The 576716-nt window shown below is 41.9% G+C and overlaps 1 protein-coding gene across 2 annotated transcripts; it reads left to right on the top strand.

Annotated features, from left to right (window-relative positions):
- The first annotated feature begins 24811 nt into the window (after window positions 1–24811).
- PTPRT (protein tyrosine phosphatase receptor type T) lies at window positions 24812–478229 on the top strand. Of its 2 annotated transcripts, XM_055722799.1 has the most exons (33): window positions 24812–25107; window positions 152143–152268; window positions 203132–203403; window positions 209366–209447; window positions 212637–212752; window positions 214318–214492; window positions 254313–254606; window positions 324137–324433; window positions 325765–325874; window positions 360620–360821; window positions 364650–364752; window positions 383149–383422; window positions 392145–392181; window positions 406751–406886; window positions 414434–414463; window positions 422120–422167; window positions 424400–424548; window positions 430573–430608; window positions 440511–440698; window positions 446712–446799; window positions 454579–454655; window positions 455542–455578; window positions 456918–457015; window positions 458769–458885; window positions 460220–460374; window positions 462838–462973; window positions 464015–464164; window positions 467155–467328; window positions 470886–471017; window positions 474314–474439; window positions 475928–476091; window positions 476629–476764; window positions 477626–478229. In XM_055722799.1, the coding sequence occupies exons 1-33, from the start codon at window positions 25038–25040 to the stop codon at window positions 477677–477679; spliced, it is 4389 nt and encodes a 1462-aa protein (XP_055578774.1). In that variant the 5' UTR covers window positions 24812–25037; the 3' UTR covers window positions 477680–478229. The 2 variants fall into 2 exon arrangements, with proteins under 2 accessions (XP_055578774.1, XP_055578775.1); XM_055722800.1 differs by lacking the exon at window positions 422120–422167.
- The last annotated feature ends 98487 nt before the right edge of the window (window positions 478230–576716 follow it).

The following is a 576716-nucleotide window of genomic DNA, read 5'->3' on the forward strand; positions in this document are numbered from 1 at the left end:
CGATACCAAGGGTCAAGCTTAAACGTTGCCCTCGCCCAGCCTGATCAGAGAGTTGCCTTTCTGTGTTGTTCCTTATGTCATTACAGCTGAATAGAGTGTCCTTGTTCTTAACTGTTAATTAACAGTCATATAAATATGTTGTATTCGTATCCATAGAGCTGTTGTGCTGCACGTCTGAGCACCTGGTTACTCTGTATGAAGGAGCATCAGTCTGATGCATGGAGGAGCGGGAGGAGACAGTACTGAATACAAAATGTTGTCTCAATCTATTTTTCAGTGAAAATGTACACTTGGCAGCGCTTCAGTGTTTCTTGGATATAGCTGTTGATCGTTTCAGCTGTAGGAGGAATTCTGGACCTTGAAATGGGATGTTTTGTCTTTGGGGATTTTTTTTTTTTTTTTTTACGTTTAAACACTTTTTTGTTGTCTTTCCAAGTCACCTCTTAAACATTGATAAATAAGAAAGAACTGGTATAAATGTGCTGTCATTACCATATTCCCTAAGCTTCATGACGCAAAAATATCCCTTGAACCAAGCAGATCCCTGCCCCCACCCCCGCCCCCCCCGTAACAAAGATTACGTGCTGGCTTATAATCACCGCAGGGAGAAGCAAGACATAGCAGCAGAAGCTTCTTTTATTACAGATGAGCCAGGATGTGCTCGGTAATCTCCCAGCTCAGTATTAAATCTGGGAGACCTCTCTTCAAATGGCAGGCCGATTGGAAGTGCAGCCCAGGAACGGAGTTATCGTCGGTCTGAAGCGTAACTTCAATTACACCAGCCACTGGTGAACCGCTAGTGTTGTCTGCACTCTGAAACACACACCTTCCACACCTTCTGGCCACAGTGGGGGTCTTTATTCTCTTTAGTCTTTGTTAAGAATCAGTGAGATAATCCCTGATCCAAGTCTTGCACTTCTCTGTGACCAGTTATTTCTCAGCTCTATCAGTGCTACTTTCTTTTTCCTCTCTTGCAGCTTTTTTGTTTTGCCTTTGCTCTCAAAATTCGTTCATCAGGTAGTTGTGTCTTGTTGATGGGTATTTTCAGCATACAGTGGGGTGTAAATTGGAGGTGGTATCTGGGTTTAAAAGGCCATGACCCTCGTTTGAGGAATCTTCTAAGTAGCACCAAGGTACTGCTGCATCTCTTGGCACATACTTTTTGTGAGGATAGAATGGAGAGAGACAGAGGAGTTTGTTCCTTGGTGGATGATGCATGGGAAGTTAAGCCATAGGACAGTTGCCAGTGGGGACCAAACAGAAATGGCATAAACCCTAGAAAAGACACTGAGCACTTAACTGGGTTAATGCATCAGGTGATGACAGATGCTGAGCATCTAAAGAGCCTTGCAGTGGGCAGCAATGCTGACTAATCCAGTCCTGGGAAAGCCTCTCGCCTTGTTTAAACCTTGGGACTCAAAGTTGTGCTGCTCTTGAGTTATGTCTAAAGCTGCCTGAAGAGATGTTGGGTAAATGTATTTATCCTGGAACATCCTAGGAGCTTGAATAAATGCTTTTGTTCCTTTTTTTATACCTGTGTTTAGTATTTTGAAGTATATGGTGTGATTGTCAATGGTGCCACATTCATAGCTGCAGACTGAATTTCACATTGAGTCACTGCGGCTGTGTTTAGAGAACTAGAAATGTGGAGTGTGGTGGCCAGGGGCTCGGCAGGCCTGGCTGCTTTGTGCAGAAATGAAGCCCGCAATGGTGTGCAGCTTTGGTTAAGAAAAGATCAGAGCTGTGGTATAATGCAAAAAACTCAACCCTTCCTTTGCCTACAGGTAGCACAGGCCTTCTGAAACGTCTCTCCTTCTGCAAGTATTGGGTAAGCTGATATTCGTAATAATAAAAAACAACCCCCAAACCAAGAAACAAACTACACACAGATACCCCCCCCCAATTTCCTGACATGCAAACACCTGATTGCCTAACTAATTTTATATTCTAATTTAATTTAGTACAATGCTAGTTAACAATAAACTAGACTGTAGAGATGCTATGAAGAGCAAGTATTGTATCTGGTCCTTGAAACACTGGACAAGCTTTAAAAAAAGCTTTACTGACTTTCAATATAGTAATGGTAAAATCAGCCCAAGGATTATATTGCCACTTCTACCTAATGTAGAATTATTAAAGCATATGAGGAGAGGAGTAGGACTGAAGGCCAATACATCATGCAATAGACTTTGTGTCAGGCTGCTGAGGGAATGACCCTCATGGAGGCTAGGGCAAAAGTGTTCCTTCACAAGTGAACAAATTGGACAAAGTGGCAGAAATCTGTGCAAACATGAAAGAGTGGTCGCCCACCAGGGAGGAGGGATGGCACCTCCGAGGAGAAGAGGAAGCTGGCAGCCATAGCGTAGCGTAAGCCGTGCGAAGGAAGGGCTGCACTGATGAGGGAAAACCTCAGTGCTGTGGAGAAATCCGTAAGCATCCCAGAGGGACCCATTAGCCAGTAAACACTACATGTGGTCTTGCACTGGAACGGTTGTGAGAAGCAGAGGATGAATAACGTGTGGGGTATTAAGCTGCTTGACAGTATGCCCTAAAGTGTAATGATTGCTACAGTGCTAAAGCATCCTACATAAATAGGCTCTGATGTACTGTATATATTTTCTCTGTAGCCCTAAAGAGGTGGCATTGTCTGCATGTAACAAGAAAAAGAAAATGTCAAGGAAAATCTGAAGTGCTATTGGTTCCTAGGAAAATCATTAGCTTCGCACTGACTGAAAGGAGAGTTCCTCACCTGCATGTGCATGGATCCTCTTCTTGTTATGCATGCTGTAGTGGCGGCTCCCTGAAGTTATAGTGTAGAAGGGTACAAATTAGTCTGTAACCTGAATCTGAGCTTTTGTACCAGGAGTGGGCCTGACTTCTAATTGTGTAGTGCTGCTATGAATTGGATGGGTTTGAAATACCTGGCATGCACGTGGGTTAACCAAGCCATTAAAAGCGTGGCTTGTTGTTGTGCTACTAGCATCCTATGAAGGACACTTATTCAATTATTTTCTTTTCTTCCACTGTCCCTAGGAGCATAGACAGAAGATAGACTGAAGAGTAAGACAGTAACTTTGTGGCGTTACAAGGACTCTTACTTTGTTTAGCTCTTTCCTTCTCTCCCCTCGATATTTTGTTTCACTTCTACTGGAAATAAGTCAGCGCTGTAGCTCCTTTTCAGAGGATGCCACTGAGATGATGTGAACTGTGTGAGTGAAGTGTAACAATTGGTATGTAGCAAACTGTAAAGGGATGAAAACCTTTGGCTATGGACACTTACAAAATGTCTTTACAAGAATAAAATTACACTAAGATCTCCAGAGCTTGATCAAGTATTGAAGAAATGATTGTTCTTACTCCATGCATCAGGGTGCTGGTAGCACAGACAACAGCACCCTGACAGCCGTAAGGGAGGCTGTGTGTGACCAGTCCAACCCAGTGCTGTAGCCAGGAAACCGTGTGTGTGCGTGCTCATTTGAAGGCCCCAGAGGAACTCATTACAATTTTAGGCTATAAAATGGTACAACATTTTATTATTCTGCCTTAATAGGGAATGGTGCCAAGCAGATCCTGTTGAGATTTGAACTTGTAGCTCCACCAAGGCTGGCTATTTGAAAATTAGACCACTTGACCAAGCAGCTAACACAAGGGCAGCCAATTTGGTGTGTGAGTCACCACCAGTGTGCTAGGAAAGGATGTGCTTTTGTGATGGAAGAGTCTTGCTTGCTTTTGTCAGCCAGCCAGAAATGGATTATTCTGGAGGAACAAGAGACAGACCCTGGGCTTTTGTCAGCCGTGGAGCTGTTTTTCTCTGGTTGGCAGCCAGCAACTTGCTGTGCTACTATCCTGTTCCTCAGCTGGTGTTCCTCAGACAAATAAAACAGCAGTGGTGATGGAGGAAGCAGTGGTGATGGAGGAAGAAGCGGCAGCCACGCTAGGAGATGCCCCTCAGATTCACATTTGCTTAGTGAACCAGAAGATCCTGCAGAGCCTTTGGGGTGGAACTGGCAGTGCTCACCTTTGCTATGACTTGAGAGTTGTTTTTTTTTAATTATTTCCCCTCCTTTTCTTTTATGACTGAAATAGGAACTGGGCTACATTCCAGACCTGTAGCCAGTGGCATTGGGCTGAAGAGATAAGAATTCATAGAACTGTGGAGCACCACACAGTGAACAAGAAAAATTGAAATGAAAAAGTTCTTAAAGTAGAACTTCCATAATTGGAAACATTTCAAACTAACTGTTTCATCCTTTCAGATAAATGCAGTCAGCTTTCATGCTCCTTTCTTATCTTCTTCTGCCGTGTATGCAATTATCAAAAATGTTTGTTTAAAAACTCCCTTGCTTGGGATTTCTGCTCTGTGGAAAATCCTTAGAGCCAAACTGAAAATGTGCATAGGTGCTACTTCCCAGGGGTCTGAGTAGCGTGCCAATGACTTCTGTCTCTCTCAAAAACTGGTTGTATACAGTGGAGCAAGACTTGGGGTTTATGAACACCCACAGGCCAGGTAAGCCATAGTTGTGTATGCACAAAAAATATGCAGTTGTTTGCATGGAAAAACAAGGTCTTGCTTGTTTGCAAATGGCACATGCAGATACTTGTATATATAAATTATTTTGCTGGCACATTTTTCTGCTAAAGAACTGTTTGGGTGCTGAAATACACCTACTACTTCATTGACGTAGTTTTCTGATAAATAAGGATGTTTGCCCAGCTCATCTTCCTCATCATCCTGTTGTGATCCTCCCCCTCCACTCAGTCCCCGAGTGTGTTTTTCATTGAGTTGTTCCAACTTGACAGTGCTTTGGGGAAGGAAGTGGTACGTGGGACAGAGGAGCCCTCAACCCTTCAGATGGGGCCCTAGCCTGAGAGAAGGTGCTGCTTCATTGTGTTACAGGTGTGTGTATGGTACTGTGGTATTCGCAGGCGTTATGAGCCAGAACCTGTAGGCTTTTACATTCCTTTAAACTCATTAGTTGCTTTCCCTTTGCCAATGGGTAGGTTACTTGGCTTCTTGTGCCCTTAAAAATGGTCTGTCTTCATGTAATTTATTGTAGTTCCAATTAGCATGGCTAATCAACAGGTATCTTTTGTAATGAACCTGGCCAAAGATCAGAAGGGAGGAAGAATGAGTAAGGCACGATCTTAGCCCTGTTGGGATCTGTTGTAACACTTGTTCCTTCCTGCCCTTCCTAGAAAGCAAGATTCTTGTCCAAGGCCAGCATTTGGGGATGCCTTGCTGGAACGTGCTCAAATTTCTATTGCATTACTTTTACTGTTGTTTATTACTTTTGCTTTTGATCCTGTGGTGCTGGGTAGGGTTAGAGGAATGGAGAGAGGAGTTCAGGAGTAAGTGTGCCCATTTGTGCATGTGTATGGTCTCCATCCCAAATAATGGTCCTTTGCTAGCAGAAAGAAGAAAAGGGAAGGATAATGTATAAATTTGCTAGATCAGGCTGATCTGATGAATGTCATCAGTCTGACAGAGCTCTTTATGACAATTCAATAGCTGGAATAGATTCAGTAAATTTTCCAAGCCCTGTAGCTCAGAATACATTACACGCTCATCTGCTGCTGGACTCCTGGCATTGTAACTATTGACAGTTGTGTAAAGCAAGAGACCCTGTGCAGTTCTGTAATGTCGTTCCATGGTAGTGTGATTTACATTACCAGGTGTAAGTGGTGCTATCTGTTAGAAATACAATGCAATTTTTTTTGCTTTTATATCATAATAGAATAAATCTAATGCCCATAAAGACTTCTTTATTACACATGCTGTTTTATATAATATGTGCATACATACTAGAGCGCGCTTTTCCATTGCACTGTGGGACTACACAGGGCTGCCTTACTTAAGTCTCCAGCAGTAGAAAAGTCATACAATCAGATTAATAATTAGGCAAGGCTGTGGTTTTTTTTGGTGGGGGAGGGTAAATGGGAGGAGGAGGAACGGGAGAGTGAAATAACATTGACATTTATTAGTGAGTAGATGGTAATAAATGAATGTTGTAACAAGAGACATAGTGATACTTTTCTCCTCTTACTGACATTCAGTGATGCTTTGAAGACAGCAAGAAGCTTTGCTTTGAATCCTTAGCATATCAAAATTAGATAATTTAAATTTTTTTTGCCTCCAAATATACCTTATCCTCAAGCAGTTTTTATTAAGGATGCTAATTGCCCGGACCCTGACTAATGCAGGCTGTACTGTGCTGCTGGATTATTCTTCTTTGCATCTTCTGAAGTCAGGCAAGGCAAAAATTAAAGCAGAAGATGTAAGTATTCCTTTAGTGCTTTAATATCGCAAATGCCATTGCAAGTGTAATTTAGCCTGGAGCCATGGCACTGATGGACAGCTTGCATAGTTCTTGTAGCTGTATTCCCTGTTAGTACATATGAACCAACAGTCTTGTGGACATAATATCTTGCATATCGGAGAACTGGCTACAGATTTCTTTGTTCTGTGTCTTTAATGCATATGCATGCTGAATATATGCCAATATAGCTAAGTTATCTCAATTGGGTCACAGTTTGCGTATCATGTGATGTATCAACTTCATTAGTTACATAGTTAAATTGTATAGTATTAAGTCGAATAGCCATCCTGCAGTTGCTGCCTGTCTATGAGTGTCCTTCAAATGTGTGTGGGATGCCTCCATTCACATTGCACGGCAAAGGGCTGCTTGGCTGTGCTCATGTGTGTGTCTCTGATAAAAGGGACTTGCAAGTCTAAGTGACAGCCTGCTGCATGCTCTTTCTTTGTTGCTTTAAGGCAGCCTTTGGTTTTTCCTTTTAATTTTCTTGCATTTCTAAATCTAATGTCTTAAAATATCAACACTTTCTAATGAGTGGGGGTTTTTTTCCCTCAAATCAAATCCAATTTCCCTATAACCTTTTAAAAATCCTCATGCTAATTTGGTTTATCTGTTTCAAGTAAATTCAGTGTCTCCTTTAAATAATAAATTAACTGACCATTTTCTTCTATGTTACCTTTGTTGGTAAGGAAAGAGACTATAGATGCAGGTGAAAATAGTCTATAGGGCAGTGTTGTTTGTGCTGGAGAAGAGCCTGGAAATTTTAACTGCTTTCTTCACAGACTGTAAGCACAACTAGCTTAATGGCTGTTTATGGATTGTATTGAATTCTAGCTCTTCAGTGGTCTTGATGCTTACTTAGTGGTGTTGTGTGTGTGGGTTTTTTTGGTTTGGTTTTTTTTTTTTCCTAAGGATGCAGGATGGTTCCATAGCATGCACTATATATTTTCATTGTCCTTTATAATTTATATTTCAATCTACTTTTGCTCTTATAAGCTCTACCAGTTTAACTGGTGACTTACCTTGCTGCTTTTTATATGAAGAAACTAATTAAAGATACAGCAGCAAACCAATTCATTGGCTGACTACAGAGCCATTCTGCTGTGCACCCACAGGATCTCATCTGCATTCCACAGGTTTGTCTCCTTGCTCCTTGGATTTGTTCCAGCATTGCCATTTTTCTACTGCACGCTTTCAAGGTGCATGAAAGGCATGTGTCTCTTACTGCTGACTGTTTCTTTATTAGTTTAAGGGTGACCTGGGAGAAGCAAATTCTTGTGTGTAGTGCCCATTACTGGGTTTCCCGAAGGAACTACTTGATCCAAGAATTACTGTCTTGGAAGGTCCTTGTTTGCCCTCATCGGGAGGACTGGGTGAATCCATCACTGCAGAGTGTACCACCTTAGCTTCATCTCCAGTGGAAGTTCAGGAAGTCAGCAAAAGTTAGGGTGCCTGTGGCTTATTGAAGAGGAATTGCCCATCTCATCCTTATCTAATCCAATAGCCTACAAAGCATCTTTCAAGTTTCAGCACAACATAAGATGTTTTAAAGAAGTGCCCCTTTTGTTTACCTCATGTACAGCTGTGGGTACAAGAAGATTTGAAGCTAGTGCTTTCATTCAAAGAGATGCTTTGCTCTGCATGCTGGGAGTAGCAAGCATGTCTGAAATGCAAACTTTCAGAGGAAATGGGATCAGTCATGTACTGAACACGGTGTAGGTTTGCTCCTAGATTCTAAGTCAAGTCTTAATTTGAGTGACTTAAATGGGTAATGGCAAGCAGAACTTCTTGTACCCCTGGTGAGGTGTGGGAGGTAAGATGAGTAGCTATTGAGTATTTATGGGGGACTAAAGAGTTCAGAAATACTTATTTTTAAAAAAGAGTAAAAAATTCTTTCTTCTTTACTACCCACTTAAGTATATTGTGTTCAAGTCTCTAAGTGGCTGAGCTGCCCCAGGGAGAATTCTCATCTATTTGTCACTAATTTGCCATTTATTTTGACTTGTATATTCTGGAAACTCTTGTAGTGGCAGTGCCTGTGATAACAGGCACCTTAAGTTGTGCTTTAGACATGCATTAGAAATACACTTGGGATCTAGAGAGCTCTACAAACCACCAGTTGGAAATCCCTGTACGTGATACCCTATGGATTCTGTTCATCACTGGTGGATTCCAGCTCCAGTGAAAACATGTGTCCCTACAGGTACGGGCTTGGGTGTGTTTACTCTGTGGTTGAAGTGCCTTTAGGAATTAGAAAAGTCTTGCAGGTCAGTACTGCCATGTTATAAACTATTTCTCCAACAATGCAGACTGTAGGATCTTGCCCTGACATTAATGATTTGCTTATGCCTAGAACTCAGCTTGTGCAACATCACAGTTGAAGGCTGAGAGAAAGGAAGGAATGATTGACCAAAAGTTCAGGTAAGAGTACCTTGTAGTCTACTGAAATGTGTTCACAACATTGCAGTAGTCTTCCTCAGTCCTGTTTTGGATAGGGAGTGTGGAGAATGGAGGTATGCGAATGTATGTCTCTGTGCTTCATCACGGCTGGCAGTTTACCTTGACCCTTTCAGATGAAAGATGCTATGAAAGAGTCAAAATACCATGTAAAATAAAAAAGACCTGCTTTGAAGAGACCATGTATATAGACCAGACATAGCTTATTAATGTGCTTAGTTGAAGCCTCTAGGACAGCTCCTCGGCTCACAGAAGGCTGACTTGACTGGGGCTTTGGGGGCGGATGGGCCATGGAAAGCGTAACTCAGCAGGTGCTTTGTGGCGAGCGTAGGTGAACTTTGAAGTTGAGGAGTAAGCTTTTATGTTGTGATTGCTCTTGATTATTTGTCATTTCTATTGAGTCTTCCCACTGGGTTGGTATTAACTGTATAAAATACATCTTCATGAAGGTGTTGAAATGTGTCATAGTCTCCTTTTTGTTTTGCTTCCTAAAAAGCACTGCATGCTGGGCAAAGTAAGACAAAGTAGTGTGTGTTTACAAACTGCAGGCAGAAAATACACTAACAGGATCATTGTGAATTGTTCTGTGTATAATTTTAGCTTCTTAATAGAAAAGCTTGTCCTGAAAACCAGTTTTGTTCATCAAGGAGTTACCATACTGTCACTTTTGTGGCAGTTTCAGTAGACCTAACATTGCTAACTTTAGAGCGATACCCATTTCTGTTTCAATGTGCCGTATGTAAGAGTTAAGCTGTCAGTTTGGTTTCCAAATAAATTCTACATCCCTAATGACCATTTCATACTGCTTCACAAGGTGGGTGTAACTCTTATTAAGGGTGGAAGGGGTTGAAAATAATGTTGCTGGGGTTTTGTGGTTTGTTGTGCTGTGGCTCCCCCCGTGCCTGCCCGCCCCCCCCCCCCCCCCCGGTGGTTGGGCAAGCAAAAAAAAATTGCAGAGATCTTAAACTTGTCTGATTTGGCCTTGCAGACATTGCTTCTTGTTATGTTGTTTTCTTGTTACATTAAGAAGCTCTTTAATAGCTGCTATCTTATCCCCAAGATTACACACCTGTAATCAAGTCCCTTTCAATCTTTTCAATAAAAAACCCCACTGATCTCTCTTTTACTATCCATTGTGAAATGCTTTCTCCTCTGGCCTTAAAAGAAATATTCTGATGTTTTTCATAGCATCTTGATTCCGCACCACCCCCCGCCCCGCATCATCCCTGAATGTGAATATGAGTTTCAGCCATTCCAGAAACAGTCTCTGCTCTGCCATATGCAGTGGTAGGAGTAACTGCTGTTCCTGTGTTTCATACATCCTGGAAAGCCTTACTGCTTGAAAATTGCTTGGGTAATTAGTGCTTTATTACTGGTTTAGTCACTGACCAGTGTGATCTGTTAATCCCTCTTGACTTCTTTCCTAACCCAAATCTCCCATTCCAGAAGTTCTCACCCTTTCTAGAACTGGCACTTAGCATGAAGTTGTACTGACATACTTCTCGTGGGTTTGGATGTGTCTGTTTTGAAGCCCTCCAGACTGCTGGATGTGACTGGCCTTTCTGATCACTTACCAGCAATCAAAACACTTGTAGCCAATGTGTTTGTTTACCCCAGATTATTGATAAACATGATGCTATTTGATGTATTTATTGTCTCTCTCTGGAGAGCTCGGGACAAAACTGTCTGATTACAGCTCCTTGATGACAACCGCTGCTGTGGAGCAATCAACTTCCTACTGTTTACTCTGTTACATTTTCCTTATAGTATCAATTAGAGAATCAATATTAGGGAACGATGTGCATCATTAAATCAAAGACCTTGAAATATCTCACATCTGTCAAGGTCAACTTTACAAATGGGGATCAAGCCAACTGCCTACAAATTCCTGTCCCGTAATTCTTCTCCAGTTGAATAGTTGGGCCCATTTTTCCTTTTTGCCCAAGACTTAGCCCAGGGCTAACCAGTTTTTGTAAAGCTATTTCACTTGCCTTACTTCGATATTGGTATGATGTTATTTGTCTTCAGAGATGTATTAAAATTAGTACCAGCGTGTCAAACATGTCCCAGGGTGTTTTCCGTGAGTTCCTGTTCTTGCCCTTTCTGAGTTGCTCTTGATTGCAGCTGCAGTATGAAGTACTTCATCTTTCTCAAGTGATACAAGCATATCTTCCTGCTTCTTTCAAAATGTAAACCAGAAATATTTACTGAACTTTTGTAGTCATTATTAATAACTTTACCCTTTATATGCAGTAATGGGCCTATGCCAATGATAACAATCTCATTACACTTTAAAACTACTCCTTTTTATCACACTTAGCCCTTCTGCTGTGGATTTTCCCTAGTGTTTTTTGACTTTGCTATCAGTTATTCTACATCTTATAGTCTCTCCATGTGTATTGACTGCCCCCTATTAATGAGAATTTTTTTTTTAATTTTGAAACTGATATCTTCAGTTTTTAGCTGAAGCAGGATGGATTTTTTGTCTTCCAGTTTCCCATTTCTTGCTGGGAGGAATGTTGGCTCCTTGATAACCATATCAGAGGTGATAATGATAACTCAGATCGGAATGAAAGATGACAACTGGCATTGGTGTAACGCTGGGTGCAATTGACCTATTTTATGTGTGTCCTGGCAGCATCATCTGGGATGGAGTTAAACACGATAGACAAGTGTTATTTAGTAATTGAAGACTATCTTAGAGCAAATTAACTTTTAAGAAACTTCTTTTTTAGTGTCACCTAAGGGGAATTTTTTTAACTTTCCTGGGATTCATTGGAAACTTAATGCTACCTTTGAGTCTCTCTAAAGTCCCAGCATAATTTCTTTTTTTTAAATGTCATGGATGTATGCTTAAGTGCTGTTGATTTTTTTTTTAATAATTATTTTATTTTTTATGAGAAACTGACTGGTATCACTTTAAGAATTGTAACAACCTGCTCTTGCAAACTATTGCTTTTTGGTGTTGAACAGCCAGTTGTATATCACTTAACCACACTGAGCACAAAATGTGCAAGATGGAACTGGACCATGCTCTAGGCTTGATGTTATGTGCTTCTTGTTTTCAGGGGTGTATTTATTTAGGGGGAAGAGATATTAGATTTTGCAGAGGACCAAAGCTGTACCGGTTTGTGATCGTTGGGAGTACTTAATCTGATGTTATTACTGAGCGAACTGGATTTTTATAAACTTTGTGTTGTGGTTGTGCCCTCAAGTTCAGATGAAATTGTGTCTGTTTATCTGCAGAGGGAAGTGGAACTGAAGATTTCTGCCTTCCATGAGCTGTTTTGTTGCTGTTATTGTATGACACGGACAGTGAAATTTAATCTTTGGCTTGCCTAGCCTTAAGGCTAAAAATAGTTCACCTGTCATGTAAGGGAAAGTTTGAATACTATTAACTAGTACTTTGGGATAATGTAATGGGGGAGTGTCATGTCAGTGAAAGTGTTGGTCTATATAACCTCTGTTCTATTTTACTTTATTTTTCCTTTTCCCAGTGGCAGGTCTGTTCAGAGACCTAAAAAACAGGAAATCCATCTCTGCTGGCTGAAGCAGCAAGAGCTTGGTGAAATACTTTCTAACTGGAAGCCACTTGTACATGTATTACAACTAGTTAGCAAAATGTTCCCATGTGAGTTTTCTCTGATTATATAGATTTCGGAAGTTGTGCTTTTACAATTTCACTCGTTAAGGCATTGCTTTTACTGCAGACTTAACAGGTTTATTTCTGGCTCCAGCAGAAAGCAATTACTGCAGCTACCAAAATGTTGTGTATTGAACTAGAATATTCAGCTTCATAGTTTCTGAACCACTTTTTTTTTTTCCTCCTGGTAAAGCAGAATTTGGTGGTGTTATACCAAGATTAATTTGATTTGTAGTAGTTTGATTTTTAAAAATCAAACAAAAAAACCCCAAACCCTAACCCTGCAAAAACAAAACCATGGTTTGAGGCTTAATGCATGTCAGGGCGGGTTTTGTTGGCATGGTGTTATGTGGTTGCGTGAATTTTTTTGTTAGTGTTTTTTGGGGGTTCTTTGGTTTATTTAGTATGGGGGTTTTTTTTAAGATATTTATTTTGGTACAGCAGCATGTCATCTTATCTTTTTTTTTTTTTAATGTATGATGGCTAGCTGGAGACTTTGTGGTAGACTAGTTCTTAAAATCAAAGGGGAGATGAAAGCTCAGGTGAGGGTATTGTTCCCTGTTTTGGTGTCTAATTTGAATTCACCAAAATCAATGGCAATGCGCCTGTCAGCTTCCTGGGCACACACTACTCTTAGTGGTTCCAACTGCAGTGTGGCCTACAATTACTCACAGGAATAGAAACAGTGCAACAAATGCTGGATAAATTTGCAAATCTTCCTTCCTAAATGCTTTTGTGAAGAGTTCTTGCCTCTGATCTCACTGTTCCATGGGGGTTTCATGGATTTACTTGTTTTGTGAGATGTTTAAATCGTGTGTGCCTATTTCAGCATATATGCTTTAATGAAATTCCTGCTCAGTGTTAATAGAAACCAAGTTTTGGCACTCCAACCTGTTACACAGCCCAACTCTGCCAACTGCAGGCACCAGGTGGTCTGTGTGGTTTGAAGTCCACCACCAGCAGTAGCAGGAACTCAAAGTACCAAACCCTTGCAACAAGCTGTTTTCAGAAGGTGGTGGGGCTGCTGTATGCATCCATTGCTCTATCAAATGAGTCAATTGTGTGGGAAGTCTATCTGCAGCTGGTTTAAACAAATAATTGAAACATTTTCATCTATTTTTTACTGAAAGCTGGGCTTCTAGGAAGAAGCTCTGATGGTTTGCTATGTTTTCAGTTCTTGGCTTTTTGTTTGACTGCTGTGGGCCATAAGAACACTGATAACACTGTAATAATCACAGGTTTTAATCCTAGTTCTGCTATGTACCTCTTCAGTGTGTTGTGACAAGTTGACCTCCTTGTCTGTTTTCCCTCTCTAAAATGGAGATAACGATGACACTGTTAAGCGGGGTTATTATATGGGTAGGTACTTGAATGCATATAAGGATGCTAGCTGAAAACAAAGCTTAAAAAAAGTTTAGGTATGCCTATGTGTTATGTATATAACCAGAAGAATCTGTGCTCTTGGTTTAAGAGTGGGAGTATGATAGCCACAGTGTCATAGCAGGAGGGCTGAGAATGAGGTTAGATGAGTTTAGAGAGAACTCTGTACAATTCTCTTTTCTATTGGGTGATAAAGCTGATGCTTTTTGGCTACGGAGATCCTTGCCATGTTCCCGGTAGGGGACTGATTTTTCACACATCTCTGAGTGCATAGCCACTTAGTAAATTCCTAGGCTAAAATGTTTTCTTCCATCAAAAGCTTAGAGCTTTTGCGTTGTTAGTTGTTTTTTAGTTGTGTTTTTTTTTTTTTTTATAGACCCTTTGTAATTGAGCTGGAAATATCACCAGTAGCTGTGATTCAAGTGAAATTCCTGCTGCTAATTACACAGGCTTTTTGCTAAAGGTAGTAAATAGAAATCATTCATGGGTCCTTAGAGGCCTGAAAATCATTCAGTATTCATGGTAAATATATCAGGGAGCTTCATAAGAGAATCATTTTAAAACAAAGCCTGGTCAGCTGTTTAATAATTTACTGATGGTGATAGCAAGGAGAATATCTAATAACTAGCAAGACTGGCTTTCAAGTAGAAAATAAATTAGTGTTAGAGGAATGTTTTTTTTCAAAGAATCATAATTACTATTAGGGAAACATTTGGTTATCGTGTCAGTTCTCGATTGCTTTACAAGCACTTACTAAGGCAAAGACACTTTATTTGATGATTTAGGAAGCTGCAAAGCCAGACTTAGTCACATGACACTTATCTGAAATGGGCAGCTCTCAAGAGTTTTATAAAAGTCTAGTCTCAAAATATAAAAAATGTACTATTGGACTGGGTGCATTATCTGACGGCAGTCCATATTCACTGGTCTGCTATGTGAAGGGATGTGCCTTGACTTTGCCTAGCTGTATACAGCTATTTAGCTCTATTTTTAAAAGCTAATTTAGAATAGATATAGGAATTCAGTGGGAACTAGAAACCTTCCCAGGAAGGCAAGTCCTTGCTGTAGGATATCTTGCATCTGCTGGTGGCGCTGACTGTGGGGAAACCCAGATTACAGCCTGCAGAAGAACACTGAGGAGAAAAATAAGTGAGAACAGTCCTTGCCTGCGTCCTTCAAGTCTTGGGTGTCTATTTTCGTCCAAGTGGCCAGAGTTGGCCACCAAGGCAGCAAGGCCACCAGGGTGTTTTAGTAAATGTGGTTGTTATGGAGGGTTTCAGCCCCCTGGATGGGGGAGCCTAAGAACTGTAATGTGGAAAGTGGAGGGAGACGAGTGCTTGCATCCTTGTACTTGTCTTGAGGGTTCATCTGCAATGGTTGGTTGTGTTCATCTAAATAGCTTTAGATGGATTGTGCCAAGGGATGGGATGGCCAAAGGAGGAGGCAGAGTTGAACTAAGTAGTGAAGAAGAGGGTGGGAGGAGGTTTTGAGTTTCCTGCAGGTCTTTTGTCTCTAGCACCGTATTGGCATGTAGAAGAAATTGTTCCTTTGTTTCCCAAGCTAATAAAGCTCTGTTGTGTGATACTGTGTTCCTGCCTCTTCTGCTAATGACTGCTAATGACACAGTGCTGTAGCACTGAGAGAAAAATATAGCCTTAACAAACCCTGATGAATCTGTATGTCTTAGAAAGGGATTAAGTGATACTTTTTGAGGAGGGAAGAGTAAAGACAAAGTAATTCTCTTTGTTTTTTTCTAATGCTGCTCTGTATTTTTCCAAATACTTGGTAAAGTTTGTACTTAAAGGTGGTGCCATAGTAAATTCCTAACAGGAAATATTTTTTTATCATTATGTTGGCTTACAAATTTCTGTAGATTCTATTAGATGAGCTTCATGATCGATCCATTTAAAATCTAGAGTTTTGCTCTAGAATTTGCAAGTTTTCTCTACACTGCTTTCCTGAATGAGTGTGTAATGGATGTGACTAGTCACAATTCATTGGCATGTTGCTGGGGCTGGCATTTAACATGCTGAGCAGGATGAAAAGCTTACAGAACCTGCTTTCTTCATGTGGGCTCAAATCCCTCAGGTGCAACTCATGAGAATAAGTGAATGTTTTATGGTTAACTGTGAGCTAACACACATTGTCATAATTTTCTTATTTTTAAAATTCTACCTTTCACTAATGTTTTAGGCCTCTTTCTCCTCCTAGACAACTCCTTATATTGATCACTTCTGGGGTACATGCACACAGTGACAGATGCTGCTTTTATCTGCAAAATGGGAGTGAAAAACGTGCTGTGGGTTCACATGCATGCAGTGCTGAAAGTTTCTTGCTTTTCTTTTTTGACAAACTCTGCTTTTGTAAACTTGGCAAGTTAGAGCTGTTGAGAGCACTCTTTGCTGAACTCTGTTCTTTGCTGATTAACTTAAATGGCCTTTACTGGTGTGTTTATATATATATATTTAACTTTGCTTTAATCTCAGTTGGGAACTTGCGAAACGTGCTTTGACAAATCTTAACTTTCAAATTAGGATTCTACAATTTCTTGGAGGGAAGACAGAGTGAGGTAGTGAAAGAAGTGGCGGTGGTTTTTCATACAGAGTTTGATGTATTGGGAGGAAAAAAAATGACTTACAGATGTGTTAGCAAGAGTTGAACTTGCCATAGTTGTTCATTCTTCCTTCTACCTCTGAAAATGAAGGGAAGATAAGGAGGAAAAGATACCGTAGAAGCAGAATTTGTATGAAGATATCTGGAAAATATACGTGTACACTGAAGATCAACAATTCCTTCAGTCACAAGTTAAACTGATAGTAAGTTTGGTGTGATGCAGTAAGCCAAGTAGTCTTACGATCATGCTTCATATTTCTGCCTGAGCCTCTCTTGCTTCCAAATAAGCTTTGGCTGCAAAAGTACATAATAATATTCTCACTAATCAATTACTTGGCTTGTAAAGAGGAGCTTTTTGGCATTATTGGTGTGGCAAGGTGTGACGTAGGCCTGCTAAAGTGAATGCCCAGTAAATTCAGGACATAAGAGCCTTATGTTGATTATGCTGCCCTGTCACCTTCTGACAGGCTTTACTGTTTAATTATTCATCACATTTATTATAGTAATTTCTGATGGTCCTGTTGCTCTAGGCATCGTATATGTGGGGTCTCTGTGCCCAAGAGGTTTCAATTTCCAGGGCAGGTACGTGTAACGGGTGTTGTGGTTTGGTTTAACCCAGCCGATCTCCTCATGCCTAACTCAGATGTCATCAGGGGACTGAAACTCCAAGGTTCCATGTGCAGTTGGTAAAGAGAGGGAGAGGCTCTTCCACGGGACAAATCGGTTGGCTCTAAGATCAAAATCATACCCTGTGGGTACTTCTATTTTCACCGTCTCTCCAGTTAGTATGGAGCAACAAGGCTCTTAATTCAGTTGCTTGCACTGGGGTGAGCCCTGGTAAGAGTGAACTGTAAGATAGCAATAAGTAGGTGAGAGTTCCCTTATTTTAAATGAATTGGCTTGAGATAAGGAAAAAAGGAGGGGGGAGAGGAGGTTGGAGAAGGCAGAAGAACATGTATTGAAATGCTGTGGAGGAGTAAAGGAAGAGAAATGAAAGGAACAGAGTTGGGGAAAAGAAATTGGGTTGAAATTCTAGAAAGGGCTCCAAATAATTGAGGCTTTTTGTTTGTTTTCTGAGGTACCTCTGCTGACTTCTCTTCTTTGAATTGGGTATTTGTGGTCTCTAACAGTTAAGTGTGTGAGCATGGCTTATTCTTCCCCTTATTTACAGGCAGAACATACTGGTAGAGGGATGACTTCTTCCCATGTTCAAATGTGAAGCCAAAGCAAAAAGTCTGGGCTGAGTTTCTACTTTCCTCAAAAAGATTCTTGACATGAGGTAAATAATATATGGGGTGGGGAACACTGGATGACATCGATGGAAGGGGAGGAATGACTTTCATCTAGAGGTGCTAGCCCAGTCACCCTTGTTCCATCACTTCCTTCTGTTGCCACAGTAAGTGTGCTCTGTCATTATGACTGGAGGTGGGGGAAAGTACCAAAAGCTGTGAAAGTTGCATTTGGAATTCTTTGTTTTCCTGAGTGTAAGTGACCCTGAAGTCTTGACCACAAATTTTTAGAAATATTCATTAAAGTAGAGCTCTTGCTAATGCCTGCCCCAGAAACTGGGCTTGGAGTGGTCTAAGTGGAATGCAACTGTAACTTGGCCTCCCTTTACAGCTGACAGATTAGATGGCTATTTCTGAATCCCAATAGATTGACATCCACAATGATATAATATCACTTTTAGAAGTGTTTCTGAGGTCTCCTATTGCAATCAGAATATGTGAGTTCCCTGAGGTAGATGGCAACAAATTTACGTCCCCTACCTGGCTGAGCTGTCATTTCTTGTGACTAATGAAAAGGCGTCTGCTTCCCTATTTAATGGCAGCATCCTCCGTGTAGCTGTGCAGAACATGTGTAACCACCTGCTTGATAATACATATGTAATCCACAGCCCCATTTTGTAGTGTTAAATCAAGAAAACTTTATTCTGAGCAAAATTTCACAGAAGCTTTTAATAAGGAAAGCAAGCAGTGTCAAGGACTAGTGCTTGGAGTTTATTATGATACACAAAAGTGATGAAACCCAGGTAAAACATAAGTTTATACCTGTTTGGTGCTTTGGAAACAGCTAAAAATAATAGAATGAGAGGAAAAACATTCCGTGCAGAAGACGCACTCAAGGTACTACTGAGTCAGAAGATGGTAGTAATGACACAAACATTCCTTGCCTTTTGTTTTTTACCTTGAAAAATAAGTTCCAGGTAGCACTGTCAGAATGGGAACTTTCTAAAACAGTTAAAAGGCTAATTTATAAAATAAAAAAATTAAAAGGAAAATACTGAATAAAAACTCAAAAGTTGGCTAAGCAAGTCTTCCCCTGCCCGCTCTCGTTCTAGGGTCAGCCTTGTCATTCAGGCTTGCTTTCATCAAGCAATGCAGTGGCTTCCCGCAAAGGCTGCAGCATCTGTTCTTGGGTGCTTAGGAAAAGCCTCTCTGTTCCCTCCAAGGCCCGGCTGTGTATCTGTTCCTGCTCTGTGCAGTCTCCCTAGCTGTGCTGCTGATCCCTTTTAGCTGGATCTGATTCCCCAGCCCCACCCATCCCACCCGCCCCCATGTCATCTCAACCTGCATATGAGGAGCTTTCTCCCCTGAGCATGTTCAGGTGTTTTCCGAAGGGAATATCCCCTCTCCCAGTGCAGGGTTTCAACCACCTTGAGCCAGCAGCCAGCATGAAGAGCCAGCTGCTGCCTCTTCTGCTGTTCAGCTTTTTGAAAGAAGTACAGTGTACAGTAAGGCACAGACAGGTAAACTTTATGTTGTGTATTACAGCTGTGTCTGCGGTTTCATTAATTTTTATCTATAAATTGAGTTACAACTGTGAGAAATAGTGTTTTATTTTAGGAAGGCATTTATCAGAGTTCTCTGACCCTTATTCTATTATGTAGGAACTCAAAGAGTTTAAGTTCAAAATTCACTGCTAATAGAGAAGAATTGTTGGGCTGTTTGACATTTTCGGACTACTTCAATGTTGTCACCTTGCTGTACCTTCCTACTTGCTTGTGTCTGCCCATGGTATTAATATATTGCTTTTTCATGATACAGCGTTGTTGAGATAAGCTGCTAGATCCAGGCCTTTTTGGCGTTTCCTGGGAAGTGTCATTGTGTTCATGTATAAAGGTGAACTTGTATTTCTGAAATAATTGATGGCTGGTAGTTAGTGGTGTTTTTTTTATCTTCAGAATGGAAGAAACTTATTAAGGAGGATGATGCATGAGAGATCAATGCCAATGTGTCTGACATCAATTAATGATTTCATCATGTAACCAGATTAAAAGCAGCAGCTGGTATCTGTATTTGCACACATAGTTATCTGCAAATGTGCTGATAACTTGGTGGGAGTGGAAAAAGAGACAAGTTGGCACTTAAAGGGTACAGGCAACTAGGCAGAGGTCTTCTCCCTGATGTTCACTGAGCTGGCCCGCTATTAACCCCGCAGTATTTAAGGTGATGCCCAGCTGTGGTATTGGTTTCTTTTTTTCCTGTAGGGATGGAGTGTCTGTACATACATGTGTACATATGTAAATACGGGTGAAGCTGTGCCTATATGGAGAACTGAAGCCAATGCTGGAGACATGTTTTTATTTTTTATAATAAAAATTGGAACTGGGAAGACAAATTGGTGGAGTTGCAAGTGATATCAGGAGAACGGCACAATGTGTTAAGTTTCTTTAACCCCCCTCTGCCCACCAGTGACAACTAGAACTTAACAGATCACATTCTAGACCCAAATTCACAGTGCACAATATAAGTAAGTAGACTTAATCCAACCTTTGAACTTTTCCTGAAGCTTTCACTCACAAATCCTGCTGACTAATTTGCAGGAAAGATAATGCATAATAGGTTGTTCTGCAGTGAAAGCTGCATTTGTTTTTTGTGTTTATTTGTAAGCATATACATACTGCTTGCTTTTGGAGAACAAAATAGTTTACCATAATGGATCGGACTGATCTTCATGTGTACTGAACTTGTCAAAGATGAGGTTCTTTTTATGGACCCATTGGGTCCGTGCACATGGAACAAAGTCTCTCCTGTATCTCTAAGAACTTGTCTATGCCCAGATAGCTGAGTGGCAGTCCTGTTTTGGTGACCTCTGTACCACCAAAGCAGTCCATAGAACTGCAAAAAGATGTTTTCTCATCCTTTAAAAAAGTGCACGTGTTGCGGAGTATTCATCTTATTCTTAGGAAGAACTGTGTTGTCTGTAGGGGCAGTAGTAGCCTGGCTACTGCCTGTGAGCTGCGTTCTGCTGGAGGTATGACAGACGTATGCATTTAAAGTGGATTGGATGAGTTCCATGTTTCTATGCTGGCCTGGTAGCAGGCTTGGATATTTACAGACTAACTTGCTTGTTAAGTACTTCAAAACCATACATATTGATTCAAGTCCATGAGTTGACTTTTTTTTAAAAAAAAATTTATATGTAGTCTTTGTTAAATGCATCTATTTGCTTTCAGTTGTTTAGTTCTTTGTTTTCCAGGGGCAAGCCGTATCATTTGTGGGTAAGAATTAAATTTTCTTCCCTCATCTGACACAGTGAAGGAGCAGTTTTATGGAGTCAAGAAGCCTCAAGCAATAGGCTCAAGGAGACTTCAGAACTTGGGTTAATGCTTTTTTTTTTTTAAGCCACTTGAGACCTTGCTTGAGTTATTACTAACAGCAAAACAAGCTATGATTATATACAATAGGATGGGATCAGACTTAGAACTTAGCTTTTGCCATTTTTACAAAATGTTGTACAGGACACACTAGCCCAGAAAAGTATGGATCTAGCAAGACCATTTTGTAGGGGTTTTAGTTCTTTGTGCTAGCTCAAAAGCTGCAGATTATACAAAAGCATGGTCATGTGTGTTATTCCTTGGTTAATGTCAGGATTTTGGAGCATAGCTTCTCCCTGTCTTGCTTGATGGTTTATGACTGGACCAGTATTGTGGCCTTGTTTGAGTTTCGGTGGTTCCCTTGGCTGTTGGCATCCCCGATGGCATCCCTGTTTTGTTTTTAACTTGCACATTCCTGATCTGCAGCATGTTTTCTCATTGCCGCCCTTCAGTGATAAACTTATTTTTAATAGTTGGATTACATCCTACCACTATACACCCAGGCCTCAAAAACAATGTTGCTGTCTGAAAGACTGTTTCGGTCCTTTTATGTTGCAGATATCTATTGACTTTGTCATCAGTATATTCCATTAATAACCACTGGCTGGCTTCTAATGTAAAAATTAAACTTTAACAGGACTTTCCTGCCTGTTAACCTCATGTGCCTGTGATCTCTGCTTGAAGCCCAGTCTTGCTGCCTTTCTCTTTCAAGTCTGTTCCTTGTGGCGTATATTTTCTGTAATACTGTTTATTTTCCTATGTGCTGTTCAACTAGATGTTCTGGTAAAACAGTGATAGACGTGACCTGATCATATTTGTTTCATTTACAAAATTACCTGTGTCATGGGGTTCTGTTTTTATTTTTTTTTAAAGGTTGGATCTGCCTAATTTCCATTTGAATATCCATGTTATATCTTAAACTTATTTTTTTTTGTTTAGCTCTACAACTGTATTCCTTCATAGTTGTTTCTACCAAAGACCTTGTACACTGTGGAAAAATAAGAGGCTCCTGTGTTGATACTGTGCTTGTTGTTCAGCAGTTGGATTATTACCAGCTCAGTGTTGCCATTGTTAGACCTTCACTTCAGGGTTTGGGGTTTTTTTCTGCTATTATTTGCCCAACTTTAGTTTATCCTGTCCTCACTGCAGTCATCCTGCTTCTTCTCTTGTTCTTTGTTTTCCTTAAAGTTTTTAAGTTCAGACAATTCTTTATACAGTTTCAGCTGATTTAGTTCAGCCTAATGTTTCACTTTACACTGTTTGATGCCTAAGACATAGTTGTCTCTTCTGATCAGTCCTTTTTCCAGATTCTTGTAGATAGTTTATTTCTAACCTCTTTTTGCTTTATCGAGTTAGAGGTAAGGATCTTCTCTCTTCTACCCTTCTTCACCTTGCTTATGATGCAGATTTTTTTTTCCTTAGGTTGGCACCTTCACTTGAAGTATTAAACTAGGTGATTTACTGAGGTCCTAGGAGCTTAAGCAGTGGAAAGCAGAAAAGCTTATCAGATCTTTGTCACTCTGAACACAAATGCTAGACTTGCTCATTTCTTCCCTTTAATTTATTTGAAAACAACAGGTGATCATTTGATTTAGGGTTTTTTTATTTTTACAGCTTGTTGTTTGCTACAGTTTTCTTCATTTCTTACCAGCACCATCTCTGTTTCAAGACTCCCTGTTCTTTTTGTCCAAGCAACTTGCATTGATACAAGAATTATTCCAGCAGTTTCTGACTATGCCTACTGTGCTGATTGGATCCTTTCTACTACCCAGCAAACTACTTAGTGATGTTTTCTTTCTCCTTGCTGTTCTGTTCTCTGCTTTCCCTTTTATCTCCAATCGCATACTTGTTTATGATTGTCCTTATACTTGACAAAAGACAGTGGCATGCCATGCTTCTTGAAGTGATGCTGATGACCATACTTCATTGGTTGGGGAAGGCTATTTTTGGAGACTCTGTGTGTGGGGTTTGGTGTTTTTTTCCTTTCATTTATTTTTTTGCAAGTCTCTCAAACTCCGCTCTGGGTAGGGATGCTGAATACTGCTTTGGGAAGAGTATCAGCTGCAAACTGATGTTGTCTCCGTTGGCTAGCAGGGTAGCACTCTCACTTGACCAGACAAGTGTAGCAATGTGAAATTCTTCAACAGTGACTTCAAAATGTCAGGCTTTGGCCTTTCAGTGCTAAAACCACAGGCCTGCCTGACAAACACCACAACTTCTTTGGTGTTTTCTCTTCGTTGAAGATGAGATGGTTGGGGGCAGCGAGGCCTGTGCCCTGTGTTCGCAAGCAAGCAGCCTGCTGCTGCTCCCAGCACCATGGGATGCAGGGCCCACCGCAGGGCCTGCCTCTGCCCCTAGGGCCCATGGCAAGGCCTTGCCTGCCCCCCACATGGCCTGCCCCTGCTCTCAGGGCTCATGGCCCAGCCTCGCCTGCCCACACAGGGCTCTCCACATGGCCTGCCATGGCTCACAGGGCCTGCGGCCCAGCCTCGCCTGCCAACTCTGGGCACGCTGCAGGGCCTGCCATGGCTCACGGGGCCTGTGGCATGGCCTCACCTGCCCACTCGCCACCCAGGAGCCTTTGCAAGGGCCACAGTCTGTCCCAGGCAGGACAGTGTGTCAGGATGGTGCCAGAGGACATCCATGGCCTTAAAGGCAAATCATCTTTGTGGGTGACTTCTGAGTCTCTGGAGCTCTCGAGTATTTCACACGAACTACAAAACAAGTTGTAAACGCAAGCTGGTGTCAATGGTGGTGTTTCTCCGCTAGTTTAGTGCAGGGCCGAGGTAACAGAACGGCAGCACGGGCGAGAGCTCTTGCTGCCGCTAAAGAGCCGGTGCGGGCCCGGGGCCCTGCGAGCGCTTTCGGGCCGTGCCAGGGCCCTCTGCGGGCGCGGGGCAGCGCAGCCGCAGCCGGTGCAATACCGCCCCCTAGGGGCGGAGCCGCCGCTGGCACCGCCGGGCCGGGGCGGGGGGCGCACGGCGGCGGTGGGGGGTCTAGCGGGGGCGCCGGCTGCTCTCGCACAGCGCCGTACTGCCGGCGTGCCCGGCGCCGCCGGGGCGGCTTCGGAAAGTTGGGCGGGTGCCTGGGGTGCCCCCGTCGTGCTGGCCGTTAAGCCGGCGCTTTATGCGGGTGGGCAGCGCTTTGCTTTCCCTGTGCAAATTGCAGCTGGGGTGGCTGGTCGGTGTCCGGATGTCTCCATGTTTCGCGCCTTTTTTTTTTCTTTTTCTTTTTTTTCCTTCCCCCCATTCGCTTGAAAGGCACGCTTTTTCGGTAGAGAGGTTGCCAGTGGAAAGCAATTTTTAGAATTTTGTTCAGGATTGTGTCTCTGCCTGTGTATGCAGCCCGCGAGCGCAGCAGTGCGATTCGGTATTTAGCAGTTAACTCTCTCGAAAATAAAGTGAATAATAGTGGAAAAATACAAATTTTCAGCCGCAAATGCCTGCGCGCTGTGTGTAAGAGCCGCTGTAACAAGGGACCCTGGGCGAGCCGCGGTTCACAGCTCGCCCAGCCCGGAGCTTAGCGCACCGCGCTGCGTGTGCCCGCCGTCCGCTGGAGCCGGGCAGGGGCGGGAGAGGCGGCTCGGCTGCCGCGGTGCTGCGCTCCAGCCGCTACCGGTAGCAGATCGGCGTGTGTGCGCAGCTAGGCTGGAAGAGGGATTACAAATACATAAAAAAATAAAAAATAAAACAACCCCAAACCCCAACGCACAGCCCCCAGCCCAGCCCCCAGCCCGCTGAGGAAGCCGCCCGCTCCGTGGGAGGGGGGACGCGGGGGGCTGCCCCCCGCCGCGGCGGGGCAGCGGGGCCGGCTCTGCGCGGGCGCGGCCGGCGCTGGGCTCGGGGGGAGCCTCCCGCCCGCCCCCCGCCCGCTCCCCGAGCCGCCCGCCGCCACTTCGGCGGCTCCTCCGAGCAGCACCGCGGCTCCGGCTGCCGGGGCCGCCGCCGCGCCGAGCCACCAATGCGGGGGATACCGGCAGGGAGGCAGCGGCACCGCGGCAGCGGGGAGGGCAGGTGAACTCCGGGGAAGGATGCTCGGCGTCGCCGCGATCGTCTTTCTCCTGCAGCTCTTGCCCAAGGCGGAGGGACAGGTCTTCGCAGGTGAGTGCCGCCCGCAGCCCGCCGCTCCCCGCAGCGCGGCTCTCCGCGCCCGCCGCTTCCCTCCCCGGCCCCCCGGGCGTGCCCCTGGCTGCGGGGCGGCGAGCCCCGGGGCAGGCAGACCCCCCCCAACCCCCCTTTTCCAGCCCCTCGGCCTCGCTCCCCGTGCGAAACCCGGGAGCGGGCAGGGATGGAGGCGTCCCCGGGAAGGCGGCTGCTCGGCGGGGGAAGAGCAGTTTTGTTGAAAGTCGTTTTTTTCCGGCGAGGTGGGCGCGGGGCCGAGCCCCGGTGCTGCCGCGGTGCCCGCGCTGGGCTGGGGGAGGCTTTACCGTGGGCCCGCAGCCCCCTGCCCGGGCTGCCTTTCGGACCGGGGAGGCTCGCTCCTCGGAAAGTTGCGTGCGGTAGGAGATGGAAGCATCGCCTTTATTCTTAGATTCACGACATTTGAGCCCTTTCTGTAGTACGAGCCTCCCCGGGCGCAGGGCAGGAGCTGGGCTGGGGAGCCGCCTGTCTCCCCCAGCCGGGCGAGGGGCGCTGGGTTGTGCCCAGGAGCCTGGGGCAGCCCGCTCGCCCCGCTGGTCTCGCAGCTCCGGGAACTTTCGGGGGGGCAGCTACTCGGACTGGCTCCTTCCCAGTTGTCACTCTCTCTGTCGCTCAGATGTTAAGGAATACTTCGCTCCCTGGCATGTGTACAGTAATAGCAGCCAGCTATTCCCCCCCCCCCCCCCCCCCCCCCCCCCCCCCAAGTTCCTTCGGGCATAGTTTGAATTACTTGAAGATGACAGGTGCTTATAGAGCTGGGAGAAAGCTTTCTCCTCTTGCGCTATTTCATAGGTAAACTAAAGGTATGTGTGGTCCTGTTTTTCTCTTGGATCTCATAATACCACACTAATTGTCTCACAGCAGTTTTTCTTTATACTAAAAACCCAAACATTTGTAACTTTCTTCTCGCCTGACTTCATGTAGCTTTCTAAGTCGGTGGATTTGTAAAATAATTTCTTCACCTATCTGTATATTTAAAACAAGTAAAAAACCCCTATGCAGCATTGCTTACTGTAGGGATAAATCCCAGTGCTTGGGACTTGGTTTCGTACCTCCAACACGCCTGAGTTTAGTTCATCTCGAACAGTGGAAGATCCTTCCTAGGTAAGACCTAGAGCCTGAAAGACTTTGTCTCGACCCTTGACAGTGGGCATAGCGCAGGGTGGGGGGATGCGGGGCAGTGTGGGTGCTGACTGGACCTTCAGCTGCCCAGGGCAGGGTGCTTGGCAAGGAGTTTGGGTGCCAAGGGCCAGGCGGGCACAGCAGAGCCTGGTCAGCTCCCTCAAGTAGATGTTGTCATCAGTCCCGCACGGTTTGACACCACCGTGGTATCTTGTTTACATTGCTAGGCAACTGCACACATCTGCAGATTTATTAGAAAGGCTGGGAAATCTAACCTAGTTAAATAGCTTCTTCATTGAGTTAGAAATATGTGGAGTTATTTTTTTGTTTTGTTTTCTTTTTCCTCTCTCTTCCAACAGTGTTTTTGTGCTCTTGACACTTGTCGTATGTATCAGTTGAGATCTCGGCTTTTGATGAATCATTTTAGCCAGATGCTTAGAAAGAAGAGTGTTCTGTGAAAATAGCAAACTTTGAAGGGGGCAGAAAGCACTTGGTATTTGAAGGAAATAACAATGTAACTTGAGCTACATACGTGCAAATTTAGGGATTAACCAGATGTGTGTGTTTTGTGTTTTTTTTTTTTTTTTTTTAATAAAGCCATGAAATGCTTTGTTTTAATCATCAGTTCAGTGGGAATAGTGACCATGACACTTTCTAATAATTAGCGTCACCTTTCACCTCCTGTTATAGTATGCTTCTTCGCATTCAAAGCAAGAGGAGTTGACTTAAACACACAATGTTTTCTGAGCTGCTTCTGTTATGGAAGTTAAAAGAAAAGTTTTCTCCCCTTAGACTGCATGTCTGGCGTGAAGTGTGGTGGGCTGGACTATGTCCATGTAGCTGACATTTTTATGGGAAAAAAGCAAAGTTTTTTTCAGGTGCACTTTGTCTCTAAAAATGTCGGGGGGGTTGGGGAGCCTCCTGTTCACACCATCGGTGCGTTTTCGCATCTTCCATCAGGTGGTGCTGTCTCCATAACTATTAGGATGCAAATACCTTCTGTCTTTTTCCGATTCGATTATTTTTCCAAGCCTAATGCGTTTATTCAGCAGGCTTTTGTTAAACATCCCCAAAAATTACTGTGCAAGAAGTTGGCTGAGTTTTTTTTTAATTTTATTTATTTTTCTTATGTGATAGTTGGGATCAGGAGTAGGAAAGACATGTGTCAAGACAAAATGGTATTCAATTCCCAGCCAACTTGCACAGCTGCTGCTGTTTCTTTGCATAATCCATAACATATAAAATTAAGAATACTACAAAGCAACAGCAGAATGCTGATGGCTTCTTCTTGGAATACGTAGTTTCATATTGGAGGAGCTGGTTAACACTTATTTCTTTATGTAATTTCTGTATTGCTCTACTTATAACTCTTCTCCTTGGCAATTACTTTCAGTTGCCTGCAGTCTCCGTATTTATTTATAATTGGAGATATGCTTTTGGGGTTCTAGACTTTTTTTTTTGTTAGCTTTAGGGTCAGCTAGTAATTTAATTCCTCTACTTTCCCATAGAAGAGATGGAAGTAACACCAGGTAATTCTAGGAATTGCCAGTTCTTTGAGGATTTCAGAAATTAAGGAACTTTGCTTGTGGGGAAGTTTTGTTTCCTTTAAAGCATGTGTTTGACTTTTATCCCACCAAATATGTGGAGTGTTCTTGCAGTTGCTGTGCACTTTGCTATGGTCTTTTTCGTGTGCATTTTTAGCAGAACCGAGTGGAGAATAAAGAGATTAAAGTTACTTGCAGCTGTGAAAAAGTATTTAGGGGGAAAGTAGGACAGTGGGTTTACATTGGGACCGCTCACCTGAACACTAGATTGCCTTGACACTTGTTTTTCTTCTGATGTCAGTGTTTGCTTTATTTTTTTTTCCCTCTAGTGCTCCTTGTTTTGCTATGGCAGAGCTCCCAAATGTTTCTATGTGTAGCTGGCTGCTTTCAAAGACTGCTGCTACATCATAAAAGTTAAGACAACCGATATTTTTTTACTCATGGTTTGTCCAGGGAAGATGAAATGAGGGGAGGGGGCAAGGAAGGAAATGCAAGGAATATTTTTGGGAAGATTGATTAATTTACTAGGAGTTAATTTACTCACAGATTTTGCTGTCAGTAAATTGGCAATGAAAAACGGATCTTTGAGCAAGCTACTCTGTGTGGCAATTGTTAACAATGCAGCCATTTAACTCAATAATCACTTTTCACTCCCTTTGGGGAGCTGTTAGCTCTACAATTCAACTTTATTTTTCATTCCTAGCTGGCTTGTTTTCTAATACATAAACAATTAATATTAAAAAGGTGATGTTGTAAAACTGCCTGTGGTGACAAAAGGTCACTCTGTGTATAAAGGCATTTGTGAATGAGTGATAATCCTTCTCTTTTACAAATGCAGAGCCCTTTTTTACCATCCAGCCTTTTCAAAAGTCCCTCAGCTCTGCTTTTCTTGTTTAATTGTACTGTTTTAGTCTGTTATGCTTTACGTGCAGCCCACGTGCTCTAGTTTTCATTAATATTATGGGAATGATTTGGGACACTTACTGTAGAATATTATATTTTTTTAGAAGGCACTGTCATCTGTTACCATGGAAACCTGAATACTGGTAAAGATGTAGGTCTGAGGTTCTGAGCCTCGAAAGATATGGACAAGGGTTGTTTCTTATAGGAACAATTACTTTTGTATATAAAACCCAGTTAAGTGGAGAGAAGAAAGGGAAATAAATTGATCTGTTCAGCATTGCACTGGCAATCCTTCTTTAGAGTAAGATTCAGCGTAGAAGGATCAGTGTGTTCAATTCTTTCTCTGTATGTGTATAGGGTTTTTAAAGCTTGTTATTTATCACAATAGTTGTTTTATGTTTCTGGTAATTTTCACTGTAATTTTATAAATGAGGTAAACAAATGTGTATTGGCAGGTATTGTTCTTTGCTTGAATGGAAAGTGCTGAATGTAGAATGGAGAGGTGTGCAGTGTTAGCACTGGAGCTTAAATATTTTGGTAATGAGCAAATCTGCGACTAACGTGGCCCTAATAAAAAAAAAGAGGCAATGTCATTGGAAATCCACCTACCAAAATCTGATAGAGGTATGTATGGGTTTGCTCACTAATGTAAGTAATAAGAGCAGTAATGCTTATCTGTTTTGCCATAGAAATACTGAAGCCTAGTTAACATTCATAAAAACTCTTCTGATGTTTGGGTGACGAGCAGCAGGGGTGCGTGTGTGTATTGCTATATAAAGCATATGTCCTTTAGAGAGAGATTTCTTAATTTTTTATGGAAACTGCTTCAGTCTGTTTCCTCGGTGTCTTGTAATGCATAGATAAAATATGCAATGAAGCTTTGAAAATGTGCTTGTAGGTGCATTCATTGATGAGGCTTTCCTTGCAGGTATTTTGAACAGTGGCAGCATATAGAGGTCACCTGTTGTTACAAACTGACCCAAGCTGTAGTCCAGGTTTCCTGCTGTGATGCAAGAAACCTCCTGTGCCTCCCACTGCCTTGGTACCAGAGGGCTCCACTGCCACAAAGAACGGCTTGTGTGTTGACATTTCTTGGCTGTGTGTTCTCATTCTTGAGAAGAATATGGTATACTCAGCCTTTATGGTATTTCTTGAACATCTTATGGAGCAGTATTATTTTACTCATTTAAGCCAACAGTCGCTTTTTCTGGTACCACTTGTGTTTCCTAGTTCTCTAATTTTTTCTCTGATGGCGCTCTCCAAGTTTGTGCTAGCTAGCACTACTTAGTATCATCTAAATGCAATGATATATGCTTTTTTGGGGAAGTCCTTGCCCATCTCATGACCTGTTGCCTTCCTGGCCCTATGTTGCCTCTTTCCAACGCTGCTTGCCTCCTACCGCCCTGCTCTTTCCAGGCAAACCCAGATGAAAAAAGCAATCCTACACACCCCAAAGCAGACACATAATAAAGGTGAATATTGTTGATGGCATCGGTAAGGGCTTCTTACAGCCTGGCCTTGTCTTACTGTACACTTGTAATTAGGTAACAAGCAATTGCTTCTAGCGTTTGTTACTGCAAGCTCCTAAAGATCATATATCTTCATGGTAGAGGTGACAATTACTATATGTCTTAATCAGACTATACATCATGTAATTGGACCCACTTGTTTTTTCTAATATCAGATAAATACATCTCATCTATCATACCACAGTTCAGAGATGTCAGGTGCTTTGCAAGCTGGGTGGCAGGGCATTGCATGTTCCGGAAGAAAATGCTGATAAGTCAGTTAAGGACAAAAAAGGACTTTCTCCAAAGATGACTGACTTGTAAGTGTTGTTTAATGCCACAGTTAAAGGTGATGTGATTCTGGGAAATGGAAGCATATCCACCTGTGAACCAAGACCTGGTAAATGGGACAAGAAACACCAGGAACAGGGAACCTACTTAGTGCTTGATCTCCTCTGGGTTTCTTGTTTTCTTTTAACTACTGCTTGTAAATCAATCCCAGGCCAGCTGCTTGATTTCTTCTTCTTTTCTCCAGCTAAATCTCTGGGACTGCAGGCTTGGGGATTCGAGCTAACCTGATGAGTCTTGCTGTGGTTTGAATTGGTGCAGCTCATGTAGTTCAAGAATGATTGAGGTGCTTATGAATTTTGAAAGGATGGGACCTGGCTTTTATTGCTTGATATTTTTGAGTTCATCTTGCAGAAAGGCTGTGGCGTTTGACAGCTGATGATGTTGTGTGGGCACAGATCAGTGCTGCAGCCTGAGCAACCTGCAGTTATGCAAACCTCTTTACTCAGCTCTGCTGTTTCCTTTGTACTGGAAATGCTCAAAGTATCCCGTATCTCATAGTTTTTTAGCTGAAATGTCTTCTGATCTGACGTAACAGAGGAAATGGCTATTACCACATTATTATTTTTTTTTTCACCTACATCCTTATCAATCTCAGCTTTGTTCCTGGGTAGTGACTATGTTAAATCACTGGGAAGCAGCTCTTGGCTGCTAATTGAGCTGTACGTTGAGCAAAGGGGGACTGTTTCACTACTTGCCCTCTGCAATGTTGTAAAGAACAACAATATCAAGAGTATTACAACTTAATCCAGAGTTGATCCATTTCTGTGTTGGGGATCAATCCTTCTCTCTTTGAATTGAGGGAAATATCATTATCTGCTGGAGCAGGAGTAGGGCTTCGAGCTGTACTGGGGGATGATATTCTTGAGGTGGTGTGCTTTTGACCTCAGCACTACTGAATTTGTTGCTGTTACTGGAACAGCCTTAATCTGCGTGTGCGTCAACCTTCATTCCCTTAGTATCTACTCAAAGGTGTCAGCCCCTCAGTAACAGTGTGTGTGTGTGTGTGGGAAGCCCTCAACAGGCAAATACAATTGCATGCAGTGTGCTTTCAGGTTTTTTTTTTTTTAATGAAAAGGAGCGGGGTTGAGAATGGTATTGGTGCTATGTGGTTTTCTTTATTTAAGACGATAATGAAGATTCGTAGAACTATTGCTTGGCAGAAAGCATGTGTGGTTGTGACCACCTGGTGGGCATGAAGATGAAGCGGCTGAGGAAGAAGGGAATTAAAGCATTTTGACTGCTATATAGATGGGTCGGTCTTCCTGTAGAAATACACTTACTGGAAATTGCAGCAGCATTTGCTGGATAAGCAGAAGAGCACTTCTGTCAGCAAGATGGGAAGCTGCTGCGCTTGATGGTTCATTTCTCCAGAATAGGTATTTTCTGTCAGTGTATACCCATTTATCTGCTGGCAGTCCAAATTTTATTCTCCATTTCTAGGTGTGAATTCAGTGCTTTAATAGAAACGGTTGTTGATGACACTGTAAAGTGTAACGTATTTCCACCACAATCAGTTCTCATGGAAATATTTCATGTTTAGATATTTTGAGGTGTGTGGCTGAAAGAGGTATATAAAACAAACAAAAAAGCCCTGAACAAAACCCCAAACCCACAAAACTAAGCCCAAGAGGCTGTGAATACATAATTCCGTATTTGACTGCATTGGGTTGGCGTCAAGGATTTTTACTACCTTGTTCTCTGTCTTTGTTCCGAAGAACTGAAAGGCCCCAATATAAGGATTCACAAGCTGTATCTAGTGTTTTCTGTGCAAGCCTACACGTTTGCAAGAGGTGTGTATACCTGCGCTTGTGTTCTAGCAGGTGACCTGCTTGCTCTAGGCTTTAGCTTGCGTGTGCTTGTAAGCTGGCTGAGCAGAAGAGCATGTTACCTCCCTTCTTGTTTTGGACTTGATACTGTTACAAACTGACAATTGCCTATTAAGTCCTCTCTCCTAGTGAGCATCTTTAATAGAGTGTCCCTTTTTTCCTCTTTATTTATTAAACCTGATGTGATTGCTTTATTGTATAGTAACTTTGAAACATCTGAAGAGTCAACTGTGTTAAACGCTTCAGAGGCACAAATGACTCATTCTCGTACCCTGAAGAACATTTTCATCTTGCAGTTGTACAAGAGAGAAACAATAGAAGAAACGGGAGCAGCGTCACAGCCAAGCAGCAAGGGTGGCAGCTGACAAGATGCTGGCGTGTTTGGGTGGGGGGGTTAGTTATGGAGAAGGGGATGGGAAGGCAAGTATGATGAGATGATAGGAGTAGGAAGAGGAAAGGAGCAAGTATGAAAAGAAACATGAAAGGTAAGAGGAGCTTGACAAGCTGGAAACAGTGAGGAAGCAGACATAAAATAAAGCTCAGAAACTGGCTGCTGCTCCTGATGCTTGCTTGCAGGCTGGGAGGATGGCTGGCACTGCCAGCATCTCCATCTCCTGTCCTGTGAGTTAACTGTCAGTAAAAGCTATTGCTAGGTAGCTCGTTGCTGGAGATTTTGGTCCTTAGCCGAAAACATGGGCTGCAGCACCTTGTTATTGTCCTCCTTTAATTCTACAGTGACGTTTTCTCAGAGTGGTTGAACATATCTCTTCACAAACCAGATGGGTATGACTATTTCAATTTTGCGAACAGCCCTTTCTAGGTTTGCTTAGAAAAGCATGAGAGACTTCTATGTTAAATTTGCTGGTCACTAATATTTTAAGAGCCTAAAACTTAGTAGAAGCAGTTTTCCCACCTGTTGTTCTAGCTCAACGGGTATTTCAGAGATCTGTTCCCATGTTTGTACTAGAGTTCCACACTGTTTTTTTCAGTAATGAAAAAGAATAAGCATGCAAAAGGAAAAGACTCCGATACGTTTGCCTTCTGAAAGACCCTGCTCTCCATCCCAGAGTGGCTCATCAGGATGGCAGCTATGTCTGGGTCCCTTAGAGCATCGCTGGGGCTGGTTCAGAGCCTGTGTTAGGCAGCCCAGATGTGATGCACAGTTGTGTGCAGTGGCCAAACAGAATTAAAAGTCAAGCAGTCATTATGTCTGTCAGCAAGCTAAAGCAAATTGCTCATCTTTGCTTCTTCAAGAAAAAAATTGACCTTCGATGTCTGTTTGAGGCAGACCTCTTCTTGTTGCACTGTTGGCTCTGGCTCAACATGACTTAACCTGATAAATTTGACTTTCAGATTGTGGCTTCCAGCTCCCTGCTCCTGTGGTCTGGCTGTTCCTTGCCAGCACTGACTCATTGCCTCTAGGGCAAGTGGATCTCTGAGGCACGCTGAAGAGGCTGGGATGGCTGGCTTGCTGGCCACCGATCCAGACAGTTCTTTTATGTCACTCCTGCATGCAAACACGTGCATATAGTTACTGCCAGGGATGCTGCTGCTGACAGTTTGGATGCTGCTGAGTTGAATTGGATCTGTTATTTAATTTCTTGCGGGCGCAGGGGATGAAAAAACCCCCACCCCACCAGCTTTCACTAAGTCTAGGATCTGTTGAAAAGTTTCCACAAATGCGATCTAAAAATTGATTTGTAGGAAAACAGCTGTTCTAAAGCAAGCAGTTCCCCTGCAGTTCTTGAGATTCAAACAATTCCAGCATGAACTGGGGGGGGGGGGGGGGGGGGAAACCCCCATCACTGTATAATCTAGTACAAAATAATAGGTTTCAATAAAGTCTTGTAGCGGAGGCTTAGGTGTACTTTTTAAAGGGATTTCTACTATGAAAATGATGGTCAAAACACTGCTCCAGCTTCCTGAATAAATTATTTTTGTTAGCAATAAGGTCTCCTAGACAAACAGTAAAAATAGATTTTTATGATTAAAAAATGGGAGCCATGGTGTATGTGCTAACAGATATCAGCGCATGGTAGCAATAATCAGAGAAGTGGAAAGCTTGGATATAAACACGCTGTCTCTGTTGGCACAGGGATAACCCTGGAGACTGCCAAGGCCAGAGCCTGCAAAAATAAGAAAGTATAGTTGTCCTTAAATGAACCTACCAAGCAAAAATAACCCTTTTAAAGTAAACTTGCAACTTTGCATCTCTTATTATAAAGCTTTTCCATGTGCCAAAGTTTTTAATGTTCTATAATGTGCTTGTTAACACTTCTGTACGTGTTTAGTGTAAAGAATTAGCATATGGAGTATAGCTGTGTTGGACATCTGTTTTGCTTTTGCACTTTGATGCTTTTCTAGCAATAACACAAAATTATTTCTCAAAATGGCTGAGAAGTAATGTTTTGGAACAAAGTCTTGGTGGTGTTTGAAGGTTACTTGGCAGCTGTCTAAATTAAATCACTCCTGGTTATTTTTTGTGTGGGTTTAGTTGTGTGGTTGTTGTGGTTTTTTGTGTGTTGGTTTGTTTTTTTTTTTTAATGTAAAGGGGCTTTCTTGTCCTAACAGTGGTTCCTATGCCCTTGTTGGTATAAAGAGCTCTCAAGGCAAGAAAGCAGAAGAGTGTTATTTCCTTCCACCTTCCCCAAAAGCTCTCTGCTGATGAGCTTTTATTGCTAACAGAATGTGAAAAAAAATGAGAAAGGTTCATGGAAAGTGGTGCGAAATTTCCTTGGTGTAAATCCCTGCGGTTACTGACTTCAGGGCGACTTGCAGACGTTGGAAACCAGCACATGCAGGAAGCAACAGAAGCATTATCGATACGGGAGATGGGTCTGGGGTGCATTCTGCTCGCCAAGTGTAATTTGTGTCAAAATTTCTAAGGTAGTATAGAATGAGTGCTTGGTTTATATACTGTACATAACAATTTATCCATAACGTGCTTCCTCATAGTATAGGGGGTGGCAGAAAGATGACTCTGCAGGATCTGACTTCAGATACAATTTTCATTGAAGCTTGGGAGAAACTTAGTAGTTGTTCCTTTGTAAGTTTGTCTTGGTGCAGGTGAACTTTAAAGAATTGCAAATTGGAGAGATAATGTCAGAGTTAAGAATCGCAGGCAGAAATTTAGCCCCAGTCTTGGGAAGTATTGCCATATAGTTCCAGAGTAAATGTATACAAAGTTATTTTGAGTGGATGGGAGAAATTGGAGTGATTAATGTTGAGATTTTGAGAGGACTGACAATTGACAGCATATTTGCATGCAGCTAAATATGAAATTGAAAAGAAGCAAGTACAGTGAAGGCAGAATATGCCACCTGCTGTTTATGTAGTTTATAAAAAACTATATGTCTAGGTTGTGTTTTTTTTTTGTCTGGAATATTCCTCTCAGCCCTGAACATCATCTTACTCCTGAGAGTGACAAATTAAAGTATTGAGAATATCTACAGGTGACAGCAGTTTCTTCACTTTTGAACAAAGATTTACAATCTTTAAACACATTTGGCTTCTGCACCTGTAACAGAATGGAGCTGTGAAAGGAGGAGCACCTCAGGAGGAGGGGGGGGGGAAAGAAGGGAGACATACTTAATGTGAGCTAAGGATAGTACAATGAGGTTAAAAAAGAGAATAATTTACTTTGAGCATTAGGAAAATCTTATTGCAGATCCATGAGGTTATAGAGTTGTGTCCCAAAGGGAATGGTGGAAACTCTCTTGATGGAGTCATTTAGATGGGACAAAATAATTGGCTAATCTGTAGAGGGGAAAGTAGTACTGCACTGCAGGAAAAAACAAATGGAATAATCCACTGCCGGCTTTTTTTCTCTAACTTTTTAACTTTCTTATAATGCTGTTGAAGAGGGGAAAAGAGGAGGAGGTAGAGTGAGAAAAACAAGAGGATGCTGGGAAAGCTTAGCTTGGATATTAGGAAAAAATCCTTCACAGCAAGGGTGGCCAAGCACTGGCACAGGCTGCCCAGGGAGGTGGCGGAGTCACCATCCCTGGAGGTGTAGATGTGGCACTTGGGGACATGGGCTTGGCAGTGCTGGGGTAATGGATCTCTGACCTTAGAGTTCTTTTCCAACCTAAACAATTCTGTGATTCAGTATATAACAAGTGTAAGTGATGTTAATAAATACTAATGCTTCTCAGCGGTGTTCTTGATTCATCTAATTACCTGTTAAACAGCAGCAGTGTTATGGTGAGGCCAGGGCTGTGTGATTGCCTTATGTCCCCCTCCAAATCTGTATTCAGACTTGATCTAACTGGGGGCAAGTAGGAAGTGCAGTATTTAAAAAGAAAAAAACCAAAACAAACCTCACTATAAAACCCTGAAACAAAACAAAACAAACAACCAAACACCCAACTGTAAGTGCCACGTTTGATTTGTAGGCACTAAAGCAGCACAGAATATGGGAGAGAGGAGTAATGTTAAACAAGTGATGTCTTATTTCTGCATCAAAGTTCCCAAATGATTCTGGGCGAGTTGTTGAAGCCAAGTTTTGGCAGGTGAGCACTACAGTTACCCTGGGGGGACTGAGCTGAGGCCAAAGGGCTGAAAAGGGCTTTTGGAACTCACATCTGCAGCTTACGTTGGTGCTGCTGTGTTTCAATGTGGGATTGATGCAGATTCCTGAGGACCCTGAAAATCCCTGGGGGCTTCAAATGGGGAACATGGAGTTAACATGGGTGTCTTCCTTTAATCTGCTTTCGAGTCCCTAATACGGGAAGGTTTGAATGCAGTGCTCGGGGTGGTGTGTGCATCTGTGAATGTTTGTGAAGGAACAGAAATTCTACAGCTGTGGAGAAATCTGAGAGGAAATTAATAATTCTCTCTGTGGAGATCAGTTTGCATAGCACGCAGTTAATAATGCATGGGGGCATGGAGCTAACAATAAGAATAAAACAAAATATTGAATAGCTGCTCATTCAGTAAGTACCATCCATCTCTTGCATAGAACAACAAAAGATCCTGTGGCAGAAAAGAGAACGTGATCAGGTAATATTTTTGTAAAGTCAAATCTAGAAGAGGATTGATAGAGGGTTTTGTGGACAACTTTCTGCTAGGGTCATTAATAGCCTTCAGAAAGCTTGACATGTACTGATGCTAACAATACTACTTTTTCTGTAGTCTCCCTTTGTGATAGGGAAGCCCATCACCAGTAAGAGCTGGGCAGTAGTTTGGGGGCTTCTCTTTTTGACTGCCTCAGTGTCCTAGAGGGGGCTTCTGCTGCTTTGCAGTCATGAGCTGGTCTGTGTGTAACTGTGCAATGTGTAATACCCTGCCTTTTCTCTTTTCCTTTTTTTTTTTTTGTTTGTTTTGTTTTGGTACAGTCTCACCCAGAATTGATCAAGTAAGCATACAAGCAAAAGTTTGGATCCTTGGGCAGTGAGCTGCGCAAACAACTCCTCTGTTGGGTGATTGTGGAGGGTTGTGAGGAATTGTGTCGTGGCTTAGGCTTGACCTGCAAGCAGACAGTTGGACTATAATGAATTGGATTTTGAGGTTTTATGATTGTTTATAAATGTTTACTACCTGATGCTTTATGGTGCACTTCTACTTGTTTGAATGAAAATCAGCACCATGCATGCAATTAAGGTCATCCTGTGCTTTGTTTGCTTTAACTGAAGTAGGAGACAGCTGGGTGGGGAAACCAGTACTGTTGCAATTAAATTGAATAATGATTTGAATCCCATTAAAGAAAAAAGGAGGTGAGAAAATAGACTTATTTATCAGTCAACTTGAAGGAATTCATGTCTTCTGAAAACTAACCTCAATTCTATTCTTTTGTTACTGTTTTTGGTATTTACATTATTGTAGTGTTAAAGAGAACAAATAATGAGTTTCTTCCAAACTTTCTCCTCCTCCGTTATACCCTCAGGCTTCCAATTAATTTTCCTTACTCTGTTCTTTCCTTTTACAAGCTGTATATAGTGGCTGTTTGTTCCTCTTCTGGCTAGTGTCTCCTGTACTGCTCACCGGTGGGGTTAGGTGGTGTTCTAGGAATTTATTGTGGTGCAACAGGGTGTGTGCTCACAATGTATGCTTAATAAATATACAGATTGGCTCTTGTTCTGAGGCTTTAAAGGTGAATGGATTTATTTAGGAATCCTCTCCTCTTCACTGCAACAACCCTGCTAAGACGAGTAAAAATAGTAAGAAAAATTAATCGATTAAAAATGTTTTAGCAGAGCTTTTCCCAAGAGAAATTTTCTTACAGTCTTCTGTCTTAAAAGTTAAATGTCACATGTGTTTGATAGAGGGAAGACAGCACTGTGGTGACTTTATGCCATGCTCTCGGTGTGAGGAGGGAAGCCCTAGCAAAGGGCATCTTCTAGTGGTGTTGGGATCTTCTGGTGTCACTGAGCTGCTGTCAGCTCTTGGGTTTTGTTTTCCCAAGGCTGGTTCTTAAGCTCATCCCAATCAGGCATGAGTGCATCACCGGCCTGCCAGCTACTGCTGCATGTTAAAGTATCTTCTGCAGAGAACACACCCCCATTGGTGTATTGGAATATCTAAAAATATCAGAGATAACGTGGCCAGCAGGGCCAGGGCAGTGCCCATCCCCTGTGCTCGGCACTGGTGAGGCTGCACTGTGAACCCTGTGTGCAGGATCGGGCCCCTTAAGAGAGGGCAGACACTGAGGGGCTGGAGCATGTCCAGAGCTGGGCAAAGGGGCTGGGGCACAAGGCTGATGGGGGGTGGCTGGGGGAGCTGGGGGTGGGGTTGGAGAGGAGACTCGGCGGGACCTTATTGCTCCCTGCAACCACCTGAAAGGGGCTGTGGGCAGGGGGTCTGTCTCCAGTCCCAGGTAACGAGTGACAAGATGAGAGGACACGGCCTCAAGTTGCTCCAGAGGAGGCTTAGATAGGGAGAAGTTTCACCAAAAGGGTGGCCAAGCACTGGCACGGGCTGCCCAGGGAGGTGGTGGAGTCCCCACCCCTGGAGGTGTTTAAAGCACGCACCGATGCGGTGCCTGGGGACATGGGTCAGCGGTGGGCTTGGCAGTGCTGGGCTAACGGCTGGACTTGATGATCTCAAGGGTCTTTTCCAACCTGAATGATTCTATGATTCTGTGTTCTGGAATAAGCTTGTAACAGGTCACAAAAACTTGGGAGAAGCATGGTGGGATTAATAATTATTTTTTACTGTCACAGGTTTCAATTCTGCTGGCATCTAATTCACACAGGAGGGAAAGGTGGTAGTTTTTTAGAATCTGTCCATGTCAGAACGGTGACTTAATTGTTCACAAATAGATGGCTCTTAACAGTTTTTCTTTTATGGGAACTCAGGACAAAGTAGAAGCCTGGAAACTGAAACTGCAGGTTTTTGATAGTTGGTGTCCACAGAACACAGTAAGGAATGGCACAAGGTAATGGGAGCACAAATCACATCTTCAAGATGATACTTATGTAGGGCTTGACCTTGACTGTTTCTGCTCCCTTCCTTCCACTTTAATGTTTTTAAAAGAAAGTAAATACAGTTGTGGAATTATTTGTTGTATTGAATACTGTTCCCCCGGATACCTCTTCTCAGATAATTTTGATTCCAAAGATATTAAAGAGGAGGAGAATGTTTATGTTGCCATTTTATAGCAAGACGAATGGAGTACAAGAACATTATCTCTAATATACATATAATTCCCCAAGGAAAAGGATTTAAAGAAAATGTATTCTAAGATGAACACGAATCAAGGTCTTTCCCTCCCCCAGTCCTTTGTGATACCTCACTGTTAATTCTTCTGGAAGTCAGTACGTGGCAGCCCTCTGCACTCTCTGCTACTGGTTTTCCAGGAGAATCGAAAGCTCTGACTCACCATCCTTGTGTTTTGTTATCTCCACAGGTGAAAATGAAACCTTGCCATTTTTAGCTATCTTCAGCTTTCCTTGCTGACAAAGCAGCTTATTGAATATTGTACTGAAATTGTACAAATTGTATTAGAAGCGTGCTCCCTGCATAGCACATCTTACACGTGCAGGAGTTTCTGCATTGTGGGACACTCGGGCAGTGACTGGATGGATATTTTGTAGTGTGCTGCTTGGATCAGGGAGCTGGAGGCTCAATCTTCTGTTCCAAGCTCTGTCTCTGTCTTGTTTTACGACCCTGGGCAAGTTAATTTTTCCATGTCTCTATTAAGTCTACTGTAAATAGCATATGTGTTTCTTTTCTATCTACCAGGAGTCTGGGGAAACTTAATTAACACGTGAGATCTTGAAGTATTTCACCTGATGAAGGGCAGTATGAGTGCAGCGTGTTTTCAGGCCGGCATCCCTTTCACTCCCAGTGTTATCAAACAGTACCTTCTCTGGAAGGTTTGATAAGATCTTGACTGTCATCCACGAACATGCTTTGAATGAAATCACTAGAGCTACTTATTTTTTACCTTCCAAAATTCTTTTATGAACACGGAGTGGTGTGCAGGTAGTCCTTACAGGAAGTGATACCAGTCCTCTACTAACCAGTTGAAATGAGAACTGGTGGTCCCACTGCTGTCTGGAAAGAAAAAACACATTTAAAAACAAAAAATCTGTCAGAACTTGTATACTGGGCCTTATGTCTTCCAGAATTTGTTCTAGAGTGTGGCAGTTCTCTACCTTAAACTCTTTTGCCTTTTGTGCCTGAGGTCAGGGTTAGAAGTGAAGCGGTACTTTCTTTGTAGAGACCTGTGTGGGAGATAGGTCAGATTTTATGGTTTAACTTGGGATTGTTGGGAGAGGATGGTTATCATTATCTGGGGAGCTCTGTTAGGTTGTGCGTGGCCCCTTTAACAAAAGGAATTGAAGAGGTTTACTGGAGGGTATGGATGTCTCGCTCCCCTAGAATGAGTTTTGTGCTTCCTCAGGGAAAAGCCAAGTCCCCTCACCCAAGTGCATGCCCATGTCTATGCTCATGCTGCTTTTCTCCTTCCAGGGAGTCAGACTCGTGTTGTAAATGGCCTTGTATATCAGGGTAGTGCCTGAAATGAATGGTGGAGCACAGTCGTGTTGCTTCAAGGCAGGTGCTTGAGGATGTCTCCATCGTAAGTGGATTCTGGAACCTGGCTTTTCAGAAGGGGCTGTGGCAGCTGACAGATGTGTTGAGGCAGGGCAGACATTGATTTTCACGCAGCTGACAAATATTTTTTTAATCAGTGTTTTTTTAAAAGACTGATAGTAAATACACAAATGCTGGGAAGTGAAAGAGGTTTTGTTTTTCATTTGAGAGGTCGTTAGGAATGGATTTTGAGATGAGACCATCTTTTTTCATTTGTGACTGATTTAAGTCTGTGTTGTAGTAAAGGGAAAGTTTAATACGTTTCTTTTGGACATTGGGGGCACTTGTAATGGACCCAGGTCATTCTTTCAATTTTGTCATGTAGTGACACATTTGTGAGTGGTGAAGCACAAAGGTATTCAGATATGCTGTTGGTTTTTCCTCCTCAGTAAACAAAGCATTTAATCTGACTTCTGGACCTCTCTCTCCACCTCCCTCCCCACCCCCCGACCCCAAATCAGCAATTTGTGGTTCCTCATGCCTTTATCATGTGTGTTTTATGTGAACAGTGCAGATAACCTCCAGTTTAAAATCTTTTAAATTCCACCCTCCTTGATCTGTAGTTGCTCAAGTCTATGTAGAGACCTGTGCAATTTATGTTCAATGGCACTGGTACTGGAACTGCATTGTGAACGGGACGTCTGGAGATGGTCTGGTCTGACCCCCTGCTTGGCACAGGATCACCACCTCCAGCAGGTTGCTCAGAGCCGAGTCCAGATGGGTTTTGACTAAGGCTGTGGGTCTCCATCTTTAGACAGTCTGGGCAACCTGCTCCAGTGCTTGACCACCTTCATGGTGGAACAGCATTTTATTTTCGTATTTAAATGGATTTTCTTGTATTTCAAGTCATTCCCTTTGCCTCCTGTCCTTTCACTGGGTGCCACTGAGAGGAGTCTGGGTCAGTCTTCTTTAGTCCTTCCCATCAGGTATTTATAGACACTGAAAGATCCACAGGAGCCTTCTCAAGGCTGAGCTATCCCAGCTCCTCATGTGTCGGATGCTCCAGTCCCTTAATAATCTTCATGGCCCTTTGCTGGGTACATCTGGTACTTTGCACCAGTACATCTGTGTCTGTCCTGTAACACTTGCATCTGCGTGTGCACACGCACAGGTGCATGTTTTAGCCCTCAGCACAGATCAATGCAACTAATGCAAAACCTGTTTGGATTTACGCCTTTTGTCTGTCTGTGTCTTTTAACGCATATGTTTTAGGATTTCTTTTGGAGATAGCTGGATGCATAGGGCAGGATTTCCCAGGTGGTTTGTGTTTGATCAAATTTCAGTGTGTGCTTCATCAAATACTTGGCTTTGCTGAATAAATTGGTATGTTATGTTAGCTCATCCTGATTTCACTGTCACAGTGCTGTCCACTAGGTACAGAAAGGTAATAATCAGCGTGTCGGTGCCGCTGTATTTTCATTTAAGGGAAAACATACTAATTTTTTTCAGACAAATATACAAGAGGGGAGAGATCTGTTGGCGAAATACTAATTTATCTAGAATGCTTTTGCTAGAAGCTGTGACTTATTAAAAGACTATTTAGTTCTTTTGGAGACCTGGAAAGGCTTCTAGTGCTTGGACCTCCTTAGGGGATGGAGGTATCCCTGCTGTCCAGCTGGCTTGGCTTTGCAGAACTAAACTTAGAGTGTGTTGGAATTCTGTAAATTGAAAAAAAAACCCCAAAGTTAATTTATTCTCTCTTATGGTATGTTGAATGAGTTGGGCTTGTTCCTGGTTTAACTTATTCACTAAACCCTTTTACCGCGAGTGGTGGTACAAAGTGTAGTGTTGCATATTTGATATCTCCAAAATCCTTTTTCTGCCAACACTGTATTTTAAACTTATTTTTGCATTTGTTCACATCTTAAAATAGCATAGCAGTCTTTGTAGGAAAAAGAGGAGGGCTTTTTCATTGATGGATTTAAACTTGACTAAAGAAAACTCTGTGGAAGTAGATTTTTGCTTTGTACTGTGCATATGGGCTACCTGCTCAAGCCCCGTCTCGGTGTAACTCAGCCTGCAGTGGTTCACTCCGGCATGTTTGTGCATGGCTCCAGTGGCACTTGTGGTTCCCGTTACAGGATTGATAGTGCTGCTGCTCTGCCCGATCTCATTAAATTTAATGATTTGCAAAATATGGCTCTGACTACCTGCTTGCAGTAGTCTGTAAACTGCAAGCACTACAAGTAGTCTTGGAAACACATTTAATAGTATTTTAAATGCATGTATTAAGCATGTAATAGAAAGCCCCTCAGGGCAGGGCAAACCTCTGCTCCCAGCTCTCGCTGCTTTAGAGAGGAAAGACACAGGTGTTTATGTAGACTGGTATGTGTAACACAAGATTAATAGTGCGACTTCATTTTTAAAAATTTTTTTCTCTTTTTTTTTTTTTTTTTTTTCCACCCCTGAGTCTGAATGAACTCCTGGTTGAGGGTTATTCTTCTCTGGATCAGCTGATTGCCAAGGTTGTATGGGCTCTCTGGCTGTGGGGAGGCTTTGGTTACTATCTGAGTGCTCACAAGGTCACCACCAGAGCAGAGTCAACTTCAGTGGTGCCTTTGGCAGGTGTGAGTCTTCCTAAGTGATGGATGTTCCCTGGTAATATTGTCCCATTTTTTAATCAAAACTGGAGAACTCCACACCGTCAGTCCCAACCCTGGGGACTTCCTACCACCCTGGCAGAGAAGGGAACAAACCTCCCATGTCAGTGTGATCCTGGCTAGTGTCAGGGTCTGTAAATGTGCCTACACCTTGCTCCTTCCTCGTGGCCCACCACACACCTATCTCGGGAAGCAGGTAGCCCATCCATATAGGACTACTGGCGCAGGCAGCACGCCTCGTGCCTGAAGCCTGGGTGGCTTTTATAGCACCGATCTTTGGCAGGGTGATAGCTGAACATGCTTGTGCTTGACCCTGATGGCATGGTGGAGGGCAGGGTGTTCAGCTGGCCGTCGGCACCAGAGAGCTGGCTGTGTTGCAAAATCCAGAGCTGGGCAGCCTGCTAACATACATGTAGCACTTCAGACATGACTCGTGGATGGAGTGACCCGTCTTTGGTTCGGGCTGTAGGCTGAGTGAGTTTCCTTTTGTGTAAGAAAAACCTGCAAATGTGTCGTAATGTTTTCCTCGCATTAAATTACTGGTGATATTGGCTATTAGTCTTGTTCGAGGAGTGATGAAAGGGAAGGAGAGCAGCAAAGAAGTACACATTGTAAAGTGCGAGGGAACATGAGAAGCTCAGGAGGAGGAAGGAGCGAGCAAAGTGAGTGGCGGGAGAGAAACAGGCTGTGCTGAGCTCGGGCGCTGTGCAAGGGGGTGTAAAAAAGGGGCCACGTGCCTCCTTCAAAGCATCCTCTGCTTCCTTCCTCAAAGACCTTGTTACCAGCTGGAGGAAGGTGAGGATTTCTTAATCCCTAAGAAACCATGGGAGGACCTGGGCTGCCGTTGGTCTGCCTGGTGACTTGCTGTTCCTCAGATGATTTAAGCCTTCTGCCTGCAAAGACTTACACTGCAAGAAGCAATTTTTTCCAGACTTGAAAGAATATTCCTTTCCTCCGTGGCAGCTGGGAGGGGAAGCAAAGGTAGTGCTGAGTAGGTCTCTTTTCTGAATGCGTGTTGGAAGCTGCCCTGGTTCTGTACCTTCCGTTCTGAGCACGGCCCGAGACTGAATTACCTTGTAAAGCCACTTCAGGGAGCCCTTAAATCTGATGGTTGTAAGGGGAAGGAAGCAGAAGGAAAACTTGGGGGGTTGTAAAAATGACAGGAGTGGGATACAAATGAGAGGAAAACAGAGTGTGGGGGATGTTTTGGGCTAGCCAAGAACTCGTAATTTTTATTCCTGCCTCTTCTGTGATTCTGGGTGTTCTGAGTTATTTGAAGTGAGCCCAGTTCCCTTGGCCTCTATTCATGGGGCAAGTGCTCCAGTCCTGACCATCCTGAGGGCCCTCTGCTGGGCTCGTTTCCCCCGGTCCTCTGGTCCATCCCTGTAACCTCCGACCTAGTTAGGATGGGTCCTTGTCAGGATGGTGAATCTGCTGGCTTCTCTTGCCTGCTCTGTCAGATGGATGCAGGCTCTTGCTCATGTTCCTCAGCCCTTGGAGGGTCTTGGGGCATAAGAGCCAAAGCTATGCCTGGGACATCAGCCGTGCAGCTGTGTTATATGCAACCTCAGCCATGCAACTATTTCTGTCCAGTGAGATGATGGAATCTCATTCTGACAGTATTCTTGAAAGCTAGCGCTTAAAAGGAGCTGTAATTACAAAAGGCTGTAATTTGTTTTCTCCTGAGTTGGTGTTTCGGGGTTCTAATTGCAAACCCCCTTAAAATGCTTTTATTTTTTGTCTTTTTAATAAGGAATCTGGAGGTGCATTGCCTTGTTTAATGCCTCTATTGTAATTTCCCACTACTGAATTTTTAACTAAGTATATTTTAAAAATGACTGTTAAATAAGCACATTCTTCTTTTTTTTCTTGTCTGCTTTGAAGAATCTGAACAGCTGACCAGGAGCTCTTGGTCAGAACTGTATTTGCTTAGACACGTGGTTATAGGGTTGATAAAGTTAATAAACTAATAACTTTTTGGAGGGTCTGGGAAGATGGGAAAAACTGATAGTTTTCACTGTGTACTTGGAGCATTGCTTGATTTTCTTGTTGGAAACTTTTTTCATATTATAGGATGTTGAAATTGAAATTGAGTTTGTTTTACTGATGAGAAAAAATCTTGATCAATCCTCAATAAATATTTCTTGAAGAGCTTAGTGGAAACTTTTTGCTTTAATTCAGAACAAAATGTTACTCTGCGCTGAACAATTAAAATCTATTGATTTTTAACTTGGAAGTGTTAAAGTAAGGAAACAGGTGTTAAAGTAAGGAAATTAATGTCGGCTTCTAAATTGCTTTCTCTTAGTGCTGTTTTGCCATACAGATAAAGCCTTGCATATACAGCTAACTACTTTTTTCTTTTTTTTTCTTTTTTTTTTTTTTTTTGTCCCCCAGCACCTTCCTCCTAATCTCAAAATGTCTGTGCTTACAGCACCTTCCTCCTAATCTCAAAATGTCTGTGCTTAGCTGTAGATATGCAGGGACTTCATGTCAGAGTTACTGATGGGTGTCTGTTTGCATATGCAGAAATATTTCTGAATTTTATAGTAAGAGAAGTGCTTTTGTGAAGGTCTGCTGGCTTTGGGAATCTGATAAACTTTGAAAGTCGGTTTTGTCGTGTTTCTCTGCTACATATGCATCCTGTCCCTGCCATGTGTATTTTCTACTGTGGTGAAAAGTACAAAGTTGTAAACTTTTTCCTAAATCAGAGGTTGTGTCAAATGATGCTCTTGGGGTTTCTCTCTGAATTAAAGGATATTAATCTGTACAAAACCTCTCCACACAAGTTAGTGATCCCTGCTGAGCGAACCAAGCTGGGAACAAACCCCTGTTCCCATGCAGCCATGTGGTCTATGCAAATATGTGTTTTTACTATCTGAAAATAAGAAACTATGTGAGCAAGTTTTTGGGTTTGGGGTTGATTTTCATGTTTCCCCCCCTGTTTTTAGGGTTTGAAACTTAAAATAATGTAGCTGTTGGTAGTTCAAACAGTCTGCACTCTTGTATTTTTACTCTTAACACTGCAGGGTTTTCTGTATCTTCATTTCGCAACTGGAAAGGTTCCAAGGTGTGTGTATATACATTTGTACACATAGCCCAATGCAGAAGAGGGGACAGACGCTTCTGGAGAGGTCTTGAAAAGAGTTCTGTTAATTCTAAAGAAGCTGGAAAGTTGATTAGCAATCTCGTAAGTAAATGCTGTGACTTTGTTTTGAATTGCTTTGCTATTAATTATTAAAGGTTAAGTACAGTGCTAAAAAAGAGTCTGTGGAAAGATTGTAGTTTGGATATGTGGGCCAAAGTGTCTTTTCAGGTAATTTCCAGTAAATCATGGTAATTTCCAGTAAAGCAAGAAGGATGCTAAGAAAAGGCTTTGGGGCGGAAGAGTTGGTAAATTAATTTTTAGATACTTTCCCCCCCCCCCCCCAAAATAATCTGTGTTTCTGATCTTTCTTGCTTTCATCGATGCTGCTCACAGATAAAACATAAGCAGCTGAATTTTGGATGACTTCAGCCATATAGAGGAGACATGAAGGCATTCTTTGAATTTATTTAAAGGTTTTCGTATTAACAACTGAGCTGCTGTTCTCAAGGGTCTGCTTCCATGCCCATCAAGATATGTGGGAAAGCTCCTGTTAACTTGTTGGAGCCGACCCACAACCATTCCCTGCTTGCATGAAACAGATGAGTCCCAGCAATTTTAAGGCATTTGCTTGTGAACGTCTCTTGTAAGCATCTCTCTGCTGGAGCACTGCATCCAGCTGTGGGGTCCTCAGTGCAAGACAGACACGGAGCTGTTGGGGCGGATCCAGAGGAGGGCCAAGGAAACTGTCAGAGGGATGGAGCATGTTTCCTATGGAGACAACCTGGGAGGGTTGGGGTTGCTCAGCCTGGAGAAGAGAAGGCTCCAGGGAGACCTTACAGCACCTCCCACTGCCTAATGGGGGTCTTATAAGGACAGCAAGAGACTCTGTACCAAGGCCTGTAGTGGCAGAACAAGGGGAAATGGTTTTAAACTGAAAGACGGCTGGTTTAGATTGGACATCAGGAGGAAATCCTTCACTAAGGGGGTGGTAAGGTGCGGGACCAGTTTGCCCAGAGCAGCTGTGGTTGCCCCATCCCTGGCAGTGCCCAAGGTCAGGCTGGACGGGGCTTGGAGCAGCCTGGTCTGGTAGAAGATGCCTCTGCCCATGACTGGTTGTTGGAACTAGGTGATCTTAGAAGGTCTCTTCCAAACCATTTTGTGACCGTTATTACCAACCGTTCAGCTGTCAGACCAAGCACTTCTGGGAGGTGAAGGTGCTTAGCTCAAGTCCCAGCAGGGACAGAGGCCTTGTGCTGCTTCGATTGCGAATCCTCACACTGTCAATATTTGGTGGTTCTACTTCTCATCTGTTGGAATATTGCCTTTCTGAGAAAAGCAAACATTTGCTCTTCCCTTGTTTCAATATTGGGCTGTGAGAGAAAGGTGGTGATTACTGCTTCATCCCAAGTGCCCAAAATGCATCTAACTGCTGTGTTGTCTTTTTTTTTTTTTTTTTTTTTTTTTTTTTAATGCCAACTTGTTTTTCTGCTTGGATTGCTGAAAACAATGCATATGTGTAACTACTTTGTTACATATGCAGATGGAGGCCCTGACTAACCGTGAGGTTTTGGGAGTAGCTTGGCCCGGTAATAAAAGGATTAATCATATATGTGAAGTTATGCACACAGTTCCACTTTTGCCAAATGTAAAGCTTATCTGGCACCTACAGTATCATATTTGGGCCGATGTCCAAGAACAAAAAATGGTCAATAACGATTGCCAGCTACTCTGGCAAGGAACCAATTATCCCATTCTGTTTCCATCCCTCTGTGCACATGTCAATAAATAATCACTGGGCTGTGATCCTAATCAACTCTCTCTAATAAAACATATGTGTCCTGAAAGCTTCTAAACTGAAAGTGGTAACAAACATCAGAATGATTTTACTCATTTGTATTCTTTTTCGATCTGTTAAAATACTTATTGAGGCCTTAAGTTGTTTGATTAAAGTAGACTGTGGAAAATCGGTTACACATCGTGTGGACCGACCCATATTGATGCAAAAATGCCTATGCACTGTGTGAACCACGTAATAGCGGTGGGAGAGTGCCTCTGTACTGAGTAATGGGATGTTGTGCTGCAAGTAACTCCGTTTCTGGCTGGTTTAAATCTGTTCAACTTTGAAAGTTGTACAAAGTGACTTTGTAGTTGTCCTTGTTTGTGAAAAGATTTATAATAAGCTGTTCTGTGTGCAAATTATGCATCCTCAAGACTTAAAGCTAAGATTAAAAGAATTAGTTTATAAACAGTAGACACATCAGTAGTAGATGCTGATAGACACGAGTGATTTTTTCAAGACTGTGGGGTGATTTTAGTGGTGGTTGTGAAGGCAGCCTGTTCCCGGCATTGACTGTAGATTTACCCAGCCCACAACGACCTTAATTTTGTTATTTCAAATATTTCAAGCTTTGCTTGAAAACAACGATTGCTTCAGCACTTTGGTCCGTATCGGAGCTGCAACAGGCAGCATCAAACTGCTGCTTGGGCTCTGAAAAAGAGAGCAGCTGTGGCTGTGTGACTTTGAAACAAAGGTGGTGTTTGTGTTTCTATGTGTCCGTGCACTGTACTGCAGGAAAAAAGGAGTTGTAGAGAAAACTGTGGTGACAACAGTGAGGGTGTTTTTAGAGTCCCCTTGCACGACTAGTGTGCTCACCACCGCTGTAGATCTTGTGTTATGACAGCAAGCATTGTGTGATGCATCTAATTTTGATGGCACATTTTCCGTTGAGTGTTCAAGAGCAGATGTCCTTTCAGTTTAGGAGTTTAACATGTGGATGTTGGAAGAGCTGCTGGAGTAAGAGGCTGAGGCTTTGTAGGCTGAGTATGAAGTTTGCCAGAAGCACAGATTAATGTTAAATGTAAACGGAGGGCTGCAGATGGCATCCTCAGGTTTTAAGTATGTGAATTCAAGCTGCTGCTGAGATCATTTTGAATTGTCTTCCAATGTGGAAAAGCTGAAGCTGCACGAATTGGACCTTGGGTTTTCCTTTGTGTTGAGGAGAACAGATTGCTCATTTTATAACTGACAGCATTTTACACTGAAAAAAAGCCCCAAGTTCTCAGAAAGTTACAGGTGCAAGGTGCCTATGCTACGACAGATTTCTCCTGTCTTACTGCTTTGTTTACCTGATTCCAGCAATGTTGTATTTCATGCATCAGTAATCATTTAATTTGTAACAATCCTTCACTTCCATGAACCCTCTGTGCCCAATTTTCTACCAAATAAAATTTGTTTCTAAAAACAAGAAAGTGCTGCTTTCTCTTGACTCTCCCAGGGAGGGAGAGCTGAACAGTGTTATTGTACCAATTTGCATTTAGTTCTTTCAGGTGGATCTGTCTGGGTTTTCTTTCAGTCCTTGCTCCAAATTGACGCTGAGCAGTGTTAGCGACTGGCTCACCACTGTCCACCTGCATTTTAGTGCAGTGTAACACCTTCAATTTTATAAACCTCTTCTTGGGGTGAATAAAAAAAATTAAATACAAAAGTTACGGTATCGTAATTTGACAGTGACTTGAATCTAGTAAAATCCTTTTCTGTGCTGCACTACAACCTTAGCTGTCAGTGTTTATTCTGCAGTGTTTCTGTTGCTTATCTAAATCGGGTACATACATGTAAATAAACTATTAGAGATTCTGTAACATAGTAATTACCATGGTTTAAAAATTAAGGGGGGGGGGAGGGGAAGAGGTTTCTATTGCAGACTTTCTAGCCTAACACCCTTGCATCTACATTGTACTGTTATTTCAGAGATCATTTGCTCTGCTGTATAGCTGTGTTTTGATCCTGATCTCAATTTTAAGGTAGTTTAGCTTGTAATAAGATCAGCCTGCTTGACTTCAACAGGAGTGAACTTGAATATATGAATTCTAGGCAAAGAAAGTAGTATTTAGCAAATGGTTCATTCATTCATCTGGAGCTCCTGCCTGTGGAAGAATTTGAGGTTATTTGGGCATAATCTGGCTATTTACAGGTGCTCTGCAGACTGGCCAGATCATTAGCTTTCACTGAGTTGCAAGACGTTTTGATCACACGTATTATACACACAACGAGTGTTACCTAGAGCTTGGTGATGTTAAACGTGAAGCAAAGGTGCTGTTTGAGTCTCGTGCCCGTGCACAGCCCACACAGTATACTTGTGGTGCTTTGGCCGTACTGTTTGTGCATGGCACAGCCTGGGTCAGGGCATATTTGCCCCACTCTTCTGTGAGCTGCATAACACTGGCTTCCAGAAAACCTGCGCTACTGTTGCCAGGAGAGTTTTGCAAGGGGCTGTACTTCCAGCGTCTTTGTGCAGTCAAGGCAGAGCTGAATTCTGTCAAGGAAGAAAGAACGCATTAAAATACACTTTTCTAAGGAATAATGCATTTTTGGTGCCTGAGAACTGGTGTATAAGCTCAACTGCATCACAGTGCACAGTTTCCCCTCTTGTATAAGGGATGTGTAAGGGCACTGATGTTGCATTACAAGTATTCATTCATTAATACATTAAGAACCTATTTAATTACTGCTGTGCACTTCTATAGTAAATAACTTCTATATAATAAAATTTCATAACAATAATTTCTATAATAATTCTTATGTGTAAGTAGTTCTTGTGGAAGAAGCTAGAGGGGGGAGTGGTTTTTATTTATGTCCCTGAAAATAGTTGAGCAGTTTAACAAGAGTTGTTTTCAAATTGAGGTTGTCTTTGGTTAAGCAAGATGTGTACATGGTTCTTAAAGCTGTCTCTGGGCTTTGTAAAAGCGTGAACTGCCCTCGTATTGGTCTTTCAGATCCTGGAATGTGCATGCTAGCTACTCCTTGCTGTGCTTGGGACGGGGCTCACTGGCCACGCTATGAGCTTAGGGAAATCTTGTCAACTGCAGCGGTTTGTCCAGCCCAAATGGGCAGAGGCTGCGCTAAGAGATTCGTGTGTGTGGGAACGTGGGTGTTCCAGAGGTTTGTGCACAGAATATTCAAGAAGTTTGACTTCTATTACTTTGAGGCAAGTTAATAGCAGTTGTACACTGAACATGGAAAACTGCATAATGTGAACATACTCTGTGCTGAAGGAAACTTGATGGTGCTGTAGATGACATGCTCAATAGAAAAAGAAATATGAACAGATCAATAGTTTCAGATGGCTCTTCTGATTCAGAGAGAGGCACAGCATTGATTTGTAAAATAAGAGTATGGATGCAGCAGTTAAAATACGATGCATTAGATAATAAAATAATGTGAAAAGCCCTCAGCCTCAATCAAAGGCAGAGAGTAAATCATTGAACAGTAGCATGTGTCCTGTCTGAAGCAGGAGGCTATGAAGTGTGCAAAGGAGCACTGGAGCTATGCAGAATGATGTGTCTATGAGAGAGAGAAAATAAAATCCAAAGATATGATATTCATCCATTAGGAAGATGCACGGTCCTTACTCCACATTGTACAATTGTCCTGCACGATGCCACGGGAGAATTAAAAGTGCTAAAGGATCATAGCAAAGCAAAAAGCAGCATCTAATTTGGTTTGTGACCGTGGACATCTTAAACTTTAGCAAGCAAATTCAGACAACTGTTTTGGGAACTGTGTCAATATATTAATCGGGAAAACTCAGCTTTCTCTCCTGATGTATCCCGCTTCTTGCCAACATAGATACACAGAGAGAAGAGCTGACTTTAACTGGGACTCATTGACGTACCAGAATTTTGTCTGTTCTGTTCTTAGACTTGATTCTGTTTACAGCTAGGCGGTGCACCCTTTCCTAGCCTCTGCTCCCTAGATGGGTACCAGTTTATGGGGACAGATGTTGCATATGATCCCACTGTTAGCAGCGTATGAAGTGGGGAAATCCAAAAGGACTGCAGGAATAGGTAAGGCATAAATAACATGCCTGTAGTGAACAGCAGCAAACCTCTGTGTCTGGATGAGAACAAGATGTTGGCATTAACTAATGTTAGTCTTAGAAGAACTGTAGTATTAAAAAAATAACCCCCTGCCTGTGTTCTCTGGCACTTCAGTGACCCTTCCTCGCATCCTTGTACCACTGTAACTTCAGCCATTGCTATGTTAGTAGGTAAGCATATCTGTTTTAACATGTCATAGGTTATACTGCTTCAGGTTTGGGTACAGCTCAAGCTAAACTAGACGGGGTTTGTGTGATGTGGGTTAACATGTGCAAAGGTAAGTTATGAACTGCCTTTATAAATTTCCTGCTTTGAACACACAACTGAAATTGGGATATGGCACGCTGCAGGATTGCTCAGAATTTAATATTGATCTGCAGGAGTTCTGGCAGTTTTAATTTCAGGTGGGCAGTGATAACTAACAACTAAGAACCATACATGCAGTTGTGATGTGTAGTCTTTAAGGTTTTTTTTGTCTTTCATTTGTGGTTTTGGAAAATGGGGGTTTCGCATCCTGACTAGTCATCTGGTTTCTGACCAGGGTGTGTTCTTCACTTGCTTTTGGGAAACTTTATAATATTGGTGAGATTTAAAAACTGCAACTTTCTGATTGTCAGATGTCTTTGTGACAGTGGAGAGAATGACTGGCCTTTAAAGGGCAGATATCAGGAGGTTTTTATTTTGTCAGAAAAGGTACAAGGTGAGCTGGGCAACGCCTGCAGGCGTGTACGCCACGCCAGGAGTATGTTCTGGTACATCTGTGTATTAGAGGGAGGCGAAAAAAAACCAACTCCAGACACCACAATCACATGGGGACAATTTTTCTTGTCTGTGTAAGACCAGCCCATATTTAGGTTTGGAAGTGATACAAGGTGTAAGCACGGTCATGGTTATCAGTTAAGTAGATAAGCCCCAGGTTGGGCTGCTTGATGGGCTCCCTGGGCATCGAAGGAGGCTTCCAAACACCTCGGGAAGGTGGTAACAGCCTATTGCTGCAGCCTGGGCACGGCAAACACCTGGGGGAATCCGTCAGACTGACCTGAGGAGAAACTGTTCTTGAGGGTTTGGAACCCTCTATGCCTGTGTTGATACGATTGGGAAAGTTATAAAAATAATCCCTCCAAAACAATTTCCAAGATAAGCAGCTTTAGTAATTCAGCCTTGCTTTTCATCAAGATGTTACGTTGTCAAAGACAATGTTGTAGATAGATGCTGAAGTGTTATAAAAATGTTATTGAATTAAGATGCGAGCAAGATCCAGCCCAAGCCGTTTTATAAATAACTTATTATGAAAGGCTCAGAGATGTTTCTCTTAGCAAATTTAAAATAATCATTAGAATCCTTCAGCAGATTGCTGTTAATTGGATTGAGAATTAAACAGCTTTGTATGAGTGCAAAGTTAATTAATAGCTCATTACTTTTTAATAAGGCAAATACATTTGGAAATAAAAGATGCCATGGAGTTTACCACAGATTTGATATGAGATTGGTAATATTAGTTGTTCTTTTTGTGGGAGAAAAGATTTATAATTAAGCTGCAAAGGTTGGCGGGTGGTGAGGGAAATGGAAAGGAATAAAATTGACTTCCAAGCCCTCGAAAGGCTCGAGCCCCTGAGGTCCCGATGTGTGCGGGGTGCTGCCGTGGGGCAGCCGGTTCTGCCTCCTGACCCCACTCTGCTGCTCCAGGGCTCGGTGCTCTGGAAAGGTGGGACGCTGGGAGCAGCAATGGGAATCTAAGAAGCCCCAAAGTGTCGGATAGTTTAAATTAAATTTGGAAAAGAAGAAAACATCCTTTTCCAAAAGTGTCCTACATATTGAAATGTTTGTGGCTTTTTTCCTTTCCTTGGCAAGTGCTTACCTTTCCCAAGCTCTTTACCAGAACTAGCTCATGTTTCTTCCTCCTTCATCTCCTGCATCCTCTGCCTGCTCCCATCTGCAGCCAGCTCTTGCTTCTATGACTTTCCTAGTCCGTTAAGTTGTCCATAGATCTCCAATGCCTTAAACGTGCTGGTTTAGCTTCGCCAGCAAAGTGGGGCAAAAGGAGCTGCACCTCAGTCTTAGCTGTCTCCAGCTACTTTTATTTACAACTTATTAACTGTACCAAGGAAATGTTTTGTGCCAGTGATCCTGAAGGAGGCCTGGAAAGCATCCAGGCTGGCTCTGGCTCCTAAATTTTAGAGATTAAGAGGGTATCTTCACCACGTAGTAGGTGTGGGGACGGTGCACCACCGGTTCTGGCTTGGTCGGTGTGCGCCGTGTTCTCATGGCAGGCTGCTTACTGGAGCCAGGTGTCAGACCGTGCCAGGTGAAATGCAGTCTGAAGTATCTGTCACCACTTACCCTTACTGGTATTTAGTAAGTTTTTATGGAAGAGATCATGTTAATCTGTCAAGGCCTTGTATTTCAATGAACGTGGGTTTATGGATTAATTTTATTAGTTTTCTTTAGTTCTTTAATTGACCAGCTGATACAGAATTCAATTAATATTTTACCTGGGACTGATGCCAAGCTGACAAGTCTATACTTGTTCAGGTCATTTAATTTGTCCTTTAAAACCATATCAATAAAAAAAACTTTCCACTGCACATCTCCTCTAGGCAAGTCATAGTTTTTGCTTTTTACTCGCTACATAAATCACATCGTTTCTTTTTCTCTCCCCCCAGAAACACACAAGGGGTATTTCCGAACTTCATGTGTTCTAGAGCTAAGCTGCTTCTGTTTCCCCATTTGCAGGGGTGATGGTAAGCAGTAGGTATCCTCCTGTGCAGGGAAAGGATTTTGAATGTGTCACCTTTATGTATGTATAAATCCAGAATCTGTTTCCTTTCACGTTCCTCTTTATTTTCTTCTTTGGCTGCAGTTAGCAAAGTGCTTTCCAGTCATGTTGAAATATGATTAACACTTCGTACCATTTATTAAACCTGCTTGTTCTTAAAAATCACTTTTTTCCCCTCCCAGCTGAAGTCAGAATATGACCACCATCTGCTTTCCTCCCTTCCGCCCCTTCTCTCCTCTATAAAATAAAACTGTTGTAAAACTTGGCCAAGTGAAAAATCTATTATGATGGCTATAAAGAAATCTTTATTGTTTCTTGATACATTTCAGGGGAAGGAAATCCCCTTTGTGTTACCTTGCCATAGCTGGTCCTCCTGAGCAGGATCTGGCCATGCAGCAGGACCAGCCAGTTGGTTAACAAGATGTTTTTACAAGCAATAGCTGGAAATTAATAAAAAGTGCAAGTTTGTTAATTTTATGTTTCTTGAACTCTGACTTTTGGGAAGAGGCAGGTTTGACCTGGATTAAAAAAAACAACCCAAAGATAGTACCAGCTCTGAAAGGGGCTTGAGAGGCTCACCTGATACCTTCAGGAAGTGTTAAAACTCCTGAAAAAAGCTGAGCATTCACAGTAGCTATTTTTAGAGTAAGAACAAGGGAAGTAATTTAAATATTAAGAACAGTTTTGTTCCTGAATCAAATAAAACCTCATTAGAATCCCCCTGTGAATCGGTGTGTCAGTTAAGGCATTCTACGAACGGATAAAATGCCTGACGGAGCGTTTTTGCCTGCCTCTGTCACTTCTGGTCCTCGGGACTCGCTGTGCCGTGGGGATGTACCTTGCAGATGGACCCATCTGTGCACTGACATTGGAGGTCTCCAGTCATCAGTGTTTGTCATCTGAAATCAGTTCTTAAAAAAATTTTCAGAGAGCACTTAAAGACGCTTACCATCCCACCCCTCCTTTTATCTGTTAATAATGTTTTGAGAAGCTTTATCAAAATCACTGGGTTAGAAATGTAGTTAAGAATCTCCAGTATTACCTGGAGAGAGGGGAGGGGGGAAATACCCCAGCCCCCTCGAGGCTCATTTAGAAATAATTAGGTCAGAACAAATGCCTGAACCATGCAGCTGAATTTTTTTTCAGCTGTTTCTAGGTTAACGTGGACTTATTTCCAGGACGGAGCACCCTGTTCCTCGGAGTCCCTGGACTGATTTGCAGCGCGCAGGTAAAGCGACGGTCACTGTGTCAGTGAGCCCAGCCAAAACTGTGTGTTATCAAATGCTTTGGACGGAGCAGTTCTCTAATTGAACCTGCATCATTGTAGGCAGCTTGTCAACCTGACCTGGATGGCAGCAGGACTGGGGGTTTTGCTTTTAATACGGGGATTTCACCAGCCTGTGCTCCATCTTTGTTTACTCACTGGGGTAAATGCTGTTTGCCTTTTTCATTTAGCACTCGGCAGTACTCATCACTGCCCACTTTACAGCCAGAAGAGTTGTGATAAATCCTGAGGCGGTAATCCACAGATCTGTAATTGCCATCCAACACAGTCACTTTTTACCTGTTAACCTATTGTTTTGGTTCAGTGGCAGGGAGCGATGGCAGCTCAAAGATCTGGGATGCACCTTGAGGTATGGCTGTCCAATTAGCGTAGGAAGGAGTTGAGGGGTTGTACCTTGGGATGAAGAAAGCAAATGTGACCCCAATTAGTCCTTCAGGCAGTGGCTGTGCAGGCACAGAGAAGTTTGTTAATGCAGCTGTTATGATGTAAAAATAAAAAGACACTGGCTGGGCATCAGTATCACTTACGTGTTCTCTGAGGCATCAAACCTGGGCTTCCTCTAAGCTTTTTTTTTTGTTTGTTTCAAGATATGTTAAAATAAGCTGAAGATGAACTAATGCTTTTAATTTGGAGACTACATTCCAAACTTCAGTGAAGGAGTGGATTTAAAAGAGCTTGAAATAAGAATGTTTCTATTGTTACATAGCAAACAAAATCACTGGGTCTTTAAGTGTACTGGAACAGTGGCCTGAAAGAGCCAGGAAACTTGCTTGATCTAAGAAAACTATTTATTAAATAAAAATCCAGGAAACTCTTAATTTCTGAAGCCATTTATTATATTTTTTCTTTCTGACTAGTCACAAATAAATCTCTTCTGACCATGAAGCCACTGCAGAGCCTACCTTGTGAATAAAAGGGCTAACAGGGTGGCTATTCTCTGTTCTTCTCTGGGTCATGTATGACTGGCCTTAAATACCATAGGCATTCCCAAATTTTGGCTGATTTTGTGTAGATGCAGTTTAGAGGAGAATTTTATGGCTGTTAGTGTGCTTTGTGCCATTTCAAGCACTTGCTGCATCCTGGCTGCTTTTTGGAGCACCTTCTCCACCAAGCATGCCCTAGGGGAGCGGCGTGAGGGCCGGGGATGCTGCAGACTTCGTCGTCTTGTGGCTGAAATTTTAGGACATTCCTAAACGTCCTAAAAGATCTTATAGACTCACTCTGGGGAAGCGATCTTTAATTGAGAATTGGCAAAATAGTTGTGGATCTCGGCATTTTCTCTATTAACATAGCAGGTTCAAGATGACCATAAACCTGCTCTTTTCTGGGGTCTGCTTGCTCCTCCTTGGGTGCTCTCACTGCTGCTGGGTGGCTGTAGCCAGCAGGTCAAGCTCTCTAAGGGTTTGCAGGGCAGCAGGCATCTAGCTAGGACTGCCAGAAGCATCACCACACCTAACCAACTCGGGTGTAAATGGAACAGTCATAGGGGCCATAGTGAGCCTGCTGGCTCTATTGCCACCTTTTTTTTTTTTTTTGGAGAGAAGGTGGTGATGGTGTGGTCTGGGCTTTGGTTTGTGCTCTATGAGACCTAGAGGGAAAAGCAGCAAAAGCCTGCTTGCTGCCTCTGCTTTAGACAAGACTTAATTTTGTGTGATCAGGAATGGTAAAAAGCAGACATACAGGTGTGCAATAGTCTGCTCCTCTGCGTTGTTTTTGGCAGAACGATCTGTGATTTAAAAAAAAAAAAATCTGGGTTACCATCCAGATTATCTCTCAGTTTTGAGGGTCAACAAGATGCTTTCCTTGGTGATGGGTGTAAAAACCCGAGTGACCAAAATGAGTTGTTTCCTCTCCATACATGTAGAAAATCTAGTATTTGCTGTAGTTTGCTCAAAGATTTTTTTCATTTCTTTTGTGGTTTTGTGATTTGTGATAAATATTAAGGTAATGATAAATTGGGCTCATCTTTGCTTCTCAGTTTCTTCATTGCAGCTCCTACTAATTTTAGGAGGAACTTAATCCATGCAAGCTCTCTGAAGAAACTGAGTTGCAAGTATTGTTGTAAACTAGAATGTTGATCATCCTACAAGCAAATGAATGGAAACTGAAATAGCAGAAGTTTCTGGCAAGGCTATGGAAGCAGATAGTTGAAAGCTGATGATTTGGTTTTTGCCCTTTTTTTTTTTTTAAAAAAAAAAAAGCTCCTGTCATGTTTTACTTTTTACTTTTTAAATACATACACAAGCCACGAGGTGCACGTGTAACATGCATTCTGCATTGGTGTGCAGATAGCAACACTGCTTTTATTTACTTTGGTTTTGGAAAATGAAATACTCTCAATGTTTTTCAAGAGGAATCAGTAACAAATTTGTAATATGTCTCTCTGCCCAAAGCAAGTGTCTTTTAAGGTGATGAATAGCTGGAAAGATGAAATTTGTGCCTTCTGCAGACTGTTTTCCACCACTTACCTCCAGACATGTATAAATCTTCCAATATTTTCCCCTCCAGCATTGCTGTGAGATGTCTCAGTCTTTTATCTGGCACTTCCATTACGTTTCAGGAATGTTCGAGAGCAATTCTATTTTATTTCCGTGAATGTAGCTAGAAGATGGGCTTGGTCACTGGTTTCCTCCGAGGTTAGCCTTGTCTGTCTGTCTTTCTGATCTTTTTTCATAAAATGCCAGCTTTTATTCATTTTAGGGCATTTAAATCTGTATTAAGGAAAACTAGTTTTCATAGATTCACATGTCACAGCCTTATGCTTATATTGTGCTTGGTTGGTCCAAAAGTGGTATACCGGCTGCAACACCCCGTTATCCCTGGGGAGATGAAGGTGACGCTGGGTGTCAGCTTGACATGTCTGTAGTTTTGGTGGGGTTTGTATCATGGTGCCCACGATGCGTTTTGTTTCCTACCCCTTCTTTCTCAGCTTAAGGGAAAGAATAATTAGTGCTAGTAACGATTGAAGTTGGCAGCCAATATGAATTGGAAAATAGGAGTTCAAAGGCATAAATGGCTCTTCTGCACTATAGGAACCTCGCAGGCAAAGGGAAGTCCACTCTGGCCGTAAGCTGTCGTCTTCCCGTTGGAGCTAAGCAAGTGACCGCAGACACCGCGTGGCTGTACCCAGCTGGCAGCGCCTATAAATTCCGTGGTGTTTCCTGGACTGAGCCACAAGGTGATGTGTAGGGCAAGGCTGAGGAACGGCGTAGAGTCAGGAAGTTAAATGAGTACTTCTTCAGATCTGTTCTGGCTTATCAAACCTCCCTTCCAAAATGGGCAAATAAGATGAATGCTGCTTTCAAAGAGAATGATGGTACCGGGGAAGAGACTTTTGCCTCAAGGAAATACATTTGAATAGGTGCTAGCTTAAACTACTGAATAATTTATTTTCAGAATAAGGCATAATTTTGTCTATTACAAATGTATAACTTTAGTCCTTTTCTTATTTACTCAAATAATAATCATAAATCCCTTGGATTTTTTTTAAAGAATTAAAGGAAACGTTAGGGTTTTATCCATGTCAGGTAATGCAGTGCTGGCTCTGCTAAACGGCTTAATTTATTTCTCTTGCATATTTATTAGCCAAGCTTGTTTTCAGACACGGGCATTCAAGGAAGGAAGCATAGCACGGGTACCTACACAGTGTCAGACTTGAGTCCCTGGTGTAACCATTTGGCCCGGCTGATGTGACCTCCCAGGCTGGGGTGGGTGGCTGAGGGCTCTCCAGCCACGCATGCATCCAAAAGTCATCGTGGGCTGTTCTCCCACTGCAGCGGCTCCGGCGGGTGCTTGGCTGCCCTGGGAATCTGCTTTTGGGGGAGACGGGCTCTGTGTGTGGCTGTTAATATTAGTAGCCTTAAGGATAGTGGTGGTGTTTTTTTTCTGGTTTGAGACACTTCTGTGTCAAACACTTGTGTGAAATCTTGGTGTGGTTTTTGTATGTTTTTTTTAAAGATGTGTTTTTAAATACAGTAGTATTTTTCCTGTCATTTTTTGGTGGTGGTGGTGTATTTGGGAGGGGCAGAGTGCAGGTCATCTGAAAGCTGCACCCAAAGCCAGAGCAGCGGAATCCAGGCAGCTAGTCAGATTTAAAATTGCTGTTTCCTGGAATGAATTCTCCTGCGCTCTGGGATTTTTGGGTGGTGCACAGTCAGTGCTTGTGGTTAGCTTTTGTAGGATGGGAGGTGTTTAACTCCCAAACTAAATAGCTTTCTGAACCAATTTTTGTACAGGTAAGTGTCTTTTGTGATCTTTGCAACTGCTGCTTGTGCGTTTGGTCTGCAGCAGGAACAGAGTCAGGTTCTGGGGGAGAATTCTAGGTGGAAATGAACTTTGGTTGCGGAGTTTCCCCTCTGCTGCACGGTGGCCGCTCGGCTGAGCAGGGCTTCTCGTGCTTGGCTCTGGAACGTGAGCTGAGCGGCAGCTGTGAGATGGGGATGCTTCAGATGGAGCAGCTGTCACTTTTTTTTTTTTTTTAAATTATTATTTTGCTGGGCAGGGCAGATCATTGGGTGATTCATGGAATAGAAATGTTGCTTGGAATTCTTAAAGCAGAAATAAGGGGAGTAAAGGGGTTTATTAAATTTAGCACCCTTATTAAGTAGAGATACAAATTTCTTGTAAACTGTAACTAAGCAGTTGCTTTTATAAAATAAGGGTTTGCACTCAAAATGTGCAAGGATGAAACAAGCGATGTTGCCCAGGTTGTGAAGGATCACCAGCCCTTTCCTGTCTGAGATGTCTGGAATGTGTGCTGCCTGAATTTGGCCCCCCTGCCTTTCAGTCTTGGGGTCCTCTGCCTTTGTGACTTTTTTTTTAAGATGCATTTAGGCGTTCAAAGCTGAGAACAAAGCAGATGCTGATTTATCCCATCTGGGAGGGGAGCTGCCTCACTCCTCCTTCTCCCTCATTGAGCTTCCCACAGTGCTGTCTCTGCCTGAATGAACATGTCCATTTATACCTATTTAGCACCACTGACAAGATACTAACCTGCGTTTGATGGATTCTTGGCAATCCCCGCTTCACAGCACCTTATTTCTTCTCTGTTGAAGCCTTCAGTGGTCTAAGGATTTGATCTACCTTTTCTTTCCATGTAGAGCAATTACATCGCAATTCAAAGCAGGCACAGCTGATGCTCTCTGTGGCCTTGCAAATAGGAGTGATGGTGCCAAATGCCTCAACTAAGCCAGCTGATGCAAGGCATGGGTGGCTGTGGTGGGTCATATTTGGTAAGAACATCTTCAGAAACACTACTCTGTAATAGCAGGTTGGATGATCTTGTAGTGTTTAAGCAGACTGTCTTGGGCATGCTGCTGCTAGGAATCCTCTGGTGTGAGCTTTGTAGCTCCCTTGGGGAGGGGAGGAGAATCCCTTGCTGTAACCCTTTGCCAGCCCTGACTTTGGTCTGCACCCCCCACCCCCCGCCCCAAGCCTCGTGCTGTGTGCCAGACATCACCAAGAGGAGTTGCTGGTTCCTCTCCAGTGGGTGAAGTGGAGGAAAGGAGACCTGCAAGCTGAGCAGAACCTTCAGGAGGGAGGCTCTGGTGTGCATGGGTGAGCAGGTTGGGACAGATGGATGGAGTTTCTGGTTTCAGCTGCTCAGGGGCAAAGACTGCTCCCCTTTCTATCCCAGCCTTTAATTATTGTTGGGAGTAGAACAAAAGCTCTGCCAGAGGAAACATCACATCACTATTTGCTATGGATAACTCAGGAGGGATACTCTGCTGAGTGGGCTTGTAATGTTCCTTCCCAAATGCCATTTAGTGGGTTTGCTTGCTCTTGGTAAAAGAACCATGAAAAGATTTTAATGTAGAAAGCTGGATGGTATGTATTGGGGGTGGGGATTAAATTAATGATCCCAAATTTAAGGATGCTACTTATCTTTCTGCTTCTATTGCAGTCTTGAAATAAATGAAATTCATGAGGCTTATTGGCTTGTAGTTATAAAGCATCAATAATGTTCTCCTTGGCAGGCTTTTATATGTGTGTCTGAGTGAGTGTGTGTGTGTGGTGAATAGAGGGAAATGTAATCTCCAAGTTATCAAACTGTTTTACAGTGTTCTTCTGAACTGCAGGAACCCTTGGGAATATTTATGCCTCTCCTGGGTCTTATTACCACAAAAATTATATGTGTATTTTATGGGATAAGAAATATATTGTATTCCTTTCTGATAATAACCAAAACAGAAATATGAGCTCTTCCCCCCACCCCCCCAAAAAAAAAAAAAAAAAAAATTAGTGGATGCTTTTGGGCTTGTTTCAGTTGTTACATTCCTTAATCACATTTTACCCTTGATTCTTGACACTGCCACCCCTGAGACTGTTCTTGGGTTCATTTCTTTCTTCCCGTTTGGTTGCCTTGTGTGAGATGGATGCTCCTGCTCGTCACAGCTCCTCATTTGTCATTAGAGCTGCTCGCAGGCTGTGCAAGGGCAGGCAGCTGCCCAGGACCCTCAAAGGAAACTAATGGGTGAAGGGATAGACAGGGCTGGATGCTGACTTCAGGTTTTTCCCCCGGATAAAATGGTACAGCAGCATGAGAAGAGTCTGCAGATTGCATAGACTTGAAGTGAATAGTTCATTGCATTGCAAGAGCAAGCACTTCTGTCGTGTGTTTTTGCTCTGGGCTCTTCCCTGGGTTGCGTGTATCCTGCCTCTGTGTATGGAGAGGATGTTTAATGATGTGAGGCTGAACTGTGGACCAGGTTCACTTGCCTTTTCTTCACAAGCTTGTTGCCTGATCTTGGATAACAGAAGACTCTTAGAGCTGTCAGAAATGCCTGCAAAGGCTCTCTGTGTTTAGGGACCTGCTTATGTTGACAAATCTGAGCTGTGGTTCCTGTGATTTATTTACAGGTGTACTATTGGAATAAAAGTTCTTTTGTGTCCAAGGATCTAATGTAATTAATAAAAAGACTTGGATGTGTACAGGTGCTGTGGTTGTGGGGGACTACATAATTAATGTAGATGTAACTTGCTGTTGGTAAGTGGCTATACACCAGGTAATACATGTGTTTCCTACCCCAGACAGTATCCAGTCTGAGGCGACTCTGAGGACTGGTGTTTGGAAGTTTCAGTGATGTCAGTATCTTTGAATACCCATGTGAGAGTGTTAAATTGGGTGCAAGGAGTAAGGGTGGTGTGGAATAAACCTGCTCAAGTGATTCCTCTCAATTTGCCTATGGGCCATCTTAAGTGTGTGACCTAAAAACAGTTTGCTCAAATACATGAGCGTGTGAAAGGAGAGTTCAAAACCAGTATTCTCTTTTTTTCATTTTATCTGACAGAAAATCTGCCTTTAATGGAACTTACAGAAATGCTTTCTGTTAACTTAAGATCATAATTATCACTTGCTTTCAAGACTGTTACACTTGCCTGAAGGTTAGGAGGAAGAGGAAACGTCCTCTGCTAGACTACTACTGTCCGCAAGGCAGAGGTGGGGAGGAGTATGAAGTGTTAGCTCTGTACGTGCATGAGTGTGGGCTCTTGTGTTTTGCTTACATATGTAATGCCTGACTTACGAAGAAACTCCAAAAAATCAAAAGTGAGAGTGCACTGTCCTTTAAAAATGTAAAGCTGCTACAGAGCAGACCAGGGAATACAGCATATTTATCTGCCAGGTGTGCTGGTGAGTAAGTCTTACTACTGCACCAAAGGCTATGCTCACTTCTGTTGATGTTTTTTCCAACAGACTCTATCTTTTTAATTTTTTTTTTTTTGGTGTGTGTCGATGCTGAAATCAAAAGGGGGAAAAAAGCCAAGCCAAAGAAAATTCCTTACCAGAACAGCTGAGGGGATGACCTTCTAGTCTGGCCTGTGGCCCTGAGGTCCACTGGTAACACACATGCACCATGTGCTGGCTGTGGTGATGCTTGTGGGGAAGCTGGGATGAGCCCCTGTCAGAGGAGCCAAACTGGCTTTAGAGAAACCATTTAATAAGAAGTTTACTTAGTTTCTGCTATAATCGGAATACATCACAACATTGGAGCTATACTATCATAAGGACTTAAAGGGACTGCTCAGGCAATAGGGGCTGCTCCTTTTTTTTCCCTTAGCACAGTTTCTCTATAAATATTGTTCAAAGTCCTTTCTTTCCAAAAGACCTGGGTTATTTTTAGCAATTGCTCAGTATTTTCTGCACTACCTTTACCGTGGAAGTGCGGCTACCCAGAGAGTGAAATGAGGTTCTTGCTCTGTCGGTACAGAGCTGCTCAGCTTTGGTACTTGTTCCCGCTGGCTTCAGGCTGGTAAGCCAGCAGCTCTGGGTTGTTCCTTCTGATGTTGGAAGGTATTGCGTTAGCAATCCTAATTAGGAGTGCCATGAACCACAGTTAAGAACAGAGCAGCTAACTAGCACAAACAAATGTGCAAGTGACAGTGTAATTGAAACTGCAGGGGAGTGTCGCAGGAATAGTTTGCAAATGTCAATGAGAAACTCCACAAGGGCATTGGGGAAAAGTATTACTCTTAAAAATTGCCGTAGGAGTGTTCTCAATGACCATAGGCAGTCCGGACCTCTGCTGAGTCCTTCATCCATTTTTAATTAGCTGTTCCCTTCTGATTGATGTCTGCCTCTTGTAACGCTCTGTCCATGCTGGCTGCCGCATGTCAGCTGAACAGGGCTCTGGTGTCCCCAGCTGTCCCACGGCTGCTCTCCCACAGGGGCCGTTCCTGCATGGTCTTGCGGTCCGTGTGGCCCATACGTAGTTGTTAGTGTGGGTAAGGTGGATGGAAGTTCTGGAGTTTGGTACTAATTAAGTTCCTGGACACGAACTGCTTCACAAACTCCACTTAGAGGATTTGTCTAATTGACTGAGGAAATAGTTTGAAGTGGAAGAACGTTTCTTTCCATTAATGTTCAAATGAACTGCAAATTACAGAACTTTGAAGCCTCCATATTTCCTTAAGATAAAAGCTTTTTAAAAAATGGAAATAGAAATTTGTTTTAAATCAGAAAGATGCATTTATATGTGGTGGGGGGAGGGGTTTTAAGTAATTTTCTGCATGAATAATTTGAAAGCTGCTGATGACTAGTGAAGGTGGGCTGTTACATTTCTCAGTCTTAGACTGGGGAATATATCTAATATTTTTCTTTTTATAGAATGGGAACTGATGAAAGAAAAGAAATTCCCTAGGCTTAGCAAATGCCTCAGCATCTGGGTTGACTCTAGTGTGGAGTTGTTCCCTTAATGCAATTGCAGATAGGAACTGCGTCCAGGATCTGCCTTGCTATCACAATATAGCAGCAGAATTAAAGTGTGGTTCGTAGAACATGGATGTGAAGAAATATTGGAAGGGCAGGGGTACGTGGAGGGGGAGCTACTAAACTCAAGATGGGAAGGAAGGGGTATGGCTACCAGGGGGCTGCCTGCTTTCGTCACTCTTTGGAGCAGTGTTAACAGATCTCCAAAAGTCATCTACAGTCTGTGCAGTTAATTTGAGGTCTGATACCTGTTCAGTTAGTGTGTGCTGGCTGTGGGGGTTGACTCGTAGCAAATCCAGGATGCTGCGGTATGTCTGTCCCATGGCAGACCCTTAAGCCAGGCTGTATCAACCTGCTTGCCAGGAGTGGAGAGCGTTCACGCGCATCACTACTGTGTGGCAGCCAGGTAAGGCAACAGCCACCCAGAAAGGGGCGTGGGTGATTCTTCCCCTTCACTTCCTGCACATCTTCCCTCTGTTAATGTAGACTAATACAAAGAACAGTAAACTGGCAAGTGTCCTGAATATTAATAATAGCTCTTCTGCTTTTGGGCTATGTTGTGTCCGCTCTGCAGTGACAGCATGGCCATGGGTAAGAGGTAGGTAGTGTTCTAACCTAGTTTGCATATTTTAACCTCCTTTTCTTAGGATTCTGCCATTAAACACAGCTGGCTGTTTGTCTAGAGTGTGTATGTGTTGCAATACGGCTAAACATTGTTAGGCAAGAAAATACTTATTTCACTTAATAGGTTGTCTTGTTAAATTGTGTTGTCTGCATATTCACTAGCAACGGACTTTGTAACAGTGATTCCACTACACGAGCTATAACAAAGAAAAAAGAGCTTTGGATCAAAGGATCTATATAAACATATACATGCCTGCAGTAAAAAAATAAAAAAGTGCAGTCAGTACATTAAGATGGCAATTTTTATAGAAGTACAATTTACACTGACCTTAAGCTGTAGATTAAACTTCTGAAATAGTGTTTTGTTTTGTACATTTTATATTTCACACTGACAGAAATTAGGCGATAGCTTTAATATGTCAGAACCTTCTTCTCTGTGGAGAACTAAGTCTTGCTTGTAGAGGTGGATGGTGGCTGTTTTTTTGGCTCCTGGGGACTAGATTTTTACCAATGTTGATTGCAACAGTTGGGTGGTAGAACCTTGAAACAGAGGACTGAGCAGAAGGCGTATGTTTTTGTGGCAGAGGGGATGTTGGAAATCACCTTGAGGACAAAACAAACATTTCTTTTTAAGAGCATCTGTGATTAACGCATCTGATGATGAAAGAGGTTGAAGGACATGTGGGTATCTCTCCTATGATAAGCTAGGAGCTGAAGAGGTAATAGTGCTTTGGTTTAAGCATTTGGCATGAAAGAACCAAGGCAGGCAGGGGCATCAGTCCGTGGCTGCACTTCTGCAGCAAGAGAGGCTGCCATCAGAACGGGCACATCTCTCCATTCCATGACCCTGTTGTACAGTGATGGAGTAACTCTTGGAAAAAGGCCACAAAAACTACTGGTAGTTTACTGTATTCCCTTTTCCTTTTCATCCACGTTGGATATAGAATGTTTTGAGTGTAAATGCTGCTGCTGTTTTATTGTGAAGGATACTTAAGATCTATTCCATGTCACTTTTAAATTTCTAGAACCTGCAGTATACTTCTACAGCTCACTCCCTACCTTTGTGTAACTATATAAGGAATGGAACTGTTCTATGTAATACGGGTTTGTCCTAAAAATATCCTTCGACTGTTTTTTCCCCATCTGTTCTGCAGCCGTTATGTTTCTGTGCAGAGTCGTATATAAGGAATAGAGTCTTTATCCGCAGCTAATATGGATACTCTCAGGGGATATAAATATCATGACACCTTTTCTGGAAAGGGTAACAGATGGCACCTAGCCACATGCATGCTTTGATTTTCTGTAAGCTGTTTTTGATGCTGTTCTGTGTGGGGGTTTTTTTTGTTGGTGTTGTGGTTTTGGTTTTTTTTTTTTTTTAGGGGGGGGTGGTGGTGGTGGGAAGTTTAGCATGCTGCCCTCAGCAGCCAGAAGCCTTGAGTGAGCTGACCTCTGGTGAGCAACGCCAGAGCGGTGGGCAAAGATGACAGGGAAATCTTTGCACATGCTTTTATTTTATGGAAAGAGGATGCCCTCGGAGTTCTAGTTCTCGGATGTAAAAGGCTGATGGGTTCTCACAACTACATCAGCTCACCCACATCCTTAAAACAAAGATGAAAGTTGTTTCCTAGGGAGAACAATGATGCAGTATTTGCTCAGAGATAGAAAGGCAGATAAAATAAACCACTTTGTTCTTTCCCTACACTCTGTGATGCTGCTTTGTCTTGAAGAATGTTAAAGGAAACTAGCTGTTCAAAACAAAACCTAAACGGGTGAAAGAAAAGATAATAGGGCTTGACTTTCATGAGGCTTATTTAGCTTCATAGCTCTGCTCTTTTTACTATGGAGAAATGATCCCTGGTCTGCACTAAAGTAATGTAGATCTATACTGTGTTAGCTTAATTCTGATCTATAGCATGTGTCTTATTCGTCTTTCAAAGCATTTCAGTTCTCTAACCTTTAGAGACTTAGCTTTGTGATACTAGTTTAGATTTATAAATTGATTTTAACCCTGGGTCTGGATGTGATGATTTGACCTAAGAGCACTGCTGGTGTGAGCTGTCACAGCTCTGCTGGTGCCAGTGGAATTGAATGCCTGTGTACCATCGCTCAGGGAGATTATTGGGTTTACAGGGAAATACAGGCTGTGAGTGTGCATACATAAATTGTGTTGCATGTATTAAAGAAATTCTGCATGCACTAAAGAAATTCAGTCTTTTGGAATATATTTTGAGCATTCTAAGCATCAAGAAGTAATTCCAGGTAACTGCCATTATTAAAGTTAATTCTCTCTTTCTGTTTCAGTACCCTTTTGACCATTTCCTACGGCAGGCTCTGCCTTCATGCTCGAGACAAGCTCCCTTCAGTTATGCAGCAATTACAGTTTTTTTGGAAGCCTTTGCTAGACTCTGTAATTAGAACCTGGGATCTCAGAGCCACAGGAGAAGTCCATCTTCATGACAGCACAGGTTTACTATGGTTAGATATTACGTATATTGTGTTTAGCAGGCATAGTTTTAGAGGCTTTTATCATTTGTCAAGGAAGAGTTAGGGGGCAAAAATGAAAACTAGTGGGTATTTTCCGATATTGTTAGATACTTCTCTGACTCTGTGTTGGTGAAGAGTATACACGCAGTGTTCCTGACAGCATAGGTTAAACACTTTCTGCAACGTTTTTCCAGAATTAAGTGGTGGTCTGAGAGATGTGTGTTATTGGCTGTAGGCTGTAGGGCATGAGCTGTGTGTGAGCATTGCCTGGTCAGACAGAGCTTCTGAACAGATCCTGGATCATACGCTGGGATCTACGGAGGTGATGCTGCCAGCTTCGGGCGCTGGGGCTGTGCTCTAGTAGCACCCTGTGCTCCAGCAGCTGCGTTGTGTGTTTCAAGTCAGTGGTTCCTTAATCCAAACCGGTATCTTAACTTTGCTGAAGGCTTTGAGTTATGATTTTTATCTGTTTGTATTATTGAGGTTTTCTACCAATGCTGCTTTCCTGTCTTTGTAAGAGTGTTACTTGGAGGAGAATGGATTGCCAATTTTTTTGGTGGTATGAGCTGTGAGTGAAACCCCTTTTGTGGCTGGGATTTGCAAAGTTGGTTGCGGTGTTTATCGGAGCGAGGAGGGAAGATGCAGGAGCCAGCAGCAGCAGGCAGCTTCAGCTTGAGCAAGGGATCCTGCCTTTGCACTCTGGGTTGTGGCCAAAGCAGACGTATGGCTGAAACCAGGCGTCAGACCTGGCCCTTGTCAGGGATGGAGAATATCCATCAACAGGGTGAGATGCCACCAGCTCTGGTGTGGAAACTTCTCTTGAAGGCTTTTGGGCAGTTTGTACAGCTCCAGAGATAAGCCATCCAGCTGTAACGTAATCTATAGGTAGCATCCTATAGAAAAAAAGTTCTCTTCTTGTCTAACATCTTCAGTTCATTCATCTGTTGAAAGGAAATTATTATAATAATAGCTCTAAATGCCTTTAAGAGACTCTTCTTAGTTCCTGTGTGGTCACACACATCTCATTTTCTCCTCAAGGCTGCTAAGGAAAAGCCTAAATGATAAATCTGCAGAGACAACTAATGGAAATTACATTGATTGTTCTTTCCAAGTGTTAACTTTCTTATATGAGTGGCCTGTGTGTCAGTTGATCATATTCAGGTTGGGCATTTTTTTTTTTTATTTATTTTTAATTTTTGCACGTGTTCTGTTACGGGGCCCTGAGGATGTTTGCTGTAATGGCAGGTGGTGCAGGGGGTTGGTGGGAGCTTGTTTAAATGTAAGTTCTCTGTTTCTGAGACATAGCAGGTGATGTCCAACTCCTGAGTGTGCCATTTCTACCTGTTAAGCACCCTCGGTGTAAGGGCTTTTTCTAGCCCTAGGAGGACAACTGTTAGCACTCTTTATTTCAGCTTTTTCTGTTGATGGAAGGATTGGTAGTCTTTCAGGTTGGAAAAGACCCTTAAGAGGCAGTTCCCTCTGTGCCCTGGGGTGGATCCCATCTGGCTCCATGGGCTTGTGTGTGTCTAAGTGGTGCAGCAGGTCACCAGCCACTTCCCTTTGGATTATGGGGGCTTCATTCTGCTCCCTGTCCCTGTCTTCCAGCTTCTGTGCCTTTAGATTCCCTTCTTGAAGAATGCCCAGCCTTCCTGGTCCCCTTGGCCCTTTGTGCCTATCCCCAAGGACTTTGTCAGCCAGGCTCATGAACTGGCCAAGGTCAACCCTCTGGAAGTCCAAGGTGGTGGTTCTGCTGACCCCTCTCCTAACTTCTCTGAGAGTCAAAAACTCTATTGACTCGTGGTCGTTGTGCCCAAGATGGCCTCCAGCCGTCACAGCACTCACCAGTCCTTCCCTGCTCCAAACGAGGTCCCATGGGCGCCTTCCCTCGCTGGCTCCCTCCCCAGCTGTGTCAGACGTTCCCTTCCACACACACCAGGGACCTCGCGGACTGGTCCCTCTCTGCCTGTTGTGTTTCCAGTGGACGTCTGCTAAGCTGAAGTCCCCCATGAGAACAAGGGCTAACGAATGTTTTACTGATGAGCACCACATACCTGCGGACGCTCCTGCAGAGACCAAGGCAATCCCTATCTGTACAGTATAACTGTGATATAGATTCTGCTGATAAAGCTGCAGGTTTTTTTCATATCGTTGAGCCCAGTAGGGTGGAGCCAAGTCCTCATGCACAATTTAGCCTTTACCCCTGTGGCACAGTCCTCAGTGTGCACAACTGGTGTCCAGGACAATTGAAAAAGCTGGAAATTAGGCTGTAATGATGGCAAATTTCTGGCTGGCTTATTTGTTTAAGGAATGAAAATATGAGCATATTATGCCTTTAAAAAACACTGGATCTCTCCTTAGTTAGGATTTTCCAGCTCACACAGCCAGCTTACATTGCCACCTCTAGCAACTATGACAAGCAGCGGGGTACATTTCTGATGACAGTAAGCAGCTGAGGTTGACCTCAAGCCTGACTTGTTTGCAGTAGTATCGAGAAGATTGTAGCACCATCGCATTGCCCTTACAGCCTCTCCTGAGTGTCTGTAAACCAGTTGGGTATTGCCCTTTTCTAAATTTGTATTCAGCACCCTTGATCTACTTTGGATGCAACCACAATACCAGTAGCAAATGACCCTCTGCTATCTTTTTGTTGCTGCCAATGTTACCAGAAAATTCCTGCTTTTTCTCAGCCCTTTATCATACAGCTTTCTAAACGGTTCAAGAAAACATTGTGCTATTGCACAATTAGCAAAAATGAATATAGATCTCCTGAATATAAATGCAACGACTTCTTTCGATGGAATAAAAATGATTAAGTTTGTTTGTCATGGGCTGCCCGTAAGAATAAATCTCTTACTGGAATTCCTGAGAAGAGACTGAGTAGCACTTTTTTTGTCTCCTTGAAATGTCATCTTTAAAAAGTACTGTCCCATAACTCTGGATGATGTGCTGCATAGCCACTAACATGGAAAATTCGGTACTTTTTTCAATCTCAGATATTATCTAGAACATATGTTGTGAGACTGGTAGAAAAAGCCATTGCAGAGAAGACCCAGTGGAGGCTGTTCAGGGTGGGCTGAAGATGTCATCTCGGATTCACATTTGAAACTGTCAGTTAGTGTAGAAATAAAAATATTTGGTTATGGGGTTTTGAGGGGTTTCCCCCCTTCAAATCTTTTTCACTGTGTTTTTTTGTGAAATTGTCTACTGATGTTATTACATTTGGCATCCTGAACCCTAAGGTTTCTAAAACAGAATTTTCAAGCGTACAATTGCTTTCTCTTCAGTAAAGCAGGCTCTTTGATGTTGTAAGATCTTTAGGGCAGGTACATCTGTGTTTGCATGCTGCCTAGTACAGGGAGCAAGATACTGCAGCCTTTTCTCAACTACCACAATATAAATATACCACCACCAGATTATTTTGAAGGGGGAAAAATACCCCAACCAAAACTAAAAGAAAATCAGTCCGATCCCCTGGCTTCTGATGCACTTGACCTCTGCAGCAGCAGCTTAATCTCTGAGTTTCAGCTTTTTCTTATACTTTGAGATATGGAGTCTCTGTTTATGCTGCCATATGCAGCAGTCAAGGGGAGGCTCAGGATCTGCATTTGCAGCAGCTCTGGGTGTCTGCGTCCCTGTTCTTGTACTGGAGACATTCCCTGTGTGCTGGAATAGGCCACAGCACTCAGTGTGGGTAGCTGAGCGGGGTGGGGAAATGACCTGTGTGACTGATATCTATAACCTGCACAACTTGTGTGCATGTGTATCTCAGTCTGCTCACTTATAGCAGAAACTCCTATTTTAAGGCATAATAAGTTCCAGGGCAACAAAGCAGTAAATGTTGAATGTTGGTGTTTGGTGGTGTGGTGTTTGTTTTTTTTTTAATATCAAAGAAAGCATAATTGCTGCAAAATCCAATGTCTTGAGCCCAGGCAATTTAAAGAAAAGGTGTCCTCAAAGAACTGCGGCATGCTGATGCTGCAGTGCGTAACTGCGGCCCGGTAACCTTTAGCCTGCAGTTGTCTGGCTTGGAGCTGAGCCTGGATCGGTGCGGGGTGGGATGCAGGGCGGCCTGAGAGCCCCAGTGTTTCCCGGCCGCGCTGCCCGGACAGTCGCACTGTGTTTCCAGCTCCGGGCGGTGAATACTGGGATTGTGTGGCACGGCGCTGGCAGGGGTGGCGTGGTGGTGGGGTGCCACAGGAAACCCTCCGGGGCTGGGAGGAAGCCTGGGGGGCTCCTTCCAGGCTCGTGCACACAGCTGGAGCTCATTCGGTGCTTCAGGGGCTGCCTGCGCAGTTTCCACGTGCTGTTGTAGGTGTATGTACCCATTCTGATCAGATGCAACATGGGTGTTACAAGGTTTAAATTCACCCTGTGTTTGCTTATGGCCATTTGGCAGGGAGTTGTTTCCTTTCCTCTTGCCTTAAAACCTCCCAACCTTGCTTTTTGTGTTAGTAGTATCAAAAAATCCTCTTTCATACAAAATATAAACATAATAAAGCAATTATAATCTTTTTTTTCCCCGATTATAGATTTGTAAATGTTATGGTAATGGTGCAGAATGTACTTTTAATCTCTGGTTTAAAGTTTGAGTTAATCTTTTATTTATATACGTATAGACTCAAACCCCCTAAACTACTTCCAAAACTGTTCTCTATAGCAAGTACTATTTATACTTCTTTTTGCATGTGGGGTGTGTAGCTGCATATCTACGTGCTCATCACCACAAGGCAGCTGAATTACTCAAAGGAGATTTTCTACCTCAGAAACGTGGGTTTACCTTGTGTACTAATAAAGAGAGCTCCTGCCATCCTTTCAATTTTTTATGGTTTCTCTGTATAACTGTGGTCACTGAATGCAAGCTCAGCATTAAACAGCGTTAAACCAATGACAGCATCAAAACTTGTGCTTTAAGTGGTGCCCCTTTGCCTGTGAAGGGCCGGACAGTGTGTGCCATGCCCTTGGGTGAAGGGGCTGCTTCTGCAGTCTGGGCGTTGGGGTGCTGCCCTACCTCCCGCTGCGGGAACACTGTGGTGCTCTTTCAGTTTATTTCTGGGGGCAACTAAAATAAGAAAAGAAAATATATTCAGAATATGCTGAGACAAGGAGGGAAGCTTTGGAAGCCAGGAGAGCTTGCAGGGAGACCAGAAGCCCAAAAGGTTTTCTCTGGGATCTTGGCTGTGAGCAGAAGAGTACACCGTTGTGTGGCTGTACCCTCTGTTTGCTCCTCGGTGGAGCTCCAGAAGAACTGGCAAGTGGGGCAGCTGGGGGTGGTTTCTTTCTAGCTGACTCATGCAGTCCCTGGTTTTACACCTGGGAAATTTGGGAACTGTGAAAGAGCTGTGAAAAAGAGGAATTCATAGCTGAGGCTTGAGCTCGTGAACAGTTAATCTTGTATGCTTTTAAGCTTGAACTTTATTATGGTCTGTTTCCATCTTAATGTTGAGATTGGGCTCTGCTGAGTTTGTAGCCAAAGTAACTTAGTGACGTAGTCCTTTTGTGCTCCCTCACCACTGCCCTCATTCGCAGAACACGACAAGTGCTTGTTTTGATTTTGCTTTCAGAATCAAAGACAACCATATGGGGAGGCAGTATGAAGTCCTCATAATAAACAACCGCTAAAAGATGACATAAAGTCATTTTCTTTAGTAAGAAAAGTCAAGGTCTATAGCAACCTTGTGACAAAAGCAAAGCTAGCATCAGCTATTCAATTTAGCATCAGCCAGCAAACTGGAAATGGGTAATAGAAAAAGGTGACCAGCTCCGCCAAAGGTGCAGGAGCAAAAGGAATAAAGGGGAAGCGTTATGGATCGCTGTATTGACAAGCACGTGGCAACCCCCGTGTCCCCTGGGGGCTGCCTGGGGCAGAGGAGCCTGACTTTGCCCTCAGGTTGCTGTGGAAAGTGATGTTTTCCAAAACTGAGCGTTGGGCCATGGCCAGGATCCGCTTCTGGTGGGTCAGCAAGTTGGAGGAGGAGAAGAAGGGGGTGAGGAAGGCTGCTCCTCAGGGTTACTCAGCAGAGAGCATTCCAGGAACTGGGATTTTCCCAGATACAGCAAGGCATCTCCTGGCTGAGATAGGGGATGGAATGGAAGTAAATACTTCTGAAGGAGAAAATCTGTCTGTTTTAGGGGAATTTTATAAAGAGATTTCTCCGCTGTAATCAGGTTATTAACATTCCACGGATCCTGACACATCAAAGGGACTTGTGTTGTCTGAATGTGTCTTGTTGGGAAGCAAAGCTGTTCTGGGGAGAGCTCGGAAGGGGGAACAAACCCTGGTCACCTCTCACAAGGCGGGTGGGTGAACTACGGTGTTTCCAGTTGAGTCCTGGGCTTGGATTTTAAGAGTTCCATCTCTCCGGTTCAGCTCCCAGCAATGCTGTCACAAGAGGATAAGTCTGTAATACTACTAATTTCTCCTTAAAAAGTAATCAAGTGACTATGGTCTCTCTTTTTTTTTTTTTTTTTTCTTTTTCTCCCCCTTCTCCCTTTTTCTGGCATGATTGTGGTGGTTCTCTTGGGGGTGGCCTGTGTGGGGGGCATGCCAGGAGGTGCCGAGGCAGAGGCTGCCCCTCACAGCTGCTGTGCAAGGACGGAGCCCACTCTGCAAGCTCTTCCACGAGGGATTCTGTAAGTCTCGAGTGGAAGCACTTTATAAAAACGTTCAGTGACACAAGGGTAGGTGGGCAAGTGGTTGCTTTCGTGGAAGTAGCTCCTTGGCCAGCCCCACACTGCTGGGGAAGGCTTTCCCTGGGGAGCCTGGGGAGTTGGGTGCCAGTGTCTTGCAAAAAAAAACCCAAAACCAACAACCCCCCCCCCCAAAAAAAACCCCCCAAAAAACTATGATGACTCTCTGAAGTGGGGAATTGTGGGGAATATCTTGTTTTAAAAATGTTTTTATGGTCTTTAGGATAGAAAAGATAAGGAAGGTTATAGCCCTCGTGTGCTGGGATGGCCGTATGGGTGCGTTTTTGTTGGCTGTTTTTTCTTTTTTTTTTTTTTTTTTTTTTAACAGTTGGCATTTCTAGGAGAGTAGTAAACAGAAGATAACTTGATCTATTTTTTTTTCTTCTGAAGCCAGAATCTCATGCCCCATGCAGAACAAGGAGGATGGAGAGAAAGATATAGAAAATTTTTTGTAATATTAATGTCCAGTACATCTATTTATTATGCTTCTTACCCAATTTTGTCAAATGGCAAACACAGTAAAAATTTTTTATCAAGCATTTACAGCATACCTTTAAGTTCTTTAGATCTTGCGAGTACTGTACAGTACCTATAGCAGACATGCTCTGTAGATCACCATAAAAAGAATATCTAGAGCTGAGATGGATAGTTGTGATCATTTAAGCAGGAAATAATTTTGGTTAGATAAAATGCTAACTTTTTTTTTCTTTTAAAGACCACTCTAGACAATATTCTGTAAAATAACTTCTGTATATATTTGGTGAAAAAGATTATCAGTTAATTTGTCTGTGCTTCATACTCAAGCATGCAAAGCTCCTAAAGACTTTTTGCCTTAAACATCCCTGGGCTTTTTTGTCCTAATTTATTCTGTATTTCCAGTTAAGCTGTATGTTGGGAAACGTGGGGGAAGTTTCATGGTTTTCCTTTTTTTTTTTTCCTTCCTGAAAAATAACTTCCTCTTCTAGTTGAATAAATCCCCAATGGAAGCCTCCTGCAGCCTTTATTGAAGCAAACTTAGAACAGGTTTTCTGTAAGATCAAGTTCTACTCCAAGAGTAAGAAATACAAGATTGCCCTTGCAGAAGCCAGTCACAGATGAAGACAAAGCCCTCATGTGACTATTAGAGCATTTTGGCCTGAAAATTCAAATGGGGAACACTTAAAAAAGGGGATGCAAAAGACAATAGTGTATTTAGGCTTTATTTAACTTTTTGGAGAGAATTTCACCACCGCTAAGCGAGCTGCATCAGTGGATAGTCATTGCAACCGTGTGGTCATGATACAGGTTTTCTTCTTGCTGGAAATCGTGCAGAAGTGATGCTTATGTGTTGTAAGGACAGACTGAAGGGTGGGTTTTAGGGCCAGGGCTTGCCCTTGGGTGTGATGCTACTGTGCGTTATTTCAGAATTTCAGTTCATTTGTTCATTGTGTGTTGTGTGGGGTTTTTTTTTTGGTTTTTTTTTTTTTTTTTTTACCTCAACCTGCCATTTACATTGCAAATGTGGGAGCTGAGAAAATCACTTTTGAAATATTTTTATTGCTGATCTCTATAGCTGAAGTGGGTGACTGTAGGAGTTAGTTACACATCTGTATGATGCAGGAGAACTTTGACCTTTGCATTGTTCAAGGTTAAGGGTTAGCGGAGGGGGGAAGAGTAAGGGATGACACTGGGTCTCCAGCAGAAAGCGTTATGCTTAAACTGAGTAGGTTTGCAATACCAGGTAATGATATATTACCGTTCCCCTCCGGATATAGAGCTGCTTTGACTCCCATCGATGGGTATTTCACATAAACCTGTAGCTTTTGGTCCATATCTAGGAATGGTAAAGCCAAGAAGCTAATATCTTGCAAGGAAGTGGGAAAATGGCTCTTGCTAAGGCAAACCCTGAGCTGGTCCTGGGGTGGGAGGACGCGAGATTGAACCCTGTGCTTCAGGGAGAGCGGCACGGAGCTGTGCCTGGCAGCGGGACTGCTCCCCAGCTTCTGCGTGGCTGCAGCAGAAAGCTGTGGTGGTCTCGGTGGTACCACCTGTGCCAGGGTGCAGTGGGTCTGTGGGGAGCTCAGACACAAGTTTCCCAGGACAACCGGTGCTTACCTGTGCCTGAGTGCGTGGGTGTTGAGAGGTTATTGGGGATAAAGCCACTGGAAACCCAGGGCTGCAGTTTCAAAGCGTTTGTCAGCTCTAGCAGACTTTTTTCCTAAAGCCTGATCCAAAGACATCTAACAAGGACATTGTATTTCTGCGATCATGTGAGTCTTTAATGTTGTTTTAAGATGTGTGACTGAATATCTTCTTATTTTTTAATATAGGTAGTAAATACCTTGTGATTTACATAATACTATCAAACATCTGTACGCAAAGCGAAATTAATTACTGCACACAGCACTTACCAGGCAAAGGCAGGGCACTGTCTTGACAATTACAGTATCACTGCAGAGTAAATATATCTGTCTTCAGTTGACAATATAATTAATAACATCTATTGAGCCATTTGACTGCTGTACTTAGTTACTGTTACAAGAATGATTTTTGCAGTGGTGCTGAGCAGCTGTGGATCTCGGAGCTGTGACTGGAGCTGTTAGCTCAGTGCCCCTGGAAATCACACCAGCAATACTTACAGTTTATGTACTTATCACTCTGATTGATGAGCTATTGAATTCCAAGAGTTGGGATTAAAGTAAACTTATTTTTTTGTAAACCTCCTTGCTCCATCTGAGAGAGAAAGAGGGAGAAATCCAGAAGCAGGAATCTCCTGTGTGAACTCTTGGTGCCAGATTTTTTGACAGTTTAGTCATGGAAGTCATAAATTGGAACACTGGTAAATCCTCTGCTGAGGACACACAATTTTAGCCTTTCTGTTCTGACATGATGTGCTGTGCAGATTAAATTTTAAATGTGTCACTGAAGGAACAAGACTCCCTCTCTCTGTTCTGCTGTCCCACCCTGTGTTTCTGAGGGCAACAGTGGCCAGGTTGGCAGCTCGTGAAGACTTTACACCCCCGTCTCACTAGTGGCCATTGGCCTTTGGCCATCAGTGTGATGTCAAGCGATAACTTGCTTGTTGCTTTTGTGCTTACAGCACAAGAAAGGAGGGAGGCAAAAAAAAAAATCCCAAACAAATGGCACCTTGCTGCTGTCTTTGCAGTGGCTCATGTGTCTTTGTGTTGTTGCCTTCATAGAGAAAATCACGAGAATGGCTCGGACAAACTGCCACGTTTCATAATGATGATGCTTAGGGGGAGTTATTTTGGTTTTCATTTAGCTCTCTGCTTTTATAGAGCTCTACCTTTCTGCTCCTGTTTGTCAGGAGTATTGCTTCAAAACAAAACAAACTCTAAAAAAAAGTCCTAAAACTCACTTTACCTGCTTTGTTGGCTGGATTTGGGAAATTTTAAAGTCATGGTAGTATTAATTAATACCATTAAGATTATATTGCCTCATCATTTTTAATTTTAAGCCTCAGGTAATAGTTAATGGTGCTGCAAAGCATATTAATAAAATTACTTGTAGTAATTAAGGAAGAAATGAGGGGTATGTGAGGAGCTCGGAGTGGTAGGTTGGGAAGAAATGGGACCGCAGCCCAGGGTGCTTCTGGCTGCTTGGCTGCTCCCTCGGCACCGCGTGTGGCTGCTCGTTGGACATCTGCCTTCCGGAGCTGGGCAACAGCATCCTCTGCCCCTTGCTCCTGTGGCCGGCCGGGCTGGCTTCTACAAAAAGGCACCTGAGCGATGGGTTGACCTGTAAGTGGTAAGTAAGAACAGGATAGATTTAATTCTGTCTTCATTTACTCACAAGAATTAGTCGTGGATCATTTGTGGTGTTTTTGCTGCGGTAGAGAAGCAGTGTAAAGACCTGAGGATTGATTCCCACTGCTGCTTTGTGGGAAGCATCTCAAGCAGTTATATTGTCAAAGTATCCTCCAGCTTTGGACAACGGCTGCTGTCAACAACTTCTGGCATATAAAGTAAAACATGTGTGAACTGAGACATAAAAGCAAATGAGATTTTGAGCAGTGCTGACTGCCACTGGTCTATTTTGCTTAAATTCTTCCTTGTCCTGGTAACTGGGTGCATGTTTACAACTCATCTTTTAAACCAAAGGGGTTTTGGTGCCCGCATAAAGATTGCCCACCTTGCCATTTGTTTGCCAGTAGATTGTTGTAGTTGCTTATTGCCAAGCTGATCAGTGTGACTGAAGCATGGGATTTTGCAAAGTGGGGATCAAAAGACGCATCTTCTGTCCCATGTTGCTCCCCCTTAGTAAAGCCCAAAGCATTCATCCCCAGCCCCGTGACCATTTCTGCTTGTTACAAACGTTACTGCGTCTGATCACATCCCCTGCTGTAACAATCGGAGAGAAGAAAAGGTGATCTCTGTGTTTTACTTTTCTTTCCTTGACTTTGAATGTGGTGCTAACCAGCTTCCTTTAGTTAGGTGTTAGGGCACAGGAGCTGCCAGTACTGCCTGCTGGAGCGTGGTGTTCGTCAGTACATCTTCCTTCAAGGGTAATGGATGCTCAGATTAAGAGTGTACTGTTGGGGGTGAAAAGGGACGAAGAAGGTGGTTGCCACAAGAAATAGAAAAATTAAAATATTGCCTTTGGATCTGTTTGAGAGAGAGAAGTGGATGGTAGTTAACGGCTGGAGATGCTAGGCAGCCTTTTCTCAATCCCATGCTGTATGTAGCATTGTGCTAAATACCAAACCTTCAGTGACTGCAAGTGTTTCATGTTCATTCTGGAAGCTTCCTCTCTATATCTAAATGAATTTGAGCTTTTCTCCTGATACAATAGAAAAAGTGAAGAAAAGCAGCTCCCCTAGGTGTTACATGAATATCTAAGCTTGCTGAATTTTCAAACCCTGTTTTCTCTGTTCTGGCATTGTTTGTTGGTGTTTGTAGCTTCCTCCCATGTTGTTGCTGGCTGCTTCAGAACAGATAGAAAAGACAAAAAAGGCAATTGGAAGATTAATGACAATTGGAATTAATTGCAGGGAGTGCTTGTGACCCATTAACCAGTTCCCAGCCCTGAGGGAACACTAAGGGGAAGAGAAGCCGCAATGAACAGTTCAAACATGAGTTAATTTACAGTTTTGCATAAAACCTGTTTGGGAATTATTCATCACAATTGTTTTATGGTAGAAAGTGCAATATCTTAAAAGCCAGTTTCCCTGTCAAAGTCTCAAGCCTGGAGCCTTGAACTGAAGCAAGCAACTCTTTCCCTTTCCCCTTTAAAGAAAAGAAAAACAAGAATACTTTTTTCACAGTCAGTACAAAAATACTGGGACTCGGACCAAAGTGTGTGAACTTTTTTTCCCTTGTTTTCCTTTAGAAGAGGAAGAATTGTCTGTAGCTTTATTTTGCTATGAACTCCTGACTGTCTAGGACTTGCGAAGCTGCCAGGAGCTTGGTGTGCAGATAAAAGGCTTGAGCTTCGTCTCCTGCAAGACTGTTCTGGACTTCTGCAGGATCCCCGGGGTGCTGGCGGAGAGGTGGCTCTGGCAGCCCGTAAGGAGACCTGAGCTCTGTCTTGTAGTAGGAAAGCATCGCTTGGTATTGGGCTGGCTTGCAGCTTTGAGAATGGAAAGCAGTTTCAGAATTACCAAAATATGTCATTGAAGACATAGGGGAATATCAAAACAGAGTTTGGCAAAGTCCTATTTTAGAGGTTAAAAAAAATAAAATCATCTCCTTACTCTGATTTGGGATGCAAAGAAATGTTTTCATGTTTGAATTTTTCCTGAGCCAGAAATTTTGAATTTACTTCAACTGCTATTACAGGCTGGCAAAAGTCTCCTGTATATTTGATCCTTCTGTTCGTTACAGAGAAATGTTGAATTAAAAAGAGAATTTCATTTTGGTTTATCCAAATGAGAAATTCTTCATTTAATGTGGGACTCGGAGCAAACAATCAATGTGAGTGTTTTCCAATATAGATCTATTTCCTCTTTGAAAAAGTAGCAAGACAAAAAAAAAATAATAAAAAAATCCAGATTGCATTATTCTTTCACTGGTAGTAGCCTGAAAGAGTATTGTTGTTTAGCAGGCAGAAAAGCACCAGATGGAGAGGCTGTGGGCTGTGTGTTCAGTTGAGTCCTTGTCTGTCTTATGGCTTTTGGGCAAATCGCTTCTTTCTTCATTTATGAAGTGCGAGCAATAGTACTTGACTCCCAAGAATGCTTAATGCGCTAATCTCTCGGCAGACATTAGCTTCTATCATAGAAATAGAAAAGATAGTAATGCGCAAAGCCAGATTTCATCTTGTTTTCCTTAAGCCTGTCAGTTTAGGGTGGAATTTAAGAAGTACTTGACATGGTCTTAGTTTTTATTCCCCCATGTAAGCCTGTAGCAGTACTCGTGCCAGCCTCATCGCAACTGGAACTGAACTTTGCTTGTTAAAAATCTCCCACTCCAAGTTTCTCTAGTCACGTAAGAAAAAAAATGGTATTTACTGAGTAAAAAATAGAAACTAGTTTTCTTTCAGTGTTTCGAGTAGCATTATGTAGTAGTAGATTAAAAAAAAATATTTCCCCAATATTTTGGGTCTGATTTGGGCAGAAAGTAACCGGGGAATGTCGGTGTAGGTCAGGAGATTGCTGTCTGCGCATTTTAGCACCTGATAGAATATTCATTGAACTGGTAGCAACATTGTACTTCATGCAGTTGATGCAAGGTAGATGAGAAAGCTGGCCCAGACAGTTTTCTCCGAGTCCCTGAGTTAACAGGAATTTGTGAGATTTGTACTTGATGAGATCAGCGGAGAGATGGATAAGATGCTAGAAGTAGCAATGACTGGGATGCTCTCTGCTCTGCCTGCACCTTGTGATGCTGCACCTTGCTGGGTATAATAAAGTTTGGGATAAGGCCTTTATTAGGAAGGTTAGAAAAAACTTGCTAATTAGCCCCGTCTCTTCGAAGTGACTGATATGGATCATAAAGAATGTAAATTAAAAGCATGCTGCTGTGCTCCTGCCTCTGCAGCCGCTTTATGGGCGGCATCGCTCCGGATGGGAAGTACAGGCTTTTGTCTCTTAAATTCAAAGTTGCAGTTTTGATCCCAGGCTGAATTGGTAACCTCTGAAAGTCATGGCCATCTGACAGTTCTCTTGTGGCCCATGTGGAAATGATTTATTGACTGCTCTTCTATGCTGCTTTAAAAATAAATGCACCTGTTTAGTGCAGTGCTATTCTGGTTTGCATTCAGTGCAGAGCTGACCTGTGATTTTACCTCTACATATGGGTTCTCTACTTTTTCAAGTATGTGTTCCACCTTAATTTTCTCTTGTTCCTGTTGCTACAGATGGATGGCTGTTTTCAGTCTCGGGCACGCTACGCTTTTTTTAACCTCTTGGAAGTATGTGCCTTGGGTTGCCTTCTGTGCCTGCTGCACAGCAGGTGAAAGTCTATTAAAGCTCTGTCCGGGGAGTTTCAGATGACTTTTTGTTGTTGCTTTTCCTTCAGGTAAAACAGACGTCAGATCAAGCGGTGAGAAAGGCATTATTTTTTTTTTTTCCTTCTGTATGGAAACCTAACGCAAGCCAGTAGCCGTGCCCTAACAGCTAGCAGAGATCATCAGTCTCAGGAAAGAAGTCGTAGGCTGAACAAACCCCGTAGCCTGAACTCCGCTGTGCACATAGCTCAAGTGGTGTGAAGCTGAAATATGTCTGCAATGCACTGTAGGAAGCTTCTGGTTGCAATTTTCAGTTCGTAACTTTCCTTATGCATTATTTGGAAGAGGACTCGGCCAGTCGCTTCTACGTGCAGCAACTTCTGAGCTCCCAATTCCCTGCAGGAGGAGAAGAGCCCGGTACAACCTTGGGCTTCCTTGAGAGTTTTGTCACATGCCGAACTCCCCACTGCGCTACATCACCAGCATCTTGCCAGCTGCCATTGTGAAAATTCAAGTTTTGGATACAGGGCATGCCTGCTCTGTATTCTACGTGCAGTTCTAAGAACCTCCCTTTGAATGGCCACCATGGGCATTATCAAGTCCATATGCTTATGTAGACTGGCTAGAAGCTTTTAAAGTTGAGGAGACACTAGTGAGCTAAATTTGGAGCCATTAAACCATGGTTTTTCCCCTGAGAGAAATTTTCCTGAAACAAAAATTATGCTTGATAAAGAAGTTCATGTTTGCAATGTGGCTTTCATTCTCTGGAGGGTTATTTCATTAACATGTGACATTCACTGTGGATTTGCAAAGGTGATATTGAAAATGCAGATGATGAAAAAAAATGTAGTTCTGTGGCTATAATGCCCCCATATCTGACAAGAAAGAATTTGGTATCAAAAGGATGGGGTTCTGAGAGATGGAGAGGAGCTTGGGGTTAGAGTGAAAGAGAAGTAGACTTCATATTTGGAGCCTCCTAAGTCTTAAAGGCATCCTGAGTCCATCCTTCTGATTTTGAGAGATTGAGCTGGGGAAAGAGCTGCTTCCTGAGGGGTCTGCGGTCCTCTCCCTTACTTTCCAGGTGGTGTTGAATAACAGAATTGTTGAGGTTAAAAGGTGTTTCTTGAGTTCCTTCAGCCTACCCACCCTCCTCGAAGTAGGGTCGATGAGAGCTGCTTGCTCTGTGCCTTGTCTAGTTTTAAGGATCTCCAAAGATGGAAACTCCATAGCTTTTCTGGGCAACTTGTTTTAGTGTTCAATCAACCTTACGATAAAAAGAAAGTAATTCTTACGTTTAAGTGGAATTCACACTATTTCATCTTGTCCTTCCACTGGACACCAGTGTGCAGGGTCTGCCTCCATCGTCTTTATTGTATCCTATGTGTGGGTCAGCTGGAGCCGTTGTACCTGGTAACAACACATTCCTGAAGCTGCTCCTTGCCACAGTCCCTTTAGCAGAACATCACGGTGTCTTCATCCCTTCTTGCTGTGCTGCCTAACCCTGTGAATGTGACAACAGATAAGTGAAAAAAAAACCAACCCAAACCCGGTTATCAGGCTTTCTCTTGCCACTAGCTGATCTCTGATTTCTTTTACCCTCTTGTTGGCATGGGGCTGAAAAGGGACTCCTGTATCTCCATTGTGTGTGTTTGCTGCTTTCCTTGGCTCTTTGGCTGCCTGAACCCCCTGAGGGCTGCAGGACCCATATCACTTTGCACTGGCACACACAGTCTGTAGGGCTGCTCCGGTAGTTTGTCTGTGGGTCAGTAAAATCGCCTAAAACCCTTCATGCTGTGGTGTTCTTGCAGCTTGGTCCTGGTGGTTATTGCCTCATTCCTTGGCTTAATTTTCTGTCTTGCAGACATGCTGTATAAGCCATGAATTCTGTAAAATTGGTGGTCAAATCTGAAAAGATTTAGGTAAATGTATGGTAATTGGCATGCTGCTACCAAGTTAGAGTAGGTGTCTGAGGATCACTGTCACACCTAGATGAAAACAGTGAACCAATTTATAGTGTGAATCAAAGGCTGTTTAAGCATGGTAACAGTAATCAGAGTGGTTGTGATACTAAAGCTCGTGCTTCAGGGAGATAGGAGAGAGTTCCCACGGAACAATGCCTCTTTATCTTCTCTGCCCTTCCTCAAGATATTTCCTGCGTTTTCTTATTAGTGTTTATATAAAATGATTAAAAATGCATTTTAAATAATCAAAATTTAAATCTTTATCTCCTTTAAAAACACTGTCTAAATAAACCTGAGTATTTTAGAGCTGAGATATTACTTACGAGATTTGGGTGCGTTATCTTGGTAACCTTTGAGCTGTTATCAGCAGAGTGCGCAGATTCCCAGTGATGCAGTTTCAGTTCGTGAGGGGAGAGTTAGGATGAGGATGCAAAATCCAACTAATATAAATAAATTAGAGTCCCAACCCCTTAGTCAAAATATGTGGGCATATTTAAAGAAGGATTAGTAAGTAAAATAGCTGTTTAGGATTAGTAAGGGGAAAAAAGCTCTCCAATACCTATTTTCATTACAAGGTGTAAGACAACTGTTTTCTTGCATTTCACAGCATATCCAAAGCATCTGAGAAAGGAGTATTAACTCTTGCTGTCCCTGGCAAGTCAGAGGGCTAGGATTGTTAATTGCAGCAGGTGAAGTTCAGAACTGCAGAAGGTTCACTGCTCTGACCTGCCAGATTTAACCTGAGAAAATGTCCACAAATGACAGAAGCAACACACGTCTTTGGATCCCTGGCCATGCATTATAATAGCTGCTTCCTGCAAAGTCAGCTTCTGGTCTCCTGTCCTTCACTGGGATAGATAAGTTGGTGGCAGCATCATCTTTATTGACCAGATGTGCCCGAACAGCTGGAGTGCCTTGCTGCAGCGGCTATGTCCATATTTTTCCTACTGCTTTCCCCGCCCCCCCGCCGCCCCCCTTTATTTCCACCGTGGTGTATTTTTAGCTTAATTAGTGATGGCAGTGCTAATCTTCTGCCTGGTTTTTTTTTTTTCCTCTCCTCTCTCCTGGCTTGCCATTTAGAGGCCGTAGTACAGATACGGGAAAAGTAATGGGTCCCTTACTTCAGTACAGTTGGCTGTAGGAGGCGATACCAACCATTTTGATGAAGTCTGGTAAAATGGGAATCTTCAAGAATCTCAGAATAACATGATGGAAGAAAAAAAAAAAATATCCAAAATAAGTTTGAATGTTATATTGAAATCTAAAGTATCAGTAATCCAGGGCATATTTCCACTGCAGAAAAACATTCATATTTTATATGGATACTAAAGAAACATTGAAGCTGTGACTCTGTAAACCATGCCCATTGCCTGTTGTCTTAATATTTTCCAGGCACTATCTCAGCTGTACCTAACCTGTATGCTTCTAGAGTCTAGAACAGCAAAGTCAGCAGAGCCTAGCTTTGGTAAAATAGGTGTAAATCGAAGACAGTGTATTTGCCATAATGGTTTATAGCAGTTATCTGTCATCTTTAGTGTCTTGTTTCCAGCCATGTCCAACACTTGATCCTTAAGAGAAAGGCAGTGCTCCCAACAAACAAGGTAATCGTTTCGGTAAAATAATTCTGTTGTCATCTGCTTCCTCCAAGAGCGAATGTGAGTGTGATTCTGTACTTTCCTGTCTGTATGCTGGGGGGAGGATGATATTTATATCATTCTACTTTGTCATAGCATGAGATGCAACCAATTATTTCAGCTGATGGATCCACTTATCCTCTAGAAGCTATAGTTAGCTCTCTGATGTCTAGTGAAAGTATTTGCCACTTTCAGTCCTTTATATCTTCAGAGTTCTGTATAAACATTTAATTTAATACAAAACCCACTAGTGCTGTTAAATGAATGAAGTGTATATACAAACTTTCACTTACAGCACTAAAAGGCCTTCTCCAGAATTGATGGGAAGTTACGCTTGCTTTGCGCGGCCCGTTATGTCTGCAGGCCTGGCTTGTCCCTTGCAGGTGATATACAGGTACATCTTCCTTGGTCAGATAAGCACCAACTAAAACATCTTCCCCCCTCCTTGGCATTATTTGCATCCATTCCTTTTATCACTGTAAAAGACCAGACTTGTTCCCCTATCCAATAAAGTGGATATTCTAGGAAGGGAGTTTGCTGTCCGTAAACTGTCAACTGAACCAAGTGAAAGCCAGAGCTTCATCTCTAAAAGTGTTACTGCAGATGTGCTACCCTGCTTCAGTGTCCTGACTGCTGTCACCTGTGGTGTGACAGTGTTTCTGGCTCACAATGTGTGTGTTTTGTTACCGTGCTGAAGGGATCTAGTGAAAGGTCTTAGAAAGAGCCTGCGACTTAATTCCAGTGGATTCCTAGCGTAGAACAAATAGTTTTTCAGAGAGAACCTTAGATGTGAGTGCAAGTCCAGGTATCTCTAACAAGTTGCTTCTTTCTATGCTTAATTGCCAACCCTTTGTGTTACGCCAGTGTTGTGAGCCTTTCCTCAGCACCAAGTTAGATCTGCCCACAGAAGTGTCTTGATTTCAGCTGCTGCAATCATAACCGAAGCTTCCCAGCTCAATGACTGTTGTCTGCCTTGTCTGAGCAGACACACTCCTGCGCAGGGCTGCGGTTGGAGCCGGCTTAGGTGTGGGATGCACAGTGCTGCGGGAGTGTGCGGTCAGGCTCACGCAGGCAGCAGGGGCAGCTACGCGTTGGTTACAGTCCTGCTGTGTTAATTGCTGCCGATTGAAATGCTGGGTTCATCTCTGCCACTGCTGCCACCCACTGCTGTGCTGAGTGTTTTGGTGGCAGAGGATCAGTTGCAAAGCCTGGTAAAACGGAGTGTGGTCAGTGAGCTCGGTAAGTGGTAGGAACAACAGCTCATTTCCAGCCAGTCATCTGGAAGTGTTTGACTTACAGAAGTCACACACTGACCAACCGCCAAAGAGTTTCTTTTACCTTAAACCCACCAGAGATGTGGAGAAAGCAGTCTGTCCTCCAAGGCACAGGATGTCTTTCTGCATGGTGCTCAGCTGTGTTTTACAGCTGATAATTTTGAGAGCTATTTTTCTGCTACAGCTTCTGGTAAATAGATACCTACAGAGACAGAGTTAGAGATGAGGCTCTGAAGTGTGGTCAGTGGCTACCAATGCTTTGGCCCCGGTTTTGATGGGGCTGGGCTGCCCGGGAAGGCACCCAGGGTCCTGGGTACTGGAACCTGTCGCAGCGCCGTCTGTGCCTGCGGGCAGCATGGTCTGCCAGCTGCCATGCAAATTCAACTTCCAACAATGCAGATGTACTTTAAATCAATGAAAGGGGGTCAAAGCAGGTGACTTTGAGCATGTGCCAAACAGACATGACGCATGGTATTCCATAACTGTTGCTTTATGACAATTGGTTCTCGGAAGTGTTTCCATTCTCCTGAAAGTGTTAGGTTTGGTGTGGTCTCATAATTAGTGCCTCTGAGTAGCTGTTCCCTTGCACTGTGTTCTGAATTTCTCATGGGTTTGTTAGTGAAAAATCTAACACAAATTACTAATCTATCTTTTGTAAATACCACTGCAAAAGCAGCAATCTTTATACTTATACATCCTTTCATTATTACGGTAATTAATTTCAATTTATAACTAATTAATGCTGTTCTACACCTAACCTGCTCCTTATTAGCAGTAGCAAGAGGGAATCGGCAAGTGTATGAATTGCAGATGCTGGCCTGGGCACTGACAGAGAAGCTACCTGGCAGCAGCCGCTCTGCCAGAGCCAGTCCTGCGACGAGCTGCCGCTTTGAGGCTGTCACACTTCCCTCGCCGAAAACCGTGACGGATATGTTGCGCTTTGCATCCCTGTGATGTGTGAGGAGGAAGGTGAGAAGTGGGAATGTCTCGCAATTAAAAGTAGTAATTTAGCTGACTGAGTGATCAGAAATACAAACCTGTCTTGCGGAGCAAAGAGAGGAGGGGAGGGTATACAATAATGCTGTGCACAGATGCTCTTTGATCTTGGCTGTAATTCAGAGCAGCGCAGTCCTGCTGCAGGTGGCATTTTGTCTGGCACTCTGAAGCAATTAACTTTTGCTTGTTTGTAACATGAACGTGACCAGGTGCTCTTCCCCCTCCCCTTCCCAAAAAAGTGTGTTTGAGACATCCCCATCTCCCAGATGGATTAATTATGGTTTCATCTCCCTCCTGGATCAATTACAGAAGTCTGTGCTGCTGGGTTTGCTAAGGGGGTTTCTTGTTCCCTTTCTCTCTCTTCCCTGTTCACCCTTCCAAAAGGTGCTCTTGAACTGGAATATTTCTTAATAGGTGTAAGGCAGAACATCCAGAAGCTCTGTAACATTAAAGTGAGACCCAGGTAGGTTTAGTTCAAGGGCCAGACAGTTCCTCATTGGCATTTTGAAGGTGGAGGAGGAACGGGGTGAGATGCAGGTGAGGAGAGTACCTTGGGGAAGGAGAGCTGTTCTTGGGGGCAGAGATGCTGCGTATCCTGCTTCAGTGATGTCTGTTATTTTCCAGACTGTCTTTGCTATAGAATACAAATCTGTGTGGCTGTATTTTGGCTTTGTCCTACCTGTGTGCTAGATGACCCTTATGAGAAATAACAATGTGCATTCGGAGCTGCAGCTGGGCCCATACTGCAGCAGCCGGAGTGGAAAGCTGCTCTGGCTTTGTAGGGCAGGAGAGGCAGGTATGATGCTGCTCTGGAAGGTAAACCTGCAGCCCTGTAGACCTAGACCAAAGCCTCACCTTAACCGCCAGCTTCTTGCTTGCCATCTGTAGATGCCTGGCACTGGGGCTCAGCTGAGTGCAGCCTCGGAAGTAGCTGAGAGCAGGAGAGGTATGGTGCTTGGTCAGATCAGCTGTTGGAGGCGAGCTCCTGCTGCAACTCAGCAAATGCACATTTCAAATAAACCTCCTTTCTTGGGTGAAGATTTTCATAGGTAAAGAAATGAGATAACTCATTTTAGTTTCTCACCCAGTTCCTATTTTGTACATTTTTCATCTCAAAGAAGATCCAAGGATCCTGCTGTAGCATTCCCTTAGGAAGCATTGAGATTGCATTTCGAGCCATCACTTACCCAAGTCCTTACCCCCAGCAATTAGTCTAACGAATCAGCTTTCTCAAGATCCTCAGCCATTTGCTGCCTTGCAGCGTAATTGTGCATGACTGTTCCTCATTAGACAGCAATATTTACCTCTAGGGAATAGGGCTTTTAAGCCTAGGATGAATTAAACTTTGGCAAATGTCACTGCTTTTGTCAGGAGTGAAATAAATGAGCTGGCTTTGGGCTCGTGTAACTTTAAGCACTGGATGTCATGTCACTGGATGCCGTACGCTACTGGGGGAGGTAGCGAAGCTTTGACAAAGCTGCTGCTCTTAAATCCTGCTCCTCTCCCACGGAGCAGGAATACACGACTTGAGCAACTTTGGAGTGTGTTTTATTGTGCACGTTTGGGTTGCACTGGAGACCAATTGGCAGGGAAGCCTGATTCGCACCAATGCTGCACAGGCTGCCAAACATGTTAGCAGTTGTGTTTTAGGATACACACATCTGTGGTTCTGACTGGGATCCAAACTATTAGCCTGTTTGTGCATGAATGCAAGAGGTGAATTCTGGCTTTAAGCCTGAAGGTCACAGTTCTTCCCTACGTTCATTTCTGCAGGGGAAGGATGGGAATTCCCCTTTGTTTAGGGTTTTGACGGAAGAGTGTGTATGTGGGGAAGTACTGCTTTGCTCCCTTCATCATGTATGAAAGCAACAAAACAAAATCATAAAATAATACATTTCTGCTCCAGACAGTGGATTCTTATCTCCAGGGTCCAAGCAGAAGAAGCTAATGAACCGTTTGATCTCCCGTAACCACTGATCTCGGTTTGAGCTGAATGACGCAACTGCAGCTGCCCGTGCTCCAGCGATCGGTGCACAAGGGGTAGTGATAGGATGGGGGAAGGGGGGGGGGGGGGGGGGGGGGGAGGAAAAGGAGGAGTAGGCAAGGTCACAGAAGGGAAGTGGCCTGAGATTTTTACAAATTATTATTTATTTTCTTCTACCAGTAGCTCATTCTTTAGGATTGCTGCCTTCCATTGAAGCAGAAAGAAGTAGAACAGGAGGGTGCTGTGTGGGTCCTTTGCCCCTACAAAATGAATTTGTTTCCTTTGGGCTTGGAGTGTATTTATAAACAGATATTAGAATATAGTTGAGGCTGCCTGGTGACTGCTTTTTATGTTTTCCCCCTCGAAACTCTGGCAGTGCCTACATGGATAGGTGAAGGATCTGAGCTCCCCTGCCTCAGCCTGGATGCTCCCTGCCCCTCGGGCACTCCTGGGAATGCCTGGTGTGGTGTCTGGCAAACAGAATCGCCATCTTCTGATGCTGTAACTTTTTTCCACAGATTACTGCAATTGTCATCTGCTTTTCACTCATCAATATTAAACAGTATACAGACTATGCCTTATGGACTGTAGGTTTCCAGGCATGAAATAGAGCAGGCAGATATTTTTGTTAGGGTACTAGGTGGCTTGGGCTCTCCTGCCAGTTCAATGAGAAGCATTGAAACTGGTATGGTTACAAACTAAACTCATGTGGGGTTTAGATACTTTGTTTAAAAAACCAGCCAAAGAGAAAGCACTGAAGCCCACAGGGCGGCCGAGCGAAGTGAGTCTGGTCGTGGGAGAACGCAACTGTTTTAAGGATTGAGCTGGTACTTTTAATGCCTTTGTCAAATTTCAGAGGATGGATGGGGTATGTTTGGCTTCTGAACCATGAGACGTGAAGGGTGAGATTCATCTTGCTTACGTTTAGATGTCTGCAATGTAGACAGCTGCACTGGAGTGAGTCTTCAGCTCCCTCTAAAAGAGGCAGTGGAGAGAATAGGTGGTTCTCAAGGATGATACATCTCACCTAGACACCTACATGAGGATGAGATGACATTCAGCATAAAAGTACCAGTTTCTCTTTGCTAACTGTTAAGAGAGCAGAGATGTTACGGGTGTCTGTTATAAACATCTAAAATTTAGATAAATCCCACCTGATGTACTTTCTGTTCCTCTCTGAAGTTGGTAGGATTTGAAAGCATTCAGTTTGATGCAAGGGATGTTCAACATTTACAAAATCAAGCTTGAACTGCCTGTGTGAGATGTGAAAGCTGTTCCACATTCGTCCTAAACTTCCGTGGGCGGTGAATGCATTGCTTTTTACTCCTAAGGTGGAAAACCATTACTGTTGGGTACTATGACAGCAAGAAAAATATGTATGTATTCTTTTGATCTCTGCAATAACACATAATGTGGAGATTTGGAATGAGCCACTGTCCGGTGATATTTGAGTATAGCTCAGTGTATCAGTTTTAAAGCTGAATATATCCAGATATTGAGTATTTTCAAAGATCTTACTTTCTTATACTCATTTTAATGCTTTTCTGGGGCAACATAGTTCATTCTCTTCCTTGCGTTTCACATGCAAAGCATTCAGTTTAAATACAAATTAGTCTGAAAACAATCCTCTTCTTACTTCAAATTTTTAAAGCTTGGATTTAGGTTTTAGGTTCATTAATATTCACAAACACTGCTTAGTTAAGCTTGCTTTAATTTCTCAGTGTGCTTTGTTAACAGGGATTATAGTGATGTTTGCATTTGCATGTGAGACTTTTACTATTGTGTAAATTTTGGTCATTATTATGGAAGAAAGAAATGAAAAAAATGTTGAAAATCTACCTCTGTCCTCCAGTACTTTCTCTAACTCCTCTTGTGCTTTGTGATAGCTTTGTGAGAATGTTTTTTTCCATATTTATTAGGTGGATTTTTCATCTCTGAAAGATGTGTGAGAGCCTTTGAACCCCAGAGGAGAATGCAGGCTTTTGGTCTCCAGGCATGCAGCATCAACAAGGGAACATACCCCTTCAAATTTGGAAAGCAAAGACAGCCTTGGAAGAGTCCCACAGTTGTACAGTCTTTCACTCAACTGAGGCGTTGTAGGCGCTAGTTACCAGCCTCCATCGCCCCAGCCAAATGAGCTGGAAAGCTCAGCAGCATTTTCCTAATGATGCTGCAGAGCCACGGTCTGCTCACAGCAAAACACCTGTATGTGCAGCGCGGGCTGGCTGGCTGCGCAGCCCACCAAGTGTTTACAGAGGGATAATCCTGAGCTGCTGCTTTTCCATTTAGTTCTAAACGTGTTCAGTGTTCTTGAAAAGGGGCAGGTTAACGACTCTGGAAACTGCAGCCTGCTGTCTGTCCAGAGTGAGTGCCATGGGGCTGTGCCGTGGGGCAGCCCCGTTGGAGGCAGGGGGCTGGTGGAGCCCTTCGGCCCCAGCCCGTGGGGGCAGCAAGTGTCCAGGCACCGGGCGCTGGAGCACTAGAACGGAGGCTGATGCCACAAGCTGATCTTAGACAAGCAACTGTTACTGCTGCTGAGGTGGATGGTTGAGATCGTGTTCGGAGAAGTGAGGCGACTTCACCTAATTTCAGTGTTGTGTGGTTGGTTGGTTGGTTGGTTTGGTGGTTTTTTTTTGTTGTTGTTGGGGTTTTTTTTGGTTGGGTGTCGTGTCGTCCCCCCCCCCCCCCCCCCCCCCCCCCCGAGTCACAGCTTTAATGTAGAAACTTTGGGGTTTTTTTGGGCGGTTAGGTATATCTCAGCATTTCCAAAAGAGTCCTATCTCTGTTTTCATAGTGCTATTTTGACACTTAGGGAACTGAAATGGACTTAAAAATTAAGCCAAGTTCTCCCTTTTACTACGTGCCACTGGCACCTTGGTCCTTTGCGCCTGGTGGGGAGGACATCTCGTAAGCGGCTGTTATTTCCTAGGAACTGGATGACAGATAGATGGATGACATTTGAGGCAGTCTTGAAATCTCTATCTATGGGGTGTGTGTTCCACCTGCCCAGGCTGCCGGGTGTGACAACCCCACTGTCTGGGGAAAGCACTAATTTTCTGTTGGTGTTTGGTCTGAGAGTGTCAATCAGTGAGAGGGAGGATGTGTCATACAGAGGGTGTGCAGTCAGGAATAGATTTGATCTTAAAGGCATAGACTTGCTCTTCTGAATCTTACAAGGTTTTTTGTGTGAATTTTCTTGCATGATAGAGCAGTCCTGTAATTTTCTTCCCCCTGTCTCATCAGCCTGACCTATGGAAGTGCTGTGGCATGGCTTTCGTGGTAACTTCCAACCTGTATCTTGTGAAGAAGCAGGATTTGGTGGCATTGTCCTGTACCTCCTGTGTTAATGACATTGACAATTCCTTCAGTCTTTGGAGGAGCTCAGGTTATACACCAAGGGAAAGCTTGAGCTGAGCACGTATGTCCTGCCTCTCAGCTCGGCGCTTGGGCTTGGTGCACGTAGCTTTTGGCAAGCGCAGAAGGGTTGGGGGAAGGAGGAGAGAATAAATGGCTATGCCATATAGGCAGCTTCCCTTGCAGGTGAAGAGTGGGCAGGATGCAGGTCAACGTGCAATGCCGTGGATGATGAAGGGGAGCAGTTCCTCGGTGTGTGTAACTGAGGAGTACTCGGCAAAGGGGCCTGCTGGAGTGTGCCAGGAGATAAGCTTCAAACGTTACTGGTGCCTGTCTGAACCCCAGAGTCTGTGTGGGAGCTCACAGTGAGTATTCCCTTTTCTCCTCTGCTTCCCTAAAATCTCCCAACTCAAATCAGCAGCTGGAGGGAATTAATTCATCTAGGAAGTTCCCATGCAAAGAGACAAATTCCTTTTCCCTGGTTGTTGTGAACATTTATATATTGTGCCTTCCTTTGGCATCTCTGACAATATGTCCCCTCTAGTCTGTAATTTCATGTATCCCTGTAATTTATCACTCATACAGTTTTGGTTTATATAGTGAGAGATGCAGCAGAATCTATAAATCGGATAAAAAATTGCTGTGCCTGAATAATAAGTAGTACCTATACTTAATTTCATTTTTTTTTTTTTTTTTAAAGGCTTTTGGATGTTTTTTTGATGGGGTGGGGCTGTTGAGGGGGAAAAAACTACAATGGCATTTTATTTTCCATTTGGATTTGACAGGGAATAATTTGCTGAGTACCCCTTCCAGACCAAGGGTCTGCCCAGTCTGCTTGTTTTCTCCTGAGAATATCTGTCATGGGGTGCATCGCAGGAGTCGTCATCATGTAACTCTTAGGGATGCTCTTTTTCCTACTTCAGCTAGAAAGAGGCAGACAGTTAATATGCCTTAGCTAAGATTTGTTTGCTTATTTATTGACGTTCAGTCTGGTGGGATTAGGGCTTTTTCAGTACCCAAGGTTGGTACCTAATCCTCTGATGAATCGGTAGCAGGGTGTTGACTCCAATTTAATAAATCATGAGAAAGGCTGGGGAGGGGAGATAATGGGGAGGGGAGATAATAGTTTCTGTATCTTTTTACATTAGTGTGTTTCATTCAAAGAGTCATTAAGCTAATCTGTCCTGCTCAAAAAGAGGTGAGAACCTGAAGGTGGCTTTAGATTAAAATCTAAGATAAAAAGCAAATAATCCCTTTATTTATTGCATGTATGAATTAAAACTTAGGTGGCATGACAGTTCCATATGTAGTTTTGGGTGCCTTTCTGCATTTGTAAAGATGTGCCTATGTTTTTCTTGCTCATGCCTTTTCGACTGCTTTATAAAGTCAAGTTGTGATTGCTGTTACTGTGGAGTCTTGTAAATTTGTGTAATATCTGTCCACATAAGTGAAGATTGTAGGCTTGGGAAGTGTTGCTTGAAAGCAATATTATCAGTTGTTTTCTGTTAAATTTCTTCACAAAGATTCATTTTCTACTTTTATTCCATAAAATCACTGTCACTTTTTTTTCACTGCTGTTACTGCTGTACCCTGACCCCCAACACGAGTCACAGACGTGTCGCATCAGGTCATGCAGAGCCCTGTTGAATGTTTGTGCCTCGTGGGATGGGTTTGGGTTTGGGATTTGTGTATTTCAGAGAATAAACAGATACAACACCTGGTTCTCTTGTAGTTCAAAATGTCAGAACTTTTGGGGATAATATTGCACTAAAAATCAATGTTGGCTTTGGCATTTGTGGTAGAGGTTTTGGCTTTCTGATACTGATTAAGTTGGGGTTTTTGTTTAGTTTAGTTATTTGAGTAGGCTCTAGCAGAGAGCAGTGTTGTGAGAGGTAAAACCCTTTATCCTGTCAAACACACACAGGCATTGCTTGACTCCTGATTCAGAACAGTGCTTCCAATTACGTAAATGAATATCAGTATAATTTTAAAGATTTGGAATTAAACCACAGATTTTGCCATAGTTCACAGAATTGATCACTCCAAGGTAAAGCAGAGCTGCCAGAAAATGATGAATTTTTGCGACTTAGTTCTAAAGTTTAGGAAAATAATGTTGTTAGAACTGCAAAGTCATACAGCATCACCAGCATGGGAGTAATGGAAGAGGCAGAATCATGAGATCTTCCACAATTTGCTTTGCAGCGAGCACTGCTGTGCTGCATCCCACTGAAATGAAGGCGGTTCAGAGAAGGAGACATTGAGGCTCTAAAGGGACCCTGTTCAGACGTGCTTCCTTCGCTCTCACTGTGCCTCTATCAAAACTGTTGATCTATCTTACCTGAATATAAATTAATCACTAAATAGTTGACAGTAATTCAAACTATCATTTATCTAGGTGCAACTAGCCTTTACTGTGTATAGTTTTTGTTGTGGTATTTTGGGGTGAAAAAAAAATCGTCCTAATATTAAGGGATTAATTACCTGAAACTTTACTGCTACAAATATTTTGTTTTGATTTAAGAGTGTAATTTGTATTAAGGCTTCAAGATTATTATTTGCATCCATAACATCTGAGCATGTGAATGACTTTGAGCCTGAAGCTTAAGGTGTGTTTGTGCTTCTGTGTGAAGCTTCACGTAGCATCAAGTTTTAAGGATTTTTGTGTATGTGACACGTTATTGTGAAAGAACAGAAGGAATATATGAAAAGGGAATTGACTAGAGATCCTGTAAGAGCCGTGAAAACATCCAGTTGCACAGATCCATGAACTGTGAAGCTTAGCACTGGAAAGACAAGGTTTTTTCTGAAAGCATGCTGAAATAATGCATTCTTAGCTTTTGAGACCACAGTAAGTCCCTTCATGCACGTTCCCATTTTAAGAGATGAAGACTGCTAAGCAACAGAGTATTTTAGCTGTGTACTAGGAAGATTTTTCTGATTGCGTAGGAAGGTAATTGCGAAATCACTTTTTTCTTTAAAGAAATAACAGTAAAACATGCTTCTAAACCAAAATCACCATTTTTCTGTACCTAATAATAAAAAAGTTCCAAAGTATTTGTCGAAATAAACCTGAAATAGTTCTCTCTAGCCAAATGTTTTCATTCATGTTTTTTTAATCTCTTCAAATGTATAGTGCCCTGTGCAGGGATCAGTGTTGCCAGGTGTGTTTTTCTGAACTTAGTGCAGCTGTGCCTACAAGCTGGTTTTCTCAAGGAAGCCCGGGCAGGTGGGCTGGGTTAGAAATATCAGCCTGCAAGGCTGGGGGAATTGGAGGTGAGACTCTTGTCCTGGGTGGTGGTGAAGCCAGTGCTCCAAGATGGAAATGGTTCTCTCCCTCATCACCCACCCACACCCTCAGCTTTTGGCTGAGTGAAGTCCTTGCAGCTCAGGATATTTGAACTGCTGTACAGAAGACGGAGCAGATTATCTAGTTTATTGAATCCTTTTTGCTTTCATGCTCAAGCCATAGCAGCTACTTTTGTTTGAAACAAAGGAATAGTTCAAACTCAAGCGATGGCTTATTGTGCTATGATAAGAAAATGCTTGTTAAGAAAGAAATAATTATGTTATCTGAAATAAGACTATTCTAACATCCTGTGGCTCGGTAGGCTTGAAATCTCAAGTTATTGCCTTAAGATTCTCTCTCACAAAATCCATAAGATCACTAAAAATTGGGTCTTGTTTCAGCGCTCTCAAAAGTGGATGCTCTTTTGGTCCGCTGAAGCATGTCACCATCCCAAGGAGACCCTTGTGAAGTACATTACAGATTACGCGACGTCAAACATTTTGGACCTGACATTTCTAGGGGGGTATCCGTCCAGCTGTTACAAATCCATGCTGCCAGATTTGTACTTACTGTTTGTTTTAGTGGGGTGGTGGTGGGATATTTTCAGCTTTGCCACCTGCACGTTTCCCTTCCTCACTTCTCCCTTTTGTCCTGTGTACGTGTATTCTTTGCCCCGATACGAATTCAGCGCTAGAGCTCATGAGTGGATCTACCCTGAAAATACAAAATAACAGTAAATTGGGCATCTCTGATAAGAGTATGAAAGAGTTTCCCCAGCATCACAGGTTTTATGTGGGCGTATCTGAAATTACTATTGTGTTTTTGTTTTGTGTTGTTGATTTTTTAAATTCTCTATTAACTTTTTCAGTCCTGTGGTATGCTTAAAAACTGCATCTAGGTCACAGACCTGGAGAGAATATTATTGTCAACACCTGTTTTTTCCAGCTGACTTTTCTTGGAAACTTTGACCGTACTCCAGGGGTAGAGCATCCTTTTTGTCAGCTCTGGCCATTGTTCCAAGGCTATCTCTTCTTGCTCCTGCGGTTATGTTGCTGTTACTCCAACAGTACAAAGGAAGTAACAGGAGCAGCAATGTGATGGAATCGATAGGGTTTTGGGTAGTTTTCCTCTAGAAAAAACCCCAGCATGCTAGCACATAAATAATATTATATATGTTTTGCCTAGATTACTCCCAACAATGGCTGTATTTATTCTCGGTAGTAAGGTTATGTCTTCAGGAGCGACTTCACTAGAAGATCTTTTTAAGCCTGCTTGTTAAATCTTTGGGATTTCCCTTTTACCTGTTTCTTTAAATCAGAGTTGGGTTTTTTCCCCATTATAGTAATCTGAAGAATTGCTAGTCTGTGTCTTGCTCCTTTCCTTTGCTCTACTGCTTGCTTGTTAATTTTTACTGAGCTTCTGCCTTGAATTTTAAAACCCTTCATGTAACCAATAGACTTCAGTAAGTATCTTCCTGTATGAGTGACTGCCTTGATTTTTATTGAAGGTCTTTCCCAGGCTGTTTGGCTTCTCCATTTTCAGCAAGACAGCAAACTTACTACTTGCTTCCAGTCTGCTATTTTTAACCCAAAGGAGTTTACGTTAGGATTATGAGTAGGATTACCCCAGGACTTCTTGGTCTCAGCAGTTTCTTTTTGTTCTGTTGAGGTATAGAAAGTTCAGATGTTTGCAAAATCATGTGCAAGAACAGTCAGTAAAACTGAGGTTCACAGGAATTAGGCACAGGTGGGACCAGCTATTAGTACCACATCTTCTTTTAGTCAGGCTATTTTCTCTCCCTTGGAGCCAAGGAATGAGCTGTAACTGTTACCAAAGCATACCTTATATTTTGGCTTACGTGTCTTTTGGAAACTTTTAATCTCAAATACCAAGGTGTGGAGGATACAGCCTGTCCCTTTGCAGTTTACAGTAGTGGTTAATCACCCTTACTGTTAAAAATGTGTCCCTTGTTTCTAATTTGAGATTTTCTGAAATTCCATGGAACAGCAGCTGTGAATCTGACAGAGCAGTGTTTCATGATCTTTCCCTGAAGTGATCTAATAGCATTTAACATCTGTGGACTACTCGGGTTGCCAAGATTTTACAAGCCTGCAAGGAGAGAGTTTGTATTATAAAGGACACCCCACTTTTGTACTGGTTTCATATATGCAACTTTGACTTTTTTTAAGAAATGGGCTAAAGTATTGGTATCCAGGTAGGCACGCAGTAGATTTATTGTGCTTTAGGGTATTATTGTAAATGTGCATTTGCTGCGTTCTTCACCTTCCATCCCTGTATCCCCTCTGACCGTGCGTTCTGTGTGCTGTCCTAGAGAGAGAGGGGAAAAAATTCCTTGGACAGAAATAGCAATAAGATTTGGGCAAACGTTGCAAGCATTTGCCGATCCTAGAAAATAAAAGTACTGGCTTGTGCTTCAACTCAAGGGTGCTGTTTTATTTTTTTGTTAGGTTTTTTGTTGTTTGTTTTGTTTGGGTTTTTTAAAAACTATCTTTTGTTACTCTCAAATTTGCTTCAAGTATGTTTGTGCTGCTCTATATTGCTTTTCATAAATAAGAGTTTTGGTGGCACTCAAAGAGCCTGTTATTTGCTGAGACACATGTATTTGGAGGCAGAATAGAGGATTTGTGCCCAAAGGTTACGTGTTGTCTCCACCTGGGTTTGTGAGATGCCCGAAAGCCTCTGGTGCAGCAAAGCCGCTTCTAGAGGAGAGCGGCCGAGTAGCTTTCGGGTGGTTATGAGAGATGTGAACAGTGTCTGAACTTGTCAGGAGGAAAAAAAAAAAGTGAGCCCCAGAGGTCTGTCAGCGGTGTGACTGCTTGGAAAAAAACCAAGGGGGTGAGGGGACATGAGTCCGGAGCTGGTGCAAAGGGCAAGACACAGCTTTTTGTTTGCAGATGTGTTAACCATTGTGGTGCTTAGTTCTACTTTTGCAAAGTGTTAGATACTAAGGGGTTTGTGTTTTGTTGTTGGGTTATTGTGGTTTATTTATTTATTTATTTTTTAATGGGAGCACAGACTGCTTCAGCACAGCCTAAACCCGATGAAAGGACAGTGTCGCTGGCACTGCAGGCTCCTTAGGGCAAGCGCTGTGCTCTCCACTTGCCTGTCAACACCGTGCTGAGGTACTCGAGGTGGTGGTGCAGTCATTTGGCGAAGAGGGTCCCCCGCGGAGAGTCGGCCAAGTCACGACAATCACACCAATACGGCTAAATGCCGTGCTCCCTTTATTAAACAAACAGGTCATACTTATAACTTAAACCGACCGCTCACACGACTTTACACACAGGTGATTGGATAAAGGTTTCTGGTCACGCGGGCGTCTGTGCCGCTGAGTGGTGGGCACGCTGCAGGCGCTGGATCCGAGTGTGCCGATGAGAGTGTGTTGGTTTCGCGGTTCCCAGGACTTGCTCTGCACCTGGCTTCTTGTTTGTGCATAGCCTGTTTTCTTTCTCACCCTGCTTGTTCCAGGGACTATTTAAAGTTGCTCTGCAGCTTCAACTAACAGGCCTGGGTTGTCCAACCCAGACAATGGTAACATATGTCCTCTGTCCTTTAACAACCCTTCTACAATTTGGGTCTGTTCTGATGAGTGTAGAAACACGCTGAGAAACTGAAATATGGTTCTGGTCCCAGAATTGTACTGCTTGAGAAATAGTGCCTTTGCTACTCTTATGTTTTCTACTTCAAATTAATTTCTTCTTAAGCTAACCTCTGCACGCTTCTTCAGAGCTTTTGGTTCAGCGGCACAGAGATGCTGAGTGTTTGTACCAGGACACTAGTGCGTGCTCAGTTGTTGGATCGCTCTTGTCCAGCTGGGTGTTGAAGTTACAATCCAGCGCTCACCACCTTTTGCCTTCTCCGTGCTTTCTGGGAGAAGAACAAAAGACCTGGTGGCAGGTAGATATGGGAGCCTGGATGTTGGGTATCTGGATTCAGTTCTTTGATGTCCTCCAGAGGTTTTGTGCAAACTTTATTGAAATTTCAAAGGCGTTAAGGAAACGGGGGGTATGTAGGATCTTAATGCCGGTTGTAGAAAGGTGTTAAGTTATTAGTTCCCACTGGTTTTCAACAGGAGTTATATGCTTGGCTGTGCTGCTGCTTTGAAACTCGCTAATGACCATCTTATAGCTTTAGGTACATTACTACATCTAAAAGCATGTCCTGTGGTCTTTATATCACAGCTTCTCACTCATAGGGATAATGTTTCTTCGTTTCACAATAACGAAAAGGGTGAGTGTGTGAAGAATTGTTAGGCTCTTGAGTTCTGTGGAATCATGAACTATACACTTAAACTAATCCTCTGAACAGCACTTGATCATAAGCAGTTCAGTGCTCATAACTTTAGGCACTTGGTTTTCTCAGCAACACCAGAAAGATTTTTGTCTTTTATTTGAAAGCTGAGTTTTGTATGAAAAACCAAGGTTTTGTCTTCCTTGCCTCTGGAGCAATGTCCTGTAAGCCTAAAACACTGGGGCAGAGGACGTTCCAGAGAACTACAGTTGACACAGAGGAAATAGAGAGGGGAGGGAATGCTTGAATTAATTTCATTTTCTTACAGGGTACTTAACAGACTGTGTTCTGCATCACTGTAATCTCACTGTGCTTCCCGTAGCTTTGGAAAGGATGGGATTAGAGGAATAGCGATTAAGTTTATCCCTTCTTTTTAATGCTTATGTTATGTCTATATTGGAATAGTCACTGATTATCTGTATATGCTGAGTCTGATTTCGTGTTGTCCTCCTAAGATCATGGAGCAGGTGTGTGGCTTTTATGCAAACACATTGTGAGTGTCAGAGAAACTCAATATTGGTTATGAGCTGAGAGGATCTTTCTTTAGGCATTGGTGTGAGATGCAATCTATTTGCATTTTGCTTTTACATGAAAGATCTACCTCTGGCATTGAAACAAAATATTTTGGTCTTTTCAGATTTGGAAGTGCTGTTTTATTGGATACCAGTCCATAATGCGTTTAACTTCAAATTATGTTATATTAAAGTTCAGTGAAGCTGAATCTCTGTTTTTATTTTTCTGCCAGTCAAATCAATATCCTTCATCTGTTTGCCAATGGGAGGCAGAAAAAAAAGACTGTTTTGTGTAGGTGGCAGTGGCTTGATAGGCAACGTGATAGGAACAACTAAGAGGAGATAAGTTGTTTTTTTTCTTTTAGTGTTTCTTTGTTTTCAGAGTTCCAGGTATTCCAGTAGGGACTTAAGCAGTGCTGAAAATGATGCAATTTCCTCTTCCAAGGAACACATGGCCTGTCAATGTGTAATTTGCTGTCACTACAACAGAAGGCTCTTCTCTAGTGAAATCACTTAGGACAGTTGCTTGTGCAGGTGTCAGTCTTCCTCATAGCATCCCAGCCAGACACAGCTGATTTCCCTGATGACACCTGGATACACACTAAAAAGTTAAACCTGCTTGGAAAGGAAAGCATGAATATGACCAACTACTTAAATGTGTTCCTGCTTATAAGTCATGTAAGAAAGTGTCTTCAATTCTTGAAATGGTAGAGTTGCAGCATTTTATTATTGCTCTTTTTGTGTCAATTAAAGCTGAAATACCACTTTGATAGGTGGTGGAACAGAGGACAGAAACTAGGATAAAACTGTAGCATCCTTGGTGACTGCAGGCAGGCATAGGACTGGGTGGCAATACTAGTGGGGGTTAAGATCTTTAAAATCATGCTCCGCAGTGCCCTGGGTTTACTGCTGTCAGGGTCGGTGGTGAAAGTCTCCCTGGCATCATTTAGAGCGAACGTAAGCTAGCGAAGAATACTCTAGCAACTCCACGCTGCAAGGGTTGGCCGTGGTAAAACTGCAGCAGGGTGCTCTTCAAACCTGTCATGTCTAAAATGCTTGGGCTCAACCAGTGATGGAGTGGCGTGATCTTTACATTTTAATTTAACACTGCGATTTGTAATCGCAATTGTAAACTGGCAAGCAGGATGCTTTGCTTTTTGACCTGGTTATTCTCCCAGGTAAGATTATCAATGGATGGTAAATCCATTTAAAGGTTAATGCGGGATATGTTCTTAGAGCTGAGGTTTTCAGGTTTTCTACTGCAATGTAGATATAAGCACTTATTTAAGCAGGTTTAGAAATTAACATGGTTATGGGTCCTTGGTTTTCTGTGTGGTTCTGTCAGTGGGTGAATTGTGTGTTGTTTTCATTATGTTTGGTTGTTACTTTCGATTTGTCTATGTGTATTTGAATTTAAATTGGCAAAAAAGAATGGTGTTTCAAGACTATTAGATACATAAAATTCTTAAACATACTGTCTGCAGAAGAAGAAAATAAGTTTCTAATAATGATTTACATGATAATTGATTTATTAAAGTAACTATTAATATAAAGTTGAAATAGATGTAATAGGAGCCACGCAGAGACTTCACTTAAATTTGAGTATGACTTACAAGAAATGAGGAGGCTGCTCGCACGGTGGCTTTGACCTGGAAGAGGGGGCAGGAAGGGCAAGGCATGCAGAAATGGGTGAGCAGGGGGCTGAGGATTCCTGTGCTAGTGACAGTCCTGCCCAGATGGGTGCAAATCATTACTCTGAGTTGAGGAATTCTATCATGCTCTAAGATCCAGGGCTATTTGCCTTTCAAATTCGTTGACAAGTTAGTAATCTTTTCCCTAGCAAGCTGTAATACTTTACTAGGCATCTTTAAAACATTCTTTTGGATGAATCCACACTCCAAATTTTTACTTAATTCCCATATTTTTCACTTCTGCTGGCCTCCTGATCGCCACAAATCCTCTTTATCCTAGTGAATTGTGAATACGTAAAACTTCTTTTAAATAATGCTCTCTATGAGCACAAGATAATTATGTTTATCTATATCACGCAAACCCAGCTTTCACACCACATTAAGTCTGAGAAGTCAAGCAGTATTACAGCTGAGCAGCAAATCTATGTGCTGTTTTTATAGCCACTTCAGACAGCTGCTTCTGCCAGCTCCTTACCTTGTTTCTCCCTGTGATTTTGGTCGGCTTATCTCAAAGGGCTGTCCTTGAAGACAGCATTTCTTCTGTTTCCCCACTTGTCCCTTTCCAGTGCCGCAGAGTGTCTTTTGTAGGGCAGAAAGCAGTGACCTCTGTAGCTGGTGCCCACCGAGCAAATGGGAACCGATTGCTGGCAGGAGGAGCTGATCCCGCATCTCGGGGAGCTCATTCCTGCACGCTTGGGATGAAAACTGCTAGCTCTCTGCTAGCAGTAGCAAAGTTGGATTTCTTTTACTTCAATGCTTGGGAAGGTTGAAAAGTGGCTCTTCACATTAGTTGATGGATTTACCTGTTGGGACTTTTTAAAGAGCTGAGGAGTGGGGCTTGTGAGCAGTTTCCAAATACATATTTCTGTCTGACTTACAGTTTTTATTTCTTTCCGGATAAGTGTAGAGCTTCAGCACACTTTCAAATAAAACAAAAGTCATCTATTGGTGAACTCTGCTCCTGGTCAGGAACTAAATTTATGTGCCTTCTTTTTTTATTTTAAATACAAAGACTTAGGATTGCAGATGCTTTCCCATAAATTTTAAGCAAGGCTGCTGAAGTGGAGTATTTTATACTTTGCGAAACTGCACAGAATGCAAGCACTTAATGAGTTTGGAGCCTGTAGAGATATCTGACAGCCGCTTTATAAAGCTGGTGTGCATACACTGAAGGAAAAATAGTATGTGAAGGCCAGCCGTGTTTTTCAGACAGGTACATCGCTATCACTATCAATTCACAGACACGGGTATCTTCATGTTTGTGATGAGCATCTGGCACAGGTGTAGCTGTGCGTGGCAAGGAGCAGAGGAGTTCTGCCCTTTCATTGACAAATAGGTAGTTAATAACTCAGGCTTACTTACAGGTTCCAGAAATCAATCATAAGGCTTCTTTACCCAGCCCTTCGGTAACTTCCTACTGTTTAATGAACAGGACAGCTGTCCTCTAATGCCAGGACCGTACATCTGGATGAGCATCCCTCCGTAACAGTGGTTGGAAAAGTAAATCTTGCTATGCGGAATACAAACATGAAGATGATCTGTGCCCTGCAGTGTTCAGAGCAGAAATGCATAGCCGGAGGGCATGTTGGCTGTAGACGGTGTCATGAACTGGTGCTGCTTTTGTGTTACCTCAGAGGGAGGAGCACAAGGGCAGAGGCACGGGGTTGCCATCAACAGGTGAAGGTTTTCCTGTTGTCAAGCAAATGCTCTTCTGTGTTGATGTGCCCTCATCAAATGATGCTGTGTGTTGGTGTACAAGAATTCTCTGCAAGCTGTAACTTCGCTACGGATGGGGAAAAAATTTCTGCCTTAGAAGTTTTCCCCTGTTTTGTACAAATGTTCTTTTACCTGTTAGTAGTTACTATGCCAGGTTTACTGTCAATTGCAATGAGAACTGCAGGGCTGCTTGTCCCGATTGAATATGTGATTGCTTGCTGCGTAGGATATATTTTCACTTGGAGGAGACCTGTACGGTATCGGACAATTTTACTGCACAGTAAGCTTCAAACCTGTGCTGGCAGAAGGGCAAAACCCCAATTCCAAGGGAGTTCTCATACTTCCCTTAAATGTAGCTGTGCAGTATTTATATTCTCTGCCTTGCTGCTGCTTTGTGACTGAAATGTTAGTGTGCTGGCTGACTTTCTCCGACTTGTTCTGGAAACAGTTATTCTGTTGTCGACTGCATCTACAGTGGTATCAGTCGAAGATGACTCAAATGGTGTGGGCAGAATTGTCTTGTCTATGAGTTCTCTTGCTGCGATCACTCTTTAACCAATTTCTTATGAAGTTTGGCGCATCAAGTGAAATACTATGTTTGCATACTAGAAAGGAATGAGTGAGATGACAGACAGTTATGTTTGGTTTTCTCAGCCTTTTCCTTTTTTGTCCTGATGGTTTTTAGATATCCTGGATATCCTGGTCAACTGAACCATTTGAAAGCGATTTGTAAAATCTGTTGCGGTGGAAGAGTAGAAGCCCTTTTTCTTTTTCTTTTTTTTTTTTTTTTTTTGTCAGCTCAAGTACTGTTGGTCAGTAGCTGGGAGAAGAGAGACTGAAATTTGTGGGTAGCTGCAAGAAAATGTAATGTTGAGCAGTTCTGTACTAGGTGGCTGCTGCCTGGCCACTCCATCTGTGCAGAGCTGCAGGCTAACCCCATATACCCTCTGCTGCAGGGCACAGGGCAGGGATGGGAGTTATTGAGGAGGATGGGGTGGTAAACAGAGCTGGTGAAACCCAGGTTTCGTTACAGCCTCTGCAAGTTGTTTGGTGCTGCCTTTACACACCTTTTTCTCCCAAAGCACTAAAACCTCATGGTTTACAATTCTACCAATAAATAAATAAATAAAGGCAGTGACAAAAGTATTTCAGGAACCAGACAGAACTTCTCTTCATTGAATAACCAGCCACACTTTAAAAGCAGCACTGTGCAAGAGTGGCAGCTGCTGACCTAATCCTGAGAGCAGTAACGCTGCAGAGCTCTGCTGCGTTGAGTTTATCCAGATCGCATCAGCTGAGGCTGTGGCTCTGCCTTCTGCTCTTTGCTCTCTAGCAGGGAGGTGTTCCAGGGAGCTTTAGATTTGTGGCTTTGGGGACTGTAGGCCCTGGGGAGACAGGGGACATCCAGGTGGTGTCTTGTTTTAGCAAGAAAACCCCTTCTGATTATTATGGGCATGGGAGGATCGCTGCCGACAGCATGCATTGGAGCCAAATCTTGTTCTGAAATGCGTTAGTACAGATGTAGAATCACTGCTTAAAAAAATAAATGAAGACATCTGGATCTGTGCTGCTGTAACAAAGCAGAATGGTGTCCTCTGGGGTACAGTTTCTATGCACTGAACAGATAGAGGCTCAAACATTTTAAATATTGAAATGTTACGGTTTTCTTCCAAAGTACTCATTTAGCAAAAACTAACCGGGAAAATACGGAAGGTAGCTGCTGCCTTTTCATGTTCCTCCAAGGAGAGAATCCATCCTCATGCGAGGAGAGCACTTAACAGCTCACCTGGAGACTTAAGAGCAGTCTACTACAGCGTGTCCATGTCCTTTCCCATGGCTGTATCACACAATGCGGGAAAGGAGTTCCTCTGGACCAGTGGCGTTTTTCTAACTCATGCTCTTTGAGCCCCAGGTCTAGGGACTGAGCTGTCGGTGTTTCTGTAACCTGAAGTCTGGCCTCACATTTTGCTTTGATCTGATGCACTTGCTTATCTTCTCCTCACACATATTGCATTATCAACAAGATCGGTAGAGTAGAGTTTGCATAAGTGTTCTTTGTTTGTCTGCTGGTGGCCTTATTGGAATTCATAATCTAAATTGTGTGTTAAAAATAATGGTAAATGTTGACACAGCATCTCCCTTTTTTAATTTCCTGCCTCTTCCCAGCAACCTCAGCATCAAATAGTTGTTTTTTCAGCTACTGCCACATCAGATTTGACCTGAAGACTACTCCAAATGATGTCCTCTCTGTCCTGCCAAGTCAATATTTTGTTTGCTGTTCTGTGCATACCTCACGTTAAGTCCCTTTCCTTTATTATACCGCAGTGTGCCCTATCTCCCAGGACACAGGACAAATATTTGCCCCTCTAGGATTGCAGTGAGACTCAAATACTAAGAGATACCACTTAAATGATTTTCTCCTTGTGCCTAATTAAGGTGGATATTTGCATCTCTTTTTTTTTAAAAAGCCTTATTAGCTGTACCATTCTGTGCTACTTAAGTCATCTTCTGTTTAATTGCATAGCTCGTTCCTTTGCTGGTGTAAAGTGTCCTGTTTGCCAGTGCATTTTTTCATGTCTGTTTGGTGATATGTGCTACTTGGTCATGTCTGAGTATTTCAGAAGTATGCCAGCTCTAGAGGTAGCGCTTTGTCTCTGTTTTTGAGAGCATATATTTTGTGTAGCATTCTTGAGGGCATATTCCTGTCCTAAAGACGCTGTGAGGATCAGCCCATTCCAGGTCTTGTTTTATTTACTGGAAACAGAAGAGAGTAGGAAAACAATGGAGACATGGCTGGATAGTGAACCTGTGATAATGAAATTCATCCTCCCTGAGTCCTTGGTCTGCGGTCTCACCTCTGCTTCCCAACTTAAAGTAATAAGAAGGAAATGAAATACTTGACGTCTTTAAAATTTTAATGCTATTAAAATCGCAGCTCTAGATTTAGAGGAGACTTAAGTGGGTCCTCTCATTCGGAGTGGCTTGCTATCAGGATGCTGAGAAAAAACCTGCATCTTCACTAGACACTGTTAAGAGTGATTGGATCAGGCATATCTTGCATTATGTGACCTACCTCGTTATCTCAAAGATCATACAAAATAAACCATTGCATTTTTTATCTATCTTGGGCATGTGGTGTTGGTTTTTTTTCCCCTGTTACTTTCCAAAATCCAGGTATCCTCCTGGGGATGTGTTGTGTGTTTGCCTTGATAGCAAAGTCTACTTCTCCCATTTTGTCAAGGGAGTCAGAGGTGTAGTCCTTTGCTTTCTCTGCCTTTCTTCCGTTATTTCCAGGATATCTGTATCTAAAGGAATGAAGGGCCAAGATAACATGAAATGATTGATTTGTTATTTGTGTCTTGATTTGTCACCTGCACAAAGGGCCTTTCACACCGGGAAAAGCAGGAGCTCAGTATTTTAAGAGGAACAAACAGCACTGCTGCTTGCAGCTTCCCCGTGATGCTGAGATGTCTGGGGACTTGAAACTGAAGTTTATATATCAGTTAAAAGAAAATCACTGTCCTGATTGGGAAGGACGTGGAAGACTGGTTTATGGATGATGATGATGTCGGTTTAGTTTTCTACAAGTAGTTACTATGTAAACTCAATTTTAGGGTGTGTTTTGTTCCGGTAAATGCAGGAGACTTTTTCTGCCTATTTGAGAATTTGAAACATCAAGTCTGAGTGAAGCACCTTAATGTGATACTGTGTCTAGGAGTACAGTAAACTTTCTTCAGTAGTTGCTGACCTATATTTAGATGAAGATTTAGATGAAGACTTCCTGGCTTCAGCCACTTTATATAGTGGTTCTTTATTTGCCTATTTTCATCCTTTGCCCAGCAAAAATACTAACTGACTTTTTTTCAGTTTATTTTGCTGAAAGCAGATGATATACTAAATGTAGTACTAAAAGCTTGAATAATAATTTAAGTGTTTAAAAGTGCCTTGATTAACCACATCACCCTTCTGCAATTTGGAATGGAATAGAAAAAAATAAATTCTAGGCCTTTTGTAATGGGAATTTTAATTATTCCTGTGTTTTTGGGGTGATACTGAATTGAAGATTTTTTTTTCTGGGTCATATTCGTGGGAGTGGAGGGGTTGTGTTCAGTGAATACTTCCCCCTTCCCTTCACTATTGCTCTATCAAATTCATCTGTTCTTTTAAACTGACTGACCGAGAGCGAAGTATTTGCTCTGTCTGATGACCCTACAGAAGTGATACTTGCACATTAAATTGCAAATAAATCTCTTTGAATGTCGACACTCCAATGACGGAACAAGGGAGGAAGAAGTTAATTTTCAAACTTTTGCACTGTAGTTTGGAACAGGATTCAAAGTTAAAGATGCAGTATTTGGTAATTAGGAATAAATATTGCATAGTACCTTTGTGCAAAAGTTATTTGCTGTGGGGTATGCATGTGCATTGGGCAAGAAGTTGCTTGACTCTGGTTTCAGTGCACAGATGAGGGAATTAAATGTGAAAATGAACTCATGGCTATTCTCTAAAGTGTGCTGTATCTAAAATGTGCTCAAAAGGAATTATTAATGTCTATGTTGAGTGGGAGGACTGTTCTTTTTTTAAAAACACCATTGCTATTATCCCTTTTTGAAAAGTTCAATGTAACTTGAACAGGTCAAGATTAAAATTCCAGCAGCAGAAAGACAAGGTATTTCCTATGCTGCCTGCAGGTGTGGGGGCTCTTCCCTGCTGGCTGCCAAGGCTGGAAAAGCTGCAGTCATTAAGTAAATGTCTTCATTTTATTTGACGTGTAGAGCATGAGCTAAGATGAGAGAAGCTTTTTCATATGAATAAAGTTGTTGTCTTGCATTTCTATATGTAGTTTGTGAAAACTAGAACTTAGACTGTGTTTTTCCTCATATTTCTCAGCCTGTATCAGTATGTCTGTTGGTAAGGTTAGTTTGATTAAGTTTGTTCGCTTTGGTTTGATTTGAAACAATTTGGGTTATAGGCCTGAACGGTGTATATATACACCTTGGTGGTATCCTAAAGCAGAGAGGTTCTGAGAAGATCTAGGTGGTCAGAGCGATGTAGGATTTCCCTCATGTCCATGACGTGGAGCTGGGGTCAGGCAGCTAGCTTGGAAAAGGAACATGATTTTTCACTAAGTATTCAGTTGACTTTTAAAAAGACTGTGGACATTCTAAGATTTCCTGTAGATTTTTATTTCTCATTAAGTGTCAGACAGTGCACCCATGACAATGTAGCAGACATGAGGCGGCTGAGAGGAGGAAAGCAAAGTGTGTTCGTGTCACATTGAATCGGCACAGAGAGAAAAGAACTGCAGGGGAGTTGTGCCATGCCTTTGTGTTATGGGGGACAAGAGGCTGACAAAAGCGAGGTGGATGTGGAGAATTGCTAATGAATGAAATGTCCCCTATGAAAAGTTGTCATCATCCTCTTCCTTCTCTCTGTACCAAAGAACACACGGAAGTGTTGGATGGATAGCAACACTCTCATTAAGTGGAGTAGGGAATATGGAGGGTTTGTCCTGGCCTTTGAGTTATACACAAGACACACAAAAGTTGTATCATTACTGCTAACTAAAGAAAAGCTTGCATTTTTTTGGTGGTGGTTGGTTTTTTCTCCTTGATCTTTTTCCAGGGAGATCGCACAACTCTGCGACTCGCAGGTCGATTCTCTTACCTTTTGCTTTTGACTCGCAATTATCTCTTTCTTGCCTGGGCCTGTTGTTGCCATTCTTTTATTACAAATTCCTTGAATTCGATATTCTGTGAGTTTAAAACGTGGAAGACACTGTATATCTTTGAGATACCCATCCTATTTATAGTTACCATTACTCTCGCTGGTTTTTCCCCTTGCTTGAGTCCTCTGCATTAGCTGCGGGTGTAAATGCAGCAACAGACCAGAGCAGCCTGAGCCAGCGCGGGGTTTGTTTGTGGTCTGCTCCTCGATGCTGAGGTTGAGTTAACTTGAGCAACGGGACTTCTGATCTTTTATTGTAACAGTCTTGCATTAAAATGGGCATCGTTCACCTTCTTTAGCTCTCTTCTATAAAAGCAAAATACTGTCCTGCACGTAATGCAGTCCAAGGAGAAGAAGAAAACCCAAAGCTCAAGGGACAGATGTTCATCACAACGCCCTACTGGAAACTCGGCACTGATGAGGCTGGCGAAGGACCCGCCGCTGCCAGGTCACCTCTGTGCACAGGGGTGAGGATGTGCGCAGGGTGGCTGATGTCAGTGGGGTGGCTCTAGGCTCACACTGATGTTACTGAGCCCCAAACCATGCCCTTAGTCACATTTTAAGTCTTGCAAACTGAAAACATTTCTTCTCACTGATTGCAGTTGCAACATTTAAAGTAAAATCAGAAGCTTTATTACCCCCGCTGCTCTGCCTGCCCCATCCTTTCAGGTTCCCAGGGACCTGAGGGGGCCCCTTTCATCTCCTAATTGAGGTAAAGGGGGATTCTTTTTCTGCTGAATTCTGGTTTTGCTGGCTTAAAAGCAATTCCTCCAGGCAAAGTTCTGTGCACCACTCCTTTAACACCAAGTGACAGGGTTTTTCTCCTCCTTCACTTGGGAGGAATCACAGAAGAAAGGGAATTAGTGACTTCTGTAAAACTCTGGAAGTGGATGATAACTTTTCCATTTTCTTCTAAGCACAGTGTGCGTGTATGAATTTCAGAAAAGTGGATATTTCTTCCCCAAGTTGTGGAGCATGTAACAGGAGAAAATAGAAGAGATTGAGTTAAATCAATCCTTAAAATTTTAGTGGGGTGCACCACTGAGTCAACTTTTAAGCTCCTTTGCAAATCTTCCTCTTAAACCTTTGGGATTTACATACCTCACAAAGAATGCCGGATGCACTTAACAGCTTCTTTGGGGTAAACTGTCTTCCTCTAAAATCTCTGCTGTTCAGCGAAAGGTTGCTGCACTCGTACAGCTAAATTGCGACATGCTTATATCGAATACATTTTGTGTCTGCGTTTATGCAACCAATGGTCATCAGCTGCTGGGGGAGAACTTCTTCTTCCCCGCAGCCCCTCCTGCCCTGTTCAAGCAGACGGATCATCAGGGCTCAGCCCGTGCAGCTGCTCTCGGTCTAGCCAGAGTGAAGGAAAGCAAATTCTGAAGCTCAGGGCTGTCCTTGTGGGGTGGATTGCATTGTCCCTGCGCGTATACATCTGTTTCTCTCCACTGCTGTGTCTCAGGGCATTAGCAGAGAAACTGAGCAATTTTAGCTATTCCCAGGAGATTATCTCCAGTTTTCCTTTCAGCGGACAAAATGCTTCATTTTTCCGAAAACCCTGGAGCATTGCAGACTTTAATTCACAGAAATTAGTTTCTTACGCTAAAATTAGTTTAAATCCATGGATTTTGCAGAACTTGAGGAAGCCATAGTGCATAAATAAAACAGGACAGAGTTGAAAGGGGTTGAATGTGGAGGACCAGCAAACAGGTTTTCTGCAGAATTGTTTGGGGCTCATCTTTTTCAAATGGAATTATTCAGCAAGACATAATGTGTTCATATTCAAAGTGCCTTGCATGTGTTCCAGGTTACTCTCTGCCAAATCCCTTTGTATTGCTTCAGGAAAATATGGAAAAACTCTTCTGATGTTACAGGTGGGGGAACTGGGTTGCAAAGTGACTGGTTTGAAGCTGTAAGGAACATCTCTGCCAGAGGTGGTACTAATATTTGAAAATGTGTTGACCTTCGCTTCGGTTTCCTGAAACCAAGCCCAGTCTGATGGGATGCTGGGCATCCTCTCAAAGTTTGTTGCAAATGTTGTTGTTGATGTCAATGAATTTTGCATCGGGTCCAAATAATTGTGTGAAACAATGCATTGAATTTTCATTGGTTTTGTTTTCTTTTAAACATATATCTGGGGATGCGTAAGTGATTTGCTCCGGTCTACAAAGGAATTTTTATACGTATTATCTTGTTGGAAGTTACCTCTTGTAACATTTGTATTAGGAAACAACTTGGCTTTGCAGTGCTGATTTTGAAAGCTGTCTGTGCATTTTCTAGCAATTTTAAATGCCTTGAAAAACCTATCAGTGCTGTTTATAAAGGAAAGGAAGATAGAAACATTGTGTATGCCAAGTCTGAAGTGGTAATCAAAAAAATGTATGTAGCTATAGCAAGTGTCACTTCCCTGTTTTTGTGGTATAGCATTGGTTTGTAAATGTAAATGAGTGCCCCTTTCGAATTTATAACCTTTTACTCTAATTAAAAGTAAAACCTCTTAATTCTAAGCATGTAATAGGAATGCTCTGTTCTTCGCTGTTGCAGAGGAATAGGCTTTGGTGAGCACCACACTATTCCTTGGCACTCAAAGGGAGTGAACATGCTGCAAATAAAAATGGTGGAGTGCTCTGCAAATACCAGAAATTCTGCCCAGTCCTCTGCAGCTACAGAGGCTGCCCTTCGGCTTTGCAAGAAAAAGCTCTTTCCTGAGGATGTTTCTTGTAATCCATCTCTGAATTCTTCCTGTAAATGAAACAGAAGTTACAGGCATTCCAGTTGTAGTTCTAGGTTTCAGGAATTTCTCCCATTCTTGGTCTCCCACAGCTGAAGATCTGGCCAATTCTTCCCCACTGTGTGCTGTTTCTGGTACAGCTTAACCAAAACTGCCTCCTAATTGTTTGCATTCACTTTGAAGCAGCTTTGTCAAGGAAGTGAACTTAACCATGAAACAAGGGTCTGCTCTATGTGTGTGGGATGTTTTTCCATTTCTCCTAGATGTGTGTAATAGCTGTGCACAAGACAGCAGCGGGAGACTCCTAGCTGTGATGGGCACTGCATGTCATTAAGGTTTTAGTAGCCAGGACTTGCCTCACTGTAACCAGAAAATAGTGAAGCCTACCGAATGTTTATAAATGTAATTGAGAAATGTAGGAGTGGGGCAGGTCACTGACTGAGGCTGGAGCGTAAGTGCAGAAAAGATGAATATATGTGGAGGTACTTGACAGTAATTTGCACGGATCAGGTCTCGGACATTCATTCTAAGTAGATTGTTTGCTATTACCTAAATGTGGGGGGAAAAGCCAAGGTTTTGTGGTTTTTTTCGTGGATGATAGTGTTAGCAAGCTTTTTCAAACTCCTGAACAGTAACAAGATCTTGGCACTCCGATCCCTTCTTATAATACTGTCTTCATAACCAAACTGAAGATTTCCAGTTGCTTCCTGCAAACTGTTATATTTGCATTATTTTATTACCTGTTCTGCTGTTCATTGTCTTTGGGTCCTGTTCCTAGTCGCAGAAAAAGAGCTTTGTCTTGATGTTATTTGATGATTCCAAAGTGTCCTGCCACACTCAGTTCTCTTCAGCATCCCAGTCTTCCTGCACGTTGGTCTCCCAGCCTACCTCCACTTGCTCCTGGTGTTGACCAAACAACCTCCCCATGTCAGTTCCCCTTTCCAAAATGACTTCTGTACTTTTTTTTTTCACCGTGCATTCAATTGATTAACTAATCCAGAATAAAAATACGAATCAGTAATGCTTATTTTTTTGTGCATCTTCCTTATAAAGCACAAAAATCCATCAGAGAGAAAGCAACATCTGTGCAGTTCTCTGTTAGTAGCTATTTGCCACTCTTGTAGTGTTGGGAACAAAGGGACATCCAAGAAATTTGGAAGGTAGCATATCTAAAACCGATAAAAAGGAGCACGCTTTTTACTTGTGCCATTCTGTCTTGAGGCATTTCAGGAAAATAACTTAGCAGGCTTGGCAAAAGATTAGACATTTGCTTGAAAATCCACAGTTAAATTATGTAGGATGAAGTTCTAGGAGAGAGATAAAGCTGCCTGCTTTAGGACATCAGCCAGCCGTTCATTGCCTGGGGTTAGGCACTGCCTTCCTCCCCAGGAGCCTTGTTAGTGCCTAGAATGATCTTTTGCTGGTCGCTTACACCTTCCTCCAAAGCCAGCTCTCATTGGAGGCCCAGCACTGGACAAGCTGCTCCATTGTTTTAATCCAATATGTTAATCTTGGTTTACCTAAGTACACCAATTAACTGGTCATAAAGTTGTTCAGGGTTTTCATTAATAGGGAGTGTGAGTGATTTACAACCCACGGGAATAATATATCAGATGAACGGTGGAGTTTGGACTGGCTTCGTTCGGAAAGACTCTGTACAGTTATGCCACTTGCATAGCGAAGAGCTGCGCTGCGGCCATTGGTATTCAAGGAGTGCTACCCAAAGGGAATTTTTAAAAAATAATTATGGCGTTTTATCTTTCTCTTCCCCTCTTTCCTTAGCACTTTGCCTACGTGATGATTTTGATGGAGACAGACGTGGCACAGGGCTCCCTCCCCCTTCCAGAGGTACTTTGGGCTGCTTGTTGCTGCAGCAAGGGGAGGCTGTCACCGTGAGAAGGAAGAAGGTTACTAGATCGCAGCCCTCATAAATATCAGATGAAACCAGCGGGAAGGAATTTAGGTTGGGAGTAAATGACACAAAGCCCTGTGTTGGTTTTACACGTGTGGGGAGAAACCTAAACAATCAATCTCTCTGTGCTGACAATTGAATATTTCTTCCCTTGGCTTTGCTACGGTATTTCTGTTTCTATGGCAACTAGGGATTTTTGCAGGCTGGCAAACTCTCCCACAGCAAATCCAGGGAAACAGGTGTTGGCCAAGGCATTTAGTTTTGCCGGGGATGCTTCAGCTACGGTCTCCAGAGGAGGATTTGGCCCGAGTCTGTAGGATGCTCCCTGGGAGCGATGTTCTGCCGCTGCTTCCCGTGGGTCCGCGCAGCTGGCGATTAGCCTGTTGTCTGGGAAGGATTTAGGCTGGGAACTGAAATGAAGTTATCAGGACTGCAGTTTCGGAGTATAAGTTAGGCACACGGAAGGGCTCAGAGAGCCACGAGCTTGGCTGTCATGCACACAGCTCTGTTGTGGCGGGGCGTTATAAGAAATCATTCCTCTTTCACGTTAAGTGTGAGTTACTGTGGTTGCAAGCCTGGTCACCTCGTTACCTTATGTCCTCCAGATTGTTCCTAATAAACTGCAGTAATACCCAGTGTGTATTATCTCTTGATGCTAAGAAGCATAAAAGTTAGGCAAAATAATTGAGATCCATAGATTGCCAGTGGAATAAACAGTCTGGGCAAGTAAAGTCAGAACTGTGCTGTTCTGTTTTTATATACGCTCTGTCAAGAAAGAAAAAAACCACAAGCTTTTCTTTATCCTGTCTCTGCAGGCAGCTGGTGAGGTGTCTTGCTGACGGTCGTACCAAGGGGAGAGGGAAAGCTTTCCATGAGCACGACTGTCAGCGCTTGGATGGCTGTAACGGTCCCCGCAGCCCTGGGCTGACGGTGGGGAGATGTGCTGTCAGGCTGGGTTCCCTTTTCCACCCCCCATTCCGTAATGTTTCAGCAGTGTAGCCATGTCCTGATGGTTGCTTTTATTGTGAGACTGGACAAAAAGGAATGTTTTTTTAGACTGTAAAATCAGGCCTGTAGACTTGTGTTGCAGAAAGGACTTTGGGATTTCTTTATCTATGTGTAGAGAAGGGTTTCTACATCACCACAACCTACCAGTCATGTATCGGTAAGGAGCTATACTGTGTTTACGCTATGATTGTAGTATTCTGCTCTCCACATAATTTCCCTGCTACTGGACATATTGCTGAATGAGGGGAACTGGGGGAAAAAGGCTGTCTTGCTAAGTGTGCCTCCCCGACTGGTAGCAATGAATGAAGTCTAAAATAGCCACTAAAGCAAATGCTGGTTTGGTACAAAAGGATATGCTCTGTTTTCTTGCTGAGGAAAGGTAAGATGATAAAACCTAGGGATTAAAAATGGATTTTCCTCCCAGTACAACATCCAGTATTATGAATGTGTGAACTGTGATGTATGAACTGGTGTTTGTGATATTCAGGAAAAGCTGGCTAGGTGACGGCAGCGTGGGCTTGCCTCCTCCCATATGCTATCCAATGCAACGTGGTTTTGTAAGTCATAGGTGAAATTAAGAAATTTCTTAGGTAAGCGCTTAAATTCTTCATGTCCACCCATCTCTTCAGACTTGGTCTGGAAGTGTCAGTGGGTATGATACCACCATACTATGGCAGGGCTGAAAATGCTCTGAAAAACCCTAACTGGTGAATTTGGACATACCCATTTCTGCTTCTAGGTAGATTCTGGAGGCAGAGGCCGATGTTTGGGGCGGGGGGGGATAATATTGGAGCTGTAAGGTGCTTGGTACAAGCTTAGATGTGAGTGTTCTGTGTTCATACCTGCTTGACAGAAGCAGAAAAATCTTGAGAGGTCTCAAAATACCAAAATGTAAATGTACTTTATAAGCAAATGTAACAAGGGTTCTTTATTCAGCCCCTTTTGGAATACTTTTATCACTTGGTACAGTTGCCAGTTTGAATAGTTTTATATGTTCTATGGGTCGGGAAAATATCCATCCACAAACGATTCCTGAAGCAGTTCATCCATCTATTCACCATGGCATCGGAGCAGGATTTATTTCTGCTAGACCTGGAGGGCTCCTCTGGGTGAAGTGGCAGGATAGAAACTACGGTGCTGGGAGCTGAGTTCTGTCGAGCAGAGCTGATGTGATTATGATCCTTCTGGATCTTCTCACTCTGCCCGTGCCATTGAGACGAGGGTGAGAACAGAGGGGCTGGATGTGGTACTCGGTCTGAAACAAGCGTTCAGCTAAGTCAGAGTGCTGGCCGAATGAATCAGTAGGGCTATGATTTCTCCCTGCTGAGTAGAAAAGAGATGGAATCAGGTCCTGTGCCAGCCACTTGCCCTCTTCTTCCAGCCACAGATGTAAATAAATGTTCTTTTGTTCCCGTTACCCTGCAGAAATTAGTCCAAAAATTAACCCAGTCTGAGTGCTCAGAATTGCAGGAGGATTTAGTGTTTGGTTTTGCTGATAAAACCTTGAACTCATCATGTAATTGCTTGTTACCTCATTTAGCCACCTGTACAGGGGGGTACTGGAGCTGTTACTTATTAATTTATAAAAATTTTTTAATTGATCATGAAATTAAAGCTGGAAGTTCAGTACGACATTTTTATCAGTGCCTCTGACAAAAAAATAAATAAATAAACAAACTCCAGTGCTGGAGATCCAGGAGCCTTCCAGCCTTCCCAGAGAAACTGGTGCCATTGCTTGACTCTAAAGTGCTTCCAGAGGCTTCCAAAGCTTGCAGCATCGTGCTTGGCCACACTCTGTACTTTCCATTTCTTGCTGCTATCTGCTCTCTGGGCCATGAAAGGTTTCTTTAAAAAAACACACAAGTTTTCCCAATGATCTGCCAGTCACCAGCACCCACTGAAAACTGCTTTCTCAGAAGCCCTTTCTTTTGGCTGCTTTCCCTTCACGAGCTGCAAACTCCAGCACCAATTCATGGTTGCTGTAATTCAGACTGGATTCTGTTTTCATATTCTCAACCACTTCCACTTCATTTGGTTGAGTTAAAGCTAAAGAGCCTCCTAGTTACCTTTCTCTGTGTGTATTAAAAAAAAAAGTTCCCAATATACTTATTTCCAGTTTGTTTGTTTTTGTTTTTGTTTTAAACAACAAAAACCAACAGTTGGTGATGGCTTATATTACTCTTCCAACAAAGTGGTGGTCCTATCACTGCAGTTATCCAAGCACTGTCTGTGGTTTTCTCATCTGGGTTAAAAATATTTATGGTTGATTTCAGTCCAAAAGAACCTGCATCATCAGGTTCTTTTTTTGCTCAAACCCAAACAGCATAACAGTGTGCTTGTACGAGATACATGGTTAGCAGAGCTGTAACAGGCTGTGTAATCAGGGCTGCCCTCTTTTCCTCGTTTTTCCACAGCTGTTAAAGTTGCCTGGATTAGGGAATAATTTCTGCTAAACTGCAGAGCATCTGGATGAGGGATGGTGTATCATTAAGCAATAAACTTTGGGGAAACTTTCCTCCTGCAGCTGGAGTCCAGCACCCATTTGCCCTTCAAAGAACGAATCCTGAACAGCAGCAGCATATGGAGAACGGGTTTCTGCTTGAGTGGTGCGTCCACCTACGGGGTAAAATTAGAAGGTGGCTCAGTCCTGAGGAGCGGTAAGCGAGGATGGCATGACTGGTGGCCTTTGCCCACTGTCACCCAGAGCTAGATTTCCCAAACGGAAGAGAGGGGTTCAAACAAGTATGAATGAGAGAGAATGTCTTGCAAGTAGCGGGGGGATTGGAAGCATCTCTCCTGCTCCGCTACCAGCACAGGTTTCTTTAATGAACATTTCACTCTGTTTGATCCAATTGCAGTTTAATTTTGTTGGGCTCCTTCCAGAAGGAACTTGTGCCTTCTGTCTCTCTCTACTCATCCTCACGGGAAAGGGAGCACCTAATTAAATGTCATGTTCCAGCTTAGGAACGCCCTCCGGTTTTGGCTGCCACTTCACAAAACCGTAGTGAGAAGGTGAGGGGGAGATGAGAGAAAACAGTGGTTCAGGCAGATGTTACAACTTCACAAAGAAGAGGAAAAAAATGGGAACACGTTATCCTTCTCTAATTATTGCAGCATCTCTTAATAACTCGCTTTCCTGGGGGGCATACAGCAAGCTGTAGAGTGCTCGGAGCTTTGATTTTGGGTTAAAGATGAACATCCTTATTCTCAAGAGTGTAGAGTTCTCCTTCTCGAGGCACAGAAAGGGTAGATGCAGAAAACTGCAAGTTACATGAAGTAGACTTGAGACTGCCTCAGAAGATCACAGTATTCAGCTCTGTTTTCACCTTTTCCATCACGGAACGGTCCCAGCATGCTCTTTCATTTCCCAGCAGCTGGGAAGCGCGCCCGTCGCTGCCTGTTAAGTGATGTGTTAGTGGAATTACAGGAGCTTCGTTTCCATTCTTGGCTGAGAAATAATGAACAGCAAGTTTAGGGAAAACCTGCCTAATAAGAGACCTTAAGCAACGTGGGTTTTTAAAGCTATGTTATGTACCTTTAATCTTTCTGAAGATTATAGGGTTGACAGGATTTTCTAGAAATGGGCAGGATTGTTAAAACACTGTGCGGAGATCAGCTGTGAAATGACTACTTTTATCATAACCTCTCAAAGGGATCTCTCTTTATGCTGTTGGGAGATAAGCGTAGGTTGTACCAAGGGAGTTATAATAAATGCTAATTGTGTTGAAGAATTACTTCTAAAACTGCTGCTTTTTCTATTTCTAGGGAGGAAAGAAGGGGAAGAGGGTAGGATTGTGCCTCCTTTGAATGGTGACTGAGCTAATTGACAAACCATGTTATTAGACTGTGCGTGTAAAAATATTTTTCTGTGCTCTGTAATAGATTCCTCTACTTTACAGAAACACGCTTTGTTTAGGAACAGCTATGGTTGCATGAGAACTTGCTTCACCCACCCACATGGCTGAAGACACAAACACATTAAGAATGAGGAAAACTGCCACCATTCTTCTCCATTTTTAGCTGTTTTCATAATACCTGCTGAGGTACATGTTTCCTTTGCTTGCAGCTGATAGCAAAAAGCAAATGTGTATCCTGCTGTCATCCAATATGTGCAGATTTCCTTGGTTACGTGGCTGGTGGCACTGCTCCGGCAGTGGGTTGGAACATTGGCGGTGCAGGTTTGCAGGTCTTTTGTGGTGGCATCCCATAATTTTCCTGCTTTTTAATCTGGGTCATGGGCAACAAACGTGGCTATTCTGGCTGATCAGTTGAGGTTTGGTGCCTGTGAAGCTTTGTCCTCTCTGTAGGTGTGATGAACGGGTTATGAAGGATATATAGGCAGCCTTTAGAAAAAGGCATCACAAAGAATAAAAGGTTGGGTCACCTCATGGCATTGGAGATTGAGGATTAAGAAAATGTCTTGTTGGCAAATTCTGCCTGTCTAAAAGCTTTATGAGAGTGTAGCCTGGTGGACTGGCCTAACCGAGCTGCTTTGTCTAAGGCTGATGTCTTAGACTGTGCTAAAAAAATCTAGTTCCTTTGCTCTCCAGAGCAATTCTGCTGTTCTTATCTCAGGTTCTTAGCTGCGGTGGGATACGTCCTCCCTTTCCTAGAAGCAGGGTAGTTTTGTCCTTCCCAATAAGTAACTGGGTCCATGGCATTTTTGTGACCCTCTATGTATTTTGGTGGAGATATGATCTTGCTCTCTTCTGCTTCCTGCACCTTGTAATTAATTTTGGTCAGGAGATATTCAGCACCACAACAAAAATGTACGTTAGCATTAAAGCTTTTGGGAAATTGCCCCCCCACCTTTGTGCTTTTCCAGTCTGGATGGCATGATTGCCAGGAACTCTGCAAATTCTTCCCTTTGGATTCCATGGCTGTCCCAGGAGCAGGCTGTGCTCTTGTTTGTGCTCTCCCATCCTGGGCAGAGGGAAGGAAACTGCATACTGAAGCCTACTTCTGATGGAAGGAGCAGCATCTACAATAGCTAAAAATTCCCTATGGACCTTGACAACTGTTGGGGGAAAGAAGTGTGTGTTTTCTTGTGAAAATTCTACTTCAAGCACATGCAAAAGAAAACGGTGCTCTGCCTCCCATCCTTCTCCATTGTCACCATGCCATCTGAGGAGCTTAACGAGGCTCAGGTAAGCAGAAGGCTGCGAGATGTGGCTGTCAGTATCCCCATAGGTGGAGCGAGCTCTTCTGCCGGCGGTGACAGCAGGAGAGGAGTGTGTTGCCTACCTAACTACCTCTTTGATGGTTTATATGCACGTACACTGGTACCAGCAAAGTTTTTTTTTCCTGTAAGTTGGCCATGACACCTTTACTGTAAATGCTGCGAAGCTCCCTGTGGGTCTCGGTGTCTCTCTGGGAGCCAGCATCGCCTGCTAAAGGTTGGAGCTGGTGCCTGCCTTTGACCTACTTCTGAAACTTGTGTTTATAAATCTATCCCATAGTATTCACTCCCCTGGAGCAGACTTCAAGTAGAACGTCACTATGCATAAAACCACTACTAGGGAAAGGGGGGAAATATCAAATAGCTGATGCTAATGCATGATGCAAAGTGCCATGTGCCACAGAAATTTAAGTATTGTCTGTGGGGACTGAGCCTGGCGCTTCCAGGCGTAGCAGCAGCACTCGGGCTGTGGGGGCTACGTCGACTTGTAAGGAATAATACGTTCTAACTTGTAACAGGTAGATGGGAAATTACGAAGGAGAAGCTGATGATGTTGCAGAGGTTACAGACTCCTGCTAGATGGGGAAACTTGAATTACATTTTGCGGGAACAAAGAAGGAATTGCTTAATCCAACAGCTTCATTGAGCAAAACATACGGCAGAGGAAGAGTGAAAGTCCTGGTCACTTGGGGAGGGGTGGAACGTTCATGCTTACAATTGTACCTTCTGGATTCGTGTCAGATAAGAGAAAGAAAGCTGAAATCCTGCACCAACAAGTGTGGCTACTGTTAGTCGGTATACAGGAGTGTAGTTTTAATGAGATCCTCCTTTGGGCAGTTACACCTACTGAATGTCAGCAGTGCCATCAGTTAATTACTGCAGGGGTAGCAAAAGCTTTTACATTTTAAAAGTCATGAAAACCGTAACTATGAAGCAGTATCTGTGGCAACTTACAAGTTCTTTGGTTACAGGGAGATTAACCCTGCATGATCCTTTTGGTTTTTATTTTCTGTACTAAAGTCTCAAAAAAAAAAAAAAAAAAAAAAAAAGAGAGAGAGAGAGGAGACAGTCGCATGGCATGATAAAACAGCTATGCTTAACTGTTTTGCCAAGTGCAAACTGCCAAAAGAAAAAAACCCTGAGATTGTTCACAAGGTGTAACAAACGCTTTCTGTCGATGCACTGGCTTAGAGTTTATTTGAGTTTTTTAACATCATTACGATAGAAATCCCGATCAGCCACGTCTCTATAATAGGAAACTACTCATTACAAGTGGGAAAATACAACTGTAGAAGGTAATTTTTCTCAGGTCTTGAGAGAAAGAGAAGTGGCTTGCAGGGAATCAGGAGAAGAGAGGGCGGGCTGTTTTCCCTGTTTTTCTTTCCTCCCGGTTCACATGAAGAAAATTCTTCAGATGTATTTCTAGGAGGATGAGTATGCTGTGTTACACACAGGACAGTGGCAGCTATGTGACCAGAAGTGTGGTGCTTTTTGAAGCTTATAAACCCTCCAACAGAACTGTTGTCCAGGAGAGAAAATTTGAGACCTGTACGTATTTGTATTTGGGATGCAAGATGTAGCAATAATTTGCAATTTCACACTTCAAAATTCCATTCATTCCAAATCACAAGACCGTGAGACCCATGCCCGTGTTTTGTACTTACAGTAAAGAGAGGAGATGGCATGCCCACCCCAGGAGAGCAGAACAGGCAGGGAGCCATGCGCTCCAGGTAGGTGCCTTTGCAGGTTTTAGAGAACAGACTTTTTTTAGCTGGCCAGATCAGTCATCTTTTGTGACCTACTTCTCATCAAGTAAGAACAGGTCCTCACCTACATGGGTAATATCTATGTTATCAATGTAGCTGCTGATGCTGATGCACGGCTACAATAGTAACATAAAGCATTTTTAGCCTGGGATTCTGAAATGCCACTCCCATGGCAAGTTACCCTTACCAGTGCTGCTATGTTCCTTTTCCCTGACAATTTTTGAGCAAATAACCAACTTCAGCACAATTCCAAATGGGAGTTAGTCTTGAGTAAAATGTTGCGAGGGTGCTGCGAAGGAGACACCAGATGAGCTGGTCCGCAGCCCTGCTGGGTTCTGCTGCAGCGGCTGGGGGCCGTGAGCTGCCGGGGAGATGCTGTGATTAACTTGTGGGGATTTAAGGAGATAAAAGGGACAACACTTCAGAGATCTCATTTCTGATGGATATCACGTTGTTGGGGGTTTTTTTGGTGGTTGGTTATTCCTGTTGTTGGCACGTTTTAATTATGATGTTAATCACCAATATAATTAACTTTGCATCAGACTATTATTTCTAACAGCCCATTCCCCGTGACCCCTTTGGAGGAGCAGCCTCCTTGTTCAGCAGCCATAGGTGTGCCTTTGCGTTTTCCTACCACTGCATGTGTATCAGGCTAAGAAGCGGGAAGGTATTTGCCCTGCTGCTCTCCAAAAGAGTAAGCCTAGCTGCGAGACTGCTTTTACGGTTCCTTTCAATTTAACTCTGCATTTAAATGCTAAGTTGGACCACGCTAAAAATGCAGATATTTGACTTTACCGGTGGAGAGGGTTTGAGCGGAGTGTGCCCATTCTCATGGGGGCTTCTGCATAACTGCTCCAGAAGTTCATTTTGGCAGGCACACTTCAGGCTGAAATTGTGGGTTGCAAGTGTGTGGAACCAGCGATTTATAGCTGGAGGGCTTTTGAAATCACCCCAACAGCGGAGACCTCCAGCCCGCCTCTGGCTGCCTGATGAAGTAACGCTTGCCTTGAGGCAATTCCTTCCTGAAGGTCATCAAAGCTGATGCTGTGGCTGGATCTTTCCTAGCTGCTGGTTCTCTGAAGTCCACTTGGCTTGTCTTAGTGTTTGGCCTCAACCAAACGGAGGAAAAGGCAGGGCAGTCACCGCAGGCTTCTGCTTTGGGTTATGCTGTGCTGTTCCACTCCAGTCTTCAACCTGAAGTCAGGTTGAAGTTGGTATTTTTCCACTGGCTTCAGTGAACTGTTACAAAGGGATTACCACCACCACCCCCACCCCTGCCATGAGCAGAATTGTTTTTACCTGCTCTTGTAATTTTTTCTGGTTTGTATCTCTTTGTTCAAAGGCAGGACTGCTCATGCTGCTTTGTTTCTGAGCTGTGGCTGGACACGTCACCTGTCTGTGCAAGCCTCTAATAACGCTCTGTTTTAAAACCCCCACAACCCAAACCCCCAAGGCTCCTGTCTCACCTCCACAAAACCCAAAGAAAGGATTCCAGGTTGTGTCAAGTGTTGTTTGGGTCGCAGTAGCCTTTTGCCTGTGCATTTTTGGGTGTCTGTGGTTAGGGACATTGAAGGGAGTGGAGAGGGGTTCTGCTTTAACAGCCAGGAGCCTGGGAACAAATCCTGTTGTTACTTTTGCCTTTTGAGCTGGAATTGTCTACAGGCATTGCGGTGCTCGCTGTTTTTGCTTCAGAATCTGTGTATCTCTTTCAAAGCTTGTGCTTATTTGCAATCCTAGATTTGTACACAGTTGATTATTTCCTACCTGAATGAAAATAATCTCAGGCAGTATTATAGATGTAATTTTTATTGCAAGACAGTGTGCGTGTGTAAACACATTTCCAGCAAATATTTGTACACAGCTTAACGTGTTCTTTTTTTGCAAGACGGTGCCAGAAATGACTGCGTTCAAGAAGGGTACACCTGGTATCAGTGCGATTAGAGGCAAGATTGTGTCCCAGTTTTAGAAAGAGTTTTTGCTGTTTGCTAACTCGTTGCCTTGGTGGCACTGGTTTTGTTTCTGTAAATTTAGATTGTGCCGCCTTTGTTGTTAAGGCCCCTATCAGCACAGTATCAGCTGCTTCGAGTACAGATTGCTCGAGTTCTCATGGTTTAGATAGACAAGTCTGAAGATCTTGTGTGTCGAATTGGCAGGTAAATGTTTAAGTGGCTTTACCAGAAAACTGCTTTAGCCATGTCTGCCAGACCCAGGAGTTTTAAGTTATTGGTTCCAGATTGCCTCCTTACATTTTTTTATTCACTTCTGGTTTTTTTCAAACAAGTCAGTGCGCCAACCAAAGGCCCTGTTGTCTCTGAAGAGCAGAGGTCTGGCTGCAGTATGCTTTCTTCTTACTCTGGGCAAGTGGTAGGGATGGAAGAAAGAAGAAAAAGCATTCTCTCCTCTGTCCTCATCGCTTCAGGAGCTGGATAATTTGCCTGAAATGAGGCATGTACTTCATGGAGCTAACTCTCCTGGTTGTAGCTATTACAGAGGAGGTGATGGGGCAACTGAGAAGATCTGGATGAGCTGAACAGTGCGAAATCACAGCAGTGTTGTGTCAACCTGTACGTCTCTGCTTAGCCCGCTGGTAACGTGGTTAGGAAATTGAATTTGTGACATGGATGAGGCATGGAAGAGTTTGGCTTTGCGTAAATGCTCTAAATGAACAGTGCTAATTTCTGCATCGCTTTTGATGTGCAAATGATAGCAGTGCTTTTGCTCCATTCAGTTGTCAGTTAAGCCTGGAATTCAAAGTTACTTGGGTTGTCTGTATTTTCTACAGTGTTGGAAGAAATTTTGTCCTACCTACTGGCTGTGCCTCCGGGTCTGTTCAGGTCTGCAAAGCTTGAAGACCTGGGGTCTGGTTTGCTGCTTGCAAAACAGATCAGGAATATGGCTGATGATACCGATCTGTGGTTGTTGCACTGTTGAATTAGAAAGACTGAGGCTTTTAATGAGACAACCTCTCCTGTGAAGGATGTCTGAACAATACAGTTCACAGGAAAGAGAAATTAATTTTCTTTGCTCAGCTGAGGTTGTTTCTTCTTTTCATGTTTGTCTTCACAAAGAATGCTACGTAGCAGAAAAGGGATCTGAAGTAACAATCTAGGGATTTTTTGAGCTGCTAGATGTATCTGGTGCCTCCAGTAAGAGCACTTTTCTCATATTAAGGCTTGCAGCACCCATCTTATCAGTGGGAAAGGAACACATAGGAGTCCCAAATGTCATAAACACCAGAACACTCTCTTTCCAAGAGTTAATCCTACAAAAACATATAGTTTTTGCCTTGTGATTTAAGACAAACTTCAGATTTCTAATCCATTATATTTTCATTGTCACTTTTATTCAGCACCTGAACCAGCTGATCCTAATTCCCTCACTTTGGTTTCCCAATTACTTGTAGCAGCGGGAGGTCTGAGTGATGATCTTCTGAATATTGACAAATTCTGCAAGTGTTTCAGGGTAGGGAAACAATATATTTTGCGACTCCTGAGTTTAGCAAAGCTTTACTGGCTTAAAGGCTTTGTAAAAATCACTGAGAATTAGGAATTGATCTGCACTTCCGTTTGTAGCATGTGTAGGGTCACAGCTGTGAGTACAAAATTGTCAAAGAAAGTTCAATGTGTAAAAACCTCAGAGCACTCAGCAGCATTATTTACAGTTTGCTGGTTGTTTCTTTCTTGCACTGTCGCTGGTTTGTATAGTAACATGATCTCAAGTTGCACCGGGGGGGTTAGATTGGATATAGGGAAAAAAATTCTTGACGGAAAGGTGTTCAAGCACTGGCACAGGCTGCCCAAGGGGGTGGTGGAGTCACCATCCCTGGAGGTGTTTAAAAGACATGTAGATGTGGCACTGAGGGACATGGTTGGGTGATGGACTTGGCGGTGCTCGGTTAGTGATTGGACTCTATTTTAAAGGCCTTTTCTAACCTAGAAGATTCTATGTGTCTCTAGTGCAGGCAATCTCAGCAGCTGGAGAAAGGGCTGAAGTCACAATGACGCAAGTCGGTGGTGTGTCGGGACAGCGTGTGCTGCTTGGAGATGGCTGACCTTGTGTGGTATAAACCCATCCTCTCCTAAGACAGCCCAGCGCTGGCCCTTCACTGTCTGTTAGGGGTCTGTCCTGCCCCGCAGCTCTTGTGAAGAACTTGCCGTACTAGTACCATGTTTTTTCTTAACCACTGGAAGAGCAAAGAAACGTCTCTGCAGGTGATGTGTTGTGCAGCTTTGCTCCAAGAGACAGTTGAAGTTGCCTTACAGATCTCTGGGACAGGTTAGCTAGCTGTAAAGCAGAATTTACATATCCTATAAGCTTAGATGAATTGACCCAGGCTCTACAAACCAGAAAAAGTAGATTTGCTGGAGATTTTGAGATGGAACACAGCATTGCATTTCAAGATGATGGCGCTTTGATTTGTGGGAAGCATGAGAACGATGGAGACTTATCCATTTTTGCACTACTTGTGGAATTTCTTTCAGCCTGGGAAAATCATGGCTGCAGCAGTTGCTTTCTGTGATGTACAGCAGACACATCTATCTTAACCTCTGGGAGGAACTGATGCTGTTTAATTTGGAAGACAGTTTAAAGTCACTTGTATTCCTGAAGAACAATCAAATAGTCTCTGAGGAGTTCTTGAATTACAAGATGAAGTCATTGCTTGAATGCAGTGAGTTTGAGGATATTCCTTGCAAAGCAAAAGCTGCTTGTATTCCTGCATGGCATGAAGGTAGAAGAAATCCTGGCTCTCCTAATTGCAGCTCAAATAACAGGGGAAGATGATCCATGTTCCTGATGGCCACAGTTCTTCTGTGCATGTAGGGGAAGAGTGTGCCAGGCGGGAATGACTGTGGTTATTTCCCCACAAAGCACTCTTTTCCAGATGACACTCAAAGCTGCAGGTGGTGGTGGTGTGTGATAAGCTCCTCTGGAAACTGCAACAAACCAAATGAATGTTTTGCTGTCATGCTGGGTTTTTTCCTCCCAGTACTCCATGATGGTCTGTCTCCAGAGCGCGGCTTGCTAACCGCAGCTGCTGGCTGAAATTTTTATGAGGCCTTTGTTATTTTAAATTCAAGAATCTTCAGATAGTTAAGATGTGTTTATTAAAAAAAAAAAGAAAAAAAGGGGGGGTACACACACCTCTAGATGCTTAGTGTGGGTGGGGCATGGAGAAAAGAGCATAGGAATTTTAAGCAAATGTATATTTGACAAAGGATGATTCCATCTGAGACAGCAGCATAAGGCATCTTCAAGAAATTCATCTTTATGTTATATTCCCCTGTAGCCCCAAATGTTGCTGTAGTCAGTCCTTAAATGCATAGCAAAAAGATCCTTGTGAAGTTACTCTGTTCCTAGTGGCTGCTTTGTATTTAAGTTACTACTGAGTAGGGTCAATGTAAGCTCTTGTGGGCAGGTGCACAAGCAAAAATTTTCCAAGTCTGTTCAGGTTTTTGCACTAAAAAGAGCTCTGCCATTCTGGTTGTGTTTGTGTGGAAGAGTATTGCCGCTTTACTGCACGCCAGAGTCGGGAAAGGGATAAAAACGCCAGGAGGCTGTATGGATGAAGTAGAGTTTGGCACTTCTGGGTTCTGTTTCATGGAGTTGGCAATTGTCTACTATCTTACTCATAATGCTGGAAAACTCTTTGCACTTAGACTTTTTTTTAAAAGTAATTTACCAAGGGATTAAGTGACACTTTTGCTTGTGAAAGTATGCTAAAGCCAGGGACTTGCAGGAACTCTGGGGCAATGCCATGCCACATTCTAGTCCCAGTATCTTATCTACCTGCTGTAGACAGTAGTGGGAACCAGGGGTTGTTTTCTTACACAGTCATGAAAAAATCACTGTTGTTGGGTTTATTTTGCTTTGGTTGCCCCCCCCCCCCCCCCCCCCCCCCCCCGCTTTGCTCATCAAAGAAGAAATAGAACAGAAGGATCTGCACAAGAAAGAGCAGCAAGTGAGCTTTTGGGTTCGTGCACAAGCCCACATGAACGCTTGAATGGAACAGCAGTGTAGGTGGGAAGGGTGTTAAAGCTGGTAAGAGCCCTGGGATGCTTGATAAGAGTAAAGAGGGAGGGAGGGAAAGGGGAAGCTCACACTGTAGCCTATATTTTGCTTTTTAAATACCAGCTGTCCTTTCCACAGCCCTAGAAGATTTATCAAATTAACCCTCCTCTCTCCCCATGCATAGTTTTAATATGTCCACTTGTGTTGCAGAAAAAATGCAATTAAACACTTGCTTTCACTAAGGCGTCTGTACAGTGAGAACATTTGTTCATTTACAGTGGTGGTAAGGCCACTAGCTGCAAGTTATTTCAATCTAATTTTTTTCCATTCCTGATTCTATAGTTGACTTTTTAACTGAAATTTTCAGCTCCGTAAATTAAATTTAAGCAGTGACCTGATTTTATAGTTTTTTTTCCCCACATGTGATTATCAGTTAGAAGGGGAAGTCGGGGGTGGGGGGAACACAAACATTGCTTCCTGCTACTATTTCTTGATTTGTATTCTGTGTGATAATGTTAGTATTGGGGGAAAAAAACATGGAAGAGTCTGGAAGGTGAAACCTGCAGCTGTCAGTGCTGGTGATGTGTGAAAGGAGGAGAGATATGATATAGGCTGTGGTCAATTTAGTATGACAGAGGGAAAAGAGAGACAATATGGTTGTTCCAGTGGTAGATAATACCTTCAAGCAGTATTAATTCAACTCAGAGTTTTAGGAAGTTGTATTAAAGTCATTCTTCAGAAAATCCACTGTCAGAGGCCAGTTCTGAAGCTAAACCACATTTTCCTAATACACTGAGCAGTTGTCAAGAGAGATCTTCAAACTGTCTTGTCTTTCCACGTGTATGTCCTGCTCTTAATGTCCTTGGTTACTTTTATTCACCTATTTGTCTAGTTAACTCTCTCTAGTATGTAGTGTTAGGGAGGTCTGCAAACAAGCCCAAATTAAAAGTCAGTCAGTGTTTAGGTTTCTCACAGTTCCATAAAAGCACTGCTTTTATTGCAGCATTACCCTTAATGCTGGCTAAATCTGTGAAAAGGTCTAAAAAGTAACAACACATAGAAGACTCTTTCCCATAAGCTGAACTGATGGCAAGTATTGTCCCCCCCAGGTTGCCTTTTCCAGAAACGCTGCTTTTTCCTCTGGAAGAACAATCTGATTGTTGTTTGTTTAGGCTTCTTTTCAAATGTAGAATTTGAAGGGGAAATGACTGGCCTGCTACTGATAGATCTTGGCCATGATTTTCCAATGCTCAACTAAAGGATGCATTTGAACCATCTGTAGACGTGTCTATCCCAGGATTCTACATTATGGAAGTGTTTCCAACATCGTTTGCCTTTCAGGGAAATTTAAACCTAAATTGCAAGTGAAAGCTTTATAGCCACAGGCACCGAGAGTTTGCTCACTTGTGAATGCAAACATGACAGCAGAGCGTGCATGTGAATACAATTTTATATCAGAAAATAAACTGCAACATTCTGCAGTAATACTTGTATATTAGGTGTGAGCAGAGCTGTGTGTTCTTGGGGTTATCGGCGTCTTGCTGCTGTGCTGTAGAGCAAGAGAAGCATCAAACAAGTTTGGTGGGTTAACTGCTAGGGAGCTTTTGAGCTTGCAAAACCCCAGAAATGGACAAGGGAACGTTTGGCAAGCTAGGCTGGCTTTTCTTGTGCAAATGAACCTGTCTGAAGTAAAAGTAAATGAAGGACACAGGAGCATAGCATTTGATTTATTTGAACACAGTGTTCCATACCTCGGAGGGGGGAGGAAACAATAACACTTCTCTCAAAAGAAGTATTTGTCTTGAAAATATCTGTTTGCTGTTGTGTGGTAAACATTTGAGATCTCAGAGGAAGTTAGTGTGATCTGTTACTTCATCGTTTTCCAGGAGTAGCAGCCCAGAAAGTAGAACATCACTCCTACAACCTGTCTCTCCTTACAGCTGGAAGGGTAAAGGTGATGGTATGAACTGGGTCAGTCAAGCTTTTCTTAAGGCTTTTGCATATTTCGGGCAGAGTGAGTGTGTTGTTTGGGTGAGAGCAGTACCATGACTGTTTTGAAGAGTAATTAAAATATTTAACAATCTAAATTAGGCAAAGTCTGTGTAGTTCTATGTGGGGGAAAGACGTACACAAGTCTTAAGATGTGGAATTACTTTTTATTTTTCCTAATTTGGAGTTGTCAGTGTCTACAGTCTGCCTCCCTGTGCTGTGAAATACTCAAGTCAGAAGTAATCAAAGCAAACACCTGGAGCCTGGTATTTAAAAAAAACCCAAATCCCAAACTGTGACACCCTCATGAAAGAGAATGGCTTGCTGGTGGGTGGGTAAATTTAAATTGGGTGGATCGATAGCAATGGCTTTTTTTACTTGTCTAGGCACTAGTAAGGTATAAACTTGGTGGGCCGATATTCTGAAATGGGGAATTAAGGTACCAGCCAGGGGCTTTGTTAAAAGTATAGTATGAATTACTCCTCTGAACGTATTCCACCAACCGAAATATTACACTTTGGGGTTACATATTGGGGTGTAGCTGTAGAGGAGAGATGGTCTATCATTTGTACGTAATGCCTGACTGGTTACCAGAGATCGCTTATCCCCTGGTGCCTGTATCACCAGGACGGGAATGCAATCTGAAAGGGAAATCAGTGGTACATTCAAATGACCTGGCTGTCATTTTTGGCCAGTGCAGCTTCTAAACCATGTTTAAGAAAAGCCATCTATACCAGAAGTAAGGTAGTCTAGAGTTCTTCATGTTTCCCTCCAAAGCATACCCTCCTCGTGAGCGCTGCCTGCACTGCCGTCTGGTCAGACGCAGAAAGCAAAAGGTTTAGCAGGTGAGTTAGTGTTACGGCTGGCAACAGGTCTCAGACTAATGTTTGGACTCCTGGAGTTAATCCTGAACTCCCAGTACATTGCCAGAATCTCCTTCCTCTAGGGAATCCATCCCCGATTCTCACTGTGGGGCTGTACAGTGGAATATAAACTCCAAAGAAATTAAGAGGTTATTAGCACAGTAACACGAATCTGTTCAGATTCTGGCCATTGTTTGGGTCTCTGGGGTGCGATGATAACACAAGGAGATAGAACATGGCATATTCAGCTGGGTATAGTTTTCAACTCTGGCAAAAAGAAAAAGGATTGCATATCCATTCCAGGAGACATTTTTGGAAAAGACCTGTGATTGATCACCTAGCCAGAAAGATGTAAGACTATTGGAAAAGATTTTAAATTTGTCTGGAAATGCTGGTGCTGAAATGCAGGATTTTTAATAATTTAATGATTAAAATAAGAATATAAACATTTATAATCTAATGATGTCTTATTACATGCCTGTGGTGTGGGAGATTTCAAGCAGATCATGCTACTTTAAAAGTCATACAGAAAAAGAAAGTAATTAAAAAACCTTAATAGTAATAAAAAAAGTTAAAGAATGGGTAGTTAGTAAACTGTTCCGTGTATTTCCTGGCAACCTTTTCAACACTTCCTGTGCTAGGCAGTGGTTAGTATGTATAGTAGCTTAAGAGTTTGTGAAGGCCTCAAAGCTCATTAAAAATAGGTGAAGGCTTTTGGGCTGTCGTAGGAAATCACACGTTAACGGATAGAATGATGTGACTTTTGTAGGAGCCTAGAAATACACTAAGCTAACTGAAAAACCATACAATAAACAAACAAACCAAATCCCTGGCAGACACACTTAATGGTCATACATGCAGATCTCTTAAATGATGTGATGGTAATTAAAAAATGATGTGAGGCTGGGTTTGGTGTGGTTTTGGTTTTGTTTTGTGTGGGTTCCCCCCCCTCCCCCAGCCACCTTACAGGAGATTGCTACGTGGAGAGGCAGCTCTACCACTCAAGTATCGATGTGCTGTGGACCAGCAGAGGGAAGCAATTGTGCAGCCCTCGAGCAGGTGGCTCCTTTCTCTAACACAGCTCCCAGTGCTGAGTGTTCTCAGCCTTCTCTCTCAAGAATTTAAGTATAACCTGTTAATTTGGGTGGATCTGTAGTGAAGGGTTGCAGCAGGGGGCGGGAAAAGAAGGTATTATGATAGTGTGGTCCACTGGGATTTAGCAAAATAACCCTAAGAAGGGCTTCAGTTATTCGTCAGCTTTACTGGTTCTGTTACAGCCTATCCCAAAGATCGTATAGTACCACATTATTGTCCTATAAAACAAGGTGTATACCTAATGTTTCCAATGAGTTTGTGGCTTGCTTCCTAAACAAGCCCTCTCGCCTGATGTCCTCAGTAAGTTACCTATTGCCTGCCTGGCATGAAAAACAGAGCAGTGACTGCAATTTGTGTACATGGTTTTTCACACTGCGAAGGAAAAGCGACAGGTACTACCGATCCAGGTGTCGTGTACGTCAATTTCCTGAATTTTACAGTTGACAGAGGAGAGGATGTCTTTTACTAGCTACATGTATGAATATACTTACTTTTAAATATATATATATATAAAAATAAACTTTCAATATCAGGGTAAGAACCAGCACGCTTTCTATGCATAGTGTGCATCAGTGATATCATGAAATTCCGCCAAGATTCAATGAGGAAAAAATCTAAGCTTGGAGTAACTAGTAAAGCTACTTATGAGTTACTAATTCTAGATCATTGATGCTTCATGTCAAAACAGAAACTTCACATTCGAGAAAGTCCAATGGAAGCTTGTTAAATGAAGGGTTTTAGAGTAAGTATACTTGTTCTTATGTTTCTCATCATCGCTTTCCTATCTAAACGCCGTATCAGTTTGACAGTACTGAAAATCAGATTCTATTTAATTGCCAATATAATCAGTACCAGTGTGCTAGTCCACGAATGTTCCCTAATATATTAAATCTCAGAGTCAATACTTTTAATATCATAAAGTATGGAACCGGATGGATGGAGTATTGGGGCAAGTGAGTACAAATTTTTTTATTCACTATCGAATCTTGTAATGCTGATTGCTAAAGCTAAAGAGGTTTAACTTAAAGACTAGGTTTTTGGAAGTGCACTCACATAGATCCTAAAAGATAGGCTTTACAAGGGAGTCAGTACATGGATATACTGTTTGACTGGTTGATACTGAAAAATTATGTGTGGTTTTGTGATGCCATGCTAGGGACGCACCGCTACAGACAAGGTAGTGCAGTCGATCTAACTCGAGTTTTATAACATTACTGTAGAAAAAATATGTTAAATAACTGAGTCTAAGACCAAGCTGGGCATTATCTTTTTTTGTACCTTTCTACTTTATCAGGCTGGAGGCAGGCTAATTAAAATTAAAGGATAATTCTTGAGATCTCTAAGAATTTTTTCCCTGATACTCCCAACACAAACCCAAGGAATGTGCTACTGTAGGCAGTCAATCGCACAGTTAGTTGGAGGAGGATAAAATTATCAGACTGGAGGAATTAGGACTTTGAAATGTGATGAAATAAAAAAACCTGTAGGATGTAATTTAGCATTACAGAGTGCCAGGTCATGCATCTCGAGACTAATGAGTTTTTTGCTTCAAGATTAAAAATCAGTTGGAAATGACAAGAAGCTGTTGGAGCATTAATACCAGGAGCTTGAGATGAGTGTCAGAGATCTGCTCCTGAAAAGAGAATGTTTCTCTAAGGTGAGATGGTGAAATAAGAATGCTATTATAGAGATCAAAAAATTATTTCATCTGGAGCGTTCTGTACAACACAGGTACCCCTTCTTCAGAAGGAAGATTAATTCAGCGCATCACAGATGCAAAGAAGGGCTATAAGGATTATGGGTAAAACTGAGAACTTTTCCTGTGATGAGGCTGCAAGTGTGTCTCGCTTAATCCAGGCAAACAGAGGCGAGGAGGTGCACCTTGTGAAAATAGGTAGATGTAAAGAAAGGAAAGCACAGAATGCTCCAGTCGCTCCGGGTTAGAAAAAGAATGAATTGGCTATCTCTCCACTGACCATGAGGATCCAGAAATATCATCATAGGACTTCAGTGTCAGAAGGACAGGTAGCACAGGGGAGTGCCCCCAGGAACAAGAGGCAGCGGCTTACCCTTCATGGCACGTGGCTGAGGCAGCTCAGCATTTGACTCCGTTGTTGCGTGTGTGTGTGTAAGCTTCCTTCTTGCATCCCCAGCTCTTGTGTTCAGCAGAAAGCAGCCTGTTATGGGCTTGTGAGACCATCTCCACAACTCTGTTTTAAACAAGATTTTTATTCAGTGAGGGAACCTAATTCTAAAACAGCTAAACTTTTGCTGAAGCGAAACTGTCTTGAACAAACCCCTTAGTCAAAGTGTTTTCTTTTCCTAAACAGCAATAAAGTGTTTCACTTTTAAACTGTTCTGCCCTCACCTTCCAGCAATCCCAAGAAAGCTAGCTTTGATAGGATGGTCCCTGCTGACACTGTCCAGAAAATGGCATGTTACCAAGTGATGCCATGTCCTTGGTCAGAGCTCTCTCAAGTATGTCTATTTTCTTCATCATTGAATGTAGGTTAAGAAGAATCAGATAATTTAGCTGACTACTGGTAAATGCTGTAATTTTTACTTTGGGAATACAACTTGTGTTGCCATCTCATGTACAGTGTTCCCAGGGGCCGCTGTCCACGCTAAGTAAAAAGCAGGGCACTTCTTAATAGCTCGCATTTTAATTTTCTTGTTTTCAGAGTTGAGTGTAATCAAATTTGAGGTCTGTGGTAATAGTCCATTAAAGAAGCATTGTGGCAATTAGCTCTACGTACATGAGAAATCTCACCACGGAGGTTACGCTAAGTTTCGGTGGAATGGTGAGGAGTGGGATCACTGAAGTGTAACTTTTAAAAGTTAGTAGTGTAACTGAAAGTCAGGTCAGATGTGTGTTCACACCCGTCGTGCAGCTGCATGCAGGTGACTTATGGTTGTACAGACTCTCTCTGAGGAGAGACTGATGAGGAAAGGGGAAAGATTTTATTACAACAAAATCTCACCTATGCAACTGGTATAATCTTTTACATTTGAATCCAAGTCAATTCACCTTGATTCTTTTTAGTCTTCGTGCTAATAAAACTTTAACTGTTGGTTAAATATTACTTTTTTAAAGTCGATATTAATTGTAGTCTCTGTTCTGGGAAATTCTATTAGTTTTTGCCACAGATGAGTGTTTTCTGGTGTAGTAAAATAACATCTTTATTAGAGCTGGGACCTCATTGTCAGGTTTCTATTCATTATCTGATCTTAAAATAGTCTTAAACTGCTAGAAGTGCTGTAATACAGGCAAGTATCACAATTCCCCACCCCGCCACATATTCTGGGTGAAACAGTGCCTTAGAAGGAGGAAAAAAAACCTCAACCAAACAAAAAAAAATCCTGTTGGTTGATAGCCTAGATAGCCTAGGGTAAAGTCTGTCTTGTCCCAAGACGCAGAATGTGATTTAAAGCAGTTATGCCTCCTGGGTACAGCCTGGAGGCAGTGTCACCTCCACGGGAAGACGTTGTGCTGCAGCCCCTTCCTCCCCACTGCAGTGTCACAGCAGCACGTGGCCATAGTGCCACTGTCCCCTGTTTGTATGGCCTTGTGTACGGGAAAAAATCTCTCTGCCCTCTCCGTTCCTAGCTGTCCCCATGAAGGTGAGAGCCAGAGGCTGTCAGTTTGGCTGAGATGTAGAAGTCGCCACAGGAGTTTATGGAGCCCAGAAGCACGAGCAGATTCTGGAAACGGTTGGGCAGATCCATTGAGAAAGAGCAATCCCTGTTGGTGAGGCTTGCTGGAGGCTGAGAAGGTGTTTCAGGGAAGTTTCAATGGGTCCTCGTCCTGCTCTTGCATCTTTTCTAAGCAATACCAAGCAAACGTCCGACTTGCCTCAGCAAGTCTGTTTCGAAGCTGGCCGTGTGAAGTGCTGTGCTGTCTTTTCCCTTGTCAGTCCCAGGTGCTGGTAATGTGATTGTAAGGGGACCCTGGGGTAAAAAAGATGCTCTGATGCTGTAATTGTTCTACCAGGCTACCAAGTGTGCAGGTAGCATATAGGGATGCCCGATTAGTTTGTTATTATTTTTTACATTCCTTTATGCAATGTGCTAAGACGTGCACCTGAAGGGTTAAAGATTTTAGATTGCCTTAGCTTAATAAAAAGACCGTAGGGCAAACACCAAGAAAACATTGCTCTCAGTCCATCTCTCCCATTTTTGACTGCAGTGCCTAACGTGTAGTTAACTGAAGTATCAATATAACTGCAGTAAGGTTCTAATTGGGTGAGGATATTTAATACCAATTCAGTTGGTCAGAAACGAACTCTAATTTCTGAAATACTTGATATCATAATCTCTTGAAGCATCACATATTTAATGGATCAGATTCTTGCACAGATAACTTAAAATTACAATGACCTATATAAAAATGAACAATGAATTTATTGGAAAATTTATGCTCAGTTGAACTGTATAGCTGAAATTTTTAGAAGGAAACTTTTTAAAAAATCTTTGCCTCTGAGTATCTGCACTTTCACCGGAGGGGTCTGGGAATACATTACATTTCAATGAGTTTTCCTCTGCTGTTAAATACTGTATGCAGCTATACTCACAGACATCTTCCTGTCTACCAAAATCAAGTGGAAAGGTATTTTATAAGGCTTGACGAGGATGGGGATAAAGCAATAGCACGCAGAAGGTATTTCTGTAATTCAGGGAGACAGTGTCATTCTGTTTCTAGTTTAAAGAGAAATCTTTTAAGCAAAGACAATTATCTTTGTAAATTACTAGTAAGACCTTATTTTGTGAAGAAAATGTCCAGTAAATGAGCTTTTCATGGATCTGAATTGCACTTAGGAGCCCAGACTGTTTCAGTGTAGGAACAGCAATGGGAAGTTTGACTACAGTCCTCCCAAAGTGTCTTGTTTTACACTTATGTAGAAGGTGTTAAGGTAATCCTCCTAGTTTAACTGACAGGACACCAATGTTTTGGTTTTTTTTTTTTTTTAGTAAAATGTTTCAAAGCATGTTTCAAATTTAGATGTATAGAATCTGACCTTCCCTGGGCTGTTAGCTGCACATCCATTTGGACTGAGACATGAAGTTCAGGGGAGCTCGGGGATAAAAGGCTCAGAATACCTAGTTCACGTGTCTCAATGAACCGAGGATTAAACGATGACTGAAGCCGTGGTTTATATGACAGAAAAGGGTTTCTTATTAGAACCTGGTCATTCAGTATCATGAAAAGTGATTGCATTTAGATTCCTTCACCCAGTGCCTTTCAAGTCTTAGAAAGAAATGCTTTAAGCATTTAATGCTTCCTGGCAGAGTTTAGGCTTGATGCTATTTTAAAGGAATAAGAACTAGGGAATTCAGAAAATCTTTCTTTAAAAACGTTTTCTGTTGGAATTATGTTATTCTAAGATTCAGCCTCAAACTGGACATGGTCTATCCGAGAGACAGGAAAATGGCCTTGGGTGACAGAATAGGGATGTTCTGTGGTATGTTTGTTACCACATTTTGTATGACAAGGACAGCACAACCTGAAACAGTTTGGAAACCAAGCACGTAGTTGTTGAAATGTTGGAAATGGGTCTGTTTTACAGACTCGTTTACTGGTGGAGGGTCGATTCTTGGGATCACCTGTGACCTGTCCCTGGCTGCAGGTGGCTGAGGATGTGTCACAGTTACACACTGAGGGGTGAGATGTGCTGTGACCGCCTCCTTGTTTACAAAATCTGAGCTGTCTTTAGAGATAACTGCATTTGTATTAATGTTGCCATAAATTTTCCTCTCCTTTCCCCTGCTGTCCCTCTTTAATACAGAGTTTAGAGCACGGCAGCTGCAGCTCTGCCAAATGCACATTCTGGGTCAGATATCATAAGCGGAAGATTCATGGCTGTAATTACAGAAGCGCTTTGACACATGTGCTTACATACCGTAGTAGCATATGTGGTTAAAAGGAAAAGGAGCTCTATAGATTTTTAAGAAAGCACATGTGCTATTAGGCAGACATCAGTTTATTCCTGGTGCTTATTTACTATATGTTTTGCTCTTTGGGCAAAGAAGTTACACAGAGGAGTCTGGAGGCTAAAAGTGAGCAAATCTCCCCGTCGTTCCCATGTTTACAGTGTGCTGCAGAGGACAGCAGGGCTTCCCCTGCTCGGTGTTTGCCCCACTTTGCTGCAATTCTGAAAAGCATCCTCGATATGCACCCAGGAACACCCAGGGGGAAAATGTGCATGAAAAATGCAGAGATCGAATAAACAAAATAATAAAAATAATCAGGTAACAGATTATTGGAATTTGAACCTCCAGCAGATTGTTAGTGTTTCAGCCATCAGCCAGCTGATCAAACTTTGCAAGGTCTCTTGCATAGTCAAGCGTTTGCCCTTGTGCCCCCAGCCTGACTCCGGGGCACCTGAAGCAGAGCAGCTGGCTAATGCTCTCATTGCTGGCGCTGGCTTGCTCCTGACACATGGAATGAAGATCATGGTTTAACTGAAAACAATTTAAAATACCTATCTTCGGATATCCTTGAATGTTGCACTTCATGGTGCAATTTGAATCCGTAATTGTCAGCAACAAGTAAAAGGATATTTTGTAAGTGAAAACCTTGGGCTCAGAAATGTACAGGCTTGTAGCTAGAAGGATTATTAGACCTCGATAAAATTACTTATACAGCCACTCCCCAGGAGCAGCTTCCAATAACCATGTTACAGGAGCAGCTTCCAATAACCACGTTATTAAATTTAACAAGATATACCAATTGCAATGTTCATTGCGAGTTATTACCATTGTATTAGCCAATTAGATTTTATTTGTTGATACTCAGTAACAGACCGTATCTTTTTAGATAAATTCTGATATTTAACCAGTATATAGTTGAGCTAGTATGTTAAGTATGCTGGCTCAAATATCAAGGAGCAGTCTTTTGAGACCTGCACAATGTCAGAGCTTTAATTGCATGTGTTCTTCAGAAGCTATTTAAAATATCAGTGTTGTTCACCAAGAATCCACCCACTGTATTAATCTTCTACAAGAAAACATTTAAATGATTGGTATTTGTTCTTGGAACCACTTAGAATACGGGTGGCAGGGATGTGTATACACACCTACTTTGCTGTCCTTACGCGTGCAGTGGGTAGTTTTATGTGAGCAGTCGCAGGGTGCTGGGCGCTGCTGGGGGGCTGGCTGTGCCACTGCCACAGTGACTTTTGAGAGCACCCAGCTGCAAACAGCATTGCAGACAGAATAGTGGGAACTTCCAGAGGGATCAGGGGGCTTGCTGAAGCTCAATGTTAACTAAATTTGCTCCCTTTGGCTTCCTTTGGGAAGGCTGTTGAGCTAATGGGACGATTATGAAAATGCCAGCCCAATAAACACTTAATTTCTTCTTTAAAAATTATGTAAGTCTGTTCTAGTTCTGTTTGATTGCAACCAGATCGCGTTTATTTTTTATGCTGTGTTCACTAGTGTGGCAATAAACCAGACATCCTACCCTTATTTAAGCTTATCTTTATGTTTTCTGACAATGAGCTTCAAAGAAAACATCTCAGCTATGCGATCTTTCTTCAAAAGAGGAGTCCCAGCAGCACTAAAGGAACAGCAGTACAGGGAAGGGAGAAAGAGTAGAAGGCTTGTCGATGGTGCTGGAATTCCTGAAATTGTATCTTTTGAGACAATATTTTATTCATCACCAAAGATAATATGAGGCAGTCAATGACTGCTTCTTGCTGAAAGTTCAAACACATTAATTTGACATTTGTATAAAAGCTTATTGAGAAAGATGGGCTTACTAATGGAATATAAAATATGAGAAACGGCTATCTCCAGACAGTTTTTTGCTGCCTTGGTGAATGGTAAAATAAGTACATAATTTAGACTGTGCAGCCGGAATAGTTATTCCATGTGGCACTACAAAATGCTGAAATGACGTAAGTCAACAGCGAGTTCTGACTGATCAAGACTCCAGTGCAGCAGCTGATGCAGAAAAGCACCATAAATGCAACGTTAGATAATCCTGTTGATGTGCTGCATAATTAGACCCAAGGGTTTTAAGACGCTGGAAGGAAAGAAAAGCAGTGTGACTTTTTTTTCAGAAACACTGAATACCTGCAAATGGGTTTTACTGACAAATATAGGTAAGCACATCTTCAACAAACATGGCTGGTAACTTAAGTTGGAGTTCTGCAATCCAGAACAGCATTATTATAGGAAAAAATTTGGTCCTGTAGCTTAAACTGAAGCTAAGTATGGCTTATCTTTTATTTAGACCACAATAATAAAAGTGTGTAAGTGCCACAAATTTGCATTTTTAAAACGGAATCTTCATTTCATCATACTATGAATAAAGCAGGAGCCTGCTTCAAGGGTGGAAAACCACTAAACTGATGAATTATTAGCTAGAATTATAAGAAAAGACGATGGGGAATGTCTGTTTAAGAATCTTCTGCAGTTTTGAAAATCAGCATTAATTTTTCAAGTTTCCTTACACTGGGATACATAAGTCTGAAAACCTCTCATGTAAATCTTGGTGTGTTTCAGTGGACTGAAACTAAACTGAACTTGCAAAGTTAGGATTCTTTGGGAAGGTGCGGTGCACTTTGTTCTATAGCTTTAAAAGAAATAATCCAGTGAGATTATAGATGTGTATATACTTATGCTTGAGCAAAGCACTAAAATGTTAATATTGAGCTATTGAAATAGTGATAGCTAAGCTGTCAAAGCAAAAAGATATTCTTGGTATTAAATAAAGGACATATATTCCAGCAAGTGAAGCTAGACGAGTCATCCTAGATTTGGACATACAAATTTAAACAAATGACATTTTAGTGTTAGTTTTACTCCTAGGGTACTTCAAAGCAATTTCACTGATCCTTGGTGGATTAAGAAGTACAGAATTAGCAATGAATGTATGAACTGCTATAGGGCTCAAATGGAGACATGTAGGCAAGCGTTTGCAAAGAGAAACCTGTAATAATGAATTTAAGAATGAAAACTTTGCTTAACCTGACAAGTTCAGGAAATACAGCTTAAATACTTTTCCCACATATATTGAAGGTCCTGCCACAGTGCTTGTTTTGAGCACTGTGTTTCCACGGGATTAGGAGGATAACCAATAAACTTTGTCAGACTGCACAATTGGGACCAATAATTTCTGCGGAGAAATGTTGGGGGGAAACAGTTCTTATTACTGAGAGGGCGCTTTGTCTTTAGGTGTTTCACTAGACAAAGCCAGCCCTATTCGATCTATCCCTTTCATAACAGATGTTATTGCTAATACTCATCATGAAGACCGTATGTGACACCTTATGCAGAGTCAGCACTATTTTGATCATGGCAAGGTTTCTATGCCATGGACACGCAACCACTGGTTATATTCGTGTGTGCGCTGTGTGCGTGTGGAAACAGCGTTCGTGAGCTGCTTCTGCATGTGTGGAAATAGATGTGTAATGATGAACCGGCAAAGGCAGCAATTTGACGTAGAATTTGGAAAGGACTTTCAAAAAACATACACCAGCAGAATGACAGTCTTCCTTAATAGGTTGATAGCACTTGAAATCACTGTGATAGAAAAAATTCCAATCTTGAGCCTACTTTGAGGCCATTACAGTTTGCCGTTGAAATGAAGAGCTTTTCTAAGCTGCATTCAGTTTTTTCAAGGATTAACTTGATTTAGTAAAAAAACCGCAAACCTATACAGAGATATTTTAATCCCAAAGTGATTATCATCACTGCAGTTAGAAACAAACACACACTTTCTGCACACTGTGCCCCTGTTCCCTCTCCCTGCCATCCAAAAGATCTGATTGCCAGCACAGAGAATGTGCAAAAGGAATGAAATTTAGTCAAATGTAACAAAAATTATCTGTACCTAAGCCAGGCAATTGTTACCAATATCTCAGAGGGATTAGCACAATCTAGAGCGTAGGTAAGATCATCTCTGCTTTATGTGTAAATCTAGTAGTACTCTGTTAGGGGTAATATGGAAAGAAAAGAAACGGAGCTGTCCTGTGGCAGGGGAGTCACACCTTGACAATGAGGACTGATACTTGTAGCAGAAACCAAATCGCATACCAGGAATGTGTTTGAGGCACTAGGGGAGTCACTGATGTTTACTTCTAAACCCCAGAACATCTGGATACCTTGAGAGAAGCACTCTTGTGAGCACCCGAAGTAGAGAAGGCTGGTTTTTAGTGGATTTGTGTTCCACTGTTGAGTGACTTATCTGAATTTACGCTAGGTCTAAGCTTAGTTCTTAAACAATTGCCATCAGAAAAAAAGGTGTTATTAATGCTTTACTTCTGGAGTTTATACCTTATTATGCACTGGGGAATGTATTCCTCAGTTTCTCCCAGTGTAGCTCTTCTACTAACTAATGAGGCACAAAAACTGATCAAAGCTTTCCTTGTAGTTTGAGGAGCAATAGCATTTTTCTTTCTCTTGTGGAGTCTGAGTTTAAATACACTGTGAACATGTGGTGCCTTTTCACTCAGTAAAGATAAAGGTTTTTGCAAAGAGAAGGAAGTTTCCTTGAAAATCTGGGAATAAAGACTAAACAGTTGAATAAAATAATAAACTACAGATTGAAGTTGGCCAGTTACAGCATCAGGTTGATAACGTGGTGGCTGAAGGATGATTTTTGGACAAACGAGATGCCCAGATACTCTCAGCCCTTCTGAAGCTTCCCATCGCGTGCTGTGCAGACACCTGAGGCAATGCCCGACGCTAGGCTGTTACAGTTGGAACTAATGGCATCCCAAGTGACACGGGTCCTCCTCCAGTCCCACCATACTTGTCCTTCTCTGTGGCATGCGGCCTGTGCAGAGCTGAGGCTGTTGGGCAGCGCTCCTTAGGCGTAGGTCCGCTCGGCAGGGTTTGGATCTGCTTTCTTGTTCAGCTTAGCATTATGCGTTGTGTGTATGCATGTTTCTGGTGTCTTCTGTCTTAATCTTTCTGGAAGGAGTAGAAAGCACATAAACCACTAGCTACTCACCCCAATAATCCTTGCTTTTTGCAATCTTAAATCAACACAAGCTTTCCGTGCATAGTTTTGTTCTCTCCCTCCTACTTCTATTAGAATGTGTAATAAAATTTCTCAGAGATATACTATGTGAAGTCTGTGGCCTGAAAAAAGTTATAAATGGATTTTTATACAATAAAGTCCATAATAGAAGTTATTCGAATGAGCCAAACAAGTCTCCTACAGCCCTTTTAAACAAGAATGTTTTTGGAAGAGATGAGAGTGAATGGTCAGGAACAGGGTTGTGTTGATTTCTGGAGTTTTATAGTTCACAAGTCCTACCTCATCACAGCAATGTTTGTTTCTTCCTTTACTTGCCTCATGTCTTGTGAGGCTAAGGTCTAAATTGTTGGACAAATCTCAGCTCTCATGAGAGTTTCAAAAGGGATGTTTCAAAAAAAAAAAAACCCAACCATTGCATGCTGTTCTAATTTCTGCCCCTCCGCTTTATTATTATTGTTTTTAAATAAATGAGGGTAAAAGCCAACTACTTATGCCCCAGAAGAAAGGCCTGGCATGGGATGAATGATACAGATGTTCTCGCTGTCTCTATCCCCTCCCCACTTTGGGGAAGCTGTAAATGCACGATCAAATTATGTATGATGCTGTGCTGTTTTCTGTGTGTGTTTAGAAACACAGGATAACTGATGTTTCTCACATCAGGATGTTTCTTTATCCCTTTTTAGAAGTATTGTTTTTTTTTTTTAATCTGGTGAGTCCATGAGAGTTTGACATTGGATGACTTTATAAAGCATTCTACTAATTGGATTTGTTAAAATAAATAAATCAAACGCTAATTGGAATGTGCCCTGCCATTATTTTTGCTTACTGAATTAGATATAATGGCGTGAAGTTTTTTTTATCATATTTGTGCACTTTATTTAAACACCCCCCTGGCACACACTTCTGCAAATTCAATTATGTATTCAAAGGAGGCATTCAATTTATGCAAGGCTGGTTTACATTTAATCCGGGGGCAAGTCTCAGTAACTGATGATAGGTCTGTTCAAGATTAATTAGCATCACTCAGATGAGCAGTGGCATTGTTACAAGCCTGCAGTGTAAAACAAGGGATATTTTATCCTTCATACGTGAGCTGTTATTTGCTTCAATATGACCCTCTTCAGGAAGGGAAAAGCTGCTTTCTTGCTTGGGCTTCATTTTGTGAAAAGGGGTCAACCCCACACACGTTACCTAACAGCATCAAAGTCTATCCCCATTTCTTTTTCTTTTGCCCCACTTAGCAGCTGCAATTGTCACTGTTTCATTTTCAGCCAACGAGGGGAAAGGCTTCAGGATCCCAATTTGCTTCTTAAAAATCCTCGTTCCTGTTGACGCTTTATGAAGACGTAGAACCCCATTTTGGTGAAGGTGTAGATGTTTTCTTTTTTCTCGAACAGCTTTGTGATACTGTGGCTAGAACGATGTAACTTGCAAATTTTTTGAGTTGTATCTTTTTATTCCTGCATAGGTGGTGTGTCTGAGGAAATGCTGAACGTTAAGCTTATGCTGATATCATTGAACATAACACATCTGCTCATTTTAGCCTGTTGGCTCATTTTGGAGTTACTGTCCCCACTTAAGTGGACACTTTAAAAATACATTAGTAGATTTTTAACTGAAATTCATCAGTGAGGACTAACTGAATTTCTGAGGATCTTGTGGCTAGGTACTTGTGTAGTAAAGTGGATCGCTAGATCCGATGAGGTGAGCATGAGGAGCACCTGTGCATGTGCGGTCGGACACGAGATGCACTGTTGCCCTGTGTTTCCTTGCTGGCTTCCTTAGGAGCTTGTTGTCCTGAATGCACACTCGGACATAACAGCGCTTTCATGTCCTGGGCCAGCAACATTCCATGGAAAGGGCACTGTGCCGTGCTTTTTCTCAAACTCTTCTTCCTCATCCCGTTTTATCCTCCTTCCACAGGGACTACAGCCTGTGGGGTGTGCTCTGTTCAGCAGGGTCCACCTGAGGGACCCCTTAGTGTGGGGAGTTCCTGAGGTTCCCCTGATCTCACACTGGCCTCAGGTTGTGCACCCACAAGATGGATGGGGAGCCCACATGGTTTGTCTGGGGTGTGGCAAAGCTGTTGCTGAGGTGGATCCATGTGACAATGGCACTGCGGAGTGTCCCTCAGCCCGTCCGGCTTCTCTTCCAGGGGAGGGTGTGGAGATACCACCTGGCTTGACCCAGGGCTGGGTTTGCCTTTAGAAGGGGATGTTGTTGTTTGCAGGACTGTGTTTGTGCTCCCTGCGCTGGCCGTGGGGCGGGCTGGGGGGTGGCCTTGGCGGCAGCTGAGCCCCATGCTGGCCATGCCTCTGGGAAATGGGTAAGAAAGGGCAAAATGCCAGGAAAGGGGGAGAGGAGCTGCGTCAGAAGCCACCCTACAGACAGCAGCATCGGTGAAGGAGGAAGAGCATGGTGGGTCTTGAATTCCTGAGGTGAGGTTGGGTGGGATTTCTACAGCTGCTCTTCTGAACGTGGCTGCTGGTGACTGAGGCTTTCATGTTGCGTCTGCCATGTTTTGCAAAAAGGGCAGGCCTATGGCCGCCGGTGATGTGCTGCTTTGGCAGGTCAGGGATGCAAGCTGCAGTGACTGTTGGAGTAACCCTAAAAGCCGTGATATTCTGGGCGTTGTGGTTCTTTCCTTCTGCTCTCTGAAGTTTCTTTCCCATTCCGTCATATGACATGCACTGTAACGCGTGAACAGGGGAGCTGCTGGCTTTTCAGCTCACAAGTGAGCATGGCTCTGGGTCCCAGCTGGGTCTTTACTTTGGTCTTCATTCTGCTTTCTTAACACACTACAGCAAGAAACCGATGAAGACTTCCCTCCTCTTGGTACCCAAGGTTCCTGTAGCCAGCCTGCTTGTCTGAGCTCTTAAAATCTGCTGCTTCCCCGCCCCCCCCCCCCCCCCCCTTGTGCTCATTTCCTGCAAATTCACCTCTCTGGATTCCAATTCTGTTGCTTCTAGTAAATTAATCCTTCTGGCTTATTGCCCTGTCACTCTGCATTTGGAGGTTTCTCCACTAACCTTTTCGTTCTTTAAAATGTAGGTGTCTTGCTGATATGTTTAAAACTCTCCGCCATTTATCCTTTCCTTTCTTATCCAATTGTACTACAAGGTTAGCTTTGACTTTCAGACAAGGCACTTTAAAGCTTCCTCAGGTGTTGCCTCTTAACAGTGGAAACTCCCAATTAATTTAGAGAAGTTCTCACTGCATCCCTTTTCAGCTCTTCCTCCAACTTTACCTACCTCAGCGTTTATAAAATCACCTATTGAGCCGATTATCCCAAGACATTGACAATAACATTCCCTGTTAAATGAGGACTGCTACCCTGTATTTTGCTATCGCTTGTTTTGCTTTTGGGACTTTGTAGCAGCACCTGTGCAATTTTCTTTGTGTACGTGGGGCCTCGTACAATTTTCTGGCTTGATCAGAGAATTTGTTTACGATCGCTTCAAAGGAATAGCTCAGAGAACACTGTTCCTGTGCCCTGGAGCATACTGAACAGAGGTGGGGTGGTGATGGTGTCTGTCTGAAGCTGTGCTATTAAAGGGACTCTATCAAAAGTAGAATGCTCCACTTGGAGACTGAGAGCAGAGTATTTGATACCGTCTCTCATACCTGCTCGCTGTGAGAAAGGTGACTTTCAGTTGGATTACTCCCATGCAATCCAGAATACTTTATATTCCCTTACATGTTTTAATGAGCATATTTAATACTTTAAATTTGAACTTTTTCACCTAAATTAAATTTAAAAAATAGCGAAACAGTTGAAATGTAATCTTGTTCGTTTTGACAGCTGGGAAAGCTTCACAAGTACGGTAACTTCAAAGCAAGAATTATTGAAATAGTGTAAAATAATGACACTTCAGAAACGTTTGCAAGGACTCTACTGAAAGAGACAGGCAAGCTTGCAAGGGTCATGGAGTCTGCTATAATCAGGTCTATTTATGATGAAAATATGCAATATACCAAATCAAATTGTTGGGGTTTTTTAGGATAAGTTTGATCTTTAGGATCACTTTTCTTTATGAACAGAGTATTTGGGATGTTAGGTGCTCTACCCAACAAATCCTTCTAGTATATACTTAAATAGAAATAATACATGAAGTTTTGTAGAACAGCTTAGCAAAACAGTTGCAGTTGGAGTGTGCAAAGAATCATTTAGGTTGGGAAAGACCCTTGAGATCATCAAGTCCCACTGTTACCCCAGCACTGCCAAGCCCACCGCTGACCCATGTCCCCAAGCACCGCATCAACATGTGTTTTAAACACGCCCAGGGGTGGGGACTCCACCTCCCTGGGCAGCCTGTGCCAGTGCTTGGCCACCCTTTCAGTGATTTTCCCTAATACCTGATCTAAACCTTCCCTGGCGTAACCTGAGGCCGTGTCCTTTCACCCTGTCTCTTGTTACCTGGGAGCAGAGACCAACAACCCCTTTCAGGTGGTTGTAGGGAGCAATCAGCTCCCCCCCACGAGCCCTCTCCTCTCCAGGCTGAGCCCCCCCAGTTCCCCCAGCCGCCCCCAATCAGCCTTGTGCCACAGCCCCACTGCCCACCCCTGGACACGCTCCAGTCCCTCCATGTCCCTCCTGGAGCAAGGGGCCCGATCCTGCACACAGCTCATGGTGCAGCCACACCAGTGTCCAAGTGGAGCAGTAGGTCACTGACTCTTTCCTCCTGGACTAGGGTGATTCCATTTCATCTGCCTCTTCATCCTGGCTGGGTGGCCTGTACCAGAGTCCTACCAGGATACTCGCCTTGTTGGCCCTTCCCCGTGGACACTCAACCTGGTTGTCACCATTATCCAGCTCCAGGCAGCTGAAGTGCTCCCTGACACACAGAGCTACGCCGCTGTCGCTCCCTCCTTGCTGGTCCCTTCTGAAGAGTTTGCAGCCAGCCACTGCAGCATGCCAGCCACACAAGTGCTCTCCCCACGTTTCTGTGGTGGTGGCCGTGTCGGTTCTCCTGCTGCACGATGGCTTCCAGCTCCTCCTGTTTGTTGCCCATGCTGCTTCAGGTGCTGGCATAGATGGGTTTCAGCTGTGCTATCGATCTCAATCTCACCTCAGACACTGGTGTGCCACCCCCAGGCTCATCTCTGGTGAGCTTGGGTTTATTCCTTTCCCCTTCAAACCTAGTTTAAAGCTGTCTTGATAAGCTCTGCAAACTCCTCAACTCCTCACCTAGAATTTCCCCCCCCTTTGATGCAGGTGAACCCCATCCTTTGCCAGCAAACAGTTCTTTGTTTTATAATATATGTGATACAGTACATATTTTAATATAATATATTATTATAATGTATATGAGTATATATGAATTAGGTTATATTAAAAAATATTACTGACACGGAATATATCTGTGTTTGACATCTATGAAGAGTTCCATGGGAACTGAGACAAGTTTAGGCTTTCTTGGGAACCAGAAAACAGAAAATATAGGTGAAAACTAAAGAAGGCCTCAGCGTCCCTGGTGCTGGATAATCCTTCTTGCAAAGGCGCTGCAGATCGCTCATGTACCAGCTATTTGTTGTCTGCATGTAGGCAATGCAGCCTGTGGGAAGGAGTAAAGAGTCAGGAGCATCTCTGCACATGTAACCCTGATTAGTGTCAAGAGCAATTGGCAGTTTGGCTGGCAGAGCGAGTCAGGGTTGCCTTGAGCACTGTTTGGTCCTTGCAGCTCTGAAGTGTTAGATGTGTCCAGTTGACTTTGGAGGACTAGTATCTGCAGAGAAAAATTATCCTTGCTTCCCTAAGAGAGAGAACCAAAGCACTGCAGAGACACTGTTGGCATTGTCTGATGGATCAGGTACTGAAATATGTTTGGCAGGCTATGTTGGGTGTCGTGAAGAGAAATGTGCTTAAGGGAATGTAAGGGACACCAGTATAGGACTGTCCTACCAGGGAATAAACTAGCTTGGTTTGTCTGTGTGACACAAGCTTTGAAGATCTGCATTGGAATACAAAATTTCATTTTCTTTCATGGGTTTCCCTTAACTCACAAGAATTCGCAAGTGTTCAGGCAGCTGCCAGGTTATTTATGGTAGTTAACTGCTTCCAAGTATTTCAGGAATTGCAGTGGGAAGGATCACTTAGTCAACAGTCTGGAAGGTGTGAACACTAGTTGCCATCCACTTCTTGTTATTCTCTTCTTGTTGAGAAACTAGAGGGCTGCACTCAAAACTATTTACTCAAAAGACCTTGGGGAATGATCATGCCATACAGAGCTTTGTGGTGTTACGCGTAAGAGATGGTCACATTTTCTGTGGGTGTAACCCAGCCTTGTGTAATTCAATGCTTAAAAGTGTAAAGGAGTGAGGATTCACTGTAGGAACAGTGATGCTGTGCTTGTTTACCATTTCCCTTCCTTCTTCCTTTTTTTTAATGTTTGACTTGGAGGTTTATGTGATGAAGTATTGGTTATTGGGACCCAAACACAAATATTCCTGCGTGTGCACATCATGTGTCCCTGAAAATGTAAAGACAATAGGTTGAAATAAAAGGAAATGATCTAAGAAACAGTAGCATGGAGGGAAGAAAAAAAAGGCTTCCAATGGATACAAAGTGTGCAAAGTACAAAAATATTTCCTGGATATCTTCTCTGCTATCTGAAATCTAATGTGCAGAAAATCAGTTTTATTTACTGTAAAGAGACAAAAATAATTAATACAGGAATATATTCTTTTTTTTTTTCCTTGTTTTTAGGTGGCTGTTCCTTTGATGAGCACTACAGTAATTGTGGCTATAGTGTGGCCTTGGGGACCAATGGATTTACCTGGGAGCAGATCAATACCTGGGAGAAGCCAACAATGGATCCTGCTGTCCCAACTGGTAAGTAGGGAGCCTCAGCGGCAGCTGGGAGGTATGGCTCTGAGAGAATGGGCTGTTACCCTCTGTGGGTGTGTACTGGGTTTGGGTACCCACAGCAAGGGGGTGAGGTTTTATTTGGTGATAACAAGATAACTTTTGTGTTCAAAATAATCTGACAACAGAATTTGTAAATGTGAAATGGCTTTTTACAATGTTTGCCATGTGACATGCTTGCTGAATCATTTTACATTCTGTATTTCTATTTTATTCCTGCATTTAACAGAGAAGAAATGTTTCAAATGCAATATTCTGAGGTTTGGCCTCAGCTATTTGTGTGTTTTAGGATCACAGCGCTGTTTTATCTGAGGAGATGTAGGTTTGAGAGGCTAGAAAAAGTACAGCTTTGCAATGTCTGGGAATACTGGAGTTCCCAGTTATCAATTTAGCTCTTAACTGACTGCTTTAAATTCTAATTCTGAGAAAGACAAGAAAATTCCTAAAGAACTAGCCGTAGTAGCTAGTCTTTGGTTAGGCTGGGGTTTCAGGAACTGACATTTTTGTATGCAAGAAAAGCATTTCCAACAGTAAGAGTTACCAGAATATCTAATTTGCTAACATATATTTGGGACATCAAATAATGGCACACTGTTCCGTGTGATACTTGGAACGTTGTCTGAAGAGCTCACAGTAATGGTAATTTCCAAGAGTTTTGTTTTTCATTGGAAGTTATTGTTATGTCATATATGGGAATAAGTTCTCTAGACTTAATAAAAGTGCTGTGGAATGCTTTGTTCACATTGAAAAATAACTTGGTTTTAAGAAAGCACACTAACATTTTGTAAAAATCAGTTTATGTTCCTTGCCACCTAAAATAGCAGTGTAAGCCCGCTTAGCGGACATGATGGCAAACAGACCCACCTGACCAGGCAGTTAAGACTTTGATTTCAGTCCTAAGAAAGAAATATTTGTTCTGGTTAGTGCATTGCACTCTGAGAAGCACGAGCTACGTGGCAGAACCGGAATATAATGTTGTTCAAGAGCTATTCTTATGCCTGTAATTATTGGGGTAAGACACTTATAATTGCTAGCTGCCTAGCACGGTTAAGGACACCGTGCAGAGCTGATACAACAACAGCTCCTGCTGTAGCCGTGAGGGCAGCCCAGCCTCCATCCCTGTGTGCTTGTAGTCAGTAGAAAATAAGTGCATGAGATACCAGCCTAGCTGTGGCTTCTCTGTCACCAAGGGTTGGTTATTTCATTACTGGAAATTGTTCAGAACAGGAGCTTTCCAAGTATGTAACAGCTAGCACAGCTTGATTTGGCTGTGGCATCCCAAAATACATTAATTGTGAAAGGTGCAGGTCTCTGGTCTTTTCTGTAAGAATGTATTTAATCAGTTCTGGATGTTGTTGCTTTTTTAAAGATGACAATTTTATCTCTGTGGTTCCTCAGCTTCTATCCTGTTGCGTCCTATTCCCTGCCTCTGGAAAAGACCTAGCCACAGAGGCATAGATCTTGGAATTAACTGATCTCAGAGCGATCTAGAGGAATGGGGATCGGTCTCTTCTCCTTGGTATCAAGCAATAGGACAAGAGGAAACAGCCTCAAGTTGCACCAGGGAGGTTTAGATTGGATATTAGGAAAAAATTCTTCATGGAAAGGGTGGCCAAGCATTGGCACAGGCTGCTTAGGGAGGTGGTGGAGTCACTCTCCTTGGAAGTGTTCAAAACCCCATGTTGACTGGGTGCTTAAAGGCATGGTTTAGTGATGGGCTTCACAGTCCTGGGGTAATAGTTGGACTTGATGACCTTAAAGATCTTTTCCAACCTACAAAATTCTATGAAGTGAAACGCAGTTTTGGTGTAATTTGGAAAGCAAGAAATAACTAGGAGGGCTTGCAGTGCGTGAGTTCAGTATGTTGCCAACTCTAAATGTTAAGGTAAACCTATCTTCCTGGTCTCCCTATGAAGGTGTATCGCCAGCTGAAGTATGCTGGAACCATGGAGAAATCAATAGACAGCAGTCTGGAATGGCATGGTAAAAAAAGCCCCAAAACGCAATCTAATGAAAACTAAAAAAACCCCAAACCCATACCCCCTTGCTAAAACCAAACAAACCCATAAAGATAACCCCAAAACACTGTGATGTAATTTTTAATTTATAATTTTATATATATAATTAATGTATATAAATATAAATTAATAGAAGGCTTTCAGACTTATTTCTTCTAAAACTAAATAGTTGTGTGTTTTTCTCCTTAGTACATCATTCCATGATATCTAGTAGTACTAATAAGTATATGAATATGTTACAGCACCAGCAAATTTTATGAAGGTTAGACATCAAATAAGAAAGGCAGAAAGCTTTGTTGTAGAAAGAAACAAAGGTAAAGCAGCCATCAACTGGGAATGGGCTGATAAAAAAATATTATCTAAAGGGATTTTAAGGAGTATAAGGGAAATGACTCGGTTCCTCATGTTACTAATTGATGTCTTAGTATTCACACAGAATAAAGGTGGAATCGGTAGGTAGGAAAAGATTGACCAAAAGCAAATGTGTACAGAAGGCTCTAGTAACAAAAGCATGTTTTCGAGAGCTGTCTTAATCATGCTAACCTTGAGGTAAATTATTGTGGTCAATTAGACTCCCCAAAGCTAGCAGAGATGTTCAGAGCTGTTATCGAGGGTCTGTATTGCTGGATAGAATCGTAATGCATGTTGTTTCTATTGGTTACTCATTGAAAATCTGTTTTGTGAGAATAAGGGGTGTTTACTTAAAATTCATTAGTGGCAAAGCCAGGAGAATAAACTGATGAACAGTACGTTCCACTCCTACAAGCAGGGACATCTTTAAAACCAGAGTACTAGAACATTTGGTGATTGACTTTCTATTCCATTTAATTTCTCTACAGCAGCTGAAGGCAGCAGGGTGTAAATCCACTGAGCTGCAGGGTGTAAGAGGTGGTAACAAAGAGGTGTTCATGGAATAAGTATCTTCTGGTGGCCAGCCATAGCCAGGAAAGCTGCTCAGCACAAAAAGCGGCAACAGGACCACCAGAATGCGTAGGGCTCCGAGAACAAAAGCAGTAAAAGGTTTTCTTTATCAGGCTGGTATTTTAGATACTATCTTATTTTAGTAGCTGGAAATAGATTAAAATACTACATTGAGGAAATGGTAAAAATAAAAAGTGCGCGTTAGGTCGGTTCAGTGATACTAAGTCTGCAGTGCAGCCTGCCGGGGGGCGTTGGGGAGAAGCGTGGCTGGCCCCCACCCTGGTCAGCCCCCCTGCATTAGCATTGCTGTCAGAGCTGTGCTCTTCTGTGAAATGTATTGGCTTTCACAAGTACCAGCAGGTCCCTTTGAATTCCAGCAAGCCACAGAATTCAGTCCTCCTGAATACTAATGCTAATATCCAGCACTTTTTACAGTATTTTTCACCGTTAGATCTCGGAGTGCTCTTCAAAGGAGGTCAGTCGCATGAATGAGAGCCTGAGCCTACATTGCTGTGTAATTCTCTGCTGACATGCTGCTGCAAAGGTCTCTGCCCAGGGACAACTTTCTATTCTTTATTTAAAAAAATAAAAAAACAAAAACAAAAACAAAAACAAAAAACAATTAAACTGCTCTATTAGCAATATAGAAGTTTGTAGGCAATTTGTTTTACTCCATTGCTAGCAAATAAACTGTTTTCCATGAATTCTATGATTAATTCCTTAGGGCTGGAAACAGTGTTAATTGCAGGATTAAGAACCAGATGTTTGTTGCTCTCAATAAATGTTTCAAAAAGGCGAATAAATGAATGGTAGGTACCCAATCCTCTGACTTTGGTGGGCCTCTCATTCCACCTCCTTGCATAATAGCAGGAGCGATTATAACAAAATGTTCTTTAACAGATGGGTGTTTACTTAAGCCTGAGTACCCTCGGTGATGAGTATTCTCCAGCCTTTGGGCTGCTTGTTCCACTCTTTGAATTATAAAGGTTCTCAGTCTTCATTTACCTTTTATGGCTTCACCTCGTTATTTTTTTGTTCCATCTTCGACTAGGGAGGATAATCAGTTATTCCTTTCTTTTGTAGAGTTGCGTGCAGTTAAGTCCTTGTTTTGCAGGACTAAACATGACCCAGGCCTTTTAAACTTTCTTAATTCAGCGTCTCGCTTCCTTCCCTCTACCTTATGCCTTTAATCACTGCTTGATTACCTTTTTGGATTATTTACCTGAAGTTGTGTTACCGAGTGAGGATTCAATAGTCTGTGTAACAGTGCTGGCGGGGGACAAGACTAATTCTCTTATAGAAGTTCAAAGCACAGCAAGCAGATTTCTCCTGCTTCTCTCTATTTACATCTTGCAGTTTCATTCCCTTTTTCTGTAAATATTATGTCTTTATGTGCTGCTGTGAGTTGATGCAGGATGGATGTTGGATCACAGAAGTTGTTTCCTGGGTGGCAGAGCAGGGCCTGAGCTGTTCTGTGGTTTTGGGGCAGGTACTTGGTTAGTGCAAAGGGACACGTGTTGTGTTGAAACGAGCCAGGCAAAAGCAGTGGCCTGATTTTTCCCGCTACACCATTGCGGTATTCCAAGGACCCTGGATTGCCTGCTCTTGCAGCAGTGGCAAGAATAATAATGGAAGCATTTAACATTTGCACGTTCCAAGTATTTTACCATCATTTGTTAATTAACTCCAACGGGGACTTAACCAGGGCTGACTAGATGGAAGTAATTACTTTAATTTTATTAAATACGATTCTACTCTGAATACAAAGCCATGGTGCCACGTGCCTTTCTACAGCAGCATTCCTTGGTGTGAGATGTTCTGTTGATCTCAATTTTGCTTTTGTGAGGTTTCCCCGTTCCAAGTTACAGATCAGCAATCAGCACAGGGGCTGAAGGTTGGGCCCCATCTGCCCGACTACTTGCTTCCCTTCATGTATGTAAATTGACTCTTATTGTAAGTGCTGCTTTACTTTGTTTATACGTGTGTATATATACATAGACATGTATTTATATGCATGCTCCATATCACTGCTGTTTCTTGCTGAATTGCTTTCTAAGTAGATATTCTGTTTGTCTAGGAAACAGAGATTTAGATATTATGAATTTAGGGATAAACAAAATGTTTGGAACAAAGTTTAGTGTTCAGAATTACAACACTTGCATGTTACTTAGCAAGTGCAAATTGCCTCGCTTGGCTAACTTATTCCATGGAGAGTCCAAATGTTTTCTGCAGAGAAGCAGGACCTGTTATAGACCAAAAGTATTTCTGTGGTAGGAACTGATGCATTTTTACCTTTCTAAGAGCCAAACTTGGTTGTGACGTCTACCTCATGGGTTGGAAGATGCAACGTAGTTGTGGGACATGCCACTGATACGTAGTTTTATGGATTTTTGTGTGTGTGTGTTTCTGTAAAGATTATCCAGTAGCAGACAGGTAGTGCCGGAGCAGTGGCTCAGAAGTGCACACGTAGTGTCTGTGGGCTCCCTCAGCTCACAGGTGAGCTAAAGGATTCAAGCTGTTGTGGTGCTGCAGAAGGCGGTGGCAGGTGTACTACACCTGTAGGCAACGTAGTACACCGTTAGTGTGCGTGGCACTTGCAGTGCTGGTGGGTCTGGTTCACCCCTCGGAGGCGCAGTCAGCGTTTGCTGCATAATTGCCCCTCATGGACTTGGAGGAGCCGCCTGTGCCGAATCCTGTTGATGATGGTGGCCATTTGGAGCTTGTAGATGGCAAGGTTAAGGCACAAATGGCTTCCGAGTGCTGTCTTACGTGAGCGCATTGCACGGCCCGATGAAGGGAACACAGGTCAGGAGCTGTTCAGTGTGTGCAACTCACCGCTCCCTGGAATGCATTGCTCCGCCTCACCGGGAACTTGCAGCGGAATTTCTTTCTGTTCTCTTGCAATGGAGATAAGGCATGGGGACTCTTCCCACATTGGAGTGGGTGTGTTCTTTTGTTCCAGTAACTGGAGGCCTCTCAGAGCTTCTCGCTGAAAGAACAGAAGGGTTATCATCATTAGTGTTGCTTCGTGAACTACTCATTTAGCAGGCAGACATCATAGAGGTGATGTATATATGAATACCAGATGGCTAAATTCTACTTGGTCTCCACTGAACTGAGTGGAGTTTTATGTTTGCCTAATAGGCCACATGCTTCCCGATGTCACCTTCCTCTTGCTGTTGAGTGGCACCACGGAGCTGCAGCGTGAATGAATAATTATGGAACAGCTTTCCTTGAGGAAGGTGATAACCGTCCTTCTATGCCCATGTTGAAGACAGGCAGGGTCCTTTAATTTCATTCAGAAGATAACTGTGTGTTAACCTCTACAAAGAACAGAGGACCTCTGTGCATAGGTCAATCGTTGGTCTTTTTTTTTTTTTCTTTCTTTTCTTCAGGCTAGAATGAATGCCAACAGGGGTTAGACTCAATGTTTGTGAATTGGAAAGACAACACAGTAACCTTAACGTTTTCCCGTATCTGAGTGTATTAATCCTTGCTTACAAGAAAATACACAAACTTGTTAAAGGAATAAATTAAGATTCAACTGTGTGCATGATGAATCATGATCCAATTTTGAGAGGGAGAAAGAAATTTGGCTCAGCTGTCTGTATATAATTTTTTTCTAAAAAAGAAAAAAAAATTTTTTTGCACGGGAAATTACTAAGAATGAGTCAAATATGTTTTCCTCCACTCTTTCCATACAAGAAAATAGATTAGTCTGGGGATAGGTAGTGAACTCCAAGTCATTTGTCAGCTTTTAAGGTCTAAGCAGAAAAGGATTACTGTGGAAGCTTTCCCCAGTGCGTTTTTATTTTGCTGTTTACTATGCAGCTTCATGTCTGTGTTTTGGGGTTCTTTATAGTTGAAGTAGTAAATAGTTCTTCCCCCTTTCCAGACTTTGATGCCTATTTTAGCTAACCAGAGTTTTGGGGGCTGCTTGTTTGTTGTCTTGGATTTATTTCAGCAGATGTGCATGCGAATGTTTAGACTGTCGGGAAAGGGTGCTGGTTCGGCCTGTTTATGAATATGGCTTTGGGAGGAATGCAGCCTTGCAAGCAACTAGAGGGGATGTTTTTCTGCCCGATGGCCTTCAATTGCTCTCTCTTACTCTATCTAGTAAGGCCCCCAAAGGCCATTACTGTGATGGATTCTGTGATGGCTGTTCAAACCCAGCATCAGGATTTAGCTGTCCCTCCGAGGAATGTACTGTCACCCTTATTTTTTGACACTGACATATCAGGTGTGGGTTGTCAGTAACTAAATTGTACCTGCATTAGGATAGAATTTTGCTTCTTCAGGCAGGGAAAGCCAGCAACGAAGACCATGAACAATCGCTGCTTCTGCACAGAACTGATTGCAGAAAGGGAACAACTAGTCCAAAGAGTGATTCTTACCAAATAATTTGCTTTCTATCTTGTGTTCCTGTGTTCTAACACCAACTAGAACTTCTCTTTTGTGATTAAGCATACTAGTTTTGGATGGGATAGAAACAGAGAGGGACCATTTGACCTAAGTACGTGTGAAACTGCAAACCTGTAAATTAAGACTATCGCACTTAAAAGCTAAGTAGGTAGCTAGCTATTCCATGATGTAAGATGCAAAAGTTGATTTAATTAAGAATTCTTGCTCCTCTAGAGACCTTCTGCTGAAGGGAAATTACACCTTGGATTTTAATACTTGTTCATATTGTAAATGTGAGATAGAATTTCTCCTTATGTGCCATTGAGAGAGGTTACAGAAGAGTACTTCCACGTTGATGCTTTGGTACTGAAATCAAACTTTGCAAGGCTGTATAGCCCTCTCTGAACATCTGCGGTATAAAGGCACATTATCAAAGGAATCTGAAAGAATGATTTCTAGAAAGGCCTTTTAATGACCCTGAAGGGATTGCTGTCCGTGGGGAATACACGTGGTTACTGCACCTTGATGTGTTAAGTGGTACATTTGAACTGTTGTCAGTCTATTTCTGATCCTTCCCTGTGAAAGCTGTCAGGAAGAGAGCTGTTTGTGAATGTCAGGACCTTTCCATTATCACCATTAGTGAGACCGTGACACTCTTAAAGCACTGCTGAAACATCATTCAGCATCACGCTAGGAGGAGGGACAAGAAAGCCATCGTTGTGTGTGGTTTGCCGTGGTTTGCCTCCATGGTTTCAGTACTGAAGCATATTAATTTTTCTCAGCACCTGTTGGCTCTCACAGGAACTGATGCCTTTCAGCATCTTAGCGTGCAGGCTGCGGTTTTCATCATCTATTATTTTGAGTTCTGTTAAGACATGCTGTCCAGATGCCAAGTGTGTTAAAACTGTTTTTTGTTTGAGAGCCAAACTGGGGAATTGTATGGCCATTTTTCTTGTGAAAAACTTCAAAAGCTTCAGGAGTTTGGGGATAGAGGGAAAGGAGGTTTCTTCCAAGAAGATGAAATCTAGTTTAAATTCTCTTGAAATCAATATGGTTTCATTGAAATAAGGCTAGAATGCAAACCAAGCTTTGACTAAGGTACTTTGTTTTAAATACTTATTTATGTGGAAATTCCTTCTATAGCAAGGATCAGATTGATAATTTAATAACCCCTTGTTCATATTAGAAACTTCAGAGCAAAAGGAGAAGGATGCCTAAGGAAGAACAGGAGTAAACAAGGTGTGTGGGTAGAATGAGGGATACGGAAGGTCTTTCTGGCAAAGAAGGGATACTGAAATTGTTAAATGTGAAGCTAGTGGGTATTAAGGAACAGAGGAGAAGCAGGGACTGAAGTAGGAACTAATGTTTCAGAAGGAGTAGGTAGAATCTAGTGGTATTGAAGGAGTCAACAGGATCAGGGATTATTGCAGGTCTAGTGCGAGCAGAGGTGTTTGTCGCAACCTTTCAAGAGTGAATTCTTAAGTATACAGAATTCTGATTTATTTTCTTTCCAAACTGTGAACCTTCTCTGCATTGAGAATTTCTTTATCCTGGAAGGTTGGTTAGCAAGATAGGGATGGAAAAATCTAACAAGAAAGAAGTTCCAAGAGAAGAATGACCTGAGAAGTTTGCATTGGGCAGGTGGCCAAAGCCAAGACAGAGCAGAGCTGAAGAAAGGAAGGAGAAAGGTTATGAATGAACAGACAAACGGTGTCAGATCAGGCTTTACAGAAGGAAAGACTGAGGAAATCATAGGCAAAACCACTCCACAGAATTGATCCAAGAAAGCAATGGAGGCATTAAATAGGCATCCAAAGCAGAGGCTGGGCAGAATACAGAGAGGCAGAAAGAATAGTTCAGGTTGTTGCTCAGTCCCTCGTGCTTTAACAGCAGATCCTTGCTAAGTCTGTCTGTATGAATTTTCAGCTTTTTGTGGTTGCTTAACATAGTCAGTGAAATTCTCCTGACGTCCCTTAAATTGGTGGGAACTGGGTCTAATCTGTGGCAGCGGCTCGATGCTGCTGCAGTGCACTCTCTGGCTAATGCACTACTTTTTTCCCCAGTCAAATCTCATCTTCTCCTGTCTTACTTTTTTTCCTTTTTTTTTTTTTTTTTATTATTTCTATCACAAAACCATCACACCACTTAACAGGGTGTTAACGCAACATCTGTGTACAAACCTATGGTATAGTATCTAGGATTCCAGTGTTACAAGTCACTTAATGCTGTTTCTTTACCATAGTATAGCGTACTGTAAAATCACTGGAAGTCTTTCCACCAGCTTCAAAACAAACAGGATGGAGATTCATAATGAGCAGTGTCCCTGCTCTAGATTTTCAAATATTCCCTGATTGGTTAGAAGGAGGCAGACTGTTTGGATGGAATGGTAATAACAACCTCTGTTCACTGGTTCCACTCAGAACTGTTGCTGTTGACAATTTGGGGGGGAAGAGGTTTTTTTGTGCTTAGGAAATATTAGCATTTGCTGTTCCCGGTATTAGTTATTATTGCATGTAATTTGGCACATGAAAAATACTGGCTTTAAATAAGTCCATTTTGCAAAAGTAATTTATACATGTACAAATGGAAGTTGATAGTAACAATATTAATATATTTGCATAGGGAAAATAACGTATGCATCTCCTGCATAGGCAATCCAGCCTTGTCCATATCATTCACCTCTTTTAGCAGGGAGTGGAAACTGTTGTGATTGTATTCCTTTGAGATGAAAGTTGTAATATTACAAATTATCACTTGTTTTCACTATCGGCTAGAAAAATAAATGCAATTATGCTTATGAATGTTGAAAATTAAGTGAAATAAAGCAATTGTATGTGTTTGAGAATCTTTTCAAATGAAAAGCTGTATGCAATGAATTCTCACTGGCTCTTTTTCTCGCTATCATGTTTCATGACGTGAACTCTCAATTGATGAGCAGCTGCAGTAAAAATGGCACCAGCCAAGTCACAGGGAATTCACAGGAAAACGAGGCATTTCAGGTTGTAAAACAAGCCCTTTGGGGCCCTCATTTACCTTGAGAAATGCTTGGCTTTTCAGCTGTATAATGTCTATAAATACAGAGAGGTGTCAAGCCCTTACTTGCAGTGCTCGCACTTGGTGCTTTGGGGTGAGCCTGGTACAAAAAGAACAAAGACGCTTCGCTGTCGCTGTAGAGAGGGTTTATATTTCTAATTGTATAAACAGGTTTTTTTTCCTCTGGTCATCCACCTCACCTTTACTTACAGTGCAAGCATGAGGGTAACATGTCAGTGTCAATCAGAAGGATATTGTAAGGGAAGCAGAATAGGAAACCTGCTGTACAGCTCGGGTGTGTAAGAGCCTCCTTGGTTCATCTAATTCTTCTAAAACAAGACTATCCTTAACACTAAAGATCTGACAACATCCCTTTGATCTTTGAAAATACCACCTATTGCCTTGTATGGTTGTTGGCTGAGTCAGGCCGTAATCTCAATGGATTTTTTTATTCGATATTCCCACTCTGCGCCGGTGTGCGCGGCAGCATAAGCCATGTGCCAAAGCTGCACACTGCCGAAAGGGCAGGCTTGGAGGCGGCGAGTGGCCTGCCGTGTTCAGAGCCGTGGCATAGCAGGGCTGTTTCTCTGGTTAATTTTAAGATGCTTTAGAACAAACATTTTATGTACTGAAAGTTTATGTAGTGCTTCCATTTATTAAATGTGCTTCTATACCACATATCTTCAATGCCCCAGTTAGTAACCATTTAAGCAGTGTGATAAACGTTTTCACAGGATAGTTGCTCGTGACACCTCCTCACGAGCCAGTCGGCCCCATAAACTCAGGCTTAGCTACTCGCCGTTCAGATGGCATATGAAAATGTAAACCCTTCAAAAGCTCCTTTTTACTCTCCCCCTCTTTGTTTTCCACGTGTAGGAGACTTTTTTTTGTATTGCTTTTTTTCCTGGCGATACCATCTTCATCTTATCGTCTGCTCCAGTTACAGTAGTGAAGATCAAGCTGTGAAGAACCTTGGCAATAAAGCTCAAATCACCTCCAGCCTAACTATGATATATTCAAAATATTTAAGCAGACAAACAAACAAAGCACACAACATAACCCCCCCTCAAAACTCCAAGCTAAATTAACTTCTTGCTAAATTTGGTGCAGTCTAGGGTGACTGAGTGAAGATGTACCATGAATATCGCTGTGCATTCTCATGGCCAGTTTTACTACTCCATCTGTCCACAGCAGACAAATGCCTTTCCTCCTTTAAGTTTTATAGATTTAAGTTGTTTAGTAGCATTGCTATGGGAATATTCAATGGAGGAATCATAACCTGAAAAAAAAAATAATGTTTTACTTTAGTTCTCATTAGCTGTTCATCTAGAACAGATTGCATAGGATGGTCTTCTGGAGTGTGTCTAATTGCTGCAGCATGGTAATTTAATGGGGACACATTTTTATAAGCTTGTTTAAGTGTGTCTGCCAACTGACCTCGCAGCTTGGTGTGCGGTGATTCAGTTCTAGAAACTAGAGTTTAAATATAAGATCTTATTTGGATGGCCCCCTTTGAACTTCATTCACTGTTATGTATTTGCTTGATTTCTATACGGCATCTGTCATCACTGTGATATCTGAACCAAAACTCTCCACCCTCCCTCCCATTCACCATCCATAAATGTTTGTTGTTCTTCAATTCTGAAGTCCAAACAGTCCTGTTCCCTACATATTTGCTTCTGTTTCCTTGTGTTCTGAGCTTTTTGTCTCACGTGACATTCACGTTCCTTATCTTACTTTGTCTAGGAACTAAGTTTTCCCCTGTTACTCAAAAGGGTTTTTACATAGCAGCAAACCAAGAAGCTTTTCCATTTCCATTTCCAGGTGTCTTTTCTCAAGACAGTGTTTGTTTCCTTTTTTCCTTCGTTCTCTTCTTCTTTGGCCTCATCCCTCAGGATTCTCTGTCACTCGCAGCCTCGAGTCCAGTGGGAGGTGGATCTGTAAATCTGTTTCCTTCTGATTGCCAGGGAAACAGGACACGCACGCTCTGTCGCAGCTCGGCTGAGTCCCTACAGAAAGCATTCCTCAGCCTTAGAGCCTTTAAGGGAGAAACAGGATTGCAAAAGCTAATTTGCTTGTTTTCATACCATGATCTTAATTCTACAAGGTAGAGAAGATGATCTAATCTAATTTAATTTTGCTCTTTGAGAAGAAGGGAGATCGCTTGGCCAGCTGCTGCTCTGAGCAAACACAGAGCGTGCAGGCTACAAGATAAGCTTTGAACTTTATCAAGTCTCTCTCGGCAGCATATGCTAATGTGTGCTGTTGGGAGATTTCTGAAACTTTTGCCTCTGGTTGTATTAATTAGCGTGCTGCTCCAAACGAGCTGTAACCCTCTGAAAAATAAGTAGGAACTGTTACACATAGGGCGTTCTCTGTCCCTGATGCTTTAGTGCTTGGGCAGGGTGGACTGTGAGAATGTGTGCTTGGCCTGGTTTGTGAGATAGCAATACTGCTGTCTGATTTGATTTCCTTTTAAAACTTCAAGCATAATCTCTTCTATTCAAGCTGGTTGTTTGCTAGAAGAGGAAAAAGTGTGTGCTCCAATCCTGTCTTTGAAGAGGAAGCCTTTTTCTCTCCAAATATTTGAACTTCTAACGCATAAGGTAAGAAGCATCTCGGAGCTTCAGCAATCATATTGAATTTCCCTCTAGACATGACAAACTCACTCAAAACACACCTCTACCATAATTTAGAGCCTCAGGGCTTTAAAACTAATCTTCCCCTGAGGTGGATCTGTTGTATTCTTAAAACTGCAATTTCCAGGTGGAACAAGTTTGCCAGTATGTTAAGATATGGTCTCACGTCTGTCACTTTTACAGCAGTCTGCCACCGTTCTGCAGGCAATGTCTCTGCCGCCCAAACCTCCCACTAACTGGTTTGCCATCCTGGTCTTGTCCCAGCTCGGCTTCCCGTCAAATCTATAGAAATGTGGTACAAGGTGCGTAGTGTTGGCAGATGTGTTTTACCCATATACAATAATTTGTCATACTTATTTTGGAAAAAAAAATGGAACTTTGTTGTGATTACCATCTTTTATGCTTTTTTTTTTTTTTTTTTTTTTAATACTATCTTTTTACCTTCCATCAAGCTAAGGTAGCATCTGTGGAATAAGCAGGCTGTCCTGTCTCTTTACATGTATTGATTTTCTTCCATGTAGTAGTGGTCCAGGCTGTTTGATTGAGACATGCCAGTCTTCAGAAAAATAAAACTAACCAGCATTCAATTACAGGAATTCAGTGCTATATTCTCAGATGTACTGCAGAAGCCCGTGACCATTCCAAGAAAAGTGTCAGTGTCGTAGTGCTTGAGGGACTTCACTGCTGCCCTGTACAGCAAACTAAATACGACACAGGCTGAGAAGCATCAGGCTGTGAGATAATGTGGAGTGGGGGACACAGCATGCAGGACACGAAACCTGCTTACCCAGGTGGCAGGGTATGAACGTACGAAGTTGGTAACTTCAGTCTGTCTCACTCCCTGCATTCCAGACTGTCTTCAGTGTGCACAGGCGTTTTTGCAAATTTGCAGTCTGTTAGGACAAAAAGCTTAACTTTCTCTTCATTATATCATTTCAAATATACTAAAATTGCTTCGTGCAACTGGTTTAAGTCAAATAACTGATTTTCTCATCACCTGTTGTGAGATCCTGGCAAGTGCAGGTCCAGACTACAGCTTTGCATCTCGTCTGGCCCATTGCTAAAGTTGATACACCACATGCCTGCAGGTTCTAGGTTATATTTAGACTCCTTAGACATCTCTATAAGCAAAGAGATCAAAATATATAGCTAAAATCTTAGTATTGGCTCAAAGATGAGTGTGAACTGCTTACAAACTCTCTTTTGGATCCAGACACTGCTCTGTGAGAGCCTTTCCAATACAGGTAATACCCTGAGAATTATTTTGGCTTTCTTACTCCATTAGCTGTCTCTTTAGATCTCTTTTTCCCTTTGTCTGAGAGAGACTTAAGAAACAGATGAACCACTGACATCCTCCCTCTGAAACAGAGTTGATGCCTTCTGTATTAAAAATAACACATTGCATCAAGTCCTTCGTATGGACTCAACTCAGTCTCCATCTTCTGTGGAAAAAGAGAAGCCGCTGTCATTTTCATCCAAAATTAACTCTTTGCTCAAATTGAAATCGGCCTAATGATTCTTTTCCCCTACTACCTTTTTAATTAAAAGGGATGTGAACAACACTATGCTACAACTCTATACACCTTTGTAAAAATTTTTTTTCATAGCTTTTGAGATAGCAGACTTAATCCTCCCACCTGCTTTTCCTGAATACTTTTTCATTATTCCAGAAGTAAAGGCAATAAGTATTATCTCCCTTAATGATAAATATATTTAAGGCTTTCTTAAATTAAGGTCAGATATGACAACGGTGACGCATGCATCAGGGTGGTGAAGGTACTATAAGGTGCAGTAGCCTATATAGAGCTCAGTGAGCTGCAGCAAGTTTTCTACGAGCACTGCGCTGGGCGGTTTATGCACGTACTCCCGTACAGCTGCTTGAACTGAAAGTGATAAGACCTATCAGCTTAGAGCTTTATTTAATAGGTGGTTTAGGGTAGCGACTTCAGTCTTTTCATTCAGTTTACGTACACTTACTGCTGGAAACTCAGCCCAGCCGAGCCACCTTGGGCATCTGTGGTACAAGTGTAATTCCGCAGGATTATGGCTATAGGGCTGTAGAAGGTGTACCCAATTTGCAATTAGATTTTTTTCTGCCATTACCTCATTCTGCAACCTGAAATCCAAAAAACAGTCTACATTTTTACCCTGCTGTTTACATCGCAGTAAATAATAATGTTTTTAGAAACTGATTATATTTTCAAAACAACGTGCACAATCACTGTTGCCTTTGTTTATTGTTTCTAACTGAAAGTTTGCTACAAAAACTGCTCTCCAGGACAGTATAACAACTTTTGTTGTGTTTGTTACCTTTAGCTTATGTTGTGGAGGCAGTAGGACAGTATTGCTGTGGCTGTACTACATTTGTATTGTATTGCTACCGCTGTTTGAAGTGAGCTCGGGAAATGCCTGGACACAAATAAAAGCTGTGTGATCACTCGTACCAAGAGAGCTGTGGTTGCGCTAGGAGAGGGCAAGTGTTTGGATGTGTAGGTGAAAACTGTAGGTTTGGTAGATGTCTTTAGCAATTAGTTCAGGCATGTGAGAGAATTCAGCTGATTTTTGATTAGCTAAAAGTAAACGGAGAGCTTGGTGCAGAAGTGAAGGAAACAGCTTACTGTGTGTTTACTGAAGCTGGAACCATCTTTTCCATTGTCTTTTCACTGCAGCTTTACTTCAAAATAGTTCAAAGTACTTAGCACTAAAAATCCCATAATGAACATTAAAATATTTTTTTTTCAGAATACTGGTATAACTGCCACAGCAGTCAATCAACGTTACAGTACTGCAATCTTATTGAATTTCTGCCAAGAATGTAAATGAGAACCCATTCTGTTTTAAAAGCTTCAGCTAATATAATTAATTGCATTCATTTTCAAGGTGATGTCTTGCTTGTTTGGGGGAATGAGCAGTACAGAATAAAAAAAATGGAAATTTCATCAGTGATTACAAAAGAGAGAGTGATTTGCTAATTGCCTTTTGCTGTTTCCCGACAGTTTGCATCTCTCACCTGCAAAATGATCTGCCTCAAGTCACTGAAAACATTTTTGTGTTGAGAGATTAGGATAAATATACTACCAACAGTTCTTTAGCAGTAGAATTGTTTTCTTTCATGGGCACTAGATTTGTCTCCTGTAGCCAGTGCAGCCGTTTACCCTGTGACCCTTGTGCTTTAGATGAAAATACGTCCTGAAGACCTTAAGTGAGATTTCAGCAGAGCAGAACGTAGTTGGAAGTGGTACTCTTGGTGGGTGCAGTGGGATGGAGCCTCCTTGGCACCTATGCTCCCATGGCTTCAGCTGCAGGACGTATTAAAAAGGTGATTTACATCAGTTGAACAAAGGGACTGCTGCAGGTTTGGCATGTTGCCCCACATGGGTGCCTTTGCAAAACTCAGGCTCCCACAAACTGAATGAATAGACTCAGACTCTGTAGTCTCATGCAACTAGTAGATACACCTAGTAGGGCAGCACTCAGCTGCTGGGATCACTCCCAGTCCTTTATTTCTTTAGTGTCATGAAATTTCATTGTGCAGTGACCTGTGCTAGAGGCAATATGTGGTCTGTTCACAGGTGTATAGGCTCAGACTGCAAAGAAGCAGGTATTTACCTTGAAATCAAGGATTGTACAGTGATGAGCATTGAAGGGAAACGGTCCTTTTGTATGGATGTAAATGCAGCTTCACCCCCACCCCCCACTTCAAAGCTGGGAACCTGGCTTAAGTTTTACAAGACAAATTTTAAAATGAGAAAGCCTCAGAGTTGGAGAACCCTGAGAGCAGATGTGATAGGACATTCAGGAATCTTTTTAAAGCTATTTTAGCTTTGATGCAAAATACATTTGTACTTCTGACACTTACTACATTCACATTTAAATGTTATGCGTTTCATAGCTCAGGAAACTACCTGTGAGACGGCTCAGTAAGTCCAGCTTACCACCTACACAGAGGAAGAGCACCAAGAGTCTGGTTTTAATCCCAGCACCTATTTGGTAGGATGGTATGAAGGGATACTGTCACACAAAGTTTTTCTCTACATTGTGGCTCAGAGCCTCTGTATTTCCCAGTTCTACACACCAAGATGAGAGTGGGCACTCCCACCAATTTCTTTATTTCTGGGGGAAGGAAGCCAGACCAAAAGGAAGCTGTGGGATGCTCCAGCAAATCCTCTGTTGCTGAAGTAGAACTGGGAGCCCTTGATTAGAGGACCAGAGCTGCCAGGTGTGCTCAAATGCATCTCTATCTCTTAGCAGAAATACAGCTGCTGTGACCGACTACTTAACAATTATCCCTGCTGTTTATTCCTTATTAGTAACTTAGACTAAAAATTATCAATTGAATTTAGAAAGATTTTTCCTTTTTTTTTTTTTTTTTGTTTTGTTGTTGTTGCTGCTGTTGTTCTTTTGGTATTCTAAAAGCAAATTCATGTGGACTATAAAGATAAGCAACTTTTTGGTACAGTAGGAGGGTCTCCTAATGCTTCACCCATAATAATTAAGAGTGAATAAAATGTTAGGATGATGATTTTAGTTTACTGAAATGAAGTTTTTGAGAGACAAGAGTTAGTTTTCCATTTATGATTCCATTGCTAATATAGGACAGTTAAAAGCAAGTAAATGAGCAATATACATCATAATATACATCATTCCTTTTGTAGCTGGTAACTGAGGTAAGAAATAAAGTAACTTGCTTTTTACAAGTTGTCAGTGTCCTGACAAAAAATTGTGTGAGAGGTGGGGTCAGAAGCTACTTCTGCTGAACCTTAAGCACATGTTTCCTCACAACATCCTGAGAATGAAATCTGAAAAGGTGGAGCTTTTTTTTTTCTTGAACTTTACAGACGTATTATTGAGCTGCATGAGCTATTAGCCTGTAATATCAATGTATCATTTCTAAGGTGTACACAAGTATTAAATGAAAAAGGAAATAAACGACGTATGTGACGAGACTCTAATCCTCTGTGTGTACAAGAGAAATTAGTGTCTCTAAGGATGGGCCTTTTGTTGCAGAGCCCTGTGCTCCTGGGCTGGTGGTGGGGAGAGGGTGGTAATCCGTTCTGGGACTGCAGCTGCACCCCGTGAGCAGGGGCTGAATCAGGGCACTGGTTTCTGCAATCTTCCTTCTCTGCACTCTGGTGTATCCTTACTGGCAGTGTGTTAATAGCTTGTTAAATTAATCTCTATAACGAGATGTTTGATTCTGTTGAATTCGGTAGAAAACCATATTGAATGTGTGTTGAGTCGTGGAAGTGGAGGCTCACACCGGTGTCTGACGTGTGGGTTCCTTCAGGCATTTCTAAGTTTCACACAGAAACAGAAAATGTGTCAAATTTGTGACCCGAGTGAACTGGCAGATTTGGATCCATGAGCCTGTGGATTCAATGAGGCAGGGACCCTGCTGATGCCAGCAGCAGCCCAGTTCCAGGGTGTGTAGCAAACCACAACAGAAGTTTCTGAAAGATATCAGTAGATAAACAGAACGTATCAGAGCCTGAATAAAAAATAAAGGATTGGACAGCACATGGAAAAAAAATCACAAATGATGCTTGCTGAGGCTGGTTCACTGAGGCTGAAATAGTTTCCCTATAGCCAATTATATTTGGGAATGAATAAGCAAGACTGCAGGATTGTTGCTTCTCTAGTAATAACTAGTTGACAATTAGGTTGCTTTTTCTCCCCTCTGAAACACTTTTTTTCTAGGTAAAATCAACACAAAAGAGCAGAGGAACTAGAAGTAACAAGGTGTTAAATGAAGTTGCCCTTGATAACTGTGTGCCAGGTCAACCTCTCTCACTGTTGTAAAAGTAATGTGATTCGATGTTTCTGTGATGATGTTGAAATTATCCTGCAGTACTTTGCAAGCTGTCTCTGTTGTAAATTTGCTTCATTTTCACTTGGTTCGACTGCTCTTCTTGAGGGGAAAAAACAGGGCAGAAGGGAGTAAAATGAAATTAGTGCTTCTGCCTCTTGTGGAGGATCCTTCTCCGTTCTGTTACAAGCTTGTGCATTGCCTGTGTCACCTTAAATGGTGCCAGAAATCTGGAACTACTTAGGACACCCATTAAACTCTGAATTCAGCACTTCAGTGCTGTATCCCAGTGGTTGTTACTAGCATTTAAAGCCCCTGAGCCCTGTTAACTGTTGTGACTGTCACCCAGTTGTTTTTCTTTTTTGCCCAAATGAGATGTCTCCCCTGAAAATAACATGATTCTGGGATGCAGGAGGCACAGCTCTCCAATGTTAAACCAGATGGCAATTAGCCTGAGTTAGTCTCTCATTTACATTATACCCAGTTTTCTGAGTTGTTTTGTTTTGTTTTGTGTTGGGGTTTTTTTGGTTTTTTTTTTTTTTTTTTTTGGGGGGGTAGGGTTTTTTTGTTGTTTTTTAAAGCACTTGTGATTACTGTCATTTGACATTTAAAGACTTGTTTGCTTTTAACTGGTTGCTGAAGTAATTTACTGTTTCTTGTATATTGGAAAGGCAAGGGAATCCTCCTGGGGATGGCAGGGTGGCACAGATGTACAGCAGGGACTTGGCTTGCTTCTCATCTATATGGAGCGTTAACAGTCCAGTACATAACAGGAGATGCTATGACCTGTGTTCCCATTCAGAAAACCAATATTATTTCCCTTGAAATGTTTTATTTGCTATATACCATATTTGTCTGGGTTTGGAGCTTTTTTTTTTTTTTTTTTTTAATTGCATTTAGAGCTATAACCTAGATTACAAGTGAGAAGGCAGGCGAGGCTCCCTGCAAGTTTAACTCCAAAAGAAGTAGATTGAAAATGGGTTGTGGAGCTAGAGGCTCTGAAAATGACCATTAGAAAGCTTTGATCTCTCTCCATCCTTCAGATAGGAGATGCTGTTTTCATAGTAAATTTGAAGATGCAGAACAACTTTATTTTAATTTTGTAGAGTTTTAAAAGAAAACCTTTATTTGATCAATGAGATGAATAATGTGGATTTTAAAACTGTGAATACTGGTTTCTGAAATATAAAAATATTGGGGTGTTCTGTAATTTCGCTGCACCAAAGGAAGTTGGCTTGACTGAATCAGGAAAATGTGGAAGAATGTTGGTGCCTCCACGGAATTGTTCTGCCTTTCGTAGTTGCTCTGTGATCAGTTTGGGATTTGGACTGTAAAGTGATCAGGATTGTTTCATTGTGGTACCTTCAGGATGGCTTTCCCAGTTTGTTAAACTAGCAGATATTTTTCTATATGCCTTCTGATTTGTAAACTCACTTTCATTTTCACATCATGGCCCAAGCCCTGAGGTGTCTGAAGAGCAGGGTGATGCCAGGCGACTGTTACTCTGGGGATGTCTGAGGAAGTGGGGGTTCTGTTGCGTAGATCCAGGTTTGCTATTCAGATCACTCTGGGTTTTTTAATCTTCCTAGGAAAAGCTTCCGCTATCTCCATTGATTGCTAGGGGTGACTGCATTGAGTTTCTTTTCTATGCAAGGAAATAATCTCTGAAATTTTTGGGACATACATCTGGCAGGGGAACATTTGAAGTGAGCATTGTCATTTATTACTCAAGATGGTGAGTATCCTCAGCTTCCTTTCAGTATCTGGCTGAAAGAAACACTGTCGAGCAAAAAAAGAAAGGGGGTGGGGAAGCAGCACCTGAAATAAGAGGATTTGTCTGTGCAGTTCATCTAAGCTTGTTCCTTTTGAGGAGCAGCAGAACTCTGATTCACTGAAGTAACCTGGGCATCAAACCCAAATTTTTGTAGCTACAGCTCCAGAGAGTTTTTACTATCTCTGAGAAATGTTATCTATCAGGGAGATAAAATATATTTCTTCTTTACATATCAAAGTACACTTGATTGTTATTTATATGCTTGTAAAAAAATGTTGACTCAAAGAAATCCTAAATAGAAGAATCCTGTTTCAACCTTCCGCCCTTAATTATTTCTTTTAATCATAGACCCAACATTTGCTTTGATTGATGGTGAGAAAGAGCAGATGATAAATAAGAGGGAACAAAGTTCCTTTTCAGCTGATGTGGAAGCCTGTCTCGTATGTCAGAAATTACTAAAGGCCTGATTATAAGCATTTGATATATTTTTAAACCTGCATTCCAGTGCTGAATGTGCTGTATATAATGAGCAGTTTTGTTAAATATTTTGAGGCAGTTATGAAAATTTTTTCTTTATAAGTTTAAAGATCTCATAACAGAAATTTACAGAACTTTCAATAAGCACTTAAGGGATTCAGGAACTTGATTCCCATTTTCATAGATGACTCAATGTTTTGAAATATAAGTCCTATTGGTATTCTTTGTATCTCTTAAGTACTTTGGAGAATGTTACATATAAAGCCATACTGTTCTAAGCATGTGCAATAAGATAGTGCATATTTTTATTATAATTCCTGATCATAAGAGGCCACTGACAGGTTTCCTATATCATAATCAATGACTAGATAACAGGATCAATATGTTTGAATATGTGGATCCAAATTTTAAAGCAGGAGGTTGGAATTATGAAAATGTTTTACTCTTCTTCCAAATTCTGTCCTCCTTATCCAGATGTAAAGTGAGATACTAAATGGGAGAGGAAATCAGCTGCTGAATTTATTCTTGAATGTAGTTGGATTGAGTAGGCAATAGAAGTGAAAAGTGACGTATTTCTTGTGTAGAAGTGGTGATAAAAGAATAATGAACATAATCTGAAGTAGGGGAAGGAATTGCATCATCCTCTGCAATGAAGTTTGTCTACACAAAAAAAAGCCTAATTACAAATATTTATGGAGAAGGAGTCCACTGAAGATCTGATATTGGTGTGTGAGCTGGATGTAAGTATGTATTTTAGCCCATTGCTATATAGAAAATTGTCAAAATGATAACTCCTAGAATTGGTGTGTGGAAATTTCTTACAGGGATGTGACTAGGAAGCCTGTAGCAAGATGCTGAAAATACAGAGTTAAGATTTTGTATAAGGGTTATTTATAATCAAAGGAATAAACAAGATTAGGACTTGTTCTAGCCCAGAGGTTAGGACAATATATGATTTGGGAGTTCTAGATAAATGTGAGGCAATGAAACTGTGAAAGCTGAAAACATGGGGAATATAAGTAATCATACAATTTAAAAAAAAAAAAAAGACAGTAATAGAAAAAAGGGTTATAAAGGATAAAGCTGATGCCTTTAATACATTGCTCAGCAGCATTAAAAGCACAGTAAAAAGCAAACAAATTCTGGAGTGAATGAGCAGGGGTGGAAATTCTAGCTGTCTCTGCAGGGCTGCTGGGGTGACTGTGCTAAGTGGAGCTTGCCCTGTACAGAAAGGCGGATGGAAAGGAGGTGAGGATGCATAAAGGGACTGTCTGAGCTGGTGACACATTTAAGAACAAAGTGTTGTGAACTGGGAGTGAGAGAGGGCTATGCACATTAATCACAGCTTCTTGGAATAAAGAGAAATACATCAAATAGAGACGTTCAAGGAGAAGAGTAGGGTAAATGCTCTAAGTACTTTGAAAGCATTAGCTAAACTGTACCTCGGCGTGGGGACAAGAGGGAAGTGGCTTTCCACCAGCCCTTTGCTCCATAAAAGTTTCCCAGACTTTCTTTGCAAATGTGTCACGTACATCGAAACTCTTCTCACTTAGCTGTTGGAGCGCGGAGATTTTAAGGTTGATGTGGCTACTGGGATCATTACTGAAAACCCAGGCTGAAGAGTGGAAGAAGAGGGACTCTGAAGCTGCCCTGAAAAATGAGCATCACTTTGGTGTTGTGGTTAAAGTGGACCTTCCCCCTGGATCTTTCCGTGTGGCAGGGTTAGAGGTGCAGTAGTCTTTACATTTTCTTAGTCAAAACTTTTCCGAAGGCAGTGGCATCCCAGTCAAAAAGGTACAAATAAGCTTTTATAAACATTCCGGATGGTTTGAGCCTTGCGCTGGACTTTTGCAACAACTGCATGTGATCCGTCTGAGAAGGCAACAGAAGGATTCATTCTCTGGTAGAATAAAAATTTCGAAAGGAACATAATCCTTTTAATTTCAGATGAATTAGATTAAAATGGAAACTTCATTGCCTGAAGTTAATTTCCAGCTGTCCTGCTCATCAGTCCCAGCTCCTCGGTGACCATGGGGTCCCTTGGCAGTGGCGAACGGCTGCAGCCCTGTGGTACCCAGCCTTTGCCAACTACAGAGCTGAGCTAGATTTATCCTGTCCAGCCCTTTGTTAGGAACTACCATATGCAACACTGTAGTAGTGACAAAAGTAATAGTAGGGCTGAAGGCAGAGAACCGAAACAAAGTTTCCTTTTTCAGTGAATGTACACTGTTGTGTGTTTTTGTTTGGTTACCTTTTTAATTGATTGCCTTAACTATATAATAAACATCTTTTTAAGCTGCAGTCCTAGTCAAAACAACGCATTTGGTACCTTCTGTATTTCCTAAACGTTACCTGGGCCAGTCCCTGTGTTCCTCCTGCTGTGGAGGAGCGTCTTGTCAATTTTTGGTGCTAATTTGACCAAGAGACACTCCGCTCATTAGCTTGTCTAGTTGCTTATTGTTTTTTATGTCAAATTTTGCAACACTTCACTTGTACAGATGGCTTTTTTTCAGGCTGGAAGGACATTGTTTTGTCCTGAAGGATTGATAATTGTTTGTTTTGCTGGATAAGAATTAACAAAGTATCTTGAGAAGTAGTAAATAGAACAAAGTTATAAATATTGATCCTTTCATAAAAGAACAATGTTACTTTTTAACGTTTCCATTTTGCAAAACAATTCTTGCAGGCAAAAAGTAAACATTTAAGCATTACTTTTGTTCATGAAACTGTCGGTTTTTGCAGAAGGTGTGCTTCAGATTCCCAGGCTGGTTGTGCCATTGGTACACAGGAATGCAATTGCTGCACCATAAAATTGTCTGGTGATATTTGAGAGCAGAGAAAACCCAGCATTGCCCGTGCCCCTGCTCGTTGGACACTAGTGGTGGGAATGTCCTTCATTTTCCATCAGTTTGTCTTGAATCACCTGTGTATGTTTGAACATTTTAGCAATTCCTTCAAAACGACTCCAGTGGCAAGTATTCCATCATTTCTTACAGGTGACTTTCACAGATTAAGGTGACTTCTCCTTGAGCAAACATTGCGCGATCCCCAACATAAGTGTTTCTTGGAATAGTTGCATGTCTGCAAGGTGGTTCTACTTCAGGAAGAAATTTTAAATTTCCTGTATTAGGTGATTTTATTTTTTTTTTCCTTAATACTGTTGGCAAACGTGAGGGATGCTTACGGTCACCTAGGGTGTGTCGTTAATGTACAGCAGTTCTGCTGCAGGGATTTGTGCTGCTCGGTCACGGAACGAGTATCTCTTCTGAAAAGAGCTTGTATGCTTGCTGTGGTCCTGCCTGGGGGGGCAAGTAAAGTGCTTCCACCCTAGTTTTATTTTGGGAAACCTCTCAGTTTGGGAATGCTTCTTAATCTTCCCATGTGTTTCCATCTCTTCCCCAAAGGTGTGTTGTGAGGAGCAGTTTGCAACCTTGGCCCCGCAGAGAGCTTGTCACCCTCGGCTCCTGCCTCTGCTACTAAGAAGGTGCTGCCAGGGCAGGGACAGGTGGTCGCTCAGACACTCTCAGTCATCGGTGAACTCCCAGCTTTGGTGGGCTTTTAGTGAAACCAGGACTTAGAGTGTGAGCCTTCAGAATCAGTTTTAGGGATGGGAGTGGGTTGTTTGCAGTCATAGGGCAGTCTCATCACAAACTTTGTTGGCTCTGCCATTTCAGGTCTGTCACTTAGGAGAAGGTCTCAAATGCCATTAGCAAGGAAAAAAAACCTGCACTTGAGAAATGTTGAAGATTTGTGCTTACTTTATGATTTTTGCAAATAACAAAGGCAGTGTTGCATGCTTATGCTGAGCTGAAACTAAATGGAGCTTTTCTGGTTGAATGGTGGTTTTTGATTTGTGGGGGGTTTGGTTGTTTTTGGTTTTGTTGGGTTTTTTTTTTTTTCCTTTTTCATTCTCAAATTTAGGTCTTAACCAACAGGCCAGACTCTCAGATGATGGTTTCAGTGTATCTCTTAACCCCTCCTGGCTTTCTTGGAGCCTGGCTGGTTTGCAACAGTTGAGGATTTATTTTTTTTTCTTGAAAAGAAAAGATAGCGGTAGGGAGTTGTACGGGATTTTTGCATTCCAGTGAAAATGCTTTCATCTAACTTTTGACTTTTTCTGCCATTCTGGTGTAAGCTATGTTCATTTGTTCAGTTTTGCACTCAAGGTAGAAATACTGCGTGTGGTCTGGCTTAATCGCCATGGTCTGACTTCAGTCCATGGAAGAGGCTGAGTTCTTTTACAGCAGCAGGAATTAAGACGCTTTAAAGGGTCACAATTTATCACATACATGTGCTATATGGCTTGCTTCACTCAAACTGGGCTTTCATAGAGTTTTTTGAACTCTGTCACTGTTGGATGCACTTGCTGCTGTTTGGACTCACTTTATTGGGTATCCAAACCATGGCAGTTAAAAAGCAAAATTAAAGCTGAGTGAAAAACAAAACAGCAGAAAACCAGAACATTACAGGAGGCAGATATCCCTATGTGTTTTACAGAAATAGGACTTCGGTTGCCAGAGGCATTTGTTTGTGACTTTATAGCTGAAATTGAATTTTCTAAGCCATGTAAAAAAGTAAAAAGGGATACAGTGCAAGATTTAAAGATGTAGACAAGCACAGAGCTTCTTGCTTTTGTCTGAAGCGTAGACAGGATCTGTGGTATTTTTAGGAATAAATCACCTCAGATGAGTGACATACCGAACTGGTCTTTATACTGTTCTTTAGCTGTGTTCTCTGGTGAGGGTGCAGGCTACATCACAGCCCTTAAGATTTAAGCAGCTACTTAGAAGTATGTTAGAATTAACAACTTATGCGTGTTTTAGAACAGCATCTGCAATATATGCTGGCACTATTACAGAAAACTTTTGTAAGAGTTTCCATGTGTGGTTGCTCTTTTGTGAGCTAACAACATAAATGCTTTTATGTCATTTGAGATGGTGATGGTGGAGACACTTTCAATGCAGACATGGTCTTGTCCACAATCCCCCGGGGTAGCAAGGCACAGCCGCTTGTGATTGTCCCTGTTAGTTCTGGTAGAAATACAGATAACCTTTTTGATGACTTGCAAGCGTATCTCAGCTGAAATAATAAGCTATTGTGTGTCGTTGCAATGGTACTGGGCAAGCTTCTTTTTTGTTCATATTCCAGTAAGTGAGAAGGACACGTCTTCTTGGGGGGGAAATAGTATGGAAGGTCTTAGCAGCCAGGACACTTGTGCACCTTTGAGTGATGCCATGGGCTACATTGGTGCAAAAGCATCAGGATGGGATTAAAGGCTACAGGAGTACTTGAGACGAGCAGTGTGCTCAACAGTATGCTTGGGGCCCCGGCTAAAATGTTCCTTGAAATAAGTTTGGCATTAAGCACTAAATTAAAGATTTGCTATCAGTATATCAGACCCCAATTCCATTAAAATACAAATACTTTTTTTAAGGTGATTGGTAGTGTATCCTCCAAATGCAAAACATCTAAAAGCAAAATAAACCATTCATTATATTACAGTTTGTTTTTTATTAAAATTCTCTGACAGCATTGCTGTTCATGTATGTTTGGAATACAGCTGCTGTGTCAGTCTTCCCTGTGCATCAATGATTATATGTCTGGGGTTTTTTTCCAGATTAATTCTATCACTAAGATAATATTAGTGTTTCTGCTATCAAAGGAAAAAGTTGGTTCAGGAGTTTGAAGAACAGGTCTTTTCTGCAAATACTGCTCCGGTTCCCAAAGCTGCTGCAGTCCGTTCAACACCTGCTTGCGTGTTCTCACTGGCACTCCTGTCGGACCCTGCCTAGGGTGGTGGTTTTCTCAGGATGCTCATCTTATTCTCTTGGTCAAGGCAAAATAAAAGTTGAATCAGAGAGTGCAGGAGAAATATTGGGAAATTAGTCACAGTGTCGGTGTTTTTTTTGCGGGGTGGGAGATTTGGGCAAATGGCTGTTATGGAGAATTCCAGAGACTGCCTGAAAAGATCTGTCTGGTATTTGCGATTTGTTGTGGAGGCAGTTGTTCCTTGCTTGTAAAAAGCTCAGTGATCCAATCCAGGAATAGAAACAGTGCTTTTGTTGCTTAGAGGCACACATTGTCACGAGCAGAAATGAACAGTGAGTAACCCATCAGCCCAAAATGCCACGGACAGGCTTCAGAGTATTACAGAGCCCAAACAAATCCATAGGTGTCAGGCTAGGTTGCTGAATAATTCATAAATAAGAAAAGTGTCCATGTTACTGGTTAAACCACTCGTACAAGGTTTTGCTCAGCCCTTCTCACAGTGGTGATTTATGAGCTTGTGTAATTGTCCTCATGCCCCCACACCAACCTGTTTTGTTTCTGTTAACTGAATAGCTGTGTCAGGAGCACAGCTGGCATCTATGCCCTTCTGCCAGAATTTCACCAGGAGCTGAGACATGGGCTTCCATGATCTTTTCTTCAATAGGTGGCCTAACAGGCTGAAAAGAATCTAGTTTGTGCCAGGATGGCCACTTCTATTACTTCCCCAAGATCCAGCTTCTATATGAGCAGAAAAAGAGTAATGCAACGCATTTGCTGTCACATTCATGACAAGACTTTGTAGAGCAGTACAGCACGGAAAGCTGATCCAGCACGGAATGCTGGTGTGAAGGGCTGAGTGTTTCTAATGCTTAAACATTTTTCTGTGGGTTTTTTTTTTCCTCTCTGAGATATTTACCAGGAAAGTATAAGAATATCAGTGATTTGTTCATTTTGCCAAGCACAGGACCACCCTTGCTGAGATTAAATCTCCCAGGGGGTTACTGTTTCATGTTTGTTTGGGTTTTGACGTTGCGGCAATAAGCAGAAATACTCTGGCCTTAAGGGGCAAGGAAGGCAGCTGGCATGTAAGTGGCAGAAGCAGCTGGGCCCCTGAGATATTTGAGTCATTTCTAATGTATTATCACCCTCTTTTTCATTATTTTATTAGAGTTCATTAAAAAGACTTGGTTCTTTGAACTGGTTGACACAATGTGCACTGAAATGTTTTGCCCAGCTCCTGAAACTAGCTTGCGTGTTAACAATTGAAGCTCTAAGCCTGACCCTTGGTTTTGAAATCCTCTGCAGGCTCTGGTAGCATGTCAGTACTGGGGAATACACTTCTGATTGGATTTTTAACAGATATGAGTGTGTTTTAAGTCTTTCTTGAACTCTGTGATAGAACATGCCAGTAAGTAGGGAAGAGGCACATAAACACAGAATTTGGAGCACACTGACCACTTCGTATACCCTAATTTCTGAAGGAATCTCTGGGATGCTCTTCCAGCAAGTGTAAAAAAGCAAGGTCAGACAGTTGCTGGAAATAACACTGGTGGCCACTTTGAATGAAGATTCAAGTGAGACACAAAGGCTTTCTGGATTTTTTTCTTTTCTATTTCAGTATTCAGCTTAGAAAACCAATGTATATTTGTACACTGTATGTGTTAACAAGGTGTTATTTGCAGCATCTAGATGCCTTGTGAGGCAAAAGCCCCAAAGAAAATCACAAATAAAAGTTAGGAGTTTGTATGTTGAGATCAGACAGTATCAGCCTTGAAAGGCCTTGCTGTGAATGTAATAGGATTTGGCTATTGTTATCCTAATGACTTATTCATTAAATAGAAGAAAATCTATATAGACAAAACAAGATAAATCCATGTTTCTTCACAAACATATGCATCAGCACATACTTCAAGTACTATAAAAGCATGTACTCTTCCCTAAGCCTGTCATAAAGGACTAAATTATGCTGCTGCGCTGTGTGGTGGGCTAACACGTTTGAGCAGTTCTGATTTCAGAACACTAAGGACATGTCTCTCCATTAATTAGGCAGCACATTCTGTTGCATTTACCTTTAGTCATGGAAACGGCGCTGGCTGGATGCTTTGAGGAAGGACGACGACTTGTTTTCCTTGCACAGTTCTTGATCCGCTTTCAATTTTGCAACATTTGCAGGGCAGAAAGAGGCAAATCGCCAATGAAGTTGAGATATCAGGACAATAAAACATCGAGAAAGTGTCTCTACTGATCCGTGAAAGAAAGGAAATTCTGAATTTTCTGATGCTGAAGGTGGTCTTCCAGATCCTTAGCTTATTTTAAAACTAGCAATAAATTGTCTGGTAGCATATCTCCAAGTAGCAGCAAATCTGCTGTGATTCTCAGTAGCTGGATAGAATTTATTTTTCTTGTGTTTTTTCCCTGTATAAACTATAACACCTTAAGTTTGAAGGTTTCAAGGTTGATAACTAATTACCCATCCTTAGAAGAGTTTCTGTAAAAGGTGTTATTCTGCAGCTGTTCGGTGTAAAATTTCTTGTACTGTTTTATTTGAATGCATCACAGGCTTGTTAATTCTAAAGAGCAAATACCAGAATAATTAGCTGCTTATCAAATGTGGTATGTAATTTTCTATATTCTTTATCTGACATAAAACCCAGAGCCTCACACTGCTGAAATATAAACTAGTAGGACTGATTTCAGGCTGACCTTAATTTTTGCTTGGTCTTTACTTTGAAGGACGAACTGTTCTCTCGGGTGTTTGTTCGGGAGGGGGTGATTTTTAAGGAGCTGGTGGGAGATTTGCGTGAGGAGGCAGCGGCAGAACTGGTTCCACTGCTGCGCTCCTGCAGTAGCCTTTGGAGCCACTCCTGGTTGTGGGCTGATAGGCTTGAGGCCAAAACCAGTTTGTGGTTTCTCCTGTGGCCACCGTGGCTGTTTTGTCAGCCTGGGCCAGGTAAGGGTCGCTTTGCGCGTTCTTGCTGGCTGTGATAACTAAGCAGCTGTGGAGTGAGAAGTGAGAAACCCAGCCCTGCCGCTGCTGCCCCCTCGGCACGCGGTGCCTTGGCTCTGGCCTCGCTGCGGCCCCGCGTACGGGGGGGCTGTGAGTTCCGACGAGGTGCTGGGCATGGTCTGAGCGGTATCGGCTGAGATGTTGTGGTTTGACCCCGGCCAGCAACCCAGTACCACCTAGCTGCTCACTCACTCCCCCTCACCCAGAGTGATGGGGAGGAGAATCTGAAAGGAATGTAAAACTTGAGGGGTGAGGTAGGAACAATTTAATAGGTAAAGCAAAAGCTGTGCATGCAAGCGAAGCAAAGCAAGGAATTAATTCTCTGCTTCCCACGGGCAGGCAAGTGTTCGGCCATCCCTCGGAGAGCAGGACTCCAGCATGCATAACGGGGACTTGGGAAGACAAACGTCATAATGCCAAATGTCCCCCCCCTTCCTTCTTCCCCCAGTTTATACTCAGCATAACATCCCACAGTATGCAATACCTCTTTGGCTATTTCAGGTCACCTGCCCTGGCTGTGTCCCCTCCCAGTTTCCCATGCCCTCTTGCTGGCAGGGCCCAAGGAACCAAAAAGTCCTTGATTTAGTATAAACATCACCCAGCAACAACTAAAACCATCAGTGCATTATCAACGTTGATCTCACACCAAATCCAAAACACAGCACTGCACCAGCTACGAAGAAGAAAATTAATTCTATCGCAGCTGAAACCAGGTAAACTCAGTGTCAAATGTCTTGTTTAAATGTTTGTGGATACATTGGTGTCTTGGGGGGTGTTTGATGAGCAGGCTGGCTAACTTCCCGGCAGCTCCTGTGGGACCCAGCGGCCAGCCCTGCCTTTCCTTGGCTGGGTGCTCCCGCGGCGTGCTGTCCATGATGCTGGGGCGCAGGCTCCTCAGGAGGGAGAACTGAAGGTGGTAGCTTGACTTATCTGTAGCACACCTTAGACATCAAAGCACTAATAACAGCATCTTCCAAAGCCTGATGAGTAACTAAAATTCATGCTTCTTTCCAAGTTGCAGATCTGTAGTGCTTCAGATTGTAATGCATACTACAGGCACGCTTGAGACTTCTGTTGTAAAATTGTGTGCTCCAGTTCCTGAAATCCTGCCACGCAGTGAGCGTACATGCTTCAAAATGTAGTAAACAGACAAGCTTGAAAATTGTACCTGTAGTATGAAATGTAGTTTAAAGGCGCCTGGAGCTGTGGGGAGTGTGGCTGATGTATTGAAAAGGAGTTACAGTTTTGCTTTCATTGACATTGTTGCAGTTTGTGGTCAGTGACATTAGTTTTCAGCGCTGTGAAAGTGTTGGTCAAAGTACTTCGAAGCATGTTGTGCTGCTCTTCATGTGGCAATCAGCTGTGCAGACTTGTATTTTACATTTCTGAAAAACAAAAAACATTTTGCACCTTGGTGCTATGTGGAACTTTAGATGTTTCTTGATGTTTGATTTCTATCACCATTGTGTATGAAGTGGACTTGTTTGATAGTTTCCTAAATAGCAACTTGTTAAAAGTCTTTTACACTGATGCATATGGAAATATATTAGAGAAAAAAGTAAGTATGATAATGACCCAGGGAATTCCGGGAAGGTTAAAGATATACCCTTTGGAAACACAGCTTTTTGAAAACAGATAGGGAAATGGTTGCATGCTGAGTCTAACGGAATCTGCAAACAGGAAAAAATTGCACTCTGCTGTTCTTCCCAATTGGTCCCCTTCATAAAGGCTGTGTGAATACAAAATAGAAGGTGATCCAAATAGGGCAAATTATCTTACGTCTTGTTAATTTGTTTATGCATTGTCATGAATACACTGAATAAAGAAGTCTCGAACTGTTTAAAATGAAAATGGTCCAATATTGGATCCACTATTTTAGAAGAAAAGAAAAATAGGATGGGATTCTTAAAGTTAGTTTTGGGTTTTTTTGTTGGTTTTTTTTTGTTTGTTTGTTTGTTTGTTGGTTGGTTTATGCTTAGCATGTGTTATCTACAACACTGTGAAATCAAAGTTTCATAAAGATATCTATGTTGCAAATGTAAACCTAAAGTATGTTACCAGTTTTTAGTGGAATATGCTGAGCCGCTGCCTCACAAGGATGAAACATAATTGTGTGTCCTCAAAATACAAGCTGCAAGTGGTGTGTGTTCAGAATGGAAAGATATGTTTTAAATGGGCTGCCTGTAGGTTTGGAAATTGGATTCTCCTTACAGTGTAAGGAGGCAAACCTGCAAAGGGGGTTGTCAGGCAGGAGGACTGCTTGAGCTCTGTTCCGCTGGTGGCTCACATCATGGTGCTCTGTATACCAGAAGTAACAGAGAAGACTAAACAAATGGAGAAGAGCTTTGCTTTTTGAAAATGTAGTTTTTACATTTGTATGACAGTTGGCAGTGGTCCATCTCAGGTGCATTCCTTAGCCACTGAAAACGGTATGTTCACAGAGCCATTTTGAGCAGAACGTTGAGGCACTACATCTTAAGCTATTAACATATTTTAATGATTTTTTAGACAAGGTGTTTGTTTTAATGTAGTATATTCTCTGTGCATTACAGTCCAGAGTTGGGAAGGGAACAGTTCTGTGTGCAGAGCAGCACCAAGCTATCTGTGGGTGGTTACAGCACTGCTGTCCTCTGGGTTATCACAGATCACTGACACAAATAAGATGCTAACTCGAAGGATTAGGGACAGAGCATTCAGGTTCTGTGTCCCAGTGCATCTCACTGCTTTGCCAAGTAACTGGAGAAGGTAATCTAAAAGCCCTTGGTTTTTGGGGTTTTGTTGGTTTTTTTGAGAAATTTTGATAGCTTGAGAAATACTTCAGCTATCCAGCATCCAATACCATTGTTCTTGACAAATTGATTATCCTGGCAATACAGTAGGCTTCCGTTACAGACATTGTCATTTAAAGGAAAATGTTATGGGTTTCATGAGATTACTCATCGCAATGAGTTTAATATGGCAGTTCTGCGTGGATGACAAATTCATGAGCAAGTTACACAGGTCACTCTGATTGTCAGTAAAACCTTCAAAGTACAAAATACTGTTGCGTACCTGTCATAAATGTTGAGATTACGTCAACATTTGTTTTTCAGAGGTATACACTTTCTAATTTAGTCTTTGTTAGCCTTCACCTGTGAGTGGAGTGCCATTCTAGTACCTGTGAACAGAGTTATGTATGTTGACCCTGCTCTAGTGCATTTGGAATTAACACTAGTAGTAGTCAAAGTGAAAGTGTCCTCTGGAGGGGGAGAAATTGCATAAGATCCATCGGATGTTTTTACTGCTAACACTTCGGCCTGTTTAAGTAGCTGCCTATTTTTTGGACTGTGTTGTAAGCTTCAGTAATGGTAATAAATAAGATTTTGTAATGATACGTTTTATGTTGTATACACCTATTAGAGGAAGAGGTCTTATTGTATGATGCATTTTGAGACTTTCTTGTATTTCTGCTGTGATTTTGTCTCCAAAGCTGTCTGGCTGAGAGCAATCTGGAAAACAAAAGTGGCATTCAATTTGGGCTTTTTTTTTGAGTTGCCTTCCTAAGCAAAGACAGTTCAGGATAACGTATCCTGCTGATTCTTGCACTACCTGTCTCCTGCACAGATCAGAAAATAGTTCTGAACAGTTATTTGACAAATACTTTAAAGATTTGGGAGATGTATCTGCTAAAGCTTTATGGGTAGTTTTCTTGCGTGAAGCCATCTGAAAGCTTTACTCACTTCAGGGAAAAATCAGCAGCTTGTAAGTGTATGACATGCACAGACACACATTTTTCAAGACAATATGCTAAATTATTTCATTACAAGCAAGGCACCTCTTTAATCCTTGGCTTGGCATTGTGAAGACAGCTGAAGGAGTAAGGGAGTAAGTGACACGAAGCAGCACTTCTGGCAGTGGTAGAAGTACCGTGAATATTTGTCACTCAGTGTATTATTTTGATAAAACTAATGTGCACCTGGAATTGCAATATTATTGTCAGTGGATTGAAAAGGCTTGTGTCCAGAGCCGGGGGTGTGCATTTCTTTGTGCGTATGTGGAGGGTGGGATCCGAATTCTGTTCCTTCAACTCTTGGTTTGAATTCAGAAGTGAAAATTCAAATGAATCATCATGGTCTGCCAGAAACTCAGCTGGCCGTTTAACCTGGGTTCTGAAAATGGACAGGCTGTGGGAATCTCTGTCCTCAAATCCATGTCAGAACAATGTGGACCCTTGGAGCTGTCTACAACACAAGTAACTCTTGCAGTAAGGATAGAATTTGAGATAGTAAATTAGGAGGAATTCTGGACTAGATTTCTGTAGTAGGGATTAATGGGAAAACTGGAAAGCTTAATTGCATCCGCATGCTTAGAAGGTTAGCCCGTTTGCATGAATTTGTGAAAATTCTAGTTAACTCAATGTAAATCCTACATAAATGGCTCGTTTGTTTGCAAGGCCTTGAGGAGTAATTATTTTTCAGAGATAGATAATCCTACTGAGAGAAATGTTTGTTAATAATTTGGCACTGATCCTGATCGTGCTGAGTTCAGGGGGGAGGTTCATTTGTCTGGTTCATTTAGAACAGGATCAGAACCTGAAAGAGCTGCTCAAGTATATTTTAATTTGAGTGCCATCTACCCAAGGTATTTACAACCTGTCTCAACTGCAAACCCGTGGAATAGTAGGGATAAGCCTTGCCTGTGGAAAAATCTCCGTTCCCTTTTGAAGTCGTGCTAGTACTGAAAATTGCATTCAGGTTCTGAAACATGACTGAATTTTCGCTTTACCTCTTGGCTGTCTGAAATGCTGTGCTGTAATTGCTTAACCCTCCAATCAAGCCTCAGTACTTCGTATTGTTCCAAGACATTTAATTTAGAATTTTAACTTTTATTCCTATTTATGCTGGGAACATTTGCCAGTATTCATTGTTTGGTAATGACTAAAATGTGTAATCCCCTCCCCAAATGTTTCATACCTACTTAAATTACAAAAATTTTGATAAATGCAATTAGTGAATTGGAAGTTTCAGAGCTGCCCTTTTACTGAAGTACATTCATATCTTGCCATTGGTTTCAATAGAGGAATTAAGACGAGGCCGTACGCAGGAAACTGTACTGTCATTTGTGCTTTAGGTCAGGCGGTGTAGCTTATAGACTGGAGCAAGTTGCTCAACCATTGCTAACTGTAGCATCGGTGGAGTGGCATCTTTGAAGGCTGGAAGTACTGACAGAGCGCCTGCTGGGGCTGCCGTGGCTAGCAAATAAATGTAACCATCGAGGATAAAAATGGCATGATACTTGAAGAAATGAAAAGGAGCCTACTAAGAATAATTTCAAACTGTAGTGTAGACACTTAAATTGAGGTGAAGAGACAACTCAGTATAAGAAAGTAGGAGATATTAGGTTTGATTAAGTCTCCTACTTGCAGGAAAAGAGAACTGGTGAGTCAGCTAGAATAGTAATTAGCAGCTTGGTGAGAAATGTATGCTTTGGATGGTCTAAATGGCTACTGTGCACTAACCTTAATTTTAGACATCGTATCTTGTTTTGGAACTTTGTGCACGGATGCCAGGCAAAGGCACCGTCTGGCAAATGACCGGTCCTGGGTTTGGTGAGGAACAACAGGTCCTTTTTGTAATCTGAGGGAATTTTTGAGTGAAGTGGTTGTTTTGCTAGTGTGGGTTTTTTTTTTTTTCCACAGCTGTTTAATTGGCCACTCAAAAGAAGAGCAGGGACTTTTTCTTCTCTTCAAGGAAAATATAAAGGTTTGATCCTAGAAAGCTTGGAGGTAAAATGATTGGAACAATAGTGAACAGGTGAATCCAGCAAGGAAGACTAATCAGCAGGACAATTGCAGAGGAAAACTATGACTTTCTACTGTACAGAAATTATTTCTGTGGCAGTGTAATAATGGATTAAAACTGGGTTTACCAGGGATTTTGTATCTTTTGAAATACCTCCTAAGAGTTTATTATATAAAGTAATCCTCAGAGGGAACAAAATTCTATGTGGGATTTGAAGACTAGCGGGGACTGAAAATAGTCAGATGTGGCAGAAGGTTAGCTGATGGGCCCAGTGTCTTTCCTAATAATATATTAAATTGCATTCTGTAAGAGGAAATGAGCAATTAAATAAGTAGTGCGGCACTGACAGAAATATTCGTTGAGAACTCTGATGAACTTAAAACAGACTAACGGCTGGCATACTTGGGTAGGCAAGGGGCTGTGTCTCATGTATAACTTATGATTTCTGGGTAACTTTAGGAACCCTGTTTACTCTAGAAACTAAAAATCTCAGTGTAAACTCAGTCTTGTCTGTAATTTCTAGCTCTATCCATTTAAACAAAGTGCCAAGAGCTGGTGCGATGTTTGTAATGTGCTTATATTTACCTTTTATTTATATGATATCCTCCTAGTCAGTTCAATATGTTTATGACCCATATGAATCAGTCGTTTTGGTGTGGCCAGTACTACATAAAAGTTACGTAGTAGGAGAAAAGATGGATTTAGGTTGGATCAAGGAAGTCACCAGGTACAATATTTGAAGTTTCCATCCAAGCAGTGGTATCAAATCAGTCTGCCATTGCCTGCAGAGCTCAGGATGGGTGTTGTAGTATGCAGCCCTGTTGGTTTTTTCAGCAGGAAAATCTTGACCAGAAAATGTGATTCGGTAGATCCCATTAATTTCTAATAAAAATGTAAAATCATGCATATAACACTGTTAGGTTCTAAATGATTTGCGGTCCATATGAAATAAATCTATATGTACTTTTGGACAATTTAATAAGGATTATTTACACAGGCATCCAGCCGGGCTCAAAAAGGTACATGGGAATAATAATCTGTGTCGGTACTGGTAATCCTGTTGCTGTCTAGGAGCAAAAAGACCAAGAAGCATGTCATAGAATCATAGTCGTCTGGGGTGGAAGGGCCCTTAAAGATCATCTGGTTCCAACCCCCCTGCCATGGTCCATGTCCTTCTGATGTTGGGGGCCCCGGAGCTGGATGCAGCACTGCAGGGGGGGGTCTCGCCAGAGTGGAGCAGAGGAGAAGAATCGCCTCCCTTGACCTGCTGTCACGCTGCTTGTGCTGCAGCCCAGGATATGGTTGGCTTTCTGGGCTGCAAGTGCACATTGCTGGTTCACGGGGAGCTTCTTGTCCACCAATGTCCCTAGTCTTTCTCTTCGGAGCTGCTGTCAATCCGTTCTCTGCCCAGCCTGTATTTGTGCTTGGGATTGCCCTGACTTACGTGCAAGGTCTTGCACTTGGCCTTGTCGAGCTACCTGAGGTTTGCATGGGCCCAGCTCTCAAGCCTGTCAAGGTCCCTCTGGATGGCATCCCGCTCCTCCAGCATGTCAACCACACCACACAGCTTGGTGGTGTTGGCAAACTTGCTGAGAGCACGTTCAGTCTCCCTGTCACTGACAAAGGTGTTGATCAGTGCTGGTCCCAGTACTGACCCCTAAGAAGCACCACTCATCACTGCTCTGTGCTTGGACTTTGAGCTGTTTGCTGCAGCTCTTTGAGTGCAACCATCCGGCCAATTCCTTATCCACTGAGTTTTCCATCCATCAAATCCGTGTGTCTCCAGTTTAGAGACAAGGTTGTCATGCAGGACAGTGTCGAATATTTTGCACAAGTCCGGGTAGATGATGTTAGTTGCTCTTCCCTCATCCACCAACACTGTATTTGTCATTTTTCAGTAACAATCTGATATTTACTTAAATGATGATTAAACTTTTGTGTAACAATGGGTTTAGTTTAATAGTCTTGAATTGCAACTGCATGGTTTGGGATTATTTTGGGCACAAATACTATCTTGTGTCATGAGCCAGTCACAGAATTATTCATGTTATGGAGGAATATCCTATTTGGATTGAATTAGTATTTAATCTTGGAGGCTTGGGCACTTTCTCTGAATGCTAGTACCAGTTACCTTCAGCAACTGAATTGCTTCAGCGTGGCATTTCCTTTTCTCTTCTTGAAATACAAGTCAGTAACATTCAGCTAGAAAGTGTCCACCCAAAGAGTAAGATACACTTGGAAAAAGAGGATGCTGATAGTAACTCCCCTGTTTAGGTTGCTGTAATTATAACAGGAGTTAGAACAAGCATTGCCCATTTGAAAGAAAAAATCTGGTCTGATTTAGTTCCCATGGGATTCGGCAAATGATAGCGATCACAACTGGTGAAGATGTGGGCTGGAATGACTGAGGCTCCTTTCTCCGGTGCCAATACGCCTCTGCAGTGGTCTGCATCAGCCTCTGCTTTTGCAGATTTGAGCTGCTCTTTTTGAGAAATTCTTGTGCTGCCATACTGTGTGGTGGCTTGTGAGATGGTCTTTATTATTATCTGAATTCACTGTGCCAAATTCTGTCCTTGGGTATACTGCAGTACATCCAGAATAGCATCACTGACTTCACCAGCACCCAATGTTTTATTGAAACTGAGCTCAGCAAAGTTGAAAATTTGGTGCAAAAATAGCTTAAGCATATAACCTTTAACATATTCTGAGTTTAGAGCTGTAGTGTTAATTTCCTAAATGTGCACATAAGTGACCATATGGTTAGAACACAGTTATGTAAAAACAAACTGCTTGAGAAACAATTCCTCTTTAGACATCATTCGCTCTAGTTGCCTTTTGGCATTACGTTTAATATGTGTTTACTGTCACAAATACAAAAGGTAATAATCTCTCTGCAGTTTCTTATAAAATGTTACATATACAAAACATATGGAAATTTTACACAAGCTGCAGAGGTCATAAATGCTGGCTAGTAATGTTGTTGCATGCTGACTAATGAGATATTTAATTCTGGCTGACATGTAAACCACTTCTGGTAGTCCAGAATTATGTAATACGAAATACTCAGCTATTTGTCTTTAATGATTAAGCAAACGAAGAGTCCAATATATTGAAAATAAATATGTGTTTGAATTACATGGAGTTCCGGACTTCCCAGTAAAGTAATATTGTCACCAAAATACTTTTGGCAGCTGTCTTGCTGGTGCCAAAGGTGATTCTAGAGTGTCTTACAGAAAGTCGTGGTTGGGTCACCCTTTAGGGTCCAGCAATGTAAGATTTAATGTCAGTATTAATTAAACATGACAGCAAGAAGATAAGAGCGGTTTATTAACTTGTAAAGACCAGGAAGCTGCAGACGCGGCTGTCTCGCTGGTGATCCCGTGAAGCACTGGAGGCATGCAGCAGGCTTTGGCCGACACATTAACTAGTGCCTGAGAACCCTGGGTGACACCAGGGTAACCACCTGATAGCACTTAACCTCAGTGGTTTAGAGTAGCCATATTAAAACAAATTAAATTGAACTTTATTATGAACTTTGAGTTGTCCATCCACACACCTGTCACAAATGAGGCTGCATCCCGCAGATACCTGTTGCATCCTTGGAGAAAGGGGGAAGAAGGCATAATGGAATTTGTGTTCTTCATCTTTTAAAATGTTAGAGGAGAGAATTAGGCAAAAGTGAAAAAACATGTTGAGAGGCAAACCAGGACTGGAAAACAAGATCAACACAAAATAAAAGTAGAGAACAAATGGTACCTTAGAAAAGGACTGTTGTTAAGTTTTTAATGGCTTAACTGATCAACCATTGTACCTGGACAATGTAGAGTGGGTAGTCTGTGAGGATAATCGTGTGTTTTTAGGGGGTTTTGGTGTCTGTTGACCACTACATACATCAGATGTTAATGGGAAAGATAGCTTCTGAAAACAGAAATTTTAATCATAATTTTGTGCATGTCATGCACATTTAGGCATATCAAATCATGTTTCTGTTGCTGGTTTTTATACTGAGAGGCAGCAGACTTTCGACCTTGTCTTCCTGCCCCCTCCAAAGAGAGCTGATGTGATGTAGTGATTTAATTATTTAATTAGTTGTAGTTACTAACCTAAAACATCCTTTCCTTGAGTCTGCATCTACATTAATGAGAGCATTTTATTTTCAGCTGTTGGGTTTTAACAATGTAAAGAATTTTGTTTTTAAAATAGGTACCATATTGGAACACAAAGCTGAGGCATGCATAACGGCAATTATGTTTTCAGAAAAGTCTTTGCTGACCACTACCTCTGAACTCCTTTGTTGTTCGTATTTTGTCCTAAGAGAGTTATTTAGCATCTAATTATACATTATGCTCATTACACAAGTAGCTGTATGTCTTAAACTTAAAAATTTGATTAGTTTTTTTCCAGAGGATGTGTATAGAGGCTGTATACTGAAATACTGCCGTTTCCATGGGAGGGGGGCATTAGGCAGCAGTTTATAGAATCATAGAATCATTCAGGTTGGAAAAGACCTTTACGATCATTGAGTCCAACCGTTACCCCAGCACTGCCAAGCCCACCGCTGACCCATGTCCCCAGGCACTGCTGGGGGGATGGGGGCTCCACCACCTCCCTGGGCAGCCTGTGCCAGTGCTTGGCCACCCTTTTGGTGAAGAAGTTTTTCCTCGGATCCAGTCTAAGCCTCCCCTGGAGCGACTGGAGGCTGTTTCCTCTGGTCCTGCCGCTTGTTACCTGGGAGCAGAGACCGACCCCCCTGCCCACAGCCCCTTTCAGGTGGTTGTAGGGAGCGATCAGCTCCCCCCTGAGCCCCCCCAGCCGCCCCCATCAGCCTTGTGCCCCAGCCCCCGCCCGTCCCTGGACACGCTCAGCCCCCCCCCCCGCCCCCCCCTGGAGCGAGGGGCCCGATCCTGCACACAGGGCTGGTGGTGCGGCCGCACCAGTGTGAGCACAGGGGGATGGGCACTGCCCTGGCCCTGCTGGCCACACTGTTTCTGACACAAGCCAGGATGCTGTTAGGCCTCCTGGACCACCTGGGCACACTGGGGGCTTATTCCCAGCAGTCCCCCCCAGGCCCTTCCCCGCCAGGCAGTTCCCAGCCCTCTGCCCCCACCCGCAGCTGCCTGGGGCCGGTGTGACCCATGGGACAGGTTACACCAGGGGAGGAGGAATGTCTGGTGTCCTGCTGAACCCCAAGCCCTCCTGAAGGATATCTGCAAGAGGCTTTGAGCAGACCGTGTCCGACGTCCCTACAGCGCGTTCCTGTGGGAAACCAAGGCTCGGCTGTAGCAAAGCCCTTGGGTACCAAGGACAAAGTTTGCAATGTCTTTAAATGAAAATATTATGTTGAATTATGGCCGTTCCCTCTGTTTTGTTTATTTGCTCATTTAAAAACCTAAACTTTATCAATTAAATCATTTGCCTACATTTTACCAAACTGTTAAGGTAGTGATTGATAGGCTAAATAGCTGTCAGGCTACTGGCATTAAAAAGCAACAAAACCTGTTCAGTTTTCAGGGTTTAGTGAACGTTTTTATCAGTTTTACAAGATGATGAGGTAATGAAGAAGGTGCAATTAAAGTTGTAGAGAATTCTTGTCTATTGTTTGTAGACAATTATGTGTTTATTATTACAAGGTTCCTGTACTTGATAGACTGGTATAGCTCCCTTGCTAATGGAGCTTTTTTTTTTCTTGTAGCTCTGCCAAACGATTTATAAATAATGGAATAAGGACACTCTTGAAGAATACTACATCAGTGACCTTAGCAACATTGAATGCTGGCAATGAATCTATTACAAAAGTTTTTCACTGTTGAGAATTTATAGAATTGTTTCTGGTTCTACAGCACAGACCATTTTTTGTTTGGCAGTGAACCTAGGCTCACAACTGTGGCAATCGGTCTTTTATTAGGGAAACATCTATGACGTCTGGGAATAAAATTCTAGAAATAACTGTGGAGCCTAGAGATAAGCATGAAACATGCAGAACAGGTGCCAGGTAGATGTGACTTTAGAGTAATGGCTCTTTTCTGAGGTTTGGTGAACAATTATTTCTGCTTTGCAAATCAAAATCTGAGTTTGTTGGTAGAGGAAAAAAGGTGGTTTGACCACTAATGCTGTTCCAGCACACATCAGTTGCAAAAGTTCTTCAGCTGATGTGTAAGGAGGGAAGGGCTGTGCTCTAGAGAGGCAGGTGGGAAGCGATGCTGGACATCACCTTGCACCACTGAAGTGAGAAATTTTGTCATGACTCTTTGTGATAAACTGGGCAGTCCCTATTACAGACTAGAACTGTTAGATGTTAGTGCTTTCATGAACTGTCTGATCCAACGTTTAGATCAAGCTTTAGGGGCACCCTGAAGTGTGGTTTAGTATCACTGCTGTGTTTCTGTCTATACAGATGTGAATTAACCTTTATGTGCTGATCTTCCACGCTGAATCTAACAGGTTTCCGTATGGAATACAGGCTACTAGAGACCACTCTGGCCTGTAGCTGAGGCTAGAAACTATCAACAGACAAAAGGTGCTTTTTTCCCCTCTTTTTTTTTTTTTTTTTCCCCTCCCTTGTCATTTCTGTAGTGTTACAGTCAGCTGTCCTGCAGTGCCAGGGTTTCTAGCTCAGTGATCATGCATATGTGAGAAATTGAGATAACGAGAGGTCCCTCCTGTACTTAAAAATTTCCTCTTGCCTCTGCTGTGCTGGATACCATCACTCTCCCAAGTTATTCTTTTCATTCCTGTTTTTATAAGCTTCTGCCTTAATTTTTCAGTTTAATTTTCTTTGGGCCAATGAAAAAATCCCCATTTGTTATTGAGGAAATTACAGTCAGAACCTGAAACCTGCATGTTAGCTTTATATTGCAAATATGTCAATCTCTATCATTGGTTGTCTCTGGAAAATGCCACAGAATTATGTAATCAAAAGCTATACATCCATGTTAGATTATAAAAAGACAGTAGAACAGGGAAGAAGCTATTTTGATGTGATGATTTTTTAATATGCTTGTAAGGTTAAAAGTGCATCCCTTTAACAAATAGGGTCCTTCCCTGTTTGTGAAGTGAAAAAAGCAGCATACAGAAGTAATAAAAATGGGCAAACCAGTTTTGGGTGGATCTCAGTATATGTTGCTGGGACAGCTTTAACCCAGAGCAGACCGCAGAGCTTCTGGACTGCACAGAGATCCTGTTGCCTAATGAGACAATCCCTCTGCTGTTAAGAGGGCTGAGGTTCTGAAACTTTTGACAAAACATTTAATCTCCAAGTCCCTGCTTAACAGCCTCTTGCAGAAATCCCATTATCCACCTTAAAGCCCTCTGCTAATTAGGCCCTCGTTGGCTTCATCAGTCATTTGATCTCTTTCCATCTGGATTTCACAGTTGAAGAGGGCTTGCTGACTGATCCACCAGCATGTAAAAGAGGCAAGCCACTAAAGCGTGGTTATTTTTTTTTCTTTTCTGTAGTCCATGATCTATTTTAATCTTGTTTGTTCTGTCAGGGGTAGTTTAATGTTTCCCATTTTGGAAGGTAAAGCCCCTGCAGTAGATGTCCTTTACTTCAGCATTTACTTTGGGAGTGAATAAAGGGAAGCTGTCATTTGGCTGGAGGCCATTCCTGGGTTGTTAGCATCTTTCAGTGTCTGTGGGTCACCTTTATTCAGACCTTGGAAAACATTTGTAAAAGGCATGTAGTTTGATAACACCTGTGATTTACTGTTAACAGTGTCTGGATGCTACTGAAAATGCCAGCAGTCATTTATGGCTCAATCAGTGAAATCAATGAAAAAGTCTGTGGTTTGCAATTATGAAACTGTGTGAATCCTGGTTTCCCTAGTTCTGAGCATTTTCCTATATTTCTTTGGTTTAATATAAAGCAAGAGATTTGCAAACTTCTTTCCTCCCAAGGACGTCTGGAAACGTGCAAACCAGACCCGCTTCTGTTTTACACCTAGTCTTTCAGGGAAGATTGTACCATAAATGCTTTACCAATCTTTGCTTTCTTTAAATAATCACAGCAAATGTTTGCAGTCACTGAAGCAATATGGGATCAGTCTTGTTCTCAGAGATTTTTCTTATGATACCCCCTGCCTCCCCAGCAACTTAATTCTTTTTGTGACATTAATTTGCTGAAGAAAAGCTCTTTACAAGTAGTGTTTCTTTAAAAAAATACTTTCCTATTATCCAACAATTTCCCAAGTGAATGAATTGTCCTCATGAATTATACTGAACTCAACTTGCAGTTTCTATTCATATTTATCTGTGAATCAAACTCTCTTTATTTCACTAGTAGATTAATTCGCTATGACCCGTGTTTGAGAAATAAACCCCAGGGGTCTGATTTTGTCCTAATTGAAAAGGGGATAGGAGCTATGAGATACACCTTGTTTGATTTTGAATTTCTACAAACGCTGCTGTCTGTAGTACGTTAGTCAGAGGGAAGAGGTTTCTGAGACTTGTTCAGTTGTTTCACATGGGTATGAAGAACAGGGATATGAAAATGTGAGAAGTGTGAAGCAGGTAAGTGTTCATAACTTTTCATAAAATAAAACCTACAAATTAAGTGGCAGTAGCATAAAGCACATGCATGGGAATATTTATTTTCCCCAGCACAATGTGTAATTAAACTGTAGAGCTTGTTGACATAATGCTATTCCTAACTGACTTTAACAAAAATTCTGGGAGGAAGATCAATCTTGAAGCTTGAAATGGGAAGTTCTGCTTTATGGTACCCTGATTCTTATGTTCTGCTTAAAGTGGTCACTTTGTCACTGCTGGAAACAAGTGCAGAGGTAGATGGATTTTTTCTTATATTGTCCTTAAACTTGTTTTTCATACTTAGTGTAGATGCTTTTCAGTGTCTGTTCTGTGGCATTCAGATTGACTCGACAGTATTATAAATACGTGCTTTTCCAAAACATACGGAAAAACATGAGATGTGGAAACCTTACCAGGAAGAATGTGAACTTGCTTAGCTGGCTGGCATGGGTGCCTCTTGCTTGATCTGTCCTTCTCTAAAAATACCTGTGATAAAGGACTTCCAGGTCAGTACATGAGACAGTGAACTGGCTCTGAGCCTAATCCATGTCCACTGGGAAAGACTGAAAGCATTCTTGCAAAGGAAAGTAACACCTCACAAATCTATTGAAATACTCCGATGTTTAAAAAGAAAAAAAAAAAAAAAAAGGCTATTAAACTGGATTTTATTGTTCAAGTGACTTTCAAAAAAGTTGCAATGGATTTCCAGAAAAGGACTCTTCCTTGAAAGAAGTGAGGCTGCAGTAGAAGAGACAAGGTGCTCAAACGTGGACAGACAAGACCAGCAGTAAACTGTTAGTAGGGGAGGCTGCCAGAGGTGCCCCCCTAGGATCTATGCTGTGCTCTGGAATGTACTCAGCATATCCTTGAAAGGAGGGTGGAAAGTATGGAGGGAAATCACCCCAGTGAAGCCGCCAGTGTCCTAGTGATGGGCTGAGCCATGTCATTGTCTGCGGTGATGAGCTGTCCTCTGTCTTGGCAGCCATAAGCATAGTCTGTGACAGCTTCTTGTGCATTGGGGATTCATAGTAGCAGACTTCTTGTATGTTACGTAAAACCACAAAGATGTACACTCATTCACTTACATAGATTAAAATGACTGTGGTAGATACTGTGGGTTACTATTCTAATAAGCACCCTTAGAACATTTTTGGTTTGTCGCCAGTTGGAAAAGCTTATTTCCCTTGTGGTTTTGATTAAAGTTTTCAAAGCTATCTTGGTATGTAGTTGAACTGCAGAATAAATCCTGCGTGGCTATCAGAGGCAGGACTTCATGCATTTCCAGGTTAAGGTGTTCTGGTCTGGGTGGGAGGTGGCGGTTAGATGGGTTAAAGCTGCTTGGATGGCAGCTGTTGCTGGTAGCTCTTGTTTGCAGATGGCATCAAACTGGGGGGAATGGTTGATATGATTAGGGGTAAAGCCACCAGTGGGGCTGGAGCACTTAACCTGTAAGAAGAGGCTGAGGAGTTCCCAGAGATTGTTCAGCCTAGGGCAGGGAAGGCTTTGGGGGCACCTAGCAGTGGCCCCCAAGTCCCTGCAAGGAGGTTTTCAGGATACAAAGTTAGGATCTTTGCTGCAGCGAGTATCTGGAGGATGAGAGACAACGAGTGTACATTGAAACAAGAGGTTTTGAACTGAATACAAGGCAAAACTATGAGGGCAGCCAAGCACCGGAGTGGGTTTCCCGTCGGGGATGGGCAGTCCTCCTGGGAGGTTTATAAGACTCAGTAGGTAAAAGCTCTGAGAAACCTGGTCTGACCTTATTGCTGACCCAGCTTTGAGCAGGGGCTTGGCCTGAGGCTCCTCCAACTCAGATTGTTCCATGTTGCTTTGTTTTACCGTAACGAGGATAGATGTCAAACATTTTTGGAGATAGAGTTGTTCTTTGGAAATAGGCAAAACTGTGTCTAAACCATGCTCATGCACCTGATGGAGCTGCTGGAAAACCCATTCCTTTATTTTGGGAAGGAATTTACTCTTTGAAAGAACATTCTGTACCTGATTCTGGTTTTCAAGGTTTTGGAAAGCTCATTTTGCAGTTGAACGTTGTGACAGCTTTCTTTTCAAGTTTACATTCAGTCTTTAATGGTTGCTATAATTTCATTTTTAAACAGCACAGTTCTTCAAAGCCAACAGTGAAACAGCATCAACTGAGGTCTGTCTGGCGATCATGAGGGGTTCTCAGTGGCTCATTTCTTCAGCTGTCATTTGTCAGAACACACTCATGTAATCTTAATGAACAATGTGCAAAGCCATTAAAAACTCAATTACGGCTTTCTTTTTACTGCAGACGTGAGAAAATGCAATCATAAAGTGCTGATGTGTAAACACAATAGCCACCATCTGCTGCAGAGTAGCATTTCAGCTCCAAAAAGAGGATATATGTTGCAGATGCATCAATAATAGGACGCTTATCGAGGCATCATTATGCACCAAGCAGGGGAAAAATTGAAATTTATGGCCAGCTAGAGAGCACTTCATGGTTTAATTCCCCAATTTTCAGTGGTATGTTTAATAACTATGCGAGAGTGCCGTTTTATGTTCCTGTCGTTTGAACAGATTTTTAAAAATGAATTTATTTACCCTCTTCCTGCTTCTGACTGATCTGAACATAACATGTTCACTTTTGGTTATTCAGGACAAAACCAGCAAGATATTAATTAATCTAACCTGTTGATTGAAGAGCACTAAATTTAATTGACCTGATATTCAGTCTGCTTTAATAAGTGTATACTTCTGTGTCACATAAATACGAAAAAACTTTTCCACAGTGTAGGTAAATATAGGTAAATTTTTTTCCTCAAACCTCATTTTTTCAGCTCAGTGTTGACTTTACGGCATTTGAACTTTCTGGATGGAAGTAAACAAAACAATGGGGCAAAATGATTTTTTAAATTTTTTTTTCCTACTGTTATTTTTTTTCAAAATTGGATATGCAATGGTCTAAGTAAGAGTTTCTCTAAGGTATCTTCTGTTTTATTCGGATTCTTGCCTGGAGACATTTACGTGGCTTTCAGTCATCCACTGAACGATAATTTCCATTTGTGACATGTTAATTCATTCCCTAGTTCTTTGTATGAGTGGAGAATATGACGAGTGGTTTGTTGGTGCCAGGTGTATCTATTTTATTTGCATATACAGGCCTATAAATTGAGAATAAGTCGCATCGACTTCAGTTCTGTGTTCAGTCTAAATGAGGCTGTCAGACTGAATCACAGTATGTCATTTTTTATGAAGAATAATAAGGAAAACCACACTTGTCCTTAAAAGTTTGGTTTTAATTCCTTCTTTTTTCTCTGGTGGGAGCAATTTTCCTGATCTCTCACTTACCTCTGAGTGATGTGTCCTGCCCTGACAAGCTTCGCTGGGCATGGACATTTATAACAGGGGAGCGGATCCCAGCTGTGGATCTTGGAGCATGCAGAGCCACCTTTTGCAGGTCCTAGGGGACAGGGGACCTGTTCAAGTTCACACTCTAAAAAAAGTAAAAAAGTGTACCGGGGGGTGTATTTGGAGGCGGGTGTATAGAATATAGGGTATACTTTATTCACAACTGAATTCTGTAGATTAGCATGTTCTTGTGTCTGATGTCAATTGTAGTTTTGATGAAAACTATAGGTTTACACTCCCTATAATGGCCAGGTGTGAATGTGCGCTGTGCCTTGACGAGCCAGGGAAAGGGTTTGTTGTGGAAGCTGCCACACGAAGTCTCTGCAGAAATAAGGGATGTGGTGTAGTTAGTAGATGACTGGTTTAAACAATGCATGAGTACTTTTCTCTGACAGAGATGGCACTATAAGTGGAAATTTTTCATCTTTTCCACTGTCATATAAAATAATATCTCTTATCAGGATTTTACTGGAGACAGTTGTGGTTTTATAGTATTTTTCTCCTGTATTGCTAGGCATACTGTATTAAAAAAATAATCATAAGCTATAAATAAGAAGCTATGAATAATTTGCATAAGACAATTGTTTGTAAGGCTATTTTAGTAACTAGGAGTAATTATTTTGCTAAGTGCTTTTCAGTGGATGGATATTTTACTTGCTCATATTGTCAGTCACTAGATTCAGGCTCCATATACTCTCTACAATTGTCAGCGGTTGCATAAAAGACCATTGTCAAACCACAAATAACTTGTGATTCATTTTTTTTTGTGGGTGGCAAAAAATAAAATTGTAATTATTGCTTATGCACTCTTTATAAAAGCCGATGGTTTTTCTCCCAGAGGAAAGCTTGTTATTTTTATATATTAATCTGTAAAAGTGAAATACTCCCTAACTTTTTCTGTCATTGAAACACCTACCCCAGTGCAGTTCAAGACTCTATTATGTTAGATGCAGTACAGCTTCAGATAGTTCTTTAGGGTAGCAATCCATGTATTATCCAAATAAAATTAAAAAAAGATAAATGAGGGAGTAAGATGCCCAGAAATGGGATGATGCACCCTATGATCTAATCAATGATGTTGCAAAAATCAGTTTTCCTGGGTTCCTACCTGGTGTAGCAGGTACTTGGTCAAAAAACTTTGTGGGTGCACAGCAGCTCTGCTTTTCTTTACTGTTTTAATTGGCTGTGCCATCATGCTCAAGTATGAGATCTGACAAATGTGGAACTTCACTTCATTGTGTCTTGTACTTTTTCGCACCGTGGCATTGAAATGCTGCAGGCGCCACATTTCACAGCAACTGCTGTACTCCTCAGTGCTAGACTACTGTTACTCAGCAGTTTTACAATGGCTTTCCTCCACTTTTCTCCTGATAATCTGGGTTCTTACAACTGTTCTTCTTTTATTTGTAAGGGAGGATAAGGCAGGTTATGTGTGCTGACAGAGATCGTGGAAGTGTCTTAGTCTTCAAAACCAGGCTGCCGGCTTTCCAGCCTGATGCCTGAACTGTCAGCCTGGGCTGCCTCTTCAAGCCAGTTGGCAATTGTGCTTCATGATAATAAATTATCTGAGGTCATAGAAAGAGAATCCAAATCTCAGTTTCTTAAAACATCAGGGGGGTTTGGGTGGATTTTTAAGAATAGTATGTATATGGTACTTGCTGGAGAAGGGGATCTTGTGGTTGATTGGGAGCAGTAGATTGATAGCGAACATTTGCCAGGATCCCACCCTATGGACTTGGATTATTAAAGGGAAACTGAAGAGTTTGGATTCAGCTTTTATGTTTCTCAAAGCCCTCACTGTGAATCTTGAATTTCTTGATTTGAGGCTTTTTTGATTTGCAGCATATGAAAGTGAAAGATAGGATTGCCAGAGAACATCTTGCCTATAAATTTTCATATTTTTTAGTACAGCCTCTTCCCTTGCTGTGCTTGCATTGTGTTTGAATTTTCCAAGGTCTCTAGAGTATGTGATTTTTATTTATTTTTTTGAAAGATTGACTTCATCTGCATCCGTGCTTTTGAATCCTTTACAAAATGCATATATATCATATAAACACAGGGGAAAAAATATGTTTGTGGGAGAAAGTTGCGGGTATCTGTTGATATAAATTTAGAATGTATGGCTGTTCACTGCACAGAATTGATCAAAATGTTTATCTGGTGTCACACTGCTACAGCATGGAATAGGGAAAGTCAGTAGGTTAGAAGTGAGGCAGGGCTTTTCAAACTCAATCTTCTGTGAACTGCAAGAGGCCAGCAGAGAAATAAGTTTGTAGCATGCCTTGGCAGCAGCATTGCAACTGAGAGTGTCAGAAGGGCTGTGTCTGATTAAAAATTATCATGCCTGGCTGCTGACACAGATTTCCCTCCCGCCCCAGTCTTGGTGTTCAGCTTTTTCTGAGCGTGAGTGTCTGTACACACATAAAGAAGCTTCTTTAAACAGAATTGAATCAAATAACTCTCATAATGTTTTACCTTATTGCTAACATTTGTCACCTTGATGCATCTGTGAAGAGATGAGTTGAGACACAATGTGCTATAAACTAACTGCTTGATGAATCAAGATGTGAGTTCAACATCAAGAGCCATGGTTAATATGATGCAAGCTTCCAGGTTAACAAACTCATAAATTGCCTTAGTATATATTTTCCTCCCTAAATTCAGCCTGTCCTTCCCTCCTAGAAGAATAATTGTCCTTGTTGCATTATTTCTAGTCAAGATGTTGCTGTTATGCTTACGAGCCTAATTCATCTGGGCTCTGAAAACTGGGTTTTTCTTAACGTATTAAACCTTCAAATGTTTATAGTGCCAAGGTGCAGGGTTCACAGGTACAGACTGGCACCCAGTGGATAGCAGCCACGTAGGCAAACCTCCACTGAGCATTTGGCCCACTGCTGCAGTTCTTGTACTGAATGTGCCTGTGGGGACTGCGTGCAGTAGGAGAGCCCGGGTGCTGCTCAGGGTGTGAGTATGCTGTTGTTTAGAGTGAGTGTTGTATCATGAGGTTATAAAATTATAACAGCAAAATAGTATTTTTATTTTGATTTTGAAGTTATCTAATTAAAGTGGTTCTAGTTGGCACTGAGCCTACTTGTGCATATACCCTGCAATTTTAAAATCCCTTCTCTCTGTTACCCAATAACAAGCTGAAAATAGCTAATTCGAGCTCTTCAGATGAACGTTTTGTTTTCTGGCTTCTAAGGGAATCGCTGACTTTTCAAATGGAGCTGTATTTATGGAAAAAGCCAAGCAAAGCCACTCTTTCTTCTCTTTTTGCTTTCCTCCATAGGCTCCTTCATGATGGTCAACAGCTCTGGGCGGGCGTCCGGGCAGAAAGCTCACTTGCTGTTGCCTACGCTGAAGGAGAATGACACGCATTGCATCGACTTCCACTATTACTTGTCCAGCAGAGACCGTTCGAGTCCCGGCTCTCTGAATGTCTACGTGAAGGTGAACGGAGGACCGCAGGGCAATCCCATATGGAACGTCTCGGGGGTTGTTACAGAAGGATGGGTGAAGGCAGAACTTGCCATCAGTACATTCTGGCCACATTTTTATCAGGTACGAGTTTGTAATATTTTTCTCTTTTTTTCTTTTGAACATTTGGCTATGTGTGAGCTAAGCTTTTATTAGCAATAGGTGTTCTGAAAACCAAATCCATCCCCCCCACCCTCCGACTTTTTTTCCTATAAGAATGACTTTACATATAGCAGTTCAATAGCATAAGGGTTATATAGGCTTCCTGACATACCTCGTCCTGCGTCACCGTTTTTATTCAGTTGCTGTCAGATCACAGAGTAATGGATAGGCTGCTGGGAGGCAAATTATTGGCAAGTTAAGAACCCGCTTGTTTATCATGAGACTGGCATGTAAACAGTCATATTGGCCCTACCCATAGCGCTATGTAAATGTAAATACAACTGAGTGTCTAGGTGTGTAATTGAATCTCTGCATAAATTTGCCTGAACAATTTTTGGCCTTTAGTTGGTTCCATAGGGAGGGACATTTGTTCACTCAGCTTTGCATCTGGACTTTTCCTGTGCCTGTATGAAGGGTGTAAGTAGATCAGGTACTAAAAAAATCTTGGACCATGTTATCAACATGACTATACTCTTCACTAGCTCCTCTGTTCCTCCGCTTTTTAGCACTGCTTGTAACATATTTTTAGTTGTTCTGTTAGGAAATATTTTTTTTTTAAACAGGCACAAAGTTAAGGAATGTAATGGGTAAGTTGTTTTTTGTTATATTAACTTTACAGCTACTTTTTAGTTGTCCACTTCAAACATCATGTGGCAACTTAACAGTATTTTTTTTTTTGTTTTAATTAGGTTGCACACAATGGACTCCCATGGTTCTTGTTAGGTGTTGAAGGCATGTTTTTATCTTGTTTTATATTCAAGAAAAAAATCCCCACCAAACAAACAAAAAACAAACCACCACAACAACAAAACCTGGGAGGTAATTGCACCCTAAATTTTGCAGGAAAAGCTGATGTACATATGATAGTAATAAAAGACATGAGTGAGAAAGAATCACAATAGAATAAACTGTGAAAAGGCAGCAAATAGTCTGTGGATAGAAAACAGCAGGTAGAATTGCTTTTTTTTTTTTTTTTTTCTTCTAATAACTGGGTAGGAAGTCTATAAAATCTGAGCTGAAGTAGAATGCTTTAATGTTCTGCCTCTGAAAAAGAGTTGGGGATATCAGCAGAATACAGAGCACACTATGCAGGGTGAGAGGAAGGGATAAAGAGATGCAAATGTGTCGAAAGTGGTGTTTTAAGAGATGTGCACAACTTGTCACCTGTTCTGAAACTGTATTAAAGTGCTCGTACTTCACTCATATTAACATAAACCTGATCATGAACAGGAACTTGCTTCATAGTAGGTGCTCCACAGAGATAACAGAAATGATCTTTCACCCTGATAATCAGTGCTTGAAAAACGTGGAAAAGACAGCCTGAGCTCACACTTGGAGGGAACCTTTTCTCAGATATACCAATAGTAGACTTCCTGAGCCTGCCTTACTTCTTTTGCAAGTCTTTTGCAGGTCAAGTTTGCTTTTCCTAGAGCAAAAGCTCCTTTAAATCAAACAAGAATTGTTCACTGCAGTACAAAAAATGAACAGATTGGAAGCCAGCAGTAACTGTTCCTTCCTAGAAAATACAAGGGTTTTCTTTTTTACTTTTTGTTGAACAGGGGTGATGTTTCCTTCTGCTTATAATTTTATTCTTATTCCTTAAGTGTGGCTTTTAAAGTCTGAGTTCTGTCCTACTGTTATGTGGGATCTAATACACTGATTTATCATCAGTCCCTAATTTTATGAAACAGCTTCTGTTGATGCAATCCTGTGACTTTCTACTTTTAATCAAGGTTTTTAAAAGAGAAACAAAACCAACGTAAAAACCAAACCAAACCCAAACTTTAAGCTTTCAAAAGTGAAGAGGAGAGCACACTGAAGGACTTAGGCTGGCAAATAACAGTAATTTTGACTAAAGCACCACTGCTGGCTAAAGAAGTCCGGAGGCGGCAGGATGACAAAAGCTTGGGTGTGCTGTTGCCTAGGGAGTGTCTCATTTCACACTTACAAGCTTGGATGTGCCATCGGAGTGTTATTTGTCAGCTTTAAATCAAAATTGCATGCCTGGAGAGCTCTTTGTATGCAAAAAGGCCTGAAAGTATGTTCTGTATTTCAAAAGCACCAGGTAACGCAGGAAAAAAATAGCATTTTTTCTAAATAATGAAGTCTGTGTCAGGCAAAATGGGAATTATTATCTTAATGCATGGAAAGCACACCATCTTAGATTGCAGTGTGCATCAAAAACTCAGTTGGGCAAAAAATCTGAAACTGTTTGCCCTGGGTCTGAGGGTTCAACAAGTACTTTGAGTTCTGGAGATGTGACTAGTGGAAAAATAGTAACCAAGCCTATGGCCAGAGTTTGTGTGGTAGGTCTGGCAGTTCCGTGCAAGGGTCATAGGAGTCATCTGGATCCAAAAGCACTCTGTCGAGATACAAATGTGGGGATTGTGGAGGTTTATAATGTCTACCCTAGAGTTACTCGTACTTGGATTCCCAGCCTGCAAATGTTTTTAGTGTAGTGTGAAAAAGCCATAATAGTTCTTGGAGAAAGGTAGTACATGTAATCTTGAATTATTGCTCAGCATAAGGATGAACTTAGTCCCAGAATGCACCAAGGGCAGCACTAGAGTCTGCCAGGAAGAGTTTTCCTGATGTATAGCAAGGACCATTATTGATCCATGCCTGAAGAAAACTGTTGTACCGCAACAGATGAGCCAGGCTACGCTGCTGACACAGACTACGCTGGTACATAGCAGCAGTGAAAGGTAGGATTGTTTATTGGTAAGGAAACATGAAATGACTTAGTGTTTGCAATTCTCAGCATTTAAGAATGTTTTTTAAGAGTAAAGCTTTGCATTTTGTCACCTATATTAATTTCTGAGGAGCTCCTTAAATAGAAGCATTGTTAAATGCCTACGTCTAAATCTTTATACTACGTTTCCGACTGAAGTTAAAAGGACACGAGAGATGTTTAGTGTGACATTTGCAGAACAAGCCCTGTAAGCATTTATACCTGCTTTTTCCTTATGCTGGGTCTCCATTCCGTTTCAGGAAAACCTGGGTGCTTCTCGCTTTGATAGGTCTGAGGCACTGCAGAATACAGAAAAAGACAACAGTGCGGAAGTCTGAACAAGAATATCTGACTGTAAAGCAGAACAGATAATAGAGTCTGTCAAAACAAGACTGTGTGAATTGAGAGATCCCTCCACTCTTTTTCAGGGGATTCTGCACCAGTGTGCATGGGTTTTTTAAGGGGTGACTCCGTTGTTACTGGCTTAAGTTATATTGTGCTGTATTAAAGACTCTGTACGTGTCAGTTATTAGCAAAGACAGTTCTCTATGTGTTGGTGCTTAATTTTGCCATGCATTAATAGCTAATGCAAATGCCTTGGAGAATTTTCCAAGTTCCTGGCTTGCAGAAAATTGAGAATTAGTTTATTGTGGTTTATATCTTCTCCCAAATGCAAAACTAAAATAAGATTTTGTAGCTGTAATGTTTTGCTTTAATTCAAGTCTGAAGGGAGCTGCAGTAGTTCCTTGCATGACCTTCCCAGTTAGTGTGACTTTCATCATGAATAAAATTTCACTTCTAAAATAATTATAATTTCCAGACTAAGGATTTGTATTGTACTCTTATTTTATGCAGAACCTAAAAAGCCTCTTGGGAACCTTGATAACACAAAACATGTGTTGATGTTTTTGGGATTATTTTTTCTTTCAGAGACTTGCTTCTTCCTATTGGTCCTTGACAGCCTAATTTTTGTCTACCCTCCTCTGGAGTAGAAATTTGGTTTCCACGTATTGTTAGCAATTTGAATTTTCTTAGTTTATATCTTTGCCTGTTAAGTTTTGAGTTCTACCTGTTTTTATCATGTCTGTCTTGTAATGGATGCATTTCAGATTTCACATTTGGATTTGTTTTGAATTGGGGAAGCAGATCTTAGGAAGTCATGGAAGCATGAGTAGAAAAGACATTCTGGAAGGCCAGTGATGGCAAAGTGATTAACAGCAGTTCTGTACTTATAAAAGACATAGTAATCTACTTCCATATCCAGGGCATGCAGCAATCAGCGTTGGGACAGTTAATTTACTGTATTAAATCTTCTGATTAAGGAGATGAAGAGGCTAAACAGGGACAGACTGGGAACACCAGCTTTTATTTAGAATGAAAATAAGAGAATGGAAAACTGGCTTTAAGTGTTAACTTGGAGTTTTAGTAATGAATTTTAGAGGTTAAACATTATTGAAATATTCTCCTACGAAACAAGTAGCTGCACTAGAATACTGTTACAATAGTAATAACTGTGCCAGCTGAACATGTTAATTAACTCTGTCCTTGAAAACATTGTATACTCATGCAAAAATGAGCAATTTAATACAGTGTGAACATTAGTGAGAGAGAATGAAAATGGGGACATCCCTTTCAAATGCAGAGGACAGTGCTCATTAGATCTCCACCCATAATTTTATTTTTATTTTTAAATCGTGAAGGATAGTGCTTCATTCCTTTGGGAAGAGAATCACAATCTTGAGAGGTAGCATTACCAAGATGTTCAATAATCAGTCTGCATTTTTTTTTCCTATTGCAATTTAACATTTCTAAACATTTTTTCCTCATGGAATCACAGAGTATCTCCAGTCAGAAGGCACCTGTAAGGATCATCAAGTCCAGTTCCTCCCTGCTCCTTGCAGGACTAACCTACAACTCTGCCATATGACCAAGAGCATTGTCCGGATGCTTGTTGAACTCTGCCAGGCTTGGTGCCACGACCACTTCCCTGGGGAGCCTGTTCCAGGAACTGAGCACCCCCCCAGTGAAGAACCTCTTCCCAGTGTCCAGTCTGAACTTACCCTGACACAGCTTCATCCCGCTTCGCTGTGTCCTCTCGCGAGTCACCAGAGAGGAGACCCCACTCCTCCTCCTCCTCCTGCGCTGCCCCCAGGAGGAAGCTGCAGGCTGCGATGAGGGCACAGTCCACAAATTATGTCCTACTATCCTTTAATTGTTGGGCAAAATACACCATATCTAGCACTGTCTTCTGATTTTTTAGTTAGCTTATTTGGCAGTAGTTAACTCTGTTTTAATGATCTGTCAGTGTTGTAGGTTGTTTTTTTTTCCTGCACCACGGATAGCCTGTATGTTTTTAGTAACAGGATACTTCAGGGCAGTTTTCCAAGTAAAATCACAAAGCCATAGGGATGTATGAGTTTTTTCTTCATTGGTAATTTAATATCTGTCTATTCAGACCCAAATTAGTGGAACGCTTTCATTATCCGGATATATAAATAAAATAGAAAGTGCTAGTTAGTGTACCATTACTGTAGAGAAATACTGCATGTAGTTTTTAAAAATGTTCATTCTCAGACCTTGTTAGCTTAATCCAGAGAAAGGCAGAAACAAGTTCATTATATCTGGGAGAATTTTATTTCAATTCAGTAACGAGAATCCAGGGTCATCCACTGTTTGTAATTTGCTCTGTAATACTGCCATGGCATATGTGCCGAATCGAGATTTCCTCCAGAAGAATCCATGCCGAGTTATTGATTCAATAAGAGAATTTTCTCTCACGTACAGCATTCTCCAACTTTGAGGCACGCTAAAAACAAGATGTCAAATGATTATCCACTTAATGTTCTTGGACTGGTGCTTAAAGTGAATATAGGTTTGTATATACACAGAGTATTTTTTACTCTCCCAAGTGAAAGAAGCACACAGTTGTCTCTAATCCTAATGAACGTTGTTCTAACTTTTTGCTTTCCATATCAAACAGATTTGCAATCCTTAGTATGCGTGTATATACTGAATTGCCTTATTATCCCTTCGTTGTTAATGATGAAATTACTCAAATGACTCTGGCATTGGAATAAAACCAGAAAACTGACTGGCCAAATGACTAGTGTGGCTGTTCTTTTTAAAAGAACTTTTTCTTATTTTATATTTCAGGTGATATTTGAATCTGTCTCTTTGAAAGGACATCCAGGGTACATTGCTGTGGATGAAGTCAGAGTTCTCGCCCATCCATGCAGTGAGCACTCTTTGTTTTTGTAACTGTATCAATGTGTTATATACCGGTCTTGACAGCGTAAAGGAGGGCTGTACCAAATTTGATCAGCACTAAAATGTCTTCTTGTATCCCACTGAGACACCTAAAGACAATCAGCTTTGCATAAACACAGAACTCTGCAAGTTGTGCAAAAGGGAAAACTGTGCTCAGTCTATAGTTAGCACCCAGACATCTGTGGAAGGCCCTCTTCATCTCTTGTTATGAACATAAAGAACATAAAGCTGGTTGTTTTATTATTTCTGAAAATCACATTGCTGTAGAAAACAATCTTAAAAGCTTCTGATAATATCCTGTGTGGTTAACTTAAGAAAAGAATAAACAAACAAACAGTTTCAGAATTTCCTTGATAAAGGACATATCCCAAAGGCCTGTCTCTCTCAACAAACGTTAAACCCACTCTGCTCCTCTGTAAAGATATTAAAAACAAATTGCATTCAGACAATACACTTGCACAGGAGTAGAAACTAATGCAGGTTCATTAAGCTGTTCAAAAATATTAGTGCCGCGTTTCTTCTATTTCAGCCATAATAATCAGCTTAGGTTTATTCATTTATTTATTTCCTATTTAAAGAAACCTTGAGCTTCAGTCTTTGAGTCTGAACTTGTTCGGTTTCTCAATGCATCTACACTGTGGCTTGAGGACTTGGTGTGTCTATATTGGCTATGTAATATACAGTTTCTTCTGAAGTTGTTTTGATTATTTTTTTAATAGCCCCTCTCACTTGCGCATAGTTTCATTAAGTCAGTGGTAGCTGCTCACAAAAAAACATGGATCATATCAATGGAGTGATATCAGCTGGTTTTCTTGCAATAAGAATTTCCAAGAACAGCTGCCGTTCAATGTGATAGACATGGTTCTGCTCAAGTTTAACAGGACATTTCTGATAACTGCAGTATGGTTAATTGCTGTTTAACTAAATTATATTTGTATTTACCATGTGCTCATTGCTCAGGCCTTTGGGTGCATTTACTTCATTAAGAAATACTTACAGTCTGTATTAGCCAGATGTTGCTGATAATGGCAGCATCCAAGGAAATCCCCCAAACGGTCTGCGTGCATTCCATGCATGCTGGGTGATGGCTGATCCCTGTACTGGGAAAGAGGCCACCGAACAAACTGGGGCGAAACCTAGACAAGAAAGTTACAGGATTAAAAAAAAAAAAAAAAAAAAGAGATGGGATGCTGTGTTACATCCCTGCTTAATCAAGTATTTAAACTGATTTTAAATCCATTTCTCCAAGTATATGGAGGTCCCTCTTTCAAATGGTGTCCCAGGTGACTCAAAACTGAAATGATTCGAATGGTTAACTGTTCCGTTTTGAATCGGCAGCCTACAGAACTGCAAGTTCTTGGCCGTCTTTGTAATTGCTTGTCCTGTCAGATCCCCAGCGTTGCTTTGCTGTTGGGCAATGACAACTGCCAGGGTAAACGTCATTGGAGTGTGTTCCATTGACTTGTACAGGCTTTGCCCCACATATTCATTTTACTATTGTTATAACTCAAAATACAGGGACCACAAAGCTGCTGATGACCCTGGAGGTTACTGAAATTATTGGTGTTATTTCTTCATTTCTGCCTTACCTTTGTAGATGACAGTATAGCAGACAAACCTAAGTATCAGCAAAACCACAGTGAAATGTTCCTAATGACACAGTAATGGAGAAAAATAACTGGCTTGCTGGTGTTGCCTTTTTTTTTTTTTGTCCCTCGAAGAAATGCACTGGAGTATCAATTCTCATTATGCTACGTGTGCATGAGCACGTGCAATCACAGTGCAGCCCTGTGCTCCAGAGGGCAGCGGACAGGGCGCGTGGGGCCGGTGTGACTGCGCTCACCCAGGCTGCGCCGCTTCGTATGTGGAGCTGGCTTACGTCTGCCCACCTTAGACTGCAGGCAGAAATTACTAGTATTAGCCCACAAATATCATGTAGTACATTCTGACTGTCACCCAGAGGTAGTATTCCAGTAAAATTTGATGCAAATTACTGATCCCCAGAAAGCAGGATGGTACAGAGTCGCTATCTTTCAGGAGCTGTCAGCAAACCGAGAGTGTGGTGAATGGGATACAGAGGCTAGAAAAAACATTTGGCAGAGTGTATGGGCATGTGTTGTCTGTTCAAGTGTCTACAGCAGAGAAATACTTGTACATCAAGCTTCATGCACACACAGATGCAGATGCCCACCCCACATCCCTTTGGATTTATTTGATTCCAGTAGAAAAAGATGGGTTGGTCTGTCCTCTGAAAAGAAGTATTTCACCGGTGTCTAATTGAATTAAAAATGTAAAGACCAAGTTGAAAACTTCTGACCTTTAGAGTCTTACAAGGCTGTTTAGTGTGTCCTACTAAAAGTTTTCAAATGGTGCGCAAACTTTCTTCTGGGGCCCAGCAAGAACTAAGTTAATTTGAAAGTGTCCGATTCACTACTGTAATCTTTTTTATTTTCTTGTACGTTAACTTAGAGGTAAATGAGCCTGGTATTTAGTCAAAAAGATAATCCTCTGATCTAGTTCCTCTGTGAACAAATGTGATGTCTGCATTTTAATAGTAGTTTAATATTGAATTAATACTGAATTTAGTATCAACAAAACACTGATATCAGTGATCTTAACCTAATACAGTGATACAATATTGTCTTTTATATATTTCATTTACTATCTGATTTCATATTAATGACACGTTCTTATCCTAAAGGTCTAAGATGTATTCGATAGTCAATAAAATAAAAGGGAAAAAATACCCTTGTGAAAATTCAGTTTGACTCAGTCATGCTTGACAAGCTCAGAAGCATTTGATTTTTTTTTTGACCTTTTTAGAAACACAATTTTCTGAAGAAATTACTCAATTACTTTTTATAGCAAACAGTAAGAAATTGTGCTGATGACCGTGAACTTGTGTTGCGATTTGATCGAAGTGTCTGATTTTAGATGTGCCAGAGCTCTGTATGATCCCTCAGGCCATCCTCTGTCAGATCGATCACCCACCTGGCTCTGCAGCGAATGGTTAAATACTGAGGCACAGCTTTATTTTGCAAAATCACTTTGTCACGGATAGGCACTAATGCTTTGCTGAGTGTTTATGTCTCTGTTGGTGTAACACAGTCAAGTACTGCCTTGCTCTACCCTTGCAATACTTTGCATCTTTTGTTAGGAAAAGCACCTCATTTCCTACGACTTCAGAACGTGGAGGTTAACGTGGGGCAGAATGCGACGTTCCAGTGCATCGCTGGGGGGAAGTGGTCCCAGCACGACAAACTGTGGCTCCAGGTAATGTGCTGCTTCTGTTGGTTTGGGGCGTTTTTTTGTTTTGGTTTAGTTTTGGTTTGCGCTTTTTTTTTAATGGTGGATTTTTTTTTTTTGTTTTGTTTGGTTGGTTCGATTTTGGTTTGTTTGCTCTTTCAAGTGAATAAAGTAGGTAGGGGCAGTCTGGGTGGTGGGGCAAAAATCTTTTCATCAGGAACCTATGAGAACTTAAACTGTTTCTAGGTGAGAGTTTAAGGTGACAAAGAACAAGATAATGATACAGAAGATGGAAAAAATGGCCAGTGACGTTCAAAATTTTAGTTTCAAATAAATGCCCATGTACCTGTAAGGACTCAGTTGTAAAACAGAAGAGGCAAAACAGGTGAAATAGCCCTTCCCGTCTGCTTTATTAGGCAGTCGTCTTTCCTGTCACCCTCCAAAAATGTCCTCAGCCCAGAGTCAGTGAAAGTGTTAAGAAGGAAACCTACTCTAAGGTCTGAGATTACTACCTGGATGGTGAAAACATGCAAAACCAGTTTGTACCCACTGTATTTCTTCCTCCCAGTTTTCTTTGGCTGCATTGATAGCAGCTTGTACCTTTTAGTCTCTCATGAAAAGGCCAGAAGATTCCCTCTCTTAATGTCTATATTCTCATCCTGCTGGCTGGACTTGAAAGACTGGGTTGTGCTACTCAGGTGGGTGTCGTAACAACCTTAAGGACTCATTTGCTGTTCTAAAGTTAGAAACGGAATATATATCAAACTGAAGATATGGAACGTGTGTTTCCCATTGAAGGACAAAATTATTTCTTCTGCCCTTTGAAGTGCTCTGATACATTCTCTAAAATGGAAATATTTAATGAAAATAGCCTTCGAAACACCCCAAAAACTGATTACTGGAAAACAGCAAAACAGCAGTGTGTTTTCCTTTGAAACTCCCAATAAACTCAACCAATTGAGCAAGTTCAGGTGTTTAGCCTGTGGAGACATTGTATTACTAACTAATTCTTTATCTGTTGCTTTTCCAGTTGGGAAGATGTAGTCTGGCATTGATAGAGAGGTTTATTGAGGAATGTTGGACATGTAAGGATGTCTCCCTATCCAACCAATTTCTGTAAATTGGTCCAGAATCAAAGTTTTACATCTAAAAATGCCAAGTTTATAAAATTTGTTCATTTGTAGCATTTTCCCAGGTCTACACGAACCATTCAGTTTTATTTTCATATCCTAGCTGGGCCTCTAAATATTCTGTGTAAAATTGCACAGCCAGAGATGTCACTCTCTAGCCTTTTCAGTAAATAAAACACCTCAAATGCCCAAGTATGTTTTAAAAATCAAATAGAAGTGAAAACCTAAATATATGTGCAAGGATTTTTAAGCCCTTAAATTTCAGTTCATACAACCCTGTAAATTTTTCAAGGGTATGGCTAGCAGCCCTCTCTTGAAAATGGGTGCTTGTATAAGATCTAGCCTAGTGATGTGAACATGAAGGTCTGAGCAATGTTAAGAAGTATAGCAGAGAATGAATTACATGTGAATGTATGATACCTGTGTCTTCATAACTTGCATTATTTTTGTCTGCCTTTACAGCAGTGGAACGGAAGGGACACAGCATTAATGGTCACTCGAGTGGTCAACCATAGACGTTTTTCTGCTACTGTCAGTGTAGCTGACACCTCTCAACGCAGTATCAGCAAGTACCGATGTGTCATTCGTTCAGATGGTGGCTCTGGAGTTTCGAATTATGCGGAATTAATAGTGAAAGGTAGGTTGCATTAAAACAGCAAGTTTATTCAAGATGGGTATTTCCTCGCAGATGGCAGCTATTTACAAAGCTTGACATCATATTGGACTTTCTTCTTTCATTCATATTGAACTTAAGTAAGGAAAAAATTGTAGAACTGGCATGAATTTCAGTCATTTTCTTAAATGTTTGAACCAAAACTTTGTCTGGATACAGCCCTCTTCATGAGGTTTTGTAGTAATGCGTGATGGCTATGGGTACTTTCACTGTAGTCAGCTAAACAGTTCGGTTGTCAGCTTCATCTGCCTTTCTTTACAATATTTTATAAGGCATAAATAATCTTGTGATGGAGCATTGCATGTCACAAGAGTCTGCTCAGGGCTGCTGGGAGTAAATGACGGGATTGATTCTGCCGATGTCCTGAAGTACGCAGTAGTAACATCAGTAGTTCTTGAAGGATGCTGGGGTTTTAGCCTGTTATTTTCTTTGACTCAAGAGCTGATACTGTGCCTGACACATGCAAGATGTATCTTAATCTTGCCTTCATGAGGCATGCAGTGGAGCGCTATTTACTGCACTGCCTTTTTTTGTGTGCTGGTTGGTTTTTTAAATTATCACTTATTTATTTACCCATTTATTTATTTATTTATTTAAATGTACCCTGATCTGCACTGCAGGGATCCTCACCGACTCCTGTGAAAATGGGGGGCTGCTGTAGACAAGAGATCACTTTTTTCTGCTATACTACAGTCTGCCAACGTACTCTGTCCTTTGATCACTATACTGATGCCTTTACAATGCCTTAAATATAGCGTTGCATGGTGCAGATATTCAGACTATACAGTTTGGGAAGAGAACGCTCCTAGTAGATGCCAAGTGCTTTTAATTCCCACTCAGTGATCTTGCATCTTGTTCAAATCTGGAGGAATTAATTCATGATTAAAATGGAATTGAGTTGCCAAGAGTAGCATATCTAGTACTGTACCATAGCTAAATAGAGGGAAGGCAATCTTCCAGAGCAACCAAACACCAGAATATGCAAAGTTGAGTAGGTGCCTGATGCTTTCGTGTTTATTGATAGAAGAAAGGAAAAAATAGAAGGATAAGTTATAAACATAAATGGTTGGATGTCCACCAAGAGAGACATTGATAGATTCATTGCTGGATTACTCAGGCAGACAACAAGGTAGAAAAAATTTTAGCAGAGTAATATTGTTTAGGGGAAGGTGCGCTCCTCTGCTCCGTGTTCCTGTTTAGTGAGCAGGTAAGGTCAAGTGCTTCATTTGAGGTTAGTTTGATGCAGCACTGTGAGATGCTGAGATTGCATGGATGAGTGCTTCCAAACAGTCTGACTAATTTTAGTGTGGATAATAGCAAATTTGTAATGCGTGCACACAGGCTGAAATGAAGGCAAATTGGAATTGTTTAATTCTGAAGAGACGTTTATTGAATTGCAATAATGTACTTGGGCATACATTAAATTAGTCTGTAATTGAAGTTTTGCTCAATTGATAGTCCTGCCCCTAAACCCACTAAATCCAAGCTAATACTCTGCTTCTCATGTGCTTTCTCTTGATCAGCTGAACATAAAATCATAAAGGATTTCTTGCAACAAAGCTTAAGGTTTAGAAGTGTATCTGTGTATCTTTTTAATGTAAAGATCTGTTTGCTTCCCTATGCGTAAGATGTTTTATTGTACTATTGAGAAAGGAAAGAGTAATTTATGTTTCTTAATATTGAATTATAGTATTTGGTAGAAGGAGAGAGAGAGGTTTTGCTTTGAAATACATGTACTTCTACACCCTGAATTGGAATAATAGATATCTATTTCAGCAAATAAAATGATCAATGGAATTAGACATGCACCACCTTCTGCTGCCCACCCCTCAAGTCCTCCCCTTGTCTATGTGGACATCTTTACTAAGAACAGTGTATTATTGTAATGCAATTACTGGAAATTTTACACAAAAGATCATAACTTTATTAGTTTCGAAGTATTAAAGTGTATTTAGTGGCAGGGGCTACCTTTGTAGTACTGTGAAAATGCTTTTATGTGGGCAGCTATTTGCTGTATATGCTAATACTTTTCAGAGTTCTGACTCTGTTGCAGGGCTTGTATAAATGACAATACATTTATTCTTCTCTTTGCACTCTAGAATCATAATAGTCAAGCTAAAGAAACCTATCATTTCCATCTGTACACCTTACCATCCTTTGGTGCTCCAGTGGAAATAGCTCTTCTCTCTTTCTTATCTCTCACTGTTGCACATGTAGTAATTTAATACAATTTTGTACAGGGCAGTTTTCAAAAAACCCAGAGATTCTACATCTTGCTATGCTGATCACATATGAATGGAATGCTTGTCTGTAATTTTCTTTTAAGTAAAAACTGTGTGGCGGTTACTCATTTTCTTAAGTGAATGTAGGTTTTGCTTGTGTAAAGATTGTTTAAAATACTGTGGAAATTGGCTGGAATCTTATAATTTAAGGTCTGTATCAATGATAGTGGCCTTGCAGGACACCTGTCATATTATGTGAGGTTGTGAGTAACATCTCTGTGTGTGTATGGAGGTTTGTTTACATCTGTTGGTTTTTTTCCTGATCCCTTTCAGATATTCTGGATGCTTAAATTAATTACTCAATATGTGGTGGGGATCCATGGAGAGCTGATAAAGAAGGAATATTACAGCATCTGTAACCTATTTTTCACGAGCCAATTTTTCTGAGATTTTGACTCTCCAGGAAGTCCATCAAAATTATGTTGTTGCTACCTGATGCAAATTCTCTTAAGGCTCGTACATTTTCTTAGAGGGGGTCTGTTCTGATACTGCCGGGGTAGGAGAACTTAACAAAGCCCCTCTAAGGACCTCCAAGGGTATGTTCTAGTTCTCTTCAGTTTTCTCTTAGTTGATTTTCAAAGTAGTTCCTTAGTCAACACAGATGAAAACCAGTCTGTCTCTTAACTGAGTGGCTTTCTGTCATCCTTGTAATATTTGGGACAGCTTGCCTTTTATCAGTCACTCTTTTCTTGAGGTTTTTAGATGCGAGAAGCCAATGCCTTTGGTGATCGGGGGAGAGGTGATTTCTTTTTTTGGAGTTGCTTACTGTTTTTCTTTAGGTCTTTTCTGGTGTGACGCTTGTGTCACTAATTGCACCATCTATTTATTAATTCACCAGGTACGCAGTGGAAACTGCTCTAGGGATCTGAGTCTTTTCCTAGTAAGTAGACCCTGGAATTTTTAAAAAAAACACAACAACAAACAAACAAAACCAACCACAACAAAAAAACCAAAACCACAAAACAAAAAACCAAACCAAACCCAAACCAAAAACCCCACAAAAAAGCACAACAACCCCCCCATCAAGTTATCAAGTAGAGATACTTAAGTGTGAAAAGCATGCTGAATAATTAGACATTTAAATCTATGTATTTAAGCTTCTCCCATATTAAATATGCTGTGCAAATTCCAGATTCACAATTATAAGGCAGACTCATCAAAATACAGGTATTTTGACTATCTCAGTATTTATTATTGGAGCTGTGTCCAGAATAGTTTCAGGTAATTATTAAACAGCAAGAAGTCCTCTTAGTAGAAAGAGCTTTCTGGAACTTTAAAGTAGTAAGATACAACACCAGCTCCGTTCTACAGCTGGGCCTGATCTTGCACTGGAGCTGGCCCTAGAAATGCCACCATCAGGCCCTCGGTAGGTTGCCTTAATAAAACAAGTGCAGTGCAGGTATGAGAGTGTGTAACAGGGTGTTCCATGTGTGCTCTAGGGTACAGCTTGTTCCTCGGATGAAAATATAATTGCCTTCAATGTAATTGTTCAGGATGCTCACAAACTCTAAAGTCTTTCACTTCAGATAAAGCAATTACTAAGAGAAGTGGTGGGTCTGAAAAAGATTCTTTAAAATTTTTGTTTGTTGGTTTGTTGGTTTTTTTAAAAATATATTTTCATGCCTCTTGCATAGAAAGTTCTGTACCCCAGGATATTAATGCCAAATGTACTCATTAAAACTAACATAATATTCTTGGTATCACGGGGTGATTTAACTACTGTTTCTATGGTGGTACTCAAGTCCATCCCCATGTTTCAGTCGGGAGGCTGGGGGAGTTGGTATGAAGATTAGACAGTGTGCTGCAAGTATCCTCGTGTGCTGTCAGGATGGCTGGAAGACCAAGTCCATTCCCTCCTTTGGAAGCATTTAGGAGATAAGCTCAGCTGTGGTATATGTGTGGTTTAGATTTTACTGTTAAAAAAAGTATTTTGTCTCGTATGCATTCATAAGTTCAGATAGGAATTTTCATGCCTTCCAGCTACTTATCAGACTCATCCAGATTGCAGAAGTTGCTGGGTAGGTTTGAATTCATCTGCCTGTGTAATGTACGTTAATCAGGGTCCTCGAAGTTATCACCTTGCGAACAAGAGAAAGTCTCTCGCTGGTGCTGCCAGCAGTATCCGTAGAGCTGTGATAATGAGGGTCGCCCTCAGGCTGTGTGCTATCTCTTTCTCTATTTTTTCCAGTTTACACAAGTAGATTCAGTCTGCAGAATTTGCATGTAGCATACCATGAGAGGCATAGATTTGATAAAGCATGTAATGATGTTGCTCTTTTGAACATGAAGCTGGCACAGAATGGGTTTTGTGTGTGTGTGTGCATGCAAACCATTTCTGAAGGTTATGCTGCCTTTGAAATTACCGCACAGGGGTGAATGGCTTCATGATCGTAGGGTGCCTGAAAAAGCCACTTACATGCCTTTATTTCTTTGTAGTCACAGTGGTGTAAGGAATGTAATACTCCTTCCTTGGTGTTCGCATCTGGCTGGTAATTACTTGAACTTGTCATAGCTCTGTTTAATCATCTTGTTTGGTGTAGTCCAATAGCAGTTGCTTTAACTCCGTTTTAATCATTAAGTGGATGTGTGGTGAGAAGAGGGGAGGCAAAGAGATTACAGACTGTCACCGAGAGCTTTAACTCCACTTTCTCTTTCAGCCCAACTCATTATGTCTGTGAAGTGCATGGGAGAGGTGTGAAGGCAAAGCCATTGTTTCATAGAAATTAGGAGTTAGTGTGAATGATTTGTGTCCTTTCAAAAGGAAACATTTCCTTCTCCTTATGTATAACCTCCAAATTGGAACTTGGAAATGAAGCCATTTCCTTGAGAACTGATTAATGTATGCATTATATACAGGATCCAATTTTTAGAATTGCACTGAGTGCTATGTGGACTTGCAATCATGTTTCAGCATGCATATTCCTTCTTTCTTACTTTATATTAGTCAACAGGGTATAAATTATAATAAGTGTATCCAGAAAGAATATAAAGCTAGAGCTGGGTTACAAGGAAGGTTCATAAACTAATGGTGTATTGACAATTCAGTCAACATTTTCCCCCATTTTTTAATATCTCTTTCTTCATCAGCCTTTCTGTTTCTGTGTAAAACAATCAGGGATTGCTGTCTTAAACTTTGTCCTGTTTGTAGCCACCTGGGAAATGATAACGGCTTTCCTATCACACCTCTGAGTTAGGTTTCAGGAATTTCTTGGAGGATGATTGGCGTGTGGTGTTTGTGGGGTTTTGTCTTCGGGTTTTTGTTTGCTTTTTTTTCCCCAAGGCAAATATAAGTCCAAAAGTTCTGGCCTTATTCTGACTGAAATTTTACCTGAGACAGGTGCAGGGGTAGGCATGGGATGAACTTGCTTGGATTTGTTTGTAAGGTATATATTTCCAAGTATGATGTAGCTGTTCATGTGTAAAGGTCTTGATTAAATACAAGATATAAATGCAATAATAAATGGAGAAAGAATAAGGAATAATCTTTTTGAAGCAGAAGGAGTTTGAGTGGTTACAATCCTGTTAAATGCTTTTAATTCAAGAGAAGTCTCTTGAGGTATCATCTGTTGCCATACTTGGATGTTGGTGAACAGTCTGGTATGACTTAGGCGTACTTGGACACTTGTGAGAGAATAGTTGGCTATGAGCTGTTATACTTTTCAGAACAAAATATTAACTTCTGTCACAGCAGAAAAAACCAACCTAACAAAGTAGTGCTTTGCTTCATATGAAATGCAGGCAAGATGCATCAGATTTCTTAGTATGAAAGGGTGATCAGTGATATGAGATTCTCAAAGAATAAAGCAGCAAAACAAAGTGTATTTACCATAGTGAGGCCCATAGATCCCATCTGTATAGGAGAACCAAATTAATTTTCAGTGAAGGAAATAGACTTTCTGTATATGCAAATGCTTCAGACCATGTGATTATTGGAACTTGTGAAAATTCTGCAGTGCTAGACACAGTGTAAGAAGCATTCCTGCTGTTCTGTTTCAGAAATGCAGTAGTAATTGCAGCTAATAGGCTTTCTGCAAAGGTATTGTATTTGTTGTAGGGCCGGTGAAGCAAGAAGCTCAAAATCACCTGTGGAAAGGACAACTTATATCCTGAGCAAGGTACTAATGAACTCCCCAGCCATCTTTGCCTTGCTTTAAGCTTTACTCTTTGTTGGCAGCCTACTGTAAATCTGCTGAGTGCGTGGTTGGGTTTCTTAGGATGTGTGAAATGTGCACCCAGCTTTTATTTTTATTGTTTTAACAAAATTTTCAAAGCTAGATATAAACCAGTTGAAAGCAATTTGCTGGTTCCTTACCTTACGTTGATTTATTTTACTTGGCTTTTTTTTCCCTTTGTACATCTTGAACCAGCTTTTTTGATTGCGTTGGGGTCTTATCCTTTCTTAAGCACTCTCTCTTGTACTCAGCCTTCTTACAGACTTGCAGGTCTGTGTGTTAGACACACCCTTCTGCCTCCTTTTCTTTCAGCAGAATGCTGCATACGCTGCGACCGATGGACTCTGTGGGTAGTTGTTAATCTGCTCTGCTGGATTTGGAGGTTGGCATTTACAAGCTGAAGCTCTAATCCTCAGGTAAAGAAGGTTGCAAGTTTTGGAGGAAAGAATGATGGAGCTTTGTAAACATCGTTGAGTTCAGAGCTAAGGATATTAGCAGTACGGCAGTTCCAGAATTTTTTTTAGCTTGAAAGTTAGGAGATGACAAAAGTCTTTTGAAGTCTCTTGGTGGTGCTGAATGGAGGCCATTCAGCAAGCTTGGGTTAGGTATTCTGGTGAATGGATTTTTTGAAGTTTGCATAGCATTTGCCTCTGAATGATGGAGCTAAACTGCTCTGCTGTCGAAGCCAGTATAGGGCTAAGCTCCAGGGAGAAGCTGGGTGTTGGTTATGTTTGCATTTGCCCTATCTGAATGAAGCGATTAAAGAGCATGTTTCTGCATTAAGGAAAGCACGATCGGTTTGAAGTTAGTTCCCCACTCAACTGTGAGACTGAGGCAAGAAAATAGCCAAAATTGCAGTTATTAATTGACATTTTGCAGTCCTTCTCCATCTCTACCCAGTTGAAGAATGTTTCATTTTTCTGAGCAAATAATTTCCCAGCATCTGTTCTAGCTGTGAGATGATGGAATACACTTCTCATCGAATCACCACCCTAAAATCTGGTGTGTTGTTTTTTAGCTTTCATCTGATGTGTTAATCTTCTGCCATGTTAAATACCACCGCTTGTTCTCCTCTTGTGCTGGGACACTGGTTCAGATCACACCCTCAATGGTACCCCTGTCCAGCTGTGACTTTTAAAGAACACTTAAGAACTAAGAGCAGAAACCTGCTGAGCAGCAGTTAAATAGGGGGACAATTACAGCAAGTCTTGCAACTATTTTAATAATTAGCCTATGAATTCAAGAAGAAAAAAAGCCACATTTCCTGGCTCTCTATGGTCCATACTGCCTGCTGAACAGCTATGCTCAAACACCTTCAAGGTGAACCCTGTAAACCTCTGGCTTGGCTTTTCCACAGACCTCTCCTAGTGTTGCTGGGTTTTTTTAACTTCCTTTTTATTATGAGTGATTTGAATTTGCAGCATTGTGCTCTGCTACGCTGCATAAATATGTAAAAACCCCTCTCTGAAGAAGTTATTCCAGTCCTCTTTCTTCTTTTTATTCTTTATTTTTTTTTTAACCAGGTTTCTCTCCAATGCATCTCTTGCCTGCCTCTCTTTCTCAGCAGGAAACTTTCCATCAGTGCTTGTTTGTATGTGAGGAAGATGCAAATAGCTGCAAGACTTAGGCTATCTCTCTTTGGATCCTATAAATCAGTCTTTGCACATGCTTTACTGTCCTATTTATTAGCCTGCAGCTAATACTGAATTACATGACAGACTACAACTTACAAATTGTTTGTTCCCTCAGCAGGATACAGACACAAATTAAAATGGAGGAGGTTTGGATCGCCTGCTTCCTTATTTTTTTCTTTTTTTTTTCCTTCTTATTATGGCAAATCCTTCTTTTGTTGCTGCTGCTTACAAGTTTTTGACTGACCCTTGTGAATGCTGCTGACCATATCATATTGCCTTTTCATCAGCAGTATGGTATTAATCAGTCTTCTGACTCAGATTGCTCACTAAATAGTGATTTGCCAGTATTTCCATTATCTTGAGGCTGAAACTTTAAATAAAAACACATTTGTGCTTGCTTTTACATTGTTTTCTACCATCACCCTTTTACTTAAGCTTACCTCTGTTGCCTACCTTTGCTCCACTTGACAAGTTTTGCAAATCATTTACTTTTGTTTGCCTTGTGTCAGCAATATGGTACTTTCAGGCTGACCTGAAGCTCAGTGTGTTGGGTTTGTTGCCTCTTGGTTAGGCCATTCAGATAATGCAGCAATTGCCCAGTTTCGGGAAAGTGTTATGATTATTGTTGTAGTCACAAACCCATACGGTCTTGAGAACTGGAATCTTGTAGTGAACAAGCATTTTCTATAAATTTCTATATATCTAAATATGAGAAGTTCTAAGCATAATACTTTTCCAGTAATTTCTTTTTTCAGGATTTAAAGTGAGGGATGTTCACTTGATGTCGATGATATGTGTTCAAAGCTCTGAGAGCATCGGTCTTGGTTTTGTAAATGGCCTCTGACAATGGAGTGCTCTGTGTATTTTCTACTGCCTACTGAGAAAGGACAGGACTACCTTAAAAACTATACAGGTCAAATGACACACGTTGAAGGCAGACTAGACTTGACTCCACTATTTAGAACTGAATTACACTCTGACAGTATGTATTGGGTCTGGCTGTGCCCCATAGCAGCCCTGGTAGTGCTGGGCTTGTGGCTGGCAGGGTGGCGATAACACCGCAGTGTTTGGGCTCCTGCTGAGCCACATGGTAATTCAGAAAAATACACTCTTTGTCTGCAAGGTACCACCTTTTCCCCATACGTGTGGTCCTCTCTGAAGCACTGCCAGTTAGATACAATTTAGCATTAGTTAACACTGCGTTTAGTCAAGGAGTCCAAGAAACTCATTCTGTCATAGAATATCCTCAGATCACCATAATTCCTTTTTATGTCGCCGTCTTGGAATGGCAGTATGTTATAGTCTTTGCAGTAGGATTATTGGTATTTCCTGAGCAAAAAGGGAATTTTAGTACTCTTCATTAAAGTTGTGATAGTTTCTGTAGGAACTAGACTATTGTCTCTTCCAAGATTTACTTCCAAAATAGAGCATCTGATTTTTCTGCATGCCTCAGCCCCAGGTGTAGCAGTACTATACTCGTAAGGAAGTTTTATTTTTTTTCATATATCTCTGCTCATTTACAGTTGTAATAACAGAAAGGAAAAATGTTTAATCTAATTTGATCTTTTGCAATATGTAAGCCATAGAATTTACAAGTCATTCTTGCATCACATGCAATACCATATGAATAAAGCAGAATAGTTTTCAGAAGATGTTGATAATGATTAAAAGTTTTTACATTTTAGAATATCTCAACAGCCTTAGGTAAGGTCTTGAAATGCTTAATTATCTTTAGGGCTTATTCCAGTCAAATGTTTCTTGGTTTTGCATCTAACAGATCTTAAATCTTTCTGCTAAATATAACAAGTCTTCAAGTACTGTATGCTTTGTGTTGAGTAGGAACTTGTATCGACCATGGTCTTGGCTTTGTTTGGTTAACTACATGTCTTAAGCATCTTTGCAAGGTCCCTTGTTCTGTTGAAGTACTACTGTCAGTTCTGGGGGAAGTATCTCAAACTAGACTTTCATATATAATTGTGAAACATTCATTTTTGTTTCCAAAATGAATACTTCTCTGTACTATGTTTGTTCTCTTTCTTGCTATCGAATGGGAAACTTTTAAGAACATAGATTTTTATTTTTTCATTTTCCCAATTCTAACACAAACCTCTTCAGCAGTGACAAAGAAAGGAACTATAAACATGTACTGCATGCTTAATAAAAAGCACTTTTTCCACGTGGAATGCTTCAGATTGTCTCATTTGACATGAGTTGGTCATTGCCTACGTGGTGAACTACTGGAATCAATACAGTAACAGATAATACATTTATTAATAAGAAAGTGTACCAGATGCCTCACAGAATGGCTCATGGAGACTTGATGGAAATTGTTGGTTTTCAGTTCAGGTGTGGTAAAACTTCACATTATTTATTTATTTATTTGTTTTTTTTAATAGACAGCCTTTTGGTGTCAGTCACAAAAAGAAGAAAGAAATGTCTTGTAAGCGCCCAAAAGGCATTTCCATGTCTCTGTTGTGGTTTAACTCCAACTGACAACCGAGTACCAGGCAGCTGCTTGCTTGCTACCCCCACCTCCAGGGGGATGGGGAGGAGAATTAGAAAAAAGGTAAAACTTGTGGGTTGAGATGAGAGCAATTTAATAAATAAAATAAAATTTAATAATAATAACAATTATAATGAAAAGGAGAGAGAGAGGAATAAAACTCAAGGGAATGAAAAGACCCCAAGTGATGCACCGTGCAGCTGCTCCCCGCCGCTGGCCGATGCCCAGCCAGTCCCCGAGCAGTGACCGGCCCGTCCCAGCCAGCTCCCCCTGTTTCCATCCTGAGCACGATGCTCTGTGCAACGGGACATGCCTCTGGCCAGGCCGGGGCAGCTGTCCTGGCTCTGCTCCCTCCCGCTCCGTGTGCCCCTGCTCGCGGGCAGAGTGTGGGAAACTGAAAATTCCATTTAGAGTACGCAGGACTTAGCAAGAACTAAAACATCAGCGTGTTATTGACATTGTTCTCATCCTAAATCCAGAACACAGCACTGCACCGGCTACTAAGAAGAAGATGAACTCTACCCCATTTGAAACCCAGTCACAGAAAAGCTTTTATAACTGGGACATGCAAGTATTTTTGTGTGTGTACTTGCACCACATTTCTAACGTGGCCTGCACACCACGAGGGCTGAGCTTGTTCCATAGTATCACGATGTGTTCCCTGCCATGCTGGGCTTTGGATATTTTGGGGGAATATGGGGTCTCTTGCCCTTACTATCCCTAGCCTTTGGATCAGTGAATAGTGCCTCAGAAGCCATGTGCTGTTTTATCAACCTTGAACTGGCTAGCAAAAATGTGAGTGAAAGGATAAATGAAGTGATATTGTCTGTGGCCACCTTGCTCCGATAGCTATGAACTCCATCAACGTCATCTTTATTTGTCAGCTCCATAGCATGTTCTATGGATTTCAGTAATTCATCTAGGAGGTAAATTTTCCAGATTTTTAGTTGAATTTTAGCAAATTTTTTTCAGAATTCCTTGTGCTCCTGTATTTTTAACCCCTATAGGAATAAAAAACAGAGTACTTTGTGAGCATTGGCAACTAGTCTGTCATCAGCAACTAGGCGGTTTGGTCAGAATGGAAAATGAAATGCATGTGCTCCTGGAATGAATGAGGCTCAGATCTTTTTTGGTGCTGCCTTTGCTGCAGGAGTATTGTGTGGTAGTTTCAATCTCCAATTTCTCTCAGGGTCTGTGATACTTTTTGTGAGACTTATCACCCATCGTTACACCTCTCATGGTGATCAGCACACCATGCAGTGTACTGGAATTTCTAGCATTTATTGCTGCCTCAAAATGCATTTTGTGAGAAAAGAGAAAGAATTGATCTTTCAGTGTAATACTTTGAGTCTTTCATAGGTAACAACCTAAATCAAGAAGTATGTTTCAAGGCTGAGTTTTAACTGAAAATAAGCAGATACACAGCCCAGGAGAGTTGAAAGATGGAAGGAGTGTTGTGATCTGAAACTTTACGTTGAGGGTCTTAAAACCCTCAAATAATAATAATAATAAAAAAGTATTGAGTGGTGAAGAAAGATTCACCTGGTTTTCCTATGACTTAACAGGTTAGCAGACACTTCTGGTGTGTGTCTGCCTGTTACACCCATGACATTAGATTACTAGCGGTGGTGATAACGCTCTTTGTTGCACTTAATACAGATGAGGTTTAGGCACAAATCCTGATGTTTGCTACAGCCAACGTTTGAGGTGGGAAGAGGGAGGGAGGGTCCTCAGCCAGAGTGATGCCTTCCTGGTTATCACAGATGTTGTAAGGAGATCTGTGTTGACTGAATGGTCCCACTGATGGAGTAAGGATTGTGTGATAACGTTCACCTGTCCAAACCAATACAAGGGGTTGACTAGAGCACAAATATGTTAGAAAGTCTTAATTAAGGTTTACAGTAAGCCTAAAGGGCTTCAGTTGTTAACTAATTAGGGTGACACTGTGATGTGCAAGATAAGGAGATTCTAGCCTTGGCTTAGTCTTGGAAAATTTTGAGTTTATACCAACATTTAAGATGCTGCTTGCTTGCTATAACAGTTAAAGGCTAGACATTTTTTTAAATCTAAAACCTACCGGCGCTTAGCAAAGGCTCTGTTTTTGTCAAATAAGTTTTATTTTTGCTGCTCAAATCTTAGTAGGATGGCAACCTTAGCTGGTTTGGTTTTTTCTTTCAAGTTTGACTTGAAATTTTCAGATACATAGACCTACAACCTGACCTTAAATATGAGGCTTTTTTCTGTGGCTTGTAATGCTACTTGCTGTTAGTTGAGTAGTTGAGGTAGAACCTCCCTAGCCCTTATAGCTACAAGATAGTCAAATGGAGCGAAACTGGCCGGGGGGGGGGGGGGGGGGGGGAAGAACTGAAAGAACTGAACAGATGTATTTACTTGAAAAATACAACTTAGTGCTCGCTATCCAAGCTAGCATATGAATTGGCATATGCACAGCATGGAATGTCTGTGACCTCCCAAAGCATGCAAAACACTCCAGAATATTTTTTTTGCAATGTACTCATATGATTTGCTTAATTCTATAAATTCTAAGCAACCTCAGCACCATCTTTATTCAGTGACAGCTGAACTTACCTTAGGAGCCTGCACCTTGCTCCTGGGCTTTTTGGGGTGGAGGTTGTTCCTGAGTTTTGGCAGAGGATTTTATCTCCTCTTCAAAAGTGCTGCAGCAGTAGTTGAATGGTGGTGATGGATCAGATTTCTCTGAGATGTCAGCAGGGAAAAATAAATAATGTAGAGGCAAATGCATCAACGATGCACTTGCTGCTGACCTGGGTGAGGGCTTCTGCGATGATGCTGCCAGGAAAACATTCTCTGACACAAAGCTTGATCTGAAGATGATATGAGAGCATGAAGAAATAGCCTTCTGATGTTTAATACTGTGCAGCTGGTGAGGTGCTCTAGATGAAAATTATTTCAAGTGACTTCTGTACACTGAATTAGGAACCTCCAATCCTTACTGCATTCACTGGTATATGCTGTACTACCTGCTAATTATTAAAAAAAAATAAAAATGGGGGTGAGGAGAGAGGTTTCTGTCCTAGGTAGAACCATTGTACATCTTTGTGTCAGTTCTTACATTTTTGTATGTACCTGCTACTTCTCTTTCTCATTAGCCGCTCTCTAGAGACAGCAAATCAAGTGACAGGCCATAATGTTATCCACTGAATGACATGTCTCTCCACATCAAAATATTTTGATGCAAGTGAGGTGATAATTTTCCTTATATCAATCAAAATTTTTTCAATAAGATCAAACAGATGGCCCTCTGTTTTCTGCAACATATTTATCCTGTTTCCAATCTGAACAATGAAAAATACAGTAGGTAAGTCTGGTAGAAGTGAATGGAGAAAATAACTAATAATTGGCCAGTAAGACACTTGAGTTGCTAGGGTTACTCCAAAATATTAGAGGCTTATTTACAATTACAGCAGTGCAGTCGCTTGTATGGGCACTGCATTATTGATACCCATTGCTTTATATGTGTTCTTGTAAAAAGCAGAAGAGGAAAGCTAGTTTATTTCAAAATGAGTAATGAGAATATTGTACGTGAAATGTTGTGCTTTTGTATTGTTTTTGTTTCCCCATTAAAACAGAATTGCTTGGGCATTGCTAAGCAGAATTTGGTGTCAGATACATACAACTTACAGTCTCTAATGCTTCTTTCTCTTACCATTTGTTCTTATTGAACAAAGTAATGTTCTAGGCAGTTGTACCACAAATTGAGAGTAAAAAGAAGTTCAGCTTGTTACTGAATGTATGAGATACTGTGTTTATATCCATGGGGAGAAATGAGTCAACTTTTATGATCAAACTATGATTCAGAAGTGCTTTGTGGCAAAATGTATTTGAGTAACAAAAAAATCAAAACAAACACCAAAGCTGTATTATTACAGAGCACAAAAGACTCTTGCTTGCAACACAGCTGTTGATTACCTCCGTGTGTTCTTGTCCCACTGACCATTGCAGACTCCATCATCATTTGCTTATATTAGAAGTTCCTTTTAGGGGAAAAAAGTCACCTATACCTGCCAAATCTGGGCTATGTGGTTATGTGGTATGCAGACTGGCCAGTGGAGTTACCTACTTGTAAAGGAACAGAACACTTAGCTTTTCTGCTGTTTTATCCCCAGGTATTCCTTGGTTGTTATGCAAAAAGGCATGTAATCTTAGAGAGACAGATCATTTTTGTTTGTTTTTAACTGTATTTTTTGATATTTAGCATTCCCTGTCTGGCCTGGGTAGTAGCTCTGATTACAAATACTAAAAAATTGCTTCAGTGTCACAGTAGTATATGCACTGCACAAGAACCTCCTGTGCTTTAAAGGCAAAAGCAATTCTGCGTGTACAGTAGTGAATGAAATTGAGCATTTGCTAGACCTTTGTAAATAGATGGAGAGAGGAGACAAACTAAAAGGTGGTAATTCTGGTGGTGTTTGTAATTCTGTGAAGCTTTTGAGCACAAATTTGGTTGCTAGTTGACAATACCAATCTGCCAGAGCTAAGTACCTAAACTTGAGCAGGTCAGATCTTCCTCTCGAGAACTTGAGGCATCTGCTTTTCTCAACTAAGTGACTAAGGCACTTGCTCTCTGAAGCCATTTCATTAGACCATTAAAATGGATGCTCAAAATAGCTGTACTAGGTATTGCTTAATGTGCATATTATTTCTTATTATTTCTAAAGTGGCTGTAGCTGTATACCACAGTAAGTTTAAATTAGTCAATGTAGTTAGGACAGTGGATCCAGTCATCCAGGAGTACAAGCACAGGTACAGATCTTGCTATGCACTGCATCCCATACGTGAAAGCAAGCACTTAACGCAAATCTAAGCCTGTATTTGTTAACATCGTGAAAAAATGAACCCAGGGGACTTAATGTGATATCTCAATAAATGACTGTGATTGGGGCCCTGAGGCTAATGGCATAAAATGTGGCAGTGCATTAGGGTCGCTTACCTGAAATAATACCTCAAACAATTTATATGTTAAATGATTTGTCATATACCTTGGTAGGGTCTGCAGCCTGCTTTTCATTATAGATATTATTGTATTCCTGTTTGGATCCGTCACTTGGAAAGGAAAAAAAAGAAGCACTCAGTAAAACCCCGCTGGGTTCAATTTTCAGGAAAATTAACAAATGCAAACTTAATTAGAGTAATAAAATCATGAAGGATGGGGTGTGGTTAATATTGCATGAAATACAAATCCAGGAAGAAAAGGAAAACAAAATGTTGTAGGGATGTATCCTGACAACTGTGCTGTTCAAATCTTTGCACGTTGCTCTGTGATCCTAGAAGTTAACCCAGCATAGCAGGTGTACACATTGACTTTTTGTTTGAATACGCTCCTAAGACACACACCACATGGATGCACCCCCCGTAATAGTAGGAAAATTTATTTTTTCATTTAGTTATCTCTGGTCCCTTTGCACTGAGGGTTGTTTTGGTATGAGACAGATGGATGTCAGAGGACTTGGTCCGAGTTTCTCAAATTTAATTGACAGTGGTCAACTTCCACCATCTGCAGAAGTGTCAGCCATCCCTAGCTCTGCGCAGGGCTATATATGCACTTAAATCTACCCCTTCCTGCATTCTGTTGCACATCTATCTGAACCAGAGCTTTCTCCATTACTTAGCGTCCTACTATATGTCACCCCTCTTGCCCAGTTCTTCCTGCTTCACTCTGCTTTGCTCGTATTCCTGTATTCTGGCTAGAAAACGGGTCTCTAGCGTGCATTCGAAAATAAATGGATAAGACTTGGAGCTTGGAGTCCTTCATGCCCTTAGGAAGGAATCACTCTGGGTCTTTGTGTAGTCACACTATGAACTGTATGAAAGGAAAAGTAAGTTCCTCTCCTGTCCTCAGCCACAACTCTTGTGAAAGCCAGACATTGTATTTTTACTTGCATCAGTCCTATCTGATGTCCTATGCTGTTTCTGTGGAGTGGGAGAGCTAAAAAGTGATGTTTTCTAGATGAATATTGCTGCTTGTTGAAGTCACTGTATCATCAAGCCACAGGCTCATATTACTGGGCTGAAAGAAAGTTTGAGTTCTTCAGCCTTCCCAAGTGGAAGGCAGGCAGACCGTAGGTACAGTGCCCGGGATATCTTAAGTTCACATCAGTTACAGCCAAGTAGTATTTTACTTAACAATTGAAAAAAGGGATTTCAAATTTAGTCAGCAAAAGCCTTTCCTGTTCTTTAAAGATGGCCTTAGGGAGTGTTGGTTTCACACAGGTTAAAGCTAGTTCATTTTTAATACAGTCAGTTTGAGTGTTGTAACAAGGTTTATTTTAGTGGAAGGCACTTTACTATTGAATGGTTAAAAAGAAACTTGAAACCAGCTTTTTCTCTGTGCATTTTTGGAGGAAAAGAAACTATAGTAAATACCATCACCATCTGTTTTTCATAGGAAATTTTGGCCTGTGAACGTCCTTGCAAAAGCTGAAAAGCCTTGTATGGAATTTTTTAGTAGTTAAAAATTAGTAATTTTAGATTTTTTGCTGTAATTTTTTTGTCGATTTGATTGCATTGAAGAGATGTTTTTTTCCCCTAAGAGCCTGCACCAAATCAGTGTGTGTGTGTGATCCATGCTTTGGGAAGACATGGCTAGCAAGTTTTGAGAGCATGATCTAGAGATTTGAAGATGCAGTGTCTCACACATTTCTTAACACATACTTCTTAACTTAAAAGTAAGTATGGAAATAGCTGCAAACCTGCTATACTACCTATGTTGAATGAGCTTATTTGTCCAAACAGATTTTCTATGTATAATGCACAGTTTTGTGTCTGTCCACTCCCTTTCCTAGGATATTCACTGTGAAAGTAAAACAGCTTTGATTCCAGAAAGTCTTTTGCTCTCAGAGGTAGTGTTCATTGCTATTATATGCCACATGAATAGAGCAAAATCTGTGTATTGACTACAGCAAGTAAAACTTCTGCATTGGTTGGAAATTGCAGATACAATCATGAATGTTTTTATGTATCTGGAAATAGTGTGTTCTTCTAAAAGCTTGCTAATTTTATTTTAAATAGGGAACATAAATATCTGACTCATTCTCTGTTATGTCTGCTATTCTGCTATAGAAAATGCCTTTGCTTCAGTATTCAAGGCATCTAACAATACTTACTCACATGCCACTTGTCTTTCTAATAACTAAATAAGGATTTCTGAATAAGTACCATTAAACAAATTAGTACAGAGCATAAACGCCTATTTTATTATTCCTGATAAAGCAGTATGCTGTATTTCTACTCTCTGGTTCAACCTTTTCTTTTATTGATAAATGTGTTCTGAGTCATCTGTGCTAGCAGATCTGCTTGACCTCTCAAATTTTCCGTACCAAACTGACATGTAGGACTTCTGGGAAAGGATTTTAGTTCTTATTGTGTGTGGTGGATTAAATAAGGATCACTGAGTTTCTGAGTACCTTCTAGGAATTTCCTCTGAGGGAACCTTAAGTATTCTGTGTGTGTCTCAAGAGCTGTGGCTCCTGTTGGATGTCATAGCTGCTAGATTCAGATTCTTCCAGTTGGAGCCTACGAGTAGCAGTGTTCAGAACTGTTGACTGGCCTGTTTATATCAATGGTGCATCTCCAGGCATCATTCCTCTGAACAGCACCTGTTGGCTTTCCGAAAGCCTCAGGTGAAGTGTTCTGTGTGGTTCCCTCTACAGTTCATCTGCTTTGGCTCCTTGATCTCATTCCTTTATTTGTTTCTTATCACCAGTTGTCTCCTAAAGTCTGTTGCTGTTGGTCTTGCGCTTCCTCCCCTTTGTTGATGTGAAGAACTTGCTCGTGGGTGGTCCTCAATTCCCAGTGGTTTTACAGTAGATAAGGCCTATTAAGTTAATGAACAAAGAAATCCATTCAGCTTGGATTATGGTAGTGCTCATCCTCTGAGCTTTGTTGCTGGGCGCAGTAAGGCTGGCAGCATCTGTAGACCGTGCCGAAGCCTGTGGCTGTGTTCTAAGCCTGCTTGGTGAGCTAGGTTGTACCTTGGTCCTGATTTCTCATCTTCCACCTGCTAAGATGAAAGACCCTAGTGCTATCCATTGGGCAGGGTTGCCCATACTTTGGTCCCTATGATTGTGCTTAATGTCACCAATCTCTGGCTGTGTGTTGCTGGTCATGCCATGACAATAACTGATATTTGGGGTCTGATGAGCTTCTAGAAACACATCTTTTTTGATTAAAACTATATATGTCATTATTGTGTGTGAAACAGTGAAATTTTGGGTACCATCTTGCTTATAACATAATTTTATCTTAGAGTTGTTGCCTGGGTGTGTTAATAAGGAAAGCACCTGGATGTGGAATAGTTTTCCTCTCTTATCCCAGTGGCAGGTCAATTAGTGCATCTCTGCTGGCCGCTAACTTTGAGTCATGCGTGGTTCTAGTGCTTTTATTCACAAGCTGTCACTATTACTCTCTAATCTATCTAGTTCACAGGCAAATAAAGTATGCCATCTTTCAGAATTGCATTATAGAATGGAAATAAAAGAAAAAAGATTAGTAAAAAAGTAATGCCCAAACAGTAGCCTTATTCTTCAGGGAGAAAATAAAATACCTGCTGACAGCTCTTACCTTAATGATGTTCTTGATTCTGTCAAAACATCAGACGCCCCATCGTTTCCATTGGCATTTGCAGGACTCTTTTAAAGAAATGCATAGGAAAGCAGAGTGTTTTGATGGGTGCTTTTTTTACTTGGAATCCCTTTCCATAGCCATGGTTTTACTTGGAAAAGGTCCTGTGTCGTGTCTGTCCCCCCTCCCTGTCCCCGTCCCACCCCCGTCCTTCGTCCATCCTCCCCCCTCCCCCCTGGATTGTTTAGAAAAGGCTTTGGGAGCAAGAGGAAGCGAAGGACAGATGAGGTACAAAATGTACCCAAGTCACCAAGTTTCTCTCCTGTAACATAATTAATCTGGGGCAATTGCTCCTACACAGTAACATTGTAATGACTACAGAAAGAGATATTTGTACCTGGACAAGCTGGCAGTGGGGAGCTGGGATGCTTTACTAATCCCAGCCACTCCCGTGTCTCTGTGTATATTTACAAGATACTGAAATTCCTCCTTTGCAGAGGTATACGGTGGTGTGGAGGAGGTAGCAATGTCCACTTGGAGATAAATATAATTTTTCAGCATTCAGGATCAATCCTAGCCTCCTCTCTGCAAGTACTACTGCCCTCTTCCTAGGTAAATTGGACACACTGATTTGGATTAACTAGAAACTATAAAGACCAGGTAAGCAGGAATGGCAGAATGTACATCTTAACTGTTGTGTCTTTTTAGGCTAAAGCACATCACAGGATTTACCACTGACAGTGAGTTTTTGTGCATTGCAGTGTAGCATCGAATCCTGATGATGGGAAAAGAAGGGATTGTAAGTGTGCTGTATATTCAGTTTGCAACTCAACTGTTCCCTGAGTGGCTTGTCATTTGAACAATCATAAATGATCCATGATCACATTTTCCACTGCTGTTTTCCAACAAATGAAGCAGTAGTAGTGTATCCTGCAAATCCCATAATACAGGTAATCTTGGGGTAGAGGTAATAAGAAGACGGTTTTCCCTGTATGAACCATCCTGCAATTCTTTAGCTTCTTTTATGTGTCAAATTATATCCATACCTTGCTAGATATGACTGTATTCAGCTGCTGTGTTTGTACATCCTTCGCCTAGATTCTCAGTCTTCTATAGACAAGACTTTTTTTAAGTTTGCATTGAAATTAGCTCTGTATAAGAGAGCTGTGGTGTCTTAAGTGTTAGAGTCATTGAATTTACCTTCTGTGTTACACTAGTCTGTAGTTAATTCTACTGAATAAATTGTAGCAACATTCTGAAAGATGTTTTTTAACAAGGAACACCACAATCCCAGGACTGCCAATTGACGACTCATCACATGCAGCTATTAAGCATTTTTTTTCTTGTTTACGTATAAGAAAATGATGCTTTTAGATTTATTTCACAACTACTTGTGAGAGTCATGTGCTATTATTATCTACAAAAATTACTTTTCATTGGAAAAAAATCTTGCCTGTAAATGCAACAGAGTTTGATATCCAGGCACTTTTAATTGAACAATGAATAATTCTGATGAAGCTGACATCACATTGGGACATCTTTCTTTCTTAATTCCAATGAATCTGAAAGCAAGATAGGCTGCTCAGAGACAAGTAAGCTGATAGTGCTGCTGCCGCCGTACCTGAGCTCAATTGCAGGAGCTGCTTGTCCTAAGAAGGTATTAGATGTATAGATTTTCATCACTGGCTCTTTGATGTCTGCCTATTATGACTCATTTAGAAAATGTTGATTCACAGGCTTAGAATTGTAAGCCTGTACTATGATTTCTGAGGATAGGAATCGGGTGCAGTTCAGTAGTAAATGAACCTAGCCAAGTAATTAGTCTTTATCAGATGAAATTTTAAACATATCAACTGCCATGCGCCTGTGCTCCTTTCATGTGGTTACCCTGGGTCCTTTGAAAGATTCCACTGATTAAAGAGCCAGATACTGCTGTTTCTAGATGTGTGAAGGAGGCATTGAACATAACGCGTCAAAGAAATGAAGGGTTTTGTAACACTCAATTTAAGTAAAAGGCACTTAAAAGATACTTGAAAAGGCCATGTGGGTCAAGTTAGATATTAACTTGTGGATTGTATTCTGGCCAAATAATACAGGCACAAGTTTGGATACCTGCAGCAGTGTGCCATGGGAACGCTGTGTGCTGCTTCCTTTGTGGCCTGTTATATTGCCTACCGTCTTTAGACGATTAAAGCTTAATGAAGGTCTTTGCCTACCTTACGTTAAGACAAACTGCGCTACAGCCTAGTTTTACTTCCTCAAAATTTTTTGTTTCCTTGAGTTGAATAATGCAATGAAATGTGTTTGTTGGTTTTTTTTTTTTTTTTTAAATCTTAACGTTTTCAGAAGCTGGAGACCCACTCATAGTTTTTGCAAGTGTCTTTTGGAAGGTGTTTCAGGTAGATCTTTAAAAGTCTAGCTCTTTAAAAACCAAACCCCTTGTTTATGCCAGCGGTGAAAACAGGCTTAAACATTTAAGTCTAAATTATAGCAGTAATTCTGATGAACACATACACAAAACCACGAAAATTTTGACTTTCTGATGATTAAAATCTTTAGTACGCTGCAAGCACAAAATTAACAGTCTGTCTGTGGAACAACCAGCAACTAACTACAACTGATTTTGAACCTTCTCTGGCTTCACTGGGTACAGCATTCTTTCCTAGTCCTGAGCTGTTGCAGACTGCTGAAACTCCAACATTTTCTTGACATGGAGTTGTATACGTCATTCTGAGCTGAGTGTGCTCTGCAGAATCTTGAAACCAGTTTCAGTAGTTGTATGTTGTCAACGGTAACAACTGAATGAGCCAGTTAGCGTTGAGCTTTGACTTGACTTGTAGTGATCCTTGAAAATCAGCCATTTCTTGGACCCCTCTTCTGTCCAGAACCCACGGGATTTTTCCAAGCAGAACCTTGAACAGGCCAGTGTCTGCTTTCCTGATTTATAGGGTTATAATCCTGCTTCATTTCTTGTTCCTGCCTCTCAGGATCATGAACTACTGGACAGTGTCCAGTTACTGCTGCTCCTACATTGTGCTGGATTTCCCAACAAAAGAAATAACTTGCCTCTGTAGCAGGGGTAGCAGAAGACATTGTGGGCTGATCCTTTCGGTGGTTGTAGTTCACTTTCTGGATCATGAGGCTTTACCAGTCAGTTCTGCAGATAAGATGTAGGAGGCAGCAGTGTTGTCTTTCTTTTCCCCTCCCCCCGCTCTTACCTGCTGTGGTAATGTCTCATGAAGAAGGACCTTAAAGCCTTGTGGTTAAATTTAATAATTACCGGCGTAAGTCATTTTGGTATTGAAATCCTTTGCCGTGGAACAGAGCTTATTTGTAGCCTCCTGTGTGTTCTTGTTTCCATTATAAAACATTGGGCAACGTTCCATCATAGGCACACCTTATTTGGGAGGTGGTATGAAATGTTCATGCAGCGATTTCCACAGGATAACAAGATCACCTAAATACTAAGCAATGGGCTATAAGGACTAGGATCCAAAACTGGTGCCACAGGCAGTTAGGAGTTATAAGTTAAAATTGCAAGGGGTTGTGTAATGGATTGGCAGCTAACGCGGTACTTGAAATTCATTTGGCATTTACATGCACGGTAAATTCCAAATGAGCTCCTAAGAACCCTATAAAAAGAAAAAAGTGTGTGTGAACCGCTTGTTTCTCCCTGTAACGTATATTATCTTAGTTCTAGATTATAATTTCCCTTTGTATCATTTGGAGACACTTTTAATTTATATAAAGTGAATTACAGTCTTAGATAAAGTTCAGGCATTTCCAATAATATCAGAATAAGTGGACCACTGTTATCTTTGCAGCTGAAGCTGGTACATTCTGTGTGAATTCATTTCAATTTTGCTGTCTGTGTTCCAGGGCAGTTTGCTTTTATGCAATGAATATTGGTAGATCCCAAGAAAATATAGGCACAGATTTTATTAACAATGAAGTGAATGCCTGCCAGTTGCACGGCAGATCACGTTCGAACTGGCAGTTTGTGACAGATGTGTATGTAATGGCTCTAAATCACTGTGTGGACTCACTGTATTCCATATTTTACTCAACTTCCAATAAGAGTTACACAAATAAATTAAAGTGCAGCTGTCAAGATCAGCAGCAGAGTTGAAGGCATACATGTAATATAACGTATTAAAGAGCTGGTGCCTGCTCCTGGAAAATGTCTGAAATATATTTTGCTAGATGAAAGCATCAGATTTGTTTCCATTGTTTGTTTTTCTTGTCTCACATTTAATAATCAAGAGCACTTGTAATGAAGCTGATTCCAGAGGGTTTTGTTACAGTTTTGCAACTAGTTCTGTGTCACTTCCATTAGTCCTAGCGTACCGTTTTCTGGTTATTTCATCACTTTAGCTCTCCTGGAAACGGAATCCTGTCATGCTTTGCTTACGGTATATACTGTCTGTGCATGAGCAACATGCACAACTACTTAGTTGTTCAGAAGATCCAGATGGGTTTGGGTTTAGCTCAGTTCTTCCCTTTTATGAAATTATTGCACACTTCTTAAAATCTTTTTTTTTTTTTTTAAAAAAAAAAGGTGTGTGTGTGTTGTGTAATCTTGTAGAATCATAGAATTGTTTATGTCAGCAAAGACCTTTGAGATCATCAAGTCCAACCATTAACCTTGTCCCTGAGTGCCATCTTTTAAACACCTCCAGGGATGGGGACTCCACCACCTCCCTGGGCAGCCTGTGCCAGTGCTTGGCCACCCTTTTGGTACTTGCTCCAAATACCCGATCTAAACCTCCCTGACATAATGTGAGGCCGTGTCCTCTCATCCTTTCGCTTGTTACCTGGGAGCAGAGACTGCCCCCGCTGCCCACAGACCCTTTCAGGTGGTTGTGGGGAACGATCAGCTCCCCCCTGAGCCCCCTCCTCTCCAGGCTGAGCCCCCCCAGCCACCCCCCTCCAGCCCCGCTGCCCATCCCTGGACACGCTCCAGCCCCTCCATGTCCCCCCTGCAGTGAGGGGCCCGATCCTGCACACAGGGTTTCATGGTGCAGCTGCACCAGTGCGAGCACAGGGGGATGGGCACTGCCCTGGCCCTGCTGGCCATGCTGTTTCTGACACAAGCCAGGATGTTGTTGACCTCCTTGGCCACTTGGACACATGGGGTGTTCTTGCCCAGCCGGCCTCACCTCAGCTTGATGTCATCTGTGATACTGATGGTGCTCTTGATCCCCTCGTCTAGATTGTCGATGATGATACAGAACCAGCCCTGGCACTGAGCCCTGGGGACCTGCTGTGTGCCCAGCACCAGCAGGATGTGACTCCATCCCCGCTGCGCTCAGGCCCACCCCACGCAGCTGCCCCCACCATGAGCAGCTGGGCTCTCCAGGGGGTGCTGGGGGGGCTGGTGCCAAAGGCTTTACTAAGGCCCAGGCAGACACCATCCACGGCCTCTCCCTCATCCACGGAGTAGGTTGTATTGTTGTAGAAGGAGATGAAATCTTACAACAAACCATCTACAGACAATTCTTTTTAAAACCCTTCTATTTTATATCTGTGCCCCAGAGTCCAGCTTTGGTTATCGTCAGTGTGTGCCTGTCAGTATGACTAGCTCCCCAGCAGTGTCATTTGTCTCTAGTCACTTTTTCTCCAGTTGGCCTTGCTTGTATTGTCTGTGAGCTGCTGGCTCTGCTTTTCCCGGGATTTTCTAGGGAGTGGAAATCCCTAGAAAGTGCAGGCTTCGCTCCACCGCCTTGCAACGACTGGGTCTGCCGAGTAGGGTCCTTTCTTGACTAACTCTCATCATCTCCTATTTCCAATTACCCCAGAATCTAATCAAATATTCATGTTGTGGTGAGAAGTATAGGCAGCCATGCAGTGGTTTCTTTTCCCTTGCCCCCAGGTTTCGGCTCCTGGTCGTTGCAGAGTTTTTGACAGCTGTTGATTAATGGAATTAGCATGCTTGAAATTTGTCTGTATTCAGGCCCATAGACCCATCATCATTCAAAAGATTATAGAAAGCATAAAGTATTTCTATCTAGCCGATAGTGTTTTTCCTCTCCCTCCAGACTGTTTTATAGCCACCTGTTCAATAGACTAGATTCATCAAGTCATTTTTAATCATGTTCATTGCACTGTGGAGCTGTGCCAGGGTCCTACTAAGCAACAAATGGGTTCAGAGCAGGCACAGCACAGATTCTGTTAGAAAATAGTTCCCTCTGGTGCTGGTTCTTATCAGCTTGCCTGCGAAGGATAAGAAATCATCAACATTTTAGATTACGGGGGAACAAAAGAGCAGAAACTTGGCTTATTTGCATCACAGTGGTAACTCAATTTATTTTGGATTTGTACCAGCATAAACTGGAGAAGAATTAGGCACAAAGCCAAAATATCTTTGTATTTCTTAAATAATTAAGCAAATCTACAAGGAGCTAAGCTGATGAATGGTTAACAAATGGTAGTGAAATGATCAGAAGCTATTCATTAAAGCCAAGAATTACACCGTAATCTGTATCTGCCTGCTTTCAACTCAGGAGGTCTTGTACTGTTTTTAAGGATACCTTGCAAAGAGAAACTCTGAGTGAAGCAAGAAGAATTTGGTTTAAATAACCTTACCAAGCAGTAGACTTCTCTGGTGCAAGTATTTTAGGTAAGAATTGACATAGAATATTTTTCTTTAGCTCTCCAGAAGGTTGTGATTATGTGTAACAATCCACTTCTAGTGATTTTTATTTGAGCTCCAAGGAGGGAATGTATGTTTACAAGTTTGGGCAGTAAATAGTTTTCTGTGGAACTGAAGAAAGATCTCATCAGGTATTACATGGAGTTTATTTGGACAGTGTAGGTTTCTGCTTGTAAACACAGAAAATAAATAAAACAAAAATTGAAGAACTGAATACCTTACTACGCATAATCAGGTCAGGTCCTCTTAGACAGTTGTGTGAGACTCTTCTAGATGTTTTGAGTTGCTGTTCTTCCTTACAATTTCTGTGTTTCAGTGAAACACTACAATACTGTTTCATGTTGAGATGTCTTAGAATCGTTAGCCAGGTACCTGACAGGAATTACTGACAGTAGTAAAGGTGAATTTTGACCCTATGCTTATTAATTATGTAGCAATAAAATCACTAACACAGACAATCGTGATGATGTATGTGACAGCTTATACAGTGAGTCCTCTGCTTAAGATTTTTCCGCTGACCTGCATCAGCAGGAATTCCATATATAAAAAGTAATAGAAAAATAAACCCTCATGTGTCCTAACATTTTTATGTGTGTAGCAAATGCTCTGAAAATCAACTTTTGAAATTTTGCTGTACCATGAAAGATGCAGCTGTATAGTTTAAAACTTGGATTTCCAAACTATGTGGCATTTCCTTGCTGAAGTTGTTTATCCATCAATGCTTCAAATCACAGAAAAATGGAATTGAACATAATGACTTCTCTGCTGAGTTAGGAGGTACAGTCCTTTTACAAAGTGATAAACATTCCTTACAAAGGCGAAAAATAATTTTTGCAAGTCATGGTTTGAAACACTAATGTAGGAAGAAAAGTTTTGTACCTAATAGCATGTTGGTCATTTTGCATTTCAGTTGCTGATTCTTCAGTTTTACAGGATGACATGTTGTTCAGGCTGCTGCTAATTATGTGCTTGCTATTATGGTAATTGACATCTCTCAATTTTGTTGTTATGACTACAAAGTTCCCAGTAACAGGCTGATAATGCAGAAAGATTGCAGCCTGTCTCGCTGGCTGAGACTCATCACTGTGTTCTGGCTGTCCATGTGTGCGGGGTTACGAGCTGTTTGGCGTAGAGACTGTACAGTGCTTATCAGCCCGAGGTTAGAGACATCATGGCAATACAAATGCTGCAGGTGTGTACATACATAAACACATATAATCCACCTCTCTGTCAGCAGTGATCTCAAACCCCACTCTTCAGTAGTGTAGTGCTTAATCAGATTTTGCCTTAAGTTTAAGTAGTCCGATGGTCTTGTTTCAGCCAGAAGGCATGGGTGAATTGCTGTTTCGTGATGATCCTTGACCTGTTTGATAGTCATAATTAGGGAATACTGATATTATAAATTGGCAGATTGTATATTAAAGCTTCGATATGCATTGTCCCAAAAGAGTGACCGACCATTATGACCTGAATCCTTTGTACTATTCTTCATATTGTTTTAAAAAAAGTTTTTCCCGTATCTTAGTAGATTTCCTGTCCTCCTTTCCCCATAGTTTTAGCCTTTGCAGCACATGCTGAACCTCAGGAACTTACTAAATGTATACCTGTAGGGGAGCAGACTACGTAAGAAACACTCAGCTGATTAAATCAGTAAATCCAAATCGAATCTGAACCTTCTCAGGAAAGCCCAGGTTCAATTTGCATTGGTTGAGGAAGTAATAATATACTGTGAGGTGAAAACTCTGGTCAGAAAAGTGTGCTTCGATGAAGAAACTACTAGTAGTCTACTTAGTCATATATGCAGGTAATGCTTGGACATCTGCAGATTCTATTTTAGGAGGATTTGTAGCACAGTAACTTGTCTGCTAGCTCCTCGATAAAATGTTTTAACCTACCATTTCTGCCATTGGAACATAAAGTTTTATAACATGGGTTTTCTTTGAAGGAAACTCATTTGAGGTCTTGTTGAATATGTGTAAACCGTGACGTAACGTGAATCAAACACAGCTTCTTCTCTAGATTAATCGGTTTGTTGCGAATCCTCAAATGCAGGAGGATCCTGTCTGTGCAGGACCCAGGTTGATTGACACTGGTTTTCAGATACAGGACCCATTAAAAACACTTCATTTCTATAGTGCAAACTCCATAGGCTGTGCTGCAGCTCATCCAAAGCCTAAATAGTCTCCCAGATTTGTCTGGTGGTAGGAGATCTTGTTTTTATTAGCTCTGTCAGGAGCAACACAACAGCAAGCAGGCAATATGTATGTAAGAAAAGAATTCCTTAACCAACTGCAGACGTTTTTAGGAATATTGGGAGACCTATGAAAAAACAGTAAAACAGCAAAAAAAAAAAAAAAAAATTCAGAATCCTGGATCTCTGGTGGCCTTCAAGTCTAGAGGAAACATCCCGTTTGCTTTTCCTTCGCTGGGCTGTTAAATTTATTGGAGTGGTCTGACCTCTTGGTTAGGGAATTGCTCCCTGTGCTCGGACATGTTTTCCATTGTGCTGCAGCTGGGGAAATTACCAGCTCTTGCTTCCCATCCCCGGTAATTTCTCTACTATTGGCTGCTCACCCAGTTGGTAGCTCTAAGAATAGATGAGTAGAAATGTCATTCATCGTTCACCACTGCAGATTGCTGTCTTAGGCCTTCAATCTCTCGTCTTTAATGGCTACACATAGGTTCTTTCGTACACAAAAGAGGTTTTGAAATGTCTCTTCTATCTAGTTTCACAGGGAAGGTTGTGATACAGGGTTAAGACTCTTGAAATAAAATGGGCTTCATCAGACATGAAGTTCGTGATGTCAACAGCCAGACTTCTCAACTGTCTGCAAGTACACTGCACCATTAAAAGTGTACATGTATCATACGGGTTCAATCCACATGGATCCCCATGTTCCAAACCAAGCCATACTTCAAGAAATTATTATTTTTTCTTGATATGAATGTGATTAATGTAAGAAGAAATAGGAGATGGAACACAATTTGAATGTAATTTGTATTGTCTTTAAATTAGCAGGACTTTTAGGTATATCTAGGTAATGTCAGATATTTTTGAACAGTAACATTTTAGTAGTGTGAAGATCATGGTCCAAAGCTCTCTTTAACTTATGTTAAGGTAAAATGAAATAAGCAAAGAAAGTATTTGTTGAAAAAGATCCTCATATTGTTGTAGCATAGTTACTAGGGTTGACTGTCAGGTACTCTTTCAGTTACATTCAGAACTAGAAAGTTTGTTCTTTCAGGAAAAAAAAACAAACAAACCACCAGCTGGAATACAGAAGTATTAATATAAATGTTCAGTTCTGGGAGAATGTCTCTGTGTAGCAGGCAGACTTTCTTCTTTTGTGCGTATTTTACACTGGCTGGAGAGACTGACATATGACTTAAAGGTGGAAGAGATCCCTTTACTTTCTAGAAATTGTCGTGGTGCTTCAACTCATTCTTTCTGATGGTTATCTTGCTAGACATGATTCTTTTTTGCCATCAGAGGCAGAGATTCTTGCCATACTGACATTTTAATAAATGGTTAGATTGCTTACATAGCTGTGTAAACAGTGTGGCCACAGTGGCAGCAGAAAAGTTACTGGCAGCTATGTGGAGTTACTGGCAGCAATTTGGCTTTTTTTCACACTTTGTTGCATATTTGTTGTCAGTAAAAGTGGAAGGATGGTTAATCTCTGTGTGGAATTTCTGGGATGAAAAGTACTGCTTTGGATGTAAACCATAGGACACTTTATGTAGTTGGTATTACTGTGAATGTTCTGGAACCTGTGTAAGGAATATTCAAATATCATTGGTATCCAGGTAGCTTCTTTAGGTTTCCTAGGGTGTACATCTGTGCTTCCCCCAGAGAAAGAAGAGAGAAAACTTTAAATTTGGATGAAGCATAGCTGCGATAACAACAAAGCCTGCTCTTCCCTTGTGCTAACCGCGTTCCTCACAGTGTGCCCGAGTATTTAATTTCAGTCTGTGAAGTCAGGAGTGACTTCCTGAAATGGGCACTCAGCAAAGTTCTTTTTAAAATCAGTCAATTCTGATTCATCCAAGTTTCATATGAATACTGAGAAATAAATGGTATTCTTGCTCAGATTAATATCAAGAAAACGTGCACTCAGGTGGCCAGCCACTCTGAGGCTTAGTTGCCTGGATGTTTATTTGATGTTGCTTCACATCATACAGGTGCATCGGTGGAAAAACCCTGAGGGTGCTGCTTTAGTGATGTGGTTCCCCTGGATCCCTGTTGGCACGTTTGCTGTGTGCTATTACAGCATCAGCTCTGTAGAGACTGTTTCAGATTTTACTTGCTTTCTCGTGGTCAGATGTGGTGACTTTTTCACAGATCTGTCATGGGAAAATAAATGCTTAAATGAGAACATTTTGTTTTGTGGGCTGAAAGAGCCTAAATTTGTATGTCAAGTCTGGCATACACTTTTTTTGTAGGGGGTCATAAAGTCTGTAGGCTGGAACACAGGACTACATTCAGTCTCTGGCCGTACAGCCATCCATTAATCGTTCTTTACAGTTACAAAACAACATACTGGTACTTGCTTCACCAGTATGCTGTGAGGATTAACTGTGAGCAGTTCCTTGAAATACACCGTGTGTGCGCACACCAGTATCTTCACTTTTTAAGCTGACCCGGCTCTGGGTACATAATGTATTTGCAAGAGGAGAGATCAGTATTAGCGGTGCAACAGTAGAATGGATGTTGTTGAGTCTACAAGTTACCGCCACGGTGGTATCTCATGTTTGAACTCCAGCCCAGCTATTGCCTTAGTCCTCCTTATTGCTCCTCATCTGTTCTGCACACCTCCAGGTGGTGGACAGGGTGGGAAAGGGCAATGGGATGTTTAATCCCCCACTTTGCCTTAAATGAAATGAAGAATCCTGCCTCAGGCTTTTCCTGCAAACCTAGCAGGTTGCTATGGATTAAGCTACTTAATCAATCCAGACAAACCATTCCATGCTGCTTCATAGTAGTCAATACCTCCAGTCACTTGCCATTTCAGCAGCTTAGAGACTAACAATCCTTCATTCTGCAGACGGAGATGTGCCAGAAAGCAAAAGTTGCTAAATAGCTGCTATAGACGAAGCTATAAAATCTTTTTGCCTTCATCCTTTCCCACCATCATAAGCTGGTAGCATAGCAACTGATGAAGCTGCTTGAACTTGAGTTGACCTGAAATTACATGTTTCATGGTTTATGTGTTTATTCCTTCCTTTCTACTTTTTTTTTTGGTGCTTGTTGAGTTTACATTTCCAGTCCCCATGGAAGATTAGCAGCTTGTTCATGCAGAAAGCTGAAACAGATTTAGTAACACATGATGTATGAGCTTAAACAGTCCATGGAGTTAGAAACACGAGAGCATGCTAAAGCTGGCCCTGGCTACTGCCTGGTGGAGGGGGACCTTCCTTTTGATAAGAAGTGGATGCACTTTTCCATATCTCTGTACAGAGTTGGTGGAGCCGTAAGAAAGAAACGATGTTTCCAATTGTAGTGTTGCAGGATTAGCTGTTAAAGGAAGCGGTGCAGAGTGTACGTGTGCACAGTGTATAGTAACCCTGTGGTTTCTCGTGAGGGGGAAAGAGAGCGCTGAGACACGAGTTCACAAGTAACCTGTAACTTGAATGCCTGTTGGTGCATACACAGTTGCAGCAGTTTGTGGTGGAGAAATCAGTATGTTTTCACCAGAGCTTCTGGAAAGCTCTAATATTTTAATCTCCCTTGTTGAAGGAGAGGTGATGCTTAGTTCTCATACTTTGTGATATTTTTGTAATTGCTGTATTCAGGTATGTTCTTATGTTAAACCCTAACTTAGTTTTCTTCACAGCTCATTTCAAGACTAATACAAAATGTTAGTCCGCACATATCTGATGTGTCTATCATTAAGGGCAAGTTCCAAGAAATGAGGGAAGTGGAAAAAAAAATTACTGGTTTTTGTACAAGGAAAATATATCAAGAATGAGTTTGGAGAACAGGACTTGGTTTGAGCATGCTGGACATGCTCCTGGAGAAGCAAAATGGAGCAGTTAGATGCTGGCTAGACAAAGTCATGATTCTTTTATTTTTACTGGGGTTTGGTCAAATGAAAACTGAACCTTTTTTTTGTGTGTGACGGAGTCTCGACAGATGTGGCTAAGATGCTCCAGCCTCAGAACAGCCTTAGCAAGAGAATGAAATTCTTTCTTTGACAAGCGCTTTAAGTATTAAATTATTAAATCAAAGGGCATCACTGTCACCAGTGCCTGCTCTGGCTGCATATATAAAAGGCAAGTGAGTTGTGCTCAACTTTTCCAGAGAAAAGCATAATCATTTATCTTCATGTGATGGCTTTAGACTGCAGCACCTGAGTTCTGCCACCCTGAATGAAGGCATTCAGAGAGCATTCAGAGAGTGTACAGGTACTCAGTATTTTTTCTTGCTGAGCAGCTCTTTGCACAGCTTGCTTAGTAGACTAATTGGTCTGATACCTCACTGCCTTTCACACTGAAGGCCAGGCGCTGAGAAAATGAGAGTAAGGAGCTAAAATGCATCTCACCTACATTTTAATATTAGTCAAAAGAGGAGGGGATCAGGGGGCATTTAATTTTATTTGTCTTAGATACCTTAAGTACCTTAAGGTGAGTCTATTTCTCTCCATTGGCTATAAAGATCACTAGTACAGGCTTGAACATATAGAAGCTGTATAATAAAAGTCAGGGAATTTGTGATCAGCTCATGGGTGCCTAACTTCTTAAAGCACAAAAGTCTGTTGGGCCTTTCGTGGTTCATGAAAGATCTCTGTAAACAGAATGACATTCCAAAACGATGTCTCATTCCATAAGCAACAAGAAGCATACTACTGCTTTTGTTCATGATGCCTTTTTGTTGTTATTTTGCAGTCAAAAACCTCAGGAAATGACATGCGCTTCAAAAATGGGAGTTAATTGTCCATGATTTCCAGCCCTGGGGAGCTTGTCATTCTCAGAGATCACCTACAGAGACTGCCTCTGCAGTGTGCAGGGGAGCACTCCAGTCCGTGGCAGAAAGGTTGCCTTCCGGCGTTCTCAGTGCACAAGGCTTGTGAAGTGTTTTGCTGTGGTAATGGAGAGTCCTACACATCGATACGGGGCCATTAGGGAGCTACTGGAGAGTCTACAGTCACCATAGTCACCTTTCTTTCCTCTTTTATAGTACAAATGATGACTCAAAGGGAAGCATTCAGTTCTAATCTATGTGAGTTCTTGTAATAAGCTTTACAATTAGAGCACAGAGTCTTCCATCTAATTCACTTAATTTACGCTGGGAAATGAGATACTGTTCAACTAATCCAATGCTATTTTCTTCTTTAGTAGAGAATGAAAGCATCCTCTGAGGCTCTGGTGGGATTTGGGCTAAGCTTCTGAGCCACAAATAGTGCAAAATGTTAATGAAATAGTATGCTACTTTAATTCCCACTTGGTAGTGGTTGCCCCTCTCTTTCAACCTATAACACAATTAGAAGAGTTGTTAGGAGGCAGTGGGCCTGTACCAACTTTTCCTGGTCTCAGGGTGACGTATATTTTTGTTTGATAAGATGACACTAATACAGATGAGCTTTCTTCAACCAGGGTTTGTTCCAGCTCTCTTGCGTGGTGATTGCAGTGCTTTTAGAAAATTATTAGGAGGTTTTCTACTGCTTTATAGTAACTCCTGTAAGCATTGCTGTGTTCTCCTCTTAAAACCTAGACAGCCAAGTTGCTTAATTTAGACTATATGTATTCAAATCACCAAGGAACATTTCCAGTTTCTTAAGGGGAAAATACATATGGAATATTTATTCCTCATTTTTATCAAGCTGCAGCAAATTCTCCCTTTGTATACGAGTGCTACACCTACACTGGTTTGAGGTGTAAATTCTGTAGTCTTTCAGCTCTCAATTTTTGGGAATGTCAGGAGGCAAGCATCCTGCCAAGTATTTGGTCTCTTGCTTCATTGGTTTTCTTTGGTGATACTGATTGCTGTCCCCTGAGATCTGCACATCTCTTGTTCTTCATTGCTTTGGTGCCGATTCTTTGACCACTTTGCTCAATTCTTTCACATCTTTCTGGATCTTTTCTATTTTCTTCCCTGCTTCTTGTATGCGAAACGTATGGCGAGTCCCTTGTAGACAGAAATGTTAACACTTAAGGGAAAAACAAGGAGAAAAAAAGTGTATGGTATACAGTGGCAAATGAGTATGCTGTATCACAGACTACTAAAGTCACTTATCGCTGTGTTAGTAAATTCTGTGTTGGGAAGAAGCATCAGATGGAGAGTACTGACGCTAAATTTGCTAGTCCATAGATTAGCATAGAACAAAATAGAAGAGCCTCAACACAGCCCTGCCCCCGCCCCCCCCCCCCCCTTACTGCTCTAACATCCTAGCTCTTTAGCTGAATAGCCAACCTGCCACAAGCTAAAAGGGTAAATTTCTATTTTTGTCTATCAGTTTTTGATTACTAAGCACATAAGCGTCCTGTGGCTGATGTTTCATAAGGATGAATGCAGTGTTGACCTCAACAGGGGCAAGAAGTGACCTGCATATCCACAGGGCTGCATCAGATAGTATGGGAATGCTCATGGAGGGCAAAAGGTTAAACTTCGCCTTGTAAGGGTGATGTTTGCCAGCTGGGACCATTCTGTTTCATTAATCGGATGCAAACGCGACAGTAAGGGCTTTTGCACCTGTGAAACCATTGTCACTTGTTCTATAGGCTGTAGAAGTCCTGTATCTTACTCTTCTCTCACCTTCCTGGATTTTGCCTTTAATTAAGTATTCAAAATTGTTGATTTCAAAATGGGTTCTGGGCACTTTTCTTTGGGAGTAGACAGACTATATTGTTTGCTGGTGCAATTTACCCATCCAGGTGAATTAATGAATCACTTTATTAATGCCACTGCCACACTCTTCCAGCACTGCTGACATGTGCCACTGCTGTCAGCCTGTTACATTACTGAGAGACAGATCTGAATGTCTCTCCTTCAGACAGAAAAACTATTAGTACAGTGTCAGCACAGTGAAGTAGTCTCATGCTAAGTATTATAAAATAATTGTGCCATTTCTTTGTGCATAAATGGAAGTGAAAGTTTGGACAATCACTGAGGAAAAAATCAGCTGTTGTGTTTATTACAGTAGTAGGAAGTGTGCTAATAAGCAATGCCAATATAAATACCGTTGTTCAGAGCTCAGACTGCTTATTGCTGTGCTGTAAAACTAGACAGGGTGCTCATGGATGCTGCTCTGACAGCGTGGTGAATCTCTAATATCCAGCAATAAGGTGTGCAAAACAGTTGTGCAAAGGTGACAGATTCTGCCTAAAGGATGGAGGGGCAAAAAATAAGAACAAAAGCATTTTAACATAATTGCAAGGTTTTTTCTTACAACAGCTTTGTATGCTTTTTTAATGCAAATTTAAGTACCTGTGTTCTCAATAGCTTTCAAACTGTAACAGTCTGCGGCTGTTGGGTAGAAAGCTATACACATATGTTTTGTTCTGTATTTTTTTGGCTTTAAAAAGTTCTAAGAAGCTTGGAATTTGGTTTCTTTGCCTCCCAGTCCCACCCTTACCCATTTGGCAAGCACAGTCCACAGCTGGTTATATAGGATGCTGTGAGAGAAGCTTACAATTCCCATTGGGGGGGGTGGGGGGGTGGTGCGGGGATAAGCAGTATCTTGTTTGAAAATGCAGATCCTCCTTGTCAGGCAAATGTCTTTTGATAGCAGCTCCCATTCCCATCTCTTCAACCCCAAAGAATAAAAAACACTGTCTCTTGTGATCTTATTTTTAGAACCTGTGCTGTATGTCATAGGCATGTGAGAAAGTACAAGGGGGCTGTGTGCGTTGCAGCTGTCTCCCTGCTGGCTGTGTGGGGGGCATGCACAGCTGATGTTTCGGAAGGGCTTACGGGGTCATCAGGTAGTGTGGAAGGTGCGGGCTGGGTGGCCCAGCCAGATACAAACCCGCTTTACTTCTCCTGTTGTACAGGCTTGTCAGTCTTTTCTGGGTCCCCTCTCTGGTTCTGTTTTCTGATTCTCTTGAGTTCGAAGTTAAGAGTTTATTTTGCTGTTTGAGAGAGTCACGTTAGGAGTTTCATGCCTTAGCATGATTGTTTGGTAACAAAATAAGGGTGCAGGTCAGCACCTCCGAAACAGAATTGTTGAACTTTGTGATATACTAGTGGTTTGTAGCATTACGGGCTCTTTTTGTCTAAACCCGTCCATAGGCCATCACAGGCAAATGGGAGTTCATGGACACCTTGGCAGTATCTCATATCAGGCGGTCTGGTTATGAACGTGGAAGGAATTTTCAGAAAAATCCAAGTTTTATTGATATAAAATCCATAGCTTAAGAGGTTTATTCAACTGTTTTAAGATTATATTTTCTATAATGGCTTTTTCTTATGGATTATTTCACAGAAGACAGTGATAACAGCTGTTGGGGATTTTTCTCTTATTTTTAAGTCTTCCCACTTACATCTGAAGGATTCATGGAGCCCATTTTTCTTCCATCATCTAACAATTGCTTAGAATTGCCTTGCTTAGAAAATCACATAGAGAAATACTACAGTAGTAGAGCAGAAACACTCAGGAGCAGTTGCCAAAGAGTAAAATACATGTCTTTTCCACAACGGGAAGTATGGTATCAAGCCTGTCAGAGTTCAAGGAGAGTCTGGATAATGCTCTTAATCATATGATTTAGTTTTAGGTAGTCCTGTGAGGAGCAGTGAGTTAGACTCAATGATCCATACGGGTCCCTTCCAACTCGAGATAGTCTATGATTCTGTTTGGTCTTTTTTGGTCCTTCATGTTAGTTTTGTTTTCTCACAGTCTTTGCATGACCAAATTTTCTGTCCTTTTAAAGCCCAAACAGAGTTCAGCCTTCTCAGCTCTAGAACACAGCTATTACTTCGTCTTCTAACAGGAGGAGAAAAGCACACCCCAAACTCCCTTTGTGTCTGCACAGCTGGACCTGCTTTGCACATACAATAAAATGTGCTAGTGTTCAGTAATTATTTTTTTTTTAGCTTGTACTACATAGGTCTTTTGTTTCCTTGAAAGGGGGCACCCAGGAACTACATTTTTCTGTGTCCTTCCTCATGCTGGGATTCAGGCTAGGTATTGTTCCAGTCGCACCAGTCCAGTTCAGATGTCCTCGTTGCTGGGGAGCCTGTGGCTTTCTCCTCTGCACCTGGAGGAGGAGCGAGAAAGGCTGAAAGCGTGCAACAGGCTAGACAAAGCTCGCGATATAAAATACTGTCTGGATCAAATGGGGCTTAAAATGTGGTTGATCACAATTACACATGTACAAGGCCAATCTGTCACCATGTTTATTTAATCAAGGTCACATCGAGATTTTAATTAAAATAGTGAGCTCATAACATCAGGCTGGTCATCTGTAACTGACAAGCGCGTTTAGTTGCAAAGGGCAAAAACCAGTCTTTATTTATGTGCCAGTTTTGCTAAATAACGGGTAACTTTTTATAGATCACTTGCAGTAATTTGACACAGAGGGATATTAAAAAAAAAATCCTTCTTCTCTAGTTGGTGCCAGTATTGCCCATTATTTTCAGTGAGGTGGGACTGAACCTCGAAAAGGGAGAATTAACAGGTAGGGAAAAATGGAAAACCACCATCACATTTTTGTTTTTGATGGGGGAATGTTTAGTTTTGGCCTAAAATACAGACGACAGTAAAGCTGGGCGTCATCTTAATTTAAATCTGTTTGGCAGTATTAGTGTCTAAACTTGCTAGATGAGACTTTCATGTCTGTTTAGCAGGGCAAACTGCTCAATTAATTTCAGTCCCATAAATCTCTTCTAACTTGCAATCAAATCCCAAAGTAACCTGGATCATGTTGCCGTTGAAGTCTACAGTCCAGGAGAATGGAGTTTAATATTTCATTTGTCTTCAACTATGATGTGACTTGTAAGATGTCATTTTTGCATAGGGAATAAAAATCACTAAGTCTATCTTTTAATTGTCTTGCACCAATAAACGAGTAATAAACTGTTCGTGATTTATAATAAGTTGTTTTTGAATGGAAATATATCTACATGCATTTATTGAAAACAATTTTCTTGGAGAAATAACCTAAGTCAGAACCTAATCAGCCTGATGTTTCATAGCAGAAAAAGATTCCGGCAGGAGTTGGGGGAACAGTGCAAAATAAAAGCAGAAACAATCATTCCACAAAAATCTTAGCTCATGACACTAGTTTTTGTTCATGTTGGATACTTGCTGCAATTACAATTCATATTGCCTTTTTTTTTTCCAGAGGTACAATTTGCAACTACTGCAGTCAATCTGAAGGAGATAGCAATGGTTTGTTGTAATTAGTTATCCAGTGGAAAATAATTTATGTAACATTTCAGTTGATCATTTTGTATAATAATGGTTTCTGTGCATTTGTTTCTCTTCACTGAGCAGGTGTTAACCTGCAAGACTTCTCCTGAGGGGAAAGTCCCATTTTCTTCCCATCATGTGGTGCTCAGACTCGTTTCTTCCACATTTTTGTGGGTCCTGGATTCTCCCAGTTCTCTGGGTTCTTTGGGGAATCACATTTAAGAGGCGTTTAGAATAACTCCCACAGAACTCTAAAATTAATGTCATGCTGTAACATTTATAGGTTTCTTTTTCTGAGACAAGAGATATCCTTTTTGTCACCTGATTTTCACAAGAGAATAGAGTTTGTGTCCTCTGGGCTGAGTGCAAACCACATTAGAGTGTGACAGAGGGAAAGCTAGATGAGATTAAAGAAATTGCTCATAATCTTGCACAGTTCAGCTCAGGTTTTCAAAATCACAAAGCATACACTATTCATGCGGTTTCCAATATGCAAGTGTTATTTTTACACTGACAGAGAGTGGAAAAAAAAATATGAAAATCAGGCAGGCAGCCAGAGCCCTGTGGATTTTTTTTGTAGCTTTCATCAAAGGTGCTGCTGAGATGTCTTTTATTGCCTTGCTTTTCTTTTTATCACAGAGGTGATATGCAGCAGCCAGGTTCCTGCATCCTCATGATGCTTTTCAGACATGCAGGCAAGTCTCATGCAGACTTTGCTTGAGTACCACTGCTCATGAAGTTAAGCAAACTTTGCAATCAAACCTGACAGGAGGTGTTGATTTACTGTTGCCTTGGAGTTTTTCTTAGTTCTTAGCTACCAGGAGCCCTGCTTATACTCAATTCTAGCGGTATCCTGACTACTGATATCATTGACCATGGGAAGATCCCCTAGTGTTTAAATTTGCTCGTATTTTCTCAGACACAGAGCTGGTGCTTTGATTAAAAACTGTATCCTGATTTTAACCTTTATTTTGCTTGGTAAAATCACAGAATGAGCAAGTGATTTGAGTTTTCTACTCATTGCTGATGGTATCATGTTAAGCATTACATGTTGGCTGAACCACAGGACCATGATCGGTGCTGGTGATAGTCTGCTGCGTCAGGACAGAGGAAGGGCTGTTGTACTGGAGCCTTTTTATAAATGGTACAGGCTAAGTGCGCTCAGTCCTCTTTATTTAAGATTTCTCCCCTGCTACCAGCACCCTCCAATATTATATTGAGTGCTATTGCTCATATGCTTAAAGGAGGGAATAAGTACAAACCTTCCGATCTTTTAAAAGTGGTTTTTATGTTTTATTTTAAATGGGAGTTGCTCTGTGGTTAGTGTATTTTCGCAGGTGTTTCTGGATTGGTAATACTGCTCCCAGTGTAAGAAGGCTGAATTTTTAACGCAAAAAAAAAAAAAAAAAAAAAAAAAAGTCACATTCTTTTCAGTAACAGATTAAATTCTTATGAAAGATTTGGTAAATAACAGGAGAAACTGTGCCTGTGTTACAAGAGATTTTGGAACAGCCTTGCTATACATACATAGCCAAAATGTGAACCTTTTGACAGGATTGTCTCAAGCGTCTCATGATTTCTTTTTGTCTACAGAGCCCCCGACTCCTATTGCCCCTCCTGAGCTGCTGGCTGTCGGAGCCACGTACCTGTGGATCAAACCCAATGCCAACTCCATCATTGGAGATGGGCCTATCATACTGAAAGAGGTGGAGTACCGGACGACCACCGGGAACTGGGCGGAAACACACATTGTAGACTCTCCTAATTACAAACTGTGGCATTTGGATCCTGATGTGGAGTATGAGATCAGAGTGCTGCTCACTCGCCCTGGAGAAGGAGGCACAGGACCCCCTGGACCACCACTCACCACAAGAACAAAGTGCGCAGGTAGGGTTTCTCCTGCTTCCTAACACAGCACGGCAGCTTTGGTTCACTTGCTGACATACCAACAAATGGTCCTTCATGCAACCTTATTGTAGATGTGCTTCATCAGTGGTCTGAACTGATGTTATGAATTCTGATATATCCTGGAGTATTTAAGTTTTTCTTCCATAGGCAAGTGTTGAAGAAACTGTTGGTTTATGCACATAGTCTATTTCCCAGACTTTCTGCTACAGTGTATGGCTGCTTTCTGTTGAAATGGGCAAGCAGGTGAGAGTTTTCCAACCAATTCTCCAGTAGGCAAATTATTTTTAAGACTAGCCTATTATAAAATTTTCACCCTATAAGAGCATAACAAAATAGGTGGTGTTCTAGGGTAATCATTCAGCATGGGTTATTAACAAATTGATTGTGCTATCAATTTATGAGTGCAGTGTGGTGAAGCAGGAAGCATTTAATTTTTACAATATGTTTTTGTATTCTGTTTGATGGAACTGATTCTTCTCCTTGCTTCTGACAAAGAAACCTGTTCAAACACTGTGCAGCATCTTCCCTTTGTCTTTCATATTGGAAAATACCAATTTTCATCCAGGGGCAGGAAAACTCTTATCTTCTTTCTAAGCCAATATTGGCCTTCCCAGAAAAAAACTGAAGGATCGTGTTCCTCATGTTTCAGACGTATTGGCTGTTCATCCTGTTGTCATACATTAATCATTACCCATTAAGGGAAATCAAGCTCTGTGCCTTGCAAGGGGATGAACAAAGCAGTTTTCTACCTAGTAGGTTTTTTTTTCCTACTGCACAACTGTCTTCTCAGGGTTTGCATTTTTGTAATTTTTGTAAGGTCCTTACTGCAGTATGAACAAAGGACAGAGACTAAAAGGCTCCTCTCCTTTTTCTACAACCTTCCTTCCCTCCCCACAAATTAGTGGTTCACAGCAAGTGGATTTAAGTGGTGAAAAGCCTATACAAAAGCTTTCTGGTTCCAGTTATTCTTTCTGACCCACTAGCACATCTGAAGTGTGAAGAATGCATGAAGAACAGCCAAATGCCACCCTGGGATGGGATTAATCTGTGCACTCTTCACGTTCCTCACCCACTGTCACAGCGTGAGCAACCCCAGCATCCTCCTCTTCCTCCACCAAGGGAGGAAGCCTGGCAGGCTGAGTGCATTGCAGGGCAGGGGAGCACATCCTTACTGCCTTGCCTTTACTATACAAGTTCTAAAGCAGTGAATGTTTAGTGTCTCTTTGAGAAGAATTGGTTAAAAAAAAATATCTGAGCATGAGAATTTGGCGTGGAGGTGTTTGCTAGATCCAGTACCCATCCATTGGTAGAAGACAGATGTTTGGAGGCTTTTCTGCAACTGGGCGGGAAGCATGAGGTGATATGGATGATGTCCTGGCTTATTTGGGAAATTGGTGCGTGCTCCATTACTTACTCATTACATTACATCTTTTGGCTTTCCTCTCACTAGCATGGTCAAATTCTCTAACTCTCAGCAGAAACAACTGCAGGCTGGGCCTGGGACTATGCATTTACATATGGAAATGTGATGTGCTAAGATTTGGTCTGTAGTTCATGCACTGTGACTTTGCAGGCACACTCTGCAGCAGTCAAACTTGAAAAATTTTCTGTATCACCTGTAAAGAATGCTTGTTTTAGTTTAATTCAAGGGTAAAAAAAAAATAAAAAATAAAAGGATGTTGGCTTAATGATATCTTGTACTGGATCCCAAATTGCTGAGTTTCCTTGCTCAGCATAGGTATCGACTGACATCGTGAAGGATGACGTTGATAATGTGTTCAAATTGGCTAAGCTGAGCCGCTCACTGTTGTCTGTCCTATTTACTAATGAAAATGTAACTGGAGAAGGTCATTCTATTAATGTTAGTTGTCATACAGAGCTCGTTGAGATTGATGGTGATGGCATTTATGTCTTGTTTAGGGTATTGGGTGGGAGAAATTGTAATGATCTTGATCTAAGCATGGACACGAAGGCAGGGAGGGACTTGCCCAATATCTAAAGGTGCACAACTTCCAGAAAATGCCAACTGAAATGATAGACAAGAAAATACAGCTCATTATTCCAATTTCCATATGTCATGGAGCTCCTTCAAACTAACCTATTTTGAGGATAATTACACAAAACTTCCACAGTAAAGGTTTAAAAAAAATGTGCTGAACCAAGAAACCAGCATTATTTGCTTGATTTTTCTTAGAGTGCCTAATGAATTACATCAATGAAAACTGAGGGGTTTTTGTTTTGTTTTGTGTTTTGGGTTTTTTTTTGGTTTTTTTTAATAGTTGAGGGATAAGTGATGCTGCTTTCTTTGTCAAGTGAAATTTTTGGTTCTTTTCATTGATCATTACTTTTTCTTAGCAAGAGGGAAGTACCAAACTCTTACACATTGGTATGTAATCACTAGATGACTGGAGTAGTGCTGTTTTACTGGACTGTTTAGTGTTGGCACTGTGTTTCTTAGGCCTGCTAATTAAGATAACACAAATGACTGCAGAAGTAATAGTAGAGAATATCACCTATACTGTAGAAGAGTAATTAAATTGCAAGAAATCAGTGTAGCCATAAACAGAGGATGCCTGCAACCTTCCAACAGCAAGAAGTCAATGTTCCTTTTACTGCATAATCTTAGTGTCTTTTCACGTAACCATTGCACACTTGTGTGCTAGGGAGTCGGAGTAACTGCTGGGATAGCCTTCAGTTTAGGCATACTTTGCAATGAAATTCCTATTTTTAATTTTATGGTTGTCTGCTGTGAGTTTCTTGACTGTCAGCCTTATATCAGAGCAAAAGCATGACCACAATGTTCTCAGCGTGAGCTTAGAAAGTCATTGCACCATGACACAGCTCCTATCAAGATCATTCATTATTTTCAGATTTTTGATCAGAGTAAATGGAACTTGTTTACATGGACTCTTACAAGTTTTTCATTATATAAACCCCCGTAAAAACTAATTATGAAAGGTCTTGCTCTAAATGAGCACAAAGAAGTTTTAATAAAATGGTTAATATCTAAATTTCTATAAATACTGTCTGTCTGGGCATCAGTTGTCCCACTGGTGATGCTTTTGGTTTTCTCCAGGACCGTATTACAACACTTCATTTATATTTGATCTTTAGAAATTGTACTGAAAAATAAGTCCCAGCTTGCCACCTTCCAGGAAAAGCCAGCTGCCAGAAAATACAAAAAAATGTGCCTTTTGTAAATGAATAACTTTTGTAGTGGCGTTGGTGTTGAGGGTCTTTTGTTTTGTTGGATTTTTTTTTTTCCATCGACTGTGATAGGTAGTGACTTGGGATAGGAGAAGATTAAAAGACCTTGAGGCATAAACCAGTGAACTGTCAGTCAGAGGGAAGAGTGGCTCAGTAGGGCACGGGGAGAAGTGAGACTGCTTAAGGTTAACACCAGACACAGGGCTGAGGGGTGGTTAAAGGAAAGGAAGATAAAAAAATATTACTCTTTCCCCCCAGAATAATAAGGAAGATAAGAGGATCAGAATAATCTGTTTGAACACTGTTCCCAGTAGTGCCTGGTGGTTCAGCACTGGTCCTCCGAGTGTGGGGTTTTTTAGCCATCCTCAATAGTTAAACAGAGCTCTTTAAAATCCTTGTTTTGTGGGCTTCATTGAAAAGTGTGCGCTTTGGAAAAGCTGTGATTTGGGAAGCTTGGGGCTTCTTTTCTTCTCTCTGCTTATTTACTATTCCTTATATACTATTACTTACATACTGTTCTGCTTATTTTCCTTTCCAAAGTTGCCGCAGAAAGGGAGAATAGTGGAAAGGTCCTTTTTTCCTCTGGTGGATGGGAAAGAGAAGGCGATATCTTGCAAATGAGGTTATTGTTGGAGGGGGGAATCACATCTGAAAAGTGTGGCCCTTCTAGTGGGACGAACTGGCATGAAACGCAAGGCCAAAAAGTAACATTTACATGAATATTAATAATGGGACAGAAATAAGACTTCGTTTAAAAATAATATTTAGACCTGGTTAAAACACTGTCTTGAATGTTAGCTTCTCTGCCATTTTGGATGTGGATGGTGCCAGCAGGTGACTTGTGAGGAGGGTTTTGTGACCTTGAGGCTTGGAAGCAAGAAACTTTCCAGTCTGACAGAGGAATTGCTTGGTAAGGAATAGGATGGGGAGCAAAAGCGCTGAGAAACCCTGTAATCTCCCCCCCTGCCCCGCCCCCCCCCCCCCCCTCTCCCCCAAAGAAAAGTGTGACAATGATTCTTCATAGAACAAGCTTATGCTAATAGGAGATTTGTCTTCATGAAAAATCTCCCAGGGATCACATGCCATCTCTCTCTTAGGATAAGCTGGTAGTGATTTGGTTATTCAGCAGGAGGCTGTGATTTAGCTCCTGGAGAAAGGAGCAGTTGTCAAGATCAATACTCAATTTTTGTTGTTGGCCTAGGGAAATAAGTTAGTTTTGAATGATGTGGCTGAATTCAATACTCCTTTTAAAAATAGTCAGGATAAAGTAGCTGATATAAATGCAAATAATCTGTACATTCAGAGTTTGATATGGTACTGCAAAGTAGTTGGAAAACCTTTTCCTTTAGTTATTATTAAAAGGCACTTTGTTGCCATGAAATCTTGCGAAGTTCAGCAGTAAGCAGGTTTTGTCATTTTTTTTGTTGCTGTAAACCTACACTTTCATATTTTATAGAAATGTTTTTGTCTGTTGCTCTGTTACAAATATTAGAAAAAGGAGGTAGGTGTGTACTGTTATGAAATGCACAAACTGAGTAACCAGAGAGTCACTTTGTGGTGTGCTGAGTTGCTACAACAGGTTCAAGAATATTTCTTTCTAACTTCATGTTCAGGCGATAGCTCCTGTTAAATAGGAAAGATTCACATGTTAATGTTGAAAAATAAGATTCTGGGTTGCTATACTGCTACTTTTTTTTTTTTTCTTCCTTTTTAATTTTTTTTTATTTCTAAGCTTACAATAAAAAAACCCAAACCCTGAGAAAAATCTGGTATGAGTCAAAGCAGCAAACAAACAGCATATTAGGTGATTTGAAAGAGTTCTGTGCGACTGATGTGTAGGTATTTTTAGAATCACTGACTCACAGACTGATAAAACTTGCTGTTACTCTAGACCTTGTCCTCAAACATACATTCATTTCCCTATTAATATTAGTTTAATTTTAATTCTTGGTTCCACTGTCTTCTATAATTTCAAATGTAGACAACAGGGAAAATAGGTGTTTTTTCAGCGAGATTGCCTGCTGTTGAGAAACACTTCCCATAGAATATTAGCAGTGAAGGAAAACTACCTTCTTGTTTTCTGTATTGATAAATGCTGTGAGGGACTTTTCTCAGCTATGATAAGACAAGCCACTGCAGTTCATGTTCTGCTCGTGTTTGGTTTTTGCTCTCTTGCCAAATTCCCCGAAACAAAGGCTCGTGTAGCACAACAAAATGCAGTTGTTCTGCTCCTGGTAGTGCCTGTTCCCGAGAGCCGTGGAGCACTGCAGGTGAGCTGGTGGGAACGGCGGCATCTTGTGTCTGAGCTCCGGTTTGTGGATCCTGCAAAGCCTGTGGGACTTATACCCATTCCAGGGGCTTTGTCTGCTTAGCTTGATGATTGAAACTCTGTCTTCATTCCACCTCAATAGCCTTTGGCATGTCAGCTAGAGAGATAAGGGTGAAGTTACAAAAATACGATATTCCTTCTTTTTGATCCTTGATCCCCAATTTGAGCTTGGAAACAGCCTGGTAGCATTGTTGAAAGGTAGGAGCTTCATCTGTATCACATCCTAACAGCTTAAGTCCCTTTGCACATAAGTTGATTTTTCCCTGCCAAATCGATTACATAGATAAGAAATGTATCTTGATTTCTACATTACTCTCTCTCCCTCCTCACTTAATTTTTGACAGGGTAGAAAGACAGTATCTACCCTTTAAAAAACAGCTGAAAGAAAAGGTGAAGTGTTACTTGATTATGTGTGTTTTGTGGCTATGAGTGTGTTGGAGTGGTACGCTTTTCTTATCTCCGTTTGTCAGGTCTCCACTTCTGTCCAGCCCACACTGTGAACCTTCAGGCCTCTTGGACCATATGGACAATCCTTCAATTAAGACTGAGGAGCTCTGCAGGAGGCAAAGTGTATTTCTGGTTTCTCTTCAAGTTGCAGAGGCATGCTTGGTTGCATGTACAGGGGTGTTCTCGGCAAAAGATGTCCTTCTGAGAAGCTGTCTGGACCAAGTTAGGGATGTACTGGCTGTAGAAATAGGGTCAAACCAGAAAGATCCCTTTCAAAGAATGGAGCATAGATTAGATCTGTGAATTAGTTACTGGAAAAGAATTGGAGAAAAGAGCAGCTATGTTGTTTGGGATATAACAACAATGACGACCTACATGCATCAGAAGGAATTTGGGGAGGGGAAGGGGAGGTAATTAAATGGTGAAAGGGGAAGCAGTGTTCTGGTGCGCTTTGGGTGGGTGACTGAATACAGGGCTCCTGAAAAGCCAGATTGTCGGAACTGACAAGATACTTGGTTTGGTGTGAGGCCATGGTCCATCCAAAGTTCAGGCACTAAATTCAGTCTGTTGGAAAGCAGCAACGTGCAGAGAAGAGGCTGGGATTTACTGCTGGAGCATGTTAGCATGCCATAAATCTGATACTTCTTTCTAGCAGTAGCCAATGCCTGAAAAATCCCAAGTCTAGCAAAGCATGTCCCTTGTTGCCTTTAACCACGGTACATATGGTGAGGAATTTTCTTTATCCTGATCCCTGCAGAAGATTGGCTCTTTGTCCTGAGGCATGTGGATTGATTGCCCTTATCTTAGTCTGCATAAATACAGTTATGAATATAAAGGCAGTCATAATAGTGCTTTGGTTTGGATTTTTTTTTCCAGAGGGATTTTGCTAGTGATGGATTTAAATTCTAGGGATTTACTTTTTATCTGCAAAGGCAGTTTGTTATCCAGAAATGTTTTTTCTAATTTTATTTTTATTTATTAGGATGAAGTCTAGTCATTCATTTCCACATCACACTTTCTGCTTGGTGCTGTTGCTGTTTAATTTAATGGCTTTCTATAATATGGTTTGAATATAGCATTATTGTGAGTGGCCAGGCTGGTCAGTAAGATGACAGCTTTGATGCCAAGAACAGCAGTTCTCACTGATGACGGGACCTCACAACTTCTTCCAAAAGAAGTGAACCTGTCTAGCGCTTAGTTTCACACCAGCTGAATTTAGGACACCATTCTTTTCAATATTTCTTGGCTCCTCAGTTCTGTCCAGGCTTCGTCTCAAACAGCTGGAGTATCCTAATCTGAAGAGGCAAAAAGAGAGAGAGGGGAAAATAACACAAAAAAAAGCCCAAAACAACAAACTCCATTCTGTTTTGTTGAACTTGGAGAAATTCCGGAGCACTGGTTGACTTAGTGGTATTGTAGATTGGAGGCAGCTAAACATCTGATGTGTACACAGTACTTTTCTAAGCAAAAAGTGGTTTTGAATGAAATTTAAAGTGAATACAAACCAGTTTGATTTTCCTTTTGTCACAGTTTTTCCAGGCTGTATTTTTATACTTGAAATATGCTGGGCACACATGAAAGTAATGTAGAAGAAGGGCACTGACAGGACAGTCAGGCCCACATTGATGATTTCAGATCTTCTGGACTGGAGCCTGGGCACAAGTGATGCACAGAGAATCTAGAACAAAATTATGTCAACCGTCCTACCAAACCACCCCAGGTTAATCAGGGAGCTGAGTTCTCATCTTTGTGCGTGGCACAATGTTGTTTGAATTTTCTAGTATGCATTCAGAGAATTGTGTGATTCTTCTTTTCCAGCTCTCTTAAATAAATTGTAGAGGGAGGGGAGCAAAATAAGCAGGTATTTGGTGTGTTAATAGCTTTTTTCCACTTTGCTTATGCAGCTTCATTTCAGCATCCTTAATTTAAAGGTGTCTCTGCGGTGGTCCTAAAAATGTGTCTTTACAGGACTATATCCTCGGCTTGTGCAAAACTGGCACTGCTTTACCAAAGTCAGCATTTTGTACTCGTTGAAAATCTGGCCCACAATTTGCAAAAATGGGGCAAGCATTTTTTTCTTGATTGTCACTCAGTCCCCTGCTAAAAGCAATTTATTTAAATTGCATGGTGTCTTTTAGTCTTCAGTTAAGTGGCATCTTTCATAAAATTTCATCCCTTATTACCATATTATTACTGCTTCTGTTAGTTTTTTGAGAGTGCGATGAGATGATCGTTTCCAGATGTCGCTTTATACAAGTGTGAAAAGCCCAGTTAGTGGGAGGAAACTGGAAAGGATAATGCTCTGTGTGTGTATTCTTGCAGTGCATGTGTTAAGCATTGAGCTTCCACTGAGGAGCCACCAAAGGGAGGTGTCTGTTTTCCTTCCCTGTGTAGTAGATGCTAAAACTCATCCTGGGAGCGAAATGACAGACCCAGCCTTGCAAAGCATTTATTAAGCTCTGTGGATTTGCATAGTCATGATCCTGTCTTTGTCCTGGGACAAACTGCTTCCTGCTTATGTTTCTCTCTTTGCCTTTGCAGACAGCTGAAACATAAATGCCTTTCATTTTTAAATCTATTTTTAATGTACACAAGTCTGCGTTAAAAAGCACTCAAATAATAAGAGACCTTTAGAGTTTATACACTGAAAGTGCCCAATTTTAAACATTTCACATAATAAAATGCACATTGGTTGGCTTTCTGGGAAGCTCTAACATATAACGCAAAAGCAAGGCAGGGCAAAATGGAAGAGCGCACTACATTTTTAACCACATGTTAATGCTTTTAACCCTGAGATATTTTTAAGGCATTTAGAAACCCTCTTGTTCCTTATGTGTTTAGTTGTTTTTACACATTGTCATAAATATTTTACCCTTTTATTTTTTCCCAGTGGACTCTGAAATATTGATATGGGTATGACTTCTCGTTTAAAAGATGAGCAGGGGTGTTGCACTGCTTTGAAAAAAAACCCCAAAAAACAACAAACCAAAAAACTATGCTGATGTCTTAAATCCTGCAGAACCAGCAGATGGAGTATGAGAGTGCAAAACCTTTTTTGTGATGGTGTGTACATCTGTGTGCACAATTACATTGCATTTTCAAACTGGTAGAGTTTGAAAATGGGATTATTTTTTTTTTAATTACCTATTTTGTCCATGTACATTTCTGTGACCCATTATGTTACAGTATCTGAACACACAAAAGCGAGAGAGAAGCAGAGATCTCACCTCCCTTTGGGGGATGCAGGGCTGCCTTTGGTCACATTACACAGGTGGAAAAGCAAAAACCCCCCAGTCTCTCCAGGCGTTGGACGGTGACCCAGATGATTGCCATGCTGTGGGACTGGGGCGGGGTTTGTAAACTGAGTCAATATCTTAATTGTTATTCTACTGAGTATAGTGAGGAAAAAAAAGTCCTCTTAACTTGTTTTTTGCTTTTTAGTTATATAAGCTGAAAAAATTATATTTTTTTAAGCTGAGCTTTTTGAAAATAGGAAGCAGTGGAATATTTTATGACTTTAGAAATAATATTCAAGTAGACCATAGCTGTGACCATATCAAAGTACTCAAATACAGGCCTGAGCATCAAAATCAGACTGACAGCTGTTATTACAATGTATTTCACTCAAAAGCTGCAAATCCTTATTTTAGCTGCCAATAAACCTTCAAATTATTAAAATAAAATCTTGGTGCAGAGACCATTGGAAGGGGGTTTAAAACAAGACGGCAACCCACAAGATAAGAGTCTAAAAAGCCTTAACGTCAGAGTTTTCTCCCTCTGGCACTTTGAAGGGTTCCAGGCATTCACTGGCGAACAAAGAGGAGGCAGGAGGGAAGTGGGGCTTGCAAACAGATTCAAAGCTCCAGAAGCTGATTTGTCAGTTAATGGAGTTTGATGAAAATCTTTGGTGAGCTTGAAAGATTAGATTATATATCAAGGAAGTCCGCCACTTTGAAGATAAAGCCTTTGAGTGATACATTTATTGAATAATGTTTTTAATAGGAAGATAAACTGTTGGTGTTAAATTTTCTTTCTTTAACAGAGGGAGTGAGGCAGAGGAGTGGGATGCCAAATTAAGAGGAGAAATATGCACCAAAGTCAATCTTACTTGTGAACTACTGAGATAGATATGTATGTATGTATAAAACCAGTTCTTCCCAGTTTATTCTCCTCTGATGGATTATTTGTTAACCTACTCTAGGAGTAAATCTTTCTGTCTGCTGTTCTATAGTTCACTTTGACAATGTTTATTTTTATATTCATAACACATTCCTCTCTAGAAAGATCCACATGGTTCTTTTTTCCTGGGTAGAAAGAATCTCATTGTCACTAACGAAACTGTACCTTGAAAGCAAGTCTCCAACTGCAATGTTTTTTTCTTTCATACAGAATTAAAACTGTGGTGTGCCAATTCAGACAAAGTGGATACCCTTGCTGCTGTAAGAGCCCAGATGTCTTTGAGTTGTTGTCCCATACATGAAATAGATTAAAATCCCATGTTAAGTGTTACATATTGCATCCTACAATGTATAGAAATCACCATGTTGCATCCTATAATTTGCTTTGTGTTGTGTTGACAGAAGGGGTTTTGGGTGATAAGTTCAGCTTCTTGTCAACACGGATTGCCATCACATCTCAACACGTATATTATCTTTTCCTTTGAAATCACTCAGCAATGCACTCGTACTAGTTTCAGTTGTAACTTCCTTTTCCTTTGTGAAAACTCAACTGTTTTGATTCCAGTCTCTGTCCTACTCTTCTAAAGAAATCAGGAACCACAGAGTTAAAAGATGAACTTTGCAATACCTGGCACAAAATCTGCACAGTGAAAATGAATTTCGTATCTACTTCTGGTGTTCCTGTTTATGCTCTGAATCTGTTTTCAATATTTGTTGCTTCCAATTAGTGTTGTGCATGCGAACTCCAGATAGGCACCTTCTGCCAGCCTTCTACTGTCTATGAAAGGCTTAGGCAATTTATAGCTTTCCCCTGATCCAGCTGGCACAGCAGAGCAAATATTTACTTATTTTCACACAGAAGCAAATATCTCAGTGTAAAAGAGTTGGAATTGCACTCTGTGCAAACAGGTGCTTCATATAATATCGGTACATTATGCTGCAGCTGATCAGGAATTTATATAGAATCTTCCAAGCTTCTTATGCTTCTGGTGCCGCAGTTGGGCTGAGGCTCGCAGGTTAATGTTGATGCTCCCGGGTGATCAGACTTGGTTCATTAGTATGAGTGATAGTTTGTCTATCCTTATTTATCTCCACATATGTCTTAATGTAAGACACTCTTGCTTGTACCAAGAAATAATCTCCAAGCCTCATCATGGTGGCCTGTGCTAAAAGTAATATTATCTTGTTAAAGTACTCTTTAGGCTGTAGAAACGTACCTGTGTGCTGAAGGCATAATCGTTATCGGCTTGTTACTCCTGCCTTTTCTCTGTCACAGGGGTGTCCCTGGGCAGTAAAACACTGAGATGTTTTAAAAATAAGTGGTGTTTATCGATGGAAAGGAAGGCAGAGCATTGCCTATGATGCAGATGTGTTAAGCAAAGGTAATGTTATTAAAAGTACAGTGCAAGAACCTAAAAAGGAAGGAGTGGTAGGATGTTTTTATTCTGTAACAAAATAGTCTAAAAATTGTTTTCAAACAATGCACTGTTTGCTGGGGTGTATGTTTCCTCTTCTGAATTGCTTCAGTGCTGTTGAGACTCTTTGTTCAGGAAAAGTGTTGGGGCTTTTTTTTTTCATATTTGCACTTTGTCACCTTAACTGTGTGTGTTTCATCTAACAACAGTAATAAAAAATAAAGGCACTTTTGCTCCTATATTAGCTCTTAAACCATGGCAATCGGGTCCTGTGGCCGCCTCTCATGTGCAGCACATGGCTTGGAAGCATTCACCCTTGGTCTTATTTATCCAGCTCATTAGGGGAGAGCGTCTGCCATGAAGAATCTATAGCGTGCCTGGCACAGTAGATGCTCTTTTTTATTTTTATGAGGGGACAAAAACTTATCTTCTATTTTCCATGCTGGGTGTCTGAAGGCTCATCATCCACAACTGTATTGTTCTGCTTAGTTCTGCTGATTCTAGAATGTTCACACCAGCGACAAGATGCCATGTTTTTCCAAAATGATGCGAGTTAAGGGGCGGTGGGAAGAGCTGTAGAAACTCAGAATATACCTGAATCTCAATTTCAGATTACAGTGTAATGAATTAATGTTAAAATCTGTGTCTGTTCTGTGAAATGTCCTGTTTGTCTAGCAAAAATAACCAAAGGCTTTTTGACCTGTTATCGGCATGGTCGTGCTGCTCATTTGCATATATGCAAAAGGTTGAATTTTCTGTCCAAATGTCGTTTGCCATGAGGCCAGCACTGGGTGAAGTTGGTGGGAAAGGGACAGGTCTCCATTTGAATATTCCTCAGAGTACTTAGGCTTCAGAAAGAGCAATATTTTAAAGAATGGGTAGGGAGTTTTTCTTTTTTCAAATACACTTCCCTCATTCACAGTATGAAAAAGGACCTTGCAAATAGTTTAGCATTTCTTTGTCTGTGATTGCTGTGGTGTGTCCTTGATTACCTAATTTCAGATCTGGCACTGATAGCCTCTACAGAAGTAGTTACAAAATCACAGTTTAATTTAGTGAAATAAAAGGGGATTATGAGGTGCAATGCTATTCATTTTACAGAAATATTATAATTTTTTCTTGTATGAGCAATAGGAAGAATAATGTCAAAGCAGTACAGTGCTATACAACCTATTGGGGAGGAGGCACCAGAGGTTTCTGCAGTTGCATCTGGGATCTAGAGTTGTGTCTTAGTTTTTCCAGCCAGAGAAACAGCCCAGCGAAGCAGGGTCTAGCAGCCGGGGGGCAGGTGTTCGGTGTAACTGCCTCACAGAAATAGGATGGGGGTCCAGCTGCCCCCGGTACCTGATGCTAATTGCCCCCCCCTGCCCTTGACACTCTGGTATTTGAATTGTGTGATTTCTCCAAGTGCTCATCTCGGGGAGCTCTGGGCGTACAGCTTTTGTGTTGGGAATGGCCCATCATTCAAAACGCGTAGGAGAGGGTTTCATAAATGAAATCGCTTCTGATTGCTGTTATAAAGAGCGCGAAGACTTAGACATCCACGTATGTTTTTTGGTTCCTCAGTCTCCGCCTCATTCTTAAAGAGGTTTTGTATGTGAGGCTCTTCCAGCTAACTCAGCTCTGCCCTTCAAATGAGGTTTTCTTCCGCTGTCTCCAAGTTCTGAAATCAGGGTCCACGTTTTCTCCTACGTGACTAAAATCTATAACCTTCAGTCCTCGTAAAACGGTTTTTCACACTCACTGATGTATTTCTCTCTTGCTGTAGCACCTGTCCCTTGCTAACCATCCTCCATGGCGCGATCAGTTTTATCCATTTGACCACTTTCAATTGGATTGCTTGGACATTCTCATTTGCCAGCAAATCTTAACAGTTACTCTCTTAGCCCAGACATGCCTAACTAGAGCCATGCGTTTGTCTGCTGACTACGTATTTCCTATTGCAGGTAAATAACTAAACCCAGGTTATCCTCCAGAGGTTAGGCAAAAAAAAAAAAAAAAGTAGGACAAGATGAAATTGCTGCCTGAGTTACAGACTTCATAAACATCATGCAGAATCTCCTGTGCTCACCACAGGAGGACAAAACCTGCCACACTGCATGAGATTTGCACAGGAATCACAAAATGGCATTGCCTTTGCTCATGTACTTGAATGTGTTGACAGATAGGAATGCTTTTAAACTCAAATACCTTTAAGACTTTATGAAACAAATCCTACCCTAGGTTGTCCCCAGGGCTAAGGACCAGGGTACTACTGGTATACCACCTTCAGCATTTTCTTTAAATCTGTCTTCCTTAAAGGAGTCAGACTGAAATAGCAAATTGTAGCCTGCAGCACTCCATCTGTTCCCTCCTGAGAGCATGAGGACAGTGTGAGATGCTCTGGGCACCCTTCACACCACTGCAGGTTGCCTTGTTGTGTATTCAGAGCACAGAAATAACAACAAGATGGTCATATTCTGGGCAGCAAAGCTGAGCAATTCCCAGATTGTGTTGACAGGTCTATCCTTAAAAATCCTTTATGCTTTGCTTTTGTGATATTTATGCAAGTTACAGTACTGTTTGTCCAAAGAGCTCAAAAATCCTGAGTCAGAAACCAACTATCTCTTTCCCTACTCCATAAGTAGTAGACTCACTAAATTTGGTCTGGTTTTTGTTTGTTTTCAAACCTTCCTTTTGCTTATCCTTTCACAACTATGTGGCGGTCACAAATCACTCATTCATTCTCCATGCAAAACTGCAGGCACTGACCCCTGCTTCCAGGGTGCCATCTGTGGTCCTTCTCTCTGCTCCATCCCTCCACCTCAAGATGGAAAACCTCTCTGTAGTGGCAAAGGCAACAGCTTTCCCTGTGATGGCCTGACAGAGGAAAAGGGGAGTTCATTTTAGTTGTGTGGTGCTGCATGTCTAGTTCTGTGAGTGAGAAGAGTGAAGTAGGGGGTAGTTTGCTAAAACAACTGGATTGGATCTGCTCCCTGTTCGCCCTTGTGTCCAGCCTGAGGCAGTCAACAGATGGTAGGATGTGGAGCCGGGGCTTTGCGTTTGGCTGAGAACCTGGCTGGAAGTGCTGCTCTCCAGCCTCAAAAAGCTGCTGAGAAAGCAGATCCCCTCACTGCCCACGTTTGCTCCTTTTGCTGTACTGGAGGAGAGATGGCAGAAGATCTGGTGCCCATTCCAGACACCCTGGTAAAGCACCAGGACATCTTTGCTGCCACCGCAAGTACCCGGCACTGTGGCCTCTACTGATTGCAATTAGCTCAGACGAGTCCTTTGAGTTTTCTGGGTTTTTTACAAAGGTACCCACCAATTACAAAGCTTGCAATAATTTTAGCTTTGCTTACACTAAAATACTATCCCAGACTATCTAGGGAGCCTTGTTCAGTGTTGTATGTTGTCTGCTTGGAGAGAAGTGTGGGAGCCTGAGGAACTGTGCCAGTCGGTGTGATCAGCAAAGCTTTACATGTCCTACGTTGCGGAGACAACATATGGGTGTCAAGATGCACCATGCTGGAGAGACATTTAGAAGGGGAGGCTTGACATGAAGTTTCAGAACAGCAGCCTTTACGTTGCATTGTACCAGGTTTTTTTGTGTATGGTGGGGTTTTCTGGTGGGAGGAGGAGTGGGGCTTTAGTGTGTGGTTTTGTGTTGGTTTTGTTTTTATTTTTATTTTTTTTTTTAATGCAAAGCTATTATGGTATGTCTGATTTAGGGGGGAGGTACAGTGGGTGTCTGGAATGCTGTTGAGTTCACTGTGGATATAGCAGTGCTGAGCTGAGTGCTGTTCAACTTTTTACATTGTCATCTCTCACTTATGTTTCCTTTCTTTTCTTAAAATTGTATTACCTCTCTTTCTTCTAGTGAAAGAGATGTATTCGAATTTCAGAGCCTAGCTGGTGCTTCATCCTCGTGGGAATAAGAGCTCAGCTTCTCCTCCCTCAAAGCACAGTCTTAGATCTCTGTTTCCTTTAAGTGCTGTGCCAGCTTTCAGCTCTCGAGTGCCTATTTGCTTTGACTGGTGCGTTAAGTGGGTAGTGAGTCCTGCTGCCTTCAGATTCTAGGTATTGTCCTAAGAGGATGAGGCATTATGGAGTAGTTTGTGGGGATTTTTTTGGGTTTGTCCTGCAGATTGTGTGCTCTGTGTAAGACCTTTGGGTTATAACTAAACTTAGGAACTTGCATGGCATGGTGTGCAAGGCATTTTCAAATAATAATTCAACCGCTATAACGTTCCTTAGAGACAGTTTCATAACTGGGGGTGCAAACTGTCTGAAGACCTAAACTCAACAAGTTGTGTGTTTCTAGGGAGGGGGAAGTAACCTCTGAGTAAAATGTATGGCAAATATCTAACCAGTGTCACTTGGTTAGAAGCAGGTTTGGGGAAGATTTTATTATTTGATATTATATGTGTTCTTTATAGTAACCTAAGTTGGGGATGTTTTGTTTCTGCAGTATATTGTATAGAGAAATGGATGCCTGCTCTGTGTGTGTGTGCATACCTATGGAAGTGCTCAATAGAATCTGCCATCTTGTGTGTTTGTGCTGTGAACCTGATCTTTACCTGGGGCTCATATGCCCTGTTATCATGCTAATAAATACAGGGAAGGCATAAAATGTGGTAAAATCAATGTTATGTCATTGCATTAAAATTTGGCAACTCAATGAATGTACATTATTGCCCCTTTTCCGTTCTGCATGTGCGTACACAAACACACAACTACCTTTGTGAAAGGGAGACAGGGTCCAATCCCAAATGAGACAATTCAGTGACATTTCTCCTCCCTGCTTCCTCGGATAATCACTGTTAAATTTATAGAGACACTATATAAATATTTATTTATTTATACGCTGAGACCACTGTCTAAAACGGAGAAAGAAATCTGGCGATTGCTAGTGTTTGCAGTATGACTGGGGCTGAAGTAGCAGATGAAAGAGGAGGAATCTCCTAATCCTTGCCTGATTCTAAGCATTGATGTTCCAGTGTGAAGTGTTAGTAATTAAAATGGAGGAGAAACAATGAAAAACCCCATTGTCGGAATGTTAAGCTTAACTTATAGTGGGGAGAATATAGAACCTTTCTGTTAAGCTTTCTATGTTAATCAGTACTGAGGAGCGCTTTTCTTTATAATAACATCTGCAAGTATCTATCAATGGTGTGCAAGTGTTGATTGTGTTACATACTTCATTTTAATTAGACTCCATAGGAGATAGTTAAAGGGTTGATGGGGAAAGATATTGTAGCTGTAAATATTATGGCGCATTTGGAAATGGAGAGGGTAAGAACATGTTTGCTTCGATGTTTGATATAACTAACGCTCCGCACTCTGGGACACACTTGTCACTGCTTTTGACTGTAGAAATTTGGTGATATATCGCATTTCAGTTTGGTAAATCTTCCTTAGGGGACTAGTTTGTCATTGAAACACCCTGGCGAGGCAGATGCAGCAAGCCATGCCGGTATTAATCAGCGGTTGCTGGGTCACGTTGCCAGATGAGAGATGGCGACATGGGCCCCTGGTTGAAGAGCAGATCACACGGGGTTGGATGCTGGGCTCAGACCCAGAAGGCATGAGCAGGGGCTAGCGCGGGCTCAGCAGCCCATCTCAGCTTGCTGTGACTGGGGAGGCTCCTTCCAGAAGGGCTTAGTGACATAAGGAGCAGCTCGGCAGGCAGGAGGGGACAGAGGAGGGTCTCTGTAAAAGCAAAGATAAGGGTATGCACTCAAATAACCGTCCCAATCCTTTAGTCCCAGGATCTGGCAGTGGTGCCTTTATTGCCATTTTGCTTTTATTAATTGATTGATTTCTTTTTGACCTGTAGCCTGTTCAGTGAGTCTTTAGCCCTTTGCGTTGTGCTTTATTGAAATGAAGAGTCCCTTTTCTTGCTTTTTGGAGGTAACTCATCTCAGGGTCAGCAGGCTGTGGCCTTTATTCATGCTAAATACTAAACAGATTCTAAAGCCTAATTAGAAAACTGAGCAACTTCCTTCCTATGCCTGCACACAAGAGGGAAAGTAGTTTCAGTGAAATTAAGTAACCTGGCTTAGGTTCTAAAAATAAAGAAATAAGTCAAATCTGCGGCAAATGTGGATTTCTGTCTGACTCCTGGCCCAAGCAGTAACTATCACACTTAAAATGCAATGCAGGTTCTCGTCGGGATTCTTAGTTACTGGTTCTGCCGTCCCAAGATGAGACAAAATGAGGTTTTGTCTTGTGTAGTAGGTGGCAGTTTGAAGCATTAACTGCTGTGCAAGATGATTTGAAAGGCAATTTCCCTTCTCAATTTTCTCTTAAGTCATTAAAATTCATCTTCGGTTCTTGAAACATCCAAATTTCTGTTCTGCTTAGGTATCTGGATTGGAGATCTTACAATTGTTCCCTGCACTGAATATCCCTTAAATTTATGGCAAGCTGTTTGACACCATTTTACAAATAATCTGTGATTCTACAGATTTATCTTTAGAAGTTTAATTTTTTCCCCTGCAAAACTGACACTAATCTCACTATGAACTGTGTTTAAAACTACTTAAACCTGAAGCTACTTCTTTGCTTTTTACTTATTATTTTTGTTGTTATTTTTAGAGTTTTGCGCTGCTAAGGCACTTTCTTGGTACTTGTGTGTCTTCAGGTTGGACACATCCTGTCTCCTTAGTCCTTTGGTTTAATATATTCTGTGGTACTAATCGCTGTCTGCAGTAAGTGAATGGTGTGAGCAACTAGAGGGTCCTGTTTATTTGTCTGTGCCTTAAAAGCACCTATTTAGGAAGTGAGGAGACACAAAGTTTGTCTTAGAAGAACAGAAGAGCATAAAAATAACTTAATAACTGCGCCACCGTATTTGAATTTAAAAGATCTCCTTTTTTAATTCATAAAAGCTCATGGCAGGAGTTGTCAGGCTTTGGATGTCAGAAGGGTGATGAATTTGTGTGGGAGTGTGGAGGCTATAAGAATACATAGGACTTTCTGTGCCTCTTTTCTTTAGGAAGCTTGTGGAAGGGGAATAGCCTTTTGTCATACTCGTGTCACATTTTTATTTTGGTTTAAGACTGATGAGAGCAGAGAGAAATCTGGCTGTCAAGAGCAACCTGTCTCCTCTTGCCTGTCTTTTTTTGTTCCTTGGATCCTCAGCTTCCACTGTTCCTTAGAGTACAGAAGAGGCAAAGCTCCAGCTAATCCAGGCAGAAGCATCTGGGGGGGGACAGGGATGGGAGGACACACGGACAATGATACACGCATGCTTTTCTAGTCTCTGATGCTAACTGTCTGTTGTACCGCTGGCTTTCAACTAATGCAGCAATGTACTCGTCTCTCGTAATAGTGGCTCCATGCCAACTTGTTTTTACTAGTGATGTTGAATGCTACAACTGAGTGAGAACTCTGTGATATGTTAATTCACCTGGGGTATGGGAGATGTGTATGGTTTTTATGTCTAGGCTATAACCCTAATAAAGGATAATTTTAAAAAAATAAAGGTTAATCACAACGCTCTTTTCAAGACACTGTGATAATACACTGCTAGGAAATGATACATGGATATAGACAGTATTTATTTATATCCTAGCCATGGCACTTCTCTGTCCTGGAAGAGACTGTTGGCAACTCTTGCTGTCTGTCAAGTATAGCAGAAAAGCAAGGGTATGAGGAGGTTCATCTTGTTCTCTGAAGTTATTTTGTGTTTAAAGGCAGACACTATAAAAGAAGGTTAAATGAATGGTGAGAACCTCTTCTTTTTTTTTCCTTTATTTTTTTCTGCAATTGTGTGCTGCTCATTAAGTAGCCAAAGGCCTTTTGAAAACTCCTTTCATTCGAGAAAGATGCCAGACAGAGCTGCTTGTGAAATAATTATGGAAAATGAGTGTTGATGCATGTTTTGACTCTGCTGCAGAAGTAATTCTGTCTTCTCTAGTTGAAGTAATTACATTTGTTTCTAAATAGAGCAAAAGAAATGGTAATTGTCAAAAAAAAAAAAAAGCATAGATCTGACTTCTATGTTTATGTAGTGGCAGATAGTTGGGAAGCAAAAAACTAATTATTGTATTAGTGTAGTCATTATCGTGTATTATTCACTTAAGTGAGGTACCATTATTAAATACATTGAGTTGTGAAAGATTTGCAGGATATACAGAGTTGTTTTTGCCTGATGGGTTACTTTCTTTAGCGCTGTGGAGTATAAACATCTTCATAGCGTGCTAGGTTAATAATGAATTTTGTGTTGGTATCTGGAGGGACTCACTAGCTATTGATTACCCCCACTCCACCCCAGAGGTACAGATTTTTCAGTCATTGTAAACTAGAATCCCCACACGGGGAAGGGACTACAGCTTGTATTTCTATGCCTGTAAAGTTTCTTCTTAGCTGAGATGGCCAGAGGGGTGAAATTGTGCTCGCAGCTGTGGTGATGCCTTTACTGGTTTGAGTGGAACTGCTGTGTTTTATGTGGGTCAGGGAGCAGCCCCGCTGCTGCTACCCCCAGGCAGCAGGGACCTGGACACGCTGTCAGTCAATTCCCATTTCACCCTCCATCTTTTCAACAGGATGAGAAATATGGCCACTCACCCTGGGACTAGGATCTCTCTGTCTTTTGTGGGTTTCTTTTGCAGTATGGAACAATGTGAGAGCTTACTGCCTTCAGTGAGGACAAGGGTTAAGTATACGTTAGGGTCAAGAATTCAAAAGCACTCTATGGTAAAGCCTAGGGTGCAACTAACTCCTCAGGCTTGCTGATGATGGATACTGCTTGTGTTTCTTGTTGTGAACGTGGACCTTGCAAAAAGCACCTGTATTTCTGGTTTACAAAATAGACTAAAATTCCTAGAAATGTAAATGAACCTACAGTGGGCTTGCCAGCAGCCCTGGCAAAAGAAACCCTTGCCAGAGAATGCTCCTTCTATATGAAAATGGTAACACTATGTCTATCAAAATACAGCGGTCAAAGAAAACATGTTATTGTGCACGTTGCAGGATGCATATCACAGCACTCTGGGACATCCACACGTCCTTGCAATAACCAGCTGGACAGGCAATTACCTGTAAGTAAACGATGGCTGCACAGCAAGGAGTAATTTTTCCTGTGTTGGCTTTCCTAAATGTTGTTGTGCCTCTGTTGACCACAGTGCTTAACCAGGCCTTGATGAGTTCAGAGCTGCTCATGGCTTAATGTCCTGGACATAGAATTGTCCTTCAGACCTTGCTGTGCTTCTTGATTTTTAGCTTCAGTCCTTCACAATCTGGAGATGTAGGGCAGAACTCTCTTCTGGCCCCTGCGATCCTTGTGACTGTAGCTACCCAAGATGTGAAGGTGTACGGAGGGGATCAGAATGTGTCAATGGAGCAGGCTTCATTCCCCTGCGACTATTAGCAATACTCTTACCTGCAGTTACATATCTCTGGAAGCTTAACACAGGCAACTTCAAGATTTAGGGAAGTCCTCTTAACATCCAAGCAATAATCTCACTGGATTTTTTGTAACCTTCTTGCAAAGTCTCTGTGCCCTTTGTATAGTAATGGAAACCTTTTCCTAGGCATAGATCAGGAAGGACAAGATTTTGCTGAAGGCAAAACTGGATAAGTTGGTAAAACTGGGCTTGCAAGACCAGATCTGACAATTGCCCCTAAAACAAAAGCTAAAAATATTCATACTTTCCCCTTCTTCACTGGGGCTTGCTTGCGTGGGTGAGCATTTTCCATGAGGTCTGCACTGGCATAAGGCTTTCATACCTACAGATGTGTGCTTAGACTCGGGGGGTGGCATTCGGGTATGTGCTTTGTGCGTAGAACTGTAGGAACTCCAGCTTTGTGTGTCCAGGACTGTACATTTGCTGAGCTTCCGTTTCAGCTTGACCCTTTATAAAAATGTTGGCAGTTACTTCTGGAGAAACCTTCCCACAAAAGTAATTTTACCAGGGAGTGTAGCATTTACTTTGCTGTACTTCCTGATGCTCTTGCCCTGTAGAAGATGAGCTGCTTAGTCAAAAATGCTTCTCTCCAATTGAATTTCTTCACAGTCATCCATACCTACTAATGTAAGGGGCCTTGTTTTTCTTTCTTTCTTTTTTCTTCTGAGAAATCAACCCTTGTGGTATTAGCTGAAAAGGTGACCTTAACTGGAGATTAGACCTTCGCTGAAAATTAGGATTAAACATTGTTGGATATGTTTTGGCCCAATGTACTAAAGTCTTATTGGTACATGCCTGAAAGCAGAATTTGGCATCCAGAATGCATACTGTATGGTTCTGTGAGTTGTTTAATGGTAGACAATTGTTGAGTATATTGTTAAATATAAAAGTTAAAGGAATTAGTGGAACGATGCTCTAAATTATTGATGAAACACCTGAACCTCTGATCAATATCAGTTAATTTCCTGTTTTCTGGAGAGGCTTCTTATCTCTTGGTCTTCCTAATGTTTTTACTCAACTGGCAAGATTCATTTTACATTTCCAGGATTTGACAGTGTATATTTTACAGATGTACATCAGGGTGGTATTGTGGACTTCAGTGGACAAATATATTGGCAATGGATTTGACCTAGCATGTTTGCATTTCTGAGACCTGTGATGATTGGGAAAATTCGGCATCACCCAGTTGGTCACTGATCGTGGAAAACCTGTCCATGTAAAATCACTTCACAGGGTTCCAAAATTAATGTTGTGAGCTTGCTTTGTGTTTCAGCACGTTTTCCAGAGGACTCTGTTCAGGTTCAGTTTTTAAGGGAGAGCTGTCAAAGGTGATGCAAGAATCATCTCTACTTTTTGGACAGTAGAAGGTTAGACTCCTAGGAGTTTTGTTTTGATGTAAAATTTTGATGAGTTAACCAAACCATTGTGCAGACTTGCATACAAATTGCCCCTTAGTGAGTAATGAAATAATAATTTTTTATTTTTTTTTCATTCTTGCTTATGCTGGAAAGCTTTGGAGACACATGATGCTGTCAAGACTGTCAAAACTTCATAGTCAATTTTGGTTCTAAAAAAAAAGAAAAAATACAGCTCCAGTGTGAATGGGAACAGGGAGAACCTGGCAAACACCAGGGAATGAGGAGGGCGTTGAGAGATTCCCCCTTTCTGAGATCATGAGCAACATATGTTCAACTTCTTTTTTCTTGGGTTTGGGGGAGGAAAAGAAAAAAAAAAAAAGACCATCTTTCCCCCCCAAAAAAAATCCATGCCTGTGAAAAGAAAACCGTATATGCTAAATTTTGTGTTTGCATAATTTTAATGGGGAGGAATGCCTGTCTCTGTAACTGGCTTCCAGGTCATAGTGATAACATTAAGCTGTGGACTGGAAGGTGTGAAATCTGTTTGTGGGGTCTCCTGGAAGCCTGTAGGTTACTGGACCTTCTTGGACATGCTGTTTTCATGAATAAATTTAATCACCCCAACATCTGCTGGGAGGGCAGCGTGGCAGGATGCAAGCAATCCAAGAGGTTTTTGGAGTGTAGCAAGAATAATTTCAGGTTGCAGGTTCTGGGTGAGCCAAAAAGAGGAGATTGTCAGTTGTACTTGCTACTCACAAATGGTCTGGGACTCTGACAGTTAGTGCAGCTTTGGCTGCTGTGACTATAACATGGTACGTAAGGTGCTGAGGGAGTGAGGCAGGTGAGTGACTGAATATTAGTTATAATAAAGAGGACTGAGCCAAAACATCTTGGAAAAGTGCAGTGAGAGGGCCAGAAGAAATGGACCTGTTTGAATTTTAGAGTTGAATGTAACTTCGAAGTTAGCTGTGCTTTGGGGTGGGAAGTTAGACCAGATGACTTGCAAATGACTCTTCCAACCTTGCATTATTCTGTGAATGATTTTATTCCTTATTTGCCATGGCCTTTGGTGGGGTATATCGCAGGTTATTGCCACCTCCTTTAACAGGAATCTTTAATTCACCGTTCCTGTTGCTCAACAAGGTTGCTCCTCTGACCAGGAGTCCGAGTTCCCTCATCCTTGGTTTTGAATGTTGCAATACCAGCTGTTAGTGTGTGTTGGAGTGGGATGATGAGCAAGGAAGCTGCAGACTAAATCAAGGACCTGAGGATTTTTAGTCGGGGATTGGGGAGAACTGGGGAAGAAAACAGGAGTTTATGGTCATCCTGTCAGGGGGGTGTTGTTTTACTCCAAAGCCAGTCGTTCTGCCAAAGGTGTTATGAATGAGGAGGGCCAAACTACATGAAGGACTGCCGTGGATATCTTAATGCAAATATTTTCCTCTACACTGTTCTTCATGAACCTGCACTATGTGTTTTTAACTCTGAGGGAATGGCATTTTGTGTTAACTCTATTATGCAGCCTTTATAAATTGCCTGAGCTACCAGATGGATCACAGACTACCTAAGAGCAGCTGTATGAGGAGTGCAGTCATTTTACTCAATGGGGAGTTGCATATGCTGGGACTTTGAAAGACTCCATTTAAGGGGGGGAAAAAAAAAAAAGATCTTCAAAGACAGCATTTTTCAAGTAAATAACTCTTTAGCTTTGATATGCCTGCTTCATGCTGCCTTGTCAGTCTAGAGGAAAGATGTAAATCTTAAATCAAAGTGGACAACTAAGAATGAAAGCTAATAAAAGATTACAATAAAAGAAAGGTATCCCTGTCAGAGGGAGAAAAAAAAAAAAAAAAGCACCCCCCAAAAAAAACCCCAAACAAGGTTTTATATCCATTGCAGCAAACATTCATAGGAGTGAATAGCTATTGTATAATCTGGGATGAGATACTCTTGGTGAACTTTTATCATGTACTTAAAGCTCTGCAGAGTGATGTGAAAAATAATAATGGGGGAAAAAATCCCCAACCACACAGTTTTTCCATCACCTTGCAGAATTTCATAATGTTACCATTATGAAAGAAAAATCTCTAATGGGCTAATACGAGGTTTGCTGAGCAGGCAGGTACAGTCTGCATAAGCACATGGACCAGGATTCATTAGCCTCATGTTTTATAACTGAAACCAACATCATTAATATTTAGCAGAGTGGTAGGGCACTGACCCTTAGCAGTGCTGTAGAGGCCATCATTACAGACCAGGCATGGAGGAGGCAGTAGTACCTTACTGTAATTGAGAGCATTTATCACGTTTAAGGAAGTTTGTTTGAGCTTCTGGACTTGAGTGAGTGTTTCAAACTAGTAATTACTGCTGAAAAAAGGATAAGCCAGTCTGGAATTTACTTCTTCTCCAAGTAACTGCTGGGTTGGAGTAGGTAGGTGCTTCTAGCTTGAACATATTTCCATGGCTGACTCGGCAGTACAGCACAGGGGTGCACGTACGTTGCTGTAACCCCATGGCAGAATCAGCCGTGTTTTAATGCCTGTGGCTCAGTGTGGCCCTCTCAATGTCATAATGGCTCATTTTGTTTTTATAGGCAATGCAAATGAACCAATAATGGTTTGCCACTTGCTACAGCTAATGCCCCATTTCCTCCATGTCATTGTGTCAATAGCGCAGGAGATCCCGCTGCTGACAGACTGTTGGTCCAACAGAGCTTTTTCTCTAGAGACAGTTTGGACTGGTAGAAATGATGTCTGCATGGGTTTGGGCATTGCATGCCTGGGAGCTGCTGGTTTTTGCTTCCTTTTCTTCTGTGGTCTATCCTACTTTATTGAAAAAAACCCAACAGTCAAGTGACCACCTTGTGTTTGACAAAGACTCGGTTCTGGAAAAATTAAAAGACTGGAACTTAACCGGGGAGTGAATACTGAATAGAGGCTGGGATTCACCGGGTAGTAAAGAAACAAGTGACGGGTGGTACGAGGAAGGACCGCGTCACTGGGGAGAAGCAGCAACAGATGCAATGTGCTGTATACAAAATATGTTATTTCATATTAAGTATTACTCTTTGTGTCAGTCCTTCGATAGATTGGCATGAGCGTGTACTAGGCATGAACCAAGTCCTGTCCAAGCCGATAGATTTCTGTTCAAGTCAGGCTTACGTGATCAGATCCCATTGAAGTCTGAGTTGCAAATCTTCAGGAATAACACTTGGCAAATTCTGGGGCCTCCTAGAAATAATTTCAAGTCATACGATATATCATAGGTGATGCTCATTACCTTGCTGCGAAGCAGTAGATTGAAACTACCCAGTATAAAATGTCTTGGGAAATACTCTTTCCATGCTGTGCCTCACCAATCACACATGGCTTGTTAAAGCAGTCAGGGAAAAAAAAACCCTATTTGATACTACACTCTACTTAGTGGAACTGCCTGGTTTGAGGTATGGAGATAGCAGCAACACTAGTTAAAGGTGCTTTCATCAAGAGATGTTCGTAGGCTCCTGTGTTGTCTGTTGAGAGCCATGATTCACTCGCAGTGTAGTCGGCTGCCAGCTCCCACTGGCTCCTCACATGGGATAACGTGTCCCTGAATTTGCCTTAAGTGCTGCCGAACACTTTAACCTGGATTTGCTGTGCATAAAGGCTTATTTTGAGAGGGATAAATTCAGTGGCAATTCAGATGTATGGCATGACCCCGTATTTTTAAAATCTGTTGTTCTTAGCCCGTAATGATCTTAAACCAAAATATGTGCAGTGCTGCAGCATGCTGTGTATGGTGATATACGAAGAAATGCGTGATTGTGAAGTGTTTGTAAATGTTTTACTAAAATTTTAGAAAAAAAAATGAAGTAGGGAAGGGGAAAAGCAAGGAAGGAGAGGTTGAATCAGCTATAGCAGTATTTTTTTTTTAATAGAGAACTGACAAGTTTAAATGTCAAGGCCATAATAACAATTAATTCAAAATGCTTAATTATCATTTTGTTTCCAGATTTGCTTTTCATGCCACAAAGCCAAATATAAATTAAATTGCCTACTGTTGAAATGCGGCCAGTGAGAGATTAAGACATAGTAGGCATTTTACTTGAGGAACATTGTATAACAACCAGTAATTTTGGTTAAAATAAGGTGGAAACATCTCTTAAGTCTCTATTGTGGTTTGGAAAAAGGCAACATCTTGGTATATCTCTCGTAACTGTGTTTTGTATCAGCCAGCATGGCTAGAGACTTACCTCACAATGCTGGATGTTGCACTGAGGATGAATTTTTGTGGTTAGCTAAGTTTACAGAGGCATACAAATGCTGCACTGCCCTGGGCTTTATGGTGTGTGTTTTGAGTAAGAGAGTTTGTCAGCAAACAATGCAGCATATTCCAGGAGAGCAGGGAAAGCAATTATCTTCCCTGGCACCCTCAGTTCAAAAAACAGCAATATTGTGGGGCAGGGAGCTAATTGCTCCATCTGTTGCTTTGGGCCTCTCCGAGGGAGAGGAGGTCTGTCTGCCACGCTGTCTAGTGCACGACACACTGAACGTGAAGGGTAGGCTGTCCAGACAAGCTGGGACTCGGGAGCAGGCATGAGCAGTATCTTGTGGAAGTTTAAAGTGCAATTCTGCTGTTATTGCATTGGCTTTATTATAACCTTAATGATTTTCAGTACATCATTGCGGTAGCCAGAGTTCTTGTGTGTGTTATCTGTCAGACTGGAATCAATGAGTTTTGTTATTTTCAACCCAAACTTGTACTGGATAAGTTTTTCTGCCTTTTGGTTCAGTATGATCTTGAACAATGTGAAGCTTTCTGTGCGTGCAAATTGCTGCACAAAAATGTAGTTTGGTGTCTGCACAAATTGCTGTGGCCCAATAGTACATTTGCAAAAAAAGTTCTAAGCGTACACCAGTTTGTATCGATGGTCTGTTTTACTTTGTGTACAAAATGTGCTTTGGCTTTTCCATCTTCAAATTTGTCCTGCAGTGTCCTTATACATATGTATGATGCTCTGATATATATTTGCATTGCTTTGTAATCTTACATTTATGAACTGCTTGGGGATTCTGGAATGACAATTGCAAGATATTTGTGAATTAAAAATATGAACTGAGCTGTTTACCGGTATATGCTTTTTGTTAGTGTTCACACTACAAGTTAAAATGTAAAAAGGCCTGAATGCACCTTTTTCTAGCTCGCATGCAGGCACAAGCTGGAGCTTCAGCTTTCACCCAGTAGATCAGCACCCTGCCAAACCTCTGGCAGCTCATGGTTTAGGTAGCTCAGAGAAATGAGTACAAAATTCAAGCAGTGACAGGGAGAGTTTGTGGTTATTCAGACTGTGCCAGTGTCAGTTAATAGCTTTTACTGGTCAGTACCTTCCACTGTTTAAAATGCCCGTGGACGTCCTGCTTGTAGGCTGTGTAGTGTCTCAGGGAGTGACTGGGAAGTCATCAAGGAGTTGGATTTGTATCATCTGAGCCATCTTCCATAACAGCACTGCACCCTTTTTTTCTGGGAGCTTCTTGGTTTAAAATAAATTGTAAAACCTAGTTTTATGCTGTTTATAAATGGCTGCTGGCAAGGGTTTTTAGCCATTTGTGGAGTAGACAGAAAAAGAAAGGGAGGGAAGTTATTAATACTCAAATATTTGCTGTCTGGATGGCTTTAACGGGGCAGGAATGTGAGCAGTGGTTACACATTTCCAGGTGTGTAACCTGGTCAAGTTCAGCTGAAGGTATATTTATGTAGACACAGCCACAAACTGCAGTGAGATGGCAGCAGGGTTTCTTTCTCAAAACAAGAATGTCCTTTTGTGGCTATGGATGTAAATATTAGCAGTGAGCCTGATGGGGTAGTTTTGTTGGGGAAAGTGATTGAAGGTGAGATTGAAGGTGACCAAGGGATGTGGGAGACTGTTCATTATCCTGTCTCTCATATGAGGAAAAAGAGCTCATGAAGGCTGATACAGGTACAGCAGTGCTGAAGTAACCAGAGATGGAAGAGCTCTGGAAGGATTGCACTGCTTCTGACAGTGCCGTCTTGTTTTATGTAGAAAATCATACTCTTTTGTGTTGTGTCCTAAAATGATGCGGTTGTCACAAGGTCCTTGCACGGCTGTGGCTTTTAGTTGCATTTTGCTTTTGTTGCCTGCATGATGTGTACCTCTAAAACCTGAGCCAGCTCTGCTGATTAGCTCATCAGATGTACGAACTCCTCAGCACCAAACTTTGATCTTTGCTGTGTTAGATATTTAAATGACAAAGCAAATCTGTAATTTTCTGTTGAGGAGTCAGAAATAAAAAGCACAAATTTAAAGAGCCCAGGAGGTTTCTTAGTAGTCTAACATTGTATTTATGTTACTTTATTTTGCAATATGCTCCACTTAAATCTCTCCCTTTCTAAATACTATTATTGAGCTTTCTGGCCAAAGACACAACGATGTGCTCTGACTCAGGCTGCTGGGGGGTATGTGAAGGGAAAGCAAAACTGAAGCGCCGACTTGAAGCTTTCTTCCCCTCTGGCTGGCATGGAAGATCCAAGGGAGCACCTACCTGCCTTCCCAGCTAGTAAAGGGATAACAGAACTGGCCATACTGGGAGCCACTACCACTGTTGTTTGTTGTTCTGCTACTTCTCAGCCCCTTGGTGTAGTGGTAGCAGCAACAATTCAGAGTGAAGGTTGTGTAGCTCTGTCTTTAAAAGTACCACTGGCAGAGGTAAAAAGTACCGTAATACAAGGAGCTGTTACCACCAGGTCCCGTTTGTGGTATCTTTGTCTGCAGCACGTCCTGCTATCCCTGGAAGAGGGTGGAGATGCCTGTTTGCAAGACCAAACTGTTTCTCTGAACCACATGCAGTGCCTAGGTTGTGAATCAGGCCATGATGAAAACCTTAATTTTAGTTTATTGGCTTCCCACATTTTTGTGTTTTGAGGTTGAGAAAAGGAGAAGCTACTTTTCTTATTTGTAAGATTTATTTTTAGAATTTACAGTTTATGTGAGTGTGCTTTTAGATGTGCACTGATATTTTCAACTGAAACTTAAAAAATACAAAAATCAACACTTTAGAGTTGGGGGGGTGGGCAGTTCTTAGTTTGAAGTTAAAGACAATAGAGCTGAGTACAGAAGACAAACCCAGGTTTGCATTTAAGACTGATTTTTGAGGAATTGTTAGCTGTAGTAAATAATATTGATTTGGTTTTGGAGATTCAAGTGTTCAGAAAGAGCACTTTTCCTCTGGTTTATCATGTACACAAAGGAAAGCTGCTAGAGGGTGTTTTTTTCACCCCCCTCTCTCCTATTCTTGATACCCAGGTATGTAACTTTGACTAAGCTGTCCAACTAAGTGACATAACTGCAACACCTTCTTGGTGCCTGCAATAGTGGCTGCAGCTTATTCTTTTTAGAAGTTTCAAACAACCTTGTCCCCAGGTGATGGGGGACTTCTTCCAGGTCAGGAATTTAGCTTTATTTAAAATATAACAAATATGTACTGCTTGAAATACTAAATAGCCTGTAAGAAAATATATTTAAACTAAAAAGCAACCAAGCCAAAAGTCCCAAAGAGTTAAAATATTATAAAAAAAGCAATGAACACACAAGTTTGCAGATACTGAAAAATTATCTCCCAAATTTTCCCCTGCATGAAATCAGTTTCATGATCTTGATACTATTATTGTTTAAAGACCCCTGAGTATGTGTGTACTTACTGGCTGCTACAGCAGGAAGGTCGGTGAGGAACAGATTCCTGAGGCTGAAGTCGCAGGTGCCTTCCAGTAGAGCTGCATCCAGAGGAAGCTGAAGCATCCCACCAAGGTGCGGAGGAGGTTTGCTGCCTACTGTTGCTCATGTACTTGTTTTGTTGACACCAGTTTCCACAAGAGTCAGAACTGAATCCTCTTATGTCACCTCCACAGATCAGAAGAAAAATCTGAGGCAATAACAGTCCTTGGTTTGATTTTTGTAGCTTAGCATAGAGCAAACATGACAGGAACAGGCTTGCTCTCTTTTTTAAAACCAAACAAAAAACTTAGGTGCTTGGGCGGTCTGTGAAGATTTATTTTATGTGCAATAAAACATACAACCTAAGGAAGTAAGGCTTCTTGTAAAGCATGGCTCACTGAAGAAATAAAACAGGCAGACATATGCACAGACAGGCACACATGTGCATGCATGCATTCACGTGGACTTTAATAGTTCATTTTATATACATGAAAAGCAATGACATGTAGTAAATGTGACCTGACACACTTTAAATAACTTTGTGATTTGGTGGTGTTCCATGTTCTAAAACTTGAAAGCATTGCTATAAAGAGATTTTGGAATATAGATGATCTTGGCAGAGCCAACCCTGAGTGTTTGATTGGCTCAGAGAATATTGCGAACTAAGTGATAAGAGGAATTGCATAGAGATGAAGTTTTAGTTCCTGGAAGAACCTCGGATAATATAAAGGTGCAGATAATCTGACATTTATCTATTTTGAATTTTGATTCATTTATGTAGTTGTAGATGTTCTGTTGATGGAAGGGTATGTGTGTAATCTGCATGTCAAACTGTAAGGAGGGACTCGTTAATTTACAAAGCTTTCGGGGAAACTTGAGCATTGGGAAGACAGGAGCAGCGCACAGGCAGGCAGCTCGTGGTGAGCAGATGGGGCTCTTGGCTCTCCCCCCCTCCCACTCTCATGCCCTGCCACTCTTTGTGGGAGAAGGACTCTTCCCCTCAGTTTTTTAGCACATGTGCACCTTCACATTTTGATGCACATCACACTGCTGATGAATTCCATCAATAACACTTACCTGCAGTGTTAAAGACCCGCATTGAGACCTTTTTGTACTCACTTTAATGTCAGAACTGGGTATTTGAAGTCTGCTTGGACCGGGCATTAAACAGAGGCTGAGATGAAGGTGCTGTGGGGCAGCCCCCCCACCTGCTGCCCCTTTCTGAACTGGGGTGTCAGCTGGTGCACGGGACTGAAGGCTGCCTCGTGACACTTGGTCAGCAGGTGTCCTGGCAGGTCAGGCCACATGTTTTCTCTGGGCATGGTGTAGGTAGGGGGTGTGGAGCAGTAGGAGCGGCGCTGGGGGAGCAGTTTGTGTGGTCACCCGGTGGGTTACAGCTGGGGGAGAAGGGGAAACGGCATCTTCAGAAACACTCTTTGGTTCTAACGAGATTGCCCTGTAACCCCCTCGCCAGGTGGTATCCTGGATGCAGCCAGTAACTTTGACTTTTTTGAAGTCCCCATATGCATATAGCTTAAAGAATTAGGCCATATTTGCATCTCAGAGTGCAGAGGAAGCAGAGCAGAATATAGAAATCCCTTCAACAGCAATATTGCCTCTGCTTTGTCGTAACCAGACACAGAATAGTAGCTTATCCTCTCTCTTGAAAAGAAAACCCTCAATGATCCTGGATCAGTGACCCTGAATCTGTGGTTGTTCTTTGAAGTTCAGGATGGGGTTTTTAATGGGAAGCACATACGGTGCTAAGGTGATATGGAGATAGGTGAAAGAGGAAGAAAAAAACGGCAGAAGGGATAAATTGAATGTGTCAGTACAGGCAAATGTACAACACTGCAGCATTAATATAGTGCAGTGATGGAGCCGTCGGTAATGGGAATCCACAGGAAAACAAGGCTGGGAAACAGCAGAGGTCTTTTTCACTATTAAGCCTATGAACCTTTAGGCTACTCCCTATTAAGGCCATGCAATAAAACATTCTCGGGTATTTCCAGAACACATTTTATGGCAGTGACCACAGCAATATAGTGAAAGTGTTGGCTGTGTTTCATATAGGCTTCTGGAAGTGTGAGATACTTGAAAAATACATCAGAGAAATGCTTGAAAATACTTTGGGTCTGCCCTCAGGCCACTACTGTAATGTTGGGCTGCTTACTGCTTTCCTGTATTGTTAATCTTTCCTTTTTCTGTGCACTTGGTTCCACGCCAGTCCTGCAGTATAGAAAATCAAAATGTCATTGATGACAAAGACATTTGAAGAGTGAGTCTGTGCTGACAGGGAGCTGGGTGGTGGCCACCCTGTCAACATCAACCTGTCTCTGTAACTGAAGATCATTATTAAAATAAAATTTAGCAGTACGTTTTCCTAGATTTTGAGGGTGGCTGAAGTTGAATGTATTTTGATGAACATGTCCAACTGAAACGCACTGCCTTGTTCTTTTTACTTCATTAAACAGTTATTTAATCGCCTTTGCAGGTCAGTGTTACAGACTGTTTCTTCTTTTCCATCCATCTCTGGAAGTCATTGCTGAGTTTTAAGCAAGGTTTCCCTTTTCCTGTAGTGTAGTATATTAAATTATGCAGCCAGTCGTGGTCTATTTCCATATCTTGTTTAATGTTTCTCCTAGCAGTTGCATTTCAAACTGTACTTAAATGAAAGGGGCACATCAATCATTTTCAAGGAACTGGCATTGGGTGGGAAAAGGATTTGATACAAGTTCACTGTTTGACAGTTTCAGGTCTTCCTTGCTGGCCTTGTGGCCCCTCAACAAACCCTGTAAATAGTCAATTTTTATTTTTTTTTTTTCTTTGGCTGAAGGCTCTTCTGCTTCCTAAACAGAAACTGAGTGCTTAATATGTTTTTCAAATGTTTGGAAATCCAGTGATGTAAAAACTAGAACTTTTTTAGTGCTGCAATGTGTTTAATTCAAATAACTGTTTGTTTTCCTTTGGCCACAATAATACTGGTTTAAAACAGTTATTTGTCATGAAAGATGATAGTTAGCGCCTTGTGATCATACTGTTCATGTAGTACAAAATGTAGGACAAGTAGTACAATTTCTTAGAGGACCCAAAAATGATACAATTCAATGCATCGAACATGAGAATAACTGAACTGTTCCTGAGTAAAATAACTGTCATACAAAGTTTGGTGGGTTTTGTTGAGTCAGTACTGTGTATTCAACACTTATCGATGGGAAGTGGTGTCTCCAGTTGAGTGGTGGGGAGATAATGTTCCCTCTGAAATAAATAGCTGATTTCACATGTTTTATAGTGGGTAAAGAAGCTGGATCTTAACACCAGTGTAGTTTCCTATTTGTCAGTACACAAAGACTCAAGTGACCCTGAGTAGTTCAACACAAGTTGTCCTACCTCAAAGATTAAGCGTGTGAAAGATACTGTGGTCCATATCATCTATATGTGTTCAGTGAACCTTTGTGAACTATACCCAAAGAATTTATTAAGGGTGAAAGCAAAGAGGTCCTAAAGGAATTACTTTAAGAACCTAGAAATTAATAAAGAATTATGTCTACTCCTGAAGATTTTTAAGACTACCCTATAAAATTCTATAGCAGGAATAAAATTCAGTGTTAGGTTCTATACAACGATATGAAAACACTACATATAGAATGTAATAGAAAATTAAATATTTTGTAAGGTACTTTCTCATAAGGGATAACTAAATATCACTAATCTGCCTGGACCTTTAATCAATACAAAATTAAATTTGAAAGTGAATAAAAGGGGTAACAACTTTTCTGCAAAGGGAAAATCACAATATACCACAGTCCTGGGAATATACACAGTTCTAAAGTATAACATAAATGTTTCAGCGGCAGAAAATGACAGGGAAAAATGTCCCCTGAATGCTATTTGCACCCAGAAAAGACCCGTTGTCAGAGTGCTCCAGTGTTTCACGGAGGGACTGAAGACATCAACGATACAGAATATGAAATGAGGAAAGGCCAGGCTCCAGACTTTGTAGTATCAAATAGAGGTGATTTATTTATTTATTTATTTATTTTAATCATAGCCTCAATAATTTTACTGGTGTTCCTTATTCGGTTGCAGAACAGTGACTGGTATTTCACACAACTGCACCCAGGCAGACCTGAGGATAGATAATAACTGAAATCACCAGAAACACGCAGACTGCAGAGGTGTAAAACCACATTGCAAATGCACTGTTATTATTCTTTGTGGAGAAGAATACTGGTCGGTTATTTTCTGAGGGCTTACTGGTCACAAACTGTGCTTCTTCAGGTTGTCACTTACATCCATGAGTTTTATTTCATCTCTAATTCCATAAATCCCCAGAAAGTGTGTTATAAACAACATCTAAGCTCATGATCTGTACTATGTTGAAAGAATTGCATTTTCAGTGATCCTTACTCTAAACATGCAGCTCCCTCAAATATTTGCCAGCCAGAGGGTTTTTGTTTCTTCAACTGTTTCGTGGAATTATCAAAATGTTTTTGCTACTAGCTTGAAACACTTAATCATTGATAAAGCATTTAGCACAAAAAACCCCCATTTTTCAGATAGCTGACCTTTTTCAGTTCTGCTTGCCATAAATGCAGCTAATACTCAAGTTTCTTTAGAGCTACAATATAAAGAAATGTCAATGGCATGTAATAGTTGAATTGATGCTTTAAGAGAGACATATAAGAAAGGAAGAAATAAAGGGAAGAAAATAGACAATTTCATAGGCAAGTGCATACTTTTAGAGGTGCCTCTTATCCATGCGTGTCGTTGTAGCACAGCCATACTGATGTTCTATTTTGTTTGGATTCCATTATGATTGTGGTAGTTGAGATGTATTTTAGTCCAAGATCTCCCAAATCACTTGATCCTATTTTGAAATCTATTTTTTAAAGCTGATGTGTTTAAATATGATAGTGTGTTACCATAAGGGTTTTCAAATGGCCTTGTGCCATTGACTGCATCTTAATGATATTTCAGGTTTGCCTCACTTTACATTAAAGTTACATAAATAATTTCTTCCTGCACCCTGTCCTTCTACTGTATCAGAAATGAGATTGCTGTGGTATCTGCAGATTCTGGTGGTGTTTGGTTTTTTTGTTTGTTTGGGGTTTTTTTTGTTGTTTTTTTTTTCTTGGAAAATGAAAGCAGCAGCGTTCAGTGGTCAGCATTTCAAATGGAACTAGTAGCAGATTTCAAGTAGTTCTTTTAGATTTAAAATAACTTCTGACCAAAACCCAGATTTTTAACATTTAGGCTTGTACTGTGAAGTAGAAAATAGAAAAACAAGGGAAAAAAAATCTTGTTTGGGCTGTGTGTGTAGCTGTAAATATTTTATAAAGCTATGGTCAGCCAACAAGTAAATATTCAGTCTGCCCATTGTGACTAATTAGGAGATAGCTGAGCTTTCTACTGACACAGTGCCTCCAAACACAAATGGCTAGCAGCGTAGCCAAGACATATTCCTTATTGACTTGCACAGTTTTATGTTTTTACCTTTATGCTGTACTGCTGCAGACATTAGATGTCTGTCTGCTCGAACAGAAATCTAGTTGAGCTTCCTGATCTGGTGTCTAGTTCTAATAATGTTAGAATAGATGGACTAAAACTTATCGGTCTATATATATTTAAAATTAAACAAACAATAAAAAGTGGACAGAATATCTGTATTTTATAGCTGTAACCTTTGGCAAAAGTGGTGTATGTTTCTGTAAATTCTGTTTGATATTGTTGGTTCTCTTATGTGACAACGTTGAAATGGAAAGAGTATTGCTGCAGAGAATCCAGGCATGAATAACATGCCAGCCTAGTGGCATTCAGATATGGGAAGGTGGCCATAGCTTTGAAACCAAGGTGCTCACTTTATTTTCCTTTCTCCTTCCCGCAAGACTGGGAAAAATATACTTGAATGATGCTCATTTGCAGGGAGTAACTTGGTGTTTCATGCAACCTTCAATCTTTTTTTTTTTTTTCTCCTTCCCTTTCTCAACAAATAAATTGCTAGAGGAAAATGTGGCTGGAGAATATGTTTTTAGATGCCTTTGAAGATGTAAAAACAGCAAATGGAACCTGCAGTGGCATAAACATCAAAGATCAGTCCAAGGAAAATCAAAGGATTTCTTTGAGTATATCAGCTTGCCCATAAATTGAAATGTTTCAACTGCTGTATGTATCCTCTCTACTGGGCACCTTACTATTGATTTTGATGCCACCCAAACATGAAAGGATGTGCAGTACTTAACAACAGTTTTTTGGTAAAATTCTACATCTCAATTCTAAAACAGTACTTTTGCCAAACTATGCCAAACTTTCTTCCTTAAATCCCTGATTTTGTTGAGAAGTTTGGGAATAGAGCCAGCAACCCTTCTTGCTCAAAACTGGGAAGAAACAAGTGGTTATCATCTCGGAACCGGTCGTGGGTATTGCTAGCAACCTTGGACTGTAATATCAGATTGGCTAGTTGGGTTATTATTATTGTTCTTAGTATGACAATATTTTGTCATCAAACTATATATGTCAATATGGTTACATAGAGAGTGTATGATAAATAAATAGTTCAGTATTATATGTATAGTAGTAGTACTTATTAGCTGGCTAAATCTTCTAGCTCCTAGTTTCAGTTAACATGTGGGAGGAGATGTGTGCATAGCTTTGCTGAGAGGACAGGAAGAAAGAGGAGTATCTTACTATGAGTTGGACATGTGCAGTACAGTTTGCCAGTAGCATGGAAAACCACCGCTAGCTCCTGCATCCCCATCTTTCCTTTGTCTCCCACAGCCTTCCTTCTGTATCAGGGCAGTTAAGGATTAATATTAATGCCAATAGGACGTGCACGTTATATCCTTTTTGTATGATGAATGTTTTCTCCTTTATGACTTTTCAGACTGAAAAAACAAATCGAGCTCTGTGAGTCTGACCTTATATTGCCACTCCTGCAGCGTGTCTCCAACTGAATCTCTGTGTTGGGGACAACAATCTTGTAGGGGCAAGTGCAAGATTCTTCTCAGTATAGTGCAGAGAGTGAATTCCCTGGTATTGAACCTGAGGTGTTAATAGTACAGACATTTGTTTCTTCAAGGAAGGGCAGAAATGATGTTTTGATGCAATTTTATGTAAATGTTTATCTTCGGATGTGTGCTAAACTGCTGGGTATTAGAGGAGCTTTTTTGGTGGGTTATTGGCTTGGCCTTTTTTTTTTTTTTATTAGTTTTGTGAGTTGTGTATTTTATGCAACAGCCACTTACTGTTATTTATTGATTATAATACTAGTTTTATTTTTATATGATTCTGTTTCCTGAAGACAGAGCAGAAAAAAAAAAATATTGCTGCAGCTCTGTTCCTGAATTTTTTTAACCTGAAAGACCCTTTACGATCTGTTAGGAAACAGGGGAAGACTCAACGTGCTTAGTCAGGAGAGCAGCCAAGGGAAATGGTTTTCTGAGTATCTACTGCGTTGTAATCCTCCTGTCTGTGTCTGAAAGATTTTCGTCATTGGAGGAATAACATATTGAAAATGCTTTAATAAATTCTAAATGTATATAGGTTTGATAGAGGATCTGTTCTCTCAGTGTAGATCAACAGGTCCTCTCCCTTTTAGGCACTACTCGTAGGAGTTGTGAGCTGTATGCAATGGGGACCTTCTACATACGTGAGTGCCACCGTGGAATGAGGTTCGGATGTCATCAGCAGTAACCGCAGCTTTTGCATTACATTTTGTTTGGCTGCTGGAGGTGCAAGGGGGGATTTGATCATTTTCCATCATTTGATCATGTTCCTGGAAAATAAAGCTCTTCAGCACTGGTATGACCAGTGTAAGGAAACCCATTTCCCTTTTAGGGTGTAACACAGTTTTGCATGTTACTGAACAATATTAACTGTTCTGTGCTGGAGAGCAACTAAACAGCCTTTAGCATTTACATGTGCCTCGAGAATTCTGGGGCTGGGAGGACAGAACAAAATGAGATGTTTGTGGATAAAACCTTTGTTCTGGAACCCTGATTAGGACATCTTGAGAGGCTTTAGTTTGATACCTATATCGAGGGCTGTGGCTGTGCTGCACATCAGCCAGTGATGCTTACATGAAGCACTGCGCAGTGCTTTTGGCAGCTCTACCTCTTGGGCAGGTTGACCTGGGAAGTCCTGCTGAACCCCTGCCTTACACTCAGGAGAATCTCACCCCAAAGCAGGATGCTTGAAAGGAAACCTGCATTGCTTGAGCTTCAGATACTTTCTGTTGAAATTTTTGTTTCTCTCAATTTTCAAATTGCTTCAGTCTCTGTGCCTATTGCTTAAGTTTCTGTGCCTCCAGCACCACATAGGCAGTGTCAGGGGAAGTTGTTGATGTTAAACTGATAAAAGAGTGAAAAGAAGAAAAGGAACAGCTTTGACAACTTGACAGTAAAATACCAGTTTAATAGCTGCACCCTGCAAAGCTGTGCTCCTGGCTCTCACATAGTGTCCCTGCCAGCTTGGCCTACAGAAGCAAAGCATGGAGTGATCCACTGGTTTTATGTCTACTACAAATGAGAAAATTCCTCTTATGTTTCCCCACACACACCTTGCCCAGAAGCAGGTCAATCCATTTAACACCTCTCCTTTGGCATTAATGGAGTTAGGAAGGTGTGATAGATGGAAAGCATTGTTTGTTTCTCTTCTGCTCTTGCAATCATCCATGATGGGCCCATTACCGTGCGTCCCTTTGTCGGGCATTCATGCGAATGCTAAAAACGTATTAGATGCTTGATCTAGTTACCTTTCTCACTGCCTGAATTGAAAACCTTATTTCCTTTTCCCTGACTCACCTCAAAAAGCTTTTCTCCTGTCCTCTGAGGATTTTATTGCTTTCAAAGTTTGCAAAGAAATGTTCTTGACCACTAGGTCAGAAGTATGTGGGAGTATTTACAAGGGATTGGTTTGGGAGAAAGAGAGAAGATTAGGTGAGATTGGTTCCTTCTGCCAAGCTACATTAGTGGGAAATACCTTTCCAAATGAGCCGGTATGTGTTGGAGCGTTGCTGTGTGTCCCTCCGCTGTCCAGTGCGGTGCTGCTTCTATTAAACAAGTGTTATAGTACCTTTCTGAGAATTGGTGAGAAATGTTCTCCTATCAGCTGATGCTCATTTGAGCAGGTGGTTCTTCACATCAATGCACAAGCTACCTGCTGGTTTGAAGCTTTTCTCTTGCACGTAGGTCAAAGCAGAACACCAGACTTCAGGGGTGCTGCCTGCAAAGGGACATCTCCAAACGGCTGCAGTGACAGAGAGGATCCCCATTGCCTCCATCCAAGGATTTTGGCAGTCCTGGTATAGTGGGGGGCAGGAATCCCCTGTCATCAGACTTCATGTAGGCTTCGCAACTTTGGTTTCTGTGGATATAACCATTTGTGTGCAGCAAGTCCCTTTTGTTAGGCTTTGCATGGCCCCCTTTTATCTGTCTTCCTAAACTTGCCTTGATAGGGAGATTGTCTTACTAAAACTAGAGGCAAAGGAATGATATGTAAGTATGTAACAAATCTGAGGAATTTCTGTATGTGACATTATGAAATACTTGATTTTTAGAGCTGCTTATCAAAGACAGAAGCACAACTTTGAAAGTAGCAGTACTGTTCAGACTGTATGTGGAGAAGTATCATCAGCCAAAGTAGATTATTATGTTGCTGAAACGTTGTTGTATGGATTTTTTTCAGTCTGGGTGGGATAGGAAGCTAACACAATTATCTAGATATATAAACTGAATTTGGGAAAAATCATCTTTCTTACACCATACGTTGCTAGAAAAAAATGCATGCAATGTTTTGTTCTCATGAGACATAAGACTTAGAAGTGAGAGGTCTTAAAACAAGAATGCCTTGAACCATGGGTGGGGGACTTGCGTGTGGATGCAAAAGAGCATGGAACTAAAATCTGTCTCTATGCCTCTCTCAGTCTGTAGTGAAGGGTGCAGGGAGTTTGGTAAGATAATGTTGTGTGTCTGGTGGCTTTTATGAAGATTTCTCTGAAGTAGTTTTGTCCTAAAGCCACAGTACTTTGCTTTCTCACTTTGTGCTTTATACTTTGGTGTTTACTTCGCTGAGTGATCACTATGATGGTAAAGTCAGCTTTTACAGCTAGTCACAGTGAAGTGGAAGGAGCAGGAGGTGATGATGAGACCACAAGTGCCCAAGCTGTGGTTGGAACTGAATACTTGCATTAGAAAATGATGATTTAATTATAAATGGCATGATAATTGGTATGATTTTTAAAAGGCTCTTGGTAGCGGTTAGGTTATGCCATTGGTACATGAACACCATGAGTAAAATCTTGGGTAGCATGCAGTGCTGAGAAAGCACTGCCTGTTTTTTAACATATATCCATAAACTTCTAGTAAATGCTATTCTAATCAAATTTTGCAGGCTTTTAGAATCTCCAGGTCTTATGACTGATTAAAACTTCTCTGTAGCTTCACATGCAGGGGTATATTCTGCATTTCTGTGCCTATATGGATGGGAAAAGTTTATGTCACATTACATAAATATTAAACTACAGTTAAAAAACTTCTAGACTCCAATTTTATGCTGCATGGTTTGGTAAGTTTGGAGAATATGTGTTCATTTAAAGAAAGGGGTGGGGATGGGGAACTTTATTGCCTGTTGTTTGTGATATAGTCAGCAGTCTCTTACAGAAGGGGTCTTTCTGTTGCGTTGGGCAGCTTCTGAAGTGGCCAAAACCATAGCAGGACCCAGCAGCAACATTGTACTTTTTTTTTGTTTGTTTTGTTTAATACTTTCATGCATTTTGTCTTTGACCTGGAGGAGGTTGTTTATTGTCAGGATCCTGTTTTTAGTCTCCTCTTTCTCAAATGTCCTGGAATGTGCTTTTAGAAATGAAACATTATTATCTATATAAAGTGCCTATCCCTATCAATGCTCGCAACACTCAATCTAATTCAGGGTAGTTCTTAGGGAAAATATACAGTTCAGTCAAGTACTGTTTCAAAGAATGCCCACTGGGTCAAAGACGACAGATCACACATCCTAAAGCAATACAAGGATTACATGTATGATTGCTGAGAGATCAAACTCACTGTCCTATATGGCAAAGTAAATCATCCGAGCAGTTCAAAGAGTTCCCTTTTTATCCTCCATGCTGACTGCAGGGCTTTGAATGAAAATCTCTTTTTAAAAAAGTGTTTCGCAAGATTACATTTTTTTCTACTATTGTGTGTTAAAAAAAAAAGATGTGAGTACATGTTTTGGGAAGAGAGCGGTAGAATTAGGAAGGAGGTTTGTATTTTAAATGCAAAACTCATACTATATGCAATCCAAGGGGTGCCATTGTTAGACCTCATGTCTCAAAGTTCTGGAGCTTATACCTGTATCACTGGAAAATGTTTAGGAACTCGACTACATGAGGGAGTCCAGGGCTGGTAAAGTGGCACTAAAGTTCAGTGGTTTTTCTGCTCTGCCTTCACGCAATCTCTGTAATCTACTTTTGCCATTAGTCTGAAGGGTCAGATGCTCAGAGATACATGTGGGTACTTCTACTTCAGGCAGAGACAATACATTTGGGTTTAGGGACTGTTCCTGACTTCTGAGATAAGTTCAGAGGGCTATTAATGTAAAATGCTGGTGGTCACACAATTAATAAAATAGTACTGTTTTTCTTTCTGACACAAATGTGATGGCTCTTGATGCAGTTGGCAAAAAAAAAAATAATCAACATGAAACACAAACAGAAAATGGTAATCTACAGATGTCACGGTAGCTGGTTTGAGGTAAAAGTTATTGCCTTCCAGAGTAACAGTCTCATTTGCAACTCTGTACTTCAACTTGCCATAAACTTTGAAATGAAAATGGCTTTTGCCTCTGCAGTAGAAAGTGTGGGCCCTGAAATACTGGGAGAAGAGAGGAAAGGTGTTAAAACATTGTGCTGTGCTTTAGGCAATTTGGTTATGTGTAAATATGGAAGCTTGAAGTGTAGATGGAGAAGGTTATCCTTTCTAATAACCTCAGATGATCTATTGGGGAGTGGTTGCATGAGATCATACATGACATGGAAGTGCCCCATGACGGTTCCTGGTGTCTAGTGGAGAAGTGGTAGCTTGAAGAAGAGGAAGAGTGTGTTCTCTGGTGTAAACTGTACCTGTAGTAGTTATAGGGGCATGGAAAGAGAAAAAGGGATGGTACAGGACAACTGTGTTACTGTCAGGGGTAGATCAATAGCATCTTCACTGATTAGGTAAACCCAACGTGTTTTATCTCCTTTCACCTTAAAGTGCTCCTGTTTGGTCTAGTGTGTGAAAATGTGGCTTGCAGTTGTTTCCCCTCATATAGCACTACAGGATATTTGGTGGTTTGGTTTTTTTTTTTTTTTCCTTCCAAATGTATCAGCTTACCATATTTTTGAGCCACAAAACATTTGTGTTTCTCTTTTAGTTACAGAGTTGCTAAAACCCCCTCCTTTTTCACTAAATGTAGCCTGAATCTTGCAAATATGCCAAAGTGGATAATGAGTATTTTTGCCACCACAAACTGAAGGCTGAAGCTCTGCTGTGCTTTCTGCTTTGCCTGACAATCAACCAAAGCAACAGCCCCTTCTGACTCATTCAGTGTTGTGGGACTGCCTGGCTCCATCTTTGGTTAAATATTTTCATGAGCTATTCACTAAATGCAAATCTTCCTTCTGTGCTGTGTTACCTGGGCACACCTGTCCTTGGAATATGCTTGTTATTCCATAGCTTAAATGCTAAAACCACCAAATGGAACTCTTGGTCAGGAGAGCAAGCTGTTAACCAGGAAGGAAGAAAATGAGCATAGTGAGAAGCCCCAAAAGCCAGAAGTTGGCACCTGGTGGCTACAGTTCTGGCTGCGTGTATTTTATGGCAGGTTTCTACAGCAGACTCTTAGAGCTCTTGCAGCAATTGTTTCTCTCCTGCCTAGATACAAGACTTGTGTAACAGCTGAAGCAGATCCTAAAGAGCTAGCATTACTCACTGTAGACCCGCTCTTGAAGTGCAATGTGAAAACCTGGTCAGCAGGTGTTTTGGGAACAACACAAAAATATAAAAAAATTGAGGAAGTATTCCCGCAAGGCTCTCTCCGTATCGCTCTTACTGTCACCTCTTGCTTCAAGGCAAACTTTGGATGCTGCAGTCGTTTAAGAGGCAGTGGAAGTCTTGCAGTACAATGTGTCTTGGTGTGAATTTGGAATATGCTGAAAGAGAAATTATCTTTCTCTCATCACCCGTTTTCCCCAATAAAAAGCTGTTGCCTGTTTTCCAAGCAGCAGGGCTGTCTGAACAGCTCCCAGCTACCTGTGTGCTGGATTGTTCTGTCCTCTGTCAAAGTTTTGGGGGTTTGTTTTTGGTTTTGTTTTTTGTGACAGGGAGCTGTTGAGCAGAGTTTGTCTTAACATAGTTATCTCTTGGCCGTAGCAAGACTTTAATAAGGTTTCAACTGAAGAACCAAATCCAGTTTTGGATATTGCAAAGTCAGGCATGGCAAACAATAGAAAGAGCCCAAAGGAAAGCAGTAAGAACAATCAGGGGTCTGGAAGGCAAGATTTCATCATTACAACAGTTCTGTCTGGGTGACAGCACATAAAGAACACAGTATTCATCAAGAATGTAAAAGGCAAGAGCAGAGTAATCTCTTCCACATGTCTTAGTGGACAGGAATAGAAGTAATCGGGTTAAATAGCAGCAAGAAAGATTCAGTTTAGGCTCTAAGAAAAACTTTTTAACGTTAGGGCTATTGAAGCATTCGACTGGATTGTGTAAGGAGGTTGTACAGATGTCACGTCATTGAAGAATTTAGCCAGCTGCTTGCCAGGAATGACACAGATAAAGATAATTATGGTCTATATAATGTATCTAGGTTCTTTCTCGTCTTGTTTTTCTGTATGTCTTCTCACACCGTGCCATATAGGTAGTTGCAGGCTGCTGATTAGCGAAATTATAGTACTTTTGCAAAGTGAGTAGTTTTATAGATGCTAATAAATCCTAGGAGGGACAGGCTTGGGAGGGCATGCCTCTCCTGTTTGGAGCTGATGCACAGACCCACATCTTCCCTGCGCAGCTCACAGCTCGATAAGTGACTTTCTTCAGCACACCTGAGATGAGCACAGCAGGGCAGGCAGTTCAGAGAAAGGGATTTTCTTCTTGCACCCTCAGGGATGGGGATTCAATCTGCCGGGTGGGGATTTGACAACCTTGCTTTGGATATGAGTTGACTTCACAGAAAAGCTGCTTGAGGAGGACCCTGCAATTTGACGTTAATACATGAAGATCCATTTGGCAAAATTAAACTGTGCTCTGAATTTAATATCATGCAAGAATGAGACGACAACAACAACAAAGATAAATTATATTCTTTAGCTAAGTGAACTTTTTTGGTAGTAATGCTTAGAGATGTGTGTGCTGATAATTAAATGCCCCATTAAATATGAGCATCTCACCTTGATAATTAAGCAATAAAGGCACATCAGGCAATGCATTTCTGGGTGGTTATAACCTGCCTTGGGTGGTACCGTAAGGCATGAGGCCAAAGATTAAGTGGCTTAAACCACCTGAGAAATTCATTAATACCAAGAAATTTTCTGCCTAGAGTGTTCTGCTGCCGTTTAAATCTAGACTTGTACATAAACCCAAGGAAAATAGGTGGTTTTATTGGGAATTTTATGCAAAGTGGCTAAGGCATGGCTGAAAGCTTTAGGGTTCTTGCAACATTAGGTATACCGAATGCTATCAAAGGATCATTTCAGGCTTTATTGTACTAATTTAGGAAGATAATCTAAAGGGACAATGCTGGTTTTAAAAGTCTCAGATGGCAGTAGAATAAATCATTTTGACAATACTGAAAAAAGTAAAAAATATTTCTCCTCTTCATCTGGTTCCCGTTAATCTCTTCTTGTACTTTTCTTCACATTTTTTCAAAACCCACACAACTATGTATATATTCCACTTAATAATGTGCTCCTTGTATATAATAACAAAACGTAGGTGAATGCATATGCATCTTGCAATTTCCATCTTTAATTCTGTAAGACTTCTCTTAAAGTATTTTAAGTCACTGGATAGTCCCCGTGACTGCACCGAGCTCTGCACACGTGTTGGTGTGTTAACTTGATCTGGATTCTCTGGGTACTGCTCTGAGATAAACATTAGGCAATAAAGCATAGTGTGGTTTGGTATTAAGCAGAGTGCTGAATTTTTAATAGCTTTGTGATTCTATGTGCTCACTTCATAAAACAACAGACATCAGTCTTTTCTCTTGCATCCAGCTTTCCACCACAGCTCTAACGTTAATGGAGTTAGCCTGGATTTACAGGCCTGTAGGAAATCTGAGAAAATCAAGCCAATGTAGTATATTTTGACAAATCATACCATTATATGTTTTGGTGGGGTTTCCCCTTTTCATTAATTCAAGATTTATGTTCTTAATTTCCCTCTGCTCGTATGTGCATCCCCACAATGTCTCTCTAAAATTTTGTTTTCTGATTACTGCAATGTAATGGATTCCTAGACTAGCACAAATACCCATGCACAATTTTGTGTCAGTGGGGACCTGATGAGAGCTACAGAGTTGATAGTTTTGCCTTGTCAACAAAGATGTGATGCCTGTCTATTTATTTTTGGTTGGATGAAATATAATTGCTCTTCCAGTTGACATTAATACGTTGTATTGACTGGAGTGTGTTCTTCTTCCGATTGCTCTAATGAATGACGTGTAGCACGTGCTGACTTTTGACTGTGAAACAAGCATCTCATTGGAAGAAAGTAGATTATTAACCTCTTGCAATGACATGATAATTAGACATTATAAAATGGGAGTAAACAAGGGTCATGTGCCTTGGTATTTAGTGATGATGAAATAAGATCAACAGCATGCAAGCTCACTTCATGCTCCCAGGATAGGATGCGTGCTTCTTTTTTTATGCTAAATATTAGTGAGAGAAATGAAGCTAAGATATTATGTACAGTACCACAAGAAGTTTTGAGCTGAATCAAATTTATTCAGAAACTTAAGTTGCGCGCTTTCTTTTAATGCAAAACTGGCATATCTCAGCACAGATGTAATTGCTGTTTCAGAATTAGAACTGAGATTTGGGATGCACTAAATGTCTTTGGTTGTATGTTGGCCCAAGTTCCGCTTCATTTGAATAAACAAATTTTGGAAGGGGTTTTGCGTAAGTGATTGAAAGGAAGAGATTAGAATTTCCTTGCCATTTTCAAAAAGAATGTCGTCCAAGCTCTCCCTGTTTCTGCCTGCAGTGTTTCAAACATCTTACTCTTTCTCTTGTGGTTCTGCAATGTTCTGCCTAACGTTCATCTCACTCTGTGCTTGATTTCTAAATTTATTTCCTACTGATTTATTTGTGACATTTTTCTATGCTTACTCATATACTTAAAATAATGCCTAAATTTGTGCACTACAATTTGTCTTTAATTACTTTTTTTTTTTTTCCCAGAGAATTTTGTGATACTGAATTTTAAAATGAGGGCAAAAAGAGGTTTGTAAATGCCTGTTTCCCAGTGTTAATGGAGTACCTGCTAGCTTCCTTTGTTTTCTCCAGGAATCTTCCTTGCACACGTGTCTCCTGTGTGCAGGAATTTCCTGAAAGACAGTAAACACATTGCTTCATAGGAGCTGAGGCTTCCACTGGTCACTTCACTTCAGTTGTTTTCTGACTTTTCCCCAAGTAGGATGCTTTCATTTGTTGCATTCATTTTACTTTGCAGGCAGAGCACTTAGGGAACACTGCAGATCCTAACATAACTAAAATGTTGGCAATTGGCAAGGGTGTATTTTTTTTGCCAGCTGGTTTCCTTTTTTTTTTTTTTTTTTTGTGTGTGTGTGTGTGTGTGTGCCACTTGCATTTAGAATGTTTTTTCACATTTACTCACATTATATTCCAGATACAACTTCTGAGCCTACCAATCTTAGGAAGCTTATCTAATGTTCTGGTTCAAAGCATGAAGAGAGGTGGAGGAGAGAAACTACGTTCCCAAACATGTTGAAGTAATCGTTTGTTACCTTTGAGGTGCTGAAAAAATGGAAGGATTTGAAATAATAGCACTCAGCACTCAGGGAAATAGAAGGAGATGCTGTGGGCTGTAAAGAGGTAATTAGACATACACGTTGTGCCTCTATTGTGCAACAGTTAGGTGGAAAGTAAGGGGTGGGGGGGGAACTTTAGGCATTTGTAACCACTTTGGGGGAAGAATGTAGGATGATACCAAGAATATAGCTATGAATAGCTGAAGTGAGATTAAGAAAGAAAAAAGCAAACTAATTCTATTAAGCCTCAGTCTTAGGAAACGTATTAGAATTAGTAACCTCTTTGCCTGGGGCATTTAAGCTTAGAATGGAAATTACAGTGCCAGATCATTTCCTACAGTATGCTTTACAAAGGCAGAGGAGATGGTCTTAATGTGGTCCTGGGGCATTTCTAAGTTAAACTTCTTTGTTCAATGCTTTGGAAAAGACCAATGTTTTATGGTTTTGTCACCTTTTCTGCTATTTATTACTGTCCAAGACCCAGTAGCTAGCCAGTTAGAAGAATTTGATGTCAAAACTTGTTCCTTTAGGAACAGTGATTGTGTTTCTGAACCTCTTACGTGGATGTGACACACAGTTTGAGCAATGCATGATGGCATGTGCCTTTCCTCGTTGTGTAGGTGTACTATACACTTAGGCTTGTTCAATTTAGAGCAATTTTTGAGCTAGAAGCCTTTGGGTTACAAGTGGCCAAAAAAAATGTTAAGGCAAAGCTATGTTTAAAAGTTCATGTGTTCTAATGTGTGGTTTGAGGACTTCTAAACTCGATGCAATTGATCTCATTGGTACCTTTTCCAGAATTTGCATCTTTAGTCTTATCCCTTCTAGTACTGTCTACGCTATTGATCACACATTGAAGGTCAATCACAGGTCAGTAGCTACTAATGATGAAATAATTTTGAATGTGTTGCTTCCTGACCCTGAGGTTTTTGTTCTTTGGTCATGTGTCTGGTGTAATGATCTTGGTACTGTGTAGTGTACATGTGGGCTACAGAGTTTTCTGTTGGGGAAAAAAGCCAGAACCTTAGACCTGTTTGGTGTTTTAGTCGCACTATGTATTCCAACACACGCCTTTTCCATGTTGTTTGGTCTATAGCATAATGTGCATACAAGTTCCTACAATTTGACTGAAGAGTATCTTGTGAAAGCAGATCGAAATAAATGTGTTCAGTTTACATTCAAATGCAAAAGGAAACTATTCAAGACAAATGTTGTACTACGAATTGCATACAAGCAAAGCGATGCGTTCCTGTTTAGTAAGGGAGATTTCAGTGCTTTTGTAACACTGCCTGCCGTAGCAGGGCAATTACACAGCAACTAACCACCCACCCTGGAGCCCTTGTTCTGTGAGCCTAAGCATGTAATTGAAAAAGCCACGAGTACATTGAAGAGCCACCTGTTTCCTCTTAGGATTATATAAGGATGTAAATATCTCACTTCAGAAAAATCTTAGGAACACACGCAAGTATTTGCTGATTCACGAACAATTTATCTCCCAGGTTACCTACCCTGTGCAACAGTCATGCTAAAACACAATCTATGATATTTTGTAAGCAGTGGGAAACCTCAGAAACTTGACAGTGGCTCTCACTTCGGAGCGTATCCTTCAGAGCTTCTTCTCGCACACAGGTATGTCCTTCCTCAGGATGTCCTGCCCTGCTCTTCCTCGTTGCATATGAAAATCCGTAAAGATTGAAGACACCTCAAGGACACGCTCAAATCTGAAGAGCGGTCAATGGGGCTACTGGAGCTGAAGACCATCAACTTTCATTTCTTCTTGAGCAGGCTAAACTGAAATGGTTGCCCTCTGAACTAGGGGCGAAGCATGTTTTCAGTGTCAGCTATTGAAAACTTGAGAGCAGCTGTTTTGAAAGGGGTTTGTCTGAAGGCTGGTTTATGTATTAGGGCTGTGCTAAAGGGCAGACTTGCATTTTTGACAAATGGGACCATTATACTTTTTGAATAACGCTTCTGAGAAGTGCCTTTTAAAAAGCTTCCCATTCTATTATAACCATTTGAGATTTCAGATAGGTCAATAGAAACACGCTAATGTCTATGATTATCAGCTGGCAAAAGCTTTGTCTGCTGTGGATGAAATAACACCTGAATATGAAGTTCAGACCTTTCTATTAAAAATGACGAAAACAAACCAAAAGTAGGGTTGCTTAAAATTCAAAGGGAGTAAAAAACAGTACAGAAATGCTAAAGGAAAACACTACTGATATATTAATAAAAGAAATGTTATGGCTTGTCTTAACCTCAGAATTCAATGACAAATACAGATATTTTCAGGGAGTAGCAAGAGGGGGGCTGTGCTGCAAGGAGGAGGCAGGAGCCAAGGGAGGGGACAGGGCATGGGCAGTCAGTGCCCTCGCTGGCAAAGGCACAGTCCCACGGCGCCTGGCCGAGGAGAGCCGAGCATGTCTGGTGATGGTGATGGGGGTCAGGAGATGGCCCGAATTGCCACCAAGTCCATAGTGATGAGGCAGGCCTGTGGTCACGCCAGAGAGCCAAATTGGCAAGAAAGGGTTGGGTCCCGATCCGTGAGGCACAGGCACAGCTGCCACGTAGGTCAAGCGTGGACCAAGGGAGAAGGCAGGAGCTTGGGATGCCTGCTGAGGGCTGGCCCATGGCGGCTGAGCTCCAACAAAGCACTGGCAGAAATTAAGCAGCACCTTCACTTCCTATACAGAATTTCGTTCATAAAAATACCCTTTTGAGGACTGACACACAACACGGAGAAGTTACATAAACATTAACGGCTGTTAATGTTTATGGCTCTCGTCTACATAGAGGGCTTCTGCTGCCTTTCGTCAGCATGACATGCTCATCAAAGAAAACTCTTTCTATTCACGTTTGATTACTATGGCAGTTTTGGAGTAGGGAAAGAAAGTTTAGAGATAAAAGCAGATTATTGCTAGTGAGTGATTGCTTTTTCCCTCCATCTCTGGGTAGCTATAGGTGGATCTTCATGAGCATTGATACTTAAGCGACAAATTCAATGACTGGGCCAGACTTGCTCAATCATTTCAGAACACAGCTTTTTACAGCATAAGTTCTTTCTCAGTGGTGGCTCTTTTGTAAGGGCCACTTCATTCCTGCTGCTTCTGTGTAACAACGAATTTTAGCAATATTCATGAGCTGACCCCTGAGCCTTTATTTTTAAAACTGGAGTTCTCCAGTAGCCGAAGCAGAATCCTCTGCTCTCACATGGTCCAGGGCCTGGAAGGGGAGCAGATCCCCACAGATAACCAGTGTATATTCCTACTGCTTCTTATTCAGCAGTAGGATTTTCCCAAACTGTCTGACCTTTTACAAGAATTTTAGATGAAACAGAAATATCACCAAGTTACAGCAGTCTTAGTGTCAGGGTAAGTTGGAAGCTTCCAAGCGTGAAGTAGAATAGCTGCCTCTAATACAATTATGACAATATTTATTGTATCAAAGGGCCAAGCCTTTTTTCCTGCTCAACCTGAGGAATATTTTCTCCGACTGGATAGAGGCAGAAATTGGAATCTGAGGCCATTTGAAATGTTCCCTTTCCCCATGTCACGCTCACTTAGGGCTCCTGATGGATAGCAGACTTAAGATAGTGTAGTATTTTTCAGTACTCTATTTAAAAGTTCTGGGAAGAAAAAAACAACCAAGAAACAGCCAAAAAAACAAACCAGAATGAGGATTTTTACCTTACTCCTGTTGCGAGAATGAAATTTGTTCTTTGGAGCATCAGCTTCTGAGCATGCAGCCTTCATCTACATCTCTCTATGTACAATGCTGTACAGCTAATTCAGTGTGTTCTTTTTTACTTCTTTTGAAGCATTAGACACAACATGAGAGGGGGAAAAAAGGCAGTTATGGGGTTTTTGTCAAATACGTTAGATCTTACATGCCTTTATTCAAAGCACAGACATCAAGTTTCTTAGTGCCTTTTGCAACAGGCTCGGTGTATTGTAGGAAAAAATACACGGGTCTGCCTTTATTTTCCTAGGAAAACTCTTATCATATTAACATACTGAAGTAGGTTTGATCTGTTTTCTATCTGAATCCTGCAGATCTTTATGCATATACAGTGATTACTTGCGTAAGAAAACCCATACTGTTCTTGAATGAGGCTTCCACTGCTGAGCATCACATCGGATCCGCTCCATGATCAGGTTACTCCTTATTGATGATTTAGTTTTGGAACTGGCATCTCAGAAGCTTTCAAACATAATTCAGGGTACGCTGCTGCTTCTCCTTGCCGCCTTTAAGATGGCGATGGCTGGGAGCTCCGTGCGACTTCCCACCCTGCCCGATTAGCAGACCGGGATTACATGACAAGTCTGGTTTTTATCCCAACAAAGTGTAGGATTGGAAATGCCAAAAATGTATTCTTATGTAAAGGCTGGTATTTCAGCTGATGAGCTAAGTAAGACTGATTTATGGTTATTTCTACCTGGGTATTAATTTCTGCTTAGAATAGAAACGCCAGGCATGTGCTGTCCACTGCAGCTGAATGCAGCTTTATTTCACGTCTCAAAGCCATCTCCTAGGAAGTTGGATTTGTCACATCTTGGATAGGAGGATTATCTTCACAAGAATATTAACCCTGTAGCTGAAAATTTCTGGTTCTTCATTTCTGCTGCTGCTTTGCTCATACATAACTTATTTTCTGGTTGATGGACTGACATTTACAGTGCACTTTTTTTTTCTCTTTTTTTCTTTTTTTTTTTTTTTTGTCTTTGATGCTATCACCTACTGCTTGTGGAGATGTTCTCAAGTTAAACTACTTGTTGGAAGCATATCCCAGAAGGGAATGGGATTCAACAGGAGAAAACAGCCCCATATTTAACAAATTTAATCAGCAGCATTTGCAGCGTATGTGGCGTTGCAGTGGCTGCACCGCTAAGGGTGTGCAGTCGGTGCGTTGTACAGCTAGGTTGGTATCGGTAAGTAGGGAAGCATACTGGAGAGGTGACAAGCACATTGCTTTGCACCCTTATTCCTGGAGATTAACATCTCCTTTGTCTAGGAACAGAAAGGAAGGAACCTCTCTAAATAAGCTCGCAGCTGTGAGGTTCCTGATGTGAGGCAATTCTTCATTGCTTTGTAGTTTCTCCAGATCACCACCAAAGACTGTTGCCGTATCCCTGCTTCCTTTTCATGCCGCTTTGCTTTAGATATAAATGGATTAAGATATAACATTAATCGGAATATGTTATGCAGGGGCATGTAAAAGAGGATTTTGCACTTAACAGCAATATTTCTTGTATCTCATCTGACACAATGACCTCTTCGGTTTGCAAGGCTGGTGGTTTATCTTTTGGTGCTGGGAAGTTCCTAGTTTTACCAAGGTGCAGCCTGTGGCCCCCGGCACGGATGGTGTGGAGGAGCTGAGCTCGGTGGTAGATGCTGCAGAGCAGCAAGGTCATTGTCTTCTGTCCTCCAGCGATGCCCCGGGGGGTGTAGCTGGGCACTCCCTCCAGGGAGGCAGCCTGTGGGGGTGCCTTGGTCAAGCTGGCTCTGATGAATCTATTCCAATCAACTGCAAGTCTTGATGCGGTTGTACTTTTAACAAAAATTGAAGTTACAAATTCAAACTGCTATGAGTTAGTATAGAAATCTCCTTACACTACTCCCTGTGTAATAACATTAACTTTTCTTCTGGTGTACTTCTGTAGCAGTTGCCATGGAAGTATATAAAGAGATTAGTACTGTATGGGTAATCTATAATTTAGAAAGCGTTCTCAGGGTTTTTTAGTCTCCTTCATTAACACTTCTGTGACCAGCTGGCTTCCTATCAAATACACATCGCTGGAATCATCTTTACCCCACCCAGGCAGTGTACTCGTAGGTACGAAGTGTGGTATGAGAGTAAGAAACATTCAGAACGATGTCCAGCAAAACTGAAATGATGGCACAGTGATTTTCTTTTATTTATTTATATACATGATATTTCAGTTTTAAGCTTAAGCCCAGATGCAAATATATTCAACTTAACACACATTTTCTTAGATTTATAATGGCACCATAGTTACTGTTTGAGAAAGTAATGCTTTGTTTTTTCTCCAGTGAGTTGCTGCCTGGCACAGTTATTTAACAAAACTCAGCCTGAGCCTCTTCTGTCAGTATAATGGCAAAGGTCATCTTCAGAGCAAAATACATATAATTTCAGTTCCCATTTAAAATAGGTGTCTTAGGACCTGTGGTTTCTTTGTTGGTAGATATGGGGATGGGAACCTTTACGTTTTAATTTTGAGTTTTGCAGTGCCTTTCACCCAGAAGTATTACAAATCACTGCAAACATAATAAAATGCAGCATTCTAATGTGGAACAAGAAATAATAATAATAAAAAAAAAAATCAGAACTTAGTTCACAGAAGAGGCCTGAGCTGTCTCTCATGGGTCTTCTATGAAATATAACCTCAAGGTTTTTTCTCAGGTTTTTTTTTAACATTTTCAGTGCAATTCATGTAACTGGAAACAGTCTTTGCCACTACCAAATCTCATTACCTGTTTCTACCTATTCTTATGTAAAATATTTTTGTCATAAAATTATTGAGGTCTACTTTAAAACCTAAATAGATTTTTATTTTTTTTAAAAAAATCTACACTTAAATCAGAAGGTTATTTTTCCTGGCATTTGGAAATACAAGAGCTTATCATTTTATATTGTATTGGTTACTACTGACCCTTATTTTTCAATGGAAATCTGGAAATAAAGGTAGACAACTATTGCCCTATCCATCAGCCATCTTCCCCCAGATTCAGATCACTAAATTATTCATCATCTACTTTTAGGCAAGATGCTTCACCAGCAGTGGCTGTTCTGAGTTAGTTGCCTATCAGACAGCTAAAATAGTGAGAGTATTGGGGAAAGAAATTAAGTTTATGTATCCTGATTGATCTTGTATACTGTCTGTCTTTTACATAGACGGTACCACCATTAATCTCTGCCTTTGAAAAAAGCTTTCCTGACTGCAATTACTGGAGGATAAAACAAACAGAAGACATTAGCACAATGTCATACCAGAGATGAAGAGCAGTATGATTCATGGTAAATTATTGGAGATAGCTTGCTGAGTTCATTCACTTTTGTATCTGAAAGCCACTGCTGCCATACATCAGGACTTGCAAACTATTCCCATGAATGTGAGTCATCTCGTGAATGTTAAATATGCTTTGTTGGGTTAATGGGATGTTAGCCAGGACAGAAGGGATTCATAGGCTCTAATTTTCTTGAACGCTTAGGACAGTATCTGCCATGCTGTTTGTTTGAGTAAAACTGGCGTACAAGGATGCTCCAGAGCAGAATTTCTAGCTGAAGAAACTAGGGTTTGCCCATTTTGCATATGGATTCATGCATATAGTTGAAAACTTCACTGAGAAAGAGCTCAATGTCAAAAATATGGATGCAAACTATGCCTGTAGATAGATGGCAGTTGGCACGTGCCATATTTGCTCCTTGTATCTGATGCGTACCCAGCCAGCAAGCTAGTGTTCAGGCACCTGGTGCTGCTTGGGCATGCCTGGTAATAGCCCAGGCACTATTTGGTGGGCAGATCACAGATTAAAATCCCAAACCTTGTTCTACTACAGGAAAAAAAACAAAACCCAAAAATATTCTGCATTCGTCATCTCGTGAAGCAGATACACGTAGTGTGTTATTTCTTATTTCACCAAAAAGCCTATTTAGTTGCTTAAGTTACAGCATAAAGTTATTCTGCCTTTTACTGTTTTCTGCTGCTTTTTCTTCACATAATTTCTGAGTAAAATAATTTTGTTTGGCTGATTGATTCAGGAATTTGACTGTCACATTCAAAGCATGACATTTGAAGATGCGTACTAATGGACTTTAAATGTGTTGCTGTAAGTTTAAAAGTGATTATTTTTTTTTTTTTTTAGTGTCAAGGTAGAGCACTAATACCTCTTCAGGTTGCCCTTAGAAACAACATTTTGAAGTTCAGTAATATTCATGACTACCTTCACCTTGTAATTGTATCACTAAAAGAAGACCAAGGTGCTTTACAGGCTGGCCTTGTCTGAAAGAGCTTTGCAAAGACCAGTTTTTTACAAGTCTATTGCAAAAGACAGAAATAGTGCCAGAGCAGATTAATAGCTCAAATGCAGTAAAAATCCAGCTGCAATGGTCTGGAACTCCAGTGCTCCATCTCTGCCTGGTCTCAAAGCCGCTTTCTGGTCCAGCCTATAGCTAACCCTGATGCTGCTGCGAATTCAAAGAGCTGTCTTGTGCACATCTGTGTAGACAAGGGTACAGCCCCCCTAAGACAGTGCAGCTGAATTGCCCTGCTGCTGTCCCGTGAGCACAGCACCAATTCACCCCGAGTCGAGGCATTCCTTGTTTGTTTATTCCAGTTTGTGCAAAGTAGGGAGCTAGGTGGTAAGCCACAAATGCCTGGCTCCCTGATTGTCAAAACTTTACACTATTTATACAGTTTATCATACAAAGACATCAGCCCTCATTGGTTACAAGTTACCCAACTCCTTCATCACTTAGTAGTCATTTTCCTATTTGTCAAATAATTCTCTCATTTCTTATGTTAATTGGTTCTCATGGTCAGCCTCCACTTCTTACAGGTCTGGGGGATTTTTTTTGAGTCAGTGGTTGCAATCTCCCCCTGTCAGAATTGCCTTTCCTCTTGTTTTGCTGAGCTGGTTGCCTGTGATGAGCTTTCTATCGGCTCATCCATCCCATGGAGGAGCTACTTTTGTGAAGTTCCTTTTCTAAACAAAAGGATTTGCTGAAGCTGATGAACACAGTGATTGTAACCTGAATTAACCCTTAACTCACTCACTTCAAGTGTCCCAAAATCAAACCACCACCAACACATTCTATTCCATCAACCAGCCGATCTCATTACTGAACCGTTTGTATTATAAAATGGGATAGTTCCTCTTCAGAGCTGAGGAAATGGGTCTTTCTCAAAAATGCAAATTCGAAGTGCATGTATTTATTTAAATTTACCATATTACAACATATCTACACTGAATAAAACTCTCATTCGTGCCCATACAGACCCACGCTAGTGGGTACTTGACTGCTCGTAAGGTCATCTGCTTGATGAGCTTTGAAATCGAGGGTTGTGATCACTGAGGGTACCGCCTGCAAGCTGAACTATGGTAACATCCCTGCCACGTAAAACATGAGGGTGATTCTGCTAGTCCACTATTCATTATAAAATCCTACTGGAGTTTTAAGTATGGAGTCTATGGACATATTTGGGAACTGAAGCCAGTTTTGTCTGATGGCTGCACAGCAAAGCCCACTTCATGCAAATGGCAAGGAGCACCAGTCCATTCCTTGTTCCATGTGCCTCTCAAACAAGACAGCAAGATTCTGATTCCAGATGCTACATTGGTTGTGATGTGTGCAGCAAAATGAAAATTATGTGAGTCCGTGTCCCACAGCGAAAACAGAGGGTTGGCAATTAAAAATATCTTTTTTTTTTTTCTTGCAAGCAGAGCATGAAAAGCTTGTAGTGAAGAATGAATGCAGACCAGAAAAATGACATTTTCATGGTCTCTTGACCACCACCATGCATTAAGCTCTTCAACAGTGCTACAAGTTAGTCATGGAAATTATATGCTGTGTTTGTATTTATAAGTGGTGATACATTACTAATCATATCAACAATTAGCAAGCAGCTCACCTGATAAAAGGAGATGCACTCAGATAGCTTCTGCAGACTGTCACTTGCTCAAGGACAAATAATGTGCTTTATAGGGAATATGCTGGGTTCAGCCAGAATAATTAGAGCAAAGGTACATGAGAGCTGTATGTCTGACAGAGTTACCCTACACTGTTGCTCTCAGAGGGCTCTCTTGAAAATCGGATCTGTAATGGATATTATGCAGATTTGAAAGAAAATTTGAAACATGTGACTTTCTTATCTGCTTTTGATGTTACATTCAGATGCTTTCATCTCAGAGGATAAAAGTAATTGAACAATAATCCCAAAGAGAGTCAAATACACAAATCAATAAATTGCTCTCACAGGAGAATGTATTTTGATGAGTATACTGCTACCTAACACTTCCCCGAACTGTTAGGTTTCCATTAGGTGGCTTGTACTCTTTAATACAGATAGTGATGTCTATGCTGGGAGAATGTAAGAGAATGAATAAGGCAGAAATGCTCTCTGAGTGTCACAAAACAAGAACAGCTTTTTACCTCCTTGGATTGACATCCTAAATCTTAATTGAGTGTTGAGAGCCAATTACTGTCTTTTTATTTTTGTGTTCTTTGGGGAAGTGTAATGAAAGCAAAGGGCTAGTGCTTCCATTAGCTGCAGGAGTAATGTGGGCAGCTGTTAGGCAAGCAGTTTTGTGTCCTGGCTGTGATGCACAGAGAAATTTTTGGTTCTTTGTAATCCTTTTCTCTTCAGTGGTTTCCAGTGATCTTGGATCTTATGTTATTTTTTTATCTGTTATTCTTTATTTTCTTAAGTTTTATGTGCATTCTTTAACATATATTTGATAGTCCCTTGTCACCTTTGTAGTTGAGGACTTTGAGAATGGAATAAGTGCTGGAGTGGAGAAAAGACTGGGCTGATGTAGATGGCAGAAACAGCGATAGTGGAGGGTATGGAGCAAGAAAGAGGAGGGAGTAGGACAGGTGGTCAGTAGAAAACATTCTCAACCATAACCAAAGTTAAGTCTTGTGATTCTTTTACTATCTGCTGGCACAGCTGAAGACATAAACGGCTGCAGTCTACTGCGATCTGCTCCTCAGCCCATGAGTGAGTTCACCGAACTGACAGGCTGTGTTAACACTTGCAGCGGTTTCACATCCAACTAAAGATGTTTAGTGCACTTGGGGGGAGGCAGCACTCCTGTGGGGAAACCCACCATTCCACTATAGTAGTTCATAGATGAGAGGCATGAAGATGTCTGGGTGCTGTGATGGTCAAGCCCAACACGTATTTTTACCCTTAAAGGGAGACTTGGGCTGCCATAAGACACTGGATACTGGAGGGTTTAGATGGGCTTGTTTTGAGTCCCCTGATACTGTAGACCCTTTAAAATCTCTCGAAGTCCTTGGGCACAGTACATAGGTACAAATAATACAAAATACCCATTGTTCGTGCAACCTTAATTCTAACTGGACTCAAAATTTGATTGCTTCACTTTGTAGCTGTAACACTCTTGCATTTGAAGTTTCATAGGTGATTTTCTGAAGATAAGAGGGAAAAGAAAGTGGTTGTATCTGTAAATCTTGAGAGAGTGGAGCTGAATGGATGGCAGCTGGAGATCCCTGATGTTTCTAGTCTTCTGCTTCTTGAGATAAATTATAACCATCAAGGGAGCAAATGATAACACATCTCCGGTAGCACTCTTGTTATTTTAATAGCAAAGCAGTAACTATCTTTTCTCTGTCCTTCTTTCTTGCCCTGTGCTCTGAACAGAAGGAAATCATTAATAGCTGGAGGACAACCAGCCATCAAACTGACTTTTTCAGCACTTGTTCTAGGTAGGAAAGTTAGAGGAAAAAGAAGTTAGGAACACTGTATTTTCTTTATATAAATGCAATGGTATATTAAATGAAGAAAAAGTGTGTCTCACCGTAAATGCTGTTACAACTTGCAGACCTGTGGTGCCAAGCTGTGGCAGTAGTTATTGGAATGTTTCACTGACATATTAACAGATCTTTTCTTAGAAACTCTTAGCTTTCCTTAACACACTTTCAGCAAATGGATTTCCAATAAGCATCTACCTCCTTTCTCCTCTCTCCATTTCAAAATAAACTCTTTCAGGGCACAGTAGTGCATTTGTGTGGAAATGGCTTTGCTGAGAAATTGAAAGGCAGGATCTGGATCAGTTCCCTGCACGAGCTTTGCAATATCCCTGAAAAGTGTCGTGATCTGTATTTGGTGCCCAGAGCGTTGCTTAAGGTAGTGAGGGGAAAACTAATCTCTTGTGCTTTCATTGGCAGCACTGTCTCATAGACTGATCCTAATGGGGTGGAAATGAGCTCAGCTGCCTAATTCTGTTAAAAACATAGGCTTTTTTCACACATGAATGCCCATCTACTTCCTTCTAGCCTTGTTGTTAAAGCCACGGCAGCAAAGAATCAAGCCATAGTTGCCGAAAACAAAACACACTGCTTTATTTCCACTTCAGGTTTTTTTTTTTTGTTTGTTTTGTTTTGTTATTTTAATATGCAGTATGAAATGGCCAGTGCAAGAGACTCAATTCACCCAGAAAAAACTATTCTAAAGTATAAAGATCTTGATGTGGACAAATGAGCATTTCCCTAACTTTTAGGGCATGACTAACTTGCTCATTAGCGTTGCAGTTTTAAGTAGAGCCGTAAACCTTGTTTTACGGTCTGTGTTTCAGAACGCAAAGGTGAGGGCGATGCGCCCCCAGAACCAGATGTGGCTCTTGGCAATCCAGCTTCACCTCAGCTGTGATCCACGTGCAAACAGTTGGTCAGTCCAAGATCTCCCGTGGGCTGGTGCACGTCTGTGTCAGAGCCGTTCACTGTAGTAACACACAGCCCTTTGGTTATGGTGAATCTGAGATGAAGAGAGGAAGCAGAACTGTAAATCTGCCTCTACATTTCCATGTGCCTGTAAATGAGGACACGAGCATTTTCTGTCACATGAACGGTCCAGGGCTATGCCTATATCTTTAGTTCTATTAAGGTTGACCTTCCTGTACTCATTAACCCAGAGCTTGTTTTTTTTAGTTCCAAGATAAATGTGCCTGTATAGGACTTTGTAGGGAAGCTACATGCTTTGCATGGGTATTAGTGTGCATTACGTCCTTCACCTTTTTCCCTTCCGAAGACTGCAGAAAGTTTTCTCCAGGTGGACTCTAATTCCGTGCTCTGAGCTCCTGTAGCTGTTCCTCAGGCAGGGTGGCTCTGTGGTGGGAGGTGTGCGTGTGTGTGGCCATGTTCCCAGGTTCAGGCCAGGAGGTCCCTTGCAAGTCACTTCCATGACTGTTAATGAAATTGTGCTAATGCTCTTGTAAAACTGTAGCTGGCTGCGAATCGCCTGCTTTGCTATGCAAATGAGCTGAGAAGTGGTTTAAAGGCTGTGTCCGGACCTACACAGCAAATAGGGATTAGGGAATGGGAAGTTACAGCTTTCTTTCAGAAGACAGTCTTGAGCAAAAGAGAACAGCAACAATTTGACATTTTTGGGTGAATGGTCCTACCTTTTGGGGGTTGGTTTGTAGGTATGGAGGGCTTTTTGTTGGTTGGGTTTTGTTGTTTGGTTGGTTTGTGGTTTTTTTTAAACAAAACAAGAGGTTCCTCAAAGTTTATGAAGCAAGTGATCTGAAGTTTCCCTGGGGGATTTTCCTGGATAAAATGAGCTCTGCTGTGAGCCTAGTGGAGTTCACCAACTCCTCACCCTTCCCGCAGGAGCAGTACCTTGGCTCCCGCAGGTTCATGCCTCCTGCAGTGCACAGCATGAAACTGAAGAACCCCAAGCATGTCTGAGAATAGAAACCTGTAGCTGTACAGTGGGACCATGTGGCAGAAGGGAGATTGTATGTATTAAGAACAATTTGTAATCGTTTTGAATTGAGTCATTTTCTGAGCAGGCAATTAATTCAGTTGCATTTAAAAAAAAAAAAAAAAAAAAAAAAAGGCTGCTGAGTTTCAAAAGCTATACTTGGGCTAAAAGACAGACCTGGCTTTCAATGAGACTTTTAAAAATGTGTGTTGGAGGCATAAACAAGACTGCTGTAATCCTGCCCCTGTGGCCTCTATGTTCAGGTTACACTAAGAGTCCTAGCTGTGTTAGAAGCTTTTGTAGAGCTACACTCCTTTATAGGCTTGACAATGTTTCTGAAGAGCTGGTTTATCTGTATTTTTGTGTACGTAATGCCTGTATTGAAATCTTGGAGGACTGTTTTCTTAGTGGCACACTGATCAGATCTAAATGGTCTTAAAGAAGTGCTGGTCCTGCCCCTTACACTCTGCGTTCCTCACTATGCTGTGGCACAAAGTTACTCTGCTTTATTTTTGTTTGAGCTAAAAGTGCAACCATATCCTAGGAAGAGGGCAATTATTGGGCTAAGTGCAGTGAATTTATGTTGTTCAGAGCAAACTTTTGTCTGTCCTCTGCTATCCCAAAGAGCATCTATAGCATTTAGAAATGATCATTTGTTCAAATACGTACGTTCACATAACAGCTAACCATCCATGGCGTTAATGGCATTGCATTGTTGACTTCAGCACCCTAGTGGAAGAAAGACATGAGCATGAAATTAGAATTAAACAGCTGGTCATAAATTGTATCTAAACCCTTTCTGAAAACTTCTCTCTGGAATACATTGCCATCAGCATCAGCTGCAGGAATTTGAAAGTCTCAGTCTAGGTAAGGGAATAACTGCAAAAAAAACCTGGTTGACATAAAGTTACAGTCTCTGTCCTCTTTTCCACGAGCTGAATTTCCAGCCACCCTCTCTTAAGGATTCCCTATCGGTCTAGCCTTATTTTTGTGGTTGTGACATATTCTACTTTGCTCTAAGTAATTATCCGATCTTAGTGATCTTAGCAACTGAAAATTTTGGTGTTGGTTGAGGGTTTTTTTTTCTTTCTTCTGCCAATATGGCATGCTGTAGGGAGAAAATCCCTTTAGATGTCATCAAGTACAGGGAATCAGCTAGTCCCCATCACAGAGAGATTCCTTTTTACCCATAGCTGGTGAAAAAGGGAGTTGCTGCTGCTCCTGAATCTTGAGGGGAAAAAAACCGTACAAACCTCAAGTTGTTTAGGGTAAGTAATTAGGATATTTCAACAGTGCCCACAAAGCCAATGTTTCATCAGCTCATAGCTCCTTCTGCTAGATCTACAAGTAGAAATGGGGTATTTTTTTTTTTTTGAAAGACAGAATTCTGAAAGACCACAGAGAATTTTTCTTGCAGATTGCACAGACATAAAAGGAAGCCACAGTTACAAATGAGAGAAAACCTATCAGCAAGAGCAGTGCTTTTCTCTGCTGTGCAGAATAATTCGACAGACCCATGGCTGTGTAGAGGAAGCCTCTCTTTTACCTACTATTTTGATTACCTTATTTATTTTTATGGCAGTAATTTATGTTTTGTAAGGAACCAGCTTATATATTATTCTAATCTCTTCTACTTATTCCATTTGAAGATAACAGCAGAAGTACACAGAGGAAGAGGTAATAAAAATAAATGCACATGCACGATAATAAAGCAAATATTTTAAATAAATATTTTACTTATGCATCATAAAATAAATTTCTAAAAACCACACATTTTCCTTTTCCTTGACAAAAAAAAAGTGACTTACCTGTCTTTGTAGTCTCACTTTTATTAGCATATTTAATTATGCTTTTGTATTTAATCATCATAATGCTCAAAAACGTATGGTTTGTTCCCAGCCATGGAATACCACTGCTATGTGTATCCATGATAGATGTTTTTAATAAAACCAGTAATTACCCTTTATTGTTGTTTTAAATTACTATTTTTAAGTTTGTTAGGGAACAATACTTTTAGATATAAGAGGGAGAAAGCTTTCATTTTACCATTTCATAATACAACGGGGGAGGGGGGGGGCGGGGGGGGAATATCCATTTAAACAGATGCTAGTAAACCTTTTTTTTTTTTTTTTTTTTTTTTTGAGAAAAAGTAGTGCTTAATTAACTTGAAGTTGTTTACAAGTGGCAGCTGTGCTCTGGCTGTAGGCTGGAGCGGGCACAGGTAGCAGTGCAGGCTGCCGTGTGCCCCTGCTCCAGCAGGCTTTGCTGCTCGCTGGACCTTGGGCATGTGCCAGCCTGCGGGCTTTCGGTCTGTGAGAGCGACAGGTATGTTTTGTAACAGATTGAAAGGTCTGCCAAGTTTCTCAAACATTACGTAGATCTAGGCTCAGCTTAAAGGCATGTGGTTTGATTTTTCTGTTTTGCTTTTTCTTTTTTTTCCTTTTTTTTTTTTTTTTACAAGGTTGTGCTATGAGGTCGGAGGATATTTAATGGGAGTTGTAACATATCAATTATTTTCCCTTTTTTTTTTCCTTAATCATGTGTTTCTTTCAGTGCAGAATTCAAAGCAACTGAAACAAAACCAGATTAATCAAAAAATGAAGATGATGTGCTGTGAACTGAAGTAAAATGATTGTGTTAACTGCTGGGAGGACTCAGTCCCTGGCTTATCTAAGCACATACTCAATCTAACTTACTTCATCTTTTATAATAGATTCAGCTGTGTGGCAGGGCTCCTCCTTCATTGCTCAGAGAATGCCATAAAATAGCCAATTTTAGTTCATAAGCTGTAATGACACCTATTTCTTTGTGTATGACTTCAGGTTTAGTTGATTGTAGGTATCTCAACAAACAGGTTGGTTGTTCTCTGGTGATTTTATTGCATCAGTCTCATTCCTTTTTTCTCTTTTCTCTGTTGAAGTCTTCTTTCAGAACATGCCTTGCTGTATAGTTGCTGGCTTTCAGTTTTGTCTACACGGTCTTTAGACCAGTGATTATATCTGCCCCGGTTTTGAAAAAAAAAAGAGAAAAAAAAAAAAAAGAAAAAAAAATCAGAACCCAATATTAGGGAGATATTCTTTCTTCAGAAAAGGGCAAAGCCAAAACACTTTTACAGTATTGAAAGACTAGCAAACTCTGCTTCATCAGTGTTTTTATCTGTCATGTCTGAAAAGGCATTTAAACCTCATTCAGGCTCAGAAGGCATTGAAATATGATGGGCAGCAGCTGTGAGAGTTGTGACGCTCAGCAAAGGAACTCTGTCACAGAAAGACGTGCTGCACTTCAGGGATGGACAGACTTGTCCGTCATTCTGAAATGTCCACGTATAGGACATTGATATGGAAGGTGTTTATGGAACAATTCATCTGTCAGGATCTCTTTGAAGAGATGAAGAGCACACACTGCAGAGTTGGTTGTTCTGTCTTGAAACATCACACACACTTGAATTGTGCATTCCAGGTACAGTGCTTGAATGCTTTTGCTTTCTTTATCTTGCTATGTATTTTAATAGAGGGTATGTTTCCCTAGACTTGTTTCAGCCTGTAGAAATTCAAGGAGGAGGAGGAGGAATAGGGAATAAAGGTGAGATAGAGAAGGCTTCAGCTCTAATCTAATACCTGGAGTAAACCCACTGTCAGACACACGACTTTGCTGTTTGTTTTTTCATCTATAGAACAAGAACCAATATCTTTGAAGACCATCCTAACTGTCAGTGTATCATCATTAGGAGTTTGTTGGTGTTGCATGAAAAATGGCCACTGTCTCAATTTATTGTGAGAGTGAAATATTCTATGCAGTTCGCAATCATTCTGTGATACTACCAAATCTATATTTTGAAAATGCAAATGAATTTAGATATTTTCTGGGCTACAGAGAAGAGGTTGTACCATGCTGGTAGTTGGGACAACACAAGTTTTGGTCTTACTAACTACCAGCTCTCCCAGTCTTTTCCTTGTTTCCCCCCAGTCTTCCCAGGAGGAAGGGATGGAGACCTTACTGGGGTGCCCAGATGTTGGTTGGCCTGCTGAGGTCAGGGTGGTTGGCTGATGAGCTCAGGTGTGGGTATGTTGAGGGGAAGGCAGGAATCAACCTCACACCTATTTTTCTTCTCTTTCTGTACCAGAAAGCATCATCAGTTGAGGACGCAGAAAGCTGTTGTACCTGTCATGCTCATTTTTCTTCCCTTTGCGCAGTCTCAGTCTCTGTAACCTCCTGCTGGGAAACAGCATTTAATCAGTGGAAGCCCGCACTGCTAATAAACTCTGCCTCCTGCTCTCCACAGGGTCAAGAGACATGGGCACGGGGCCTCCAACAAGTATGGACATCTTCTGCTCGATGTCATGTCTTTACTGACAGCAACAATTTCTTGCAATTAGGCTCCTGCAGCAGGTAGTTAATCTGGGGGCAGCAGCTGATTGTCTCTATAACGTCGCTGCTCAACTTGAGCTTCACGTTCAAACCCCAGTGTTTCACCATTGCTTCCTTTCCTCTTTGCTCTTCTCTTGATGGAGGTGTATAAAGCAGAGACAACTGTTATTAATAATCTAAATCAACTTTTGCTTTTTGATACATCACCTTGAGCAAGATGAATACAGTGAACAAAATGAGATCTGTAACACTCAATAAGGAAAGAGCAAAGCCAGGCATAAAAGTCAACTTTTCTGTAAAATTGTGATAGCAGAAAATGCAGTTCCTGGACGTTGCAGGTCACTGCTGGGTCAAAAGTATCTGCTTACCTGGACTAAGGACTGAGAGCTCAGCTGAGGGATCACCAGGAGAGTTTGTTTTATTCTGGCCGCTTGTACATCACAAGTGCTTCAGAAAGGTTCCTGGCCCTGACTGTTTGCAGCACTCTAACAGTAATGATGGGTATTGAAGCACCAGTGGGAGATGTGGTATTAAAAAATATTGTTCAGACCTTGATTTCCATGTGAACTTTCAAAATGTAATTAATGGTTCAAGCAGGCTGAAATAGAAATACAGCATTTGCACAGTGAAATCTCAGACAACACTATTTTCTTTGTATGGGCTCAAGAATAGTTCTAATAGAATCATAGAATAATTCAGGTTGGAAAAGACCTTTAAGATCATCAGGTCCAACTGTTACCCCAGCACTGCCAAGCCCACCGCTGACCCATGTCCCCAGGCACTGCTGGGGGGATGGGGGCTCCACCACCTCCCTGGGCAGCCTGTGCCAGTGCTTGGCCACCCTTTTGGTGAAGAAGTTTTTCCTCGGATCCAGTCTAAGCCTCCCCTGGAGCAACTGGAGGCTGTTTCCTCTGGTCCTGTCGCTTGTTACCTGGGAGCAGAGACCGACCCCCCTGCCCACAGCCCCTTTCAGGTGGTTGTAGGGAGCGATCAGCTCCCCCCTGAGCCCCCCCAGCCGCCCCCATCAGCCTTGTGCCCCAGCCCCCGCCCGTCCCTGGACACGCTCAGCCCCCCCCCGCCCCCCCTGGAGCGAGGGGCCCGATCCTGCACACAGAATAGACTGGTGGCAGCTGTTTCGGTGCTCATGACTCTTAAGAGTTTCCTTTAGGTTTTCCAAAGTCTCAGAAAACAAAAAAATTTACTTTGGTTTATGCAGGTTATATCGATGTCTTTTCATATATGATCTCTCCAGTATTCAAACTGGGCCAGTCTGCTTCTGTCTTGCTTTGGTACTTATTTTTGTACAGCTGAAGCAGAGATACATATTAGCAGTTTTTCTTACACTAGCCAAGTGCAAGGTGTAAAAATGTTCGGGTTTTTTCTTGCATTATTTGGAAGCTCTGATTCCAAGAATACAGAAATACTTTGTCCAGTTTCAAATATATTCACTACCATAAGAGGACTGTAGGTCACTTATAAACAATTTTAGTTTTCTTGTTTCTTTTTGGGGAAAATAAGTCATTATGACATTATGAAAAATGGGTGGTGTTAGATAGTAGAGTCCCAGGGATAGGACATACAGACCTATTGAGATTGTGTACTTACAAAGCTAAAATGAGGAAGGAATTAAATGGAGAAGGTAGTAGGACCACTGTCCTTTAAAAACACCAGTACAAAATCTCACCTTTGAAAATGAGTTTCAATATTTTATGCTGCAGAGGAAATCGATGTGGCAACAGGAAAGCATTTCCAAAATTACGTAGTCTCGGGTTTCAGTAAAAAGAGATTGAAGCTGAAAGAAGGGAGCCAGAGAGAATAAAATGCTTTCCAGGTCCAGCTTCTATTTGTTGATTTAATTCCACTTTGGTTTCTTCCTCTCTGAACCTAAAGTTTAAATAGTTTTTACTTATTTATTTCCCCTTTGCTCAATAAGCTGGTGCTCAATAAGCTGGAATCAAGTCTCTACAGCTGCAGTTGGAGACTTCTCAGGTTTATGAATATTTATGAAACCCGCACCCCTTCCTGCTGCCACGGCGAGCTGTGCAGCACTGGCATCTCATCTCAGTTTTACACCGGACTGAAAAATCTCAATGTTTTAGGACTAGCAGCCTGAGAACCGATAGTTCATGGGAGAATGTGGTACGTTCTATAATTGTGTAGTTGGGTCTGGACTGTGTTTGTATTTTAACTTCTTGCTTGTAAGTCAAAGTTAATAGGCTGGAAACTCCATTGAAAAGATTGTGTTGCAAACCCAAAGGAGGGGCCTCCAGGTGTGCCTCAGAGCATTTACAGTAAAATTTTGAGTAGGATTGGAGACTGGTTGATACAAAGCAGCTTCCAGGACTTACAGTTTTGGGTAAGAAAGGAAAGGTTAAAAGGCAAACAAGATGAAAAGCAAGTTAAAAACTGCAGGTAATCTGCCGTAGTCCAGGTTTTGGATGTATGGCTTGGTGAGATGATGCTGAATCAGAGTTGTTCATCGCCCACTGATAAAGTCAGTGCATCTGACGTCAGTAAACCAAGCACTCTATAATTGCCCATTCATTCCATAACATGACTGACTTAAAGAAAATAACTGTAATTTAAAAAAAAAAATAATAATAGTGTTAACATGGAGGTTAATTGCCGTGTTCATCTGCATTGTTGTCTTGGCATGAAATATTTTTGCCAGGTCTCAGCCACATTCTGGGCTGGGGTCTGGAGTTGATCATTTGGTGTAGTGTGGAGGCTTCAGGACAAGCCTCTGCACGTGGTTTTGTTTTTTCTTTCATTTCAGTGCAACTTGGAATGAGGCTTGTGCTTACCTTTACCATTGCAGATGCTGAAAGATTTCTCAGAACTATTTTTTTGTTCACCTGATTTATCTATACAGTTCATCTACAGAAATGTTCTTTTCATGGGTTTATAGTAACTGAATTATTATCACCTAATGTTAAGTATATGTGTGTATATTTATACATGCAAACTCTGTAATTTCTAAATTACAATTTTTTTGACACCCACAGTACTAAAGAATCTTATTTAAGAGGTATTTTCTGGATGCTAAGGGACTGACGTGACTTATATGGAATCTTAAACCAGTTGTTAGCTTTAGACCCCTGGTCCTTTAATATCCATCCTATTTCAGTCGTGGCTCTGTGTGTGTATCTATATAAAGATTCAGAATAGTGTTCATTTCAGAAATAGCTATTTTCCCATTGCCCGTCACTAGGGATTTTTTAGAAGTAATACAGAATATCCTGGTGGTTATAGTGTATTTTCTGCTTATGCATTAGCAGATTGAAGTCAGAATGGCTGATTCGTGCTTTACCTTCTAGAATTACTACAAAGCTATTTCTCCACTTTAATTATCTTCCAAAAAAAGCATAACTAGTATTTGGGAATCCTTGTGACTTATTTTTTTTTTTGTTCCCATGAAAATGTTCTGTTCCTTTGAGACGCTGAAATCGTGAGAGAACATGAGAAGTGGGCGAAACACTAAATTGTGCTATAAATCAAGAAACTTTATGTGAAATTATGTATTTTCTAATTACCTTGCTTACATATATATTGAGCAAAAAAGCAAATGAGATACACTAGTTGAAGAAATGTCAGATAAACAAACTGTGACATGTAGTATTATTACCATCTGACATATCTCAAACGCTGACTTTACTCACTCATCCTTCATTTTTTATATCTGCATATCTAGCAGTGCATGCATTTATATTTTATATAAAGGGCAGTGTGTAGTCAGAGCATTTGAGTTATGCTGTTAAAAATAAATTAAGGAACAGCAGGTGAAAATGATTCCTACACATGAATATTCAAACTGTACCTCAGTCAGATACTGTAAAAAGAATAATGCAGAGCAGTGAAACTTTGGTGGGGCCAAGGCATCCGTATGATCTGAAATAAAAGTTTTACTGGCACAAGGTTGAGATGAGTCGGAAGACTTACTCGAGGAGTGGCATGATCTGCTTGTATCCCCCGCTGCCAAAACATTCAAGAGTTTAAAAAACCCAAGGGGGCAGTATCACTGGGATGTTGAAAGTCTGACAGTCAGGCTCTTTGTCTTGATTCTTACACCCTTGTGCTTTATCTCTGAGCAGAATGGGTGTGGGGTTGGCAGGAGGGTGCAGGGGCTGTGTAGCTAAATGCAAAGCTGAGAAACTTGAGTTCACGCCTTCTCTGGCAGCCCTTTCCTGGGTATTTGCATCACTTGGGGCTGGACTCGCCAAGATACTTGGGTACTTTCAAGGAGACCAGCAGCTGCCTTTTTTTTTATTATTTGGTAAGTGGGACTTTCACACCACTTCCCTGCTGAAATGAATCATGCTGCCGTTGTTGGAATCAGTGAGGTTTCACAGGAGTCAGGAGCACGACCACTGGTCAGGGCTCCGTGACAAGGAATTTTCGGGGAAATCTCAGGAGCCAGAACGCATTTGTGGATCTGATGTTCGTTTCCCTCCTGTTTATACATGGTAATGGCAAAAACATTCAGCATGGTGATGTACTTGGATGCTCTAACAACATGAAAGGAAACATATTAAGGAAACACATTAATGGATCACTGACTTCTTTTAGTGTCAAATTATATTGTATTTATTTATTTGTTTGCTTCACAGATCCTGTCCATGGCCCGCAAAATGTGGAAGTTGTTGATATTCGCTCCCGGCAGCTCACGCTGCAGTGGGAGCCCTTTGGTTACGCGGTCACCCGCTGTCACAGCTACAATCTCACGGTCCAGTACCAGTATGTGTTTAACCAGCAAAAATTTGAGGCAGAGGAGCTCATCCAGACATCTTCCCACTACACCCTGCGAGGTCTGCGGCCCTTCATGACCATCAATCTGAGGCTGGCCCTCTCTAACCCGGAGGGCAAAATGGAAAGTGAGGAGCTGGTTGTGCAGACCGAGGAAGATGGTAAGTCACGTTGGGTTTCCTCGCTGGCTTGTTTTTTGGGAGAAGAATAATACTTTCAAGTTGTAAATAGCAACATAACTCCCTTTCCCATCAGACTTATAAATGGCTTCGCTGGACAGTGTGTGTGTTATGCAAGCAAAACTTGTAGGTGTAAATATTTTCCATTTCACAGCCGCATTCTTGAAAGGGCGAGGGTCCCTGAAGTGCTTCAAATGACAAACGCCAGCCTGAGCGGTTACCAAGCACGGGCAGGTTTAATTCTATAGAGTCACATTCTGAGTTGCCCAGCACCCATGGAGCAGCTTCCTTTGTCATACGGGCAAATGTAATCCTGGCATTTGTTGATTTTTTTTTTTCTTTTTTTTTTTTTGTGCTATCTCATGACTATCTCAAAAGGAAGCATCATGTCTTCTTTCCAAAACGTAGCTTTTCTTAATACTGACCTTCTGGATGTAGCACTTTGTATGTGTCTCAGAAGCTAAATTCATTTGGTGTTAACTCTTCTGTTCTTGGTACCAAAGACCCGGGTTTTTCAGCTTTAAAGCATTATTATCCCACCTGGGCTATTTCAGACCAAGGACTGACATAGCCGACAAGCCTCTGTTCTGTCTAATGTCTTAAAAAAGGAACGTTCCTCCCCTGCTGGGGCTGTAAGGAGCTGCTGTCCGAAGTTTCGCTCAGCTGAGAGTGGCTCTTGCAGCCCAGTATTTCACACACGGGGACATGAGGGGGTGGCAGATCTTTCAGAAAAATGAGCAGGGTTTTTATCAGACTTGGGAATGCGGTTAGTTAGTTATCATCCACAGCATTAAAATTTTGCTTGAGTCAGTGGATTTTTTTAGCTGGCCTTGTAGGCATAATGAAATATAAATCTTACATTGTTACTTTACTAAGGAAATCAATCTTTCGTATCGATGAAGGTGTTCAGCCCAGTAGCATCTTCATGCCAAGGTGCAATCTGGCTGTTTAGGTGGATGGAGATTTGCTGTTGTGTGGGCGGAGAAGGACAAATTAAATTCCCTGCTGCTGCTGTTCTGTACTGGAATAAGGACGTACCAAAATTAGCTTCATGTTTTCATGGATGCTGGTTTTATTTATCACTTGGTGGTTATGTTAGGGTATTCTTATTTGAACCAAAGGCTGGAATGGTAATGCCTTGAAGGATTTTTTTTTTTATTTAGTTGTTATTTTATTTCTGGCTTTTTAATGTTCAGCTTTGAACTTGCTGTCTGGTGGCCTTTTGGTACCTTCTCATGTGTGTGCAGCTGCAGCTGGGGGTAGCTTCTAACACAGGGGGGTTTAGCTTCTGTTTGTTTGTTTTTTCCCGGTAGTTCCTGGACCCGTTCCCTTGGAATCCATCCAGGGAGGACCTTTTGAAGAGAAGATCTATGTTCAGTGGAAGCCTCCGAATGAGACAAATGGCATCATTACACTCTATGAGGTGAGGAGAACAGATTGCTGTCAAGGAATACATGCCATAGGGCCCTCTTCATACGTGTTTAAGCCAATCCTGAGCTCTGAAACATTTCAGCAGGTGCTAAAAGAAGCCTGATTAAAATAGATAAGAAGCTTCAAGACAGTCTGCTGCTAACACTGAAAAAGTTTTCCAGTTCAAAAAAGAAAAAAAAGATTTCTTTACCAATATTTGTGGCAAAATGAGAGCCATACATTCCCCCGTGCCTCAGGTGTTCAATTCCTACCCTTTTTTCTTCTCCAGTGTCTCCAAGGTCTGTGTCCTTTCTGGTGGTTTTTTTCCTGAAGTAAATTTCTGTTGTGTTTTATACCTAAATACTGCAACTAATTTCTATCTGCCTTTGCAGTAGTCATAACACTTCCTGGCAATCTCAGCAAAATATAGCCATTAAGTCTTGTCTTACAGCATTCTTATTGAATCTTTCAACGATACATCTATCCAGCCCAAGCACTTTCCCTGCCACCAAGCAAAATATACATCAGGTTATAGGATAATCACTGACCATCCTATGCTGGATGAAAAAAAAAAAAAATGTGATTTTAGAGTGTATCAGAGGAGTTATTTCTTGTTAAGGTAAGGAAGCATTACTGTTACTTGCTTCTGGTGAGACTACCATAATGTCATGTACACCTAAATATGTGGAAAAGGAATATAATAGGACTGCTTTAAAGGATCACGTGAAATGAGAGACCATCCTATGAGACAAGGTAAAGGCACTTTTATTAAATAGTAGGAAGTAGTGCACCACTGCTGGCAGGGCATATTTCAGTGTATAAGTTCAGCATTTACCACAGTAAGATTAGAAAAAGTGAAAAATAATTTTGCATTTATGGTGATGTAAAAATCCTCCCTGTGGACTTGTGTAGCATTTTCCAATACAGAGGGGCAAGAACCACTTTTTTGCTTTCTCTTTTGTGCTGGGTGAATGTACAAACATACTTTGTAAAAAGGTTTGAGTGTAAGAAGCAGCTCTGCCATCACCAGTGAGGTTCTGCTCCTTTCCTCTTCCCATCCACCTTATCAGTTTGGAACAGCATGTCTTGTAACATGTCACTCCTCGATCTCCTTGCTAACACTGGCTGTCTCTATCACAGTCATGGTCAAATGGAAAAAAATCAAGCGGGTTTAGCGTCAATGAGTTCTTACACTACAGCATGAGGAAGAGATAGCAACTTTCTCCTGGGCTTAAATGTAGCTGCCCTTTTAAGTCATCTCTCCAGCTGGCTCACAAAGGGTAGACTGAATTTTTTACGGTAAGACTAAATAAATGAATAGAAGTTCCTCTTGCTAATTTTGTGTCATTTCAGCCATGAGGTAATCCCCAACTAAGCAAGGAGTCATTTTTGGTTGGTCACTATTAAGACATTTGTGGAAATCTGTGCAGGTTACATGCCACTCTCTATAGTAGAATAGAACTAACCCTTGCAATTTCATGTTTTTTGAAGGGTGTACTACAGGCTATCCTGTGTCCATGTGAGGAATTATGCAATAAAGCTGTCTGTATTTTTAAAGAATTAATCTGAATATAATCAGTTGCAAATTCATTGTTTTTTCTGGCAACGCAGGTGACCTATAATAGAACACATTTAAAATAATCCAAGTCAAATGATGCAAAAATAACTCCTTTTAATTTTTAAAGAGGCAGTTTCCTACTAAAATATTGCCTTGGGCTCAGCTCATTGAAAGGACTTCAGCAATCTGAGTAGCTTTTCTGGCTGAGCAGCTGCATAGAGATACTTTAATGCCTCCAGGGTAGTGATGCATCATGACAGTGTCTTTGCCCCTCAAGTCATATCATTGCTCAAGTCTCAGTAGGGGCACAAATGATTTTTTCTTTTCTGATAATGATTCTATGCATATTTGGCAGCTGAAGCCAAAGAGAAGTCAAGGTGAATTCAAACTCTTCCGCCTTTTCCTTCTCCCTCTCATCTCCAAGGGATGAAAATCCAAGTGTTAAAAATACCAGGAGAACCAGAGTGCCCAAAGGATGTCATGAATGGAAATGTTTTCCTTTCCTCTCCCTTCTTACATGTAAAAATTCATACAGAACATTCCCATTCTCCATAAGACCCTGAGATGAGTTCATTAGCTGGAGATAAAAATAAAGATGAGCTGTTCCATATAACCGGGAGAGCTGGCCACAGCATCCTCAGGGGAGCTGTCAGGCTCTTCAGTCTGTACCACAAGCCAATATAAGTGCCCATTTCAAGCCATGGGAGATCCTGGTTTCAAAATCACTTAGTAAATGAAGTACAGGTTTTTGCACAGAAACGTCTCATCCTGCTACCTGCAACTGAAGTTTAATCTTCGTAAAAAATACTGAGAATCTTCCAGTATTGTCCAGCTGATTGCATCTTCTGTATTGCTTGTTTGATCCCTAGCCTACTACAGATACTTAAACCTGCACCTTTGTCTCTACTGGTGTTATTTTAAGATTTTGTGCCATGTGTCCAGGACCAAAGTAATTCCTCAGTAGCAATGACCTCCTAAGTGTTGCTTTAGACAGGGTTCAGGCATTTTGCGGTATCAGCAGAGCTTTACACTGCTTTGACAGAGGTCAGCTGGCCTACTGGTTAAAGGGGGTGGGGGGGAGGGGAAGGCTAGTGGTTCGCCTCCGATAGGTTTTCAGTTCTTTCCTGTGGCCTACAATACCGATCGAGGTAGAAGCAGAAGGCTTTGATGACAACAGAAGAAAAAAAGGTCAAACTATGAACTTGTGCAGCAGTAGTCTAATGAGGTGTGTGTCGGGAGCACGGTTCCTGAAGCCCATTCCCAGCCGTGCTGCTCTGCCACTGGGAGAAGCTGGGAGGCTCAGTGATGCGCTAGCAAAGTTGCAGCTATCAAGAAACTGCAAATGTGTTGCGGTCGTTAGGGAGAAACAAACCCAAAAGCCTACCAACATTTATTGAAGAAAGATTCCCTGCAAAGTACAGTTCGAGAAATATGACTTTATGAATTTGAGCTAGTGGTGTCAGGTTCTACGTTACACCTGGAAGCGTGTAGCTGGCTAGATTCACATGTAGGTCTTGTGCAAGTGATGGTCTCTCAAACTCCCTTGGGCATAAACCTTCCTACTGAATCAAAAACCCTCTTTCTCTATAATAGTTCCCTCCTTACCATCACCATCAAGATCTGACTTGTATCTGGATACTGTATTTTCTCTCTAGTTCTGTTAAAAAAAAATAAAATAAATGTAAGATTCTAAAATGCTTCCAAATAATCACGCTGTCTATTCTACTTACATCCCATTTGCTTTTCCTAGGGACAGATTTTCTTCTCAGATCCCTAACCATTTTTGCAGTTCCCTGCCAGGCAGACTTCCATATCACACAAAGTGCCATTGCAGTTTGCATGCGCGCTGCTTACATGCCAACTGGGCTGAAATTCAGCAGCACAACCTTCAGCAAGTCATTTGGCAGCCGGAATCACTAATTTCATAATGACTGAATGCTTCTAAAGAGCCTAAACAAAATGGAAGGACCTTAATGAACCTTTTTGACTTCTGCAAGTCTATTCTGATTGATATTTATCCTTCAAAATGCTATTGTAGCCTTTTAATAAAGGTGCCCATAGCCTCGCATTTAAAACTGGTTTTAAAAAAACCCCTGTGTTCAGCTGGAGGATTAATTGTTTCACTGGGTACAGCCACAGCTGGATTTTTAAACAAAGGAACCTTCCAGATCCCCAAATCAGTATGTAATTGCAGTCTGTTTCTAGGGAGCAGCAACCTCTTGTTCAAGGGAACTTGGAAAGCTCCGGGAATTGCAAGTCAGTTAATCAGTATGCTGAAAAGATGGGGGTATGAGCTGTGTAGAAAGCAAGCAATGGAACGGTTCATGCCGGGGGTGTTAGGGGAGCACAGCAAAGCAGTTAATAACGTCAGCAGGTGTCAGTTGATCTGTCCAGCAACGACAGCCGTTGGGAGATGCCCAGGCTGCTGTTGCAAGGATGCAGCACAATGGAGAGAAAGCTCGAGAGCTCTAGTAGTCATGTCCCCAGGTAGCTTCAAGGTGTGTAGGCACTTACATGAGACAAGTAGATCAATCTGTGTTCAGAAACACAGCTAAACAGCGATAATGGATTTTGCTGGTGCACTGGTTTGAGTGGAAGGCTCTACAGAGATGTTTTTGCATGTGACACTCATGAAAGAGGTGTTATTACAGCTGTCTCTCACAGCAAGCTGTGAGTGGCAGAATCTAATAATATTGTAATAAGTCCTGTCCCCCCTTCAGTCTCCTGGCAGACTGAAAGCACCAAAACTTGTTGATATTTTTTTTTTCCACTAGTCCTGAAAAGCTGCTATGCTTTAAAATCCCTAATAATCAAATGCTACTTATTGTGCTTATACTGTGTGGGAGTTCAGCTTCAAAGCCTTTGTGTACAAAGACATGCAACAAAGATTAGGTGGGGTTTTTTTTAAATATTTTAATTTTTTTTTTTTTTTTATCCTGAGTGTGTACCACCATCAAACAGCAGAAAGACCTATGCTGTCATTGCACTGCAGGAACAAGCAACCTAATTTAAGGTATGGACCAGCTTTGGCACTTAAATTCTTCTGCTTTTAGGTGACATGAGGTTGTCTCCAGTGTCTGTTCTATAATCCACATTGAAGTGTTTCGGAAACAAGTGTGGACCCAGATATTTTGTGCAAAATTGCATTTTGAAAACGTAAATGAGCAAAACTTATTTATATCTCATTTCCCTGTTTGTTTGGGGAGCTTGAAGCTTATGGGGGCACACTCAATAAATGATGTTGCCTTTCACCTTTGTAAATATATTTTTCATGTGTAACCTATTTTTCAGAATTCTTAGATTTTAGAATATTTTACCTTTAAAAGGGAAAGAAGGGAAAAAAAAAAACAAACCCACAACCCCCAGACACTTAGCATTCCTGTCTAAAATATTTGTCACATTACTTGGGGGAAGGCTTGTTATAAGGTATTGCGATCCTAGAAATACGGAAAGGGTGGCTACAGTATATTCAGCTCCTTGGCTGGAAAAATGACTCTCAGCCTGCTGAAGTCCTTTCAGTGAGCCATGCCTGAAGGCAGTGTTTAAACAGCAAGCTGTCTTTTTCAACGTTGTAAGGTGTAGTCTTGTAATCACTTATGTCCTCGTCTTTACAACTATTAAATCCCATGTGGGTTGCACATGAGTCTTGGGAAAAATAAGGATGCATTTGCACCTTCTGACTAGCTAGTTTTCTCAGTCACTGTTTCTTGAAATGCCTCTGTTTAGATGCCAGGAATAATAATGTAAGGGACTTTCATACACAATCCCAGCTCTTTAATGGGGTGTTTGGAGCCTAGTTCCTCTAATCCCAGTGGATTTGAGTTTAAATTGCACTTCAGAGTTTACAGATCCTCTTAGTTGCCATGTAAAATTGCAGTCTGCACTTCATCATCTCTCCAGTTGCCAATATGCCATTTCTTCTCGATCACTTCAGTCACTTTTTCTCTGCAGGTGAGGTCATTACACGGGAACTGCCTCTTAGAGGATCATGCATAAGGTCAATATTTGTGGGATGCACTGCCTGCATTTACAGTAGGGTGGAAATAAATTTCTTCCACCTTTGACCCCTGAAAGCGCATACTTATTATATAACACAAAGTCTGATTATCTGGTGTGATAGCTACAGCCACTGCATGGATATGCATGCATTTCTATTCTTAGCTCATTTTTAAGCTACTTGGGAAACCTGACATTTTTAGGATAAAATCTTCCCTGCTAATAGGTGTAGCAAAAATAAAGTTTCATGGAAAATCTGAAAGGCTTGGGAAGTCAACTTGGTTTAGTCATTTGTTTATTTAAAGGCTTTTTTTTTTTTTTTTTTTTTTTTGTCTAAGAGTGAAAAATGGCTCCCACAAGAAGGAAAGCAACAACCATGAAATCTTGCAACCAATTTATATAAAGCTCTACAGTCGAAATAGTAGAAAGATGACAATTCTCGGAAATTGCCTTCAGTGAGAAGTGGCTTTGAATGTTCCCATGAAAATCAATCATGTTACAGCTTCTCAGTTGTATTCTGTGGATGCATGATACTCCTGGGACGCGGCTTTCTCACTTAAGCTCACTAAGTGTGCACTGAAGGAAGTCCATGCTACAACGCAGCTGGCTGCTGCATTTAGCTGAACATTAAGAGAGCATTAAGGAGACACTGTTAAGTGCTCAAAACCCAGGAAATGATCAATTATGGATTGTATATCCAGTGGTAGCTTTATCACTCATCTGTAAGGGCATTTGACAATGCAGTCTTCACACAGTTGCAGATTATTCTCCGTTCATCTGCAGCACTAATGTTGTTTTCCTTTGACACTGGATTTATACAGTGTCTTCTACTGCAGTACATTGTTTGTCCAGAGTCCATGAGAGTCAATTACACAGAATGTTTTGCTGCATCTGGGCGATGTTGAATTCGAATTCTTTAATAACCTCAACTAGCAACGAAACTGTATGGCCATGTGTAATCTGTTCCAAGTTTGAAACTTTGTCAGCCCTAAGGTGGCTACGTCATCCTTTCAGTTACATGTAAGGAAAGCTGTGCATATATACCCAGCTAAATTAGTTCAATAGTTAATGGCTCTTAGTACAGATTTGCACTGGAAGAGGGCTGGGCTGGCTGAACAAGAATTATTTCTTATATGGTTGCTGACTGTAGTATTTACTGAGCACTTGATGGACAGGTTGGTTAGACGCTGCCAATGGTCTGGGCCCCACTCGGTAAGGATTCAGGCCAGAATGCAGAAAATGAATGGTGCTGATTGTGCTGATTTATTATCTTTTCTTGGCAATTAAGAAGAGCTATAAATCCGAATATTGCTCCCATTCTTAGCAGGTTGGGATGCCGTGTCAGCCACAGACCCTGTTATTCAGTTTCTAGCAAAAGCAGAGCTTAGTGAGACAGCTTTCCAGTGACATTTGGGGAGCACAAGGTCACAAGAAATATTTTTTTTTTTTCAATCAGCAGAATCTCACATAAAGCCCCTTTTCCCCTTCCATGCTTTTTAGTAAAGTAATATGGCTTATAAGCTCCCCGTCAGCCCTAGAATGTGCTTGAGACACCCACGTGCCATAGACAGGGCATCCAGGGTGTCTTCTCTGATGCTGCAAGTGAAGCCTGCTTTACCTGCGTGCAATAACACAGAAGATATAAAGCTGCTGTTCTGGTGAAACAGGGTGGCTTTCCTTCCCCTATGGCGTTTGGAAACATGAAATGCTGTGGCAGGACTGCGGTGGGTTGGAGCTGGGTTGCTTTAAGGCTGTTGTGGGGAGATAAGAGGAATTAGGCTGTGCTCTGCCTGGGGTGTCTGAGGGCTGGGGCTGCTGGCCCTTGGTGCTTCTTGCAGGGAAGGAGGGTGGCAGCAGGGGATGCCCAGATGCAGGCTGCCTGCTCCTCGGGTGCTAAACCCCCTGGGGAAGAGCCTGCTGCGTCTTTGTTGTGGCTGTTTCTCTCCATCCTGTCCCAGTTAAACACTACCTTAAACTTAGGAAATGTTTAAATGACTCCCTAATTGGGGATACTTTTCTGAATAAACACCTTAAATAGCTTTTGAACAAACTTCTTCAAATTATACAGAATTCTTAATTGTGCGCTACTCACTGTTACTTGCAAAATATACTTAGTTTGGAAGCATTTGTTAATGATGCTCTTCCAAATCCTATGGTTTTCAGTAACATCTTGATGAGAAAAATGAGACGACTTCTGAGAAACTCAGATGTCAGGGTTTTTTTAAATGTGTGACAACCTCCAGGTAAGTAGCGTACTGGTGTTATAAATAGTATGAATCAACTGTTTAAAAAAATTGCTTGATCAAGCTTTCCAGAAATAAAAGCATAATGCGGTCCCTTGAGCACAACAATTTCTTTGATTACCTTTTTATTGTTCTTTTGAAGCCAATAGACTTGCAGCCATATAAATCCCATGCAAATAAGAAGATATTTGGCTACAACAAAACTTTTTTTAAAAAACAAACAAACAAAAGAAAGAAACAAAATTATTTCAGTGATTGTTTTGCACTCTTTTGAGACCAAACTAAGTGATAAGAACTGGGGAAAAACACCCAAACCCAAGCCAACTTACTCTTTCTTATAATGCTTATAATGAAGTTCAAATTTAAAAAATCCTTTTGTAGATACTTGAACATCTTGTCTTTCTGCCTTCCAATGCTTTATTTTCTTTTCTAGAATATATACAATTTTATTCTATTCTTCTTTCAGACATGCTGTTGCCCTGTATTGCTTATCCAGGAAAAGAGTTGATTCTTAGTCCCGTTTCTTCCATCTAATATTTTCAAGTGCCAGTACACCTGGGCAGTTATGGTAATACCTGTAAAGCTCTATAACAGTTCCATATTCAGATCTTACAATATCTTGCTTGCCAAAATGTAGTAGTTAACTAACTTGAAAGCAAACTACAGATACGTGTTTGTACTTCCTTCCTAGGTGGTTGGGTTTTTTTCCCCGTGTCATCTTAGGGATTGCTTAATTTAGGAAATAGATAGGAGATAGGATTGAGAAATTCAGAAGTGGTGGCTTTGTCCTGTTAATTGGTGCAACTGAGGGACTGTGTAAAAGAGGAAAAGCCTGTTAAAATGATCTCATCGCCTTTAAAAGGAGGAGATGCCAATATTATGGTTCCTTTCGGGAAATTAATCTTACTGCTGTCCTTTGTGCGTGTGTAGTAGACCTGGTCTTTAACTGCCATCCTGCCATCCAGTGAGTGGGATGGGTTTGGGTTTGCTGTGCCCTCCTCTCACCACCGGCCTCTGCCGCCTTGCCTCCCTTGTTGCTTCTCCTTCTGCCCTCCCTGCTTGTTATTTATTTTTTTCTGATTTCTGTTCTCCCCGCTGTCCAGGTAGCGCTGCTGACAGCAGGGGTGGGACAGCTTTCGGAAGGCTGCTGGCAGCTGCCAGGCTCCAGCCCAGGAGAGCACGTCCTCTGCCTTTTGCTTCTAATTCAACTGCTTTTGTCTGAAATTGTGAGAATCGACTGAGGGTGAGGCAGACACTTGGAAAAGAAGAACAAATGGACAGTTTCAGTGTTAAGTGACTAAAAATATATGGTCTTACAATTAACAGCTACAATAATAACCAGGATGGTACTTTATCCTTAAATGTGGCAAAACCATTTTATACGTAGATGGGTCTTGCTTCTGTGACTTTATGCTGTGTAGGGAACAGGAGCCGTACGCGATATTGTTAGTGCTCCGTTGCGTTGGCCCGGGGTTTTGTTCACTGCTCACAGCTCTCGCTACCCCCAGTGTAGCATGGCAAGCCAGCTATGAGGTATATTAAGCAGCGCTTTCAGCATCAAGAACTAACTGAGGAACAAGTATGGAGATTGAATAACCGCCTCAGTGCTGTGGTCCTATCAAAGCAATTTCTATAGTTGTCATTTTCTGCTATTAAACTGAACAATGAGGCTCTCCAATAAAATCATATGAAATAACAGCTCATTAAAAACTCTCCTTAATATATAGCATGCTAATTAATGTCAGTGGGGTGCAAGCTTGAATGGCAGAATAGACTATAATGTTTAGAAAGTAGGTAAAATAAAAGAAGATATTTTATCATTAATGACCTTTTAGTAAACCTAATGAAATCCTTAATGGCTTGAATACATTACTGAGGCGCTCCCAATTGCTTTGTTACCTACTCCATTCTTCCTCCCTTTCTCATAGACATTAAACTTGGTTTTATTTATAGAAAACAAAAAGCAATAAAGTCCCAAGGAAAAATGAATGGGAAGGAGTCATCTGGGGAAGGAGAGCAGATGAGGCTTCCCAGCCCTGCTATGCCTGTTCCTGGCCAAGAGAAAAGCTGGGTGTAGGCTCATGTTATATCCCATCTTGTCTATGTGTTGTCTGTGTTTGCATTCGGGTTTAATTGGCTCCATGTTTCTGTGACTGTCAGTAAACAGGCTAGGGAGCAAACGGGCCACTTTTATTCATGGAGTCTCCCGAGGTTAATATTCATATTCATTCCTAGAGCTGTGCTATGGCTTTTTATACTGGAACCAGCCATGCTGTGCTTGTGCTGTGACTAAATTAAAGGACTTTATTCTTCAGGGCTTTTAGTCTTTTGCATGTTGCCAGCCTTAAATATAACTTGCAAAAAAGCTGTTTAACTCCCCCCTAACCTTCTCCCGAAAGAAGAGAAGCACGGAAAAATGAAAGGCCTTCGCTTCCTCCCATTTCCTAGGTAAAATTTAGTGGGTGTAGAGGGATGCAAGTGGCAATAACTGACTGGCTTAAACTGAGTTTCAAGATGGAAAATGTGCCCAGTCATCTGGTCATAAAATATATTCTTTAGTTCTGAAGTCCAACACTGGAGGATTGTTCACTAACCTGTTCACTAACTCGTTCCTGTTCATTAGAAGATAACTTTCTTCAAATTATTCCTTTTGTGTAACTCTTGGTGCAATTAACTTTATTCTTGTACCCCAAATGTCTGAAACTACCTGATAAGATTGAAACTAATGTCCATCCCAGCCCAATCCGAAGTCACCTGCAGTAGTAATTGTTCCTAAGAAGCACAGGCGGCTGGCGAGTCTTAGAAAAAAGAGCCCATGGCTTGCTGTGTAATCATGTTTCAATCAGCTTTATACAGCCATGAAATTGATTGTCCCCCTGACGTACCGTACACTTCAGAGCAGATACTGTGCCAGGCAAGTTAAATCCTTATTTGGCTCCAAGCACACAAAAGAGGACAGCTTTCTTGCTTCCCCTCCCATTCTCCCAAACCAAGGAGGAAGGGAGCACAAATCACCTTGAAATCAGAATTTGAGAGCGTAGCAGCATCAGCCAGCCCTGTTCTGTTTTCCTAATCATCCAGTGAAAAGCGTGGTGATTTAGGAGAAAGATGCCCAGGCTGTTGGCTGCATACAAGGGAGCTTGGATGAATGACAAACCCAGTGGTGGTGCTGACCAGGTAATCAAAGAGCTATCGGACTTGTAAAAGTCTGACAGAACGGAGAGCTGAGCGAGCGTCTCATTAATGTAGTGTCCTCTTCGATATTGGAGTCAGCTTCTTTCTTCTTCAGGAGCTCAAAAAAAGTAGATGCTGTGAGGACACAGTCTTGAGGCAATGAAGAATATTCCTCATCATATATCTGCACAGAAGGTCTGGCCCTGTCTTCATAGAATTCAATTCCCGTTTTAAACTCCCTCATTTCAGGAATATTTTGGTCTTTCAACATAAGTGAACACCGTTCAAAATAAATCCAGAATCAACCCACCAGTGAACATCCTGGGAGCTCCTTCTTAACCCAGGTCTTGTCTCTGGCAGATCTAATATCTCCAACATCTTTGTATTTTGTGTTGAAATGTTCCCAGTTCAGGGTCACTCCGCAGTCTGAAACACTTCTGCTGAAAGTGCTTCATTAGTCCTTGAGCTTTCATGGGCTGACTCTAAAGTTCACAAGAAGGAATCAAGAAAAGCAAGGCTGTTCTGTCATCCTTAAAATGTTCATACAAGGCCCGTATCTTGGATGGAAACTTCGAAGGAGGACATAAACTAGAAAATATGTCACAAAAAACCAAACCGAAACAAAAAATCCTGCAGAAAGAGCAAAAGATGCTTCTATCCAGATTTATTTTGTCTTTTAGGATAAACAATCTTTCTCTAAGGCTCACTCTGGTGACTTTTCCAGAGTCAGAAATGTGGTCTGCCAAACTGCAGGGCAAGTTCAGGCTTTTCCTCCCTTCCCCGAGCTCCGGTGCAGGACCACTCCCAGCTGTGTGTCATGTTCCAGCCTGCACCCCACAGCGCTTCCCACAGCAGTGGAGCAATGTGATGCAGGGGGTTTTTTTTGTTCTTTTGGTTTTGGTTGGTTTTTTTGTTTTGTTTTGTTTTTTTCTTTTGCACAGACCACAACGGGGCTTGTGGCTGCAGAATAATTATTAGTTTGTTTATTGGAAAAGAGATATATGAGCACAAGTCATGCACAGAACTCCTGCGTTATTACTGTCTAGGACATTTTTCCTTTTAGTGCTTGATAAAGTTCCTTTTGCCAGTGAACCAAAAGGTTTTCCTGAGCTGTTTGACTTTCTCTGTGACAGTGTTGAACTTGTATTAACTTTAGAGGAAAACAAAATAATGTGTACACAGCATTATTGACTTGGTGTTCTCTTATTTAGGACACAGACAAATTAAAAATTCTTCAGGTTATCCAGACAAAAGTTACCTCCTCACCTACTGATGACGCTTATACTAAGGCTGAACTTTGCGAACTCTTCCATGCTGCCGCTGAGCAAACAGCGCTGCTTTGTAGATGTAACTCAATCCTTTTCCTGGGTACTGTAATCTTTTTCTCTCCTTATGTTTTATAAAATCTGTCTTGTACTATTCCAGAAACATTCTCTCCTCTTTCCAAACTTCTCTGTACAGTAGACCAGATTTCCAGCTAAATAAAACCCAGGCTCCTGCTTTCAGAGGAGTGCCAGCAAAAGACAAGGCTGTTGCTCAGCTGCCACTGAGGTTCGAACAACCTTGGCTTGGGCAGGAGTAATGAGACACAGCCCTGGGCTATAAATTACATTGACTTGGGAAGGAGGGGAATTCATTCTGCTTTGCCTGAGGCAAAGGTCTGCTGTGCTGTCAGCTGAGTTTCTTAGACTCGCAGTTTCCTCTGTCATGGTAATAAGCACCAAGAAAGCTGCTTATGAAAGAGTTTTGAGGAAATCCCTTGTTACCTGCTACTAGTTTAACTTGTGTAATCTCAGCAGCAGCAGATGGACATCTATTTTCTAGCTGCTTTACTGACAGGTTTAAAGAAATATGGTGGACACCAAGGACCTTTGGAACAGCCTGGCTGGACCATGAGAAATTCCCTGCAGCTGCAGTGGCTTGTTAATAGCTGTAATGTGAAGAAATGGTATTGATGAGCTGCAGCTCAGTCTGCTGCATGGAGATCTCAGTGTTTTCCTTTGCTACTCTGAGCTCCACAGTGGCATGAGAAGAAAATTATGTCAGGGTGTTTGACGTTTCTAGTAGGGGAAGCATGGTAGCAATGGCTCTTTTTTTCCCAAACAAATCTGAGATAAAGAGGAAGCCCTAGTGAAGCTTTCATGCCTGGGAAGAACCAAGATGTGCAGTTTACCCACTGTTTTTTCATGTCATTACGTAATTGTTTTAGCAGCTTTACTCCTAAAGGGCTCCACGCACATCTCAGTGACCAACTTATTTGCTGGGATTTAACACCGTGCTGTCTAAACAGAGTATCTGTGAACATAATCCTTAATGATATGCTGGGGGCACACACTGCTTGTGGAAGTCTTGCCTGTGATTAATCAATTAAGAAAAAGATAAATCCAACAGTGGCTCCTCTGTTTTGGTAGGTGATTTGAAACATGCTGAAGCTGAGCAGGCATCTGTACTTGTTTGCAGTTCCACATAGGATTTTCAGTGTTGTCTCAAATCAGATAATAATGGAAATAAAATCCTCTGCCAATTGTTGCTGTGCACAGCAGGTCCTTTAAGAATGACAGCATCTGTTGGTTTTTGGGTTGGTGTGGGTTTTTGGGTTTTTTTTTTTTCTTTTTTTTGGTGGTTTGTGTGTTGTGGTTTTTTTGTTTTGTTTTGGTTTTGGTTTTTGGTTTTTTGCGGGGGTTGGGGGGAGTCAGGGGGGAAGCCTCCTCCTTGCATGAATAATAATATTTTGATGGTACAGACCAGGACAGCAATGTTTTTACACTCTTGCCAAACAGGCTGTGTGTCAGTCTCTATGTAGGTGGTTAGGGGAATGTGTTTTCTGTTTGCTGATCTATCTGTGGTGTAGGGCTGTTTGCAGGTAGAGTCCTGGATTAGATTGGCTGAATTGCCATCTGGTCAGGAGGTTCTCAGAGTTTTCACCAGCCTGTTACAGGGCTTTTCTGAATTTGCTATGTCAGCGTAGGTGAGAAAATCGACAGAAACTCTTAACCGATAAAGTGTTATTGTTGTACTATATTGATCTCATTCGACCCGATTGCTGCACGTCTTTACAGCAAAATGCAGACATGTTGTCCCAGAGCGCTCAAGCGTTTGCATCACGTGCAATGAGCACCTCTTACCTCTATCCTTAAATAAGCAGAGTGAAATAAAATAATTGTAAAAAAAGTTGACAGCTTTGAATTAATTTTCATGCTTTATATTAACTGTTGGAAGAGAAAGGTGGCATTTCAGAAGATGGAGATGCATTTTATTTTTCATTTAGTTACCATCAGAGAATGTAGGAGCAACTGCTTCTGGGACTTCATACTGAAAAAGGACAAGCATTAATTTATGGGAAGAATGCTTTTCTCTGCATCCTCTTCTCACCTAAAGGGATGCAGGATTTGGGCAGTGCACTCTGTGACATGGATAGTATAGCTTTCAGCAACGTGTCAATCTCTAAATTCCCTGTTTATAAATATTTCTGCATATAAACTACTGATCATAAATATTGCCAGCAGCTAAACGCACTGCAATCTGGTACAACCCATTCAGCCTTCTCCGCCCCTCAGAGAGCCCTTATTTTGTTGAAGGAGGTAACAGATGAGGTTACAGAGCTCTTCTCTGGGATGGCAGTTGTTTTCTCTACTTCTTGCCATTGCAAGCAGATACGTCCCTGGATTTAAATGAAGAGGAAGACATGTTGCCTTCTGTTCAACAGCTTTTCCTTTTCACACTAGAGTCTCTAGAGAGAAATGTGCTTCAGTGGATGGGACTATTGTTAGGTATCATTGCAGTCTTCTGCTCTTAAATGAAGTTTAATGTTACTGCTGATAACATGCTGCATGAAGGAGCCAATGTTACATTTGAGGAAAGGACAAGAGGTGACCACCCAAGTGCTGGTGGGTTACTGCTGCCTTTTAAAAATTTGGAAACTCAGCTGATGGCTAGATACAGTTTTGTAGCTCAAGAACTGGAATCTCTTTGCAAGCGTCTCTGTAAAAGTCTATTTAAATCTGACTTGAGTCTGACTTCTAGAGAGATTTCTGGGGTCATCACTCTCATTCAGAACAGCTACACTGTAAGAACAGCCTCGGCTATCGAGCTTCTGGGTGCATCTGCATCAGAATTCTAAATAATTATGGTGAAGATAGTCTTACCTAATAACAGCAGAGTTGGAGTTTGATTATTGGTTTTTGCTTGGCTCTTAACCAAGCCTGTCTTTTCTTACCTTGTTTCCTGGGTTATAGCTGTGGCCCCTGGCCAGCACCATTCCTTGGGAATGTTACTGTTTCTTTAGCCTCCTTTGGGCGTTACAGACACTGCAAAGGGAGAACCTGCATGGAGGGCCTTATCGTATAGCTAAATGCCTCTAACACAAGTGTTTCTAGCAGCTGTGTTCTCAGTTCGTTGATTTTTGTCAATACGATAGTAAAAATAAAAGTACTGTTCTTGAGAGTTTAAAAAGGGTGACCAAAAAGCCCACACACCTGCCAGTGTCTGAAATGAAGCAGGTCCTCACTGCTGCAGGAGGGGAAAGAGTGCCCTCTCTGCAGATGAGTTGTGTGAGCAGCAGGTCATGCTGACATCAGAGACTATAAAATAATGACTTTGTGTCAGTGTAGCTTATGCTCCTGTGCTTGCGTTACTTCTCTCACTTAGGTTTATCACGTTAGAAGTATGGTACAGTGAGTACTCTATCTGGAATGAGAATGCTTAGCTGTATCCTAATTATAGGAGCTCCTAATTATAGGAGGTATCCTGAGGTTATAACATGCTGAATGAATGCAAAGTGGTACCTTTCAAAAGAGTTTCTAAAGAGTAATTCTGGCTTGTCTTGCTTCTTTTAACATTGTTGGCATTTTGGGGTCAGTCTGCTTCCTTGATGCAACATTTTCCTGTTGCATCTTGATGTGTATGATGCTGGTCCTAGGCATGCTGTGGTTACATCTGTCTCACCAGGCTCCTTGTAATAGTCACCTGAATATTTGAACCTGTAGAATGTAAGTTATGAGTAGTAGCTCTCCATGGATCTACTAATGGCAGTACGTAGCCTGCACATAGCAGGTGGATGTTGCCTGGGAAGGTAGATACAGTTGTGAGAAATGTCTGTGTAAACTAATATTTCTGGAGGGAGTAGGCCCGTCTTGTTCACGGGCATTTTAGCTTCATGTTCTGATGAGTTAAAACTTTTGCTAGCCTTACACAACCAGTGCTTACCCATGGCTCTTCATCATATACTGGTCACGTTGGGTTTGTGTGACTCAGTTCAAAGAAACTGGGTTTGAAACAAGACTCCTGTGCCAGATTTGCCCTGCAGAGCCAACATTAGCACGAGAAGAGTTGGACCCAGTTTGGCACTCAGAGGAACAAGTGGATTTGTAAGGCTGGCAGCTGGAGAGATGGAGGGCTCTGGGTTGCAGAAGCCAGAATAACCAGCTCGTGCAAACAGCCCGACTCCATCAACTCCAGCTTCAGGAAGATTTTCCTCTTTACATCAGCTGAGAATTTGGTTAAGTATTTTCTTTGCCAACTTCAATACATTTTTTTGTTGTTGTTGTTGTTAAATTCAAGTCATTAAGAATGAAAGTCTGCAATACATTTCTAATTTTTAAGAATTGCTTAAAAATAAGATCATAATTAGATCAGCAGGAGGCAATTTTTTAAAAATTTATTGCACCGTGAAAACTAATAGAAACTTGATGAAATAATCAATGTGCCTGGGTCTGTTTTAAGTTATGCTAGTTTTCTCCAGAAATGGCCCATAAAATATTATATTATTTTTAGAGGTTTAATTAGCTAAGTATGTAAACTAAAATAAATTTGAATTTTGGAGACATTCAGAGGGGAAGAAAAGACAATATAAATGTTAATTCTAATTTGTATTTATTTCAAGAGTAATTATTTCCTTTGATGCTAAATCACTACTACTTCTTTTCATTCGATCCGTGAATTTTTTCTCTGCTAACAGAACCTTGGGATTTTATTCCCAACACTTTGGCCCTGTCATTCAGTTTTGTTAAACTGGCGGTTTTTTTGAACACTTTAGTTACTCATTAAATTTTACATTTTGCCTAGATGTATTAATCACTGCTTTTTACGGACTGAGAATGTAAATGATCCCTTTGCCATCTCTGCCGTGGGACAGTTTGCCTTTGTAGGAGGCTCCTCAGCATTTCGTGCCATTTTCCTAGTCATGTAGTAAGTGGACTTTTCCCCTTCACAGTAAGATTTACATTGGATCCTGCTTTTCACTATTGTTTTCCACTGAGCAATGCCCCCAGAAGTCACATTTTCATAACGCTAACACTTCTGTGTACGTGCCTCTCTGCTATTAAACTGTGTGTATGCAAATGGAAAAATGCAGGCTTCGGGGCCTGTTCAAACGAGCCGCTCCGTGGCTGGGGCAGAGTAATTGCTTCAATCAAATCCTCGAGTGCTCAGAGCATGTACACGCAAATGGAAACTGGCTCAAGTCCCTTGTGAAAATTTAACTTACTGAGATCAATAACTTGCACGCACGCCCTGTATGCTGCACAAATAGCCTGTTCATGGAGACTAATTTTCTGATTAAATTGCTTTTGGTCTGACAGCAGTAATGACAGCAAGGTAACGTGGTGAAGGCAGGTAAATGTGGTGTACTTCTGGTGTTCTACATTCAGTTATTCACAGCAAATTTTCCCATAAACGTGAATACTTTGTAGCGAGGAGCTCCGGAAAAGATGCTCTTGTCGTCTCAAGAGCCCGGGAAGGGAATTGGGTGTTCCAGTCGCTATTGCAGGGGGAGTTGGTTGTAGGAGCACCTGGGAATCTTGTTCCTTGCCACAGCTGAGGGGAGAAATATTGGTCTTCATCACTAGTTCTATGCCCATCTGGCCCTAGTGGTATTCTAGTTGGATCCTGGAGTTTGTGGCCCTGTAACTCTGGCTATAGGGAACCAGGCACTGAAAAAGAGATGGAACATCTAGGTTAGGAAACCTTGGCTTGTTCATGTGTTGAGGGGCACACGAGTGCCCCAGAGATTCTGTAAGACTGCTGTAATTTCTCTAGCATCAGTTTGTCTGGGTTTATCACTGAAGGTTCAAATCTAACCTGGAAGGCTTAAGTTTCCCCATGAAGCAGTAGATTTCCCTTGGCAAAGGGTTTTGATATAGAAAACACCAATAATCTGGGGACTAAGACCTACATTTAAATGTCCTCTGTGGTAACCTGATTTCCCAGGGGTAGTTCAGCTTTGCTCCAAGTTTCCCAGGGCTAGAGCTGTCAAAGACAGCTGACAGGGGCGTCCAGGGACCCTCTGAAGCTGGATGGCAATTAGGTTTCATTGACTGGGAGGCACAGAGTGGATAAGAATGACCAAATTGCTTCTGATAGATTAAAAAGGGGAGGGGCTTCTCCTGAAGTGCCTAAGGATGGAGTTATCTCAGAGCGAAGTCTTAGCACCAATTAATCGGTTTGATCTCGCTGGACGATCACAGGCTGCAGAGCTGAGTGCAGCGCCGCACCGCTCGCCAATGCAGCTGCCAGCGGGGCGAGTTGCACTGAGCAGTGTCTCTGTGTGTGTGTATGCGTAAAATATATCAAAACACACTTAGACTGCTGCGTCTTTAGGCAACGTCTTTCATGCAAATCATGGCTTTTTTTTTCAATAAATTACCCTTAATTTGAATCAATAAAAAAATCTGCCTTTCCATTACTGTGTGATGACTCTCTCCAGTTCCTTAGTGAATTCATAAGTCTGTTTCACTTTCAAGCCTCTAAATTATTTTAATAAGAAACAAGAAGAAGCAGTATAAACTAAGTTTTCCGCATGACTTTTCAGGACCAGGTGTCTGCACTCTAATTTGGCACATTTTGATGCTACAGTACTCATGTTTCAGACTTAGGAGCCTAAGCTGAGCCTCATACAAATTTGCATTCTCATTATTACTATTCAGATTCTGAATGCTTGTTGGTAAAAGGCACTAAAATTGCAGTAAGTCCAGGACCAGCTGATAAGTCTGTTTGAATTATCCTTTGTAGCAAACTCAGAATGTCAATATGGGATCTTTTTCCTTCAATAAAATACCCTGATATTTTTTCAGGGTAATTTTAGGCAGCAGCCACCTGATGGAATTTTATTTACCTTTTAGGTATGGCTAAATATGATGTTTCTACTCTTCTCCTTTGAAACCTATTGCCATCCTTCAACTGACGTACTAGATTTGGAGAACTCATCTAAGGGGTTTGTAAAATCTTGAAACTGGGCTAGAGAAACCTGGCACAAAATACTGTAGTCACAGCTTTGATATGTCCAATAGCAAGCAGTTATTTATACAATCTTTGGGGCTGAACCACTATAGGCTTGGAGGCTGAAACCATGAATCACTTAAGACAATCACAAAATATAGCCCTGCACTAATCAAGGGCTTTTTGGTGGAAGTTATAACTCAAGCTTTACCGCAAATATGTTGTCATTTAGTTTTTTGAAACCTGTTTTGTGAGTCCTACAGGAATGTGTACGTACTCTACCCATTTTTGATTTGTGGAAATCCCTGTATTACTTCACCATTTTTTTTTATTTTTTTTTTTTTTTTATGTGGGTGCAGACCGCTGTACAGCAAATTTAACTATCCTGGCTGGCTTGTTTTTCTTTGTCACCATTACAATAGCCTGCATCAGGGGGAAATGATGTTAGGATTTGGGAAGCGTACTCTGGATGGATAGAGGGGAGGGTGACATTAGAACAAGCTGCTGCATGGATCACTGTGACCAAGTGTCCTTTACATCCTTGCCTGAGGTTGCTGGATTCAGTGCCTGAGGGGTTTTTCCTGCCTGTTGCTCGCATTGCCCCGCTGCAGTCACCTTGCAGTGCAGGAGGCATGGCTCAGGGCTGCAGTTCGGAAATAGGGGACGGTGTGGGAGAAAGTACAACAAGAAATCATTTGAAGAGGGAGAAAATATTTTCTTCTTCATCAGAGAAAATATCCACTGTTTCTTGTTCTGTGGTCCTCTAATTTTGCTTTATAATTGAAACCTGATGAAGTATGTTTTGAAAAGTGCCGAAGCCTTCAAGTTTAGTTGTACTCTGTGATTCCCAGCACACAAAACTTGAGCCTACGTCTGCAACAGTTAACCTTGTTCACCTCCTCACCGCAACAAGTTAAAAATTCTTGTCTTCCCCTGGTTGCTCATCAAGATGCCACTGCTCTGCCCACCACCCACCCCAGCGCCGTGTCCAGACGTTGACACAGCAGTGGTGGTGGCAGCATGGCTTTGCTTGGCACTGTGTGACAGTGTCCCTGAGCGGCCAAACTGGTTTCTTCTACTTCTGCCCCCTCAAAACACTTCAAGAGCTGGGGGTAGGGAGGGGAGGGAGAGAATCGCACCAAATAGGACAGACCTAGTGCAAGTGCCCGCTAGTGCCCGTGGAGGCCAGGAGAGATCCTTGCCAAGGTGGAGGGCTCTAACAGGTGCAAAGAGCTGAGGTACAGTTTTTAGAGATTTTTCTTCTTATTTATAAAGCAGAGATGGAGCTAGTCAGACTCATCTGACAGCTTGGTGCTTGATTTTACAGTTCATTAGTGAAAGGGAAAGAGCTAGATTATCCTAAAGGGGGAGTTGGAACAATAAATTGGACTATTTTAGACTTCATCTTTTAAGATGCTTTTAACTGTGATGCCTTTTAATGTGACCTAAACCAATCCATAGAATCTTTGGAGCATCACAAGGAATTTGATGATAAAAGAAGAGAGGTGGAGTGAAGACTGCTCAGAATATATCACTGCTAGTATGGAGAGCAAAGAAAAGGAGACAGAGCCAAACTAATGATTATCCAATGGACACAATTTATGTTTGACCATATTCCTACAGGTGAAGTAAAAGGAAATCCCACAGATTATTGAAAAAAGGAACAGAAATGTGTCTTTTCTCCCTCTTGTTTTAAACTCAAGAGCAGGCAAATGTAATGGAGTACAGCAAGTGTATTATGCCAAGAGTTTTGCAAAACGTTTTAAAAGTGCAATAAAGTGTTTTCATTTGGATTGGAAGTTGATTACAGGACCATAAAACCAGAATTGGAGTTAAGAGGTATCTAGAGATCTTAACAGTTCACTTTTCATTCATATGGTGTCCACAACGTGTGCTCAGGAAACAAAACAATATAGCTGAAAAAAACCCTTACAACATAAAATATACCATAACGCACATAATAGAGTTATTTCTGTGCTAGTCAGTGTTTGACTGAATGCCCACATTTTCGCAAACTGAATAAAGAACAAAAATCAACGTACCATGGGGAGAAAGGTCTAAAGCTGGCTTTTGTTTGTCCTTGTGTGAACAAAACGGGTCAGCCCCCACCTGAGCACTCCCTGTTAGGTCTCTGCTGATGTGGTTCCCAGACTTGCTCATTCGGACACGTATGGCTCTCTTTTGATCAGCAGTTATATTTGAAGAACACAGGACTTCAGTGTTTGTGAAAATAAATTGCTTCTGTGTTTGCCCTGCTCAAGTTTCTCACTGGAGCCCCCCACCTTGTGCAATGATGAGCAGAGGCTGCATCAAGCTTCAGAATACATCCAGGCTCCTCGGTCAGTAACTCGGAGTGGGTGAGTGAGGCAACAGCCCTCAGGAGAGCCAGGCTGGTATCTGGGATGGGGAGGGAAGTATTTGGGCATCGTATGATGGGTTTTCTGTTGACTGTCTGGTGGGAATGGAGATGCACAAGGAACAGAGGCATTTCTGCTCAGAGAAAGCAGCTACGATAGAACATCAGATAGAGAGATGTGTCGTGGTACAATTTTTTTCCCACAGTCATTTTGCTAGTGGGCACTTGCTGTTTTGGTGTTACCCTCTGAACAGCCCTGTCTGGCCAGTTCTTCCCAGCATCCTGGGCACAGGGTGAGTGACGTCCCCCCGCTGATACGGCAGCACTTTGAAGAGCTGGGGAGGAGCATCACTTCAGCTTCAGACTTCTGAACACATTTGCTGCACTTAGGCTGCCACATGTTTTTTCTCTCTACAAAGAGTATGTAGTTGTTCAATGAGATGTAACTCACTTTCAGCTAATGGATAGCTCAGAGACACCTTTGTGTGGGAAGCCACTTAAGAAAAAATGAAACATTTTTTTGGTAGGAATTTTTGACTTGCTTTATACACTGTGCATTTTACAGCCTCTGGCTTTTGTGAAAATACAGTTCAGGTGAATAAACCAGAAAACTTACTGCAGCAAACCTGATTGGAGGTGACCTCTTCTGCAATAGTAATAGGACTTTATTCAAGTGGTACCCAACGTGCCTGCAAAAACTGTGTCTCAGGTATTTGCTCTAAAGGAGTTGTGTTCTGAGGAACAAGGGCTGTTGTTTTTCCAAGGTGATGGAGGATTTCCGTCTCTCTTCTGACTTTGGACTCTCCCCAGGACATTAGAAAATCAGGTCCAGGATTTATTCAGGAGGAATCAGAAACAGTGACTTTATTCAGCAAAAGCCATAAACAGTCTGTGTGCAAATGAAAGCCCTCTGGGTATAAAGGCTGTGAAGCCTCTTTAAAGGCTCTGGTATATCAGGCAGAAGATTCATTCCTCTGATGAAATATTTTGATTAAGGTGGAAAGCAAAATCACAGTATAAAGTCACATGCCCCTGAGTGAGAAAAGGAGCAGGGACTCTCCAGCAAGGCTGGGCGGGGATGTTATGTGATGATTAGGAATTTGTGGGTTTGGGGTAACTGAATGGGTTTTTTGAATGACAACATAGGACAAATCCTTTAAGGTTTAGGTGATATGAAATGTGTGCAGATGAGATGTAGAAAGATTGTGAAGCTCGGCTTCAGCACAGCTCTAAGATAGGGTTTTCGCCGCTGTGGCAGCGGGGTGGTGTGTACCCATCTCCTCCACAAAGCCAGTGGTGGGCACAGCCTGGTCATCCCACCGCGTTGCAGCTCTCGTTTGCAGACGTGGGGGCACATCACACCCAGGTGAGGATTGGTGCCTCAGCCATGGCTATATATCTTTTCATGCAGGACTTCCTAATGCCGCTATCATGAGCTGCTGAACTTGTAGGTGTCCTCTGTTTGGGGTGCTCCCTCCATTTCAGGGGGTGAAGGTCCTGCATAGAGAGTGGGGTGCGTTCCCAGGGCAGCCCTGTGTGGTACCAGCTCTGCCAGGGCCTGTCCTCCCCTCCTCCCCTTCCCCAAATCCATGGGCCTGGGTCCTTAATGTTTTATTGTGCTGTTACAGCAATATCAGGTCAGCAGGTATACGCTCCAAATTGCAGCTACATGAACAGCTAAGTAATATTAACGAGAACTTCAACCTTGTCTACCGTTGCAAAGCTACTCAGGAAAATATGTTCCATCTTGCAATAAATACTAATATGCAAGACAGTGTCTTATCCACTAAATTCCAAGCAAATATTTTGCATATCAAAATTTATTTTCTTCACTGTTACCCAGCTGCAGAGCTGACCATTTTTCTGCTAGAATATTGCAGAAGCAAGTAGGCTTTTTTTGCTGTCTGTGGCAGTTCAAGTGGATTTATTTGCTATTACTTAGAACATTAAACCAAGGATTTTTACATTGGCTTCATGAAGAGTTTCTTTCCCTCTTATTTATGAAAGGTGCATTAGTGGGGTAGCTGGGTTGTCTTCCCTTCTGTTTTGCATGAATGAATTAGACTTGCAGCAGTTTTCAAAGTCTTTAAAACTAGCCCGCCTGTATTTTTGGGAAATTATGCTAACAGGAAGGGTGGAGGTATTAATTTAAAAATACAAAAATGAGTATGTAAATTGCACAGCCTATTTCCACCCTTCATTTATTCCATACAGCTGCTTTTTAGTCCTTCTGGTGAGAAAAATCCAAAGCTGGGACAACTTGATCGCATAACTTGAGAGACAGCTGTAAAAACTGCAGCCAGAGTCATTGTTTTAACACATACTGCCAAAAAATGGTCGTACCTTCCATTGGAACGTGTCCTGCCTTCCTGGCACGTTACAGCAGCAAGAAGAACAGTAGCACATGAAGAGCATGGTGAGGTGCAGGCAATTGGATTATTTGACAGTTAGCAATGCGTGACCACTCTCACACACCGTTCGTGGGTATTTGGTGTCTGAGATGCTAGTGTTTTCAGTTCTGCTCTAAGCCTGAAAATTGAAAGATTCAGCTGGGGAAAAAAAAAAAAAAAAAAAGGAAAGACTATAAAATGAACATATAAAAGTAAAGTTTGATTTAGGGATGCTTGCGAGAAAGTTGAAGGATAGGCCAAACATTTGGGTTCTGGATTGTGTCAGAACTGATTTACAATTAAGTTCTCATCCTTAGCGCTCTGTGATTCCTTCGTTAAAGATCAGGTTTTAATTCTTTGTGTGAGTTTTCCCAGGGTGGTCTTAGGAGAGGAATGCAGCTCTGGGCTTGATTCGGTGATCACCTGCCTTTGAGATGAGCATGTAGAAATGCACTTAAAATTCCTTTGGCAGTAAAGGAAGCTAAATGTGTGTTTGAGTGGTTTGCTGGGCTCAGAACATTTGCTTGGGCTCTTCCAGTTGGCGTACTGTGTAACGTATTCTTAGTGACGGTCATACCTTGCTGGTGTGTATTCAGGTTGTAGCCAGGCTTAGGATTTTCATTCCTTATGAATATCAAAACCTTTGTAAGACTTTTCATGTGGCCTGGTTTGGGGTTTAAGCTGTGATCTGACCCGTCCAAGCTGCTTTTGCTTCTGCTAGTCATCTCCTGTCTGCTGCAGGGCTGGCCGTTTGGTGGAAGCTGTGCTCTGTACCTTATTTGAATTTGCTGATCTGGCACCTTTTCCCCCTCTGCCCCTCCTATGTGATAACTTGTTTCAGTAATTCAATGAAAAAAGCTCATGCTTTAGTCTGTTTTATGAGATAAATCGAAGCTTTTACCATTTGTTATTTTTTCTACCTGGTGAAGCAAGCGTGTTCCCCAGCATCCCTGGGTGGTACAGGGGTTGCTGCCCACAAATGCACCTCCGTTTCCATCGCAGCATGCAGTCAGGGCAGGTGGGATGCATCCAAAACCTGCACTCCTGCTTTCCTTAGCCTACATCTGGAAAGATCTACTTTCTTGTAATGCCTATAGCTATCAGGTTGATTTGACCATATTAGCAGACGTCACCTCAAGCAATTGGGGAAATACAGCCTCTAATAATTGTACTCTTTTAAAAAGCACATGAGCAATGACCAGAGGGGTGTTAAAGAGGGATTGTGCCTCTCTCCTATTCCCTTCAAGAAAACAAACAGGTTTTATCTAGTTGATAATATATGTGGAAAGGAAGGTGTTCCTTATGTTCTTCATGTCTTATCTTTCATACCCAAGCGAGACTTGCACTGGAATATGAGGGCGGAGGTGAGCTAGCCAAAATATTTGCGTGCTCTGATGTAGCAGCGCAGAGCTGAGTCCTCAACCTCCAACACTCGCAGCTTTGAACTTGAAATCATATGTGTAGCCCGCATCCAGGGCCCTGGCTGTTTACGATTTGCACTCAGCTTGGTATCAGCCTTGGAAATGTAAGTGGTGTTACCAGACGTTGATGTTGTAAACAGGAGTGGGGACTCTGCCAGTTCTCATGTGGCTGGGAACCTGGAGCGGAATCCCTACTCCAGGAGGAGATAAGCTACTTAAAATTACACAAAACAACAATTAGGTTTCACCTTTGGAAAGTAAATGAAAAGAGCTTTAATTGTCTGCTGAAACTGCAGTTTTGTGAAGATTAAATGTAGAATTAATACCAGAAGATAAAGATTTCTGCAGAAAAAGCGGTATAACAGAAGTTTGGGCTCTGTCTCGTGAATCTGTAACTTCTCTTTGCTCTTGGGTTTTAGCTGGCAGTGGTGATAACTTTGTAATTTACTCCCTGTATTGCATCAGCTTCTTAAAACCTTTGGTAGTTGTCTGTGCAGCGGTGTTTTACTGTGGAAGTGTGGTTCTGAGAATGACCCTGAGCAAGAGGCTGTGGGGAAGAAAAGAGCTGATTTTCATTCTTAAGTACGTTTTAGGCTAGGAGAAGGTGTTGGATTGTCAGGTTTGAATTCAGCAGTGCTAATTGTCGTTATTTAGCTTAAGACTTGATCCTAAGAGATGTCACTGAAGAGGAGGGGGCAATGAAATCTTCATTGCTTAGCCTGGTGTGCAGTGACTAGGGAGAAACCAGATCACATTCACTGGTGGTGCTGGGCTGAGCTGCGTAAGGAATATGTACATAATTTTAAGAACATCCTACTGGTGGTTTTGTTGTCGGATCCAGAAGGTAGGAAGGGAAGGCTGTGGTTGGGAATGGCGGTTCCTTGCTGTTTGCACTGAAATCTGAAGCTGCTTTTCATGTTGGTTATCTTCTGAGTGGTACATGCTCAGGTTCAAAACTATATGTTTTGGAAACTCAGTATTGATTGTGTGAGAGTAATCCAGATGTAGTATGAACTGAGGAGAAGCCTTGCAAAACTTCTAGAAGGTCAGTGGTGCCTGAAATGGTAGCAAGTGAGATGGTCAGTAAAACACCATCACCTTGTACACCCTCTGAATTCAAAGCAAACATTTCCAGGAGACACCATGAGCGAGAGCTGTTTTCCTTCCGCCATAAAAAGTCGTTTGCATGGCTAACTCACATTGTACATGGCTTCTTAACGCTTGGTTTGGGAGACACTGCTTCCCTGAGGCAGCGACTGGGGAAACGAAGGAAATGTTTGGATAACTTTGAGTTCAAGGATATTTCTGTCAGACTTTAATGCATCAGTTTATTCATGTTTATTTTGGGGAAGTTGGGGGAGGGGGGGGGAGAGGAGGAAATGAAGTTTTCTTGTAAGCTTTATTAGAGCATGGAGTGGAATGTGCAAAGCAAGATTTTAAACAAAATAGCTATTGTTTTCCAAGGTATTTCCAATGGTGAAGCCTTTCGGATGGTTCCCCCTCGCCTCCATCTGCGGTGCTGAAGCCTGTGACACCATCCAGCGCTCTCACTGACACCCAGCTCCCTTATCTCTGCACTCCTGTGAATTCCATAATGATTTCTAGCCCTGGAAAACAATGCTTTGCCTGTGACAAACTTCTTTCTCATCTATTTGTGAAGTTTTGTGCCGACCCTGTTATGGAATTGAAGCAAGGGGCATAGGAAAGCGTGGGGGGAGTTCCTGGTTTCTGTAGCCTGGGGGTGCTGGGCAGGCAGGACCACAGCCTGGCGGGCCAGATGTTCTTTGTGATGGAGTGTGGGGGGAGTGCACTTGTGCTGGGCTCCGGACAGCAGAGTACAGAGCTTTTCTAAAGCTTCACTAAGTAGGTCTTAAACACCTCGTAAGTCAGGTTTGTACACTACTGAGTCTGCCTTGTTGTCTTCTGGTTAAATAGAAATTATTCCAACTCGAGAGAGGATTATGTAGCCGAGAAGTAGCAACGTCTCTTTAGTCAAGTGGTTTTCAAAACGAGGGGCCCCTTTAAAACAGGAAGGAATTAAAGCTGTGACTGCTGTGTGGTTTTCATTTTTCTGAGATGCCAGCAGCTTTATTTTCTTACTTAAGTGGGTTTGATACCTGCCTCTCCTACGTGCTGAAGCTGGACAGGGCTGGCTGCGACATGGGGACAGCACGCAGGTCCCGCGGGGTAGGGGAGAGCCCAGCCCTGGCGCGGGGTGCCCTGCAGCTGTGGGGCTGTTCTGGTCCGACAGCCGCCTGCCCCCCTCATCTCCTGCTTGCTGAGGAGATGCCACCCGTGAGAGTTGCCAGGGATCCTTATTCCCAGTGCCCCTTCTGCAGGTAGCCCACCCCCTGGGCCCCTGCATGCAGCGTGGTATGATAGCAACCAATGGATAAAAAAAAATCTTGATTCCAGGTCTTGCTTTACAAGACAGGAGTGAGTTCAAAAAACAGCAATAAGTCAGGAAAAGCCTCCTTTTCTTCTGGCTCAGTGAAGTGAGAGACACTGGCCAGGGTGTCCTTGGAGACCCAGCTTCTGACCTTGGGACAGTCATGCAGGTAGTGGCTATGTAATGTTCCTTCTTCTGGCTCCTCTCTTGTCCAGAGCAAGAGATGGTTTCAGTCTTGAGGCATTGCTAACTGAAATGGGGACAAAAATAGAATATATATGTATATACATTGCAGCTACCTGTCAGCTCCAAAGCACCCCCAGAAGCTAGGGGCTGCGTGTGGTATGGAGAGGCAGAACGGGCTGCCTCATAAAGACAAGGACATAAAACATCAATGGGAATGCAGGGGATAATGTAATGGATTTATAAGTTTCAAATGCCTTCCCTAAACTGCTATGCAGGCTGTCATTAAAATGGAAAATAGATGTAAGGTTGCATAATATATCTACAAAGTAGTGTTTGATTTAACAGCAGTACTTACCATTTGCATTGAAACAGGCTGCAATTGCTAAAATCAGAGGGGAAGCTTAAAGTCCTAATGTTTGATGGTGAATATGGCTGTAGAGAGCAAAATTCTGCTGGCCGTGGTTGATTAATTCTATATGACAAAAGATATAAGATAAAGTGGCATGTATACTGGGATCAATTGCTGTGGGAAGAAATGTATGAGCGTATTTTTTTTGCCTTGACTGGCAAGCTCTCAATCCTGAGACGTTAGAGCTTGCTGCCCTCAGTTTTAAGGTTATGAACACATGAAATCCTGACAACTCAGTTATTCATCAGTGTGAAAGCTTACTCGAATGTATCAAACGTATGGGAAGGCTAAATGGATACATCAGCCGTGATTTCAACAGAATATTCTGTCTTGTTAATTTATTTATTTGAGAGGATTAAAGAGATTCTGAACAGCTATCCAGGGTTCCCGAAGGATTTAGTAGCAGAGGGCAAGAAGGACCATTACAACGAAGTGATGAGATCTTTATCACAATTTGTTCTTGTATTAAGCTTAGGGCCTCATGATTGTGCCATAATACATTCTTCCAAAGGAATGTCTAATCCCGAAGGGTAATTTATCACATCGCTTGACGCTTTGTTTCACTGTTTAATTACCACAGTTTTAACAATACGTACCCTTTTTTTCTACAGGGATTTTAATATATTTTTTTTTAACCTTCGGTTTTCAACTACACTTACTGATATTTTTATTTCTGAAGGCATAGGACAAAGCCCCCTCTGCCTTCACCATGCAAAGAAGGAATAAAACGCACCAGACTTCTGTTATTCTCAGTATTGCTAAGCACAGTGTAGGGAGTCAGCAGGCACCTGGGCACAGGGCAGCTGCTAAAGTCAAGGGCCAAATGCTGGATGTTCGTTTAACTTAATGAGAAAATTGTGGAGTCCTTGCAGAGTTTGGTGCTGTGGTCCATGGCTGAAACTCAGGCTGAACAGACATATTCCAGATACAACTGATGCAGCATAGCTGCGTGTATGTATAATATATTATTGTACATATTTTATGTACAATATGTATTATTGTACATAATATGTATGGTATCACAGTCTCCTTTTGCTTGTGAGGACACAGTTGTCCATACAAATACGGGAAAATCCAAGTGGGTGAAGGAGGTGTGTGTGTTGATTTTTTAAAAAAATTTTGTGCTTTCTTCTGAAGAATGATTTGCAGTGGAAAATAACCTTGTGCATCTTACCTTAGTTAATGCCTCTGCTACGGTCTTTCCCTTCACAATGAAAGTTTTATAAGTCCTCATATTGTAATAGAAGTTTTATAGTCGCAAATGATGACAGTTAGCAAAGCATTCACATTTCCCTAGAAAATTGTGTTAAAATGGAGTCTGTGAAGGAGAGAAGAGCTGTGCTTATGCTCTCAATGTTATATCTTCATCTTTATGGTTGTTAACATAGTAATTTGTTTGGGGATTTCAAGGAGTTAATATTCCAAACTTTTCAAATGGGTAAAAAACAGAGGGGAGGGTGGAAGATGAGGGGGTGCTTCTGGTTATTGGGGACTGAGCGTATGCTGGTGGAGATTGGATGTCTGCTTAAATAACGAGTGAAATCACGAACCATCCCATTTCTTATCCTGCTCTGTTCTTACTTTATTCTCCATAGTCTATCACAGCAATTATATATCACAGAACACTTGGAAATGAAGTATATAAAGCCTTTTCTGGTAGTTTCCAGTAGACATGAACTTGTACTGTTGACCTGTTTTACATTTTACAAAGAATTTGGACTCACATAGCTGAATTTTTTCACAGTTGACCAGGGACTTGAATCATTTGTGCACCTGCTGAGCAGGTCATCCCTGTCCAGCTGGGTGGATGCTGGGCTCAGTGTTTTGTCCCTCCTGTTCTGGTGGCAATGTGTCCAGTCCTTATCCTTCTGTGTTCCTTTGCCATCTGACTTTCTCAGTACTTCAAATGTATTGCAGTTGTTGCTTCTGGTTGAGAAACATTTCGTTAGCTCGGTGAAGGAGGTTCCAAGGAAGATTTAGGATTTTATTATCGTGTACTTCTTGGTTTTGCTGTATTATAGCCTGCACTGTTTTTTGCTGTGATTAGAACCATAGCAGGCTACTAAACTTTTCCTTGGGACCATCAAGTTGCCCTGGAGCCAATATGTAAACTCTACATTACATATGCAAACTCCAGATAGCCGTTCCAGTTTGCAGAGGAAAGACAACTTTCAGCTTACAGCAGCTGCCTGCCGAGTAGGAGATAACCAGGAAGCTGGTTAAAAAACATAGAGTTTCACTCTTGTGAGAAATTTCCTCATCTTTCTATTTGCATTTGTTCTGCATCAGAATAAAAACAAATATTTTCAATATTTTCAATCAGAGTGACATTCTTAAATACATTTTTGAGTATTTTCCTTTTTGTTTTCTGTCTAGGTTTTTTAAACATTTAAATTAATATTATTGGTTTTTCTTTTTTCAGAATGCAGAATTATTATATGATACGGCTTGTCTTTAAAATAGATTATTTTAAAATAATTTAGAACAGCTGCTTTCTAGTGATTGAGTCATCTCATTTTCTAGATTAGAATGTCTTGTTTGTTTTGTAATGAAATGGTTTGATACTTGGAACAAGTAATTAAGATAAATAGCATACCAACTAGGAGACCAGGTGGGTTTTTTCAGCATCATTCTTATTCCGGGAAAGTGCTATAGTTCTTCTCCAGACATATTTCTGTGCCTTTATTAATTACTCCAGAGTTGGAAATTTCCATAGTTTCTTCTTGAAAATTTTTCAGTGTTTGATTCCCTGAAATTTCTCTTGCTTCAGAGATTTTTGTTAAAGTCAATCAAGAAGAGTGGCAACTTCATGTCTTCATTTCACCTGGATATAATTTGATACATTTATAGCTGAGAACCAACTTATAAGTGATATATTACAGCACTTTTTTCTTTCTGTAGGAGAAATCTGACACAGAGACATGCATACACATGAATGCATAGGGCGTAGCACTTCCCAGTTATTCCAGTGAAGAAATACGAACACCTTCAGTCAATGGAGGTGATGCTGGCTGTAAGAACCGTTGCAGAGCTGGACGGGAGCCTGGGGGGGCGGGGGGGGGGGGCAGGGGGACTGCAGCTGGTCACAGCTGCTGTGGCTGTGCTGGGGGGCATAGAGGAACAGAGACAGAGCTCTCAGGTGTTAATCCACACTTTGGGGTAGCACTAATATCTAAGGGACAACAGATATCTCACTTGGAAGAGAAACATAAGTTGTTTTTCCTGAGCTGGAAGAGAGTTTGCCTCCTTTTCCAAACAGAGGGCTCTGTTTTCAGGGTTACTTCACCTGTTTCACCTGTGGGTTTGGTGCTTAACCATTAGCACTCAGCAATTGCAGAAATCCATAGAATTCCTCAATCACACACACACACACACACGCAAATGTTTAATTCCTCAACCACACACAAAAAAAATATATATAGAGGAATGTAATAGCCCTCTTTTTATAAAAGGCAAAATGGAGACGCAGAGAATGTCAGCTTATCATGGCCATGACAAAAGCCAGCAGAGGTGGGCGCACAGCCCGTAGGCTCTCCTGGCAGTGTCCGTATATATCTTCCTCACCACTTCAGTCATTCTGAGCTCTTGCAGAAAGCAGAGAAGAGCTCGATGCTGACTGATGAGAGCCGTAAGCTGGTAACTGGCTGTATCTGAGGGCACCGTTATGCTCAACAGTCCCATGAATGTTTCTGCTTATGGACTGAATGAAACGGGACCATGCGCACAATTTTGTTCTGTTGTTTTTCTGTTCTCTTGTGTTGCATCCAGGTACTGTTCACGTATTACAATGCTGTGTTTTGGGGACAAGGATTGCTTTCTCTGAATGTCTGCACATTACTTGGTGTAACAGGGTTCATATCTATTGGAACAGAGTCTCCACTGCAGAAACAGTAATCTCACAGTTTGGCTATGCCACGAGTCTCTCTTTACTGTAGCTTATATATCCTAAAAAAAAAAAAAAAAAGAAAAAAAAAAATTTGGGAAATACTGAAGTCTGCTCTGAGAAAGCAGTCTTTCTGAAAATTGACCCACTCTACAATCTCAAATCATGGACACACTCTCTCAAGAACAGTTTTCTCCTTCTCCACTTCTCATGGTTGACCCAGGTTGTGTTACGGTCCCGTGTACTCATATTCTCTGCTATAGCCAACAAGAAATAGACTGTTTTGTTTTTCTTTTTTAAATCAGTGACTTTTTTTTTTCCCCTCTTGAAAGCTTTTCTGGCTCTATTTGCCTTCAGGCGATAGTTCTTTTAATGAAGAAAAATAAGTTTTTGTAGTGATTTTAGAAGTGGTGAAGGTAGATGAATACTTTTATTTATACAGAGATCAAGGAGAAGTGCGTCTTCCACTTACATTTATAGCCTCCTCTTTAATGTGCTTGAAAAGAAATACCACTGAATTTGCATAGACTGCTACCTGGACATCCTGCGAGTGCAGTTTTCAGTGGCCCAGCAGTAGGAAATTCTCTTTCTTTTTCCCAAACTCCTATTTTTGCTGGTTCCCCCTCAGAATTTTATAGAATTGCTATTTCTTTAGCACTTGATTTGCAAATAGAGCACACAGATTACATCTGTTCATTCCTACCAACTGGATTAAATGCATTTTTCTTTCTGGATTTTTGTATGACAATCACTGGGTCGTGACTCTTAATTTAATGTGTTTGTTGCTTGCTCTAACTCTAAATGGTGCTTTTACAGATTCCTTTGCCTTGAAGCACCTTGATGCAACCATCAGTTTAAGAAACAGTTCTTAAACTGTTAAAATATTGTCCTATAACATGCCACATTGGATGGTCCTCACCTCACCTTAGGAAAAGGACTGAGTGTAAAGATTTCTCCTCCCTGTATTTAATTTTTTTGTTTGTTTTGATGACCATTGTGGGATCTCTCTCAGGTTTCTAGCAAGTAATAAAAATTTAAAAACTGGTTGTAATTCCTGGAGAAATTAGTGGGTTTTCAATAAAATCATATGCAAGCTTTCTTAGTTATAATTCCTTTAAGAGTTCTGCTTTTGTAATTTCTTACTGCCCTGTAGGACTAGTTTAATTCATGGCCCTTCTCCATTACACTGCCTTGTCTTGGGTGTCAGCTCTAAATTGTTCTTCTCTGTCCAAATAATAGGATTGACACAGTCACACCCTTCTTTCATGTCAAGAGCATCAGTCTCTGTCTCTTATTTATCCTGTTATTATCAAACTGCACCTTTTTAAACATTGTATATTTATTTTTCCTCAGAATGTAACCTTTCCCTCCTGTCATAAAGCAAGTGACTTACAAGTTTTCAAAGGCTCTTTCAGCAAAGCTGGGAATTAGATTCTTGTGGAGTCCCTCATAAAAAATTGAAGACATCGTGTATTAACATACATTGATTTATTCATAGTGTTTCATTACAAATAAGCGAGGATCCCATAATATCAGGAAAGGTTAGGAGAGCAGTGGAGCACGTTATATTTTATTGACAGCTCCATTGAAATTGAGCTGCCTTTTGGATTGAATTTGGAACGCAGGCAAGGAATTGGCTGGTAAATAAGTCATGAGTTTTACTCGCAGGTATCTGTATATGAGCAGGGATGCCATGGGTAAGCGTAATGCAGCTCGAGCAGCATTTCGAAGGTGTGCTTTCAGCTCAGATTCCTCTAGAGGTGTGTTAGCACCAGCTGCATGTGTATTCGCGAGCGGCTCTCCAGGTCTGTAACCCTGCTGACTCACAGTCCCAACCAACCCGCCCCCCCCCCCCCCAGGCATGGGACCACGTGTGAACCTGCCATAAGCGCGGAACAGGGGGAGGGAAATGGTACCCAAAGCTGGCTTACAGGCACAGGGGAGAAGAGAAGGGCTTTTGTCTAAAGACTTGGTGATACTTATTTCATTTAAACATCCAATTTCATTTTGGTCTGGTCTCTTTAGCACAGAAAAAGACTTCCAAAACTTCTGTTGTCAGTAAAAGGCTCCCATTGTTTTCAGCAGCCTTATGAGAAGACCATTTGCCAGAAGAAAAAAAATATAATACTTGATAGAAAATGTATGCCTGTTTGCACCAAAAGTTTTTGTATGCTCTGGGGGATTGTATGGGAAATTCTCATGAAAATTCTGCTGGTTGTGCTGTGTGTGCTCTGGTTTGGCTGCAAAAGTTCTGAGTTTTGGAACAAAAAGCAATTATTTGCAGCTTTTGTTTTAAACCGACACATGCTGAGGTTTTAGTGGCGAGAAGAAATTAGTATTTTCCCTAAGTAGAGCCTTGGAAAATATTGTCATGTTTGTTTGACAGCATCCAAATACAGAACCAGTCACCAGAGATACTGAAATACTATCTGTCATGGTATTTTCAGTGTCTAGCCTCAAGAGATGACAAAATCGGGGAGCGGGGAAAGGCCAGGTGCAGAAGGCCCCTTATCACCTTGTCCTTGTTCTTCATTTGCAGATTACATACAAGGCCGTTGGGTCTCTGGATCCCAGTGCTGACCTGTCCAGCCAAAGAGGGAAAGTCTTCAAACTAAGGAATGAAACACATCACCTCTTTGTAGGATTATACCCAGGGACTACGTATTCATTCACCATCAAAGCCAGCACAGTCAAGGGCTTTGGGCCACCCATCACAACACGGATTGCAACTAAGATTTCAGGTACTGCTTTGGAGAAGAGAAAATAAATTTAGAAGGATTCATTCTTTAGACCCTGCAGCTGATGCATAAAACGATAAAAAGGTCTTTAGCTTAGTGTCTCATAGTTTCATAGGGCAATTTTTTCAAACGACCACAATCCTGTATCGCTGCGTGTGTGGGTTACAAACGCAGTGGTTAATCTGTGGGCGTCTTAAAATATCCACAAGCACCTTTGTGGAACATTAAAAATGAGAGCCTTTGTTAATTCTACAAATGAACTATCCCTATAATAATTGCTGGTATTTTCTGCATGGCTGGGGAAGCTCCTTCAGTAGTGTGACTTTTATTTTCACAATGCACAAAAATGGATGTAACAAAGTAATTGAATTAATAGTGCAAGGAGACTAAAGGAGAAAAGCTGGGTTTATGTTTTCTTTCTAAGGGCAGAGTGAGGGCTTGAGGTAGACAAGTGTATGAAAGGCACTAAAATCAGGAGGCACGGCAAAGAGAAGGTGCGAGTTTCTCTAGGGAAAAAAAGGAAACTTAGGCTAGCTATCAAAATAAAAAGATGGATAAAGGGATGGTAGAGATGATATTGGGCAGACAAATATAGATTTTAATTTCAACATTTAATTGATAGCACTAAAGTAGGTTCTCTAACAGTTTAAAACTGTCAGTTTTTGGAATACCTTAACTGTGTTTTCAGTAAAGCCAAAATAAAAGTTTGGCACATCCAGGACACTTGTAATGCTTGAAATTATGGCTGGGTGCCGTGGAAAAGAGTGCACTACAGTGCATATTTTCCATTGCCCTATTTCAAAATCGGTTTAATAAAATAAGTTGTTAGTAGTAAGTGACAGTGTGAATTTTAAGGAAGCAAAAGGTATCCGTTCCCTCCACTAGGCATCAGCGGGGATTGGACCATTAACATTTAGTGCAGAAGCTGGTGTCTCAGCCACTTGAAGCAAAGCCATTAACTGCCCTAACAGCTCTGTGGACTGTTAGGGTTTATGCAGCCCTACTGCTAAGGGAAGGCACAGCGTGCACTGTATTCACTTGTTACCAGAGAAATAAAATAGCACAGTAAATGGCAGTGCTTTTTCTCTCTGATTCAGTTTCTTTGCATTTTATTATTCAGTGAGTGCTTAAATTGTGTTAAAGCCTGTGTGATTGTTAGCTGTATGCACACCAATCTTGGCTTATTGTACATTTTTCCTTTTTTCTTTTTTTTTCTTTTTTCTTTTTCCACCTTCCAAACACCTGATTCACAGTAGGTAGGCACAGACTCCATGCAGGCATTTGGGTAGTCTCTGACATTCGATTATCTCATTGCATGGTCAGTCCGTCAGTCCTACACATGTAATTTGGAAATTACTGTTAAACTTGCTCTGAGAGGCAATCCCAAGGTTAGTAGAGAGAAGAAGGATTTTTGCATTGACTGGAATGTCCTTGTAAGACTATAAAGATTTTAATATGAAAAGTCATCTATGCTGTAGCAATGTGTGTGTATATGTTTATATGGACACACTTGTTTTTCTCTTAGTCATAATTAAATGGCACAATTCCTAGGGATTTCTCTTTGGGCAGGAGCGGGATCTTGCAGAACAGGCATTAAATTGATGAGCAATGCTTGCTGTTTTAGAGACATCGCTGCCAATTGTCATTTTATTGAGGTACTACACAACTGTCCCATGTTGAGAACACAAGAAAACTACTATATCTTATTTCAGTGTCTTGTGTCTAATACAGTCTCTGATTGCTAAATTACACGCAGTACCATTAGCTAGTCCTGCCAAGATGTATGTTTCTTGCGTTTAGTTCTTGACTATATGGTGTCTGTAAGTAAGATTGCAAATTCTCTGGGGCAGGTGCAGTGTTTTACAGAGGAGATAGCTAAACAGGTCTCATGCACAGCCAGGAGACAGAGAATCATAGACTGGCGTGGGTTGGAAGGGACCTTAGAGATCACCTAGTTCCAACCCCCGCCGTGGGCAGGGACACCTGCCACCAGCCCAGGCTGCTCCAAGCCCCGTCCAGCCTGGCCTTGGGCACTGCCAGGGACGGGGCACCACAGCTGCTCTGGGCAAACTGGTCCAGTGCCTCGCTACGCTCACAGTGAGGAATTTCTTCCGGACATGTAACCTAATCTCCCCTCTTTCAGCTTAAAGCCACCCCCTTGTCCTGGCACTACAGGCCCTTGTAAAAAGCCCCTCTCCAGCTTCCTTGCCAGCCCCGCTAGGCACTGGGAGCCGCTCTAAGGTCTCCCCAGAGCCTTCCCTTCTCCGGGCTGGGCCACCCCAACTCTCTCACCCTGTCTCCACAGCACAGGTGCCCCAGTCCTCTAGACACCCGAGCTAGCATATCAGAAACAATTTATTGGCACCAGTGCAGCACCACTGGGCAAGAAGAAGCTGCTTTAAGAAGGATGATGGAGCCTACAAAGGCAGAGCCCAGCCTGTTCCTGGTGTCCGAACTGGCCCTGCGACCTTTTTGTAGTGCTGCCATGTGCTGTAGCTCTGGTCAGGGCTGGCACTTATCTTGCTGTGGCATCTCCAGCAGATATGGTGATCTCTGGTATAGAAGACCACTGGTGACATGCATCTTCTTTAAATGACTCACACTGCTTCCCCTTGAAGCAGAGCACCTTTTTCAGAGAAATCCTCGTTAAGGAATTGGCATTCATTCTGAACTCATTGCCAGCTTATTGACAGGGAAGTCAGTAGCTGAGCTGATAATAGCAACCACCATTCTTGGTGGTTTTCAGGCATTTAGATAAAAATTCTGATTGTAAACAGGATTACAGTGGAAATCACTGTGAGAGGATTAAATATGGGGTCCCCCGTGATGCAGCTTGTCCTTGTGAGTTACAGATGAACTATTTGTGTGAATTCTTCTGTTTGCTTTATCCTTTAAAGATATTTCAACAAAACTTGCATCTTTGGAATAAATTTGATGCTGCTCTGATCTCATGATCTCTTCAGTTTTTCTACAGTAAAAATTGTCCCAAACGGATGTTTGCTATTGGGGAAAGAAGAAGTAATAAGTGAAATATTTTTGCTTAGGAAAGCTATCCTATTTTCATGAAATGATCCTAACAGAAGATAACAAAGCAGAAGCAGAAAGTAGACTTTGGTTAAGTGTGAATATACAGTGTTTTCTGTTTTGCTTTGGGGAACACTTCAGCGAAGCGATGGTGGTACCATGGCTGGGTACTGCCCGAGTACACTGTTGGAAGCCGTACCAGCCCGCTGCATGTTGATTCAGCATCACTAAAGCACTGGGGTAAAATGTCATGGATTCGAGTGCTAAGATAACCTGCCTAGTTGGTGCTTCTCTCTTTTCATCTTTCGTGCTTTATAACACACCCTCCAGCCTATCAGGGAGACAGCTGAAGTCTATGTATTAAAAACCCTGAGATGTGAGAGGTCTAATTCAATGTCCAGAACAGTGAGCAAGAGCCAGGTTTCCTGGGTGCTGTTCTTAGCTCTGCCACTGATTTCACTCATCCTGAGTGGTCTTTTTATAATGTCCATGCAGTTTTCTTTCTTCACCTTTAAAACTAAAGGAATGATCCCATCTCAAAGGATTACTAGGTCTTAAAAATTTAAGACAGGATTTTCAAAGCCTGTCTGAAGATTTGGGCATCCAATTCCTGTTTAATTTTAATAGGAAAATAGTGTACAAATAGTTAAGTGGTTTTTACAATTTTGGCCGTAACATTGGGAAGTATTTTGATGTTTCATTTGAGAGATGTTAAACGGTCTCCAAGAAATGTTCCTATTGCGTTGCCATCACTACCAAAGGCAGTAACTGGTGTATAATAATATGTTGCTCTTCGTTCTGCTGTAGCACCATCGATGCCAGAATACGACACGGACTCCCCCCTGAACGAGACTGATACTACCATCACGGTTATGCTGAAGCCTGCTCAGTCCCGGGGAGCACCTGTCAGGTAGGTGTTTTGTCTTCTCTTTTCACAGTTCTCCTCTCTCCTTCCTCCCCAGGCTTCACTCACGCCTCTCTCATTCTCATCTGATAATGCAGCTGCTGAAAGTGAACGCTGACTAAAAGGCCAACTCTGCTGTTGATTCTGCCTTTCACAGTTCCCTTTTATAAACGCCTCAACCTACTTGCCTCCTGCTGTTGACCTCCGGGAAGGATTGCTGATAGCATTGCACGGGGTTATTACCCTTTCAGCATCACTTCAGAAGCCTTTGCAGCGCGGCAGCACAGCAGTGCGTGCTGCTCTGTGCACCGAGCATTGCCATCCAAAGGTGGAGGCTTCAGGTCTCCATCTCCTGCCCTCTCTTCCATGATGTACAAGGTCTTTTTGTAACTATCGTACGAATGCCCCAATGATCTTTAATGCTTGCGGGATGCGTTCGCTCAGATTCTGGATCTAACCGCACTCACCACATCTTCACGTTGTAATCTGGCTGGGTGTGGAATGAAGCAGTGATCTAGTCCAGAAAAGATGCACCCTGGTTCAGCGAGGCTTCGCAAGCTTTAGGTAAGCAGTTTCCACTGGCAGAGGAGAGGTTTAAGGGGCAGGGAGCTGTGGAATAGAGTGGGGACCTTGCAGAAAGCATTGCTGACTGCCTCTGAGATGCCTCCCGTTCTTAGTGATGAGGTGCTGGAATGGGACACAGCTGCAGATCTCTCCCTGACTGTGGAAACACGACTCTCGGAGGTCTGTAAGGTCTGTACTTCATTGCTGTCTTCTGTCCGGGTGAGTTTGTACATGGCGAAAGCAGCAGCACACTCGAACAGACCTCCCTTCCGAGCTGGCGGTGCCTTATCAGCCGGTGGCAGGAGTGCCAGCTTGTCATTCATCCTGCAGCCTCCTCAGCTGACAGCATGAACTGGAATTGCTTACGATAAAAATTGTGGCTGCTGCTTTGCGGGGGTATCCAGGAGCTGTGGCCTCCTGGTAGGCTCTTCAGGCTTCTACCTCCAGTTTTGACAAGAGACTCCTCAAGTTTTTCCTGTGGGTGGTATTTTAAAAACCCGTAGCCCCTTCCTTCAGAAGGACCTGGGTTTCTACACCCCACTGACAGGTTCTTAGTGCTTCTGAAGGATGCCCCACTAGGTATTCAGGGGCAGTAAACTGCCTGATCTAACGGACTATCCTGTTGGTGGCCCACCCTGTGTCACAGGGTTCCCCCAACAAGCATTGATACTCTGAAGGAAAAAAATCTGCTCTTTAAGACATAGCACCATCCTTTTCTGTTTTTTTCTGAGTAACGTATTTTAAAGTTTCCTTTTCAATCTCTGCTACTCCATATGAGCAAATTTAGAAGCCTGTTTGCTGAGTCCTTTAGGGATGTTTTTCTGCTGGAAAAGAGCAGTAAAATCACACAGCTCTGTTTTGTTTTATTTCTTTATATGGGGGAACATTCCTGTATCTCGTTTTACCACCTGCTGTCTTAAAAGTGTTGCTATTTTGTCTTTTTATTGAAAACTCTTGTGACTTTTCTCGAAGTCCATTTACTATGCTTTAACTGCATTCAGTGAACAATGTCTTTTCCAGCAAATGCATCTGGTAGATGATTTGGTAGAGATTTTTATAAATTTTCACTCTGGTTTCTTTTAATTGCATTGTAGGCTGTTACACACACATTTGCAGAGTGTGCAATATTTATATGCCACATCTAAGTGATAAGATTACTTCTTTTTAGACGGCTGTTTCATTGATGTACAGACGTGGGTAGGAAAACCAGAATGGATGAGGAGGGCAAGGGGGAGGGCATCTTGGTGAGAATTTTAGCTTTTTATTAACTATGAATGTGTGAATACCTTTCCCTGTGTAACCATATAGATTGTTTTAAGTCTAGCCTCAACAAATCCAGTTACTTCAGCTCTGGATTTTCCCAGCCTCTTCCCTTTCCTTTCAGTCTGCTCTGCATACTCTCCAATTTGCGTAAATTCTCTGGAAATGCCATATCCAAAAGCAGGTAGCATTCCCTTGGAGGCCTCAACAGCACTCATCAGATTAGGAGAAAACATACTGTGAACTGCTTGTGACACTCTTAACACACAAGAATTAGGTGGTTTTTTCCTCCTCGGTGGGTTTTTTTGTGTTCTAGTTGGGATCCAATGAATCCTCTTTCTTGTTGTCTGGTTAGCTGTTCTAACTTTTGGTGCATGTGTTTTATTTCTCCTTTACAAGTATAGTATTTTCCATTCTTCTCAATTAAATATAATAAAATTGATTTTCAAAACGCATTAAAATTCTGATACAAACTTAAGTGACTTAGAGCCCCTCTTAGTCTGATGCTGGGCTCTGTTCAGTTACTGAAGGCATTAATGCAAATGCAGATTTGAGACAAGTGACTGGGAAAGCTCGGTGGGAGCAGCGAGGTGGCGTGGAGGTGACGGGGGGATCCCGCACAGTGCAGTGTGCTGATCTCCTGCCCTCCCTTCCAGATGTGGCCACGCTTTCCTAGATCCCTTCCCTTTTCATGCTGACCTTTCCTATTCCAGCCTGCCTGAGATGGGTTTGAAAAGATACTTGAAAGTAGTCTGGAATAGGTTGGGTTTTTTTTTTTTTTTCCTCACAACGTTTTATAAAACCTCTGATATTCACTGTGCAGGAATAGGTTGACCCCTCATCTCATCAACCTGACAGTTCCTGCTGTGCAGGGCCTCTGTGTTTTTACTATAGTCCTCCCAAAATGAAGATGGAAAAAAAAGTACTATACAATAATTATTCTTAATATTTCCTCTTGTATGCTAGGGATGGTGAGTTGGAGTACATGTAGGGGTGTGACTGTAAACTAGAATCTATACGTAAGATAGTTATGTGACTTTGTCTCGTGTCTTTTCGTTCTGCTGTAGTCTGAGCAGCATACAGATGGAGTATGGTCTGCAAGAGCATTTTTAGAGGAATATTGTAGAATATTTAAAATAAGAGGCGTTGGATTTCCATTCATCTGAAATGCATGTACACCAAAGCCAAAGTCACTTTCAACATTAAGACATTTCTGATGTTCCCCAGTGTTCATGATAAATAACTTTAATTAAGTTGTTTATAAAACTAACGATCACAAACTCGGCATTATTAACAATCTATAGATAACAATGAAGACACTTTCATATGATCTAATAGGAATAATATAAACTTAGACCTTCTTTGATCTATTTTGCCTATTGCCAAAATAAAGATGAAGCCTCTGCCGGCATAAATATTCTCCCTTGTGGCGAAGGCATTTCATTCTTGCCTTTATTTTCCATGGTATAACCTGCAGAGCTTGACTTCATGTTGCCCTTTAAAAATAACTTTTAGGTGTTCTCATATCAATCTAAAACCTGTGAATGGTGCTATGATTGATTTGCTGGAGACTGACATTCATCTATAATAGATTCAGAAGAGGAAAGAAGAATGCAAGTGTTCTCAATCTTTACTCTTCAACTCTTCCCTGAAAATCTCCAATGTGATTTTGAGGATAGTTCTGCCTTTGAATCTGTTATTGTCGGGAGGGCTGAGTCAGCCCTTCATAGATTATTCACATATGACATCTTTAGACCTCTATTTGAGAATTTATATCCCATTCACTGCTTGGAAATACCACTGTGAGGGATTTTATCCCGGTGACATGTCCACTGGGCTGGTTTTTCTGTGTTGGCTGTTTGAAAGTCCATCTGGTTTATTAACATGTGGTTGGTTCTATCAATCTACCTGTATTACTGTTATGGAGAGCATCAAATTTCCAGAGCGTGTATTAGTTTTGAGGATTTCAGAGTTTAAAGAAAAGCTCACCTTAGGTGTGATTGCCCTGTCGATATGCTGCTCTGTGTAGGGGAGCTGTAGGACACTGTAGAAGGACTTCAGAGAAGAGTTTGCAATTGTTTTGGGGGCTGTCAGACAGTGGAGAACTTTTTTGTTGGAAAAAAGATGAATTTAATCTCCCTATCTTCCTGCCGTTCTCTGAGGTTTAGCCACCTGACCCCTGTACTGTGCTAAATATCAGTATTATTAGGACAGAGGTATTTAATCTTTGCACCTTCCTTAATGCATACAGAAGTTGTTGGGGAAAAAATATATATATATATGCTTGCAGTGTAAGTAGCATGTGTAAGTGATCCTGAAGAAATATATTCAGGTAAGAGTCATTTATTGTGTATGCAACGGTCAGATGCCTGTAATCACTTTGGTGGTGAGGAAGGAAGGGTTAGTTTATTAAATGTACATCTTAAAGGAAATAGGTAAATCTAAATAGGAGAATGGGAGTTTAAGTATTTTAAATATATTTAGAAGTACTGAGTAAAGGTGAAACAAATATTTTGCCATCAACAGCCAGCCAGTAGGAGAAATTAATTTATATGAACCAAGCCCCATGTTACTCGAGTATTATCATCCGATTCTTTGTCTTCCAAGCATGAAATAAAGGAAATATTTTTGGTCTACGTGATGCTAAACAAATGCAGAGAAAACAGCTGTAGTGTTATTTAACAGAACACCTAAGAACGATGGTTTTTTCTGGTTTTGTGCTCAAGCTATTCTCCAAGCAAACAATCCCACTTGATGTATCTGTGTACTTATAAATTCCTACACATAGTAACAAATGAAAATTTTCTGGACTGGTATTGCTTCCATTTTATATTGGAGAACTGAGACTTTGACTAGATAAAACTTGCCTTCCATTTTGTCTGCAACAAAGTAGAAATTGAAAATCTCTGGAGCCATAGGCTATAACTTTAATCTCCAGATAATTCTTCTTTGTGTGTGTTTGTGTTTTATGTTTTCAGGCATCCTCTGTTCATCCTGAGCTTACATTTCCTATATCCCTCTTGCTAGCATCCTTCTTTAGATTTTGTTTTTAATGTACAATAGTTCTTTCCATCCTTGTGAAGGAGTGGTCTACAAGCCTAGTGACCTTGGTTCTGTGGTGGAGGAGGAATGAGACAAGAAGCTATAAACCTGCAATATCTGCTGGGGGTTTTGTTTTATTTTACAGGTGATGGCTTCGGTGTATAGATCTCCATAGCTATATAGGGAGCGATGCTGTTCAGCTCGCTGCTTTGCAGCTTCTTAGTGGCATCATGTAAGCTTGCCTCGGGCATTTATGTTGATAATTAATTCATTAATGCCAAGAAAGGGTGGCAATTTCTTGTTCTTAAAACTCCCACGCAGTGTACCTTGTGTTTGAAAATAAAGACTGGAGTCAAGGATCAGCGAAACGATAAAAAAGGTTCTAATGTTGAAAGCTATGGGAAGCATAACAAATTAATGTGCCCTTGGTAATTCTGAAAGTTCAGCTGCCTTGATAGGCATGTTATAAATACCTGGAAAATAAAACTCCTGGCTTGCTTTTTCTAAATGCATTCAAATGTATGCATCACATGACTTGGTTGATTGAATACAGGGCAAACAGTCATCACATTAGATCTTTTCATTTTGTAGTATCTAATGAGGAATGAGATTATCAATCTAGGCCTCTGATATTATAAGCCTAATTATCTGTATTAATTAACATCTCCTATAATATACCTCAGGGATATTGTTCTGAAATCACTCAAGCTGGGTTTCTCCCGCATGGCACTCTGCCTTTAATTTAGGCCAGAGTTTGAAGGTAAATGAGTGAGTTTCTTTCCTCTTAGCTATTAACCAGATCTGCTTTTTCTTTAACAATGTGTGAATGAGAGAGAATGAGAACTTGGGTGAGAGGCATGGAATCATGGCAGCTGCATAGATTAGCGTGATGATTTTGATACCGAGAAGGACTGGAGCGGAGTTGCATGGTAAGCATTGCCAGGCTTGTCCTCCTCAGCATGTCCAAACCCTGGTGAGCTGCCCAGAGCCTCGCCAGAGCCTGAGCACATGCTTCCGTTTCAGCTGGAGTTGTTGCAGGGTGGCTTTACATCATGCATGACAACTTCAGCAGTTCTTGATGTTATTCTGAATCTTAGAAGTGCTTTGCCTTCTGTTATCAGGAGGGAAGCAGAATGGAGATACAGCGATGCAGCAGGATGCAAGGTGACAACCATAATTATCAGGAAAGAATATTTAGCCTTTTATGTAGTACAGCGTAATTAGCTGAATGGATGTTTCTAGGCTTTTTTAGTTCCCCCTGAAGTCAGGTGTTGGCCCTAAAAAGTGAGGAGCGAGGCCATTTGGGGTCTATTGTCTCATCTGGTACAGGACAATGCGGGTTTTTTTACTGGATCAGCGTATGTTAGTCTGAGAATACTGTCCCTTAAAAGGCCCTAAAACTGCATTTGCCCGTTTACCAGCCCTCAGAAACACAGCCCTTCTGTCAGCCTGGGTGACCTGCCGTGTCTTACTAACTGTTTCACAGGGAGCTTTGGCAGTAGGCAGAAATGGGAGAGGAAATCCATAAAATCTGCTTATATTTTAATGATAATATTTTAACAATCAAATTACACATAAAGCCAATTCTTTTGTGTCAAGCAGCATTTTATTAGCTCTACAATGAAGCTTTTGCTAACACTTTTTAGTTTTATGAAGGCCTGAGGATACTGAGTGGGGAGTGAATGTTTTTGCATAAATATTTTATGCTGACCGCATAAACTGTCAGATTAAATTCCAGCAATCAAAAGGTTAATGAAGTCTGAACTTTAAGATGAGAATCACAAATGGATGGCTGTTGTGTCACATCAAGCTGTTGGGTGGTAAGATGAGGGACCAGGAGGACAAACCCATGGTTACCAGTGTGAAGGTTTCTTTTTCCAAGACATTTCTTTGCTTCATAGCTCCCAGGGCCAATACGCCCCTTCCTTGTTATCACAGGATAAAAGGGTAATAGCAAACTGTAAAAAAAAATAAAAATATTTAAATTAGAAACTCTGAATCTTGAGGCATACTGCCAAGCCTCCTTTTGCCTGTGAAAGCCCTTGGATCGGACCCTTCGATGGGCTGGACGGAGCTTGACCACAGCTACTCAGGGTCAGAGCAGCCCACGGGAAGGAGCTTGTCTCTTTTTGTGGACCACAGAGAATGATTTACCTAATTGAAGCAGCTCCTTAAGATACTGAAAATGAGATGGGATGAGTCTGGGCACAAGTCCCTGGCAAACGTCCGCCCCTCAGAAGCAGCACACAAGTGTTATCCAAACAACAGTCCCCTCTACCAGGAGAAAGGATGATGAGTTCGGAGGGCAAGTGGGCTCTTTTCTGTTGCATGTGGCTTGCAGCGTTTATGCTAGCAAGTGCCCCTCAATGCACCTCTAATAGCACAAAAACACGATAAAAGGGCAGATGAGTAAGCTCTGCTTTGCTGTTGCAGACTAAGGCATTTCAGGATTTAATTATACTACAGGTATATAAATTCCGGAAACATGTTAATGCTCCCGTGATTAAAATTATAGAGGGCCTAATTGAAAAAGCATAAACCGAATTGAAGAATTCCTAATTATAGTTTGCTTTGAGGTGTTAATTTCCTCCATAATGAATGCATAATTTCTTGGAACTAGAAAAGGGGGTTGCTGCACCGGTGCGTGGGCTGCAGATGGAATGAAGGGATTATCATAAATGCAGCCAGACTATTCAGAAGAATAAACCTCTGCAGCCATGATGCTATTCTGCCTCTCTATAATTTCAGTTCTCCTTGCACAGCGCTTTTCCAAAGCAAAAGGCAGAGCTAGGAGTTAGTGAGGGATTTGCTTAGTGTGCAAAAGGAGGGGGGAAATAGGACTGGTTTAATTAAAAGTAGTCATGGTGCAAAAGAGGCAGGTGAGGAGAGAGGCAGTACATACGGTATTTCCCGTGGAAAGGTCAAACAGCAAAACAGAAGAGGAGGCAATGCCAACATCCCTCGCTGCCCAGCTTGACAGTTCCCCAAGTAACTGTAGGAGCTGATGTTGATGCAGCTTGAGGGAGTTTTCTGCCAAAGGATACACCTTATATGTAATGGTTTCTCTTGTTTTAAAAAAAAAAAATGCTTAGTTTTGAAGGGAGCTGGCGAACTACAGGATTATTAGATGCAACTTCCTAATGTTTAAATCTGCCCCATTGCCGCTGTGGTGGTGGAGGGTAAGAGATGTTTACAGATTATGACAGAGTAGCTGCAAATTGCTGTAGGGAAGCCCTTACCCTTAGGATTTTCCATCTGGCTTTTCTCCATCCTCAATTTTCCTTCATTCCGGGTGGGAGAGGTGGTAGTGAAAGTTCCATTTAAGACCTCTCCCTGGCGTCAGAAGCATGATGATGTTGCACTTTTTGGAAAGCATAGTGTCCAGAAAAGGTAGAAAGAATGTGGCTGATACGCCTGCAGCTTCAGGTGCTGAAAATCTATATTGCCCTTACCCAGGAGATCTCATCTTTTCTATTGTACAGGGATGGTGTAACGGCAAGCAGACTGTTACCCGACCATCAGAGCCTTGACTGGTAATGAAGTGTGTCCTGAGCTTAGAAACAGAGCACATTCCCTCTTTTTGTCTTGTGCTTTTCTAAGCCTTCTAGTTGGGAGTAAAAAAAAAAAAAAAATAGGAAGAAACCAACAAAAATATTTTTTCTAGTATTCTCTCTTAAAAAAAGACATCAGATTCTTATGTGTGGGTTTTCCCTCTGTGGTCTGGTAGCTAGGGTTGTGGAAAAGGGAGAGAAAGCTTTGAAATCCAAACTAGGTTATTTCTGTGTCCAAATGGACCTAGTTTCATGGAAGCCATTGGAAATACCCAAATTAATTCTGACTGAGAATCTATGCAAATACACCCATCCCCTCGTCCAAACCACCACTTTTATGAAGGACATGGCAGAAGGTATCGGCCAGTCGCAGTAAGCACGTGCCATAGTCTCTCCTTGCCCCGCAGGTCGTTCAAGAACCACTTTGGCTCTTCCATGTCCTTGAATTTTCCTTCTGGTCTTAAACTAGCGATCACTGAGGATGGCGATAAGACCGCAGTCAGCAATGCCTGTTTAATGCCAAGCGACATTAACAAAAAGAGGGTTTGGGGGTGGGTTTTTTTAGTAGATCAAACAGATGGCAGGTGGCTCAGGAGGGAAAAAACACCTCCAAAGCCACTAACATTAGCTCCTGTTGCAGCGAAAGCCGTATCTGTCTGCACTCATTATCTTTAATCTGCCAGCACAAAATAACATTGAACTGGAGAGATAGGGGCTGGGACTGTTCTGCTGGGGAGCAGCAGCTATTATGTCTAATCTGTGTTGCAAGCCAGGTCGGGCTTATGGGGAGATGGTTGAGATAGTGGAGCACAGAGCTTTGAAATGCCCTCTGGTTATTTTTTTTTTCCCTCTTTCTTTCTTTTTTAAAATGTTTATTTCCAAGAAGATTAAACTGAGAGAATTTAAAGCATTTAAAATAATGATGCATAAATAATACAAGTAAATAGATGCAGTACCAGTGTTCTGGTGGTCTGGGTATAGAAAGAAGGTAATTTTTTGAGCTAGAAAGAAGGTAATTTTTTGAGCATGGATAGCACCTTTTATTAGACCAACTGACACAGCTGGGAAAAAATGGGCTTTTAAGCACACAAATCCTTCTTTTTGGTCAGTAAATGCTGACTGTCAATACAGTTGTCTTTTTGACAACTACTTAGATTTTGTGCATGTGGCCATGTTTCTTTTTGTTGTGCACAGACACTGCAGCCATGATTAGACTTGCTCAGAACCAGAAGGGAATATTTGCATTTTTAGATTTCTTTCAATAGTTGTCCTTCCTTGGAAAGACGTGGTCATTAGTCGCTCATAGAAGGGTAATGGTGAGTGGAACATTGTGAGGTTTGAAGCACCGATTTTAATATATGTATTTATGTATCAATGCACACACATATGCACACACATGGGTATTTAGATGCACACACATGCACACAGCTGTTTATTTAACTCGTCATTGTACCTGCTTATTAGCACAGCGTCACTACTGGTGTTTGTGGAAGTTTGACAACCTGTTGAGTCTTTTGTGTTGTGCAGTTTTAAGAACGAGGCAGTCTCCAGAACACCTCTTTTTCCCAGCTCCTCCTGCATCTCTGCAGGTCACATCTCTAGTGATGCCCAAAGACGTTTTCTATGTTATTTTGCCTTTTTGAAAGACTCTGTAGGATTAGCATATGTTCAGGCTGGAAACTCCAGACTCCATTAGGCAGAACATACTTGGCTGGTGGGTGGAATTAGGTATATTGTGCAAGAATGTGGGGATTTGTTTACATACAACTGATACTGCCTGATGCCAGGCAAATCACTCATCGCGCTTTCTGCATGCCACTGTTTATACATCTGTTGGGATGAAAGTCTACACACCTAGGGTCTGAGGCTGTGTAACATTACATTTGACATTACATTATCACTTTTTTTCCACCCCCCAGAAAAAAAAAAAAAAAAAAGAACAAAAAACCAAAAACAACCCCAAACAACAATAACAAAACCAAAAACTCTGTTGCTTTCTAATAGCTTTTTCAATTTTTAGTCAGTTCTAGGAATTTTATGTGTTGCTGCAGTATGACTGCAAAGAAATTTCAGGCAAAGTATTCCGACCAGAGATTGCATTTCATATAGTGATGCTGGTAGGATGCTTTTCTACAAATACTAATATTTTGAGTTTGCTTTTCTTTTTTCTTAAGCTTGACACAGTGCACAATTCCTTAAATAGATGCCACCGCCTGTCCCACGGGTAGCTCATCACAGTTACTGATACTGATTGGGGGAATATGAGACCATACCTCTTTTCCATACAGGGAGGATGCAGCCTTTCAACTTTCGTTTTCTAGAGCCCATTTCAATCACTATAGAAATTTAACAAAGCTTGAAATTTTACCGATAAAAGAATTGCCGTGTGAAATCGCTACCCTTTGTTTCATTAATTTCAGGGTATAGCATGCCTTGGTAGTAAATCCAGACTACCGAACGGAACATGAGATTAGAAGAAAATGTGAAGAGGCTCTTACCAACCTTCTTGATTAAATGGATGACATTATTATTGGCTCTATCTCAGCAGGTTTATTTCATAGCAATGGCAGTAATTGCCATCTCTTCTTTCTATGCCATTTTTACAAATTTGGCTGAATTTGGGTATTTTGTTGGTATTCTTCAACTTCAGTGACTGAGTAGAAGAGTTAATTTATATGAACGTTAAAAGAACACACAAAAATAACTTTGAAATGAAGGATCTGGTGTGAATAACTTCGCAATATGAGAGACTATTTCCTTGAGTAGCATCACTATTATAAGCTTTATTTTTGTGAATGCTTTGCAGATGCGAACAAGCTGATTGATGACAGTGCAGCCCAGTGTTCATATCAGGCTAGCTTTTGAATCTGTGACATAGCCAAGCATGTTCTAGAAGATGACATCGCAGAACAATCTCTTTTTTTTTTTTTCCCCCCCCTGTTTTCTGCATAAAAGTGTTTATTGAAAGCTAATCTTAACTTCAGCGTATCGTATTCTGCATGGAGCTGCTCCAAAGTGTAATGGGAATAGTAGCAATCTTTAATTGATTTTAATGGGTTTCGAATCAGTTCTTAAATAGACAGAAAATTGCAGAACAGTGCACTGGGTCCTGCATGTACGTCCTAGGTGGCTGTGAAACTCAGTTCATTATGTTTTGTAGATTAGTTTCAGAGCTTCTGATTAAAGGTGCTATTGAAGATATTAAGGGTGACATTTTGTAACATGTGAAGCAGGTAACTCAATTCTCAGGAATATATGGCCAGCTGTTTGAACCCAGAAAACTTTCTGGACTTGGAAACTGTCTGTGGAGTCTATTCCGAGTGCCTGAATGTTGGATTCCAGGGTTCAGGAGGAGCCTGGTGAGGGAATACTGGCCATTATGGCCAAAGGGAAGCAGTACTGTGAGACTCAGTGTGTGCTCCAAACAGCAAGTCTCAGCATCAAGCTTCATGGCAATTACCCATTTAGTTCCTGTAAATTTTCATGGGATTTATGTTCTATAAATCTTTTTTAGAGTTTAGTGGGTTTTCGTTGCATTTTTTACAAAACCCCTTCTATGCACGTTCACGGGAGGGCTGCAGGCGCACTGTAAGAAGGATCTCATTTACTGTCTAATTTCACAGGGTTTTTAGAGTAAGCTTTATAGAGTACTGATCGATTTTTATAGGATATTTCCAGCTTCCATCCCCATTATATTTCCTCAGATTTCCCATTATTTTATTTCTTATTGTTTATGTGGCAGAATTTAGGCTTTTATTTCAATACCTTTATGAAAGAAAAAATAAAGATGTTGACGCTACTCTTCTGTCTCAGTTTGCATCACTGAAATCAACTTGGCCGTAAAACAAGCAATAGCTAATCTGAATTCTAAATGTGGGTGTCAGGCAACACATCAAACCCTTTCCCAATCCAGTATCCTGGGAGATGGCTCCATGCTGTCAGAATAAAAGCAATGAACCTTTATGGATATATACAAATATATTCACATTGGCTTAACCAAATTTGATGGGATCAGAAGTTAAATGGAAAACCAGATGATAAAAAAGCCAGTGTTACATATCTGTAACCTAGATTTTGTGACTTGAATGTTAACTTAAAGAAGAGAGAAAACTGGCTTGTGTCAGGACTGCTGTATTTAAATAACATCCAGAGAAACTGGTCTGAGGGTGTATTTCCAGTGAACATTTCCAGCAGGCAGGCCTGGTGTTTGATGACTGAAGTTATATTTATTTTCTGAAGTTTGTTGCAGAGCTCTGCAGTAGGAAATCAGCACTCAGTGTCTGGGGCTTCTGTGCGATGCTTGCTGAGGGTATGAACTAGTATGCTGACAACGCTCCAGTGGTCTTAAGAGCTTGCCTCTTAAAAACAATTGTGCTGTAAATAAGAGAAAAGAAGCTGAGTTGGTTGTTGGCCTCCCAAATTATTGTACCTTTGACCCTGTTTGTATGGACCCGATGCCTTCTATTCACCTCTGTGCAGCATTAAGTCTTGTGGATTGTCAGATAGCATTTGGGTTTTATTTTTATGGGGTTTGGATGGCCTTTTCAGAAGTGCTGAATCTGTTAATTCCATAGAATAGGTGCAACAACGGCAGTTCAGTGTCCAGCTCCATGCCAGCTGCGACACCCCACATGCCATCAGTCTGGGATGGCACAGCTGTTGGAAGATGGTATCTTTTCTATCCTTACTTCATTTGCTCCTCTTTGTCCTTCGTTCTTTGTATTAAGGTAACCATTAATAAGGAAACCACTGCGGTTTGGTACCGTCTTATTTCCTGTAGCCTGTCAAACAGTATGCTGGAAGTAACTGAGCTACAAATGAGGAGTTCCCCTGCTCTGTAAGGTGAACTACAAAACCTGTTCACAATAGTCTGCTAAAAAATGCACTGCGAGATCAAGCTGTACTAATTGTCACTTACTTCTGTTCCCCAGGAGAAAATATTATTGAAAATAATATGTGACTGATAATACATTTATGTGTTAAATATTAAAATTAAATGAAAATATATTAAATCTTTATATGATATGATGAAGAAAATTTAGTACCAAAATTGGTCCAGAGGGAGTACTAAGCTGCAGAAGCATTGTTTCTTTTAAGGTTTAATAAGTCAGGGGAGGGGGTCACTGTAAGGTTACAAAGAAATTATATTTGTTTTCATACCCTACTGTTATCAGGGGTATAGTGAAGATTTCACATCGTTGATAAAGTACCATGCCAGGATACCAAAGCGCACTGAGCCGATGCTGAATGCTTTATGGAAAGCTCTGCCTCAGCTCTGCCTCTTCACCTTCAAGCACATCCTACATCCCAGACTTGGGTCTGGTCTAAATAGCTGGTTAGATTTGCGGACAGGCACTTCCTCGGTCCATCATCACGCTGTGCTGCAAGCTGCACAAAGAGAAACCAAGAGCAGGGGAAGGAGAAGTCTGAACAGCACTGAGAGATCTCGGTCGCACAGAAACAGGCTGTGATTTGGAATGTTGATTATTCACACTTGTACTTCCACACTGAATAGACAACTCATCATTTAAAAGATTACCTTGCAGATGATGATAAGAGCACATTTTCTTCTTCTGCAGACAACATTTGTGCTGTGGCAACCATTATGGCTGGTGCCTTTATCAGTCAATTAGACTGGAGCTGTCAAAAGCTTTTTAAAAACTTCTATTAAAAGTAATGGGGATTTATCTATCTAGGACCTGTGACATTTATCAAAGAGCCTAGCCTTGGCCTCCTTTTCTAATAGCAGCGTGCAGCTGCACCACAGGGCAGTCAGCTGCCCAGCCCTCTAGCAAGACAGGCATTTGGTTAGTGGCCCAGATTTGAGAATCTCTGGAAAGCAGAGCTTATGGATATTTGGAAACCCATCCTTTCCAGTGGTTTATAGGGACAGCAGCGTTACTTGACTGCAGTCAGGTGACGTGGAGTAGCTTAGTGCTTGGAAAGCAAGACCTCTGCTTCTATTGCCCTGCAGCATGCACATGTGTGGATTTGGTTTCAGCGTTTGCAAACGTGGCTGAATATTAAAAATTGAAATGTAGTAGTTAGTTTTACTGTGTCATCTTTCAGTTTATTGGTACTGAAGTTGTTATATAGTATTGGGAGTTTTAATGCTCCACTTTTGTTGTCTTTTTTAACATAATTTCAATGTGCGACACTGAAACTTTCTTTTATCCAGCTGAGCATTTGCAATGGATGTATTGATTCCTGCTATGAAAGCAGTGTTAGCTGATGCTGGCTGGGAGCAGTATCTTTGAAGCTTGAGACGGGGAGAGCCCCAGGAGATCCATGTTACCACCTACCTGATAGCCAGAATAAGAGCTATTATAATAGTTTGGATATCTCCTCCTTATTTCCCTTGCCTGCTTCTTTTTCCTTCCCTCTAGCACTTCTTTTTGGAAAACTACTCCTCCTTTCCCTTAGTTGTAAACACACTGCTGTGCATCACAAAATTGTCAGTCGTAACAAGTGGCAAATAGTTGATCGTGCTCAGCGCCGAAACAGAGATGTGACTGCAACTGAAGTGCTTTTGTGGGCCAAAAGGGCAGCTCCTGCTCACGGGGTTTGTTGTGAGTTAGTGCCCAGCTGCAATCTTAGGGGTCATAAATGTGTCACGGAAAGTTTTCATCTTCTGAGCAAAGCTGAATTACTTTTCTCTTTTGAGAATTGTTGTGGCAATGCAGATGGTTTGGCCAAACTTTAGGGTGAGTAATTGGATGCTTGTGACTCAGAATTCCCACAGGAATGTCATTCGGACGTAGGATCATTGGATTTTTGCCCCAATGAAAAGGCGAACAGTTATGAGAGCATCATAATGCTAATGGTAGCGGGTGTGGGAGCACTTGGTGTGCCTTTCAGCAGTTCACTGGTTAACATGGAGAAGTTGGTCTCTGAAAATGCCCTAAAGACAGTCAGCAAAATTCTACTCCAAGGTGAATACAGAACAGGAGGAAAAGAGCATAGCCTGAAAAACAAAGACATGGCAGAAAAGAAGAAAAAAGAAAACGAGACTTTGCTAGTCTGTGTACGAGCTAGGGGTGAGCTGTGAATCCTACACTTGTGGAGGGTCTAGACAGGCCAAATTACTGGGATCAAAATATCAGAAAGGGAGACCCAGAAGAATCATTTGATAAGAAAACATCTTCTCAGAGTAATAATCTTCAGTTCAGAGTAATCTTTGAAATCAGTCATGTGCTTGGCTGCTTGACCACTTCCTTTGAGAGTGGCCTCTTGACCACTGCAAAATCGTGGAGACTCGGGGGAAGAGGGGGCTGGAGGGTGGCGGTGATGAGCCGGGCAGGAGCACACAGAGACGAGCAGGCAGTGTCCGTCATTGTGAGCTGGGGCACGAAGGGGAAACATGCCAAGCAAGCAGTCAGTCATCCCTGCTGAGTTTCACCAGCATCGGTTTTTTAGGTGGAGGGAACAGTGACAGCAGTGCTGGCTCAGGTAATTGTTTCATAGAAAAGGAGATAGTGTTTGAGCAGGAGATTAACGGGGTTTTGACTTGAACACAAATGGGACATCTATTACATTTCAGTTGAATGCTCATGAACATAGTGTTGTGCTTCCAGAGCAACTCAATTTATTCCAAAGAATAAACATTAAAGGTAAAATTTCAGGTCATTAAAAAAGTGAGTTATCCCTGTGAAAGGAAGACGACATTAATGGCTAAGTAGGAAAGTGAAAATATGAAAGAATACGGACAAAAGTATCTGTTATGTTCTATGTATCAAAAGTCTTGCTCGTGACAAAAAGAGTGCCTGAACTGGTGGAGCATATATTAAAATTGCTGCGAGAGGAACTGAGAAAGTCTTCAAAGGAAAATAAGTTCTCTAATCATTTGAGAAAAGAGTTCCATTATCTGGCAATTGATGTTGCTGGGAGCTCCTCCTCCGCAGACAGACCGGTGTATTTACAAGACTTTGTTGCTAGCAAGTGGGACAACCAAGAGAATGCGTAGGGCTAGGGGAGGTATCAGGGAGGTAGGAACAGGGAACCCTTGGCCTCTGTGTAGGCTGAGAGGAGGCTAATACATATTTATACATATATATATTTATGTATGTACATAAAGGAAACTTTGTCTATAACCAGAAAATACAAGTATGTGGAATGGGGTAAAATAGAAACCAAGCATTTTTATGTCAGAAGGCATGTGTCAAATGCCCATAAAAATGTCAGCTACAGTTTTGCACACTGCTGACAAACAAAATTGCAAACTTTACCAGTAGTATAGCTTATTATTGTCAGAGAGAAGGAGCAGAGTAAGAATCTGCAGATAGTCTGTTAGTAAACAGTGTCCAAAATGGCAAGCTAAAAGTTTCTGTTGCTAAGCTGATGAGAAGATTTAGGTTAAAGAGGTTTTTGCTTAACAGTTCCTACTAGATCCTCAACGATATTTGAAGTGTTGCTGGGAAACCGGTTTATCTTTTTAAAAATCATAAAATCAATCTCAGAGAAGGTCTGAAATATTAAAGCCTCCAACAAACTGGAATTGAGGAAAGTTTTCCAAAATGCTGGTGGGACATCATTAAAGACTGCAGTCCATACGTCTGGTAGGTGCTCCTGCTGCGTTAGCAAACGCTGGTAGCAGCCTGTGCAAGGAAAACTACAGTACCGAGTAATTAACGAATTGGTCGTACTTGTAAAGATTAGTTGGTTTTGTGCCTAGCACTGGGAGCCAAATGATTTCCAAGTGATTCACTGACCGCCTTGTTGTTAACAGTGAGTGTGCCAGATACCCACAGACCTGAAGTAACAGTTAATTCAAAAGACTGAGCTAGGTTTTGTTTCACTCCTGCTTGTTGGAGGTGCCAGAACTTCGCTTCCCACAGAAGCGCTGATGAGCTATTGCTCTGCTAGAAATTTTTCAGACCAGCCTTTCTGCAACAATGAGCCTGTGGAAGCCGGGGGAGTGATACACTGCTGGCTATTTCCAATCTTTTAATCGATCTCCCCTGTCTAACTAAACAAAGGACCAGTCTCACAGACAGGTGAGGGCAGCGTATGTGAATATCCTGACAAAAAGTAAAATGACTGCAGCCGTATCTTTCTTTGTCAAATGGGTGAGTGGTGTTAAGCAGACAGTAAACCTGCTTCAGCTGTAGCAGCATTGAACTTAAGGGCTTTGTTAACTGCCTGGGGGGGTGGGGGGAACCCAGCAGAGTATATTTGAATGCCTTGCAACCTCTTTGAGCCTTAAATAGTAAGCTAGAAATACCAAGATTGCTATTACATATCATAGAGGCCAAAAGCTCAGCAGAAATTGGAAATAATTAACATTTCAGAGTTGGAAAGAATATGAAGGGTTGTTGTTTCCTGAAACAAAAGTGAATTGGGAGACCTGTAAAGCCACCTGCTCAGTATGTAAGCTAGCCTTTTAGTGATGGAAGGTAGGAGAACACTTGCCATCAGGAATTAATATTAGGGAACTCTATAGCCCAGAATATATCCCGAAAAGAGGTGTCAGGGAGGGCCAAAAAAAGTTACATTCTTAGAAGATGTGATAATCTTTTTGATTTAAACTGGTTCTTGCACCCTGAAACTGTTTCAAAAGGGATCTGTCACCATTTTCACCTGCTCCGCAAGCGCCGTTTGATCCAAGCAAACAGTTCTTGTTTCGTCTTGGTGGCTGCAGAAGAAAGCATCTGCTTTCTGCTATTCAGCACATGAAAAAATCCATTATAAACAGGGTATTTTATTAGTTACTCCTTTCCTCAGAGTGACAGGATTGAAATCTATTTCACCAAGGTTTATCTTGATAATGTTCAACTAAATCAACAGAGCAAGTGACCAGCATCTTACCCACATAGTAACTTTCAGTGGCCGCTGCCACTATTACTGGTGTGCCAGTACAAAACATTGTACGGAACTGTGTTGGCTGTGATGCCTTAGCTGTGTATTTCTTATTTTGCTTTACTCTTTTCTTTTTATGGTTGGAAGTATTCTTTAAGGCTCTAATCTTACCTTGCTCTCTCCCTCCTAGTGTCTATCAACTTGTTGTCAAGGAGGAGAAGCTGCAGAAAGCACGGAGAGCTGCAGACATCGTTGAATGCTTCTCTGTCCCAGTGAGCTACAAGAACGCTTCCAGTCTTGACTCACCGCACTACTTTGCAGCCGAGCTGAAACCCATCAACCTGCCCGTCACACAGCCTTTCACGGTGGGCGACAACAAAACCTACAATGGCTACTGGAATGCTCCGCTTTCTCCTCTGAAAAGCTACAGCATATACTTCCAGGCTCTTAGCAAGGCAAATGGAGTAAGTGCAGAGAAAAATGAACTGGATCTGTACATATGACCATCTCTATCTATCCTCCTCATCTTCCTCCTTCCTTCTTTATTGGATGCCAGTTTAACACCTCCTTATTACCCTCTTACAGAAATTTTATGAAAATTAAGCATGCCATTACTTGTCATTCACTCCAGTCTCTTTCTGATGCCTAGATCCGATGAAAAACCTGTTAGGGAGCCAGTCTCTGTAAAGGCACATGCTGGCATGTGATTTAGAAAACAAATTGCTTAGAATGTGGATATTTTCTTTCCCCTTGCATATGCATGCACGTCAGAGTAGGGGCTATTGTGCTTTTAAAAGACGTAACTGCAATGTACCAATAGTCTCCAGTTCACAGTGCTTGTGAATTTAGAGGGGACATTGTGAGATGAGAACTGCCCAAAGGCTATGACGTTGGATGACCTTGTAGCTTGCATTTGATCACATCGTCATGTAGCACTTACTGTTGGGAGTTTCAGCTTCAGTAAGTCGTACTGCAGGGGAGACTGTGTGCACATCTGCATTCCTCCTTTTGAATACTCTGGACTATATTTTTACATATGCTTACTCTGCGATATTAGGTTTAAAATGGAGACTGCACAGAAAACATAGTCTGCCCTATTCTCAGGCTCAAACACCCCAGCAGATCCCGTCACAGGAAAAGGGAAGGCCCCTTTTCCATCTTCCATCCTCCTATTCCAGCCTAGGGTAGTTCTGATCTCCTCTTTACCTCTGCCGTTTCAGGTCAGTTCAGCTAAAGCGTATAGGCTAGATCCAGTCTAAGCCCTCCTTCACCTTCCTCCCCTTTGACTCCTCTAATTGCTCTTGATTATCACATAACGTGATACAGTTTGACGCTCTGGCCTGATGAAGAGTCTGACAGCATTAACATGGCATCAAGAAGTGGGATAGCAGAGTCTGTTATTGCACATTTGGCAGTGCTTTCGTGAATCTAACTTCAATATAAATAAATTCTTTAAGACATCACCTCCAAAAGAGCAAAATTAGAAAAATCAATCAAAGATGGATGATGTAGGCTTTGGTCTACGCTTGGGGTAGTATCTTTTATACCCAAAACACAGCTGCGCATCATAGAGGACTGTGCGCTGTTTAACAGGCTGGAAATGCCAATGAGTGTTCGCAACATATCTTGGTGTTTTACAGCCTTCATTTATCACCTTTCTCCTGCAGTTTCTCCTGTATGGCTGACAAGCACAAATCTCTCCAATACTGTGCTGTTTTTCACCTTGGTTTCCTTTCTAGTTGATATAGTTCCCTTCCAGCACTACTCAATTAATTCAATTTTGGATTTGCCTTTATAAAGGAAATTGTGATATATGCGTGTCTCTGTGTCTAGTTAGTTTCCCCTTGTAAGACAGTTAATTGCTAGAGAATGGATCCCCAGGGAAGAAAAAAAATTGTTTGCTTAAATACGATACGATTTGCCGTAAATGGGTTATATGAATGGGAACGTAGGCTTCCCCTGGCATTCTGGATTAAAGCAGCGCTAACGTGAGCCTCCTGCCTTTTCTGGATCTCTGTAGCTGGCAGGCTGCATCACACTCTACACACAAGATGATAAAGGCTCAAAAAAGAATGACTTGCTTGGGCTGTTCTGATAAGAACACAAGACTGTAAAGGACTTTTTAAGCATAAGTTAATCAAAAGAGTCTGTATGCAAGAATACACAGTCTATGAGAGCATGAGAAGCGTCCTTGCCAGACACAGCACATTCCTATTTGAGCAAGCAATTGCCTCTTGTGTGAATACTTTATGTTGGTGCAGTATATGTTTATATATTCTTGAAGTGCAGTGCTATGGGAAAAAAACATAGAGGGAATGTCTGGGAATAGAATATGGATCTTCAGAGGAGTAGCTGTGATACTTTTTGTTTCTTGCTAAAATCCTTAAGCCCCACACCTCAAAAATCAGGTCTGATTTGCATCCAGTCTTTTGCAGCTTTAAATAAGAAGGTTTGTTTGTTTCCCAGAATTGTTTACAGGTATCATTTGGATTTGAGAGTTCTGGGGTTTTACTTACGACTATAACCTGAGCTGCTTTTACCAGTCTTCCTAAAGCCTATTAATAACTGTGGCTGCAACGCGGCATTTTTTATAACGGGCACCTGAAAAATATCTGAAACAGTAACAGTTTTGCACAATTAAAATACAGCCTTATGTTTTCTTGCACGAGAAACTTAACAGAGTGTTGCTGCTCATTTTTTAATTAGGGTATTCTATAGTTTAATTAATCACTGACAGTTGTGGAATGATGAAACTTCTTTCCACACCTGGAACCTGCAAAGAGAAACCTTTATGCAGTGAACCAGAACGTCTTCCTTTGGAAATGTAGGACTCCAGGGAGAGCTTAATTTGAAGAAACATTCTGTATTTGGTCAAAAAGCTTGATTAGGAGGAGGTTAGTAGTGTTACAGGAGTTCTGCATTGTTTCAGCTCCTCTGTTCATTGAGAGTTGTGCTCATTTGGTGTTCTTGTCTGCTCTGCAACCATTAGCCGTGATTGTTACAGTGAAAGGAACATAATTAACAGCTGGATGCAAAACAAGTACGGCAAATTGCTACAAAATCAGATCACAAGCTTTTCTGCCTTCTCTTGTGCAATGTTGTACTTGTTTGGGAGTTTGAATGAGATCGCTGTTGCTGGCTGAATTCTTTTCTGTGGACAGTTGCATGAAGTTTCGTCAATGTGGTGCAGCTTCTAGACAGGGGTCTAAATAGACCATGTGTGAAACAGAATAGTTTTCAGCTTTGTTATAGAAAATGCTTCCAAATTGTGTGAGTTTCTCTCCTAGGGACTGTTGAAAACCAGATGCTGAGCCGAAATGTGTCAGTTTGAAGTAAGTTGGGGGGGAGGAAACAGGAGCTCCAGGCTTTGTAACTGTGGGGGTGACAAGCGCTGTTAGTTACTGCTTAATTGTTAGAAGGAGTTAGCCCAAGGGGTGACACAGGGAGAATAAAGGACAACTGGCTTCTTTCTCCTCTGGCAGGGTCTCCACACATGCTGTCGCAGCCATCCAGGTAGTTAACTGATATTTGCTAGTTGTCCTGCTGCCACCTGCTACAGATGGCTGCCTGACAGAGCGTGAAGTTTTCCTTGTCGGAAAAACCTCCCTGAGCTCAGCTCCTTTAAAACACCAGCCCTTCCAGTGCTTATCCCGCTGAAAGCTGAGGCCAGGGTGGCAATACTGTGTTACTCCTTATCCTCTCTTATCCTTATACTGACATGATAATCAAAGTTAAATGTTGGAGGTTTTATTGTCCCCAGGTTCTTTATCTGGGTCATTGTAGGTGACAGTCTCTGGTTAGTGATCCAGCAACACGCTCAAATGGGGCGAACTCTCCGGCTGCACTGTGAAACCTGCCTGGATTTTTTGAGCAGCTCAGAAACCAGAGCTTCCCAAAAATCCTTCCTGGAGTTGCATTTTACCTCATTGAGCTGAAATGAAATCTGTAATGGCACAGTTGCAATCAATAACTCTTGGCCACTTTTCCTCTAAGTGGGAGATGAGGCAGGAGGCTCCGTGACACAGCTGGAGGTGATGTGGGGACACTGCCAGCTGCTCCTGCAGCTTGGTGCTCCAACAGGTGAATGATGTTTTCAGGCCAGAATTGTGAAAAGTAGCACCACAGGAATCAATGAGAATATTATTTTTGAGGGAATGATAGACTCTACAGAGATTCTTATTGATTTTTTTCCCCTCTCTAATGACTTGTACTACATGCACAATCAGGCAGTTCATTATTATCAGGGGGACTTCAGGCTGGATTTCTAGATGCTGACAAGTCTACTCACAGTACACAACATTCTTCTTCTGGGACGTTTTGGAGGTATGGATAGAGCTGCCAGCAGAGAGGTGGCATTCGTGCCTGTGGAAAAATATAGTGAGGTGCTTCAGTTCAGCATGAACTATGCTCTGAAAAATGAAGTGGCACCAAGGCCACCTGCATTGCTTCTGTGAACCATTAAACAGCTCTGAAGACCTCTCTGTTCAGTGGGGTTTGGGGTGTACAGTTTTGTTCACTTAGATTAACCTCTTAATCTCACGTTGGAGTTGCTGGGGCAGAAATAAAGCAGCTGTGGAAGTACTTTGCTCTTTGCAAGCCCCCGTTCCCACACCTGGTTGGCCATCTTGGGCCAGCGCGTGTGTGGACCTGAGAGTTTTCTGGATAGCAAATATAATCTTCCCCCAGTTTCCCTCACGTCTGAGAGGTTTGTGCTGCGGGTATTCGATGATTGACTGTAAAACATTGAAATAACTTTCTATTGTAAATAATAAAAGCCCTAACTGCTTTGTTAAACCTCCCTTCTCCAAATGACACAGATACTAAAACCAGCTTGTAATTGGAAAGGCAGTCTTAGCTTTTGCTTAGTCTCTCAGACATCTAGCAGTTTCCTTGAGCTGGCAATAGAAATTATAGGGGAGTCCATTGATCTTGCACAGACATATGCACATGATCAGTTTTAAAGACAGCAAACAGTAGGCTTCAGTGTGATAAAAAAGAGACACATGATGTAGAGCTCCCCTGAACTTGGGCAAAATCTGTTAAGGACGGAAAAAAATAACTCCTTAAGATGTTCAGTGGACAGAACCACCGTTTCTATCCTGTGCGGAGCAGGTTGCCAGCAAACATGCTGGGTGTAAAGCTGGGACATGGGGAACTAAAGCTGAAACTGAGGCCAAGTGGGAGGTTGGTAATTACTTGTCTGCACCAGCAAAAGTTCAAATTGTCTGTCCCTGATCTGAGCTGCCTGATGGAGCTGTGCCTGGTGCAGGGGTCCCTGCACGGTGCGCCTGGGGACAGCAGGTCTCACTGCTGCTGGCAGGTGGTTCTTCAGGCAAGGCAAGCATTGCTTAACTAAGGCAGAGTCATAATAATAGTAAAGGAAAGAAAAAATGGTGGGTGTGAAAACAGATGGATGAAAAAGCTCTGCTTCTTTTGTTGTTGCTCGTAGTCTGTAAACAGCAAGCTGTCATTTTAAAAGAAAAGGGGAAAAAAAAATCATTTGCCCTTTTAGGTTGTGAAGACGCAGCTGTCACATAAACATATGTCCTGCTGCCCTCCTAGCCCTTTTCTGCAGAAAATTGTTCCCATCCAAACACTGAAGAGACAGAGACAGAACTTGTCTTCTTATCATCCACTGTACTTCAGTGAGATGCATGTTTCGGAACCTAAGTAATTAGTAGACAGCATCAGCTCTCTTGCTTTGAAAAAGAAAGGAACAAAGTATATTAAAAGAATGTTTAAAAAACCAAAAAATCTGAAAATTCAGAAGGATGCTATAACAGGCTCACGGTGTGTGGTTTCAAGTCTGCGTGCATGGGCTGTGTTGGCAGAGGGGGCTTGACCTGCTCCTCGGCACAATCTGGGCTCTCTCCAGAGGGTTTCCAGCTCATCCTACCTGCAGCTCCGTGTCTGCCCTCCAGGAACAGTCTGCCAGCACTCCAAAACCCAGTCCTCACGGGACTTTAAAAATTTAGCCAGGGTTCAACCCTGAGTGCAGGTACGCAGTAATCAGGTTTTATTCATATAGAAGTAAGTTCTGGAAGACAAACTTATGTAAATATGTTCTAATAAAAACGTAGATGGGCTTAATATGCGGTAAGCTTTCTGGATAGAAAGCATGTTGGAAAATGAAGGTTGGATCAAGAGCTGTAGGATGTCTTCATGCAGTGTTTTCTCACTCCACAATCTTGCTTAAAATATGCCTATGTTTTTCTGTTATGATTTGGGTATAAGATATTGGCGGTGATACAGAGCTGTAGAAGTAGTGCTACTGGGATCTTAAAAAATAAGTTATTCCTGTGACTTCAGCCATAATACAAACCAGATCTCTTTACGCCAAATATGGAGGATCTTGGGTCATTGTCAGGAATGTTGCAGATGTATAAGACCTTGTAAAACTTCTGTGCTGTCATAAGATCAGAAGTTGGTATCGCAGCCTTTGAAAGAACGTTCAGAAACAACACGGAGACTGAAATATGGGGAAATTATTTTTGTTTTTCTAAAATGGTTTTTAGTGTCCTTTATTTCATTATTTTTCTTGTAATTGCTTTAAGCCATCTGGATGGATAATTTAGAATTATCTGCGTTGTTTGTTCTTGCTTTTCTCTTGGCTAACGAGAAGCATCTTGCTTTACTATGTACAGGAAAGCACCTTGTCTGAATCGAAAGCAGTATTTTTCAGAAAATAAGTGTGATTGTGGCAAAATGGTTTTGCTGATTTTTGGAAAAAATGTGCATTTCTTTTGGGTTTTGGTAGAAAAGTTCATACAAACAATTCTCAACATCGATCAAAGAGCAATAGAGTAAATTTCAAGATATCTCATTTTTATGAGACACCAAAGAGATGAGCAGTTGGTGATCAACGAGGTGATCCATGGAATAATCAGCCCTAATCAGGAATATGGACTAAGTTCAAGTCTTTAAACTTTACCATCCCTAGTAGCCAGACACCTTGTGTCTGTACAGCTTTCTTTTATCTTTTCCTTTTCAGAAGATGTAATTTGAAATGAAGTTCTCAAGTCCAGATGTCTTGTTCTTCTAGTGATTGATTGCCCTTGCTTTTGGCAGTGCCAGATCATGGTCTTCTAATAACTATGATTGTCTGTGCTAAATGCAGTAATTAGTAGATGTAGATGCAAACAGAACACACTGCATCCTGTCTTCTCAAATTACCCTGTGGGAGGGCAGGGAGCAGGAATATGCACATGCTTAAATAAGATCAGTTACAGCATCATTAACAAGATTTTGGGTTTTGTTTTCTCACCGTTTCTCAGCATTGACTGATTTCTCTAGCTTTTTGTTAGACTTTGAAGCTAGCAGAAAGCAATTCATACACACAAAAATTTTCCTCAACAAAATGTGAGCAAGTATCCACCTACTTTTAGACTGAAAAAATACTATCCTGATTTTTTATTTTTATTTTTCATCGCTGATTTTCCAGGTCACCTTCTCATAGATTGTAAACTACAACAGGATCTGTCTGTCTTATAATTCCCAGCATTATGTGCTGAGGCTGTGCTCTGAAAGTAAAGCTATGTTTTCCCAGCTTCATATATCATCACTAGCAATAAAGATTTTGGATTTCCAGAATAGCTGGCAATTGGCACTGATTATACACAAGGCAGAGATGAATGGGGAGCTGTGTTGCATGGCTATGTTGACTTTGCAGAGCCGACAGCTGAACAGGTTGTATAGCAAGTTGAATATTGAGGGGGAGAAGGGTTGATGCACCAAAGAGAGGTGCTTCTGGTTTACTGGGGTAAACAGTGCTCCAGTTCCACTCTAGGGCTGTATGGCTCGGAAAGGAAGCCCTTAATAGACACGATATGTACTTGGTGGTCCAGAAGTTCCTTAAGAGAGTTTGAAGGAAAAATCAAAAGGACAGTTTGTCCTTCTGAATATCTCATCATTTCTAGGCTACACACAGGGTTGCTTATATCCAGATGGTGTGGCTGACTGGTGTCTTGAGGAACGCATAGAGATCAGAGAGAATCGCTCTCGTGTTTCCCAGGGGGGATCCTGCCGTTGCCCCCTTCCTAAGTGCAGCGTAAGTGTTAGGAGAAAGGCACGACGATGGGACTGCGTGTTTCTGCTCAGACCAGGGAAGTTCTGTCACAGATGGAACAGTTTTTTCTGCAGGAGCAAATTCAGACTTTCAGAGTTCATCTTACTGCTTGAGGATGGAATGAGATGCTCAGCAGTGCGTTTGCTAGGCTGTTGTTTCCAGAGCCCAGCCAGCATCCATATTAATGTGGCATTGTTACACACGGTAATTTATGCAGTATTCATTACACTTGAGACATGTACAGGAGCATGTAAAGACATAAAGTACTACAAAAACCCTGCAGCAGATTACTGTCTGACAAAGTGGGCTTTTTAACCAAAGCAGCACATTAAGATTTGGATGGCAGTCATTCGTTGGACAGAAGCAGCCCATGCCAATAAGGGCTGTAGAATGAGGAGCTGGGGATACCAGAAAGGATGTGTTTTCAGCGGAGGTGGCCTGAGAGGGCTGCTGAGTTTGAGCTGTTAGTTAAGCCAAATACAACATTGCTGTTCCGATCCAAACTCCTGTTTATGCAGATCTGCAGGCTCTGAGGTGGATTGAACAAAAGTGTTGGGTTTCATCCCAGCTCTGCAATGAAAAGCTGCAGTAGTGTGCGTTGGATTTGAATAGCTCATTTGGCAGAGCTAGCCATACAGCATGCTGTTTTGCTTCACATACATATCAGAGAGATGAAATATTCGAATAACTACCTCAGTATCTGTTTGCCATGTGTTAAATAAATACCCAATTTGCAAAATTTGCAGTAATGGTGCATGAAAATTAGATGTACAGTTGCATGTACTTTTGACCCAAGGCTTGTCTGCCTGTTATAGATCAGGTCATTTAACTGGTAAATGCTATTAGTTAATCAGGCAGTTACGTGGGACCCATCACTCAGACATTGAGTGTGGAAAAACATGTTGTCACTCAACTTCTCAGCAGTTAGAGAAGCAGCTGTAGGCAAGTCCGTTGGTATGGAGTGGTTTATGCAAGTAAAACTGTTGGTGGTATTTACAGAGATGAAGTGTAAGAAAAATGCTTATTTGTTTTAGTACCTTTTTAAAGGGATGTATGTTTATTGTAGATGGGCAAATTACACACCTTGATGTTTTCCTTTTCTTTTTTATTTTATTTTTCAGGAAACAAAAATCAACTGCGTCCGGCTGGCAACAAAAGGTATGTGCGTGTCTCTCTCCTGCAAAGCACAATGCCAGTAATGTAAAAGCTGCAGTGGTGACACAATTTGATTACAGTTAGTAGTCAAAGAACAAACACCACTCTCTGCCCACCTCCTCTTGTTGTTTGTTTTTTTGTTTGGTTTATTTTTTTAAAGGAAGATTACAAAGGCAAAATGACAATTTCCAGAACCACTCTACTAGATGTGTGGACTGTTATTTTTTTGAAAGACAAGGTATCTGTCCCTGCGGTTCCTCCTTTCCCTTGTTCTGTTGACAGCTTTCCAGTCCTGAGGACTGTTCTTGCTATCAGCAGAACATCACTGAAAAAGCAACGTTAACTTCCTACGAAATTTGTTTTTTCCATAACTGTATAAAGCAGAAAAGAAGAGATCTCTCATAAGCCTAACATTGAGGACAGTGGGACACAGTTCTTGTATCACACCACTTTCATGGTATAATTCAACAAACTAGTACTGTACGTTCCTTATTTTCATTGCAGTTAGTTCAGAATAGACCGAACTGATAGGTCAAATAGACCAGAATGAGCAAACCCGAGACAAGTCCTGTTAAGATGCAGTGCTCCGATGACCAGGTTGCTTCACGAGGTGTAACTCTTGAGGGACCAATGGTGACAATGCCTGGGTTCCTTGGAGTTCAGAGTTGCTTTATAACAACTCTTCTAAGGACTTCAAAATTATCCCAGGGGCTCCTTTGCCAGCAGAGGTGTCAGAAACCAATTTACTTGTAACACAGAGGAGTAGCTGTAAAAAGACTTGCTCAATACGTGCTGTAGTCTCAAACTGAGCTGTAAGGGAAGGATCGGGTAATTGCCGTGGCTGTGCTACAGGTAGTTCTCAGTTTCCAAAACTTAGGGTTGCTGTCTTGTGCTCTCACTGCTCTGCTGTAATGTGAAATAACTGCATTACTGCCTGTGGAGTCTTCCAAGAGTTAAACTAAATTGGCAGGAACCCATGACTTTCCTGTTTCCTTTGAGGCACCATCCCATTTTTTCCATTCTTATCACTCCTTTCTGTCATGTGCAGTACCAGAAGCCGGTTACTTCCAGGTACTTTCTCCTGATCACCTCTGCATTTGCACTTACAGAGGAGTTGAGAGGGCTCAAAGCTGCCCCAGCTAACAGTTGCTGGATGGCAGAAGATGACTTTTTCCATCTTCTTACGGAGACATCCCCAGTCTGTTACAGAGCGCCACGTGCTGGGGTGGCAGGTGCTGCATGAAGTTCCCACCTGTGCAGCTGTTTCACCGCTGAGACCTGATACACGAGCTGGTGGGTCTGTAAGCAGTTGTGTCACCACTGAAAGCCAAGGAGGATGAGCCATTTCTCCCCTTTCTCCTTTTCATCTGTGAGAGCCACAGATGCTGCTGCTCCCCATATTCTCTTGTTGCTTTTCTTTTAAAAAGTTCCTCATAAAATCTTTATTTAATTCATTCCTCTGGGTTTACAAACATCTGTGTGTCTTAGTCTCCCCTCCTTCCCCCTGAGTTTTTCCAGCTGCTAGTGATGTGACCATTTCAAATTCTTTATTTTGGCTTTCTGGGGGTGGAAAGAGCTGGACTGGCGAGTCTGGGTGGAATGAGCATCCCCAGGATTTTCCCAGAATATGACTAGAGGTCTCTTCAAGAGATCATAGAAACTGTATTAATTCATTTTTGGAGACCTGTAGTTTCTCCCATTTCAGTTGTTCCATTTTCTGGAGTTGGTGGAAGAATGTTGTCATGCTAGCAGGAAAGGTATTTGCTCTGTAACTATTCAAATAAAAACCCACCAACTATACAGCTTGAAAAGTCCCATTCTTGCATGAGCTTTTGATTTGCTTTGTCTGATGTGGGTCCTTCAGAAGAGTGTCACATAAGTGTTTGACCTTGAATTGACTTCTGCAAACTGATTTAATCTTCATTTACCAGTTAGGTCACCAGGCAGAGTCCATAAGCTCCCCTCATTCTGTTGTTTCTGAATGTGGTCTCTTTTTAAAAAAGGATCTCTTACTAGTATTAATTTCATAAGAGATATAAAAGAGAGGGGTAGAGCTTGAGGGTGCCTAGAGCCACTGCTTTTTGGTGATCTTAGTTTTTAGGATTATTCTTGATTGACACAAATGGAGAAGGACAAGAAATGATGGTAGTTCTCGTGTTTATTCTCACTGTCTCAATGGATACGACTTTTGATTTATAGGCAGATATCTGATTTCTGTGCATGCGATGTGGAAATTCCTTTGGTGTTTGGTTTTTGGTTTTTTTTTCCTTTCTTATTTTTCTCTTGTCCTTGCTCTGTGAATTGCCATGTTGTATTTGTCAGTGCCTGACCATTAGCAAGGACACGGGAATATGCACAACTGTGGCTAATTTTATGCAGTTTTAGCTCTTCAAAGGTACAGTATTGCCTTGCAGCTCACCAGCAAGGTAGCATCACAAGTGGATTTGTAGTCTTGATAACATAACAGTATCTTCCATTGCTGGCATCTGTGAAGTATGAGCAGCTGAGCAATAGCTGAACAATGTGCTTCTGTGGTTTGCAGCTTTCCCATAGTTTCAGGTTTCCACATGTCATGAGGATGAATTCCCACCGTACGATAGCTCCGTATGAGTAGAAGGACTCAGACACTCCACATCCCAGCCCCTGAAGGGAGGTGTCGCAGCTGCACTCTGCTGTGTGGCAGTGGACAGAGATGCTCACGGATCTATAATTACACTGTGAACTGATCAAAGGCTGATGGCTGGGATGTTCTAGATGACCTACTGTGTCTGTGCTGTCTTCTGTCTACTCATTATATTGATTATCTTTAATGGCATTGCCCTGTATTCGCCTTTGTTTGCATTGTTCTCTTTCTGAGGATAGAATGAGCAAACCTGTAGAAAAAAAATCATCAGAGCTGCCAGTAGAGATACCACTGTGGTGTCTTTGGTAAGACTAAGGGGGGAAAAGAACCACTTTTTTGGAATCAAGCCTAATCTCAGCATTGACAACTTAAAAGTTCTGCTTTGAGTTGGTGCCAGAGAAGAAGTAAATTTTGTTTTGATGCAAGAAAATAAATACATACTACTGGTGCCAGACCAAACATTCCTTTTAGGATATAGGCCTAAGTTTTCCATCCCTAGACATCTGACACTGCAGTAGCTCCGTTAACATCAGTGAAATGAGTTCTGATCTACACCAGTGACAGGAAGATTAGGATCCAGGCATGTTAAAGCAAGATGAGTATTGTCTTGAAGTACTGCATTAACAAGGGCACTAAATGTGAGTGTGGGAGTAATTAGCAGTAAAATGTATTAGGCAGTGTGTTACTGGGGGATTATAACACATCTTGGGTGTTGCTGCAGGGCACCTGTTCAGGCGCTGAGTAGCTTTAATTACTTGAGAGATGCATGAGGCTGTTCCACTGCTGCTACTTCAGCAGGCTGGGAGGCAATTCACTCTGTATGTCCCGTTGCCTCAAAACCAAGGCAATGGAAGTAGACAACTCTTTGAAAAGTGTTTCAGTCCATTAAAGAGAGTTTGGGAGTTTTCCCAGTTTTCTCTCCTCCCCTTTTAGCAAGAAATAGACTGTTCAGCTCGGCCCTTTTTCAGTTCAGCTCAGCTTTGTGCAAGAGCTGCTTCCCACCTCTCCTGCCAGTATGCTCCTTGGTGTGGTTTGCTGCGTGCTGCTCCTGTTTTGATGAACTTGATTGCTGTGGCAGCAAGAAAGACCTCTCAGATCTTGTATATTGGGTTACTAACTGTCGGGGTGGGGTTTGGCATTCCAGAGCACTGGGTCATGACACCAGTGGTGCACCCTCCAGAGCAGAGCTGACAGATGCCCAGCTGGGTCAGCCCTGCTGAGCTCGTTGCCTCCCATCCAGTGGCTCCAGGGTAGGAGCTGGCTGATGCCGGTGGCGGGGACTCATTGTCAGCCTTTGCTGTGGTGACATTTGACAGTCCATCAGAAAGCTCGCTACATCTGCCCAGTCTGTGTAGCCATTTCACATTTTGCCAGCATGTTTTACATCCACAAGCGTTATTAACCTTTTGTATGTACATATGTATTTATTTTCAGATTCATTGCTCTCAGATTTCTTACCACTTCCAGCCATAAAACATATCTCCCCGTGTGGGCTACTCCTCTTTTTTTACATTACCGGAGTAATGTCGTCTTTCACAGCATTAGTCACTCAGGTGCATATCATTAGCATAAAACACTCCTTAAAAAATAAGTTCCTAATTAAACCCCAATTTACCAGCTCTCTGCCATACAGTTTCTATTCAGACATTTATTTATTAGTTTTACCATTTGGTTGCCTTGATAGCATTTATTTTAATATGTCCCATTCTTTTTGAATTAACTGACTTGTTCTCCCTGTCTTAAAGCAACATATTTATATTGACACTTTATTAGAGAAAATTGTAACCTCTTACCAAGAAAGAGCGATTACCTCTTGTATTCTTAAAGTGCATTAAATTAATTTCACAGTGTAATTGAAACCAAGGCAGAGGGCTCATTAATGGTTCCTTATCTCTCTATACTCATTTCTTCTTTCTTTAAAATGTAAGTTCTTGCAAATGAAGGAATGGAACTTTATAATCATTACGAGGTACATTTCCCTCCCTGCCCCCCCCCCCCCCCCCCCCCGTTTTTTTCTTCTTGTGCATGCTGCCTGGGAACAATTTTCCTTGTTCTTAGCATTAATAGGTAGGCAACAGGTGACCACAAGAAACCCGCCCAGCCTCTTGAGCACAGGTGATTATCAGTTCAGGAGAAGGAAAACTGTTCAAACTTGCAGAAGTCTGAGCAGCTTCATGACTTCTTGTTTTGTATTTGGTTTGCACAGGAAAAGACCTTTACGGTTCTGCTAACCCCAGGGCACAGGGGCGCTCCTTAACAGCACCCATGTTGCGCTGAAGGTGAGTGTATACCTGTGCAGAGGGCCACCTGAAGGACTCGGCACCATTCACATCTTCACAGCAGCACTTGAGCATGACTGAGGAGCCCCATGGATCCCTGGCTGGCCCTCTGCAGAGGCTGAATACCTCCCTTAGTATGCATGGAGATAATCTTGCAATTTTAAAATTAAAGTAACTACAGCATTTTCTGGGTCTGGTTATTATGCACATTCTTAGACAGCTGAGTCCTGCTGTTGAAGAAATGATGACAGGAGAGTGAAAACTTAATTCTGTAAGCCCCCTGTACAGAAGCTTCTGCTGGAGTTGGAGATGCTGCGGAACTGAGCCTCAGCAGCACCGTGTAGAGTCATTCACAGATCACTAGTAGGAAGGTTCAGGATTTCTCAAGAGTTTTGCAGTTTCCATCAGAATGAACTTGGAGGTTTGTGTCTCATAAATGTGCCTTATCTTACATAACACTGAGAGCAGCACCATTATTTAACTCCAGAAAATTTAAATATACAGAGGAAATCCCATCAGCTTGTGGAAATAGTTTCTTCTGCTTTAGCCTGATGTGCATAGAATGACTTACTGGGATGTGACAGAGTAACTTGTGATTAATATGAAAGGGAGGGCAAAGGAGGGCTGGGTTTTTTTCGGGTTTAAAATGGATTAAAATTTTATAGGAATATTCCTCTCCCATTGCTGCATGGTTATTACTGTCTAGCTATGACTTCCTCACCCAACAATTATTTCAACTACACATCAGGGCAGCTGTGATGATACAGGGGCAAAAAGGTGCTGGGATTACTGTGAAGTTCAAATGCTTTTAAGATTGAGAGAAATGGCCCTACTTTCTTGTAGTGCATCAGCACTGGAAGAAGGGAACTTCCTGGGAGAGGAGTGCTTAATGATCTTGAGACCTCAGTAATGAACCTGGCTCTGAAAGGTGACCGGTGAAATCGTGGCAGGGGAGACTGCAAGAAACCAATGGAACATGAAGAGGAAAAAAATTCCTACTGTTCACACACAGTTTTGCTGCACATGAGAACTATTCGCTTGATAGCTCTTGCTCACTCAAATTTGTTTAAGAGGGCTCTTTTGTTTTCTGAGATATATTCTGGTTTTGTAGAGAGACAACATCTTTTTTAAACAGATCTAATCCCACTTCAAATCTGTTTGTTATTGCATTTTGTCTTCTGATACACTGGAATGTTATTCCTTTGACAGGTTTGCTCTGTTTTGTGCTATTTATTTCAGAAGGGTTTATCACACATTTTAAGTTGAATGCATGAAAATATTTTTTTCTTTTCACTTGAACAAACATCTGCCTTCTAAAAGTTTTTTAACAGAATTTTTTGTATCACCATAATTAGTTGTTAATAACAGACACATTTAACATTATACTCTTACAAAAAAATATTCCTCACCGGGAAGACAAATCAAACTTCCTCACATGTGGATGCCCATTTAACCCAGTGAGCATCTTTATTTTCACTAAATTTGGTATCAAGACTTAGAGGGATTTCAAATGTCAGCTTTAGGGGCTTCCTTATCCCAGGGAGCTAATGAACCACCTTTGAATTAGTGAAGAACTTGGTGCAGACCTGGATGGGACCACAAGTGAACTGAGTTTGCTAACTTGAGCCCAGTTTCTAGAGAACATCGTCTGCTCTAGAGCTCTGCTGCGCTGCCAGACCCTGACCTTGGCTCCCAGTTAAAATAAGCAGTGGGAGGGCAGGGGTAGGAGAAGTTCAGTGTTTAAGGTAAATTTTGGGATGGGCTAGCAACAGTAGACCGTAAAAATATCAGCTCTATAATTCAAAGCATCCACTGCTAGGATACACTGGGTAGCTTTGGAAAAGCAGAGTCTTCAAAAAAATCAGAATAAAGTTGATTATTGCTGCGTGAACCAAGTCCTCCTGGAATCATAGCAGGAAGGGTTTACCTGGAGTGCTGCAGAGGCTGCCGTGCCCTTTCAGCACCCGCGTGGTGTGAAAGGATGCTCTTGGCCTGGCTGGGGGGTTGTGCAATCACACGTTTGTTTGCAGATAAACCGGTAGCCAGGCAAAGGAGGTAAAAACAACCGAAAAAAGCACTAATCAGACATTACAGCCACAAGTGAAGGTCAAATCAGAAAGGATTTGTTTTGGGTTTGATTTTTTCAGTGTTAATGCAGAGCCCAATGGATGATTAGTCGTTTACAAAGGCTTTTTTTCCTCTCTTCTGCTTGAAGGTTTGCAGGAAGAACTGCCTGAATGTCCCCTGAAGCCTTCTGCACAGGGGTGAGAGCTGGGGCAGAGGAGGGGGCAGCTGTGGGCGCAGAAGCAGAAGGGCTGTTAGGTTTGAGAGGAGAGCAGTGCTCCGTGTTCCTAATGTCCTTACGCTTACAACCACTTCCTTGGGTAGTCAGTATTTCTCCTCTGTTTCTTGACATCTGGAGATGCTTTCTGCAGCGTAGCAGCCGCTGGCCAGGTGCTGTGGATCACTTAAAAAGTTTTTCATAAACAGATTATCATTGTCAATGTCCTTAAACAGCACTTCCAAAGGCATGACAAACCTGAGGCTGTTACAAATACCTTATGCCTCTGTTTCCTTAAACAGATTTTTCAATGAGCCAGTGTCCAGAAACAGGGTTGTTATTAATGCATTAGCTTCTCAGTTTCTTCCAGGAACTGGACATTTAAAAAACTATATGATAGCGTTAGTATATGTGACAATGTCACAAGAGAGGTAGGTGTGAAAGAAACTATTTCATAATACCACTGCAGAGGAAAAGAAGAATAATTTAAGACATGTCTGAAAGTGCTGCTTCAACTTGGCAAAGTACAGAAAGTTTCCCAGTATTTTATACAGCACACGTACAGCATGTATACAGAGTCTCTAATGCATTGGCTGTATGACTCCCTTTTTCCTGTAAAATGGTGAGCATCCTCGGCACACTGCTCAGTCAACGTGGGAGTGAAATCTTACTGGGCACAGCATTTGTAGGCCACTGTGGTACCTCAAGCACCTTTGAACAGCTGGGCTCAAAAGGTGGCCTTTAGTATTCATTGTAATCCCCACCTCTGCACTTTGCTCACTGGTTTTGTAGTTTCTGCAGCTGGTGTGGCTGTGGATTTTTAATGATAGCCATGATGTGAGCAGAGCAACTGCTCAGAGGGGACCGGCTGGTGCAAAGGTTAATTAGTTTTTGTTTGCAGGGTGCAACAAGTCTATTATACAACCATAGCATTGTCAGGCACAGTAAAATTTTTGCCTGTATCAGTCAAAAGGTGGATCTCCCTGTCTATGTTTAAGACCATACACAAATTGTCACCTCTGTAAATTTGAACTTGTCATAATGGCAATTTTACTTGTTTTCCATTTTTATAATTTCGAGTTAGTTTCTAAATAGCTTTGCAAAAGTGGAGAGTTAAAATGGATACATCCTATCACCCTCTGAGCCACCGCATCACTTGTAGGCATCACAACAGCTGCTCTTTATCTGAGCTCTTCTTTCAAGTAAATGTAATAACCTTTCTCATTCTTGGGAGCCATATATCTGCCTTTAGCACAAATTAAGTGCTTCTGTTCTGGAGAGAGAGAAAGAAAAGCAGGAGGAGAAAAGCAAAGCCTTTGTGGTGGATTTGCCTGGAATCTCCAAAATCAATTATTCTCTTAGTGCTATTTTTTAATTCTCATTCAGTTTAGTAATGCTAATCTTGATTCCTCGCTGTGTGTTTATGCTCATCCTCCTACAGATTCAACCTGTATGCCTGATAATCCCTCATATAAATTCTGGTCTGTCTTTCTCTCCAGGACTGCTTTGTTTTGCTGTGCTCTCTGCTTAGAATATGGCTGAAAGCTTGTGGCTCTCATCACTCTTTCCATTTCTTGTGAGCTTTTTTCACAAAATGAGAATGTCTCATTGTTGTCTTAAGCCTGCGCTATTTGCAGTCCTCAATAACTGGAGGCGGAAGATTGGTGTAGTGATGTTATCTGTAGGGATACTGTTGGTGGTATTCAATTTTTTAATAAATTACAACAAAGAAATAGCCAAAGTGGAATCTGTCTTTCAGATTTCATGAGCTATTCCGCTTTGGCTTACAACACAGAGAAGCGCTGGCATCGTGCACAGCTTTTTATAGTCCCAGTGCTCTGGTATATGCTGCTGAAGGTTGCAAACTAGTCTGTCTTCTACAACCTGTGTGTGCAGCCAGCTGACGCTGAGGGCATCGCTGGGTAGTGCTGGCTAACAGGTATTCTGCATCAAGGTGTAAATCGGTGCCCTGCCACCTTTACCTCATCATTATCATTCTTACAGGTACTTGTTTGCCCTTGCGTTTCCATATTGGAGACTACGTTTCAGAGATACAGATATAATCAGGATCTGAAAGCATAAGGGAAAACATTTCTACATGCAGAGAGGCTTTAATCATTTGTAGGCTATTCGCATAAAAAGCACCATTAAAAAAGAAAAAAAAAAGAAAAGGAAATCATGTTTACAAGTGATTTGAGAATAACTGTCTTTTGAAAATAAGCCTCTAGGTCTGTTAGGGAATTTTGCATTCAGCATGCTGCCTGGCCACTATGTGCTACAAAGAAATTACACCGATTGAGCAGCTCATTTTAACTCATAATGACTTTGAACCCATTATTTTTCATTAATTTTTCTGGCTTAAATAATGCTTTAAAGTAATTTTTCTAAATGTTTTTTGTTTCAAGAGTGACTTTCTATCTGAAGAATTGTAGTTTTAGGTGTTACAAATTGGAAACCAGACCTAACCTTTGCCAGACTGACCTGTCGCCTTCCAGGGTCTTTGCTGTCATCTGGCTGTGGCCAAACCTCCCATTGCTTGCGTTGCTTCTCTCATGTTGTCCCTCTCTCATTTACACTTGCACTGCCTTTTTCTTGCCCCTGGCTATTTACCCAGCTGTCCCTAGAGCCATTTTGTTTGCTTTCTCTTCTCCTCCTGTTGTAGTATGGGATGCTTCTCTCTCCTGTGCGGCAGCGCGGCTACTGACGCTACCACTGCCATCGCAGGACTTTGTTCTTTACGCCTCGCCAGTTGGAAATCTCACACAAATACCTGCCTTTTCCTTCTGCCTACGGCTCTTTCGGATTCTTTTTTTCCTGTCAGTTACATTTTTTAATGCAATATTGTAATTGCTGCTTAAAATAAAGAATGTTTGTGAAATAGGCTTTAGAGAAGAAACTTCTATTATCAGTTCTTCAGTGTGCCAGCTCCACAGAGAAGGTCGCTTTATATCTGGTGGCTTATTGTTATAAAACAACATATCTGTGCATATCTTCCGCTTGCTGCCATTGCTGTTTCTCCATCTGGGTCTCCTGTCCCCCCATCCCCATCTGTGAGACTTTGTATTGTCTGATGGAATCGTCACAGGGTGTCAGTCCAGAAATGTCAGTCCTTGGCTCTGCTGCTGGGTGCCTGTGATGCCAAAGGCATATCCTTAATCCTTTCAGATCTATAAAGAAAATAACAGTTTATTACTTACCTTGCGCGAGCATTAGGAGGATTTAGAATACATATGAATATCGCTCTAGGAGTGCGTAGTGCTACATATGAACGCTTGCTGGTAAGTGGATGATTTTTCACTTTCTTAGCATTTTGGGAAGGTTCTCCTCCTCCTTTGTGGTTATGACTTGCAACAATTAAGTTTAGGTTTTTGTAATCACTTGCAAACCATTTTCCAGCTTAAAGTAGCTAAACATGTCATCTCTCTTTCTTTGTGGACAGAAACACTTTCAGCTTAAGAAACGTACTGAAACATTTTACTCTGGAATACAAATGGCAGCCCTCTGTTCGGATATTAATTTTGAATTTCAAAATTTATGTCCTTAAGCAGTCAGCCCTGCAGAGCCAGCTTTAATCATGATCTGAAGCAAAGGGGAATTTAAAAAGTTGAAAGCCACAAGGAGCTGGCAAGATGTGAAACCATCCTGCCAGTAGTTGCACCTGTCTGAACTAGTCTGAGATTTTTTCATTATCTGTGAATCCATGGCAGGATAACCAGTTTAGGCCTTAATCAAAACCTTAATTAAACAATTGATGACTGATGAACCATAAACCTGACCTCTCATGGGCTGATGAGGTGGATTGACTCTGGGAAAGAGCCCATTTGCCCCTGCTCTGCTCTCTTTGCATCTCTGAAGCATCACCAGAATGGTATCCGCTGTGACTGTGCTGCTTGTAACATGTTCCATCTCACTGCAAGATGCTGCATCTCTGGGAATTTTGAAAGAGGTGGAAGAAAAAAGAAAATTAGGTTGGTAGGAAAGGGCTGAAACCTTGAAACAGCTACGAATGTAAAATGTAGTGCTGGGTGAATACCAATGCCTGTGAAAGTCAGCTTCATGCCACTGATCAAGGTTCTGGGACAGTGTGGTTTTTGCACGGTCCATAAATGTGTATCTCTGAAAGTAGTAGCCTGGTCTAGTAGGTAATGCACAGACCTGGAGTCCAGGGACCTACGGGCTTCACTCTTCTGGCACTGTCTTCTATCATTTGCCTTCCTTATTAAGAAAGTAAGCTCATGGCACAAAATTGTCTTACTTCATGTTAGTACAGTGTGAAGGGGTCCTGACCTGAGTGGGAGCTCTGGATTCCACTGAAATACAAACAGTAATAACAGTGGTGACCTGTTCTGTATCCTATTATTCCAGTATTGAGTTTCAGCTGCAAGGAACAATTTATTCCCGGAAATGTGGTGGAAGTAACCACTAGAAAATACAGTTATAGTTCCCCGCCCCCCCCCCCCCCCCCCGCCTTTTTTAATGCCAACAGTATATAAACATTGTTTTTCAGAAAGAAAAGCGTGGCCCCTCAAGTACGATGGTGCAGAGCTTTCAAAGTGTATTTAAAGACATCTGTATGAGATGGCCATCTGAGCAGTTTTTATGGGCTTGTGTGCTCAGAGGATTTCAGATCTTCCTGAATGTCCATAAATGAGAGAAACAAAACTGAATTCTAAAAAGGCATTAGTGTCAGGAGCAGCAGAAGTCATCTTCTGCAAGTACAGTAACAGCTCACAGACCTCCTCCTGCCAGAATAAAATAGGCTTGGCTTACCTACAGGTGGTGGTGTGCAGGTGGGGGTACAAACAACCTTAGCAGATGTAGGCATCTACAAGGAAGATACACCAGAATGGCAGGAAAACAGTGGACTTTTGCAGTAATGTTTCACTGCAAATCTTTAAGAATCTGAGACCCAGGAATTTACTGACACTGTCATATTATCAATTCCTAGGAGCTATTAGCTGAGACAACTTACAAATGGTTGGACTAGTAGCCTAAAGGAATTGTTGGCCTTTGCCAAGATAGATAGAAAGAGTTACACAGAAGATTCAAGTGAATCAGTCACCACAGTGTGTAGGTGTCAGGACAGATAATAAGCCTTTATTATTCTCTTTCTAGAACTGCAGTAGTCTACAATGGGATGAGAAATATCAAATAAAAATACACTGACCACACATTGCCTGTAGTAACAAGCAACAGCCTGGCAAAAGCAAACCGACCTAGTGGATTAGAAGATGGAGTTGACAGCACTTTTTTTTTTTTTTTCTTTTTTTTCTTTTTTTTTTCTGTGGCTTACAATTCATGAGCATGTTCAGATCATACAAAGACGTGGGGCATCTGACTGTGCTGTTTGTGGTAGAAAACTGTTCTCCAGCACCTGTTATTCAGGGTCATAAGAGTAACTGCAACTCAAGTGAGGGATAATTTGGAGTACTTCTGAGTTTCACTTCAAACAAACAGAGATTTAGCAATTTTCAGGGAAAAAATTGTACCTTTATCATTCACTTTGTAGTGTAAGAGTGTCAGGATTGCCTGTATGATGGTATATAGCTCACCTCTTGGACAGACTTGCTTCAAGACTGTAAGAGATGTTGTCAGATAAAGAAGGTAATATGCAACTGATATGTTATTTTACTTTCATGCTCAGGAGTCCCATTAATGCATTTGAGACATGTAAGCGCAGAAGTTACCAGTGAACTCTTAACTGAATGGGAAAATTGGTGGATGCAGCAGAGCAATAGAGTTGTCAAGGGACAAAAAGCTGAAAATTACATACATGTTTCAAATGGCCAGCATTTTTGCTTGGTAAATATTGTATTTTGCTGTGGCAAACTAGATTAACAGTTTAGCTGTAGGAAAAGTGAAATCATACTTTTATTGCTGCATGTGGTGATTTTTCTTGTTTTACATTTATTGCGTTGTTCTGTGTGTACTCTTCAAGATATGATGAGAGCAGAATATAACACTTTATTCAAGATCAGGTCCTTATCGCTGGAAGACTGTCAGCTAAGGCCCTATTCAGAACATACCAGAAAACCCTATGGTCAGTTATACAATTTGATCTTGGTGAGCGTTTGGACTCATCCTTGCAGAGAGAGATCTTTTAAAGCATACACAGTTTTATGTGTGGCAAGTAGGCGAAAGAATAACCCAGTGAGGCTTTCTGCTGTCTCAGCCATGTACGGACTTGATTATTATGTCCCCAAGCAACTGACTTCATGAGCAGAAGTGATTCAGGTTTCCCTAAAGGTCAGCAACAGAGTTGTTAAAAGAGCAAAACATTATGGTCTTCTGATGACAGCACTACACTTTCACCTTTGATTCCCTTTTCCTACTGTGTTTAAGCTGTAAAGGAAGACTTGGCTGACTCCAACCCAAATAAGATTGTGATCTCATGTAATGTGAATTCATTTAACTTCATCAAATGCAATTATGATATTTTTAGTAGTAGTTAAGTATATCAGGAATGTAATAAAGATAGGCTTATTTAGTCTTTAGAGTAGCCACAACTCAAATCTTGTGGGGCTTTCTAAATCAAGGTCAGTGGTTTAAGCTACATCTGGGAAAATTCTGTGCAGCAAGTAGCGAAGTCAGCAGAGCTAAGGTATAGAATAAGCACTATATAAGTAGCCCCAGCAACAGGGGAAAGAGTACCATTCTGCATTCTGCTCAGTTACGCAAAGGGCAGAAGACCCTTAAAATCAGATCATGACAAGGAAGTAAAAGAATAAATGTGTGGAAATAATGTTCCTAAATACTTCATTTTTAAGCATGTAGGCTTTACTCATAAAAACCCCAAAATTTCAAATAGAAATTATGTTGTTTTGCCTGGGCTGCAGAAGAACTCGTGTATGGAATACATTAGAAGATGTGGAGGTTGCTTAGTGTGTTAGATTACTGCTTGGTACATGCATAATTGTAACCATGTGCTTACAAAAGCCAGGCCTCCGGTATGTTGAGAAATACAAATGTGGTCTGATTTTAGAAGAAAAAAAACTTTCTGCCAGTAGTATTATTGGATATGTTACTGCAAACTTTTATATGCATTATTTCATTAACGACTGTTTGAGATGAAAATTATAACTGCTATTAATTCTCCTGCTTCTGGGTGTATGCTAGTGCTTCAGAAGAGTAAATTCACCATTGCAGTTTAATGTGGTAAAATATTAGAGTCGGTTATATTACACTGGGGTATTATGCCCTATTACTGCTCTGAATTACCTGTTATCAGCCCTTATTAAAGGCAGATTTGGTTAGATGGACAATTGTCTATTGTAATTTAATTGCAAATATGTTGTTAGGCTTTCAAATGAATATTTTTCTACATTCTTCAGTGATTTTTCTACAAATTCTCTTTTTTATATCCTTCTCCCTCTCCCTCCATCTTTTAAGGAGCTTCCACCCAGAATTCCAATGCAGTGGAACCAGAAAAACAAGTTGACAGCACAGTGAAAATGGCCGGAGTTATAGCTGGTCTCCTGATGTTTGTTATTATCCTCTTGGGAGCAATGCTTACCATCAAGAGAAGGTAAGTTTCTGCTTTGCTTCCATCTTGAACCTTCTGGCTAGTGGTTTCTACTTCAAAAAGAAGAATAAATTTAGTAGAGAGAAAACATTCCATTTGTGTTACAGAGGACAGCAGTCAATGCCAATATACGCAACTCTTTACAGTAGTTCTAGCCCCAGAAAAGATGGGTGTTCTGGCAGATAGTATATGAACAACAAAATAATTGTTGTCAAAGTAAAGAGTTAAGGATAAGTATCTGATAATTAATGAGAAGGAGTAGCTCATGAAAAAGCATGGAAAAGTACGAAGTGATAAGGAGGCAGTGGAAGTGGGCATGGGCAGGAAGCACAACAGTGGTCTAATAGAAGACAAGAATTCTTTCTCTAACAGCCAAGAAAAATAATATCTTACAATAATGCGATCAGGGGTCTTGTTCCCAAGTGAGTCTTGATGCGACATATTTTCACACAGCAATTTCTTTGCAACCACTGTTCAACTGGAATATTACATTTTGCTGAGGGTTAGAATCTTTCCACGAATTAGCTTTTGTTTACAAGGGAATGAAACTTGGAAAAATCATTTATGTAATGAAATTTGTTCAAACAGTTCATTTTGTGTGATTTTCTTTGGACCATTTGCACTTACACTTTGAAGTAGGCTATTGTAGTTGCTACTATTTGAAGATATCCACATTTGCAGTGTAATATACTGATCCAGAAAACCCTTTATAGCAAGAGGTTTTCTTGAGAAAATTTGTAATTTTTTTTTTTTTTTATTAGTCACATTTCTGAGGTGAACCCTACTTTGCAAGAGTCATTTGATCCTAAATGAAACAGGACTTAGGTAGCCTGGCACCGCTTGTCTAGGGTGTGGGTAGCATTTCATGTCAGAGCCTTGATGATTTTACTCGGTCTGTTGTCGGGAGTGCAGCTTTTCAAAACAAAGCTCCATTCCTTTGAGATCTGTTATCTCTGTGACAAACAGCCACACATTTCCCAAAAATAAAAGCAGCAGTTAAATCTTGATATAATCTCTATGTTAATCCAGAGCACATATGCAAATGGCATAGCTCTGTGCTGCAGGCGCTGGAGCGCAGGGCTGCTGTTCAGAAGGACGTTGGGCGGCTGGAGGAGCGGGCTGATGGCAGCCTCCTGACGTTTAGCAAAGGCCAGGTCCCGCATCTGGGATGGAGTAACCTATGTTACAGCACTGGCAGGTTTGCAGAGAAGGACCCTGGAGGTCTTGGTGGCCGTGGCAAACATAACTCAGCAATGTGCCCTTGCAGCAAAGAAGGTCTACTGTGTCCAGGGCGGTGTTAGCAGGAGTGTAGCCAGCAGGTTGAGGCAAGTGATTATTCCCTTCTGTTTGCCATCAGTGAGGTTGCTCTGGGCCTGTTCTGTGCAGTTTGGGGATCCTCAGTACAAGAAAGGCACTGATTGATATATTAGAGAAAATCCAGAGGAGGGTTACCAAGATGGTTTGGAGGTGGAGAATCTCCATCCCTGGAGAAATTAAAAACTTGACTTGGACAATGCCCTGAGGGACTTGCTGCAAGTAAAATGGGAGTTTGCACTAGGAGTCCTTTTTGAGTAGCCTTTCCAAATGTAATTCCACAAAAAGGATCACATAGGTAGTACTACTGTGAATTCCTGTTGAATTAACTGAAGGGGTGGGCAATCTAGATTTTTAATCCAATTTTTGTTGTAAGTAAGAAAAATCAAATTTTGTGAACAAATGTGTATGTGTTTTGCATCACATCTGCTGCACTTTTGTTCAATGTTAAGTCCAAACAGCACAGATGCCTCTGGTTCCGCTCCCCTGGGAGCTTTTCAGTTCATAAGCAGAAAAAAAAATCAGATGCCTCCAATGAAAAACAGGGAAAGGGTTTCAGCAAAAATTGAGCTGGATTTCTGGTCTGGTGAATGCACGGCCCTCATACATTCCTGTTAACTTCCTAAAAGCTCTCAAAGAAATACTTTTATTCTAAGCTTGAGAGATAAAACTTATAAGGAAAGCTATCAGAGCAGTGCCACATCTGTGGTGTATTTCATAAGCTATAAAAACTTGATAGCATTTCTGTCCCATTATGTATTATTATTATTAGCCATGTATGTTGCTGGGCAGAAAACAATGATTTGTGATGACCAGAAATTCCTTATTTCAGGGTAGTTTTTCTGTGTAGCCTGCCAACAGCTAAGTCAGAGAGGTAAGTATAATCTTATGAACCAATATACTTTAATATTAAGGAGATAGTATTCGTAATCTCTGTATTTACTGAAATAATGAGTTAAAAGTACAGAATGGGAGGAACTTGGATAATTAGACAGTTTGTCAATGTATGCACTCTTACAAACGCTTCAGTGGCAATGAAGGAAGACAGTAAAACACATGATGGTTGCTCCTATGTGAGAGATGTCTTCCACAGATTCTGATCAAAATGGAAATCCAAAAGTCAAATGTCCTTCTCATACGTCGTAGGTCCATTTTCAGGATTTTCACAATGCTCACCCTCTATCACATGCCGTAGGTTAGAATTTTCCATAAAGCTCCATAATTAGTGTTTTCAGTCAGTTGTATGTCTGGTAGAATATCTCACTGCTTTGTTCACTAAAGGCCTTTTTTCCCTATTTTCAGATTTCACATCAAACTCATATTCCCAAACAGTCTACCACATCTTTTGAAATGTAAATGTGGGACTCTTGCTGTTAAACACTGTGATTGCTGCCAATCTATTTTTTGTATAAATTTGAAAACAGTTAGGAAATTTCTCAGAGGTAGAATTACAGGCTAGTAATTTTTTTCTCCAAACACTACAGAGAAAATTTTCATTGTTCTCATTCTGATGAATGCATTCATATAGAGATGATGATACATATCAATGATGCAACATCTTTGCTTGATCTTCCATCTCCCACTGGAAAACCAGCAAAAGGCTAAGTTATCAATATGTAGGAATCTTTCAAAGCAAAAGTAAAAATTCACAATTTATTTAGATTATCAGATTATCAGATTTTTTGCTTTTATTTGTTTTTAAATGAACTCTACATATTTTCTGCATAATATGTCAAACTCCTATTAGAGTGAATGAAGCGTTTTTATTAACCAGTGCAAAGAGCAGGAGAAAACTTAGAGACTGTATTATTGTTTAGTTAGAAGATATATAAAATCAATGGATTTTAGCTTGATTTTTTTTTTCTGATTTAACTCAGGTAAGTAAATGATGGGGAGATCTATCAAGTTCCAGCTTTTTCCAATATTTGATTCTTCTGGTGTTTTGGCTGTCATGACCGGTGCCATATAAGTTGATATCTCATAGAGGAACACAGACAAAATCAGAATCAAAAATACTTGTAATGCAGAGCAAGTTCCAAAGGCTAGAGACCGAGGACCTGTTTGCTTGACGTAAAAATTCCCAAGCTCGTGCTGACCTGAGCTGCCCCCCTGTCGCAGTGCACATGCTCTTCTGTGGAACTAGCCTGGTCCCCAAAGCAGCAACGTTTACTGAATTTGGATGTGATGTCCCATGGACAGAACTTTGCTATGTCTGGCTTTGCCATAGGCTCTGTTAACATGGGCATCTTTCTTCAAAATTAAAATTAGAAAGGAGGCGAGCAGGAGTATTAGAAATATAAATTCTCCCCTTTTTTATTTCTAGAGCTGGAAAATTACATTTTCCTCTGTGTTGTTCCCACCCCTGTGCAAACAGGCAAACTCACTGCAGTCCTATCTCTCTTTGCCTGTTTGCTGTCATTTGCAAGGTTACCCACCGGAATACACACTATTATAAGAAATAAACTGGCTCATCGACTTTAAAATCTTTTCCCATTTAGAAGCTATAACAGTGCAGAAAGAGGTTTTGGAGGCTTGCTCTCCCTGGGTCTGTGTAGCACACCTCCAGCATCGCTGAGAAACCTGCTGATTGCATCGGTTCTGGGTCTCCCTTGAACGGGCACCACCAGTCACGTCCAATTGAGGCTTGGAGCTACATATGGACAAGTGTTCCCTGAAGATGAACTTAAGCCTGTCAGACTAATTTCATTTGTAAACTAGTGTGGATTGGGACCAGCTTTTATAAGAGGAAAGGCCGCTTTGGACCGCAGGTTGATTTAAACTTCTGGAGGAGCACAGCTGAAAGCTTGCACTTGTCTGAGAGAACAGTTTAACAATAAAGTTCTCTTTTTTATTTTACAAACAGAAATGTTAGGAGCTTAAGCTCTTGCATTCGATTTTTGCATTAATCTTACTTTAAAAAGAGTTCCTCTTCCCAGTCTGCTAAGGCTAATACTTCAGTGTACAAGGCAGTGTAGTCTTGCAAGGCAACAAAGCAGAAAGATAATTTAATTAGACAAATTTAGAGGCATTTTCTTCAAATGGAGCTGGAAAATATCACAGTGACATTTGTTTATGGTCCAGGGCATCATAGTTCATTGGTAATAGGCACAGTTAAGGATTTCCTGAATGAAGCATTTTTATTAACCAGTGCAAAGAGCAAAGGAAGGAGAGAGATTAGAAGAGACAGAAACACTAAGAGAAGGCAGACACTGGTTTAGGATTAGGATTAAGCAGATCATCAGAAGCTGCTTTTTGTTTCTGTGAGATGCACCAAATCAGCATAATTTTTGGAACCTTTCATACATGAGGCGTGAGCAAGCGTTGCTAAGTCGCTCACGGTTTCAATACATGGTATTGCAAAAACTCTCGTGACTTGCAAATTTCTGGGGACTACCAGTGTTTTATAGGGTTTAGTCAGATGTATGAAGCTCAGCCATGCCAGCCAGAATGTTTATGCAGTGGAAAATTAGGGTTTGACTTTACATCTCTTATCTAAAAGTTTTAGTTGAGCCCTGGGTTTGCCTAAAGACTGCTAGAGTATATGTATATCTATGTAAAAATTGTGTGTATATATATATTTGTTTAAAATATGACTGTCTTACAGTATCTAAAATGAAAACTATTAACAAAACTTGTTTTCTTGGTTTTGGGTACGTTTGCAGCTCTTGTGTCATCATATGTATGTGGACACACAAATTGCTGCAACATAATTCAGCCTGTTAATTTACAGGTGATGATCAGTGCCTGCATAAGGCAGTACCGCTCTCTTTCATTAATAGATACATACCTTGAAATATCTCATATTTATTGTATCAAAACAATGATAATTCTGTAAGGAGCTTGTTTGTTTGTCCCTTAAATATTTAAATATTTTTGTGTAATAGAGAAAATAGGATCAGTTAGTAAAAATTAGTTGAAACAAGAAAGAAGGTACTTGTAAACTGCTTTTCTGGAAGAAAATAGCCTCTGACTTTGCCCTCCTCCAAAAGGATTAGATTTTGGTCAGTTCTGATTTCATTTGGACAGTTTTAACTCCGGTGTAATCATGACTTACATTTCCCTGGAATGAAGAATGTGACACTTCTCAGGCTTGCGCATTTGAGCGGACAAAGCCTCTACTGACCCTGTTAAGTATAAGACTGAATAAATAGGATCAGACAGCCTATCATGGGTGCACTGTAAATATGTTTTTTAAACTGTGGTTGGTAGCAAAAAAGGAGATTTGGGGCCATGTAGGGTCTAGGTTTAGTTCCTTCTATGAAGATTCAGCTCCTTGTTCTGGATTAGGATTTAGGTTGTTACCTTTAATTAAACAAACCCCAAAAGCCTCTTGAGAAGCACATACCTGAGATATAGAATAGAATTAACAAAGGGATATTTGCACATTTAGTGACCCGTGTCCCATGTCCCTTCTGTGTCCATATTTAAGGTGGGTGGCAGGCAGGGGTTTCAGGGTGTGTGATACATTCTAGGATATGGTCACGTTTTTAGTAACTGTAACTCTGGTGAATTTTACCAGTTTTGAAATATTCCTTAGGAAGTCCTGATTTTAGGTTGCGTATTTCAGGAGAATTTGAGCCAAAATGGCCTGACCAATTCCATATATAATCCTCCTTTGGTTTGTCTTCCTTTATTTTCTATCATTATGGAATAAATCTCTGAGGTTTCCTCTGCAGCCTTGAGGGATACACAGCTTCTTAATGGGAAATAAGAGTCTCATGTGATCACATATGTCTGCTGGCTGAGACATGAGAAAAATGAAAGTACAGCAAAGATGTTCAGCAGAATAATTACAGTTGATAGTGCTGTGAGAAACCTGGCACTGGCCTATTGGAGGGGTTGGTTTAATGGAATAATTTTGGGGATGTAGAGGGGTCAGCTGTGTGGGCTTTCATTTTCCACATCCTGGTGATTTTCCCTTTGTTTAGAGGTTCAGGAGAACTTTGAATTTTGCAGTGAAGCTCAGTGGCAATCACTGCACTTCAATTGGTGCATTGCTACGGCACATAGAATTTCTGGGGTTTGGGACATAATAGCATTATATTAAAAATACCTTCAGATGTACCTTGGAATCAGTGTCCTTCAAATAATTTGGTGTATATTAGGAATCTGACCACAATTTCAGGTCCAGAATAGCAAGGGCCACCACCAGGCAAAGCATGCCATTTCAGAGTGATCCTCTTGAACTCTTTTCTCTGTAAGTCTGTAAGTCACTGTCCTTGGCCTAATGTGTGCATGGACAGTGACTGCGCTCAATCTGGTTTCCATGTGTGCTTGGGAAAGGTGTGTTCAAAGCAACCAGAAAAGTGAATGCTTGAACCCTGCATTTATAATATATAAGTGCTTCCTAATATTTGCAGTGCCTTCAAGGATGGGATGTTAAAGTTGTGCAGTAGGCAGAAGTTTGTGTTTAGTTGGTTTTCCCTGTTTTGACCATAGCTGCTGCTTTCGAGGCACCCTCGTGCCTTGCTGTAAATCTGTAATAACACGTGCTACGTTTGTTGTTAAACAGCCTTTTCAGAGAAGCCCTTTTCCAATTATAAAAGGGAACAGCATCACCTCCTTAGTTATAACTGATTGTCAAGGCTTGTTTTCCAGCACTGCTCAAAAACAAATCAAAATGTTCTGAAGTGTATTATTGAAAAACTCTAATAGAAAATGCTTAATCACTGTGACGCAGAAAGCTAATGCATATCCCCAGTGATCATCTATAAATATGTATTGATGCTTGAAATGGTAATGAGCTATTTGCATTTTAGAGTTTGATGAAGCTTGATTTATCTTTACACAATTTGCTCATTGTCTAAATATTCCAAAATTGTGGTGTTCTTACATTGTCACTTTCCTATTTATTGTTATTTATATTAATAGCTCTTACATATTTCTTACTGTTACAAAAATCCCAAAGCACTTTACAAGCAAAGGTAAGTTTCATTACCTGTGTCAGTGACATGGCAAAGTTAAGGAAGAAAGAGGTGAGGGCATTTGCTAATGGCAACACAAGTTAGCAGCAGAAGAGGAAACAACCTGTGTTTGCTGTCTCCAGTTCAGTATCCATTCCTCACCAATGTATGGTTCCTGAAAAAAAGCGTAGGAGAATAGTCGCTGAGTACAAGAGGCAGCACAAATATTTTGCATCTTGAAAAAAATTGCAGAGTTCATATAAATCTAATTATGTGTTTTTCTTTTTTCTCCTTTTGGATATTTTCTTCATCTGACTGGCTGTCCATATTTAGAAGAAATGCATATTCCTACTCCTATTACTTGTAAGTACTTGGCTGGGGATGGTGTTTCTTGAGCGTGTTCGCCCTGTGGTAATTTTGTGCTTTGTTGCATTCTTTTCTTTTACCACTTTTTTTTTTCCCCCCCTACCATTCCATTTATTCTTCTTGCCTTTCCAACAGAGTGTGTTTTATTTTCTCAGTTTCACACTGTTTTCCCTGTTTTACCATTGCACCTATAACTGTGCCTGCAAACACATAAAGACATAAATGTCCATCAATATGTTGGTTATGGTTTACAGTTCTTCAAATACTAATGGACAAACACAGAGGGTCCCAACTGCACCTTTTTTAATTGTCTGTCGTATTTAGCCAGGCAGCATGGAAATTCACACCTGAAAGTTGTTGGGAATTTCTCGGCCATAGATATAAGCTTTTTAAAAATGTAAAGTTTCTGTCAACTAGAACTTGACATTATCTCAGCAAATATTCCCATACCTGGAGTTGCCAGGTTCTGAGTGTCAGTTTAGACCATTGCATGATGAAGTGGTTCAGATACTCGGATCTAAATCACCTGTCCAGTCCTAATGACAATGCTGCATAATTAAGGCAGTTGTTAAGGCGCATGAAAATGCTTCACACATCGGTAATTCCAGAGCCATCTGTTGTCTAAAGATTGAGGGGCTGGAAAATAATCAGGGCCAAGCTGTTTCTGCCATGATAATAGTTGTCTGAGGATCCAGGAAGAGGAGGAGGAGTGGATCAATGATCTGAGGAACGAGTTCTGGAAAATTTGAGTTGGATGCCTTTGCTGCCATTAGAGGGTTGGGAGGGATGGAGAAGGCATCTGTTACTGCTGAGAGAAAGAGATCTCCCCTCCCCATTTCTCAGAAACAGCAGCTGTACTTCTGACCTAAACATTTCCCCCAACAGCAGCAACTTGCCAGTTGCCCGATATCCGACATCTACAAAACTGTCAAAAGGGCCACGTCTGCTCTGCTCGCCCCTACTAGTCTGCCACCCCGACAACCTCCTCTCTCGCCTCTTCCTACAGTTCATCTTTGCCTTAATCTTGCAACTTTGTCCTGCAGACACACCTGGCAGGCGTTTAGCAGGTCAGCGAAATGAGCGTGTTAATGTTCTACCATCTCAGTGGAGGCTGGCATGTTTTCCATGCGAGCTGATTTACATGCAAAGAACAGGGCAAAGGAGTTAAGTAGGAGGATCCCTACATACCACCTGTTGGAATGATTCTGCTTCTTGATGACCTATCTGAAAATGATGGAAAGAGGAGCTTTCCCCACTTGCTAGGTGTCTGAGGAGCCTAGAGACACCATAATGAGCCTTGGCTTTGGCTGGTTCTGTAATGGTAAATACAGAGTAACTCCAGTTCCTCTGGACTTCACACTGGTTCACCAAGAATGGAATTTGACCTTAAGCAATCAGATTTCAAGAGAATTTTCACCAGGTGTTAAATTAGGGGGCAGTTTTAACACCTAGGTGCTCCTAGCTTTTTACATTTCTGGCTACAGCCTTTGGTCTTCTGCCCCTTTCTCGGGAATGTCAGGAAAGTGCCCTCTGCACTGCTCTGCTGTTGCGGTTTCCTTACAAGCGGTCAGCACCACGGTCAGCGCCGGGTCAGCACCATGGTCAGCAACATGGTCCATCCCCACTTTTCCATTATAATTTTGTCTTCTTCCAGTAGGCAGGTTGTGGTCAGAATGTTCCTTGCTTTATTTTAGTTTGAGATTTGCGTATTTAAAAAGATGAATCATCTTCTGAGCCCTATGTGACTCCTTACAGCTCCTCAGCAGCATTGCTTTAAGCAGTCAGCTGAAGATTACTCTGCTAGAGAAAAGCAAGGGTATCATTAAGCAGCCTTCTCTGTCTTGTAATGGCTTCTGTGGATCAATATACTATAACTCTTTTTTCTCAGGGAACAGGAGAGTGACTCAGGAAAAGCGAAGAGAGAAACCTCTTGAGGTCACCCAACCCTGAGGTCATAATGAGCTTCTGCAGTAGCAGGAGCAAGTGCTTTAATAAGATTTAATAAGGCAGATGTACACCATGCAGCATATCACAATAGAGAGAAGCCAGAGGTATCACCAGGCAAGCTTCTGCCTTCATAGCTGCCCACTGAAGCATTCAGTGGAGATCTGAGCTCAGGATGCAGAAATCATGTATCTCCCTTGTACAGCACACAAGATTTTTTTGCAGAGCGCTCATTCTTAGCTCTGTCCTTATGGTGTCCCAGGTACCTCATGAAGCTAGCTCTGCTGGCTGGAGCATCACTATGGCAGAGGTAACCCATAAATAGTTGTCACACAATAAATACTTTGGTTTCAGATTGACATTTGGCCTAATCCCTGATCTGGCAAAAGCAAGCTGTGTTGGTTGTTCGGGATTTTTTTCCCTTGAATAGTCAAGATCTGAGGGATGTTCCAGTAGTGAGGGAAGAAAGCAGAACAATCCATCAAGGAACATATGATGAAGTTTTATTGAGATTCACATTTTGACTTTTGCATGAAATAGGATGTTTCATTATGACTGCAGATGAAAATCTTAAATTGCTAAGGACTCTGTAATTCTTAGCCATAGCTGATAGAAATTGCTACAGCCTTTTACAAGCAGAAAGATTTGATTTAAGTTTATTTGAAATGTTGTGAATATAAGCGCATCAATAGGTATATATATAGATTTTTCAAAAATAGAATTGGTTTCCATGCTATGACCTTGTATGAGTGTTTTAGTCCTGAAGCAAAATTCAGTTTAATTAGTTACCAGTACTGAAAAGCAGTTTCTCAAGTAGATCTGCTGGCAGACCTTTAAATACGACCATATGGACTACATCGTTTTATTTTTAGTTTCAGTTTCTGGACTTCAAAGTTGTGCTGCTTAAAGCAATTCTTGTCTGCTTTCAGATAATTCCTCTCAACCCTTTGTCATCTGCTATACTGGCGTTTCTTCTTGTTAGAGACCAAAATCTCCATCCCGAACCCTTCTAAACAATTCTTACTGCTAAGTCTATTGAAGTCAGGGAGGCTTGTTTCATGAGTGTTTTACGGAGATGAGCTATAAGTGGTGATAAACTCTGGACTGGAGTTCTGCCTTCAGCCTGTCTTGTGTTCTGCTGCAACCCAGAACTGTAGAATCTGATTCTGTAAGATGGTTGAGAACCTGCAGCTTTGGTGAAACCAGTCAAAAATATTCATTTACAGGAACAGCTCTTTTAGCTATTCTGTGAATACATAGTTATGGATAAATAGTTGTGGGATTTTGTATAGCATCACTTCATTAAAAACTTCCTACAACATATAAGGACGTTATTGTGGCTGAAACAGAAGGCTGTAGAAATCTTTACTACACTTTAAGTGGAAACAGAAACCCAGGAGGCTTCTGTTCCTAACTTGCTAAGTCGTCATGCAGGATTGACATAATTTTGTGTACATTAGTTTACTCATTATTAAAAGGTAGTTGCTTACAATTTGAGATCCTTGGACTGAGTTTGGTTTTGTGATGGGAAGAGAGGGACGAGGAATAACAAGTTCCCATGCTGGTGCACTTTTTGCATCACTGTCGCCAGGGTGATGAATGAACCTTTTCAGAGGAGTTACTCTGTATTTACACCAATACAGACGTTGTCTCAGGTTCGTACAGAATTGTTAGCTCTGTTACATTGTGCTGAGGTTTAATGCATTGTAAGATAACGATGTGCAATGTAAGATAGCAACCCATCCATATCTGAAAGTTTTTGATATTTTTTTTTCCTAGCTGAAGCTGTAAAACAAAGACAGCTATTCATCTGGTTTAAAGGAGGGTTTGCATTTAATGATAGACACCTCTTTGCAACAGTACTTTCAGCTGCAACAACCCATATCAAGGCTTTATTATTCCCTCACCAGGAAAAGGAATGGAAATATTTTCTGTGTGGGGTTTGGTTGGTTTTGTGTTGTTTTATTTCTTTTGCCTGGGCTGGGTGATGGTTGCAGAATGAAATTTAATCAAGAATGATATCAGACAAGAGAGGTATGTCTGGAAATACATAGATCCATGTATGTGTTACAAGCACTCAGTTTAATGTTATTTATAAGAAAAGGGCACTCAATGGCCAATATGTTGTTTTCCTTTTCTCCTGAACTGACCAGAGTGAGGACATGATTGCAATGTAGGAACCCCCTTCAACTCCCATCGTAATTTCATACCAATTTTAATTATTGCAGTGGTTTCAGCCAGGTGTTTCTTTCCATGGGAGAGATTCTGTCAAAGGTATTCAGCTAAATTTGTACTTGCGTTTTCTGAAATAGTAGAGTTTGTGCTGAATTTACTTCCACCATCTGTGGGACATTTGAAAAGAAATAAAACAATTTTATTTATAGGCACTGTATAACCACATACATACATAAATATCTCCATATATTTCAATGGATGGTGGGATCTGCCTGCACAGGTCAGCTTGCTAAATCAGAATTTTAAGAAAAAAACTGTTTTTCTCATCAGATGCTGGAAAAACAGAATCATGAATCAGTGGTTATGCCAGCATAATGAAAACAATTGGGGGGAGGGGGGGGGGGACGACAACAACAAACCAGAACCACCCACATTAAAATGCAGAAAGTAAGTAATTGAGATTTTATTTAGAACATGTCTGTGTGGTGATTGCAAGCCTAAACTTTGCAGAGGGCAGTGTTTGCTGTCTATACCAGCACGTACTTATACTGTAAGGCTCTTGTAAGCACCTGTCTTGTCTAAAGTTTATATGCTTGTAAGCAAGTGTCCTCCACAAGCAGTCATTCCTTTGATCCAGTAAAGCTTAGAGAGCACAGCCCTAGCTCTATGTTTTTCAAGATCCTGTGTTTGTTTACACACAGTGCAAAATATTCAGAGCATCTTTTTTTCTTGTGTCTACATTACATCACTTTCTCGTGTTAAGTAATGTTTGCTTTTTAAGTAGAAGTGGTGCGGCTTGTCCTCAGTCTTCACATTGCCTCTGCCCTGGTGGATTCCCTCTGCTCCTGCGATAGCCTGTGTGGAGTTTGGCTTCACCATGACAGGCTCTAAAAGGGTGCAAATAAAGCTGCCTTCACACTTGCCTGTAAGTGGCATATTTGCCCTTATAGCAGCTATAAGGAGCAGTAAGCTGCCTGTGTGCTTAGGCCAGGGACTTAATCCCAGCTCTGCTGAGGTTACAGGCTGAACAAGGGGAGTGTGTGATCAACGGCAGTGTCAAGCAGGGCTGTCGGAGCATGGGGAGGAGATACCCAACACATCAGGCTGCCAGGAGGCTGTGCTGCTTTCACTGCTCATTCCTCTGACTCTCTGTTTAAAAACCTCTAGCGAAGGAGATTTCACAGCCCACGTGCCCAGCCGGCTTGAGGTGGGCAGGCTGTACCGCATGGAGTTTTCCCAGTTTAGAATGAGCTGCCTTTCCCATAGCTTACCCTATTACTTTTTTTCCCAGCCCCTATAGAGAGGAAGAACAGCTTCCCTGTGGTGCCTTTTCATATGTTTGAAGTCCTATCAACCCTATTTGATTTTCTTTTCTCTAAATTAAAGATCGATATTTCCTTTGGCCTTTGCTTGTAGGTCATGTTTTCTAGATTTACCTTTCTTGTTCTGCCTTTGTATGTGTCCCTTTGGCACACATCTTATTTGAAGTGCAGTATTCAGCAGAGGCCTTACCCATCCTCAGTCAGAGCAAAAGGATTACCTGTGCCATGTATAATCCCTCCCTTATTTTTACACCAGCATGAAACTGTTCTTTCAATTGAGTTTGTGATCTGCTACAGGTTCAGGGGACAGAGATCATTTTGAATAGAATTGCTGTGTTTAACCAGTGCTCCCTGTTGGGTATTTGCATGGCTGATCGCCGCCTGCCTTAAATTTGTGCAGATTTAACCATAAATAATATGTGTGCTCCTAGCAGGCTGCTGTGCCCAAGTATCTAAAAGTAGTTGTATTTTGTAGCTTTCTTAAATTGCTTATTGAAAATGAGGGCAATATGCAATCCTTGTCTGTAGGAGGAAATTTCATGTTTAACTTACATGATCTATACCTAATGTCTAAATTACCTGTGCATGCAAATCTACATTATAGTGTATATAATCCATCCTTGTGAAACATCTAAAATTAAATCTGTCAACGTACGTGTACAAGAGTTCTTTAGGAGCGGCAGTTAGAAATTTAAAATTCATGCATGTAAAATTGGTATAAAAAGTTAGAGCAGAGTTTGAAGCTGCTTTTAAAAAAAAATCCCTGACGTTTATCAAAACCTCTGCAAATTAGGAAGGTGATCCTGCAAGTACTACTAACTGACAATAGTGCTTGAGCATTCTGAGTAATGTCCATGGCAGTAAAGCCTTGGTACTTGATACTAAGTTTCCATTCCTTGACTGTTAAACTGGAACTCCCTCAATTTTTGTATAGTGCTTCAGCATTTTATATCTATTCTCCAGTAAAAGTTTAAAAAATAGCTGGACCAAATCTCCATCTTTTGGGGATTTTGTTTTTTGGTGTGTTTTTTTTTTCTTTTTCAAAATTCCCACTTAGTTGAGGTTCACTGCCAATAGTTTTTACCCTTGCTTTAGTTGGGTCAGCTTCAACTGCCTAATTATACAGCTAGTTTCATTTTTTTTTATTCTGCTTTAAGCATCTGTCTCATCCCTCCTGTGTGTGTATAGTGCTTGTAAACATCATTTCTTCATTTACAAACTCTTGAACTGAAAAGGGCAACCCAGTAAAACCCATCCATGGACTCTTGTTTTCTTCTTGGCACATTTTCCTTACACTTAAATGTAAACCAGCCATTAATATCACCTTACACATTTTGACATTTTGGTCTCTTCACCCTGTGTTGACTATATCAAACTCTTCTTCCAGATATCTGCCCGGTCCTTTATTTCTTCCCCTTTTCAGCTGCATAATGCATGAGATGGAAGTGCCTGCTCAGTGCTGGTGTCAGGCTGTGCTGGGCACATGCTGACGGCAGCCTGCAGCCGGCCTGTGATTGACACTAATGCACTGATAGCAGTTTCATCTCTGTGTTGCAGTTGTTGTGTTTAGGGGAGGCTGGTCAGTGAGGAGAGCAGGAGCCGTGTCACTGATGTGGCTTGTCAGTGATTCACAGAGATCTCTCAAAGTGCCCTATTTTTGGAAGCAGCATTTCTAGATAAATGCTTTTCCAATTCCAAAGGCATTTTGACGTGCTGGGAAATAAAACTCTACCTAGCTGTGGGTTTAAGTCACATCCCTAACAGTCTAGAAAGTGCTAGTCATTTGATTTTATAATCCTTTCTATGAATTATAATGATAGCAAGGACCAAATAGGCTTAGTCCTGTGCTGCCACTCTATCCAGACACGTAACAGAGGCAGAGAAGGAACATTTAGAAACTGAGAGCCCCTTGATGTGTCTGGCAAGCTTAGCTCTGAAATCCTCAAAAGAGATCCGTCTTCCTTTTCCCTCTAAATTTAGATGAAGAATTTTTACATTCTTGGAATAGAGAGGGAGAAAGGTGGAAACTGATAACATACTGTTGAAAGAAAATTGTAGCATTTTCAGATGCCGAACAATTTTCCGTGTGGCTTCTCTCTGAACATGCGTAAGCGTTAGCTGGTCCGCCTGCAAGCAGCCTGCACAGAGGCGGCCGGTTTGTGTGTGCGAGTTAGATTGAGAACTTTAAACTCATGTCACCTTTTCTTTTTAGGCATTCAAGCCAATGTTTTAGGGGCCTCTCTGTCTTCTACAGGACCAGGTAGAACTGCTTTGCATAGGGCTTTTGTCAGCAGGCCTTTGGGGACTGATGGGCTTGGGTTTGGGGTGATTTTTTCCTGCCTAGCACATGCAGAAATGTTATTGCTCATTCACTGAAAGAGGAAAAGAATTTGCCAATTCCAGCTCTTTGTAGCTTGTCAGCATTTCTAAACAGATACCAGGCAATGGGGCTTCCAGATAATTATTGCCACAAATAATTTAATCTGGATTTAATAAGGAAGTCACCTTTTTGCCTCACCATTTTTAAACATCAGTAGTGGTCATCTGTAATGGCTCACCCCAGCAGTCCAGAGTGCTTGTTATTAAGGACTTCTGCATTTGGGATTACTGTTTCCCACTGAGAAATTTTAATTCCTGTTGCCAAAGAATTCATATAGGCATGCATGATTAGCGCATCTAAAGGATTAAAATAACCACACGGCAGAATTAATACACTTCAAGACTGTTGTTGTTACCTCAGGTACCACAGCACAAAAAAAGGGGGCTCCCATGTCTGCAGCTCATAGTTAATAAATCTGACTGTGCTAACATTGCTGAACACTGGAAGTAAAGCTTTTAACATCATTAAACACCAGCTTTTTGCTTCATCACTCAAGGATGGTTCCCCTGTTTGCATCTTCATCTGCAGAAGTGGATAAACCATGGAGATTTTGTGAGATCTAAATATGCACTCTAATTATGTACCCAGTTTGACTAGTGATGGGTTTGGATTGAAACCACTAACTGTAAAAGGCTGAACCTCAACTGGTTGAGCCGATGAAACAGATGTGTTTGCTCAAAAGTTTGCAGCAAACACTGGCTGTTTCTCCATAAATCTGTGCTCTCCTGGTCTGGATTATCAGCTTGCTTTAAAATAGTCATTTCCCACAGACAAGGCAAAGGTTTAAATTGTCTTTGACCCTTCTTTGCAAATGAGTGTAACTGGCCTAACTACTCATCTTGTGAAGGGCTGGGGCTCAGCTGTGCGCTTGAACTTGCTTGTAAATGCCACTCTGACATGTTCTGTGAATAAATGAAGCCTGTTGGAATATGTTGCAAGGAACACCTTTTTAAGAATCTAATGAAATTTAAAAGAAGGGTAGTACTTACTATAAGCATGTCATTTAAGTGAAGAAAAACCTCTTTGCAAAATTATTTGCTTGTTAGGATTTTTTTTTCTTTGAGTTGGAGGAAAAAAGAAAACTAAAGCTCCTTCTTACAGTAATCTGTTTTTCTCCATTTTATTTTGTTTTGTTTTCTTACCTACGGAAATCATGTAAGCAAAGGTCTTTGCCGGTGCTAGGGATTTGTGTGATATTTTTTCAAGGTACGGATTGTAGAATGTCACACATTCATTTTTAAACAGTTTTGCTCTCTGATACGAATGAAGCACAGGGCAGTCAAATGTCAATGGAAGCTTAGCAGCTCACTTTCCCTGCTTTTCTCCATTTTCTTATTATTAGCTGTGCTTGCAAAAAAAGGAGCCTCTTATGTTCTTGGCTTTGTTAGTGTTTTCAAAGCAGGAGGTATTTCTGCTTTTGCCAATATTTTTCATGTCTCAAAATAAGAAAAGAATAAGAACAGAGGCATATTTGGACACTTCTAAAAGAAGTCAAGGCTTTAATTTGCACCACCCTTCACTGATTGTCGATCCTCAGTGCAGTTTGGGTGTGTGTCAAAATTCAGCAGAGGCTGCTGTCCTCATTTGCTCTGCTTGGGGACAGGGCAGGACTCCTGCCCCAGCCCTCAGGTCGCATAGACTCAGGTTGCACTCTCCACTGGAGCACTCAAAGAAAATCACCGGTGCAAGGTGGCCCCGTGGGATGGATGCAGATGTCCCGTTTACCTCCTAGTGAGCGGTTCAGATTGTTGGCCTCATCCTCTACTCTTTCTGGAGCGGCTCCAGGTAGTGGCTGACACCCGCTTCAGGGGCTTTCCCTATGCCACCCTCTTCAAGGATGACGTAGCACTCCTACTGCTGGGGTGATGCAGGTTGGTGCAAGATAAGTTACTGGGAGGGACAGCTAAGCTCAAAGACTGGTATCACTAGATTTATTGTGCTCCACAACAGTTACATTAAAAAGTTGTGGCATTTCTTTTCATGCGGTTTGTCACATGCCTTGCATGTCTGACCAAGTGGGATAATCATGGTTTTCAAAGTATTTTGTCATTGATTTGTTTTTCATGAGAGAAAACTGACCTTGATTTCTCCCCTCTTCAAAACACCCTAAAGGAAGCTAGCCAAGAAGCAGAAGGAGACTCAGACCAGCACGCAGAGGGAGATGGGTCCCGTGGCTACTTCTGACAAGACCTCTACCAAACTGAGTGCTGTTCACAATGAAGAAGCTTTTTCTTCCAGCTGCCAAGATGTTAATGGATTCAGTAAGTTTAACTTGCTTGCAATGGATATGTCCCCCTTGGAGAGCTCTAGGTTCTTGAAAGAACCTATTCCTATGGGCACAATATCGAGGGGCTAGGAGTGAGAGTGACCGAGATCATTGCAAAAGCTTGATAGAAATCAGTTGTCTGAAACGTCTCTGACACTGCCCCAATTTGAACTGTCAGATAGGTGGGGAGCATTCCTTCTGACTCTTAAATCTGCTGAGAATAGTTTATAAAGCCTGTTCTAATAACTACATGAGACAGTCAAAAAGGCACGTTTATTTGTTCTTTGGAAATATTTTTTTCCTTTGTGAGTAGAAAAGTCGAATCAAATCACTTAGCTGCTTGTAGGATGAAATAACATTTTTCTCTATGAAACTGTTGTGAAAGCAAACATGGTCTTCTGGTTAGAGAACTGGAATGAAAAGACAGGATTTCTTTTGTCTGTGTCCTCGGTTTATTCTTCACACGCGTTCAGTAAAACTAATGTTAGTTAATACTTGTAAAAGACTCAGACCTGTAGCTGGAACAGTTTTGTGGGTAAAACGGCACAAAGTCGTACTTTAGACTCCCTAGATCCAGATTGAGTGCATGGTGGATTGCATGGTGGATCTGTAAACTTTTTCATATTAAATAAATTTTAACTTAGACACTATGGGAATGTCACTCCTTCTTTTGACACTTTAGCCTGCTAGTTTGAACAGGTAACGGCTCTGAAACACAAGTCTGTACTAAAACTTTTGTCTTTCTTAAACACCTTTAGTGAAGTGGGTTTTCCCCTAATTACTAACATGGAAATGCTTATGGCACAAAATGTGTTTTATCATTGAAACCTTTCTTTGTAATCTCAGATTGAGTGGGACAGGCTGAGTGAATTCTTCTTTTCCCTCTATCTGTAGGTCATGACAAATTCCATCTGCATATGTTGCTGCTGTCACTCTGTGTAACATACCTGTGAGATGGATAAATAGGTGTTTGGGACCATCAAGGCTAGCAGTAAACATTTCTTTCTGATATTAAATTGACTTGAGTCGAGATCTGATTTACTCAGCTGCTGAGTAGCTATACCTCCTAAAGAGACAGCACGAGTTGTCAGTGGCTCGTAACTTTGAAAGACAGGATAGCCAAGGACAGCATTGTGACAGGCATCCTAGAAACAGCAAAGGTAGCTTCTTCAAAATTTATGGGGAAAATGAAGGTTTTAACGCTTTCTTTAGAATCTGAATTTTTAAAAGTTTGGGGTTTTTTTTTTTTTCCAAGCAGAAATAAGAGAGGAGGCGAGCTTCAAATGTAACCTCATTTGTTTTTTTCCTTTGGTATTTTGAGAGACTAATTAAAACAGCTGAGTCATTTACTTGAAATGGCATCTATAGAAAATACATTGTATCTAATTTTGTAAAAAAGCATCCCTCCAGGTTTTATTTTTTTATGTTTTTTATTTTTAAATCAGTTAATCCTTTGCTTGTCTGACATCACTGCAGACTTGATCACTACTTCCCTCTGTAACACAGCCTGAGTCAAGCCATGGACCTATTCTCATCTTTTTTTCCTTTTTATATCTGTAAGAAACAATTACAAGTGTTCATGATTCCTCCAATTTTTTTACTGCCAAGTCTGGGATGCTGAGGTGTTGGAGGTAAGTTCTCTTACGTGCAGTAGTGTGCACATGCTGATCTAGGAATTTTTTGGGTAGAAAACTTTCTTTTTAGAAAAAATGCCTTAATAATAGAGTTTAATATTTGAGAGTTTCTATATAGGCCTACTCTAACTTTTGAATAACATAATAGGATTACTTCTTAACCCTCCTGCTAAATAATGGAGTTTTACAGGAGGTTATCCATCTTAGCTTTTGAAATCAGCTGCCTGTCTCAAGCAGCAGTCAAATTCCTTCTTAAATTGTCCTTTTGCCTCCTGACAGCAAATAGCATTTACAGCCACCTCATGAGAGGCGGCCGTCCTCCCCACCCCCACCCTCAGTTATGGGAGCCCGAGTTGGCTGTACCAGAGATGTGGAAATACCCTGCTCCTGGAAGTACGTTCACTAAGAGAAGCTAAGTGTTTTCAGTCCCCAGATCACCTTGCTAGCTCAGAAAAGCAATAAAATAAAACAAGACAAGTTGTTAAGTAGGATAGCTCACATTTATTGAATGACTTGTGAACAAGTTTATCTCCAGATGACAGTGTCCTTGCAGGGCATGTGTCCTTGCCTCCAGTTTTTCCTTGCTGTCCTGATAATTTTAATGACTTTTCAGACAGAACAAATTAAAGGAGTCCCTATAGAAGATTTTTTCTCCCCATAGTCTCTCCAGCTTGGTCACTGGTCTGCTTCTGCTGCAGGAGGACTTTTGCTGTTCTTGGGTGACCCCCATCTGCTGCCTGTCCCAGTGCCTTAGTGCCCTGTCACCCTGCAGGGAGCTCCCACCTGGCAGTGCCAGCGACTGGAAGGGCTGCTGCCAGGGGCCGTGAAGAACAGCAAAAATGAGACGTTGCCTTCCTGCTCATCAGCCTCTCCTTTTCTGAGGACATATGGACCTGACCGTCCTACGGGCAACTGCAACGTGTAGGCAGACAGGCGTTGGCGATTCTTTCACCACGGAGAGTTACCGTCCTCCTGCCTCTGCTGCTGGTAAAAACGCAGAGGTCCTCACCTACTCTATCTCAACGTTTAAGGAGAAAATGCTTGTATTTTCAGTATAAACCCATGTGAACGGCGTCACCCATAAAGTCGTGCTTTTTGGGTGCCACGGAAACCCTTTGCCGAGGCCAGCACAGTGCTCAGGAGCACACGGTCCTCTTGGGCCTTTGTAGTTTTGAATTCTGTCATTTGACAGAGGTGTTAGTTGTCAAATGAAATTACATTCTGGAGGAACTACAGCCTCCGTGCTGGCACAGGGAAGCCTCAGGTCTTGCTGAAAAGTGGAAGAGAAATGGACGTTTATCTTTCCTGGCCTGGAGCAAAGCCCCTCATCCCTCTTCCCTTTCTACACTGTTAGTCATTACTCGGGCACTATTCTTACTGGTACATATGGGAGTTTAAACTGAAGAGATTTCTTAGACTCAGCCGCTGTCTCTAACACCATATGGAGTCAGAACAGGTGTTAGCTGAAAGACAGATTAGTCCATAGCTAGTCAAGCTTGTCTGGTTTTACCCAGGGATTATATGAAGGTGAAGCAGGCTCGTCGTAGTTGTTCATTTTCTCAAATATCTTGCTTTTTAAAAAGTACAAATATATCCTAAATCCATTAAAGGCAGATAATGGTACTTGCAGTGTCTGAGCGTGCTGCTCTTTCTGCAGGAGCGTTTGGAAAGCAGTGGCACTTTCCTTCGAGTGGCACAGCACCGTCACGGGTAGGCACTGACTCGGTGCAGGGTTGTTGTGAAAGAGGATGGCAAACTGGAGACAAGGTGGGGCTACAGTTATCCACCAGTATCTGCACTGACCAGAAGGGTGTGCAAGGGGTTGTTACTGCACATAAATGGTGCGCAGTTTGGAGAAGCAGCAGTACATGATCTCAGCGATGATATGATATGTCCTGCACAAAGGAACTGGTCTTTTGGCTTCACAATGCTAAAATGCCGTGGGCTGGGCTTGCCCAGGGGAATGCCATATCACCAGCATAGCCATCTTGACATCCTTATGGGGTTTCTGGAAGGAACAGTTTGATTCTGAGGATTTAATTTCTTAAAATGCAGCCAGTGCTGCTAGCTAAATGCTAGAGACTGATTTATTAGGGTGTGCTTAATTTTTGTGATGTTGCAGTTTGGGAGGAGTCTGCTTTCCAGACAATCTTCCGGACTGAGGCTGGTACATGTTACACAGGCAACTTTAGTGTTACAGGCATGAGCACAGTTTGAAGACAGAAAGGAGCCCTCACCATTCTGCATGACTAGAGGGATCTGTGTGGCCTGACATGCCACTCTAGGGAGTACAAAGAGAATTTTTAATGAAGTCGTAATCTCTACCCTGACATGAAATCATCTCTGGAATGTGCTTGTAAGAACCTCTGGATAGGAAACAGCACTGCATACATGTCTCATTATACCAGACGCTACCGGACTCATTTTGGGAATGAATGCTCCAAAGTTTTGGGAAACTTGTCTTTTGGTGTGAGGTTGGGGTTTTTTCGCCTTTTTTCCTTTGAATCTAGAAATCACCTATTTCACAAATACAGTTCATTACATAAACCTTGGTTGGTAACAGTTTTAATCAGACTCACTGATGTAAGGTGTGTATCTTCAGCAGCCCAAGTAATTTACTGTTAGCAGTTCCTGGAAAGGAATGGCCAAATGAGTTCCTGTATACTTCCAAATTTCAGAAAATCTGAGTCCTGCTCCACACTCTGACTGTTGACTTGCTCTGTGACCCTGGGCAAACAAATTACTCTTTTTAGACCTTGCTTTATATATCTGCAAAAGTGGCCGTGTTCCAAGTACAGTAAAAGGAGGGTCTGGTTTAGGCTGAAAAACACAGGGGAGAAAGTGTAAGAGGTCCCGAAGGAGAGATGCTTTATGGCTTGAAGGCAGCTGGGGCAGAACTCCAGCAGACTAAGCTATGAGAAATTTGATTATTTCAATGTGTTTCCAAGTGGTGTAACTCTGAAAATATAGCAGGAGAATACAGAACGAGAGCATGTTCCTTTACTAGATGATTATAAAGTGCTTAGGAGGTAATTCTGCTGACTTTATGAAACTCCCTAGGCTAGTGACTTCTTTGGTTCACCCCATAGAATAACTTGGAAATTTTAAGTGGTGTTTGCTCTAGAGACACAAAAATTGTTCCTGAAATTACTTTGATGTATACTGAGTTTTATCTAGTTCTATTGGATTATGGAATAGTTTTTCCTGTATTATCTATTGTCATCTTGCCGATGTGCTGAGATTTCTATTAGCTTGTTTCCCAATATTCTGAGGAAGATATAAATAAATGCCTGTAACTCTGAGAGTGAATGTGGAATGATAACAAAAGTATATGCCTTCAGAAATGATGGATTGCTGTAAGAACGTATGTGTATGCTATTGTAGATATAAACCAGCCTCATAAATTTACTATCAAGAAAAGAATCTACTGTGAAGATTCTGAGCCCTGCCTCCTTTCCATAACTATTTGATTAATATGAAAATAATTTGTGGATTCTTGTCCACAGAAAGCTAATGCTTTAATGGGAGAAGGCAGGGATGCTTGTCCTGCTGAAAGAACCCAACTCACAGGGGAAAGGATTATAGGATTTGCTATGAACAGTCCTGGGTTGAATAAAAAGTCCCTTGTTATTTTGTATTGTTTTAACCAAAAAATTGCTACCCTACCTGTGTGTTTGTGTGCTAATAGCGTACACTGTGTTTCAGCAGGCTTATTTTACTGTTAATACTGCATTTGATTCTCTGTAGTTTGTATTTTGGAGGTCGTTTTTAAGGACCTTTCTCCTAGAGACAAAAACGTAGCTTTGTTACTTTGGTTAAAAAAAGGTTATCTAGAGTATAGTCCTATATGTGTATCCTGTGTAGGAACACATTGATTTACAATAACTATAATACTATATTTGGGGTCTGGAGTGCTTATATTAAAGAAAATCCATCAAGATGACAACGTAATAAATGTAATATGCATGTTGAGATGAAAAATATAATTCATTTTGATAAGCCTTATATATATCCCATTTTACTGTGTTCTTTGAGGAACATTCTCCCTGTTCTCTTTCTCTCTCTTAATATATGTCTAAAGTCTTTTCCTTATGTCTTTCCTACCTAGCATCACCCTCTCCTTGTTCATTTTCTGTCCAAAGCAAAACGCTTCAGAGCAAATCTTTGTTGAATTCCTACTACTCAGGTACTAGTGCCAGACTTTTCTTTCATTTCTAAGTTTTCTTTGCTTTTGTGCTTTTCCCAATATGACCTGTAGACTGAATCTTCTGAGTGTGAGACACAGCTAACCTTGTTTTCATCTTTTGTAACTTTTTTTTCCTATTGATCTTCTGTTGATTTCCATTGATCCGTGTCGTGTGGGTGAACGGAATTCCATCTCAAAGTATCATCAGACACTGTTCCATCGACCACGCTGTTAGGTAAGAAGACAGGTATGGTGTATTGCGCTTCACTGGAGAGCAAACACACTTATTGTATCTTGAAAATAACTCGGAGAGAGCACCGTTAATTGGCTGGGCTCCAGCATCGTAATCCTGTGGTCATGTGTTACTTGGAAAGCTTTTTGTTTTACTCATGCTTTATTATTGCTATTAATTGCTATTTTCATTTTTAAAAAGGAAATAAGGGTTCAAAAATTAAGGTTTAGGAGTTCTATCAAGTACTTGTTGTTTCGTTTTGTGAATGGGATTTGACATTCTGGGCCAAATTCCCACAGGCTGCCTTGCCTTTGGCTTAGTGTTGATTCACATATGTGGTTGTGCCTATGCAGCTGGCGTGGAATCATAGACCGTTTGGGTTGGAAGGGATCTGTAAAGGCCATCTAGTCCCACCCCCCTGCAGTGAGCAGGGACATCTTCAACTACATCAGGTCACTCAGCCACATCCAACCTGACCTTGAATGTTTCCAGGGATGGGGCATCTACCACCTCTCTGGGAAACCTGTTCCTGTGTTTCACCCATAAAAAAAAAAAAAAAAAAAAAAAATAAAAAAAAAAAAATCTTCCTTCCACCTAGTCTGAATCTACACTCTTCCAGCTTAAAACCATTACCCCTTGTCCTGTGAGTGAGGCTCAGCCACCTGTGCCTCCAGGCTTGCAGATATAAGTGGGGGTTTGCATGTCCAAAGCAGGTAGGACATTACAGGTTTAGACTCAGTGCAAGTATAAAGGTTATTTAGAGAAATTAGAGGCTGGCTTTTGGCAAGTGGCCCCACCTGCTAAGAGTTAAATGCTAAATATTCAAGCAGCCTGGTATAGATTTGAGAGAGTAAGAAAAAGGCAGGTTCTGAGAGGCAGAGGCTGTTCTGCAGCTGCTGGTAACTAAAGACGTAACTTTAGTGTTCAGTACCTCTGAAAACTGGCTTTTCTTGTTAAGATGATAAATAAAGAATCCAATGTGTGGCTCTTAGCTTTTGGATTTTTACAAATAATACATTTTTACAGTAAGTTAACAGGGACAGCAAAATTGGCAGAAACTGTTAGCTGATAAAAGAAGTTATACAGAAACTTACTGGAGGTGTATGTACCCTTGAAAGTGAGTAATAACAGCTTACAACTTCAGGCTCTCCCTGGAGGGTGCTGCCTGTCGGTAGAATTTGAAGAAGGCAGTTGTGGGCTGCAGCACAAACAGCGTGACCACCAGGTCAAGGGAGGTGGTTCTCCCCCTCTGCTCCACTCTGGTGAGACCCTCCCCCTGCAGTTGGCTCCCCCCTGCCGTGCTGTATCCAGCTCTGGAGCCCCTGACATCAGAAGGACACGGACCTGTTGGAGTGAGTCCAGAGGAGGCCACGAAGATGCTCAGAGGGCTGGGGCACCTGTGCTGTGGAGACAGGGTGAGAGAGTTGGGGTGGCCCAGCCCGGAGAAGGGAAGGCTCTGGGGAGACCTTAGAGCGGCTCCCAGTGCCTAGCGGGGCTGGCAAGGAAGCTGGAGAGGGGCTTTTTACAAGGGCCTGTAGTGCCAGGACAAGGGGGTGGCTTTAAGCTGAAAGAGGGGAGATTAGGTTACACGTCCGGAAGAAATTCCTCACTGTGAGGTTGTGAGGCACTGGACCAGTTTGCCCAGAGCAGCTGTGGTGCCCCGTCCCTGGCAGTGCCCAAGGCCAGGCTGGACGGGGCTTGGAGCAGCCTGGGCTGGTGGCAGGTGTCCCTGCCCGCGGCGGGGGTTGGAACTAGGTGATCTCTAAGGTCCCTTCCAACCCACGCCAGTCTATGATTCTGTTAATTCTATAATTCCTCTGCTATGAATTAGAAAGATGATGTGTTCTTGATCAGAATCTAACCAGTGCTATTTATCAGCCCTGTCATTTAGGATTATCTACAGTAAATGATCGCTTCCAGACACACTGATCTACCATGGCTGCTTTAAACATTACTCTGAGCCTGTTGAAGGTGCACAGTTAGAATAGGGAGAAATTACAATTGATTGTTTAAGTGCCTTGACTTACAGACTAACCACCAGGACATAGAGGCTTGGAGGGACTACCACAACAGACACATTCATCCTGCTATCTATCAAAATGCTGACGGCAATGACTGAGCCCCCTTTTAATGAGGTGGGGAAGTAAGGGAGTCCTTTTTCCAGGAAGTTTGTTCTTGTTTCCCAGAAAGTCAGTGTTGTCAATAGAAAAGTCTTAAGGTAGACTTACCTCTTGGCTCTGCCTTAGGAACAGGGCCCAGAGTTGCAGTTTGCTGGAAGATGTCAAACTACTCTTGAGGCTGGTACTTGGCATCTGTGAAAGCTGGACCCTCATTTGAGAGCGCTGTTTTGCCCTCCCTGTCCTGATAGTGAGAATTACGGTGTGAACTTCATAATCTGAAGCTCAAGGAGCAATAGACAGATTGTATCTGGACTTCTCATGGGGAAGTAAAAGCCAAAAAAGCCCCCAAAACTTTTGAAATCCTCAATTTTGAAGAGGAAAAAGAGGAAATAGGAATTCAAATTACCTTGTGCTTATGTATTCAAACCTCTTTTAAACTTCTACTGTTATATCTGAGCAAAGATTAATATCCCTGGTTTACACCTGGAAAGTTAAATACAGAGCACTTTTGAGGCGTGATTTACACAGACTGGTCACACAAACACACCCCAACACCCCCCAGTTCCCTCTGATTTTAACAGCCACAGGTGCTGTGAAACAGTCCTTGGCATTGAAGAAATTTTTGTCTTGTGACTTGAAGACAAATTAAAACCTTGGCATTCTGGCGTCTTAGATAGATTCACCAGACGTTGGATGTTGCTGTATGAGCAAAATAAGTTTAATTTTTGATATTTATTAATATTAATTCCTGGGAAAGATAAAGAGATCTTAAAAAGGGCATCAGTTATCGCATTACCAATATCCATCTCTGGACACCACCTGCAGTCCAGTGCTATTTGTTCCCATCTGTTATGCCTTCTGCTAATAAATGCTTTGTATCTGCAGGAGTGGATGACTCCCCAGGCTTGGCTGTGACATGATTTGTTGGTAGTAAGATATAAGGGATTTTAGTTTTGCCTGTACCCTACCCCATGCTTGATTAATACTTTTTTCTGTAACAGATGTTTTTGGTTCCATAATTTTCACTTCCAGTTGTAGACAGCTCTGGAATCAAATGTTTTGCACATCTTCATTAAGAAAGTGAATAGATAATACTAAGAAATAAAGAAGGGAGATTTCCCTATTTTTAACGTTTCGGTAAGGCCCATGTGGTACCAGTACTGTAAGGCATGAAGAGGAGGCTGGGTTTGGAGAAATCATGCACGGCCAGTATCTCTCGAAGATGTTTGGCAGATGTCATCAGGGCAATCTTTTCAGGGGAACCAGCATGTCCTTCCCTTGCATCCATTAACATCTCTCAGCAGTATGTAAGGACATTTACCCTTTTTCTCATTTCAACTGCTCGAGAGGATCCTAAGAACAAGAGTCACTGCCCTCCAGAGAGGGTGAGGACCACAGCACCTTGTAGTTTCTTCAGATGGGCAGAATGAGAAAGCTCACTGTCATGGAGTCTCACACAAAAACTGACTTGTGCTTAAGAAAGACGTAGAATTTTGCCCTGAATTTCAGTCTTCTGTAGCTCATGTGGGCTTTTGCCTGTGCCTAATCAATCTGCTGTGGGTATATCTACAACCTAAGTTGGAAGAACTAAAAAGGTATTAGGCAGCTGATGGTGCTGCTTTAGCGAGTATCACCATTACTGGCTTTTTAAATCGCAGGACGAGTTACTTTTATGCAATGGAAGCTTAAACGTTAATGGCTTGATCTGTTCAGCTGTATCTGTAGCCTCCGAGGCCACGTCAGCCTCTAAGGAGCTGTGGGAGAGGCTTTCACACCAGCTCGCTGTGCTGATGTTGGCCTGCAGCAGAATGGGCAGCGGAGGTGTGTGCCCTTGTAGGCTGCTACTTGAGCTGAATTTGTCTCACATTTCTTTCTGTCTGCAGATGATCAGGTGGCTTGGAAAACTCTCCTTCAGTCTTTAGTGGCTCCCAGTTTTGTGTGCTATGTTGAAGCTGCCAGTAGCTTTTCAGCTGTAAGTACTGAAGTGCTCTGTGAGGTCGGCAGATCTGGCAGCCACTTTTCACCAAGCAGGCAAAGAGAGATTTCACCTGGTGAGGTCCATGCGTTTGAAGAGCCACACTGTTACACGAACCCAACGGTCCCAGGTCTTGGCCGACCTCACCAAAGCATCTTCCTTACATCTTTAAGAGGATTTTATTTCAATGCTAACGGATGAAAAACCCATATGCAACAGTTTATATAAGATTAGAATACTCTTACGTAAGGTGTTTACCAAGCAGTTCTTAAAAATCTCTTTAGAATCTAGAGAAAGTTACTTTTTCCAGCTTTTTTAATTATGCACATGAGGCTGCTTCATAGCCTTTGAAATGAAAGATGCATCCTCCAGTCTGTCAAACCTGGTGTCAGAAGGTTTTTCTTAAGGAATGAGCCTTTTTATAGCTCGGTTGATATCATTAGACAAATTATGTTTTGCCTTTGGTTTGCCATACCGCTGTTTGTATTGTATATAGCATATTATAGCTGTATATTTATCATACAATAAAGCCTTGATGCTTGCAAAAAAAAAAAAAAGCAAATTAATTTTACTAGCTTACACCACATCCCTGGTATAAGGGGAAGAGACATTAGCCATGCTGTAGTCATCCTGGGAAGATGTCAGATAATTGACAGCCCTTACTGTAGTGTAGAGAGACTGGATGTGTGTGTAATTAAATCTATCACAAATACTGCTAAAAATAGAATTTATTTTGTGCAAAGGATGTCTTACTATGTTACACACTTGTCAAGGCTAAGAGAATAAAAATATAAACAGAGATGATAGGCTTGTCATTTCAGACACAGAAGGAATTTGTGGATATTACAGCAAAAGTTTTGAAAGAAACTTCTCTGCATGTAAAGATGACGTGCCAGTGCAGCATTGCTTTTAGCTGTTTGAGGCACAGGTTAGTTTTCTGGTCAGAAGGCAACAGGATACTCTGCGTCCAGATATATCTCTCTCAGGCTAACAAAACTGTTCATGAAACAAGATTACATCTGTAAAAGGATCTAAAGTTTTAATCCCCAAAGGTGGTCTGGATGAGCAGGTCCGCTCCCAGCAGCCTTACTGGGATGTTGCACGGGGGTCTGATCATACAGAGCCACTTCCAGGCTGGGAACCTAATTTCTTGGCTGCTCTTCATCTTATCTGTGACATCTATGGAGGAGTTCCTCAGTTTTTCTGTGGAGGGAGACATATTTATTTTACTCATCTGGGTAGCAACAGAAGTATATAATACAAGGTGTTGTAACACCAGGCAAGCAATAATATCTCAGCCTTGCGGTTACTCTTCAAATGGAGAAGGATATCTCCTAGCTGGAGGTGACCACCTGCTTCAGGTGTTCCCTGCACGCTGCACTCTGTTACGTTCCTCTGGGCAGAGTAAGACTTCAGCGTTTACTTCAGCGAGTTCATGATTATTTCTCCAGCAAAGAAGTGTGTCACAGGTGTGTCACACCATTTCATAAGCACAGTGAATTTGTGGATACTAAAAGTGGTGTCAACATTGTTGAATGTGATTATCTGCAGTTACACATTAAACAGAGAAGCTGAGATGCCTAAAGAATTTCCCGATCGGGCTAGTTATGTGGGAGACAGTGAATCATTGATTTAATGTCTTATACAAAATTTCAGGGTACTCTGTGTACTCTTAGGCTAGTAATGAAAGTGCTAGCTTCCCGAAATCAAAATATCTGTGTTGGCAAAGCATGTTGTATTATACGGAGTAAGAGTCTTGCACTAAAAAGGGTTAACAAGATGACAACATATTTTGCTATTGCAAGGTGCTAATATTAGAAATGATCCAGTTTCCAGCAATGTGCAGAACACATTTTTCATTTACAGCTGCACAAAAAGAACTGTGGAAAACTGGAAATAGTTCTAGGAAGGAACCAGAGCCCTGAACACCTTGCCCTAATGAGACTTCAGAAGATCTCAATTGATTTACTTTATCAAAGAGAAACTGAAGAAGTGATTTGATCAGTGCCTGCATGGGTCAAGTTTTCAAATGCTCAGAGGGCTCTTTAATCTAACAGAAGGTATAATAAGATTCTGTGCCTGCAAGTGAAAGCTACAAAAAATCAAATTGCAATTAAGAAATGTTTAGACAGCAAGGGTAATTAACCGTTGCCACAACTTTTGGGGTCAGAATGGAATCACCATCTCTTGGAATGTTTTAATTTGGATTATTTCTTGGAACTGTATCCCATCTTTGGTATGCAGGGAAATATGGTGGTATGTGTTCCAATCAAAAAAATGTGGACATATGACTAGAAATAAGATGTGCATATAAAATAGAATCAAAAAACCCCTGATGCACGATTCTGTATGTTTAGAAGTTTCTGAGTATTAGTGTGAATTATTTCAAGCATCTTTAAAAAAATAATCTCTTTTTTCATTTGCTGTTCTCACTGAAAACTCATAAAAGGCACACATGCTTTAGAAGCAGTGCTGAAACCTCAGTGAAAGTCTCGGCCAATTTGTCTTACAGATTCATCCTCATTTGCAAGGGAATGGAGGCACGTTTGCAAGAAGGGGATGGAGAGAAGGGACTACAGAAAATTGCTGTGACTTGCCTTTAGTGCTACAATTAAAGCAGAAGTCTGACTTTGCTTGAGGGGATGGTATTTTTGTTCCTTTCCAGTAACAACGGTGCCAAAAGGAATGAGATGGGGTTTATAGCTGCAACCTGGGGGAAAAGCAAAGCCTGTTTGCAAGCCCTCCAAAGACCCTTTTGGTTGATTGTCCTAGTGAGAGATAAGTTTGCTGCTACCTCCCCTCCTACCTGCATTTTGAATTGTTCCCAAAATTGCTGTAAACAGCACATCTTGAGAGAAGGCGTCATGCCTTGTGTGAGCACCTCATTAACTATGCTCAGGTTCAGACTCATGGTGTGATTAGACAGAGAAGGAACAATATGTTTTTTGTGTCAGGCTTTACTAGCAGACATATGAACGCTAGGCTTGCCTCATGTGTAGCAATTTGTCTACGTTTTCCTACGTAGACTGTTTTCTCTACTGTTTTCCTGGCACAGATAAAACGCTGACGGGTATAACTGACAGCCGTCCTGAGCTGGTGCAAGTGTCGGGATTGGGTTTTCTTTCAGGTAGCGCAAAGGCCATTCAGGATGCATTTGTCATGGATGTCCAGAGGAGATCGTCTGCCTAGTTCCAACTCTGTGTGTCATAAGCTTCAGAGTAGGATGACCCAGATTGTGTGATACTTTTTTTTTTTTTTTTTTTTTAAAGCAGAAATGCTTGGCTGGGTAAGGGGCACCCAAATGGTGTGTTGCCATGGACCATGCTGCAAGAGCTGTTACTCCAGTCAGTGGGTTTTGTACTGTTTTTTATCTGTGTGATCAAGGAGACGAGAAGCACAGTTGTCACTATAAACTCAAGGGCCAGAGTCAGATCCCTCTTTGCTCCTGAGCAGCTTCTTCTAGTTCCAGATTAATAACATGGATGCCTACCTTGAGGGAAGTTACTCTGGAAAAGGAGGGGACACCACTTTCCTGCCTTTCACCCCTCCCTCTGATACTTCTCTCTGAGAAGAGAGCCAAGTATATTAGAATTAAAAGATCTGATGAAGAGAGAAATTCCTAATTGCCACTAAGGGGCTGACTGATCTGAGCTACGTTTTACAAGTAGCCTGTGCTCTGCATGTGCCCTTACCCTATTAGCACTAGAACCGCACATTAGTTTTAAGACTCCCTCTCGAATAGGGATATCGTAATGTTTTTTAATTGGGGCTGATAAAAATGTGACATTACTTGCAGGTTCCTCAGAGAAGCCAATTGTGAAATTGGGTTTGTATTAAACCTAATGATGGAAAATTAAGCATAGTACGTCTGTCGGAAATGGTCCGCGATAAAAATCTTCTCCTCTCCATTACAGGAGGTTAATAGGGAATAGGGGAGGAAAGATGCACTGGGAAAGCGAATCCAGCTAGGGGAATTAATAAGCCTTGAAATTCCCTCTGTTCAGAGTTCTCACACTGTCATTAGTCGGAGCATTAGGGATGATTATACAAATGCTTTGGATGTTACTCTTCCTTAAATCCCAAATTTATTCACATTCTGTATGTGAACATTGCTTCACTAGGGCCATAGCTCTGTAAAGCTCTGAGCGTCCTGAGAATGTGACTGTGTTTATGAGCACCTGGGATTCAGAAATCCTTAAACTCTGTAGCCTAATCTTCAGAGCAGATGATGGCTTTGTACTAATTTGTTTCAGAGGAAGCAGGACGCATTCAGCATCTCTGGTATTTCTTCCACCAGACTTATTTATCTCACACTGGAGATCAACTTTCCCCTGCAGCAGTGTCCGCTGCTGGCAGTCCTTTCTCCTAGTCGTGGAGCTTCAAAACAGAGCATTTGCCTGTCTTGATATCTTTCCCCTAATGTAACAGTAAAGCAGATAAAGCATTATTTGTCGTGTTTTGTCATGCTGTTGTTTTGCCAGCTGCTGAGAAGGCAGTCTAATGCCCTCATCTGTCTGCTCCTACCCACCTTCGCAATGAGGGACACAGCAGAGAGACTGGCTGCTCCTGATCAAAACTCCACGGCGATTTCTCAAGGATAGCAATGTTTACAATAGCATTTTGGCCATATTTCTGCCTCACAAAATTCACCCTGAAATTGCAATTTGATTTATTTATTCTTTATCCCTTCAAAACCAGGACTGTAGTATTGCTGACAAGGGATGGTATTTAGGCTCTTTGTCAGTAAGCTTACCATAAGAAACAAGCCTTGTGTATGCAATCTTAAGGGTTTTTTATGAACAATGTGAGGGAGATATGTTTTCTGTTGGCTAATAGATTGGTTTGAGGTAAGAGCAGAAAGAATTGATGCAGACTGTTAAAGGCTTGTATGTGCAAAAGAACCCAAGGATCTCAGATGCCTGTAATCATAGGAAAAACCAATGGTTTATCTGGCCAACTATTTATATTTGGTCAACTCTGGTAGGTAAGAAACTGAACTATTCATTTAATCTGAATTTCTGTTGTTAAATATTATGATGGTGAACTGTTTGGTTATTGAGCTCAGCAGAAATATTTTGTTTTCTATATAGAGTTTTGCTGGGGATAGAAGAGGTTACAATTCTATCTGCATAGCAATACAGATTTTTTTGAAATGAATTTCTTTCAAAAAGAAACTTTTTCTGTTAAGTTTATGTATCTGAAATTTAAATTTCCGCATGCAAGGTAACTATATGCTGGTTTATTATTTCTGATAATATTACATCATTGTAATTGACCTGTAAATTTTAGGCCTGAACTAGCAGAGCAGTTTAATTTGCCTCCAACATCCCGGCTGACTGATTTGAAATGCTAATTATTTGTTTGCTATTAACTTGGGCCCCTTCCAGTTATCTCATGTTGTACACCCCAAATCCCACTTGACTATCTTGCTCATCTGTATGTATCTTTCAGTCATGTTCTTTGCAGGTTTATGAAGAAAGGTATGTAAATTGATTGGAGTCGTTATGCGGAGCTCACCCTTACTAAATGTGCTACTGAGCTCTACGTGCTGGATCCTCATTAGCCTGGTTGGCTATTTGCTCTGTTCCTATCTCATTGGGGTTGTCTCCTTGACACGAAAAAATACTGGAGTGTCGTTTAGTCTTTTAGGCAGCCGTAGACAAGTGTGTGATTCCTACTTATTTCTTTACTTTCTTTTGCCTGCACCAACCTATGGGGTGGTGGAGAAGCAAAGAAACAAACGGAGCAAGAATGAGAATGGAAATACCAGATAGGTGAAAGCTTGTTTTGCCTCCCTGTCTTTAAAACAGACAGTAGCCATGGAGAGATGACCCAGCCAACCCTGACTATCCAGACCCATCCGTACCGGAGCTGCGAGCCGGTGGAAATGTCCTACCCCCGGGGGCAGTTCCAGCCAGCCATCCGAGTGGCCGACCTGCTGCAGCACATCACCCAGATGAAGCGAGGACAGGGCTATGGATTTAAAGAGGAGTATGAGGTGAGAGGAACCTTTGCTCACATGAATGAGAAGTTGCACTCACGAAGGACAGATGCTTGGGAGGGGAGGATATCTGGTTTTAAGAGCTTTTCCCTAATGCACTTGCCCTCTTAATCCTTTCCTTTCTCCATCTCATTTCTGTTTATGAGGGTAGGATTTTACAGTGCTAGCAATCTTTGGTGGCCCTCTAGGTTTTACAGTGCTAGCAATCTTTGATGGCCCTCTAGTCCAAAGAAAAGGTGTTTACTACATCAGTAAGATAATGACATTGTGCTCATCCGTTAGCATGTGCCCTCTTTCCCATAGAGAGCAGACAGTAAATATTTAACAGGTGCTGGACTCCATGCAGGACTTGAAGTGCCACAGTCCCTTACTTATTGATAAGCTTTCATTGACACTAGCGCAAGCCAGGCTTGAAGAGAAGGAAGGGGGTTTGCTTGAGCTTTTTGGGACCTCCAAATACCACGTAACAATTGATCAAATTAAATCGCAGCATAATGACTTGAATGCAGAATTGTAAAGGCAAAGGCAAGAACCTTGTGTAGCTAAAGTGACGGTAGGGTTTTCTAGTATGCTCAGAGCTCTGGCTCGGAATATGGTAGGCTGATGTACGCTTTCAACTCCATGAGAAGTGAAGAGTAAGCTGCAAAAATGAAAGCAGCCCTCTTCCTTAACACCTCTTCACCCCAAGCTGGAATGACCAGGAATGAAATCCAGATGATAAGAAGAAACACAACACTGGGGAGGAGTTGGAAGAGGAATATGCATTTACAGCAGAGAGAACAGAAGAGGGAAATAGCATCAAACATATGTGAGACTTTGCTCTAGCAAGTGATAATTATAATGAATGTAGTAAGCTTGCGGGAAGGCAATAAGCAATTAATATGCATAGTGGCCTTAAAACTACTTAAAAATAACATAACAGCTGTGAAAAATAAGTTACTTAATGAAAACAGCTCACTTTTCCACCCTGCAAGAGTCCATGGGGTTTATATCATTGATGCTGAGTTTTGCTGTAATTGAGAGGCAATCTTTTCCTGGTTGTCACCAGGGAGTATTTTTTTATTCAGATGGCATCAAAGATTGTCATAAAAAATGTTTTTGGTAACTGTATGTTAACCAGGTCTACTCAGTCATGCCCCATGATTGAGCACACTAATTAAACTATCAATATAAAGAGCTCTGTTTAATATTTAGAAAGTAATAATTCTCTTAGGAGATGTACTTAGGCCCCCCCCACCCCCGGCTTCAATTTTCCAAGAATAGTACCCAAAACTACATTCAGCTCAATTACAGATGCCCTAAGATCTAGTTCTTGATGTTCAAGAAGAAAACAGGTGCTGGCATATATGTAATTTTCTGGCACTGGCATTGGTAATTATCAAAATAGCACATTAGCATGAAAAATGTCAGTGCAACTTTCAGCTCCGCAAGTTCTGCCTTTCCCAGAAAGTGCTATCTACATACGTCTATAATGACGATGACATTATATAGATTTGCATAATTCCTTTCTTTACAAGAAATAGCCTAGAGAATGCCACAAGCTCTCAAATCACATGCGCTGTTCTACCCTTCAATCAGGGGTAATTGCCTGAAGTAGCAGTCATTTTCCATGGTGGAATTTGGTTTCCAGAGCATGGGATGCAGGCAGCATTTCAGGTCCAAATAGCTTTCAGCCACCAAAGGCAGGAAGGATGTCAAGGAGCGCTGTAACTCCTGGAAGGTGGGAGGTTTCAGCTGGCTGAGAGTGGCGTCTCAGACTGGAATCTGGAGGAACACAAAGCTGGGTGGTAATTCACAAAGCTGCAAAACTGGCTTTGCAAAACATTTTGCAGAATTGTTGATAAAATCTTGAAAAAGAATTAGGTGTCTCTTTCAAAATGTGTTTTCATACACTAATATCAGTGTCACCTCCAAATATGTTTTTTCTTCTGAGGAGCTGATTTTCTACTTTGCAAATTGATAGCATAAATTACAGTCTATTTAGTGACATGTTACCAAATAATTTTACTCTCATGAAAAATCACTTTGAACAGAGTGTATCAGTCACACGTGACAATCTTTTATCTCTGTACGTTCTCATCTCCACTGAGTAACCTGGAAATTACGTTCAATATTTGTTTAAAGTAGAGCTTCACCTAGACCGTTAGAGCCCAGGCAGCACATTTTACTGAGGGCATCTAGAAAAAATGTTTCTGCTGCTTGCACCTCGCATGTAACCCCACCTGAGAGGAAAAGCAGGATGTGATTGAGTAAGTGGTGTCGCTGCTGGTGTGAAATGGATGATAACAGTGTGCGTGTGTGAACGTGGGAACCTGTCAGCACTTGCTGTGTGTGTGTTATTTTGGGTCTGCCTGCTGCACCTGAGGCCAGAGCGGGGCTCGGGACTTTTGGGCTGCTGCTTCTGTTTAGCAATAAAACGTGTAGATCACAAAGGAGAAGTGTGTCACTGGCACTGGGTGTAGATGGCAGTGCTGGGGATTAGGCGTAGCCATAAACATTTAAGGGGGCACGTTTAGATGTCACCTGTTCCTTTTTCAGCACGTATCAGCCCTGATTTGTTGTGAGATGCGGGGCTAGTCCCGTCGACTTACTGCGAGCACCAATTACTGGCTACGGAGATCATAAGCTTAAGTATCCAAACTCATTTCCATTATGATTTAGGATGTTGCTAAAGTATGTTCTCCTGCTGCATTACTGAGACCAGTCAGTTATTTTGGATTTTGTGGCTCCTTCCTCAAGTATCTCAGTAGTGAGGGTCTTGAGTTTATTGAAGTTGCCCCTGGATTTAACCCTTTCATTTCTGGCTGGCTACACATCTATCTGGTCAAAAGAATAGAACAAATAGGTTCAGGCTATGATGTGACATTGAAAAACAGTTGAAAGCAGGGTGTTGCTGTGGATGCTGTCCTTGGGCAGTGTTGGCTTAAGGCTTTGCTGTGAACCGGAATGGAATGGAGTATTTCTTTTCAGGTGTTTTGAGGTTTTTTTAGCCAAAGCAATTTTTAATCCTAGGTCACAGCAGAGTTGTGGAAACAGTTTTGCCACCACAGCTGAGAAGACAGTGACTGCAGGGAGGGGGCCAGGGCTCTGCGATACACTTTGAGATGAGCGGCGAGGCTTTTAATTGATGTTGTTGCCTTTGGCAGCAGTACTGCAGCATCAGGGTGGATCAGTGCAGATGAATGATTCAAGTTTTTGTATTTAAATTAAAAACAAACACTGAACTAACTAAATGCATCCATTGGAAATTTAAATTGGCTTGCAATAAGCCTCAGTGTAATGTGAACAATTTAGTTATGTTTGGGCCGTGGTGCTTAGAAAGCTTGATTGAGACAAAGCTGCCTTTTAGAGATCTATCTTTGTAATTTCAGATAAACAGTAGATCAATTTAGTTTAAAAAGCGTCATTGTAACATAAATTCCACTACTGGGAAGATATTTCAGCATAAATTGTACAAAACTTCTCTAAAAGAAGAAAAGTAAGGAACGCCTAAAGATCATGTCCAGATTTTTGAAAATTTCTACCTACTGACTACTGCTAACAAACCAAAGACGGACGGGCAAGTGTTTCCTGTGGAATGCAGGTCAAATACCAATGATCTGTCCTGATTTACCATTGCTGATAATACAGAGAGAAACAGAAATATTAACACTTTTTACTACTATAGAGGTACTTCTTGTACAAACAAAACCTGAAGGAACAAAATGTTAGCTATGCTCCTCTTATGCAACCAAATTATAATTGGTATTTTTGCCTTTGTATTTTTTATGCTGTTTCTATTCTTGGTGCCGCGTTTTCAGTGGTCTCACAGAAAAACTACTCATGCTGTACCACCCATGTACATGCAGTTACTCTGATTTGTTCACCTGGTGTAATGTAAAAGTAGGGGTATGAGGCACACCTCTGCAAAGGCAGTTTGTGTTCCTCACCAGCTCGAGCTGTTCTTCCTTGATTCAGAGGTGGATAGCTCTGTGCAAAGCAGAGATTTCTTTGGTATTGAACGAGATAAAAAACCCTGGACTCCTAAATCTTTGGAGGCTATATCAGGCAAATATAAAAACGTCAATTTCAATAGTGAATTTTATGTTCAAATCACATGAAAGGATAGGGTTTGTTGAAAAGGGATTTATTGGACCTGAATGTATTTTCTTTGGCCAAGAGAGTGTCTCCCACATGGAAGTCATATTTTTATTTTTTTCTTTTCAAATAGCTATGATTAGATGTCTAATGACTGTTGCTATTCTCTGGTCAATCTGATGTAATCTTACATTAGTGGAAAAATAAGGCATCTTTTTCCTCAGTCTTTGAAGATGAAAATGAACCTTCCTTACCTCTTTTCTTTTACTCGGGGATTTTTTTTTTGTGTGTGGGTTTGTTGGTTGGGTTTGTGTTTGGTTTTTTGTTTTGTTTTGTTTTGTTTTTTTTCTCAGGAGATGAGCTGCTATTTGGAAACAGCTGTCTGTAAAGGAAGTATATGTGTGATCAAAGCCTTCACCAATTACAGAGTTATTACTCTTTCTCCTGGGCTTTTGAATCAGAACTCGCTGTCCCTGTCTTTTGTCGGCGATGCTCGTGGCAGTACTGCAGTGCCTGACATTTTCTGTCCTGGAACCCCTTTGGGGGAAATGCACAACGATCGGGTCTGCTGAGGGTTTGCTCATATTAAGTTTAATTGTAATGTCAGTGTTGTAGATCCTCATAATTGTGTGTCTCTGCTATTGCATTCAGGCACTGTAATAGACCTGGATGGCTTGTGAAGATGAATATAAATTCATTTTCTAGCACAGCTGTGTCAAAGTACCTGCTGCTTGCTAAGGCAGATATGATTCTACAATGATTGCAGTATAAAACCCCCATAATTCCCTAGGGACTATAAATAATACAATTTACAACTTTGCCATTGTTTTTTCGTAATGTAGGATCACGTTAGGGAGTAGATCTTGGGGGAGGCAGATGGACAGAGGCAATCTGGTGGGAGCTGCTGCTCTCCTTGGCTGGGTTCTCAGCACAGGTCGAGGCTGGGCTGGCTGCAGCTGGTGGCACCCATTTGCCGCTGGTGGCTTTCTGCCCCGCTGTGGTGCTGGCCGTACCCAGAAAGCTGGTGCCGCTGTTGTGCTGGCAGAAAGCACTGCTGTGCCTGCTGCTTTGGGCTGCCTGCACTGACATCCCCGACCCCCCTGAGACAGGGAGGGGGATCGTCCTGCTTACAGGCACCCAAGCCACCTTCCGAGGAAGGCATGGGGTTCCTCCAGCCGGACCCCCTGCCAGCTGCCATTTTCCTGGCTCTGCCATTGAGGGTCCTCCCTGGATGTGTCTCAAGGGGAAAGCGGCTCATCTGAGTGTGCTTAGCCCAGCAGGAGGGCCAGGCTGCGGGGCAGGGTACCACCGTGTGCTGCCGGCTTCCTTATCCCAGCCTTTCTCAACTAAAAGAGCAGATTTTAGGAAAATGACTGTTTATTTTCATGCTTCAGGAGCATGTTTTGCCTCCTTTTGCCTCTTTTCCATACACATGAGCTAAACCCCTGAGCTTTACTTTTCCCCAAAGGAAACCACTTAGTGATTTGTATTGCATCACCCCATTATTAATATAGAAATAGGTGAAAACACTGTATCTGTTTTCAGCTTAAATATGCAAGACTGAGCAGTATGTTTCAGCCATCTGGGGTTTTTTAGGAGTGTATATACCTGGAACTCCACAAACCCTGTTCTACAGGGAAAACGAGGTTAACCTGTGACTGTGCAGCCAGGACCAAATTCCCCTGATCCTTTTAGATCTGAAGTGGCAGGAGGAAAATGATTCTTCACTAGCAGAAGCCAAGAGATGCAAATGGTCTGCACCGAGCTCTGCTTTTTGCATTAGTGGATGTTGCCCTTTCCTCAAGAACAGCTGTTTGCTTGGTTGACTGCTGAATTATGCAGCATCTTTATTTTTGCCCTGTTCAGTCTTCTTAATCCACCTGAAGGCATTGGCCACGTTTTTATAAACACTCCACTATTGTTTATTTTGCAGGCGCTACCTGAGGGGCAGACAGCATCCTGGGATACGGCCAAGGAAGATGAAAACCGCAATAAGAACAGATACGGAAACATAATCTCCTGTAGGTGTAAATTCACATTAAACTGAGCTTTCTGTAAGATTTTATATGTATCCTGTGGAAAAGGGTGTGTTTGAGAATCTCACTAAACGTTGGTTTAAAGTGCTGATCATTCAGTAGTTCAATCTGTTGGTTACAGGCTATGTTTCTATGATTTTTTTTTATTATTATTTTATGGGTTTTTTCACTGTTTTACGTAAAGTCATTGCATGACTTCACTCTTTTTTACACATTTTCTACCTGCCTAGCTTTGTGCTTAGTGTTTGTAATTTGAGGGCTAAATCCTTTTGTCAGATTTTCACAGTGGGTGATGATGCCCATTTTCTGTCTATTTTTACTACATAATCCAGAGCTTTCAGTGCCACGAATGGGAGCACAAAAGGAGGTGCAGCTATATCCGATTTTTAGATGTGGATCAGAGATCAGATTTTCTCCTTCCTTGTGGTCAGTAACCAGTGGAGCAGTTGCTGCTTGTCCCCAGAGAGCTGGTTTGATGTGAGGGACAAGCTTAGCTTCTGCCTCAGAATCACAATAAGGCAGCTGAAATTGGACTAAAGCTTCTTAGTTCTACTTCTTTCAGTAACCAGTTACTGTTGATGTTATAGGAATATTGATGCATCAGAGAACTGCAGGGCAGTGAAGGACTCTTATAAAACCATTTAGGTCAGCTTTATTCTCCAAGTCAGGACTAGATTCACCTCTGTCACTTTTATCAGATATTTGTGAAGCCTTTCCTAACGATCTCCAAAGCTGAGCTTTCCGCAAGCTCTCCAAGGCAGCTTACCCCACTGTTTCGTTATTCCTTATGATGACTGGGGAGAGGAGGTGTGAGAAGGAATTCTTTTTAAGGGCTGCTGAGCAGCGTCAAGTTGGAGAAGCCAGGCCTGAGACCATCTGAACAAGAAATAAGAATATACATGAATGTGCCACAGATTTTCATGACTGGGTAAATCTATAGAACTCTGTAAGAGCAAAATTAAGTCACGCCGAGTGATACATTTAGTACTGCATTTTTTCTCAGGTTAAATATGTATTTCCTGGAGAACAGACGTTACTAAAGAATTAAACAAAAAAACCTTGGCCACAAAGAAAGATCATCTCACACATAACTACTCCTCTCTTTCTTTTAATTCTTGAAAGAAATGATTCATGTACCAGTTTGAGGGGAACGGCATAGAACAGCTCAGTTCAGGGACCATACGGTAAAGATGAAGAAATGTGGAAATGAAGATCAGAACTTTGTGAGCCCTGATCTGATCCCACTTCTACTGCTGGCTTTCTGTGTTGGTTGTGAGCAGGTCACTAGTTCTATCTGTCTTTGTTTCTCCATGTAGAAAATGGAAAGGATAGTACTGGAGTTTTACAGTTGGAGAGAACATAGTCTCCCTGAACTTCAGCTGCCTATGAGCTCCACTTCTGTAGCTTTCCTGAATTCTAGTGCCGGAGATACACCTCAAGACTGGGGTTCAATTTACCTGTTTATACGATTAGCTTAGATTAAATTGATTAATTGCTCTAAGTCAGATGAATCATCCGGATAAGAAATGCACGCTACATTAATGATGGAAGTGCCATAGAATGATATAAAGAAGGAAATGTGAAAGACTCTTTGTTCCTCTGTGTGATTTTGAGGAAGCAGTTTGTGTAATGTAAAAGTGGAGATGAAAAGAGACGAGACTATGCAATGGACACCATGTAATTTCTGTTGAAGGTGGTCACAAAGAAAACATTGAATTCCAAGTGAAATGTGAGAAGAAATCAAGGAAGCAAAATCAAGGAAGATAAATGGGGAGTTAGGTGAAGGGAAGGTGTTCACAAAGATGAATTGTTATCTAACGAAGAGTGATGTTAGCCTTTTAGCTATAAATATAAATACAGTAGCAGAACAGATAGGAGGAGATGCACTTGAAAAGGGGAATGCAAATTGTAATCAGAGCTAAGGAAGAGCTATCTGCACGGTATGAGACATCAGAAAAGAAGCTCAAGTTTGAGGACTGTTGGGAAAGATTTCAGAATGAAGTTGAGAGAGTGGGAAGGGATGGATTAAGAAAGAAAGGTAGTGAAAGAGGAAGGTTGCAGAAGAGTTGAAGAGAAATAACAAAGTTGAGTGGGTTTTCTTCACTTCAGATATATATCAGAACAAAGATTCTGAGGAGGAGACAACAGCTCTTCTAAGAGATAGCAAGGAGAATTTAGTAATGAGCAATAAAGACTGATAAAATGCAGTTAAATCCTTGCTTCATTTTGAAGAGGCTAGGGAGAAGGAAGGGAGGATTCCTAAGGAAGGAGCATGTCATTCATCAGACATTTTCTAAAACCACTGGGAAATTACCGGTAGTGTCGCTGGCTAAGCCTTGAGCCAGACCCTGCTGATGGGTGACGTCAGGCAACTTTCCTGAGTAAAGGCAACAACAGGATCCAGAGTAAAGAACTGATAGCAGAGCTGAGAATAGCAGTAGTTCCCTCTAGGCAGATCATGAAAAGGAATTGTGCTCCGTGGGCACAAACTGTGCGAAAGCCTGAGCAGAGTTGGGGGGTGGAAAACGATCACACCCTTAGCTGCTTTGTTGTGCTAGAATTGTAATTGCTGGTAAAATCCAGAGCATGTACTGATTGCTCCTACCAGTTTATTTTGTAAAAGGCTGCGGATGGCAATTAACCCGATTTATTTAACCACAGTTGCCATTTCATCACTCCTGGAACAAGATATCCCATGCCTTTTGGGGAGTGAATTGAAAAGTCAGGTTTTGATCTAACTTTTGTAACTGCTTCAGAGACTTTTGTTAAAACATGGGTTTGTAAGCTCTTGCAATAAGTAGCATTGCTCAGTGAATCACAGCAGATTAGATCTTGTCTTTATGGCCTTCTGGGTAATAGTACACTTACAGGACTGTTTTACTCGGCTCACTGCTTTCCCAGGGCTGTATTAACATCGTGCCTGTATGAAAACCGAGATCTTACTGCCAGCCCCAACATCTGTTGTTCTTATATTTGCAAACCAAAACTGCAGACGAAGCTGATCTGTTCATGGAGAGGAGATGCAAGGAGAGCTCTAACCTCTCCTATGCTTTAAATCCCAGCTTTTCAGGGTTCCCTTCAATCTGCAACACAGGTATATTTTTTGGAGAAAAGGCAAAACTGAGTAGTGGGCTTAGGGTCTGTATGAGCACAGAAATCCGCTGGTGAGCGTGGGAAGATGCCCTGCAACTGCACAGATTTGCTGTGCTGGAGGAAGCTGCCCTACTCAAACTTTTTATTATATCGGCAGAGTCCATGAGCTTTGCTCCTGCACTTTGGGTATAAAAGCTGTAAACACAAGGACAGTTGTGGAGATGCAAGGGTTTTCTTTGTGGGGAAAGGGTAGGTAGTGAATCCATTTGTGTGCTGAAGCAAAATTATTTAATGTGCTTTAGGGCCTAGATATTGAGGTCTTCAAAGTGCATCAGCAAGTGGTTGTTAGGGGAGGAATGTTGAGCTGAACCCATTACTGAGAAGAGAAAACATCCAGAAGCTATATGGGACCTTTGTGTCTATTCTATTTCTCCCCGTCTTGTCCGGATTTAGACCCATTACATTGTAAGACTAAAAACTCCCAGATGAGAGCTGAGACATAAAGACACAAGGGTTGTTTTGCTTTGCCTTGCAGAGGGGCACTTTCTTTTCCTTTCTTTTCTCCTCCTGAGTGTATTATTAGAGGAGGAGGTCAGCACTGACAGGAGTGCTCATCCTGGTGCTACTTTGGACACATCCCCCACCTGCAGTGAAGCATCTTCCCACTTATGCACCACGGTTGTAAAGTCTTGTAATGGTCCATTAAAAACTGTTGAGTTAATGACAAAAGACAGTAAAGAAATCTGCTGCATTTCCTTTGTGCTCTGAATACCATATGCTTTGGGCTGGAAGGCTGCGAATTAATCAGAGAATTTTGTGGTGGAAAAGGTGAACAACAGAGAGAGATTAACGGAGCTTTCAGCTGAAGCACAGGTGGAGAGCACTTCTCGGCCACAGACAGCGATAACGCATAGAATTAAAAAAACCCACATGTCAGTATTGGATTTAGCAAAGAAGACTTTTCATCTTCCAAGTGGTTTTGTTCCATGGTTTCTTCTGTGGTGCCAGAATTCTTGCTTGTCTGTGAAAAGTCCACGGTATGTGATCCTGAGGTGATGGGACATATCACACCTTGCTGTTAAGCAGTTTTCAAGGCACAGTCCATGATCAGTGGGGATAGAAAGAGGACGACAGTGGGTCCTTGAAAAGGCAAATCATCCTTTTGTACCAGAACTGGGTTGAATCTTTTAAAAAGTTGTCTGTGATTTTCCATTGACTATGCGGGGAACATTGACAGCCAGTTTAGACTAGCTACGTAATATTTAGATGGCGAAAGTTCTGTGAGATTAATCCAGTGCTGGTGACAAAATAAGATGTGGAAAAATTGCAATGATATTTCAAATGATCACTAATGGGAATTTTGACAGAAGTTTGAAATGATAACATTTTTGCACTAAAATGGAAGCACAGTACTTTTTGGTGAAATTCTTGTCATTTTTGAAATCTGTCTTAAGACCAATTTTCATTCAATGTACTCTTCATTACCAATTCAGAGTTCTGCTAACTTACATACAGACTATAGTAAACAAGGAGAAATAAAATCATTTATACATTTATTAAAATATATTTCTATGTTTTGCAGTTCTGAATGTTACTGACATACAGTTTCATTCTGTTTCTCCCTCCATTTTTAGTTTCTTATAATCCATTCCTAACACATGGTGATACGATGTCTGATAGGTCTACGGAAGAGTTGGGCAACACGTTCATTTCAGTGTGCCGAATATGTAGCTGCCTTGGCTAGTGTAGTCCAGGGGATAGGGTGCAGAATTGGAAATAAATGTTAACCATTGAGAGAAGATATCATGCTGTTCTTTAAAAAGTTATTTAAAATTTGTAGATGAAAAAAACTTAAGTGCAAGATTGTTACTGCTAATAACATAATAAATTGCACTGGGTTTTGCCCCCTCTCAATTAAAAAAAAAAAAAGCCAAATCCCAATTTTTGGAGGGAAAAGGGGGATTTATAAGGTAAGTTACTTCATGAACTTTTATCCAGACTGTGCTCATGAACTTATGAACAAAATTAAAGACACCTTTAAGGCATCGTTAATATTTTGTGTGTTTACCATATACACAGATGTGTGTGTGTGTGTGGGGGTTTCTGCTCCACTGTTCACATTTATAAGAGAAATACATCTTTCACAGGAATTAATCTCATTTTTGTAAAATATGCAATGAAATATTTTGAATTCTGTCCTCCTGAAGCAAAGTTCAGCTAAAAGTACTTTTTATTCAGTCCCAAAATATAATTGGACCTAAACCTGAATGTCTCCTTTTTTAAAAAAAATATTTCATTTCCAATGATCATTTCTTCATCCTTTATTGTTTTTCACAGATAGAATAACCATATTTGACTTAAAGCAAAAAAAACCCCCAACAACCAAAACCACTTTTTACAACTAGAGAGCATCTTTTCTTTATCCGTAATTGTCTTAAATCTGTAGACCTCTCCTGCCATCTCCTTCTCAGGTCTTTCCCATCTAGCTTCCTCAGGAGGTGTTCAGCCTGTCTGTTTTAAGTTTTTAACTAAAGCGTGGCTCAAAGAGCTGAAACTTAATTTGGGGGTTTGGTTCTATGAAATGAAGAGAGGCAGATTCTTCCTTGAGGGCTAGTCACAGCACTTCAGCGACACTCTGTGCACAGACAGTGTCTTTGTTCCACTTAAAAAATCAACCTGAGATTCTTTTCACTTGTCATGAGGGTCATTTTTGGTCTTTCTGCTTTTTAGTTCTATTGTTGCAATAAGTTAAGACTTCATAACGTTATTATATCATGGCATCACAAGAGGAGTTAGTAAATGTTCCCTTCCCAACCATTCGCTCTAGGGAGGGGGGTTCTTTGCTTTTGTTCTGTGTGATTCTTAACTAGCTTAGTTTGCTGCCTTGAATTTCAAGTGTGAAATTGTCTGCAGGAGTTTTTGTGTATTTCATCTACGTGTCCGGTTTAATCAGCTCTTTGTCTGTCTTTGTGAATTGCTTTAAGTATAAATTCTTTTGTTGTCTGTCTACCCACATGATTTACTGCAACTCCTAGTGCAGTTGCCTTGAGCGCAGGTAATTGTCTAGAGCTGGGAACGACATCAGCGCTCTGAGAAATATACCTACTTCCACTGCGTCTACAAAGGTTATATTTATTAATACAAATATAACAGAGCTTTTGATTGATTCACCTGCATAACCTTTTCTGAATGCAAATACAGTATTTGATAAATGCAGCAATGTGGTTGTATTTTTTGTGTGTGAAAATCTCACCCAAAGAATGCAAAGAATATGAGAATCATTCCTTTACATAACCCAATGAGTGTTTAATATATATCCAAATCTTGGATTTCAGAACTGTGTGCACATCTGTCATTACAATTATCTGTTCCTGCATTTAATTGTCATGACTAACCCCTTTTTGACTGCAGAATCACACCTCATACTTTTATGTTTCATTGCTATGATTCTTTTTAATTGAATGTAAAACATACTTAGGCTCGTATTTTACTAAGTGCTTCTAAACATCAATGTTTAACTGACCAAGGCCTATGGTCTATACAGCTGGTAGAGGGGAAATAAATTTAATGGACTCGATATTATACTACTTTTAAAAAATCCTTTAAAAATGAGCCCGGCATGGCCAGCAGTGACCTCTGTAACCCAGTAGCCTTTGCCAAGCAACTGGCCCTTAAGTAGCAGTTCTGCAATGAATTGCACGCCAGTGCTGGGATTGCCAGACCAGATCAGACCAACAGCCCAGCTCGCGCCGTATCTCCTGTGACAGAGCCCAGCACCAGCTGTTCCAGGGAAAGATCAAAATATTCCCTTGGTGGAACATCATGACATAATCTGCCTGCTGGGGTAGTTCCTTTATGCATTGAGCTGTAGAGCATGCTGGGAGATGAAAAGATTGATATCTAGTATATTATTGCCTTATTTAAAGTAACTTTGAACATCCTCAAAAACATGAATGTTTCTAATTTGGGGGGGAAGGTGTTTCAGGTTTTTTTGTGTTGTGGTTTTTTTGGGGGTTGTTTTTTTTTTAGCACTGCCTCGATGCCGTTTTGCTGCCGAGTTCCGTGGGCTGGGTAAAGGAACAGTGCTTTGATTGCCTTCAGTGTTTCCTTTTAGATTTCTGGGTCACCCCATTTCTGACTTGCAGGATTTAATTTGCTGGTTTACCCTCCTTTAATTTCCTATACCTCTGTCATATTTTTATCCTGATCTTGACAGTTTTAGCTCTTGCCTCAGTTTCCATAGACCAGATTAAGCCAGGGAGGCTGTTACTTCCAAGCATGAAGATGGCTTTTGTCATGGATATACATCCTGAAAAGATCTGTCCCAAGACCCCCAAACCAAGCAACAATTGTGGTCTGTCTAAAAGCTCTATAAGGATTATGGTGACAGCTGAGAATTTAATGAACACAGAGTATGAATGAACACTGAGCTAAGGATCTAAATGTTATATCTTAAACACAAGAGAAAAGGCTTGTAGGAACAGGAATACCTGTGATATCCCTTTTTTTGTTGTTTTGGGAGTTTTTTGTGTGTTTTTGTTTGTTTTGTTTTGTTTTGTTTTGTTATTGTAAGTATTCAATTACCCTCTTGCAGGAATCACCAGATAAAATAAAACACTTGGAAACTCCTCTTTATCGTTACTGTCACTTTTTTTTCTTTCCTTCTTTCAGATGATCATTCAAGAGTGAGATTGCAACTGCTGGATGGGGACCCTCACTCTGACTACATAAACGCCAATTACATAGACGTAAGGCTCCTGGACATTCCCCCTATGACAAACACTCCTGCTGACAAGTCTGCTTATGAATTTGGTGCATCTGACATATGGACAGACTGGTGATCTGATATGAGTGACAGCTGAACATTATATAAACACCGTGTTGTGACAGGGAGAAGGTTCTCGGTCTCAGTTTATTCTGTCTGACCAATCTGGACAGATGGAGATTTCCTGTATTTGACAGATCCACCAACAGAACTGGAATGTGTGCTAAACGATGTATGCAGAAATCAATATCAGCCCTTTGCAATAGCATTAGTAGATATCTGAGACTTATCTACTTCTTACAAAGTTGTAGTGCAGAAGGCGTGTAAATAGATTGAAATTTATTTTTTTTAGTGTTGTAAAATAACATTCTAAAAGCAGCCTCCCTTCTACACAGGGAATGATCAAATGAGCATGTGTTTCTTGTATGCATCTTTGAAACATTACGGGCATGACAATGTTCACAAGAGTTTTGTTAAATGATGAAAAATGCACCTAATAAAGTTACATGAGACTGATCCACAGCATTTTCATACAGATGCACATGCATACCTTTTTTTTCAGACAAGAAAGTGCAGCTTTCAGAGTTGCCCACAGCTTAGTTATAGGATTGTGTTTTCCTGAAGAAATCATAACTATCCTAATCCTGTTTTCTCTTTGGCATAATGAGATCTTATCATTCAGCCTGAGTGAGATACCATCACTTCAGACCTCATCGGGCAACATAGTTGCCTGTCTTCATTCATTCAATAACCAGTGTTAGTACACTGTTAAGAGTGCAGCAGTTGTTGGTACCTGGAGGGTATAAAATACATGGTGTGCTTTGTCTCAACTGTGATCTCGCAGTGTCACATATTTTCTTTTCTTCCAGGGTTACCACCGGCCTCGCCATTACATTGCAACTCAAGGCAAGCTCATTCTTGTATGTCTCTATAGTTGTAAAACCACTGCCGTTTTAAACTGTGGTAAGAGCTGTTTATAAAGTGACGTCTTCTATTTTGGGGAACATCTGAAAACTTGGTAAGAGGTAAGAAGGGAAGGGTACAGGATGTTCCAAGATCTTTAAGGCACTCAAATGCAAAACCTCAGCTACAGGAATAAAAAATGCTACAGACTTAGAGGTGGCAGTACAATCTAGAATGTGTCCTTTGTGCATCAAGTATGAGATTAGGACTAAAATGGACTTTATGGATCTTGGATTTACCTTCTGGAGTGAAATTGCTTGAGGAGGGCGGTATGAATAAACCTGTGACTGATGAACTTTCGGTTACTATGAACTGGTAGGAAATGCATTTGAACACCACCTTCTGTAAGGTAGTTGATGAGTTTCTTAAGCCAGGGAGGAGAAGAAAAAAAAAAGAAAAAACACAATTCAATGCTGAGAGTTAGATGAAACACCACCTTAGTCCTGTTCTTTACAACAGGGTGCTGTTTTCCTGCATCACTGGCCAAACTCTTATGCCATGACAGCTTCCTCTACCATTACTTGTCCTCATTTTTTGTGCCTACCTTACCTGCACATGGGATGTTCACACACATGACTCTATTCTTAAATTCTGCTTTGTGGCTGGCTTGTCCCTGTTTAGAAGAGTAAAGAAACATGTTAGAGTAGAACTGGCATTTGAGGATGTGTAGGTAAAGGGAATGCAGCAAGGCAGAGAACGTGGAGGCTGGGCAGAGTGGGTGGAAGGAACCCATGGGAGGATCTCATTGACACTGTAGAAGAGAGGAAGGAAACAAGGTCAGAGAGAGGCTGTAGGCTAGCAAACCTCTTGTGAGTACTGGCTGTTTGGCTGCTGGAACCTGAAATATTTCTCTATAGGGGAACTTCAGACTCAATGTTTCCTTCTTCCTTTGTAATTAATAAATAAAGTGTGTGGAGGAATTTTAGTGGTGCATGAGGTACAAATTTTGATACAGCCTCAATTACAGAGTCACTGCAGGGTACATCCATGTCCCATCACTTATACATGATAATCTACTGGAGCCATCTCGAATACTTACAGCGAAGCCATCACCTTTGTTCCCAGTGTGCTAGAACCTTTAACAACCCCTGCAAGGAAGTAACTGATCTCTTAAAGAGCTCCAAGCTGTTTGTGTCTGTAACCCCGAATCGCAGAGCAATGCTGTGAAAGGGAGAGTAGGATCCTGTGGGTACAGGGCAATGGTTGTGGAACAGCTGAAAAAGAGTTGTTGGCATTCGATACACTCTCTTAAGATGTCCTTTTGTCTTTTCTCCTGCCCCAGGGCCGATGCAAGAGACAGTGAAGGATTTCTGGAGAATGATTTGGCAAGAAAACTCTGCCAGTGTTGTCATGGTCACCAACTTGGTGGAAGTGGGCAGGGTAAGGGTACCACTTTCCCAACCTATAAAACCAAACCACCACTGAGTATAAGATGTTCAGGGCAGCTCAGCCAGTGAAAAGCCTTTTGCTTACTGTAGTAAAGGAATGAATTAAGCCACTCTGGGTTTTCCTCTGAAATGTTAGATTTTGTAATACTTAGCTGCTTCCCTTCTAGGCTAATAAGGATCGTGTTCCTGGTGTAAGTCTTGGCTTTAGCAGAGTTATACAAATTTATTCTAGCTGAGAAGCTGTCTCCTTTTTCAGCACAGAAGGAAAAATGTACTTTGTAATAATTATTCTTTATCTGTGTAATTTGAATACATCTCTACCCACAAAAATCTGGAGGGGCCAGAATGTGTGACTGGTGTTCAAACTATCAAAAGAGCTCTTTAAATGACAGTTCAAAGCCCGGTGTTTCCAGTCACTTCAGAAGATGATGTTCCGTGGTGGTATGAGGTTGTGCACAGCTGGATCCTGGGGCCACCCAGCAGCACTGGCCTCCTCAACACCCACTGCCTCACTCTCTTGGGTTCAGATGAGCCAGAAGTCCCTGTTGCAGCACAAGGCAGTTGCTAAAGCCCATGACGGGAGCAAATGTGAATAACTCAAATGACGTAGGCTAGACTTTATAAAAAAAGGCATGTCTGGGTGACTTTCCCCAGCATATTGTTCCCACTCCTGGTGGTCTTTGGTTTAGAGGCGTCCTCAGCCAGAAGCTGGAGCCCTTAAAAGTTTTGTCCTGATGTTTATCACCTTCCATTGCTTTGGTACTAAGAAAAATTTCAATTATAGTTTACTCACAGCCGTTAGTAATTCAGCTGCTTTGGGTTTCATTTCCTTTAGATCTCGTGGTTGGATGCCAGCTGGTTCTGTTCATTTATTGTTATTCTATTTTACCTTCTACTGACACTGTTTGAAATAAACACCTCTGTGTAAAAAGCCCAACAAACCTACATTAATCTTTTTTTAATATTTATAAACCCTCTTCTGGTTATGACTGGAACTGGATCATGAAACCTGGTTCACAGTAGCTAATTGCTTCAGCTTTTACAGGTACAGTTCTACTCTTTCATGCTACAGCATTTAATAATTTGGTAGTGTTTGTTAGCCTAAATATCCCTTGTAGACCTTCACAGCCTTGGCTGTAATGTCTACTATTAGTTTTGCACATGGCTTCTAAAAGCGGCTAAGCTTGGGTTATGTTTACTTGATCAGGAGATTTCTTTCTCAAGCCTTAGCTGAGATCTGTGACAGCTGGTCAAATGTCAAATTTGTGTCCTCATCTGATAAGGAAAGCTTACAGTCAAACAATTTTAATGTATCAACAGGTATCTCACAGTCCCTGTGAAGTGAAATTCTTTGGCTAAACAGAGAGAGTTACAGTAGCAATAGCAAGACCCTGGAGTTTTTTTAAAGGGGATGGTGGTAGTGATGGCCAGCTATTCTGTAAACCTGATGGATGGTCAGGGCATGTATGTAAATTTAAGGAAGGCTATTTTAAAGAAGAAGTGCAAAAGGCATCCTCTTCCATTTGTATTGACAACAGAGGAAACGGGGGAAAAAAATCCTCCCTGTGGTTTCTATGTGTGGTAAAAGAATTGTGATCTAATTTATGCAGGTAATTTTGATAAGGTCTGTACATCAGAAGAAAGCCCAATTTGTGTTGGCTTCAGCTTGTAAGCGGTGTAAAATGTAGGTCAGCTCTGACTGAGCTGGAGCCAGTTCCTCTCAATATTTCCTTTTTTCCCCTCAGGTAAAGTGTGTTCGGTACTGGCCAGATGACACAGAGGTCTATGGAGATATTAAAGTCACATTAATTGAGACAGAACCATTGGCAGAGTATGTCATACGCACATTTACTGTACAAAAGGTAAGGAAATCTTCAGTCAGCTGAAATTTTGATACAAAACTTAAAATCCATGTTCAGAAATGTGAGCTCTGGGAAAGATATGCAGAATGCTCTTGGAGATGAGAGCTGCTACTATTTGGACAGGTTTCACTTCAGAAACCTAAATTTTTGACAGAGGTTCCAATTTTGGACAAATGATTTTACATGAACATCTTGATGTAGCCACAAAAGTAGAATCCACAGTGCATGAAGTTTAAATGCATCCAAAAGCTGGCAGACAGTTGACGGTGTGCCAGGAATAATAACTGTCATGTTTCACAGTGGCAAATTACAGATGAAAAAAGGTGTCAGTTAAACTTGATGCCAGGTAGGGTCCCCTTTCAACAGAAATAAAAATATAATAAAGAGAGGAGTGTAAAAATTATCCCCAAATTGGCAGGATTTGTAAGACTTTTGTTACTTGTAATTAGAAATTGGAACTCTAAGTGTCAGAGTATTCCAGGTCTGTCCAAATTACTCTCCAAACACTCAGTAAGTGGTTTTAAAGCTTTTCAAAAATTCCTGCTAAATGAACTTCAGCCACACTGGGAATATTGTTCCAGTTTTCTAATACATTAGCTCCATATTTCATTAAATCACTGAAAAACTTGGTAAGAGATGCCAATGCCAGAATCTGACAGTTAGAGGACCTGCTGCTGGATTCCACCTACCTTTCTCATATGATAAAATGTCACAGCCAGCTGATGCTTCTGTGTCGCCCTTTGCAGGGCATGTACAGGTGGCGTCAGTTGTCATGTACCAGTAACAGCCTCACCAGAAAAGCAAAGTGCTGGGTCTGGGTACCAGTTTCTGCCCTCTTCATCACCAGCTGTATTCTTAAAGTGCTTTTTTTTTTTGGCAGGAGATGGCAGAAAGTCTGCAATTGCCTGGGGTGTGCCCACTCTCTAGGTGTTCATTCCCCAGGCTGTTACTTCATTGCCTCAGAAAGGGTTTAAGTTTGGTGGTTTATGGCCATAACGCTAAAAGAGGCTGGATAAATGCAGCCGTGGTGTGATAGGGCTGAAGTCATCCTTTAAAGTTGTTTAATTTCCTGGGTGTGAATTGTAAGACTGCTGGTTTGAATTGGGAGCTGGCATTCAGCTTTGTAATCCTCAGCTGTGTGTTACCCACTTCGTTTGTAATTGGAGTTCAGCTTGAAATCTCTCGGCGTGAGAAGCGGCATAGCGCACATCCCACGTGGAACGAGAGAGAGCTCGATGCTTGCTCAGCCTCTGCATGAGGTAGAGGAGCAGTGAGCAGAATACACTGATTGCCATCTGATAGAAGAAAAATAAGAGGCTGTGTTGTCTCCTCAGAAAGGCTACCATGAGATCCGAGAGATTCGGCAGTTCCACTTCACCAGCTGGCCGGACCACGGGGTTCCTTGCTATGCCACAGGCCTCCTGGGCTTTGTTCGCCAAGTGAAGTTTCTCAACCCGCCAGAAGCAGGACCCATTGTGGTACACTGCAGGTATGCCAGCTCTTTGTCTGAGCCTTTCCTGCAGCGGCTTTTTCAGCTTTTTTTTCATTTTTTTATTCTCATCTGGCAATAATCAACTATGTTTTGTTTGTTAAAGAGTATAATTTGTGGGCTTCACCAGGAAACAAAGTGGAATTTGATTTTCTTTTCTAAAGTGGCAGCTCTGGAGCCTAACTGAATTGGAGATGAAATAAAGAGGTCAGAGAGGGTCATTCAAATGGAGAAGACTCTCTGGTGGCCTGTAGTCTCTTAGATGTTCATAGCAGGAAAGTAGTAAATATCTGGGACAGTCATTCCAGTTGTTATCTACAGCAGACCTCACGGGGCAGAAGGGACAATGCCTACAAAAAGAAAAGGAATTTTAAAGCAACTTTGCTTTTCATAGCCACATGCACTGCTTTGTCCCAGCACCAGCAGCCTTACCTGAGCCATTAGCCTGCCTTGGGTCTGGATGCCAACCGTTGTGCATCCTGGCCTCCTCAAAGCCCAGGAGCTGGAAGGGGAATGTCAGACTTAAAAATTTGCCCAGTGCCTTCCAGCTAGTAAATAAAAGGGGAATGTCAGAGGAATCCTTGCTGCTTGGTTTACAGTTGTGAAAATTCAGATATTGAATCCCATGCGTGCTAACTCCCTGGCTGCTGCTGTCACTGGTGAGGGCTCTTCTGCACCCTTTTCTTTCCACTGAGCTTAAAGCCCAACTGTGCAAGATGCTATATGGATACGCAGAAGTGTCCTTGAGGCAAAGAACTCATCGCGTGAAGTGTGATCGGGCACGCTGTGGAGGGTGGGAGACCAGGCACGCACACAGCCTGGCATCACAGTTAGGTTTTGCAATGATGCAAAATTGCAAGGAAAGGTTTTGCTACAAAACCCAAATTTGGGTTTGTTGCAGCTGCTTCTGCAGTGCTCAGGGCACGTGTCTTATGGCGGAGACGTGGCTGGAGCAGGGCTGTGAGAGCAGAGCGAGCTGTCCCAAAGACTCACCCCCAATACATCCACAGACACTCACCGCTGAGTGCCGTGCTGTGTGATCAGGAAGACGGACAGAATACATCCCACACAGACTTTAGAAAGGAAAATCAATTAGGTCTTACCTTTTTCAAACAGATTTTGGGGTGGGTGGGTGTTTTTTGTTTTGTTTTTTAGCAAGTAGTAAATCAGTTTTACAATAAAATGCAGCTAAGCCTGAGGAGCTGGCAGGAGGGAATTCATTTAGAGCTCAGGGCCTGAATTTGCTACCTTGGTGCAGTGACATGGGTCTGGCCCTGGAAGGAGTCCGAACCTGATACATTGTCACCAAGAAAGCAAGGAGAAATTTTTCATCCTTCACATTTTAATGAATAAATGCCATTTCCTCTCCGTTATTTATCTGCTTTTGAATTTTAATGACTTGCTTTAAGTGGTAATTACCAAATTCTCCCTACCGATGCCTGGCTGGATAATATCGCTGTTCGATATTTATGAAGTGCCAGGATTCTCTAAATATAGAAATGTTATAACTATTTGTTAAAATTCTGAAAAGCTGTGAGATAAAGGGAGAGGAAATGCCACTTATTCATTAAAATTCTACAAATGAAAAATATCTTCCCTCTATTCAGCAGTTGATTAATCTGGTCCATTAATTTATGGTCATTCATATCTCCTTGCTTTCGGCTCTGCTGGAGTTTTCATGCAACTGAAGTTTCCCTGATCTGAGCTGAGTTTTCCTTCTTCCTTTGGAGTAATGTGAAGAGACGTTCTCCTCTCTCTATCCTTCACACCTAAACAACTTGGATGATTTCCCAGGAGGGAAGGAGGGCACAGTGACAACACAGTTTTGCAGGAGATGGTCCAATTCTCACAAGCAGCGGGGGGCTCTAAACTGAAAGTTTTGAGTAGCCTCGAGCTCCTTCCTCTGTAATTTTACAATCCACAACAAGAAATCACCCTCCTCGGGACCCAATATCCTCTGGATTAAAAAGGGAAAAGAAACGTTTGAAGTGGAAGACTGAGCCCCTTTCATCATGGCCACTTGAGTAAACATGTGCATGCCTTTTAAAGAGTCCCATGGCAGAAAATTTCTGGAATTGTGTCTATTTGCAGCCTGGAGGCTGCTCTCCCACATCCCGTGTGATGAGAAGTGTGCAGGTGAAACAACCTGTACAATCATGAAGGTTATTTTCATGGAGGATTTTTTTTTGTTGATAAGAACACAATTTTTTTTTTTCCTGCTCCCTGGGTCCATTCCCCTTTCAGGAAAGATTGTTTCACCTCATTCTCTGAAATCCTAAGCTAATTTAGCTACACACAAGAATCATCCCAATAGGAAGAGGGAAGCAGCTTCCAAGAGAAGACAGATGTGTCTGTGATAAGAGTTCTTTTCTCCGCCATAGAGCCCTGCCTCTCTACGGTCCTTTGATCATGCAGACCCTCATGTTTTTTTCTTTTTTCTTTTTTTTTTTTTTTTTTTCTTAGCGCTGGGGCTGGGAGAACAGGGTGCTTTATTGCCATCGACATCATGCTTGACATGGCAGAGAATGAAGGTGTGGTGGATATATTTAACTGCGTGCGAGAGCTGCGATCCCAAAGGGTCAATTTGGTACAGACGGAGGTAGGTGCCAGCAGGTCTCCTCTGACAAGGTGCTGCTTTTCTGTCAGCTTCTCTGCTCAACAGGAGCCCAGCAATTCATTAAGTCAAAACTTGCTTGCTCTGTGATGTGATTATACAGAACTTTTTGTAGCTAAACATGTCCAGATGTGCACCAAATCACATTCACTGGCAGCTACTCAGGGCCTGCAAGACAGAAGAGCAAGCCTTGAAGTTTTTCTCTTAGCATTGTTGATTAATTTCGTTCTCACAGTAGAAAAAAGCTAGGTCCTGAATCCTCTCATGACTCATTCATAGGTATACTGCAGACTTCAATAGCACCTACTTTATATCAATTGCAAGCTAAACAAATGAAACATCCTTGAATCAAGCTCTGGGTGCTGATTAAGCAAGCTGCTCCATCACGTAGCGTCTAGCAGCTGTGCAAACTGCTGTGGAACGTTACTCTGCTGCACAGGTTGTATGCGTGTGCTTCAACGCCTTCCCCTCCTGAGGGACAGGACAATAGGCTGCAACAGAGAAGCGTTTTTAACTTTGTTGGACTTCTCCTATTCAGTTCAGGGAACGAGCTTTACCCGGGATACCAAGAGTCCAGAGGTTTTGAAAAGACAGATGGAGCAGACACGTTAGCTCAGTTGTTTCTCTGGCGTTATCACAGGTCCAAAGCGCAATCCGTTCCTGACCGCCGCCTCGTGATTGTGAACAGAAAAACTTCACACCCTGATTTCCTCCTTGGTCCACCCCCATCTTGTCTCAGTGTTCCTGAGAGTGGTGACTTCCCATTTTACTTGTAAATTTGACATGAATACATGAGACCTCACATTCAGTGATGGATGAAATATGCTCACAAAGCTGTCACATAGCACACTGTAATTTGTCTCCACATGAAACAGAGCCAAATATGCATATTGAGCATGCTTTAAGAAAAAAAAAATAAAAAAACCAAACCCAAAAACCAAAAAAAACCTGTGATATTTCATGATCTGTATTCATGATCTGTATTGAAAATATGGTTTTAATATCTTTATCTCCTCCCCTGTGCAGGAGCAGTATGTATTTGTCCATGATGCCATTTTGGAGGCATGTCTCTGTGGCAACACGGCCATTCCAGTTTGTGAGTTTAGATCCATATATTACAATATCAGCAGACTAGATCCACAGACGAATTCCAGCCAGATAAAAGATGAGTTTCAGGTAATTTCATATGTCTCAATCATTGCAGTTGCCGTATTAAAAGTGTTTAAATAATTTCTGTGTGTCATTTTACAATATCCAACAGAGCAGAGAAGGAGGACACTGAGCCAAGGTCTGATTTCAGCTGATTTTTATTGTTTTGCTACTGGATAGAGCAGAGATTTGGTTTTGAGGATGGATTTTTCAGCCCTCAGCAAGGAAAAACATTCCCCTTCAGTAAAGCGAGGGTACTAATTTTCATACATAGTGTCGTACTTCTCATTTCAACAAATATCTTGTTGTTTATTTTCTTCTGTAATTTATGCAGAAACATTTATGCCTTAAGGTCCCTTATTATCCGTTCTTGTGGTTCATATGCTGCTTCTGAGTCTTGACAATCAACTTGCTGATGTCCTTCCATACAAAGGAGGATGTGAGCTCGGCGAGCATTACTTTCACTACTACTAATTTTCAATGAACTGAATCCCTCGGTTCACTACAGATGTTTTGCCAGCTACATGGTGATGAGAACTGAAATGACATACAGCAAATACACAAGCAAAATACTGCTGCAGTGCAGTTTGCCTGGAACAAGTAATGAAATGGGAACCTCTCCACCTTTTGCTATCGTCGTTGCTTATCCCTGCCTAATAAATGGGCTTGGGGTACAAAGCCATGAGTCCCGTGATGTTGTATCTTGTGCACTGCAGAGGACTCACCCTGCAGAACGCTGAACTAAAGTTTCCAGTCTTATTTCCCATTTATGTGTAAATCCCTTTAGGATTTTCAGCCAACACCTATGTACAGAAAAAAACATAATATTGTGGGGAAATATGGGGCAAGGTGAGTTTGACGGGAAAGAGAGACCAACCTCTGCTGTTTGTTAAGACTCCATTCTTCTTTGTCAGCAATAAAAAGGTGGTGATTCCTTTAATTGTAGGAAATGCCCACCTCCTTTCCCAGCAAAGCATCTTTTGCAGTAAGATAATGTCTTTCTGGAGCCGGTTGGAGTCGGATGCCTCTTTTCCTCCCTCTCTGTGCAAAGGGAGAACGTGTGTTTTTTTTCTGAAACCTTACAGGGAATCATCAGGGTTGGTATAGTGAGATAAAGAATGTGGATCCCAACTGATGACAGTTCAATTAAAAAAAGATCTGGTTTTATCAAGTGATATCAGATCTGTAAAAGTGTTTCTGGTTCTGGATGCTTGGCATGAAAGAGCCAAAGCCTAACTTCATCAAATGCTGTAATGCTATTAAAAAAACCAAGTCACTGCTTGCTGGGCTTATTTTGTCATGAGATGAGACGAGATTTGTCGCCTGTGTGCTTGTTCTTTTGAGCTGCCAGGGGCTGGCAACTCCTGTGGGACGGAAATGCTCCGCTGTACTTTGCATAAGAGGTTCATTCTCTGTCTAGCTGTAGAATCTATTTTTACAGGATTTTGGCTCAGAGCATTCTTCAGTCCTAATTGTCTGGATGTAATGCAAAAGATGATATCTTTTGCTACAATCTTTTATGAACCGGTTGATCTAACTATAAATCTGCTGGTGCAATTTGTGTTATTTAGATCCCACTGGCCCTCATGTAAGGTTGGGTGTATTTCTCATGCACTACATGTTGTGTGAACATGCAAAAGTTCATTCTAGAGAGTTTTTTTCCACTGAGTAAGTACAGAGACAAGGGAGAGAGGGGGATGGCATAGAATAGACAGGAGTAAATGACTAACAAGTCACCTGCTTAATTATCTCAGAGATCTGAGATTTTGTGTTGCTTCCCCAGCCGAACCAGCTGCTTTCCATCTCTAGACAAAGGGACTGTTATATAGAACCTGCATAATTTAGAGCAACTATATTATGTCAGATTTTATACTTTGACTCATTCCTTTATCTTGAATTGTTTGATCCTCCTCTTTTTCCCATTCATAACCTTTCTGTGGCAGAAGTCAAGCGCTTGGTAAGAATTCTTGACCCATAAATATTTAGTGTTGCTCTGATGGCTGCAGAGGAGGTCACTGTTTGGCTGCACAGGCTTTGCTCAGGAAGACACTTAACGAGGGAAAGAAGGATGACATCAGAGCCACTGATCTACCACAACTTAAGGACAGTGTTAAGATGTGTCCCCTTTGATTTGCTATTTTTAATCCCTGCTGACCAACCTGGACTGGTTTGTAAGAAGACCTCCGCAACAGATAATACGAAAGAAAATTAGGTTTAAAGACATACAGTTTGTCAAGCTGTGGGAAAGGCAGATAATGGTAAAACCTGACAGAAAGACCTCAGAGATAAGGTATGACTATGTAAATGAAGCATCCTATGTGTCACTCCAAAGGAAAATAGCAATCTAAATAACATATGAAACAAATAGTCTTTCCTGTTAAAAAAATAAATAAATAAAACCAACCAAACAAAAAAAAAAAAAAACCCAAAACCAAAACCAAACATGTTATCTTAGGGTTTTACTGTTAAGATAAATCAATAGTTTGACTGAGGAATCACCGGAGGATTTGAACTCAGCCTGACCTTCTGGGCGAGCCAGGTCGATACTCAGGGTACTTCTGCACAGGATCCATTTGAAGAGCAAGAAGGATACGTGCTTTCACCCTAGGGATGGTAGAAACACAAGGAGGTTTCACTCCATGACCAGGTCAAAGCTGCAACTTGTACCTGTGACAGCTATTTCTAACCTCTAGGAAAGAACAGAAATGTTACCTAACTGCCATAGTCTTTTAAGAGCTGGAAATTGTTGCAAGGTGCATAGTGCCCTCAATTTTTGCTGGAGCTCACTGTTTTCAGAAGAGCACCTTGGGACGATGTGCAAAACACAAGGTATTATAACGGCAACAAGCTCCTCAGTGCTCCTTCTTTTTTCTTTCTCTGGGATCCCAGAGATCTACCAGTTTAAGTAGCTTTAAAATAAAGGTAGTGTGCATACGGCATCCTTCTTGTGGAAGTACATTCAAAGATACTCAACCTGCTTCTGTCTTTCTTTCCCTTTTTCCCTCCCTGCTTCACAGACTCTCAATATTGTGACACCACGTGTTCGGCCAGAAGATTGCAGCATTGGTCTTCTGCCAAGGAACCACGACAAGAACCGCTGCATGGATGTGTTGCCCTTGGACCGGTGCCTGCCTTTCCTCATCTCTGTGGATGGTGAATCGAGTAACTACATCAATGCTGCACTCATGGACGTAAGCAGCACTGTCCCGTCCTCACTGCTCCTAGTCTGCATGGAGTTCGTTCATTCTCAGGATACTTTTCTGGGAAAAAGGGACCCAAAGCAAAAAACTGTTTTACCTGTAGTTTCTGTGTCTGACATTTCCAACCTGGACAAAGGCACATGAATTTTCTTTCCCTCACAGGAATGCAGCACCTAGGCTGTGATTAGCACACTGCTGTTGTGGTTCTGCCTCACAGCGGTGCAACATTTTTGGCAAAGAAGTTCATGAGCATGCAGCCTGAGGTTTTATCGTAGAAAGGCAGACAGACAAAGAAGTGCTGTGACAACTCTTCCTGTACATTGGTTGCCATATATATTGGAAGAGAAATGTAGAAATGTTTGCCAGGTCAGCTTTCTGAAAAGAATAACTTAAGTGTGGAGCGAGTGATTGATTTGAGCTTCTGTGGTTAAGGAGTACAGGGATCAGATGTGCAAAATACTTTAAGGCTGAAGGACATGAGTTAAGCTGATGTAAGCCTGTCTGAAGGCATTTTCCCTTGCTGTGTTTATAGGCTAGGATCTCACAGCACAGGTCATTTGTGTAGGGTGAATTATGTTGATGGTTTCTTTTTGCTGTGGTGCCTTACTGCCTTTGGACAGAGACGTCTTTAAAGCCACTAATTACTGCAGTTGGAGTATGGGTAAATATGATCCAGGGTGAAATGTCACTATTTTTTGTGTTGGGGTTGGTCTTTTTTAATTTTGGCTTCTTTCAATCTTTGGTAAAGAGTGTTACTACTGCATTTAAGAGGTTAAGTCAAATGGTCATAGAATTAATTTTACTTCTTTTTTTTTTTTTTTTTTTTCAGAAAGATTGTGATGTTTTCCTGCAAATATGCCTAAGGAAACTTTATTTTTCTTCAAAGTGTGTTTTGTGCTTTGGCAAATCTGCAGAAGCACAATCTAGTCTTATCTGGTTTCTTAGGGACTGGGAATGTGTTTGCACATTTCAGCCCTCATTACCTCAAATCACTTTGCTAATATAATGGTGTTTCCCCCCAAAATTCCTGCTAATCAAAATTTTTTGTGCAAAGGGTTTTTTCACCCATCATTGTAATTCAGTCACTATGATGTTCCTGGCTCTCCTTTATCCTTCCATGGAGGTATCTTTTGGGGAAGGTAAAAAAATAAAATAAAATCAGAGGGGAAGAGCCAAAACCCCACGTTTTCATCGGCATCCCTCTTGAAGACAGTCCTTGCAAATTCTTTGTCTTTTCTAGTAGCTTCATGTCTGCATTCTTGTACTAAGCACGGACTCATCCATCCCATGTTGACTTGAACTACCATTAGTTCTTTCATGTGTTGGGGAACACTTGACAATGCAGTCCCAGTGCTGATCGTTTTATTTACAGATTTCTCATGTTCACCTCTCTTCTAAAAAACTTCTCCCCAAACCTTTTTTGACTTGCAGTTGGCTCTCTGTGTTACATGAAAGCTATGATGGCAGAAGCACTAGAGCAGGCAGGGGTGGTGGCATGCCTGGCATGGGTTACAGCTGGGTTTGGAAGCATGGATTGCAGAAGGGCAATCTGGCAGGCTGCTCTGGACTGTGTCCACCAAAATCAACCTTAGATCCAGAATGCCATTTGAACCTTCCCTCAGGGGGTGAAGCCCTCGGTCTGGGCTGCTAGCTAAAACTGTCCTGGAGACTGTCCCAGTCTGATGACTGCAAAACATTAAAACCCAGCCTCTTCTGCCTTGAGTTAGTTTTTGGGAATACAGCAAAAGGGCTACTGTTGCCCCTGGAGGGGAGGAACTCTCCTCAGGAGATTTCAAGACCTCTGTTGTTTCCTCTCTGTGACCTCTGTCTCCTTCAAGTAGAGCTTTTCTATGAGAATCACTGGAAAGCCATGTTTGCATCTGCAAAATGGTTTGTTGAGAAGAAAGGAGAAATACCATCCCTCACCTTCCCCTAAATCAGTTGAACATGGTCCTTAAGCAAAGAGGCTTTAGCCACTTCTCTGAGTCAATCCGTACAGAAGTGGCAATAGGTTTGTAGTTAAGGCATGGGGCTTGGAGAAAGGCATGAGTCCATGTCATGTCCCTCTTGTCGTCATTCTCCCAAGTTCCTACACATGTTCTCTTACATGAGTAATTAACTCCATGTCACCATCCCTTTGAAGTAGGACAGTGAACCTGGTTCCTCACCTGTAGCAAAGAAAACACTTGGGGAATTTTTCTTTTTTCTCTTAACGGCAAGACCCACAAACATGTCTTACCTTCAGCCAACAGTTTAGCCAAATTATGCAATGTGCTATATTGGTGCACAATGAAAAAGCAGTGAAACATTATGATGTTCTTAACTCTAATTAAGAGATAAGAGTCATCGTTGTATTTGCCACTCTCTTGCCACCATTGGCCTGGTACAACATAGCTTTTGACCCGTGCTGGTGCTCCTAGGTTTGAAATACAGAGTAGGGAGAAAGAAGAAAATCCATTCCAGACTGAACATTTTCCAATAAATCGTTTCCTTTTCCTTCTCTCTACTTCATGTCCCATCACTCTTCTCATACTTGCACACACAGAAGCACAGCAGAGCTGCCCTGCAGGCTGGTGCAAAGCGTGCACAGCACCTTCTCCCACTCCCAGCACGGTTTGCTCAGCACTGCCACCCACCTCTGACTCATATGGAGGAGAAAAGTCAAACCCCCACAATGGCTGTCTTAATGCTGTCGGGTTTTATTTATTTCTTTAAGTCTAAAATCTTCATCTGTTTGGGGTTTTTTTGGTTGTTTTTTTTGTTTGGCTTTTTTTACTCAGAAATGTTGTGCCTTTTGATTCAAGTCTGCTTCACAGATGCACAGCACAAAGGACCATGCAGTTTGCAGGCTCATCTAGGCACTGCCTGCCATGGTTGGAAAGCGATAAAGTTTTGAGTTTGTACCCTTTCATCTCAAAGTCCCTCGCAAACATTCATTAACACAGCCCCGCAGAGGCTAGGAGCACAGTTCCTCCCCTTCGTGGTTAGGGAGATTGAGGTCAGAGGGCTTTTTTGGGGTGAAAGAATAGCATCAGAAATTAAATGTCACAGTGTCACAGGCTCTGGATATTGCCCCACAAGCTCTTAAAGGATGGCTGGGATCCAAATGTGCCACCTCTGCAGCACTACATCACCAGGGAGCAACAGGAGACGGGAGGGGTAATCCTTCTGTACTTCCTAGAGTCCATTGCAACAAAAAGGATAGCATTTGCTTCCAGCTGTTTTCTTTCCAATTATTAATATTACTGATAGTAGTAGTAGTAGTAATAGTAGAATTAGTATTATTTGCTGAGTCTCAAAATATAAATAATTGATTTGGGTAATCTCTGCTCTTGTGACACTTCTTTAATGAAATGTCTTCATTGGGAGCAAAAGAATCCCATTATGAGACATTCATTCATTGCAGAGCGATAACAAGGAGAAGGATATGTGATTTGTATAATCTGGTTAAATGGCTCAGATTGCCTAGCCATAGCCTCCTGGGTATAATATTCGTTTGAATAAAAGTTGATTGATTTTTTTTTTAACTAATCTTATTCTTTTGTTAGAGCCACAAGCAACCTGCTGCCTTTATTGTAACCCAACACCCTTTGCCCAACACCATAGCAGACTTCTGGAGGCTGGTGTTTGATTATAACTGCTCCTCTGTCGTGATGCTGAATGAGATGGATGCAGCACAGGTCAGTGATTTTTCATCGTTTCTGTCATGTAACTTTCTTCTCAAATCCAGATGGTTTTAAGAGTGTTTCTGCTGCCATTTTCTTGTGGGCCTCATCCCCACCCCAATAAATAAATGAAGGGGAACTGGAAAGTAATAGGTAACGTTTTGACGTACAATAAAGAGTAAGTCTACATGCTTGGCTCCTTCTAAGGCAGCTAATTCTTAATGCATTTAACAGGGATATCTAAATATGTTGTGTTTGTGGGCCTGAATTTTCCTCCCAAACCCAGTTTCTTTCCTCTTGTATATTTGTCTGTCTTTCGTTCGGAAGAATGTTTTGTACCACAGCCCCAGCATGCTTCATGCTTGTCTGTTCACTTGGGATTTCCAGAATAAAACCACAAGAGGTGCTGAAATCATTCAAAGGATCTTCTTGAGCTCTCCGATGCAATTCTGTAACACCGAGAAGTGTGGTTTGCACAGGTTCTGGAGAAACATGTTGTGCTGTGTTTTGGTTTGGTTTTTTTTCATTCTAGTATCATATGTAAATTGGTTTCTTGGCTACTGAACGCACCATTATTTTCAGGAGTTGAGCTTTCCAGGGGAGCAGCCGTTCAGTTCCTCCTGTACTAGCATTTCCAGCCACCTTGCTGATGAGTGGCAGAAGATAACAGCTTTCAAAAAGGCATAATCATGCAATTTACGTGAAGAGTACATTTGGCATGGCTAATTCACCCATTACAGCACTTGTTAAACAAGAGGAGAGGAACCCTCAAGTAGTTGGCACTTCATGGATTAATTTTTCATTTGCCTCTTCTCTGTCTTCAAAATCTTACCACACTTGAAGGCGGCGAGATTATTGGTCTCTTTCTTTGATAGTAATGCAGAAACCAATCACCTTGTTCCTTGAGAAGATCTCTTTGCAGGGTGAACTCCATGGGATTTAGTTTCCAGCCCCAGTAAGAGCTGGGCTTAGCAGTGGGCACTCTTGGTACCCTGCAGAGTCCCACCGCCGTGCAAGGTGCTGTGCATTTGCTGCCTTCTGTCCAGCTCTCCCTCCCTGATTCTGCAGCTTGGCATTGACTCCAGAGGCAAAGATAATCTTTTCCTTTTTTTCTGATGCTTTAAAGAAAAGCACTGCTTTTTCTGGTAGTGACACACTTCCTTACACTTCGTTCTTGGAAAACACAAACCTATCAGCCTCAGCCAGTGCTATTCTTGTGACTATCTTTCTGCACTAGACTTTCCCTGCTTTGGGTTTTTTCCTAGCAAAATTTTGTTTTTATGAGTCTGTAGGCATGGAAAGGGAGATTTGGCAACGCATAAAGTCACTTTGACAGTTACTTTAGCATGATGTCACCAGCTCAAGTCTGCAGCCAATGCCAAAAACATCCAGCTAGCACTGGAAGTTAAGGATGATTTTAAAGATCGTACCTTATGAGCTTTCAAGGCAAGGTGTGACAGTTTGATATTGTAGAATCATTTAGGTTGGAAAAGACCCTTAAGGTCATCAAGTCCAACTGTAAACCTAACACTGCCAAATCCCACTAAACCATGTCCCTAAGTGCCACATCTACATGTCTTTTAGATACCTCTGGGGGTGGTGACTCAACCACTACCATGGGCAGCCTGTCCAGATCCCTCTTCAGAGCCTTCCCACCCTTAAGCAGATCAGTTGTGAAAGTGAGATTTCTGAAAAGGAAACTTAATGATGTTGCACTTGCACTGCCATTCTGTGGCAATGTTGTAATTATCTAGCTGTTCATCATTGCCTAATCCAAGCGCTGTTACCCTGAGCACTATGAAACTGTTGGTGTACAGTTGCCTGCAGATACTGTATTTGAGTGCATGAGCAGGGTGCGTTACTCATCTCCACGAGCAGAACGCAAACACAAAAATTGCTTATATAAAAGCTGTGCCTGATCTGTAGAGAGGAAAAGAGCTAAAATGGATAGGTAAGTGAACCTTTAATCCACTATGCAGGGAAAAGGTACAAATAAAACCATTTGGAGGTCAGAGAACATGACAGACTGTTTTAAGCATGGTATATACATATATATCTGGATAGGTGGCCATTCACAGACCTGCTTTATGAAAAGCAGATTTTCAATATTAAGGAAAGGTTTAATCTTTTTCTTCTTTCCAGTACACCTGTTTCCTAAAGTACTTGCTCAGCTCAAATCTCCTTGCCTATTGGGCAGATGCTTTGAGAGGAGATCTGTAGGCTGCTTGAAAGTCTGAATGAAGAGTAAAGACAACCTTCAAAGGAGGAGTTGCTTATGTGGTCTTGGCTGGCTTGCTTAATCTTGAAAAACTAACAAGGGCAAAGATGCATAAGATTGCACGAATATCCCACCCAATTTCAATCCCATATGATCAAAGGAATAACAGGAATGCAGAATTAATGCAGTAGCATGCACACACTTGACGTTATTACTGGCAATGATTGAACTTGAAAACCTTGAGATCAAGTTCAAATAAGCATCTGGGTGTTTCAAAACTTAAAAAATTACACTTGAAAATAGGAAGAAAAAACCCAGAAAGAAATACAATCTCAGCAGAAACTGCTAATGAGATCTCATGCAAAATATTTTCTCGCCATGATCTATTTCCAGATGGAATTGAAATACTTAAGATTGTAATTTGTGTGGATGGGATTTTTTTTTTTTGCACTTTCAATTCAGTAATATCAGCATAAGAAAAAAGACTTCCAACCTGCTTCACAAACTTCACAGATTCAGGGGTGGTTCACCCTGAAACTGGAGTTGTTCTTGTTGCTCTCAGAGCAAACTCATTCTCCCTCCTCTGCTCGCTGGTGGAATTGGAAAGCTAAAAAAGTTCATCTTACAGAAAAAAAGAAGTTCCATTTTGCTTGAATTAAGATTAATTTTCTTGCTGCATGTACTGTTCCCTCATTAACATCAAACCTCGGTGGTTCCTATGAAATTTACCTACAGACACTAATCTTTTAATGCCCATTTTCAATCTGTACCCCTACAGAAGCTTCATTTGTCAACCACCTTTTCTGTACCTTCAGACCCCGGAATGAATCAGTTACAAACTGTGTTCTCTCTCTCACACGCACACGCACGCACACACACACACAAAAACACACACACACACACAAACACAAACCCAAGCGATATAAAAAAAAATCTACTGAGCTAGAAGGGGGTCTTGTCTGAGCAAATAAATGTAATGCAAGATTGGTGATGGGTTTGGGGCTAGTTATAAATTCAAAAGGAAAGAAAACCGAACATGTATTTCCCTGTTAATAGTTAAGGTGCTTTCTGTTTCTTTTGGTATTTTCTCCAGCTCTGCATGCAGTATTGGCCGGAGAAGACGTCCTGTTGTTATGGCCCCATTCAAGTAGAGTTTGTTTCAGCGGACATTGATGAAGATATCATCAACCGGATATTCCGGATCTGCAACATGGCCCGGGTAAGATCAGTGAAATACCCGATTCCCTGTTCATTCTTAAAAATATACTGTGGCACGAGGAAGAGGCAGAACCAAGACTTACAGTTTTGAGATGCTGTATCTCTCACCTAGGGACAAAATTCCATGGCAGAATTTAGTAGCTACTTCCTTTAACTAACATTTAATTGCATCAGTCTGTATTGGTAAAAGACTCATGGCTGAAATTAGAAAGTGGATGATAGGAGCTGGAAATCTGTATTTTAATGGAAAGCATTTTTCTATGTATATTTAAGAACAATTAATCACTTACTAGCCAATATAAAATCATCAGTATCATAGGAAATATACTGGGATAGTGTCAGCAGCTGTCCATCTGTCAGCTACTATGCAGTCTCTCTGAAGACAGATGCAACGTTTACTGGCTAGACTGGGATTCCCAATTGCCACTGTTTTTCCTATAAATAAGCAACTGCCATTTCTATAAGCAGCTCTTGGTCTATACCCCTCAGCCCAAGGATATCTAAAATTATATAAACAAAGTTTATCTGCACACTGGACCCTGGCAATGCAATTTCATGGCTGCGGGAAAGGGTTTCAGCAAAGGATTCTTCTCTTGTTAGTTGTTTCCCAGGTTGATTGTGTCTCCTTTTTTGTTCCTTTTGCATTTTTTCTAATCAGAAATGGGAGCAGATGCCACAAGTCACATTTCCAGGCTGTTTAACACACTACTCTCTGTGTGGTCAGAGCTTGTGCAGCAAGTCGGTCGTGGCATTGCAAAGTGAACCTTGTGGTCCAACCGCACAAACTGATAAATCAGTTAGGTATTCACCTTCCTCTATCCCAGGCCAGCTGCCTCTGAAGCAGGGACAGCCTTGAGGCCGTGTTGCTGCTAAGACTAAGGCTTTGTGACTCTCAGGATGAAACTGGCCCGCAGCTGACAGGGTGGATGCTGTGAACACGCAGCTCCCTGCAGCCATCTATGTTCAACACCAACGGCCTCTGCTAAAATCTTAATGGGAATCCTTAACTGGGGTTTTTTTTGGAGAAACTTCCTTGCCTTTAGTTCTTATAGCACAACTAATCTCCAGCCCAGGCAGCCAGGAAAGACATAATTGATCTGTTTGATCCCAGGCAACCTGGAAAGACATAATTGATCTGTTTGATCTCTTCGCACAGTTTGATGAGAGTTTATTCTCTACTGGGAAAAAAAGAAAAAAACAACCAAAAAACAAAACAAAACCAAAAAAACAAAAAAACCAATGGATCCTTGCACCTAGTTTCTGTCTAGTTCTTTAATATCTGAAGTCATAATTTTTATCCAGATTACTGGAAAGTCCTTGTTTCTCCACTGTATCCAGTGTTCAGAGTGGAGGGTGTTAACGTCGATGATATCAAATCCAGAGGGGCAGATGCCATCCAGCCAGTGCCCCTTGCTTTACCCTCTCTCTCTGTTTCCTGCCCCACCCCACCCCCTTCTATTTAACATCTTGAAAATACTCTTTGTTTTAGCCTCAGGACGGATATCGCATAGTTCAGCACCTTCAGTACATTGGCTGGCCAGCATACAGGGACACCCCTCCCTCCAAACGTTCCCTCCTGAAGGTGGTCAGAAGGTTGGAGAAGTGGCAGGAACAGTACGATGGGAGAGACGGACGGACTGTGGTCCACTGCCTGTAAGTAGTGCTGAAAAACGTAACCTCGCAAACTGCTGTCTGAAGAGCGCTTATTATGGATCTGGAGATTTGGTGGTTTGCCAGGCTTCGGGGGGGAAATGAAGTTAAATTACATTTATAACACACTTCAGGTTGAATATTGTGCTACATTATAGTATCCTGGCCTAGAGATTTTACTGATTGCGGTGAGGAGCAGCTGAAAAATCTGCTTTCTGCTGTGTAGGTGGGTCTCATGGCTGGAGCCCAGGCACAACCGAAGCAGCGCTGCCACGTGCCCGGCTCTGACCGCAGAGCTCCTGTGAGCCCCGGCGTGCAGAGCAGCGCTGCGGTCCCTGGGGCTTCCCTGGCCACCGCGGCAGGGCTCAGCGTAGCCCTCCCAGCCCTGTCCCCTGCCCTGCAGGTCGTCACTTTCACAGACCCTTGAGTGCCCTTAGCCAGTCCTGAGTGGCCGTGGTATGTGAGTGGGGTGACGATGTGCTCTCCCCCCCGCCCCAGCCTCACCTGGCTTCACCTTCGCTTCTTTCCTTCTGTACCCAGGAACGGCGGAGGACGCAGCGGCACCTTCTGTGCCATCTGCAGCGTGTGTGAAATGATTCAACAGCAAAATATCATTGATGTGTTCCACATAGTGAAAACATTACGGAATAACAAATCCAACATGGTGGAGTCACTGGTAAGCTTTTTTTTTCCCTCTGCCTTACCCCACCCAGGGTATGCAGAAATATATTTATATTTATCTATATTTATGCAAAAATATACATTTAAATAATTTAAATTAAATAATATATAATTGTAATTGTAATAATATATGTTATAAATATATATATTATTATGCAAAATATATGTCTATATTTAGGGTAGGTAAAAAATGTCACGGCTTAGCCCAGTATGAATCAAAACAAATTATAACATGAAGCCATCAGAACTGAAATCAAACCTCTTTTAGCACGTGTAATGCATCTTCTGGTTCCACTGCTTCTGTCCTTGAGCGGAGGGGACAGCCGCCCTGGCCGTGTGACGAACACTATCTCCCACACCGAGCTGCCTCCGGGAGGTTAAACCCAAATACCCATCACCACGGCCGTGGGGAGGGGGTAGGATTTGCCCCCCTGTGCATGCATACAGCCCAGCCCGGTGTTTTAATGCTGTCCTACACCTGGAAACCAGGAAGGGAGAATGGACTGTACCCCAGGCCTTGCTCCCTGCAGCTGAAGAGATTAAATTGTCCTGAATCCAATCTCATCAATCGATCACACTGAATTTGTTCCTTGCAACCAATGTGTGCAACGAGGGCTGGGAGCAAATAATGAGTAGTCCATACTGTGGCTGTCTCTTTGAGTGTTTTTCTCTTGCATTGACGATACCATCTCTTAGTAATGCTAGTTCAGGATCAAGTAGAAAGGCAATTAATGTTTGTCTGGTCCTGCCAAATGGTGTAAGGAAGAGAGAGGAGGCATTTTTGGCAGCCTATAGAATGAAGCTCGGCAGAATTTACCCATATCCTAATGCCACTGACTTCTGTTCTCTCTTTCAGGAACAGTATAAATTTGTATACGAGGTTGCACTGGAATACTTGAGTTCCTTCTAGCCCAGCAGAGGAAGGGGAGCCTCTGAAATGCCAGACCCCAATCTCTGGCAGATGCTTCTCCCCTCTCCCATACTGGAAGGCAGTAACAAGTGTGGGAAGAATAAACCTCTCCTTCCCGGAGCAAGAGACTCAGATTGCACAGACCTCACTGGAAGGAGGAGACAATGCCTGTGTTTGCTGCTGCCTGCTTTCTATCAGAACATCTACCGCTTCTTAAATAACCTACTGTAAAAATTAGCAAAATGGGAGACAGGCTGAAAGACTGGACTTTCTAATCCCCTCTGACTTCTTCTCTCCTCTTTTGGATTGTATTTTTGCTCATCTTGCTGCAGAATGGGGAAGGAATGAAACCCTTAGGAAATGCTCTTTTAAATGTCTCTTTTTAATTTATAATTTTGTTCTCAAATCCCAGTCTTTAATTTTTTAATTTCATGCAGCAGTCATTTGGGAAAAAATGAGATAGCCATAGGGGATATATGAAATGTTTCATTACGATTTGTCTACCTTATCTGTTTCATTTTACTTGTTTTTCCAAATGAAAAGGCCAACAACAGACAGCCACCACCAAAAAAAAAAACCAACAAAAAACCCTACTGGAATTCTCTTCCTATACCCAGTCCCTTTTAGCATGAAAATAGGTAGTAAAGATGAGAAGCTGTTTATGGTTTCACCGCCTCAGCTTCTACGCAAATGTTTCCTCCCAGTTTCTCTGGACTCTCAAGGCTGTGCATGAACCGGTGACATCTCTCTGGTCTGTGTTCGTTTTGGTGCTGGTGAAACAATACTACTAAGGAGTTTCCCAGCCACTTGAACCTTAAGGTTAACTATTTGCATCAAACAAATTGCATTTGTCTTGCAACTTTGGTAACTTTGTTACCACATTTTTCAAGTATTTGCTGGGGTGCAGTGTCTCTTTGAAAAACAGGGTATAAAGTAGGTATTATCGATCATATACTATGTATTGCTATTTTTTATTTATTATTTGTATTGCTGTAGAACTTAGGACCCCTAGTCATGACAGGACCCTGCTGAACTAGGCACTGTGCAAACAGAAAACAAAGAAGGTTCCTGTTCAAGAGCTTAAAATCTGAAGGTAATCTTAAAATTGGGTTTGGTCAAGATTTCCTCCCTATTTCCAAACCGTTGTACAGTCAGATGTAGTTGAGTGATTTATTCAGGTTTACAGACCCTGCAAGCTTCAAAATGGTAACCCATCCAAGCTGTAGTAAAGGTGATGTACATACACAGAAACCTATTCTGACATGTGTTAAGATAAGTGTTAGACCAGCACAGCAACTTCCCTTGTTAAGCAAAACAGCTTTTGTTTTGTTCTGCAGAAATGCCTGTGCAACTCTCCTTCGCTGAAACAAACACCAGCTGTGTTTTGCCATGGTTCTAGATCTCATTCTGACTCCTTAGCAGCCAAGAAATTGCTTTTCTAAATGAGTATGTTTAAGTAGTTAATCATTGAGGTCTGCAGGGTAATCTTGGAGGAAAAAGAAACAACTAAATGAACTAGGCCTTACAATATTTCAGTATTTCAATTTAGCCATTTATTTATCTTGGGGGTGCAGGGATATGAGGTTGCTCTGTGTATAAACTAGATTCTGAGAGATGTAGGTTTCTTCAAATACAGACTTGCTAAAAGATAGACTGAAGGAAAGAGTTTAAGGAAACTCCACTTTTCTACCACCCTGTAGTTTTCCACCCTCAGGTAAATACTTCAAGACTGTGCTGGGAACTCTGTCATGTCAATGCCTGGCGTACAGCATGACAGAAGGTCAGAACATTTTGCTAATTCTGTGTGTAAATTCTGAAGGCACCTCTGCTTCATGGTCATTCTTTTGTCATAAGTCATACCTTTGCCTTGACAATGAAGGATGGAAATGAAATCCGATAAAAGCAGCTCTCGACTCAAACATACCAGTATCTAAGCAAGTAGTTATCATCTCTACCAGGACCTGCAACAATCTAGGGAAGGATGCTCGGAACAGCAATAATCCTCTTCCTGCTAAGCAGAGGAGGGGCTTCATAGAACGCTGAAGCACTAGCTCATATTCTAAGGGGCTTTGGATTCTTGGTTTCAGTGTCACAAAGGTCTTAAATGAGCTTGAACCACGTTCTCCCTGATGTAGTTGGTATGCCATAAAGCATCGGTGAGAACCCCCTCACAGGTGCCTCTGCTCTGTTTCTAGTTGGTCCTTTCTGCTCTCTGCAAGAAAACCTGAAATTGCCTTTACTTTCTAGCGGAGCTGTAGGTGGATGTCTGGTGTCGCATGAAACTACTGGGTTTAATTGTGGGGTTTTTTTTCCCTTTTGTCACTAAGCAACACAAACAATTCTGCAGAAAAAAAATAGAAGATAAAGCAAAACAATGAGATAAAAATGAGAAGAAAAGCGTAATATTAGTGTTTTGATTACACGTGGCTTGCTGTAACAGTGTAGGTCAGGAACTGGGAGCCATTAGCAAAGAATAGGGAAGAGGGAATCCTGATCCCAGAATGGCATTTTTCAACAACTGTGTTCGTGACTCTGCTAACTGCAGAAAGCCAGAGGGAATCACTCCCTGTGGATACTAAGGAAATATTAATTAGTATTTAGCATTCTGTTAATTTTACATGGAAACTAGCATAGTGATAGGTCCCCCTCATGACTTACTGAAAGACTAGTGCAAGCACTGAGGGTGACGGCCAGGATAAAAGGAATAGAGAGGTAAAAGAAATGGCAATAAGACTGAGATGTGAAGTGTGGGAGGTAATTCAAGGCTTGACAGTAGCATGAAGGAAATTAGATTAAAAAGCCAGACGTAAGCCCATAGGAGGGATGTTTGCATGGAGAGAAGGTGGTGTTGGATGAGCAGGGCAGAACAGCACTCGCAGTGGTGGTGGTGAAGGTGTTGAGGTAGGTTTGAATGTGTTTATGGGATGCAAAATGGTACTGAAGGTGCATTTAGGTGCATGTATCAGCTGACCCGTGGTGACTCACCATGTGCTTTTAGCCCTCTGCAAATGACAAGTGGCATTAGCGTAAACTACAGGGAAAGATATTTAAGCTAAATTTTATCTTTTCTTTGCAAGGAACGAGTTTAATGCAAATGCAGGTTACCACAGCCCAGCTGTTAGTCACAGCTTATTATGTGGTAACTCAGCCATGTGTCTCAACCTCCTTCTAATGTCCAGCCTACAATCCTTGTGGAAAGATGCTCAGCAAACACTACAGGCTACGTTGCCAAACTGTTACCGTGTCATGCAGTTACATTGCTTCCAGGGGACTGACCCAGCTCCGGTCTGTGTTGGCTCAGGGATCTTTATGCTGTTCCTTACTGCGCAATTCAGATAATGCTGAATGTGAATCAATGAAGAAGGGAAATGCATGGGAAAAGAAGAGAAGCTCACTTTAAATAACCTTATTACCTTGAGGTTACTTAAACGCTACAGAACAGCCTATAGCAAAAATAAGTAATGTGTTTGAAGCAAGATTATGGGTGATGGGTTTGTTTTCGCTGGGAAAGAGAGAAATTATGAGATGCGATAAAGGCGGCTTTCTCACTCCTGAAAGGATTAATAGTCAGGGTGCGCTTTCCAACTTAAGCATGCCCTGCCATGGATGGAAAGCAAAAATTTACAGTAGAAAAGGTGAATTCCTGAATTTCAGGCTGAAAAAATATGATATTGACAATATTTGAATGATCATAACGAAGATTAATTTATTCCCATTCAGAAATCCCTCAAGGGTGAGGGAGCACTCTTTATTGATAGCGTAGTATTGGTCTAAAGTTTAATCTGAAATACAGGGCACTAGAAATAGATAAAGAAGGGTGGTTCAGGGGTGACTATCTCATACAGGGAGCAACGAACATCTGAAATTGTTAAGGAATGTAACTGAAGCAATGAGTTCCAGAGCTATCTAGGCTGGCTGCTGGAGAAGGAAGACCTTGAGTTGTCTGCAGGGAAGAGATAGACCAAAACCCCTAAAAGGTACAGTAAGTCTTAACAAATTTTATTTTATTTTATTTTATTTTATTTTATTTTATTTTATTTTATTTTTTAGTTTTCGGGGGGGGGGTTGATGGTGGTTTGAGGGTTTGTTGTTTTTTTTTAAAGAGCTCTGTCTTATGCTGGCTCTTTTTTTTTTTTTTTTTTTTTAACTTCTTCAAGCTACCTGTAAGGAAAAAGGTGTTTTACCTCTATCTGTAAATAGACTTAAAGTACTTGCAAATTAACATAAAGAAAAGAGACCATGCAAAGGAGTACAGTGTACATGTGAAGGTAACTGAGTCGGGACCTCTGGTAGCAAGCAAGCAAGTGGGAATTTGGTGGGTTTATTTATGTCTGCGGTTTGAAATAATTGGTATTCTCTGATCAGGGAAGTCTCTGGGCTATGCTTAGTAGGAGACCTTTCAATTTGCGATTAAAATTCTTCTGTTAGGTTGCGCAGAATTGTCTGCCTTTGACATGCTCTGGTGGTCGCTCTTAATTTATTCACATTTTAGCCATTTATGTGAGCTAGAGTTGTCATTTTGGCCCACCAGTAACAAGCAGTCAGCATTGAAAAGTTTCTACATGCACAGAAAAGATATGAATTTGGTGGCCTTTGATGCCAAGTCGAACTGCGGTTTCTGTACCCCTCTGCTCCGTTCAGCCCCTGCCCATGTGCACACACATTTGAAGAAACTCCTAAAAGGCAGGCAAGAGATTTTGGGACATGGCTGTCATCCCTAATCAGTTAGGTCCACGTAACCGTAGGGCACAGGAGGGAATCCCAAAGAAGAACTTTTGCCTAGAGCAGCATGTACTTGCGTGTCAGCAATTTCTAACTTTTTTTTTTTTGGATTTGTAGACTCCCTGTAAAAAAAAAAAAAACCAAAAAACAAAAAAAAACCCAACCCAGTGGCAATGTAGACCCCTCAGTAGTAGATTTAAGCCTGCAGGTGGTAGGCTTGTTTTTCCGTTTACTTTTCACAGGCCCTTTAGAAGTAGCTTGAGGGGTTTCCTTTGGGAATCTCAAGCCAGGGATTGCTGGTTGCTGCTCTTGGTGCGCTGTAGAGTCAGAGAGAGGAGAGAGGCTCCCACAGCAGGTGATCCAGAAGGCAGTTAACCCAGTTGCCATCTGGAAGAGAAGGAAAGGAGAAGAAATCTCCTTTGGGAGAAACCAAACATTGGAGAGAAGGCAGATTAAATGGAGTCCTGAAACAGGTAGGAAGCTTGCACCTTCTTCTTTCTCTCCTCCTTGCGCGACTGCTTTTATATCTTTCTTACTTTTCTGAGTTCATGCCAAGATCATAAAAAACAGGTAGTGCCACCTTCCTGCTGTGAAGCTCCGTGGAGACGGAGCCGTCAGAGTGTAACAGAGGGAATAAATCCGGAGGGACAAAGATAAAAGGAGGTTTGCTTGAGAGAGAAATCTTCAGATACGAGGTGCCTCCATCTGTCACACTTACAGAATTCTTAACAAGTCCTCGCAGAGCTCGCACAGTCCTGGCGCGGTCCTGGACACGTAATGCAGCGGGAACGTTCCACTCGGAAAACTTCATTGTCCTGTAATAAATTTAAAAAATCAGCTCCATGACACTGGTAGCACAGTTAACTTTTATGGTATCTCCAGCCAGTGCAAGGTGTGTCTCAAGAACGTGGTGCGAGCCTGCTGTATTTTCCTTTGAGATAATTTCATTTGCCTTCAGTGTACCAGCTTCAGTCCACCCCAGTTTGACAGAAAACTAAAGGGGGCCACGTGGCAAAAGTTCGTCAGTGTAACCACTGCCTTTGGGTCAAAAATTCCCTCTACCTCCCAGGAGGCTGTGAAATGGTAGGGCAAACTACTGCATCTTCCCTGCATAAACGTTTACAGGAGTAGAAACAAGGGGAGCCAGCTAATTAAAGTCAGAGAGACAGAAGTGAGTAATAAGGATTCTGTTAACCCTCCTGCATTCCTATTTATTTAGATTGCAGTCTCCTATAGCCATACATACATAATATACAATTTAAATGCAAGTGCTCTTTCTTTCACTGTTCCCAAAAATACCTACAGCTCTTCTTTCATCGAGGGTGAGCCAACAGCATAGCAAGCCAAGCCCACTTTCTGCAGTTTTGGCAAGGACTGCTAGGAAAATCTATCATGTATTATCTGTTCATTGACTTGGAAAAGGTATCAATCATCTCCCTCATATACATACTTGAAGAATGTACAATTTGCTGTAACTGTCAAGAAAATCACACATTTTCATGTCTCAAGATCAAATCCTGGTGGTACTGAGTGTGATGGAAAGAAAAGAGGAAAAAAAATTACTGACTTCCAGTGACCTCTAGTCTACAATCTTTATTTGCTGTGGTAAAATATTTTAAAAGCCTCCCTTGTAAAAAATAAACTATACTCAGAATATCCTACAGTTTCACATTGGACTAGCTTAATTGTGAAAACCTTGCAGCTTTTTCAGTTGGTAAAAACATGAGATCTAAATTAGCCTTTCCATCCTTGTCCCAGTGCATGCAGCAGATTTTTCACCACTATTCTGTTTTCAACCTGAGCCTTAAAAAAACAAAATAATGCAGCAGACTGAATGACAGATGTTGGTGTTCCCATAGTGTTTCCTGGTGAGTGGAAAAAAGAAAAAAAAAAAGAAAAAAAAAAAAAAAAGAAAAAAAAAGATAAAAGAAGCAAGAAATGGGAAAAGAACAAACTAAACTGTTTTTCTCACAACTCAGTGCAGCATGAGCTGTTTCTAAGCAGCGTAAACATAAAGTCAGCCCACGCAAACACTTTGTTTGGAGCAAGGCTTGCTTGCTGCAAGGTGAAGGTCCACCCCAGGTGCACCCTTTGGGACCAGTCCTGATATTTTATATGTAGGTTTCCAACAGCGTAGTGGTTACTTTAGTGGAGGCGCCTGACGCAGAACAGCGTTTCAGTGGAAATATTTTTCACTGGGAGATGCGATACCCTGAAATGCTACTCTTTGGGAGACACTGTGAGATACTTCAAATGTGTTGCACTATGGAGATGTATTTCCTTGTGTGAGTACATCACCTTTCAGCAGTGACTTCCAGGAAATCTTACTTGCGTGAAATTATGGAAAGGAGTGCATTTTGGGGGATGGAAGGGAAGTGTGGCTAGCACTTCATAAGCTTTCATGAATTATATACTTTAACAAGACTCCCCAGGACAAATGATGGTCAGTTGTTTGAATTACTGAAAGTCTAACCAGACTTCATGTGCTAGACTTTCATGTACCTGGAACGGACTGGCATTACCACATCACCCCTGTAGCCCTTTCTTATATCCAGCATTTAAACGCTGTACTTCTATGCCAAAAGTTTGAGCTGTATCCTTAACATCTCTTTTAACTAACCACATTGAAAAAATTCATTTCCATATTGATTTAATCCCCGTCATCTCCTCCCTCCCCCCACCAATCCTGTTGGAATTAAAATGTACTATCATCACTTGTTGCCAGACTTGTCACTCCTTCACACAGCAATGCTGTGGCTGCAGCTGGATCGGCAGTGTCCTATTCCAGCTCCCTGGATACATTTTGCCGCAGGGAGGAGTGCTGCATGAAAGCTAGTCTCTGCTGTTGCGATGCCGCCCCCATCTCCCCACCCCCACCCTTCGGCCTTTATCGATTACTGGTGAAACTCACTTGTACAGTTTGGATGTTTGATAGATAAAGCACGTATGAAAAAAAAGGAAAAAATATAAATACAAAATCTCAACACTGTGCATTCAGTGTCTTTTCTTTCTAGCTTAAAAGAAGGAAGGTAAATAATGTCAAGTCAATGAATATCAGATATATTTTTTGACTGTACATTACAGTGAAGTGTAATCTTTTTTTTACAACTGCGAGTCCATCTTATTTATTCTTGTAAATGTTCCCAGACAATGTTTGTAATATGGGCTGTGTTGCAAATCCATAAAATAAATCTGTGATCTGAGATTAATGTTTTACTAAGAGACTCTTGTACTTGTGCCTTTTCTTTGCACTTAGAGGGGACAATGCATTGCAGCCAGTCCTGCTAGAAATGGTGGGGTGATTGCATGGGAAAAAAACGAGACCAGGTTCTTGTCACAGAGAAAGGCAGCTGGCTTTGCATCGTGGTTGTCATTCAGGAGGAGCTCAAGAGCAGCAAAGAGAATTGACTGGGCACTTCAGTCTAGCTGCAAATTTTGAGTCAGTCCTCTCCGCCTGTGTATGTGAGCTAAGTATTTTTGAAAAAAATTACAGTCTTAGCAGCATGGGTTAGAGCAAAGCACATGTTTGTGACATTTTCTTTGTAACAGGTATTAATGTGTTGTTTCCTTGGTATTCAGTGCTGAACAGCAATTGCTAGTAGTATGTCACTGAGATTTTTCTGGTATTTTTTAGAGGCAGACACACGAGGGTTTTGCTGTGCAGATGTTGCATCCCAATAGCGAGTGTTGTCACACCTGTACCAGCAGGCTGCCATCTTCTGGTCTGTGGTGCTGGGTCATGAAGGGACACGTGAGGCAGCGTGTGCCAGCCGATTCGGTGAGTACACCGGGCAGGCTGCAGGCACGGGGGCAGGGAAGGCTGCCTTGCTCTGAGGACCACTTCGTTCCAAGAATACGAGCAGGAGTGCATCAAGATTCACAGCTTAGAATGTTAGAGTAGGAGAGCTCAGTCATGCTGTGCTCATACAGCCCAAATGGTAAGAATTACTCGTGCTGACATTGTTAATTAGATTTACTAAAAAAAAATAATATTAAAATACAAGGCATCTTAACAAGGATGATGTAGCTCCTGTTTTTCTTAAAGCATAGTAAATCTACCTTGGAAGCATACTTTACTATTCCTTTCTGTATGTATTCACTATTTTCTTTTGAAAAGACTTTGTTTAAATTCTTCATTGCTATGAACAGCTCTTTTACTGCACTGGATATCGGTGTTTGGCTCAAATACGGGTGGCTTTTCATTGGCCTGATGAAGCAAATTCCCCATGTAAATTGTGGCGAACACTCAGCTATAACAACTCTCTATTCAAAGCGTTCATTATAACGAGGTTAGACTGTGTAAAACACCCTTCAATTACACGGCTACTGTTATGCAAGGGAGATGGTTAGAAGGTGATGCCAAAGAAAGCTCCTCACCACCGTATCACACAGAGAGGAAATTTTACCTGTACAGTCCTAGCTGTTCAACAGACACAGTTGTATATTCATAGTGATTAATTACAGTTCATCTTGGCACTTTATCCAGATTTATCCAAAATATTTTTGCTGACACTTGATATTAACAACTGGTTGCATTTATGGAAGGCAAACAGCAGAGACAGCTCTGCTATATTCCAGATGGTCTTATAAAGACACACGTTGAAGTGCCAGCGCTGAGAAACAGGCACAAATTCACCTTTCTGTCCTCCTGTCCGCCCAGCATGGGAATAGCAGTGGGCTAAAGCTGCTGAGGGAGGTCAGATGCAGAAGTCTGAGACCACTGGGGTTCAAAGTGCTTCACACCCTGTTCCTGCTGCTGTGACTGACACGTGCCGAGGTGTGAATCCAGCCTATGTGTTATCCAGGTCAGTCGCTGCCTCTAAGTATCAGCCGCTACTTCCCCAGCTGTACCCAGGATAACCAGTATCATCATGCCAATAGTGCTGCAAGCTCTGTCAAGTCTGACAGACACGCTTTGCCTGAGCTGAAGCTCTCCATTTCACAAGTTAAACCTTTAAATATTGTATCTCACACTGAGTTGACTATACAGCTGTTGTTTAGCAGCCGACTTCAAAGCTGGGGCTAGTTCAGGCATGGCTGTCTATGTGCCTGGCTCTGGTGAGGGAACGTGGATGCCTCTTGGTGGTGAGAACAGCGTGTCTCCAGAGGGTGAGTGCCTTGGACAAAGCAGTCTAAGGCAGACGGGTTGGGTTGTCCTCTGGCTGTGCCCGTTTTGCTCCACTGAGTTAGCTGGGTGACCAATACTGACTCGGGCAACTGGTTTTGAGATGGCTGCAGTTAGATGTATTCCCCTGCTAGTAGATACCTGCAAGAAAATGACCTGTGTCATAAGTGAAATGGCATGAAAACAGAAGGAACAGATTTAATGCTGCATCTTACGCTTGGAAATTCTCCTTCTGAGCCATCTAGCTTGGCTGTCTTAAGTCCTCTCTTCTGTCAAGTTCCACATTTGAAAAACAATGGCAAATTTATATATATTTTTTAATGCTGTTCTGTGTTAATTTTACTTCTGCACTCTGAGGTATAGCTTTAATTTACAGGAACTAAACCAAATAAAAAGACTTGTACTCTTGCTTGAAATGATCTAGTTTTTTGTGAGTTATTTCTTTGTCTTTTTGGTAGTATGTCTTATTTCTTACAAAGACTGTATTTATAAATGGCTTGTAAAGTTCATAATTCATAAAGTGTTTATATTTTGTGAATCAGTAGCTAGAGAGCATTTATGCTACATGTCAGTAGGGTTACTTAAAAGTCTGTAATGTTTACTGATGTGTTTATAAACACCTATAATGTATAAACTTTATGCCAAAAACAATATAATATTTAGTACTCCTTTATTAACACATTGTAAATGATACACTGTTAAGATAAACTGTAACCTGATGGAATTTTCAGCAATGTGATGAAATAGCTTTTTTTATTGCATATATAAATGATTCCCTCTAAACCAACAGTGAGTGAAAGCCTGGTTTGCATAGAAAAGTCAGTGAAACATGCAGAACTTTATTCCTGAGATGGATAAACCCTCAAGTTTCTGGCAATAATATGTGAGCGGTGTAGGCTCACATACAGGATGAATGTGAGCCTTGGACCATGTAGGATCAAGAGTCTGAAGAGCTTGTACTAAATATCCTTTTATTTGACATTTCCAGAAGTGTTCCTGGAGTATTCTTTCACTTCTGTTTCATGACTGACTGCTGAGAAGGAAGGAGAGGCCACCAGTTATCATCTGAGCCAGTCGTGTAGGAAACGCTCAGCCCAGCTCTCGGCTGCACCGTGGATTGACCATGTTACCAGCAAAGTTATGTTGCTGATATTTAAAAGGTAAGTTTGTAATGGCCTTCTCTATTCCAATGCCTGAGTGTGGGATTGACGAATCTAGGTGATACCTAGATGGATCTTTCTTCCAAGTAATGTGCTGAGCTGTGCTTGAACTGACTCAGGCTTCATCCATCCATAGGGTCCGTGTAGGGCTTCTAACCCAATGGCAGAGCATGCCAAGAGCACCTACAGCAAGAATCTCCACTCAGGATAGAGGTGGTCTGGGTTTGTGCATCACTTTTGCAAATGTGTCTGTTTGATCCGCAAAGCAGGGAAGCAAGTGTGTGTACAAGTGTGTGTGAGTGTGCATGTTTGCCTTTGTCTTCTGTCACCTCCTCCTCTTCCTCCTAAAAGCTGAGCACAAATATACCTCTAAACCCAGAGCGACTAGAAGGCTTTATTGGCAGTATTTTTACAGTCCATAGTGCTGACAATGAAAGAATGAGTTGTCTGGGAAAGAACTGGTGATGTGCGAAAAACCAAAATTATTGTTTATTCTGGTGCCATAGGAACTATCTTGCAAAGAAAAATAGGCTTTGACAAAGGAAGTAACGAGCAACCCCCGTTCTCTGTGCTTGTGTGTACATGCAGTGGAATTATAATTACACCACACGGCGGAGTGTATGAATACACCACTTGTAAGCGGCCAGTTTCCAGCTCATTTGTACAATAAGAGGCATCGCAACATGTGATGCTGGTTCCTGCGTCAGTTGGGATATGAAGGATTAGCTGTGGCTCGAGTCAAAATTAATACCAAAATCCAAAATAAGCACTTAGTTTCTTTTGTTTCTACTCTGGATCCTAATGAAATTGCTTGTTTTTCAGGGGTTGTGTGTAGAAATTACGTCAGTCTTCACTGACCAGGTTTTTGCATACTCTATGGAGAGGTAGCACTCTCCATTGCCACAGACAGAAACTAAGAAATACGGGTGGTGTAGGAGAAAGGTTTCTTTGGTGTTTGGGGAGGGTTTTATTGCTTCCAGTCATGGAGGTCCTTCATGCATCCCTTAACCCAACCTTTGCACAAAACTCTGAAATGTTGTTCAGAGCTGGTTTCTATCCAGATGAAGAAAGAAATAAGTACCGCTATTCTTTTTTTGGTAGCATTTTTACAGTAAAGTCTAGAGCCAGCAAGCGTTTTATAATGAATGGGATCTGTTACATATGTTCACCACTTGCTGCGTTACTGGTATATGACCCTTTTATTTTAATCTGGCTCACTCCAGGTTTCGCCGTGTAAAAATGTTTTTGTTCTAGCAGATGTTAAAATTACCCCCCTTACCTCTAGGAACCGAAATGCCTCTTAGTGCAGATGTGCCCGCCCTGCAGTCGGGTCAGGACTGAAGTGTGAATCTGTGACTTGGTCCGAGCTCAGGGTTGGAAAATGAGAAACAAGTGAGTGTGGGGAGGGCTTTGCCCCTGCTCCAGCTCCTTCCCCACCTCTCAGACAAGCTGCAGCCTCTTGCTGTCCTCCCACCCTCAAACAGTGTGCAGGGTCCGAGGCAAATAGCCCCTTCCCCCAGCCTCACATCCCTTTTTAAACAGAATAGCTGCAAAAACATTCATCATGCCATGAACAAGTATTAAGTCAAAACTTAGTTTGGTCTCTAAACATGCAAATAACTCTCTTTGACAAACTCCTGCTGCTGCTGTTGCTTATGTGATTCAGCTTTGCAAGTCTGGAGACTAATTTTTGCAAATTGCAGCTTGGAAATGATAGGACCAGGCTAAAAAGACACACTAAAACTGTGGAAATGTAAAGCAGCTTGCTGAAAGAGAGTGGATGCCCATCAGTATCAGACGTTCTAACCGGTTTTGGTCTGAAAGCATGTTGAAGAATGTCAAATTTTTATATTCATTGGTCTGTGGAAAACACTCCCCTTCTTTTTTGCGTGCTGCTTTTAAAGTCATTTTCCCACTGTGGACCCTGCATGAAACTGCTCAAGTAGTGGCAAGTCTTTGGAAGCAATGACTATGAGGAGATCAGGGATGAATGTTTATTCCTGGGAATCGTACTGGATTTTTAGGGAGATGACTCCGTCTCCTCAGGATGCGATCATTTGCAATTTTCTTGCTCTCTTTCAGAATTCTGAAAAAACGGAAACCCAGGCTTATTTTTTCTTGCAAGTTGAACTTGTGTAAGCACCGTCTTGTGTAAGGACATATACCTTTATGTCCTATCTATGTATGTAGAACATATGGAGTTGTATAGACACATAACTTGTAAACACTATTTACAAATATATGTATGTGTGTGAGTAAATAGTTTTTATGCTACTTATATAGCATAACCTATAAATGTGCAACTTGTTATACAGCATAATATATATACACAACTTGTAAACTCTATTTACACAAATATATGTGTGTGTATATATGGAAATAGCTTTTACGCCACTTCATGTGGGTTATCTAGCAAGCCTGAAGCTGTACGCTATCTTGGGAAGATGTTAGCCAGGGAAGATGTGCACTGGAGTGATACCTGGTAGAAGAGGTGGAGTGTGACTGGGGGGTCCTCCGTCATCACGAAGGCCACATTTTGATGTGTTGGGGATTTTCTCCCAAACCTTTACAAACTTTGTTGTTTTGCTTTTTTTTTTTTTAATGTGACTACTGTTCCCCTTAGCAGGCCCTACGGTGCCATGGCCAGTCGGGTGACAATGCTTTGGGTTTTCTTGCAGACTTACATCTCAGTTCAGGGTGGGAAATTGAAGAGGTCTAAAACCCTTTCCTATTTCTGCTATACCCGGTGCCCAAGCATTTCCCTCAAGCTGAATAAGGAATTCAACTGAATTTATATTGCTCCTGTTGGAGGAATATTTGTGTGCTACAAGGGGGCTGTGTTTGTTCATCAGCATGGCAGGAACTATGTGCTGAGCAGCAGAGGAGGCACCTAGGTGGTAAACAAAAATTTAAATTTCTGAAAGCTCTCTTAAACCTGTTCAAATCTCTGTGCTGTGTAGATAAGGCCAAGCTGCTGTATGAGCTGACACAGTAGGAACAAACTTCTGGCATATGTGCAGCAGTTACAGCATTAGAATTGTAAAGCACCTTTTTTTTTTTTTTAATCAAGGTAGGAGCAAGTTTGAAGGGATGATTTGTGTTGTGTGCTTTCAGCTACAAACAGAAAAAATCAGGAGTGGTTGGAAAGGAGGTGAGGAATCTGAGCAAACACAAACAGTATGATCTAATCAATCTGGTTGCTGCAAATGTCATCACTGTTTTACCTCAATTACCTTTTAGTCTCAAGATATCACAGATTTTAGTGTCCTTTTAATGAGGGGAAAAAAAAAAAAAAAAAAAAGCGCCTCTTCCCTGATGCAGTTCTTGCTTCGAGGAAGCATTAACCTAAAATCTGTGCCTAAACTGACTTTTACCTTTATCTTGATGATAAAAATGTATAACGAGGTGGAAGCAAGTGGAGCTGTTTTTCAGCTTAGTGACTTGTTTGGGTTGGTACAGACAGGTGAGAGCAGGCAGCCTGGGGTTCCAACAAACCCCAGCACCCTTCCGTGTAAAGGGCTCCTTTTCTTCGGCTCTGCAGCCAAGTAGCACCTCACAGACTCAAAAACTTTGGAGACACTGATTTCCACCCCAAGGAGAACATGAGCACATTTTTAAATTGTGACTGCTTCAGTTCTAAACCATATACAAAGCGAACATTACTGAGTCATGTACGGATGTGATGTGTGTCACTCAGCAAAACACCTCCTAGCAAACCTGCGCTCCCCCTCTGTCTCGTTTCCTTCTTCCCTACCCGCTCGGCGACAGGCTAATTGCAAAGCTCTGACTTGTGTTTGAAGTGCTGCCTTTAAAATCTGAGTGCTGCGCTCTAGCCCTGCTCATAGTAATGCTGCAGGAAAAGAAATACAAAGTATTCATGTATTTTCTGATTGCAACACTACTAATTTGAAGCTGTCTGAAATACCTGAAACTCAGGTATAGATATGCTTCTTAAGAAATTTAGGAGACAGAATTTTCTTTTGTGATGTTACAAACACCACTTGAAAGGATAAAGGAAAAGGCTGTGCGTGTAAGGTCAAGTACATTGCTCTGTGGTGGTATTTCTCAAAACAAAATACTGGGATGTTCCCAGAAGGTGGAGGGAGCAGTGCAGGACCTGGAAATGCTATAAAATAGAGGGAATCAGAGGAAAACAGTGAAGGGACTCAGAGCAATTTCTTAAGTGCCATGGTCCAGAACCACAGTAGCAGCCAGGCTGTACAGAAGAGCTCCTTACCCTACTGCCCACTGAGCAGACCAGAATCTGGATCCTTTCATAACTGCCTTTGTAGTCAAGTCAGCTGCTGTGTTCAGATATGCTGCCGATGGCAAGCAAAGCTGCTCCCATACTTACTACCTGCTTCTTTAAAAAGTGGCTGCAGCCCATGGGGAAAGGACCAAATGAGGACCACTGGGCTCTCCTGGCAAGAAGTCCTGTGTGTGAGCACCAACAATGGCACTACAGAGGAAGAGCATCTCTTCAGGCAGGCAGCCCTCTGAGGGAGACACCAAAGAGGTGCATTTGTATTTATTAATCTGTAGTTATTTAAAGCACAAATATGCAGTATCTAATTAGACAGGAGGTGACATGGAGGCTGCTCTGGAGCGCCAGAGTATTGCGGTCTGCCCTGCGTGCATGGTTGCTGCTGCCAGTGCCATTATCACTGATGGCGCTGTGGGTGTTATCCAGCCCATTAGTGTCGAGCAACTTCTGTTCATTAAGGGTGAACCTCCTACCTCCGGTCTTGAACTCAGGGGGAAATCCTTGAACTAAATAGAGGAGAGAAGATGCCAGTGGCTGTTTATGTCACACGACTCAGACATCAGCAGAGAGAGATATGTTAAAAATGAACTAATGAGCATTGTTAAGAACAAAACTGCTGCCTCCAGGCAAAATTTTGCCGACTTTGGTTTTCCTCTCCTTCACCTCAATATACTGATTAAACTATGACCAAAGCAGAAAATGTTCTAGTTTTAGTTTTAAAGAACATAAAGAATATTGCATTTTATAGATGCAGCATTTTCCCTTGGTCCACGAGGAAGGAGCATTTTGGCTTCCTCCACGAGGTGTGGTTGCCAAGAGGTGTTCAGCTACTGTCCCCACTTTGTGATCCCCACAGCACATATGCCTAAGAAATATAATCCTTCTGCTATTGTCTGCCTGCATTCCTTTCTGAATACGCTTGCAACTGCAGGCATGAAAAACAATTGGAGATGGGAACATTTGTTGGCTTTAAAACTTGCTGCATGACAGCTCAACCTGACTTCCAGCTCCAGTGATCAGAGGAAGAACCAATTCTGCCAGAGAATATGGGGTCCCACATCCAGACGTGAAGGACTCTGCTGAGCCTTGTGTAGGACTGTCTTTCAGTTTCTGCTGATATTAATTTACTCTGCTTGGTTAGCACTGTACAGACTCTGCACAAACTGCTTTTTCTTTTGTCCCCCGTTGCTCTAACTCTGTGCTAAATACAAAAGGGCTCTTGGGAAGAACATCTCATTGGGCTGTTGTGTTGAACAGCCTCTGTATCCAGATGATAATGATGGGAACTCTAGCGTTACATGGGATCAGTAGGCAAGTAAGAATGACTTTTCAGCACGATTCATTGCTTTAAAGCACTGCAAATATCCTGAAATGTCTATATCTGAAATCATGTCCCCCTTTTAAAATATTGGTGTTTGGTGGTGGTGATGCGTGTGCATTGGAAAGGAAAAGTACTGGTAAAAATCAAAGGTTTCTGCCCTGCCTTTCACTGAAAACCCAGGCTGTTTTCCTTCTATTAATTCTCCTGAAAGTCTATAGCTACCTATTACCTTGGACCGCAGTGGCTTCGATGGGGTTTTATAAACCTTTGGCCCTGTCGCTATAAAAACCTTCCACGTTTTTGCCAAACCTCCCTTAGAAAGATTACTTTTACTTTGAAGATGCCAATAAAGGAAATTGCTTTTGCAAGGAAAGAGCTAGGAAGACAACCCTAGACCCTTCATTTGGATTTCCTCCAACCTTAAATTTATTAGAACTGAAGAGCAATCCCAAATATATTATAAAATGCACTGTGGTCCAAGCAGCAAGGTCTCTCTGGGCAGTGCTTAGTCATGTTTCAGTGCCACCTGTTTCTTCTTCAGCTTTAGAGCAAAAGCTTCAAAGAAAAAAAGAAAAAGCCACACACACACACACCAGCCGAGCTATGAAGCGTTTGGCACAGGGCTGCAGCTGTCAGCGGGGAGGTGACGAGCCATCCCGCCGCATGGCACAGCCTCTATCACTCAGCTGCTCGCAGGGGTGACAAATCCCAGATGGCGAGTGGCAGACCTGGAGCCCGTCCCTGCGGGCAGGTGGCCCTGTGCCACTCTGCCATTGCTGAAAGGAGGTTTTCTTCTTTCTTTCTCTGAGGTTTTTTTTGCTATTTTTTCTTTAACCCAAATCCCTTTGTACAATCTACTGAAGGGTAGCACATGCTGCTGGACCACCTGGAGGGCAGTCGTCACCTGGACTGATGGGGCAGAGAAGGGACTGTTGTCTTCACCCACAGAGACATACCAGAGTCTGGCTTAAACTGGAAAAATGAAGAAACTTGGAAAGTTAGTTGGGATTCTATTATTAGCCTGGCCAAGCTGAAAAATGAAACTGTGCAAACGAGTGTGTGTTCCCTCGTACTTCTTGCCCAGATTTCGTAGATGGAGCCTGGAGAGCTCGAACTAGCTCCGGCAGCTCCAGGGGAGGTGAGAACTGACACAGAAGGCGGCCCGGCCGCTGCAGGTGGCACATTGTTGCTTCTCCTGCTGCTGCGGTTTCTGCTCAGTTCTTTCAGCGCTTCAGCAAGTGATTTACGTCAGACAGGGAAGTGACAGTGGGTGAGCACATCTATGGGCCTGTAACGAATGTAAGGGTATCTACTGTGCTGTGTCACTGTCTGTCCTGCCCGAAGCCAGCTGCAGGGACACTCGGGTCACCCTTGCTGCCCAGCCTCCAGCAGCACTCTCCTCTAAAACTGGCCAAGCCGTGGCTGGTCTGACAGAGCATCCAAATGTGGCCTTGGCTGTGTCACTAGGCAGGCGAGCAAGGAATAGATGATACGCCTGTACAGATATCTCATCCCAACCTCACACAGGGAAAAGTGGCCTTAAAGTGGCTTCTGTCTGCATGGCAAGGGCCAGCCAAGCTGGTGGGGGGGGGGGGGGGGGGGGGGGCAGCGGGGGGAGCAGCTGTGTTAAATCCTTCCTCTGTGCAGGGAAGGGAGAAGCTTGGACAGGAGCACGGGCAAAGTGAGAGGATTATTTGCTGAGGGAAACAGAATAGCACAGCAAAAGATTATTCCTAATCCATGTCTCTCCATCTGTGTATCAGTGTGAGAAACAGTACCGCCTTCTATCGCCCCACCCCCCACCCCCAATGGCAGTCTGGGGCAAAGAATGAAGGAAAAAGTAATATTGCTTCTCACTAATGAAGCCACCAAACTTTGTGAATTTATTTTTTGTTTGTTTGTTTATCTTTGGTGTGGGGAGTGTTTGAATATGCTGGATCACTTGATATTTTAAAGTGGTTTGTAGCTCTTTGACCACACGAAACATTTTGTCAGCAGTGTGTTATGAAGAGGCGGGGGGGGGTGTTGCTAATACCAGAAGGTGGCCCGCTCCCCGGGCAGGCTGAATGCACAATGAAACGTGGGGTCTGGATGCGCAGTAGCACATCTCATGCCAAAACAGACATGTAGCTCGATTGCTTAAGGGAATTAAAATGTAGATATAGGCAGCTTCTCTCTTCCTCTCCCCTTGTCCCAAGGGCAGCTGTCATGCAGGAGGCTCCAGTGCACAGGACTGAGCAGGATCGTGCTGGGAGCAGCACAGGTCTCCCCCAGCTCCTGGGCTTTCAGATCTGGGGAAGGGGCTCTTGGAAAAACTGAGCCTGAAACAACAGGTTCAAGTTCAAGGTGAGATGCTGGGAGCTCGCTGGGTGTGTGGGCTCCTTCAGCTGTGGTGACTTCTCTGAGCTCATCTGGTCTCATCAATGATCCAGTACCCTGTGAAGTGTTATAAAAAAGTTGTGGTTATCTAAGTATGACCACGGGACAGGTTTGCCTCCATCTTTCCAAAGCACAGAGTAGTTTAGGTTGGAGGGGACCTCTGGAGGTCTTTAGTCCCAGTTTTAATACCTCCACAGATGGAGATGTTATGGACTCTCTGGGGCACAAGTCCCACTGCTGCCCCACTTTTGTCAGTAATTTTTCCAATGTCCAGTTCTTTTGCTGCAACTTGTGACTGTGACCTCCTGCCCTTTCACTGTGCACATCAGAAAGAAAACCTGTCTCCATCTCCAAAACCTCTCTTTAGAACCTCTTTAACCTTTATTAAATCTCTGTATATTTTTTTTTCTTGGGCAGCTGACTCAGTATCTTGATATTTGGATCTTCTTAGCATCTTGAAATTATAGTCTTGTTATTAACTTGTTACATCAAAGCAGATTTAATGGTTGGTCATGCAAAAATATCTGTACCCCTGAGCCTCTGCATCCCTGTGACTTCTCTGGTCCATAGTTGTCTGCTCAGAGAGGCTGTGTGGAGCTGCATGGCTCTGCCTTCAGGGAGCTTTTCCAGAGCTCAGTCCTTTGCTCGTTCATTCATCACATCCCATGTTTTTCTGGTCTGGTTGAAGTCTTTTGAGGCCAACTCAATCAAATCACTACTCTTCAAGATTTCCTAATGCAACAGACAAAACAGGGACCCAATTCTTTTTTGATAACACATTCTTCAGTGATAATAGTGATACTCTGGTATTCCTTGTAGTTATCAAGATGCTTTTCTTTTCTGTATGCATCAAAGCAGTAATGATTTGACTTGCCTTCCTTGAGTAATGATTTTGTCTTATACTTTTTTCTGTTACATTTATCTTCGAGGCATTGATTTCATTCCTTTTTAGATTTGTTAAAGTTCTTTCTCCTTGCGCTTATTTTGTAGTGATTCTGAATGAATTATACTGGCTTTGTAATTATTTTAAATAGACACTACTTCTACGTGTAATGCCCTCCCCCCAAAATGGTAAAAACCTTAGGCTAAACTATTCTAAGGAGAACTTCCCTTGCACCCTCAGAAGGCTTTTAGAAATACAGCTTTGTTAATAGTTTCACTGAATGTATTAACTACAGTAATTGATTCTTTCCTTGTTCTGTGGAATAGTCCCTGTCGTTCTCACAGCAGAGTTGGTCCCTCCATTGCCTGGGGTGTGTGGGGGTGAGTGTCCAACCCCTTGGCTCCAGCCCACCCTTGTGCAGGATTGATGGGCTCAGAGAGACTGCGTGCACCAGAGACTTATTGTAGATCAGACTGTCTGATTTAATTTTCCCAGATTTCTGGGTGGAGGTTTGAGCCAGCAATTGAGTTTACCGAGTTCTTGGAAATTGCAGGCGGCTCTGAACGCTGCCAGTCAGGGCTTGCAGGAGGGTTGCGAAGAGGAAAGGGTAGCAGCGTTCCCGTCGGCGTGGATTTGCTGTGCAGATGTTAAGCTAGCTTTTGGCTCGTCAGAGCAGCAGATTTGCATTCACAGCATACAGCTGATTGTGCATTAAGTCAGTCCCTACAATCAGTGGAATAATTTATTTACATAAGTGTGGTTTGCAGGACTGGGTAGCGATGTGAATATAGCCAGATTAGATGATCTAACTTGGGACTGGAGTTCTGCTTGCTTACACATACCATCCTATAGATGGTCAAGGTCATTGGCTTGGATATTCAATGTCTCCAGACAGCCAGACACCACCTCTGGGTCCCAGATTTGGTGACCTAGAGGCTGTGCATGGTTGCAGTGAACCTCTGGACTTTGAGGATGGCTTAGGCCATCTATGCAGCTCTAACCATGAGCTGTAGGGGAAATAGGAACTGTTGTGTGAGGGTACAAGCTGCACTGGAGAATGTCCCCAAGTCCTTTTCTTTTGTTGGGTTTTTTTTAATCCCTTCATTATTTTGTTCTTCCATCCTTTTATGTTTTATGTAATGGTTCTAAATGTCTCATTGTTAGCTCTATTTAAACATAATTTTGCACAGCGCAACCAGATGACCACAAAATCCCATCATTTGAGATGTAATGTTCACTGTAATAATAGCTACATCATGTAACTTGTGACAGTGATGGTCCTAGCTGTCATATTAGGAGAAACACAGCAATGCGACAGGGACTGGGGTTTTATTCTGGTAAAAGAAAAAGCTATAAAAAAATGTGTCATGAATTCACATCCATTTGAGTGATTTCACAGTATTACCAGGATTACTAGAAAATTAACCCATTCTGAGCTAGAAAAGAGGTATTTGAAGTAAGACACATATTTGACACCTCAAGACACCTATCTAGACTTCAGACAATCCAAAATACGAGTTTCAAATTCTGAAGTATAGGTATCATGTCCAAAAAGGGGCCTGATTATGGAATAAACTTCCAGAGGAAAGTGGACGAAGCCAAAGTCTGACCAATTTAGGAAACAGCTGTAGCTCCATCCTCTTATGCAGCACTGCAGAAAAATGAAATTGCTTTCAACCTCACTGGAAAGAAGCACACGTGGACTCACTTCACATGGAATTCTGCATACACCAAAAATGACAAAGAACCAGAAACCCCACAGGGACTTAGAGTTCGCTAATCTACTTTACATTTCAGATGTTCTGATACCATGGTGATGGGCAACAGTAGAAAGACCTAAAATAGAGTATAAGTGTTTTCAACAGCTTTTTCTTACTAAGTGCACTTCATACTAACATGAGAAAGTCCTCTTGATTTTTTTCCTCTTTTTCCCACTTCAAATAAATTGTCTAGTACCTAAAAGGTCATTTTGAAGAACTTTGCTTTTCTATAAATTACTGGATTTTGTAAAAACACTGAATGTAAGTGACAAGAGATTGTCTCTCTGTATTTAGTATCTTACTTTTAGACTCCTAAGAGAGATCCTTTAACAATTTTCTCAAAAGGAGTGGGGTGAGGGAGAGGGAGGGAGGGAGGGAGCGGGAGGCTACTGTACCACATTTTCTTTCTGAATTTTCCATGTATCTTGTACAAGAAAGGAATGAATATCCCAGAATAATTAGTGTAATGATAATAAAGAAGGCTGTGAAAAGCCTTATCTTCTAAAAAACGTGTTTGTTGTTTCTCTCCACAGAGCACTGTGTATGGCACCCAGTCCGGCGTGTGTGCAGCTTTTCGGTAGAGTGGCATTTGAATAGCAAGCAGCAAGTTTTATGGGATTTTGTTGATCTTCTAGTAATATTTTTCCCCTGTTTTCTGGAGCTAATCTTATGCCTGACTTCAGTAATTTTGAAGGTATTTGAGATTCGGATGTTCCATTTGTATGATAGGGTTCAATTTATTAATGCTTCTGTCCACTTGGATCCACGAGCCAATCCCCGTGGTGGCAAAGTGGCGGCCACGGTTCCTGCCGGTGCCGGTGCCGGAGAGGGGACACTGCACGTGGAGGGCTGGCTCCCCACCTGCTCCAGAAACCGAGCCCCTGTACAGAACAGCAAGGGGTTTAAAGGCTAAACTTAAATCAAAACATACCACTTTCTGTTAAAAACGCCTTCTGTCTCTTACCTTTCATATCTTTTTTGTGCCTATTTTCCCTTTACCTTTCAATTTTCCTCTCCGTGCTCTAGATAACTTTCCCTTCCTTTGGTGCCGCTGTGAAGCTCAATGGCCCATTCTAATGCAATATTTAGGTGCCTCCTGGCTGTGGTTTAAAAGTTCCTTTAACATTTTCTGCACTAAAGTGGATTTTTCTTATAGCCCAACAATTCTCAGTTCTTAGCTCCTTAGGCTCCTGTAGTTAAACTTCCAGAGCTGTACCAAAGCCCCAGATCTCTGTGGCTCGTATCCCATTTTCAGCATCAGGTATTTTTTTGCAGTAGCATCTTGCCTTTTTGCATCATTTGGTGGTGTTGGTACTAGTTTTGTCTTATTTTTCAAGTGCTAAATGGCACTAGGAGGCAGATGAGCATTTATATTGAATACTTGGTGTATTACTTTGTGTGTGTGTAAGACAGCAGTATGAGACTCAGGCTTTGTGTGAGGCAGGCGTTTAAAACTTTGCTGGGAAAAGAAGCTGAAAAAACTCTAGGAAAGCAGGAGGATCGTTTCTTTTGTTCCTGTTTAACATCTAACAAATCTTCTTGGTTTTCCATCTCCTACTGAGGTCCAGGAAAGAGTAGAATGAGAGCTCTCAATGCCTGCTCGAGATTATTCCATTTCAGATCTTACTGAAGCACTGCATAAATTGCTCCTAAGAAAGCACAGGATCACTTGACCTTTTTGATGCTCGCAGAGACTGCCTTGTCATCTACTCTTTATTATAATACCATTTTCAGTGGTATGAAGTTTGTAGTAGAACTGCTGCTCCACGTTTGGGGCAGTGCCCTACTTGCTTTCAGGCCTGTCGGTCGTGGCAGGTAAGGGGAAATCTCTGGGGAAATATTGAAGCTCAGACTTTAACAGACTAATCTGCACTGTGATGGAGTCTTTTCATTGCTTTCCAGCCACTTTGCTTCAGACCTTTAACTGATGCAATCTGTGATTTTAAAAATCAGAGGATCTGTAGGACTTAACAGTTTGCATTTCTTTCTTGCACGTGCCCATTCACAGGGTCCCATAACCATGGCAATAAAGTGCCAGTTATGAATTTATCCATGCCAAACCAGGCAAGGCTGGCATATATCAATAACCCTTTTTACAGAAAAGGAGATGAGAAAGATTAAATTTTTCCTGATTAATGCATATGGTATAAAGCACTGCTGGAAAAGACAGCTGAGCTGATGTTGATGATGAGCTCATGGCCACTCAAAGATGTGATCCTTCCCCATCCTTTCTCCCCTTCTGCCAATGCCCCACCCTGCTAAACCCTTGATGAGTCCATTGAGCTTTCTGAGCTGCCAGATCACTATTTTTCTTGATCAGTTTTATGGAGCAAAGGGAGCAGCAGAGTGAAATGAGAGTTCAATGGGCTTGGGCAGGTGCCTGGCCAGGGGATGGCCGGGAAGGGCATAACCTCTTCTCCCAGCTGAAGCCACAACTGTGCCGTACTGTGAACCTTAAGAGCTGATCTGTCTTCCCCCAACCCATCTTTTCCAAAGTTCAGAGAGAATTTCTTTATGAAAGGCACCTGGCTCAGGCAAAGAAATTGGTCGGTATTGAGACCCAACTCTTTCTACATCTTGGCATCTTGTGATATGTAAAGTGTCGTGCAAAAACCTCATTAGCTGGTGTCTTGACTTGTTCCTTGAATTACTGCATTACCCGCAGAGTAATTGCTGTTTACCACTGGTGGAGCAGACCATCTCTCTTTGCTGCGGCTCCTGCGGCCACCCAAACCCCTGCCGTGGCCAGCGTGCCCTCCTCCCCTGCCACTCGCCTTGCACCCAGCCACAGCAGCAGGGGGCAAACCAAGGCAGCACGCACGCCGCCCCCCAGCCCCCTCCCCTTTCTTCCCCAGGGTGTGAGACAGCCCACCTTTGTGGCAGTATATTTCATGAGATGGCATATTTGTAATCGATTAATTCTGCACTGGAAGCACACCCATCATTCTTGGCAACATATGGCAACTAATCTCTCCTTAAGCAGTTAATTAGGCACCATTTGTATGCACATGTCGCCCTTTGCACGCTGAAGCAGCTGCGGTTCCTGTAGGAAGCTGTTTGTTCTGGGCTGTCTTTCTCCTTCCTTTGTGCAGAAAAATGAGATGTTTCCTACTCATTTCTTTGCGTATGTTCTTTTTAAAGAGCAAAAGTAATGAGATGCTGCGCTGGGGTGCAAGGCGGGGGCAGGAGAGTGATCGGGTCTTTAAACACTGGGCACAGGCTGAGATGAGCAGGGGGCCAGCTCTTGGACTCTCTGTGATTAGAAGGGTAATGGTTAATTTGGCAGAAATTGTCCTCCCCATGTGCTAAGGAGGGGCAGGAATCAAGTATCTTGCCAGAACTAATCAGGCAAGCTTATCCAGAAGGCACTTCTACATTAAACACAATTTTCTAGCTAGCATTATTATTTTTTAAATTGAAGAGCACTAATCTACTGTTTTAAAACTTTAAAGATGTTAGTGTTTGATCTTAACAAAAAAAAAAAAAAAGGGAAAATAAATAAAATCACACAGTGTGTATTTTGGTACCTGCATGTGTTTTACTGGCTCTTTTTAGTTTACTGTTCACATTGCTGAGCATCATCCAGAGTCCAGAGTAATACGTGAAGCCATTTTATGGAGGTAGAAATAGGTGTTGCTGCAGACTGCAGCTGTCTGAAAACTTTAAAAAAAAAAAAGAAACCAACCAACCAACCAAACAACAACAAAAAAAAAAAAAAAAAAAAAAAACAAGGAGAAAAAAAATTAAGCCATCCATTACAGGAGGCAGACTGTGTGACACAAATTACAATACCCTTCACCCATTATTATCATTTATTGTTTTGTATTACAATCATTTCTTCAACCTCCAATTCAGAAGTCTTCTATCTTAGGCACTCTAGACCATCTCACGAACACAGTCCTTAATTCGCGGTGCTCATAATTGATATCAAAGGCCATGGAAGCTCAGGACTGGATTTGTTCCTGCTTTTCTTTTATGATTAGGGAGGTACAGCAAGAGTAAATGAAGTTTTAGGGGTGAAAATGTGGTCTGGATTCTTGAATGTCAGATCCAATACTGCAGCAAAAAGCTTCCTTTCTTCCCTTGCTGAATTTCTCATTTTGTTATCTTGTGCCTGGCACCTGGGTGGCATCCTAACAACTTCAGAGGGAAAAATGTGTAATGGACAATCGATAAATTGTTTGTTGGGGAAATTTTCTCCCACCAGAACAATAGAATCCGGAGCTGAAAAGGCATGGAAAGACATTTCAGAGCTGTTCGTCAATTATCACTGCTATTTATTTCCCTAAGATTGGAAAGGAAAGCTCGGAGCCTGCGTTGGTATGAAGAGACAGAAAGTGCATGTTGTTCCATTACCTCCAACTTTGGTAAACTCTGTGTAAATCTATGACAAATTAGTAATCACTCTGCAATTTCTCAGCCCTGTCTTGTCTCTATTTTGCTGTGCTTTGGTGTGATTACTACATATCCTATCTCACAGCATCTTGTAAGTGATGTCTCGGCTGGATTGAACGCAGTGTTCCCTCCTGCATTTGGTAAGCCAAGCCCACCCTTGGTGCTCAGTGCAGTGAGCTGCGGGGGGGGTGGGGGGGGGGTGGGGGGGGGGGGCGGGGGTGTGTGTGGGCTGAGCTTTCCCACTCCCTCGGTGCAGGAGGCAGGTTGCTGAAGTTGGGCTTGTAACTAAAAGGGGCTTGTAACTAAAAGGCTCTGAATTCTCCCCAGTAAGCCAGAATTTCTCCCATTCATAATAACAGCAGTTGTGTAGTGTTCGAATAGCTTCAGACTTTCCTCTAGTATTTACTGTCTTCTATTAAGTTTAATGTCCTTTTCTTTTAGAAGCAAGTATAAATGCACTAACTACAAATAACACACAGCCAAAGCAATGATGTAACATGACTGATTTGCTTAATTTGTCCCTGAATGACTTTCCCCCATCACCAGCCTCATTAACCCAACCTAATTTCTGTTTCTTTCCCACTGGGGTTGCTTTTTTGTTGTATACAGCTGATAAATTCCATTCTTGCAATGTAATATATCACAGATTTCTGTATGAATTCTTCAGGATCCTTCTGAGGAAAGCCTGAGACTCAAGGTGCAGCAAGAGCAGGGGCAGCCGTGAGAGGACTTTTCATGATTATTACTCCATTGGTACTCACAAGCTCCACCTGGGTCCAGGTCCAGTTGAATTGGGTACACTACACGTGACAGGAGGGCATCTTCCCCTTTTGCAAAGTCTTTACAGGCTGAGTACTCAGGAGTGTTAAGGTGCAGGGAAAGATAAATTGATGGGAAATCCACCAAGGCTAATTACTGTGAAGTTTCTAGAAGAGTGAGACAAATAGTATGAGAAAAAGCAACAAGCTACAAACCCACATTACAAGGCACCTTCACATAGTTAGAACAGATAAATGAGATGGAAAGCTTTATTTTTTATTATTTTTTGGTTTTTTACAGCCATCATTGCAGTGTCTCCTGGCTGCTGTGGCAGCAGCTGACTTGCTGCATCAGTTAGCAAGTTTTGCTGCCTTTTGGAGATGCTGCCCACTTTAATGGGCTTTCTGCTCTCCATCACACTCATGCGGGTCCAGAGCAAAAAGGTCCTCTGTGGGGTGAACAGATGATGCTAATGGCCAGCAGTTTACTGGTTTGGCTGACTGTGCCTTGGGAGTCTGAAAGAATGGGACTGTTGTGATGTTTGCTGTGGGGATAAAGCCTTAGAAAGTGACAGTTGGTTAAAAAGCATGTATTCAAGGAGCAGAAGGTCCCTGAGGCCACAGAGAACAACACAAAATCAAGAATCCCCCTTAGTCATTGTAGGACGTACTGTACAAACGAGGCCGAGTGATTAAATAAGTCTTGTTTGCTGCACTCCTGCAGGAATGAAGATGTGTTAGAAGGAGTTTCAAAGCAACCCAGCCCCCAAGTGAAGGAAACAGTCAGATGGGATTAACATGGTGATGGCTATTTGTATGCCGAAGTGACATAAGGACAAAGCTAAAAGGCCAGAAGCTCAAGAGAGAAGTGGACTTTGTGCATCAGCTGGGAGAAAAAGAAAAGCGAGAAAGAAGAAAGAAGGGAAAAGGTGGCAGGGGCGAGGGAGCTGAGAGGTTGCTACAGCTTGAAAAGGGCATTAGAAGTGCTACTATATTAAATGACGGAGAGCATCAAGGGGGAATATCCTGCTTTTTCAAAAATTTTGAAGAACTGTACTAATTCAGTAAGGTAAGCACGCAAGGTCAAGGAGGCCAAAAATGAGCAATGAGACAGCTTTGCTGTTCTGACAGATCCATGGCTCTCCACCTGCCACGGCCCAGATGGGGGACAGAGACCTGAAGTAAGAGAATAAGATAAATAGTCATGCAGGAAGGCTTTAAATTACAAGGGATCAATTTCGCTGACATAAATAAAGTTTCTTTAACCTCAGTTCTCCCATGAGTCAGCATTTCCAGTTGGAAATGATTTACGCAAAAACCCAAGAGAAATTAGGGACATGATTGCGAGTGGAGAATGTAAATTTAAGGAAATCAGAACTTAGCTAGGAAGGATAGAATAAGATGCAAGAATTCTGTGGTTAAACAGGGCTATATAGTCATTAGCCTGTGAGCAGGGCAAAATTTGGAGTGCCTTGTTCCCTGAATTATGGTTCCTGACTTCAAGGAGAGTCTCTGCTCATTCTGCCTCCGTTAAAGATCTGTTTTAAGCCAGGCTCTCCAGGGACTGGACTTTCCCAGACTCGTATAGACCTACCCTCTTTTGCAGGAGTGTGGAATGCTGCTGCTCTCCTATTAACCCATGAACTTGGCATGAGCAGGGACTGACCTCCACTGTGCTACCACTTAAGTTATTCAATTTTATCTCATTTGCACACATAATTTTCTGCCAAGGTGACATTATTGAGTTCTCATGATGATGAAGATGATATTTAGGGTAAGGGAAAAAGAATAAACATGAGCTGGAAATCTGAGCTGGAGATAAGGTTTTTTGAAGGGACAACAAAATACAAACCAAAGATGGTTGTAGGGAAGGGCTTCTTCAGACTCTGGTTGAGGTGCCTGTCGGTCGTAAATTTGTGTAGGTCAAACTGATTTTATGATACCCACAGCCTGTTTTTAGAAACCTTGCTAGACATTTCTTTAGGATTTATTTTTCCCATGTAGGTTTTGTTCTGGGTTTTTGTTGTATTTTTCCTTGCTTGTTTTTATTCTTCAGAACTGGAAAAGGACCAAGACAGCTCCCCCAGGCCACTGACTATCTCAGGACCAGTTCAGACTGAGTGTGTAATCAAATTGGGTTTTCTGATATTTGTATGCTGAGGTCTTTTTTTACCTACTATTGCAACTGTAAAAGCCTTGACTACTGTGTAGTCCTTACACATAACCAGCTTTCTCATCTTTGTAGTTCTCATACATCCCAGGATAACGTGATGTGGCAATGCTTTCAGCAGCAGTGCTGCTCTCTGCTGCTCAGACAGTCCTAGGGAGCCAGAGGCTGCAGGCACCCCGATGTGGCTGTGGTGGCAGCATCTCGTATCCATGTACGGAGCAGGAACTTTGCTCAGATACAGCTTGGGGATGTCTGAAGTGTGAACGGTGCCATAACCAGTACACCGGCTGTCCTCAAGAAGATGTACGGTGATGCAGCATTTGTTCTGTAACTTAAGACAGCTGCTGCATCACAGAGGGTGATACCTGCGGCAGGGTCCGTGACTGGTGAGGAAGGCTTTGAAGCTGCCTCTGCTGAAGGCTGTGACTCTGGGCTTACCTGCGTGGGGAAGGAATGAGCGTGCTATGTCAGGCGGTTACCAGCTGATAGCCAAGCCGTTGTGACCCTCCGCTTCCCCGTTCCTAGCCAGCTGTCACTGCAAGTAAACCACGCAATTTTACTCTACATCCGTTTGCTTTAAAAGCCACGTTTTCCTGTCTGTAGTGTTTCAGCTAGATGTATATCTTTTAATAGCCTTTAGAACCCCAAACCATCTTTCAGCTTCAATGGCTCCCAATGACAGAAAGCTTCAGAGACATTTATACTTGCTGCTCGTGCTACCCCCGTGCTGCCATCACTGGGGAGGTCAGGACAGACACACAGGACACATAGAATCTTGTAGGAACTGCTGGCCTTGAACCTCCTGGTGTGGTCTCAAGGTCAGAAATCACAGCTGTTTCTCCCAACTCATGCTTGCAGCCCTGGAAAGTCCCAGGCCCTTCTGAGCAAGTAGTCTCCTGGAAGAGGGAGAAGAGAGGGGACACGGACTAGAAAGGCTAAGACTGGTCTGCCATTTTTGTATCACTCTGAGCTATAAAAATGAATGGGGGGAAATGCCTATTTTTAAATGCTGAAATAAGTCCCAATAATTTTCTGTATTTCTCTTCATTTTATAGCATTAACTGTGAGTACTTTTAATGAGTCTTTCTATGAAAACCTCTTTTGGTGTGGGGGAAAGTTATTAAGCTTCTTACAAAGGGATTTTATGGTTTTAATTATAAACAGGTAATGGAGTCTATGTAAAAATTACCTTTTGACTTTGCAATAAAACCCATTTCCCCCAAGGTAAGAACTCCATAAAGAGAGAATTACATGGCAAGGGAATGGGGGAGTGGGCTCTGAAATCACAAGGTGCCTGCACAACAGCAGCTTTTGAGAAGCCGCAGGGATCCATCGACCTTAGTCTGTCTGTCTGTCTGCCTGTCTGCTGCAGGCCAAGGAAACCGCAGAGGGCAGTGCAAGGTGCAGGGTTGCCCAGACTGTCTCATTGTGTTGCATTAGAGCAGCCTCAGGACTTCTTTACCTTAATTAATAGTCACCTATGGATGACCCAAAAACCACAGCCGGAGACTGATGCATAGTGGCAGGATCTAACAGTTCTGCTTCCTTTCTGTGAGCTGCACAGTGAGCTGCCATGGTTGGAAAGATTAACTTTTTTTTTTCCCCCTGGATAACATCCCTAGATTTATCCACCCTGGTTTTCTTGCTGGGCTTTGCCCACTCTGCAGCAGGAATCACTTGCATCTCAACCATGGAGAAAGTCCCTGTACTGGAAAAGCTTTCTCTTTCAGTGTTTTTCACCACAAATAAGTGAGGCTTTTCGGCTAGCCCTGTCCTGGAGAGGTTGGTCAAAGCTTGAGCTGTCCATACAACCAAGGCCAGTAGCCACAACTGTCCTTTTCTCTGTCTCAAAGATAGAACAGTGGTTTTCCTCCTGATGTCAAATGCACATTTTTCTGTTCATTGGAAGAGGCATTTTCTTGGCACTAAGACCCAGTGCTGGCGTTTAGTGCTGAGCTCAGCCGTGCCGGTCTTGCAGACTTCTTATGACCTTGAGCAAGTCACTCAATTTTCCTTTGCTTTGTCATTTCTTCTCCTCTTCCTTCCTTCTTCTCTTTCTGCCTGCCCACAGGGAGGTCAAATCTTTGATAAATGGGTTGTCTTTTTCCATAAGGTCAAGTGAATCAAAGAGACCGAGGTACTGTGACTTAATAAGTTAATTACGTCACTTGTCTGTCAGCAAGAGCTGACTGTGTGCGTGCTCTTAGCTGGCTCCTGCTAGGAAATACAGCTCGTTGTTTTAAAACACCATAAACGGAGTTACTCCAGCCAAGAGTCTACCGCATTTGAAATTAGGAAATCAGAAAAGAGCCCTGAAAGCTAAGAGTCTGAAATACAAAAGTTTATAGAAAATGTGAAACCTCTAGTTTCAGAGCACAACCCTGGTGTCCAAACACTCTCACGTCCCCCTTGCAGCGGAGGTCAACAAGGCAATGGCAGGACCCCGTCTTGCAGCGAGACATCTCCTGGGGGACAGCAGGTAAGTCGTGCACTTGGGCCAGCTGTGAATGAACAGCAAAACTAGCAAATGCATAACAAAGCCGGGCGGGTGGCTGGAAATGGGCTGAGTGGTGACCCTCACAGGAGAGACGAGCCAGCCCTGCGCCGATGGGCTGTTGGCAGCACAGGCTGGCAAGGAGCAGCGGTGCCAGCCCCGCTCCCTCTTGTTCCTTCCAGGCATCTGGGTATTACTATAATGCTCTAATCCAGACTGACAGTCTATGCCACCTGCTAGAAGTGGCTAACTATTTGACTAAGTTGATACACGTGTTGGCCAGTTTAAGTTTTAGTTGCTGTCTTTGAGCTGGAAGACTGAGAAAGAAAGAGGTAAAAAGGAAAGAGGCCCAGCACTGGAGACTGTAATTCGCTGTCTTTTAGCTCTCCCTGTATATCATTTATAAGGATATATAGACTGTTATGGCTCATCTGTATCCCTCTAATCATTAATGAGGTGCCTTTCATGCCCTAAAGTTAAAGTCATAAAAGTAAAGTGTGTTTTCTACTGCAGGTCCATTTTAGTCCTTTATACAAATATCCTAGTGCCCTTTATAATGTATTTGCTATAAATCTTGACAGTGTTATTTGTTTTGTTTTCCTATCTAAATGCAGTGTTGAGTGGAAGCAGCCTCATTATCTCCCAATTTCTAAGGAGAATTCACATATTTGAAAGAAGCTGTGTTAACAGCCCGAGAGATAGAAACCCCTGTACATACCAAAGAGGCACAACACAGGCAGGCAGATCAAGCCTCCCCCTTCCTTGGTCGTGTGCTTTAGGTGATGGATGAGTGGTATTTCATGCTCTGTCCTGGACTTGCGGGTTCAGCAGCAAGCTCATCCACACCTCACCTTTTTCCCTTCCTAAAAGCAGTGCCAGATGAAAGATTTTACCAAATCTAGGGAAACAATATTTGGTTTTCACAAACTAGGTTCCTTCTTTGTTGGCTTTGAGACAGTTAGCTTGTAACAAGGCTGAGCCTTGGTCTCTCATTTGTTATAAATCTCATATCATAAATCATATAGATTACAATAGCATCTGACAGTTAACTGAGCCGCCACTGTAGGAGACTCCTGTAGTTTTGTGGCTGTGCCTGGTGCTTCCTTCCTTTCCTGTGGTTTGCTATTAAACTCTCCAGCAAGCTATAGTCCCACCAGCCAACATCCATAACCTTGTGCAAATTCCAGGAGGTTCTTCAGGTCACCTTCTTCAGCTTCTGTGCGAGCCAGCCTGTGCGACTGCAGCGTGGGTGATGCCTCAGCCAGCTGAAGTGTCACTACACCTGCCTTACGTCAGGGTGTACGGTTTGCTTTCAGGGAGGTTTAGCACAGCTCATGTCAGTATTTTAAATAGCACTAGGAAAATAAGGTTGGCTACCTAAGGTTTATAAATGTTGGGCTAGATTAAGTGCCACGTTGATTTCTGTAACCATTTGCAATACCTTTCATTCCTTTTTGGGAAGTCTCTCATTACATACGCTGTCAGCCCTGACTCATCTGGATAGCAAACAGGAGGCAGCCCTCTCCACACCCCCTGCCATGCCTCATGGGGTAATGAAGCAGGAGAGTTCATTGGGAAAATCCATTGGGAAACAGGTGGGCATGCAGTTTCTTTTCATATCCCAGATTTCTTCATAGAAAACGTTGTTTCCTGGTGAGAAAAAGAATCTGTTACCAAAAAAAAAAAAAAAGTGTTAGAGAGAATGGGAAAATGGAGAGTAGTAAGTAAATGGTGTTTAAGGTGTAAGACCATTTTGACTGTCTTTTTCTTCTGCTAAAACCTGCTTTTCTCCAAGACAGGACTGGCTCTGTCAGCCCAGCTGCGTCTTCTCAGCACGATAGGGATGCCTTTAAGCCCCCAAGCCTCCATAAGGCCTTTCCAGAATTGCTTATGGCTGTCTGTTTAGATGGAGCTGATAGCTAATCTCCTTCCTACACACACCCACCCACATGCACACACACCCACACAGACGGCCTCTTTTGTGATCCTCCATTTCTTCAGAGACACTTCACCCAAGTATGTCTTGGGTACCATTCAATGTCCCTTGAAAGCAAGGAGGACCTTTCTTTTGGCTTCAGCGGGCTTTGGCTGTGGGGCTTATCCTTATTTTAGAGCAAGCTTATTTTTTTGAAAATCCTCTGAAGATTCTCAGAGAAGGTTAAAATAATGTTCAGCCCTCTGCCTGGGAGGTACAATATTATCATGTATCACCATCAGTTCAATGTTACAGATGTTTAAAGAGTTAAAAAGCGGCAAGTGATTTTTCTAAAGACTCCAGTAACAAAGTCCAGCTCTCGTGAAGACATTTAAATCTTTTTAATCTCACCGGGAATCCATTACCTGTTTTGCTGAATCACAACCAGAACACCGACCTTCTGGCTCCTACTTACCCAACAGAAAGGGCTGGATTTATTTTCTCTTTTCATGCATTTACCAGAGGTTTTAAAAACCTCTTTGTAAGTGTGCAAGGTCTTGTGGCACAGTCTGTAGCTGGAATCCTTTTGCAGAAGAGCTCTCCCCCTACATGTAGTATACGAAAATCAGAGAATGGACTATATGCTTTCTCTCCCATTTTCAGTCATCTTTGCGGGTCTGCAAAAGCATTAGCCCTGTGATCCTCTTTGCAGAGTTGCTTTGGTTCAAAGAAATGCAGATGGATGGTTGCTTTACTTTGGAGGGCCCGGTGAGCAGGCGCTTCATCTCCTCCTGGGGATGGTTTGTGCCCTCACAAAGTGCTTCAGCACTTCAGCAAACATTTTGCACCAGACAATAACTCTGTTGCCAAAACATACTTTTGATTTGGTCAATTAAGCATATACAAAGCTTTTCTGTAGGTATCACAGAAAAGTGCATCTTGATGGGGAAAAAATGTTCCAAATGGATGTTTGCCTTCCTCCGTCTGTCAATCTTCCTGCTGATAGCAACCCAGCTCATCCAGAGTCCTCTTTTCTACAGACAGAGGATGGCCCAGAAACCCTGCTAATAAGGTCTATTCTGAGGCAAACCTCTTATTTCAATTTGGAATTGCGCTGTCTGTCCCTTTCCCTTTGTTATTGTGAAGGAAGCTAACCACATGTGTAGAAGTGGAGTAAGCAGTTTATCTATTCCAGCATTACATCCAGGTAGATCCCCAAGTGAGATTCTTTCATCAGACAGGAGGCTGAGTGCTGGGCTTTTTTCTTAATCTCGCTCTTATCTTTCAACTCACCTAGTATCCATAGCAAAAGACGTCTCTCCTAAAAGGGGATGTTTACAACTAACAGGCATATTTTTAAAACACAGCAGTTGCTGGAGAGTGCTGAACGGTGCACCAGATACAGAAGTTTTTCACAGCTTTGGAGCTAATGAGTTGTAGACATTGGCAAATACTGACTTTTTAAATTAGAGGTACGATAGTTCAAAAGAGACAGATGGCTTTATTTATGAAAAACGGTTTAAGGACCACACACAGAAGACTCCGCAGAAAGACAAAGTGTTGTCGGAGAGCATACATCATAAAATGTGATATTTAAAACAGTTCAAATTTCAATTCCCCTTTTCCTCATTGCCAGCCAAATCTGATGCAGCTGCTTTCTTAAATCCAGGAACCTTTGTGCCCCAATAAAAACAAACACAAAACAAGAGGAAACTTAGAGGTCACCTTCAGAGCTGGAAATACTGCAGGGTTCACCTCGGGGCTGATTCAAAACCCTTTGAACTCATTTCTGTTAACACCAGTGTGCTTCTCTTTCTTATTACCTCTTCCATCCAATACCCATCTTCTCAAACTTTGGAGACTTAAGTTGAGTGATCAATACTTTGACCTGTTTCCAGGGGGAGGTTATGCCACATAAGTGTCTGGAGCACAGAATTCCTTGCTAGAAATGCTGCAACAAGAATTGCCAGTGTTGCAGTTAGCCATTACTTTAAAATACAAATTTGATCATAGGTTTAGATGGCCCAGAGTTACTGAGATTCTAGTTGCTGTTTTGCAGCAGAACTCCAAGCAGTAATGGGTAACAACGTGTGCTGTTGGGAGCAGAGGGGGAATAAAGCCATTCGTGTTCAGAAGAAGCTGTGCAGCAACATATCACACAGGAGAGATCAGGAACTGGTACAGCATGGCGTAGGCATTGACAGCTTTTTCATTCACCCACAAAACATCCAGAGCTGCACGAGGCTGGGCAGATTCAAATGGGAAGGAGCCCCACTAGGGACATGGCTACAAAAGCCACTTCTGTCTAGAGAGACGGGACGCGATAGCGCTCTGATGGGCAGCAGCGTAAGACCTGTGCTTGATTTCAAATGAGGATCAAATCATAACCCGGAATGGTGCATAGCTGCTGGTGCTCTAAGGGGACGAACTCCTGGTAGGGGAAAATATTCCTCTTCTGCTGCTGTTATTTTCTTCCCCAGCTTTAAGAACTACTCCAACAATCTCTTCACTGTCAGCACAGCATATGTCTCCTCTGCTCTGCTGTTATCTGAACAGAATACAGAATGGAAGCAATTTCCAGAAAGCACAGCAAATATTAAGACATGCAGAAGTGCAGGGCACAGGGGAAAAATATCCCAGCAGTTACTCGGCTCTCCTGAATACAGTGTGGCAGCTCAAATATTCATCAAGTCCAGACTGCTCCAAGCAAGGAGGCAGATTCTGAACCTTTAGTCATATGAAGTGAGTCGTTTATACGTCTTGCAGCCTTCATATCTCAATGTTACTTCTACATTTGCTTGGTTTGGTGCCTACGTCTCCTGGAAAGCTGGGCATCCTGCACTGTTGTGTCTGTGCATCAGAGTCTCTGGTGCTCACATTGCCCTTTGGGGCTATTTGAATGACACAGATCATTCGTGTGAATCATCTTTTGTTCTCTAGAGTATGGGAACAATGTTGACGTAGTGGTGTGAGTCTTGCAAAGGACATCAAAGTAGTCAGGGAGGTTTGAAATCTTCATCTGTGGAGACATTCAGAAGTCAAGAAGTCCCTGAGCAACATGCAGTGACCTGACCTGCTCTGAGCAGGGTGCTGGACCAGGGACCTCCAGAGCCCCCTTCCAGCCCAGGTACCGATAGCAGTGTATGTCAGTGGCTGAACTCTTGCCAGCCTGCTGTCCTGAACAACACAGCCAAGGTAACCTGTTCTAGAAAAGGAAGGATTATTATCTCATCCTAACCTAATGCATTTATGTCAACCAAGCACAGAACTACCTCAAGCCACTCATTTACAGTGCTCCTTTCCCCGTGTCACCTGGCAGATTTGTCTTGAAGAAAGCATCTGTAGAGCAGAGATTGGAGCCTCTGTGTCAATTGAAACCTCAGTCTTCTAATAGCAAAGGAGATGTCTGTGTCCTGATGGTGACATCTGTGCACCCAGAAGGAGATTGTGGCCGCCCCTGCACGTTCACACAGAACCCTGAGCACCCGTTGCATGGCCGTTATCTGTAGCTTCATATTCTTCAAGCTGTGGTTAGAGCTGGAGCCACCATCCACAGGCAGTGCCTGAGGCCAAGCAAAGGTCTTATTCCTATTTTAAAAGAGGTTATTCTCTTACGCTCACTGGCTGCTCCAGTAACACTTGCATTTGTGAGGCTGAGCTGGAAGATCTTCATTCTCAAACTCCTGCTGTCCATATAGTTACCATGATGGAAGGTTTACAGCCACCTTAGGGCAATGACAGACAGACATACCCAGAGTGTTTGCTGCTAATTAAAGAGCATTTAGGAAGTCCTGGGCTGAGTGATTATTATTCTGTAAGAAAGCAGAATTAATATGTAGAAGTCCCCACTGGAAAACAAGACTCAACACCACAGGGACAGACAACAAGCTGCAAGCTGCTGTGAAAGGAAAGGTCTGTTATGTTTGACATTCTATAATCTTCAAATAAAGCATAGTTTAGTCACTAAATATAAGCTCTTACTGCTTTAATGTTAAGACCAATATGACTACTGGCACTAAATGTAGCTAGGGATAAAGGCAGTAATAAGAAATTGCAGGAGAATAGTGTAATACAGTTTAATTTCCAGCAAATCATAGGGCAGTGGAGGGGGGTGTCTTTTATTTTAGGATTATGAAGTTGCAGTGGGTTTTGGTTTTGGTTTTTTGTTTGTTTGTTTGTTTTTTAACAAGATTCCAGCAGAAGAGGATAAATGAAGGCAAGTGGCTGACTCAGGCATTCTGAAAGTAGCACTGAAGCTTTCTGTTGCAGCCCATCATTACTCTGTGGACTTGCAAAGCAAGAAAAAATTGAAGTATTAAGTGAAGATGCCATTAAAACAGACTGTTCAATTATAAGGGCTAAAAACCAACTTGTTTGTATTGGCTCTTACAAATTTTTATTTTGCAACTCATTTCTCATTATACAAGGCATAGCTCTCCAGAGAGAGAGAAAATAGACATATGGAGAACCTACTGACCCCTGCCTAGTATTTAGACTTTCTACATGCATTACTATGCTACATAGATTTATTACATACTAATAAATAATATAATAATATCTTAGATTTGTATAGCACCTTTCTATTCCCAGAGATTCCAAAGCACTTTGAAAACAGCAGGACTTAATTGTCTTCTCACTTTGCTTTTATGCACTCTTGACTTCAGGGGGTTTACTCTTGATTTACACTAAAAATATGCAAGAATTGGTTATCTTCCCTCTGGACCACAGCTAAGAGGAACCACAGCAATTGTGAATGATCACTTAGTAGCATGATAAACCATTTCAGACAGAGAATGAAAACTGGGGGTATTTTTGGCTTAACAGAAAACAGAGTGCTATAGAAAAGCAGAATATTCTAAGCCACAACTGGAATTAGGTTAGGAGCCGTAGCTCAGAACTATTTTTTTCAAAGCATCTCTTAGTCTTAAGTAGCCAGACTTGAGGTGACATTCCATGGGAGACAGGGCGGTTTGGTGTAGTACTGGAAAATCGGTTTGGTGCTTGAAGTTGCTCAGTCATATTTGTGGGGTTTCATGACAATTGTCCCTTCTTGTGTGGGTAATGACTACATGGAGCTTGGATATAAAGTTAATTTCTAGGAAAAGATAAGTTCCTGTGAAACAGACTTGGGAAACAATATTACATTTTTTTTCATTAACCTATGAAGCGTGTATGATCTAAAATGTGTAGTGGAGAGACTGATGTCCTATAAAGAGAACAGTACATACTGCAGTACTGAGAACAGTGTCCTCAGCTGGCAAATTAACATTATTTTATCAAAACATTAAAAAATGCCAGATTTCCCTTTTTACAAAAGCTGATGCTTTAAAACTTTTCAGTCCACAAAGTACTAGTCATTAGAAAAGAAATCAGAATTTTCTGATGTTCTAAAATGTTTTATTGTGTTGAATTTCCCTTAAAGTGATTTTTTTTTTTCCTCCTGCTTGATCTTTGCAGTGATACAGTGCAAATAGCATTCAACCAAAACCAAAATGTAGGGGAAAACCTAATTACTTCTTCATACTGTTTAGATTTTCAGACTTGTTAGAAATGGAAAAATTTTGTTTTGTTTAGGAACACTTTTATTGTTTAATTCCTAAAAAATCCAAATTGTTTCTGTAACATGGAAATACTATTTAAGTTCTTCAGGTTTGCTATTTGACCTTCAGAGCCAGGAGACAACAATGCCTTCCCTCCTTACCAACTCAGCTGGGGCTGAGGTATGAAGGGGAGAGAGAAGTGCTCACAGCTAAGGCAAAAAACAGACCGCTGTGGCTGAGAGATGGAGCTTTGCCTCCTGCGCCAGGGTTCTTACCTTCATGAGTAAGCTACGACCAACCTTCGTGAGTAAGCTACGACCAACCTTCGTGAGTAAGCTACGAACAGAGTGAGGACGAGCTCCAAGTTTCAAGGTCTACAGCTGGTCTCCAGGTTATGTCTGGCATTGCCTCAGTTCTGCTACACGGTGGTTTGGTTTTCTAAGGTCAGAAATGCAGAGAGCGTGATAAAGATGGTCGGAAATGGATAAAGCTGCTAAGGGCAATTGGGTAACAATGTTCCTGTGGGAAGATCTTTCATTTGCTTGCTTGTGTGCGTTTTGTTTTGCACAGTATTTGTCCTTGGGAGTTGTATGCATTCATAAGCTTAGTTTAGTACAGGTGCAAGCTTGAGAAAAGCTTGCTGTTCATGAAGGACATTGATGCTTTCAGGGCCACCAGGGCTGGATCTGCCCCCTCTGCTGCAGAGAGCTGTTTTGAACTATTGTATGAGCAGAGCCCTGTGAGCCGGGCCGTGCTGACCACAGCCGGGGTCACCTTCTGTGTCCGCTTGGAGAGAGCGATGGTTTCAGTTCAGACATCAGTGGTTTGGGCAGTGCCGGTGCCTTGCTGTCTATCAGAAGATGACAACCCAAGGCCAGCCCCCCTGGTGTCCAGCATTCACTGGTGTGTGTGTGAGGTACCAGAAACTGCAGCGCAGGCTGCAGACACAGGTCATGGACTAGGCTGAGAAACCCACAGCTGCCCGCAGGGCCGTAGGAGGGCACAGGTTGGGGAACCACGAGCATCTGACCCATCTCCTTAAACTGCAGTGAATGAAGCATACGCCCTAGCCCGCAACTAGGCTCCATCCAAGGCAATCTAAAGGGAGGCATCGCAGGTTTTTCCTGTGCACTGGGCCGCCCTTCGCATCTGAACAGCTTCCCCCTCTCCGCCCAACCCCTGGTTTTGCGATAAGGCCCCCGGTCTTGAAGCAATTTTGTCATAAGGCCAGCAAAGAAACAGAAAAGGTTTGAAAGTGGGTATTGCATCTTCTCTGAGGGAATTACTAACGATCTGCAAAGTTTACAGCCCAACAAATGAGAGCGAGTGGGTGAGGGCAAAGCACGCTGGCTATTTTAAAAATAGGGTTGTTTGTTCTAAAGGCTGAAGTGGTGCTTTCGAGAGAAATAAAACAAGGATGAGGAAGCAGTAATAAACCAGGACTGTTGTGCAAGTGAACAGTTGTCTTCCCAAGGGAGCACTTACAAGCCCTACTGATGTGTGACAGCATCCCCTGTCACTCGGCGCTACCAGCTATTGTAATAAAAGTGGCCTTATAATGGCTGGATGGGAACTCCTGGCCGGGGTAACGGCCACACTTGCCCAGCCCTCCTGGGAGAGCATTTGCCTTGGACCGAGCACGGTCTTGCCCTAAGTCTGTGTCTTTCTGCGTGCAGTGTATTGATCTCCCAGAAGAAGGCTCCGCTCTGGGTACCAAGGGTCGTTTCTCACTGCCAACTAGTTACGTGGCACAGGGCAGGCGGTAAAGAGAAACAGCAGACAGAGACTTTAATGAACGCTTCACACGTGAAATAGGATGGTTCTCCGCAAATTAAAGGGATGCTTGTCTCAGCTGAGTGATTCTTGAACCTTTGGCGTTGCACTACTCTGTGTCAGCCGTGCTCAGCGTGTGCCAAGGTGAGTTCTTATAAACAGCCTGGGAACCAAATGGGCTGCAACAGCATCCTTGAAACGTTCTACTTGGAGGTAGTATTAAATAGAAACTGAACTTGCTCTCAGGAAGCATTTACATGTGAATTCTGCCAAAATGTGTTTCAAGGCACAATAAAGAGCCTGATATTTTTCTATGCTGAATGTCAGTGTTAAAAGACGTGGTTAGCTGTTAATATATCAAACTGCTACTTTTCCTGAATGTACCTGCCTTCAGTGGGTATCAAATCAAACTGGCTTGCTCCAGGCAACTCAGCCTCCCATGTTTTTCACGTAGCGGGGGAATAAAATTTGTTATGTCCTTGCTCAGAGCTCTTATTTTCTCATCTTTGTCGCAGGAATGACCTAGAATGGGAAAGAAGTCTTGACATCCAGAGCCTACATGACAGATGTCTCCAAATCCCAGGCAAGCCCCTGGTCTGGCAGCTGCCTCGAGCCCATTCCCTGCTGCTGAGAGAGCACGAGCATGTCCAGGTAGGTGTGTCTCTGCCTCTCCACTAATTGCTGAAGGAGCCTAGGTGACTGAAGCAAAGCTAAGTGGCTAACCTTATGTGAGATGACTCTGTGCCCTGGGGAGCTCTGATAGCTTTCCCAGGCTTTCAGCCAGGCTCTCAGAAAATAAATATAACAGCCTCGAATTATATGTTCACAGTTGCTTTTTGCTGACAGTAACAATTTGCGTTTTGTGTATAGGGAAATATGTATTTACCTATTATCCCTACCACACTGGGTTGAAATCCTGGGGTTTCTTTAGCAGTTGTGGTGTTACGGAAAATTGCCTCCAGATCTGAACATGCAAGCTAAGCCTGTCTCTATGTGCCAGGTCATGTTGTAGAAGAAAGTCCAGAAATACCCACAAGTGATGCTGTAAGAAGCAGGAAAATTGTTGTGGTTTGGTTTTTTTTCCCAATTTAGAGATGTACTGGTGTTCTGCAATAGCACCAGCATACAGAGTTGTAGGGAGGCTTCTAAATAACTTCTTCAGTGTTCTTTGTCAATATTTTGTTTGAACAGCTCATAAACTTAGTTATCCTTGGGACACCTCTGCAAAGGGAAACTGAGGCACAGTGAATCTGAGTGACTTGTCTCAAATTATATGGGGAAATTAGTCTCGAGTCCTAGTGTAGTTCCCTGACCTCTGAGCCGCCCTCCTGTAGCGTTTTGGGACAAGGCTATACAGCGCTGAATGATTCCTCACAAACTAGTGAGATTTACAACACTTCTCCTTATCCTGCTTGCGAAGTGCTCCTCTTGGAGGTGCTTTGGCTGGAATCCAAAGCTAAGATTTCCAGAAGTGACTAAAAATTTCTGATACCTTGGAGTGTACAAAAAAAAAAAAGGCCAAGAAGTTGCAAGCCTAGGACTTTCTCCTCCCTTAGAGGACAGAACACTCCCTTTTCCACAAGTTCCCATTCATTATTGTTGTTAAAATTGTTATCAAGATAACACCTGGGGAGTTCACATGTTTTTCACTCCCCCTGTCTTGCATCCAGGTTGAAGAGGGCATGGCTGGAACATCTCCTCTTTATTACTGAAGCCTACAGAGAATTAAAACAAATTTTTTTTGATCAAGTAATTTTGTAGTATAGGAATGATAATGCTCCTACTGAAATAATATTATAAGCATAATTAAAAGAACTCCCAGAAGAAGAGTCAGCAGTTTTGAAAAAAAATTCAACCTTATGCAAACAATGATATGAAAGGGCAGGATAGAGATTTCAGAGTGCTTTATTTTTTGTTGTCTCTGTAGCATTTCTACTTGTAGAAAAAAAGATTCTGCAAAACACTTCTCCGCTTGCATGTCACAGAACTATGTTTTAACAGTTGAGTGTTCAACAGAAAATTGAATAAAACATAGTTTTGTCTCATTCAACCATGGGTAGGAGTGTCATGTACCTACACTGTTAAGGAGGTGTAAGCATCTCCCTGTACCCACCTGACTGGGGGAAAAGATGTGCATGCTGCCGTCACACCACTTGGGCGTTGCTTGTTGCGTTGGGCAGGAAGATGACCTTCAGCCCTTCGCTCTCCCTGCCTGCCACCAGCTTCACACACTCACTTTTTCATGTGTCCCCACAGCTCACAAGTAAGGCCAAAGGATGTCCTCTGGTGATGCAGCCCCACGCCCGCCTGCGTTGCTGGCCCCCAGCGAGGGCAAGTGTGTGCTCTCCTGGGGGCACACTGGAGCCGTGGGGAAAAGACAAGATCCTGGGGGAGTATTTTTATTCACTGAACCTGAAAGTAAAAGTGACTCTGGAGTAAGATTTATTATCTAGGTTTAGAGAGTTTCATATAAACAATCACATTTTTAGTCAATCAGATAGATAAGGGATGAAAGCTGGTTTTTTTCCCAGAGGGAAAACTTATGTGACTTAAACTTTGTGGCCAGCAAATCCCTTGCAGAAAACTTTGCTCAATCTGCATTCAGCTACATGAAACTGGTATAACATAATGGCTCTGCCAATTTATTCATACATCTGATATTTGCTAATGTGCTTTGATTTATTGGCTTTCTCATATCACAGTAATACTGTATTTTTATATACTTTATTTCCTCCACCATCCCTAGCATGCACAGTTCCTGCTGGGCCTTCACAAATTAATCTGTGATATTTTTTTCCTTGCATCTTGCACAAGCAGAGAGCACCACCCATCTCATTTTGAAATTCATTATGCTTCAACTCTCTGCTTTTCCTTTTTCTCTTTTCTACCTCCCGTCCCACTGTACTCCCCGGTGGGCATGTGTGTGTGCTCACCCCAGCCGCTGCTCACATGGTGTGTCCCCCATGCCTGGTACAGCAGCGGGGTGGGGATGGACCTCTCAGCACATCCTTGGTCACTTAACATAGCACGCACTTACTGGCCTCTCTTCTCTGACATTTTTTTTTTTTTTTTTTTTTTAGTCCTCTCTGCATCTGGCAGGAAAGGCACTGAGCAACAAAGAAAAGAGCTGTCACCTTTCCACTTGTCAGGAAAATAATTTAATGGACTGTAGCCATTCTCAGGCACAATCTGAAACAGGAGAAACCAGTCACACTGTCTGTGTGTGTCTGCACCACAGGCCAAGGTGGGCTCCCATCAAGCTAAGGCAGGCATTGTGCAAGCCCACCAGTTTGTGCTCAGAAGGTCCCTGGGTGCAACTCCTGGGGCCCTAGGCAGGGACTAACGGTGACTCTGCTGCCTTGGTTTGGGGAGGGGGCTACCCCAAACCTATTGGTTACATTTGTGTGTCCAGGACTTAGAGATGCATTTTCAGAGGATGCTCAAAAGGAATTACAGCTTGACTGGGGTGCTGAGAACAGATTTAAATTTAGATGTAATTTTCTCTTTTTGCTTGTACAAAATCTGAGGAATTATAATAACTAGAAAATTGTCCTTACTGTCCTTTGTTGCTGCTGCTGCTGTTGTTCTTTTCAGAGACTTTGGTAGCTACACATGAATACAGTTACTTCAAACAGATCATGGACATTGTAAGCTCTGTAGTAGTTGTTCGGGAGTTTGGCTGGACCAGGCACTTTTCAGCTCTCATAAAATCCAAATAATGTTTGGATTTCTCTGATTACATCTGGAACACTGCCTGCTGTCATGAGAACAAGATTTTACAATTGTAAGGTCCGTTCTGGATGTCCTAGGGATGGAAGGAGGCTATATAGGGGCAGTAACAGAAGTTTTAATTTTGTCAACCATGTTTGAAAACTGCATTCACAAAATGGTTTCATGGAAGGGTTTGGATGCTGGATAACTTTTTCCCAACCCTTTTAGGTGCACTAACTGAGAGAGGGATAATCAAATCTAAGTGACTCTGCTTAATTCACTGGAAACCATATGATCCACCACTGCGACAGCTCTTTTAAATGGCTTAGTCCATTATCCCAAACAGTTTGGGACCCCTGGTGTACTGACTAGCAGAGCCCAGGCAGCGAGAGCCAGCAAGACCATTTCCCAAAGCTGCTGGAATTTTTATGATTGCTGTATTTTAAACTACTTACAAACATACTGTTAATCTGCTCCCAAATACACCTATGTTTTAGGATCAAGACAAGTGCATTTGAATGCAAATGTGGGTTATGCAATGCAAATTGCTTTAATGAAAATGAGGCTGCCTCTTTAAAAGCATTGGCATTACCAAAAGAATACAGGCTAATATAACTTCCCAGAGTACGAGTTTGCTTTCAGAACTAGACACTCACCAAGGAAGGGGCATACAATACATAAAATAGAGGAAAGTACAGTGAAAAGGGAATAGAAAAGGGAATAAAGCTGAGATGAAAGGAAAGAGGGGGAGAGAACAAAGTAAGAGGAAAAGAGGATGCTACATACATCAGCAGAAGATTAAACTTGCATTTGGTCACAAAAGAAGAAAGAACTACATTGGTGCAGCCTAGATACAGCAGTATGAGGGGGAGAGGGAATGGTTTTAAGCTGACAGTAGCGTGGAATGAAAATCCCGAGGCCTGGCCTGGCCCAGATCTGATCCTCAGTTAAGTGCAGGGGATAAGATTTCCCTCCAGTGTTCATGGGCAGGAAGATCTGTCCCTGGTGTTCTGCGTGATGGACTGTGGCTGCGTTGGGAACTCGATCCCCTTTTTAATCCTGTGGCTGATGCCAGGTGTGAAATGTAAATGGGAAGAAGAATCGACACCGCCCATCCTCTCAGCCCCCTGAAACCTGGAATGAATCTACTTGACACGAAGTGAACTGGGGTCTTCATAGGAAAGGCAGGAGATATTTGGCATGGTCACCAGCAAACAGCAATGTTCTTGTCCCACTGTATTGCTGTGTATGGGAGAAATGGGGAGAAGCTGCCCTGTTTGCTCCAAGGCCTTTGCTGGGACTCTCGTTCCTGTTCCATGGAGCACTAAAGCTCATGTGTCATCCCACTGGCTTAGTGAAAAGGATGCAAAATTTTCCTTTTACTTCACACTTCCAACTCCAGTGATTGAACAAAAGAAGTTTGTGTGAGGAAGTGTATTGGAGAGAAAGAAGGGAGGTACTCTCTAATTCCTGCTTTAGATGTTTTCTTCTCCCTGCCATTTGGTTTCTGCTCATCCTGAGCACCACAAGTTAATCTTTTGTGTAAAGTAGCAAAAACGAGGGGCAGCTGTTGCCAACACCTCTTGCACAGCCTTGGAGAAAGAAGTCTGCTCAGACATACCTTGGAGAAAGATGTCTGTAGGGTATCGATGGTGACACTCTGATGTACCGGTACTTGGGTTACATCTCTCTGAGGGAAAGGGCCCGTCTCTGCCATCTGGGACAGAGGCAAAGACAATTGCAGACTGTGAGGCACTGTTGTGCGGGGTGACATTCTGCTCCACAGCTACGTGGAGCTGTGCTGCAGCAAAAAAAGGAAGGCTTGGATTGCAGCAGGGTTGGCTCGGGAAAGCAGCGACAGGACTGGAACTGCAATGAGGTGCCCTTTGCCCCCTTGAAGTCAAAATGGAAAGAAGCTGAAATATCTTTTCCCTTTTGCATAGTGTGGACAGTAATTATCTACTTGCTATAATGTTGTGTAAGCAGCAGCATTAGAGGAGATAACATTTTATTCTGATCCGATCATGTGTCAGTGTGGTGAGCACAGTAGGTATCCAGTGTCATCTTTTATGGTTTTTTATTGTGTGATGGAGAAAGACTCTCTCCTACTCTCTGCCCATGGGAGATCCAGCACTGGTGAAGCCCTTGATCCCCTGCCCTGCCTCTCTGTGGTCACCTGCCCCTTCCTGAGGCTTTTGGCCTTTCCTGCTAAAAGCGTTAGGCTGGGATCCAGCGGTGAGGTTGGGGTGTAGCAGCAGAGTGGATGCCTGATGAATCTTCCTGAACTTAAATGGTTGGTTACACGATCACATGTGACTGCCAGGGATGGACATGAAGGCTCAGGTGGTAATTTTAAGACCCATATTCACTGATCACTTCTTCCCTCCACCCGTCAGTTTTGTGGTCCATGCCTTCAGTATTGTTCCATACAAAATGGATATAAAGTGCCCTGCTGAAGAGCAGCAATTCCAGTGCTCAGGCATCTGCCGGGACGATGCAGAAGCCCATGTTCTGCTCTCAAATGATCTGTGTAGACATAATCCAATAACTTTCCGCCTCTTTGCCCCGGTGTGCCCAGCTGTAACTGAGGGCTATGAGGCATGCAGCATGGCTCTAACGTGCTGCTGGATCCCAGGCTGAAAAGCTCGGTAACATTCAGAGAAGCATAACTGACATTATGAAGTTTCTTCTTTAATAAACTGTCTTTGGAGCCAGGCTGGTACAAAACAAATTTGTGTGAGTCTGGTACTAGACTGCCATTTGAGTCTGGATGGTTTCCAGGGTGCACTGCAGCTCGAGCAGAGGGCTTGGCAGGGTCCTGGTGGTTTGAGGTCAGTGCTGGTATCAGCAGACTTTTAGGTCTTCTCTCAGCTTCCATGGTGATGTATTTCAAGGGCATTTTTTGCTTTGTGTGTCTGTAAAAAGGACCCACATGGGAGTAATGGGAATATGCATTCCTCTCTTTTGTGTCTGACCGATCTTTTTAGGTCAAGTGTGAGAAGGAAGGCGCGGAGCGGGGAGTGTTTGCTCCTTGTGGGAAGAGGGCAGCGAGGTCCCTCATCACCCTGCCCTCTCTGCTCTGTCCACTCAGGCAGCAGGGCAAGCCAGAACAGTGGGTTACCATAGCTAGCAGCTTGCACAGCTATCCCTAAGACAAAGAGCAGTAAGGAAAAGGATCAGATTTTGATCGTGACAGATACATGGACAGATTACTACTCTGTGCACTCCAGTGGTGATTTGCTTGAAGATGCCTGAGCAGTGCATGTATGAAGAGGCCTGACAGGTGATGGTTCTCATCACCACCACTGAAAAAGAAAGGCATCCCCAAAGAGCACTGCCAGCGGTGCCCTGGGACCCTGCTGTGTGTCTCTGCCCCCAGGCTGGGCTGATTCTGCATGCTCAGATTGAAAGGAGACAAACCGAATCCTTGGTGTGATCTTGCTGCTTCTCTGTGCCGGGTTAGTGTCAAATCAGCCTTAGTGGATTACACTGGCTTAATAAATGCAATCCCATTTCCTTCAGCTCCAAGACTACAACCCAGTTATTGAGAGCAACTTCTGTAGCTCGGGCTACAGACATATTTGACTGGCACTGGGGGTCACAGGCTTAGTCCTTGCTATCATTCATCCCGGGCTTCTCAAGCAAGGCGAGGATGCACTGCTTTAGCAATTGGCAGTCAGTGCAGCAGTGAGGCCCGTGCAGACAGATGCTCTAGCCTTGCATCCTCGACTCGGTGCTTCCCTCTGCTCTGCTGCCTAGCTCAGGTGCAGCCAGCACTGCCTTGCAAATGTCAGTGCCAGGGAACAGATGTTGTGTTTGTTGTAAGACACAGTGCCCACCTTCGGACCTTTCAGCCAGCTAAGGGACTAATGGCATTTCCAGCCCCTTTCATTATATTTTTTTTTCTTTTCCCCCTATAGTTGAGCATGTAGAAGTCAGTGACACAGCAAGAATAAAACTGGCTGTCCTGCTCCCGGGATACACTGCCACTTCCAGCACTGAATTACCTATAGACTGATGGATGAAGGGAGACTGCACACAGCTTTTTTCCAAAGAGTTTGCCTTAAAATGCTGATTACTGGACAGCAAAACACCACAGATTTCCAGCCGTTTCTTTTCAGGTCCTTTGCTGCCTAGAGGACACGGCTGGAGAACTTGGGAGTCTGGACCATGGTGCTGTGGACTGAGAAGTGGAGCAGGTAAGCACAGGTGGGAAGGAGAGCTCCAGCTGTCCCTTCTGCCCGGGCTGGCAGCCGGAGCCACCAGCACCTCCTGCCCTGTGCCTGCACCGGGAATGCTGGAAGCTGTGTTCTTGAGTCATCTCTGTGCATCCACTCCTGCGGGGTCAGAAGTCCTGGAGTGACATAATCTAGGCTGAAACCAGTTTTCTGCTCTGTTGGTTTTCCTTGTAAACCCTTTACCAAGGATTGAGATGGATGCTTTCCTATAAGAGCTTTACATTAAGGCAGATTCCCCATCCACGTTGAGATTTCTGGGTCTGACCCTCCCTGGTTTCCAGATGTCCCAAAGACATTAAAAGCAACATGGGGAGTGCAGGAGGAGGGATGAAACTATTTCTTTTCTTTTTTTTTTTCTCATTGTTGTCAATTAAGCAGGATTTATGTCTTATTTGTCTGTTCTGTAATTATCCCCTGGGATTTATTTCAGATAGCTTAAGAAAACAATATAGCTCCAGAACTTTCCGGCTGCTGAGAAGAGTTATTGCTGTTACCTCCTGATTGTCTAGTGAAACCCAACTCCCTTCATTACTTGCTTTACCTCACTGAAGCAGAAGAGGGAATATGTTGTAATTCTGTTTCCTTTCAGAAGGGTACATGAAAAATGGCCCTAGACATGTCAGGTACAGTGATCCTCTAGGACAAGTTTAATCACAGAAAGTATTAATTAACCCCTGTGCACACTCTGCTGCAGGAGCATCCCTTGCTAGCCTGCAGAGTTAGACTTTGCAGCAGAGAAGCTGTCATCAGTGACGACTGAAGGCCAACCCATTGTTTCTGATTAAATACTCAGTAATGATGGTCTGGTGCTATGGGGTTTTTATTTTGTGTTCATTTCAATGACAAAAACCAAATATTTTATTTTTCTACTTACACTGTGAAATGTGTGATTGTCCGGCACTTTAAGAGGATATGCGGTTGCTTGGATTTTCTGAAAGCTGAGGGGTGGGAAAAGGATTTGTTTGCATTTGAAGGAGGGCTTGACACAAAAAAAGGAGAGAAATATTGACATAATTTAGGTAACATGCACTGTAAACAAGCTGCTAGGTTTCTTTTATAATAATTTATATCCATTCCTTTGCAGAATGCAGCCTGTGTATTTCTCCCCATCCGAGACAAAGCCCATCACTCTTACTTGCAGGCTCTCCAGCACATATTTCTGCCATATTTGCCCTGAACTTCGGGTTTGACGAAACCCCGTATCAAGTCAAGCTCTGCTGATATCGCCAAGGGTTTACTATGAGGTAACGAATTAGCTTGTTTTATTCATATGTAGCTTTGCTTCATGTAGCTCAGCCTGCTTGCGGCCAGCTTTGGTTCCAGCACGGTTCTTTGGGACTGCAGGTTAGCTGGAGGTCATGCAGGTCTACTGCTGGAGAAGGCAATGCGTGCTAGAAAACATGCTCGGTGGGAAGGTGCAGCTTCTCCCTGCAAATGTAGGTGAGTGATCCCGCCTGCAGCCATCCCACCCGTGAAAGACTGGGTGATCATTAATGAAAATGGTTCAACAGTCACTTCACCTAGGCCCATCCAGGCATAAAAGCAGCTCACACTGCTCGGTTAGGTGATGCTGGACACTCACATGCGTTAGACGTGTGTGCCCAGGGGGGCGCTTAGGGCTCAACGTTTTGGACATGACCTAGATTGGACGCATTGATTCTTCCATCTTTTTAAATTGCAGATGGCTGCATTGGTCCCAAGGTGGGATGGGCACGTGTACTTTTTACTGCTGATGCTGCATTAGTCCTAAGGGAAGAGAAGACAGGCTGTGAGGAGCATCCTTGGAAGAGGCAGTAGAACAAATTGCCTCGCTCCTGCCTTTAGATCCAGTGTCCTCCTGCTCAGCAGAAGTATTTCTGCTGTCAAAAGCAGGCTGTAAAGTACTGCTGTGTATGTAAAACCTCCCTCGCTTGCCAGCAGTCGTAAATTACAAGGCATCTTATTTCTCAAGTTACTTTGCCATAGCTTGGCTATGAAAAGCATGATATAAAACCAAACTTTTTCTTTTTTTTCCTCAACAGTGGCTTTCTATAACGATCAGGCCCTAAATAGGTCCTCCCCAAGGGGTGTCTACCCAGGCAATATGTCATGAGTCCCTTGAGGCTGCACTGGCCATTCCCCACGGTGAACGTCGCTATTTGCCTTTTTCCTTCTCGATTATTCTTCCTCCTCTCTTGTGACATTCCCATGATTTTGTCTTCTTAATCCCCATGCTGTTATGTTCTTCCATGTTTTGGAAAGCTATGATCATGTCCCAGAGGGAAAATAAAAATGTAGATGGCTAGGGAGGAAAGAGCTTTACCTTTGTCAGTGCTTGGGGAGGGTTAAAGCAGAGTTTTGCCATCATTGCAAACTCAGGGGGAAGGAGTCCCATAATTTCTGGCTCTGTTGCTTGTTTCTATCAGATCAGCAGCTCTAAAATAATGTTAGCAGAGTTGCTCTTTCTACCCCCAGAAATTCAACCCTGTGCTGCAAAAGTTACACTCGCTGGTAAAAATGCTAGAAATCACAGCAGCTGTTGCTAAAGTTTCCTGCTAATTCTTCCAGAAGACGATGCTCATATTTGTTTCCCATTCTGAATGGAGCTTCATTCAGAACTTCTTGTAACAAAAAGTACTGTTTGCTTATTAAAAATAACTGTCTGTCTTGAAAGGTACCTGGGAGTAGCCAGAGAGAGAACAAACATTTTTTTTTTATTATTATTATTATTGCCAAGTGAAAATGAAAGGTCCAAATTAGAGCTCTGGCATGTTTTTTCTTGAAGTCTTCATAAACAGTGCTCACACCACAATTGAAATTACAAATACCACATCCCTGAGATCCTTCTTCTGTCATCACTGGAGTGTTTGTAATGTTAATGCTTGTTTCTGGAAGTGTTTTTGCTGAGAAGCCTTAGGCATTTTTACTTGTTGTTATTTTCCTCCTAGTGTCAACAAGGTAATAATTTCTTCTGGTTTTTTTCACCTCTCTTTCAAAAGTACCTATAAGTAACCATCAGGCTTTCTGGGGGAAAAAAAATCATTATTTTTTTCATCTAAACAAATACATAATATGCTGGCAGTTTCCAAGTTCCCTTTTAAGACACTGTCTTATACTTTCTTTCATATGGTAACTTCTGAGCCAGATTCCATAGGGTCAAGAGCTCTGTACAATGAAACTGCGAAATAAACAGTACACAATCTATATTGCAAACCAATGAGGAAGCTGACACTCTGAATTGAAATGTTTCCTGAATAGAAAATCTTCAATGGATTGCACCATAATTTCTTCCCTTTGAAAAAAACCCTTTCTTTTGAAGTGAGGTGAAAGAAAGTATAGTTTCCTTCAAATAACCAGCTGTAGAAAAGAGGTTCCTAAGTCCACAACACTCGCATTTCAATGCAAATTTAATTTGTAAACAGAAATTGGATAAAAATAGGTAAAGATTTTCAGAACTCTGCTGCAAATTTAATTTGTAAACAGAAATTGGGTAAAAATAGGTAAAGATTTTCAGAACTCTGCTGCAGTTGTCCCAGATCCATCCAGGAGTTGTGGGCAAGGACTCCTCGGTCAGGTCTGGTGAGTGCCTGGGGACGCTGGCAGCTAGCACCAAGAAACACATCACGTGCCAGGCTGTTTCTGCATTTCTGCATTTCGGTCCTCAGGGTCTAGGGACTGTGAGAATTTCCTCCCCTGCTTTGACATTTGCCTTACTAAATAAACAGAAACATTCAGGTTTCTGTCTTCGCTCCCTATGTCATTCAAACCCGTAGAGGACATGAATGTAAGAGGAAGGAAAAACCTCTGTCTGATGCTGGGTAGCTTGGGAACTGCTGGCAAAAGTCATCTGCTCTGCCCCAGTTGTGCTATGTGCTGCAGAAGGAGGGTGGATTTTACTGGACTTGCTTCTCATCTGTGTTGTGTAGCCAGTCTGGATTTTCTTCTGTCAGCATCATAGTTTTATAAACACTGTTGGTGCTGAGTATCGGTGGAGTTTGTGTATAGTATAGTGTGGAGGGTGGAAGGAGGCAGAGCTAGGGAGTCCTTGGGAAGCTGCAAGGCAGCCGAAGGAGCTGCAGCAGGAGCTGGAGAGCCACGGGTGGGAATGGCTGTGCCAGGCACGGGTAGCCAGACGCTGTAAATCCGGCTGTCACTGCTCCTTTGGACTTGGACCTGGCCATTGGTCCCTATCTTTCCAAACTAGTGATAGCACTTCTCAAAATGTAGCAGACTTAGGGCTCCTTAGGGAAAATGGGACACGTGGTTTTGCCCCTGTGTCTTTGGGTTCAGCCCAGGATGTGGAGCAAACGGTCCTTTCTTACCTCTGCACCCTGTAACCTGCTGTCGTCGATGTTTCTCTTCGGTAGCAGATCATCACTGAGAGAAATTGGAGCAAATGTTGCACTTGATTTCCTCTCTCGTACGGTGAATTCCTCTGCTTCATATGTTGGTGGGGTGGTTGATGAAGAACACCAGGAGGAAAAAAAAGCAATTATATCCAGCACAGACACTCACAGCTGGTATCACAGCTATGCATTCAAAGTGATGGTTACAGTACTGCTGGAAAGCCGTAACATTTACAGTTTCCAGTCATGTTAAGCCCTTCCCAGTTAAAGTCACAATGTTCTTTATCTTCAGAGTTAAACTCCCAGATCTGTGCTTTATGTAACCCTGTGTCCTGAGTCTCTCCATACGTGCAGGGTAAACCCAGCAGGGAGCATGGTAGACACAGTGTGCATGGCAAGAAAATGTGTTTGCATGGGTTCACATGAGACTCGTCTGCCTCAAATATCTCTGGTTTTGGGTAATTACCAGCTTCTTTTGAATCCTTCCAGATTCCCTGCTTCTGCCACCCACATTTAATATGGACAACAGGATTTCTCAGCCTCGGCTGTGCTTGGCTCCCACTTCACATGTTGTCAAACAACTACTCCAGAAGTAAAAAAGGTACGGAATCTCTGCAGCCTATCAAACCATTGTTAGCAGGTAACTCCAAATTAGACTGCGTAGGTAGGCAAAAGACAAGGAAATTTAACACTTTACAGATTGCCATAAAAAAAACCAAACAACCAAACCAAAACCAAAGTTGGTGGCATTCAACAAGGAAGTACAAGCACCTGGAAAAGCATCACAGACATAAAATCCATTACTCTTTCTCCCCTTCAAATCTGGGGCATTTCTCAAAGCCTGTTGGTTGCTTCCACATTGTCTCATCCCTCTGCTCTCCCTTCCCCTCTCTCCCATCTCAGCTCAGTTACCTGGATAACTTAACTCGGCCAATTAAGAAACAGGGGGTGTAAGCAAACACTAAGAAATTTTCTAAGAATGCTGAGGATAGTTTACAATTTCTTGTAAATCACTTTGATATACCTTTGGTGGGTGGGCAGCATGTGGCATCTCTGCTGAATGCAGAGAGCTGCACCTGCGGTGCCACGGAGATCAGAAGTTGCCCATAGCCGTGGGCCTGACGGGGCTCTTCCCAGGGCTGTGTGTGTGGTTGTATTCAACTTGATAAAGCCAAGTAGGACCCTACAGCGATGTGTCAGGAGAGCAGAGCTGGGTAGTGGCCTTGTAGCTACAAGGTTAAATAAAGCAGGTCCTGAAATGCGTATGTGAGGACTGGGAGTGCTGCCACCGAGGTAAATCGGTGAAGATAACGGTGGCAGTGAGCGATACCACTGCCTACTCCCTTCCTGAAATCCTGCGAGTTTCCAACTTGCCTTGAACCAAAAGGCTTGTGTAATAAATGGCAACACAGGCTCTCGGCTCTGGAAAACTGAGGTTTAACTGATCAGCAGCAGAGGTGAACCTGGAAAGTGTTTTTCCTTTCCCGAGATGACCAGAGCAACCACCCTGCTAAGAATACCCGCAGCCTTCTGTTTCCCCCCAGCCCTTCACCGTCACCGCGTGCCTGCGTGGCTGTCAGGATGGCTTGGTGCAGGGAGCTTCCCAGCCCCATAGCCCCGGATAGCGTTTGGTGGAGCCCGGTGTGCAGGCACCCTTAGGGACCTGCAGGTAACGAACAAACCTGAGAGTTTGGGGACCTGTTCGTAGACAGTTTATAGGTGGTGAAAGGTGATGCTAATCCATCTGTCTATAGTAAATGATTAATTCATTTATTTTTCTCAGACTCTGATCTGTGGTGAATAAGGTAAGGAAAAATGCCACATGTGAGTGCCGGCTACTGGGTCTGATGGTGTCAAGGTTGAGGTATTGATCTTCCGCTCCTGACATTTGGTGAGTTCCAGCACCAGGGGGTTTCACCTGGCTGCATGCTCGTAGGGCTACAGGCAGCTTTGGTTTCTACCATCCCGCAGGAAAGGTTGGGCAGCACCAGGGTGTTGCACAAAGCCCAGGTGGCTGCAACCTCCGTTTTTTCTGCTTCAGCTTGGTCTGCAAGAGCATATGGCTATCTGAACCTTGCAACATTAAATTAGTCCAGCCCTTCAGCCTGGGAAGGAGGGATTTGTTCACACAGACAAGTGAATTATTAACACAATTTGCAAGAGGTAACCTCACTGTATCACTCACACAGCTGCTTCTTTCCTTGTATGTAGGGCTGTAACTGCGGCAAGGTTAATACAGAGCATCCATCATTTCCATTAATAGATGGCAGTGCTCTGTAGATCCCTTGTGTGGTCTGCCTTTAATTATTTTTTAAGGTGGCCTCTGTTTTTGCAGTGCCAATTTCTTTGCAGTGAAGGCTGAAATGGAAAATGGAAGTCAGGTCTGTGGACTGACTGATTAAACCTGCCCATCACACCTTTTGTACAGGGATCTTTCCAATCCAAACAATGCCTTGCAACAGAAGAAATAGGAAAACATGTGTTGATGCAGTCTGTATTTGTGAGGAGGCAGGTTTTGAATAGACTCTTTTTTTGGGTGGGGGTGGAGGGGAAGAGCAGGATTTTTCCCCCTCAAAACACAGAGGGAACACTGAGCTGCCTTTTGTGGCTTCAAATCTTAGGTGAACTAAGGATGGAGAGAACAGTGCTGCTATAGGTATCCCTTCTTACTGCCCTGTTAGTGGTCAGGACTGCTCTCAGTACTTCAATTTAATAATATAGTTTATAGTGCACATTATATTTTAAAAGGGTGTAGTTCCTTGAGAATGAAATTATATGCAAAGATGTCTGTTGCCTTTACCTGTCCTCTGGGCATCCAATCGACTTCACAAGTTTTATACCACATGCACATGAAACACAGAAAGTAACAGGGGTTTACCAGCTTCTCACATCTTCCCTGACATATTTCACAGTAATATTAACACACAATAGTCTATCCAGAACAAACATTTCTTGCTTATGTACTTGCTCTGGCCGGGGAGGAAATAGTTCATGTGAAGCCTCTGTGCATACAGGTATGTATGAAAAAGCAAAAATGAGCATTAAAAGTAGCAGCCAAATAAACTCACCCTACACGCAGAAATCTTACGAATAGCATATAAAGAATGGTAGCAGGAGTGGTACCCCTGGCCCAGAGAGAAGGTGAAAAGATTTGGGTCCAGTGGGAAAAGAACTGAAGGTCAAACTCAAGTTCTTGTGGCACGTGTAGCCCCTGTTGTCATCGATTCCCAGTCTCTGCTCTGTTTGCCTTTACAGTGGTCACTGAGGTAGGACTGCATACACTTTATTATCAATTATTATCACGCCAAGGACAAAAAACAACGGATGGCTTCAGGTTTATTCTTGACTCACTTCTGGCACCCAGAAGACCCAAGAGTGTTTGCACTTGTCATCGTGAGTGTGTCTGCCATACAGCCTCGGGCGGTGTCTGCATCTCTGCGCTGGACCAGCATGGTCTGGAAGGCAGGGAGAGCGGAGCTGCACCCCAGGCAGCTGCCCTGGGAACCCCAGCTGCGACTGGCAGATCCCTGCCTGATGTCTGCAGAGCTGGCACATCGCTGCCAGCGCCAAAGTCAGCGTGCTGATGGCATCCCCACTGATACAGGTGTGTCAAGTCTCTTTGCCTTTCATCTCTTGTCTTTAATTCTGTCTTTCTGGATATCTATAAGAAATAGTTTATGAGAGAAATATGTGGCTGACAGATAGTTGGTGAGAAGTGTTGACTGCTTTCTTCACATGATGTACAAAAAATGTAATCCCTTACACTGAAGAGCACGAGGAGCTGCTTAAGCTTTTGTGGCTGAACCTCTAGTTATCTCCTGGTATGTTTTGGTTGCTGCAAATTAGAGTGTCATGAAGCATGGAGGAAACTTGTCTGCAGAATGTGTGTCTACTCCACTGTTCTGATCATCCCGACTCACCAGCTACTTGTACACCACCAAATAAATAAATCCAACCTCAAATGAACACAAGCTGCTAAGGGGTCATTAAAATTCCTTCTCAGTTCTGATCATTAAACAAACCATACAAGAGGCAGACTCCATACCTGGAAAAAGTGGCATGTTAATGGAGATGCACCCAGCATAATTGCTGTCATCCATCACCCCTGTCCCGCTGATATTGACAAAGTGCAGCTAAATATTTAAATAAGCCATTTTTCTTCAGAAGCCGAAGGATTAGATGCAGCCAAATTTCTCAGTCTAGTCAGCTAACGATACAAATCCAGGGATTAAACAGGATTTGCTGGAGTGAATGAGAGCTGCTTCTGCATTATGCTTTATGAAAAAATATTCTTTGCTGCCAAGACTGTTGCTTGGGGCGAGAAGGGGAGGAGAGACAATTCTCCTTCTTATTGAAAGCAAGCAAAATAGAATTAGTTCCTCTTTACTCGACACTCCTGATTTACTTTGAGGGTGTAACTGAAGGAAAATGTGCCTTTCCCAAGCCCCATTAGACACCTACACTTCTTCTAAAAGCAATACATTTGAAATGAAGATGTAGGGGTTACAAGGCTCCATGCACCTGTTTTGCTTCAGGGTCAGCTCCTTGGAAGGCCTGACAGGTTACTATCAGTAAAATTGAAGAGAAATGCTTGTTGAAGTAATTTTTACTTGGATACATGTTGGCATGCTGCACTTTTCCCACATTTGGTGATGGATAGATTGAATTTATTGGTAAGATAAGAGGTTCTCATTGAAGCACAACAGGTTCTTGCAGAGGGAGACTAAAGGGGTTTACAAACACAAGAAAATATATTTTCTGGGGCAGGTTCAGATTGTTTTGAACAAAACTTCTTTTCATTTGGAATGTCTCAGTTCATTAAAATTGAATGAAGTCATTCACAGGAAAAATTGGCATTGATTTTTTTTGGTTTGTTTTTTTTTTTTTTAATAATCCAAGTCTAAATTTCTAGGCTTTCGATATTGCTTTTTTCAGGCATAAAATAACTTGGTTTTATTCACTTGTCTTTAACCATAATAATATTATGGCTAAAAAAGCAAAACAGAACAGATGAACAGAGTGAACTAAGCTGAGTCAAATTAAATTGAACTGAATATTTGAAATGACCCAAACCAAGAAAGTTAAAAGTCTCCCTTGGAATCTTGAGTTTTCAAAACTAATTTGAGTTTGAAGCTTTATGTTGATCTGAACAGGGGGAGAATTCCAATATCTCCCATCATTCTTCATGGGACTGGAAAAATCAGTTCCTGGCCCCTCTCAGGGGTTGCCTCAGCACTGTTTGGCAACCAACAGGAGTGATTTGTGAATTATTTTCTCTGGAATTGTGAAATCCCCTTTAATCTTGCTTTTTCTGATGGCTGTGTGTTGGTAGGGGGAGGAAGAAAAGATTTATCTTTGAATGTTTGGAAAAAAAGTTTTCATGTCTTAGCATTTTTTGGGTAGTGCCCTTGATTTCTGGGTCTGACTGATTTGGACTGACCAGACTCTGAGCAAAACTCCTGCCCATCAGCTTTAGGCAAGGTACAAATCTCAAGAGGAATTGCAATAAATGAATTGGCCAGAGCTATTCAGTTTAAGCAGTAGTTGGGAAGATCTCTTCTCCCAGTAGTCTATTTCTTTTTGCATATTCACAATAATTTCCTGTAGAATCTGAACTCAGATAACATCTGAACAGAACTCTGTTCGAGGCTCAAAATATTACCTCTTTCACCAGTACATCTGTCCAAGGATTGCATGTGCTTCTCTTGTCAGATCAAATGTTGCATACTTTTTCTCCTTGAATCAATCAATGCCAAGAATCCAAACCTCACGCCCATCTCTACGGAAAGACAGCAGCATTTATAAATCATAGAGAAAAAAATTAAAATGGTAAGACAAATGTTTTTCAGCTCAGCCTTGCAATGGAGTGAAGTGAGTATTTCCCCTAAATGATGAGGAACAGAACTGTTCTACCCTTATGTTATAGAGAGCAGGTTTTGGTGGAAATGAAGTAGATTATTCCTTATGACTTTATTGAAATTCTACTAAGGTGTCTAAAAATGCACATGCCTGTTGCCTTGCAAGGGAATTCAGTGTGTTTCATCTTTGTGAATTGATAGTGATACATAAATGTCAGCTTTATTGAACATGTCTCCACTGGCTGGCTATCCAAACAGTATTAATTAACTCCCAAAGTCCTGTTCCAGCATGCGTTTGAACTCGTTTAAAAACTTGCACTAGAGCAGTTGCTAGACAAATGCAGACTAGAAATATGGTGCACATTTTTTAGTGAGAGTAATTAACCACTGAAATAAATTACCCGGCGGCAAGGTGGATTCTTCATCATTTGAAGTCCTTAGCTCGAGGCTAAACGTCTTTGTGAAAGATATGTCATAGCTGCGACAGAAGTTGTAAGCTTGAGGATGTGCTGTCTGTAGGACACACTCATATATTTACAGCTTCATTGGGCAGGGTCTGGGGGACAGTTACTCACGTTCTGCGCCCTGGTTACAGGAACTGCTGGGGGGAACCAGCTCTCCTGCTCGCTGGGGCAGGACCCAGCACCCGCCCGCTTCCCTGGGGGGTCTCGGTACCTGCTACCTGCAGCGAAATCAGGTGGCCCAAGCATGAGCTTACGTTGTCCGCTTTCTCACCAGAGCTGGGCAAAACGCTAAGATCTGTTAAATGACACCTAAAAATGGAAAACGACTCAGAAATACCTTAAGCAGACTTTTTTTCTGTTTTCCCCTATTCTATGAGTTCTTAATTTGACTGAAGAAAGTCTGGCAACCCTCAGTGGGGGTTAGCCTGTAAAAGTTATGAACTGGTAAAAAGAACAAACTTATTTGGACTTGACCTTCAGGAAGGAAAGGGATTCCCCGTAAAAATGTACATCTGGAGAGGGATCAGAAGCTCTTTTTCATGTAGTACCTGTTTGCCTATGCGCATCTGGGTGGAGTGGCTGTACCTGCAGGGGCCAGCTAACCCAGGGGAAGGGAATAGATAAATGCAGCAGCCAGGTTAGTGATAACGGGATGTGCATGGTGCAAACTTTGGGTGCTCAGCCTCACATGGAGACTCCAGAAACATCCTGAAACCAAGTGCTGGGTGAAGCAGCAGCCAGGAGGCAGCTCCATATGATCCCCAGTGCAGGTCGATGTCAGATAAGCTTGTCTCAGCCTAGCTGAAAGCTTGCAGATAATGTGATTAAACAATAAGCATTTTGTCACAGTAATGAATCCTGGCATCCATCTTTGTGATATGATTAAATCAGTCTGGAGAGAAATACTTCATTTCTGACACCGGTCACTGCACAATTATGCAAGGGATTTTGTTTTTTGTTTTCTTATGTTTTGTTTTTTATTTAAATACTTAGTTAAGCAAGGTGCTACAAGCAGTAACGAGGTCACTCTAAATTAATTTCTGCCTTGGAAGATGGCAGATAGCATGTAGCATTTTTGTTTGCTCAGCTGTGGCTGTTGACAAGTCTCTGCCTGGCAAAATGGTGGCTGGTTTCTTCTCCAGAGAGGGCAGTCACCCTGCACGCACGCACACAAAGAAATACGCTGTTCCCATTTGCTCGATGTTCTTCCACTCCACTCATTAATAATATCATGCAAAGCCCGGTGTGACTAGCTGAACAGAATTATGCCATAAGGTATGCAGAAAGCTCTTAAAGGGACATATAATTATTGTCATTGATTAAAAGTCCCTTTCGAGGGAGTTCTGATGTTTGCAGGTTAAAGGCAGCTTTGCAAATACACTATCAGCCATTTACAATTAACTTTGTTATTGATGGCACTCCATAAATGTTTAAAAACACTGAAGGAGAAGTAATAAATGGTTGATTTGTTTTCTTGACTGCAGCTGCTGCAGGCTTGCACTGTTTGTATATAATTCTTTATTCCACTTAACACCAATGGATAGATCTTCTCTTGCCTCCCCCCACCCTTTAAACTAGGCTAATGAGATATTTTCTGTATTTACTGCAGGATAAAGAAAACTGCCTGCAGTTCAGCCCTGATTTAAAAAAAAAATAAAAAAATCCGGCAGGCCAGCACCCAACTTCACCTGTTTGCTTCTCAGGGGTTTAAGGGATTACTCAGATTCCACCTGTGGAGATGTAGGCATGAATCCCACCTTCTGGCACGTCACTTTAACAAACAGTGCTTTAGACCAGAAGTTTTTACCATCTCCTGAAACTTGTTCCCAGGTTTTTCCTTGGCCGCTGTGCTTAGCTGGAAGCTCTGGGGTGATAAACAGAAACTCTTTGCTTTGCCATCCATGGGATGTCTGGCTTGTATTTCTGTTAACTAGTCCACACATACATACTCACCCCTCCTCTAGATACCTTGTAAATCCAAAATCATCTGGTCTTTTCTGACAATCTAACCAAGGGCTTCCTTTCATTCATCATTAGAATCTGCAAACAGAATTTGCACTCAGATGCAAGTCTCAGGAGTTTAAATGTTGATGCACGAATCTTTGTCTTAAACTAGTACCTTCTTTCTCTCTGGTAGTAATTCACACGGCACAGTTTCCAAGTTTGGTTACGTGTTTGAAATGAGAAAAAAAAAAAAAAAAAGTAACTGTGTGATCAACAAGAAATTATAACTTTGGTGCTGCGGAATCAGCAGGCAACACTGCTGCATAGCTTAAAAATAGCTGTCCTTGCTTCACGTCCTTTTTCACCTGCAGCAACAGTTTTTAGACTCTTCTAATCACTCATTTGGCTTTCCTGTAGACTGGCAGGGGCATCAGCCACTGTAAAAAATAGTGTACTGTGTGGACTGCATCTCTCTGAAGGACAAAATCTTTCTTTTCCCTTAAAAAGAAAAAAAAAATCTATGAAAAAGGGAAATGTTTGCCAAAATTCCCCTCAGAGCTGCTGCACAGCTGAGTGTGTGCGTGTTGGTTTCTGGTGGACTTTCCCCTTCCTCCAGCCCTCGGGGCTCTGAAGGCACCATGCACTGCAGATCCCCAGCTGACAGTTAGGAAGGAGAGATCAGCAATAGCCACAAGCAATCTGCTCGCAGCTTTTGTGCACAGCCACTGGTGGTGCTGAGCTCCTTTTCACTCTTCATTCAGTCTCAAGAAAACCACGGAACCGCGGCCCCTTGTGCCCTCAGTGCCGGATGCGCAGCAGGAGGGGCTTGCCCTGAGATTCCTGTCACATCTCCTGGCTGCCTGCACCTTCCCCAGGCTACTTGGCCCTGTGGAGGTCTGTGAAGTCACTGAAATGCCACAATCTGTGAATGAAGAAACCCCAAATCAGTCTGGTTTACCTAAACAGTCCAGGCTGCGAACTGTGGAGGTTTCATCCCCTGCCGCCCGCAGGAGAGATGCCCAGATGGCAGCCGGGAGGGGTCCTGAGAAAGTGGGGACATTCACTTCGCTCACTTCGGTGGTGCCTGTCTCAACATTCGGGGTTAAATGCCGCCAGTTTTTAGCCATTGTAGCTGGGAAAGAAAATTGCTGATGGACTCACAGAATGGGAGGTTCTGTCCTGGAAGGTGGTGGTCTGGGATGGACCTGGGGGTCATCGTGGGCAACAGCAACAAAGTGAGCTCCAGCTCTGCAGCAGGAGGGCAGCCCTGGGTGTGCATGAAGAGAATCAAGTGGAATTAGGGGAGGTACATAACCTCTGTCCTCAGGAATGTAGTGATGGCTGCTGGAGGGCTACATCTGCTTCTGACGTTGCCTCTTCAGGAGTGGCAAGAAGCTCTTGTGCAGACCTCAAAGGAAGGCTATGAAAATGATTCAGGGGATGGGAACCGAGTTACACGACCTGAAGCACAGAGAACTCTATTCATTAGCTTATTAAAAGATAGAGAGGAGATTTTATCATTCATTTTAAGAACACGTATGTGGAGAGGAGCCTTGAGAGTCAAGGGCCTTCTGACCTTGCAAAATAGAGCCTAACAAGAGGGCTGGAAAATGAGTGTGGAGAAATTCAGCCTTGAAATCAGACAGCATTTCTTAGCAGCCTGACTGGGCAGAGCTGGCTGTGGACTTGCAAGGGGATTGTGTATAATGAGATTCAGTATCTTAAAAGCAAAGAATTTCCATCCAGTTTCAGTGAGAACCTCTCCCCCTTGTCTGTCGGTGCTGGCAGGAGCACGGATTGCTGGCAGGTCCCGCGGCACTGTCCCCTTCCCACCACCTGCTGGGCTCAGCTCCCGCATCCCTCCTGCCCCAGCACCGGCACAGGCACAGAGGGACCAGAACATTTCAACTCTGCCTTAAAAAGAAAAAAAAAAAAAATTAATTGAGGTGCAACCCTGGGCATTTTAAACAAATTCAAACTTCTCCTTATGTGGTAGCTGCAGCCAGGCAAAAGAAACAGGAAACTTTGCTCCTCTTTGGAGGCTTTTTTTTTTTTTTTTTCCCCCAGCTACTTAAGCGTAGACATGAATGGAGACACCAGGCATCAGTTTAACCTGTTCCCCAGAATGGGTTTGGTAAATAGCATTAGCAGGTAGAAAATGATAGATGTGCCTACTTACCCACAGAAACCTCACTGCAAAGCAGAAACATCATGTACTGCTGTACTGACCTTGCATTGAAGAAAACCCAGGAAGAGAGGCAAGGCAGGTCTTTATTTAGTTTCTGGTTTTGTTCTTTTCCCTTTTCCCTTTTCCCTGCCATTTCACTTGCCCAACAGCTTAGATCTAAACAAAGTATCAATACATCCCATTGCATTACACCAGGGACACATTTGACCCATTTATTTTTAAGTGCTCAAGCTCTCTTTTTGGTATCTGCTCCAATGTGTGCCGTAAAAAAAAAAAAAAAAAAGCTTCATTAAAGCAAAAGGTATTTGAATAGGTGCCTATGTGTAAAAGAACGTATTGGGAGCTAATGGGGGCTTTCAGGGGACTTGACTGTACCAGTGATAATTGAAACAAACAGACCTCGGTGGCCTCAGCATATTCAGTGGAGCTACATTCCTCTTCCTTTTATATTATATATGCAGTAGTTTAGCACTCTCCAGCTCCCCACTGGCATTAAGAGACACTTACAGCTGTTCTCCTCTCCCTAATAACAGCACTCTGTAGAGTTAATGGTGGGCTCCGAGGGCCTGATGAAGTGCTGTGGGGCTCCTACTACACCAGCCAAAGGACTTGCCATATGCCTGGGGAATTTCACTTCTCTTTAGACTCAATTCAGCCGAAACTCCCAAGGTGAAATTCCATTTAGGTCGGTACATTTCTGCACTAACAATTATAGTGATGTGGCGAGCGCTTGCTTTTATTTCTGTTGGGCTGGTGTCTGTTGTATATAACCAGATACGTGCTGCCTTCACCCCTGCCGGGGTGACCCTAATTGCAGAAGGAGAAAGGAAATTGAAATTTAAATGGGGAAAACTTTGGTTAGTAAATAAATAAATAAATAAAGACACAGGGAAAGCCAAAGACTTTTTGTGCTGATTTTCTCTGCTGCTGCGCTCACGGAACCAGGAGAAGAGGAGTAAAGTAGCAGACCTTTGCCTGATACACTTGTATCAGTCTAAGATAAGTTATGGAGGATGTGGGATTTATTCTAACTTTATAGAAAAGCAGAAAAATTATATAGGATGTCTTAGATATATAGAATATAGCAGTATTATATAGAAAATAGAATTTCTGTTGGTCGTGGTCATTGCTAGGCATAAGGAACAATGCCCAGATGAATGAGGAAATCTCTGTGGAAGGCGGACGGACGGCGACTTCCATAATAACTTTATGCCTGTCTCTACAGAGCCTTGAACGGGTGGTGACAGCCCAGCGTGCTGCACGAGCCGGCTGCTGACTCTGCACACCATGCCTCTGGGCTGGCCCTGAAGGGCTGTATCTGGTCATGCTGCCTACGGGGGGGACAGGTCCCCCTTTCCTCCCAGAGTGCATCAACATCCATTTATCCCAGCAGCTGGAGAGCTGCAGGAGCTGTGGAACTTGTTGCTGCCCACCATGGAGTTGCACCGGTCGAGCCCCAGCACAGGTAGTGCCCAGGCTGTCACTGAAATATTCTGCAGTGCCCCAGCGATCCCTTATAGACGGGTATGTTTCTAAGCTTTCCTACACAACCATAGAGCTACAAACTTCATACATTTGTTTGCTTGGCTGCCTCTTTTGTCGCTTTACTCATTGCTGTGTGTTTTTCAGAAAAATGAAGCTCAAGTCTGGATACAATTACACAAATCCCAGTTATCCATAGTTACCTGTGTTCTTAATGAAGCCCTGTGTATTGTAAGATTTTTTTAACCTCTAACTACTTAGCTGTGCAACAAATTCAGTTTAGAAGTTTTTTATTCTTTAAAAAACCTGTATGCACCTGTTTAGAGATTTTTCTCTTGTGCACTCTTTGCAGATTGCATTGGAGAAAACGCTGCTTCATTTGGGGCCAGAGGAAATCTTCTCCCCTGTGCTCCGCTGGCTTGTGTTGGAGGGCGATCTGGCTTGCACCAGACCTCTTCCTCCTCTTCCCCCATTCGGTGTCTGGGGAGCCCAGGGCATGGGGCTGCAGCTGAGGCCGTGCCAGGAGGAGGCAGGGAGGCAGGTGGAGACAGAGCCCTGCTAAGGCTTGTGCCCGTCCCTGGTGGGTGCTGCGCAGAGCAGAGAAGGCGGCGTCACGTTTCGATGGGTGCTGGCAGCGCCCGCTCTCACCAGCAGCTCGGTGAGGTAGTGCTCGGAGCCGAGCAGCAGAATCGGGAGGGAGCTGGCTTTGCAGATGTAAAGACATACGTCACCTTGAGGGGCTTCATCAGTGGGATTTGGGAGCCTCAGGGACTGGATATTGTCTGGGAATGCTGGGTTTGTCGGTGCCTACCTGGGCCCAATGTGCCTGCTACAAACCTGAACCCGCTTGTACAGGCTTTGGAACCTGATGCTGTATGCGGCTACCGTGAGCAAGGAAACTTGTCTCCGACCTTCTGAATCGGTAACTTCTATCAGTCATGTCTCTTACTAATTGCTGCTGCAGTTCACGGCCCTGGGTGGAAGGAAGAGCCTTCCAAAACTGCCCTTGCAAAATATAAATTATTTTAATTACAGTCAACATGCATTTAACGTGAAACACAGTGAATTAAGTTTCCAGCTGGCATTTTAAACTGCATCTATAAAATGCACAAGCATATCTTGGCTGTGCAAAAGCTGGGTGTGCTTGTGGCGGGGGGAGGGGTGCTGAAGCAGCAGTCTGCAGGCTCTGGAGCTCGCACACGTGCACTCCTGTTGTATGTGCTTCAGTGAGGATTGTCCTTTCATAGAACAGACAGGCTTGCAGGTTTTGCAGATGCAAATAGGGAAGTCCGCTAAAATTGAAATCTGATCTTCAGGTATTTTGTTTCTTTTTTTATTATTATTATTATTATTATTTCTTTTTGCATTTGTTTGATGCATATCAATATCAAATGTTTTTCGGCTGAGACGCTGCGCCTAAGTAATGAACTTTCCTGCAGGCTGAAGATAAGGCTAGCTTCACGCCACAGATACCTTCTTTTGGAAATAATGACTTTCCTCTGTAGCAAGGTTCATCGGGAAAGGTGCAGGTACTAACCTAAAGCAGCTGCTAAAGCCCTGGCTTATAGCTCATTCATATTAAGCAAAGCTCTTAAGGATGTTTCTTTACTGAAAGCCTAAGATCTGTGTCAGTCTTTGCTGAATAGGGATTGATTTAGAATTGTTTTTAAATACCTTGTGGAACAGAGGCACATATAAAGAAACATGCAGCTGGAGCTTCTCTTCATTTACACTGATATGAATCAGGCATAAATTCATGGAAACCAGTGCTACATGAGGGAGAAGAATCAGGTCCCAGGCATATTAAAAAAAAATATCTGTGAATATTTCAATTGTCTTGCAAAACTAACCCATATTTTTAGGAAACCACAACTATCAGCTGTAGTTCTGCTTTAAAAATCAACCCCCTAGCTGCCACCAACATGGCCCGTTAGCTGTTCCATTAGCCCATATCTCCTTTCCAAAAAGATGCATTTGAATGTTCATGCAATCAAGCTAACATGTTGGCTGAGCATCCTTCAGAGCTTTCTAATATACAATAATATGGCTATCACTTTGTGCCTAATGTTTCATAAAAATGCTATATATAATACTACCTTCTTGGCTTCCTATCTTCTTTTATGAAAGGTTGCAGCAGTATGATTTCCAAATGGTTACTCTACCAATCATAGAAAAGAAAAAAAAAAAAAAAAAAGACCTGGGATGCTATTGTAAAATGCTCTATAATTGTGATGGTGGGGAGGGAAGTGGATATCTTATTCCCTATAGTACTCAAAAGCAGGAACATAATTAATGTATTATCAGCTATAGTAATCATCACATCTCATTTCTGCAATTATTTATTGTATTTGTGTTTAGATTCAGCGTTTCTTATGTCTCCCAACAAGAGAGATGCTGGTATTTTGGAAAGTCACAATAGACATGCTGAGCCCTTGACTTTGGTGACATTCCTCCCAAGTACTGATTTATGTAACAGAAATGTATGGATACGTAGTAACTGACACAAACTGCTTCCCGAGTAACACACAGACGTGGTGTTTGTTCCTCCTATTACCTGGCTGCCCAGTAATGTTGTCCTGTGTATTAAAAGAGAATATCTCATGAGCAATTACCTCTCCGTACTGTGCTTCCTGCAGTTCTCAGGGAGAAGCTGAACTCTGGTTTCTGAAAAATAAGCTTGTGGGAGATTAATTTCCCCCCATCCCCCAATCATTTCTGATCCCTGCCTCCCTTTTTATGGGCTTGCAAAGGCTACAGCATCATTTATACTGAAACTTTTTTTAGTCAAATATTTTAGGTATCTGACTTTGCCCATCTCTAATAAGTGGGCAGACATCAGAAAACCTGCTCACCATTTCTGTGGGTTCATTGACATTTTGAAAATGTGCTTCTTTTTATCATCTCCAAAATGTCTTTCCCTACAAACATCCTACTTAGAACGATTTATTAGCCTTTCTGGAGATTTCTGCCTTTTAACACCTGCTGGCAAATTTTCCAGGAGCTTGCAAGGATGTCAAAAATTTGCACGGCGATGCATAAACATAGATGTGTGTATATATGAGGGTATATGTATACATATATGTGTATGTATGTGTGTATATAGCCACACTTAGCTAACAGCAAGATGGACTGACCTAGACTTATGAAGAAAAGGAATATGAAAAGCAGACAAGGCAAGAAAAGGACAAGCAAAAACCCTTTCTTAAGGTCTGTGAAGATGACCGATTTGACAATAGATTTTTTTTTTTTATTTAGTAGAGGGAACGGCCTTATTTTCACATGTCTGTCAACATTTGGGTCTGACTTCTCAGACCCTGCTGTGGCTAAAGCACTCGTAGCTTTTGTGCTGAATTTCTTGTCCCAGGCTCTTACCCAGCTGAACCAAGGCAACACGGTGAGTCCCAGCAGCAGTGTGTGGCCTCCCAACAGGGACTGCAATGCTCCTAGACATACAGGAGCTTGGACTCTTCATCAGTGGAGTTTTGGTCTGATGTACTTGCTCTTTCACCCAACCAAGAGCAAATGCAGTTGACCCTTTGAGCTAAGGATACTAGTGCTGAAAATTCAGATGCTTATCCATCAGTGTTGGATAAAAAAAAAACCAACTCCCATATGTCTGTCCAGATTTCTTCCCTGTTTCCCAGATGGAAATGCAGATGCTGTGCTACGTTTGCAGTCAGCCCACTAAATCCAAATAAGACATATTTCACGTCTGCAGAAACCAGAATAGCGCTGCAAGCATTGGTGTGTGTTGTCTGGACTGGCTGCGAGCAGCAGCTCTGCCTGGACTACTGGCTGGCTGAAAAGTGTCTACAAGAGCAGAAAGGAAGTCAACAACTTGTGAAAAATGTGATTTGTGAGCAAAGGGCAACATGTGGCACATGAGGCCAAGAGAGGGCATTTTGGTGAGTTTCTAGTACAATATTTACCTTTGTCATCAAAGCAAAGGGCAGATTTAACAATTCTCTGTGCTAACTCATGCTGTTGGGGTGACACGAAGAGGCAGAGCGTGATGGTGCAGCTTTTCCCTTTCCACATCTCCCCTGAACTACAGCAGTAATCCTCTGCATTGGCACTTGTTTCTGTGAACACTACTCGCTTGCTTTAACCTTAATGGGATTTACAAAGACTCGAAGCTGTCTGGCAGTCTTCTTCTTGAATCCTTCTGGAGATAATCAGGCTGATGTGCTAATCACGTTTGTGCTGTATTTAAAAATAGTGGGCTAGAGCCTGAAAAGTGCTGAGCAGCACTATTCACCTGCAGCTTGTTTACAAGCAAAGCAGAAAGAAAAGAGGTGGTGGACAGCATAGCAAATGGGGACATCCAGATGCTTTGCATTTGAATTAGAAAATAAGCCGAACCCCAATTATTCTCTGGGTTGAGATTTCTTTGCTATGGTGGAGGGTGAGCAGGGGAAAATAGTTGTCTCAGCTTGATCACATCTGAGGATAAACACTTCAGGCTGATCCTTCCTCAGCCCTGTGAGCAGTTTCTGATCTGTGGGATTTATGCTACACATGATTAGGTGTGAAACGGAGAGGAAGTTTATTGCAGAACGCTTGGCATGGGCTTGGGGAGTAAATTGATAAAGACGACATGTACATTGTCAAGTTGGGTGTTCTTAATTTATAGAAACCCTGAGAGCCATTACTCAGTTCCACCCGCGCAGTTCTCCCTGCCAAATCCTACTGTATTTATAGGAATAAATAAAAAGGAAGAACTGGTTGAAGATGAAGAAGCCACTAACACAGACATGCACACACTTATACAAAATGCTCAGGTTTCAAGGTCTGACTGTCTTCTTTAAAGGTCTTCTTTAAAGAGAGCTTTTACATCAAAAACTAGCCAAGGTAGAGATGTGCAAATTGAATTTATTCTCCAGCTTTTTTCATTCGGTGGGTCCCTTGGGTGTAATAGAGACTGCTCTCTCCAGTCCCATAATTGGGTGCAAAAGTGGAAAGAAGAAGGTAATACACTTAAAATTTCTTAGAACCATTAGAGCATCTCACATCCTAACGTGATCACCCTTGGTCTTGGAGTGCCTGCTCGCAAGTGGGTTAAATCTGTTATTCTGACTTCCAGGTGCATTTTAAACTGCTCAGAGAATAAACAGGCTGCAGACCCCTTTCTGCTGCCCTGGCTCGGAGTGGGCACGAAGAGGGAAAAGGCTCTCACCCTGGGGTGCGCTGCAGTGTCCCGCAGCTGCCTCCACCTGCGGTCTGGGTGCCCTCAGCCCCGGCGGGGGCAGGCTCTGCGGGTGCTGTCAGGGGAGCTGGAGACGAGGGCGCTGCGCAGGGAAGGGAAGACGTCAGGACAAATCTGCAACATCTCCACCGCCCTGAGCCTCACTGCAGCAGTGGCTCAAGTCAGAGGAACTTCAAACACGTTAGTTGCCCTTGGTGAGAAGGCACTGTCCATGTTAGTTTGGGATGTTGCCGTTAATGAGTATGATTATTCTCCGGCTCACATGTCTCTTCCCATTAATCATGGCCGTACTGCTGCCTGACACCCTGAACATGTTCTCTTTCTGTTTTGCATCGTGCAGCCTGCTGCATAAATGGCAATGCAAATGTTTCCTTGATAATTTTGTCATACCAAATCTGATCAAATTTATCCGGTGCCATACACACACATGCTCAAAGACATTTGCCCTGAGGCTTTAAACCCAACCTCTGCTCTCTTAGTTGAGGAAACCCAGCAGGAAGTTGTCCAGAGTGTGTGTGCATTAAGTGACCTGTTTTAATCAGTTTTATGGGCTGGCTGAGCTTTGTGGTACAAAGGAAGACATGGTGACAGTGCTCTTGCAAAAAAACCCACTGTCTAGTCATGCACAGGGGATGGATTTGGGGACCAGACTTAGCTGTGGCCTTGCACAAATCACTTTGTGGCTCTGCACCTCAATTTGATAGACCTTCCCTATAATTTTATTTACCGGAGGCTTAATTAATCTCTTTGTCATGTACTTTCAGGTGGGGTGTGCTCATACAGTAAGAAGGGTCACTCCTTAGTGAAACGGCATCAGCAGCCATTTCTCAGACTGGAGCTCCCCAATTCCAGCCCTAACACGTGGATTCTCTGAGCAAATGTGGCAGGTCTTGGGTGGCATCTACTCACAGACAGAGCTCCAGTGTGCTTGTTGATGTGACTGCCTTTCTCTAATTTCTTCCCTTTCAACAGAGAGATCCCTCAAAGGCTTTTTTTGAAGCACAGAGCTGTTCCAGACCTTGTGAGATGAAAGCCAGTCTGAGCTAGGTTCTGAGAAGGAGCTCTCAGAGCTTGAGCTCAACTGCCAGCTTCTCCTCCTGACATCAAAGCCCATCTATTCTCATTTGCTATGGCCTCCATATCTCAAAGGGTGACTAATTCCACTTTCTCTAGCCTCTTGAGACATGTAGTTTGCTTCTAGTCTTTTTGATGGTTTGATTTCATATGTAATGTTAGAAAAATAGGTGAAAGCCCATTGTGCCTGGAGACCGCTGGCAATGTCCAGCTTCATTCAACCATTGGCCCCCACCTAGAAAACCATGAAGTTAAATCAAGAAGAAATCAAACACCATGCAGGTAAGCAGAAAAAAACAGTTTGGCTTCCTATGATATGGGGAACAAAATCCAACTCTTTTTGATGTGCAGAAACAAAAGAAGGAAAAAAAGCATTCCCTGCTCAGAAGAGATTTTTTCTTCTTATTTTTTGACAGCAGATTTAAGTTTGAAAATTCTCTGCAGTGTGAGCCCTAGCTCTAGGACTCTGAACGCCCAGCAGCTGGAGGTGACATGAACAACGGTTTAGCTGAGACCTCACCCTATGCTGCTGTATTCAATCTAGCGTGGCAGCAGCAATGCTGGAGATAAGCATTGCCCTCTACACCACAGCACAAGCAAAACAGAGCTTTAACAGCTGCTCAGTGTATTGCATCTTTATTTCCAACGCATTTTACGTAAAAAAATTAAACATTAGCAGCTGTTTGCGGGTGAATATGTAGCGATTCTTCATTTGGCATAATAGCCCTGAAGGACTAGTAAAACTTTTATCTGTTCCACTTGGTGACATTACCAGGCTGCCACAGATCGGAACAAGGGCAAGGAAGGGAACGTTATAATCAGAGGCTTATTGATTGCCTTAAAAAATTAAACAAAAGTTTTTATGCAGTGGAAATACGTCCTTCTTGTTAGCCATTAGATGAGTCAGACTGGCAGAGTTCGGGACTGCTGGTCCTGTGGCAGCCTTGGTGCCGTGCCAAGGCGGGAGGCAGCAGAGGCATGGGGGGAAGATGGCTCTAGGAGCGAATCCCAGAATTTCACAGGTTGTGGGGAAGGGTGGACATAGCTGTGGTGGACGGACAAGGGTGGCAACACTCAGTGCCCTGGAGGAGTGGGAGGCTGTGGGGCCCGGGGGTGTGGGGAGCACCTTTCCCTTCATCTGCCCCCCTTGTCAGCCTTAGGTGGGGATGGCTCTGCAGCCTGACCTGTGCAGGCAGGACAGTTAAGCTGCATACTCCCACCTCAGCCCACCTTGACAGGAGCTATCTGCAGCAAAACATTTAAAGTAACTTCACAAGCCTTTGGGATCCCTAGGGAGAGGAAGCTCATTTGTGGCTCTCAGAGCTATTTCTTGGCTGTTGGCTGACCCTGAGCAGATCACTCTCTTGATGGCATGCTGGTCACGTTTTAAGTTTCCCTTGTGTCCATGGGGCTGAGGAACAGGCAAGCCTTTCCAGCCTTTTTAGTCTCCTGCAGCTCCTGAGTCTGTTTAACCCCATATGAAACAAGTCTTGTGTTTCTCTCATTGGTGGGTGTGTTGATAAATGTTAATGTGCCTGCTTCTGTCTCTGTCTTGTTCCATCTCCATCACACTTGGTCGTTGGAAATGATGTCCTTTCTTTCCTTTCCTTTCCTTCCTTGAGTTCAGAGAATGATGCCTGTCTCTCAGTACAGAAAACAGCCCCTGGCTCCTTGGTAAAGACCTCAAATACATAAATCCTTCACGTCGTTGTTAGTGATATGACCCCAAGGAGGTCTCATGGATACTTCACTCAGCTGCTCCCCAAATGATGTGCAGTGCAGCTGTGTCCTTGGAGGGTGGCTTTCCATTCTGGAGGTTCAAAGTGGCAGTCTGAGGCAGTTTAGTTCAATACCTGAATTTCTTTTTCTCTCCAGAGTATTTTAAGCACCGACAAACTCATAATTCCGTCAGATCCTAATACATCTGTATAGTGACAGACACCCAGCCGATGTAAATCATTATATGACAGTGAAGTCAAAATTATGAGCTGGCCAAGTGTTGCATAAGTCTGTGTTAGGCCATTTATTTTTATTTCATTATTTTTGGGGACAAATCTTGCATAGTCTTTTCTAGAGCCCAGGACCCCCCCTGTTTCCCACTTTACCTTCTTTCCCTCCCAGGGCTGAGCGGCTCACTGCAGGCGGTGGAGGGCAGGATCCCGGGAGGATCCTCGCAGCCTCTGGTCCAGCAGAGCTGAGGGGCAGGAGTCCAGGGCTCCATGGGCTGACGCGCATTCAAAGGCGGGGATGGAGGTGTTTTGAAAAATATACAGGTAAAAACAGTAATTCTGAAAAAAAAAAAAAGCCCCAGCGCTGCTTTAGGAGATCAGGATGGGAAAGATAACATGGGCTCCCTCTGCTCTATGCGTTGTCCTTCTTGTTAATTGTAGTTCCTTGTTGTGTGCCGTTTTATATACCAATAGTGTATAAATTTTTGCTGTTAATATCCTCATGGAGCTGTCAATGTGGAATGCACAGTTCTGCACTAACTGGGATCCTCTGAATTATGCAGAGTTCTCCGAGCTGCCTCAGCAGCCCTTTCAAGTGGGCTTTTCCTCCCTGATCGGACCAGCTGGCATGCGGCGGTGGCAGAGCTGAGATGGGCGCAGGCTGTGGGGGTCCAAGTTTTACCTGGCACTTCCACAGCTGAGCAAGGGAATGAGAAGGAAAAGCCCTGTCCAAACCCTTCTGGGCTCCTGTCTGGCAGTCAAGATCCTGGGGAAGCATGGGGTCAGATCAGGTCAGCAATGGCACGGGGATTTAATGGAAAAATAAGGTTGTAGGAACATCAAAAGATTGCTGCATCAAAGTGTAGTAATTGCCAGAACAGGAAAGATTTGAAATATGTGATAACTACTTTATGAGATTACCAGTTATCAGAAGGAAGAAAAAAAAAATCAGAATTAAAAAACTCATGTGCAGAAAATTAGGAAAACGAACAGAAATGGCAACGTGGCATTCTGGATCCAGCTCACAAAAGTAGAGCATCAGCGAGACAAAGCCAGCACTGAAACTGTAATAGAGACATTAGCAGTCCTTGAGACTGGCAGGAGTTCAAGGATTTGTACATGTCTGATGGAAGGATTGTTCACTTAATATCTATTTTTCTATGAGGAGATGATCCTGGCATCAAATCCGATATCATCCTAGCCCATCCGAGTATTTCTGTTGCTATGAGCAGGTGGAGGCGGTTTCACGGCTGGAGGACGACCACGTTCCCTGTGCACAGTTGCAGCACAGGAGACGACACAGACTTCCCTAAGGAATAAATCCTCCGAAGGAAGACGCAGACACTTAGTGAAACCAGGCAAAACCTTCAATCCATTTATCAAAGAATATGCAGTTCTCATTTCAAGGCAGGTGAGGCATCGGTGGTAACTTCTGAGTGCAGAAACTTAATCTATATCCAGAACATTTTTTAATTAACACTGCAGCTACTAAAGGCAGAAAAATCAGTTGATGACTTAGGACTTTGGTGTCAGTTCTTGGATGATACCAGGGCACAGGGCTTTCTTCTGCCAGTTTTTCTCTCCTCCTGATCGCTTCATCAAGCTGTTCTGTGCAAAGTGAAGGGGTGTAAGGGAAGTGAAACTGTTCTCTGGTTTTGCAGGGCACAAATATCTTTCCCACTCAAGTTAAGGGGGAAAACACTCATGGTGAAAATGACGGTTATTACTTTGCTGTTGTTTCACTGCTCCACTGCAATATCAAGAGCGAAACTTTAATTTTTGTGACTGAGGGGATGGCAGTGAGCACATAATTGCTGAATTTACAAAAACAGGGGAAAAATTAAAGGGGGGATGGGAAATATTAAATGATCTCATCCTCCCGAGCTTTAATGGAAATGAATTGAGGCTGCTAGACAGCTCAGGAAGGCAATTACAGGGAAATAATCTGTGGTGTTTAGTGAAGCGGTGATGTGGGGCATGCTGAACATGATGGATCTGGCTGCTATTTCCAGTTAATAATAATGCACTTTAAGAAAAGGAGGTGCTGCGCATGTTTGTGCTTTTGTGTCTGTTTGTGCAGTAGAGAAGCCAGCCAATTTTCACTTCCAACCCCCCACGCCCCCTCCCTGCACTGGGAATTGCCTTGAACCCGGTGGCTGGAGTGGCTTATAGCGCTGCAAGGTCCCCCTCAAGGCAAAGCCTCTGTAAAGCAGTATTTGCTTTTCTGAAGATCTTGGCCTTCTTTTTAACAGTCCAGCTGCTGGAAGATTGTGGCTTAGGGAGCTGTTATGCTCTTTGAAAGTTTGTATGTACCCTGGTTGATAGCCATCCTTGGCTGAAGTCCCTGATATAGGTCAGAGCTAGTTGTTAACAATACCATGTGTGTGTGCCTGGAAATAAATGCACTTATTAATAGAATCAAGCAGGGAAAGGCTTTTTGTCTTCTTAAACCTTAGGTCCTCCTTTCTGCTGCAGGGCTCTAGAGGCAGCTGAACAAGCTGTAACAAAAGAGACTCTTAAAACTGTCCTGAATGATTTACTGAGGTTTGAAAAGTTGGGTTAGATTTCCCCGCGCTTGGTCTCCCTTGAAAGCAGAAGCTTCTTCAAAGAAGGGATGCTTAAAGGCGGACCATGGGGATGTACAGGTCCCAGAGCAAAGGACCAGCCTCCCTCTTGTGGTTCACCCCCACCTGAACCACAACAGGGAGGCTGGTCCTGTGTGACACCATGCTTTTCCTCTGCCCAGCACACAAGCAACTCCGAACCCGGCTTTAAATGACCACAGGGTGCAAGCGAGCCTTGAGGAAAATGGTAATTGGATGCAACGAGTGTCCGTGCAGTTCCTGTTGGAACAAACAAGCTCTCTCTTTCAGCTTTCCTACTTTCTTCCACTGTAGGTTCTAACTCCAGTCTGATTTTTTTTTAACACAGTATGCCTTGTCAAGCTACCCAGTGCAATCACTAGGCATCACTAATTTATTCTGCATTTAGTTTGTGGGCTCTGTCAAACTGATTCAGACTCAAAAATCCTCAGTCTGATTTCCAGGCCAAATATATTCGAAGAAGCCCAGAGAAATGTAATAAAGACAAACACATTTAAATATTTATCTGGAATGAACAGAATTAAATTCCAAACTCTTGAGATTTGCTTGTTGCTAATGATTTGCTAATAAGTCAGGCTGATGCAGGCTGACAAGGAAATACTTCTCCCAGTGTGAGTGGCTTGTGCTGCTATCTCATACTGATTACTTTACAGGAGAGTCCTTTTCACGTGTAGACACCTGGAAGTCAGCTGAGAAGGGAAAGAAAGAATCAACATATGATGCCATGAGAGCACTTCCAGAAGATGCACTGCATTCTGCAAACATAATTCATGTTTTTATTGTCCGGAGATTTATTTATGAGTAATATTTTGTAAACTCTCCATCTCATTCCAGGTCTGGGAATTATATTCATTATATTATATTGATATATATATATATATATATTATATCCATTTCCAGTAATGGAAAATAAAGATGCATTCTTTCCTGTTTTTCTATAAAGGTAGATGTGAAGTTAGTTTAGTGCTGGTGAAACGGTGCAGCCCATCATGCCTATAGATTCAGGGCCTCTAGTTACTCAGGCGTTACACTGAAAGCTTTTGCTGTCTGCTCTGTCAGCAGGTCCCGATTCCAACCTAGTGGCAGGTCGGCAGGGAGAAGGGCTGAACTGCTGGTTCCTCCAGGACAATAGCGATGGTACAACGATGCAATGCCCATGCATACTGGAAGCAGGCATCATCCACTACTTGGATCTTCACTGCTCCATAAATAGCTCTAATATAATTGACAGATAAATATATTGATTATTCAAAGCTGGCCTCCTCTAGACTATGATTCCCTCAAGCATGGTCAAAGGTATTTATAAAGGGAGAAAAAACGGCATAAGAATGAGGAGTGGATGGCCGTTTACAAGTGAAAACCAGAGGGGTGAGGTTTGTGCACAAAACAGGCTTCAACTCCATGCATACCTTTGGTGGGTAGGAATAAAGGAGAGGTGTGGACTTCGGGACTGTGATTACTTTTTTTTTTTTGACATTTTAGAATGCAACTTTGCAACCTCTTCACTTTAATATAGCAACCATTAAAAATTAACCTTCATCATAAATATCTTTTAAAGTAAGATAACCAGGCAGTAAAACAAAAACAAATTTCTAAAGGAATACTAGATATTGGCTGGCAAAAAAAATATATATATAATTAAAAAGAATATTAATTTTTATTTCATCAAATGCAACTCAATGTAAAATGCACACAGATTTTACATAACTCTCTTTTTTAATCCTGCCTTTAGAGCAAACTGGAAGGTCCATTGTCCACCCAGCTGTAACGAGAAATTGAGTTTGAAGATGACATTTAGTTGATTCTTTAGCACTTCTATTTTTCTTCCAGTTTGCAAGTGTTAAGGTTAAAAGAATTCATCTTTCATCTGGATACGTTTCTACGGAGATTTATTTCATACTCAAAAGATGGGGAAAAGGCAGTTATGCTCACGAAGGGGTGTTCTGAGCCACTGATGGAGAAGGATGTGCCGAGAAGGCAGCACAGGGAGAACAGACCCCATCCGTGTGTGCTGGGTGTGGGCAGGAAAGTGCCTGCACAGCAGTGAAACATCTGAAAGGGAGCTGGAAGCAGGTGAGGAAGGAAAAAGGAAGGCAAAAGCTGGCAGCACGCTGTCTTCAGAACAGCCCTCTGTTCAGACCAGTCAGAAAACCAGACACCCCCAGAAGTACGACTCCCCCCACGGCCACAGTGCACTGTAAGCCATGGGGAAGGAAACTGCTGGAAGGTCGTTCCCAGCTGAATGAAAACAGCTGGGACAAAACCTGCCAAGGGATGCTCAGGCAACGAGGTGGGGAGGCACTGCAAAAAACCGATGGTGGCATCAACTTGAATTCCCATCTCCATTCCTTTAGATTTGCCCTTTGATTTCCAATCAGCCCCTTGATCTGCAGACTCTGCCATCCACACCTGCCTTCCCGCAGCATGGGAGCAGCGAGGCGCCTGTCCCGGAGCCAGCCACACATTTCACATTGTTTGTAGTCTGCATTTCTGAGTCATTACTCAGTGGTACGAGAGTGCGTGCGTCTGTGGGGAGGGGGGGGAATAATTGTGCCATTAATGATTGCTATTTTGATTACAGGATGCAATTGTCACTGCGGTTGGAAGCCAATCAAAGCGTTGTGAGTGGGAGCCCGCTGGTACTTTCCAATGGTCCTTGATTAAAAAGGAAGCTCTTGGCTATCTTCAAGCAGCAGGAGAGGAAACGGCACGGATGAAGGTGAGGCAAGTGCCAGACTCTCACTCCCGATGGATCACAGCTCATTTTCACTGTAGGTTAGTCACACAATCTGCTTTTTTCTCAACTCTGAGGCCTTCTTCCCCCTTTGCTCCCAACCAGACAATGTCTAGAGCAGCCTCTGCTTCTCGGTGACAAAACCCGAGTGCTCAGATCTTTGCTCTGGTGTGTTTTGCTGCAAATTAAATAGGCGGTGTGCCTTCACAACCCATCATCAGTGTATGTATGCTATTGCTTGCCTTTCAACACATCCTTTTTTAATGCAGTTGCAGATAACCAAGTGTCTAACTGGTCTCCAGCTCAAAACTAGTGACAACTTGCAGGTGCACTGGTTTAGTACAGCAATAGGGCATTTTAATTGAAGTGATGGCTGAAGGTGAAAATACATGGTGTTTCTCCCATATTTTCTGTGGATTTTCAGATAGTGGAATTTCTTCTATCCTGGAAATTTCCTGGCACCAGGTGTGTCAAATCTTTTCCTAAGAAGAAATTAAAAAAAAAAAAAAAAGCAGGGATGGTGGGGTGTGTTTGTTCTGTTTTGGTTTGGTGTTTGTTGTTGGGTGCTTTTTTCTAAAAACGAAATGAAACAAAGTGTGAAAACTTATCTAAACCTCAATAATTCATCTGACTTAAGGCACTTAACCACTAAGTCACCAGTGCATATTATGGGGACAGGAAGGGGTGGGGAGAGATTTGCACTGAAACTGTCACAAAGTTTTGAATTGTGTCTCTAGGTCCTAAAAATTTGATATAAGGCACCTAAAATATCACCTTACCTTTAGGTGTCATGAATGCACATGATCCTGGATTCAGTAAAGCAGTACTTGTTGCTGAAGAGCACCTGAAATCAGACTGTGTTATGGTAATTGTGCCTCGGTATTTGTGTATGTTTGATAGCTTTGGTCTGTCTCAAGATAGAGGAGATTCATAAAAGAAAAAGAAAGTCACAGGTTCATCCTTGGGTTTCACGCTGCATGAAACATCAGCTGGTTGGTGGTGGCAGGTCTCTGCAAACATTGTGATGTGAGCCTTGCAAGCCACGGTGAAGGCTTATGGGGATGCAGGGATGAAGCGTAAAACTTTACTTAGCACTCTCCCCTGTAAGTAGCTATATGAAGTAGTACTCCCTGTACTGTAGAAATTCCTAGAATTTTTAATGTATATTTGTAGATCAACACTAATTGCTTGTTTCTAATAACTCCTGGCAGAGAGGCTGGCTCTCACTCCAACCCACCATAAGAATGTCAAATCTCTGGTGGAAAACACATGGCCCCTGGTACCTGGAGGGCTCCTGGCTGCCTGGGCAGTTATCTCATCTTGTGCTTTGCCACAGCTAAATGAAAGTGGAGATTGGTTTGGAATTTAAAGGTGTTATGTTCCTGCACAAGCAATGTTAGCCATTAATACGGAATTGAATCTGCCATGTGAAAGGGGCTGTATCACCACATAGCCTTGTGCCGTGATGTTTGTTACATGATATTAAGCACTGGTAAAAAATACAGGGCAGAAACAAACTGTCGCTAAGGCAAACTGCAAACATCAGTAGCCTGTGGCTCTCAGAAAGGTTCTCATAGCAGCAAAGGGAACTAAGAACACTATTACACTCTTTTCCCCTTAGAAACCCTGCTAATGCATCCATCTTTTCAGCTTGTTAAAAATGGGATAAGGCTAAAAGGTAAACATTCAGATACAATTGTCATAGCACAAATAATAAAAAAACCCCCAACAAATAAACAATTTACAAGCTCTCTTGATAACAGAAATAATTACCTCTCTCCAGTTCCAGGTCTCAGACTGTTTTCTATACCCTTTCATTACCCGACCAATGTGACAAGGCAACCCACACACTCCTAAATGACTCTGAAAAAGCAGCCTCTTATGGGCTGAAGCTGATAGCTAGCACACAAAAGGATGCTATCTTTGTTTGTTAATAATGTACCCGCAACAACTATCAGGGGAGTGGTTTCCAGCAGAGAGCAGAAATATACAGAAGCTTTGAAGAAAGGGTCTGAGTTTGCTCAGGGTAGCAGCACTGAGGGGGGGGATGGGGAGGAGGGTATCGCAGGTCTGGGGGCAGGATGAATGCAAGAACTAACCCAGGCTCAGAGTGGCAAACAGCTCTTGTCTTTGCTATCTGGGCAGCCGATTTGGATCTGCAATTAATGGCTGAGAAAGAGAGCATAGCACTGCTTCCCTGACCATAATCTGCCATGGATAATATTTTCTGGGAAGCGAAGCCTGAGCACAAAACGCTGCAGGGCAGAGCCCCTGTGACTTCAGTGGTCTTTGAATAGGGGCAAGAGCAGGATGTTTTCTGGATGCCCTTCACAGCCAAGCACCTTCCAAAAAACTTCCTCATCCTTTTACAGTATCAGGAAAGGAAGAGCTGGAACTGAGAGAGGGCAGATTGGAGGCTCATGGTCACAGTGCATCATCTCTCTTTTTCATCTTGTTTCTTAGCCCCCGTGTCTCTCTATCGATAACCATCCCTGGCTTCCCACACTAGGTATGATTCTACCATAGTCTTGTCCTTTCATCTAAGAACTACCAGTTAGCTTGCTCTATTAAGATGAGGGAAATCTTTTTTTATAGATAGATAAGCAATCTTTTATTTAACTAAACCATTATTTATATGGCCTTATGTTGTATGTCATACAACTGCAAATAGATAATGCAATTCTGGTGTAAAGCAAGGTATCTTGAAGGTATAATTAATGCAATATGAAGTATAAATGGCTATAAAATGCAGCATTGTAGGCCTCCTGCCCCTATCCAGAAATACCTGTGGTCCAGCTCCCCACCAGGCAGATGCAGGTGGTGGGTGTGTTATGGAATTACTCATGTGAAAAGGGAAGAACTGTGCTTCTACTGTGCTGGATCAAAGACCCATGTAGCTCCCTGTCGTGTTACTGACAGTAGCTGATAGCAGTTTAGCTAGGATGGCATCTACAAGAAAAAAGCTAATTTTAAAATGATGATTTTCCCAGCTTCTGAAGTTCAGTGCTTTCTGGGCTTGATAATGTTTGGTACATGTAATAACTATGTGCAACAACAAACAACTTACCTCAATGAATCTTTTTCCAATCTGTTCATGGTTTCAGTCATTGAAATATCCCGTGACAATGAGCTTCTCAAAGTAATTATTTATTTTGTAATAAAAATATATATTTTTATTTGTTTAAACCTGTTGCCAACCCTTTTCATTGGGTACTTTCCTGTTTTCATATTGTAAGAAACTGAATGATCACTTTATATTCATCTTTTTCACACAACTGATAATTTCATAGGTTTATCTCATCTCTTATCCTTCTTCATTGACCATCACTGAATAATCAGCACCTATCTAATGCTGTCCAGACTCCTATAATCTATCCAGTCATAAATTCCCTCCCATTGAATTTCTTCTACCATTTTTATATGTCAGGGGGGCCTTTTGCAATTCTTTGAAATAAACTTCAGATTTGGTTATTGCAAATAGTTTTCTATCCTCAGCAATTTGCCATATCAGTGTTCTTTCCCATTTTGAGGTTAAGCAGAACTGTTGAACAAAATAAGTTCTAGCAGACATTCTTTTACAACCTGGCTGGAAACCAGTAAAATCATCCTTACCTTCTGTTTCTTATTTTATAACCAATTGTTAATCCACAAAACGAGCAGCTCTTTTATCCCATGGTGGTCTCACCTCTTTAAGACCCCTAGTAAGGAAATTTTATGAAAGTCTTTTGGAAATCCAACTACGTTATGTTGACCAATCTTTTTTATTTACTAGCTCATAAACACCCGCAAAGAACTCCAGGAGATTTCTGATCACAATTTGACTAAACAAAACCAGTGTTGACTCATCCTATTTATTCACATACCTACTTACAGTTGTCTGTGTTATACTTCTACAAATTGCCCAGTACAGAAAATTATTTCCCTAATAAAAGAGAAAGAATGGAACAGATTAGTCACCATCCTTTAAATTTAAAGATGAGTAATGTTTTCAGGAAAGCACATCTTGATTTAACACACATTTTTTTCTGTCTGCCATTCCTGACTTTCAAGGAGTAGGAAGGAGAAGGAGCTGCCAGGACTCCCCAACAGAAATACAGACAGTAATACAGTTACTTACACTGGCGTTGTGGAGCTAAAAGTAGGGGAAAAGGGATCTGGAAGGGGAAAATGGTATCTTGCAGTCAACTGAAGAGGATCTTCATGGCATGGGCTGAAGTCCTTTAAAAGATTTTTCCGTATGTGCTCTGGTGGAGATGGTGGTACTAAAGTCAAGGTTTCTCTGATGTGAAAATGCTTGTTTAACTTTTAATTTTCCTTTAACATTTAACTTTTCTGCTTCAGTATATTTATTTCCTGGGTTTAGTTTGCCACCTGCAGACAAAGCGTAAATGAGAGTGCTGTAGAACTTAGCTATATGTGGTGGATATTTGTAGGTGACACATGTTTTGCAAGGAGAGCACTTATTGAACTTGAATTTCATTTTATACTTTTTTACCCAGAAATAAAACCTAACAGTAAATGCTGAGGGCCTTAAGTTCCTTAACTGTCATTGAGTAAATCTGTAATGCACTAATAGGACCAGAGGAAGCTCGTCTTGGTTGGAAAACTGAATTTGATAGTTTTCCATGGCTGTAGCTGTAAATATTCCTGGGTAGAGGGTGCCAGTGTTTACTCCTATTACGGGAGAGAAGGCACACAAGCACAACTCTGGCAGCCCATACAGACTTTAACCCAAAGTAGTATCTACTACAACACTGGTGTGGCATGAGGAATACTAAATCATAAGCTCAGACTGGTCATCTGGAGCATATTCCTTTTAAGCTACAGCCTGTCCTGCTCCTGTTAAAGGCCGTGACCGTGCTGTGCCCAGTCTTTTTGTTGTTGATGCAGAAAATCGGCTTTCTCAGCCTTCAGAGTCAATCTGGTACCCACACTGCTAGATGTTCTTCAAGAGCTGTGTTTTACAGACCTGGCTGATATACTGTCCTTAAAAACGCCGGCTGTGCAGTGTTGGCAGTGAATGCTGTTACAGCACCTCCTGCAACAGATTCTTCTAGATAAGAAGTTAATGTATGGGGTCTTCTGAGCTCCCAAGCACGACGCTGATAGCAGTGGCCAAAGTTCAACAGAAGAAAATGAGAAACCCTGGCTGCAACAGCGCTGCAGGGACTTGCAAATGCAAAAGCATAGTCAAGTGCCAGAGCTTTAACTTTCTGCTACCGGCAATTTTGCCATGTTTGTGGATGTTTTCCTGCCATGTGAAACCATCAGGATGCCAAAAGCCAATTTACAAGTCCAGAAGTGGAAAGAATCAAATTTGATTTTCTGTGACACCAGAGGATTCACACAGATGTAAACCATCGTTTTGATTTTTAGGTTCAAACATGATGAGAGCAAACAAGAGATCAAATTCAACTTGTTTCACACTAAAACGTTGCAAAACAGCAATTTCCATGTGCTTCAAGAATGTCTTGTAGCAAGGAGCTGCAAAGACAGTTTATGCATGAGCTGAGTGTTTATGAGCTGAGTCGGTCATCCAGACTGAAGGACCAAAAATTATCCTTTCTCCTTAGGAACAGGTACCTATGTTGGAAAGACAAACAAGGAAGCTAATATTAATATCAAATTCAACTAACCTGCAGCACCCAAATACTCTATACGTAGGAAGGTGTTTATTTTTTTAACTCTGATATTAATGTTCCATAACAATTAAACACAATTAAATGGTTACACTTGGAGCCCAACTATGAAATTATGGCATGACTAAAGGCACTGGAAGTTTGTCGTTGAGCAGCTACAGTATTTCTCCCTGTCATCTATGAACATGCTTTGCCTGCATAAGAACTGAATTTGGACACCATTGTGATGGGAGAGCTCATAAAAGAATAGAGGGGGAAAAAAAGCAAAAAGAAACATACTTGTTTATAGGTGGTGTCAGGAAAAGAAATAACCTCTGCAACAGTGTCTGGGTCTCCAGGGCTACGAAGGTGGCACTTTCCACCTGCACAAAATTTACTGGAAACATAAAATCCAACAAGGAGAAATGTATCATTTGTGCTGATAGTCTGCTATAGAGATTCTGCTGGAGAATATTACCTCTTATGACTCTCTTCCTTCTAATGCAGGATCGCCTCCCGTATTTCTGTCCAAAAAAAACAGTTAATTAATCAGGGCCCATCATCACACTGTTGGATTATCCTCTTGTCTTCTCATTTGGCCACAAGGAATTGGTTTCTTTTCCAGGGTGGTATGAATTGAGATTTACGCAGAAGTGAAAAACAGATTTAAAGATAGATGTTACTGTAAGTGAACAATACCCAGACTCTAACATCTTCTCGGACAAGGCAATTTATCTGAGCAGTGGGTGGAAGAATGCAGAGGCTGGGGCTTGGCCAGAACTGCAGATTCATTTCATCTCCTGTACAGAAGCACAGGATTTTTAGCTAGATTCCAAAAGGACCATTAAAATATCCCAAATGGTAATAGTTAAACACAAGGGATGAATGTGTTAAGAGTTTCGTGGCTCTTCTTCAGGCATATTTTCTATTAGGGATTTGTGAAATTATTTTCCTGGGTGGCAGGGTTTTGTATTTCCCTACAAAGTTTCTAGTTTGATCATTTTCTGAGATAAGTCACTAGGTGAAACGGTCACCGATTCTTATCCCTGCTGGCAATTGTAATTTTACTCGGAAAGATTTTTGAACAACGGTATGAGAGAAAGCGGTGGTAACACTGACCCGCAGCTGCCCTGTCCCAACCCGGCTTTGCGGCGCTATTGAAAGGAGCCTGGGCACAAAGGAGCTGTGCTGCGCTGCCCTGTGCCTCCCGGCGAAGGGCTGAGCACGCTGCTCCACATGCTCTTCTCCCTCCGTTTGAAGACAAAAGGAAACCAAGGGCTGAAAGAGAAAAGTAGAAGGTTACCAGAAAAGGAATCTTATATTAATACAGAAAAGAGGGGGAAAAGCTCTGTTCTGGAGACTACATATGTTGCTGTATTGATCTCATCTTGCACTATACTTGCAGGCTGAGGCAGAGCCACAAGCAGTAGGAAAACTGTCTGCCGTGTGGTCCTGCTGCGGGCGCAGCGCTGGGGGTCACGATCGCTCACTAGCTGGCAGTTCACTACCTCCTTCCTAAATCTCGCCACAGAAAACCATCCTGACCATTTCAGAACACTTATGGGGTGGAGATTTACCCGACAAACCACGTCTATTAAACAATTTTGGCCTCTTTGCCTGTACTGTGCCACCTTCTTCCACTTGGCACTACTCCTGAAAGCCTTGTACCACCATAGTTTTTAGAGATCCATCACTGTTGGAAGAGTGAACCTTTCCCAAAGGAAAATCAATCTTTATTCTTCCAAAACTTGAATTCCACGCTCATCTCCTCCACACCCATATTAATCTACTCAAAAAAAAACCAAACCCCAAAACCAAAAAACCACGGTTCCCTCTTCTATACAAGAGCAAAACATTCTGAGTGGAGGAGATACTGGTGTTGCAGCGATCTGGTTGGAAAAATACAACTGAGATGATGTTCAGCATCAAGCAGGTTTAGCCTTTCTTCCAAGACGCTTGTTCAAATGCCAGGATTTGGTTCTTGGGGAGCAACTTGGCCCTGCAACTCTGCTACGATTTGAAAAAGTGCAGCAGGGAGCAAGGGCTTTTCCCGCACGAGGCTGTGCCATAGCAGTAACGCCAGGGCAGCTGCGCTGCCGGTGCTGCTGGGCTGTCACCACAGGGGACACGTGGAATCCGGTGGAGGTGGCAGAAAGATGCACTCAGAGGTGCTTGAGGCGATTCTTCATGCTTAGCCAACAGCAAATGTATATTTTTTGCTATGTAGAGGCTGCTATTGTTGGAGCAAAGGATTGTTGAGGACCTAGCATTGCCTTGAAGGGGAAAATATATATATATATATGAATTTATGAATTTAAGGGAAACCTTATTCCCTATATAGGCATTTCCACCATGTGTTGTAGAAAAAATAAGAATATGATTGGGAATGTTTTTTAATTAAAAAACTGGATGTTTCTGATCATGGTTATCTCCCACCATCCACCCTGCTAGACAAAGTCTGTCAGGGCAATAGATTTTTTTTTCTCCTTTCCCTCAGGACAACATTTTCTGTTTACTTCTCTCTCCAGTAATTGTAATTCATATCAGATAGGTCGTTATGGCCCATTCTTGATACGTTTGTCTGAAAATGCCAATGATTTTAATGCTAGCCCTTGAGAAAGATGGGTTTGTGATGAAAGCAAGATGCAGGCACTCGAGCTGAATTTGTTTCCCAGTGGTGGTGCAGGTTCCCCCTGGGAGTGTGGGGCACAGCCCAGTAACAGGCAGAGATTCCCAAGCCCGTGGCAGGAGCAGCCAGCATATCTCCAGTGTGTGACAGAGCTGGGTCACACAGTGATCCCCTGCAGCGCTTCCCTCCCGAGCCTAGATACTTGGTGTGCCTCTAATCTCTTTGCATCTCTATGTAACCTCCATAAAATCAAAACAAGGATCCCTTCCTCCTCCTCTTCCAGGTTTGTCCTCTATTTGTGGACAGCAAGCCTGTGGTGAACAGGCGTTCTTGTACTGGGACAGATCCGCGCATGTGCGTGCGACTGTGTGTGTTTAACAGATTAAGTTAAAAACAATCTTTATCGCTTCATTTAACTAAAGCATTTTTCCAGACAAGTTCCTCTGCTCGAATGTTCCTTCTAATTATCATTTTCCCTTTACAATATGTTGTGTCATGCTGCTTAGGAGAAAGCTCATAGCGAGAGAGAGCACTGGGGTTGCAAAGGAAATATGTCCTGGCTATTAGAAAGTTCAATGAAGCGCTGACTTTTACATCATCATGTAGGGATGGGTGAAACAGTCCAGAAAAAAATACCCCCAGCTGAGCAGCAATGTGGGGCTTAATAAAAAAAATTGCAGTTTCACAATGTTTTTTTAAGGTTTCTCCATCAGTTGCAAGATTATTTTTCTCCCTATAAGTGTTTTTATCTGAACTGATTGGTCTCAGAGGTGCAGGCTGGGTTAGCATGTGGAATTATAGCCCCAGCCAGGGTGTTTGCCAGGCTGATTGCTTTGTGCCCTGGGCACGGGTGGCTCTGCCCTGGGTGGCGTGGGGGCCTGCTTTGCTCAGGAGGAATGATTTGGAGCTGCCTTCATTTGCTTTTATCCCAATTCCATGAGCTGTTTGCAGCTGTTAATTTAACAGTTTAGTGCTTCCATCTTCTACAGGCAGGAGCGACTGCTCCAGTGCCTTACACATCAAAACTTCATTTCCAGTAACAGGACTTGGAGGACTTGGAGATGGTAGAAAAATGTTTTTGCTCCAGTGAACAGGGACAACGTGGTGGCCACATAAGTCAACTGAGAGGTATTTTGTAAAATGAGCCTCTGTAAGCTACAGCTCTACAGGGATGAAGCAAGAAGAGGAGAAGAGCCGTGAAAGCAAGGCCGTCTGGGGAGAGCTTTTCTAGGGCAGAGTGTCTCTGCAGTGCCAAGGGAGCTCAATTAGCCCAAACAGAGAAAACATTAGGTATAAAGAATCTCTGCTAATGCAGGTGGGTACATGTCCCTAAATACATATGAATTCAGGCTTTTTCTCAGTGGAAATACATCCAGCCCAACCTAGGACAGACTGTTTTCCCAAGCAGTAGTTACACCAAAGTGCTGTAGAAGAAAGAGTGAAGCTGCTATATGGCATCTACTTATGGAAGAAAATACATTTCCATTTTATATCTTCTGAAGGAGTGATAAACTTTATGATTGTGAAGCTAAATCAAAAACTCCTTACCCAAAGACTGTTCATGAGCCAGTATCACTGAAGTCAGTAGGAAAATTTTCAGTGGTTTCAAAATGAGGGTATTTCCCCCTTTCTTTTGTAGAAAAAAATGTTGGATTTTTTGTTTGTTTGTTTTCCAGCCCCTGTTAACTTGTCAGACCAGTTGTCAGGCTGCAGTAGAAGTTGAAAGCTTAATCATTAAGCTTATTGGTTTTATTTTGAGTTGTTTTACTCTTGTTTTGCAAGGTCTTTTTTCTTATAAAGAGGAATTTATCTCCAACATTGTTGTAAACATTTTTTCTGAATTCCAGTTTTTCAAACACCCACACTTATCATGAGAAGTTCTCCCTTTCAGTGCATCCACAATGCTGCTCTGTCACCCTTGTGTGCTAATCTGGATTCTAGTACCACTAAGAAAAAAACCCGTGTCCAGGATTTCAGTGCTAATTGTGACTTTTTATTTTCCTTCAGGACTGAGCCGTTCTACAGCACTTGAACAATATTTTGTACAGTGAATTGTCAGCAGCATTGGGTACCAAAAAACAGAAGCAGTTGGAAAGATTGTGCAATTTGTGTTGGGTACAGTTCAAGGTCTTTTACACAGCCCTGGAAATTGTGCTAATCTTTCTGTTCTAGGGCACTTTGCAGGGTATTTGTACCACACAACTTCAGACATCTAATTTAATCAATTCAGTTAGCTACCTGATCTCCTCTGCTTCCCTCTGTAATCAATGTGGAGCAGGGAGAACTCTCTAGAGTATGACTTAGAGCAGCTAAATTAGGTTCGGTTTTGAAATGTTGCTTCAGAGCAGGCTGAGTTTCTCCTTTAATTACAGAGATACTTGAATTAGACTGGTTAGTCATCTCAGACTGGTCAGTGTGAATTCCTGCCTTTGTACACTTACCTGTAGCATCCAAATGAGAGAAGACTTCAACTCTTGCGTCCTCCTTCCTTAAATACATGCCGGATTCCTCTGTGGCTTGCTACATCAGGTAAAAGCATGAGAGTATGATATTGTGAGAAACCTCTTTTAATAATGGAGTTATTTTCAAAAAGTCTTCGTAAAGCTCGATCACGAGAACGTACTGGTGGGTCTCCATGGATGTCCAAGCCATTGCAGTTCCAAACACAACCTTCCATGAGAAGTAACTTGGTATTTCTCACTCTTAACACCCCACTTAGGCAATACTGAGCTGCAAGCTCCTGAATTTTCGCTAATTCAGCTGGTCTAGTTCTTGCCTTTTTCTACACTGGAAAATGTCAACTCAAGATCTCTCTACATTACTTCAAAGCTCAGCAAGCATTGCAAGAGCCTGAGCTCCTAGCTTTATCTGATGTTTCTGCATTTGTGTATAGACAACCATTTCCAGGATGTTTATAAAGAAATCGCAATGCCCTTTTCAGAGTCACTGGAATATGTAGTTTTGTCCTCTTGGGACATGCTGTCAGGGTTGTTTAGGATCTCAGTGTTAAGAACATTAGTTTTTCCTCTGATATGCTTGGGAGTTTACCCTGTGCTTTCAATATCAATGTGTTATTTATTGGCAATTCCTTATCCTTCTATAACTCTGCGTTGAATGGTCATTTGCTTTGCTGGCCAGCCTTTAAGTCCTGAGATCAGTGATCTTTCTCATGGCTCATAAACTAAGAGAAGCAATTTCATTCTTTATCTCTGCCTGGTGGACATCCATATCTGGAAAAGTGGAGTAGGCTCACAATTCATTGGTAGGCACTGGGCAACTTATATAGCCTGAAATCAAACTGGAAAATATATTTTATAAATAAGTGTGCACATTTTTAAAGAATCCTTGTGATCAGCAGACTCTTCTAAGTTACATAAATAATCCCCTAAACCAGAAATGTAATATGGATATTCTAGGTTGCCCAGTTAGATGGATACAGTTATTATATGGGCTGTGATACCCAATGGGAATTTCCCTGTGACTATTGATTAAGATTATCTTGGAATACTAGAGTATTTATAATACCTCACTGATGCTCAGATGCAGTGGAATTCAAGCATGAAGCCAAAAAGCTTCTCCAATATTATCTATTCATTCATCTGCCTGACAAACAATGGATAACCTCCCAGATTCAGGGACCTGTGCCTGTTGTTTAACCCTGCTAAGTGGTAAGTAGCAAGCATGGGTTTTCCCGAGTGGGGAACCTAGGGACTGAAGGAACACTTGGCATCTAAAAGCATCTCCCAGCAGAGGGAGGAGGTGGGGGACCAGAAGACCTCTGGACAGATGGGTCACAGAGAGGCTGGGGAGAGTCTGAAGGACCCAGGCGATGAGGAGAAGCAGGCTTGTATGCATCAGCTTATTGCTTTTAACGTAACTTTTCTCTGAAAAGGCTTTTATAATGAATGAGAAAATATTTTGAACTACTGCACAGGCAGTCGCAGGCTGCTTAAAATTTCCTCCATGCTGAACATGGTACAGAGTAGTGCCTGTCGTGTGAAGGGAGCACTGAAAGCCTCAGGTCTGGGTAGGGCAGTGGAAAGAGACACCAGAGCTGTGGCTGAATTGGGAGCTCAGGTGCTTTTTTGTGCATCTGGGCTATTTCTGGGCATTAGGATGACTATTAGACATGCTCGTGGGAGAAAGTGCAGTTTACAGAAATATTCCTAGAAAGGGAGTGTTGAAACTGAAATCACAGCCTTTTTCATTGGAAACCTGTTTCTAAGGCTTCTGTTCATCCCAACAGAGACCGCAGTCATTCCAGGTCATCTTCGAACCTTAGTGAACCAGAACAAGCACTGAAGATCCTAAGCAAACTGCTCACTGGCAGTCTATCGAGCGAGAATTATTTACCGAGGTTATCCAGCAAATAATTTCAATAGTGAATAAGTACAACAAAATCACCATCTGCCTGTGGATAATTGGAGAACAGAACAAGAAGGCCAAATTCACAGAGTAGATTATTCCTCTAGCTCCGTTAGGAATCCTGAATGGGACCCACTCATGCTGTTCTTTGACCTAGACCAAATAATCTGTTGCTTCCATGAATGCCAAATTCACCCATAAGCGCCTCAGTTGATTGCAGCCACCTGAACCTGTGTTCTTCAGCTACCCGATGTATTTACACACCCACTCGGGTTACTTGTGAGACTTTTTAATTCATGGACCGTGTTAAAATATTTTCTTACATTTGCTATTCTGTGCTGTTTGATGTTCTGTTCGCTCTGCTAACTTTAACTGGTGCAAAAAAGGTGAAAGATGTGTCAATTAGGTGACTGTAAGTTAAACAACTGATTTCTTCATTTAAGTGTTCCAAGTTAGGTCCCTGATTTAAAAGCCTGAAAAATGAAGCAAATTGAAATGAGTGTTGAAAATTTAAGCAAATTTCTAACAAATTTACCTGGGTAGACTTCTGCAGAAATTACTGGAGCGAGATGCTTTGCCCTCTCTCTTACAGAAGTGACCCAAAGGAGCAGCTACACGGGTGCTATGGGTGGGAATGCAAAGCAGGAGTGAAGTCTGGGCACGGATGCTCTCTGTGTGGAGCCAAGCCCTGGAGACTGTCAGCGGAGAGAATGGGCTTTGGGCAGATGGAGCTGTAGGCACACGCTAACGGGTATGGCTGAATGAGGACCACAGTTCTGATAAACCCAACTCCTTGGTGCAATTTCCTAATTGGTGAAACTAGTGTAAAGCCAGGGTGCTCACAGCTCTGCACGGTCCCAACTCTACCAGCGCCAGGATTTGTGTAGCACATGGGATTCCCCAGGTCCCCTTTCCAGTACTGGTTTTGACTGTGAGACTTATTCTGGTGGTGAAATTGCGTGCTTTATTTTGTGTGCAAATTAATCTTGACTCAAAGCCTGATAACATCCATAGAAAAAAATCTCCTCCTTTGAAAGGCTTTGGAATTCAAGTTCATAACTAATTTTACTGAATTTAATAGATTTTGTAAGTACACCTATGACTCAAGTCTCCCCCAAAGCCTGGGTTTGGCATTAAATGATGAGACTCCTGGAAAGAACACTTGGAGACTTTTAATGCATCTTTTGGTATTATAACCTTAGATGTATATTTTCAAAGCATTTTCTCTTACATCTGGGTCCAAATTACAGTCTTGATTATTTTTATAGAAGAATAGTGATTCTTATCTCAATCACAAGACTGCAGAAGCTGTGCTTTTGGGGAAAAAAATCAAAACTCACTCTGACGAGGCAAATGAAATATATAATTGATAATAAAGGACTATAAGCAGATATCTCTTGTCTACCATCAACCAATCTTAAAATTATTTTGATCTGAAATATTTTCCCCCTACAGGTGAAAAGGCAGAAGATTGTATTCTGGCATCAGGAGCAATGTTGTGTGCCTTAGGAGTTGTACATTTGGCTCTGCAGTGAAGGTAACTGTTTTTTTAATCATTGCTATCATATAATCCATGTTTGTGTGTCTGTTCTATAGTTGCCACTGCAGTGTAAAAATGAAATAATGGTTTAATAGTGTCTTCATCTATGGAGACCATATTATGTTACTTATAGGTTATGCTCGTAATATTTTGTCTAAGATAAAAATACTTAGAGAAAAAAGTTAAAGATTACTGGTCAAAAGAAGCATTAGAGTGACAAAGGTTTTCTTATTTAGAGGGAAATTATAATTTGGGGCATCATGAACTGGGAGTTCTTGGAAAAAAATATTGGAATATATAATACACACCATCAGATTGCCAGAAAAAGAGAACACATTTCAGTGATCTGGAAAATGAGGCTGCTTTCTTGAGCTTAGAATTAAAGACTGGGGGGGAGGAGAAAAAAAAAAACAAACCCTACCACTTTTTTTTTTTTTTTCTCCCCACACTTATTCAAGTTTATGTCAACAGTGGTAGTAATAAACAGAAAGGGAAACATCCACTTTGCCAGCCAGATGATCAACCATAATAGTTTATTCATTTGATTATTAGTTCTAGCATTTAAGCAAAGAGAAAGACTTTTGCTTTGTCTATTGTTTCATTTAACAGTAGTTTTGTTTTGTTTTCTTCCCCTCTTTTTCTTGAATGATATTAACAAAAAAATACAGTAAGAGGTTTCCAGGGTTGCATTTTACATTAAAAAACATAGATTTTTATTTGTTTGTCTAATTTTCTGTTCACTCCCTTTCATTGCCATGAATTGGAAGGTGACAAATGACTTTGTGAAGGGATAAGAGAAAGAGCTTCCACAGTGACATTTAAATTGGAACCCATGTTTGATGGCATGCAGATGATTTAAATACATGTCACCAATGTACAGCTATAAAGGGCAGATTTTTAAAATGCTTTTGCTTCCTTTACTGCTACTTTAACGTGCATCTGGAGAGTGCTGCGATCCACTGGAGCCATTGTAAATAAGCTGCAATCATTGTCTTTCAAAGCCTTTTCTTTACTTGCGTTCCTCAGGTGAGCTGCATTGTGGGGGTTTTAAATAATGATTATAATCTTAATGCTTACTATGCAGATAGAGATGGTGGTGTTAAAGTCACCTCGCAGCAAGCACTCCTGACCCTGTTTCTAGGTTTACTGTTCATCAGGGGGTCATAGTGTGCCAGACTCCCATAATTCAGAACTCCACACCTCCTGCCAGCGAACATATTCATCCTTTCTCTAACTGTATGCAGGGGGCAGAGCTGGGATCACCGCCACTGGAAGCAAGTAAATTATCTTCTGCAATCAGCACGTGCCTAATACATGTGCTTGACCTTCTCTCATAGTTCTCAGAAAGGTCTCCATCCTCCTCCGACAGCAAGAACGCTGCCATCACGCCTAAATCCAGGAGTGCTCCTTTAATATCCTCTTTTTTTCTTGTTAGGAGTAGGTCTGAATTAAATTCAAGCATATAGGCACCGCTGGCATTTGGGAACGTGTGGATCTCTACCTCACTGTGACAGCTTGTGCCTCATATGATTTACTGGTGAAGCAGAGGTTCTTTCTTAGGTGGGGTACAGCACGTTAATGCTATTATTCAGTAGCAGCATAGCCAAAATCAAACTCTTGCTATGTGAAAGACCACCTCCAAATTCAGAGCTATTGATGCTTAATTAGCATGAAAAACCCCAAGTTCCCTTGTCATTTACTACATGCTGAAACGCTGTGATTTTAGTAGATTTGCAGACTCTATTAAACAATCTTTATTAAATAAAGACGAACCCAATGATTAAATGTCTCTCAGTACCTTGCATCAACTTACTAGGGCACTAAGAGTGTAAAATCTATTTCCCACAAAACAACGGACAAATAAAATCTGATACAGTTGTGTCTAAAAATGTATAGTTTAATGCTTTATTTTATTTTTTTTCCCTAGCTTCCTCCCTTTAGGGAAATGGGAGATGGAAGGGGAAATGGCAATTGTGCATCAGGAGGAACACAGCTGATACCTGTGCAGCAGCTTTTCTGCTCTCTGTCCTGTGCTGCTGCACTCAAGTTGTGCTGCATGGTGCTTTGACCCCTGTCTGATAAATACAGGTCTGGAAAACAAAGATCTTCAAAATGTTTTTGTGGGGGGTTGGATTAAGGGTCAACTTTCCTGTTTGTCTCCTCTTGGCATCTTACTGCTCTGCCCTTCTCCCTTACCAGACCCCGACATGTCAAACGGCTCAGTTCTCTTAGTGCTTGTGTGGGTGGTGATGGTTCCTTATCACACCAGAGCTGTTCTGGAAAGACAACTTCTTCCTGGGGTATTTTCATCCCTTTGTTTTGATGGTAGGGTATCTGTCGATCTATGTAGATGTATGTATTTAAACTAAAATTGGCCACTCATTAGCTGTATTAATCTCATTTTTACCCCTATTTGCAGTATTAAAAAGTTTATAAGCCCCAAAGTTACCTCCCATCTTCATTAGGTAAGAATTTGCCTTTTCTGTCTTTTTAAAGTTTTCACCTCTGCATTTGCTCCCAGACCATCATTTCTATTTTTGTTTTCCATTACTTGTACCATTCTGAATGCATTAATTGGGCTTTTTGCTTTTCATACCTTCTTAGCTCAATCTGGTCTCTAACACAGACCTTTCCAAATCTCCGCTGTTATTCCTATGCCTAGTTTATATATTCCACAGCCCTTTTATTCTCCTATTTCATCAGTGTCTTCACTCTTGGTGTTATACCTTCAGCCATGCTGCCCCTGCTTTGGACACATTCCTCTCCTTTTCTCCAGACAGCCTTTTCTCTCCTGCATCAAATCCATCCTCCAGCTGTCCTTTCCACCTCTTTACCCAGGTTTCCTCACCCCTTCCAACACTCAGCTGCTATCTAGCAAGCTGGTTTGGCTTGTCTGACTTTGCTGGAAGCTCTGCTGGGCATGGACTCAGCCTTATTTCAGGTTATTAATGGGGCTGGGAACCCCTGGTGGGAGGTTGCATTTCTGATTTCTGGGGCTGTATTACAGAAATACAGCATCACCGCCTGCTGTAGGGACCGTGTCTTCTCCGCATTGAGACAACTCAGGACACATTCCCCTGGTCCTGACTTTTACATACAGCAGCAGAGCGCAGGAGCGATGTGAGTGCAGGAGGCTTGCTGGTATCCTTGTACAAGAGAGTTATTTGTTCTGAAGATGGCTCCACCATGGCATTGCCATGCCAACTGGAGCCAGCAAAGGCAATCTGGACCCAGGCTGAAGCAAAATCTGCCAGAATCGCATGGGAAAGGAGTATTGAATCCTTGGGCATCTGGGTCCATGGATGGAGCAAGGACTGGGCGCAGCCAGGAGTGTCACAGAGCAGCATCTGGTGCAGCAACAACAGATAATTGGGATGAGCTGGCAACAGCCAGCCTTGTTGCATTGTAGGGAAATGCTGGTTAACTGGGAGGAGCAGGGAATGAAATTGGAAGGGATAAAGGTGGCAGACGAAGGGAAGAGCCTTTTGACAAATACAGAGCTCGAGATGGCCACTGTGCTTCCCGTCTGCTCAGTACACATGTGTGGCAAGCTCGGCAGGAGCACGTGACCCATAGCTACTGGGCAGGGAGTCAGACCTGCGGTATCAACAAGAAGAGGCTGAGCCCAGCACATACTGATGCAGGACAAGCACCTGCCCTGTGTCACCAGGTTGGGGCAATTCAAAGCCCAAAGTGCCTCGGTCTGCTCATTGTCACAGGTCTTCTGGCTCCCTGGGTTGGTGCTGGGGGCTCAGAGCAAACAGAAAGAACTGGTGCAGATGAGTGAGAGCTTGTGGAGGTGCTAACATTCCTTTATTTCACCCTGAGAAATGCATATCTGGTGCTATATACCTGAATACCATTGGGAATCTGGACCCAAGCATATAACACAGGGAAGGACAATTTGGGGACAACTGCAAAATGCTCAGGAGAAGGATTCATAGACTTGAGGGCCAGGAGGGACTATTATCGTCATCTAGTCTGACTTCCTGCATAATACAGCTCAGAAAACCTCAACTAATAATTTCTGCATCAAGCCCATAACTTCTGTTTGAGTTATAGCATCAATTTTCAAGAGACATCCAGTCTTGATTTAGAGAGGATAAACTTTGGGTTCTTTTTATCTGTCTTCCAATGTCTGAGCCTTGAGGGTACACTCACATCTGGTTTTGAGCTTTTCTCTGCAAACATAAAGGCTTGATACTAACTTATCAAAAAAAAAATTAAATTAAAGCTGAATTCTTCACAGTGCTTTTTCATCCATGACTTGGGGCTTTAAATAGTACACCCCAAAAGTCTGAAGTTTCTGATAACTTCTGGCAAAACAGTTATCTCCTTCCCGGAGAGAGACTGGAGTAGGAGTTTCAGAAGGCAACCTCTTTTCTGAAGATTTCCATCCAAGAGGAGGTGACCTGACAGGCAGCCCTTGCCCCATCAAAAAGCATTACTTTGCTACGGTGAAATGCAGCCCTCCGTCCTACCCGAGAGCTGACCAGCTCTTGCCCCAAAGCACCCAGAGCCACCAATTAAAAAGGTATAAAAATGGTCTGAATAAAGCGAAAGTTAATAGATGCTGATGTGGGAGTAACCAGGGCTGTCAGGGAGCGATTAAGCTGCCGAATAATCTTCCACCTGGAGCTGTCAGGCCGGTGTCTAATGTTTCATTCAAAGAAGGAGCTCTACATTCCTGATGAGCAAATGACAGAGATTTCAACTAGAGCTGCTCTGTGACTCCAATCCTGACATACTCTGACGGTTTACTTTCGGTTCTCCTGCTGTTCTCCAGGGGATGCCAACCCATTAATAACACATTTTAAGATGTAGATGGGGGGCACAGCTGCAGCTGATTAGCAGGTAGCCATCAGCGAGGAGGGAGGGTGCACATTCCATGAAATGTGAATTGCCTTTATTATAGACATTTGGATGGGGCAGGAAAGAAGTTTACAGCTTCCAACCCGGGGGAGCTGGCCCTGTTCTTACACCTGTGCAAGGGGAGGCAGCTCTGCACCAGCCCTTACCTGCTGTGCCATCAGCACCCCACCAGCCTGGCCCCAGACGGGGGGTTCTACCCGTGGTGAGGCTGCCCTTTGCTTTTCCACCTAGTTCAAAACCAAAACAAAATAGTTTGCAAACTTGTAGTTTGCAAACTCGACTTGTGTTTAGTGCAGGTGCCTCAGTTGAGAGTGGGAAGGTAAGAAAAACTTTTAGCGAAATGCAAAACGTTTTGCTTGCCCATGTTTCTGTTTTTGGAGTTGGCATGAATTAAGAAATGGTTGAGTGTTGTACGAACAAAATGAAAGCTTTCATTCTGGGTCAAACAGGCTGCTTCTGTTGATTGAAGGTGGGTATTTGCTCCTTTTCTCTCATTACAGCGGAAAAAAATTTTCAGATCAACACAGAACAGCTCTGTTTTGTTTCCCAAATGAACTGAAAAATCCATTACACTCACAGCTGTACCCGAAATACCTCTGCTGCTCTACTCCTGAGGTCCCCTATAGAGCTGTCAGCAAAACACAAGATAGAAGGCAGATAAAACTGTATTATTTTTTGTGGGTTTTGCTCGTGTAGAGATGAAACAGCCACACCTCACAAACCTGAACCTCCCCCTGGATCTCAAGCAGGATTTTTAGGAAACCTTATTCCAATGCTTATCTCCAGAAAGGATTCAAGTCAAGCTCAAGATTTTGCCCCTCATCCCACCGCTTACCTGTATTTTTTTAGTGTAAAATAGTATTTGAGGGGACATGGCTTCACCCCGTTACTGCAGCAAACCCAGGTGAATCCACAGGGCATTTCTGTTCCCTGCCTCTGTCTGCCCTTGGGTCACTTCTCTTAGCTGCGCTCAGATGCACGTTCCTGCTGCCACCACCCTGTGCATCACCAAGCTGTTCCCTGGGTCACTGACTGTCAAACTCCACCAATACCCCACTGTGGGGACTGGATTTTCATGCTGGGACACATGGGATTTCTTTCATGCTTTGGTGGAACAGACGTATGTTAGGAAACTCGGACTGGGAAAAGACTGTGCTTTCAGAGTGGCTGGGTTTGAAGAAAACAACCTTTGGCACAGCTGCTTCGGAAGGTTTGTATGTCATGAGCATTTGGATGCCCCCACAATCTGTGCATGGCATGGGGCAGGGAGGTGCCATCTCATGGGGTGTGTTTGTTCAGTTGGAGAGTGGCTGCAGGGTAAAATGGTAATTTAATAAAGTACGTCCATGCAATAATCCACTGCATCAAGGAAAGAGAGAGATGTCACACATATCCACCTCTCTGCGTTTCAGTGGCTCCTCTATGTCTCCCTGCTGTCCCTTGTGTGTATCGGGAATATTTCAGGCTGCAAAGAAGTCAGAATGCTCTTTGCTTTGTACAGCCAGTTTGCACCCTGCAAAGACTTCATTTCTTATGCTAATACACACCAGCGCGCTCTGCATCTGCTGTCCAGCAGCG

The sequence above is a fragment of the Falco cherrug genome, chromosome 10, assembly GCF_023634085.1.
Source record: "Falco cherrug isolate bFalChe1 chromosome 10, bFalChe1.pri, whole genome shotgun sequence".
Classification (NCBI taxonomy): Eukaryota; Metazoa; Chordata; class Aves; order Falconiformes; family Falconidae; genus Falco; species Falco cherrug.

Coding starts and splice junctions, on each gene's coding strand:
- PTPRT (XM_055722799.1), top strand. CDS start 25,038: ATGCTCGGCGTCGCCGCGATCGTCTTTCTCCTGCAGCTCTTGCCCAAG. Junction 212,753..214,317: donor ACGACAAACTGTGGCTCCAG/GTAATGTGCTGC, acceptor CTGCCTTTACAG/CAGTGGAACGGAAGGGACAC. Junction 414,464..422,119: donor TATTCCTACTCCTATTACTT/GTAAGTACTTGG, acceptor TTTTCTTTTTAG/GCATTCAAGCCAATGTTTTA.